General features: G+C 44.0%; 8 protein-coding genes and 3 long non-coding RNA genes across 32 annotated transcripts; 4 read left to right on the top strand and 7 right to left on the bottom strand.

Moving 5' to 3' along the window:
• Positions 1–7,992: 7,992 nt before the first annotated feature.
• VAPA (VAMP associated protein A) lies at positions 7,993–40,701 on the bottom strand. 2 transcript variants are annotated; one of them, XM_032467337.1, is made up of 7 exons: positions 40,398–40,701; positions 23,264–23,416; positions 20,364–20,467; positions 19,851–19,931; positions 13,661–13,795; positions 10,016–10,189; positions 7,993–8,751 (listed from the first exon to the last, which is right to left on the bottom strand). In XM_032467337.1, exons 1-7 carry the CDS (start codon positions 40,474–40,476, stop codon positions 8,593–8,595), a joined length of 885 nt encoding a protein of 294 aa, XP_032323228.1. In that variant the 5' UTR covers positions 40,477–40,701; the 3' UTR covers positions 7,993–8,592. The 2 variants fall into 2 exon arrangements, with proteins under 2 accessions (XP_032323228.1, XP_032323229.1); XM_032467338.1 differs by lacking the exon at positions 13,661–13,795 and having other exon boundaries at positions 40,398–40,693.
• Positions 40,702–47,454: 6,753 nt separating this feature from the next.
• TXNDC2 (thioredoxin domain containing 2) lies at positions 47,455–52,348 on the bottom strand. Its single transcript, XM_032467336.1, has 2 exons — positions 49,400–52,348; positions 47,455–49,103 (listed from the first exon to the last, which is right to left on the bottom strand). Exons 1-2 carry the CDS (start codon positions 49,470–49,472, stop codon positions 47,590–47,592), a joined length of 1,587 nt encoding a protein of 528 aa, XP_032323227.1. The 5' UTR covers positions 49,473–52,348; the 3' UTR covers positions 47,455–47,589.
• Positions 52,349–55,434: 3,086 nt separating this feature from the next.
• On the bottom strand, positions 55,435–139,098 carry RAB31 (RAB31, member RAS oncogene family). The gene is made up of 7 exons (XM_032467339.1): positions 138,909–139,098; positions 107,983–108,062; positions 103,425–103,506; positions 89,764–89,835; positions 88,590–88,696; positions 68,794–68,903; positions 55,435–58,794 (listed from the first exon to the last, which is right to left on the bottom strand). Exons 1-7 carry the CDS (start codon positions 138,945–138,947, stop codon positions 58,697–58,699), a joined length of 588 nt encoding a protein of 195 aa, XP_032323230.1. The 5' UTR covers positions 138,948–139,098; the 3' UTR covers positions 55,435–58,696.
• On the top strand, positions 114,344–123,211 carry LOC116659582. The gene is made up of 3 exons (XR_004314934.1): positions 114,344–114,430; positions 114,490–114,492; positions 123,202–123,211. It is a non-coding gene; the product is annotated as an uncharacterized LOC116659582 (long non-coding RNA).
• A 40,352-nt stretch (positions 139,099–179,450) lies between the features above and the next one.
• On the top strand, positions 179,451–205,018 carry LOC116659489. The gene is made up of 4 exons (XR_004314852.1): positions 179,451–180,047; positions 185,184–185,190; positions 202,133–202,140; positions 205,008–205,018. It is a non-coding gene; the product is annotated as an uncharacterized LOC116659489 (long non-coding RNA).
• Positions 205,019–216,021: 11,003 nt separating this feature from the next.
• Positions 216,022–263,929, top strand: PPP4R1 (protein phosphatase 4 regulatory subunit 1). Of its 4 annotated transcripts, none has more exons than XM_032467110.1 (20): positions 216,022–216,506; positions 216,600–216,644; positions 232,549–232,684; positions 233,477–233,583; positions 238,442–238,584; positions 239,016–239,162; positions 239,710–239,817; positions 239,945–240,010; positions 240,677–240,835; positions 241,301–241,428; positions 247,662–248,164; positions 253,139–253,311; positions 254,557–254,652; positions 255,387–255,572; positions 257,242–257,403; positions 259,564–259,664; positions 261,503–261,623; positions 261,704–261,838; positions 262,115–262,256; positions 262,890–263,929. In XM_032467110.1, the coding sequence occupies exons 1-20, from the start codon at positions 216,500–216,502 to the stop codon at positions 263,051–263,053; spliced, it is 2,829 nt and encodes a 942-aa protein (XP_032323001.1). In that variant the 5' UTR covers positions 216,022–216,499; the 3' UTR covers positions 263,054–263,929. The 4 variants fall into 4 exon arrangements, with proteins under 4 accessions (XP_032323001.1, XP_032323000.1, XP_032323002.1 ...); XM_032467109.1 differs by having other exon boundaries at positions 216,369–216,506; positions 232,600–232,684; XM_032467111.1 differs by lacking the exons at positions 232,549–232,684; positions 233,477–233,583 and having other exon boundaries at positions 216,456–216,506.
• A 211-nt stretch (positions 263,930–264,140) lies between these two features.
• LOC116659608 lies at positions 264,141–279,729 on the top strand. 6 transcript variants are annotated; one of them, XR_004314977.1, is made up of 7 exons: positions 264,141–264,386; positions 264,699–265,753; positions 266,716–266,808; positions 267,376–269,924; positions 271,030–272,484; positions 278,256–278,375; positions 279,390–279,729. It is a non-coding gene; the product is annotated as an uncharacterized LOC116659608 (long non-coding RNA). The 6 variants fall into 6 exon arrangements; XR_004314973.1 differs by having other exon boundaries at positions 266,716–269,924; XR_004314974.1 differs by lacking the exons at positions 264,141–264,386; positions 264,699–265,753 and having other exon boundaries at positions 265,909–267,500; positions 269,867–269,924.
• Positions 272,723–311,170, bottom strand: RALBP1 (ralA binding protein 1). 7 transcript variants are annotated; one of them, XM_032467389.1, is made up of 12 exons: positions 310,612–311,165; positions 298,708–298,959; positions 298,151–298,278; positions 290,684–290,980; positions 288,473–288,901; positions 285,145–285,494; positions 283,390–283,551; positions 282,540–282,671; positions 277,860–277,967; positions 275,669–275,790; positions 275,455–275,575; positions 272,723–274,362 (listed from the first exon to the last, which is right to left on the bottom strand). In XM_032467389.1, exons 4-12 carry the CDS (start codon positions 290,925–290,927, stop codon positions 274,153–274,155), a joined length of 1,878 nt encoding a protein of 625 aa, XP_032323280.1. In that variant the 5' UTR covers positions 290,928–290,980; positions 298,151–298,278; positions 298,708–298,959; positions 310,612–311,165; the 3' UTR covers positions 272,723–274,152. The 7 variants fall into 7 exon arrangements, 6 of the variants coding, with proteins under 6 accessions (XP_032323280.1, XP_032323281.1, XP_032323279.1 ...); XM_032467390.1 differs by lacking the exon at positions 298,151–298,278; XR_004314971.1 differs by lacking the exons at positions 298,151–298,278; positions 298,708–298,959 and adding an exon at positions 274,869–274,989 and having other exon boundaries at positions 274,227–274,362; positions 310,612–311,166.
• An 8,891-nt stretch (positions 311,171–320,061) lies between these two features.
• On the bottom strand, positions 320,062–341,153 carry TWSG1 (twisted gastrulation BMP signaling modulator 1). 2 transcript variants are annotated; one of them, XM_032467457.1, is made up of 5 exons: positions 341,014–341,153; positions 339,441–339,597; positions 325,669–325,768; positions 324,377–324,643; positions 320,062–323,068 (listed from the first exon to the last, which is right to left on the bottom strand). In XM_032467457.1, the coding sequence occupies exons 2-5, from the start codon at positions 339,561–339,563 to the stop codon at positions 322,887–322,889; spliced, it is 672 nt and encodes a 223-aa protein (XP_032323348.1). In that variant the 5' UTR covers positions 339,564–339,597; positions 341,014–341,153; the 3' UTR covers positions 320,062–322,886. The 2 variants fall into 2 exon arrangements, with proteins under 2 accessions (XP_032323348.1, XP_032323349.1); XM_032467458.1 differs by lacking the exon at positions 341,014–341,153 and adding an exon at positions 340,681–340,809.
• A 10,347-nt stretch (positions 341,154–351,500) lies between these two features.
• ANKRD12 (ankyrin repeat domain 12) lies at positions 351,501–459,047 on the bottom strand. 6 transcript variants are annotated; one of them, XM_032467453.1, is made up of 13 exons: positions 458,909–459,041; positions 430,967–431,104; positions 420,477–420,624; positions 413,043–413,111; positions 408,979–409,125; positions 405,421–405,621; positions 402,817–402,959; positions 392,842–392,989; positions 367,071–371,779; positions 361,001–361,099; positions 356,720–356,863; positions 354,963–355,058; positions 351,501–354,340 (listed from the first exon to the last, which is right to left on the bottom strand). In XM_032467453.1, the coding sequence occupies exons 2-13, from the start codon at positions 431,051–431,053 to the stop codon at positions 354,155–354,157; spliced, it is 6,177 nt and encodes a 2,058-aa protein (XP_032323344.1). In that variant the 5' UTR covers positions 431,054–431,104; positions 458,909–459,041; the 3' UTR covers positions 351,501–354,154. The 6 variants fall into 6 exon arrangements, with proteins under 6 accessions (XP_032323344.1, XP_032323341.1, XP_032323342.1 ...); XM_032467450.1 differs by having other exon boundaries at positions 458,753–459,040; XM_032467451.1 differs by having other exon boundaries at positions 458,879–459,024.
• A 3,848-nt stretch (positions 459,048–462,895) lies between these two features.
• NDUFV2 (NADH:ubiquinone oxidoreductase core subunit V2) lies at positions 462,896–485,248 on the bottom strand. The gene is made up of 8 exons (XM_032467456.1): positions 485,084–485,248; positions 477,822–477,887; positions 476,337–476,399; positions 476,134–476,250; positions 472,713–472,881; positions 471,346–471,455; positions 468,089–468,165; positions 462,896–463,051 (listed from the first exon to the last, which is right to left on the bottom strand). Exons 1-8 carry the CDS (start codon positions 485,135–485,137, stop codon positions 462,958–462,960), a joined length of 750 nt encoding a protein of 249 aa, XP_032323347.1. The 5' UTR covers positions 485,138–485,248; the 3' UTR covers positions 462,896–462,957.
• Positions 485,249–503,994: the final 18,746 nt, after the last annotated feature.

Below are 503,994 nucleotides of genomic sequence, written 5' to 3' on the forward strand. Positions count from 1 at the left end.
GAGGACAGTTTCAGGAACTAGGAACCGGCCAGTGCGGTCCCTGGGCATGAGCGGGGCCAGGTGGAGAGGTGAGCCCCTCACAGGGCGGGCTCCAGGGACCAGGAACCGCTGTGCAAGCGGAAGAGGAAAGGCTGATTCCGAGGAGGCACGAGAACGAGGAAGGAGCGCGCCCCTCCCCCGGCCCTGCAGTGTCTTCTCCAGCGACAGGCGGACATCTGGCCAGTGTGGTGGCCAGAGGCTGCTCAGAGGCTGCAGGTGGAGGGGCTGCAGGGGTCCCGCTGGGGTTGGAGCTTCAAGGGGAGGGGATGTGGAACCAGGACAGGGCTTCCGAGTTCCCTGTGAACTAAAATTCATAGCAGGTCACGTGTTGTGTTGTCAACCCGGCTGCATGCACAAGGCTTCTCTCAACAAAGATTCATTAAGCACCTACGACATGCAGTCTGTCCCAGGCACGGGGACTACAGCAGTGAACAAAACGTGCAAAATCCCACGGAATCTCCATCCTGGTGGAGGAGCAGACAGAACACAGGTGAAGTGGGCACATGGTGACGGTGGTGGAGGTTGTGGGGGGCGGGGGCGCTCAACCCAGCCGAGGGTGGCCCAGGAAGGCCTCCCGGAGGTGATGCCGAGCCACGTGGGCACAAGGGGGTAGCGCTCGGGCAGAGATCACAGCACACACAGCCTGCGAGCCTACAATGTGCTAGAGTGTTCCGTGAATCCCCAAAGACCAGCAAGATGGAAAGAAGGAAGGAGTAGGAGGTGAGCGGGGGTGGCAAGTCTTGTAGGACTGTGGGGTCCGGACGTTTACTCAGAATGGAGCAACTGCTCGTCTCCTGAACATCCTCTTCACAGCGAGCTCTGCTCCTCAGACACGGCTAGGATCCCGCCTGACGGAGGAGAAAGCCGGGTGCAGAGAAGATGCCCCGGGTGGTACCTAGCAGGGCAACCAGGCCAAATTGTAACGGCGTGGTGTGACCCCAGACCCCAGGCTTGTTGTAAGCACTTCCTTCCCAGGCTGCTCACGTTCCGTAACTGACACCGTGATGCTAGAAACCACGCCTGTAGCTGATAATCTGGCGGAAAGGCCAGCTATGAAGAGCCTGGCTTTCAAAATACCTTGAATTCGGAAACCACGTTGCAGCCACACCCCAGCTTCTAGCCACGATGCAGTGAGTCGCTCTTGATGCCAAGATTCTCAAAAGCAGAAAATTTTTTATTCAACACTCCCAGTCCTTAGAGTGCCTGAGACCACAGCAAGTTCTCGTTTTTACTGAACTGAACACCATGAAGCCAGTCTCACGGTTTCACTGCCCTCCTGTCGGGGGCAGCCCAGGGCAGCAAAGACCCAAGCCTGGGGCAGGACCCAGCTCGCTCCCCTCCGCCCCCGGCCAGTCTGGACGAGCCCACTCCCCCACGTTCTTGTCCTCTGTGAGAAAGTCAGCAATTGAGATGAATACAGGGACTGTGCGGGAACTAAGGCGGAAAAAGTTTAAGACGGAGTGACGGACACTGCCGGTAAAACTCAGCACCAGCAGATCTCTGCGTGTGGGGGCACAAGCCCTGTGTTCCATGCCTTAAGTTTTTCAAAAGTAGGAGTTGCCCATTTTTATGACATTTCTGCATCTTCAAAACATGCAAGAAAAACCACCTCCACCCAACACACACAGGAGCATCCACACAGCCTGCAGCCTGTGCATAAACACGCGTCCTCGACCTCCTCTGCTCCCTCCTACAGCCACGTGTGCGTAGGACACAGTCACACAGCCGGTGGCTTTGAGGGCGACACCTGTCAGACCAACTGTCCTGCCCACCTTGATACCTCAGCCCTAGAGCAAGGCCCGGCCGTGAGAGGGGCAGCGTCGGCAGGAGGGGCAGGCAGGTGTCGGGCCACCGTGTCAACCCTGCAAGGGCGGCGACAGGCCCAACGTCCCTCCAGGGTCCAGGCCGGCAGAGGAGAGGGCGCCCTGCCCCGCGGACACACAGGGGACACCGAGGGCTGTACTGGGAAGTGTGGGGCCTCCAAAGAGGGACTTGTACGTGACGGGAGGACCAGGGAAGTCACATTTTAAAGCACGAAAGTACAGCACACACTGTCACACACACGCGCGGTAAGAGACTGACGCACGGACAAGAAGGACATAAACTTCAGGCGTGTGTCCGCCAGGGAAACGCGACCAGGGAAGCGTACAAAGGGGACTTCGATGATTTACCCCGTAAACAAAAGCATCTAAAGCAAATATGGAGAAATAAAACGTTAAAGCTGAGGACAATGTCATGGAAAGGGGCAAAAGGGACACAAAGGGGAGAGAAGCCTGCAACAGGCTGGTGCCCAGCTTGTCCCCGCCGCGGGCGGGGCGCGGTGAGGCTCAGTCCTTGGCTGCGGTGCACTGTTTTGGAGTCGAGAGGTAGGAGTATTGGCTGGAAAGAATGTTTACATATTTAACTAGTTTGAACACTGCCTGTGCGAATATTCGTACCATTTACTACCTCCACCAAACGCACGCGTGTTACAAGACTCGCTAAGACCTCAGTAACGGTCCCTGTCCCCCTCACGTCGCCTTGCTGTGCAAGCGTTCTGAGGATGAACACAAATTTTTAGCACTTTATGAAGTTCACATCAAGACCCTTCATATACATATTCCAGACCTCCCTGAAATTCCACCCACGTGTCTTACAAAGGAACACTTCACCCAATCAAAAATTAAGATCTTCAAGAAGGTATGTCCGCATTGCAGAATGAAGAATCTTGGTAAGAAACCACGATTTCTTAAAACATACAAGGAATCTCCCGGCTGACCAAGTCCACGGCAAGGGTTGGGGGCGCAGTCTCAGAGTGTAAGAGCATCTTTCCTTTGAGAAGATGCGGATGCACTTGATAAATTAAACATGACCATTAAACTTTTAAAAGAAAATCTTAATTTCATTTCAGTCATTTCATAAAACTTAGTTTCTGGCAAAGTACACAACAGCACCCACTCTGCAGCAAAGCTCTCCTGGGCTTCTCAAAAGTTCTCCTTCAAGTTGAATTTTTCAAGTGAAGCATTTCCCTAAATCTAATTCAAAGTAGTGTGATACACACCCTCACGTATTTGTCTACATATTACACACTTAGGGACATACACTTGGATTAAAATGGCACACAAGTCTGCCCCCCAAAACGATATCAAAACTGTATCATAGCTCCTGACAAACCCCTACTGCTTGAAACAAGGAAGGTACTAAAACGAGAAATCCTTCTTGCTCAGTAATGTAAAATAGACAATTACTTGCAATCTCAACTCTCCAAGAATTTTCTTAGAACTTAGTTGTCAACAATTTCTCCCCCTAAAAAGGATCTGTATTTTCCCACAAGGTCCTGAGTGTGCACGTTACTTACCTCCTCTGTTCTCTGCAGAGCTATAAACAGTGTCAAGAATTTAGACCATGAATTACCAGATTTCAGACACGTGGTTTAAATAATCACTGAATCTTTAAGAACCACATAGAAAAGACTGAGGTCACACTCTGCTCCCCAGCCTTGAAGTTCACATGAACCATCTCTGAGTCCCACAGACTCTGGATTACTAAACCTGTTTAGTTATGCTCGTGCTGGTTTTGTTAGAGAGCTGAGATTGTTAACAGGCAGTTACCTCTTCTCACTTCTTTGGGAGACAAAGGTGAGAAAAGAAGTCTTCACCAATCTAGGACCAAAGGTTCCACAAGGAGATGCTACACAGAAGTGTTGCAGTCAGCATTCCGTACCTGCAGGCGTCACATCCACGGACACGAGCGCTGACTACCCCGCCCTTCTGGACAAGGGAATGGGTATCCCTGGACTCTGGATTCCGTGGGGGCCCCTGGCACCGACCCCCGCAGACGTGGAGGACGACCAAACTGCCTTTACATTGTATCTAAGACATCACAAAGCAGCATGCTATTTTTTTTTTTTTTTGTAAAGACCTGATTTGGACAGGACACAAGTCACTCCCCTCGCATGGTAGATGACATGGTTAAGAGCCTGGGATCCAGGCCCAGCCCATCGGGATCCGACGCCTGCCCTGTTACAGCTCTGTAACCCTGAGCACGGCTGATTTCTCTAAACCTCTCCACCCGTCCCCTAGGATGGCGGTTAAAACAGGACCTATTCCACAGGACCTGGGTATTACCCGAGGGCATGAAACCTGGCACATGGCACAAGCACCCTGAAAACCATTTTGTGCGTTAAGAAATACACGATGGGTGAAATAAACCTTAGGTGGGTCGTCACTTTGGGTGTCTGCCAGCAAACTGGTAATTAAAACTGAACCCCACAAAATTTCTCAAGTCACTTCTTTTTGCACAGAAAGCTCAGATCTATTTGCAAGTTAAAAACCTTCACTGGTGTTTTAACATCGCAACCTTTAAGATGGCTCTTGTAACAAGCAACACCTAAAGGTAATTCCTGCAACTTATTTTAAGATTGACATACAAGGAATTCTGAAAATGCAGTTTCCCTACATTGCAGGACTCAGGTCTTACTGAAACCTATTTTGTGCCTGGCTTTAGCATTTAAAAGCCTACAGAGCAGTTGTCTGCTGCAGATTAAACAAATGGAGCCTAGAAACAAACGAGCATGCCGGGTCCCCTCCCCAAACCAGCTCAGGCAGCATCTGCCAGGCGCCGTTCGGGTGTCAGGTCACCTTAAGTGTCGTGAGTTAACACACGGCCGCAGCTGAGCACCACGGCTAAAACCTAACAAAATGAACAGTGACCTGAGGGGTCTCCTGTACCTGTTTTCAAGGTAGGCGTTACATACAAGATCAACCGGAAAACGAGAAACTCAGTTTGAGAACGAGGAATGTGGTAGAAGGAGGGTGTAATTAGAAAGGGAGTCACCTGGCCAATCAAGCTTTACACTGTAGGTAAAACATCTGCAACTTTACAAAGAGGTGATCATAAAAATAAAGCAGGCATTCCTGCAGTCATTTATACTTGGTTTTCCATAAATCAGAGAAATCAGGTTAAGTGGAAAAACCGCAGGCTACAGAGCGGTCTGTAACTCATCCCACCTAGACAGCACCAGTACTGCATGGGCATAAACGAGTGCAGACGCCGGCGCTGCTGGACGCCAGGCCGTGGCATCGCTTTTCTTAATTTCCCAAATCCCCTAAAATGCACACATTATTTCTACAATGAGAAATGCAGGAAGAGAAAGCCTCTCCCTTTAGGGATGGATGCTCAAACTTCTCGGCACCAATCCCCCGCTGGCTGGGCATTCCTCCAAGATGCACTGTCTGCAGAGAACTCTCCAGAAGCCGGGCTTGGACCACTGTGGGCTCTCACGCGAGGAAATGAAAAAGCAGCTGCCCCCTTTCCTACCGAAGGCCCTTAAACTCAAGGTCGCTAAGAAAAGACTGCCACCAGGACTCAGGTCCCAGGCCGTCACTGGCTATTACTACCTGACAGACATTAATACACAAACCATCACACTCTGCTGAAGTCAGATTCCTTTTAGTTTTTTAGAAAGGAAAATGACACTTCACCACATTTTTAAAGTTTATTTATTCACACAATAGTTTAATTTCCTCTGAAAGCTAGAATATGAAGATCATTTACCTTATTCTGTTGTCTTTCCACATGACAGCCAGCCATCTCTCCCTAACGCCCATAAAGGGCAATTTTCAAAAACCTATGCACACACCCAAACCACTGAACAGGAGTGCACAAAGCTCTGGGAAAACGGGCACTGGAGTGCTTTCAAAGTGCCGAAGGAGTACGTTTAGGAACGAAACTGTAAGAACTGTTTTCCTTCTTACCTTGTTGATAAAACTTGTTCTCAAAGTGGCATGCCTTGAATGACTACAATCCAGAAGTAATTCCCACAGCAGATAATATCAACCTTCGGGAACTTCTGAGACAACTGAAGGAGAAATCAAGATTTTTTTTTCTTTGACCAGAATTTCTGAATTTGATACATAGTTTTTTCAAGTGTCATTTCTCTTTCTTTAAGGTGCCATACCCCACACTCAGAATACAATTCTTAAATATGTTGTAAAGGCAAGAATGGGCAGAGCTCAGGTCCACCAGGTGCAGGAGGAGCGGAAGGCGGGCGGGCGGGCCGCGTCGCAGGGGAACGTAAAGCCTAGTGACTGGGACACAGTCCCCTGGCAGCCTTGCCTCATGCCCACGTTCACAAGCAAGCAGGCAGACGAGGCAAAACGTCCTCAACACGCATGGAGTGAAGACAGACAATTCAGTCTGTATGCTATCAGTCCATTCATACAGCTGGACCCTTAGAGTCACCGCTGGTGGTGAAGTGACTGGATCAGGCTTCCCACAGCCGTCAAAGTCCCCGACACAGTCGGAGCACCTCCTGACAAGCAAAGCTGTTAAGCCCAGGGAAGCTTGACTCTGCAGATGCTACCCAGACCACACTCTCTCCCAAAACTAACCATGCGTTAGCATTTTGTAAAATGCCTACCTAAAAAGACACTGTACTTCACAACGGTTACTTACCACCAGCTGGGAGCGGCATTTCTAGCCTATTCCCTGCATGCAGACACGCCCGAGACAACTCCACAGCCTGCAGGACCGTCTTACGACGACGGGGATCTCACATGTGCTTATCAAACAGCATCTTACCTTCATTATCGCAGTCATGTCAAATTAGGGTAAATTTTTTTCTCTACAAAGTCACCAGAGAAAGACGCTACGGTGGAGTCAGGAGATTTCTAGGGCTAGCTCTGCCTCTATCCACCCGTGAGACACGAGGAAAGCTCTCTCAACTCTCGTAAAGGCCTCAGATTCCTCAACCAGAAAACAAGGGGGTCCACACGGTGAACTCTAAGCAGCATCCCCACAAAACAGGATTGTGCTACGTTTGAGAACTTAAACTTAAAAAAAATTGAGAGCTATGAAGTACGAAGCTGGACACCCAACACCAGTAACATTGATTACATAGAGCTCTAAGCCAAGGAATCACTGACCCTGCACCGACGGGATGAAGACGCAGGCCCGTTTCTCGCCTGCTTTTCCAGCTACCGGAGCATGAAGCACGTCTCACTGCGCGCCCTGCGGCCGCGCTGGAGCGCACGGGCCGGACTGCGGCTGCGCAGTGACCCCTGCACACGCGCAGTCTGTGGGCTCTAACAAACTCAAAACATACCTGAAATGAAAACGCAACCAAAATTTACCAGACCATTCACTCCTTTATGTGATGGACACGCAGACCTGGGCCTAACATACTTCACCGCACCAAGTCAGGTCCCAACGTCCAATTTCCCTTTCAGATTAAGTGCATCTTTTACAAAGCCAACACATATTTTCAAAAACCAAAATTCACTTGTATTAGATTCTACTTAGAAAAAGTGAACATCTTCCCTGGCTCCAAAATGTTCCATGCTGGTACAAATTAAATGAAGACACAAGACTAAGTGTAGGAAAGTCTATCAGACCCCAGAAAGGCGTATTGATACTGAAAACCTGCTTCACATGGTTAACAGACAGATTTGGAAAGGATAAAGTCACTTTTCACAAAGAAACTCCCAAGGCTTTACTCAGTAACACCAAATTTCCATAATGGGAATCTGAGTGTCAAACTAGACAGGGAAAAACCCTACTTGTAACTACTACTATGCATAAACGCTGTAGGAGAACAATTGGGCTGGTCAGAAAGCAGTAACCAGAACCAGGGAGAACTAACCTTCCTTGAGACAACACTAGAAGACCCTGCTAAGAACGGGGAAAATCAGACGCGACAGAGCCACCGGGCAGACACGCAAGCGGCCTGAAACTACACACTTCAATTCTCATGGTACTTGTTTCATATCACCTTGAAGATAAATGGATTATGACCTTCCAAAACACCAAAAACAGCCTGAAATTTTATCAATTCCTTTCCTTAATAGAACGAGGGCTTTTAACCACAGACACTATAATATCCGAAAGGTAAGATAAATTATGCATTTTATAACTCAAATCACCACACAGTGCACCATGGTTTCCCGTCTAAAGACACGACAGACACAAACAAGCTATCGAGCAAGAATCTGTTAACAGTTTTATTATTTTTATGTTAAATACCATGGGACAGGATTGTAAGGATGAAAAACTCAGTCAACAACTGCCTCACAAGGGGTAAGAAAATTCTGCCATGATATTAGCAAAGGTAAAGGAGAAAATTTACACTGTAAGAGGCACCATTTCCCCGCAGAACACCTCTTGGCATTTCCTGAATGAGTGGGATTAGCAATCTAAATAAATCATATTTCAAGAGGTAACAGCAACAGATAAAATTTAAAGGGATTATTAAAATAACATTTACAAGACTCTGAACAATTCTTGAACTCTTATTAAAACCACAAAGAAAGAACAATTCTTTATTTATGAATTTCATACAGGACTGAATGTGCAACTGGCATCTGCTAGTGATGGTCTGTGACGTACAATCTGTCCGCAGCCGAGCACGCTGTTCTGACTGTGTTTCTAACCGTAAGAGACCACTGAAGGCGAGGCCTATATGACGCTGTACACACAAATGGTCACCGTGGGCCACACTACCAGTGAGATGGCAGGTGAACAAATCTTTTTCTGGTCAAGAGGGAAAAAAAGAAACAGCACTCTGCATGCGTCACTCTACAAGATGAACTTCCCTAGAAAGAATCCAATGAAAATGGCTGCAATTACAACAAGAAGTGAAGGAAGGGGACTGGTGACGTTCTCTCTGAAGGACGCAGCTGAGGTTGATCCAGGTTTTTCCGAATGTGCTACTTTTCTGAGCCTTAAGCCTTCATCCTAGAAAAAAATACACACACACAAAGAGGTTTGAAGAACAAACACGCGTAAGGCTACTGAGCTAACGATCTGCAGACAGAAAGCAGACTAGTATGCACACGACTGGGGACAGGGACAGGGATCAGCTGAGAGCCGGCCTGAGAAACCTAGCTCAAAAGAAATATTCTAAAACTGGATCCTAGTGATTGCTACACAACTCAGTAAATTTACTAAACTCACTGAACTATACACACATTCACAATGGGTGTCTATGGAATGTAAATTACATCTCAGTAATGCTGATTTTAAAAAGTGGAACTGAGAAATATACTCCTAAAATTAATACAATTAAAGAAGAGGTCTGTGCAGGCACTACCTCCCAGGTGGACCGCGGTATTTTCGCACGGGTCACACCTATCCTAGCCCCATCAGCCAAAGACACCTGGAAACAAAGCTAGGGCAAAGGTAGTTGGAGGTTGGTTTACTGACTCACTGCCATCAGGGCACCTGCCCAGCAGAGGCACAAGGAAGAGACAGGACTTTACAGGGCTTGGGGGAGGGAAAGGTTCAGGATGAAACAGAAACACAGTGTTGTGACACACTCAGAGTCGAGCAGGAGGGCTGCGTGTGTATCTGAGGGCCAGCGCTGGGTCTGGGCTGCAGAGGAGACAGAACCCTGCTTCGTGGAGACTACAGACACGTAGACTGGGATGCGGGGTGCAGAACCCGCCTGTGAGGTTCTGCTGCTGGACTGGGGATGGGGGCTGTGTCTGCATCGATAACTGCAGCCCACCCCCCGACGAGAGTGGGCTGCTCTGCTCCTACTGATAAGTTTTCACACGGCAAAGTCTCTGACAGTCCATGATTTTCGGGGACAAGGTCTCTCATCAAGAAAACAGCCGTCATTTGAAGTAGGAGGCTGTTATGACACTTAGCAGGTATAGAATGACCGTGGGGAGAGTAATGACGCCCGTTTACCGGGGCAGCTGGCTTCATCTGGCCCAGACCCCGACCAGAGGAACAGCAGGGCAGGCTTCTACCTCCTTGGCGCAAGCTCATGTTTACGCTCTCACTCTGATTCCTCTAGTGTGTTCACTAATACCGACTAAGAGTCCACCTGATCTCACACTGCTTCATGTGCAGTACTGGGTTTTCTGTCGGTTTGTGGGCTCTGGCTAGGAGTGGGGCACCGCAGCCAGGACGTGATCAAACTGGGGGAAGAAAACAGAACTGGAAGAGGATAAAGCCAAGCAGGACAGGCAGGCACACCCTCCGGCGCACTCACCCTCAGGTGCCGGTTCTCCTCCGACAGCTTCAGCACCTCCCCCTGCAGCCGCTTGCACTCCTCCATCAGCTTCCTGGTCTCCGTGTCGCTGAGGGAAGCGCTGTGCGGCTTGGGCAGCGGCCCGTCTTGTTTCGCGGCGTTCAGGGGCGCCGTTTTGCTAGGCTCCATGTCATTCTGCGTAACAGAGACAGCGGTGGGAGCTGTTTAACGGACTCAGTCTCCTCACTGGTCTTACAAAGAAACGTAAATGCCACATCCTTCTTCTCCAAAAAAGTATTTCAATGAAGTTTTGACAATTTTCAATTTCGTTATTGAGAAGGTTTCTAAGTACCAAATGTTTGGTAAGCAAACGAGGCACGCGGCCCTCTCCCTCGTCCGTCCCCGGAGCCCGGGCCCCGCAGCCCCTTGGATGCCCCTTCCTACGGCAGTGCCCAGCGCCGGGGGAGCGGCAGCCATGCTGCCCGCACCCACCCCCAAGCCCAGCGCTCCGGGCGGGGCAGTTACTCGGTAACTGCGCTGAGTGACTGACGCCAGCCAACCCAAATGTGAAGCTAGTTTTCAGTGCTCCGACGCTGTCATTCAAATGAGGTGCTAGAGGAAAGGGGGCATTATCACAATTATGCCAATAAAATTAGGAGACTGCCTACGAAAAACATGTAAAAGAAAACCTAACTTCGATTAGTGGGAAAAGATAATGGAAGGATATAAACACTGAAGGGAAGATAATGAACACAAACACGCATCATGGGAAAAGAAAAGGGACTCAATTCCATGACCTGGGACACAAACAGAGAGAGGGTCCCTTCAACTCCTCAGCAACACTCTCCACTCCGCCTCGAGACACTGAGACGCTCGCCGGAGTCGCGGTGAACAAGTGCCTCAGGCTGCCCCGCGTGCCCCTGCGGCCAGCGCGCTGGCTCTTTCCTCACCGCCTTCCCCTGCCCCCGGCCCACCCCACCACCATGAGTAACAACCCTGTCTCGCACATACCTGGCTCTCCTTCCTACTCTTTCCCTAGCAGTAACTAGAATTCATTTCAAAGGGACTTTTCAAGTGTGCTCAGATTCCAACCCAGAACCAGACTAACGTCTGCAAACAAGGATGGCGTGGCCTTCCCAGTGAAGGCAAAGGCCAAGAGCCAGCAATGCAGCCACTGAGCAGTCTTCAGGTTCCGGAAAAACACCACACTCATACCAGAGAGCTGACAAGAAAGTAAGAAGTGGGGGTAGGGCACAGCTCAGGGGCAAAGCAAGTGCTTAGCATGCAGGAGGTCCCGGGTTCAAGCCCCAGTCCCTCCATTAAAAAAAAATAAATAAAACCTAATCACCTCCCCACCGACTAAAAGAATAAAAAATAGACAGATGAGAGGCCAACAGATGGAGAGAAAAAAAATTAAAACGAGGACTCATCAAACTCCTCACAATTAGCCTCCTATTTTTAAACAAATTCTTGAAGTTCCAGAAAATTGAATCATGAGAGGAAAAGAGGAAGATAGCCCCCATTCTCTCATCAGCCCAACACAACTACTGCTTATATATCATCTTCCAACATTTGTTGTGTGCGTATTTTAGAGTCAGCATACATGTAACATTTTTTGTTTATACGTGCATCCTTTATATAGGTATTATTTAAATGACACAACGTCATTCAATATTCTGTTCTGCGCCTTACCACAATTACTCGTTAGACACCTGATGGCTAGCTTTCTACTCTTTGAGATTTTAAATAACATGTCAATCAGTATCTTTTCATGGTGGCACAATTAGATTTTCTTTTTACTGAAATTTTTCTTAATATTGTTACATTGCTTTTATAAGAAAAAGGAGAAAAAGTGTCATAATCAATCTGTGAAGCATAAATGTTAGAACGCCAAGGATACAGTGAAGCTTAAACGCTTTCCAAAAGTGGGCCAAGGAAGTCATCAAGAAGTTACGCTGAGTGCATGAGTACCACGTATTCAGCACCACGCAGGCCGCCACAGCCAGTCAGCACACACAGCAGAGGCAAAGAAACCTACTTTACTTAAAAGTAACTTCTGTCACGCAAGAGCATCCATAACCTAAGGCGGTGGGGGTGGAGGGACCCCTGAAGAGCCTGGTGGACTCGCTGAGGCTATGGACCTCGCGCTTCCTCTCGGGGCCCCAGTGAGGTCTGGCTCCAGAGAGCAGCGAGTTCCTTGAGGGGCGCCTCAGCTGGTCCAGAAAGGGGGGCCTGGCTGTCCTGAGGCCACGAAACAAGCCAACAGAGGGATTCAACATGCTGTGCCTCTTCGGCAACTGACGAAGAGTAACGTCACACTAACATTATGTCTGACACTGCAACTCAGAATGGTCAAAGCCACAATATCAAGACAAGAAGAAAATACGCCATTTTGTGCATTTTCCAGTTTTACATTATTCAGACTCTCTGCAGTAATCCCCCTCCATCTATGAGGTGAATTTACTTCTGTATTTTTTTTTAAAAACCTTCAGAATTTCAGTTCCAATATTCTAAGTTATTCCTCTTGCAGGGTAATCAGAAAAGGCGATGGCTTAGGGACTGGACAGAAAGGGAAAGGGAAAATACAAGGCAAAGTAGGTTTTTCACTGACGCCTTGGGATGGATAAAGGAGCAAAAAGAATGTCAACGTGGGGCTCCATTCTGCTGACTACTGTGAGGGATCAAATGTACGTACAGGGAGTTAAGAGGCTAAAGCCAAGAGCCACGGCATGAAGCTGCCAGGAGGCTTAGGAAGGGCCTTACCCTGGAAAGAGGCAGTATTTGAATAATAAAGTTACTGAAGATTTATTTTCACTCTAAACAATTCACTTACTTTTTCTCTAGGATTAGGATTCCCAGAAGTAAATAACTAAACACACAAAATTTTAAAAGTATTAGACATTTAAAGAAAGGATTTTTTTTTCAGCCTCAGTACACATATTCCCTGCAAAGCAACCTGTCCCCACTGTGGGGTTCCTAAAGCTCCCAGTAAGCATGAAACGGCACAGAGAATCACACAGCAGCCACTATGTCACCAAGAGTCACTGTCACCTGACTGAGGTACCTTCAGTTTACCTGAGTGAATGTTAAGGACAGTGTGTACACACAGACACACACACACAAAGACACACAGAGAAATTAATAAATGCAAATATGGCCTGAAGATCGTTGGTGCTTTTGCCACAGATCCCCTACCCGGGGCATTTGTAAACAACTAACAATGACAGCTAGAGAAGGGTTACCATTACTGGCATCTGGTAACAAAACATAAAGCAGCAATTTCGTTTGTCTTTTTCAAACACATGAACATAAATATTTGCCTGGAGAGCAGCGTACGCCAGCTCCCACCTTCACTGCTGCGCTCGCTGGTCTGCTCAAACCCCAGGGACAGGAGAACCTGCGCCAGCGCCATAGTCATGTTTGCTCGCACATCTGTCCTGCTCACTACTGAGATTTTATTAAGCGCTGCATTTGCTTTTTTAGAACAGAATAGTCTGCATGCCTGATTTTTAACTGGTCCTACTATAATTTCAAACATAGCTGACAATTTCAGTTCTAATTACTTCACGCAGCACACAGTAAGTACCACGCACGTGCCAGGCAACTGCATGAACAGAAGCAGCAACCCTAGCAGACCCCTGTGTCTGACAACTCCCTAAAACAAACCTTCTGCTTCTCCTGTTTGAACACACTGAGTCCCCTGGGCTCACTCTTCGTGTGGTAACTGGCAGGCGTCGCGCCTGTGCTGCTGGTGCTGCTCAGCGGAGTGCCAGCGGGGGCGGTCGCCGGTGGAGCTACACCCTGAGGCGGCATGGGAAACAGTCTCAGAGTCACCCCGAGCTCTGACTTCTCCTGCACGGGACTGGGAATGACTAACACAGAAATCATTAGGCTCTACAACATACACATTATCCTACAGAAATGTGCTACACGTAAGAAGTAACAGTAATAAAAGTAATAGCTATGTTAAAGCAAAAAGTATAACATTTCTGAACTTTTTATATTACTTTCCAAACAAAATTAGTTATGATTAAACTGGCATTACGGTTACTAAGTATATAAACCTTAATTGAACTTATGCTAGCCTCATGTCCTAAAATGAATACCTTCTAATGGTGTAGCTCTGAATTTTTGTTACCAATCAATACTTGTCAATATCCGAAAAATAAGCACTTCATACTTCCTTACCTTCGGTAGCACTCAACCTGAACGATTTTTAAGTCAAATGAATTTCTTCCTCAAGCGTGTGAAAACTGCAAGGATTTATAAACCTCTCCTGTATTCAACGACTCCCCTCCCGAAACACACACACACACACACGCATACACACACACACACCCCTACTGTGTCCCACAACCAATAAACAAGGACACACATAATATTCTAGTTATACCATTATCATCTCCACAGTTCTCTTCCTATCTTCTCAAATTCCTTTAATACACATAAAAATACTATTATACAAAAAGGCTGTACAGACTCTGAAATAATACTTACTGACCCAGGTCACTGTATGTAACTAAGACAAATCCACCTTACTTATTAATAATGCACTGTTCCCAATCTGCTCTGTCTCAACAGAAAACAATGTATATTTAAATCATAAAAAGTCTATTCCTAGGACCCCTGAAATTCCCTCTTCTTGACAGCCCTTCAGTCTTCATTAAGACAAGTCAGTATCTTTTCCTACAAAATATGTCATTAACAGATGTTAAATGGGGGCATAAATGAAATGTAATACATTTTTAAAACTTGGAAAATGTCAAGTAGAGTTGGTGGCCTCAAAATAAACCAAAATAATTTTTTATTTCAATACAAAGAAGTGAAAGGGGGATAAAACATAAGTAACAGGTTAATTAGGGGGATGCCATAGCTCAAGTGCCAGAGCCATGATTAGCATACACAAGGTCCTGGGTTCAACCCTCAGTACCTCCTCCAAAAATAAATAAACCTAATTACCTCCCCCCAGCAAAATAAACAAATTTAAAAAAAGGTTAATTAAAACCATTCAATCCTGAAAAAACACGACCAGTAATTAGACATTAGATTTCACAATATGGAGTTGATAATAACTAAAAAGAGCTAACAATTCAGAGAACCCCACTTTGTAAAACACCATCCACGTCCAGCCACCAGCAGCCTGGGGGAGGTGCTGAGTGGCTCTCAGGAGCAGCCCCGAACACAGCTCGACTGAGGGCTGCGGGCCATTAACTCAGTGACATGCATCCAGCCCAGGGCCTGTGGTTCCAAGGGCTAGGAATGCATTTTAGTGCCTGAAGGCACTATTAGTTAATGCCTGCTGTCTGGGAATAATGTTAATAGTACCTCCTTCTATTCTAAAATAAAAGGATTCTCAGAATCCTAGGTCCTTCTAAGTATGATCCAAATCAAATAGCTATTTCCCAAAAAGAAGCTCATATTCTAATGATGGTTCTAGTAAATTAGGACTGTTTCATCACCAAAAAATGACTTCTTTAAACTTCAAAAATGAAAACATGGACTCAATCACTATACTTCTAAAGCTGGCAACTTTCCTACCCTACAAGGTGACCAAATACTTCAATCATCATCTTAGTTACACATTCGGTATCAGGGTCCTAAGAAACCCAAAGAAATCAACATAATAATAACTCACCGTTTTCCAACTGTTCTTAGAAACAGTAAACACCCAAGAACTAACAGCATACCTAAGAAGATCCAGATTTTCAGACAGGTGAGGTATCCTTACACCATGTACTTCCATTAAATACCAGTCTGCACCTTTGGGGGGCACGGATAGGTGCGTGAGAAGCTGCAGGCAGGGGTGAGTGGGACGCGGTGCTTCACAGAGCGTCACAAGGCCTACACCAGCCGTGGGAAGAAGGAACCGACAACTGCGGCAGCAGCTGTGCTATCCATCAGCTCCGGGTACTAACCAAGCTTTTCCAAGCCAAGGACTAAAGATCACACATTCTGACAATGGACTCTTCAGAGCAAATGTGCAAGGGACCACTAACTGCAATGAACATGGGCTTCCCTTCTCTGAACACAAGCTACACGTCCAATCCGGACAGAGCTGCGTATTAAACCACAAGTTGTCGCCAGAAACTTAGTTAAAAACTAAATTGAATTTTGCTTAAAATAACATACTTTTTTTTTATAGGGAAATTTTTACTTTATTTTTTTTTATTTTTAAACATTTTTTATTGATTTATAATCATTTTACAATGTTGTGTCAAATTCCAGCGTTCAGCACAATTTTTCAGTCATTCATGGACATATACACACTGTCACATTTTTTTCTCTGTGAGTTATCATAACATTTTGTGTATATTTCCCTAAAATAACATACTTTTTAAAACCTACTAACAACAAAACTAAAAACAGTCAAACCACATCACATAGGAATTTACTGTACAGCAATTATAACTATAAACTAAAAAGATGTATTTTATATTCTACTTCTAAAAATACACAATACCAACAGTTCTCATTACATTTTTGTGAATCTTGCACATTTAGAAATGTGTTTTCCTGGAACAAGGGAGTGTCATCTATAATCAGTACGTGTAAGTCACATGGCGTCGTACCAGCTCATCTGTGGCGCTGACAGCTCTTATCCAGGCAAAACACTACTCAATGATGCCCTAATTCCCTAACAGACAAGGTTCATACCAAACGGAAGACAGACAGACAGAAAAAGGACGCTCGGCAATGTTCTGTGTCCATGCATGCTAGGAAGAAGTCAGTGTGTCCAAGTACTGTGGTCTGTAGGCAGTTCTATCCACTCATCCCTAAACAGTACTAAGCTGGAAATGGCAAGCTGCAATAACCAACACACGGAACATCACAAAAGAGGGGGTCTACATGTATTCGTACACGTGTACGTATGTATATATTACACACATGGTTTCATCCTAAGCTAGTGTAACAAATACACCCCAAAAATTGTGTGTTTTGTACTATTATGAACACTCCAGATTTGGTTACTTCGAGGTTTCGTATTTTCTACAAAGGATGAGATGCAACGTTAAACTGATGACTTAACAGGAAGTCATATAATCAACCATTCAGATGGAACCAGGTCTGGGCCAGGCCACACTCAATTTAAATACATTTCTCAGTCGTTGAGATTTCTTGTACAATCTGCAGGTTAGTAGCACCACAAGAATGAGTTTAACAGAAACAGACTCATAGACATAGAACACAAACTTGTGGTTGCCAAGGGGGCGGGGGGTGGGAAGGGACAGACTGGAATTTCAAAATTGTAGAATAGATAAACAAGATTATACTGTGTAGCACAGGGAAATATACACAAGATCTTATGGTAGCTCACGGAGAAAAAAATGTGACAATGAATATATATATGTTCATGTATAACTGAAAAATTGTGCTCTACACTGGAATTTGACACATTGTAAAATGATTATAAACCAATAAAAAATGTTAGAAAAAAATGAGTTTAAGCAGTAATAATGTTTCCAAAAGCGTATTTTACAGAACACCAGGCATTCCATGAGAAGTTAACTGTATTATATGAGAGAAAAAAGAAATACTAGGTTAACCATATTTTCTTTACTCAGGGCTTTGAATATGCAAATATGCAATGTGCTTATTTATTGGGAGACACAGTATTTATAGCATTTTTCCAAGCTCATCTGCGCACAGAGCCTTCCAATCCAATACACATCGGGAAGCGGCGCCTGGTAAAGCACAGCGTGTGTCTGCTGCACCCTCGCTGAAGGCCGCTGCTGGGCGGCAGACAGCACCGCCCGGACACAGCTCCTCTGCACATCTGAATTGTACAAACATGAAGCCCTGGAAGGCTCATTTCACGTGTGAACTTGAAATGTGAATTCCAAACACTTAAAAACACCCGTCAGGAATCAGCACAGCACAGCACAGCAAACAAGCCGCACAAGCCACTCGTTCCAGAAGCACTGCCTCCGGGTCACGAGGGGACCGGCCGTTCTCCTCAGGGGCTGTGTGCGTTTCACACGTTCTGCATTTCCCTTTCCCAAGACCTTCAAGAACATACCTCAACCACAACATCTAACCACTACCCCAAGAAATAAAAGGATGCACACTATCTTACGTGATTTATGTGATGCTGACATAATTTTACTGTTAAAATTTCAGCATTTGAAGAAGTGCCCCTAAATGACAATCAGGCCCCCATTCGAACTTTGGCCAAAAGAATGGTTTGATAGGAATTCTTTGTCTTACTCCCAGGGTCCAGACTGTGGTCTTGAAATACCATCTCCCACTAAAAGGACCCAGAGCTTCTTGAAGAAATGTCTGGTTCCAGGTCTGGGCATGGAAATAATCCTGCCAAATTAGACATCAAGAAAATTACCAAAGACCACTAAGGTGAAAGGATGCAGGAACTGACCTGACAAATACTGTATGATCTCACTCGCATGTGGACTCTTAAAATAAAACCACAGTAACAACAACAAAACCCCAAACTCATAGAAGAGACCAGATCTGTGGTCACCAGAAGTGAGGGCAGGGGGAGGAAGAACTGGATGGGGGTGGTCAGCAGGTGCAGGCTTCCAACTGCAAGACAAGGAGGACTGGAGGAGTGATGCACCCAGTGACAGAGGCATACCCTGAGACTTCCCACCATGGCCAAGGCAGGGGGAGGGGTGACTCTCTTTTTTGCAGCTGCACGAAATGACGACGTTAAATAACCTTACTGTAGTCATCACTTCACACTACATGTAAGATCAGTCTTTACGCTGACACCTTCAACTTACACAGTGCTGAATGCCACGCAGAGCTCAATAAAACTGGAAATAACATTCGCTAACCCAGACAACGTGCTATGTTTTCTTGGTTCCAGTAATAGGAGCTGTGCAAGCCATCAGCTTCCTGGCAGCTGAGTCGGCAAAAACAAAGTGAACTCCGAACAGGAAGCACCAACACGCGTCAAACCCTCCTTTCCCAGTAAGGACACGAGTGGTCACACTTTCTATTTTTGGTAAACATCTCAAAATCCCTTTAAAAAGTCATTTAAAAACACAATAAAGATTTGGCCAACACCTAACTACCACTCTGGCACTTTCTCACTTCATCGTGTCCCAAAAAGCAGCACACCTGAGCCCACACACTTACTCTGTGAGCTCACCCTGTGACGGGGCGGGCGTCGCCAGACAAGGCGGCAGCCACGCCGGCCTGCACCCTACCTGGGCCAGCACCTGTGTGCATCCATATTATTCTATGTATTAAGTCACACACACAACCTACTCACTCTCCAGGTCTCTCCCACAAACCACAGAAAAAATCCAAGTGTCCATTTCAAAGGGGAACCGAGAAAATGAGCAGAGCCCATTCTATACAGAGGCCGCTTTATAAACTCCACACATACACAATGAAGTTCCTCAAACTGTATTTGCCTCACACTGATTAAAAAGCAACATTAAAATTATTCACTAAGGAATAAAACCGAATGTATTTTGACCAAAACTAATAGTGAGCAAAACACCTGGGAGTGGCCTAATTTGGAATAAACTGCTTGTCCACGTAAACATAGTATACAGGATATCTCCTGGAATATAGTTGCCAAAAGTGGTTTATGTCTGTAATTTAATTATCTCATTCTAAAAAAGAACTTGAAGTGGTTTAAGTGACAAAATTGTGGTAGAATAAGATGATTCTTCTCCATCACACAGCTTGTATCAAAAAGCATTTTTCTTCCTGAATGAACAAAACGCTAGCAAATGAAGAGCAGGTCCACATCGAGGTCCCAGAAAACCGCAGCACCAAGTCTCAGCAAGTGGAGCGCTGCACCGCACACCCACAGAGGCCGAAGCCAGAAGCAAGATGACGCAAAGGAACCGACGGCGTATCGCAGCTTCCAATCTTCTCTACTTACCAGTTTATCATTTTCATTGGGCATTTCAAACACACATCTCAATTTAGAATCCATTAATTCATCGGGTTTTGCCTCTTTCCACTAAAAACAAACAAAACCAAACAGTGAGATAGAAGAGATGTGATCGTGACAAACCAGCTTCACCTCAAGGGACAAGGAACGGGCTGGTGTGGCTGCCTGGAGCAGTCAAGGGGCCTGTGGCTGCAGGAGCCCCGCTGGCCGTACCCAGCAATGCCACAGGGCTTGTCATGTAACCCCAAGAGCTACTGTCGCCACCTGTTAAAGCCGCAATGACATCCCTGGCGGTCACAGGACTTTACTCTGAATAGCAGCACTTCTCAACTGTCCCTGAGAAACACTGCTTCAAAGCCCCTTCATTCTTAAGTTAGGATCATCTGCGGTGAACAGATGTACAGGTTTTGTTAATTTAAAAAACTGGGTTTCTCAATCGAGAACAAAACCCACAGTTTAAACAGCACCCCCCAGTGAACTCCATTCAACTTCTGTACTCACCACAGCTTCCATATCTGAGAAGTTCGGTGGGGCGAAAATGGTCTGTACCATAAACTTGTGCTTACTCTTCTCGTTGGGGTCGTAGTCGAAAGGCTGCAGCATTACTGAGTAAGAGGAAAGGACACGTCACACTGACTCTGCATCTGTTGGCTTCTTATCGTTCCCTAACTCCCGAAGTGAAGAAAACCAGGAAGGATCCAAGAAACCAAACTGGACGACTTACAGTCAGGATCCAGAAGCAACTTTATGATTTCAAATTACTTTTAAATTGTCTACCTTTCTTATCTGCTAAGTCTTTAACAACCCATAAAATAAACAAATGGCTATTTAAAAAATAAACATCTATAATTACCCTTTCTAAACTTAAGCTTGAAAATTTTCAAAACTTTGCCAACATTAACTATTATAATGCCTGTAAACTCAAAATCTAGTAAATTGTCTATTGAAACTACTTAAAATATAAATTTAGGTTTCACATTATTTAACAATAATATCTCTTAAAATTAGACAACAGGGATATTTATAGGAGAAATTCTAGGCAACTTAAAAACTCACTACCATATTAATGTTCTGACATAACTAATTCTTCTAAAATAGATTTTAAATAAATACTTATTCAAAAGCTTATCAATTTGTTTAAAAATGATTCTAAGAAAATAAAGTCTACAAAGAAACCATAGAGCCTCATGATTTCTAGTATTTTTCCAGCATCCTAATAATTACACTCAATTTTTTTTCTAAGCACTTATGATTTCCAGTGGCCTACAAGAGGGTTTTTAGAGGCTCTATGTGGTTTTAAATTATGTAATATAAATCTAGTAAGAGGGTCTAAAAACTGAATCAGTAATTATACAAAACACGTATACAGTATTGTGGAAATGACTCCCCTGCTAACATTTACATTATTTCTAAGATAGACTCAACACTTTCAAAAAGACAAATGCAAATAAGCAAATGTCAGAAATATCAATTTACATAAGAAATTCTTATTTCTAAGTTAAGTCTACGACATTCCCATTAACTTCCATCATGGTTAAAACAAACTTTCAAAGGCCAAATACACAGCAGCAGAAAACGCACATGACAGGGGGGCGGGATGAAGCACAGTAAACGCCCACTAACGCTCCTCACTGACACCACTCTAGGCTGAGCACTGGGAGCTGGGTGAAAAGAAAACTTACAGCTGGTTACGACTTTATGATAGTCATACTGTAAGGTTGCAGACCACGTAACAAGAGGAAGAGAATCTTAAAATATATATATAAATGGAGACAAATTAAAGGAGTGAATTCACAAAACTAAGTGCTAAAGGGAGAGAGGAAAAAAAGAAGAGTATGTAGACAGAGAGTTGCCCAGGGAAGGCTGCAGAAGGAAGAGCGGCTGGAGTGACCCTCCTCTAGGAAGGGGCTGCACGGAAAACTGTAGCGCCAAGTTCTATGTGGCGGAGAGGAATCTGAGCGCACGCCATGGTAACAGTAGCAAGTGCATCTGGAGTTTTTAGTAAGTGAGATGGCTCAATAGCAGGGGTTTATGTGGGAGAAAGTGCTTGGGAAAGTATACACATCCTTAAGAAACGTTAATACAGTGAGACTTCAGCAAGCTAGAACCCTCAAAGGTCATTCTAAATAGTTTCATGGGTTCCTAGGGATAAAGCTGTTTGCACCAAAAACTATTTTTTAACCACATGGATAGAAATAATTCTGTCTTCTTCCAATTTACCTAAAGGCGTGAAGACTTAGAGAGCAACTTCCAGAACACACGTGCTCACTGCTTCCCCTTCCTATTTCTGCCTCCAGAACCCATGTGCTCACAGCTTCATCTTCTCAATTCCCAGCCATCTTGCCCATGAACTTATGGCTTGGACAAACACATATGAAAGCAGCCTCCCAGCCACCACCAGACTGGCTAAAAATATCTTTTCTAGGGCCTCCCAGCTCCGAGTTTGGGGCTACAATTACTGAGGGAGGATTTAGTGCCACCAAGAACTCTGACTGTGGTCTGTCCTCGACTGCCTGCACAGCCGGGCCCCACTTGTAACTATCTCAGTAAGCCTGCCCTAGGCTCTCACTCTTTGTGTGACTTACTATTTTTAATCTGCTGTGGGCCTGAAAACTAGAAAACAGACACGGAGCTATTATATTCCCTTAGGAACACCTATCAGGACCACCCAGACATGATTTTTTCAAACATACACGTCCAGGCTATGTCCCCAGAGATCCCAATCTGAGAGGTCCCCGAGTTTTTAAGACACAGCCACAGAGGTGAGAATGACTGCTAGAAACCAAGGGTAAGTGGTCTCTGTGCGAAGCCAGAGAGGTTCTCCTGTCAGTAAGACACACTGTCATCCTCACTTCCTGCCTCCCAGCTGTGCTAGACCAGCTCCCTACAGGACCGTCAGGGGCGCCTGAGGGAAGAAAGACCAGCTTACGGGGCACAGCAGCACAGACTCCATGGCAGGAGTAAGCCGGCCATACGTGGAAGGAACCAAGAATCCTCCTTGCACTGTAAGTAAACACAAAATGGAGTAACAAAACTAAAGTTTTCAAGTGCCAAGGCGCTACTGGTATTAACAATAAAAGGCAGAAAGACTCATCTAATTTGATAACTATTGGCAAAAAAGAGGTACTGTACCAGTAACTATTAAGCAAAAAATTCAGGATAATACCGCTCCAGCTGCATGCAATATGTAACAACAGCTGGAGATCCAAATGACAACTATCAAATCCCCAAAATGACACATTTCAAAGATAAAATAAGGGCAGAGAATGTGATAGTGAACTGTAGAAACAAAGTGCTTACAAGCTGACCGCATACACGGCCACCCCAAGACAAGGGTGAGAGATTCTGCAGCAGTCTGCACACAGTAAAAGAGCAGAGAAGCTTGGGACGTGGCTTGCTACCTGAGACAGTCACGGTCAAGCCCGGGTCGATAATCCCACTGTTGGGCCGCACACAGTACCGACGGGGCGCTGTAGTCTTCACCTTGAAACACACTTTTCTATCCGATGGATTCCGCAACTTTAGATTTGTAGTGACTACATCTGTGAAGGGGCCTGTAAGGTTTAAAAATCAAAAAGAGGGGAAAAATTTAATTGGATTCACATACACACACACACACACAAAAGCAGAAATCAAAACTGAACACACATAACCTCAATTTTACAGAACGTATGTACTGAAGTCTGTGTACATAAATACACTGAGACTAGCAGTACCTTCCCATAGGGGTAAACTCACAAAGGAGTTTTATTTTCTCCTTCATTTCTTATCAGATTTCCTAAAACTGCTACACGAACATGTTACTGTTTCTATCTAATAAAGTGCATTTTCAAACTTTCAATTTATGAAGGAATTCCACAGCGATACTGCCAGCGCACTCTTACCGCATTACTGAAAGACGAGGGTTTTCCAGGGGTCCGCAGACCAGGGCCAACCTTCACACTCACGTGACTGAGCCGACCACAAAGACCTCTTCATCTGAGACACCACGCCAGTGACAAGGGCGCTCTCACTTCTCCTGAGTCGGGTCTAACTCCTTCACTCCTTTGCTCTCTCACTCACGTGTTTGCCCAGTATTTATCATGAGCACTGCGGCAAATGCCCTACATACAGATTTGCTTAAGTTTTGGCTCTACACCCAGACAACACAAAGTTGCAAAACAAAGGACCCTCAGAAAGTAATCCAGCCCTGCCTGAATTACCTAAATCCCGAACCAATTTTTTGTCAAGGGGGCAGGGGATGAGGAGGGGAACAAAGAGAACAGCTGTTTTTGTTCTTGGCTGAAGAAAGGCCTAAAGACAGACTCAACAGACTTAGACAATAAACTGAGTATCTGTTCATTTAGAGACAGAAGACAAACTTAAAAATACGCCCCAATGAAGCAATAACCACACACTTCTAACTAACCCAAAAACAATTTTAAGTGGTTTCTAAAACAATTAATTTTAAGTTATATTAAAAAAAAAAAAAAGAGCGAGAAGGCTGAAATCAAAGACAACTATTGTCAACGCTACCTTCTCTCATTTAAACAAATAGTAATAAGCATGTCTTTTAAAACTTTAAAATATTTACTGTATGGAGCCCAGACTGAGAAAATTCCTCAACTCTGCCAGAAAACGTTTCCCATTTTGTTAAATATTGGAAAATTATCTAAAACAGAGGCTTGAAGGGGAACAAACACAGCCAAATGAAAAGCCATTATTAGGAAGAGAGCCGGGGCTGAAAACAGCAGGTCTCCCAATGCAACACAGGGACGAGAAACAGACTGCAAATGCACTGCCTGTAAGAGACACTTGCTCCAAGCCCTTGGAAATGAATTAATTTTATCTTAAGCTTCAAGTTTGTGAGTTGTAAGCTATTTTCTAACAAATAAAAATTTGGCAAGACATGGAAATAACCTAAATGTCCTTGGACAGATGACTGGATAAAGAAGTTGTGGTATATTCATATAATGGAATACAACTCAGCCATAAAAAAGAATAAAATAATGCCATTTGCACTAACACAGACGGACCTAGAGATCATCATTCTAAGTGAACTAAGCCAGAAAGAGAAAGACAAATACCATATGATACCACTCATACGTGGAATCTAAAAAAAAGATGGACAAACTTACTTACAAAACAGAAACAGATTCACAGACATATACAGCAAACTTACAGTTATCAGGGGGAAAGGAGTGGGAAGGGATAAATTGGGAGTTTTGAGATTTGCAGATACTGACTGGTATATATAAAGTAGATAAACAAGTTCATACTGTGTAGCACAGGGAACTATGTTCGATATCTTGTACTAGCTTATGGTGAAAAAGAATATGAAAATGAATCTATGTATGTTCACACATGACTGAAGCATTGTGCTGTGCACCAGAAATTGACGCAACATTGTAAACTGACTATACTTTAATAAAAAAATACAAATAACAAAAAAAAAGAAATGAAAGCATATATCCATGCAAAGACCTGAACACAAATGTTCGTAACTGCTTTATTGGTAAAAGTCAAAAACTGAAAATCACCCAAATGTCCATTAATAAGTAAATGGAACAAACTAACATATCTATAAAAGGGAAGACTACTCAGAAATAATGAACAATTGGGCAAAAAAAAATTTGGAACTGGGTTGATAGAGAAGACAGAGATAAGAGAACATTAGAAGAAAACATCTAAAGGCAAGAGACCAGTTACAGAAAAACTTTTACTGTAAAATAGCCACTTAAAAAGTACGCACTTTAAGTATATATAAACATATGTGAACTATAATCTTTTGAATAGTTTGCTTTTACATAGTCAAGTTAATCACTCAACTTGTGTATTATTTTATACTTTTTAATATGTTATATTTATACGCTGCTTCTTCAATTCCAGCGGCTTGCATTTTCTGACAAGCAGCTAACGACCCCACCATACACTGTCACAGAAGAGTAAAGGAGAAAGCTTCAATCTGCCCGTTTTGCTACATGAATTCACAAAATTGTTGGCTAGACACACATTTTAAGTTGCTACAACTAGGAGTCTTAAAGACGTACATTCCGTTCCTCAACTTTCTCAAAATCCATAAATTACTACAGGTAACTGAGAATGTGTAAATTATTATGGGACTATTTCAACTAGGACTTTAACATTGGCAGCAAGCATGGACTTAAAAAAAACCCAATTTCTTAGTAAAATGACAAAACATTTTACAAAATTCTAACAATCCTGTATTTTTAGAACATAATTATGTAATAAGATTTTTAAACTTTTTAATTTTAAAATCAATTTTTTAATTCTCCCCAATTTTAGAGGAAATCCAAATAAGGTAAAATGACTGATTTTTACACTGATTTAGAAAACCACGTGTCCACTTTCATTAACATATGAATTTTGAAACAGTACTTAAGCTTTACATTGCCCAGCTGGGCTTATAAATCTTAAATGACAGATTGTGGTCTTTCTAGACATAAAAATGCAAACTATCTAAAGAGGAAGAAAATACGCCAAAAGAAAAAACTCCACCAACTCAAAACAAAATTCTTAACTGGATATGTTAACCTTATCAGCAAAATGTAAAATTACCTATAAGAAACCCACCTAACAAATGAATTTGAGGTTTTCTGCTCGACTGTGTCCCTCTAACCAAGCCTCTCAATATAAGGGTTGCTCCCAGCAGACCGTTCTGCGCCAGAGCCCATTTTCCAGGTTAAAATGGAAAATTAGCAAGTACTAATAACCGTTAGCATAAGAGTAACCAGATTTAACAGCCTGAAGAGTTCCTAGGAAGAAACATCTGGTCCACTTTTGTGCATCACAGAAGCTGATGAAAACTATATACTACCCCAGGAAAACATGCACATGCAGATATTCAGGACAGGTTTAGCTTGAATATTTCTGGAGGGTGAGGGTGAGACAAGGAGATTAGGTTGGGGGAGGGACTCCTGCAGCCTGCAGGTTAAGAAGACCTGATAAAATATCTACCTTTACAGGCCCTCAAAAATAGAGGAAAAGTTGTGTGATTTATCCACTACGACACAGCCACAGACCCCAGGGTAACCGGTCACTGTCAGGCACGTCTGTCTGACAGTGTGACTGGGGGCGCTATTGGCGGGGGAGGGGGGGGACAGGCAGTGGGACTTTCTGCAATAGCAGGGCAGACCCATGCAATCAAGTTGTTACGCCTCCTCCCACCAAAAGTTCAAATACCCCTACAGAAACTCATACTGGTGAAAAATCTCTTTTCCAGAGATACATCTGCTGTGTACAACAGGAAAAGTTTGTTCTCTTTCTCCAAAATGTTAAAAGGTGGGTTTACCAGCACAAAAACTATTCTACCAACAGCAATGTCACTCAGGACACTCGAATCACTGCATTTACATGATTCTACTTATATGCATAAATATTCTTCTTTTGCCCTTATTTCAAAACGTTAAAGAAAACCACAGTCGGCCTCTATTCAGATAACTCTTGCCTGATCTTAAATTCAAACCCAGTCGCTGAAATTAGGTCACAAGCATCTGGTCACTTCAGTGCAGTCACACCCAAACACATCCAAGTGCACACTTCATTACAAACTTACTTTATTTCTCCTTCATGTTGTAGTTAGGGCACTATATTAGTATTTCAATTACGTACCTTGGTAGGTAATTTTAAACATGAATTTCCTTTTGGGATGGTAAAGGAGGCATTACAAAATATAAAATGTTAAAATGGGACAGTGTGTCAAATGGGGTTAAAAACCACTGCTTTATATCAATAATCTCCTGCTCTACCCACTGCGATATGTGCGTGGTTAAACCATTAAGAAGAACGAGTAAATGGTTACCATAAAAAACAAGTTAACTCTGCAGGGAAAGGAGGTACAAGAGGGAGAGGGTACAAGAAGGCCTTTCGCAGCGCAGGCCAAGTTCTATTTCTTACCCTGAGCACTAATTACTTTTTGATAATTCTTTAAACTGTATACATTTTCCTGTTATGAAAAATAATAAAGGCTTTTATCTTTTTTAAGAAAAACTGACCTTTGACGTAAACTAAAAAAAAAACCAAAACCGAAAAAACAGTGAAAAAAATGAGAAAGTGAAACATTTAAAGCAATTTATATAAAAAATAAATACTCATGTTTGGAGGATTTCTGAAACTTAATCCCTGTAAGTGAGGAAAACCCTGCCGTTTGTCCAATATGAATGCTTAATTTAACATTTAGAAATAATTACTACAACAGTCCATTTTAAGATTATCTGACAGTAAACTAGTCACCGATCACAGGTACCATCTGATACATAACTTCCTATTTTAGAGATGAAATCTCACTGTTTATATGTAAAAACAGTCCACATAAAACAAAATTCCGCACAATACAGGTTACATTTACTTGCACTCTTTTACTGAAAGAAAAGAAAAGAAAGAAAAAAAGGAAGAAAGAAAGGAAGAAAGAAAGAAAAGCTCTGTTAGTTACACGGCTGCCCTGGTTTAGCCTCCCTTTTCAGTAGCCAGGACCCTTCCTGCCACTAAGTATTCCATCTTAACTCTACGACGCTGTCACTCCAGTAAGGCAAAATCCTATTCTCAGTCCCAAATTCTAACAGTCAGATAGAAGTGCAACATACATAAATAAGACTTCTGTGCAAGTAAGTTTGGAAAAAAGATAGAGCTTCAAATTCCAAAAATGCAGGAGAATTTAGGGCAGCTCACTCAGAAGGCTGTCCTAAGTGAGACTGGCCTGCCTTCTTTATCTAAAAATCTATTTCCAGTATGAAACGCTGTATACCTAAGATTCAGAGCAATGCTTTCTTTTCACATAGTGGGAACTTTATTCTCCAAACCTCTCACTCTAAAAAGGAACTCAAGCTAAAAACAGCTAGAAGTAGAGCCACTCTGACTAAACAAATTTTAAAATGGTCATCATCTATGAGTACTTTAATGTAAATTGCCATTAAAGTTTTCCTGAACTGCCAAGCTTTGCTTAGCTGCAAAGACAACTACTTGGGGGAGAGAGGGGGAGACAGCAGGTGGCTTTTCCTCCAACATTTTATTTTGAAAAATTTCAAACAGAGGAACTGAAATAGGTGGACAGTGAACAGCTATTTGGCCACTATCTAGACTCTACAATTAACACTTTGCTGTTATTTACTTTGAGACACATCAATTATCCAGCCGTATCTGTCTGTCCATCCATCTTATTCTGATGCATTACGAAGGAAGCTGAGACCCCTACTAAACACCTCAGCACACGTACCAACTTGAGTTCAATGGTACCTGCTTACTGACAAGAGAATCCAATTTTAATTCAGGGTGAGCAGTCCTGAATACGGCATGGCGCATTTCAGAAACAGAAAAGGCCCCCGCGGATGCGGTGTAAGAATGAACAGGTGACAGAGCGGAACACAGCCGATGAACTAACTCCCTGACAGCCGGCGAGGTCAGCTACTCAGAGGCCGGCCCACTGGGCCTCAGCATAGCTGCAGCCTTCACAGGTGGAGGCCGTGGAGAGTTGTGGAAGGTAACACCCCCTTCTGATGGAGGGCCGGTTCACTGTCCCGCGTGATGAAGGGCAGGTCTCCCTGTGGGAGGAGGCCGGGCAGGCTTCTGTGCAGCCCACCAGGAAGCGCACAGGCCCCACATGCAGCGTGGCGCATCATGCCATGACCCCACCACGTGGGCACCTGGAGGGGCGAAGGAGGCCGACACCAACGTGAAGCCCACAATCGGGCAGAGCTCTGAACCAACAAGTCTCCAGACCGGGAGTCCGTGTCTCCCACCACAGCCCGAAACGCAGGGGGCTGAGCTCTCAGCCCCCCCGTCCCTCCCCCATCCCTGCCCAGCTCTCTCGGGGCTCTTCGCTGCGAGATACAGGCGAGTCAGCGACCTCTGCATGATTAACACCAGAAAGGTCAACGAGCCAAGGCACGGCTCTCTGAGAACAGACTGACCACACAATTCCCGCAGCACAGACCGCCGTGAGGAGGATCAGCCCACCCGAGGGCGCTGCAGCAAGGCAGAGGCGCCACATGGGCTCCTTCTAATCAGCAGCAACAACAAAACCATCAGAAGCAGGTCTGCTTCGACTCCAGGTCTTCATGAATCACTTACTCCAGCAGCACATGCGCACGCCTTCACCCTGTCGGCACCGAAACAACAGGGAGAAGCCGGAGCGGGGAAGGCCGGATGTGCAGCCATGGCAGAGCTGGCGACGACTGTCCAATGCTCCCACCGGTGCTCCCACCACCTCCACAGTCACACAGCAGGGACAGTGAGGACAGCGGGAACACCCTCCAGCCCTCGTGGGGCACTCAGCAGGGACCAAGAACCTCGCACGGGTTCCGTTGCTCAGCTCTGCCATCACGCTAGGAGGCTGCCACTTTTACTACTTATCGTCCCCATTTCACAGGGGAGCCAACCCTAACCCAGAAGTTAAAATGCTTGCCTAAGGTCATATAAGTACAAAGTAACGTCAGGAGGATGTCAAACCAGGTCTGACTCGAGCCTCAACTCTTGTAAGTTCTCTATGTTTTCCGAAGAGTCCGCAAACTACCTAGCCGTATTTATTTCCTAATTCGTAAGCCATTCCAGGTAGATTTCTGCAGCACTAAACCATGAAACTGTGGTCCAACCAGCAATATATGGAAAAGACTTTTAAAAGGATACTGTATCTCCCTTGATTCCACAAGTCAATGATGAACATTTCTGGAAACAAGGAGCAAACACCGAGAAAATATTTTTGTTTTACACCAAAGAAAACCCTAAAATCTTCACTACAGATTTTAAAAATGAAGTCACCTTAATTTATTTATGTTTTCTATGTTTTGTTTCTCAAACACATTGCAATCTCAGACTTAGCAAATGTAAGCTCCATGAAGACTGGGTCCTTGCTCCCTTTGCAGCTGTACCCCCAGCTGCTGGGACAATTTTGGATGCAGATACTGAATAAATATTATTATACAAATGCTGTTGCAAAAGTAAACAGAGTACCACTTTCTGGGAAACAAAATTAGTCAATTCTACTCAGGAAGGTTTGATTATTACAGTACTAAACACGTCCTTTTATCTTTTTGTATGATTTCATTAACATTCATTACAAAAGCATGGGCCCAGAGATTAATACAAAAGCCAAACTTCACTGTTTTATTTAAATCTCTAATATTAAAAAAAAAAAACCTTTGCTTTCTTAAACTGCTTCACTGACCTGTTTATCCATATTATATAATCAACAAAAAATTTCAGAATGTACCATGAAAAATCTCCAAAATCCACTTAATGTAGTAGTGTGCGGTCACTTTTTCCCCACTCCCAGGGCCTGAAGTCACAGTGAGGAGGGACCTACAGGCAGGAATCACATCTTTTATTTCTTCTGCGGCATCTTCAGCTCATGCAGCAGTGTCCCAATCACACAGGTACTTCCCCATCACTGTCACATGGAAAAGCAGCTATGCCTACGTCACAAGTCAAAAGCCTCTTCCTTCACGCTTCTGGAAGCTTCACGGGGAGGGGCCTAGTTCTGCTGCTGGTGGTGTACTGACTTTTGTAAAAAACAGAAAGCAGTGTGCCGAAGTAGACGCGTAAGATCTAAAACCATTAACAAGGTGACTGACCCTGAGCAAATCATTCAACTTCTCCAGCACAGTCTGACCTCTCACCTCAGCTCAGCAGACAAGACCACCTCCAAGGCTCCTCTCAGCTCCGAGATTAGGGGACGTCTGTGAACAACTTAACCACCGCCCCAATTAAAGAACACCTACAACTCTACGGTAAAATGGAAGACAACTCAACCTCACATGACCACACTTTCCCGCCTGTGTGTGTGACGCTACCGCAGACACTCTAGGAGTGCTTTTCCCGACCTCCTGAGGCAGAGACTGCCCACTCTGACCGAAGCAATCCCTGCGACACAGTCCTGAAAACAAGGGGGAGAGAATAATAAACTGTCTTTACACAGAAATGGAACATTTTGGTTTGTAACACTTTTATATAAATTTTATGTCCTTCCACTGTGTAACATCTAAAGAACAGTAACATGTACACACAAAAAACTTTTTAAAAAACACCTGCATTCAAGATTAAATGTTAAATGTGCATGCTGCTTAAATTAACACCTTTGTTAAAACAAAAGTAAATTCTCCATATCTGAAGAGTTTAGATCGCTTTTTAAAATCTGCGTAGTCAGGATAGGAGAAAATAAAAGAGAATGGTATTTTGGGAGAACTTGAAATAAATGTTTTTAGCACCATCTACAGATCTGAAGCTCTTGTTAGGTCAGAAGCAAAATATTTATAACATGAGAAAATTATCACATTATTAATTTTTAAAATATTTGAAAAATTAAAAAATTTAAATATTAATTTTAAAATATGACTTCTGAAATTATAATGAGTCAAACAGAACACACAAAAAATCATATGTTAACAGTGGTTATTTGTAGGTTGTAGTGTTGGGCAATTTTTATTTGCTTTATACTGTTCTATACATTTTCAACTTTCTGTATTAAACATTAATTTTATAATCAGAACAGACTTTCAAATGTGTTTTTAATATTAGCTTAATGTGTTCATAAAATCTTTTACATGAAAAATTCTGATGGGAAAACCTGAAGATTCAGAAAAAGCTATCTTTGGGAAATGCTGTCGTGGAGGTTTTCAGCAGTGGGAACAGTACTTAGATAACAAGGCCAAGCAGGCCAAGCGATTCGTCTTTCCCTATAAGCTCTAAGAGTAAAATCTGTTCATAGAGAAAACAAAACAGGAAACACTGTATGATGTAAAGGTACTCCAGACCTTTAAAGGCATAGCAGTTACTCCAATTCATGCCAGATTATCCCAGTACCAGAATAAAAGTGTATGTGTACATATATTTACAGATACACATGAATACATGAGTAAATATATGTGGATGAATATGCATTTATGGAAGCATACAGCTACATAATTAAAGGCTGTCAAAATGCAGGCCCGTAAGAAATCTGTCAAATTATACTGCAAACTAGTATTTCAAATCCCTCTCATATTAACAGTTCTTTAACATATCTATTTTTAAAAATGGTAACTGAATCCAATCATATCCTTTAAAAGCTGAAATAAGCATAACTAAACTTCTCTTTCATTTAAACCTGAATTTTGAAAACAGTACCGTGTTCACGATAACTCTAATTACAGAGAACACCCCACATGCCAGAGAAAAGTCGTTAAGCAAACTATGGCATATTAACGACATGGCATCAAAAATGCTATCTACATGGGTGTTTCGTCTATAAAAATTTAAGTCACTGGTCTAGATTATTTTCACAAAGTGAAGTATGTGTCACAAAGTTGAATATCATTCCATAAATTTTGAAGTCTAACTAAGCAAGAAAGTTTATTATGAAGAATAAAGTCATAATTCAGAGTTTATTAAAAAGGACGTAAGTCATCTCAGTGACACAGGAAACAAACGGCCACATTCAGGAGAAACTGACACCTGGGGCCCTGAGAGCTCTTCTGCCTGCTTTTCCTTCCCTCTCCTCCCTCAACCAGTTACTTCAGCAAGCAAGTGGCCCAAATAAGCCTGTCTCCAAGTCTGGCTGACCTTAAAAGTCTAAAGCCTATGACATTTAAAGGGGAGGCATTGAAATTTTGGGCTAGTGGGTCACCAGCACATACGTATTGGCTGGCCTGGGTTAGGGGCCCATTATTGACCCCATCAGCGCCATCTGGAGGAAGGGGAATCCCATGAACTCACATGCTGCCTAGACCTACCTGCCTCTTTCATACAGTCTATGGGCTGGCCCATCCTCTGAGAAAAATATCCCGAACAACTCTGTCATACTTCCCACAAGAGACCATCAATTAATGCTAACAGTAAGAGCTCAAGAAACTTAACAGACACATGTACAGTTATGATTCGAGAACTGCTACAGGACAGTTGTAAATCAGATACACTTTCAGACAAACATGGTTTTCTAACTGTCTTTATATGCTTTAATCTGCGAACTGCTACTGGATGGTTACAGGCTTGTTCTCTATTTTATGTTATACAATTGCCTTGTTACTTAAGAGTACTTATTAAAAAAAAGATTTTGGACTGCATAAGAGGCTTAAATTATTAAAAAATAAAGTAATAACAGGTAGGACAAATGAAACTTTTGACATAATCTCCCCAAAGTATCAAGTCTAATAACAAAATAATTTTTTCTCTTATTATAAAAAGTATTGAATGTTCATTGCAGAAATCTTGGGAAAAACAGAAAAGTAAAAATATAAAAACAAAAGACACCTTAACCCTCAAGCAGAGCTAATGCCTGCAATGTTACGTTCACCTATATCTGTGGAACTTTCCCAGGGAGGGGTGAAGCTGTCATCAGCAATCTACTCTGGGTCACTAGACGTGGGAAACCTGACAGGACACAACTCCATCTATGAAGTGTTTTTACCAAAAAGTATTGAAACCTGAATCTAATCAAGCCCTTAAATCTAACTCCAAGTTTACAGGGAATACACGTCAGAAACATCAAGAATATGGGACATTCCACTGGATGACAACAGTAAACAGGGTGATAAAGAGGAGCAGGCAGAGGCACTACTGAAGATCAAAACGACCTGGACACATGACAACCAAAAGCAGTGTACAGACTCAACAACTAACACACAGGACTGCAGCTGGGGAAATTTCAGTAGACTAAGTATCAGATGATACTAAAGAATTACTTTTGGTTTTATTAAGTGACAATGGTGTCATGATTATGTAAATGTCCCTTTTTTTGTTTATTAGAAAAGCAAGCACAAATATTTGTCCTGAAATGTTATACCCAGAATTTGTTTTAAAATACTGCGGTAAGCACCCCCACAAAAAATTAAAATATTAATAATCACTAAGCTTAAGTATACATGAACTTACTAAATTTAAGTGTACAGAGGTTCATTAAGTGTATAGAGATTTTTAACAAATGAAAGTTTTCATTAAAAATTTTAAATGTTTTTGAGGGGGAGGTAATTAGGTTTATTTAGTTATATTTATTTATCTTAATGGACGTACTGGGGATTGAACCCAGGACCTTGTGCATGCTAACAAGAACTCTACCAGTGAGTTATACCCTCCCTCCAAGAAACTTTAGAGCAATTTGAGTCACATTTCAGTTGTAATAAACTCAGTAAACAAGCATTTGCAAATAGCCGTCCCTTACACTTAAAAGTTTTTAACAAGGATTCCTTTAGCAGTTATACAAAATAATATCACATTTTGCGGTCTGTATAGTATAATAAGCTAACAAACATCTAATTTTCTTTTAAAGCAACTTTATGATTGAAGGAAAGCAAGATCTATCCTGTATTAAATAGTACCTCTTCTGAAAGACAGATAACACTGAATAGTCAGTCAAGGTAAGTTACAAAAGCAACAAGAAAAACCGAGGTCAGGAAGTACCTCTGAGGAAACAGCACACAGACCACCTCTGCAAGGCTAAAGGAAACGTGAAAGGCAACTAGCTCAGTAAACAAACAACAAAACTACCAACACTAACAATCACAAGACACCAAATTTTGAAGAACTCAAACCAATTACAGTCTCCCAATTCTTTATATATATTTTCCACTTCACAGAAAAGTCAAAATCACTGGTTTGACTCTCTTTAACCTGTCACTATCTCCAATGCCATTCCCTCAGTCCAAGTGGCCACCTGTAGCCTGGACTGTGGCAACTGCCTACATTATCTGTATCTCCCCTCTACAATTAGTTCACATTGCTACCATAATTATAATGGGGGGGGGGCGTGGGTAATTAGGTTTACTTATTTTTTAATTCTTTTATAGTGGAGGTACTGGGGATTGAACCCAGGATCTCATGTATGCTAAGCATGCACTCTACCACTTGAGCTATATATACATCCCCACCCAGAATTAAATTTTTGGAAATGCAAATGTGATGTCACTCCATCACTTCTACACCTCTACCATGCTCCCCCCTTACAATCCCTCAGTTAGGATAAAAACAGCTCCTTATTTGACCTACTTACACAGCACCACACTCATCTTGGCTGATTCCACTACTGTCACACTGACACAGTCTTTAAGTAACATGAGGTTATTTAACACATTACACAACATGTACATGTTTCTTTTTGCCTCCCTCCTGCTACAGGATCTTGGTACAAGCTGCTCCCACTGCATTTTCCTTTCTTCACCACCTCGATAATTTCTATTCATTCTTGGAAAATCTTAGTCCAGTTGTGGCAGCCTTGCTGACCTCCTCCAAGTGCCCTATTTTAGATTCTCATAGCCCTACATACCTCTTCATAGCCACACTTCCTTCTTCTGATTATCTGATCAGTGTCTACCTCTCCCCACTAGAACTGCCTCATGAAAATAAAGACTGTTTTACACAAAACTAGTTCTAACACTTATTCAACATGCATCACGTAGATCAGAAACTCAGGTTTTTCTTGTGTAACTGAATGAATTAAAACAAATAAATGGATTTAGAAGCAGAGTTACATTAAATGGGAAAGATTCAAGAGTTATGTCTGAGATGTAGAAATACAGATTTTAATTACTAGATGTGCATAGTATTTCTATGAGTAATCACGATGCCACTAAAAATTTTTAAAATACAGGACTAAGAGTAGGCTTGGGTAGTAAAACCAACTTGGGATGTGTTGAGTTTCTGATATCTGAGTAACATTCAAATTCAGATAGTCAACAGGTAATCAGTTCGTATTTCAAAGCTGATTTTGTCTGAATTAAGCACAGATATGGGTGTGTGCCAACGTGGGCAGAGAGAGAGCAAGGAAGAGAAAGAGAAGCCCTGGAAACAAGGAGACTGAACAAAGGGAGGTTCAGAGTCACATAAAATTGAAAACAAATCAGAATCTCAGAAACATCAGCATCTAGGAAAGAGAGGCCACAAATAAGACAACAAAGAGAGCAAAGAAGAAAGTCAGAAGAGAACTGTAACACAGAAGTCAAAAGAATCCAGTTCTTAAAAAGAGGAACTGTCAATAATGCCAAGTGCCAAGGAGAGGTCCAGGGAGATAAAAACCGGCGATGACCAGGGAGCAGTGAGGACAGACAGCACTAAGGCGTACAGGTGAGGGACGGCGACACGGGGCACACCAACTACTTTTCCAAGAAGCCTGACTACAGGAAACAGAACACAGGGAGGGCCACATACCAGGAGGAGCTGGGAGTCAAGGAAGCCCTGTGTTTGTTTATTTGTTTTTAAAATGAAAGACCTAGGTGTATTTTTATGTTTAAAGGAAGAAGCAGATGGTTGAAAACATGACAGGCAAAATATCTGATGAAACACAGTCTGAGTCAGGAAAAGATTTTTACCTTAACCAGCAAAAATAGCAGAACAAACATGCTTGGATATGAGAAGAGTTTTTCTTTCTCAGGGAAGAAAGTACGGATATGTGCAGGTGAACAGGTGTTAACAAGGGCAGACAGGACGGCACAGAAGGGCTTGTGTGCCAGACTTAAAACAGTTAGACTTGCATCCAGCAGGCAGTCAAGAGCTACTCAACACTTTTAAGGAGTGGAGTACTAAGGCGGTATCTGCACCCTGGGGAGTAGGGAGGCTCACCCTGGGGTTTGGTGTAGTCCCTGGGAAACAGAATGCTCTGAAACACCTAAAAATGTGCCAAACACCCGCCAACAGGAGGAGTTCTCTACACCCTCGCTGGGGCCTCTCCTTAGTGATGTGCTGCTACACAGAGACGCTTTGGCTGGCAAATCACAGGCCCCTCGTCCCTCAGAGAGCCTCACCTTCTTTACTGATTTGCTGTTACGAGCCTCCTTCAGCACAACGATTCTGGTCTATTTTCCTCCTTCTCTGATCGTTAGGAGGAAGAATACATTCAGTTAGTTTTCTAAACTTTCTTCTCCAAACTTCCTCCCAAAACTACCAACCGGGAGGAAAATAAAATGCTGTGTAATACAAAGGAAGAGATTTTACAATAGTAAATGAACATATTAAGGGCTAAAAAGTCTCTCACATGTAATACCAAATTTCAAATCTGAATTCTAGATCAAATTACTGCCAGGGCTTGAAAAACATAATTTGAAAATACCTACCTTTTTTTCTTTACTGATGCAAAAGAACTATTTTAAAATTCATTACATCACTATAAAAATACTTCCACATATAAACAACATATAAACCAAACAACTTTTGGAATAAAATACTGAGGTGTGTAGAAAATGTATTAAACTGGTATCTGCTTCTCCACAACTGTGCAAAGTGCTGATAATTCTTATCAAGATGACTTTGTTACACATATAACAAAGAAAAATTCACCACCCAATCTGAGTATGATTAAACGAGTCACTGTTGGAGAAACTATCTTAATCAAATGAAGAGACAAAATAATTCAAATACACCTATCAGAAGGTGACATTCTGCAAAACTATCCATTAACAGATTAAACTAAAAATTACATGTGATGGAGGACAGAGTTAAATGAGTTTTTATATCACCATCAAAGTATAAAAAGACCATTGATTCTAAATGAGTCTTCTCACTTAGTGTTGAACTGTTCGGTGGAATAGAGGCGTTTCCATCAAAGCAAACTATTTACCTTTGCCTAAAAGAATAACATTAATAAGGAAGGAATCAAATGACACCAAAGGTCACCTCCTAATTCATCCTACCCCTCCTCCCTCCCAGTTCCTCCCATTCCTCCACCTTTAAACAGAGGCACACAGCAAACCACAGGGTGGTTAAGTACAAGCCAACATTCTCTCCCATCAGAGGAGAAGCAAACCACTCCCCTGGCCTGCCCTCCCCTCCAACCTAAAACAAGCCCCTTCCTACAGCCACCTACAGCCAAAGCGGGGAGAAGAGCCTTTTCTTCATACTTTTCTTGCCCTGTTGCAGCAGCTACATGCCTCTTCTGTCTCCCTACCTAGTCTCAGAGTTCTTCAAGGTCTAGGTATAACACATTTTACTGTTGTTAATTACATGCTTTCCCCATTAAACTACAAACTGTGGATTTTTTCTCCACCGTGCTTCGCAATGATTCCTCAAATATAAGACGGTACCTGTTGAATAAATTACTCATTGTGGAATGCTCTTCATCTAACATAGAGATAGCACAAAGCTTTCAACAGTGTTTGCTAAACAAATGGCCCAAGCGAATGTGTGTCCCTACAAACTTCTCAATGAAACATTCTACTGATATCTAGATGTTAACAGGCCTTGTGAATTACTTTCACCCATAACACAAGAACAACCTCTTCTATAACCACAGCTAGTAACTCTTCAGTACCTAAAATAAGCTAAACATAGGGCAAGTCTTTGTGTAGGGTTTTTGGTTGTGTGTGTGTGTGTGTGTTTTTAACTTGCTCCTCCGTTGTTATTCTCTCAAGATGGAAACATTACTTCTCTAAGGAGAAAGCTTCAAACTGTTAACATTTCCTGACCTAAATAAAGCTAGTGCTAAAGTGTCTTAAGATCCTCATGGCAATACGCACAGGTTACCCAGAAGAGGAAACTTCCTCTGTAAACTCAGCGTCCAAAAAATAAAAGCAAAATACTTAAATTATCGAAAGAACACACACCATAAAGGTTTACATTCAATTCCTCCATCCTAAGGTAATAGTTATTTGAGTTAGGTAATTTCATGATTCCCCAAAGGTGTTTTGTTTTTCTTTCAGCTAAAACTATGTAAACATGCCACGCACCTAAACTTGCCAGGATAAAATGCACTTAGTGCCTCTCAAAATATTTCGTAGCGCAGTCTTAAAACCAAAACTTTACCTAAGAAGCAGCTCACTTACACCTTCATTCAAAGAAATTTGCAAATGCACTAAAGAACTTGCAAAATAAAGGAATTACACGACATACTCTCCTAAGCCCAGAATTCAGTATTTTAAAATTCCTAAAACTACTTGAAACGTTTCCTATGGAAAACCACCTCATTGTTTTTCTTTCGGAGTTAATCTTACACAGTAAGGAATTTTTTTTTTCAGCACGGGTGCGACTCAAATTTCCCCAAAATTGTTCCCGTCGTAGCTCCTAAGACTTCAAGTGCAAGATATCGAATGTCCCCAAAGGGGTACGCGGTCCAGGCGACCAGAGAGCGCAGGGGCCCGCGTTCTCCGCAGGGCCTCTCTGAGGACCCTGCACGGGGCCCCGCGTCCCCCTCTCGGGCCTCGCAGCCCCGGGAGCCCAGCCGCCATCAGGCGCTGCCAGAGGGCCGAGCCCGGCGCCGCGGGGACACGCGCAGGTGTCACCTCCCCCGGCCGCTGACGCAGAGCCCGCGGTCCGCACCTGGGGCCCCGCCAACCCCCGGCCGCGCCGCCGCACCTGAGGGCGGCGGGCCGGGCCTCCTGCCCCCTCCCCCGCCCGCCCGCCGTCCACGCCCGGACCCCGCCCGGCGACCAGCGGCCCGCGGACGAGAGCCGACCCGCCGACCCGCCGCACCGAGGCGCCCGCGGGCCGCAAGATGGCGGCGCGGCCTCGTCGGCGGGAGGGGCGCGCGCCCGCGGGCGGGGCCGGGCCGGGCCCGGCCGGGCCGGGGGAGGGGGTCCGGGTGCGGCCGCCACCCCCCGCCGCCCGCACGCCCGCCCGCCCCTCCCGGGCCGGCCGCCGCCTGCCCACCTTTGAATTTGAGGTCTGTGGGCGGGTCGAGGACCAGGATCTGCTCGTGCTTCGCCATGGCCCCGGAGGCGGACGCCATCGGACAGACAGCGCAGAGCGGGGGCGCGCCCGCGGCGGCGGCTCGCTAGCTGCGGGCGGCGGCGGCGCGGCTCGGCCCGGCTCGACACGGGGCCACGCTCGGCTCCCGAACCCGACGCCCGCCGCTCCGTCGCCGGCTCGGTGGGCCGCCCGCCGCTCCGCAGCTCCGGGTCTCACAACTGACTCAACCCTACACCAGCCGCCGCGGCCACGCGCACTGCGATCCTCGGCGCCCCACGTGACGCCGCTGCGTGCCTACGTGCGCGCCCCGGCGGCCGGGAGCACCCGCGCGCCTCCCGCCCCTCACGCCAACCCCGCGCGGCGCGGGCTGCTGCGCCTGCGCGCCCCCGGCCTCGCCGCGCCCGAAGTCCGATCCAGCTGTCAAGGGAGCGGGTGTGGACGGGGCGGAGCTCGGCGCCCGGGCACCGACGCGGCGCGCACCGCAGGGCAGGAGGGAGCAATCCTCGATCACGTTTCGCTGCGTTACGAAACCGGAGAACCCGCTATAGCAGAGCATCGCCGTCTCCCGAGTGGGAATGCCTAATAGCTGAAGGAGGGGCAGTCAGGCTCGCTGACTACAACTACCAGCATGCTCCGCGCGGGGCGGGCCTCCGCCCGGGCCTAGGCCCCCTGGGGTGCTGCGCGGTGCTTGCTGGGAGTTGTAGTAGCGCCTGTGGGTGGGCGGGAAGGAGCAGGGTCGGTTGGAGGCGAAGCGGGTGGGACGCGCCAACACTCGTTTTGGTTCTCAGAGAGGGTCTCATCTGCGCTAAAGAAGAAAAACAAGAACTTTTGGAGACTGACCCGAGGTTCACCTGGTTAGAAATGCATGTTCTGCTGAAAACAGGCCGGGATTTGTCGGTTTGCTCGCAGATTCTATCCATCCCTCCGTCGATAGCCACGCTAAATTCTCTGCCGTTTTCCTGCCCAAGCTCTCCAGCTCCCGGAATCCTCCAGTGATGCAAAAGCCGAGGAGGAAACACACCTCCTTTAGGAAGGAGACGCGTCTTTGGGAAACTGACGAGGCACACCTATCAAGCTAGAAATAAAAATCTAAATCTACGGCCTCTGTTGCTGTAGTCTGTTCTTCAGTTTTGATTGATACTGATAAGCCCAAACCAAAACACTTGTCACATTCACGCGTTGGAAATAAATTCCATCTGCATCATGAACGGCAGCCTGTAGCAAACTGAACCAAAGGAGGAAAATCCCAACAGAAAAGTTGCTGACCGCTCTTAACCGATGGCCAGGGCAATCGGGGACAGAAGCGTCAAATGAAACAAACGGATGTGCTGGAACTAAGTCGTTATGTTACTGCTTGAAGCCCCACGAAGCAAAAGACAAATTGATGCTGCAGCCATAAAGGAGCAGCCCAGTTGGGGTCGAAAATAAATGAGACAAATGGAATCGTAGCCTAGGCGTAGGCACAAGGTCCAAGTTTTCACTGCAATCCAGATATCAGAGCCCATCTGGGAATAGCTCTCCAGAACAGCTAGCCTAGCACTCACACTAGACTGTGCTGCAGAGAGGAATAAATCTTCAGGCATGACAAACCTTGGAGGATGGGAGTGCTTAAATAGTTTTAAAAGCATATTCTAGCTTTATCTCTCCTTTGATATCCTTTCATTAACAAGATCATTTTGAAATTTCAGTTCTCATTAGAGGAGAATACAAATATTACATGTATATCAAAAGAGGGTTTAATGATAAAAAAAAATTAAGGTTGACAATTGCTTTCCAGGATAGTTCCACATATGTCCAGTTGTGAACTGACAACCTTAAAGTTGTTACAAACTCCAAAGTTTGTTTTTATTTTTGTTTGGGGGAGTTGTTTTTGTTTATTTTGCTTGCCTAAGACCTCTTATCCATGGGCAGGTTTTCCTGGCCAGACCAGCTCCTCCACCACTAGATGGACACTTCTCTTCCCAGCAAGCATGTGGGAATCCCAGTTAGCAGGTCCAGCATGCTGAGAGCTTTGCCAGTCTCTCCCCTGTGGGGCAAGGGCAGTATGTTCACCAGGAGTTCAGCAGGAAGCCAGAACTGGATGTATTCCGGTTTCCCAGTCTATCATCAAGAAACCTCTGCCCATTTCAGTCATCACCTTTGGGATCAACTGTTTTTCTCTTTGCAGTATCACTTCAAAAACCATATAGATAGAGTCTAAAATCTACAAATCTGGTAGCCTGTGAATACATGCAATGTCTTGGGAATAATTCCCCTATTACCATGTTGGAGCGCTGCGTTAAGAAAGCCTCAAAGTCCTGAATCACAGACCCTTCATTAAACTGTGAACTGTTCAAGTGGTTTGTGCCTTTCTTCTAATAGTTTGAAGAACTTTACAAATATCATCATCACACAATACTCAGAACAACCTCATAATAATTAGGAAGTGCTACTTTTGTTGTTAAATATGTAAATGCAAACACAGGTGAGCACATCTAATGTCAGTTAATAGAGCTAAACTGGGCGAGGCAGGGAGCGGGGAGATCCTCAATTTTCTCTTCTGTGCATTTTCGCTCTTCCCAAAGCCACAATAAAATGACACCTGAATGTGATTAAGGCCAACAATTTTAATGGAGAAACACAGAGCCTAATGTTCATTGCTCTTTTTACGTTGATTAATGCAGCTACATAAAGATCCCTTAAAGTATTAGCAAAAAAAAATATACTCAAGCATATTTCTCTAACTCCGAAGTTTTCATAAGTCTACGAGGTACAAAGTCCTTGAACATTACTTCAACCTGCTTGAATCATTAATAACATTCACCTTTGCACATATTATCTCTTATGGGTTTGGAAAGAATAATAATTTTTTAAACCCACGAATTCCTGGTACAAACGGTAGTAAAGTATGACCATCTTCTCCATAGTTAAACATGTTAACCTTTGCTCTAGAAGTAGAATTACTCTGTAATTATGAATTTGTTTATGATCAATTTTCTGTGTAACCCAATTCAGCAAACATTTAAATGAGCATATTTTCAACACATATCGAGGCAGTAAATTGTATGGGGTACAGGCTTTGGATCTGAACTGCTGGGTTCACGTACTATTTTCTGCTGTGTGGTCATAGCAACTTACTTCACCTCTCTGTGCCTGTTCTTGTAAACTGGAGTAACAAAACCTACATCCCAGGTGTGTTATAAGAATTAAATGAGTGAATGCATAGGAAGAGCTTAGAGTAGTGCCTGGTTCCAGCACTGTTACCTTATCAACGTTAAATGTTGTTACTGCCGTGCCCGGCGTGTGGTAGGTGATATGGCGATGAGCTAATAATAGATGTGGTCTCTGCCCTTACAGGCTTACACTCAAGCAGGAGAGACAGATGTGAAATAGCCCCTTTGCAGCTAGGATTCTGTTCTTGAAATAAATTCAATCTGTGAGTTACACTCAAGTGATACTGAAAGCGAGCAGTGACACAGGGCCGGCTTTCTGCCCCTCCATCTGTTTTCTGCCAAGGCAGCAGGGAGCCTGGAAGCTTTCTGCAGCAGCACTCGGGCGCCCTTCCACCAGTTCCCTGGGATCCAGAGGCAGTATGTTTTTGCAGGGTCAGCAGAAGTATCGGCTCCTGCTTTAGTGCGGGCCCCTGGGTCAGAGGCAGGAGGTGCAGCGTCAGAGGTGGCGGCTGCCCTGTGGGGAAGCTCAGTCCTGCCCTGGGAGTCATTCCTGGAGAGCTGAGTCTGGAGTCTGCTCCTCTGTAACCCCCTCCACTAGATTGTATAAGCATCTGATTCCCCTGGTTGTGCTGCTTCCTTGCCTGTGCTATTAGAGTGCTGCAGCGAGCAAGGCATCGGGGAAGCCCAGAGTGGACCCGGAAGGAGGTCAGTGGTGTTAGAAATCTGCTGATAGGTCCTCTAAAGAAAGTACTGGAGACGATTCATCTGATGGAATAACAGGGGGCTCTGGGGGAAAATGTCCATGAACACAGTCACTGCACCCGAAGCACCCTGACAGACACGGATGGTGGAGGGTGGCAACCTACGGAAACAGGCACGAGGTCAGGAAACATCACAGGGATGCGATGCTGACAGAAGTGCAGGTATGCAGAGGGTGCTTACTGGAGATTCGTCAGACTTCGGTAAGAAATCAAGATTCCAAGAGAAGGCAGATGGACGCTTCACCACATAAAATCAAGGCTGGAAGAAGACTCAGGAAAAAGACTTACTGAGCTGCTTTTTCAGAAGGAGGATTTTCTTTGGAATTAAAGGGCTCTGAGAAATTTAATTTATCCTAGCCTCACTGGCTCAGAAGGTTTTCCTTCCCTGCAGATGTGATAAAAAAGACACTGGAACCCTTGAAAACACTCACACATGGCCCATTTTTTTCCAGATGCTCTTCATTGCTTCCTAGCTCCCTTTAAATGACTGAAACCCAGCGCTGGAGCTGACTGGCAATAGGAGCAAGCGACATGGACATCTGGGCCCCGGCTTCAGAACTGCAACACCGATCCCTTCTCTGGCCGGGTTCCCCTCCCGGGGTTGCACTGCACTGCATCCCACGGCCAGGGACCAGGGCCAGCGTGCAGGCTGACCCGCCCAGCTGCTCCGTGCCCTTTGCCCTCGCCCGGGGACAGTGATGCTCAGACAAGTAAGCTGAGCCCATAGCAACCAGTATATAATCATTCCTATTTTTAATCTGGCCAAAGATCAATAGAATCATGAATTTTGAAGAACTGTAAAGCGAAAGAATGTGAATTAAGTCACAGTGCAGATGTAAGCCATGGATTTTAATGTGAACAAATGGTCTTTGAAGTGTCTACAGTTAGATATAAAGTACAGCCCAGATTATGTGTGGTTGAATCACTCATCAATCTTACCTGGATGGTTCAGCATCAGAAGAAATACATTAAGCTGAAATTAGAGTGCGTCAACCAGGTAAATGAAGAAGCCGACCAGGTTCCTCATCGGGGTGGAGAATCCATGCCCTGTGTAATGGAGGGCGTGGCCCCTCGGCCCTAAGGGTAGAGTGACTTCTTGAGGTCATGTACGCCTGGATTGCTAGAGTTTTACAATTTTTCCAGAAAAGCTAGAATTCAAGATTTTAAAGGGAATCCTGGTTTTTGAAATGTTGACAAATCGTTCAAATTCTTTAAAACATTCTGGACCAGCAGAAGATAAAATGGCGGCTAACAGGAAATGGGGGGGTAGTTGTTCAACGGGTCTGAACTTAGCTACACGAAGTGAGGAAGTTCTAGAGGTCTGCTGTGTGACACAGTGCCTGTGGATGACGACGTGGTGCCGTGCACGTGAAGATTAAGAGGGCAGATCTCATCTAAAGTGTTCTTAACACACACACACACACACACACACACACACACACACACAGAGGAAAGGGACACACAGGGAAACTTCTGGAGGTGATGGGTATGTTTATTGCCTTGATTGTGGTAAGTAGGTGTATGCCTATGTGCAAACTCATCAAATTGTATCCATTAAGTCTGTGCAGTTATGTGTGTGTATCATCCACAAAAACTCTGACCAAGCCACCATCTTTGGTCCAGAACTGGGCCTTTGGACTCCGAGGCATCTGGGAGCAGAAGCGCAGTTACCAGGGGAACAAAGCAGGAACTGTGCTACTAGGCTGCCGATGTCATAATCGCGGCAAGGATCACACCGCCTTAACCTTGAATGACAAAGCCCTTGGTCAGAGAAAACCAGATGTTTTGAGCTGCCTCAGGTTTCTTAGCATAGATTGGTAGAAAGAGGCCTGGACGTGACATCCAGAAACCTGGCCTTGGTCTCAGCTCCGACACCCACGAATCCCAGACAGATGTGCGGAACCCATGGAATTTCCCGGGGCCTCCACAGCACTTCCCACACACGAAGGAGTCAGATAGGATATGTGCATCTTTCAGATTCCTTACTTCCCTGCATATTTTATCAGAAACCCCAGAGATTGGTGAGCATCAGGAGAGAAATTTCCATTCCTCGTTAACTCCTGTACTTCTACAGAAGAATTGTCTAAATTTCCCATGTTCACTAACTACACGGGCAGAATTTTCAAGACAGAGTGATAAAATATCAAGATTAAAAATGGTGGGGGGAGGGCATAGCTCAGTGGTAGAGTGCATGCCTATCGTGCACAATGTCCTGGGTTCAATTCCCAACACTTCCATTTAAAAAAAATATTTAAAAAACCTAATTACCCCCCCAAAATGAAAAAAGGGGGCCATTGGAGTGCCAACCTCCACCAAAGGAAATTCTAATGTCACGCTGTTCCACAGTCACGATGGGAGTTAGTGCTCTGACTGCTCTTGGGGAAGGGCAGCGCTAATGTTTCTAACGTTCAAGCAGGTGGCGTCTGGACCCGCACTGTAGTCACACCTCATCTTGTAAATAAGAAATCACAAGCTGATAAACAGCTGGCTGTGTGCAGTGCTTTCGGAACACACGATCACTTTAATTCTGTGATGATGGTTTCCAGTTTTTCCTTAAGGGCGCCATGGAATTCACCCACCTTTTCTTCTCTTTTATAAAACTGAAAGGTTGGGATGCAAATGACCTTGCAATCTCTCACCAGCTCCTCGCACTCGCCGGCGTCCACTTCCAGGAACACCACGTCCTCATGCTTTGCAGACAGGGAATGGAAAAAGGGCTTGATGGCCCTGCAAGACCCACACCACGCGGCAGAGAAGTCCACGGCCACCAGCCTCTCCCCGGCTTCCTTCAGCGCCAACTCAAAGTCCTCCCTGCTCAAGATCACTTGTACCAGGTCCACCTCCAGGAGCTCCACGCTTTCTTCCGCTGGCTTCAGGATGTCTCTCACTACGGGCCGGACGGTTCCTCCTAAGGACCTGGGGTTGTCCTGCTCCTTGGGCTGCATGGCTTCCTCTGAGGACGTGAGGGTGTCATCCTCCTTGGCCTGGGTGGTTTCTGCTGAAAACTTTGGGATGTTGCCCTGCTTGGGCGAGATGGTTTTGGCTGAGAGCTTTGGGGTGCTGCCCTGCTTGGGCAGAATGAATTTTGCTGGGAAATTGGGGCTATTGCCCTGCCTGGGCGAGATGGTTTTTTCGGAGGAATTGTGGGTGTCAGCCTGCTTGGGCAGGATGGTTTTGAGTGGGAAGTTGAGAGTGTTACTCTGCTTTGGTGAAATGGTTTTGGCTGGGGAATTGGGGGTGTCAGCCTGCTTGGATGGGATGATTTTGGCTGTGAGTTTGGGGGTGTCCCGCCTGCTTCGGTGGGATGATTTGGGCTGTGAAACTGGGGGTGTCTGCCTGCTTGGGTGGGATGATTTGGGCTGTGAATTTGGGGGTGTCCGCCTGCTTGGGTGGGATGATTTGGGCTGTGAATTTGGGGGTGTCCGCCTGCTTGGGTGGGATGATTTGGGCTGAGAAATTGGGGGTGTCAGCCTGCTTGGATGGGATGATTTTGGATGGGAAATTAGGGGTGTCAGCCTGCTTGGGTGTGATGATTTTGGATGGGAAATTGGGGGTGTCAATCTGCTTGGGTGGGATGATTTGGGCTGAGAAACTGGGGGTGTCCATCTGCTTGGGTGGGATGATTTGGGCTGAGAAATTGGGGGTGTCAGCCTGCTTGGGTGGGATGATTTGGGCTGAGAAACTGGGGGTGTCAGCCTGCTTGGGTGGGATGATTTGGGCTGAGAAATTGGGGGTGTCAGCCTGCTTGGATGGGATGATTTTGGATGGGAAATTGGGGGTGTCAATCTGCTTGGGTGGGATGATTTGGGCTGAGAAATTGGGGGTGTCAGCCTGCTTGGATGGGATGATTTTGGATGGGAAATTGGGGGTGTTAATCTGCTTGGGTGGGATGATTTGGGCTGAGAAATTGAGGGTGTCAGCCTGCTTGGGTAGGATGATTTGGGCTGAGAAATTGGGGGTGTCAGTCTGCCTGGGTGGGATGATCTTGGCTGGGGAATTGAGAATCTCACCCTCTTCTGGTGAGATGGTTTTTTCTGGGGATTTGGGGGTATCAGCCTGCTTGGATAGGATGATTTTGGATGGGAAATTGGGGGTGTTAATCTGCTTGGGTGGGATGATTTGGGCTGAGAAATTGGGGGTGTCCATCTGCTTGGGTGGGATGATTTGGGCTGAGAAATTGGGGCTGTCAGCCTGCTTGGGTGGGATGGTTTGGACTGGAGAATTGGTGGGGGCAGCCTGGTTAAGGGGGGTGGTTTCTTCTGAGAACTTTGAAGTGTCGCCCTGCTTGGGCAAAATGAATTTTGCTGGGAAATTGGGGCTATTGTCCCGCTTGGGTGAGATGGTTCTTTCCGAAGAACTGAGGATGTCAGCCTGCTTGGGCAGGATGGTTTTGGATGGGGGGCTGGGGATGTCAGCCTCTTCTGGTGGGACGTTTTTTTCTGGGGAATTGAGAATGTCACCTTCTTTTGGTGGGATGTTTTTTTCTGGGGGATTGGGGCTGTCAGCCTGTTCAGGCGAGATGTTTTTTGCTGAGGAGGTAAGTATGTCACTCTGTGTGGGCAGGGTGGCTTGGGTTGGGGAACTGGGGGTGTCACCGGCTTGCTCAGGCGGGAGCGTGTCCATGGCCCATGGGGCTTCAGACCCCTCTGCAGGTATGTGTTGAATGTTGCCAACTTCATGGACAAAGGCCGCCGGGGTGTGTGCTGGGACCAGGAGAGTCACATGGCTGGACAGAACCTGTAATAATGGGCTTCCTGAAGAAAAAAGTCAAAAAAAAAAAAAAAAAAAGGCAAAGAAGAAACAAACAAAAAAAATTCTGATCATATACTCCAAGGAAGACAGGTGTCCTTCTTAGAGCTGGAGAACCTTGTCTTGTAACAATGTATTAGTTTGAATGATCACATTCAACAGAAGGCCAAGCAGCATGTGACTCCATGGAAGTGTTACGTAGGGTTTTGCTTAACTACAGCTTTTCTGCTTATTTTAACTCTGCAGCCAACTCCCTGAGCGCACCGGTCCGCAAAGTGCCCTCCTCCCACCCCAGCCTCACCGTCATCCGTCTCTGCTGGTCTGTGCAGCTCTGTTCCCAGCTCTCCCGGGGCTCCAGCTGTGTCACTCTCCATTTCCGGCTCCTTGTCTGTTCCTACTCCTGTTTCACAGACACCTCATAGTGCAGGCAAGGCCGTCCCCTCCAAGCTTTCCCAGACGAACATCATACGGTAACGACCTGTGTCCAGGTGGAGCTCACAGCGGCCTTCCCCTGTCCACGCTCACAGGGCACTGCCTGGGAGTCTCATGACAGCCTGGGTTCGGGCTGCACTGCGGGCCAGGCCCTGCCCAGTGCCTAAAATGCATTCACAGGCATCATTCCCACAACACAACAAACCCCTGAGGTAAGCCCCATTGTGATCCCCGCCCCACAAGTGAGGAACAGCCTTAGGGAAGGCATGTAACCCTCAGGGTCACAAAGCTCGCACGTGGGCGGGCTCCAGGCCCACCCTCAGAACCCCCAGCTCTGTGGTGCTGCGCTGCCACACAACCCCGACCGGGCGGGTACCTGAGGCCGCCTTTCCCTCCCTCCCTCTGGGACTCCCAGGCTCCAGCTTACTCTTTCCAACCACCAGAACCATCTACCTAAGTGCCTCCTCTTACCCGTGTGACCCCCCTCCGCAAAGTCCTGTCCACTCATCAGAGTCCTGTTTGGACATTTGAAAGGGAGGTTACGACACAGAGGAATTCCCTGAGAAGAGAAAGACGTGAAAACATCTCCCATGTAGACGGGGAGCCCAGAGAACAGGTACCTGTGTGCTGGCCTCCCCTCTCCAGGCTGAACCTCGGCATGGACGCAGGCTGGACGCGCTCAGGGACAGGCTGGACGCAGAGGAGGTTTGCCTCTGCTCCATCTGGAAGACCAGGAAGCACCCGCATCCACGGGGACTCCGCATCCATGTGGCGGCAGGGGCCTCCGGCACAGGGTGTGGCCAGGTTCTTGGGCCAGGGCTGGGGAAGTGCTCACACCCTGGAGCAGGGCTGTGAGTCTTCTGAGACCAGAGAGCTACAGAAGCTCAGCAAGAACAAAGAAGTCCAGGGTAGGGGGGCTGCGACCGCAGGCTTGGACCTGACGGGTACAGGCTGGGCCAGAGGGGGGCAGCACAGGCCCCGGCCCTAGGCGGGATTCGCCGGCCTCAGCCAGTGCCCAGTTCAGGGACCAGACCAGTCCAGCCCGTTCCCCGGGGGAACAGCAAGAGGCAGAGGGCCCACACACAGCGAGTCCACACGGCCTGTGCACCCAGACACCATCGAGAAAGGGCACGAACCGGGAGGTCGATTGCCCCCGGAAAGAAACCGTGTTCTCTCATCATACCCGAGGCAGGACAACCACCCAGCAGCTGGGAACCAGGGTCTGGTCTCTGGAGAGATGTCAGGCCAGACCTCCACATGGAAGTCGAACACCCAGAGGCAAGAGTTGAAAACATGGGACTTCATGGGGACTGGGAACTGGATGGGATCACAAGGAAGGGGGTGTCCGTGAGTGGGGCCATGATTTGCAGGAAGCACCTGCATCTAAGTGGCTCAGACGTCTGTGGCACAGGAGAAGAGCCGGAAGGACCATGGGGCTCGGACCCAGAGCCAGAGGAGGGTCGGGGGGGGGGGAGGGTGACACCGCAGGTGCCCTGGGGGACGTGGGGAGAGTGAGGAAGAGGTCAGTCAGGGCAGGACTGAATCAAGGTTCTCCTTTATGATGTGACTTGGTGTGAAGGAGACACCGTAGTTTGGTGGGGACAAGGATGTGGGCTGGAGTCTGTCAGAACCAGAGACGATTTATGCACACGTGTAAGGTGACAGGAGGGGAAAACGGTCTGGGGGAATTTTAAGATCGAAGCAAAATCATAAAAATAAAAAAGGTAGGGATGTGCTTTAGAAGTGAGTTGGGACCCTTTTCCAAAGAAGCAGAAAAGGAGAGGATAGGTACAAATCCAGAGAAGAGTCGAGGCCGAGGACTGCAGAGGACGCCGGCCCCCTGGGCCCTGCAGGCCCCCCTGGGGACCAGTTTCAGGGCTGGGTTCTCAGCAGGATGGCAGCGCTGCAGGCCCTGTGACGTCAAACTTGTCAGACCCTGATCCGGAAGTCATTTCAAAAAGGCAGTTAGGAACTCAGTCAGGGCCGAGCAACAGTGTCAACATTGAGGTCAGGGATGCGGAAAAGTTAAACGAAGCTGCCTGAGCGGTGAGGGGAGGAGGGTCACCCCGCCAGCAGTTTGGGATCAGACAAGAGTGAGTGCAATCTTGTTAATGGAGCAATTCAGCTCTTCCGGCCAGAGCTGCCGAAACCCTAGCTCCCCGGCCAACACTTCCTCCTGAGATGCAAGAATTGAGATGCAAGAATCATAGCCTGGCTTCAATATGGGGCAGGGGGTGGCGGGTCTGCTTCCCATGTGCAGTTAAGCCCTCTGCACTCCTCCGGCACAAATGAGAACAATCGTGCATCCTTCTCAGATGTGCTTTGTGGATAAAATGCGATGCCATTTGGAAGTACTTGGCTCTTGGGAAGTATTCAGTGAACATGGATTTCCTTCCCCTACTCCCCTTTCTTACAGTCCTGATAACGAGAGTAAAGAAAGGAGAAAACAGAAAGTGGTCGAAGGTGCAAACTTCAGTTGTCAGAGAAATGTGTCCTGCGGAGGGAACACACACCCTGGTGACTATAATCAATAATACCATGTTGCATGTTTGAAAGCTGCTAAGAGAGCAGCTCTTAAAAGTTCTTGTTGCAAGAAAGAAAATTTGTAAACTGTGTGAGGTGACGGATGTTAACTAGATTTGTGGTGATCATTTTGCAATGTATACAAATAATGAATGATTATGTTGGATATTTGAATCTAATATGTGTCAATTATACTGCAATTTTAAAAGTTAAAAAAATTGTTAAATTAAAAAAGAATGGAGGAGGTCATAGATCAGTGGTACAGTGTGTGCTTGGCATGCATGAGGTCCTGGGTTCAATCCCCAGCACCACCATTATAAATAAATAAATAAATAAACAAACAAACAAACAAACAAACCCAATCACCTCCCTCCAACTGAAAAAAGCAAAAAATAAATGTAATGATAAAATAAGTAATTTAAATTTTTTAAAGAAAAATTTAAAAGAAAGGAGAAAATAATAGAAGCTAGTATTTGACTTCTGCCTCTCTTTACTAGACCATGGTCTTAGGCAATAGTTAACCTGTTATGCCTCAGTTTCCTCATTTGCAGAATGGAGATAATCACAGTGTCTACCTGATAACAGGGGCTGCGGAAACAGGAGGAGGTGAAACGATGCAGAGCGCCCGGGACAGCACGTGGCACACGGCAAGTCGCCGCTTTGTGTTAACTCTCGGTCACGAGCACTTGCTCTGAGCCAGGACCAGCAGTGCTTTCTGCAGACTGAAACCGCACAGCCCCACTCAGACCCAGGACGCCACGTGAGCCCTCCAGGACCTCAGTGCTTCCTTCCCACCCTCCCTCGCCCACAGGGGGAAACAAGGAGGAGCCATCCTGAGAGCAAGCTTAAACCTCAAATGAGAGAGCCCACTGAGCAGACCAGGGAAGCCAGGGCTGACGGAATTCACCTTTCCCACTAGACAGAACAGGGCTCGAGGGAGAAAGTCAGTTGTTACATGAAAAAGAAAGGGACACACTCTTGTACCTCTGAGTTTTGTGGCCAGGAACCCTTCTTTCTGATACTGCAACATTTAATGGTTACGGTATTGTTGTATGGACAGTTTTAAGTATTTAACTAATTTCCTTCCACAGGACATTTGTATTATTCCAACTTTTCCTTGTTGTAAATGATACTGGGACAAACCTTGCTATGGGCCCATCACTAATTAAACCTGTGCTGGCCAGGCCCCACGTCACGCAGTCCCTCGAGCAGGACCTGCCATGAGCCGTGTGAGCGCATCAGTCACAGCTTCAGACGATGGAGCTCAGCTGATATCCTGGCTCAGCCTCTCAGGGATCCCTGAGCCAGAACCACCAGCTAAGCAGACTCCAAACTCCAGTCCACGGAAACCGCGAGGTAACAGTGTTTATTCTAAGCCACTAAGTTTTGGACGAAATGTGTTATGCAGTAGGTCATGTGTATATGTGTTATATATGATAAATACATGTATATGTGTGCACATCTAAGCCACAGATGACATACATACACACACGCACATATACTGAATTCCCAGAAATAGCAGCATGGGATGAGGGGGTCACAGACTATGATCTTTCCCAAAGTCTGAGATTCACATTTGCCAAACCACTTTCTAGAGAGACCATACCCATTTATGCTCTGACCGGCACGTCTGAGTGTCCATTTCCGGCATGCCTGACAACACTTGGTTTTGTGTGTCTGGTTTTTAATAAACAGGGACTGGAGGGGAGAAACAATTTCACACACACAGGAAGCCAGTGGAAGTGCTCGCTGTGGCAGTGTCTGGAAACAAGGGAAGACATTTTTGGAGAGGATGCTCACGAAATGAGGGGAGGTCTCCCTCCCCTTCTAGCCAGCCGGCCTTGCTCGGGGACAGTCCCTGGGAACAGGAGACATGTAGGGACCGTTTAGAGCAGCCAGAGGCAATGCGCTGGGGCCAAGCTGGCTCCTTGTCTTTGTTCTCCAGGGTGCCCACGTCAACCAGCGCTGTGCTGTAAAAACTTGCAAGCTGCCTCAGCCCCGGGTCCTGTTCCACTCGCGCCCAAGAGGGGAGAAAGGAGGACAGAGGGTCGGAGAGGAGGAATCTCCATGTACGGCGACACTGAGGGGGCTGGGCTGCACAGAATTTGCTGGCTAAATCCAATCTAAAAACATTCCCCCAAACTGCCATAAATGATGAACCACTTCTTAGAGAAGCGAAGGAAAGGCCAGTTTTCTTACAAAAATCAGAACCCTGGGTTCTGGTGATGGTGAGCTGTGTTCTTTTTTCTTTCTTGATTGATCATATTGAAAGCAGCTTCCTCACACATGCCTTGGGGAGTGACTCGAGGGCTGAGAACATTAGGCACCGCTTTCCTCTCCCTTCACATCCCTCCCCATGTTCATTTGTGCATCGGGGAAGCTCCGCGCAGACAGCAGAAGGTCCCCACGTGTGTGTGCAGGAGTGTGTGGGCCAGTGGGCAGGAGGCTTAGCAGAGACGATGCAGGGATGGTGGGTAAGCCTCAGTCAGTTCACTGGGTACGTTAAGTCAGCTCCCACACTTAGGAAACTCTTCCAGCACATTTAAGAAGTCAGCCTAATCCTTCATTCATTCATTCTTTTTTTTTTCTTTATAATCACTTACAATGTGTCAATTTCTGGTGCTGCAGCAAAATGTTTCCCCTCGTTGTTTTTGTCTCCATATCCTGTCTCTTTGAAAGAAATTAATACAGCAAAATACAGAGACTAATAAAACATACTTGAAATTACCAAAGGCTATCATTCTGCCACACTGGCCTCAGATTTTCGTATCATGAAATAAATCAAAATGACTGACAGCTAAACGCCCTTTGTTCTCCACCCTGATCCTGTTTACTTCCCTGCCTCCCCAGACATAAGCCCTGTCCTGAAGTTTATGTTTTTCCTTCTGATCCTTCTCTTATTTTTATGTGCACACATTCGTGAACAACGTATTATTTTGTGAGTTTACACGCTTCTGTACTTCTCCAGCTTGCTTTGTTCACTCAGCCAGGGCCACGGCTCTGTTGCTCAGGCTGCGCACTGCATAACTCCTGAGGACTTCATTCCCACAGGCCACTGTGAGAGTGGTTCTCCTGGGAGTGAGCAGGATGGTAGGCCTGCTCCCCACATTTTGTCTGAAGATACACTTTAATGCATGGTAGACCTTGCGTCCATTGTAATTACCCTACAGATTTCATTGTGCGGCTGTGCCCCATTTTATTAACCAACACCCTTAGGGGAAGACTACATTTTACTGTTGCAAACAGTGCCGCAGAACATCCTGACATGTGTCGTCATCTGCACAGGTGTACAAGTGTCTCTGGGGAATCACCCTTCTCTATTCTGAGGTGACTGCAATGCTAAAAAACTACTCCACCAAACCTGGTAAGAAAAAGGCAAACTCGGCAAAACTGAAAATATTTATTAGTATGAATCAGTGTGTGTTAAACCAAAAATAACAGATACAACTGGGCGACATGGAGGGCAATGCTTGACTACAGAATACAAGGGGCAAAGGTGCCAACTGTCTGTAGCCGCGTCTTCCATATGCGAGAACTGGGTCCAGCCCAGACAGAAGCCCTTTGTAAAAACACCAGAGAACAGAGCGCTGACGCTGGCTTCGACAACGATGGTTAACCCGGAACCTAAGAGGCCTGAAGACGGCCCAGAGCCCTCTCGCTCGTGACCCCGCTCCCCATTCAAGTTGCAATGAGCAGTGCAGAGCAGTGAGGCGCAGGGCCCCTAAGAGGAATGGGTTCCAGCCCTCACAGGCCACACTCCTTAACCTCAGAGGACAAGCCACCCCAGCCTCCCCCAGTCCTCCATGGGCCCAGCCCTGTGGTTGCCTGAAGGCTAGTTTTAGGTCCTCGGCCTTCTGTGGTCTGCAAGGTCACATCATCTTCAGCACCCCAATGTACCACTTTCCACCATAAAATGGCAGGTCGATTAGGCACACTTGTGACATGCTGGCACGACGCCACTGCCACCCTAGGGGTTTCCGCTGGAAATTATCCCTCTGCGGGCCTGTGCCTGTGTTACGTGTGACACACAGCCACAGCCAAACTCAGCCAGCGAAAGGGATCACCTGTCGGTGTAACAAATACGAAAGCACGTGTACACACACATGCCGCACAGGAGGGAGGAAAACAGGGGAGAGCACGTTTGGGGAAATCAGGACAAGGGTGCTGCGTCCGGGAGGCTGCTCGACATCTTGGAGCAGCAGTCATTTCCCGGCCCTTACGTTAGAGGATGTGGTTGCAGCTCAGCGATTAGAACAGCCAGTAAGGATGTGAAGGCAAAGGGAGGAAGAGCAGAGCGCCTGGTCGTGGACGTGGCTCGAGCATCTGTCTCCATGTTCACGTGGACACTGGCGCACCCACGAGCCGTGGACTCTTTCCATCGATTGCTCCAAGGAGTGATTATATACATACATTGCCGTCTGAGGGCTTGACAAGTTAAGGCCATACTGAAAGGCAAAAGTGTGGTTTCCACCCTCATGTACTTCTGAAATAAAACCCTGGGCTCGAGGGTGGGTAGCTCTCTACGGGAGGTTAAAACCAGCTGTTTCATGCAAGATGCAAGCACTGAAGCCCCAGCCCAGAGCTGCAGACTCTGCTGGGAAGCGTACTTCCTTGGCTTGGCAACCTGAGCAGCCATCCAGAGACAAGCCCAGGTCCTCGGGGACAGCTGGATGAGGAAAGGTTCCAAAATAAGCCTGTGTGTCACCTGGAAAGAGATCACTGGCATTTACAACCCAATTTTTTTTTTTTTTTTTTTTTGGAAAGAGGTAAGCTAGTCGCTTGGCCGGCAAGCGGAATCACGTTAGCCTGTAACGTTGACAAGTGGAGCAAACCCTAAAAATCTCTGCAAGGCTCTGCCAAGACATCCCAGTGCCATTTGCTAACAGTTTTTGAGGTACCTGTCTGGGATACCTGAGAGGCACTCTTGAACCAAAAAATAAGTGTTTCCAGCCTTCGCAGCCTAAGACTGTCAAACTACTCTTGCAAACTGGGGAAGTAGTAAGAACATGAAATTGACAACACACCCTCGAGTTTAAAAAAAAAAACAAAACACACCTAAATCTGTGATTTCTACCTGTTTTCTTGATTGCGGTCCACAGAAAGAGTGTGAACTTGGCCCCCGTCTCTCAAGGACTCTTGCTTTTTCTGCTGGCAGACTTGGTGTCCCCACCCGTCCAGAATACGGCGGGCACAGCTCACACCAGTTACTGAGCGTCTGGGTCTGTAATCAGCTCATGATCTCTTTCTGATTTTTACATCATAGGATTTCAATTAACGTCTGCTGAGCTTTGAAGGTACCAGCCGGCCCTGTCCCCGCGCTGCTGACCAACCACCTCTGAGGCCGTGTTTTTACTGTGTCTCAGCCCCACGAAAGGCGCCAACCCGAATGTCCTCTGAGAATCACTTCCCAGTATGAACCCTCATGGGAAGCCAACTGCTTCTTGACCCCAGGTTTTTTTATGAAAGTTAGAATGGAAATAGGATTGGAATTTCCAACAGGAATAGCTTTCCTCCTTTCCAGGCCTTCTTTTCTTCCACTGGATTCAGGCATCTTTAACTAACAGAGAGACGAGGAATCTGAATTAAAAGGTGTCATGGAAGCCTGTTCTCAGCTAACTGGCCTTCCAGGAATGGACCTCGGGTTGGCCTTAATACCCACCTCCTCATACTGGGCGTCTTCTAAAAGGCTTTCTCTGAGTTTGCAGTTTTGGGGGTCTAGAATCTTAAGGAGCTGGTACCTCCTCTGGCTGGCTTTCCTGTAATCTATTCAAGAAGTTTGCCCTATGGTTTAGATTCAAACCTCCTCCAGCTGGTTTGTGCCCCTAGACATGACATCAGGCGCACTCTCAGTGAAATACACCCTCCACGTGTGCAGGAAGGCATCGCTGTGGAGCTGAGGCGTACCAGGAGGTCTCTGGAACCACATGTATGTCCTACGTCTGTCACTGCTTACCCGTACCCATGTCAATGACTTCCAAACGAGGCCTCCAAACCCCAGAATCACATGAGATAGTTTACAGTCAGATTGGTTTCTTTGCTTTTAAGACCAAAACTTAGAAAAATGTTCATCAAGTCAAAGTCCGAGATGTAGACAATGGTTTCTAGTACCTCCTTCTCCACTTTCTTAACAGCTCGAGCCTACAGCTTGAGTGATGGTCCAATCACACTCCACTGAAAGGTGAGCCACCTTAGATTAACCTTTCAGTGAAGGCTGTGTACACAACTAAGGCAACGGCACTGAAAAAGTTCCTGAAATTTGGTTAGAAAACACGGGAAATCAGAGTGGACCACCACTTTGGAATCACACACGTAGTAAGCCAGGAAGACTTTTGCACAAATTTAGGAGTGTTTCAAGGTTTTTAACAAAAAACTCAACTATACTTAATACCTAATATCCGTCTCCTCTGAGTGCATTTCATGCACTAAAAGCCCTTTTGTGGCGATGTTCTGGGTTTTCCCAGTTTTTGGAAATCCTTCTCCAGGGCCACTCCCTGCCCCGCTCCCTGCAGGTCTTCCAGGATGCCCAGCTGGCGAGCTCGCGGCTCTCTGAGTGAGGTGCCGGCCCCCGAGAGCGGGACGCCCTCCAGCAGAGCGCGGGCAGGTGGGCTCTGGCTTCCTCAAGCACAGCGGAGCCCGGCCCAGGTCAGCAGCATCGCCGGCCGGCCTGCGATGGTGGCTTCCCAATTTTGATTGTTCCATTGTTTCCATTTTCATGGGGGTCCAAGGGTGGGATCTGGCGACCTGCAACGGAAGGAGGCCAAGGCTGAGTACCTTTTCCCAGCCGAACCCTCATGCAGACTATGGCTGGGCTGCTCACAAGGTAGCAGGGCCACGGGGGGAGGTCTTACCCTGCCTTCCCTCGGCTGTATCAGGTCAAACTCGTGTTTAGAAAGTTCAGGAAAGGCAGAAGCAGCTTTCTGACAACACAGAACTCCCTGGATTCGGAACCCCTGCTCCTGAGCAAACAGCTACCTTCTCTGCACTGACATCAGCCCACCGGCCGCTCCCAGTCTCCCCACGGGCCCATCCACCAGAACAAGCTGCTTCCGGGCTGGGCCCAGGGCTCCAGCTGCAACAGTGAGGGCTCCTCTCTGCGCTTCTCAAAACAGAACTGGCGTGGGAGTCGTGCTCTTCCCAGTACCACCATTCATTAACACTTAGCTCCCATCCCAAGTCCTTGGAGCGTGACCGGAAAGCCCTCAGAGACATTCTTCGCAGGGAACAGTCGGCCACAAGTAATCTTATGTTAATTTTAAAGATTATCCTAGAGCCTCTGCTAATGCACTCAAGCTAAAAGTAAGCAGGAGGTGGAGGGGTGGGGAGATAGCAGCCCCGGAGTACGTGCTTTGTGTTTGTTGGTTGGGTTTTGTTTTCCTTTGTGACAATAAAGATATTCTAAACCTGCGCTGATGGTGCCCATAAAAAACACTCAACTGTACATTTTAAATTGGTGAAATGTAGAGTATGTGAGTTTTATCTCACATAAAGCTGTTTTTTAAAAGGCAGTGGAATCTGGAAATAACAAATATTTGTTTAAAAGCTCACAGTTTTAGGAGATTTTTTCAGAGGCACATCTTCAATGGGTCCTGTGAGGCTGGTGGAATGGCTGTTAATGATCACTGTTTTATGACTAACCCAAGAACGTAGGTCACACACAGAAGGTCATGTCATTACCAGGTGGCATCTCGATTTTCCGAGGGGTCCCAAAGTCTGTGTCCTCCCCTCAGCCACGCCAGCGCTCTATCCTCCATGAAAAAGGCATGAAAAATGAGCTTGAAACAGGGATTTTAAAACATCAGCTAACTAGGATATCACATTACCAGGTAAGCAGTAATTAGAAATGGAGGGGAAGTTAGTTCCAAAGACAAAGCCCTTCTCGCAAGTGGGTGCTGCACAAGGTCCAGAGAGAGTCACACAGCCCTGGGAGAGGTGCGTTCTCGCAAGGGCGGACATCATCAGCTTCCAAGGGATTAATGCATCTTGTAGTTTGGGTGGTACGGCCATTCCTCAAAGCTCACCAAACAGATGAGGTCACTGACAAGCACCCCAATTCCTCACCCACTTACAGAGCAGACGGGAAGGTTGTAGTGATGGCCATGGCCATGCTCTGCCATCTGTACCCCTGACAAAGCTTCGCAGGCCATTCTCAAAACAGCTCTGTCCTCATCCAGAAGCAAGTGAGCACGTACTTTCCTTCTGGACACGCTGTGCTTGTCTTCTTAGTCATCACCGAAGGAAGCAAGCAGCGTGCTCCTGCTCCCCCAGCCCCACGTGGTGAGCAGGGCGGAGGGCCCCGCGACCACCGGCGCTCTGGCTTCCTGAGCTCAGAGCTTCCCAGCCCTGCGTCCCAGACTCCTCCAGAGAAAGGTGTGTGTGTTGGAGGGCTGGTCGTCCTCAGTTACAGCATTCCTTAAACTGTTTAAATGAACAACATTTCCGGGCGTGAGGATATAGCTCAGTGGTGGAGTGTGTGCCTAGCATGCACGAGGTCCTGGGTTCCATCCCCAGTGCCTCCACTAAAATACATAAACCTAACTCCACCCCCGCAAAAAAAAATCCACGTGCCTCTTGAGGGTGTTAGGAGCTGCAATAGGGACTTTTGGGTCATAAATATTTTTGGACAAAATGATAATTCTGATCGGTGCACACTGTTGCCCTAGTTAACAGGCAAGTACTGTTCACTGATCAGCATTTTTGATGATATGAAAATCCATGTCCTGTACTAACAGCAACTTCATGGTGTTCTTAAAATGTCAGCCCTAAAGTGAGCAAAAGAGCGTTAGACCTCCAGCCTTCCTGTACACGACTTCGTCTGCAATGCCTCATGCCATACATTTTCATAAGTTTTTTCCTACGAAAAGTACTGCAAATAGTTAAGAAGCTCATCCATAAGACATTCATTAAAGTCACAAAAAATGGTCCCCTCTTATTTGCTTTAAACTGCGAGCAACGTTTTTGAATCAGTGACCTGACTTCTGAGAGATGCCAGAGTCTATTCATCTTCAAAATATCCCAGATCTCACTTAACAGGACCAAATACTTCTCCAAGACGGAATTACTGCAGTTTCCTTAGACTTGGACCTTCTTATCGGGCAGAAAGAGTTTAGAGATCTGAGAATGAGCGTCCCAGCTGAGTGAATCTGGACACGTTCTCTGATGTCTCTGTGACTGCCTTTCCCCACCTAGAAAAAAGACACGGGAAGTCGTGTGGGGACGACACACCACGGCCGCGTGCGGTTGCTGTCATGGCAGGACCTGACAACAGTGGACGGGTCCTCAGCCGTCCCAGGCTCCAGCCGCAGCTCGGGTGAGGTCTGAGCAGGGAGACACCCCGTGTTCCCGGCTCACCGCAGTGGAAACCTGGGGTTTGGTGACCAGGATTGGGGCCAACCTGTTCTTTAACAGAACACTCGACCTGGGAGGGGTCCACACAGTCCAACTTCAAACAGCAAGGAGAAAGGAAGTGCTTCCAATGAGGCAAGCACCTCAAAAGGAGGAGGAAGCCAGCAGCGCTGTGAAAGCACACCAAGACCTGACATCTTGTGATCTGAGTTATCTGGAGCCTGCTGAAAGGTTACACGCGCTTACACAATGGAGCAGTTCTGGAAAATGACCGTGGCGTTTGGTACCAAGGTGATCACCTTGGAACACTGCTGACTCAGTGTTAAGTACACGGGCACAGACTAGGACAAAACTATATACACAAACATCGGGAAAGGCTCTCAGCATGACTGTGTGTTCCTGCTCTTACAAAACGTCCTCTGAGTACACATTCTCCAAACAAGTCATCCTGGTGTATAAATCTCAGGGCAGGGTGTTTATTTTAATAAGGTTTGGATTGTGTAAGACTCTGCTTGGAAAAACTTAAGACTTTTTTTTTTGAGTTCCGTTTTCCTGAAAGTTGACACCCTAGAGAAAAAGCAGGTTCTATAAATGATTCCTCAAGAACACAAGATGGGCGAGACCCAATTCCAAGCAATAAACTACATCGTCACGGCTCTGGCCTGGGCCTGCAAAGCTCTTACACACGACAGAAATAAAACAGTGGGCTCACTCCAGCTGCCCCTCCCCGTGTGGTGGGCCGGCCACTTCCTGCGCAGGCCTGGGGCCCCCCGCCTCTCATTCCAGTCCCAGGGTTCATGAGCTCCATTTTGTTTCGCTGGGTGTTAGAGGCGTTGGTGTTGCCCTGTCACCTCCATTTCTTGATCCTGGTTTTCTAGATCATGCAGCTTAGTGCACTGACAAACTTTACTAGGACTTGGCAGCGGTCACGGTTGGCGATGAGCTCCAAGCCTCTTCTTTTATTTAGAAGGGAGGGGGTCTCTAGGGAACAGTGCCGTGGCTGACAATCACGGAATGTCCCCCTGGGGAAACACACGCAGGACACCTGAGGGCATCCTCTGAACCGTCCTTTTGCTGCCGTAAAGAAGACAAGACGACCCGGAACATTAAAGAGTCTAGACCTAGGACCAGAGCCCCTTAGGGTCAGGGAGTGAGTCGAGCCAGGGCCGGGCACAAGTCCAGGTCGGGGTGACGAGAGGCTTAATTTGGGGGCAGTGGGGGAAGCAGAAAACAAAGATGAAAAGAGAAGTGGAGCAGGTGCCAACTGGTGGGAAGTGGGTGGGTGAGGAGGGGCGCAGAGACCGGAAGTCAAAGCCTAGGAGCTGAAGGAAGGGTGACGCCCAGCAGAGGAGGGTAGGGAGTGGCCACCCCGCCAAGAGTCCAAAGTGCCAAACATCTTCAACATGGAGGGGCTGGAGTTCCTCTGAGATCATTAGGCCTCCCTACCATTCAAAGGCATCATTTCCTTACAGTTTATTTTTTAATTAATAGACTATTATTTGGGGGGGAGCAGTTTTAGGTTTATAGAGAAAATTGAGCATAAAGTACAGAGAGTTCGCACACACGCCTCCCCCTCCTCCTCAGCTTCCTCTATTCCAACATCTTGCATGAGTCGGGAACAGTTATCAAAATTAGCCACCGCTAATCAGCAAGCGAGTGGCGTCCATGGTGCACAGCAGGGCTCTCCGTGCTGCACATGCTGTGGGTGCTGATAAGCGTGCACTGACCACCATCACAGCGTCACAGAGAATAGTTCACAGCCCTAAAAATCTGCTGCTCCACCCCGTCGCCCCCCCAGCCCCCCGCAACCGCTGATCTTTGCACTGTCTCCGTGGTTTTGCCTTTTCCAGAATGCCACACAGCTGGAATCATACAGCAGGCAGCCTTTCCACTTGGTAAATATGCATTTAAGGGTCTCTCGTGCATTTCCATGGCCTGTTAGCTCATTTCTCCTTATGGATGGATAATATTCTATTGCATGGATCTACACTTTTACTTTTCATTTTACCACTTAAAACTTACGAGACGTGCACAAAAAAAAAAAACAACACAAGCCACACAGAACAAATCTAACAAGCTAGACTTCATCAAAGTGAAAAACTCCTGCTCCTCCAAAGACACTGTGAAGAAAATGAAAAGACACAGGGAAGTATATTCAATTTCTTGTAATAACATATAATGGAAGAGAATCTGAAGAAAGAAAATATACCTGTGTGCATATGTATAACTGAATCGCTTTGCTGTACACCTGAAACTAACATTGTAAATCAGCTACATTTCAATTAAAAACTTTTTTCAAATGTATGAAAAGACAAGCCACAGCCTGGGCAAAAATATTTAAAAAACAAACATCTGATAAAGAGCATGTATCCAAAATCTATAAATCATCTTTAGGACCCAACCATAAGCAAACAACTCAATACAAAATGGGCAAAGCTGGAACAGAGGCTTCACGGAAGCAGACACAAGCAAGGACTGCGAGTGGGCGCAGGAAAAGGCACTCCGTGTTACTGTAACTAGGAAGGCGGGCTTAAGACCACAGGGCGAGGGGGAGGGTGCAGCTCAGTGGTAGCGCACGTGCTTAGCATGCACGAGGCCCCAGATTCAATCCCCCATACCTCCACTAAAAAAAAAATTAAAATAGATAAACCTAATTACCTCCCCCTACCAAAAAAACCCAAAAAACAAAATACACAGGAGAGACCACCATACTCCCGTTTGAACGACTGAAATCTATCAGCTGGTCGTTCCCGTGCTGGTGAGGATGCGGGGCTACCGGAGCTTCATCCACTGGTGCTGAGGACGCAAGGTGCTAAGGCCACCTCAGGGAGCGGTTCGGCTGCCCCTTGGACAGCGAACCACTGCCTCCTAGGTAAGCCAGCCACGCGCCCCTGGGTATTCACCCACAAAGACTTGTGCATGGGTGCTCACGGCAGCCTTGCCCATAATTGCCGAAACCTGATAACAACCCAAAGGTTTCTGGGAACGGAGTCACAGATTTTTACGCGGTGGGACACCACTCAGTAATTAAATGGAACTCAGGAACATCCACATTGTGTTAAAACTCTGTAGGACAATGACAAAACTGCTTGAATGAAGAAACTGCATGGAGGGAAAAGGAAGAAAGATGGAGAGGGAACTGACTCCTTATGAGGCGAAAAGACACGCCAGCTAATTCTATCCCTGTGTGGGGCTTATCTGTATCCAGATCCAAACAAACTGTAAAACGCAAACACAGAAACCATGTTTGACAATAATGAGCTATCTGAAAATCTGACACTAGATATTTGATGATGTTAATATGTAATAGCATTGTGATTATTAATGTGATCATGTATTGTCATTATGCTAAAGAAGATTACAGACTGAAAATATTTACAGACGATATGGTATCTGGGGTTCTCTTCAAAATAATACAGGTGGAAAGTAGTGGCTGGGGGCGGGGGGGAATGTGGGCCAGAGATGGAACCAGGTGGCCAGGAGGACAGTCTGCCCTCCATCTCCCCAGGTTCTGTATCTGAGGATTCAATGCACTGCAGACTGAGAACAGTCAGGGAAAAAACATTCCAGAAAGTTCCAAAGAGCAAAACTAGAATTTGCCACACTGGTAACTATCTGAATAGCATTTAGAACTATAGCATTTACGTAGTCTTAGGTATCACATGTAAACTGGAGATGATGTGAAGTATATGGGAGGACGTGTGTGGCTATATGCAAGTATTACAGCCTTTTATACACGGAACTTGAGCATCCTGGGATGTTGGTACCCGTGGGGTCCCGGAAGCAGTCCTCCAAGGACGCTGAGGGACAACTGCACATGATGGTTCACTACGTTATTCAGTTTACTGGTGTATATGTTTAAACATCGCCATAATAAAGTCTTCTTTTTTTAAGTTCCCTGCAATCTCATCACTGCTAACATTTTAATGTGTGTGCCTCCTTCCAGTCTTTACCCAGAAAAATATGTCTGCTGTTACATACTATGTGCTTCACATTTTATAAAATCAGGATATTACACAACTGCTCTGCAACGTTTGTTTCACACTCCACAATTTAACGTCAGCAAAGAAGGATTTACATCCTCATTTTTAATCACTGGTTTATACTGGTGTACTATGACTTCTTAAGAATTATTTCCCCAGGTTTGGATGGGGAAGTCGTTTCCTGTTTTTCACCATCATGAATAATGCTACCATAAACTGCCAGTGAGGAGTGACACAGACCAGCGGCTAAGAGCGTGGGCTCGGCGGCCCCGCTGCCGGCCTTATTTAATCCTGGTCTCTCGCTCAGCGGTGACCCAGAGCAGCGTGCAAACCTCTCCAGGCCTCAACCTCCTCTGACATAAAACAGGGCCGACAACGGGGCCCATTTCGTGAGATGAAGCTTGCAGTAACGAGTTAACATAACCCAAGCAACTGCAACAATGGCCCAGAGTGAGAACTCACTGTAAGGTAAACATAAGATGACCACACTTTGCACACTTGATCAGTTTCTGCCTTAGACTCCCTGGGACAAAAGACAGGAGAGTTTGGGGCTTCTGATACCCAACGCGCCCGTATCTGAAACTGCGTGATTTCGCTGGGGCCAGCTCTCCTACACGCACTTGCTAAAGTGAGTTCTGGGGGGATAAGGACGTGACCGGCTTTACCTCCGTCTTTTCCTTGGGCCTTGGTGGCTCAACTGACCCTCGTTTGACAGCTTGCTGTACTGTGCTATAAAATGTGCAAACGTTTTGTTTCGTTTTCAAACTTCTTTAACCTGTTCCAAACCAAAAATGACTACCGAGGAAACTCCAAAACTCCAGTGGACTTAAAATAGCCAACACTCTTCGCAACGACGGATGGCAACAGACAGACATGATTGCCGCCCACAAGGCTTAACTTCCTGTCTTTCACATTAACACTCTATTCTAATTTCTCCAAACACATATGCCTGTACCTCTAATTACATTCCCTTTTAAAAAACAAACACTTCTCACCTTGTTCTCAGACCCACAGCACACAAACAAAACCCCTAGCTAGTGCAGTGTCTCCAGATGTGGCTTTCAGGACCCCGCTCCTTCTGCACGGTCGGCGCGCACGGGAGCGGAGCAGAAGCGCAGCCCCGATCCAGACATTTTTCCTGGTGAGCCTGCAGCCCCACCTCTTTTTGCCCTCAGGGAGAGACTTGTTTTTTAAAGGGGCAGGGAGTTTGAGGACTGCAGCCAGAGCACCCCGAAGAGGCAGCACCTACGTCCTTCACGGGGTAGCTTCAGCCTGGAAACAGACAGGATTCTGCTAAACAATCCTGTTAGGAAAGACACGGACTCATGTTCCAAAATCACAGTCGTCTCATTTCTGGCTTCTGAACACTCTGGAAAGGCGACGAGAAAATGTGTCTCTTGGTCCGAGCCGACATGAATTCCTTTTGCTCAAGCACAGCTCTTCAAAGCTGTGCTTTTCGTCCCCGTCCCTGTGCTTGGCTGTCGGTGGCCTCTTCTCTCCCAGAGCGTGGTCTCAGCAGCCCTGCCCCGCGGGGGCGCGGAGCTCAGCGACAGCTCGTCCTGCTCTGAGCTCAGGGAGGAGCAGGCGTAACTCAAGCTGGGGAGGGGACGGAAAAGCAAACGAGGGGGCCTGCTGCGACGTAGCCAGAAGTGCTCGGTCCTGCAAGCAGGCACCCACAGCCCGCTCTGAAGACGTCCACCTGAAGGAACAGGAGGCCCACGGAGGCACTGGGGCGGGTAGGGGGAGGCTGACTGCCAGCTGGGTCTGCAGCCTTAGGCTTGTTTTCTTCTTTGAGGTCCTTCTGTCATTTTTTTTACTGAAAGAATGACTTTGCATAAACCTCAGGCAATCCCCTAGCTTGTGCAGAAATGCCAAGCTGAATCTCAGGTACGCGGAGCCGCACGAGGGCTGGGAAGAGGGCCCGGGAAACTGTCAGGAGCCGGACGTGGGACAGGAGCGAAGGTCGCACTATCAGGAGCTGCCCTGCTTCACGAAGTCAAACCGGTAACGGAAACGAGACGTTTACTAAAACTAGCCCGAGGGACCAGAAAAGCTGAGCGTCCCCAGAAAGGACCGAGTTTGGCCTAAGGACACGTGAGGTGAATGGCATGAGCTCAGGCCAAACCCAGTGAGCTGTCACCCAGACACACAGCAGAGCCTGGCGCCCACGCTGCAACCACGGGAAGGAGCCGGAGTCTGGGGGTGTGCGGTCTCCAGCGTTCAGGCCCACGAGCCTGGAGAACACTATCCTGTTGAGAGTGTGAAATACTAGCAGGAAAATGCATTCTTCTGAAGGAGGAAGGGGGAGGGTGGCAAGGACCCCAGCAGACAAGCGGGGCCAGGGCTGCAGACACTTGGCTGCCTCCTGCACCTCTCTGGGTCTGGTGAGGAGCCCAGGGCAGAGTGCCCCATCTCCAGCTGACACTCCTTCCAGCCGAGACTCAGGCGAAATACTCCCTGCTGAGGGTTCTCAGGTGTCTGAAGTAATAAACCAAGCCAGCTCAAAGGAAACCTGAATCTGTTGTGGGAAGCCACGGCCCCTCTGGCCTGGAAAGCATTGCCGACAATGACTTCAGGCCAGAGGGAGATCCAGCCACCCATTTCCCTCTGAATTCCCTTGTGGAATCGTACGCAGACAAGATACTTGACACAACTGCCAACTGTTCTGGGGTTTGACTTTTCCTGAGATGGGGAGCCCAGGACTTTGAGTCCCGGCACCTCACTAAGCATGTGCTCTGTGGGCATCTAAAGACACGGTGTCCCAAGACGGCTGCTGGCAGGTTGCTCTCTGAGGGGACCCAGGACACAGCGCCATTACCAGAGAGGCTGTGAAGGTGCACTATGGCCGTTGGACTGGGAAACAGCCCAAGATAAGGGTTCTTTGTGGGACCAACATAAAGAAAAGGAAGCAAACAGGACCCAGGACTGGAGACGAGGAGGGAAGCCTGCACCTCCTGTTAATAACCGACCAGAAACGAGGAAAACCTTTGCACGCCGACTCTCCATGCAGTTCCCAGTTTCAGGGCATGTGGGACACAGACACTACCGCTTGCTGACGTCACCAGGTGGAAGAAATTACTCAAAGCTTCTCTTGTTTTGTTTGCCTAGAGTCATTCGGTTTAAGGGGTGACTGGTTTTCCACACCTTATCACTCTATTTTATGTCTCCTCCCCTCTACATACTAACGTAAAATGCTACAGGGAACATCATTCTTTGATTAAAATAAATTTTTTTTTTCCAGTGGGGTTACTTCCTCTTGATTCACAGAACACAGACCCAGCACGTTAAAGCACAGGATGGCGGGGACAGAGCTGCGAGGCATCCAGCAAGTTCACACTGGAAAAGCTCTCCTCTCCTCTGACTCCCCGAGGCGAGAACACGCAAGCTGGGCGGAAAGCACAGATCGGGTACTCACTGATCCCCTGGAAGAGCTCCTCGACGTTGATCGCGTTTTTGGCGCTTGTTTCAACCACGACGGCTCCGATGGACTCTGCGTACTCCCTCGCGTCTTTCAGGGGAACCTCCCTGGAAAACAGGTCAGACCGAGACAGAGATGAGTGCTTGTCTGGAAAGAATAAATAACCCAACAGGCCGAAGAAGAGGCTCATGTAGAATCAGGTCCCTCGTGTTCCTGCAGAACAACGACTCGGCTGCTCAGCCACGTATTAATAGCCTCGGGTGGCTGAGCCTTTATAAAGTTTAAAACCTGGTCTCTGGCCCCACGGAGACAAGACATGCACGCATGGAACACAGCCCACGGTCCTGCTGAAGGAAGGAATTCCAGAACAGCAGGAAGAGGCATCCTGAGTGAGCAAGGAGGGACCCAGCCCCACTTCTGGTGTTAGGGCTGACTGCAAAATTTTTCCCCATGATAATGACAATGCTTTTTAAAAATCACGCGTGTGTGTGCACACACGTGCAAATGTGCTTCTGTGAGACTCTCACAAATCAGAGGAAACACGTGACCTATCTGGAAGTTAGGAAATGACACGCTTACGGCTGCAGCGGCTTATCTGGACTTTCACCTCCAGCAGGCTTTTAGGACACGAACTCTATTCAGATGAATAATCTAAACAGACATTTACCGATCTACTTTTAATCTGAAGATACTGTGGTGGATCCAAAGATTAAAAAAAGACACAGTGCCTATCCTCTGGCAGCTCGTTCATTTATTTAACAACTGTTCAGACAGCGCTGCAGTCTGCCAGCCCTTCTCGTAGCTACAGAGAAACCCCTAGTCCTTGCCTTCTGGAACCTGCCCTTGAGAGCGAAGACACGCACGTCCACGGTCACGAGAAGCCACAGCACTGTAGCATGTACGTTACGTGGACAACAAAGTGCTTCAGGAGCTGAGGGGCAGAGAGTGATGCTCTACCAACGGAACCCAGGTGGGCGCCATGGAGGTCACTGAAGTGTGGCCTCGAGAAGCAGCAAAAATGGGATGAGGGCCTGTGATGCAAAGGCCTGACAAAGGCCCCCATCCTCCCATCTCCCCACCCCAGGTACTGCTGAAAGTCCACTCCACACCCAGCACTGCCCAGGTCCACTCCGCACCCAGCATAGCCTAAGTCCACTCCTCACCCAGCACTACCTTGGGTGGATTGACAACAGAGGACTGACAATGAAGGATGTGGTATCTCAGTGGGGGACTAGGAGGGCACCTCGTGGCCATGGAGGGACAGTGACAGGCTCAGCTCCACATTCTAGGGGAAAATGGTGCACAAAGGGGCCTAAAGAGGAGAGTGAGGAGAAGGGTTGGGGGGTCCTCCGGTGCTGCGGGTGAGAGAGGAGGGCAGATGGGGGGAAACCAGCACTGGGAGGCAGAGAAGACCCCCACCCCAGGCCCTTCCTTCACCCCCCCAACATGCCTCATCAGTGGTTTCAACCAGTTTATAAAGTTACTGGGAAAATTCTACCTGACTTTTAAATTCTTTCCAGCCCCCAAATCACAAGAGAGGAGGAATTTTCAGGCACTGGGGGGAAGGGACCCCCCCACCGCACTGGAGATATGGGCCCAGCACCTCCACCAGAGAAGCAGCCTCCTGAGTGCAGTCCGTACAGAATCTGCATGCGTGTTGTCTTTCTCACCAGAGACACACTGGGAAGAAATCACCCCAGAATTTACCCTCCTTCTTGTTTCTAACAGACCAGCCCCAGGCCTCTCGGTTATTTAAAAAAGTCTTCAGGTTTTTTGTGGGATGAATTGTACACTGAAATATTCCAGGAAAGGGCTCTTCTGGGCTCAGTCTGGCACGTTACCTTATCTCTTTATTTCTTCCCTGAAGTCTTTATCAAACCCCAAATCAAAGGGTGGGGCTTCCCTCTGCCCAAAGGTGGGGCAGATAAGAAGGCCATGTCTGCTAATCTCTGAGAGAGGAGGGCACACTTGTCAACCAAGGAAGCTGCAGAGACCCCAAGGCTGGGAGGGTGGAGTCCCGGGAGGGGGCAGGGGAGCAGCACGCAACCCACCCCTGGGCCTCGTCCTATGTGCCCTTCCATTGGCCAGCTCCTGTATCCTTTGCAGGGAAACCAGTCGTAAGTCTAGTGTGTTCTTGAGTTCTGTGAGTCTGCTCCAGTGAGTTACTGACCCTGGTGGGGGTGGGCCATGGGACCATCCCCCCGAGATCTGCAGTCTGTTGGGCAGGAGTGTGGGTAACCTGGGGACACCCCAGACCTGAGCTGGCGTCTGGAGTCGGGGCAGTCTTGTGGGACTGAGTTCTCCACTTGGAGGGGTCTGCGCTCACTCTGGATAGTGACGTGACAGTCAGAAACAGGAACTGCAGGACACCCAGCTGGTGTCAGAAAATTGTTGGAACAAACGGTACAGCTACGATCTGAAAGGAGGCCCCCAGAAAGGGGGGCATGGGCTTCCTTGGAGCATCGGGCAGACATGTGACCATCGGGTGACCTTGGGAACCCCTCCAGCTGCGTCTCAGAAGAGGCCATGCACAGCCACCGTCGCTGACTGGCCTTCTGTCATCGTGACCACAGGACACCCTGGCATCAGTGACTTCTGTCCATTTCTTCCCATAAATATTTACCAAGTGTCTGCCCTGGGCTGGGCACTGTGTGAGGCCTTAACACAGGTAAACTGAAACGAGTTCACCCAAGCTGAGGTACAAACACACAGCCAGTCAATTTTGATGGGAAAGACTATTTTCAGACTTTGTAGATCAAGCTCCCGACAGAAAGTCAGGACTCCCAGAAATCTCCCTGGAGACCACGGGAGAAGACACTGACTTCAAGGGGCCACAGCAGGATACCGGGGCAGCACCAGGCTGCAGAGCCGGGCGGCGGGGAGAGAAAGCGGCACGCGCCAGGACCGGGACGGGTGGCGACCTCCAGCAGGGTTAGCTGCAAGGGCTCGTTGCTACGTGAACAGCCGTGGGCTTTGAAAATACAACCGCTCTGTTTATACTGACTGCCCTTCTGCTCTTCCTGTAAACCTGCTGCTTCCCAGGCCAGGAACCACAGAGGCATCGTAGAAGGCCCCCCTTCTCCTCTCAGTGCTAAGTGATGAAGTCCGCTCACTCTCCCCGGTCAGGCCCTTGTCACCTGTCGCACAGACTTCTGCAACGGCCACTACCTGGCCCTCCAGGCTCCAACCATCACCCGTGTGCTCACTGTGGGGATCTTTCAAAACTGCAAATCCATCAGGTGTCCCGTGAACAGACTTCACTGATGTCGGGCCACAGCCTCAGATGGGCTGAAGCCCAGCGCCTTGGCAGGACCAGACTCCCTGGCCGCTTCCTCTGGCCCCGGGCCCCGAGACACAGCCGTTCCCAGTGGGCAGCCGTCCTGGGGACTCGCTGTGCTTGTGTCTGCTTCTGGGCCCTGCACCTGCTCCTGTCCGGCCCTCCCCAGCACTTGGCAGGGGTCCACATGTGGCCTCCGGGAGAGCGGGGTCCAGCACCGCTCCTCCCAGAGCGGGCCCCCGCCCGCCCCCGCAGCCTGCGTGCACCCTCTTTGTGCCCTCATCCCAGGGGATGCCTGTCCCCCTGATGTGCAGTGGATCTCTGACCCTCAGGGGGGGCTGTGTGTCAGGGGGCCGGCACCTGGGGGTGATCGCTAAGTACCTGCTGAACGACTGAGTGACAAGATTCCCGTCAGGGTGCAGGACGACTCAGGCAGGGGGCTGTGCGGACTTCAGAGGAAGTGCAACGGGAAAAGTCCCGGGGATGAGGGTGGAGACTCACCCAGCCTTCCACAAGGGCCAAGAGGGGGGCTGAGGGCTGAAAACACACAGAAGGGGGGCGTCTCCTCCCAGACCCAGACTCTGATGGGAATCAGATGTTGCATTTCAGCCTGTCTTGTCTCGGACACAGGCGGAAGCCTGGGCTGGCCCAGCGCCGCAGCGCTGGGAGGTGCTCCACGGGGAGGGCAGGAAACAACATTCTTGCGGTTCCAGCTAGTCCCCAGGCTGCGCTGCCCAGCAAGGGTCCTTGTTTTGTTGTTGGTGTAACCAGGCAACAGGGCAGCTGGGCTATTTAATTCCTGGTGATCCTCCTCCGAGGTCAGCAAGGGGAGAGGGGGTCAGCACCCCAAGAAGGAGCTCCTGCCCCCCCCCCCCGCCCCGAGGAGGGCAGAATAATGCTCCGTCCCCAGGGGTTCACGGGCAAGTGCCTCGTGTGTGGTAGAGCTAGAGGACTTGCCCTGGGCTGCCTGTGCAGAGGAGCCCGAGTTCAGAACTTTTCACAGGTGGCCTCGTGGGTACCTAAGGTGAGGAAGGCAGCTCAAGCGTGCTGCTCACAGAAGTAAAATTACGTCCTCCTTCAGGAAACGACCCCTTCAGGTCGCCCTCCCTCGGGTCTTAGCTCCCGTCTCTTCCAGATCGGGTGAACGCTTCAACGTTTTAAATGGAGCATAACTTTATATCATAAGGTGCTCAAAACTATAGCCGGCACGTAGAAAGTGATGTATCACCAGTGTTTACTTAATACATCTTTACAAAGACGGCACTGTTTTCTAACAGAATGCCAGAAAGACTGAGGAAACCAAGCAAATGGAGGAAACAAGTAAGTGGGAGGCTCGAAAGACCCTGAGTTTATCTGGCTCAAGCCCCCCATCTCGCAGCGCAGGGGGCTGCCAGTGCAGTCATCACCACTCCACAGAAGGAGGAGGGAACACGGGCTATGTCAGCCAACTCATAAACACATTCACTTCCATAAATCACTCCAGGAGTAAGATTACATCTCAGTGTAAAGTCCTTTCTCCATGAGAAAAGTCTGACATTAATTCTGAGTAACTTTTATTCAGAGATGGAGCACAGTTTTTCACCGGCTATGGGAATTTCTTGTTCTGCGACATTCTTGTGCGTGTTCTCTGCACATTTTGGTTTGGACTGTTTAGATTTTCTTCTTATTTACTTGTAAGTGCTCTTTGCATATAAAGGAACCTAGCCCTTCAGAATATATTTTCCACATGTTTTTCAGCTTATCATTTGTATTCAGATGTTGTTTGTGGCATTTCTGCCACACAGTAGTTTCTATGTAGGCAGACTTACTGGTGATTTTCTTCTATGGCTTCTGGGGTTTGTATCATGATTGAACAGTTTGTTCCAACTCCAAAATTATTTTTAAAATTCAACTGTGTTCTCCAATTTTTATGGCTTTATTACTTTACACTTAAATCCTCAATCCATTTTGAATTTTCTCTTATTTTTCCTGACCAGCTAATTATCCCCAAACGATAAACTATCCCTTTTTTGCACTTTTTAAAATGTCACCTTTATCACATACTAAACATTGCTACGTATTTCACTCTGCTTCTTGACGCTGCAGTATGTTCACTGATTTTCTGTCTAGGTCTGTGACAACGCTGTGTTGATTTATTACTGAATCATTAAAATGTTTTTCAGCATCTGCTGGGGTTAGTCCCTCCAATACTACTTCTGCCTGTTTGTTTTTCTAGGTGAGTTTTAGGATCATTTTGTAAAACCTCTTTTAAAATGTGATTTTAAATGATTCCAATTAACCTGCCTGGCGTCTCAGTGAATTTGTGACTTAATTTAGAGCCAACTGACATCTTTACAATTCTGCTCAGTTTCCCTATCCAAGGAGTAGGTAGGCACCTGTTCTCACTTGTTAGAGTCTTCTTTTCTGTCTTACCTTAGAGCTGCCACGTTTATCGACACAGGCCTCTGCTCGTTTCTTGCTGAATTCATTTCTAGGAATTACAATATTTCAAATTTTAACAATGACATGCACACATCAAAAAAGCCTATTCCTCAGATTTATACTGCTATTATAAAGAGAGTTCTACCTTCCACCTGATTTTCTAATTGATTATTATTTGTATACAGGTGAAGAATAGCTTTTTAGTAGATAGTCGTGCTCACAGTTAAAGGAACGCACATGAAAATGAGGGTCATGTGACTCATGCATCAGATTCATGCCTCTGCAGTGTTAGCGTGCACAGAGAGAGGCAGGCTGAAACACTGCTGGCAGGACCACCATGTGATTCCAAAGAGTTTGTGGTTAACTGCAGAACCACCACATCTTCTAAGGAGTTTTCTAGTATCTTAGAGCAGGTGCACAAAAGTCCTCACTTTCCCAGAAAATTAAACATATAAGTTAAAAAGCAAATCTCTCAGTTTCTAGAAACAGAGGAAATGAGAACAAACATCCAAGAGTTCTCATTCCTCTCTGTCACCCAGCAGTCATTACTCAGCCTTCCGTGGATGCCCCCAGAGGGCCCCTCAAATCTTTTGGGGAATCAGTCTCAGGTGTGTTCTACAGACCACCCAGCCCGTGATTATTTGGGGCTTGTCAGAAATGAGGACCCCTTGTCCCCAGACCTACTGAACCAGGTCTTGTCTACTGGGCAAGTGCCAGACATAGGCATTTTAGCCACTTCCCGACAGCTTCTTATGTTTCCTATAGCTTGAGAATAACTCCTCTAGAAGGTAGGCTGTAAAACACTGACTTTGATATTTCTGCAGCCTGTCCAATTCATCATCTGACACTGCAAAGTCCAGAGTGTGGAGATCTGTATCGAGATGCCTACACCTAGGATACAATAAGATACATTTATCAGGCACCGTGTTACAAGGGGTAAAATAAAGGGACAGTGGCCGCACGAGCTCTCCCCCAAAGACACATTCTGGTGCTCCTGGTGTGTTCTGGCGTGCATATTACATTTCTAAAATACCACACCGGCCATAACCAAGCGTTTTACATTCTGCCAGACTCCAGGGATACAACAGTTACCATGTCATTAAAAAATGCCTGCCCTGTGTTTTCACTCTCTCCCCGACCTTCCAAGGTCAAAGCCTGAACAACCAACCCAGAGGGCCATGAGCGCACAGCAAGGCAGCCGTGAGCAGGAGACGGCGGTTGAATGTCTGCTGGAATTATTCCCACATGTTTAAGGCATCCTAGCCGAAAGCCATGGAAATCGTTCACCATGTTTCACCAAAGCCCAGCGGACGACGGTTGCAGGCTGTCTGCAGAGGCTGCCACGCGCCGCCAGTGCTCTCGGTCTCCCCTACTCCCTCCAGCAGCCGCTGAAGTGGCTACTCGGGGATGCTGTGCCCCCATCACCTCCCGTCACCTCTCAACATCCAAGATATTTGGGTAACACCCGGAGGAGGCAATCATTTTAGCAACAATTAAAGCAGCAAAATCTCTGTTCAAAACGCCAGTTCTTTTCGACACTCCCTACCTGTGAGGTGGAACTAAAACTTAAATGAACTTTACAAAAAGAAGAATTACTACCTTCGCCATAAGTACCTCATTGGACGATCACACTTTACAACGACCCAAGCACTCACAGTTAAAGCAGCTGACGTGTGTCCCCTGGGAAGGATTTCTGTCCCAGGGGGCCATGCCTGCTGTCCATAAAGGCTGTTCACCTGCGGCCACATTCCTGGTGTCAGGTTCCTGCCGCAGACTCAGGGATTGCTTCTCATGGAAAAGGTCAGAATTTGAATCGAATGAGGGCTGAGCAGAAAACACGGGTTCCCAAGGAGGGGCTGGCCATTCATTCCCTCTTAACACCTCTTCTCCAGACAGAAATTTTGGCTAGTGCCTTGAGGTCAGAGAGAACCACTGGAAAAAACTGTTAGCGCAAATTCTCTGAGCAGAATCAAATCAGCTGCCTGGTGGTTCAGAAATGATTTTCCCTCATGGATCCTGCTTGCACTTCTTACGAGACGAACTTAAATGTCAGCTCTGGGACGGACTCCCCGGGTCTGAAGCTGGGCCCACGCCTCTGAGCCACAGGACTCGGGCCAGCTCCCCAGCTCCGCGCCTCCGCGTCCTTACGGTAAGATGGGAGAATGCGTGTAACTCTTACAGGGCTGGGATGAACACAGACTACGCAGTGTGTAGTAAGCACTCAATTCAGGTGGACCAGGATGAGGATGACGATGGTTAACTGGTTTTCAGTTCACTGCCTAAGTGAATAGTAAATAAAGATAAACAAATACTGTGCCCCTGGCATAGCTGAAATGCTTCACAGAAGTTACATTTTGAGCTCTGAAAGCTCTGGGCAATGCGGAAAGTGAAAGGGAAAAGAGTATTGTATCTTCTAAGAAAATCCCCAGGAACAAAAGCTTACCCCTCTGCCTAATCACACATCAGTGGTTGACTTTTTCGAACATCCCTCCCTGACCCCCTAAAGAAATTTAGCGTGAGCCCTGCGGTTCTGGATTCGAGTCAGAGGCATCAACACAAGCGTGTGTTTCTCTTAACGCAGATGCAGATGGATACCTACAGAAATAATTACAGATAAGTGTACAAACTCAAGTTAGCTAGCATGCATACATACGCTTCCTAGCTCTGCTCACTAAGACGGCCTAGACTCAAGGACACCCTAGCAGCAATGAGCACACCCAGCCCAGATCTTGGTTTCTAAATATCCTTCGTCAATGAAAGGAATGAGGGCTGCTTGGAGAAATCGCTGAGTCATGGGCTGTACCTAAAACATACAAGACAAGCCTGGAACACCTTATTTTGGCAAAAAGTAGGGAAGTGCCCCAAAACAAAAACAATGGGCCTATGTTAAAGGGACACAGAGACAACAAAAAGGGCTCCTGTGGCCAAAGTTGGAGCAATTTGAGCAAAAATTAAATGATATAATATTGCATTATAACTTAAAGTACAAAATAAATATCCATGAGTCCACACTGATAAAAATAAATGACTGAATAAATCAATGGGGGGGGGGGACAAATTTCAGCTGCAGAAGATTAATTATTACAAATAATTGATGCAGGTGCTCCTCCCCGGAAGCAGTGGCGCTGAGTGAGGGCTGTGCACAGGGACGAAGTGCACAGGAAGGAGGCGGGGGGCTGCACAGCGGAGAAACCTGACGGCCACTCCCTCGGCCGGGGGTCAAGGTCAGCACCATCAGGGATGACGAGTCACACTGATAACGTGAACCCTGCGATGTTTAATTAATAATCAGGCGGTGAAAGTAGCACGTCCCCACTGTGGTCTCTCTCTCCAAACCACATACCCTGCGTCTAATCGTTAGGAATGGATCCCACAAACCCCAGCTGAGACGAAGTCTCCAAACTGTCTGACTAGGACTGAACACTGTCAAGGTCACGGAGAACAAAGGAGTCTGAGGAACTGTCACAGCCCAAAGGGTCCTGACAAGATATGAGAGGGGAAGGCACAGCTCAGTGGGAAAGCACGTGCTCAGCATGCACAAGGTCCGGGGTCCAATCCCCAGTCCCTCCTCTAAAAATAAGTAAATAACCCTAATTACCTCCGCACAAAATTAAAAAAAAAAAAAGCTATGACGACTGAATGCACTACGCTGTTCTGGATGGGGTCCCAGAACAAAGAGGGACGTTGAGGGGAAAAGTAACAAGACTGCGTAAAGCGTGGGCTGCAGTTAATAATAAAGTATCAATGTTGCTTGTTAGTTGTGATAAATGTGCCACAGTCGTTAACGTGAGATGTTAGCAACAGGGAAAACCGGATGTGGGGCATGTGGGAATTCTACACCATCTTTGCAACTTTACTGTAAATAGCAAACTATTCTAAAATAAAGTTTATTTAAATATTTTCAAAATTGGCCATAAAAATAAACATTCCTCAACACGCACACCTTCCCCACATGTAGACTTGGGCCCCACACTCTCCTAATCTCCACTGGACCACAGCACACACATCCACCCCATGCACTCTCCCGAAACCTTCTCTGGGCCCAACCGATATTGGCTAGAGGGATCCCAGATCGAAAGTCCAAAACCGTCTATCCAGACGACAAAGCTGTGGTGGTGCAGTCCATGCAGCACAGGCCTGAGGCGGGCAAGGCTGGCCGGGGGGCAGAGCAGAGCGCCCTGGAAACGGCCGTGCGTGCCAGGCACCCGCGCGGGGACTGCACCTCATCGGGGGGAGAGAGCGGGCCTCACCACCACCACCGCCGACTCCGCTGGACGCCTCCCCAGGAGAAACGAAGCAGCGGATACACAAACCAATGCCGTGTGACTTGCAGTCAGACAGAAAACAGAACCGTAACGGTTTTAAAAGGTAGTCAACATAAGGGAACATCTTTATGCTCTTGGAAAGATTTCTTAAATAAGACTCACCCTTCCTCCCTCCACCCTCCCCCCAAAAAAGCATAGAGGAGAAAATGGATAAATCTTCTTACATAGGAACTACGGGCTTCTGATGGTGCAAAGGCAATGTAAAGAGAGTGGAAAGACAGGCATAAATTTGAAGAAGCTATTTCGACACATACCATCAAATATATATGCATTTACACATATGCAAATTCTGTGAGTAATTATATACATATGTGTACACATTGAATAAACAAGATTAAGGCAAATAACCCAATAGAAAAAGTGGCAAAGACCTGAACAGGCTCTTCATACAAGGGGAAACTTAAATGGCCAATAAGCACATAGAAACACCCAGCGTCGCTGGTAACCGGGGACATGCAAACTGAAATTCTCATCAGGTCCCCGCAGCCTGAGTCTCAGGGCACCCGGCCGTGGCGAGGGCGGGGAGCAGCAGGCAGTCTCCACGCCACCGTGCCCACGGCGGAAAGCCCCGGCATCACCGAGTAAACCCGAGCAGGCACCCACCGCGAGACTCGGCAGTGAGACTCAGACACGCGCACCGAGAGGAACGCTTGCACCTGGCGCTACGCGGCATGCAAGAATGCTGGGGAGCAGTGTTCACGACAAGAAGCCGGAAACAACTCCAACACCATCGGCTGCAGGATGGACAGCTAAGCCGTGTGGTCCTCGTCAGCGCACCTGTGTCAGGATGAGTCCCCCAACCTTCATGTGACACCCGCGGGGTTAGTCCATTTATGCAAAGTCCCCAAACCTGCAAGCCAAGATCTACGCTTTAGAAGTGCAAACACGGGCGGCGAAGAAAGAGAAAGAAAGAAAGAAAGAAAGAAAGAAAGAAAGAAAGAAAGAAAGAAAGAAAGAAAGAAAGAAAGAAAGAAAGGAAGGAAGGAAGGAAGGAAGGAAGGAAGGAAGGAAGGAAGGAAGGAAGGAAGGAAGGAAGGGGTGATTATCATGGAAGTCAGGCAGCAGCTGCTTCTGGATGGAGAGATGGGACTGGGGAGGGAGGTCACTCGTAGGTACACAGCTGTTCATTTTATTCTTTAAAATTCATATTGTTCTTGAAAACACACAAGTGTTTCAGGTGTACTTTAAAGACTGCTTTCCATTCTTTATAAATTTATATGTACACTACTCTTGGCTCCCCCAAGTCAGAGTCAATAGCTCCCCCAAGTCAGAGTCAATAGCTCTAAGGATATATTTTCTTCTCTTTTCTTGTATTTCCCATAGTAATCTGCACCACACAAAAGAACCACCAAACCTCATTGGCTGATGGAATAACTGGGAGGATAAATTATCCTACTCCTACCCCAGCCTGGGTTCACTCCTACCCCCAGCTGCTCCCCTCCTGGAGTACAACCTCTAATCCGGGAAAAAATTCTTGACTCACAGGCAGCCTCCCGACCACTCTCTCTCCATGTTTCTCTTAGAGATACGAGAAGTGTTGGTCTGAGGTCGCAGAGTCAGGGTTCCGTTCCTGATTATCTCCGGGGCTGTATGTAAGGAGGTGGGCGGAACCCTGGGCAAAGAGGATCCGGGATAGAGGAGCCATCCCCGGGCCATCACCCCCGCCGCTCCCACCCCCAGTCGCCACCACCACTTGGGGTGGGTAACTTCCCACTGCTACCATTTGCAAAATAAAATAAATTAGGGCCAAGGAGCCTTCTCCTATCAGCACCTCTGCACAATCACTCCTTCAGACTCTCCAACTCACTCGCAGCCCTAAACATGCCAGTGATGGGTGGGATTCCAAGGAAGGGCCAACAGGAGACCCCTGAGCTTGAAGAGCAGGTCAAATTAGAATCACTGTGGGGTGGGACAGCGCAGTGGTAGAGCGCCTGCTTAGCATGTGCGAGGTCCTGGGTTCAATCCCCAATACTTCCATTGAAAAAAAAAAAGAAAATAAATTTTAAAAATAAAAACAAAAAGAATCCTTTCGGGGCAGGCCAATGTCTAAGTGGTCAAGAAAGGCAGGAAGGGCTCCTCATCTGGAGAGGTCAAAGGAGGTTTGTGCAGAGTCAAGGTTGCACAGCCAGGAAGAGCAGACGAGGCAAAGCAGATGGAACGGAGCCTGCTCCAAGGGAGGGTGTGGTGCGAGGAGTTTCTCCAGTAAATCACTTATTACGGTGGCTGCAGACCACGGCGTGCTTGCAGGGCTGATGGGGAACGCCAAGGGGGTAATTCTGGTTGAATGGTTGGGGTAGGACAGGATATCCTCTTCTTCCTCTAATCTGGACACCTGCTGGACCCTTCCCCGATCACCGAATAAAGCAGATGGTCCCGAAGATACCTGCCGCCTCTCTCATGAAGGCACCACGGCCAGGTGATCCTAACCCCTGGCGCAAGCCAAAGCAACCAAGCATAGGCTGGGCCTGAGGGGCCCCACCATCTGGGGGCGGCTGGCCACGGGGCGCTGGTCCAGGGGCAGTCTGATGTTACTAGATGGAGGCAAATCAGCCCATCACATCTTTCCTCTGGACAACCACCAACGTGAAACGCGATAGAAGGAGCAGAGGACTGGAGCTGCCTTGGAAGGGACGAGACTGGGTCCGCGGTGCTCCTTCCGGGCCCGGAGTGACAACTGGCCACTGTTTCCATTCTCCGTGAGGTCCGAGGGGCGGCAGGGAGGCCCAGGCAGGTGCGGCCTGCAGTCAGATGCCCAGCCGGGTCCCGGGGCCTCCTCCTTCCCTCCCATCACTCCTATCGCCTAAAGCCATGCTTTCCCGAGGCCTCGGGCCACTTGTGTCTGAAAGAACCGCTTACCAAGGAGGGGGGAGGGAGGGATAAACCGCAGACACAAAGCACTACATACGAAGCAGAGGAACAACAAGGACTACTGCACAGCACAGGGAACTGTATCCGATGTCTTGTAACACCTGTATAATGAGAGAGAATCTGAAAATACATGTACGTACGTATGTTTATGTATAACTGAATAACTCTGCTGTACACCTAAAACTAACACTGTAAATCAACTACACTTCAATAAAAAAAAATTAATTAAAAAATGCATCTGTCCCCAGCCTGCTCTTGCTAATCGAATGAGAATCTGGGGAACTGGGTCCTGGAATCTGAACTCTGACACGTGCCCCACGCGTCTTATGTTCAAACTCCCGAAGCGAGGTGACCTATTTTTTTTTCTTTTCCAGGTTTCTTTGCCCTAATTTTTCCAGCAGGCCCAGGACAAGGCCATGCAGTCTCCTGTAGGCTCCCCAGACTTTCTGAGAAGGTTTCTTTTCTGTCTAGACCCCAGGACAAGTGTGCCGTCCAGAGTCGCCTGGAATTATCCCAAGGCCTCTGGTGACTTGTGCAGAAGCTCAGCATGCGTGTCCACCCCTCCTACACCGTCCGGCTCTCTGCTCCGCCTGTCCCTGCTCCTCCTGCCCCGCGGGGCCCGCACTGTCAGCTCAGCCCAGGTTCTCTGACCTTCTTCAACCCTGTGTGTCCCTAAAATGTCCCCCACGAGCAGATGGCAGGGAGAAGGGGGCGGCCCGTCCCACAGGCCCCATCAGGAGCCACACACGCTCCTCTGGGAGCTGTTACCAGCGCTTCTCTCTGAGGCCACCCTCTCTGGGGAGGGAGACATGGGGGGAGGGCAGAAGAGGAGGGAAGTGATGCCCCCGGAGCACCTGCTGTGCGCCAGCTGGGACAGTCTTCTCACGGACAGTGTCGCCAATTCTGCTTTGCTTCCTGTCTTCTGACTCAGAGACTACACATCACTCCAATTTCACAATAATCTGAGCACCAGGAGGTTCTGTCTAGCATTCTTCAAGGCACTCAGGGAAACCTCGTATAGAGATCAGGAGTGTAAACACAAATTCCAACTGGAAACCGAGTTCTCTGGACCAGACGCCCCGGAACGCCTTTCCCCCTGGGGTTTGGCCAGACTGCTCTACTTTCTGGGACATGTGTGGATATGAACCCCACTGACCCCATGATCGGCACCCCCACCCCGAGAGGCACTCCTGCACACAAACGCCTCCAGTGGGCTCAGTCAAGTTTGGGGAGTGAGTCGCGTTTAAATTCCAGCGCACGCTCAGAATACGCCAGGCATAGCTCCACTCAAGGATTTACAAGCTTACACAACGTAGTCTGTTAGGTGAGCCTGGTTCCACCTACACACACGCGCACGCGCCAAATCTACAGACTCCTCTTCAATCCCCAGTGAAAAATAACGCAGTCTTCTGGCAATTACAGAAGAGCACAGAGTTTTAGCTGAGAGTAAAAGAAGGCCAGGTTCTAAATAAGGTCCAGGGTGCAGAGGCTTGGCTAGCACCCCAGAAAAATCGGACCAGCAGGCAGAATCTGGAGCAGCGGGACTGGCTGCCCAAGAACGGGATTCCACCGCCAGGGGCGGGCGTCAGCAGCAGGTGCCGGAGAGACCCGCAGCCCCGTCGTTTACCAAACTATTTTTGTCTAGCGGGAGACAGTGCACCCTCTGGGAAAGGCCAACCCGTCAGGCTTCCCCTGCCCCGCCCTCCTGAGTAGGGTTTTAATATAGCCACCCTGATTTTCTCCTGTACAGTGAGTGTGTGTGTTGGGGTGAGGGCAGTTAAATTCATCATTTGGCCACATATGTTTACAAAACTTCAGTTAATCACATATAATATATATAATATTCATGTCTATCCACACACACCACTGTCCTAATAATATTTCCTTATTATTCTGATCTAAATCCAACTTCTGTTAATTGAAATTTTTCCAGCATCTTTCCCTGGAGGTTCGTCCAGGCTGCTAGTTTAAGTGTCTGGTTCCTTTTCACTGCTGAGTAGTATTCCATGGTGTGGCTGCACACACGGTGCTTACTGAAGGACATCTGGGCTGATTCAGCTTTGAAGCTGTTACAAATAAGCCTTCTATGAATATTCATGTGCAAGTTTTTTGACGTATCAACAAAACTGACAAACTATCCGCTAGACCAAATGAGAAAAGAGAGCAGACTAAAATTCTAAAATCAGTTCTAAAAGCATAGACATCACTACTAACCTTACAAAAATGGAAACAGTGATGGGAGATTGCCATGAAATAAGAAAACAAATTTGATAGCTTAGATAAGTGGACAACTTCCTAAAAAAAAACAGACTAGTCAAACTAACTCAAGAAATACTAGAAAACTTGAGCATGCCTATAGCAAGTGAAGAAATTGGATTCATAATTAATAATCTTTCCAGAGAAAAGCCTAGGTCCACTGGCTTCACTGGTGATTTCATCAAATACCTGAAGAAGAATGAGCACCAATCCTTCATAAACTCTTCTAGAAAACAGAGAAGGAGGGAACACTTCTAAGCCCATTCTACAAGGTCTACTGCCCTGATACCAACGCCCAACAGACAAGACCAAAAACAAACTACAGACCAACACCCCTCATGCCTATAGACCTAAACCCCCAACAAAGTGCCAGCAAAGCCAATCCAGAAACGCATGAAGGGCTTGTTCACCCCAGATATGTGGGATTCATTCCAAGGATGCACGGTAGTCCAATAATTGGTTAATAAATTAACAGAATAAAGGAAAAAAGAAAAACACACGACTGTCTCAAAAGATACAGAAACAGCATGTAACAAAGCCCAACATTCATGATGAGAAAAAAAACAGCCTCAACAAACTAGGAATAGAAAGGAACGCCCTCAAGCTGATGAAGATCCACACAAAACCTACAGCTAACATCATACTTAACAGACGACTAACTCCTTTGCCCCTAAGATCAGGAAGAAGACAAGAATGTCCACTTTTCGTCACTGTTATTCAGCATTGTATTAGAGTGTCTACACAGGGTAATGAGACAAAAAAAAAAAAAAAAAAAAAAAAAGAAATAAAAGGCACCCAGACTGGAAAGGAGGAAGTAAAACTGTCTCTATTCACAGACACCATAACCCTGCATCACTAGCGAGGAATGTGCCATTAATGAAATTAACAACCCTCCCCCCATTCACAATAGCAGCCAAAACATAAAATACTTAGGAATAAATATAACAAAAGAAACGCACAACTTATACACTGAAAACCACAGAACATTGCTAAAAGAAATTACAGAAAACCTAAATAAAATGGAAAGACATCTCCTATTCACAGATTGGAAGAATATATTAAGATGGTAATACCCCTAAATTGTTCTTGAGATTCAACACACTGAATCTCTAGATTCAATTTAATTCCTATTCAAATTCCAGCTGCCCTTTTTGCAGAAGTTGAGGAGTGGATCCTCAAATTCTTATGGAAATGCAATTCGTTTTTTTCTGGGTCCTCCAGAATAGTCAAACAATCTTGAAAAAGAAGGATAAAATTGGAGGACTTACCATTCCTAATTTCAAACTTCCTAAAAAACGACAGCAATTTAAATAATATTGTAATGCATAAGAGGAGACGTATACATCAACTGAATGGAATTAAGGCCCCTAAATAAGACTTTACATTTATGGTCAACAAGTTTTTGACAAAAATGCCAAGAAAATTCAATGGGAAAAAAATTATCTATTCAACCAATGGTCCTGGGACAATTAAATATCCACATGGAAAAAGATTAATGTGGACCCCTAACTCACGCCACTCAGTACTTACAATGGAGGACAGATCTCAACCCAGGTACTAACACCATAAAACACTTGGAAGAAAACGTAAGGGTTAACCTTTGTGGTCTTCAATTAGACAATCACTTGAGCACAAGACACAAAAAGGAAAAATATCATAAATTGGATGTTAAGCTTTTGCACTTTGAGAGGCAAAATAAAGATTAAAAAGAGACAAGTCACAGAATGAGAGAAAACATTTACAAATCATATGTGTTCAGAATATATAAAGAACCCTCACAACTCAGTAACAAAAAGACAATTAACCCAACTAAAAATTGGAGGAAAAGTCTGAAGAGACGTTTCTCCAAAGAAGATATACAAATGTCAATAAACATATGAAAAGATGTTTAACACCATTAGTCGTACAAAAATATAAACCCAAACCACAGTGAAACAACTTCCCAACCATTGGGATGGCTGTAACCAAAACACAGGTAATCACAAGTGCTGGTGAGAACGTGGAGAAACTGGAACCTCATACGTTGCTGGTAGGGATGTAAAAATGGTGTAGCCACTTTGGAAAAGTTTGGCAGTGCCTCAAATTGTTAAACACATTGCTATCAAATGACTCCAAAATTCTACTCCTCATATAGACCTGAAAGAAATGAAAACATATATCCATACAAAATTTGTACATGATTATTCTAAGAGGCACTTTTTATAATAGCCAGAAAGTGGAGACGACTTGAATGTCAGCTGTCAGTGAAAAAATAAAAGTGGTATATCCATACAAAGGAATATTACCCAGCCATGAAAAACGAATGAAGTATTGGTACATGCTACATACAACATGGATGGATCTTGAAAACATTACACTAAGTGAAAGAAGCCAGTCACTGAAGACCACATATTGTATGATTCCATTTACATAAAACGTCCAGAAAAGGCAAATTTATAAAGACAGAAAGGTAGACTAGCAGTTGCCAGAGGCTGGAAGGAGGCAGACATCGGGAATGACTGTAAGTGGGTGTGATGTTTCTTTGCAGAGTGGAAATGTTCTAAAATTAGATGTGATGATGACTACACAACTCTATAAATAGATTAAAATTCACTCAACTGTATACTTTAAAAAGATGGATTTTATGATTTGTAAACAATTGCAGTAAAATACAGTAAATGTTTAAAAAGTTTTAATTTACTAGCATCAAACCAGCCTTCCTTGTTGACTTAGTCAGAGGTTTGAAGGAGACCCAAAGGGAATTAATTCCTTGATTCAGTAACAGGAAGTAACTAAGATAATTTTGCTTATTCGACCCTTCAAACCACAATGATAGAGGCTGGAGAAGCAAAATTCAGACCTCAATGAGGCCAAGCCAGAGGGCAGATGGTTATCACCCAGGGAATGTGGACTCATGCGACAGGGGCCCCATGAAGTCACACTGGATGTTGGAGCTGGAAGTGGTTTCGGACTGTCTCCTGGTTGGGGTGGAGCAGCTGTGAGTGACTCTGCAGTTGGAAGTGAGATGGAAGGGTTATGTGAGTGGGACATGTTGAAAGCTGTGTATGGAGAAACTCAAGGAGAACGCTATATCAGGGCACAAACAGTGACCTCCACCCTGAGAAATAGCGTGACTTTAGGTGCCGGTTGCACTTTTCTAGGAACTGGCCCGCTTCAAAACCACCTGCTCTCCCATTCTCATGGTTATGGTGGGAAAAATCATCTGGACCACTCACATCCCCTCCTTTGGCCACAAATGCTTTGTCATGATGCAGGGCAATCCACCCACAGCAATTTAAAAACAAGAGAGCGCCAGGCTTTCTAGAGACCGAAGACGGAACATACCAAATACCAGAGCTAATAAAGCACCCGTTTTTCACCATGTGGACACCAGTACCTTCCAATAAATTCCCATTTTTCCTGAAATTAATTTCAATTGAGTTTCAGTTCCATGTAACCAAGAGTCCTAACTAATTCCATTAACACTTAAACTGTTTTCTGCTTAAATTCTCACCCGTCAGTTCTCCCAGAACACACAAGGCTTCATTCCACTTAAAGTCACACCTTCTCCGCAGTTCGATGGTGTGGGGTGACAGCAATGACTCTCTCGGCAGAGGCCGTCTCCACACCCTGCCTCTTTCCCACGACACGTTACAGGGATTCGGCGGGGAATTCAAGACGCACAGGCTGTCTCAGGAGCACAGTAAAGCAGGCAGACTTCTGAACTAAGTCTGGGCGTTTAAAGATTTGTCCAGCCCCCAGAGAAACGAACAGTTTAGCGGTGTTTATAGCTGTTACTATAAACCAGCTTGATGCAACATGATACAAAGCCTCTGAAACCCCAGAGAAGTGGAGCCGTTTGTCAAAGGCCATGTGAAGAGCTTTGCAAGCTCTACTTTGATTGTTCACTGAACTCCGATGTCATCATCTTTGGATCAGCAAGCACGATGTCACTGTCTTTAGGAAAGTCAACCACTCAAATGGCTGGGAATCAAATTAACCAGGGGATGGAGACAACGCAAATTCAGTTTCCTTTTCTATTTAGTAAAAATAGTTAGCTTATCAGGCTAGATAAAACTCCTGTCAAAGGCCTAGTCTATGTGGACCAGGTCCCTACAAACCTCTCTTCAAGTACAGGAAGTTCAACATCCCGTGTCTCCCGCTGTTCACATACACACACAAAGGTGTTCACATGTGCTGCATCGTATTCAGATCTTAGAACAAAACAGTGAGATTGCATAGACTTGACTACATCCTTAAGTTAAAGTCTAGAACTCAGACAAACGGGGAAAATGTCAAGAATTCGAAGTCTCCTGACCACGTGAACGTGCTGCCTACCAAAATGGCCATGGGAGTGATGATGACAAGAGTCACGGAAAAGGTAGCACTAAAAATAACAAACCACTCAGCCCAAAGACCTCTAGCGTCAGGGATGACTGTGCTGTGTGGAGATCTGACTTAAATATCCATTCCTACCTCGGCGCTCCATCAAAGCTGCCTTTCCCTAGAATTGTCCCTTAATTCTACTCGGGTTGAACCAACACCACCTCGACCCCCACAAGTGAATGACACCAATTAAATGATGACGCCGACAACAGACGTAACCACACAGACATTCGAGGGTGGAGGGCACTTACCACATAGCAAGTTTTTTCGATGATTCTTACCTGATGTCTGAGAGGTCACACTTGTTTCCAGCAATAGCCATGACGATGTTTTCCGGACCATGCTCTTTTAATTCTTTCACCCATTTCTTCAAGGTATGAAATGAATCCTAAATCAAAAGTGTAAATCAATCTTAGAAAAGACTCATTCACAGAGTACTTCAACCATGTAGAAACACACACCCAGCATAAATGAACGACGAAAAACATTTTCAGGAGGCACATGAAGATTAATGTACTAGCCTTCTCGCAGGGCAAAATTTAGTGTTAGTGAAGGTATCCATACATCGGCTGTAAAAGGTTCCTTTTCTAACACTGAAACTTGAGGTTAAGATAATCATATGCATAATTTTCTTCTATAAATAGCATTACTTGTAACTTACAGCCTTGGTTCGGCATGAACAAGGGTGCAGTCGTAGGACTCAAACAACGTTCACACTTAATCAGAAAAGAAAAAGAAAATAAACACATGCGCACGCGCATGCACACACACACATTTTAGAGTCCTGTTTTCCTCTCTGTCCGTCACGCATAACCGACCTCCAGGAAACAGTCCAGGGAGCCACTCCATGGAGGTGAGCGGTCGGGAGCTCCCGATGGGCTCAGCGATGAGTCACTGAAGCAGCAGCCCTGAACGCTGAGTCAGCACTCCCGGGGGCCGGGGCGGGAGCAGGGTGGGGAAGATGCCAGCAGACCACTGACGTTATTGGTTGGTTGACGGACATCCTGGAGCCTCAATGTGAAAACTAAAAATACACCCATCTCATGCGCACGCAAACCCACCACGCTGACATGGACGTTATCCTGGGCGTTTTAAGTTGTATGATTGAAACACCAAGAGAAAATAAGGATCTTTAATTCTAAAACATGCAAAACCTAAAAAAAATTTTCCTCTTCCTAAAACACTGACATTCTGGAGAATGGGATTAGCAGGCACGACCTTGCCTCTGCAAACAGACAATTTAGAAAATGTTCATCGTTTATTTCACTGAGCAGGTAGATCTGAACTGCCTGGCCACCAGACACTAAAACTCAGTATCCAGTGATCATCATCTCCCACCACCATTTTATGGACTCTCATTCCAGGCAAGACTCAGGCAGTGAGGTCTCTGCTGTGGTCGTTTTAGACAGAGAGTCACCAAAAACATCACCTAAATTCTAGAGGGGACATTCTTACCTGCTTGGTGATGTCGTACACGATGACGGCGGCAGCGGACCCGCGGTAGTACATGGGAGCCAGCGAGTGGAACTGTAGAGGAAGGAACAGCGAGTGGTTTCAGGCCACAGTGAGCACATGTTACGCAGCCTCACAGCAAACAGAGAGCCAGAATCCTGCATCATTCCTGTAGGGTCCCGGGTCCCCCCAGAAGCTCCCCAGGATTCACATCAGATCATTTTCCCTCCCCGACTGCACAGACGCCTGTGGTTTACAGACCATGAATTCATGCCGGGGCAAAGCCGAAAACAAGTGTTTTTTTAAAATGTTGCTGTCCTCTGAATTTTCTTTTCTCTACTGCTCATCACTTATCTAAAATGATGGCCCCAGGGCACCGTCATTAGTGTGGTATGGTGGCAAGATGAAGATGTTTGCCAGGCGGAGGAAGAGAGGAGGCTGGCCCAGATCACAAGACCCCAGCCGAGCCTCCAGGGAGGAACGCGCAGGAAGGGCAGCTCCACTCGCCCTGGGGTCTGGACGGTGGCCAACCTGCAAACACCTCGTTCCAAAGGTGAACAGAGCAAGTGTCACTTATCCCCGAGCAGGATAGAGACTTATCCTGAGGATACACACAGGTTTTAGGTGTATTCTGAAGACTGTATCTGAGTATCTTTGAACATATTTTAAGACTAGATCACAGAGGGGCTGTGAAAGATATTAAGAAAGAGATAACTCAGCTCAATAGGAAAATGAACAAATGCTCTCTAGAGAGAGATAAATCACAGGAGAAGAGTTATAAATTGCCAATAAATATCTTAAAACATGTTCAACCATAATAAGAGAAATGAATACAGAAGCAATGTTGGGGTAGGTATTAATTTATTAAATATTAAAAAGATTTATCACATCCAGTGTTGGTGTGGGTTTGGGGAGAGAGACACTCTCACACGCTCCACAGGGATGCATTTTAAGAGCTACTTATGGGAAGATGCTCAACATCGTTAATCAGCAGGGAAAAGCAAATCAAAACCACGAGATACCACCTCACACCTGTGGGAATGGCCAGCATCAAAAAGTCTGCGAATAGTAAATGCTGGAGAAAAGGGAGCCCTGTGCACTGCTGCTGGGAATGTGAACTGGTGCATCCACCATAAAAAACAGTATGGAGGGTCCTCAAGAAAGTAAAAATAGAGCTGTCATACTATCCAGCAACTCCCCTCTTCTGGATGTTTACCTGAAAAATACTAACTTGAAAAGATATATTCACTCTCATGTACACTCTCATGTACAGCGCTGTTTACAATACCCAAGACAAGGAAACAGCCTAAGTGTTCATCAACAGATAAATGGATCAGTAAGATACGACACACACACACACACACACACACACACATATATACACAGAGGAATACTATTCAGCCATTAAAAAGAATGAAATCTCGCCATTTGTGACATCTTGGGTGGAACTTGAGGGCATCATGCTAAGCGAAATAAGTCAGACAGAGAAAGACAAATATCATAAGGTCTCATTTATATATGGACTCTAAAAGCAAAAACTGAACTCACAGATACAGAGAACAGAGTGGAGGCTGCCAGAGGCAGGGGTGGGAGTGGGGGAAATGAACGCAGGGGGTCAAAGTTATAAAAATAAGTAAGTCCTGCGGATGGAGCATGCAGCTGAGGCACCACAGTTAACAATAACGTTATGTATGTTTGAAAGTGGCTAAGAGGGTAGATGGACAGCTTGCTGACTGTGGTCAATAATACGTGAGCCTGGAAATCTGCCAAGAGAATAGATTTCACGTGTTCTCATCATTTAAAAAAAGGTCAGAGAAAATATGCTAATTAGCTTGACTAATAGCTAATTAGCATATTAGAGAAAATTTGCTCGTTAATGGTCATTTTGCTATGTCTACATACATGAAACCATGCTGCACACTTGAAACATACATAATCTTTATTTTAGAAAAGAGGCCTTCTTTCAAAGCTGCTGTCGGTTAATATATTAAAAGTTGGAATGTGCACATCGTTTGACCTGGAGATTCCACCTCTGTGACCCGCCCCCCCCACCTCACACAAGGACTCTCACCCCTGCCTGGTAAGTAAGAGGAGACATTCAAAGCAACCTAAAGGCTCAGCACAGAGAATTCATTAACGGTGTATGTTCATAGTGGAATATTTACAAGCATTAGGATGACGATGAAGATTTTTATTTACAGGAAGAGATCCTTGACATACTGTTAAGTGAAAAAAAAGTCTCAGAGCAGCGTACGCAGCACACAGACCTGCAGTAAAACGCGTGTGGGTGTGCCCGTGCGCGCAGGCACGACATGGTGCTTCTCTAGACATTGCCAGCGGGATTTCTTGTGATGTGTACGTTTTCCTTACAAGGGTCTGCTGTGTACAAATTTGTACAGTGATTTTTAAACTGAAAAAAAGCAGCTGTGTTTACTGGGGAGTGGGCTGGGGGAACTGTGGGGAAAGAAGGATGGGTTCTGAAGCTTCTCTCTGGCAAACAACAAAGCCATCATTTGCGCTGACCTCCTGTGCAGTACACTTCGCTGAATAAGCCCTGGCCAGACTGGGGTCCCGTCTGAACCTCGGAAGCACGTCGGTCCCCGAGGTTTCCCTCTTCCTGCAGAAGGCTAGCGCGGCCTCACCAGAGGGTGCGAGGTCCCCAGCCCCACAGCCCTCGAGCAAGTCTCCACCCCAATGAGAAAATGCCCTGGTGCCTGGGGGTTTTCGGAAAAGGGACCAGACTGGATGGGGCTCAGGATGGACCCCGGAGTTCCCAGCTGGAGAGCCTGGCCCCTCCCTCACCAGGACTCACTGAGGACAGGGCCGTTCACAATTGCTCACGGCCCAGCTCTGTGTGTCTGCTGTCCTCGTAAGCATCAATAAATCCATTCTCAGTCCTTCCTTTGGCAACCCACCCCAGAGGCAGAACACAAAATCAGAACCCCTGCCATAAAGGAGGAAAAAGCCGTGTATTTTTTAAACATCCCTGCTTTGCTAATCGAAGAGAATGCATATCAAGTGTCCTTTCAGCCCAGTTATATAAAACGCTCATTTTTCCCACACCGCTTCCATGTAAGAACGACCCACTTGCACACTCGAGGTAGGAGAGCTGGTACAAAATCTGTCTCTCAAAAATAAAGACACTTGTGGACTCGAGCACAAAGAGAAGTGAGCTGTGCACATTTTCTCAGACACAGTCTATTTCAAGCTATAAAACCAAGAACTGGATCTGAAACGGTCCCTGGGGTGCAGGCTCATGAATTACTGACTAGATCGTTGCATACGACGCATTGCTTGTTCCTTCCTTCCTCCAAATGGAATCATTTTGAAATAAATCTGTTGGTGAAACCACTTAAATGACTTCATTACAGAGGACGGGGGGGTTTAATGAGTTAAAAGTTCATGTCTCAGGTCCAAAACTCAGCAATGCATTGACCAAAGGGTAATATTGGTGGAGGACAAAAAGATAAATCACCTCTAGCTACAATGTGAGACTTTTCTTCTAACAAAATATAAAACAAAAGCACCGCCGCCAGCCTCAGCACTCAGCATGACATCACTGCACTCCCATGGGGTCGGAATGAAGACCGAGGAGACCCTCTCATAAAAGACTCTTCTAGACGCAAAGTTCACCATCACCCAAGGTTGACAGAACTATCTCGTTTAATCTCACCTTGAAAGGTTATTGGAAAATGAGCACAGTAGATGCCAGTTCAAAATCCCTTCTTCCCTAAGTACCCAACAAAATGTCTAGAAAACCAGATTAAAGTGTTCAGATAGCTCTCCAGTGACATTTGTTTAGAAGAAGCATAAGGAATTGTGAAAAGCCAATCTGTCCCCTCAAAAGAAATGGCTGTTTCTGTCCGGGTGTGTGTGTGGCTGCTGGTGTTTAATTGCTGGATGTCTGCAGGACGAGGGCCAGGGCAAGGCCTTCTCTGAGTTTCTAAGACCCTCAGCTGTCACAGATGGAAACTGCTTCCAGCAACCGGCAGGATGAGGGGGCCTGACCCTTCTGGGAAACATCTGGACAATGTATTTAGAGAGTCTTGAAACGTTCATGCACTTTGCCTCAACAATTCCACTTCTAGGGGGAATGATCAGAGGTGTGGCCTCGAGGAAAGCAGAATTCATTCTAGATTCATCAGTAACCCTGACAAACTGGAACCAACCTCCCTGTCTAACCATCGGGGACTGGAAACGTGACTTTGGCTTAGCTGTCACATGGAATCCTGAGCAGTGATTAAACTCGTTTCTGAACAGGATGAAACGGCATGTGAGGCCAGATGGCTGGGTATTTCCCAAGGTCTTCTGCAGAACCCTGTGCCCTTGAAGTGTTTTTCAGAAAAAAGGTTTCTTGGCTAATTAAGTTTGAGAAATGCTACATATTTTAACAATCCCCTGGAGGTTTACAGAGTAATTTTTAAAGGCTCCGAAATTTTCCAGAGTAAAGAAAACTATTGGTTTTGGTTTTACTCAGAATTCTTCATTTATTTTTTAACCTTTTTTCTCGTAATATTTATTAACATCTAGGGACCTAGATGGGGCACTGAGAACCCATCTTAGGGGTACAGCGTGAAGACTTCTAGACTCAAGACAGTCTGTTGCCCTGTGACTGGCTCTTTACTGGTTTTCGTGTTTTGTAAAGTGCGGGCAGCCATGGGGGGGGGGGGTCGGTGGTGACAGCTAAGGTTTTCCCAGCTCTGCGACGACACTCATGGCTGAGGTAAGTCGGCTCTGGATGGAACCTCTTGCTTCTTCCGAGTGCCTTCCTGCATCACAAACCTCCCATCCTACACACAAACACCCAACTCAGCACACAGTGAAGGGTGTTATTCCAGTAAACCGTCTAATCCTCTAGGCCACCCGGTCGGCTTCAGGCAAAATTCCTTAAACTTAGGTTTTTGGCATCATAAATTCCACAGCAGCAAAATTCTGCATGTCAAGAATGAGCAGTGGTGGAAAATACATGAAGTTTCCAAACAAGGACAGGCCTCAGCTGGGCTCTGCCTCCCCCAGGAGACAGCCCAGCAGAGGGCTCTGGCGTGGGGGCCTGGAACTTCAGGGGTTGGATGTGACTTTCAGAGACACCGTTCCTGGGGAGACGCTCCGAGGCAGCCTGGGGGCCAGCGCCGGCCTGCTTCCGGGCCAGCGCCCTGTCAGAAATTCTCGTAACACCAGGGCCCGGACAGTCCAAGGCAGGAGTCAAAACACCTCCAAGGCCCAGAAGGATTCAAACAAAGAGGGAAGCCTGAGGAAAATTCCTGACATTCCCACATTCTCAGCTGGTGAAGCTGAGTGGAAAAACCATCCCTGCCTGCTCTTTGGGCGTCATTCAGAAGAACGTTTCTAAGTTTTACACAGACTTCTCTCTCCACAGAAAAGCAGAGACCTACTTAATAAGCCTACTCAGATGTCCTAAAACCTAGCAGTGTGTAAAGCTGCACAGAGCCCCTGTTAACAAGGGTTACTTCTCAATGCCGTGACGGGCAGCCCACCACGTGTTTGCACTATTTCCTCATTATGAAACCACCTTTAACAGGATACATTACTTTTGCAATGAGAGGGGATTTTTCCCCCTCTGCTTGCTTTCTTTTTCACTGTGCTGACATCCAAGGGCTTCCTCAGCGTTCAGGGTCCAAAGGGTTAAAGCAGAAGCCCCACGAGGAAGCCCCTGACTCCCTGATGAGGTGCGTGCACACCTTCTACAGCAGAAAATGACAGGGCCAAACCCAAACGTCTTTCCACAAAAAGACGGTGTCAGCGTGTGGGGTGTGGGTCGGTGCCTTTACGTATACATATATCATTTGGGGTTTACTGACTTGGTTATTTTTTAAGACAGAGGTACTGGGGATGGAACCCAGGACCTGTGCGCGCGAGGCATGCACTCTGTCACTGAGCTACACCCTCCCCCATCAGTGTCTTTGGAAAGACAAGGTAACCACCTGGCGTAGTCTGATCTCTAGGATAACGGAGAAGACAGAAGTCAACGTTTGGAGATGCTACAGAAATTCATGTTTTTCCCATCTGTGAAAAACCCAACCACAGTGGACCTCAGCTCTCAGTCCTGCTTGCTAGCACCAGTGGGGGGTGGGGTTCCTGAAAGTCCAGACTGATGTGTGCCCCGCCTGCCCCTAAGTCAGGGCCTTTTGTCACCTGGAGCCCCTGTTTCCTGCTCCCAGAGGAGACGCCAGGAAGGAGCCACGTCTCTCCACGCTTTCCTCCTGTCTCGACATCCTTGGCCCTCTGTTCACCAACGTCCCATCATCCGGGACGGTGCCCGAGCTCCCAGATGCTCTGCCACCCCCGCCTGGGTACCCACAAAGCCTGCCCTCGCTGCAGCCACGCGGACGCCCTACCTGTGACCGCACCAACCACAGAAAACACACCCCACCCACCAGGCGCCCAGGTCTCTGCACCGTCTCCAGGGCCAGCCGCCTGCAGACCTGGCCCAGGGACCCTGCCTCGGCCCCCCTCCCTCCTGAGCCCAGGTCATCCTCCCTTGACTGGCAGTCCGGAAGCTTCCATCAGCGCATCTAGATGTTGGAGTGGCCTCCACGCTGGCCCCACAGCAGCCAGGAGGACCCGAGGTTTAACGGCTGGATTAGGCTATTTATTTACATTACCGTCCAGTCTCATTTTAACTTTTTCTTGTGGAAATTTTCACACGTGCACACAAGGAGGGAGCATCGTGTAATGCACCCGAGTGCTCGCCCCCGAGCCTCAACGTCCCTCAGACACCAGCCCTGCATCCTGACCCCTCCTCACCGCCCGCCCCGTCCACCCTCTGCAGCAGACACCTGACGTCACACTATGTCAACTGCAAAGCAGAGCGACTTTTCCTTCAAATATAAGTCAGACTGTGTCACTTTCCTGTTCAAAATCTGTCTAACCTACCCATCCCGTGTGCTGTGGGGTCTTCATGCACCACTCTGAGCGAAAGGTGACTCCTGGGGCTTCTTCTAAAAGATCCAGGTGGTCCCCTCCATCGACTGCAGTTTATCTCATTTTAATAGCACACATCCCGTCCGCAAGCCTCTGAGCTGTCCCCCAGCAACAAGTCTGCATCCAGTTGTCCTTGCTGAGAGCATCCTTGGGGTGGGGGTGATGGGGGGGCACTTCCCTTATTAGGACCTCAAGTTGCACTGTGAAAGCACTGTTCTCCGAGACAGGAGGGAAGTGTATTTACTCTACCTCCTCCCGCTGAAGGGAGAACCCTCCCCGGAAACACTTCCCTAGCGGCTTTGTGAGGAGGTGCCCGGGGTGACCCCCAGCAGCTCGGGGGAGCCGACGCAGGGTACGCGCTGCGAGCTGGGTGCTGGGAGCTGGGAGCTAGGTAACCCCCGCCCCCCGGGGCTGCAGGGCGAGTGGAAGACAGAACAAAGAGCAGCTCATTCGGAGCCTGTAAGAGGCCCCTTTCTTCAAGGACTCCCGAAGGTCAAAATGCGCTCTGACTTCAGCTGCAGCCTATGAATAGGGAATGACTTTCCTGACCACAGACTCCAGGCTCCGGAGAGAGACGGGAGGAGAGAAGTTCCTTTTGACGTCTGTAAGGAGCCTGAACTTGCCCTCAGATAGCGGCCCTCTTCATGTCTCTCTTCCTTCTCAATGACCCGTTCAGACCCAGACCCGAGGCCCCGGCTTTCTCAGCCACATCCCCGAGCCTGCCCTCCGGTCACCCAAGCTTCGCAAGGACGGCAGACGGGCAGGCACTGGCAGAATGCAGGCCAAGGAGGTCAGCAGGCAGGACGGCCCACCAGCCCGGCACCCAGGGTTCCTGACCGCGTCCCTGAAACCCTCAGTTCCTGGGCGCGTCGGTGACTTTTCCTTCTCAGGCACCCAGGGCTCAAGGAAAACTTCTGACAGCAGGAACAAGTTAAGATTACACACAGCTGGCTGCTGCAAATGGAGATATTTATTATATTATTTTCTGGAGTATGTGAAATCTCTCACTATTGGGAAAAAAGTCTGCGCACTCACTACCAAAGTGACTGTAATTGTTTTGAATCAGTGGGTTTCAGAATATGATCACCTCTAGCAGTATGGCTTAAGTAAACGTCTGGCCTTGGGTTAGAGAATATTGCTGAAATAAAACTCAATCAGCTGCAAATAATACTATTTTGAAGATAGATTCCTTCTCTTAACAAAACAATGCAGTCAAATATTACACATTTCAAGTCTAATAATGGTCTGGAACATCGCAACTGACAATTTCACAAACGTAACCTTGCCTGTGGTTCTGTATGAATTTACTACAAGGACCACACTTCAACACTGAGAAGATTTAATACTTTATTCAACATTTTTAATTTAGGTACAACTCTGAGGTCAAGGCTGCGTTTCCAAATCACAAGGAATCTCCAAAGAGATGAAAGCCAGTGTGACACTTGCCTATCACTTACAAAGGTTTAGGAGTAGGCAACCCCAAATTCATCTCCAGGTTCATCCTTACCAAAATCCTAGCTGGGTTTTTTGATAAGCATGTATAAAGTGATTCCAAAATTCATGGAAATGCAGGGGACTGAAAATAGTCAAGAACTATCTTGAAAAAGAAAAACAAAGTTGAAGGACTCACGTTTCCCTATTTCAGAGCTTATGACAGAGCTCCAGGAATCACAGCACCATGGTATTGGTGTGAGGATAAAACTTTATTTAGATCAAAGGAACAGGACAGAGAGTCTGGAATTAAACTCTCACATGTATGGCCAACTGACGTTTAACATAGGTGCCAAGACAAAGAATAGTCTTTTCCACCGTGTCAGGACAACTGATTTTGTATGATACTGACATACGAAGAATGAGGTTGAATTCCTTTCTTACCAAGATGCACAAAGAGTAACAACAAACGGATCCCAGATCTAAACGTAGGAACTGAAACGAGAAAACTCTTAGAAGAACGTACAGGGGTAAATCTGTGGGAACTTGAGTTGGGCAAAGACAAGTGTTGGTCACGATGTGGAGAAGCTGGAACCCCACACATTGCTGGTAGGGATGTAAAATAGTGCAACCCCTTTGAAAATGGCTTGGCAGGTCCTCAAAGTACTAAACTTAGAGTCACCGTATGACCCACCTATTTCATTCCTAGATACTTACTCGAGATTTTTTTTAAAAAAAGCATCTGCACAAAACTCTGCACGTGAATGTTCACAGCATCATTATTCATAAGAGCCAAGAAGTGGAAACCACCCAAACGTCCATCGGCTGGTCAGTGGATAAACACCATGTAGTAATCCATACAACGGAATAAAAATCACCCGCTGAAACCTGCTACAAGGTGGTGAACCCTGAAAACACTGTGCTAAGTAAAGGGAGCCGATCACAAGAGCCACAGATTGCGTGGCTCCATTTAATTGCAATGTCCGCATTAGGAAAATCTAGAGACTGAAATTAGCCTAGCATTGGGGGATTTAGAGGGAGGCTGTTTTTCGGTCTCTGTGAGCACTCTTCAGTTTTATCTTCAAAAAGCACAGAACAATGAGCTTGATTTCAGAAGCCAATCTTCCCAACTTCAGATGTGTTTGCAGGGGAACGGAGAGTTTTTATACTAATAATGGAACCATCAGTTCGCCTTTGTGGGATTTGCGACTGTGGTTCATTTGAAACCAAAATCCTATAAATACGACTCAGGCAGTCCATTAGGAAAGACAGACAGCTATAACACGGGCTTTAACCAAACGAAACTAAAGAATACGATGATGTCAGTATTTTTTCACATTAGATTCTGAAAATAAGGCTTCTCGGAAGGATCAGACCAAGAGAATGAAGCCTGAAAGTTTTCCAAGATACTGACATTTCTAGTGGAGTTATTCTATGGACTGTGACTGTGTTTACCGCAGGCGCAGAATGATCTGGAAGCACACATCTAGGACGGGCAGGTTGCAGCTCACACTGTGATATTTAATAGCAGTGAGGATGTTCTGGTCCCCAGTTTAAGGAGAAAAACAAAGAAGGAAATCAAAGAAACTCAGTGGGAAGGAATGACATGTTGACACCTTGGGAACGAAGTCTCATCTTCCCTTATAAATCCTGACGGAGGGAGACGGGAGAACAGAGCTGGGCAGGTAAGTCCTTTCTCTCCTGGGGGCCGTCTCTGAGCTGCGGGCTGTGTACATCCTTCCAGAGGCCCTGGTGACCCCGACACGAAGCAGAAACCAGCACGACAACCCATCAAAGAGGGCAGGATGGAAATCCCAAAAGCCCATCCCGTGCCCCAACACGGACATCTTCCCTCCCCACACCCCTCTGGGGGAGGGGTGGCAAACTAAATGCACAAATCCTGAAAATGGTCAGCTTTTAACAAATTGCATTCAACAAGCAACTAGAAACCTTCTTAAACCATTTTTTTAAGAGTCACCCTCTGATGTGACAATGAATATATGTATGTTCATGTATAACTGAAAAGTTGTGCTCTACACTGGAATTTGACACAACATTATAAAATGACTATAACTCAACAAAAAAAAGTGGGAAAAAAAGAGTCACCCTCTGGACTGTGTTGAAAGGATCACAGGATGCCGGTCACATTCGGCTGAACTAAAAGCAGAATTAAGGCAAGCTGTCAAAGAACGGATGCTCTCCCACACAGAGATGGAGGAGGACCAGGATCCTCTGACATGTTCAGTGCTCAGAGGAGAGAAGATGAATTCCTCCCACACATATAACATGGGATTAGCACAGGGCGGTAAGCAGGGCAGTGACCGCAGGGCTGGGCATGCCAGGCAGAACTTGGTCCGATGGTTCCACAAACGAACTAATATGGAGGAAGTAACACTGAGCTGAGCACCCTGCCTCCTTGAGGACACAGAAGTTGGCATCTTTATGTTGTCAAATCATAAACCCAAAGCGGTCTTGTTCGTTGATCATGGTGAAAACAAAGGAGAACAGCAGCCGATTTCCGCAGGGATGAGGCGGGGAGGATGGGCGCGCGGACTCCAGCAACTGACGGGACGGAACGCATGGCAGCCCGCACCGGCAGCAGCAGGGGGTTTATTTTTAGCTCAAACCCTGGGCAACGTCATTATAAGCACGATTAAGCCCAGCAACAAGCTGCCAAATGACTGAGAAATTGCCGTCACTGGAGAGACTCGGGACCGCAGGGAGGGAGGGCAGACAAGGTCACCCCAGGAGTAACACCCCGGGCCTCTGAGGGTCAGCGGGACTGGACAACCGCGTGCACACTGCTCGCTCCGTCCCCACAAACCTGGATGCGCCTGAAGTGACCACCCCAAAGCCAGCCCCTCCTCCCTGACACACAAAGGGGATCACTGCTACCGCGTCGTGACTTGTGTGGTGACATTCATGCATTTCAAAGTAGACACAGCAGTGCAGCTGCAGGGACCTATGACCTCTAAGGGTCACATTTTAGAAAAGCAATTAGAATAATCAGAAATACCGCCATATGAAAAAAAAAAGTACTGCTATTTTGCTCTGAGATGCTAAGTGGTCCAAACTCCAAACTCCAACAGTCACTTCAGAGCCAGATTTTATCCAAAGTAGTCGATCCCTGGACTATTACATTAGAATAGGAGTGTAAACGTCAAACGCTCTGTTTAGACCACACAGAAATCTCCCCTTCGGAACCCTACTAGCAAGTGAAAACAGCAGGTTATGAAGAATCATGATCCCACTGATGTGAAATTACCAACTCACATCGTGAGCTCTCTGAAGAATGGCCACCTAATCCTAGGAGTGGAAATACGTGGGCAGTGGGATTTCGGACAATTTTCCTTTCAACTGCATGGTTTTGGGGTGATTTTTCTATCATCACAAAGCTATAAAGCACAGGAACCAGAGAGCTGGATTTAAATTTCAGTTTTATACCATCTTAGCTGTGTGATCTTGGGAAAGTTACTTAACCTCTCTGTGCCTGAGTGACCTCACCTGTAAACGGGGATAAGACAGTACTTCCAAGTGCTGTGAGCTGGCTAAACGTGTTAGGGCACAGAAGGCGCTCAGACCAGTGCTGGGGCAGGGCAAGCCACCTCCGTGTGAAACTGACCTTACTGCGCTCAGTAAAACCAGCTGAAAAAGCAACCCTTTCAGGGCCAAAAAGTAAAAAGCGGAGCAAGAAAACCTCATTGTTTAGGTTTAAATAACAATCCCCCCAAACACCAAGACAAAGAACCTAGCAGACTGACAGCAGAGACACACCGGTGCACAGAGAAGAGGTCCCGGGCAGGCAGGTCCCCTCGGATCTGGGCCCAGTTGCGGGAGTCAGCGTGCACAGGAGGGGAAGAGGTGGCAGCCCCACGCGTGCAAATCTTTGCTCCCGATTTAGCAGCAAAACAGAAGACATTCTAACGGGGTCAGCATTTGTGGGCCAGAAGGATCGTCCTGATTAAAGAGAAAGAAATCTTGGAGACACCTTAATTGACAGACGCTGGGATATTCACTTTGAGGGGATTTACAGAAAGCGAAAATCACATTTACACACTCACTTTGTTAGGAGGTGACAATGAAAACGATGCAGGACCCTGAACCCTGGAGTCTCTCTGAGAGGGAGGTGATCAACAGAATCAATAAGTGAATTAGGAGGTACATTAGAAGTTGGTAAGAGTTACGGAGAAAAATGCAGTGGGTGAAGCTGGGGGGTGGGGGGGGCAGAGAAGGTGGCACCTGAGCTGGGATCAGACAAGCGGAAGTTCAGCCTACGTCTCTCCACGACGATCAGCTCTGATGAGCACTGTGATCTGGCTGAAAGCACTCAGCTGAGAGGAGGTGACGGTTACCCATGTTCTGCCTGTATCCTGGTCACCCCTCAGCTCGGACAATACACACTCTGGTTATTACACAAATCCCCTGCTGCACACAGTCTGTTGGTGTTCGTTATTCCACTTTCTAAAATCTAAAGACAGGGGCTCCTTGCATCACCTTCTCCATAAATATTTCCAGCAAATAAGAAGAATGAGGAGTAAGAGAGCACTCATCAGCTGTTTCCTGGGAACCCGACGCCCACTCCCCCATTTCCTAGGAAGAGAGCCCAGACTTCCGTCGAGGAGCAAAGCCTGCCAGACGCCCAGTGGTTCGGGGGAGCTGAGAGCAGCCGCCGCCCAAGGGGGAAGCCTGGCCCCACGAGCAGGAGGGCCAGCCCCCTCCCCCAAACTCAGTACAGCGCCAAGGAGTGAGCACAGGACCCAGACCAGGTGGATGAGGGTCCTCGGGGCCGGGCGGGGGGCGCGGGTCTGAGCAGAGGTGCCCTGCTTCCTGGGGTTGCCAAGGTGGCAGAATGATGGCCTGGAGCTGCTGCTGAGGCTATCCTGGCCACCCCGGGGCAGGAACGCCAGTGGGTGGGCCTAAAAATGAAGTCAGTTTAAAGGTAAGCAAGCAAAGGAAATGGAATAGACACAGTGGCTGGGGACAGCCCTTGGGGAGGGCTGGGCTCAGCCCCGCCCTGAGACAGGAACCCCGAGCTAACCCAACCCTGTACACCGACCCTACTTCAATTTTAAAAAATTTACTAAAATAAAAAAAGACAGGCACCCCCTTATTTTTCTCATAGCCGAAGAAAAGAACATTTCCTTTTTCTGCTTCAGTCATTTCAAGCTGGGTTTCCACCATCTGCAACCAATAGTCTTGCCAAATACAGAGACTGTCGGTATTTGGTGGGGTTTTTTCCCGCTAGAAAAGCCAGTACTTTCTCGGGAAAGCCAACAACAGCATGTCCTTACCCGTTCCTGGCCAGCCGTGTCCCAGATCAGGAACTTGTGAAGTTCATTTCCACAAGGCACAGTTTTGGTCATAAAAGATGCCCTGAAAGAGAGAATCTCCGCGTTACCAATTATCCCTAGAACCTTCACTAAGACTCCAGCTTCAAACAGGCGAAGGTGGCGTCTCCGCAGGACCCAGAAGCTGCCCCCTCAGGGCCGCTGAGAGGAAAGGAGACACCCCTCACCCAAGAGAAAACACTGCATTTTCAGTGAGTCCAACTGGAGGTCTCAGGGGGAAAAGGCAAAGTCTGCCTTCAAAAGCTCTGTTTCTAAAACATTTATCTTCAGTTGTTCTAAGACATTATGCCTGAAATCAAAAAAGAAAATAAAACCTTAGATTTGGGGGGCTGGGGGGAGGGTACAGCTCAGTGGTAGAGTGCACGCTTAGCATGCATGAGGTCCTGGGTTCCATCCCCAGGGCCTTCTCTTAAAAAAAAACCTAATTATCTCCTCCCCCCACCAAAATAAAATAAATAATACAATAGTAAGTAACTAAAACATTTTTAAAAACAAAGAAAAAATAAAAATAAAAAACCAAACAAACTTAGATTTTAAAAACATACCACCACCACAGTTAAGAGGGCAAAGGGCTGCTGGTGCCCGGGTGAGTCCCCGTGTGGGCCTTGCAGCCCACGAACAGAGGCTCACGCCCGCTGCTCTGAACCCAGCAGCGGGAGCGCCGCATCTAAGCCCCGTCTGCCCTCCATCAGCGCAGGGACACAGATCAGTAGCTTCACAGTATTTGTTTTCTCTGCGAAAAAGGAAGGATTTGAAATTCTCAGTAGAAAACGGAACATTTGATGCTTTCTCTCTTGCATAGTTCTTCTTAATAAGCCTTTTCTTTGTGCTCATGAAAGATGAAAAAAAATCTAATACAACGGAAGTTTAATACCCTCGACTATTTTTCCCCCATGAGACAAAGCTTCCCATTCATTAAAATACAGCAAGCGTGGGGGGGGGGGGTGCAGCTCAGGGGTAGAGCACATGCTTGGCATGCACAAGGTCCTGGGTTCCACCCCCAGCACCTCCATCAGAATAAGTAAACAAACAAACAACCCTAATTACCTCCTCCCCACCACAAAAAAAAAGAAAAAAATAGCAATCATCGCTGGCTGTGGGATAAGCAGACAGAGCGAGCCTCCTGAGGTGACGGGGTCAGAACACGGGTCACCCGCACAGCATTCCGGCCACGACCGTCTAATCTGATTTTGAGCACAAGGAAGCAATCGGGCAAATCTGGAATGGGGCACATTCTGCAAGGCAACGGGCATGAATGCCTGAAATAAATCAACGTCATGAAAAGCAAACGAAACAGAAGGCAGGCGGATTGTTCTAGGATCTCGATTAAGAGAGAGGAAAGACATAAAACAATCTTGGACCTTGGCTGGACCTGGGATTAAGAGGGAAAGAGCTTTAAAAGACATTCTAAGGACAACTGGAGAAACTTAAATTTAGACGCTACGTCAGATATTATCACTGAGTCCTATCAGCTGTGTCGGTACGATGATGGTGCCCTCAGTACCTTCCTCTTACGACATGCATGAACTACAGTCTTTAGGGACAAAGTGTCAGGACGTCTTCCCCTCTTTCATGGTTCTCACCGCCCTCCAAGTTCAGCACAGAGTCCAGCCCTGCGCTCACGCTGCACACAGCCCAGGACTATTCCCTCAATTTCTGCTACTTTCCCCCAGACTAAGAGGTAAAGCACAGAGTCCCAAGGAGAGAGCAAGCCCTGTGGCTCCCCCACCATCCCCGCAACACGCACACACACCAGGGTCACCAGTTAGAGCTCTACCTGCCAACGTGCCAGTGCACAAACGGAAACTCTAAGCATTTTTCTAAGCAACATGACCCAATAGTCTCAAAACCACACCTGGCCCATGACACTTCATTTCTTTAAGAGTGCTTAAACCACACATCACAGACTACAGTAAAAGAGCAAATACATTCCAAAAATGAAAACGTCTTTATTACTTTTCTCATTATAAAAGCAATATATGTACTTCACAAAAAAAAAGAAAAGAAAGAAGGAAATTAAAATCAACTGTAACTCCAGCACTGCGCTGCCATCACTGCCAGTGCGCTGGTACACGTCCTTCCGAATGATTATTATGCAACTTTTATCCCCCAGATTGATGACACTGCACATGAACTTTGCTCCTCCTGCACTTCAGAGAGAAAGAGATGACGGGTAATGTTTGCACTTTTCCTCATGACTTTCTTCATTTTCAATTTTTTATGATGAGTATATAAAAGTTACAGTCAGAAAAATACTTTGATCATGTTTTTGGAGATTACATGATATAAGAAAATATTCAAAGTAGGGATGAAGAAGGAAACAGGATAAAAAACAGGACTCCTATTCTGATAAATTCTGTGCTTCTTAGGGTTTTTTAGAGTGGACTTGAACTTGTATAACCAGAAAAATTAGACTTTAATCTTGGACTCTGTCAAGGAAATGCACAGATAGCACTTAAAATACTCCGTTCATGGCATGTTTTGAGAAATCTGTATTCATGGCAAAGAGTCAGGAAAACCTACCAAGACGGTGAAGGGGTCCTGCGGCACGTCAGGCAGAGCACGAAGCTGTTTTTGTTTTTGAAAGTTATGTGTTTGTTTGCTTGCTTTATACACAGAAAACACTTAAAATACATGAAACATGCACTTTGGACTCTAAATACTGGCAAAAGAAACTGAAGAAACGGGACTGGAGAGCTAATAATCCTCTGACCTCACTTTTTATTTTATATATTTATGTATGGTCTGAACTTTTCACAATGAGCAGTATAATTTAAAGAAAAAATACATAATTTTTAAACCCAATAGACTGTTTTTTAGAGTAGGTTTACAGAAAAACTGAGCCAAAACTATAGGCAGTTTCCATATAATACATTATTTTTAAGAATCCCCAAACCACCACGATGCATTTCCACACCATGAAGTAGGGCTTACTTCCCCTCCCTTGCATTTGGGCTGGCATCTTGACTTGTTTTGACAAGAGACTGGGACCAAAATGACAAACCTGTTCTAGGCATAATGATGCTAATACCTATGAGCAACGAACACTCTTATGTACTTACCATAATTTATGGCAGAAGCACGCATTACGTTTTGATTTTTTTTTTAATCATTACAAAAGGAATACAGAGTTGTTACTAAAACTTTTTTTGAAGTTCAAAAAGTAGACAAAGTTTCCCTTCCAACTTCCAGAATGACATTTCTGAGTCGATCACTCTCATGGGTTCTTATCAAGAATCACAAAGTGGCAAATTAAGGAGGGAAAGTCCATTACAGAGAAGAGTGAAAAGAATTTCCTCTGTGAATTTGTCCCCAACCTACAGAAGTGCCTGTGCTGGGAGGTGATGCACATCTTGCAGGCAGAGGCCCATCTTCTTCCCAGACAGTATTTTCAAGGATGTTTGTTTAGCCAATAATATAGCGAAGAGAAGGTCTTCTGAGCAAAGCACAGGCACGCTTACTGCCCGTTGTAAAAGATTTGTATGTGGGGTGCCATAGGACCCTCCTCACATCACCTTCAGGAAACTGGGGCTCAGGAACCAGCGCAAAGTGATAGTCGTCTGGCTACTGTGATTCCCCCTGCCTCAGACCCAGGACTCAAGTTATCTTCTGCAAGCATCTGTAGACTTGTTAGGCTGCAGACCCCGCTCAATTCTTGAGCATATTTCTGTGAAAACGTTTCAAGTCATTATTTTAGCTACAAACGTGTTGGATTTTCTCACATCCACAGCTTCAACCACTGGCCTATCCAGCTGAGCAGCCACCAATGCCTCCCCGTGAATTTTCTCCACTTACTGCTGATGGACACCATCGCCCTGTCCTCATCAATCCTACCCGGTTCCCCACATTTATACACACATTGCTTCCCTGCTGAGGAAACCCAAACCTTGCTCTCTGCAGACAGCATACTGTCTTCAGGGAGAGAAATCAGTGAGGCCAGGTTCTAGGACAGCAAAAACTCAAGCACCTGCAAAACAGCACAGCAAACGCCCATCTGGAGAAGGTATCTGTAGGAAAGGGGGAAATGGAACAGGAAAGTGCTCCTGCAGTCCAAGGTCAGGGTCTGGAGTGAGCAACCCTCCCCTCCCCTCCCACGCATTAGAATGGAGATGCTGACGTTCGATTAATGCAGGAAGGGAAAATCAATCCGCCCACAGGCTGCACACACAGCTCCGCTGTGAGCGGAGGCGCTTCCAGGTTTCCTGGTGGGCGTCTTAAAGCACAGCCTTCAGGGATTTGTCCCAAGGCTCGTCTTCCGTCTGGAAATAAAGCCGGCATGATGCTCAGAATGATGCCATGGAGATGCAGGAAGCGACCTTGCGCTGCGGCAGGGGGATGGTTGGTGGCGGCGGCGGTGGGGGGCGGGGGGTGACAGGGACATTCTGCCTAGAAGTTCCTGAATTTCTGCCAGTCTTTGCAGCTGGGATGAGAACTGCTTGCAGGCTCAGGCACAACCTGGCCTCTCCGAGTGCTCTGAAAGGAAGAACCCGCGAGGACTTACCCAATGGTCGGGCTGATGTTGTGGTCAAAGTGATCCTGGACAAACCGACACACGATGCTTGACTTCCCGACGCCGGTGTCCTGGAAGAGGAGGACACAGCCGTGAGGACCAGGGGAGCCACTTCTAGCAAGTACAAACCGAACCCAGGACGGGAGAGCTCATTTCCGATGGGGGGAAGGGGGTACGTTCTTTTATTTCGTATCAGCGTTTTCGACAATGTAATCATGCTGCTTTCACAGAAAACGCAGTATGGTAAAAATCAGTGTTAGAAACATGTCCCATCTGTATACAATAATTAAGCTGGAAATGGCATGTTCCCACTACATATATTTCCAGAAACTTGGAAAAATTTTGGAGGGGTCTACGAAGCAGGGTTACGCACTGCACTGTTTTTGTAGAAACAGAACTGACTGTTCAAAACCTCAGCACTCTGAACACATGTAATCCATTTTTCTAGGTATCACGCTGTTAAGACCAATGAATTCTAATTATTGCATTTCTAACATTTTCCCTCTGGAATCTGATGGCTGCGGAATAAACTCCAGTTTCTCTCAGTTACATAAAGGTCTCAGCGCCTTCTCTGTTAAGTAACTATTTAAAGCTGCCGAGGATGGGCGTCCAGTTACATGCTGGACACAGGGCACCTGCGTTTTTTCCTCCACTCCCTTCAAAACCCCTGTCAAATGGTTCAAGGAATAAAAAACACAAGCTCCCAAGGTCAAAGAGTTAGGAGCAGAGACAGCAGCAGACGAGTGATGACAAGGGGAAGCAGGGGCCGGGGGTGGGAGGCGGGGGGGGGGGTTGTCTAGAGGGAAGCTGGAGCCCAGGCCCTGCAGGGAGGAGCACTAGAGGAGCACTGAGCTCAGGCCCGACTCCCAGGGCGCCCGAGAGCTGGAGGGCAGCCCCGGAACCAGAATCCTATCCTGGGTCCCAGGCACATGACCAGAGGGATGTTCCGGGAGGACACGGGAGGCTGAGGCTCTAAGAAATCTGTTTCAAACAGGGCTGGCTCGGGACTCCAGACAGAGCTCAGGAGCCCGTTGGTACTCCCACCGCAACCTCTGCCCTGCGCGAAAGAGGGAAGGACGCCCCTCTAGGGATGAGGGAAAGCAACCCTGCAGGATACGCGAAGGTCCCCAACCACAGCCGCGTCTGCACCACCGACAAGCCCCCAGTGCAAACAGAGCTTTAAGGATGCATTTTTAAATTTTTAACAAATTATTATTATTTTTAGAGGAGGGACTGGGGATTGAACCCGGGACCTCATGCACGATAGGCACCTGCCCTACTACTGAGCTATATACCCTCCCTACTTCCCAGGGATGCATTTTAATCTTTTAAAAAGACATGCTTAGCTAAGAAGTAACCATTTACACACACAGAAAAAGAGCAGGATGCGGCTTTGAACGATTATTCAGAAAGCAAGGCTGACCCCTCAGAAATTAAAAACACAATAGTGGAAACGGACACGTCAAAAGGAGGAGGGACAAGGTGAAGTCGCAGCCGCTGCCCTTCTGAGAGCCACGGCAAGGCAAGGAGGCGCAGGGCTCAGGGAAGTCCTCGTCGTCTCCACCGAGGGACCACTGAGCCCTGGGATCGATACGTGAAAGGGAAACGAGACACATTCAGCCCAAGAAGGAAAGAGCAGCGACACGCGTGCTTCTCTTGCGGTAACGGTGTAGCTTTAAAAGCCTAAAGAGCAAGGAAAAAAAGCTGAAACTCAGACAAAGGTGACGCTGAAATACGAAGTGAGATTTGAAACACTACTGACAACCCAAGTTACGTGCGCCCGTCGCTCCCAGGTTGAGGGGACAGTTCCAGCAAATCCGGGGCAGGAGGCCACTGGCTTGTGACACTCATCAGAACAGCACTGTGCAAGGCTCACATCCCGGGGCCAGCAGCACACCCTGGGCCCGAGCCACCATTGTTCCTCTGCAGCATGCAGAGCTCAGGACCTGAACCCTCCCTTCCAGGTGCTGTTCCCCTGTGGCCTCCCTTGGGGTCCGTTCGGTTCACACCCAGGCCCCCCTCTTCCCAGCTGAGACAACCGCCCTCTGACAGCCTCCCCACCAGGGCGCTCAAGTCCAGGGTTCCAGCCAGACCGTGTGTCCTCGCAGTCAGGACTCGGCTGCAGGGCACACGTTCAGGAGTCTGTCCATTTGCTGTACCCAAGGGCTCTGCTCCAAACTTGGCTCCAAATCCTCAAAAGAGCCCAAGGGTCCTGCAAGGCCGCCCCTTAAAATACCCTTGAGGATGAAAAACTCAAAAGCCATCTTGAAAATGATTCATTTCTGCTCACTGCCTTCCACAGGTATCTCAGGCTAGAACATGCCTTTTCTGAGGCGTTAGGTGGCAAGCCTGCTCGAACTTAGATTTAACAGTTAATTCTTCTGCCAAATATGCTTGGTGTCTCTTTTCTTTTTACAATTTAACTCCCAACATCTTTCTTTTCTGCATTGGACAGGGAGGAAATAACAGAACAAAAAAAACAGGCAAAGTTTCCCTTTTGTTTGTCTCCACAAAGACAATGTTCTTACAAAGCACGACCTAAATCATGCCCTGCGGCCAGTGGCTTCGTGCTGAGCGGGGCCGCCTCCTCCCAGGCTGCTGTTCCCCCGCCGGCCGCGGGGGGAAGGCCCTGCTCACGGCCGCACAGGAGAGCAAGCAGGATGCCGGGCACTCTCGTGAATCACTCAGCACGGGGACTTCCTCTTCGCGCAGGACCTCGTTCAGACCGTGACACACACCCACACACAGCAGTCATGACCATCCCACAGGAAAACACAAAGGTTTGATGCAGGAAATCCTGGGTGGAAACAGGAGTCAGTGGAGGAGGAGAAAGGATGCGTGGACCGGGCTGCTGGCTGCTCTCCGGGGCCCCTTTCCTCCCGGTGGACCTGACACCGTGGAAGGAAGCTCCTTCCCTTTCCTCAGATGGTGAGACCGTCGCAGCCCCTCCTGTCCAGTCTCCTGGTCCTGCAAAAGGAGGAAGCTGTGAGGCTTCCTTGAGGTCACACAGCTGGCTGGAGCGTCAGACCATGAAATACTGTCCCTTTCTACTGTTGTTCAATTTAGTTGCTGCTCATTATCCCAGAGGGGGCAGACCTGGTGGGCTCTGAAGCTCAGCAGCCTCTCAGCCCAGCCCCCGGTGCTCTGGCCCCAGAGTGGGGGTGGCTTCTCCTTCCTGCTGGTGGCCACAGCATGTCCTAGGAGTTCCAGGGGACTCCAGGCCCTCGGGGCCCAGCCCTCCCCACCCAAGCTCGGAAAGGAGTCCTCAAGGTCACCATGTCTCCTCCAGCCTCATTCCTCAGAAAAGTTGAAGAAGAAGAAGAAGAAGGAGGAGGAAGACACTTCCCAAATGGGGACGGATGGGTTCCATCACCCCCCCCACTTCCGTTATTCTTACAGCAGCCCCCAACCCCCACCCCACCACTGCTCAGCTTTTCCAGAGAGCAGTTTGTCCCCATGTACAAACTCTGCGCAGCTAAGCAGAAATTTCAGTTTATCTAGAGCGTCTTGGAAGGTGTGACCTTAACTGTTTAAAAAGTTTTTTAAAAGCAGTGTTTTACTTAAATCGCACTTCCTGCCAAAGGAACCAACCGTTCTTTTGCCACCTTCCTTCCCTCACAAGCAAAGCACACACGTGGGCTGGTGATTGGGCAAGACGGATTACTGGACAAACGGCAGAGACACGGCCCCCTCTTCCTAGCGGGGGGCCCACTGGTTCCACGGAATCTGTGCCCTGCATAGGCTGCAGGCACCAACGCTGGATTTTATTGTCGTATTCTGTAACGCTTTTACAAAACACTCAGTATTCACTGTGCTTCAGTTGCAGACCTAGCAAATAAGGATAAAGAATGGTCATCTTTGCAGCAGGCAGCTTCTCAAGTGGCTCCCGGCGATCCCTGCCTCCTGTGCACGGCCTGGACCCAACGATTTGCTCCTCAAAAACAGAAAAAAGGCGGCAAAAGCGATGGCCGTCACGCCCGAAGTTAGGTTAGAAAATGCTGAGACGTGTCCTCCCACCTGTAGGCTCTGCTGAAGGAGCCGCCATGGGTGGGGGACCATGCGGTGAGGACCAAGGGGCTCCGGCCAGGAGCCACAAAGGCCTCCGAGCACGTCTGGGCAGAATCCCAGCAACGGCCTCCTGCCAGCAGCCACAAGGGAGCCTGGAAGCAGACCCTGCCCCAGACCCACTGTGCAGCGACACTTGATTCTAGAGGCCCCCTAAGCTGCGCCCAGATTCCTGACACACAAAACCCAGAGATACTCCATGTAGGCTGCTTTTAACCATTAAATTTTTTAAACTGAGATATAACTGACATACAACATCCTCAGTTGCAGGTGTACAGCATAATGATTCTAAGTCATTAAATGCGGGGGCAACTTGTTACACAGCCATGGATAACCAATACAGAGGTAGTGGGCAACGTTTATTAAGTACTGGCTCTGAATCAATTTTATTTAATCCATGCAGCAACCCTGGTGAGGTAGGGTTAGCCCCATTTTGCAGAGGAGGAAGTTAAAGTTGAGGGCGGGGCAGGAGCGTGAGAGGTTGGCCCCTGATGGAGGATGAGGGCAAAGCCATAAAGGGCTACTGCCATTTGCAGCCGAATGGATGGACCTGGAGATCATCATACTAAGTGAAGTCAGCCAGACAGAGAAGGACAGATACCATATGCGACCACTTATGTGTGGGATCTAAAATATGACACAAATGAACTTACTTACACAACAGAAACAGACTCACAGACATAGAAACAAACTTACGGTTACCAGGGGGGAGAGAGAGGGGAGGGACAAGTTAGGAGTTTGGGATTAGCAGACACAAATCGCTATACACAAAATACAGAAACAACAAGGACCTGTGGTAGCACAGGGAACTACATTCAACACCTTGTAACAGCCTACAGTGAAAAAGTATATGAAAAAGAATACATATATATGTAACTGAATCACAATGCTGTATATCAGAAATGAATACAACACTGTAAATCAACTAAACCTCAATTTAAAAAAAAGGTTGTACAGGACTTACAAGGCTCTGCTCTGAGAGCAGCAATTCTGAATACTCCTCCCGGGGCCGCGGGAAAGGAAAGATCCTACCTGACTTTAAATGACAAAACCAAGTCAGAAAGATGTCAGCATCGAGGACAGACCTGAAGTCAGCAGGCGAAGCGACTGCGGGTGCAGGAACTCATCTCAGGCGTGAAGCTCGGGGGAGACGCCACAGCTTCCACAAGCAGAAAGGAGAGGACTGGGGAGTTCAGAACGGGCTTTTTTTTCCCCTTAATTTTTCCTTTCTTTAGAATACTTTTTTATTTTTATACAATTTTTTTGAAGTATACTCAAACACTCAGTTACAATACCACAGGGAACTATATTCAATATCTTGTAGTAACTGATAATGAAAAAGAGTATGAAAACGAATATATGTGTGTGTATGACTGGAACACGATGCTGCACACCAGAAACTGACCCATGGTGTAGAATGTGCTCTTAAGATCTCCATTACAGACACTGCAGAGCTCCCCAGCTCCCTGTGCCCTTGTATTAAGCACTTTCTCCTCTCGCTGGAAACATCCTCCCTCGTTTGGTGTCATTTTCCCACACAGGGGGTCTCAGGGACTCCAGCGCCAGGGGTCCTCCTACCGCACCTCCTACCCCCACACACTCGGAGTGCCTGGCGCCTGTGACCCGCGGACGAGCCCCGGCCAGGATGCTCGGCTGCGAGATGCCGGGAGAAAGGAAGTGTGGAGGACACAGCCCAGGCTTGTTTCCCCGTCTCTCAGCTTCAGATAATCCTATGAACCCACCTCTGAAGATCATTCTAAAGAACCGCTCATTAAGATCCCGAATCTCTGTGGAGGAGACGTGTAGAAGCAAAGCCTCAGATGAAAGACCCGTCCCCCAGTTTTCTGCCCTAACACCCCTGGAATGTCTGTCCGGGACCACCGTGCTGATGCTCCCCTTTCTCACCAAGCCCCGAGCCCTCCACCAAGGGGGTCCTGAAGACAACACGGTCCTAGTGACAGACACATCAGAGCCACGCATCCGAAGATCACTCACGGTGCCTTCCCCTCCTTGGTGCCTGACGGCACAGCCACGTCATAAACCCGCCATTCAAGGGAAAGGCAGGGTGTGGACTCACCGAGCTCTGGACTCGGATGGGGGACACTGCCCTCTGATCTCTCTTCTTACCAGCTTTTGGAGTCTGGACTTCGTCCAGAGGGCAACAGGAACGAAGGAGATCCCCCGGGTATGGAACTTGAAAGGACAGCAGGGAAACTGAAACAGGAAACGGGCACTTCGGAGGCTGCTGTCTCATCGGCTGCATTTCTACTGAGCACCTACAATGTGCCAGGCGTTTTCACAGATGGTGGCGGCCAGAGACTCCTGGGTCAGAGCTGAGACTCTGCATCGAGAGCTTGGTTGGTGATTGTGCTCAGTTCTGCCCGGTGGACAAAAGGAACTATCTGTACATCCTGACTCCGACAAGCATGAAAGTCGGTGTCCTCAGCCCACTCGCTCAGATGAATGAACGCTCAATGCTTTGCTGACCCTCAGCCGAGATCCTGTGTGATGCAGACAGCTGACTGCTGTGATCCTCAGTCAAGACACTAGGTTATATGGATGTGCCTGCACCCCTGTCAACTGTAAACCCGAGCAAATAATCACACCCCTTCACGTCATTTACAAGCCGGGGATACCAGGCTGCTCACAACTTCCCCACCTTCCTGACTCTGTGACTGTCCCCAGTAGGTCAGGAGCTTCTGACCCAAGACCCGCCAGGACCGTCCTGGTGTATGACAGTCAGCGGTACCCAGCCCTAGACTTGATTCCCACACTGGTGTCAGGAAAGGGGCTTGCAGGACAGGGGGAAGGGTGTCGGCGGGAAAGGCTGGGCCCAACGGGCGTGAGAGCCACAGTCCCCGAAACAATCATGCTGGTGTGACTTTCTCACAGTTTAGTTTCCACGGCCAGCCAGCACTTCTGCAAGTGTTTCGGAGACTTTACAAAACCCAAATAAAAGTCAGCAGTGAGTTTCCAACTCGAGGGAAATTACTGCTGCCCTCCCTTTGGAAGTAAATGCTAAAGCATCACACGTCGTTTAAGAGACCTGAGCAGGACACACAGGCTGCCAGCATCACAGCTGTCAGAAGCCCCCACGCCGCAGCCCCGAGCAGAGCTCAGCAGAAGCCCTGCTGGCTCCCATCACCCAACCTTGGGGTCAAAGGTGAGGCACACTCATTCTTTCATCGTCCAAAGGAGAGAAAATAGATGTGGCTTCTGGACTTGAGGCGAAGACAGACTCATGTGGACGCATTCCCCAGGGATGGCGTGAAGGGGGCACTGACGACTATCAGCAGAAGCACCAGGGAAAATACGCTCTGACCCCCGGACAGTGTCCTTAACTGCCCCCCAGCCAGAGGCCAGCGGAAGGACACCGAGGAAGCAAGCAAGCGCCAGCAGGTCCGCTCTCCAATGCTGGCTGGATGCTGGGCCGACCTCACGTCATTAATGCCAAGGCGCAGCTCTGGTCTGAAAAGCACCTGCCTCCCCTCCAGCATGGAAAGTTCTGAAACCTCACCCTAGAGGAGGCAGCGCCTGCCGACAGGGGTGAGGGCAAGGGCACAGAAGTGAACTTGGACTGAAACGTAACTGCAGGTGCCCAGTTGAGTCGAAATGGCTACAAAAGCAGTGACCCGGGGAGAAGCGAAGAGCAGGGAGGACCTCAGGGCCAACAGGGCTTCTGGGCGTCCAAGCTCTGAATCTCGATGGTCAGCGAGCTAGTAGCACCACCATTCGTGTACTCGCAGGACGGTGACGGTGACGGTGGGGGCTGACGCCTCGTTGAGTCAGACTCCATGTTAACTTGTGTCATCTTATTTAACCTTCCACACAGGCCTCTGAAAGACGAGCTATGAGTACCCCTCACAGCAGGAAAACGGCCCCAGGGGGCCAGCAGGTGACCCTGGTCTGTGCCTCAGATGCTCCAGCTCTTGACCTCATCCTGTACCTACCCCCTCCCGACAAGCACCAGCTGGGCTCCCCATCCCGCGACGAGCCCGGGGATGCACACGGGTACCACGCACCTCCCTTCCACTCACTAACACTTCCTTGTGCCCGAGACACCACCAGCACTGTGTTCAGGACTGGAGATTCAATGGGATGCATCCTCTCCTGTAATCAGACACACACAGGAACAAGATACAGGGCCAGGCCTCAAGGTCCCAACGGCCCGGGGAGCTGGAGTTTCCTCCTCGTGACCCCGAGGCGCAGTGGTGCCCAGGGGCAGCAGGCCCCCATCCTCGGGTGCAACGGCTCAGGCCCCCCGCGGGATTCCCCTGGCATCACAATCCCCTGATGGTGATGTGCTAGGAAGAACACGGCCTTCATCAGAAGTCCGTGAGGAACGAAAGCAACGGCCTTTCTTTACCTCAACCCGGGGTCTAAAGGCTCTACAGGACACGCTCACGGTCATTACTGCCTCTGGTCTTCACGGTGACCCTGGGGGGCTGCTGTTCCCATTGTAAAGACGGAGAGCTTGAGGCCCAGTACAATTCCCAGTACAGCTCGCAGAAAGGGGGTCAGGACAACTCCAGGCCTCCATCTCCCGATACGTTCTCTCCCCAACACTGAACGATTCTCAGTCCTACGAAGTCGACAGAACCTCACAGAACCTCAGCATGCGGGACCAGAAGGACCCTCAAAAGCAAAATGGTGGAGGGGGTCAAAAGGTACAAATTCCAGTTAGAAGATAAAGAAGTCCTGGGGACGGAATGTACAGCATGTGACCACAGTTAACAAGACTCATTGTACATTTACCAGTTTTAAGAGAGCAGACCTTAAAAGATCCTGTCACAAGAAAAAAATCTGTAACTGTGTGCAGTGACGGACGTTAACTAGACTTACCATGGTGCTCATGTCATGACATATACAAATACAAAATCATTATGCTGTGCTCCTGAAACTATACAATGTCATACGTCAAGTATATCTCAAAAAAGAAAAAGATCGAAGCAAAGAAAAGAACTTGGTAAGGGTTTCATAGTCATAAAAATGCTTGTATTATGTAAATGTATGCTGCATTAACCTAATAATTTACAATTTTTAAAAAGCTTGAACAAAATGTAAGATTTATTTCACTTTAGTACAGATAATTTAACTTAACTAGAATACACACAAAATAAAAATAGAATTCTTTCCAAAAAAAAAAAAAAAAGCTAGGGAGGAAAAAAATTCAGAGTTAAGAAATCTAAAAGTGAAATAACAGGCAGTTGTTTCCTATAAATGAACAACTTTGGTTAATTTTTATACCAGAACTTAATTTTATGCAAACAGATGCAGATAGGTTGATAAAAAGTACACCGTCCTGGCCACCCTCCTCTCCACGCTGACTCCGCGGTATCAGTACCCGTTTGAACTTCGTGTACAAACACCGTGAAATTCTGTCTGTGGGTATTTCAAGATCTGTGGGTGTACATCCCTTTAAGAAGTTTATTTTAGGATCAGGAAAGAAAATGCGTAGTGTATGCTTCTCAAGACAGGAAGTGTCCCTTACATGAATCACTGAACATTCCGGAGCTGTGGGTAGACATCCTATACGGATGTGGACACTCCGTGAAGCACGAGCCTCCCGCACGTGCCTGACGGCAGAAGAGTGTGTGCGCCCTCTGGTCGGAGCGTATGTATCAACAATCGCACAGGTGCCACACGGTACTGAGATATCCTACAACGTGTCAGACATAATCAGAAACAGGAAGTTTAGAAGAGTGATCTGTCAGTCAAGATCTGCTCAACCCTGTGCCACCAAGTACAGAAACCCCTGGATGCCGAGCTGCCCTGGCCCCCACGCCCCGGACTCCATGCGCCTGCTCAGACAAGGAGCCCCACACTGTCAGACAGGCTTAGAGTCACTCCACTCGGAGGTGGGGAAACAGAGACGAAGCCCCCTGAGGCGAGGACCACCCCGTGTGAAGCAGAGGCTGGAGGCAGCCAACGCCCTGCAAGCAGGAAAGGGCGGCAGTTGTGCAAGAAGACCGTAAGTCTAGGAGCCCGAGACTAGTGTTCCTGGAACCTCCCCGCCTCCCGAGGCCCAGCTGTACTCCTGCTCTGGGTTCCGTGGGACATTACAGTCTTTTTTATTTTCAGACTGGGTCTCAGGGCGTGCTAGAACCACCTGATGTCCACCAGCAGCACAGCGGGGGCTGCGTGTCCAAGCCCGGTCCCAGGAGGAAGGTTTCATAAGGTTTCGACGGCTGACCCCCATCAGATCACACCATCCCACGGCCCCTTTCCTTCCTCCCTGGACTCTGCCATCACATCATCACATTCACTATTCTTTTTCAGGCAGTTTGATATTCAAACTGTAACTAAATACCATGCTGCACTACCACTGTGGTTGGAGAAGGAAACATCCAAACAGCCTGGAAAGATCGCCACTGCCTGGCATCTGCGCCTGGCCGAAGCCATCAGGATCACCTCCTGGGCCACTGGCTATCCCGGGGCATGCTTCACGGTCACAGTTTACAGGCATCACAAGGAGGGGGGGTGCAGAGCTCACCTGTAGAGTGCATACTTAGCACGGCCAAGGTCCTGGGTTCAATCCCCAGTACCTCCACTTAAAACATAATAAAAAATAAAGGCATTGTTACCCATGCACTCAGAGTCGCAGTCATAGAAAGCCACGTGCAGCCTCTAACTTGTCAGAGGACGTCCATTTCTATATTCTAGCTTTACAAAAACACAACCAATTGACTTAGAAAACTAACAAACAAAAAATGACAGACAACCACCACCAGACACGCTAGGATAGATGATTACTTCTTCCAGGAGTGAAATCATCCTTCTGGTTTCCACGCGGACCCCTCCGTAGGCTCATGTTCTGACTCCGGGGAGTAATGACACGCTGCCCCTGCACCCCCCGGCCCCCCAGCGAACAAGCAGGCAGGAAGACTGCAGCAGACGGAGGCCAGCGGGCCAGAAGTGTACGGACAATAATTTTCTCAGAAGAACCAAAGGAAACATGCTTCTTCGCTGCGTGGTCTGGATGTCGTCAGGGTCAGGAGTGCTACTGCAGGCCTCCTCGGACCTCAGAGCACGAACTCCCTCTCCACAGGGATCTGACCATGGGACCTGGGCGCCTCATTTCAGACTCTGGCTCCTACCCATGAAAATCTGGCGTCTGACCCAAACTGGCACCAAAGAGATTTTCCCAAGCGTCTGACTCATCTGAAAACATGCCGGTAAACCTGCCCGCACAGTCCCCCGTTTTCTGTGCCTGCCTCTCTCCCAGAAGACGACTGGGATATTTAAGAATGAACTCCCAGAGTCCCAGCGAGTGCCAAGCCTGCGGTTATGCAAGATGGGAGCGTCTTCTGCTAAGTGGATCTGAACGGCAGACTATCTGTGGCGGCCAGGAGCCCGGGGTCAGCACATCCTGCCGTTCTGCTGACCCAAGGAGAACAATCTGGGGCTTGAGTTTTCTATTACGTTCCATCTTGACTCTAGATCCAAACCAGCTAGCGACTTATGCTTCCTCAGAACAGCAGCCACAAGGCTGGCAGCCTTCACGGTGCTCTGTTCCCTCCCTCCCCTGCCAAAGCCAAAACACCAATCCCCGGCACAAAGCGTTCTCGCCCACACCCATCTCTGCGATCTCCCCCCACCCGAGGACGCCACCGATTCACAAAGCATCCCAGCACCCGCCCTCTGACTGCGGGCTGGGATACCCGACACATTTCAATCTGGAGCTCAGCTGGGGAAACACAGAGACCTGGTGCGAAAAGAGGAAGCAATAACAGCACGGACCAAGGCTTAGGGGCTTCCACAGCCCCACCTTCAATCCTGGGACCACGTGCTGCGTGGCAGGGCACACCTCACCAAGTGTCAGCGTGTTCCTCAGCCACGTGGCATCCCAGAGGGACCACCAGGACCTGCCTCCCTTAGTAAGGAGAGAAGACGACTCTGAGATGGCTTTTTGCACGCACGCCAAGCTACAGAAATCACGCACGGGTAGGGATAACCCAGATACTAACGACTACATATAAAACAGATGAACAACAAGGTCCTGCTGCAGAGCACAGGGAACTACATTCTATACCTTAAAATAGCCTACAATGAAAAAGAATAGGAAAGGGAACATATATACGTGTATGTATATATAGCTGAGTCACTATGCTGAACACCAGAAACTAACACAACACTGCAAATCGACTATACTTCAATTAAAAAAATAAATAAAGATAAATAATGCACACTCTCTTTTCTGGGCTAAGGGATGTGATAGCCATTCTTGGGAATAATTCTGTAAACTTTGATCATAACTGTTTTACTCTTTGAGTCATTCCCTGTCTCTTCTAACTGGACGACACCACGAAGGGAACTCCACTAAAACGAAGGCCCCTGGAGGCCACAGCCTGGAGTGTGAGACACACGGGCACACACCGGAGGGAACACGGTGACAAGGGAGGAACAGGAAGCATCGGTCATGGAGCGGAATGCAGAGAACCTGTAAGCCATAACCCCCAGCTCTCCCACAGACTAAGTGTGAACGGGAGCAGGACTCCGTGGGGCTTAGTGTGGGTTTGGGATCAGACTATGAAAGTTACCTTTCTTACTAGTCGTCTGTGTGCTTCCGCCCCTCCTCTGTAAGACACGCGCGAGAGCAGGGCCGGCCTGCTGGGATTACTGTGAGGGCTGGACGAGCCCACGTGCCCGCAGCGCGGAGGACAGTGCCGGCGGACCGCAGACGTCCGTAACTGCCGGCTGTCATCACGGCGACTGGGAGGCCGTTCAAAACAATCCAGCCCATCCGCAGGTGCCGGTATTCATGGGACGCATCCTACGACACACTGATCGAAAAAATCCATTTACAAATCTGCAACGACTCCTTCATTAGAAAAAAAAATCCATGTGCGTGAGCACAAGCTCACAAGCCTGAAACACTGCCTTTAAAAAAACGGCAAGGACACTGGAACAGGGGTCACCAAGGTGGGGAGCCCTGGCTTTTTATTCTGTGCCTTCCTGTAGCATCTGAGGTTTGTAATCCTGTATCTTAGGATGAACAGACGTTATCCAGGTAGATGGGGCAGGGTACAAATTGTCCTTCCTTCAGCTTCTCTGTGTAAATGTAACTTTTCACGCTGTTTTCCCCCCACATTCCTTCATATTAGCCACATTTCAAATGATCGTCACCCAAATCACAGACACCTACTGATCTGGGCTGTAAGATGGCAAAAGATGGTGCTGAGGTGGCCGGCGCCCAGGTCTGTCACCGCGGCTCCAGGAGCGTGAGGACGTGGGGAGCGTCGGGGGAGACAAACAGAGCTGGGTTTGCTTGTGGGCGGAGGAGGAGGCTCTCTGAGCCTGGCAGCAGGGGGCACATGCAAGCAGGAGAGACCCAGGGGTCCTCCCAGACCCACCCTGGCATCCGCCCGGGGGCCCGATGGGGCCTCAGCTCGGGATAGTCCTCGTGGGAACCAGCCCTTCCGGAACCTAGACCATCGCAGACTGGCGTTACACGAACCTCCAGGCAGGTTTTATCACCTGACTTTACGCCAAGACTTCTTTTCTAAGTGATTGAGATACACACATGGCTCAGATATTACACCCACCGTGTTTATTTTTGGTAACGAATGTATGGTTTGATAGCTTCAAGCACGTGAAAATTATTTGCGCATCTGTTAGTCATTCTTCCTCATGTGCTGGTGATGCCTGTACAGGGAACGTTGCCACACAGAACTGAAAAAGTCGCAGAATTCAAGGAAAATATATTATTTTTAAGCAAAACCACTTCCATCAAAAGCAGGTCTCGGGGCTGACTTATTAAAGCATCATCACTGGCCTTGGGAGCCTGTTTACACGCCTCTTTAAATGGGCACCTTCCCATCTACTTGTATGAGTCAAACCAGAACCTGACGGAGAGCAGGGGGAGGGGACAGCTCGGTGGGAGAGCACGTGCCAGCGTGCACGAGGTCCTGGGTTCCATCCCCAGGACCTCCTTCAAGAATAAATCAACCTAATTACCCCTCCCCCCAAAAAAGCGAAGGGGGAGAGGGAGGAGGAGAAGGAGAGGAAGAGGAAGAAGACGACGAAGACAATGACAGAGGGCCGTGAGGAAAACACTGAGAACGTCCCCGCGTGTGGGCTCCAACGCAAAGGCCCACACCCCCTCCCTGCCACTCAGCAGGACTTGGCTGCTCCTCTGCTGTATTCGCATTTCTTTACTCTCCCTGCCTGACAAATGGGGTGGACAAACAGGGTGACTGTTTGCGACGGGGACTCCCCGGAAGCGTGTGGCAGTTGGCGTCCCAGGAGTCTCGGAGACCCTCCAAACCTTGCCTTGCCATTTCCACCCATCCTGCATTGGGATGTGATTCTCACCGAAGGCCAACCACCCTCCTGCTGGAAAGGCCTCCTTCAGTCACACTTAACTCTCACTGACTGTCTCCTTCCACGGATGCTGCCAACGCAGCTCTGCCACATGGTCAGCAAGGTGCCTGAGGGTCTTAGCGACAGGCCGCTGGTGAGGTCCAGGGACAGCGTCACCGACTCCCCCTGCCCGACTGCAGGGCCCTGGCAGTGGCAGGAGCCGTGGGCACAGCACCAGTTCATCCACGGGGAAGGCAAGGGGAGAATTTCCCAATGCAGTACCCCCACCCTGCCACAAACAGCAATCACGGTTCCCATGCAAAGTAACCATGTCCGGGGGAGGGGGGCTTCCCAAGGCTGGGCCAGCAGGAGGGGCTGCCACAGGGCAGGGAGGCAGACAGAGACTTCAAGAAACCACGCAGCACTGTGGCGGGAAACCCAGGCCAGGAGGCACGGCGCCCGCGTCCTCCTGCAACCCCTAGAACGCCAGGATTGCCGCCTGGGCACCTGCCCGTGGGAGCCCAGTGGGGAGGCAGTGATGGGAAAGAACACAGCTTCCCAAACAGCTGGTGGCTCCCGGGGAAAACTCATGAATCCCAGCCCCGTCACACCAGTCCCTGGGATGCATCTTTGTCAGCGCTGCCACCAGTTCCAGAGCCGTCTATCCAAGGACCTCATCTGCCACATTCCAGGGGAGCCATCGGCCACGTCACACTTCACAGCACACGATGTCCCCGCAGGAGTTTCACTGGCCTCAAAGCAGCACCAGGGTCTTGCCCTGGGTCCTGAGCTTGCCCGACTGGATCTGGGTTAGAGCCCCAGGGACAGCAGGCGACAGACCAGGAGGAGCACATCTGTGTTGCTGTGAGGACTGGCGCTCACCAACGCTCAAAGCCTCCTTCGAGGCCACGGCAAACGCCTGGGAGGCAGCGTGCATACGTCATTTCCCAGGAAACCTCCCTTATTGTTATCCCTTCATTCTAGCGCTGGTGCAGTGGGGCCAGGAGATGCGTCATGAAGCTGCAAGGTGCCTCTGGGCTCATCACAGAACTTCAGAAGGTGCATTTGGAGAAGTAAAAATACTTTTACTGTGAAGTGGGGTAATCCTGGCGCAATCTTGTAAATGAAATTAACTTCTGAGCACCTCACCTTGTTTCTCGAGAAGCGATGAGGAAGCAGATGAGTGCTGCCAGCCTTCTTAGAGGAAGAACAGCCTCACCCCTACTGAGAAGTCACCACATGACAGGCAGGGCCTGGGCATTCCCACGTCGCTTGTGTGTGTAACTGTTACAGCTCCCTGAGACAGACGGACACTCATCCACGCTTTACACGTGGGGGGGGTCCGAGTCTGGGGACTCAGCAAGCGGACTTCAGCCTTGCTCCTCTCTCCTTAGAGCCCAGCGTCTAGGAGATGAATCGATTTAAAGCTCCAGTCCAGCCACAAACTCACAGTCTTCAAATTCATATTCCGGCCATGACCTTGTTGGAACATAAAAGGTGCTTGTGGGAGAAACTATCGTTGCTCCAAGATCCCCACCCACCCGTTCATCTGTTAGAAAAAGAGCCCTGAGATTTGGCCGGGCACTCCATCACCCGTGCTGGTAGAAGTGGTCAGGGGACGGGGTTCCGGCAAACAGGATGGAAGCAGAGGCAATGTCCTGACCCCACAGACCCCTGGTGGCCCTGAGCCAGCTACCAGGACTGATCAAGAGGAAAGAGACGATTTCTGTCCCACGTAAGTCACGGTCCTGTGGGACCTTCTGTTTCAGCAGCTTGGCCTGCACCCGAATCAATGCAGCACATCGAAGAAATGTCAAGCTCTGTCCATGCCTCTGAACAGGCCGAGAATTACCCTTATAGCTCGTTGACCCTGATCATCTGCTTTTTCCTCATTTGTTTACAATCATCCCAGCTTGAAGTCTCCCAATTTCCAAATCCTAATTTATGATAGCCACTCGTACAGGAGGACACAATCCCATTTCTTTAAGCCTCTATTCTTCCCAGTGTCCTTCTTTGGAAAATGCCACTCACCCACATTTAGCCATTGGGCAGGGGGTCTGGCCGCCGCCCGTGTTTGCCGGTGGTCCAGGCTGGCATGATGTCACCTGAACCAGGCCGTGTGCTCTGCCCTGCCCGGCGGCTCTTGGTCTTCAGCAGCTGCACCTACTTTCACACACCTCAGGCCCAGTGGGGTTGCCACGGCAGCAAGCATCCTTTAAACGCTGGCAGGCTGGCTGCCTGCCAGGACCAAGTTGTTGGTAATCCTGTCTTGCTGGTTAGCAAGAGGGCAGACAAAACTCTTCTTATAACCATTCAGTAAGAAGAGCCCTTACAAGAAGCAGAAGGGGGTGGGGTGTCTGTTGGAACCCTCTGATCTATTTAGAGACCCCCGGCTTGGGTGCCTCCAGCTACATATGTCAGCTGCACTGCGCATAACCAACCGTCATTACCTGAGATGAAATGACAGGCATGGGTCAGTTTGTTCCAGCCTGCCACCTTCTGCCTTCTCAACAACCTATTACCAATCTGAGATTGATCTGCCGTGACTCCTGCTGGATCCCGTGGCCAGAATAACAGAAGCAATCCACCTTGGCCACTACATTTCTGGTGGAGAGCTGCAGCAGACCCAGCACCACGCAGTACAGAGACGACAGGCTGCCGCCAAGAGAAGCCAGCATCACCGTCTCCATCCTGAACTCTGGAAGCTACACTCTGCCACCCCCTGCAACTCCACTGCAACCGAATATAGTGCAGATTTAAATTACAGACAATACACATTTGTGTTATAGGTGCTACTTACTTTTAGCATGCTACCTGTGTTGGGAATCTGCGTGTGTGCTACACAGGCAAGACTGGGAAGCATCTTAAATTGAAACAGATGGAATTACCAGCTATACTGACAAAAAGACTGCTACAGAATTAGACTGACATATGGACCTGTGCTTTTTATGGCGTTTGGCTGGCATTTTTAATGTGTTTGACTTTGTCACAGGAGCTGAATTCATCATCTACGAAGAGCCATAGTACCGACAGTGTCACCTTGGCGCACTGTTCAAAGCCAATTAGCCGATCTCTGCTGGACACATAAAACCACTGACCTATTCTTACAATTGTCATATAAAACCTTTATGAGTGTAAACAGGTAATAAGTTTTAATAGACATTTGAAAAAGCAAACCAGAGATAACACAGATTTAAAAACAAAAATAACAAGCCCTTGTTCCTCTCATCCAACATCCCCAAACACTGCCTTTTAGTCTTCGGGGAAGATTTGGAAATTCACATAAAAGAGTGAAGTGCTTTTAAAATAGACCTGTGTGTTCCAGCACACGTCACGCACCATTTTCAAGCAAATTTATCACCACAGTCTGAAGGCTTTTCAGAAAAGGAACGCCTAACCCACGAGGACTTCTCGAGCCTTCGGCAAATCTAATTACTAGGAAACATCCACCAAACTGGCTTTGGGTGCCTGATCACACCAACACAGCCGGCAAACGTGTACCAGCAATTCCCGGGACGGTGCCGCGATTCTCATGGCCCGCGCTGCCAAGGAGTTTCTAAATGAACAAACAAGCTCACAGACACTGGGAAGTTCCAACAGCCAACAAGCTAACAGGAGGGAAGCCCGCCTCCTCGCATCACCTCCGTGGAGGCCCCGGGCCAGCGGGAGAAAGGGTGGTCACAACAGTGAACAGTGGGCGGCGAGGTCCTAGAGATTCAGGTCCAGGTTTTAAAGTAAAATGTTTCAGTAACAGCCAAGAAGATACTATTTACTTTCTGCGTCAAGAAGGTAACGACTGAGAAAAAGCGCCCTTTTAAAAAGGAGAATAGAATCACACACAAGCCGGGCATGTGATGTGGAGGTCCAGGAGACAGGCCCTCCGTCACATGGCAGGTCCATCCCTGCACAGTGCCTGGGTCCCAGAGCCGAACAACGCAGAGCAGCCGCCCCTCAGGGATCTTCCCAGGCCCCTGCTGTCATCCCACGGCTGTGTGCACTGCCTCTCTGTGTTGGCCACGGAGGCCGGGTCTGCTCTCTGGCCTCCAGGCCCTGAGCCGTCCCTGTGGTCACCTGGGTGCCCTCTCACCCCTCATCCCTACGGGGCCTGGTTGGGCGCACAGAACCACTGGGGGCAAGGCCAGGGAGGTGCCGTGCAGTCAGGACTTCTGCAAACGTCTCTTCCGTAGGGACGGCTCTCTGGGCCCTCTTTGTACACCTTCCCTGGAGGCCCTTCCCCATCACTGCCTCTCTTTCCCCTGCTCGTGACCTGCACTTGAGGGATTCCCTCCTCCACACCTGCAGGCTGCCTGCCCCGCTCCCAGCCCGACCACCTCACCTCGCCTGCAGGCATGGTTGGAGGTCCCTGTGGGGCGTTCAAGCAAAAAGAGATCTACTGAAAAGATATCGCCACAGAGATAAAAAGGCTCCACAGACAAAACGGAACGATCAGAGACGGGTTGAAGGCCAGAGAAAACGAACTGATTAGAGCTAAAAAGCAGGAGGGAAGGTGGACACAGGCCTGGGACGAGACCGGCACTGAGGGAGGAGGCGGATCCACGGAGCCCTCAGCACCCAGAGAACACACATGGGGTTGGGGGGGCCGTGAGGCACACTGGGCAACGTGCAGGATTGTCAGGGAACTGGAGAGTCGTGGTCACAGCTGAGACCACGCCACGACCCCAGGCTGGCCAGGTCAGGCCACCGGGCACAGCCCCCCTTGGTCATTGCGCATCCTGGCCCCCAGGTGATGGCCTCGGGCTGGTCGAACTGGGTCACGTGCCTGTCCCTGAGCTGCCAGAGGGGTATCTGGCCTTTTTCACTCTCATTCAGAAGGCAGGATCTGCCTCCCTCCGAAAACATCGCTCGAAGGAATTTCCTAGAATGAAGGACAACAGCTACCACATCCCTTTCGTCTAATGTCGTGGCTTAGACAGCTCAGACCGGTCGCCGCTCCCAACTGCAGACCGAGCTCAGCCTAGTTCACAGTTCGTGTTCCCTAGAGGGGACACGGCTCTCTCCTTCTTCCCAGGTGCTGTGAGAGGCGTTCCCTACATCAGATCTGGAAACTAAGCCAAGGGCGTCTTCCATGCCGTGATGTTCGAGGAGGACAGAGCACAAAGCTATAATGTTCCAGCCAAAGTGGGTTGTCCGTCAGACCGATGAGCCCGCTTCCCGTACATGCAGTTTCACCGGTCGTGTTCGTGTGCGCGGATCCCCGTGTGTGGATCCACATGCGGGAGGGTGAGTCTGAAGACGGGAGGGGAGGCCAACTGCAGGAGGGCACGTGGACCCGCCCCACGGAGCAGGGACAGAGGCTGGGAGCCAGGGGGCAGGCAGCAGCCTGGGGCCCCAGGAGTTCTTTCCACTCCCACCTTGGGAGACTCCTGGAAGTGATGAGGGCCCAAGAAAATAGGATGGGGCTTGGGTGGGGCTGGGACTCCAGGCTGACGTGCCCGCCGTAGTCTGGCGTGTATCAGAGAGCTTGAAGCTGTCTCGAAGGAGGATTCTAGCCCTGCTCACTCTTCAGCACACATGAAGAACTTAGGCTCCAGGATCATTTCAAATGGACTGTGTTACACGCTAAGTTCAATTTAGCCCTAACTTTTAGATTCCCAAGTCCCACTGACGTAGCAATTTCTGGACTAACTCCAATGGAAGTGATCCCATTAACACTGAAGGGGGAAAAATATAAAGATTTACAGCACGGAAAACACCCAAGTGGTGCAGGTGGTGGGGCTGTAACTCATCACTCCGCTCGCTTACTTTTCCAAAATTGGTCCAAACACACAAACCATAGCACTTCCAAGCCAGGTACCACCCAGCTAGGGCTCAGTTCACATCACCACTCTTTCCTTTCAACTACCCTCAAATTTCTCATTCACTGAATGAATTCAATACATGCAACGTTCCAGATTATTATTCTCGTAAGATGAACACTGTCACAGAAGACCAAAACTCAAAACACACTCAGCACTTACAAAACTCGTGCGTGCTAACAGGGGCTCCATAAATGTGTGTTCCCTGAGCAAACCACTTACCCAGCTTCACCTCGCAGCCCCGGGTGCTCAGGCCCCCTGCACCATCTGGCCCCCAAAAGCCAACTTCTCTGTAATTTCTAAATCTGCCCGAATCTGACTGACTCAGAAATCAATGGATTTTTTAAGAGAACAATATACAACCCAGCAACAGACGCACATACACACAGGGATTCCATTATGATAAAAATACCGTACCAGATCAGTAAATAATGATAAATTAATGGACAAACAGCATTAAAACAACTACCTAGAGATTTCGAGTAAAAAAAAAAACCAGAATCACAACCTGGCTCTCTTTGTACTGAAATAAATCCCACATGAAAGTACTAGAGTAAAATAAAAACACAGGTAAACATTTTTTTTAATATTAGAATGTGGAAGGACTTCCAAAAGCAAGACATAAAACACTAAAACCACAAAGGGAAAGACTGATATATTTGACTAACAAAGATTTTTAAATACTGGTATGATTTTCTAAGTGCAGGAAACAAAGGAAACTTTCTAGAAAACAACAAACTAAAGAAAAGTACATGCAATATGAATGACAAAAACTTTGGTTCCTTAATATACAAAGAGTTCTCACAAATCAGTAACAAAAACAACCCAATGAAAAACAGGTAAATGCCATGAATGTGTAGGTAAGAAAAATTGTAGTTAGTCAAAAACATATGAAAAGATGCTCAGTCATTCACTGATGCAAGAAATCAAATCAGGTTATCATTTTTAATCTACAATGTTAGCGAAGATAAAAAGTTTTGATGATATTCAGTGTTAGTAAAGGTGCAGAAAATCATATCGTAGATACTTACTGGGAATGTAAATTGTACAATATTTAGGAGGATAATTCTGCATTATCTTTTTAAGGATATAAATTTCCATGTATCTCTGACCCAGCATTCTGTTCTAGAAAGTATCCTACAGAGACACTGCACACACATGTTCAGGCACAAGGATTTTTAGTGCAGAATTGTTTGTAATGGCCAGAAACAAAAACCATCTAAAAATTTATCATGAAGGCACCAATTAAGTAAATTGTGATACATCGCTGTGATTGAACATTATGTGACTTTTAAAATAAATGAGGTAGATCAATACATACTGACACGGAAAGATACTCAAGGTTTACCTTCAGGTAAAAAGGCAAGAAAATAACACTCTCGCGTATGGACCACATCCAGAAAAAACACAAGAAACATGAGAGACTAAGGAGGAGGACGGCCTTTTGCTTTTCATTTTGGACCTTTCTGCACCACTTCACTCTTTACAAGTATGTACTGTCTAGTCATTAAGAAGGACTTCAAGAAAGACTGATCTTGGCAAGGTTTTCTTCATTAAAAATGGAAACAATATTTTGAATATTGGGGAGAATAGTTTTCAAACACCCTTGAGCACTCTAAAAAGGCTTAATATTCATCTACAATTAAAATGCATCTCATTTCGGTTAACTGATTATAACAGACTTCCTAAGACACTGCTTTCCAACCTTCTCCACCTCCCAGCAGTCGCAGAAAAGGACGTGATTTGTATGGCACTGGGCAAGTGACCACAGACGGCTGATGCCTTCCAGCCCCATGTGCCAAGGCCAACATCCGATGTCTGGGCTCCATGACCCAATGGTGGCTCTCGGTCCACTAGTCGGGTGGCTTCTGTCCTTGGAACTTCTATTAAACAAGACCTCTTCAGTATAAGGACTTCAAAATAGTGAAGATCCTACAGGAAGTATATGCACTACAATTTGAAAACAAGAAAAATAATTTTCTAATATTTGAAGTCAAGAAAGTGGATTGCTTTCTTCCTTTCTTTTTGAAGGATAATGTAATGCCTAGAAGGAGGAACAGGGTGGGCTTCCGGGAGGCTGGTAATATTCTGTTTCCTGATCTGGGCATTTACGCAGGTCTGTTCCATTTGTAAAAATCCACTGCGGACTATGTTAAGATTTGTGCACTTTTTTGTATGAATATTATATTTTAATATAAAAATTTGAAGAATATGTTACACCACTGTGAGCTAGCATCTTACAGCTGTTAGAACGGCCATCACCAAGAACACAAGAGACAACAGGTGCTGGCGAGACGGCAGCGAAAAGGGAACTTTCGTGCTCTGGGCTGGAAATGTAAATTGGCACGACATACTGGAAAATAATATCGAGGTTCGGCAAAAAAAAAAAAAATAGATCTACCATATGACCTAGCAATTCCATTTCTGGGTATATACCCAAAGGAAATGAAAACAGGATCTGAGTGAGATATCTGCAACACCCACGTTCACCACAGCATGATTCACAACAGCCCGACATGGAAACAAACCAAACACTCATGGACAAAGGAATGGATAAGAAAGACGCGGCACATACACACAATGGAGCAGTATTCAGCCACGAGAAAGGCAGGCAGCCTCCCACCTGTGACATGGATGGACCTTGAGCACAGGACGGCGAGTGAGGTAAGTCCGACAGAGGAAGGTGAGTACTGTATGACACCACTTACATGTGGAGTCCAAAAAAGCTAAACCTGTGAAAAGCAGACGAGAGAATGGGGGTGGATGAAACTGACATCACTAAGGGTACAAACCTGAAATGGCAGTAAGTAAGCTAGAGAGATCTAAGGCACAGTATAACCAATACAAGCAGAACCATACTGATCGTGTGATGTGACAAACAATGGCTACACTGAATCCTACACGTGTATCAAAGTAACACGCCCACACCTTAAACTTACACAATGTCAATGTCAAATTTATAAAAACTTTTGGAAGAGTATGTTATAAACGTGGTCAAAGTCGTGAAAAGGATGGTCTACAGCATCACACAGTAAATCAGAAGCTTTTACTTAGCACCTTGCCAGACCCCACAGCAAAGCAGATTAAAGGAAACTTCTGAATTGGACAGCATTCTTGTGGAATGCATCTATTTAAACTCTCCTAAGCCTGGAGATTATCAGGGTGTAAAACGGTTTGAGGGGGAGGAGGTAAGGGAGATAAGAGAAATTTCCAACATGACATGCCGGGAAGGGTTAACAGGGTTGCCCGTGCAACTTGGCAGCATTTTACCAAGGAGACACCGGGCCCAGAAGTTACACATTTGGCCAGGGGAATTGAGCCAGTAAGCGATCAAGCCAGCACCCAAGTCTGCGGCCCGAGGCTGAACCATGGTCCCCTGTGCTCCGCTGGCAGGAGGCCTGTCCAGCCACAGTGATAGGCCAACTGCAGACGGAGACACTCCATCCAGCAGGTGGGCCATCCCAACTGACTGATCACAGTTTGCAAACTGATATTTCCTGAACCCAGTTACGGTGCTCAACACGTATCCCCTGAGGGAGCAAAGGAAGCAAAGGGCTTCCTGGTCACCAGCTGGACAATGGGCAACAGCTCAAGCCGGGTTCACAGCCACTCCCCTCGCATGGCCTTGTGACGTTGAGGGACGCGCTGGACCTGCCAGGCCTGGTGTCACACCACAAACCAGGGGCGGGGACCCGCTGCACAGGGCTGTCCAAAGACCAAATGACACAACGCACAGATTGCACGCTGCCCCCATGATGTGCTAAGCAGACACAGGGTGTGACTGATGTCACTGTCACTGTGCGTGGTGGTGTCGCGGCTGCATCCAGCCTCCCTGCTGACAAGGCACTTTGCCCCTTCACGGGTAACGCCGGCCCACATCCAGCCAGGACCCCGACACTGTGGGTATTAGCTTTCTTCTTCCAGGGGAGTACTCCAAACCTGGTTTGAATTGTTGAATTATCATTTTTTAAACACAGACCTTTTATCTTTCTATTGACCCCATTCCACTGACCCCGCGGTGCTCCCCCTGCTACATGCTGGTCTGAACAAGAAATGCGTGGCTGACAAAGTACGCTGCCCAGCAAAGGGGCTCTGTGTACCAGCTCCGGAGCCGCACAGCCCTGGCTGTAAACGTCCTTTATTCGCAGGGAGTCTCTGTGCTGCGAGCTGACCCTCTGAGCGTTGGCTCCCCCACCGCGGGTGGAGGCTAACAGAGATCACCCTGACGCGCCCTCTGACGCCGGGCTGTGTGCGGTGCACTCGTCAGTCGGGCTGAAAACACCACGGACTCCCGCTGTTCCTCCCACAAAGAGGGGAACCCCACTCCCCTCCCTCTGCTTCTGGGCTGGCCTCAGGGACTCGCTTGATCTGCACAATGTGTCAGAAATGACATTCTGTGACCTGTGAGGCACAAAGGCAAGAAGCCTGTCAGCTTCCACCAAGAGCTCACGGAACTGAAACTGAGCAGGACCCTGTGGGGCCCTCCCGGGTACAAAACCCTTTCTATTCCCCATTTCTTGTTTGCAGGAGAAAAAACTTCAGTCTCCTAGACCTACCCTGAGTTCCAAGGGGCAGATTCAGAGTTGCTAATTAGGGAGATGAGGGAACACAGAAACAAGGCGAGGCAGTCAGGAAACCACAGTGCAGTGATGGGGCAGGACCCGGCTCCCCCTCAAGGAAAGTACAGAACAATCTCTCCAAGCTCTTCTGCAGGAACTGAGCCCCTACCCAGGGGAAGGGTGGCGACTTCAGGCTGAGCACAGCATTCCGGGGCCTGCCCAGGCCCTCCCCACCAGCCAGTCAGAAGCAAGCCACACCCTGCAGCCCTCACCCCAAATTCTATAAAAGCTCTTCCCTGAAAACTACCGGGGTGTTCGGGGGTTTTTTGAGCATGACCCGCCCATCCGCCCCATCTAAGGCGTGAGGTCCACAGGGTCACAGCCCTTGGTTTCGTTCAGACACACCACTGCCTGGCGCTGGTAGAAGCTAGGAGTGTTTTTTGAATGAGGGCCATAGAAGTAAGTGGAAAGACTATTCCCATATTATACGTGAGCACATAAAAAAATCAGACCATTCAGCATCACCTATGTTGTCTTCCCACCACTCAACCTGGGAGAAGCAATGAGGAAATAGACAGACAAACTGAGATCCTGGGACTTCTCACAAGACAACTAGCCTGGATTCTTCAAAACACCAAAGTTGTGGTGGGGAGAAAAAGAGAAAGAGAGGAACTGTTTTAGATGAGAGACAGAGCAGCAAATATGACACGTGACCTCTGCCTGCATCCTGGGTGTGAACCCCATGCTCGATTCCCTGGCTGTGTTCAACACTGGGGGTGAGATGATGGCTTTACAGGTGCGCAGGAGAACGTCCTTTTCCGTCAAAGATACAACTGCAGTCTGCAGGGGTGGAGTGTCATAGGGTCTGCAGTTGACTTTCAGAATGGTTCAGGAAAAAAATTCTGTACTGTTTGTATGCAGGAGGAGGGGGCGAGAGAGGCAAGGAGTTATCCCTGCGGCTCCGCGGACATTCGTTGCACTGCTCTTTCAACTGTTTTGTAAGCTTGATATTTTCCCAAATGAAACAGGAAAGGGAGTTAAAATAAAAGACCCCTGCTAGAGACAACGGGGTCAACGGGATGGCCATCAGCCGGGGGGGGGGGGGGGCGATGTTCTTTACCTTCCTGCATCCTCCAACCACCTCAACCTTCCAGAAAATAACCATGAGATTCAGGACACGCCGGGGGTCCACGCCCACCTTTCCTTTCCCATCAAAGCTCTCCCAGACCTCCAAGGCCCTGTGCAAATCCCTCCCACTCTGAGAGACCTTCCGGGCGGCTCGGCTCCCAGCTCTCCCTGCCCTCAGCGTAACTTCCGGGCCTCCCCTGCGCCACGTGACCCCTGCAGCATCCCCCCCATCGCCGTGGCCACTTACGCTGGCACCTGTGCGCCAGCCCAACCAGGAGCCGCAAACAGGGACCAGATCTCGCCCTGCCTACTTTCCACCTCCTGCAGAGCTAACACAGCTCCTCATCCACAGCAGGTCCGCAAAACAGACCCTGAGCAAAAACAGAGCCTCTGCCCCTCACCTGTCCTCACATCTAATAACAGACGGACGACAGCCCATATTTATCATCATTCTGTCTCTTCTGTTGTGCATGGCTCCGTGGTGAGTGCTGGCACCGGAATACAGGTGACGGCATTTAGGTCATCGTGTCATCGTGTCCTCTTCCGGGAAAGGCAGAGTGCTTTGAAGGCAGGGATGGTGGCCGTCCTTTCCACCCGCAGCCGCCTACAGCTCCCAGCATGGAAGAAGCACTCGGTAATTGGTGAATGACAGTGTGAAGGAAGCCTGTCCCATTTTCAAACACACATTACAAATTATAAAAACCAAAGCAAATGAAAGGGTAACGTGTGCAGGCACACGAGCACTGAAATTAGTCCAACCTGCTGGACGCAACTGGATCTGGACCTCTTCTAACGCGTGAGCTCGGAACCTTTTCACGTTCTGGCACCTTAAGATGCAGTTTTCTATTTTCCAACGGCTACGGTCTTGGAGTGGATCTGAGGGGTAAAACACTCACCGAAACAGGGACACTGCGCCGGGGCAGAGGTGAGGCTGAGGGCGGGAGAGCTGCAGACGAGGGGTGGGGAGGGACCATGAGGAGTCTGAAAATGCCCCACGAGTGGTCCTGATGCCACGCGAGAGACTGCATGCTGCGGCCACGCTGAGGCCCACGAGGGCCTGGTGGGTCCTAGCAGCATGGCCCAGGTGCTCGGTGCCACTCCATGCTGGCACGGCCGGAGACACCCCACTGCACCCTGCTATCCACTCACACCCCAGAATCCCCGACGCTGACCCACACCATCCACAGGGCTTCAATTTAATAGAGGAACCATGTAAGAAACAAACAGATTCAGGAACCCACGCTCACCCTTGCTAAAGACAGGGCCCACAGCCTGGACAGAGCTGCGTGGCTGTGAGCGGTCCCGGGGGTCACACAGCCCTGGCTTTGAAGGCCCTGTCCACATCTGACGTCCCCACTGCCCAGATGTCACAGCGAATTCCAGGTGTTCGGCTGCTGTGAGACTAACCCCCATCCAGACTCTAGCAAAGGCCACGAACAGCGATTTCACCAAGCCGCGTACTGCTATCTTTCACCCGAGCCGCTCCGCTGCCGAGGAAGCGGCAGAAATCGCTCGACTGTGGTCAAGACAACCGAAGTTCAAATATAAATCTCTCTGGGATCCCATCCGGAAGCAGTTTTTAAGTGTACACACCCAGAGGAAATAATAAAATAAAAGAAAGATCCTCTCCTGTCCCCCCTCTCTCCCCCTCACCCCCCGCCTTTGCCACGTGGTGATGTGTGTTAAAAATGCACACTGGGAAGCTTTCCACCTCTGGGGCTGGAACAGCTGCTGCCTCAATATTGTTTTTGTTAGCTTTTTTTAAAACATACTTTGCTGTTTTTAACAGAGTTGTTTTTTAAGCTACATGTTTCATAATATAAGCGGGGCTTTACAAAAAGCAGGGCAATTGGCACTTCACTGGCAAGAATGAGACTCGTGGATCCTAAGTGTCCAGTGTGGACCCCTGTCAACACCCTCCTGCGCGGCGTACTTCCACAACAGCCCAGCTCAGCCCAGGAAAGGGCGCTGACAAAGGCTTGAGACAAACACGACAAAGGCCACCCCTGAAAACAAGGAGAGCCGAGCATCTCTAATAGGTGACCTGAATGAACCCAAAGCTCTCGCGTCCATGGTGTTTCCAAGCACACAAAGCATTCAGGGAGTGTTCCACAGGCTGGGGGCGCTTCCCCAACAAAAGAGGCTGAGACATGCCTAACATCAGGGTGCGGAAAGGCACCGGTACAGGTAGAGGACACGTCACCTGGCCTGCTGGAACTGCCACCTGCTGTGAACGACCCTCCTGTCGAGCACCTCCATCCACACAGGGAGCCAGACGCTGCAGCTCAGAGGGACAGAAGGCTGTTCTGCCCACGCCAGAGACAATCATGCCCCTTACATGGGAAACACGTCCCCAGGTAATCACTGAGCAACAGGGACAATCGACCAGGCACAAAAGGGCCTGCCCCTCAGCCTCTCTAGGGAGTGAGCAAGACTTCAGCTAAGTGGTCTGCATTCCTATCTCCTTCTCAAGGGGCCCAACAGGAAGTGGCTCTTTCCGGGGTGTGGCTGCTAGGGTCAGGGTCATACCGAGATTTCAGGAAGGCGTGAGGGGCCAAAAAAATAGGAAGTTGAGTGATAGCTGCATGCAAGACTTAACCCAGAAGGGATGGGCCTCTCAAACCACAAACAAACACAAACAAAGGAGACAGCCAGGGCTCCTGTCAAAACCCTGAGAGGATTCTGGACTTGGCACTGACTGCCTCCTCCAGCCACAGACCCACAGGGCTCTCTCTCCACTCAAGAGAGTAAACCCAGCAGTTACAGTGGCTTTGGCCTCATCCAAACGCCCTCTCACCCAGAGAATCGCCGTGCTTGGATGAGCAGCTAAGAACAGAGCATGTCACACACATCTCGCCCAGGAGAGGACCAGCCAGACAGGGGGGACCTAAATATGACTCAGTGTGATATTAAGGTCACCGGCTCTTTCAATCTTTCAAATAAGATGTTTTCTGACCTAAACAAGACTGAAACCTAGAACCACTCTCAAAACAAGGCCACAGATACGGTGTGAAATGACTGAAGCTTCAAGGTGTCCGCATGCCCAGAAACACCTTCCTGCACTGGTTCGGCGCTGTGCTTCCCTTCCAAGCTCAACTCCACCAGCCGAGCCATTGTAGGGGGCCAGCAAATGAGGGGAGGTGCTGTCTCCAGGAAGCCACTAAAACGGGACAGGAGTGGGTTCCATTTTTAGAGATAAGGGAAAGAAGTAAAGGAATTCCTTTCAGCTTTCTCATCTCCCAGGCTTGCTAACTGGAATCACAGGATAGCAGAAAGTATCTTAGGAGATTATCTGCTATAGTCCTCTGCCTTAAAAGGAAAAAACATTACGAGGTCCATTTTATATAAGAGGCGACTAAGGTACTTGTCCAAAATGGCACAGCCAGTGAATGGGGAAGAACAAGAACCTGGGTTTGCCACCTCCCCGCGCAAGGCTCTTTCCACCTGATCTGGTCCTTGCAGAAGGAAACAGACTCATCCCTGAGCAGCGAAATGGAAACCAGCTCATGCGATGGGGCAGGACACCTGAGTAAAGGACAAAGGAGAAAACATTGGGGGCTGGGGGTGGGAATCACTACCAACTTCATTCATTCCCCAGGCCAACCCAGACACACAACACACGTCAAAGGTGCCCCTGGATTCCTTGGGATCTGACCTTCCTTCTGAGTCTTTGAAGGGCTTCTTTGAGGCTGAAATGACTCTTCACAGGGAAAACGTGGGATTCCTGGAATTTAAGTCTGGACTACGTTAGAGAGCCTGGCAGACACCGAAACCCCTGCGACACTGGTAAAGGTCCACAGAGGAAGACCAGAACAGCACCCTATCCAGACCCCAGCCCTGGCTGAGCGAGGAGGCAGCAGGAACGCTGGAGGGCTTGTGCCAGGATCACAGGGAAGGGAGGGCCTTTGCCCGATTCCCCGAATTCTAGATGAACCCAACTACCTAGTGCAAATGGGAGTTACAGCAAAGGACAGTGAGAGGAGACAGTCAAGAACACGAACCGGCCCCGGGTTCCAGAAGAGCTTAGAGGGAGTCCAGACAGCCCCTGGGTCCAGAACAATCCAATCCTAACCTAGAACCACTTCTCTGTCCGCTTCTGTACCTCAGCCTTGACAGACCAGTTCGCACTGCTTTGAGACAAACTGAATAGGTCCAGCATTTCCCTGCTTTTTTCGGAAATTGTTTTCTTGGGAGACCAGCTCTGCCAAGGACTAAACACTAGGGACCGATGCCAAGCGCTGCTGAAAATACGGCTTAAAACCAGCTCTTTCCAAAGAAGTGATTCTGGAATGTGATGTGGGCACCCAAAGGGAAGTGACCCCGGGCGGTCCCAGAGCGGCTGCCCGGCGGCGCCGGACAGGTCCGCACCACTCGGGTGTTTGTTTCTGGCTTTGTTGCTGGCTTCTTCCACGTTTCTTCAGGCTCAGAAGGACCCGGCTTGGGAGGGGAAGGGGGGACGGGGGAGGATTTTTCTCAACCTGCCTTTACCCGAAGCTCTGAAGTTTTCTAGGCGCAGTTTTCCACCGCACGTCCTTTCTTCACCTTCGCGCCCGCTCAGCCCCCGGCGTTTTTTCGCCCTGACTTGGGCTTTTAAAAAAGTAAATAAACCAACTGCCCCCGGGAGGCAAAAGGACTCGGCGCCTCGGCTGAGTTACTTAAAGTTTCCGGCGGAAGGAAATTATTAAAGGCGAAGGAGAAAGCGCTCGGAGGCGGGGGCAGGGACTCCCGGCCCTGCGGAGGGTCCCGGGCGCCCGGCCCGGGCACGGCGAGGCCCGAGCGGCTCTGGGACGCGGGCCGGCGGCGGCGGCGAAACGAGTGGGAAAGCTCCCGCGGAGGCTGGGACCCGGGCCCGGTGGGCGCGGGCCCGGGGGCGGGGGGCGCAAGGGCGGGGAGGACTGCGGGGACCCCGGGGCCGGGAGGACGCGGGGGGGAGGGGGACGAGGGGGCGCAGGGAAGAGCGGTACTAAGAGGGCGCACGGACGGGGGCGCGCAGGGAAGAAGGGGGCGCACGGACCGGGGGCCCGGCGGACGGCGGCGCAGGACTCACCCCGAGGAGACAGACTTTCAGCTCCCGGATGGCCATCATGAGCTCGGGGCCGGGCCGGGCAGGGACTCAGCATCCTCCGGGGCCGCGCCGCGCCCCGCCAGCCGGCGTCCGCGGGTCCCCGCCTTCCCCTCGCGCCGCCTGCGGGCGGATCCGCCGCCGCTGCTATTTCTGGGCCGCCGGCCGCGCCGCCCGTGGGTCACGTGGCCGCTGCCGGCTCCTCCCGGGGCTGCCGGACTAACCCCGCCGGCCTGCTCCCAGGAACGCCCCCGACGGCGTCAGCCACCGCAGGCCTGCGGCGTCCTGGCACGCGGCTCCTCCCTCGGGCCCGCCCGGCCACGGACCCCGCTCTGCAGAATCCCTCCGGCCCGCCGGCTGCAAGGCCCGTGGGGTGCAAGGAGAACAGGTCCCCACGACTGGCAGCGTCACAGATTACACCCTCCTCGGAAAAGTGATGCTCTCAGGCCAGGTCACCTACAGGGACTGCTCTTAAGTCCAACGACAGTCCCACCATTCAGTGGCACTTAACAGAGAGCTGTGAGGACCGGGAGCAGGGTCTGACTGTGCAGCCCACCCTCCACCGCAGTTCCTAACACCACGGGGGCGGGAGTGGGGGGGCTGCTTCGGTTCATCCCCACGTAGCCGGTCACTCTCCGCTCCTACCTCGTTTTTCTATACGTAACTGACAATGGTTCTAGAAGCTACGGTCTATCCCTCCCTCCAAAACAGGAGTATACCCGCCTCAAAAGGGAACCACGTTCTAGAGAGGAAGCTGCCTTGCTCAGCACAGAAAATGCTACAACTTGCCTGGGCAGACACCCAGCCCCGAGAAGGGCAGCCAGAAATACGGAGCTGGAGGCCGAGCGTCTGCTTCCTTCTTTACCCGGGAGACAGAGAGGCTCCGGCTTGAGACAGTCAAGGGAGGCTTGGGGACTGCCCTCCCTTCTCCACAGAGGCCCACAGATCTCATCCTCTCAGGTCCCCTCATTTGTTACTTCCAGAGAAATGTCAGCCTTTTGAACACCTGTACCTGAGTTATTTCTGGCATTTCAGATGGAAAGAGTGTTTTTCTTTAAACTTAAGCCCTTATCCCAAACTCTCAGGCCTCTGTCCTAACTTGCCAATTTTGATCAATTACATTTCTGGTCCCTCAGTGGATCACCCACCAGCACCCAAGTCGCCCCCTACAATGGGGACTTTGGAATCAAGGCCTACAGAGAGAAAAATCCTAAAAGGATGGAATCAAAATAGCTGTGCCCCCCCCCCCAAAAAAACCCTGACAATTGTCAATTAATTCCCCAGGGCAGTGGGGCTTCCTCTGGCTTGGGCAGGCTGTGGAAGATTGCCCACAAATCTGGACTAAATTGTTCAAAATGTAGCCCCGGACAAAATACAGGTCCTGTTCAGCATGGAGATTATTATATCGGTACCTGTCCTTGGTTTAGTATCTAAAGCGAGGACAGTCCTTTGTGTGGGCAGGATGAAAAGAGGCTGGCCCAGGGTCACCCAGCCTTCGTCCCAGGACCTCACTGTCCTCAGACTTGCTGAGCAGGGAGCAACTGCAGCACAGCTGCAGAGACACACAGTGGTCAAGCAGCTCTTGGCCCGACCTCCTCTGACGGACTTCCAGAGCACTGCACGGTCCTGGATAGACAACTTGAATCTCCACGTAGGAGTGCTTCTCCTCCCCTTTCTTCTCACTTCCCCAAAGTCGGCCAAACCAGAGTGGGAGCCTTGGCCTTTAAACTTGCATTGGGTCATGAGGGGAGGGCCATCCCCAGACAAGAGTGGGCTGTGAGACTTCCTCCCCTGTTCCTTGACTCTCTTCATGATTCTTCCTCTTCCACTCTGCTCTCCACCCTCCTAGGCGTCCGCCAAGCTTGTGTGGTTCCCCAGCTCTCCTGAAATAGTCATGTATCCAGGCTGTCCCCCCTGAGAATCTCCCATCTGTTCATTCTCCCCGCACCTACCGCATTACAATCACATCACTTGTGTCTCATTCTGACCAGGCCACGTGCGTCACAAACTGCCAATGCTATTCAGTCACCTGGACCACCTTCGTGGGTTTACACCCGTCCTCAGCCAGGTCACCCTTGGTGGCTTAAAAACTGGCCTGACAATAAGTCCAGTCCCTGTGATCACCCCAACGTGTTGCACAAGGTTCACCAGGGAAGGAGGGAGATGGCTGCTCTGAAATGTACTTGGGGAGTCATATCCTGGGTGGACCTCAGCTTGTTACAGGTATAATGCTCCCTAGGAGTGCAGTCATTATACTCTGTGACTACTGTACCAAGGGCCCATCCCAACTCCTCTGGAATGTTCTGCAAGTAGGAAGAGATTCTAGTACAACTTAAGCAAGGATAAAAATCCTATGGCACATAACTGAGAATTTATCATTTTTTAACTGGAACATGTAAGTTTTTCTCATGAGAATTCTGTAAAGCAAAAGGTCATTGTACTAATTCAGACTTACACTTTTCTGCAACTTTAAGTCCTCAATAGCACCATACAAGATGAAACCGGAGTCTTCAGCACACCTTGCAATATCTGCCCAAGCCAGCCTCTTCTCTGCCCACCTGTTTAAACCCCATCATCCTTCACAGACCTGCTCCAGTTCCACCTCCGCAGTAAGCACTCCCCTGAGCTTGCACGTGCTCTTCTCACACTTCCCTTAGGACCGACTCAGCAAGTCACCAACCGTCTGGTCCCCCCAAAAGGGCCCTGTCCTCTTGCTTTTTGTCGTTTAAGCCTATAAAATGAAAGCGAGTTGGGTTGAGAAGCCAAGGAAGCTTCATTCTCTGATCAGAGGATGGGAAGTTAGGGGCTCAGCTCCAGAGAACAAGCTCCCAGGCAAGCCGGGCGGGGCAGCTTTGTCCGGACCGGGCAGCAGGAGGGGGCGGGGCTGGGCACAGGGTATTCGCCGCGCATGCTCCAGGTCGCATTGCCCGGCGCAGCGTCTCTGTACATGACCCCCTCCGCCATCTTGAATTGGGTGTCAAGGGTGGCGCTTCTGCTCACGACCTGCCGCCATCTTGAACTGCGGCGCTGTGGAGGGGGCTTCTGCACACAGCCCCCCTCCGCCATCTTGAACTGGGGGGTCGTGGGCGGGGCTTCTACACACGGCCCAGACGAGGAGTGCGCATGCGCGGGCGTCCAGCGCGGAACTCTGGTCTGAGGCGCCGGGTGCAAGGCCGCTGAACGCGGAGCCCTGGGAGCGACGGGAGCCTGGTGCGGCGCAGAGGAGGAAAGGTCAGACTTTATTTTATCGCCCAGGTTCTATTTATGTCCTGGGCACTGTTCATGGGCTTTGCTGGTGACAGGCATAATCAGCCACTTAGTCGCTTTCAGGGCGGGTCGGGGCCGGAGCTGACACCCGTAGTTTCCTGTGTGTGTGTGAGAGGTGCCCAGAGATGGAGTGAGGATCGTCTCTGAGTCACCAGAGTTTTCAAACGACTAGAAATTTCTTTTAAAAAGAAAAAAGAAAGAATGGCTAGCACTGGATCATTTTACCTCAGTCCACCTCGGACGTTTCCCTCTCAGGCTGTTGGGCCCAGATTCGCGCCCCGGGCCAGTCGGCCTGGGGCCCGCGGTCGGTGGTCCTCCCGACGGGCCGGGCGGTGACCAGGAGGCGCACCCCGGCCTTGGTCTCGGAAGGCTCCGCGCGGGGTTCCTTCTACAAGGAGCAGCTCACTGTGTTTAGTGACAGCCTACCGCGTGACCGGAGAAGCCACCCCTTCTGTCTATAAATCCAGCAGAAGCCAGTAACAGCCATAAAACTGACCACGTTTTTTAATCCAGCAGATCCTCTCTTGGTCAGTAGCGTAGAAGCAGACACACAAAAGTGAGCAACTATAAACCTGCCTGTTCTTGCACAAACACACATAGAAATAAAGCGTTATCTTAGAGACACAAAAAGTCGGCTCTGCTGAGACGGAGGCGTGCGGCCGCGTTGATCGCGGCATGAAAGGGGGGAGACGACTGAAGTCTGCGCATCCGGGGATGACAAGCAAACTGACTGGTGTCTTTGCGAGGCTGTATTTAGTGGTGCACAGTGGTCATTGTCACTTAGGTATTGTGTGAAATGTGTACATGAGGCTGATCTAGAGAGAAGTTGGTAGTGGGTGAGTTTCTGTGAGTATAATATGACACAAACTTGGGTCTGCATGTTACCTGTTAAGCCACACCAATTTCCTACAACTCCTCAGACCCGTGGTGAGTCATCTGGTCAACTCAAGGGCCAGTCAAGGAAAAACCTTCTTTTTAGTTATTATAGTATTTTAGCATATGCAGTATTAGTTAAACAGCCTTTTAGTATTTCTCGTTTTCTGAATACCTGCTTCCTCCCTCTCTCCCTTCCCTCTTTCTTCCTTAAATTTCAGACACCCTCTAACTAGCATCTGTTGCCTTCTCTTATTTGTAGTGCAGACCCTTTAACAAGTTTTGAGGAACTACATCCTATACATAACAGGTTAAGACAGGAACTTGAGGGGTTTAGGAAGACAGAGGTGAATGGACCCAAAACTCACCCACAGACCTGGAGAAAGAGATAGCAGCATATAAGGGATTCCAGGTTGCTGGGGACGCCTGAGAACAGGGGAAGACGTCATGTGAGGAGAGTAGGGCAGCCTGGTGGAGGGTGGGTAAGTGGACCCAGTCCCTTTGTGAATGACCATGCTCTTGGCCATTCTGGTTGCCTTCATCTTTGTGTAGAAAGGACAGTGACATCTCTCCGAAGCTCAGGAGCAGCAGCCAGAGAAGGCAGTGAGCTGTCAGGACAGAAACAGAGGAGAGCGAGGACTGCCATCTTCATTTTCTCCATCACCATCTGAATGCAAGTACTCAGAAGTGTTTGAGAACAATCAGGGCGCCCTCACTTAAAACGAGAGGCTTCTGTTGGGCTCTCACAAAGGATTGGTGTCAGGTGATAATTTTTAGATTTTCCAGACACACCTTCCTGAGTCTCAGCACTGGGCACCAAGCCAGCCTCCTCATCTAACTGACCTCTTCCTGGACACTCCTGCCCATAAACCTCTGCAGTCTTTCCAATCCCTGGTTGAGCTGAAAGGGTTGAGTTAAAGGAAGGTACAAGATTCGTATTAACACCTCCCACAAAACGTAAGTGGATGGATTCAGCTGGGAGACCACTTCGCCAAACCCAGACACCATATGTTCCCCAGTCAGTCTTGTTCATGTACCTGGCTTACTTGTAAGACTGGGAAATGAAATTGCAGTGATACAAACCAGAGTCATCCCAACCCGGCCTCATTTCATAGCTTATCAATAGGTTGTTCTCTCTGCTAGGCATGGGCGTGTCACTGCAACTGCTTAGAGTAACACTATGGAGTTTAAGACAGTATATTTTTTTCTCTAGAAAAGTTTAACATTTTTTTTCTGCTTTAATATTATTTATTACCAAACTAGAAAACTGAGTATAGATGTTGGAAACAATTCTCATACCTTCAGGAATTTCTGTTTTTAATCATTTACAAGCCCATTCAGCAAACAGTAGATGCTGACTGTGTGCTAGACACTGGGCATGAGACCAAACGGGATAGAGTATACTGCTGGCATGGTGGAAGCAGGCAGACAGACAAGCAGGCAGCTACAACGTGCTGGTGAATATCTGAGCCGTACTGTATTGGGTTCCTGTTTCTTACTCTTCCAATTTAAAAAATGAGCATGACTTCCAGAGTCAATGCAGTACACAGCAGCCCCCAAGTAAGGGAGAGGATGATCAAGATGGTTAGAGACTGAACCTAGTCAGCCATGAGATGTGTGTGTTTGTGTGTTTGTGTGAATGAGAGAGAAACAGAGAGACATAGGCAAACAGACAGAGACACAGATATCTTTGTTCTGTCTGAATTCCCAGTACTGCTGTAGACTAGCAATAGCCCAGTGCTAACTATCCTCCAATTCCAATGCTATTCCAAAGATCCAAATACCTAGTTTAAGATTTAACCGAGTTGCCTTAAGGTTCCAGTTACATCGGAACTCTTTCGAATTTTGTTTCAGAGAGAGGGCATAGTTCAAGTGGTGGGATGCATGAGGTCCTGGATTCAATCCCCAATACTTCCTCTAAGAATAAATAAGTAAACCTAATCATCTCCCCCAGTGAAAAACACACACACAAAAAAAAGACAAAGAAAACAATCAAATTTTGCTTCTATCGTTGTGGTTATTTTACTGAACTATTACTTTCTTTGCCACTCGTTGACTTGTTTGATCTACCTGTGTGACAGAGCCCACTGTAAGTCATCTGCAGCCCCGTCCTTAGCACAGCACGCATATGGCATCTGAACATGTCGGTGAGTGGATGAGACAGTGAGGGTGTGAGCATAAAAGGTTGTCTCAAGTTGGTAGAAAGAGTACTTTGACATCAGAGCAAAGTTTAAATCTAGGCTCATTCATCCTGGTTTGCATGAGTTAAGGAAGTTTCTGAATGCCCTTTAATTTCATACTCTGTCAAAGATGGACATAAAAAGGCTGTTGCATTATTTGTGGGGAGAATTACATTTGGTGTGTATGTGAGTGACTAGCAAACCTAGATGACTAACTCTCCCAGTTTGCATGGGACTGTCCAGGTTTTAATACTGAAGTCCTGCATCCTGGAAACCTGTCTGACCTGGATAAGCCGCATTAGTGGGCTATTCCCTTCCTTAAGCCTGTTTCTAGGTTGCTACTGTCCCTTAAAAAGGAAATGTTAACTTCCAAACATCCTTACTTACTTTCTCAGTTTTTCAGCTCTGAACATAGAAAAGACTCTAGACTTAAAAAAAAAAAACAGCACCACTACCTTACACAGAGCTGTAAACACATAAATTACCTATGTTCTCTCTCCATCTTACACTCAGTCCACATGAAAGGCTTTAAATATGCAGATTATAACTTCAGCTAAATAACAACTATTTCACTGAATGACATGCCAGGTTTTAAAAAAGAAACAGGAAAAAAGGAAAGATTGCTTAGTTTCCCAGGCTTCTGGTGAGGCCCCTTCCCCTTTTTGGTGGCTCACAATTCACTCTAACCTTCATTCTCATTTTCATTCCTGATCCCCACCTGACCCCTTCCCCACACATGTCCCATGTTATATTCTCCTACTGAACTGAAACCTTCAGAACCAACACATTGTACCTCTGGTAGAGGGGATTTTAAGGCAGAATCTTTTCTTGCCTGAATATTCTGGGAAGTTGAGCTTTCTCCATACAATCATTCCCTTAGCCCATATGTGGCTCCTTGAGTTTCAGACTTTGAGATCTCTCTTGGTTCTACTGTCAATAGTTGTTCTAAAGTGGTATGCCAGTATTATCCAGTGGTGTGCTGTGGAGGGGCTGAGGATGAAGGGGCTCTGGCTCTGTTTCTCCTAAATGGAGAAAGGACAATGCAGACTTACTTTCACAAATCACAAGGAGAAAGACTGATCAATGCAAACAGTTAACACCTACTTTATTATAAATATTATAAAAATATTATGAACACCTTTAATTTCAATCTAGAATATTTGGAATAAATATGATTCAGTTGGTTATCTTAATATAGAAAGGATTTATTAATCCTTATTATTTATTTAAAAAGGACAGACACTAAGACCTCATTAGGTAAAATGAGAAGACAATCCCACTAAGATCAGGTATGAGGTAAGAATGTCCCCTCTCACTGCTGCTTTTCAACATCAAACCGGAAGTCTTTGCTGACACAATAAAACAGGAAAAGGAAGTAAAAGGGTATACAGATTGGGAAAGAAGACATAAAACTGGCTTTGTTGGCAGATGACACAATTGTCTACGTGGAAAATCTGAAAGAATTGCCAAAAAAAAAAAAAAAAAACAACTCTGAAACTAATAAGCAATTATAGCAAGGTTGCAGGATAAAACTTAATATACAAAAGTCAATCACTTTCCTCTATACCAACAATGAAGAGATGGAATTTGAAATTCAAAACACAACACCATTTACTTTAGCACCCCACCCAAAATGAAGTATTTGGGTATAAATCTAAAACAAAAACTATAAGAACTATTTGAGAAAAACTACAGAAGTCTGATGAACAAAATCAAAGAACTAAATAAATGGAGGGCTATTTCATGTTCATGGATAGGAGATATCAATACTGTCAAGATGTCAGTTCTTTTTAACTTGATCTATGTATTGATTCAACACAATTCCAGTGAAAATCCCAGCAAGTTATTTTGTGGATGATGACAAACTAATTCTAAAGTTTTTATGGAGAGGCACAAGACCCAGAATAGCCAATACAATATTGAAGGAAAAGAACAAAGCCGGAGGACTAACATTATTCGACTTCAAGGCTACTATAAAGCTGTAGTAATCAAGACATTATGGTATTATTTCACCAATAGGCAAATAGATCAGTGAAACAAATAGCCTGGAAATAAGCCCCATAAATGTAATAAACTGATTTTGATGAAGGAGCAAAGGCAGTACAATGGAGCAAAGACAGTCTTTTCAAGAAATGGTGCTGAAACAACTGGAAATCCACATGCACAAAAGAGAATCTAAACACAGACCTTGCACCCATCACAGAATTAATTCAGAGTGGATCACAGACCTAAATGTAAAATGCAAAACTATAAAACTCCTGAAGATAACAGGAGGAAATCTAGATGACCTGGGATATGGTGATGACTTTTCAGACACAACCTAAAGGCATGATCCATGAAGAAATAACTGATAAGCTGGACTTCATTAAAATTTAAAACTTGTGCTCTGTGAAAGACAATGTCAAGAGAATTAGAAGACAAGCCACAGACTGGGAGAAAATATTTGCAAAAGACTTCTGATGAAGGACAACTATGCAAAATATACAAAGAACTCTTAAAACTCAATGATAAGAACACAGTCATAAAAAAAATGAGCCAAAGACCTTAACAAGACACCTCACCAAAGAAGATATACAGATGGAAAATAAGCATATGAAAAGGTGCTTAACGTCATATGTCAATAGGGAATTGCAAATTAGAACAATGAGAGCTCATGTTAGCTCATTTCTTTTCAGTGTTAAATAATATTTCATTCTCTGGATGAACCACAGTTGACGTATCTAATGGTCTACTGAAGGATGCCTCGGTTGCTTCCAAGTTGTGGCAGTTATGAATAAAGCTGCTGTAAACATCTGTGTGCAGGTTTTTGTGTGGATGTAAGTTTTCAACTACTTTGGGTGAATACCAAGGAATGTGACTGCTAGATTATACGGTACTGCTACAAAAATGATGAGCAGAATGCACATAGAGAGTCAGGAGTTAGTTGCAAAGACCAGAGACTGGATACCAGCTGGCGTCCTTGTGCACACTGCCTGTTGACTGGAAGCCCCGAGGGGACCGGGACAGCATCTGGAGCATCTTGGTACTCTCTGCAGGGCTGAGCAGTCTCTCCCAAAGAGTGAAAATAATAGAAGTATTTGTTGAATACATGAGATCATGTCTGTGAAACCCAATATTTCCCACTTAGCATCTTATTCTTCCTGCCCTGGAGCTCTTAACCTAAAGAGCAGACAATAAACTCAACAATAATATTCAGGATGGTTAAATTTTATGTGTCAGGTTGGCTGGGCCATGATACCCAGATGTTTGTCAAACATTCTAGTGGTGAGCATGTTGTATGCAGAAGTAGAACTATAATGTTGTAGATGTGAAACTTATATAATGTTATAAACCAGTTACCTTAAAAATAAATTTTAAAAAATTATTATCAATTCTTCTGTGAAGGTATTTTTAAATGAGAAGAACCCTTAAATCAGTAGACTTTGAGTAAAGCAAATTACCCGCCATAATTTGGGTGGGATTCATCCAGTCAGTTGGAGACCTTAACAGAGAGAGACTGATCTTGAGGAAGAGCAAATTCTGCCAATAGACAGCCTTCAGACTTGTGTGTAACTCTTCCCTGAGTCTCCAGCCTGCTGGCTCACCCTATAGATTCCTTAAAATAAATCTCTACATTTACACATTTTGTTGATTCTGTTTCTCTAGAGAATCCTAACTAATACAAAACTCAACTGATTTCTTTTCTTTGCCCTGAATCTGCCACCCAGTGTGCAAACATACTGGTCCTGACTCAGTTTCCCCAAATATTAATCGGGCACCCACCATGTGCCAGACATGAGCCCAGGAGCTAGAGATGCAGAAGGTCAGCCAGGAAGCCCTGGCACCAGGAAGCTACAGTCTGAACTCATCTCTGACCCTTTGAAAAAACAGACTTTCCCAAACCTCTACGGCTGTGGCCAGAGTGTGAGAGTTCATGAATGTACATACAGGTTGGGCCACATTGATGTTGTGAGGAGAGGGCAACAATGACATAAAAATAAAAATTGGAGATAACAGATCCAGGTCCAAAGCAGAAAAGACGTGGTCTGTAAGGTTGAAGCCAGTGACCAAGACGTGTCAGAACTGGAAAGAAGGGGCTGGTGGAGAAGTGGAGACGAGTCAGAGCTGAAATCAGTTGTTCAGAGTGAAACAGCCAGGCTACCGTGTGGATGTGGACCCCGGGAGGAGAGGGCACCACCAGGCTGTCCAGAACGTGTCTGGGCCGTGGTGTCCAGCCTGACCCAAAGGCACCATCTAGAGAAGTGAAACAAACAAGGCATTACTTCCTCACCATCCAGGGGAATTGAGAGAGAGGGCTGCAGCTGAGACCAGGAATAGAAAATACTTGTGTTTAGAAAATGAAAGAGAGAGACAATATAAAACCCTGCCGTGTCAAACCAGCCCCAGCTGGCCAGGCTAGCAGGACCGGGTGCTTGCAGCCTGGCTCCGTGAATAAAGCACTGGGGGGCACAAGGTAGACGCTCAGTAAATATTTGCTGAGAAAGTGAGTGGATGAACCAGCGACATCCCTGGGACACGCCAACAGCTCAAGTGAGGAAACCCCAAGGGGAGTACTAGAGGGAGGGCTGGGTACCAAGGAGGAGGGCTCTGGAGGACACCACGGTGCTTCTGGTGGGTGGTGGACAGTCACCACTTCTGTTCGGGCCGGCTCATTTCCTCCTGCCAGTGCCCTCCCGAGTCCCATGTCCATGTGACTTCTCCAGTCCCAGTCTGAGACCCCCTTTTCTCCTCCTTTAAAGTATGTTTTAATTAGGTAAGTAATATCTAGACAGTTATTGAAAATTTAAAAAAAACTCTAGCCAGAGAAACATCACATTATTTTCATCATCCAAAACACACGTACATACTCCCAAAGTAAATTATTTCTGATCTTTTTTCTGTATATAGAGTTGTCTCCTGAAATGGTTACAGCCATTCTTTGTGTATAAAATGGCATATTTTATCTGTTAGAATTGTATCCAGGGTATTTGATTGTGATGTAACCTAATTCTGTAGGAAATATGCTGGGTGGCTTTTTAACATTTTGGTAAAAATACACGTAGCATAAAATTTATCATTGGTGACATTTAGTACATTCACAGTGTTGTGACTGTCACCACTGTCTGGTTCCAGAACATTTTCATCACCTCAAAAGGAAACCTCGAGCCCACTCAACAGTCATTCCCCACCCCTCCTCTCCCCAGCCCCTGGCACCCACTAATCTGCTTTCTGTCTCTCTGAATTTGCTGACTCCGGATACTTCCCGTAAGTGGAATCATGAGATATGTGGTCTTTTGTGACTGACTTCTTTCTTGTGACTTAGCATAATGTTTTCAAGGTCCGTCCGTGTTGTAGCATACGTCAGCACTTCATTCCTTTTTATGTGATACTGTTTTAAATTCTACTCCTTGGCTCAAATCTTGGAAGGCTCCCCAGTGCTATTGGGATAAAGTCCGAGCTCTCTCACATGCATTCACTGACCCACAACATCCTGCCTGCCCTTCTTACCTGCGCCACCCCACTCTGCTTTCTTACCTCCGCACTTTTGCCTAAGCCCCAATTTCTGCATCTTTATACACCTGGTCCCCAGACCAGCAGCATCAGCATCACCTGGGGAATTTCCTAAATGCAAGTTCTCAGGCCCCTCCCCGGACTACTCAAGTCAGAGTCTGGATGCTGTGTTTCCACAAGCCTTCTGGGTGATGCATATGTGCACTAACGTGAGAACCATGGTCTAAGTCGCATTACTTCTAGCGTGTGCTGCACCCTTGAACCTTGCTGCTTTCTCTCCTCTTGCCTCCCATGAGACGTGATCCTACTTCCTTGAGAGAACCTCTCACTTTTTACAGTGTCATGGTCGTATCTCCATTATTAGACGTCAGCTGTGTAATTTATTTCATCTGAGAAGGAAGTTGGACAGGATGACACTGAAGATTGTCTCTGGCTGATTCTGGGCACGAGCACCCAGGGCGATCTGGTGCTTTCTTGTGTCTTCCCTCCTGTGTCACGGCTGAAAGCCTGGCTCCCCAGTTATCCTGAGATTGTGACTTCGCTACTTCATGGGTATTAAGGTATTCTTTCTTTTATGAATGGTGGTAGTAATGGGGGGATGCTTGGATTTTCTAGTTTGTTTTTCTTTTTTTAAAAGCCTTACCAGATAGAAGATACTCTCATTTTACCGCTCTTTCTGGGAACCACTGGCCCATAAAGATAGTGGGCTCAGGAGAAGCTCAGCCAGAGGGGGTTTGGCAGCGTCACTCTGGAACCTGACGTCTGCACAGTTCAGGAGCCATAGCTGGGCTGCAGTCAACTTCAGAGCTGCTCTCTCCTGCCAGATGTCAGAGCCTGTTGGAAGTATTTCAGAGCCACCGCTCAGAGGTCAAAATGCTTAGCTGACAAAGAGAAAGAGAGATGTAAAATGTGGAAGGCCCAGTGCTGAGCAGATGAGGGTCTCCAGCAGGCATGACATAGAGCATTTTCAGGGAAAGCAAACCTGCTTTCCAGCCGTGGGATTTGACTAGCACACACATGCGCAGGCACACACACTAAGTGGAGCTGTGGGCACAACTGCTGGGTGCTCTTGAAGTCTGAACTTTATACATAATAAACAATGTTATGGTTACTGGGGAAAGGGGGTGGGAAGGGATAAATTTGGGAGTTAGGGATTTACAAATGTTAGCCATTATGTATAAAAATAGATTTAAAAATAGTTTCTGCTGTATAGCACAAGGAACTATGTTCAATATCTTGTAATAACCTTTAATGGAAAAGAATGTGAAAGTGAATATATGTATGTATATGCATGACTGGGACATTGTGCTGTACACCTGAAACTGAAACACTGTACCTGACTGTACATTAATTAATTAATTAATTAATTAATTAATTAAATTTTTAAAGTAAATAAAGTCTGAACTTTGAGAAATTACGTATGGAGTGATTATCTTTTTAGTGCTATATAAAGAAAGCTTGAACGTGGGGGTAAAAAATCAAGTAACCAACCCAGAGCTTGAGAAGGATATTTGAAAGACTGATGTGTTAGACCAGAGACGATTAAGGAAAACATGACAGCAGCCTTCAAGCATATTCATAAGAAAGAGAGAGAAAGATGGGTTCCCAGTTTGTCTCTTCTGGATTCATATCTTACCTATACAAGGGGAAAAACTGAACTGGCTAAATTCCGAGGTGCTTCAGATGGCACAGTAACAGAGTTGGGGGACAGCGGTCCGTTTCAGCTCACCTGGAGGGAACACTCTTACATAGCACTGTCCAGGGGCACGGGGTTCTGCAGGGAGGATTTCACTCCTCCTCTCTCTTCTGGAGTCTGGAAGCAGGGCCACGCAGGAGGACCGTTAGACCCCGTAGTGGTCCCCAGTGCCTGTCCAGTGACTCACACCAGCTGCCACCATTCTGACCGGTCCACAGTGAACGAGAACAGTGTGTGTTCACACAGATGAATGCAGCTGGTTGAAACAACTCTCGCCCTGAGATAATAGATTGCCTTTTTCTTTGAGATCATTATTTCATTAAAATGACATTTTTAATGACATCAGTTTGATAACAGATGAAATAATAGATGAGTTTTTTATTGAAGTATAGCCATTTTACAATGTTGTGTCAGTTTCTGGTGTACAGCATAATGTTTCAGTCATGCACATACATACATATATTCCCTTTCATGAATTCTTTTTCATCATAAATACAAGATATTGAATATAGTTCCCTGTGCTATACAGTAGAAACTTGTTGTTTATCTATTTTATGTATAGTAGTTGGTATCTGCAAATCTCGAATCCCAATTTTATCCCTTCCTACCCCTTTATCCCCGTCCCGTTACCATAAATTTATTTTCTATGTCTGTGAGTCTGTTTCTGTTTTGTAAATAAGTTTGTCTTTTTTTTTAGATTCTATATATAAGCGATATATCATATTTCTTTCTCTTTCTGGCTTACTTCACTTAGAATGACAACATCCTGGTCCATCCATATTGCTGCAAATGGCATTAATTTATTATTTTTTTGCTGAGTAGTATTCCATTGTATAAACATACCACATCTTCTTTATCCAGTCATCTGTCGATGGACATTTAGGTTGTTGAAATTCCATGGCTTGGCTATTGTAAATAGTGCTGCTATGAACATTGGGGTGCATTTATCTTTTTGAATTAAGGTTCCCTTCAGAGATATGCCCAGGACTGGAATTGCTGGATCATGTGGTAAGTTTATTTTTAGTTTTTTGAAGAATCTCCATACTGTTATCCATAATGGCTGCACCAAACTACATTCCCACCAGCAGTTTTGGAGGGTTCCCTTTTCTCCACACCCTCTCCAGCATTTATTGTTTGTGGACTTTTTAATGATGGACATTCTGACTGGTGTGAGGTGATACATCATTGTAGTTTTGATTTGCATTTCTCTGATAATTAGTGATACTGAGCATTTTTTCATGTGCCTATTGGTCATTTGTATGTCTTCATTGCAAAACTGTTTGTTTAGATTTTCTGCCCATTTTTGGATTGGGTTGTTTGTTTTCTGTTATTAAATTGTATGAACTGTTTATATATTATGGAAATTAAACCCTTGTCAGTTGTATCATTTGCAAATATTTTCTCCTATTCCGAAGGTTGTCTTTTTGTCTTGCTTGTGGTTTCCTTTGCTGTGCAAGAGCTTATAAGTTTAATTAGGTCCCATTTGTGTATTTTTGCTTTTATTTCTGTTGCCTGGGACTGCCCTAGGAGAACACTGCTAAGATTTATGTTAGAAAATGTTTTATCTGTGTTTTCTTCTTTATTATCAGTCTTTATTAGACAGAGCTAGCAACTTTACATCAGTTCCCTCATTTTTTTGTTTTGTTCTGTATGTGTGTGTATGTTTTTACTTTTTAATTTATTTTGGCCCATGAAATCCAAGTGTCTGGAAGTACTTGCCCATATATATGTATATATGTGGGTATGTGTATAAAACACTTACCGTATTTTTTTTGCTGAACCATTTGAAAGTAAATTAGAGTAATCATCATATTTCACCCCTAAGTACTTCAGCCTGTATCTCCCAAGAGCAGAGACATTCTTACATAAAACTGCACTAACGTTATCATCCCTGAGGTGTTTAACATGGATGAACAATTATTAATAATACTGATTATCACATTAGTAATCATAATTAATTTTATGTTAATTAATCTCTATTATACAGTCCACATTTTCCTGTCCCCTTCTGTCTTTCGAGATTTTTGATATTTTTGAAGAACCAGTGGTCCTGTAGAATATCTTCCACAATATGGATATGAATGATTCTTTCCTCCTAAGTAGATTCAGGTTAAACATTTTGGGAAGAAAACTACAAAGATGATGTTGCATGCTTCCCATTGCGTCATAGCAGAGGGCACAGATGTAAATTTATCCATTACTGGTGATGCTAACTCCGTACAGGTGGTGTCCACCAGATTGTCTTCATTGTAAAGGCATCTCTTCCCTTTGTATTTTAATAACTCATCTGACCCAATAAAGATTTCAGATTCACCTTTTGCTTCCTGCCCTAGACCTGCAGTCAGCTATTTCTCTAAGGAGCCCTGATTCCTTTTAATAGGGAATAGTATTTAGACACCAAGATTTTGGTACTGGGTGTTTAAGTGATATCAGAAAGGGCATGTAGATCCTTTCAATGGGCTGGATTAAACAAATAAACGTGATTTCATGCTAAGAGAACTACAGCTCTCCTTTCTCACCTCCCCTGCCACCCTCTTCGTGACTTATTTGCATTTCCCTTTCCCCTGGTTCCCAACAACACATAACATATCTATCCCTCAATATACATAAAATAGTTCCAATATCACTAAATCAATACCACTTCTAACAACAAAACTAAGGAAATTCATGATTTCTCTGCAGTTCTTTTTTCTCCTCCTGTCTGCTGAGGGTATGCAATTAGAATACTTGGTTCAAAAGTTAATTTGAATTATTTTTATTTTCTTTGTGTGGTTATGTAATTACTTGGTGTACAGTTAGTTTTCTTTCTTTTTGTTTATATTCAATTTTAGGCCATTTTGTTTTGTTTTGTGCTATGGACTGAATTGTGCTCCCTCCACAAAATTCATATGTTGAAGCCCTAACCCCAATGTAACTGTATTTGGAAATGGGAACTGTATTTGAGACATCCACTTCTGGAAGGTCAGGGTCCTGGCTAGAATGAACATACAAATAAATAACAAAAACAATAGGCAAGCATATGTGCATCAGATGTCTCTGCATAAATTGTGGTTATTAACACCTCATAGGACTGTTGATGCAAATCAGACCATATAGGAGATTATTTGGTAGGAAAACCAAGCCTAAGAGAGAGGTTAGCCTGAAATATGAGCTGGTCAGGATGAAACCAAGATTGAAAGTCACATTTTTCCAAGATCAAAGCATGTGCTTTTAAATACTGTGATATACTTCAAGGAATAATAACAGTTAATAAGGATTAATCAGAGTTTCAGGGATTTTAATGAGTCTGTAGAAAAACTATGCACTATACATTTATAAATAATATAAAATAAATATATAAAATGTAAATATATATTTCTCATTTGCATAAAGAAAAGTGAACAAGTTGATTTGGATTTATCCTTATAAGAGAGAGAGCATGACTAAATGCATTGGGGTTGAAGGCCAGTCTCCCAATACCAAGACCTCCAAAAGGTACCCATTATCTTAATCTCCCAGCAGTGTATCTGTTGGAAAGAATTGATGTGTCCAAGTCAGTCCAAGAAAGCTCAAGGTTGCTTCAGTTTCCCCCATTTCAGACAGATGGGAAAGAGCTGTGAGGACCCCGCCAATGTCTGCAGTAGAAGAAAGGTAAATGGCACAGGGTCTCAAACTCTAACTTGGGGAGCAAACTTGAACTTGACCAGGCAAACTCCCAAAGGAGACAGCGTTTATAATAACAATTTTAAGCCTGGAGAACCTAGCTTGGGCCCCTTTCTTGGTATCTGTTTTAGAAGAACAGATCCAAGAGACAGGGATCCAAGAGACAGATGGACCTAAAGTGTCTGGATGCCAGGTATCAGCCATCCCCAAGACCAGATTTCCTCTGCCCGTGCCTAAATTTGGCAGCAAGAGCCAATACATCCCCTCTTATGAGTTAGACTAGGTGAGATTGAGTTTCACTTGCAAACAAAGAGCCATGACTAGCATATGCATTACTCTTAACCCTCAAATAGCCTGTGGAAAAACTAGTAACATTTTGCTGTTTTGTGATGGAAAAAAAAAAAACCCCAAAACTAAATTTCAGATACCTTAAATAACTTATTTAAGGTCAAAAATTTAGCAAATGACAGGCAGGATTTGAACCAAGGTCCCCTGAGGCTGAAGCACTTTTCACTAGATGACACCATTGGATAAGCTATATATTCAACAACTCTACAAAAATAGAGTTGTTTATGTTTTCTGAAAAAACATTGACTATAACACGTGTTTTTTTCTCATTTCTCAGTTATGAAAGGAACAAGGAGAATGTTTATTGAGCGCCTACCACCTGCTAAATGCTTTCAAATATGTGAGGTCATTGTCCCACCCAGCAAGCCAGTGAATCTTCCCCATGTTGTAGATGAGGGCACAGAGGCACAGAGAGTACCTTAGTCATTACCCAGAGTCACACAGTAAGGGGCAGGACTAGGGTACATGCAATTTCTTCTGACTAGAATTCTGGTGCTCTTTTGTTCTCCTGAATCCCTTTTTCCTGTATAGAATTTGATTGTTTTACCCCAATTCCACAATTCAAGGCACTAACAATCACCTAGTGACCTCTGTCCAGGAAGTGGAAGAGAGAGCTTATGAGAATCCACCCAACTTTACAGACAACTTTCCATATTCAACCCTGTTTTAGGGATGGAAACTAACCCAGCATTTCGCAGCAATTACCTAAAGCTCAGCTGAGAGCAGCTCATGGCTCTAATGCTCATCAACAACAATGGATTTACAAAGACCAGAGCAAGCACCCGGGCAAACAGATCATTTCATTTATATGTTATAATTGTCTTAGCTAAACAAATTCATGTTGATAAGAACCAATAGCAGAACACAATTTGGAGGCCCAAATGTTTTCTCTAATGACCCATTAAGTATTCTAGACCGTTTGTGAAATATTTTTATCAACCATCACCATCAAGTAAGTCTCTTCTTGACATAGTATTAGGTTGCAAGTTAAAGCACCAACATTTAAAATGTGTGATAAATTTTTGTAAACAGGTTCCTTTGCTCTTATACTCACAGACTTTTGGGTACTGAAGGGATGAGAAAAAACCTTTACTACTTTCTTTTGGAGGACTCCAAACAGATTTATCTTGTTCTCTTTAAATTTGTAATTAATGTATAAACAAGTATGCAGTAAGGCTCACAAATCATAAAGAGAATAGCTTAATGAGTCATCACAAGTTGGACACACTCATATAACCAATACCCAGATCAGGAAATACCAGAACCTTAGACTCATCTTCACCTTGACCCTCCTCCAAATTACTTCCGCTCTCTAAAGGTAGTGACTATTCTGGCTTTTAATGCAGCAAATTCATTTTGCCTGCTTTAGAATTTTTTATAAATAGGACCATGAAGTCTTTGAATCAGTCTGTTGGATATATACCTAATCGTGGAATTGCTGGGTCATAAAATATAAATACATTCAGCTTTAATTATTGCCACCAAAGTTTTCCAAGTTGGTTGCATGAATTCACAGTTCTCCAAGTACAGTATGATCATTCCATCTGCTCCACGTCTTTATCAACACTTGGTATTTCCATCCTTTTCAAGAATTTTAACCTTTCTGGTGGGTGTGTAGTAGGATTTCATTGTGGTTATAGTCTGCATTTCTTCAGTGACTAAGGAGGTTGAGTCTCTTTCCCTATGTTCTGTGGCCATATGGATATTCTCTTCTATCCAGCATTTAAATGAGGGAAATCCACAAAATCTTAGTCCTAATATTCTCTTCTCATCTCACTTTTATCTCTGTTTCAATAATTAATCTTTATCCACAGCTTGAATTATCTGCCATTTTGCTTCATTCACTTAGGGTACTGCTATATTCAGCTCAGCTATAATCCTAGGCACTGGTACACAATGGTGAACAAAAACCAACTTGGAATATATAAAGAATCCTTAACACTCAACAGTTAAAAAAAAAAAAAGAAGAATCCATTTTAATAGTGAATAAGAGATCTGAACAGACATCTCACCAAAGAAGATAGACAGATGGCAAATAGGTGTATGAAAAGATTCTCAACATCATACATTTCAGGGAATTGCACATTAAAACAAGATACCACCACACACCTATTAGAACAGTAAAATCCAAAACGCTGTCAACAGCACATGCTGTTTAAGATGTGGAACAACAGGAATCCTCATTCACTGCTGGTGGGAATGCAAAATGGTGCACTTTGGAAGACAGTTTGATGGTTTCCTTACAAAACTAGACACACTCCTACCATATGATCCCAGTAATCACACTCCTTGATATTTACCCAAAGAGGCTGAAAACTTATATCCACACAAAAATCTGCACATGGGTGTCTATAGCAGCGTTATTCATAATTGCCAAAACTTGGAAACAACCAAGATGTCCTTCAATAGGCAAGTGAATAAATAAACCATGGTCCATCCAGACAGTGGAATATTATTCAGCAGTAAAAAGAAATGAGGTATCAAGCCATGAAGAGACATGAAGGAAACATAAATGCATATTACTCAGTGAAAGATGTCAATCTGAAAAGATGATAGTGTCTGATTCCAACTATATGACATTCTGGAAAACGCTAACCTATGGAGACCTTAAAAAGATCAGTGGTTTCCAGGGATTAGGCAGACCACAGGGGATTTTAAGGCAATGAAGCTATTTTGTATGAAACTGTAATGCTGGATACATGTCATACATTTGTCAAAACCCAAAAATATAACACCAAGAGTGAACTCCAATGTAAACTGCATTCTCTGGGTGATAATGATGTTTCAGTGTTGATTTGCTGACTGTAACAAATGTGCCACTTGGGTACAGAATGTTGACGGTGAAGAAGATCGTGTTTGGTGGAGGGAGGTGGGCATATGAGAACTTTATGTATTTCCTGCTCACTTTTTCTGTGAACGTAAAACTTCTCTAAAATATAAGTCCATCTAATTAAAAAAAAAAAGACTTGGTCCTTGGTCCTGTTCTTATCTGCTAGTGACAAAGACAGTTGTTAATCAAATGAGGATGCAAATAAAGGTGAAACTGCAATTGGTAATTGCTCCAAGTACCACGTAGGTGAGCTGTATGGTGCTGTGAGGGTCTACAAAAGGCATGGGGGTGAGGAAAGGTAACCCTGAGGAAGTGACAGATGATCTGGAATCTAAAGGAAAAGTTAGGGAGTCCCTAGGCAAAGGGGAGAGGGAGAAGGACTGGGGAGATGAAGACGTGTGCAGAATCACTCGAGCTTGACTCTCTGAGGCAGGAGGCTGGAGGATGGGGTGCACACAGATGATTTCAAAGTCATCTTCAGTTTTGACATTTCCTCTGAGCTCCAGACTCATGTCTAACTACCTACCCAGCAGTGCCGCCTGGCTTGTCTCTTGGGCCCCTAAAACTACATGATCTTTCTCTCCAAGTGTGGCCTTTTGCTCACTCTAGTGCAAGGATTGGAATCGTGCACTGCCCGCCTTGACAAAGAGCTGTCTGTTTTCCCTTCCCAACGTTTCTCAAAGTTGTCATCTTCTCCACCTCTCCTGCCACCACGTGACGGCACCACCACGGTCTCCTGTTGAGGTTATGGCACTAGCATCCTGACCAGTCTCCCCACAGACACCTCTTGCCCTGCTCAGGACACTTTCTACACTGTAATCAGGACGATTTTTCAAAACTGAAACCTAATTACATGGTGCCCCTTGCTTCAAACCCAACACTGGTTTCCTAGTGCTCTTGGGATAAAGACCAACATGTGTCACATGGTCTAACACCCTGGGTGTGACCTGGCCCTTGCCCTGGGCTGGACCCCGTCTCACATCCACACTTCAGTCTCCCAGGTGCCTGGGTGTGCCCTGTCTCCTGTTACCCTGGCACATGGTCCCTCTCCTGGGGTGTCCTCCTTTTTGCTTCTAAGCATTCTCATATCTTTTCATATTTAAGCTCAAATCTCCTCACCCCAGCAGAGCTTTCCCAAACTCCAGACCAGCTCCAGTCCCAGGGTCTGCTCTCACTGTTCTGCCTGCCTTTCCTCCAGCGCATTTAGCACATTTATTTGTATGGTTCTGGTAAGTATTTCTCTCCCTCCAGAAATGGTAATGTCCATGAATGTGGAAAATGTTTTTATTTATATAACTTTAACTCCCAGCATAGTCCTAGGTAATAGACATACAACTGATACTCTTTTGAACCAATAATGCATACCCTCATTGCTATCCTCCATCTTCTTCTTAGTTTTGGGTAAGTCCCCTCTTGCTAGAGGGTCTACCTTATGAAGGAGTAGAGGTGCCTTCCTCTGCGTTATGGTATCACATGAAGGTCACCATGGGCCCCACTTCCCCTAAAATAATGTCTGTCAGTTTGCTATGGCATTTTGTTTTCTGTTATTTTATGTTATTGAGTGATTGAATTTTAATGAAGTATAGTCAGTTACAATGTGTCGATTTCTGGTGTACAACACAATGTCCCAGTCATGCATATACATCCACGTATTCATTTTCATATTTTTTTCATTAAAGGTTATTACAAGATAGTGAACATAGTTCCCCGTATTATACAGAAGAAATTTGTTTATTTATTTTTATGTATAGTGGCTAACATTTGCAAATCAAATTTATCCCTTCCCACCCTCTTTCCCCAGTAACCATAAGATTGTTTACTGTGTCTGTGAGTCTGTTTGCTTTGTAGATGAATTCATTAGTGTTCTTAGATGCACACTATTAAAGTCATTCCTGTCAGTTAAAGCCACCAGAATCCTCCTGCCCAGTAGCCTCTGACCATGCGTGGCTGCTGAACATGTGAGATGTGGCTAGTCCAAATTGAGATAAACTGTGTGAAATACACAAGATCTTGAAGACTTAGTAAGAAAAAAAGAATTAGAAATCTTTAAATTTTTTTATTGATTACATGTTGAAATGAGCTATAGTATATATAATATCTAACATTATTAAAATGAATTGAACCTGTTTTTACTTTTTTAAGGGGAATTACTAGGTAATTTAAATGGCATATGTACTTCACATTATATCTGTATTGGACAGCACTTCTCTTAACACATAACTGTCAAAATATAAAAATTACTACATCATTAAGATTCCTCCAGCAATTTTCATGGATTTTTTTTTTTGTAATAATCCAAGATCACATTGAAATGAAGCAGATCTTGGAGCAGTTTTGTGTTGCATAATAGGAACCAACTTGGGAGCTACCTTAAGTCAGAGAAAACTGGTAGCTACGGGGAGATGTTGACTGAACAGCTTCAGGGATGTCACATAATGTGGACGTGGGGACACATGGGACTCAGGAAGGGACTGGATGTGAAAGGAACAAAGTCAGCTGGACCTTCCTTCTTGCTTCTGTTGGCACATCTGCTTTGTTCTGCTTTCTGTCTGCGGGCTGGGCCTCTCTGCCTGCCCCATCCGCACAGCAGGACTGGACCAGCCCAGCACCCCTGAAATATACCTGCTTCGGTGATAACCACACGCAAATGGAGAGGCTGGATCTCAGCCTCCTCTCACCGCAGGCTGGCCGTGATGAGGAGGCATCCCCTGGACAGAGCACTGAGGGCTGGGGACAATGAGAGGAGCCCCGGAGTAGAGCACAGAGGGCACAGTTTGCCTGCTTAGCCTCCGCCTCAGCTTGAGTCAGGTCGCCATGGAGAGAACCCAGGGAGACCCGAGTTTTCTGGACAGAGTTGGGAAGGGACGGGCCAGGGCAGACCCTGGAGAACCCCAAGCACAACCAGAACAGAGGCGGGAAGAGAAGGCACGTGTGTGACACTGGCCCTCACTGCCTCTGAAGAAGAGGTGCAGACCGGGAGCCAAGGAACAAAGGAGGTGATAGAGTTAAATGCAGCTCCTGAGCCGGTCTTTTCCGGGAACTGACATAAACTCTGTCTGTCTGCCTACATGGAGCTGTGCTTAGGAACACATTTCTGAGGGATTGGTCTGGTTTCAATGTTTTCCAGTGTCTGGTAAAAACAGAACTATGAAAGCTCAGTATTCAAAGGCTTTTGTTTGGGTTTTGAAACAGGAACATTTTGAAATACTGAATGTGTTATTTTTTCATTATGATTTTACTTAAATGGTACCTCTTTAAGTAAAACCAAATTTTCCGCTACTAGCATAAACACTTCAACTAGTCTTCCTTTTTGCTCTAAAGCCAGGTTAGATACTGCAGTTTTCAAGGGAGGAAAGGAAAGAAGGAGAGAGAGAGAGGGCTAGAGATGGCACCACAAATGAGGAGGAAGTTTGGGACAGACATGCTTGTTTTTCTTGAATGTTCTAAGTGATCACTGTATCCTTTTTCTTCCTTTGGCTTTGGAGATCTTTCCAGAAAGGGCAAACTACTGGGAGAAGTTAGAATTTATCTGGAGCAGCTATTGCGTTTGATTTTTAATGTCTGTAAATAACGTGTGTATCCAGATGCTTTTCTTGTTTATACATAAAAGAACCTTACAATGTATGCTTTTTAATTTTGTTATTAGCATGTATATTTAATATGGTTTAATTTACTGGATTCAGAGAGAAATGTAGAAATTAACAAAGGAGTTCTAGATTTCTGCTTCTGGCCAAGATGAAGTAACAGGGACCAGATTTATGTTCCTGTCTAAAACAGCCCCCTAACCCGCCACCACCATAAAAAGAAACCGGATTTTTAAAAAATGTTTCAAGACACTCAGGCAATGAAGGACAGTGACCCCTAAGAGATGAGAAACAAATTAGATGAGTCCTACAAGTATCCCATTCTGTGGAAACTGAGACTGTTTCCAGACGACGGTGCAGAGGAGGGAATATAGGCAAAGCTTGGTGGATTCCTTGTTCAAGGGACTGAACACTAGTCTGGTCCTGCCAGATTAACCCAGAAAGCAAGACCTGAGAGAACTAAATTGTTTCTGAGTAACTTAACTGTGTTCCAGAACAAAGCTGAAAAATCTTTATGGGAATACAAAAATAGTCAGCACCCAAAGTCTGACATCCAATAAAAAATTACTAGTTAAACAAACAAAAAACCCAGGAAAATAAAACTTATAATGGGGAGAAAAATCCATCAATTAAAAGTGACCTAGATGTTAAAATTAGGAGACAAGGACATTAAAATAATTATTTAAATTATTTACATTAAAATTATTACAACTGTGCTATATATATTCAAATAATTGAGTAGTAGAGTCAAGGAAGATATCAAAAAGACCCAAATAAAGCTTATACAGATGAAAATTGCTATGTCTGAAGCAAAAAATTCACTGAGTGAGGTTAAAGGCAGATTAGACATCACACAGGAAAATATTACTGAACTTGAAGACATAGTAAGAGAAATGATCAAAAATGAAACCCAGAGGAAAAGAATTTTTAAACGTGGACAGAGTGGGTTGACTCCCAGAAAGGTGACATGGGGACTCCATGGATCCATTTTCTACTGGAACAACCATAACTAGGGAAAATTGATCTTTTCAATGACCATTTAAAGTTTCTGGAAATTGTCTTAAGGGCGTGCAGCAACTTAAGAAACATTTATTCCAGAAAACCCACTCAGTCTCAGCAAGAACAGTGAGAGCTTGTGGCACTTGAGCCAGAGCTGTTCCCTCCCTCCCCTCAGCTCAGCAGAATGGGAGCTTCTTTCTGAGCAGCTATGGCCAAGGAGCTCCAGGTCAGGGGCTATGGCATCTCTCTGGGAGGGGAAAGTTGCCAGCATTTCTCATCTCCTACCCCAGCACCATGTTACAAAGGCAGAGTTCCTGGTGAGCACAGCAAGAGGTCAGGGGCTTCCTTACTCCCCGCCACCCCACTCATAGGATGGAGACTCTACCCTATGCATGGCAGGCTGAGAACACTGGAGCCCCTGTCTTGCCTTTGTATGCTCACAGGACAGAGGTTTGATGTCGAGGGGCAAGCTGGGAAGACCAGAGGCTACCACCCCTGTCCACAACCTGTTCATAAAGCAACCATTGTCCCTGCCCCCAGCTCTGGAGCAGGGACTCAGAGAATCTGATCATTGGAATAGTCAGGCCGTAAGGACCGAGAGCTCTGAAACTCTCCCCGAAGGAACTGACTTTATTTGGAACACAGTGTGGGGAAGTTTAAACTTAAGAAGGCTCTTGAGAACACTGAAAGAAAAAGTTACCAACCCAGAATTCTATACTCGGTGATAGTATCTCTTAAAAATGAAGGTGAAATAAAGACATCTTCAGACATACAAAAGCTGAAAGACAGCATCACGAGCGCATTTGCAGCACCAGAAATCATAAAGGAAGCCCTTCAAACAGAAGGAACATGATACCAGCTAGGCAAGAAGTTTGTTAGCATGCAGATTCCTGGGCCTCCAACCAAAGATTTTGTCTCCATAGTTCTGTAGTATGGCTATTTTTGTAATTGTATTTATTTGTTTTAACGTATAACACATGCACATGCTAGAAAACAAAAATGGCACAAAACTGTTGGTAATCATTGAAACTGAGTAATGGATACATGGGGGTTCACTATACCATTCTCTTTTGCATACTCTGAAATTTTCCATAATAAAAAGTGTTTTTTTAGGTTAAAAAAAAATGATACCAGGTAGAAATTTGAATCTACACAAAGGAATAGACAGCACCAGATATGGTTTATTTCATGAATAAATATGTATTTTTTCTTTAAATATATTTTAAAGATAATTGGGTCTTTAAACAAAAATGAGAACAATGTAGTGCAGGAAATATAACACATAAAAGCAATATGTATGATGACAAGGACACACAGTTTGAGGGGAGAGATAGATGTATATGCATACAGCCGTATAATGGCACCTGAAGGGGAGAGAGAGACATGTACTACTGCGGTACTGTCCGCGCAGCGGTGTAATAGCACTTGAAGGTGGATTGTGATAAGTTAAAGCTGAGTAGTATAAACCCTAAAGCAACTACTTAAATAATACAAGAATTACAGGTAATAAGCCAACAAAGGAGATAAAATGGAATCATAAAAATTACCCAGTTAGCGGGGAGGATATAGCTCAGTGGTAGAGCACATGCTTAGCATGCACAAGGTCCTGAGTTCAACCCCCAGTACCATCATTAAAATAACTAAATAAATAAAATTTTTAAAAAACTAATCCTCTGCCAAAAAAAACCCACAAAAATAAAAATTACTCAGTTAATCCAAAAGAAGGCAGAAGAGAGAGAAAAAGGAACAAAGAAAACAATAAGTCAAATAGAAAACAAAATAGATGATAAATTTAACCACATATTTTGGTAATCACATTAAATATAAATGATCTAAACACCCTAATTCAAAAGCAGAAATTTCAGATTGGATTAAAAGAAAACAAAAACCAAGATTCAACTATATGCTGCCTATAACAAACACTTTAAAAACACAAAGTGTTAAAAGTAAAATAATGGGAAAAGATATGCTGTGCTAGTCAAAAGAAAGATTGAGCAGCTATATTAATATTGGACAAAGTAAATTTCAGAGCAAAGATTACTACCAGAGAAAAAGTTTATTTCATAATGATAAAGGGTCAATTCACAAAGAGGACAGAATAATATTAAATGTTGAGGTACATAATTACAGAGTTGAAAACTGAAATAAAAACTGATAGAATTACAAAGAGAAATAGACAAATTATAGCCAGAGATTCCAACAACCCTCTCTCAATAATTGGTAGAAAAAGTAGACCAAAAAATCAGTAAGGTTGCAGAAGACTTGAAAAACACAGTGAACCAACTGACATACTCAGCTTACCACAGTTCACCTTCAAGAAGTAATATATCACATCCATTCCTGATTTTAAAAACTCTTGGTAAACTAAGGCCATAAGGAAATGTCCTTAGCCTAACATACATAATAGTGAAAGACTAAAGTCTTTCTCCTGAAGGTTAGGGTAAAACAAGGATTTATGCTTTTATAACTTCTGTTCAATAAACATATTGATATTCCAGCCAGTGTGATAAAGGAAAAATACAAAATAAAAATAAACATAGCCAGATTGGAAGGAAACAAGTAAAACTCTTTCTTTACAGGTAACTTGATTATCTCTGTAGACAATCAGAAGGAATCTGCTAAAACTAATGAGTAAGTTTAGCGAGTTGCAAGAGGCAAGATCAATATTTAAAAGTCAGTTGTATTTCTATGTACCAGCAACAAGTAGAAACTGAACATTTTAAATACAGTTTACAATAACATCGAAAATTATGAAATTCTTAAGGATAAATTTGACAAAAGATGTGCAAGACCTGTGAACTACAACACATTGAGAGAAATTAAAGACGACCGAAACAAATGTGAGGTATATTTTGTTCATTTGCTGGAAGCCTCAGTGTTGGTAAGATGTCAGTCCTCCGCAGATTTATCTCAGATTCAACGTAATCCCAATCAAAATCCCAACACATTTTTTTGGTAGAAATTGAGAAGCTGATTCTAAACTTTACATGGAAATACAAAGAACGTATGTAGCCAAAACAACTTTAAAGAAAAAAAGAAAATTGGAGGCCTTAACGCTACCTGATTTAAAGACTTCTTTTATAACTACTGCAATGAAAGCAGCAAAGAATTGGCATAAAAATAGACAAACAGTTCAGTAAAACAAAAGAGTCCAGAAATAGACCGAAATATGTATATGAACAACTGATTTTTGACAAAGATACAATGGCAATTCAGAGAAGAAAATGATCTTTTCAACAAATGGTATTGAAACAACTGGATACCCACATTAAAAAAAGAACTTCATTTCATACTTCGCACCATAGATAAAAATTTACTCAAAATGGGTCATAGGCCTAAATGTAAAACCTAAAATTACTAAACTTCTAGGAACAAATAGAATAAAACTTTTGTAACTTTGAGTTAATGTAAAGATTTTTTTGATACAACGTCTGAGTCATATCTTGCTGAAGAAGAAATTGATAAATTAGATTTTTGCAGAATTAAAAACGTCCACACTTCAAAAGACATTGTTAAGCAAATGAAAAGATAAACCACAGACTGGGAGAAAATATTTATAATCATGTAACTGATAAATGACTTGCAGATAGCTTATATAAAGAATTTTCAAAATTCTGATTTCATTACTCTGATTACCTGTAAACACTGCTTAGGTAGAATGCTGCAGCCCCACTGGTTTCATGAGATAAGTTTAAAGTACCTAAAATTCTGTGATCCAAGACTGCTTTGTGTTCTTTACCATCTAATTCTAGAAACCCAGGGACACTATGACCCTAGAAGAGTTGAAGATTCTGGGTGTGCAGGTATCTGTTAAATGTTTTAAAATTTTAAGCTTACACTTATTAAATGTGATATACCGGTCCAGCATGGAGCACTTTACATATGTTATCACCCTTAATACTCAATACAATAATAGTACCTACCAATCCTATGATTGCCATGGTGTTTCAGATCAGGAAGTGAGATATTTCAAGAGGAGCAGAGGCCAAGGGATCTGGAACTGGAGCCATTCTCTTCCCTGAACTCCCCGTGTCCAGGCCCAGAGGGATCGGAGAGCCCCTGGGTGGTTTCTAACCTCTGACGTCAGATGGCAGTGACGCTCACCAGCAGGCCTTTGTCGGTCCACTGTGCTGTGCTGAGCAGTGAAAAGGAACCACCTGTGTTACAGAAACTCAGAGACGAAAGGGACATCTTTTACTGCTTTATGATGTCTCAAGAGGAAGTTTTACTTCTGGTTGACATCCATTTACCACCCATAAGAGAGACGGTTAAATTGTTTGAGGAAGTGTACACTTAACGTAGAGGCAGGAGAGTGCCATGTGGATGGGCTGTTCCTGTTGTTAGTATCCACTTACTAACTTTTCTTGGGAGCTGGAAGACTGCATGTCCTGTTGACTCTAAGGCCCTTTTCCTCACGGACGTGGTTTTAGAGGCAGCGCAGGTGTGGAGACACCAGTGTGAGAGAGCAGTGACCCAGGCGTCTCAGGCCAATGCGTGTGAATTATTAACTGCAATTCTGAGAGCTCTGTCATTCCACTGATGATAGAGAGGCCGTAGCTGGGGAGGCAGGCCACCAGGTGGTGATAAACAGAGCCAGAGAGAAGGCAGGGTCTGCCAGTGCAGGTTTAGAATTTCCAGAAGAGTATTCCTGTGAATCTGATAGCATTTATATGCTGGAGTGATTTCTATTTCCCTATAAAAAGGATATTTTTATTTTCTTCTTGTCTAGTATCTACCTCAGAAAATAGCAGACATCAAAAATTACTCAGTGAAGGGATGAAAAAAAAAACACTTTTACAATGAAATCACATTTTCTTATACAGAATCACTTTTTCTTTTAATTTCTTTTTCTCTAAGGAGAGTAAAGGAAAGAAATCATAGAGTCAAAAGTAAAAATGAATAAATTAGAACATAAAATAATACATTTGATAGAAAAATCCAGAGCTCTGAAAGCAACAGACAGTCTTGGACAGATGTAACCAAGAAAAGAAAGGTGATTAAACACCATTTCATTAGGAAAGAGTAAGGGAATAGCTCACAGTTAACTTGTGAGATTTGTGTGAAAAAAATTTTAATGTGTATAGAATAATTTTCTAAGAAAACATAAATGATCAAAACTGATACAACCAGTAAAAATATTAACAGGACTATTTAAAAGTTAAGTAGCTGATTCTAAATTTAATGGGACAGATTAACAATCATGGGCAGGAAAAAGCTGAGATATAAAAAATAAGAGGAGAGGGACATGTCAAATATTAAGGTATATTAGGAAGCTACAGAGAGTAAACCTGTGTGCAGCTGACACTTGAATAGGGACGTCAAAGGGCCAGAATGTCATCAAGTCCAGATAAGACTCAAAGAAACATGAAAATTTAGTGTAAGAAACAATTGGCATTTCACATCATGGAAGAAAGGTATTTTATCCAATATATAATTCTGGGTACAAAAACAATCACAAAGAAATCTTAAACTAGATTGATACTGATCGCAATGATGTTAGTATTGTCTTGAAATTAGTTACATACGTAGCAGGGCATACATACGTGCATGTATGTGTAAATACACATGTGCATATATATGGTCATGTATACATACGTATGTGTGATATGTGTCTATATGTACCAGTCAGGACTCAGCTGAAGAGGCAGAACCACTAGAAATGATGTAGAATAAGGATCCATGTCCAGAGATTTGACCTTACTCCCTGGTGGGAGCTGGCTTATGAGTCTCCCTGCGGCTCTGTGTTCCGCACCTGGTATTAAGCCTGAAGTCACAGGGCCACTGCAGGGGAGGAGAGACATGTGTGAAATGGGGGACAGCAGGGACCCCCCCAACTCTCTTCTCAGACCTGGCTCAGAATTTGGAGAAGCTGAAGAACAAGAACCCGCAGGAACTGGGGGACTCTGCACCTACACCAGCAGGCGAGCGGCAGGTGCACAGCACATGCGTGAGCTCCAGCAGCCTGGCCTGCCTGGCGTCAGAAAGCCAGTGCGGCTGCTTCAGAATCTGCCACAGACCCAGCCCCCTCAGAATGGCCGTCATCAAAAGTCAAAATAATAAATGCTGGAGAGGGTGTGGAGAAAAGGGAACCCTCCTACACTGCTGGTGGGAATGTAAATTGGTGCAGCCACTATGGAGGACAGTATGGAGGTTCCTTAAAAAAGACAAAAAAGAAAAAAAAGGATACTATGAACTCATTTATTAAACAGCAGTCCCACTCCTGGGCTTATATCCAGAGAAAACTCTTAATTCGAAAAGGTACATGCACTCCAATGTGTTCTAGCTTCATTGATTTACATGCTGCTGTCCAGTTTTCCCAACACCATTTGCTGAAGAGACTGTCTTTGTTCCATTGTATATTCTTGCCTCCTTTGTCTAAGATTAGTTGACCAAAAGTTTGTGGGTTCATTTCTGGGCTCTCTGTTCTGTTCCATTGGTCCATATGTCTGTTTTTGTACCAATACCATGCTGTCTTGATGACTGTAGCTCTGTAGTATTGTCTGAAGTCTGGGAGTTATTTCTCCAGCCTCTTTCTTTTTCTTCAGTAATGCTTTGGCAATTCTAGGTCTTTTGTGGTTCCATATAAATTTTATTATGATTTGTTCTAGTTCTGCGAAATATGTCCTGGGTATTTGATAGGGATTGCATTATATCTGTAGATTGCCTTGGGCAGTATGACCGTTTTGACAATATTGATTCTTCCAATCCAAGAGCATGGATATCTTTCCATTTTTTTTGTCTTCTTTAATTTCCTTAATCAGTGTTTTATAGTTTTCCGTGTATAAGTCTCTCACCTCCTTGGTTAGATTTATTCCTAGGTATTTTATTACTTTGGGTGCTATTTTAAAGGGGATTGTTTCTTTACTTTTTTTCCTGTTGATTCATCGTTAGTGTAAAGAAATGCAACTGATTTTTGTATGTTAATCTTGTAACCTGCTACCTTGCTAAATTCTTCATTAGCTCTAGTACTTTTTGTGTGGACCTTTTAGGGTTTTCTATATATAGTATCATGCAAGTTGACGTATTATTAAGCAACCACTGTGACATATTTAGCAACCACTGTATACACATACACACACACATGCCACATATCTATATAAAGTAATTATGCCAATTTTATTAGGACCTATGCTATTCAACATATAAGGGAAAAGATATGGACATAAAATCACGAAATTAAGTCCATGAGATACTTAATTTGCATTGAAAAATAAGTATGAACATATGATGTATTTTTCTCTTTCAAAAAAAATTGATACACTTCTCATAGCTCTAAGCTGAAAAGGCCTGAAGCAGTGACAACAGAGCAGCAGTGAGGACATCTGCCATCCTCTCTGTGCTCTGCACACACCATTCCCCACTGAAAGGTACCAGGGTTTCTTGGAGGAATGGCTGTTTACAGGTCCAGGGCAGGAAAAGTGTGAGATAAGCCTCAAGTACCTTATTTCAGAAAGCAAGGAAGCCATCAGAGACTTCGAGGTTAATGTCACAGGGTACAAGAACCAACTTGAAGGGAAGATTGAAACACTGAGTATGTAGAAACTCATTTGTTCATCATGATACTGCAAGAGAAAGACGGGGAAGAAACACTCAATGGCTCACTAGATACTGCTAGGAAAAAATGAACAAGTTTTTGGAGAACTAGCTCCCCCCAAATTTCTTTAATCCCAAGCTTCAGAAAAGATGGAAAATGTCACAATTCGTATCCTCACTCTAATATGAAAACCTAACAAAACAGGCAGAAAAGTAAACTGCCACCAAATGTCATTTGTGATAGGACCAAAGCATTCACAGAACATGAACCAAAGGAGCACAGTCACATGAGAAGACTAATGGAAAGGTGTCGTTCTTAGAAAACCCTGCTGCGTTTGAGGTTCCAGTAACAGCTCTCCCAGGGCTTCTTCTGCCCTTCTGGTTTCAGTTTTTATAACAGAGGCTTATTTATCCCAGTGTAAGACGGGAGGGGTGTTACCCAGTTTTCCTTACGACGTTTTTATTGTGAAACTATTCAGATGGACACAAAAGTTGATTTTACAAGCAGAATAAAATGACTTCCTGTCACCCGGCTTTAATAGTTATAAACATTTGAACAAGCTTGTTTTATCCACCCCCCTCCCACCCATCCCCCTCAACTCACCTATTTTCTAGCCACTCTGGGAAACATAACATTTCACCAGAAATACTTTGGGATATACTCTTAACAGATGAAAATTCTCCTTTTTTTTTTTTTAACATAATCACAATATACTTATTATCTCTCTCTCTTTTTTTTCTTTAAAGTGCTTTAATAGTATCAAATACAGAGTCAGGTTTAAATTTCCCTGATTGTTTACAGATGTTTTTTTACAATCAGTTTGTTGAAATTGGGATTCAAACTAGGTCCAGACAATGCACTTGATTGATAAGTTTCAAGTCTCCTGTAGCCTTTAACATTTACCTCTCTTCTCCTTTTTATTCCTGTCATGTATTTGTTGAAGATGTTGGGACAGTTTTTCTATCGAATTTCTCACAATCTGATTTTGGTTGATTGAGTCCGTGTTGGTCGTTTAATATGCCCCGTATTCCCTGTCAGCTGATGCTCAGATGCAGAAGTTTGTTGATATTCAGGCTCAGTCTGATTGGGAGCAAATGTGCATCAGAGGTGGATCTGTCCATTTCCTATTCCATCTCATGAGCAGGAGCCCTCAGGTCTGATTATCTGAGTTTTAGTCATGTCAAGACTGATCAGTGGTTCAGGTGTGGCCAGTCTGACCATCCAGCAGAATGTTCCCCATCAACTGTTCATCCACTGGCGTTAGAAGCCATTCTTCTCTTCCTGCATCTGTTGCTTCACTAGAGGAGACAAGTGGTGATTTTCTAATTCTGTCTTTCCCCCCACAGTCACCACAGTCATCCTTCTATAAAGAAATTCCCCCATCAACTGTTGTTTACTCTGAAACGTGACCCATTGAAGGGGCAGGAGAAATACTTGGCCCTTTCCCTTTATGTCGTTACCTTGGAAAGAACAAACCAGCGCCATATCAGACTTGGGGCCAGCCCACTTCCTGTCCCCTCACTGAGTCAACTTATATTTATCCTTTAGAGGAGCTCCTGGGAGAAGTCTGTGGGCCACATCCCCCACCTTATGCCTTCGTAACATTTACTACTTATATAGGTGATGAAAATTCTTTTGGTTACAAATAACGGAACCCAGCTTGGAAAAGCTTAAGAAAAAAAGCACATAATTTATTGGAAAGATACTAGTTATTACAGAATCAAAGGAAGAACTAACCCCAGAGGAGGAGTCAGGCCAGCCCAGATCACCTCAGCAACAGGCGGTCGTGGGAGTTCTCCTTAGAGATGCAGCGACAGGGAAGCCCAGAGCCCAGGTGCAGGAGTTGAGCCCTGTGTCCAGTTAGAACAGCTCCTACAGGAGACTGCCTTTCCTTCTGACACAAACGGCAGTTTTTATAATACTGATGGTTATGGTTTATTACAGAGAAAAGAAACAGTGAAAATGAGCCAGGGCAGGGACATCTGGGGCAGAGTCCAGGAGAGTCCAACATGGAGCCTCAGTCTGGGCATCCATGTCCTGTACACGACGTGATGTCACGCCTGGCTGGATACTGCCACCCAGGGAAGCTGACCGGGGCCTTTGGTGTGACCTCGCGGCCAGCCTTTAGTCTCGAGCCCCTCCTGGAGGTTGGGCAGAAACCTGTTCTCTCTAGTCCCCTCCAGAGGCAAAATGATATCATGAAGCCCAAAGACCCATCATGAATTGCTCTGTAAGACTGTCCAGCTGTCAGAGCTGCCAGGAAAACAAAGATGCTCTCACCAGGCAGGACACTGCAGGGCCAGGAGACCACCTCCCAGTAGCCAAGGGCAAAGGCCAGACCTCTCTTTGGGTAAGATTAATTCTTCACTACACATTGGGTGTCTCCGTTTTCAAACTTAAAATCATACAAGAAACAGAAACTGATTAGTCCAGTTTATACAGAATCGCTTAGCTCAGACATGGCCTCTGGGAAAAGCCCTTGAGGAGGAGTCTTCTGTGTTTCACAGACACTCTCCGCCCCGTCTGTTAGAGATGCCCCAGTCGAACACAGCTGAACTATCGTCTGAGAGCTTCTTTCCCCAAGGGGAAGGCCCCCCACGTTAGACTCAGCAGCTGCCCCCGAAAGTCATTACGCAGGGCCGGGATCCCGGCCAGCCTGCGAGCCTCTAGCTCCGCAGAGACCCTGTGTCAGTGCTCTGCATTGGAGACGTTAGGACACTCAGGCAGCAGCATCACACCCAGTATCAGGCAGAGGAAGGAAAAGGAAGAGCACAAAGTGTGGTGACTTCTTTTAAAAAGGAAAGGGTTGTAGTTAGTTCGCTCTGCAATAAGCAATAACATGGAAGCACTTTGTGTATTTTTCTGCAGCTGGTTACGAGGTTGGACCGATGTCATAGGTTGAACGTGTTACCGAACCAGGTTTGCTTGCCTGATGCGCAGCAAGCCAAATGCTGAGATGTCAAGGTTTGCAGCAGACGAGGGTTTATTCAGGAGGCAGTTGAGTGAGGAGATGGGAGAACAGATCTGAAACCTGCCTCCCCAAGTGTGAGGGGCTTGGGATGCTTTAGGGATAAGCAGGGTAGTCGGAGGCCTGGAGAGTGTCTTTGGCAAAGGTGATTGGAAACCAAAAAAAGATGAGGTAGTTGTCGCTATGCACTGGTGCACTTTAGCTACATGCTTCTTTATAGGGTGCATGTTGAGAAAATCCTGGCGTTAGCACCATCTGAGGGTGGAGTTTTGGGTCCTCTGACCTCAAAAGGTCACCGATCGTGCGTGCCAAGTGGGAGGGTCGGTGGTCCCAGCCAGTCTCAGCTGACTCGAGCTTGACCTGGACAACAGCTGACTCCAAGTTCCTGAAAAACCTGGGCAAACATCCTAAGACTCCTACATCAGAGATGCCATCTACAGGGCGGCAGAGGGGTCTTATGACTTATTTAGGTTATGTGATTCTTGGAGGACATGCAAGTTCTTGTAAAAACAATAAAAGCAAGCTTGATCCTCAAAGGCAGGTTACAGTTTATCATTTACTAAGCAAGTTGTAGATTAATGGGTCTAACTGATGACTATCCTCAGTTTCAAATATGTCCACTCAAGGAGATACTGAAGTCCTAACCCCTAGACCTCAGAATGTGACCGGGTCTGAAACAGGGTCTTCACAAAGGTAACCTAGTTAAAATGAGGTCATGTCTATATAGAACTTCATTATCTTTTTAAATAGCATATTTAAAACTTTTTTCTCTATAGCTACATAGCTTCATACTTTTATTTACTTAAATGTTGTCTCTGTTCTTGCACATTTTAGTTTTATCGTCTTTTTTCACACTTAATGCTGGGACAGATATCTTTGTGCATATGATCTATTCAAGTAATGGACTATCTCTCTAGGGTAATTTTTCTGAGGTAGAAATTACTGGGTCAAAGAAGTAGGGGCGTTTTTAGGGGGTTGAGGCAGAATGCTACACTACTTTCCAGAAAGGCTGGAACAGTTTACACTCCCACCAGTAAAGTATACAGAAAGCACCACGGTTCCTTTGCGAGGGCCTGTGATAGTCTGTATATTGTAATTGACAATTATGGTCTTTGTTTGTTTGACTTGTCCTTCTTTGATTACTCGTGACATTGGATGTTTTCCCATTTACGAATTGCGGGCTGTCTGTTCACAACCTTTATTAATTGATGCATTAGAGCCGTTGTGAGTTCTGTAGTGTTTAACTCTTTACTGTCAATGCCATGGCTGCCCCCGGAACCCCCCTGAAGGTGGGGTTCTCCCCTCAACCCCACTGCCTGAGAGGAGAGCTGCTGACTCTCCCCCACTGCGTCCGTCTTTTGTGATTGTCTTCAAGGGTGGGAGGGCCTTGCCTGGGGTTAGGCCCCCTCCTGGGGGTACCTAAGACAAGCCCAGGGGACACTAGCCCCGGTGCCCCTGCTGAGACAGCACTGAACAGCCATCTGAGGCCTCTGCCCAGCTCTGCGGCCCTTACTCCCTCATGGGTGCTGTTTCTAGAACCCTCCCCAGTAAACTTCTTATTTTCAGCTTTATCAAGGTATAACTGACAAATAACATTGTCAGAGTTCTGAGGTATACAACATGATGATTTCATGTACACATACATTGTGGAAGGATTCCTCATCCAATTAAGTAGCACATCCATCACCTCATATTTACCTTTCTTCTCTCTTTTTTTTTTTTTTTTTTGGTGAATTTCACTGTACAGCACAGTGTTGTCAGCTGTAGGCACCAAGTTATATGTTAGAGCCTCAGACCACATTCCTCCTGTAGCTGAAAGTTTACCCACTTCTCCCTACTTCCCCACTCCCAGCCCCTGGCAACCACTTTCTCCTCTGTTTCTATGAGTTTGACTTTTTTTTTAATTCCACCCATATATGAGGTCATGCAGTATTTGTCTTTCTCTATCTGGCTTGTTTCACTTCACATGATGCCCTCAGAGTCCATCCATGTGGTCACAAGTGACGTCTGTCACACTCCTTTGATCTGCCCTCCCTCAACAAACCCTGAGAGCCAATAACGTCTTGAATAACAAAGCTTACTCTGGGTCTGTTGCCAGGGAACCTGATCGAAGGCAATGATTAATCACTTGTTTCTTCTTGACCTGTGATAGTATTTCCCAGTCTCTTTCTTCTCTTTTTCACTTTTTTTTTGTTATTTGCAGATACTAAATTTCAAAATTTCATACTTTCACATTTTTGTTTTTTCTATGTGATTTCTTCTAAACTTAAAAAGCCCTTTTAAGGTTTGATTAATATTCAGTTCTATTTCCTTCCAGTCTTCTTCCGGCTGCTGCTTTTATTCTTAACTTTTAACTCTAATGAATTAATTTCAGTGAAGGATTTGAATGAAACAGGAGAGTCGACACTGCTTGTTGACTCCCCCCCTCCCGCCCTCACACGCGAAGCCTCCGTTGTGTTTTTAATGGAGGCAGTGTTCTCACCATATTCTGCAGCTGTAACGAGACTGCTGCTGAACTCCCCCCCCCCCCCGGAAATGATTTCCGGCACTCTCAACAATTTCCTCCCTCTGCATGCGCTTTTCAAGGGTTCTCCCCTCGTCCGAGAAGAGTCTTGGCCAAATCCCGCCTCTGCTTCCTTCAGCCCAGCCCAGTAGGTCACCATGTTTAAGAAGAGCACTGAGCCTCCTTCACTTTCCAAGAAACTCTGGGCATACATGAGTGACTGGTAACTGGGCCCCAGCACCACACAGAGCTTCGTGTCCAATACGGATGCCCATGTTACTGCCAGACCACCGAGGAAAGCTTACGATCGCAGTTCTTAATTAAACCAAATATTGTAAATGAGAAAAGAGTTAAGGTCAGAATGTCACTGTCCAGGAAGCACACTTTGTGTGTGTGTTGCCAAGTGAGGATAATATGCCTGTTTAACACACAGTCAGCATTCATGTTTTGCCAAGCAGGCGTGAGGCTTATTTCAAAAGATTCCAGTGTATTTTGTGCCAACCAAGAAGTGTTTGTTCAGATCTGTCTGCAGAGTCTTAGCCAATGGCTATGTTTTCACTTTTGTGTTTTTTCCTCATAAGTGTTCATGAGAACACTATTTATAACTTTTCCCAAACTAGAATCTCTGGACAGATCTGAATGGAATTCACGTACTCACAGCTTAGATACCGTCTAAACGTCCTATAACCCAGTGAGAAGCCATAACATTCCGAGAGCTAGGCTTCCCACAAAGCGCCCTTGATGAGCTGTGCATACCTGTGTCCCCGCAGGCGGCTTCGTCAGTGCCCCGGGTTTGGGAACAGGGGAGGGTGGGCATCTGTGCATCACACACACCAGCCAGACTAGCAACTCAAGGTCCCAGCATTCCACCCCACAGGGTGCAGAGTTTGGAGGCACTGGGGAGAGAGTAGTTAAGCCAGCCTTTCAGGCTTTCTGCTCTCACTAGTGCACCTCTGTGTTGTCCTGGAAAGCCCAGCCTCACTGCCCAGAGTGCCCCCAGTAGAGGTTCATCTGGTGAACACACTGTCTTCTCCTGAGCACCACGTTTTCCTCTCCCAATGCCATTGGTCTTTTTAATTCCTTCTCTTCTCCCCAAATTCCTGCCTCCTCCATTTCTCAGTAGCACCATATTCCCCCCACCCCCTGTAGATGTTATCAGATCTCAAGCCTTTTCTGGCATCTTAGAACTTTTCCCAGATCCCTCCTTGAGTTGTAAATCAAAGCTCTTCTCATCTCTGCCTGTATCTGCTGCTGAATAGAGGAGAGGTACAGAAACAGGACCCAAAGTTAGATGGGGCAGGAGGCAGGGGCTGGGCTGATTGTCCACTTTCCAGATGTAGTGTGGGTAGATAGATAGATCGATCGATAGATAGATAGGTTTTTAAAAATTACACATAGCTCACACTGCAAGATTTAATTTTTTTATCATTGCCCTTTTTGGTTTTCATATGGACCCAAATCTCCATCCCAACCCCCGCTGGCTTGTATGAGTTCACTCTGACCTTGAATTACATGGCGAGCCTCTTCTATCAACTTGGCATTGGTAGGAGCCAGGCCGAAGGACCCTTCCCTGACTCCTGAGTGATCCAGCCACTAATGTTGATGCCATCTGTGCATTTCCACTGATAGACATGGTTGCACTTGCTTCCACCGCATGGTTTGCTCCCTCTGTAACTGCTGTTGAAGTGTGTGAAGTGAAGACATGGGGCAGCCAACCCTGAGGCCCAGAGATGTCTTTGGTGGCCACTGTACCCACTCTGACAAGTGGGGAAAAGCCACACTCAGGGATGACCCAAGAGACCTTGGCTGAGACACTCTGACAACTTCCTGGAGAAGTTTCAACACGCTTGTGGCAATCCTGTTGAAGAGTAACATGCCACGCAGGTATCTGATGAAGGTATGACTCAGGACCCCATCACACCAATACCTTCAGTGTTCTCTCCAAAGAAACTACCCAACTCACCCTTGGGTCATGCACTTACTTAACCAAAACATGGAAAATATCATGTCTTATATACCCATTGCTGGAGGACCTCACGGACCCGATCACCCTACCTGTTTGCTTGACAGGCAAGCTCAGCACGAGAGCCTGAAACCAGGGCCCCAAACACTGCCAATATGTCCCCAGAAGGCAAGACAGAGCAGCCAGGGGATTCAGCAGTCCTTGCCCCGGGTGGAGGTCCATTTGTGCTGCTTTGGACCCCACCAAAAAATCGCCAGGACTGTCAACAGCATCCTGTGGTGGAGACTGCAAGTAATTCATCATCGCTTCTTCCGTATTAGTAGTTTAGGCCCAGCACATGGCTGCCCCTCCAGAGACTACATTTCCCAGATGCCTGTGAGGCTGGGCGTGGCCGAGTGACTCAGTTACTAAGTGACTAAGCAATGAGCAACTTCCTCCTCGCTGCTCCAAAGGAAGTTGCTGGTCCCCAACTTCTGCTTTTTGTCCTTCCCTTGAGTTGGGAAACCAAAGTGCACAGCTTTCACCAGGCATTTGAGATCTCTTGTGCTGTGAACCCTCTGAGAGTCTGGATTCATCCTCATGTTTAAGTGCATAAAATAAAATACACCACAAAATACCCCCTAGAGTGGCTGAAGTTTAAAAGACTGATCATCTCTAATATTTGTGAGGATGTGGAAGCAACTGGAACTCTTACACATTGCTTACTGGCAAGAGCAGAATCTCACTCAGGCAATCTGAAGAACAGTCTGGCGGAATCTACTACAGCTAAGCGTGATTGCCCTGTGACTCAGCAGTCCCCCATAGGTTCATCCCCAGGAGACATGAGTGCTTGTGTGTGTGAGAAGGCTCGGTACTTTCATGTGCAGTGGTCAGAAACAGGAAGTAACTCGCATGGCCACCCATGGGGCAGAAGATACATCCGTTGTTTCTATTCATAAAATGAATTACTGCCCAGCAACAGAGGGAGTGGCTTACCAACACACACAGAAGCTTGGATGACTCTCACAGACATCATGTGGAGGGAAGGAGGCCAACACGGAAGTGTGCACACGTTAGTGTTACTGTGGTGAGCATTGCACAGTATACACAAATACCTAATCACTGTGTTGTACACCTGAAACTAACGTAATGGTATGTGTCAGTTATATCTCAATAAAAAAAATATTCTAGGATCAGGGAGAGAGGTGAACAGGCAGAGCATAGAGGATTTTTAGGGCAGTGGAAGTACTCTGTATGATATCATAATGGTAGTATGCATCCGTATACATTTGACCAAACTCATAGAATGTACAACACCAGCAGTGAAAACTAAGGTAAACTGTGGGCTTTGGGTGATTATGATGTGTCAGTGTAGGTTCATTAACTTGGTTTGAAAAAGAAAAAAAGTCCCATTCTGGAGAGGGATGTTGATGGTGGGGGAGGCTCTGCATGTGTGGGAACAGGGTGTACGGAATCCGCTGCACCTCTCTCTTATTAATTTTGTTGTAAACCTGAAACTGCTCTAAAAAAATAAAGTCTTTTTTAAAGAGTGCACACACTTTATGATTTTATTTAAATGTAAATCTCAGGTAACACTACTTGATGGTATCAGTAGTCTGATTAACATTTATTTTTGCAAGAGAGGCACAAAGAACTGGGAAAAACCACAGGGAAACTTTCTGGGGCGATGAAGTTCTGTATTTTGATACCATTAAAATACATAACTTCACCTAGCCATACACTTAAGGTTTGTGCATATTTTAGTCACTTACTGTGTACATGTTGTAACTCAGTGAGAAAGTAGAATACAAAAATAAGTAAAAAATAAAATTCTTTAAATTACAAATAAATTATATTGAAATACACTTAAAATGTTATCAATGTTTAAACTAATAAGTGATATAATAATATAGATGCTTCTTTAGTGATACTATCTAGTAACAAGTAGCAACAGGTTTAATAATTACCATAATTTCAAAGTAGTGATGAAGATAAATGATAGTTCAAGACAGTCGAAATTAATATAAAATATCTATTCTTTGTGTTGGTGACCCATTTGTAAGTACTGCTAATAGTACCAAGGTTTGTTATCCACATTTATAATTGAAGGGAATGCTAAATATAAAATAGAGGTGTAATTTTCTTCCCGTCCAAATTTATGGAGCCTCTGAACTGCCACGGACTTCCTAGGGTCCGAGAAGGCCAGGTTAAAAAGCCCTGAGGGACAGTGGAGCAATGGTGTGGAGGTACCAGGTCGCAGAAAGACCGCATGGAGCAGAGCCTCCCCATCAGTCTTGCCCATTTCCACAGGGCTGCTAAGTGAGAGTGAATTACACCCCTGTCTTTGATGCCCCATCCTGTCCGGAGGCTCTTGGTTACGAAAGCTTAGCCTTTATACTGACTAGTACAGATGACTGTTAGGTGGATACATCAACTATGATCCTCTTTCCTCAAATCCAAGTGGGGACCTGCCCCTCAGACCCTGGTTATTTGGAAATCAGCTACTTGTTCTCCCTGATGGGAAGTTCTTTATGATTAGCTTCTGGACAATACGTTGACTAGGTGGGACCTCTAGTGTCCTGTCCCTCCCTCCCCTTGTCATCCTTTCCTCCACCTCAGTCGCTAGATTCAGAAGGAAGACCACGTCAGAGATCTCTGGGTTAGAATTACAGTTCAACTCTGTATGTCTAAGGTGATTTCAGAATAAAAAGATAAAACATATAATTTTGAAGAATTACAACCCCATGTACCAGCCTCTCGTGCCTGGATCAGGTGGCTGAAAAATACCATCCCTTCAGCCGTGATGATTATCATGACTACCGTCTAAAAGCTCTGGGGAAGAACTCTAAATCCCAGCACATTACTGCAACGAAAACTCATGCTCAGCCTATCCTATCCATCAGTGTCTGTTCCAAAACCTCTCACTGGGAAGCAAGGAGGGAGTTTTCTCCCTGAGAAGGTTTAGAATTAAGTCTAGAAATGTTCAAGATATCAAATATGTAGCATTTAATAAATATGTTTCTGTGTTACGGAATTTGCAGACTTGAATTTCATATACTTGCCAAGTTTTTAATATTTGGGTCATTAGAGTCAGAGAATTTAGCATGGTGATTCAAATTTAAAGTATGTAACTGTTTGATTTCTGATTATTTAGCTGAAACCTTACTATGCTGTTATACTATTAGACTACTGAAGAGAATATAAGTTTAATTTTTAAAATTTTATTAGCTTTTTAAACTTGAGACAGCTTTGTTGCAGTAAAGTTTTAGGTATCTTTTTAAAAATCAATTATATTATATACAAAGGAAATTTAAATTGTAAAAGCCTCTCTAAAAACGATGGCTAAAATGTGTCAAATTCGTAAATCAAGTATGTTAATTGAATGTCAACAGTTAAGAAATAACTAGGTTTTTACAAATTTTAACTAGTTGCAATTCATTTTTAACGTCATAGTAAACCCCTAAATAAGTAAAAACTCTTAATTAACCAAAACCAAACCATTCCTGATGACTGACTGCCCAGACAGTCTGGTTTCTGAGAGTCTCCTACTGGGCTGGTTCTCAGTCTCCTGAGAAGCTTGTTTGAAATAACGATTTCTCAGCCTCCTCTCCAGACCGAATCAGGAATTGGGGTGAAGTCTGGGAGCCAGCGATTTCCTCTTCCTGCCCCAGGGATGAGGACACTTGTAGTGCACTGAAATCTGTTTCCTGTTAATTTCATTTGTCACCAGGCTTCCCATGAGGAACTGAAAATGCTTTACGTACGATACCCAATTCATGCTAATACCTGACTGTATGTAATCATAACTCTGGGCTCAGAGGCACTCACACGTCTCCATGGTAACAGTTCACTCTCCTGTCTCCATGGTGAGGTTGAGAAGGGCCCTCAAATTTATTTAAAATTCTAAATGATTTTGCTGTTAATCTGACACACACAAAGAGCTGTTTTTAAAAATAACTCTCTAGCCCTATTTCAGGAGTACTATAAAAAAGGAAAGGCAGAAAAGGAAATAGGGGAAAACTAATGGTAATAAATCAGCTCCTCTTGAGAAAGCTCATTCTATGTGGCAATGAATTAGAATGTCACAGTCGAATGATGTGAAACTGAATTAAACCGCCCACATCCTTTTAAAATCTGACACCTGTTTGTCAGAACTCATTTTGTATATTTAACACATAAAGTGATTCATTGTTCAACTAGACATCACTTTTACACACTTAAAACACAGAAATCATCTCAACATCTTTTCTGCAAGAAACATTTCTCTTTATGAACTTAGATGTCTGATCGTCGGGGAACCAGCGGACAAAAGGCTGCTGACACAGGCTGCAGCCCCTGATGGGGAGAAGGCCTCACCATTAAATTCACAACTTAAAGAGAAGGATTGTAACATCAGTTGTCCCTTCAAAAGTGTCACCAAGTGTCATTTTTTCCCTTTTTTAAGATCTGGGTTAATTTACAAATGGAATTATGAAACAAAGGAAGCACCCTGCACATCCCACGTAGGGCCCTATACAGCAGTCAGCGCCTATTTTCGATTGCTTGCTGGGATTGGTAGCATCTACCTACCAGAAAGATGGAAATGAGCAGATTGTAAGTGGTGCAGTGAGTGGTAACAGTTGTGTCCAAGGGAGGACAGGGTGGCCCCGAGCAGCACGGCGGATGCACAGTGCACTCTGAAAAGCTGACCAGTGCCTCCCGCCCGACCTGGGCTGTGGGCTCTCAGGCGAGCGTTGCTGTCTTTCTGGACTGGCCCTCGGGAGGACTTCTGTGCACTCAACACTCCCTGCTGGATACTTTCCAGGTTGTGTTTACCTCTGTGGATTGTGACAGCTTGGTTATGTGAGATGTCTTTCTCTTTTATTGTAGTGTTGTTGATTTACAGTGTTGTGTTAGTTTCAAGTGTACAGCATTAGTGGTTCAGTTACATATATATACACACACTCTTTTCAGCTTCTTTTCCATGATAGGTTATTGCAGGATATTGGATACAGTGCCCTGTGCTCTATAGTAGGACCTTGTTATTCATCTATTCTGTATGCAGTAGTGGGTATGAAAGTTTCATACTGTGAACACCTTGATTGGTCAGTAGGCCCTGTAAAGTTATCCACCGTTTCATTCTCTCCAGTCTTTACTGCACTGACCATCAGAGCAGGTACTCGCTATGAGTTTGTTGACAGGATGAATGAATGAGTTAAGGTGGCGTAAGCAGGGGTGAGGGGAGAAGGACTTGAGGAGTCTGTGTGCCGTTGCTGCCTTGGACCGGCGGCTGGGGCCACCAGTGCCGGGGTGCAGCTGGCCACACGCGTCTCCCACCTCGCACCAGAATCTGGGGGGAGGGCTGCACCCCTCTGTGGCGTGCACCACGTCTGGGACAGCTCAAGGGAGGACATGCCACCTCCCTAAGCTTGGCCTGAGCACGTGGCAGGAGCTTATTCTGAATTCAGGCTTGACTGTGATCTTGACTGTGTTACTTCTCTTCGCTCTGCTTTCCCACACCTTATCTCGCTGAGAATTCTGGAACAAAGGACTTTTATTCTTCTGTTATCACAGGGCTCTAGTCTGGTAGCACACAAGTGACACTGGCCTTCTTGTTTAAAACTAGAATTCTTCTAACAGAACTATAATGTTGCCAGTGGTGATTTGGGAAGAAATGAGGTAGGTTCTGTTTAGCCACTCAGAGATCCGCTTCTGGTTCTGGTCTCTGACACCACCACCTCCATGTCTTGGTAAAGTTCTCCAGTGTCCTGAGGCCTCCGTTTCTTCATTTATAAAATATGCTGAAAAAATAAATGATAAAATAAGCTGAAAAGATAGAAGCTGTTTCCCTTTGGGTGTCAGGATTTTCTTCTCAGCCTGAAGGTCTCCTGCACCCACCCCAGTGCTGCCGGGTCGGACACTGAGGTCACGTTTGGGACACGCGCCCTTGTGCAGCACAGTTGGGGCCCCAGGCTGAGCAGAGAGCAAGTCCAGGGTTGTGCAGGGCCAAATGCAATAAATGAAGAGCTTACATCATTCAGTCTGTTATCCAAGAGGCAGCATCGTGAAGATCAGGAGTTCACGTGAATCACCAAGTGCCTTCCTGGAAACCTGGAGCCGAAAGAGATGCCGAGTCAGAAACTGATGGAGTGGGGACCACAGTGCAGTTCAGTCACCCATCTGTTTAGACAAATTTATCTTAATGGTTTCTTGGTCATCTGTATGGTTTTTATTAAACTAGCCACTTCATTCTTGGGATAACTTTTGCCCTGAATCTCCTTAAAGTCACATCTGATCTCTAATACGGTACGTGGTAGGCAGAATAATGCCCCCCAAAAGCTGTCCACATCCTAACCCCGGAATCTGTGTATACATCAGGTTATAAGGCGAGGGGTGGGCAGATGAAGGTTACAGATGGAATTAAGATGGCTAGTCAGCTGCCCTTAAAAAAGCTGTTCTAGGTTATGCAGATGGGCCCAGCATAATCACACGAGTCTCAAAATGAAGAGGGAGGCGGAAAGGGTCAGAGTCAGAGAGATCCTTGAGGATGCTACACTGCTGGCTCTGAAGATAGACAAAGGGACTGTGAGCCAGTGAATGCAGGGGCTCTAGAAGCTGGGAAAGGCCAGGAAACAGACCCTCCCAGAGCCTCCAGACGGACACAGCCCTGCTGACACCTTGATTGTAACTCAGTAAGACCCATTTCAGCTTCGGACCTCCAGAACTGTAAGAGAAGAGGTGCATGTTTTTCAAGCCACTAATTTTGAGGTAAACTGTACCAGCAGCAAGAGGAGATAAGTAGACGGTACGTACTCTAATGCCTCAGAGATTTGCTGCGACGGTTTCATCAAGATGGCTGAAGCTGATCAACGTAAAGCTAAAGAAAGTAGATTTCAAATTCCATAATAAAAGTACTGCAAAATGAAATGCACGTTATTCTTTTGAGTTGGAAAAATACAGTTGTTCTGTCTTTCATGGAGCTGTGAGCACCAGTGGGTGACGGGGACAGGGCGAGGTGCCCCAGCTGAGACAAAGAGGGGAAAATCAGGACCAGGAATGAAAGTAGGTTGAGCCTGGGAGGTGCTCAAGCACCAGGCTCCAAATTCAAAACAGAAGTCAGAAAGTCAGGGACACGTGGGTCCTGGAGACCTCGGCCAGGCAGCTGGCCAAGCAGGGGTGGGAGACCAGGAACCAGACCACACAGCATCCTGAGCTCAAGGCGAGCCCGAGAAGGAACAAAACAAAGACAGCAGATTCAGACACCGAACAGGGACCAGCCACCTCATCCAAAATGCCTCCTGCAAGCTCCCCGAGGGGCAGGAGCCATTCCAGGAGAGAGATACATGCGGGAGATGCTACTTGGGTTAGCCTTGCTGGCAGGGCAGCAGGGGGCACAGCAAGGGACACACATGGACATTTGCCCGATTCTAGAACAAGTGATTTTATCACACTGGTCATTTTTAATCTTTTTACTATGAAAAATTTAAGACACAGACCGAAGATGAGAGATGGCCAGTTTACTTGCACTCCCAGCTGTTGTGCCCCCGGGGCAGCGAGTCCCAGACTCTGTTACCACTTCATCTGTAAATGTTTCTGTATCTGTAAGAGGTGAGGACTCTACCTAACCAGCCTGAAATAAAACTACCCATGCTCCCTCACCCCCACTCCCTCGCCCATCCTGCTTCTCTGGTCCCTCCCAGGGGTCTGATTTCCCTTCCCTTCTGAGACGTGGTCATTGGCCTTTGGCGGGGGGGGAGGACCTGGACAGCATTTCTGAGAGCCGGACTTGGACAGTCACTAGTGCCCACGTGCACCACATCTCACCATTTACAGAGGCCCTGAGTGTCCATGCGTCTACCATGTCCACGGTGCCTGACGCTCCGGCCAGCACTGACCGCATCTCTGCAGTCCTTTCTTTGTCTCAGGTGTGGAGGCAAGTGAACTCGAGTTATAAGCAGGAAAGTGGGTTTTGCAAAGCTATTTGGAATAGGTCATGTGGCAATTTCCAGATGACTCATCCCCCCACATTGTTGAAGACTCACGGCAAGCCAGGGAGACATTTCATGGAAACTGTCCTCTGAAGGTGGCAGTATTACAAACGAGAAGGACAGTTTCCTCATTTTCTACAAATGAACAACCTCGAGACCAAAAAGATGGAGTCACCTGCCGGTATTGCTTGTGGAACATTCTGGAACACCAGCGCCAGTCTGTCCAGCTCCTGCCGGCCACACCAGACGTCATCCCACCCCTGCCGTCCTCCTCTCAGCAGCTACCCCAGGGGCAGTGCGGAGTGAAGCACAGAGAATAAACAGGCTCCAGATTGCCAAGCTTTCCACTCTCAGAGTTGGATTTTCCAGAGAGTTAAGGAAGCTTCAACATCAGGGTCTCTCTTTGCTTAAACACTTGCAAGGCCCTGGGAGGTGCCCTCCCAGTATGTTCTCACAGACTTATGTTTTCGTAAAATTGGAAAAAGTAAGTGACTGTTAAATTATTTTTCTAAACAGAGCCTCCCAGGAGTTATGAAAGCTCCAGGCCCCACAACCTGAATCCTCTCTTGCAAGTCTCCCCATCACAGAAGCCTTCGCTCTCCTCGCCTGTTGGCTGGAGGACCTGAGAGGTCTGGGAGGGAAGCTGAGGGGTCCCTGATCCCTTGGTGGGGCAGGAGTGTGTGCCCAGCCTCAGACATGTGAACAGCCGAAATTTTCCCGTAGGAACCCTGACATAATATCTATGTGTAGCTGAAAGCACATATTTATAATATTTCTCACGTGCATTGTGGGTTAAATGAGCTTTTGTGGACAGACCGGGAAAGACGAAGACCAGGCAGAATATTCTTTATATGCAAAATATGTTCCCAATACCAGTGTCCAACTTCAGAAGACACTGTGTACCTTTGACGGGGATGGTTTTAATCACCTCCATCTGTGCAGACCCTGCCCACCCTCCAAGACTTAGTCCAAATACCTGCTGTATAGTCTTCCTGAATTGGGTCCAAGCTGGTAGCCCGTGGTTCTGAAATTCCAGCACATTTATCTCTCCATCTCTTGTAACATGTTATCACCTTCTTCCCTGAATTACAGTTACTTGTATACATGAGTGAGCCTGTCTGCTTTATTGCAAGTCCGGTGGCAGGGACCCTTTTTTGTTCATCTTGAAATCTCCTCAGCACCTGAACATTTGTCCAAAAATGCTCATTGGTTGAGTGAATGAATTGGGCACTGAGTGAATGAAATTTATCAGGTCCCTCTCTCTTCTGAGCTTCTAGGTCACGGGTTTACATTCTTCATCTGGGAGTTCATTGTATCACATGCTCCCTATGAGGCGCGTTTGTTCACCGCCTCCCCCACCTCAGCCCAGTCCAGAAGAGGTTAGGCTCCTTTAAGAAGGAGTCACAGCCCTGTTTTTGTGTCCTCCACAGTGATGAACAGTGGGGCTTGTGCAGAGTAGGAGCTTAGTAAACATGAGTCGGTTGAACGACCGTCTTCAGGCTGTACTTTTGAGTACGTAGGATCATACGATTATTAAACATAATAGGCCTTGATATACCAGTCATTCAGTCGCTCTCACAAAAAGTGAGCTACCAGAGATTTAACACTGACCCGCAGAACCAACAACATCCTTGTTCTGTGTAAATACCTTTACTACCCCGTCTGGGGCAAGGTTGCACTGGAACCCCTCCAACTGCTGAGAATAAAAGGGTAACTTCTTTAATTCTCAAAACGAAATCAAAAGTGAAAAAATAAGTAAAATCCAATTACCAAAAACCCAAAGAGCACTTAGATTGGTCCGTGTCATTTTCTTATGTCAGCAACTTTTCCGAAAGGGAATCAGCACTTTCCTGGTAGGGAGTGGGTCTCCCGAGTTTTTATCCCCACCCGCCTTGTGGGGAGTCAGTGGAATTAATTCCCTTTTCATGCCTTGTTAACACTCCTAAAGAGAGAATTCTGGCCCGAGGCCCCTCCTGCTAGTTTGAACAAGGACAGGTGTGGTTCAGGGACAGTTAATAAGACCAAGATAAGGCACCTCAGGGTCAAGGTCACAGGGCTGAATCACTTTGTCTGTAAGCCATTACCAGAACATTCTTTTGCTCTGAAGTGATCTGCAACGAAATGGCACTGGTTAAAGAAGGGAGACATTCCACACGTTTTTAGGAACAAGAAAAGAGCTAGGTAAGCACCTACCCAGTTGAGACTGTGTTAAACAGTATTCCGGGGGTACGATGAGTGACCCACGGAGGGGCTCTGTGAGTCAGAACGAGCAGCACTGAGTCGGCGCCGCAGGGAGAGTGCAAGCACCCAGCTAGGCCACAGGAAAGCAGGGCCGTGTGGGGGCCCCGTCACAACAGCCTGCCCTTGGGTCATCTTGCCCCCTCCGTTTACAGATGAGGACAGGCAGGTCCAGACACCTCGAGTGGGTAGATATTGTTTCAAGACCGAAGGCGCTAGAGAGTGAAAAAAAGCAAAGGAAACAGGGGAAGGAGAGGTGATGGGTGAGGGAAGTAGGCTCCCCCTAAACTCTGCGTCTGAAGTCTTCTGCCTTTTCCGTTACCCTAGTCACGTTCCTCGGGATGAAAGCTGTTGGAGGCTTCATAACCAGATCTGGCTCCTGTTAACTCTGCAAAATCGGGCAAGCTACTTAATCTCGCTAAGGTTCAACTTTCTCATCAATTTCCTGTCCTTGGGGGTGGTGGTCTTCACAGTATCATCGTGAGCACCACCTGGCCTGTGCGTGGAGTCAGAGCTACACCGGGCGCTCGTTGGTACTCCCCTCCCCCCACAGCCACACTCCAGTGGGACTGGACTTCGGTCCCCGGGCATCAGGATGTGGTGGCCAGCCCCACACTCACTTCTTCCATGGCATCCGTGCAGGTCGCCATTTGCGGGAGCCAGGAGGGGCTGGGGTGGCTGCGGGGATGTCCTCCTGGGCTTCTCCAGCTGCTTTCTGCTCGCTGCCAGCTCTGAGTCAGCTTCAGTTTGACTTTCTGACAAGAGACAGGGGAGCAACCGAGTCGCTCATAATATTCGCCCTACACGCTGAGATTTCACAGGACGGTGTCCCACGGCAGCCTAATGGCCCTCAGGACGGCTCGTGACCACCGGGCTTTCCCAAAGCTCATTGGTGCCAAGCATCTATGTTCTCCAGGCCAAAGGGGTGAATGAGGCACAGGAGAGACCCAGCTTACTCGTCCTGGGTGCCCGAGCGCGGTGGGCTTCTGCAGTCTTCACAAAAAGCAGATTCAGTTGTGCCAAGAAGCACCGTCCGCCAGGCTTTAAACAGGAGGAAGATGCGAAAGCAAGCGCAGCAGGTCACAGGAAGAACGTAATAGAGGACAGATCAGGAAGGACAGCTGTGAATGCCGAACAGCAGCACCTGCTCCGAAAGGCCCAGCGTCAAGGTTCTGTTGGATACGCCTGCTTGGTTCTGGTGTCCCGAGTGACAGCATGCTGGTGCCAGTGTGTCATCCATGGTAGAACCTGGGCTTCATCTTACAGAAACTGAGACCGTGGCACCTAGCTTAATTTGTTTTAATCTGTTATTTGAGAGAATCTCATATTGGGAGCTTCCATTTTTTGAACATTCTACAAGATGGGTGTCTTGAAATCACTGAGGTAACTGCCAGCAAGTGCAGCTCTGACCTTGATGGGCCTGAGTTCTGGAAGCAGAGCCTGGGGGCTGGCCAGTGGGGGAGCAGTGGTCGCTTGTGACAGAGGGGCCCTGGTAACTCGGTGTCTCTATAAATCGAGGCAACACTGGATTGGCCAGTAAGGTTTCACACCTTTATTTCGTGAAGTGATTTGCTAGGAAACACAGAGTAAGTTTGTAAGGGATTACACATCCATCAGAACAGAGCCACACCGAAAATCTACTATGAAAGGAAGTGTGACACAAAAACGACAGAAGGCAAGCGATGTCCTCAAATGCCTGTGGCTTTGTATATCAGCATGTAACACGGACATTTGTTATTCTACTCTAAAATTGTTTCAGATTTTTAAAGAACAGCATGTTTCCTTGTTGACTTAACGATGGATATGTTAATTCTGAGTGATTTATTAAACTTCTGAAGAGCATCATTTCCCAAAACAACAGTATCGGTTTGGAGGAAAAGGTGGCTATATTCTGCCTAGCGAATAACGTCAGTCATGCTGATCACCGGCACACTTGCTGTATAGATGCGCCTTTGAGCACGTAGCACACGATGTGTTCTTTATCTTGACAAACGGGCTATACATACACGATCTTAACGCTACAACTGAGTAGTACGTTCTTGGAAGAGGTTGGCCTTCTTCGAAGAGGGAGGGAAAGGGTTTTAGTCTCTTTATAGAAAACGTTTTAATAGATTTGATTTCATTTAAAATACAAACACAAGAAAACTGCTTGACCTGCAACAGCAGAATTTTGCCTGCTTCCTAAAAATTCCCATCTATGTAGTCATTTTACTTCTCAGATCTTCCATATACAGATTCAATTCCCTTAGGATGAGGAAGAGAAACTAACAGTTGGAGGGTAAAATATGCCAGGCAGTGTGCTGGAAACTTGAATCCATTGTTCCATGTAGTCTTCACCACAACCTGAGATGTGTGCTTAGGAGCTGCCGCAGAGAACGTGTTATTGTAGTGCTTCTGGCTGCATCAAAGATACAGCACTCAGGGGGGAGGGAATAGCTCAGTGGTAGAGCGTGTGCCTAGCATGTACGAGGTCCTAGGTTCAGTCCCCAGTACCTCCATTAAAATACATTTTTTAAAAAAGATAAGGCACTTTTTTCTGTCAATTTCCAATGTCTCTGTTACCAAAAAAAAAAAAGAAAGAAAGAAAAATTAGGGCATGAAAGTTCTTTTCTCAGAGAATACAACTTTATCACTATTAAATCTTTTGTATCTCAAGTGATTTTAAAACTAGTATATATGGTAAAATTTTGTCCACAAAAGGGAACCAAAAAGGAGTTTTTCTAGTCAAAATGCAAGTTGTTGTGTATCATCTTGAGGCTATAACTTAAATAATAGGTGTTACGAGGTAAATACATTCCTAATAGACCTTAACAAACAACTGGGGAACATTGAACTATTCCTACAGGTTTGAGGCTTTTTTTTTTGGTAGGAGGAGTTAATTAGGTTTATTTACATATTTATTCTTAGAGGAAGTACCGGGGATTGAACCCAGAAACTCATGCGTGCTAAGCATGCACTCTACCACTTGAGCTATACCCTCCCTCGAAGGGCTTATTTATTTTTAAAATTACATTTTCCAGTGTAATATCTGCTCAAATGATAAAACTCTACAAGAATCCAAGAGTACAACTATGAATTTATCTAAACATTTCTTGGTCCTGTTCTGTTTGTTAAATATGTGGTTTTGACTTTGGCAGGACTGATGAAAGAGAAAGTTTGTGAAAATGATCACCCATCCCTGCAGTGCTGGTGCTCGTTCTTCCCCCCTTAGGTCATTTTTATGTAAGTGTATAAACATATGGGTGACAGCCTAGCAACCACCAGGGACACGTCATCGGAAAGCCATCCGACGGCATTCCGCAGTGCTCACTCCTTCCTGGGGGGGAGTTTGGAACACTCCTTCCCTTAAAAAGGGTGGAAGCAATTAGACTATCCCCAGTGTAAGTCTAACTACGTGTGAACGGGGGAAAAGAGAAAAGCACTAAGTATAAACTCTGGGTCCTTCATGGGCTTGGATTCCTCTACGGTTACGAGGGCAGGACTGATAATGGAGGTTTCTGAATTGTCAGAATTGGGAAGAGTCTTCGCTAAGGAAAAAGATGTGGCATGTCTGCTACTCGAGTTGATTACTGAAATGACAATTTTCACATACTATTTCACAATGATTGCATTCACATATTGTGAGGCACTTGCGTTTTGACAGAGAATGCTGGAAAATGGAAATCCTCTGAAGATTTAAGGCCTAGAGCCCATCAGGAGCACAGCAGGCATTTTATGCCCTGAGATGACGGGGAGATATTTTGGGAAAGGCAGTCTCACGCCTACAGTTGCCCACTAGTGCGCCCCAGGACTCCTCCCCTGAGAATTCTCACTGGAAACAGTTAAATTATGTCAGTGTTCAGCATGACATTCCATCCATAAGAAAGATTCCATGCAGAATATATTTGGACGTGATCTTCATGTTTTACTGAACAATTGCTACTTCAATAACCCTGGTCTCCAAGTGTCTGGGCAAGAAGCGAAATGTTTCCAATGAAACAAATGGAATTTCTTCTGTGCATGTGGACTGGTGCCAGGTTTCATCACAGAATATATGTTTGTGGTGTCCTGATCACACTTTACTGACTGCACTTTTGACATCTGCTCCACGTCTTCGTCATGGCTTCATTCCTTACTATCTGCTGAGTGCCCTGCGTCTGCCAGGCACCACCCTTATTACCAAGGCTACAGTTACCAAGGTTACTGCAGTGCAGGGACAGAAGGACCCTTGTTCTCATGGGTCTTACATTCCCATCATGGAAAAGAAGGCACTTACTATATTCTGTTTGAGGGTAGATTTTAGATAAGAAGTTATAGGAGAAGCACATATTACACTTAGGTGTATTTTTTTAACCCCTAAACATTGCTTGCTGGTTGGAAAGCTGTGACGTCAAATGACTCAGAATGGCACCACCAGCAGGTCAACTTGGGGCAACTGCACAGAACTGTACAGAGCAAAATATGACATATCTCATTAATCAAGTATTTATTAAACATGGTGATGGTTAATTTTATGTGTCAGCCTACGCCATGGTATCCAGACATTTGGCCAAACATTATTATAGATGTTGCTGTGAAGGTATTTTTTAGATGAGATTAACATTTACATGGGGGGAGGGTATAGCTAAGTAGTAGAGTATGTGCTTAGCATGTACAAGGGCCTGGGTTCAATTCCCAGTACCTCCACTGCAATAAATAAATAAATAAATAAATTTACTAAAAAGAAATTTGAATCAGTAGCTTCCCTGGGTCTCTGGCCCTGCAGATTTGGACTTGCCAGCCTCCACAGTGGCCAGTTCCTTAAAATAAATCTTCCTCTGTCTCTCTGTCTCTCTGGACAGATATCTAGATAATAGATACAGTTATACAGACACACACTATGGATTCCGCTCCTCTGGAGAACCCTGTTTAATACAAGTACCTGCAACACTTTGAGAATTGCTGAACCTCTTCGCGATCCAAGGTTTATTTCAAGTCTTTTAAAAGCTGTGTGTATAAGCCAGAAGGACAAAACTGTGAACTTTGCCCATTTATGAAGTACTTTCATATACATGATATTAAATCTCCATTTGGAATTTGTCCTTATCACCAATTTACAAATGAGGAGTCAGAGGCTCAGAGAATTTAAACAACTTGTGCAAATTAATTCAGCTAATAAATGAGAAAGCCAGGAAACTGTTTAAACAAAAATGTGAAATCTAGTACATTTTTAACCTTTGAAAAAAATTTCGGACATCAGAAAAGTACAGAGAAGAATATAGTGTAAACTACACATTACCTGGATTTAGCAGTTAATATTCAGTACATTGGCTTCCTCTTTTCTTTTCTTTGGCTGAGAAGTTTTTTCTCTAACAGATGTGTCACTTCATCTTTAAATACCTAGAATGTACTTCTAAAAAATAAGAATGTTTTCTTACATAACTGTAGCAGCCTTTATTACCTCAAGCCTGATTAGCAGTGATTCCCCGCCAATCAGCTCAGACCAGTCTATATTCAGGTTTCCACGACTGCACCAGATTGTTTTTGACAGCTGGCTTACTCAAACCGAACTCCAGTCGCGGTTATGCCTTCCGTTTGGCTGTGTAAAAAATAAAGTGCTCCCTTTCCCTAGAACAGTGTCCCCTCCCTGCTTGACACTCACTTGGTGGTGTGACCACTGCCCTGTTTAATCTCCCATTTTCTCCAGAAACTGGGTGACTCGCTCCTTGCTCCTCTGCGTTTCCAGGAATCTGGGAGTTAGATGTTAGAGCTCGATTATATTCAGGTTAAACTTGTTCTTCACTCTAGCACCCTGATTTCTCTGCAGAAAGACTTCACCCATACTAATCACCTATTTAGGTTTGTCGGTGACTTTTGATTTGGGGAAGTTGAGAAACCAGGAAATACATCACTCATGAGGACACTGGGCGTGCTGGGCTGGTCCAGGGTTTATACAGATCCACGTGGGAGGGGCTGTCTCCCCCCGACTGCGGTATCTCCGAGGCTGGGTAACCTACCGGCTGTGTGAAGACCGCTCATGTCCTAATCACTTCATATGATAAAGGAATGAGGCTCCGCTTATGAGAATACAAAGGAAGTGCTATGAGTCCCCCAGCCAAAGGCAGACTTTGCACTCACGGAAGTCTGCACAGCTGCAGGCCCGCAGTCTGGCTGGGCCCCTCTAGTGACCGGCAGCTGCTTGGGGTGAAGGAGCATCTGTAGCTGCAGATCCGGGTACTCGGACCCCAGGTAGGAATTAAACCTGTGGTCTGGCTTTATTATAACTGGTCTCCAGTCGGCTGCGTTGACCTCTATTTACAAAAGACTTTACTAAAACGATACGATTTCAGGAAGGTAAGGATTTAGCTTTTCACATCTTTCTCCTTAATTGTACTGCTACACATCTTTTCTATGGAAATAAATTGTAATTTTTTTTTAGTTAATGTTTCATTTGTGATGTAAAGTTATGGTGTATGTTTAAACTAACATTGTAAATCAACTACACATTAATAAAAAAAAGTTTTGATTTGTAATTTTATTTCTAAATGGAGTCAGCCTGATATGGAAAATGTTCAGGCCACACTTAATTCAAGAGACTTTGTTTCAAACAAAGGGGAGGACAGGCCACAGGAGAGAACATTTTTTGGTACCTTCTTAAAAGCAGTTGCCAGTTCCTTTTGACAATAACTGCTTGAAAGTGTGAAGGCTGAGGGTGCTTGCTTCAATTCAGGAAACAGTTGTGATCCCACTAAGTTAGTTAGGGGTTTTGTGGGGCTGCAGTGAGAGCTTTACTTTGTGATCACGTCAGCTGATTCTCTGCAACCGGCAAGGGTGAGGACAGAGGAAACCATGTCCAGCCCTGCACAGGGCGGGTCCCCAGCAGGAGGGTCTTTAAAGTGGCTTCGTGAGTTCCGTGTATCGTAGCCGTGGAAGCAGGTCCTGGCACTTGGACCACTTTGTATCTCAGGGGCTCTCAAAATGCCTAAATTTCGGGAGGTCACACCGAGAGAGGTCACAGTTGTGGAGAGCTCACCATCAGGGGGCAAAGAGGAGGACCCGGAGTTCCTGGAGGTTCCCAGCACATGGTCCTCGACAGTGGGGAGGTGTGTGAGCGTGATCCCTACTTTACAAAAGAAAACTTTTAAGTCTCTTTTGTAAACTAGGTGCCTGGCAGGTACGAGCCCTTAAGAATTACATGGTTTTTCTCAACGAACAAATCAGTGGATTAAGGTCCCACAGCTGACAAGTGGCAGAGATAGGGTTAGGGCCCCGCTGTTCTTGCAACCCCCCACCCCTCTGTTCTGAGTTTATTATTGGGGGCAAGATCCCATTGCTTGTGTCATTTAAATAGCAAATAGCCCTGCCCTGTTCCTTGGTTTGTAGGACTCCAAGGCGAGACAAGCAGCTTTGGGGGCCGTCCAGGGAATTTTCTCCTCCCTTGGCTTGAGAACATTCCTCACAATTGATGAATTCCATTCAGATACTCTGTGTCTTGCATGTGAACCTTACCAAAAAGAGCAATATCGTTTAATTTCGTGAAGACGGAGATTTCTCTATATCTCCCCGGTGCGGAAGGGGAGAGGATCAGAAAGGCTGCACCTGACATCACCTCAGCGCACCCAAAGATACACACAGATGCTTTTTAGAAGCGTAATGCGTGGGGGGAGGGTAGAGCTCAGTGGTAGAGCACATGCTTAGCATGCGCGAGGTCCTCTGTTCAACCCCCAGTACCTCCTCTAACAATAAACCAAGTTACTTCCCTCCCCCCCGAAATTAAATAAATTAAAAAAAAAAAAAGAAGTGTAATGCAGTGTCATTCAGTTGTTGTGTTTTTCAACTGCTTTTCATTCTTCACGTAAAGCTGTAAATGCTGCCGCTTATTAGGGAAAAAGAGGTTGATCCCTTGGCCCTGATCTAATGATGCAGCCTGTGTCCAGCCTTGTCCTGCCCAGGGGCTATTTAGCTGGGTCTGAAGGGATTGTGACCACCAGCCTCCTGGTTTATTGCTCCTGTTTCTTTCAGTTCAAAGGTGTCTCCTCTGGAAACAACCATACATTCTTCTTCCATGAAATTTTGAGCATCTCTAGATGCCACCCTTTCTATTTTTTAAACTTTTTCATTGCCAGGTAATATGTGTTCTATTTAGGAAGAAAAAGTCTTAAAATTTGAAAAGAAGCCACTGGTTTTAATGCAAACATGTGAGATTCGTCCACCCATTCATCACAGGCATTGTGTGTGTCATTTGTCCTCCAAGTCAGGCCTCAGGACCTGGCTGATGTCAGAAATACACATTCCCAGGCCCCTCCCCCCGGACCTGCTGAATCAGAAACTCTGAGGTGGGGCCCAGCTGTCTGTGCTTTTGGAAAGCCCAGCAGCGGTTCTGCAGAAGCTACAGTATGAGATCCACTGACAGAAGAATCTTGCAACGCACTCAGCAGACAGCTAAGTTCCCTGGCTGGAGACCGAGTCCCTCGTAAACTCAAGCACGTCAGGTACATAGTCATCTCAGTGTGTTGCTTGTTGAGATACATCATGTCCTTAAAGATGCATCTTCTCTTTAGTCAACAAATACAAATGAAATAAACATGCTCCGGAAATCACTAACACATCCTTGTGCTGGTCCTCCAGTCTGAGACAGACATGGTGGACGAGTTAGGGGTTGAGTGACCAGCAGACGTGGGACTGGACATGGAAACACAGTCCACTGGCACAGTCTCTGTGTTTTCACCGCGTGGTCAGGCCTGCCGGCAAACCCCAGGTGTGCTGTTTTGATAGACTTTTCACAGTAGGCTGTGACTGTGGGTCAGTGGTCACAGATTAACCGAAATAGGTTTATAAGGAATCTGTTCATCCTGCTAAACTAGATTATTTAAAATTCAAAATTACAGGGTTCCTTTTTTCTTCAATGTTGCCTACATACCTACTTTCAAATGTTTGTACCTACTTTGAAACCTGTGATTGAGAAGGACTGGGTTTCAGTCACTGACACTCTCGCATCCTAACCTGTCTCCTCGGGTTCCAAGTGTCGGGCCCGTCCCTAGTAAATTGGAGCTAACACCTGCCCTTTGGCCTCACAAAGCTGTTTGGATTAACACGGAGATCTTACACAGGGGCTTCACCAACTGTGAAGTGAAAAAAGGATTATTTTATTGGGCACTTGGCTGCTCTGGACTCAGGCAGTCCTATGAGTTCTCTTTGAATTAAAGTATGGTTGATTTACAATGTTGAGTTAGTCTCCGGTGTACAGAGTCCTGTTAGTTAAGTGTCCGTTGTAGGTAGTGACCCGGAGTAGCGAATGAGGATGTGGAGCAGCGACCAACAGTAGTCCTTTGTAAGCGGGCTGCTGCCCCGTGTCCCGGGCAGGCGGTGTGGATAGAAGCAAAGGAATCAAACTGACGTTGATTTCGCACTCACTGTGTGTCGGGTTACAGGCCGCGCTTTTGCTAATCAGGCCAACTGACCGCACGCTCCCGCTTCACAGCTGAGCCAAATGCAGCGCCGGAGCGTGGGGAGCGGGGATTGGGCGCCGGCTCTGCGTGCTGCCCCGCCCGCCCCGCCCACGCGGATAGAGCCGGCCTGCGCAGCCTTCACCCAGCCGTGGTCCTGCTGGCTGGGGTCCTCCGCTCCCGCCCCCTCCTCCTCTGCTCGGAAATGTCAGGTGGCTGCGACTCCAAAAATTGCAGAACTTTTATTTTTCTTGCGGAGGCACTGGGGACGGAGCCCCGGGCCCCGGGCCCGCGGAGCGCGCGCGCTGACACTGAGCTCCGCACCCCAGCCCCCAGTAACTTTATGATGCGCTTACACTCCCTGTTGACCTCCAGCCTTGTGATTTGGGGGAACCTGAAAGGTTGGTATTTTCAGCGTCTTGTTCATTGCGAGAGGCGGGAGGAAGCCACGCTCTCTGACACGAGCCGGCCATGCGCTCGGAGGAGGCGCCACCAGTCCCAGCCGCAGTTGAGAAGGGGTCGGACGGCCTCCAAGACTAGTTCCGAGCGGTCCTTAAGTTTCCTCAGCCGGAGCAGGGAACAACCACAGGCCTGGCCTCACTTGCTTCTAGAAGTGCAGCTGTTTTGAGTTTCAGGAGAATCTCAGGAGGAAGCCGCAGGGATGAGCAGGGCTGGTAGGCTCGCTGGTCTCCAGAAACCGTGGTGAGCTGACCTGGGCCTCGGTCACAGAGGGTGGGGGCTAGAGGCACGATTCTGGGTGCGACCAAAGGAGGAGGGTGGTGATGGTGGTGGTTTAGGTCACCGCATCTTCCAGGCATCTTGCTCCTAAACCCACTACCTACAGAGAGCTGAGGCCAGCGCCCAGTTCTTCCCCCACCTCCACTCCCTCTCTGCCCAGCCCCATTCCCCATCAATCCCTTCTGCCCAGCCCACCCCCTGTCTCCACCCCTCCCCTCTCGCAGAAGACGCAGCAAACGGAGGCCCAGATGCCTGCTACTAGGTGGCCCAGGTCCACAAGGGCGGACCCTCCCAGCGCTGCCCACCCAGAGCACGCTCCACCTAGGACCTCAGAGCAAGTATTTTGTTGCCCAGGTCTTTTCAGATTCCCCTGAGTGCTCTGAGAACACATTACTCATTTTATCACAGTTGTTTTTCTCTTTATTATCTCTGGACTGGGAGGTACAGAACACCCATCCTGAAGCATATGGAAGGCACTTGGTAAAGATTTTTCTGAATGGATATTATTTATGTAGTGGCCTTGGTTCTTGGACATTTGCCTCCATCTGAGGCTAGGACTTCCTGAGAATAAATTGAGAGAAAGGTTTACTTGTCCATCCACATCTCCAGTGAGCACTGGTGCACTTTGACAAGAAGGATGCTGGCCCTGCCCTAGAAGAATGAGTGGATCCTGGGCATGTGGGTCCGGCTTCAGAGAGCTCCGGGGACCCATGATGCAGCATCCTTGAGGGGTGACTTGCAGAGCCGTGGAGACCAGGCAGAGGTAAGTCAGGGAGACTCCAAGTTAGAGCTGGAGGGTGGAGACAGGGAGGCCAGAGGAGGTACAGAACCTTCGAGCAGGTGGTGGAGACTGGGCCCTTTGCAGGCTCATCCCTCACAGGCCAGGCTTCATAAAGCCTCCGACCCAGCACTGCTCTCTAAAGCAGTGTTGCCTGCAAACCTCCATCAGGTGCGTTACATCTTCTGTCAGGTGGATCCACTGAGCAGCTCTGACCACCACTGGCGGGGACCGCGTCTGAATACAGGCCATGGCCCAGATGAAACAGCTTTTCTGACGTGCATAATCATTTGAGTGGCTGCTGTGCCGCCAGGATGGACCTTGGTGTCTCCCCTGTTCCTAGGATTAAGAGAAAGTCCCGCGGTGAAGTCACACCCCATCACATACTGCAGACGTGGTTGGCCTTGTTACCCCTTCACCCACCACTCCCACTCGGTTCCCTGCTTAACTCCTCCCCTTGATCCAATTAACGCTCACGTGGTCCAGTTTTTCACTTTGGAACCCCCACTGAAAGCCCCACTGTGGGACCCCCACAAGACCTCCTGGTCTCCGGCCACCTAAAGTGGCTTATCTGTCTCAGCGTGAATCTCAGCCCTGGGCTCTGAGCTGCTGGCTGGTGCTGGGCCATTAAGATCTTCCAGAAGTAAGCAGGAAAGAGAAAAATACCGTATGATATCACTCATATGTGGAATCTAAAAAAATTTTATAAAGGACACTATGAACTCATCTACAAAACAGACTTGCAGACATAGTAAACAACTTTATGGTCACCCAGGAAATGGGGTGAGAAGGAATAAATTTGGGAGTTTGAGAATTGGAAATGTTAGCCACTGTGTATAAAAATGGATTAAAGAAAAAACTAAGTTTCTTCTGTATAGCACAGGGAACTGTATTCAATATCTTGTAATAACCTTTAATAAAAGAGAATATGATAAAGAACATATGTATGTACATGCATACCTGGGACACTGTGCTGTACACCAGAAATTGACACACTGTAACTGACTGTGCTTCAATAAAATAAAAACAGGAAAACTTTCAGAGAAATGTCTTTCTACTCTATGCACCTGGTGCACGAGGAAAAAGCTTCAGCTCCAAAGTCAGAGCCCCTCAGTCTCTGTTCTTTACCCCCTTCTTCAGAAACCCCTTGTTCCCACCCTGCCCATTTTGTCAAAGAAATATATATACTACATATACATTTTTAATATAAAATAATTTTATTAGTAAAGTATGCATAAGATTTATTATTTTCTTATTTGGGGATAATTAGATTTTTTTTAATTTTTAAAATTGAAGTATAGTCAGTTTACAATGTTGTGTCAATTTCTGGTGTACAGCATGATGCTTAAGTCATACAGATACATACATTCCTTTTCATATTGTTTTACATTATAGGTTACTACGAGATATGGAATATAGTTCCCTGTGCTAAACAGAAGAAACTTGTTTATTATGTATATATTGGAGTTAGTATCTGCAAATCTTGGACTCGCTAATTTATCCCTCCCACCCCCCTTTCCCCCCGGTAACCACAGTGTTATTCTCTATGTCTGTGAATCTGTTTCTGTTTTATAAATAAGTTCATTTGTGTTCTTTTTTTTGTAGATTCCGCATAAGAGTGGTATCATATGGTATTTTTTCCCTGACTGACTTTACTTAGTATGACAATTTCCAGTTCCATCCATGTTGCTGCAAATGGTAATATTTCATTCTTTTTTATGGCTGAGTAGTATTCCATTCTGTGTGTGTGTGTGTGTGTGTGTGTGTGTGTGTGTGTGTGTGTGTGTGTGTGTGTGTATACACCACGACTTCTTTATCTAGTCACCTGTCAGTGGATATTTAGGTTGCTTCCATATCTCGCCTATTGTAAATAGTGCTGCTATGAATACTGGGGTGCATGTATCTTTTCAAATTAGAGTTCCCTTTGGATATATGCCCAGGAGTGGGATTGCTAGATCACATGGTGAATCTATCTTTAGTCTTTTGAGGCATATCCATACTGTTTTCTTTAATGGCTGCACCAAACTGCATTCCTACCAACAGTGTAGGAAGGTTCCCTTTTCTCCACACCCCATCTAGCATTTATCATTTGTGGACTTTTGAATGATGGCCATTCTGACCGATGTGAGGTGATACCTCACTGTAGTTTTGATTTGCATTTCTCTGATAATTAGGGATGTTGAACATTTTTCACGTGCCCATTGGCCATTTATGTGTCTTCATTGGAGAATGTCTTGTTTACATCTTCTGCCCATTTTTGGATTGGGTTGTATTTTTGTTGTTGTGAATAAGTTGTATGAGCTGTTTATATATTCTGGAAATTAAGCCTTTGTCAGTTGCATCATTTGCAAATACTTTCTCCCATTCCCAAGGTTGTCTGCGTTTTACTTATGGTTTCCTTTACTGTGCTAAAACTTGTAAGTTTGATTGGGTCCCATTTGTTTATTTTTGCTTTTATTTCTATTACCTAGGTAGACTGCCCTAGGAGAACATTGCTAAGATTTAAGTTAGAAAATATTTTACCTACATTTTCTTCTAAGAGGTTTATAGTGTCTTGTCTTATGATTAAGTCTTTAAGCCATTTTGTGTTTATTTTTGTGTGTGATGTGAGGGGTTATTCTAACTTAATTGATTTGTGATAGTGGATTGTGACTTATGACAGTGGAGGTATTGGAGGATCCAACCCAGGACCTCGTGCATGCTAAGTACGTGCTCTACCACTGAGCTATACCCTCCCCGCATGGTTTATCATTTTTAATATACAGTCCAGTGGCATTAAGTTCATTCACACTGTTGAGCAACCATCAGCACATCTTCCCAACTGAAACTCTCTAGGAATTTGACTAATCTAGGCACCTCGTATAAATGGAATCATACAGTATTTTTTGTGTTACTGGCATCTTTCACTTAGTAGAATGTCTTCAAGATCCATCCATGATGTAGCATGTGATAGAATTTCCTTTTAAGGCTAAATAATACTCCATTGTATGAATGGACCACATTGTGTTTGCTCATTCATCCGTCAGTGGACACTCGGGTTGCTTCTACCTTTTGGCTCTTGTGAATAGGGCTGCTGTGAACATGGGTGTGCAAATACCTGCTTGAGACCTTGCTTTCAGTTCTTTTGGGTCTATACCCAGAAGTGAAATTGCTGGATTTTATGGTGATCCTGCATTCAGTTTCTTTAGAAACCATCATATTGTTTTCCACAGCAGCTGCACCATTTTACATTCTCACCAGCAATGTGTGAGGGTTCCAGTTTCTCCACATCCTTGTCGATGGCTGTTATTTCTTTCTTTCTGCTTTTCTTTTTTAATAATAGCCATTTTAATGAGTGAAATGGTATCTCATTGTGGTTTTGATTTGCGTTTCCTTGATAGTGATATTGAGCATCTTTTCATGTGCTTATTGGCCATTTGTATATCTTCTATTGTCTATTCAAGTCCACTGCTGACCAAATATGTAAGATAAGATTTACTGTCACTCAAGAAAACTCCTTTTTTATAGCTCTTTAATATATATGTAACAAATATTTTCATCTTATCCCAAACTCATGTCCCTCATCAATCCACATTGATTTGGGAGATGTTGAGGAAAAATAAACTGTAGATAATCATGCGACATGCATGTAAATATGCATTTATAAGCCATATTTATTCATTATGTACATTGGAGCAATGCACTGAATACCTATCATGGCCAAACACCAAATGGCCAGATCTTAAAAACAACATTCAGCCAAATCTGGGAGAATTCCAGCTTTATTCAGAGCTAAGGTGGAAGCTGAATCTCACCATCACAGATTAAGCTTCGAGAGTACAAAAATAAATGATGTGTTATAAAAGATTTAACTAGGTTGTAATTTTATCCTTAAATATTTTAGTAACCAATATTTAAAATTTGACATTTTAGTGCAGAAACAAAATTTGTCAATGTTGTCATCTGCGAAATCACTTCTGCAGTTACTCTACTGCACATTAATGAGACGAAATTGTCACCTGCACCTAACTGTGCGTAACAGAATATAATTTGGGAAAATGATTTTCAGAACCATATTTGCTTGAAGGAACTGGGGACTTAGGAAAATCACAAAAATACCTTCAGTTACAGAAAACATGCTTGGCAGACCACAGCAAACATTCTGATAAGCTTTTTTATTTTAATGTGTAATTTCTATGGGTACAAATCTATAAAGAATTGTTTTCTTGGAATTATCTTTTTTTGTTATAAAAATGTAAGTTTTTAAAAAATTTACACATATGTACTGTTGTTCACTGTTTCTAAGAACAGTTTAGAGCTTTAGCTTTTTTAACTTACATAGTTATCAAAGTCTTGGAAGTATTCTTGGGCATCTATTTTTAAGTTTATTAGAAGAAACAAAATGTATTTGGGATATTTAGTTTTTCTCTTCCTATTTTTAAAGTGAAGTACAATCAGTTCACTGTGTCAATTTCTGGTGTACAGCACAATATCCCAGTTATGCATGTACATACATATCTTTGTTTCCATATTCTTTTTCATTAAAGGTTATTGCAAGATACTGAATATAGTTCCCTGTGCTATACAGAAGAAACTTGTTTTTTTTTAATCTATTTATAGATAGATAGATAGATAGATAGATAGATAGATAGATAGATAGTGGCTAACATTTGGAAATCTCAAACTCCCAAATTTATCCCTTCCCACCCCCTTTCCCCCAGTAACCATAAGATTGTTTACTATGTCTGTGAGTCTGTTTCTATTTTGTAAATGAGTTCATTAGTGTCCTTTTTTTTTTTTTTTTTTTTTTTTAGATTCCACATATGAGTGATGTGATATATGGTATTTTTCTTTGTCTTTCTGGCTTACTTCACTTAGAATGACGATCTCTAGGTCCACTCATGTTGCTGCAGATGGCATTATTTTTTATGGCTGAATAGTATTCCATTGTGTAAATACACCACAACTTCTTTATCAGTCATCTGTAGATGGACACTTGGATTGTTTCCATGTCTTGGCTATTGTAAATAGTGTTGCTATGAACATTAGGATGTATGTATCTTTTTGAATTAGTTCCCTCCAGATAATATGCTCAGGGGTGGGGTTGCTGGATCATATGGTAAGTCTATTTTTAGTTTTTTGAGGAATCTCCATACCGTTTTCCATAATGGCTACAGCAAACTGCATTCCCACCAGCAGAATAGGAGGGTTTCCTTTCTCTACAGCATCTCCAACACTTATCATTTGTGGACTTTTGAATGACAGCCATTCTGACTGGTGTGAGGTGATACCTCATTGTAGCTTTCATTTGCTCTCTATTTCTTTTCTTCCTGCTGTTTGGACACTTTAGCATATCTGTTTGGATTAAAGGTAGTTCATTATGGATTTACGGTATGTTCTTCTGGATTTTTTCCTCTTTGTACGATTGAGATGGCAGAGTTGTCATTGTGATTTCACTGTCACTCTCATGAGATGTGCAGTACTTTCAAATAGGACTTTTGGCCAAAAGAGTCTAGGTTTAAAGGGAATTTTTTAAACCTTAAAAATCAAATGCAGTTCTTACAGACTGTTTTTTTGTTGTTGTTTAAGGATAAAATTGCAGAGTACAACAAAATTCTGAAAAGCTTGAAATCTTGATATAATCACTATTACTTTATGTTAGCAATTAAATTAATAAAAATTTGGCTCTGAAAGTTCTTTCTAAAATTAACTATCTAAAACACTTTTAAATAACAGCTCAGTTGTAGAGTGAGTGCTTAGCATGCGTGAGGTCCTGGGTTCAATCCCCAGTACCGCCCTTAAAAAAAAAAATCAGGTGGTGAATAACAGCTCTCACAACACTTACTGATACTGTGGCATCTGCTCTGGTGATTGTAAGCTTATGTAGAACTTTGTTGGACAGAATTTCAGCATAGGAAGCACATGAGATGTTCCTCCAAGTTATACTTAGACTGCTTAATTATATTTGAAAGAGTACTTTAAGATAATAACAGAGACATAGCACAGTTATTATTGGCACCGTCACACTGGGTGCGATGGGGACCCTTGCGCACAGGTGGTCACTGAGCAGCGCAGTGTTAGGGATGCGGGGAATGACATGGAACCGGCAGGGCTGCCACCCAAGCTGAAATTGGGCTGAAGTTAAATATCACCGAGGCTGGAGTCCAACTCCTTTGCGTCCCTAAGAGACGCATTGTCTATTTCTAAACCAGCAGAAAGATGGAGTGAGAGCTGTGTGAGCCTTGGCACCCAGTCCCCCTGAAGCACCGTTAAATCAGGGGACTGTCCGCTCTGTTTGAAGAGCAGCGACAGCTAAAAATAAAAAGGAGTTCAACAGGAGGTGCCGACGCTGCTCCTTCCGTCCGTGACTTGGGTGCGCACAACAGGTGATGACTGCATTGTCCTCCGTGGAGTTTACTAGCGAGCCTCACCTCGAGCCAGCTGTCCACCCCCACAACAGGTGTCAGCTCCCCCATCCTCACGCTGGCCAGTGAGAAAGGCGCTTCTGTTTCATTATTTCCACCTCACAAACCTGGAAACCACATCCGAAAGAGCCAAGGGGACCACTCATCATCCACAGACCAAGGGTGGAGGCAGGAGCTCTTTCTTCTCTCCAGTTTTAGGGTGGAGGCGCCCAAGCGAGGGGCTGGTGGGGCCAGGAGGGAGGGTTTGAGCATCAGGGAGGAGGGTGAAGACCCCAGGGTGGGGTAGGAAAAAATAGGTGCCTCTAACCTGCCCTGGGGACACTCTGCTTCAAAAGCAAAACTATTATTAAACAATCAAGTGAAGTCAGATAAACATTTTCTTTTCCTCCTCCTCCTCCTCTTTCCTACTGTCCTTCCTCCCCCTCCCCATTCCTTTGTCTCCCCTCCCTCTCCTCCTCCTCCTCCACTTCATTTCTCCCTAAAGATGGCATAAAGAAAAATTGAATGTGTTTAAAATTCTTAGGTGCTGGTGCTGGGTTACATTTTAGTCACCCAAATTTTTTTCTGGAAAAGGCAAAAAATTCTTTTCTTAATAAATTATTTTTAATTGGGGAGGGGGGAAACGCACTATGAAATTGACCATCTTAAAATGGTTAAGTGTACAGTTCTGTAGTGTTCAGTATATTCGCACTGTTTGCATGCTTACTAAACTTGTAAAAGTAAAACATGCCTAGAGGAACAAATGCCCAATTCAGAAGACAGTGTGAAAAATGAACAGAGAGCTCACTCACGTGCAACCTCCACTCAGGTTAGGAAGGAGAAGTTACCAACACCCAGAAGCCCTGCTCGAGTTTTCTTCCAATCATTATCCACCCCTCAAAGGGAGCCTCTAAACTGACTTCTCAGATGGAAGATGAATTTTGCCCATTTTAAAATTTTGAACAGGTGGGTTCATACAAAATGTACTCCTCAGTGCCTGCCTGCTTTGATTTAACCATATGTCTGTGAGAGGCATTCGTTTTACAGCGTGTTGCAGTGGTTCATTCATTTTTGTTGCTGTATGGTATTCCGTAACATGAATACACCACAGTTCTATGTATCCATTCTAAATGTTGAGGGACACTTGGATTTTTCCTACTTTGGGGGCTTTGTTAAAGATAACAATGGTATGTACGTTTCTTCTGGGGGTGGAATTGCTGGATCAATGGCTCTGCATGTGTTTGGCTTCAGTAAATATTGCCAAATAATTTTTTAAAGTGGTTGTACCAATTTACATTCCCAAGCGCATTGTACAAAAGTTGTGTTGCTCTGTGGAGTAGGGAGAATAATGACCACCACCCAATACCCCAAAAAAGATGTCCATCTCTTTATTCCTAGAACCTGTGAATATGTTACCTTATGTGACAAAGGGGCTTTGCAGCTGTGGTTAAGTTACAGATATTGACAGAGATGACCCCAGTGACACAGATGGGCTCATGTCATCATGGGTCCTTAAATGTGGGAGAGAAAGGAAGTAAGTCAGATGTGACTGAGGAGGGATGGTCACAGAGATGCCACTTTTCTGACCTTGAAGATGAAAGGAGACTTAAATTGTTGCTATTCTGATGGGTGTTTTGTGGTATCTCATTGTGGCTTTAATTTACATTTCCTTGATAAGAAATGAGTTGGAGCACCATTTCATATGTTTCTTTGCCACGTGGCTATGCTCTTTTATGAGCTGCCTGTTCATATATATTGCCCCTTGTCTGTCCTTTTCTTAATGATTTATAGTTCTTTGTTCTGACTATAAACTCTTTTCAGTTGTGTGGATTGCAATGATCTTCCACTTTATAGCTTGTGTTTTTGCTCTCTTAATAAGTGTCTTTGGGTAACAGAACTTCTAACATGGTCCAAGTTATCTTTTTCCCACATGGTTAGCGTGATGGTGTCTGTTCAAGAAATCACGCCCTATCCCATTGCCAGGAAGATATTCTTCTCTGTTAACTTTGAAGCTTTATTGTTTTACATGACCTGTTTGTAGCTCAGTCCCTTTGGAATTGATTTTTGTACACGGAGTGAGGTAGGGATCAGGTTCATTATATTGTTTCCTCATGTGGCATTTTCACAGAACTGATAAATGAGCAAAATTTTTCACAAGAATTATCATTCTGCATTTTTGGACAGAATAGATAGAAAAAGGCTAGTTAGAAAGTTGCTAGTATGGTTTTAAAGTGGTTAATATCTTGGTCAGGGTGTTAAGGTGAGAACAGAGTGAAAGAATGATTCTCAGTGTTTCAGTGGTCAAATCAGCAAGGAACAGAGAGATGACCTAGTTGGAATTGAGGTGACACCAAGACCGTATGCGTGGAAGGACAGAGGCTTTCCTGATGCCAGAGCCAACTCTGAGCGTGATGCTCTCCAAATCCCACTAGCATCGCTTAGAACCAGGATTCCAGCACTTGAATTCCCGCCCCCCTGTTTGCTCTCTGACTTTTGTTAAAATACTTGACCTCTTTTTGGGTTTCCTTTATTTTTGTTTAATTTTTTAATAGACTTTTATTTTTTTAGAGCAGTTTCAGGTTTACAGCAGAATTGAACAGCAAATACAGAGTTCCCACATAGCCCTCTCCACCCAGACATATATACTCCCCTACCCTCAACATCCCTCATCAGTGTGGCATATTTGGTACAATCGATGAACCAACATGGACACATTATTATCAACCAAAGTCCATAGTTTACATTAGGGTTCACTCTTGATGTTGTACATTCTATGGGTTTTGACAAATGTATAATGACATGTAGCCACCACTGTAGTATCATACAGGATAATTTTGTTGCCCTAAAAATCTCTTGTGCTTTATCTGTTCATCCTTCCCTCCCTCCCTCTCCCCAAACCCCTGGAAACCACGATCTTTTTATTGTTTCTGTAGCTGTGCCTTTTCCAGAAGGTCATTTGGTTGGAATCATACAGTTTGTAGCCTTTTCAGTCTGGCTTCTTTCATTTAGTAATGTGTCTTTTAAGTTTCTTCCATGTCTTTCATGGCTTGATAGATCTTTTTTTTTTTACTGCACATACATTTTTTAATTTACATGTGTGTACTGTTCATTGTTTCTCAGAATGTTTAGAGCTTTAGCTTTTTAAACTTATGTGTTTATCAAAGGAATAAAGCCAACCACAAAATAAGACTTAACTCAAAAAGATACATACACCTTGCTATTAACAGCAACATTATTTATAATTGCCAAGATATGGAAGCACCCTAAGTATACATCAATAGTTGAATAGATAATGGAGATGCAGTGTGTGTGTGTGTGTGTGTATGTGTATGTGTATGTGTATCTAAAGGAATACAACTCACCCATAAAATTGAAGGGTATTTTGCCATTTGCGGCCCTTCATTCGCTTTTTTTTTTTTCCCACTTCAAAAACCAGACTTTTATAACTGGCAGAGACATTTCCATTACATCAAAAACAACAAAATACCTAGAAATAAACTTAACCAGGGAGATTACCTATACTCTGAAAAACGAAATGACACAAAGAAATGGAAAGATTTCTTGTGCTCCGGGGTTGGAAGAATCAACACTGTCAAACTGGCCACATTGCCCAAAGCAATCCACAGATCCAACACAACCCCCATCAAAATACTCCCGATACTCCTCACAGAACTAGAACAAACAAGTCCAAAATTTATGAGAAACCACAAAAGACCCCCAACAGCCCAAGCAATCTTTTGTAGGTCTCTTTTTTTTTTTTTTCTCTTGCTTCTTTTTGTTCTCTTTTCTTACGGTTTGATTACTAGAGGAGGTCCTTTAACATTTGTTGTAAAGCTAGCTTGGTGGTGCTGAAATCTTTTAGCTTTCATTTATCTGTGAAGCTTTTGCTTTCTCCATCAAGTCTGAACAAGAGCCCTGCTGGACAGTGTTCTTGGTTGTAAGTTTCCCCCTTGCATCACTTTAAATGTATTGTGCCACTCCCTTCTGGCCTGCGGAGTTTCCGCTGAAAATATCAGCTGATAACCTTATGGGAGGTCCCTTGTATGTTATTTGTTGCTTTTCTCTTGCTAATTTTAATATTTTCTCCTTATACTTAATTGTTATCAATTTGACGACTATGTGCCTCGGTGTGTTCCTCTTTGGGTTGATTCTTTGTGGAACTCTGTGCTTCCAGGACTTGGGTGACTGTTTCCTTTCCCAAGTTGGGGAAATTTTCAGTTATTGTCTCTCCAAAAATTTTCTCAGGTCCTTTCTCTCTCTCTTCTCTTTCTAGGACCCCTATAATGCGAATATTAGAGTGCTTCATGTTGTCCCAGAGTTCTCTTAAACTATCCTCATTCCTATTTATTCTTTTTTTTTTTCTGTTCTGAAGTAGTGATTTCCTCTAATCTGTCTTTTAAAAGCCCACTGATCCACTCTTCTGCCTCATTTAGTCTATTCTTGGTTCCTTCTAGTGTATTGTTCATTTCAGTGATTTTATTCTTCAACTCTGTTTGGGTATTCTTTATATTTTCCAACTCTTTGCTAAAAACTTCACTCTGTGCATCTATACTCCTCTTGAGTTCTCTGAACATCTTGGCCATCATTACTTTAAACTCTTTCTCAGATAAATTACCTATCTCCTCATCACTTATTTCTTCTCCTGGGATTTTATCTTGTGCCTTGACCTGGGAGATACTCCTTGGTGCCGCCTCATACCTATCTTTCTATGTGTTTGTGGATTCCTTCCACAGGCTTTGGGATTACTATTTTCTTGTTTCTAGTATCTGCCCCTGGTGGATGAGGCTGGACTAGAGGCTTAGGCAGCTTTCCTGGCAGGAGGAGCCAGTGCCTGCCCACTGCTGGGTGAAGCTTGGTCCTGGACCTCTGGTGGGTAGGGCTGTGTCTAGAGGCCTTTGTTGGGTCTCCTTTATTTTAAAAATGTAAATACTAATACCTGCTTCACAACGCTGTTTTAATGATTAAATCTGGAAGTACACAGAAGCACCTAGCATAAGGCCTGGTACACCTATCTCAAAAATGTTTCAAAACATACCGTGTTACTAGGGGGAGTGGGGTGAAGGGGACACAGGAACTCCCTGTACATTTTTTGCAGCTTCCTGTGAATCTGTCATTATTTAAAAATCAAAAGTTAAAAAGATAGGTGAGTTATCTTTTGTTTGAATTGTATCATGTCATGATGCTAATATTTTTTTTTTTTCACCAAATGAAGGATCAAGGACCAGGAACGCAAGCACTTTTGTCACAGAGAGTTACCCAGACATGAAGTTGGCATGGAAGCCCTTTCTCCTGAATCATAGAACCAGAGGGCAGCAGTAATGTGGAAGGACTTTAGAGTGAGGCAGAGCTTAATCACTGAGCTTATCTGGGTTTGAATATGTGGTTTCTTATGGTTTTTTTTCCGGGTTCAACTTGACTCATTCATTCAGATTCAGACTAATAAGCGCTTCCTCGGCACGAACTCCACCACCCACGGGGGCAGTGTATTCCATGTCGCTTTAAATGTAATTACAACTAACGCTTTCCACATTTTAAGAGAAAGGCATGAAGAAAACCAACAGTGTTGTTTGAATCCATGAATGCTCACTATGTTCACATCTTGGTTTTCCTAGTGAAATAAAAATGTGTGGAACAAACTGGATGGACACCGTACCTTGGCTGGGAAATTGAGTAACTACAGAATTCCTCAATGCAGAATCCTTTAGGCTCTACTGATGTGGAGGACTGTGTGAAGCGCTGGAGTGCTTGGCTGATGGTGACACTGTGGATAGGAGACAGACTGCGTTTTCCTTTATACTCAGTTTACAGTGGTGGTTCCAGGTTGCACTACTCTGCTCAGAACAAGCCTGTTTTAAGAAATGTGCAGCTGGGGCTGACCGTGGACAGAGCTGAAGTTCTGTTACACCTGAGGGCAGCCTTCAACTCCTGGAAGCAGAGAGAGAGCAGCCTGAGTAGAGAGAGTTCTGTACAGGGCTCAGTTCTGTCACTGTTTTCTCCCTCTGTTCTTTCTTCTTGTTTTTCTAGGGTAGCATGAGAAAGTGTATCTTTGGCTGATGTAAAGAAAGAGGGATCCAGGGTTTTGAAAAACAAAACCAAACCCTGCAACCTCTAGGAAAGGCTAAGATTTCACATTTTGGAATGTCATCCTTTTTTATTTTATTTTTTTATTGAAGTGTGGTTGACTTACAATGTATATCAGGTGTATAACAAAGCAATTCAGTTACCATATATATATAATCTTTTCAGATTCTTTTCCATTATGTGTTATTACAAGAAATTGAATATAGTTCCCTGTGCTATACAGTAGGTCTTTGTTGTTTATTTTATGTATAGTGATGTGTTTGTTACTCCCAAACTCCTAATTTATCCCTCCCCTGCCCTTTCCCCTTTGGTAACCATAGTGTGTTTTCTATGTCCGTGAGTCTGTTTTTGGTTTGTAAAGAGAAATTGTATGTTTTTTAAGATTCCACATATAAGTGACATCATGTGATACTTGTCTTTCTCTGTCTGACTTACTTCACTTAGTATGATCATTTCTGGGTCCATCCATGTTGCTGCAAATGGCATTATTTCATTCTTTTTTACAGCTGTGTGCCTTTGGATATATAAACCACATCTTCATCCACTCATCTGTTGATGGATATTTAGGTTGTTTCCATGTCTTGGCAATTGTAAATACTGCTGTGAACATTAGGGTGCATGTATCTTTTTGAATTAAAGTTTTCTCCAGATATACACTCAGTAGTGGGATTGCTGGATCATACGGTGGAATGTCATCTTGACATGGAGCTTTAAAGGGGGCTAAAAGAAGCAGAGAGAAAAGATAAGAAAAATTCCACACAAATATTTACCTTTATACAGTTTACCAAAATATGTATAGGAGGCTTTAGGTAAGAGATTGGCTAATAAAAAAATACATATATTCTTTTTACTGCCGAATGGCAGTTTGTGAACGACATCTCATCAACCCGGCTAAAAAAAAAAAACCCACAGAGATAAATGAAAATAAAGGTTAAAACATTTGTTTAAAAAGCATTTACTCTATAAGTATTTCTCCATTTTCAGTTTGATTCATTTTTTATTCAAAATGATGACTAATCTGCCTTTTATATACATTCGGCTTCAGGAATGATCATTCTGCAGAAAAAAAGTAAACAGTTGAATTACCAATACAAAAATTAATAAATGAGATAGCATCAAGCCATGTCAGGTCGGGGTTTTTTTGGGGTTTATTAGCAATATTTTCCCCAGGATACTTAATATGTTTGTTTGAAGAGCCAAATTCACCCATTTCCAAAACTCCTTGGCTACTAAGAAAAGTTTTCATTATCACTCGGAGGAGGACTTATTCTGAAAAATTCAGGCCTTAGCAGTCACATATTTGGATAATACTTTTGAAAATAGTGACTTGTGACAATCCCTCTATTTTGCAGATTGTAGTGGAAGAGCAGGTTATTCAAACTTTGTGTTCTGACCACCAGACACACAATTCCTGGCATCCATGGGCTACCATGTAAGTGAAGTTGGGGTAAGAGTACACAGAATAATAACTGCTGTTCTTTGTTTAAATATTTTTTGCATTTTAAAATTTATTTGTATATTTTACAATATATTTTTAAAACTGAAGTATAGCTGATGTACAATATTATATATTACAAGTATACAATTTAGCAATTCACAGATTTTAAAGGTTATACTCCATTTATAGTTATTGTATAATATTGGCTGTATTCCCCATGTTGTACATACATCTTTGTAGCTTATTTTATACCTGATAGTTTGTACCTCTTAATATTCCACCTCCATATTGCCCCTCCCCCTCCCATCTCCCCACTGGTAACCACTCGTTCCTTCTCTACATCTGCGAATCTGTTTCTTTCCGGTTATATTCACTAGCTTGTATTTTTTTAGATTCCACATGTAAGCGATATCATATAGTATTTGTCTTTGTCTGACATTTCACTTAGTATGATGCCCTCTAAGTCCATCCATGCTGTACACCAGAAACTAATACAATATTATAGATCAACTGTAGTTCAGTTAACAGCAAACAAACAACTCATTTAAAATATGGGCAGAAGAACTGAACAGACGTTCTTCCAAAAGAGGAAATGCAGATGGCCAACAGAAACATGAAAAGTTACTCAACATCACTAACATCAGGGAATAAGTGTCATTTTTTAAGAAGAGGAAACAAAGTGCTTTGTACAGAGTAAATAACGCTTTTAAAACCATTTATTGTGTCTTTGAGAAAGGACTAGAGAGGAGAGAGAAATCAAATGTCAGAAACGTGTTTGTGCTGCGCAGTGAATTAGGACTCCCTCATCCGAAACATCTAAAAGCCAGGCTGCCTCCAGGGACCTGCTGTCACAGGTATGATAATCCTGAACAACACAGAGTCACATGGCCCATCCTCCCTGGCTGCCTTCCAGAGAAAGTGAGGTCAGACTTCCCGTGACCCTACCTACCCAAGGCAGACGTAGTCGGACTTAGTCCTTCAGTACCGCAGGTACCTATTTGTATTTGTATGTACCAAAACCAAGTATTTGGTACACAACCGCTGTTTTATCACGATCACTGAGAATTATAAGCCCAACTTTACTGGGCAGGTCGTCCAGATAGTTTTCTTGGTCTTTGAATGTCTAGGGGCCGAGGCGGAGTTGGCACTCTGTAGGTTCTGTGTTGCTGGAAGGAGATCACCAGTGAGTATAGACCACCAAGTCCCCCAGCCGCCGCCTCCTGCCCTCCCCCAGCCTCCACAGGGCACAGCTCCCACCCATCCAATCAGCTGACAGTTTCTCAGTTTCCAACTCCTTCTCATTTTGAGAGTGTCAGCTGAATTCACATAAGGGTGTTCTGCAAGGGAGGGGAGAAACAGGTTGTGACAGTTTGGCTTTTAGTTGTAATTATTCTACATTGGAGAAAATGGGACACACACCTATAGTTACAGATGCTATTCCAGTTTTTCTCTCTCTCAGAAACTGGATATGTACTACACAATATAGCTTAATACGTACTATACAATATGTTCCGTCTTGTAACATCGGAGAGCGAAGTTTTCAGAACAGCTATGTAGAACCTATTTTATTACAGACTTATGAATTTCAGAGGGCCTGAGTTTTCTTTTTGAAAGAATACTTTGCTATTCTTTACTCTTTTAAAAAAGGTTTTTGGGGTTGGATTTTATTTTATTTTATGAAGGTACTGGTGTTTGAACCCAGGACCTTCTGCATGCCAAGCATATGCTCTACCCTACCCCCAAGACCTGATTCCTTAAGGGCATTAAATGTAATAGTCTTTGGTTAAGACCACAGTACATACTATTTACAATTCCCTCTCCTCCCCAAGAGCCCAGACCCCCAACGTGGCATCAATGAAACAAGTCCTTGTTTGGTCGTCTACTGAGGAGGTTACCACTTTGGAGGCCTGGGGTAGACATGGAGGTGGACTGGAGTCAAGGAGCCAGGACGGTGTGAAATGGAGTCAGAAAACCTGGGTTCAGTCCCCACTTTACACTTGGGACTTTGCCTTAATTACTTAACAGAGGGTAAAAACCGGGAATAATACACATAATCTGTAATACACATTTCCGTGGAGCACCTCAAGTGCTACTAATAATTGCAAGGGGAAGAAAGCTAACGTCAGGCACCGTTCCTCCAGCACCGCGGGGATGTCCAGGAGCCGGTCTCGGTCCCCCACGTTCGCTGACCCCGAGGGGCGGCATCCCCCTCCCCGCTACCACTGGGGGGCGCGCCCCCCCGCGGCGCGGATCTGTACCCGGGGCCGGCGGGGCCCGGCGCGCAGCGGCTTTGTTCCCGGCGGAGGCGGCGCTTCCCCGCCCGGAGGTGGGCCCGAGCCCCGCGCCGAGCTGGCGCCGGTGACCCAATAAAGCGCGCGGGCGGCGCGGCCCCGCCCGGCCCGGCCGGCACACTCCGCGGCTTCCGGCGGCGGCAGCGGGCGCCCAGTCCGCACTCGGCGCAGCCCCGGGGCCGAGCAGCCAGCGCGCCGGCGGGCGGGCCTGAGCGAGCCAGGCGGGAGGCGGAGCGGCGCGCAGAGGGGCGGGGCGCGGCCGCCCGGGTCCGCCCGGCGTCCGGAGCCGCCCCCGGCCCGCCCCCCGCCCGCGGCCCGCCCCTCCCGCGCGCGTCCACCGGCCGCCGCTCGCGCCGCCCCTGGAGCCGGAGCCCGGGCGCGCAGGAGGAGGGGGCGCCCAAGATGGCGGGTACGGGCCCCGCGGCGGGCGGCGGGCGGGGGCGCGGGGCGGGCCGGGCGGCGGGCGGCGGGCTGACTGCCTGTCTTCTCTCCCCTCGGCCAGACCTGTCGCTGCTCCAGGAGGACCTGCAGGAGGACGCGGACGGATGTGAGTGGCGGGGCCTGGCCCGCGGGGCGGCCGGGCGGGCGGGTGCGGAGGCCGCGCTTAGGGAGGGGCGGCGGGAGCTGCGCGGGGGTCGCGGGGCCCGCTCTGCCGTCTCGGGAGCGGCCCGCGGCCTGGGGACGCAGCAAGGCGGGCAGAAGCTGGGAGCGGACCGGGCGGGTCCCGGGGAAGGCGTGTCCGGTCCGGGCGGCCGCGGCCGAGCGGGGACCCCACGCGCCCGCCCCGCGCTCCCCGGGAGCCGACCGGACTGGGAAGGTGGGCGGTGTGACCCAGCGGGGCCGGCCCGGCCCTCCGCGTTTCGTCCGCGCGGAGGCTCGGGATCCGCCAGGCCTCTCCCAGGTCTCGGCCCCAGCTCTCCCGGAGATGGTGAAGTTCTGAGTTGATTCGTTTGCTCGAGGTCAAAAAACCCCACAAAGTTGAACATTGTTTCCAGAATAGTGTCGGAAGGGTATCGCTGGTTCTGTGTGTGCTAACTCGGGCAGGTAACTGGGAAATTGTTCTGGAGCCGAAGTGATAACCGAGGTGCACTCCGCGGTGTATCTGGGGGCACGGCTGCCCGATGCTGAGATTTGCTGTGGCTCATGTCTGGGCGGGCGGTTCACAGATGGCTGCAGCCCCGGGTCGCGCCTTTAGATCTGTGTGGTGAATCCTCAGCATCTCTCCTGTGGTCTCCCTTGCTCGAATTAGGCCCAGTTTTTAAATTACTGGGCGTTTTGAGTGAAGTGAGGGGAATTTCCTCTTCAGAAGGATTCTCTAAGAAGAGTAAGTATTCTTAAAGGCGACGGACCATACGTAAACTTGCCTCTAGCGAGGCCTGGCTTTGTTTTCGTTTTTTTAAGTAAAGAGCCCTCTTAAGGGAGGAGTGCTTGCGTGTTGAAGCCTGGCTTTTCCAGTTCATTTAGAGTTTTACCCTAGGACCCTCATCTGCCTACTGGTAAGTTTGAAATGTTAGGCATCTTTTGATTCCCTGCTAAGTTAGGGCTGGAGAGGTGGCTCGGGTGCTTCTCATGCTTATACTTACGTCCAAGGCTTTGTGGGTAGAAGATACATGCCTTCCGCAGGTGTTGAGTGTCCTGAGCAAGACCTTCTGTGTCTTCATTTATGGTCACTTAGGTGCCCTGCACTCTTAAAGGTTAAAGGATGAGCTGTAGTGTCCTTGACCCTTAAGGAGCACAGTGTAGAAGGGAAGGCACACCTGGGAAGAACTCAGCAATGATTTATTCATGACCCTCAAGACTTCTACTGGGCACGCAGGATGTAGCATTGAGAAGGATGGCCACGATCCATGCCCTCTAGTGGTTTACAAGCAGTTTTCACGCAGGTGTGATAATGCAGATGTCAGAGGCACCATAGAACAGTGGTTAATAGACAGGATGCAGGAGCCAGGCTGCTTTGTTCCCGTCTTGGCATCGTCACTGTGGACAGACTCACAAGGCTCACTTAGCCTCTTGATGACTGAGTTTTGTCACTTGTAAATAGGCACGATGAACATTACCCATCTTACAGAGTTGTTTAGTTGTTAACAAAAGTTAACGCATGTGCAGCACCTAGACTATGTACTGGTAAGTAGTGACTGTTACGCGTTTGTTGTCACGAGTAAGGAATGAGGGAATATTGGAGGAAAGTGCACGGAAGGGAGCCTGGGTCTTGAACCTTACACCACTGGCTTTGTATATTTACAAATGCTGCTAATGCTTGCAGTTAGCTTTTTAAAGGTCCCGTTAGTTGCCAGTGCATTTTAATTTAGGATTAAACGAGCCATTTGAAGGTGTAAATAGTCTATTTGCATATTCATAATTTGAAGGCTTTGTTAGAATGATGGCTTATTTTTCTTAGTGGCTACAGTTTTTACAGGTGGGATCTTTACCCAGAATATTTGGAATGAGAGAGCTTGGAACCTGTGGCCAGTAGAAGGACCACTTGGTGTCTGCCGTGGAGGGAGGAGAGATGAGGGGGGCGTCAGGCCAGGGCAGGATGTGGTGAGGGAGTGGAGAAGCTTGTCACATCCTGGAGAAGCTGGGAAGGGACAGGACTAGAGATGGTGGAGACTGGAGCTTGGGCTGCCCTCGCAGCCAGACTGTGTCCTCTGAGCCCATCTTCTGTTGGCAGCACTGGTGCCGGCTGCTCCGGAATCCTCCTGCCCTAGTCCTGCCTCTTGGTCACGCCAGGCCCAAGTCAGCCCTGGAGAGGAGGGGGAAATCAGGATCTGCTCAAGCTCTAGGATTGTGGTTGCCTTTCCAAAATGCAGGAGCTAAACTGAGACAGAAGAGAGAGTAAATACCATTGTACACATTGTGAGCAGCCAGGGGTCCTGTGGGAGGACCCGGGCGGGGTCTGGATGCTGAAAGGGGGGCTTTACCAGACCTGCCTAAGGGTCTCAGCTCATGCGTTTAACTTGTGTTAAGCCCTTAGGTCTCTGTGTAGAGTCAGTAGAAAGCGGGTAGGTTGGGGAAGAGGATTGCTCAGAGACCGACCTGACTGGTGCTCATGGAGAAAAAGAGACAAAATCCTAATGTGTAAAAATGGTGCCTTGTGTGTAATTCTCAGAAAAGTAAGTAAATACAATCATCATAAGGTACCATGAGAGTTAAGTTTAGGAGAACAGTGCATTGGAAAAGTGTAAATTTGTGCTTCAAGGCGACACTTCCAATACCGTCTGATGAAACGCACTTTGACTTTCAAAGTGAAAGCAGACAGGTGACGTGCTGTGTGCACAGGCGTGTCAGCAGAGTGACTTCACAGTCGGGTGCACCCTTCCTTTTCTTTGAATGGTGGGAGGCCGCACAGAATTACAGAAAGGCTTTCAGAGAAGGAGATTTTAAATTTCTGTTGTCACTTCTTCAAAGACAGCAATTCTTGAAGTTGCTGGATTTCTGGAAGAGGTGAGATGGGAGTTGAGATACAGTAAGATTGATGAATTGACACTTGTAAAAATAATTTCACTGGGGGGAGTTTGATTAAAATTTTAATTTGTCACAGTAATACGTTGAAGAAAATTGTTTTGAAAGGAAGATAGCATAACACGGGTTTACAGTAGCTCTCACACCCAGCAGTCATGTGACGTGTAGGCGCCAGTGTTCAGACGTTAATAAAGAGGGACTGAGTTATTCTCTCAGGGACAAAACTCCTAAGTACCAGCCAGAATTTTAAGGCCTCCTGATTCTGAATGTCGTATTTTACGTACAACTTACAACATCCAGGCTCGTGTAGGCGACTTACTTGTACCTGTGCGTAGGTTAACCTCCAAGTTCCACAAGGCTTAGCTTGACTCGGAGAGGGGATTCGAACGAGGCTCGGGTGCAGAGGAGTTGACTTAGCTGTGCGTTAGCTCCTTGTGGAGCTGTCACCTGCGGGACGTGGAAGGGCTTCAGGAGCTGTGTTGCGGAACATCCGTAGCACAGGCTTTTTCTTGTTACAGTTTTGGAATCCTTTCATGCTGTACTGTTCTTCAGGTTTGAGGGCACTGCTGAAATAGTGAATTAACGATGTATCTGGAAGAAATTGGGTGTAACTGCCCGGATTGTGCTCCTTTCAGAGAGTCTCTGGGCCCTCCACGACTTTTGAAAACTGGGTTTGATAAGCTTCTTAGAGCCACCTGGGGAGGTGAGACCTGCAACATTGGGGCTGTACCCCGTGGTGGCCAAGGAATCAGTCAGAACCCCAGGAAGTTGCCCTTGGAAGTCTTCATAGTTAGACATGTTGTTAAATAGGGACTTGGGAGAGTGAGTCATGGGACTTGTAGCATGTTCGGATTGCTACCAGCAAGACTGGACAGGCGGAATCTTTCTTTGCAGGCAGCATAGTTGGTGTCCTAGAAAAGAGTGCTTCACAATGGCCCTGGTGGTGCCCGCATGCATACAGAATCAGTTAATGATGCCTTGGGTCACAACTCCCCGTACTGAATTTCTTTAAGAAAAAGGGAGAGTCCTCTGTAAGTATGCATGTCCGCTGCGTGGGCTTGTAGCTGCGTGACTCGGGGGAACAGCAGACACCTCAGTGCCTCAGGTTGCTTTGTCCTGCCTGCCTGTGGAGGAGAGCTTGCCCTGGCTGGGGAAAGGTCACTAGTTTGTTGATCATGGTTTCATTTCTGATCCTTTTGTGAGAGTTCCTCCTCTCATCAAAACAGAGAATGTATAATTGTTGATTGGGCTATTGTTACTTCACCCCTGTATTTGCCTTATATTCTGGAATTTCGGATTTTCCTCTCTTGATGACAAATAATTTTTGCCATCCGCTTCATGACAGGGTGGGCAGTTCCTGCACTTGAGTTAGGGCGTGGTTTTGCTTTTAACTTGGCTCTGAAAATAAAACTAACATAACATTTTGGGAAGAAGGGAGGGTGGCCCCTGTGGGATTCGGGCATTGGTTGAAAAGGCCGTGCTCCCTGGACCTTTTCGGGGGCTTCTGCACAGACTTCCTGGGGTCCCCCCTCCTTGTCCATCCCCTGACTCTCCTAAGTCAGTCTCCTTAGTCCTCTTCTCTGTGGCTTTTGGAGCAGATGCGTTTTCTGGCCTGGCCCAGTTGATGCCAGTTGGGTCGGTGTTGGGTCGTCTGTCGTGCTACAGTTCTGGGGTACATCCCAGTGTGGGTTTGCATTGGGAAAAGAGCTCTGCCCCACCACCCTCTGGACCAGGGTTCACCGTGTGACCCTGCGCAAGTTACTTTACTTTTCTGAGAGGTTCTGTCTTTAAAACATTGGTGGGCTTGGGGTTGTTGTCAGTGTTCGGCTGTTGCAGAACAGATCTGTGTGCTTGTGTATGTTCTTTCTCTTGGGTGTAGACCTGAGAGTGGTGTGGCTGTGTAGCTTTTTAAAAAGCACCAGACTTTCCAGAGTGGCTGGAGGTTTCATGGTCCTGCCAGCAGTGGGTCAGAGTCCAGGTCCTCCAACCTTTGCCAACACTTGGTGTGGGCGGGCTTCATTTTAGCTCATCTAGTATGTGTGTTTTTCTTTGAGGTTTGAATTTACATTTCCTTAAAGATGGATAATGCTCATCTTTTTCTGTGCTCATTTATCATCTGTATGTCTTCTTTGGTCAAGTGTCTGTTCAGACCTTTTGCCCGTTTTTAAATTGTGTTATTTGTTTTCTTGCTAAGTTTAGAGAGTTCTTTATATATTCCAGATAACTGATCCTTTCTCAGATAGGTGATTTGCAAATATTATTTTCCATTCTTTGACTTTCTTTTCATTGTCCTAGTAGTGTGTTTCGAAGAGCGGAAGTTCTGAATTTTGATGTTCTGTTCATTTTTTTCTGCAGATGCCCTTTTCTCAGGTTGAGAAAGCTCCCTGAGTTGACTGAGACCTTTCTTGAAGTTAGGAATGAGTGTTGGATTTTGTGTCAAATGCTTTTTCTGCGTTTATGATTTTTTTTCTTTTTCAGTTTTTTAATTCAATAAATTACATTGATTTTTTTTAAGTCAGTACTTTTTTTTAATGGGAAATTTCAGAAATACACAAAAGCAAATGAGCCACCATACACACACCACTTAGTGTCAACTTCCATTTATCCGCTCTAACACCTGAACTTCTGTGGGGCAGGAGAACACAATCAGAGTACTTTAGAGACATCTCAGGGGTCACTTATTTTAACGATAAATATTTCCCAAGGCATATAACTGAAGTGTGATGTTCTAATCTGTGAATGGAAGGCCATCTAAGATTCTTGCAAAGTCTGGCCATTTATGAAAGTTTAAGTGATTAAATTCTTGAGACCTTTTCCTTGCTTGTGCTACTATAATAAAGTCCGTGTGTGTAATTACTAAATTCACTTTTCTCTTAATGTTGCTTAATTCAGATTAAGAGAAGCAGCATCTAGCTCGTTACCACGCTAAGCACGTTTCACCCTTTCAGCTCAGCCTCAATGTAACACAAGACCGTTGGTAAATAGAAGTTGGGTTTTATATATTAAATTGGTTTGCTGTGTCATCTAGAGGGTCACATGAACTTTAAAAATGTGAGTTGTACTGTGCCTCTGGGGAGCCATCGATTCCAGAATTACAGGAATCAGGAGCCAGAGGACATGATATAGTCATCCTTTTCATGAAGCATGAAACTGTTTGGGCCCAAGGACCTACGGATAAAGATGGCTTGGAGGCAGAGGCTGGAGTACAATTCAGACTGGTTAGATTTTAATGTTCTTTTTCAAGATATCATCTGACATAGCTCTTTAACTCACTGCAGAAGGGCAGAAGGGAAGTGGGATGAATTTCTAGATTTTGTTCATTTTTAAAATCACCACTTGTTGTCATACTGTGTGTCAGGCAGTGTGCTGTAAGTTGACTCATACTAGTCCCCTGTGAGGTTGGCAGTCCCACAAATTTACGGCCAACCAGATGAGGCTTAATCTAAACAGTTACTCACGCAGTTACCCCTCTTGCAAGTGTTAGGTTAAACTTAGAGTTGTCCCACACAGGCTTGATTAGTCTATTGCTCTGTGTTACTGTGCTCTCACTGCCTTCCAGGGTCAGCCTCCTTTAATTTACGTCCTATTTCGGTTGTTTACCCTCCTCAAGGTTCTGGAGGATATGAGGGTAACAGCACGTTCCAAGCATCTGGTGGGTAAAGTAATTCCGTCTAGGGTAGCTCCTGTTGTGGGAACATTAGAAGCAAAACAGATGCTTTTGCTTTGTGTTTTAAAACACTGATGTATCGGGAAGCCAGTCACTGGACTGAAAGTGGCTGAGAACGTTAATTTAATCTGGTGTTTTTGTTCCTGTCGCTACCTAATTACTGAGTGCAGAGTCCAAGAGCTTACTGCTGAATTTATACTTAAATTTATATACTGCATTGAGTTTATATTCAAAGTCAGATTTGATATAAATCGCTTTCACAACTTAGTTTTTTGGTAGAAATAACTTAGACTTCAGATAAATTCAGTACTTCACTTCTAGGGGATTTGTGTTAATTTGGACCTGGATTAGCTCAAATTCAATATTTGGGTTACCTGTAGAAAAAAGAGTTACTAATCAAAGTAATCGGGTAAATAAGACTGTAAGGAAGGTGTTTGCTCTCTGGAGGGACAAACAGCACATATATAATGTATGGGAGTCCAGCGCCTGCAGGTGCCCTGATACGCTGCATCTCTGCCTGTCCAGTGCCGGGTAGAAAACATGATCTTGGTGACTAATTTGAAAGTAGGTAAACACACAACTGCCCCTTTTATGTGCGTATATACTTTGGGGAAATGGTTTTTGAACTATTCATAGAGTGAACTTTAGCAAATTATTCCTGCTTAAGTTCAGTTGTGAAATTAAATATACTGTAGGACGGTTTTACACTTATTAGTAAAGACCATTTCTAAGAATTTAAACTTAATACTTATGTTTGAAGAAAAGAGTTCTGATAAGCGTTCTTAGTTTGTCACAGGAACAGACTGAAACCCGGCCTACCAGTCGCTTGAGCCGCGCCTGCAGGTCTGTTCCTTGTCTCTGCCTGTTAGTTTTCCCCCAGGCAGTGACTTGTGTTCCTGCTGGTCACTAGAGCCGGGGCTGCAAGTCCCCGTGCAGGGCTGACAGTGAGCATACCACAAGCTGTGGGCCCCGTGGGCCCCCTTGCCGCTCCTCACCTCTGCCGTGCTGGTGAAGCAGCCGGAGGGGCGAGCGACACAGCTGATGCTCAGGCCAAATGTGTGCAGTAACACCGGTTACCAGGACACAGCGGAGCGGGGGTGGGGGGGTGGGCGCTTTACCTGCCGGCCGCACGCGGCCGGTGGCCTGTGCGGGGCCCCAAGTCCAGGGCTGAGACGTGGGTGTTCTTCACCTGGAGCAGAGAGCTCGGCACACGGTGGGCCTTCAGTGACCGCGTGCTGAGATGAATCTTGCTTTTCAGGCCAACCTAAATAAGGCCATAAGCCTATTTGGAGTCAAATAATGAAATAATTTGTTTGAATTAAACATGATACTTGAAAACTTTCAGACTAACCATAAGTCTCACAGTGTCATAGTTCATTCTCCTAAGTCTTTACCTGCATTCAACATTGAACGTTCTGCCGATTTGCTCTGTTTTTCTCCGAACAGTTACAGTTACAGACACGCACAGGATGTAATGTATACATTACTCTTAGTCGTCTTTGTTGCACCTTTGTAAGAAGTTGTATAGATCATGACCGCAGCCTGTATCTCCTGAGAGCCAGGCTGCTCTCAGTCAGCATCTAATCCAGAAAATGTAACATTGATACGAATCAGGTATATAATACGTAGTTTGTGTTCACATTTCATCAGTTGTCCACTAATGTCCTTTATAGCAACCGTCTTGCCAATCCAGGCTGCATTTAGTTGTCATGTCTCTTCAGTTTGGAACAACTTCACAGCCTTTATCTTTCATGATACTGCTATTTTTGAAGAGAAAATTTGGCCTTATCTTTTCCCTCACTCAATTCAGGTTATGCTTTTCGGGTGGGGGCAGGAGTGCTGTGTGAGGAATGCTGTGATTTTCTCAGTGCTTCATCTCACAGGGCCCCTGATGTCAGGCCTCCATTACTGGTGGTGGTTAATTTAATTTTAACCACTTGGTTAAGGTGTGATGTCTCCACTTAAAGACTCTTTTTCAATTCACTTTTGTTGTTAGCAAGGGAAATAATTTGACACTGGGAAATACCCCATTCCCAGACATTCACCCCTGCGTATCAGTGAGTTGATGATTCTTACCTGAATCGGTTCCATTTCCTTCCTGGCTTTCTGCTCTAAGGACCAGCTCACCCTTCTGTTTGTTGGTTTTATTTGTTAAAATATCATCTTAAAGCCCCAAATGTTAAGGTAACTCATAAAAATGATTAAATCTCTATGATCTGTCTTGTTATCTTTGGTTTTCTAGGATGTGAAGACTTGGGCACATTTAGTGTGACCTTAGCACTAATGAGGGAAACACTGTAGAAGGACCATTAGCTTTTTCCTGTTTTAGAGGATTTTACTAGAGGCGGCATGGAGAATGGTAGGATGTTAAGTCAAGCCCAGCAAAAGTCAGTTGTACAAAGTAATCAGCTCTCAAGGATATTAATGTGCTGATGGACCTTGGGAGAGTCTGAGGAAGGAGAAAGTACCCTTAAGACCCCTGTGCCCTCAGGCAGCTTTCTGGGCTGCCTTTTCCTGAACAGGTTTTAATGAGTTCGCATCCTTCAGGAGAAGCATAAGACCCTGTTTTTGTTTGTTTGCTTTTTTAGGTAGTAAAAGGATTATCAAGACAGACTTTGTCTTCAGGGAATTCATGTGTTTGGGGTGGGGAGAGGGAGATAAAGTGAGAAAAAGAAGAAAAGGTAACTCAAACACTGCCTTGTCTGGTCTGCGCCCAGGCCCCAGGCTGGAGGGGGGTTCATGGGAGGGAGAGACCTGGATTACAGTCGGAAATGCGCCCTGGGTGGCGTTCGTAAGCAGGTGAACTGAAACGGAGGAGAGGCAAGGCAGGCAGAAGTGGGGTGGTAGAATCAGGAGAGCTCTGAGCGCAGAGGGGTTTTGTTGACGTCATAAGTGGATGGCAAGGATTTGACCAGCAGTGCCACTGATTTCGTTGAACTTCCAACTTACGTGTCAAAAATTTTTTAATTATTTTTAATGAGTTTATCAGTCTTTCCGTTTTTTTTTTTTTTTTTAAGCAAAGAATTGAGTGAATACCTGAGTACTGCAGTCTTTAGAGAGTTGATCGCAACATTTCCATCAGTATTTCAAGGGTCCCTTTGCTTAGCATGGGGCGTTTTCCGCCTGGGGGCAGCGCAGCCTTGAGTTAGTGGGAGGCGGGCCGTTGTGAAAGGCAGAGCCTTAGCCAACCCTCAGGCCCACTTTGTGGTGGGGAGTTCCTGGGAGTTGGTCCAGGACATCCCTCAAAGTTACACGCCTGCTTTATTGGAAAGTCTCTTGTACCTGGTGGGGTTCAAGCACCCCGGTTTTCTCTGAGCAGGAGACACCAGAGCCTCTGAGCTGGGGAGTTGGACACTGAGGGGTGGTGGTGTGGGCTACTTCAAGGAGGTAGAATTTACAGTTCTTAGCAACTGGTTAGAAATGGGACAAGAAAGGTACTTTAAAAAGTGACTGAGGACCTCATGTCAGAGAGCTCAAGGTCACGGGGAAATGATGGTAGTTAGAAAGTCATGGGAGGAGCTGAGTTTCTATAAGATTAGCTTGGACACTTTAATTTTCAGATCACATGTGACCCGGAGGTGGAGGCTCTAGGAAGCACCTGCAGACCCGGATACGTGGGGATTCGAGCAGGAGAGCGTGGGGGTCGTTTGCGGTGTAAGGGGTGCTGGAGGCCGCGGATCGTTGACGGGGGGAGAGGTGTGTGTGTAGTGTGTATGTGAGGACGGCAGTGGAGGGGAACTCCCTGCACAGAAGGGACAGAAGGAAGCAGGCAAGAATAGTCTGAGATAGAAAATACCCAGGACTGAGTGTGTACTTCCAGAGAACCCATGGAAAGAGAATTTCAGAGGAGGAGGTTGGGATGGGGGGATGAAGTCAGCCCCGTCAGAGGCTGTGGAGGAGTAAGACAGTAGATCTGGAAGGGCCTCTAGCTTTGGCAGAGTATCCCTAATCTTTGCAAAGTGTCACCAGAGTGGAAGAGAAACAGGACAGACTATCTGTCTCAACGAGGAGGTGGACTTCAGCTTTAAGGAGTCTGATGAAAAGCCATTATAGAGACTAACAAGCTGAAGTCCCGGACTCGGTGTTGGGAACAGCCTGTGTGGTCAGGACGGCCCCGTGTGTCCTGTGTCGCTCATCAGGTGTGGAGTACATTTGAGTCTCAGAGCTGTGTCTTCCCTCCACCGTCAGCACCTCATCTGTGCACTGGCGTCCTGGATGGGGTGGACGTTGGGCCACGGTGGCAGGTCTGTAGACGGGGTGGGCAGGCACTCTGCTCGAGCAGGGCTGTGGTTGTGGGGCAGCGGGCAGTCACGTGCTCCGCCCAGATCCTGCTGTTGTCCTCGTGGCTGTGGGCACTTTCCTTTCCCTGACTTGGCATCAAATGCATGTGTGGTAGTAAGGACGAGAGGAAGGTTACTTTTTGAGGGTAGTTCAAAGGACTTGGAATAGAGATTTGGAGTGTCTGAGACAATTGTAAGTTTTAAGAATAGTAAATTCAAAAGTCCTGCTGAGTGAGCAAGAAACTAGCATGAATCTGTAGTCTGGGCATCGTCAGCAGGGGAGGAGAGGCTGTGGTGCGGATGCAGGTAGCTGGATTCGAATGTTTACTCCCGAGGGGCCAGCTTCTGCCTCTTCCCCGCCCCCACCGCCCGCTGGGACAGCAGTGTGATGGGAAGTGGAATGAGGTGAGGCCAGGCTGTTGCCCTGGGGATGCTACCTGGAGACCAAGAGGTGGTTCGGCTTGGAAAAGACATCACCATCTTTGCTTCTCTCTTAATTGAAAATACAATTGATGGTTTTTAGTTAATGATCATTTAAATCACATTTCATTATAACATAGTTGTATAAGTATGTTCACTGCCTGGAATTGTCCGTTGTTCAAAGGAGATAACTGTTGAATTTGTCGCTGCTTAGAAAATCTGAAATGCCATCCCCAGTTACAGGGCGGCAGTGCGACTTGAACTGCCAGGGGAGAGGAGTCTGCAAATGTAGTAATGGTACTCTAAAAGTTAGAGGGCTGAGTTGACTGTGACTGGTCCCCCACCCCTTCCGTATGAGCCGTGTGCCCCACACGTACTGAGTCACTTGTCTTCTTCTCCACATGGCTGGGGTTCCTCGACTCCCTGTCGTTGGGATTGGCCGCTTGCAGTGCCCTCTCCTGCCCGCCGTCCTGCCCGGCAAACCTCAGTGTGTCTCCCCAGAATCAGCTTGACTTTGAAGGCTGCTCTCACCAGGGCCAAGCTGGAAGCTCACTGCTAATCACGTCTTGTGTGTGTGCTCTTACTGCACGTGCCTTTTCTTAGGGGGGTGTTCATGTCCATGCATGTGTGCACACATGTGTACGTGTACAGTGACGTGTGCACACTTCTTGTCTGCCTGGCACTCACATCGTGTGTGCTGTGCTACGTACCAGTTGAATGAAGTGAATGAAAACATTTAAAAACACAGGAAAACCACACTGAGATTCTGTATCAGAAACCAGTGAGTTGTGGGGTAAGGGAACATTGATGCACTTGCTTGACACCGTGTTAGATGTCTTACCTTCGCATGTGTGTCTTCAAGTTTTGACAACAAACAAGTATCTCACAGATGAGGAAATGAAGCCACGTTAACTACATACGTGCCTTAAGTCCACGTAGATGGTGCACGTGGAGCAGAGCACGACGGTGAACCCAGATCTGTGTGACTTGAAAGAACCTCTGCCCTCTTCCCAGCACTTTTGCTGACGCTGGTGATTAAATCAACCATCCTCAAGTTTTCAGATTAGTCCAACTTCTAAACTTTTCCGTTTTATACAGTTTTCATTAAATTTAAAACAGCTGAAAACTGGGGGGAGGTGGTTTCTGCTGGTGCAGGTGCAGGTGCAGGGGGAGCAGACTGCAGGGGTGACTGGTGCTCCGTGTGTCTCAGCTGGTGCAGAGGGAAGTACGCAGTTTATAAGTAACGGAGGTAAATGTCTTTCGTTTTATTGTTTCTTTCTCTTGTCCTCTTTTCCTTGATGTCCTCTGTGTTTGCGTGTGACGCTTTCGACTCTTTTGTCATGATTTGAAACTAGAAGGGCCGGAGTCTGATTTATGTTCAGGGCCCTTGAGACTGGATGGATTGACTGACCCGTAAAGACAGGGCTTCAGTTTGTATCCTAGGTTTCTGTTCCAATCAGGAACTCTGTTCTGTTAGGAGTCACTATAAACCACACTTTTTGTTAAAAGATACATCATTTAGCTCTTCCCGGAAGTTTTTGCTTTATAATTAAGTACCAGGTCTTGGAGAATGAAGGTCGCCTACGTCAGGATGGGAATTCTGCCTCGTGTTGACCTTTCAGATCATCTTCCTTTTGCTTTTCCATCCTGCTCCCCCTTCAGCCACCTGGGACAGTAGATTTACAGGAGAAGAGGGAACATTGAAACAAGGGAACACAGGTACAATTTGAGAAAACATTTCAGAGTAATTAATCACTGCCTTTGGTCATTTTGAAATTTCACATAATGTTAAAAGCTGACTTGATTTTTTTCACTTCATCAGTGAGTTTTAAAGCTGTGAACACTGTTAGGGGCTGTTGCTGCCATAATCCCAAGAATCCAGAGTTCAGGGAGCGATTTAGAAAGGAAGGCACAGGTTGGGTGCAGGGAGGGTGGTGGGCGGTCTGTCCCATTTCTAGTAATAGCCTTGTCGTCGTCTGTCCTGTCTGATAATAAAGTAGCCGCTCCAGCTTCCTTATGCTTGCTGTTTCATGTTTGTTTGTTTGTTTGTTTTTTATGCTTTTCAATCTGTTGATTGAAAATTTGACTTTAAAGGTATGTTTCTGGTAGGCAGACTGCAGTTGAATGTTACCTTGTTATTAGTTTGGGAATCTCTACCTTTTTACTTAAATGTTTAGTCCATTTATACATAATATAATTATTGATCTGGTTGCTTGTTTCTTCTTGTCTCTTTTTTTCCCCCTCTGTTGCTCCTTTCCTGGCTTTCTTTGGGGTTAACTGAATATTTTTTTAGTATTCCATTTTAATTCTCTGTTGGTTTTCTAGCTGTCCTTTCTGACATGTTTAAGATTACTCCTGAGGACTGTAATTTGCACCTTTAATTTACCATGACCTATTTAAAGTTAATGTACTACTTTGCATGAGCTACAGGATCCTTAGAGCAGTGCAGCTGCGTTTACTCCCTCTGTTCTGTCTACCTTATCTAAGGATGTTACTGACTGGACCATCACTCATGTTGCAGGGTTTTTTTTCCCTTAGTGGTAATACTTTTTCTATTGATTATTTTTGTGTTTTTCCTTCTTATAATGTGGGGGGGTGCATTTGGATGACTGGGTAAGACTAAGTGTGCCATCTGTAGCCATGATAATCATATCCTTGCCACTTCCATAAAGATGAAATCCAAACCCATTGGTCCAATCAAGAATTGATGAGGAAAGCTTGAATTCGAAGAGGATGATTCAGGCCAGAATGATTCCACAGGTATGGACAGGAGGCTGCAGGTCTGGGAAACAGAAGTGCTCCCTTATCCCCAGTGCCTCTGTCCTTCTGTGTAGGCATCATTGGCAACCGTGATTGATAGACTGGTGCCGTAAGTGGAAGCAAAATACAGTTTGTCACCCTCTCAGCGTGTGTGTCTCAGATACTGTGGTTCAACAGCCTGCACTGAGCTACTTGGGGCTGTTTACCAAAAATCATCAGCTCCTGGACCTCACTCCAAACCTGCACGACCAGGGTCTGAATAGGAGATCTGGGGCCTGCGTTTTAGGGTAAGTGCTCCAGGCTTGTCTCAAACGCAGCAGTATCTGGCTCTCATTGCTCTCAGGCTCTTCCCTGCGGCCCCTGACTTTCTGTGGACCGGACTCAATGCTATTAATGTTTATCTTTAAGATGAACAAGTGTGAGGCTGATGAAACAGTTTGGTCATAGTCATAGAATTCTAGAGCCTGCATACAGGTGCCTTTGAGGTCACAGTCTTAGGTTACAAAGGAGGAAACAGGCCAGATGAGAGTGTCTGAGTGGTTTTTACAACTCTTTGGCTCATAATATGTAAGGTACTTTGCTATGAATTGTGGATCAGAGTAACACGTGAAAGCTTTTCGGTACTGTGTAAGTGAATTTTTTCGTGTTAGGTGTTACTTTTAATCCAGTTTAACAGTCTCTGCCCTTTAATTGGGGTCTTTAGCCCCTTTGCACTTGGTGTGGTTACTGGTGTGGTTTGGTTTTCCTTCCTCTGCGAGCTGCTTCCCACCTGCCCCAGCTCTTCTTCCTTTTATCTTCTCCTGCCCCCTTTTGGATTGAATATTTTTTATGATTCCATTTTCGGCCTTTTTGGCTTGCTGTGTGTTGGCGGGTTTTAGACGTGTAGCCGTTGCTGTGGAGTTTACAGTTAGCGTGCCCCTCTGATTGTTGCCGTCTGTGTGTGCGAGAACTTGAGGACGATATGCTCCGCTCTTTCTCTGCCCTTGTGCTATTGTAGTTACACGTTTTACCCTCTCACGTGTTATAAACCGCACAGGGCATTCTTTCGCCTCTTTATTTTACAGTACATCATTTTCTTTAAATAGTCAATTATCTCTTAGAGATGTCTGTTAAATAGGAAGAGGCTTTTGTGTTTCCGCAGACGTCTCCGTTTCTGACGGTCTTCGTCCCTTTGTGCAGATCCTGACTTCCGTCTGGTATCACTTTCGTTTTGCTTGAAAGACTTCCTTTCGTATTTCTTGTAGTGCAGGTCTGCTGCTGGTGATGGTTGCCAGCTTTTGTATGTCAGAGAGAGTCTTTATTTCACCTTTGTGTTTGAAAGACATGAATTTCAAAGATACTTGAGCGCTTTCTGTTCACTGGATGTAGAGGTGTGGGTTGACCTCTTTCCTTTCAGTCCTTTAAAGATGCTGCTCTCTTGTCTCTAGCTTGTGTTCCTTCTGGTGAGAAGTCTGTGTAATTCTTGTCTTGGTCCCTCTGTCTGTATATAAAGAGAATTGTTCTCTGCGTTGCAGAATTTACTGTCAGCGTTTGGCACTTGACTTGTTGACAAGGTGTTGGTGTTCTGTTGGATATGTGAGCATTCAGGTCCCTGCCACCCCTCTGTTCTGATGCCTCCGTTCTCTGAGCCCCGCTGACTGAATTTCTGCCCCCGGTGCTTCCGGGGGCAGTTGGAACATGTCTGTAGGAGAAGGAGAGGGCACGTCCTCAGGCACCCGTGGCCTCTGGGCTGGTTCTGAGTCTCCTGTGCGTGCTGGTACCACTCGAGACGCATCAGAGGGCCGTTGGCTTCTGCTGCGGCAGGCACGGGGCAGCGCTTGGTCTCCCAGTGTTACGAGGAGTGTTTCTAATGTCTCTGATAGTTGGTGTGGATGCCTGCAGCTCAGAGTCTGATGTGGTTGTTGTACCTTCAGCCCTGGACTTTGTCTCACAAGATGAAATGTTGACGCCGCTGGGGAGGTTGGACAAGTATGCTGCGAGCGACAACGTGTTTAACAGGTACGTGCACGTCCCCGTCGTTAAAGGGGAAGCAGAGGGAGGGTTTATGACCAGAGTTACAGGAGGGAAGATAAAAGGACCCAGGTTACGGGTGCCCCCGGGCCGCCAGCTGTCCCTGAGCACGGCCTGCCGGTCCCGCTGTCTGTGCCCCGGTCCTGGTGAGCCAGCTGCGCTGCTTCTCGGCTTTTCCGCAAAACAAACCCAAGAAACACTGTCTTTTTGTTGTTAGGCATGATCCTGACAGTCACATAAGGTGCCTGCCGAGGAGTCTGATTCTTCCAGCAGATGGTGCTGTCTGCCTACTGTGCGCGGGCGGCCGCCAGGGCCCCAGCGGCAACTGGGCCCAGGCTCTTCCTAATGCGCTGTTTACCCAGCTGTGTCCCCAGACCCCATATGACACTTTCCTGGGAAACCTTGGTCTTTGCTTAAATGTTTTGCGTAGACATGTATAAAACTCAGTGACTAAAATATGTCAAGATAATGTTTTATATAATGAAGAATAGAGATATTTTTCCATTATGACAATTAAAGGTAGCTATTTGAAACACATTTTCAATGACCTTAGATATTTGTCAGATAGTTGAAGAATATTTTGGTAAATATTCACTCTCATCTTGTTAAAATAAAGTCCACACTGGCATTTGTCATGTAGGAAATTAGTGACTTAATTTTTCCTTAATGTATTTTATAATAACACATTTCTTGTAAACTAATATGGATTCTGCCCTTTCAAATGCCAAATGTTAGCTGTCGAAGTCACTGAACACCATGTCATTTTCTTTTCCTGTGTAGACAAATGGTGGCCCGGAGTTTGCTGGATACACTGAGGGAAGTCTGCGATGATGAAAGAGATTGTATTGCCGTTTTGGAAAGAATTAGCAGATTAGCTGATGACTCAGGTATATATTTATGTGGAGAAAGGTTTCTTTTACTGAATTCATGTTTCTAAAACCTACTGAAAAACCTAGTGTGACATGAGATCTCTTTAAAAGATTTCCTAAGAGAATCATCAAACCTATCAGTAAGAAGAAAATAAGAACCTGTTACTAAGGCCTGCGCATTCTGCAGCAGGCCCACTCAGCTTAAGTCTGGAAATTTCTCATCAGAAAAGTCTAAGAACGTTGTTTTGCATCATGTACATTAATAGTATTTTAGGATTGATAAAAACCTTGAAAATAATTTTGAATAAATTAAAAAGGATGGAGTGGGCTGTAAGGTTCTTAGGTGAATGTCAGATGCATTACTTGTATTAAAAAAAAGTTAACCACCCCTTGTAACACCAAAGCTGCCTTGTGTGTGAAGTGGAGGTAAGTGGAGAGTCTGCTTAAGGAAGAGGTGAACTTGATTTGACTGCTTAGAATACAGTTTATTAAGTTTTTTTTAAAGAATATTTTTATTGTGGTAAAACACACATAAAATTTACCATTTTAACCTAATACTTTATTAAGCATATTTTTGTATTTGACTTTAGAAACAATCAAAAATAATTTTTTTAATTCATGATCTCTTTATTAAAATGTTTTTCAGTTTCCATCAAACTTTTTGGCATATCAGCAGTTCTCATCTTAAGTTTTAGATGAGTTCATCTTTTGGTAACTCCCTTTTCTGGGACTGTGTTTACTATTTACATAAGCTTTAAATATTTTTATCACCTTGTAGAAGACACCGTCTGTAAGCGTACTGATGTTCTGTCTCGCTGTGATGGTCTGTGTTCATAGCTGCTCGCGTCTGTGCTGCTTCCAGAGCGGTTTGGATGGTGACCTTACCCACCGTCTGTTTCGGTCTGGCAGAGGCAGACACGTCACCTTCCACTTCCGGCACTGTTGAGCCCATTGCGCTTACCCCTTTGTTAGGAGAGACTTATTCTTTAAGGAGGAATTTGTATTTGTTTTCTTCTACCTGTTTACCAACTATAGTGCTGTTCCTTCTATCTGTATATTCTGTGTGTGGTTTTAAATATGTTCCTAAGTTGAGTTTCTGATAAGTATCTCTATCGACATTTACACTTGCACTTTGTTCAGTAAACATAAAACAGTGCATACTTGACGCAAGGTTCTGGGTTACATGCTAGAACTATTACTAAGACGAGGAAGAACTCTTGTCATCAAATTAAGTAACGAATGCAGCCGACACACTAACGTTAAGTTGTCACGGGAGGATTGGCTGGCTTCAGAGTCAGGGAGTTGGAGTTGGTTTGGTGGGGACCGTGGGGGTGGAGGGCCGGGGTACTCGCAGAGGGGAGGACAGGCCAGAGGTGGGTCCGCAGTGGGTTAACTGTGCCTGCCGGGAGAGAGGAGACTGCAGTGGGGCGGCTGCGGAGGTTCCCACGGCCCCCGCGCCCGGGAGCTCGCACTTCTGTGAGTGAGAGCAGAGCAGCAGCGGGGGTGACGGAGGGCCAGCTGGGGCGACGCCATGGCTGCCGTGTGCTCGGAGGGAGCCAGCGAAGAGGGCCGGCCGGCCGCGGTGGTCGGGAACGCCGCTGAGACCGCCGCGGCTTGAACTTATAATGTGTGGAACCCCCTCCCAAACCAGCAAGGCGCTTAGAACCCTGCACGCTGCCTTTTCTGTTTCAGCTTTCACCTGTGTTCCTTTGTTCCCCTGAATTTGTTCGTCTTTTGGAGGTGGCTGTACAGCGAGCGCTTGTGCAGACTCGCCGCTGAGTCTGTCCCCGTGCCCCGCGTTGGTGGGCCTCTTGCCTAGCCCTTCTGCCCCCCCCCCGCCACAGGAACACGGATTGCTGGGGGTCTGGGAGTGGCGCGCCCTTTCCTTTGTCTGCAGATGTTTCAGTTTCCCCATTACTTTTTTTGCGGGGAGAGGTAGTTAGGTTTACGTGTTTATTTTTGGAGGAGGGACTGGGGACGGAACCCAGGACTCCGTGCATGCTGAGGACGTGCTCCAGCCCTGAGCTGTGCCCTGCCCCGCACCGTTACTGTCAAGTGAGCACGTAGCCGAGTGGGACGATCTAGCTGGCACTGTTGTGCTTACCCACTCTGCTCTTGCTGTGAAGTCAGCTGGCCCGACGCCATCGTTGAGGAGACCTGGGTGCTCCTGACTGCTCCAAGACTGCTGCTCCTTGACCTGTGCAGTGTCACTGCCCCCTGCTCAGGTGCAGGTTTACTTTCATTTATTCCTCTCAGGACGGTGCCTTCCATGACGAGGATTCCTGTCTCTGCATCAGATACGGGAACTTCTCAGCCTTTAACTTTTTGAATATTACCTCTCCTCCACCTAGAAGTCTTCTAAACTTTTGTACGTGGTTCAGAAGACAGAAGTCCTGCTCGAGCAGCATATTTTCCAGGTTCTCACTGTCCAGTCCTTTGTCCCCTGGCAGAGCGCTCGCTGCCAGGTCCTAACCTGCACCGACTTGAGTGTTTGATGCCGCTGACACTGGTGTTCCTTCTCAGGGGCCTTGGTGCTTTTGTTCTCTGCGCATCCTCCTCGCTCACGGGTAGTGAGCGACCCCTGAACACACAGATCAGTTTGAACCTTACGTAGCGTCACCCTGGCTGTCATCCTGGATGTATTCTTTTGTGCTCCTCTCTGAACTGCTGAAGCTCATGCCTGTGTATGTAGCTATTTAAAGTTTTTTAAAAATTACCACCCAGGGATTTCAGTCTGAATATTCTGCAGCCTGTTCACCCACCGTTCTGTCCGTGGACCGTCAGCCACATGTGTGCACGTCCCCGGGCGGCTGCTCGGGAGGGGAGCCCCGAGGTCAGAGGTTATGCCTGTGCTCGTTTTTGACGCTCCGTTGAGGTTTCCAAAGTGACACACAGTTTGTAGCAGCAGCAGCAGCAGCGGTGTCTGAGAGTCCCTGTTGCTTCCCGTCTTCACCAGCTCTTTTTTGTTTATTTAAAATTTTGCCAGAGGGGTAGTGGTTTGCCTTTGCATCTCACTGTCGTTTTCATTGACATTTCCTACCGACCAGAAAGGCTGGGCACCTGGTCACATGCTTACTGGCTGTCTGGGAATCTTCTTTTTGGAAATACCTGTTCAAGTCCCTTCCCCTTTATAAAGTTGGCAGTCTTTTTTCTTATAGATTGGCAGGATTCCGTATTCCGGGTACGAGCCCTGTGTCACCCAGCGGAGTTTGTACTTTGAGGTGTATTTTCCTCTCTGTCCACCCTTGGAACGGCGCCCGCTCTGGGAGGGCAGTTCTCCCTCTCACAGGCAGGGCCGCCTGTGACCCCTTTCCTCAGCCCAGAGTCGTGGCTGTTGCCCACGTTATCTGACCTGGAAGCCGCACTGATCGTACCCCTGACTCAGGTTACATCCCGGCTGGACTTGGCTCCTGCGTACAGTGTGCAGCAGGGGCTGCATCCCGTTCTGTTTCTTTGTAAATGTGTGGACACAGCACGTGTATTTAAGAGACTGTCTTCCCTGCTAGACCTCAGTTACCAGTTGTCTCTCTGTCTAGTCCGCGCCTGGACTCTGTTTTGTTCTGTTGGTCTATTTGCCTAAGCAGGGCTTTGAGGAAAGAAAAGTTACTGATTTCATTCTTAACTAAGACTGGAACTTGTGTCCTTCTTTTGCTTGAAAAATAGGTGTATTATGCCAGCGTTCGCAAATTCAGTCAGGAAAAGTACCTTTTTTAAAAATTAGTTTTTATTTCTCAAAACAGAAGTGCACTATTCTGTTCAAGTACCGTCTGACTTCACATGGCACCGCCGTGCAGTGGAAATTACAAATGTCAGGTTGTTGATAAAATTTTTAGCTTTGTGCAGTGCTAGGACATACTCTCCTGATAGTTTCATTAATTTCTGTTTGTTGAAAGTTAAATTTCCTCTGGACGCATTTGTACAGTAACGTAGCTGTGGGAACAGAGTCGTTGATCGGTGCCAGGGCACTGAGGAGGGCTGGTGCAGCGGGCTGTGCTGGGGACTCCGCACGTCTGCCAAGGCTCAGCCACTTCGTTTCTTCTGTGAACTGCCCATTCGTAGCCTTAGTTTCTCTCTTCTGTTCATGTGAACAAGGGGTTCTTTATGCATTTATTTATTAACACTTCATTATACATGTATTTCCTCCCAAAAGTTCTGTCTTTTACTGAGTGTGGCATCTGTGGTGTATAATGAAGTTTTTCTTTATAAAGTGAAATTAGCTCATCTTAGTTTCTCATTTTGCCTTGAAAGGGCTTTTGATCTTTAAAAAGAAAAATTGGCCCTGTGGTTCACGTCAAGTTTGTGTGTGGTGAGCAGCCTAGGAATCCTGCCTTGTTTCTCACGTGACCTGCTGACTTTCCGACCAGGGCTTGCTGGACGGTTCCTCTTTTGGAAACCCGGAGGTTTGCGACGCTGTGTCTGCCACACGTAAACCTGCCACGTCTGCTTGGGTCTTGTCGGGCTTTGTTTTGGTTTTTTTACGTCCACTGGTCTCCTTTATACTCACTCGCCCCTCATCTTACTTGAGTCCGACTGTGTGCCCTCTGCTAGCTGGCTGCCTTTGCGCTAGGCGCCAGTCCTTCTGGCTTGTGCTGGGAGGTGCTGGTAGCAGAGCGGACGGATGGCAGCTTCTTGTAGTTGGTGGGTGGGATGTTTGGCGCAGGGCGGGTGGTGAGCAGGTGCAGTCCCCGTGCACACAGTGAGACAGACGCTGGGACGGGGCAGGGCCCTCGCCCACGGGGTCAGCCCCCCTCGGGCCAAGAGAAGAGTCACAGGCGCTCTGGGTGGAGGAGGGGTCTGGCACTTCCTCACTGGCCTCCCACCAGACCCGGTGGTGCTCCTGTGGGAGGACGTCGTTCACGCGCTCCCATTTCACCAGAACCAACGGTGAGAGCAGAGCTGATGGAGCAGGTGCCCCACATCGCCTTGTTCTGTCAAGAAAACCGGCCCGCCATCCCCTATGCTTTCTCCAAATACCTGCTGCCTATCGTGGTGAGGTACCTGGCAGATCAGAATAACCAGGTGAGTGTGCCCTCTCCGCATGGTCTCTTGGGTGTTCACTGGCCCCCAGGTGGTCTCATTGGGGTGTTCCTTCCTCTGCGACTTGGTTTCTCTGTTTTTCAAAACACCCGCGTGTCCCTGGAGGTGTCTTTCATGCCAGTCGGGCTGCATCCTTACCTGGTGCCCTGCTGGTATCCCTCAGGAAGTCTGTCACTTTGAGAGCTAGTGTACAAGAACAGCGCTTCTGCTCCCCCTTGTCTGTTACAGCACCACCTGCAGAGTTCTGTTTTAGCCTTAGTTGAAGAAAATAGCCACTGACTTTTATTTGCAAGGTTCTGCCGGTTGTGAGCCCCTTTAAGTTGGGATGAGAGCTCTTCAGACGTGTGAGATTCGGGTGTTAGCCTGTGGTTACCGTGAGTGAGTCCCAGGTGCTCGGGCCCATTCTCTCCCAGGTGAGGAAGACCAGCCAGGCGGCCCTGCTGGCTCTGCTGGAGCAGGAGCTGATTGAACGGTTCGACGTGGAGACCAAAGTGTGCCCCGTCCTCGTGGGGCTGACCGCCCCCGACAGCACCGACGACGTGAAGACGGAAGCGGTGGCCGTAAGTGGAACTGCTTCTCTGTTTAGGGAAAAAGTGTCCTGTGTTGACAGGCAGGAGGTGCTCGTTACATGTTTCACTGCATCCATACTGTAGGGTGTCTGAGTAGCCACAGGTCATTGCATTTGAGATACGATGCTGGGCCCGGAAGGGACATAGCCATCTGGGGAAAAGGTGCTTTCTGTGCCCCGTGCTGTGGCAGAGCACCTGTGAGTTCGATGGCTGCGTCACTGGGCTCTGAGAAAGCAAGAAGTACAGCAAGAAAGTAATGAAGTAACTGTAAATTCATTATAGCAGATGGGAAGATAAGGTGGGAAGAAGAGATGGCACTCTCCCCTGGAGAGCGTCCTGCCACTTCATACAGCCTCAGTTTACTGTCTTGGGAGAAAAGACTGGAAAAATTGCCAGTGCAGCTGGGAAACCCAAGCCCCGTGTGGACTGAGGAAGTGTTTTACGTTTCCTTAAACTTTAGGCTGTTAATAAATCAGCAAGCTGGAAAAGTCTTAGTTTGAAGATGTTTTCAGTGTGTTTTTGTTCGTTCTTGTTTCAGATAATGTGCAGAATGGCCCCCATGGTTGGGAAGGACATCACCGAGCGCCTTATCCTCCCCCGGTTCTGTGAGATGTGCTGTGACTGCAGAATGTTTCACGTTCGAAAGGTATTTTGCTGCTGTTGTCTAAGAAAAGGTGGTTCTGGTGGTCACTGTATTGCTCTGTGAAACTCAAAAGGTTATTTTTAAAGAACTCTGCAATATTGTGAAATGCCACCGATGCTTTTCTCGTCAGGTGTGTGCTGCCAACTTTGGAGACATTTGCAGTGTAGTTGGCCAGCAGGCTACTGAGGAGATGTTGGTAAGTATTACAGAAAGGAATTATGGAGGAGCAACGTGTTACAAAGTAGCACGTTAAGTTTGAAACACTGACGGTTACCCCCAGATTTTATAACGCAGTCCCATGGAGCTAAACCAGGAAGATAGTACCACTTTGAGTTTGGGAGTTTAAATTTCTGTAGGCTGAACTGTGTTTTGTTAAGGACAGTTTGTTAAAAATGCAGGTATGTGTAAGAACCATCAATCCCTGTTTAACTCTCACATTTCTATAAAATCAATTCTTATTTATTCAAACGAATTTTTACTTTTATTGCAACCCTCAAGTATTCTAGTGGCAGATTTATAGCAGGTGATTTTTAAATGGTGAGTTTACGGGATACAAACGCTTGATGTAGAAGTTAGCATGCTTGAAGAGCCTGAGTCCGCCCATCGCCGCAATGAGGAAGGACAAGCTCCTGGGTGGCGCTCCAGCTTTGCATGTTGGGGTGTTCTTCCTTCTCCGTAGTCAGTACTGGTCTGAATCAGGCGTGAGCTTACTTAGAACTGCTAACTTCTAATAGTAAATAGGCCTTCTGAATTTTATTAAGAGAAATCTAATGTTTGAAATGCTGTGAAAGCAGAAAATGAAATGAAAGTAAGCCCTGGAGGCTGGTGTCTGTTGCCTGACGGGCCCCATCCCTGTCGCTAGCTGCCTAGGTTTTTCCAGCTTTGCTCTGATAACGTGTGGGGCGTCCGGAAGGCCTGTGCCGAGTGCTTCATGGCGGTTTCCTGTGCAACGTGTCAAGAAATCCGACGGACTAAATTATCTGCACTGTTTATTAATTTGATCAGTGATCCTTCACGTTGGGTAGGGTTTCACTTAATTATCATTTTTATAAAATAATACAGTTTATAGAAAACATGATTTGATTTCATAATTTAAGAATAATTGATCATTTAAGGCATGTTATTGCTAATGCTTTTAGTAGACAGTAGACTACTATAGTAACTGTTTTCTTTCTTTTAATTTTTTTTGTGGGGGTGGGTATTAGGTTATTTTTTAATTTATTTCTATGGCAGTACTGGGGATTAAACCCATGACCTTGTGCATGCTAGGCACACGCTCTACCACTGAGCTACACCCTCCCCCCACTTAACCTGCACGTAATTTCTGTTCCACTTGGATGTTTTATAGGGTCTCATACTCGTGTTCTCGTGTTGTAACTGTTCAAGCAGGATGAAAAATTTAAAAGGAGGAAATAATTGATGAGGAATGATGAATCCTAGCTGAAGACGGACTTATGTTTTATACCTGTCCTTTTTTTCTTCCTAGGTTCGCCAGGCAGCTTTTCAGTCTCTGGGACCTTTCATATCTACTTTTGCTAATCCATCTAGCTCAGGCCAGTACTTTAAAGAAGAAAGCAAAAGTTCAGAAGATGCATCAGTGGAAGACAAAAATAGGTATAATTTTTTAAACTTTGCTTTCCAGTTTCCCTGCTTGTGAATATTTTTTTCATTTTCACTATTTTTATAATGTTCTTTTTGGAGCATTTTCTTTTTCTTTTGATTAGAAAAATTGGTAGATATTTTTGTAGTTTTATTTTAAGTACGTTTGTTAAACATCTCTGGTTAGTTACACGTTTAACTGAGAAGAAGATGCAGGTAATGCAGCTTGGTGCTGGGCACACAGAAAACTAATGCTAGATTCGATGATAATTTTTTATAAGTTTATTTAATAGATTATTTACCTAGTAAACGGTTAACATTTAGAATATACAGCCTAATGGTTGTACAGTTTAAAGGGTTTGTTTCCTTAGGGAGTAAAGCCTAACTCGGGACTGTGTCACAACATAGTCTATCGTGCGGTTGTTTTCCTTTTCAGTTAATGAATGCAGTTGTGGATCTTGGGTTCTCTGTCTTCAGAATAATGATGGTAATCTCTCAATCGAGGGGAAAGTGTTTTAATGATTAGCACCAAGTTAGTGTACTTATTAACTGGAATATAAGTTTTTAAGTGTATTTATGACTAAAGCAGCCAAATTATAAAATAAAGCTTAAAGAGGACAATTCTGATTTATACTTCTAATTTTTTGTTCATTAAAGTATTTTGAGTTTTAGTCTTTAAATGTGCTGTTGTACATCCTCAGGGGAAAAGGGTTCAGACCTAACTTAGTGCGTGGGGAGCTCGCTCGGTCCCTGCTCAGTGCCCGACCCCCCTGCTGTGATGCTGACGGGGGTGGTGCTCCTGTGGGTCTTGGCACTGTGGGACCCGGTGCTCGGTGTGTTGATTTGGCAGTCCTCCTTTCTCTGCTGCCTTGTCGTCCCCTTTTGCCAGTTCTCCTCGTGTCCTGCCGAATAGCCACACACACCTGTGGTACTGTGTTTAGTGAAGGAAGAAGACTCAGGCTAAACCTGTGTTCCTAGCGACCAGAGGCTGTGAGCTCTTGGGAGAACAGCCACTGCCTTGAGTGCCGCAGCGAGGACGGGTGGTACCTGCTCTCTCCGTGTCTGCAGCCAGTGCACCTTTCACCCGCTGGCGGTAGAGAGACGCCGGCATGTCTGGAGGGAGACTAGTGAGTGAAAGTGCACAGAGGCGTGTCTAGGACGGGTCTGCAGGCTTTGCTGAGAGCTCTTGGTCTCTGAGAGCCCCCGGCCCCACCTGCGCAGCCAACGCAGCCGGAGACGGTGCAGGGCTTGGGCTTGGCTGTGCTCCGGTAAAACTGGACAGACGGCACTAGTTGGTGTGGCCCCTAGTTTGCCAACTGCCAGCGTGGGCCTGTCGCTGGGGGAGCTGTGTAAAGTCAGTGAGTTTTCTTGTAGCTGCGAACCTCAGTTCCTCTTCCACTATAGTGAGGTATGTCTTAAGGCCAAGTCGGTACTATTTGTAGCATTAGATTTTCACTTTATTTTTAGCCTTTACTGAATTGTATTAATGGTGTAGGGGAGGGAGGAGATAGTTCCTGGCTAAGGAAGGACTTCTGTTAAATATTGTGAAAGTGTGTAGTTTTACTTCCTAGCATCAAAAAGAGTAGCCTTGTGTATTATTAATCTCAGAACCATTCGCGGGCTGGCCTTGTCTTAAATACTGCCCTGGTTTTTGTTCTAAGCTGTCTTAAAACTTGTTCTGTTATTTACGGTTGTTGGGGTGGTTGATTAATTATGCGGGAGTTAACTGAGCACCTACTGTGGACCAGCTACTGTAGACAGACACAGAGACCTTGGTTCCTGTTCTCAAGGTCCTCTTGGTTTCCTAGAATTCAGACTTCTCAAACAAATACCTCACAAAGCAAGCGAATGTTTGGCAATATGTTTCTCCTAATATTTATTTCTTACATATAGTGTTTCCTCTGATCCGGGAAACACTTAATATCACTTAACTCTTCGAAGCATTTGTTGATCATTAAGCTCTGACTTTATAAAACACCAGACTTAACTTTCACTCTCCCTGGATCAAACTGGTCATGGTTCTTTGAAGGTGTTAATAAAAGCTGCTTCCAGGAGCAGAGTTAAACGTTCAAATATGCACTTTTAAGTTGCACAAAGTAACTTGTCCGTGGAGTTACACCAGCTGCCGTCTTGTTCTCTGAGTACGCTGGCTTCTTTTGCTTCTCCGTCTTTCTGTTTGGGAGGCCCCTGTTCCATCCGTACCTCATTTAACAGAGAGTGTCAGTGCGTTTCTGTCTCGGGACAAACTGGCTCGAGCATCTGGGAAGAAGTCCTGGGCTTCTGCGTCCTGGCCGTCACGGGAACAGGAACGCTGATTGTTAGTCGTCGTTTTTCCTCCAGCAGACAGGCCCATCCGTGCAGCAGCCTGGTTTTGTGTCAGTGTTCTGACAGTGTCACCAGGCCTGGCACATGCTTGGTACACAGCACTCCAGGAATGAATCGGTAAGAAGTAATGGATTTCATCTCCAAAGCTGCAAGGAACTGAACGGCTAGTGCTGGCCTTTGGCAGCTGAGCTGAATGGCAACTGTGTGAAAGTAACATTGTTGCTGGTTCCAGCCTGGAAGTTGCACTGATACTGAAAGCTCGTCTGGCTTAGTCTCGGGGCTTGAGCGCCTCCGTCTCAGGACACAGCATTTCTGTAACCAGAAGTCCTGTGGGTCCATTTCTCCTTGAAATACACGTGCTCCTTTTCTGGGCCCTGTGGTCTCTGGTCACCAGAGCTCAAGGATGCTAACTGTAAGCTTATGTGGACACTAGAGGAAATGCCAGGTTCTTTCACAGGGACGCTTCTGGTTCACGCTGGTGCGCGTCACCTGCAGCGCTTAGGAGCCGGGGGGTTCTCTTGGCTAGGAGAACCTTAAGTCTCCCTGGTTCTCAGAACAGCGTCTGCTGGTGTAACAGCACTTGGAAGACTGGTGGTCAGGGATACCAGAATTTTGGCATGTTTAGCAGCTTGACCTGAGCACTGACGATTATCTGGCTCTAGGAAAAATCAGTATTAGAGAATTTATATTTTCAACAGTTTGAAGTGGCTGTTACTCATACAGAATTTGATACTTCCAAGAATTTAATACTAGAGAAGATTTTTTTTTTTTGTCTCTTTGAAGCCATACCAGGAGATTTAAGTTGGGACAAACTGGTAATTTTTCATTAGGCAAATAGAATGAGTAGGCCAGTTATTCTTTGTTTTTCCTGCTAAGAAAAGCAAAAGTTAATTTGATGCTGAAGTAAGGCAGCGATCCAGGCACGTCGGGCCCTTGGAGTAGTTTTATATGCCAGATGGCCCTTTAACTGGGTTCTTTCTGTGTATTTTAAATGCAGGTTTCTAAAATTCATCAGATGATAGATAAAGTCTTAAGTAGGATTTAACCATTTGCTCCCCACCCTCACCGAACAATATCCTGTTACTTTAATTTTTAAAATTTAATTTGCATGATACCAGAAAAACTGTAGAAATAGCACACAGAATCCCATAGGCCCTTCATCCAGATTCTTCAAATGTTAAAAATCTTATACTTTATTTTTTTTAACTTTTTTTTATTGAGTTATAGTCATTTTACAGTGTGTCAAATTCCAGTGTGGAGCACAATTTTTCAGTTATACACGAACATACATACATTCATTGTCACATTTTTTTCGAAGTGAGCTGCCACAAGACCTTGTATGTATTTCCCTGCACTTTACCATACTTGCTTTAATTTTATTTTCTCTCTGAATTCTTTGAGGTAAGTTTTAAGCTTATTAATACTTACTCTTTTTACCTAAAATATTTCACTGTGCATTTCTCAGAACACGACAGTAATACGTAGCCACAGTCTAATTACCACAATTAAAAAATTAACACGCAATATGTCATCTGGAGATGTCATTCAGATTTCACCAGTTAACCCAAAACAAAGGAAAAAAAATCTTTAGACTTGATTGAAAAATATGTAATTCATACAGATACAGAAGACATTTCTTTTGCATAATAGCACCAGCTTCAAGGACTGTTTTGGCGGCGGGGCAGGTGGGGAGTCGGAGAGGGAAAGGATCTTACCGGCTGTCGAGGCAAGTCCCGCATTTTTATGAGCAAAGAGTAAGTGTGGAGTCAGCGGGGCTGGCATCTGAGTTCTTGCACGGCTGTAACAGGAGTTTATTAGTCTGTGTGCACTTTATGGTTATAAAGATGGAAGAGAAACACCAGAATTTTTGTGCTGTCACTGTGTGGGATGATTTTGGATGACTTATTAGATATTTTTATCTGTATTTAAAAATTTTTTTTGAAGTAATCGTGTTTCTGAAGACAATGTGAAGATTACTGTGAGGTGAAGCCACAGCGGGGATGTTGGTCACCTCAGGAGAGCTGTGTGGGGCCTGTGACTGGGATGTCACACAGGCAGTGTGTGTCCTTCCAGGACGCAGGCCTTGTGAGCTCCTGTATGAGGCCTGCGGTCCAGATTTCCCGTGCTCGCCTCACAGACTGACCTGCGGTGTCCACCCACATGTCCCCGGCACTCTGAGGCCGAGGTGCCTGTCCCCACTTCGTGTGGCCCCAGGGTTCTCGAGCCTGTTTCCTCAGAAGGAGATCGGTCTGGAGTTCCCCCGTCCGTTTCGTGTGGCTCCAGTTCCTTCCTCTCTTCCGGCCTTTCCCTCTAAGCCTAAGAAATGCTGCTCCTGAGCCTCCCTTCGTGCAAGGACATGGCCTCCCTCCCCGCTGTCTGTCTGGGCCCCGCCGCCTCTCTGGGCCACCTGCGGCCAGGCCTGGGCAGGCACACCCGGGGCTCTGCGCAGATCAGTGGCCGCGCTGGCATTTCCCACTTTCCATGGGCTGCAGCCTCGGCTCAGGGCCTGGCCGGACATGCCGAGGTCCTCGCAGCTTCCTCCCTTGGGGTCTTGTCCCCAGCACGCAGTGAGTGAGCAGACTGTGGGCTTTGTCATGACGGGCACGTGTTCCTTCTCCGGCCTGGCACCGCCGTCATCCAGGGCACCTCTCTCACCTGCCCTCCTGAGGCCCTTGCCCTGCCTCAGCTCCAGCCACTTTCTCTCCTGCTTCCAGAATTCTCTTCCAAAAATACCACATCCAGAAAAGCAGCTCTCAGTTGTCCCTTATTTCTTGTGGCCCAAGGGGCTGTTCCAGGGCTGTGTGGTACAGGATGCTGTGATCCCTGCAGACGTCTCCAGTGCGGCTGTTTTCTCAGTGGCTGGGCCTCGACCACCCCTCCTGCCTTCACACATGCCGTCTCTGCTGCTTTGGGTGTGTTTTCTTCCCCATAGCCTCAGAAACGTTTATTTATTCTTTCAAACACAGCTCACACTGTTTCCTCTAAAGCCTTCAAGTTCACCTCCCACCTCTGCCCGCCGAGTCCCGCGTGGACACACCTGGACTGAGACTGTGCTGCCAGCTGGCCGCTCTCGTCTTCGTCCTCTCTGCCTCCAGTGTAACCTCAGGAGCAGGATCGGCCCCTTGTTCACATGTGAATCCTCAGTACCTGCCGGGGTTGTTTCCTGGCCCCAGCAGGTGCTCAACACACGTTTGTTACATTTAGTTGAGTCAAATGAGATACAGGGAATAAACATTAAAACTTACTGCAGTGCTTTGGCTCAGGTGATGGCTGCAGTGATCCGTGGACTTGAATTTGGGAGCTGCCCTGTCCTAATCAGTGAGGTCATGGCTCTGGGGAAAACTTCTGGCCCTGGAGCTGGAAAGTGGGGAAGAAGTGAAAATCACTTACACTTGGATTTTAATGTATCCTGTGAGATAGTCAGGAAAGGTCTTTTCTAATGCTGTGTAGAGGAGTGTTTCTCTCTGTGTAAGCAGGTAGGTTTTAATTCTCAGCTTTTTGATATGTCATTGGAGCACAGGGGCAATACTATAATCCTAAAAAGCGGATGATTTTTAAGATGTGTTTGGCTTTAAATGCATTGTACGAATCTGTCTTCCTGCTATTTCTTTGTAATCTTTGTACTACTAAAATTAGCATCGTTTTGTCGAATCCTGACGTTCTTAAATGTTGCCTTCTTCAGCTAATGCGTAAGGCTTTGGTGTCTAGACTTAACAGGTGTCTACACCTCTGAACACAGAACACCTGATTTTTGGGAAAAAAGCATTATCGGTAATAGATGTAAACTACTCAGTTTGTATGAATAATTTGTAATTTTTAATATTCATCTTGTCTAAATGCTTTATGCAGTGTCCTTCATTGATTTTTTTCAGTAATTCTTTTTATAATTTTCACTTTCTTTTTCCCAAACAAAACAATGAAAGGACCAGAGACCAGGAAGCCCCCGAGGATGTCCAGATCAGGCCGGAGGACGCCCCCGCGGAGCCAGCTGCTGGTCCTCCCCGTGTTGAACTGGAAGGCACGCTGAAAGACGGCACTGAAAACCCTCGGAGACCTCCTGGCGAAGCAGCCGCTCTGGTGGGCAGCTCTGTGCTCTGTGCTTGGTCCTCAGAGCCCCCCCAGGAGGCGGCCGGCGACGAGAAGGACAGAAAGCCTGGGCACAGCCGGTCTGCGTCGCGGTTGGAGGAGCCAGGCCTCCTGGACCAGGAGTACAACTCCTTCCATTTCTGGAGGACTCCTCTTCCCGAAATAGATCTTGACATGGAGCTGGGGCAGGGCTCTGGGAGCCCCCTCGGCCCAGAGGGCCCGGGAGCAGCACCCCAAGTCTCCGTGCCCGGCTCTGCGAGCCTCACCATGGCCACCAGGAAGGAGCTGGAGGAGCTGATCGAGAACCTGGAGCCGCACGTCGACGACCCGGACGTCAGAGGTAGGGGGCCGGCACGCACTTCCTCTGAAGCTGGCAGGACACATTATGGCCTGACTTTGTCCCTCAGAAAAATTGTCTTTTCAAAACTTATTTTGGGGGAGGGTAGAGCTCAGTGGTAGAGCGCATGCTTAGCATGCACGAGGCCCTGGGTTCCATCCCCAGCACCTCTGTTAAATAACTAAACCTAAACTACCCCCATCCGCCTAAACAGCAACCGCCACCAAGAAAAGGTGGAATCTCAGGCATCCTCAGAGGGGAAGAGTTTTTGACCATCGTCTTCATAGAGATGCCCAGTCTGATTCAGGAAATCAGTTTGAGATAAGCTTGTCCCCGCGCTCCTAAGTGTAGCGTTTACAGGTGTGCGGGTTCACACGCGCTGACGCTGTCAGTCATCCAGTGTTTCACATTCACAGTTTCCCGTCTGGAGCCCTGCTTTCACTGTCCGGCTCTCAGTCTCGTTGGCCTTTTTATGAACCGGCAGCTGCAGAGTTGTTACGGGGGTGCTGGACAGAGGGTGTGTCTTGCTGTGCAGTGGGTGCTCTCATTGCTGGGGACGTCTGCAGGAGTCACTGTGGCGTCTTTGTTCTCCAGTTTTGACTTGTTCCGTTGGGTTACTCATGTCCCACCCAGATTCTGTCATTATGAATAATGGCTGTAAAGGTGGTTTTGGGTGAAAATAAGCAGTTGCTCTCATTGAGTGGAATTCATGCTCTGATCAGTCAGTGTGGGAAGTGAGGTTCTGAGCCCTGGGTCTGTGCGGGGGCCAGGGATTCCAGGTCCGTTGGGTGGGAGCCTGTGCACTTGTGACCAGTCAGTGAAACCTGAACTGTTACCTAAAAGAAGAGAATTTAGAAAAATCCCCAGACTGTAAGTCTTCAGCTCTTTTATCACTGTGGGTTTTTTTGTTTTGTTTGTTTTTTTTTTTTTTGCCTTGTTATTTGCAAAAGCTAAAATTACTGAACTGTCAGCTCAGTGTTAGGAATGCCCATTTTTAAAGTAGACAAAGTGACACCTTCAGGATCTTCCTAAAACACGAAAATCCTTGTTATGTTTGAACTGTGGCAGGTTCACCAGTGGTTGTGAGGGCAGCCGTCACCTGTATCTGGCTTTGACTTACCAAGACTTTTAAAGATTTCCTGTGGTCATTCTGCACTTAGAGGAAAACTAAATGACTTGATTAAAGGCAGACTCATACCCTTGATGGTTGAAAGTTATCTTTCTTTAACTGGCAAGGGTCGGGTCCCTTGCGGTGCCCCCAGCTTCCGTCCCCAGCAGCCAGCAGTCCGCTCCGTGACCCTGTGGTTCGCCTTCTCCAGAGAAGCGCCCGTGGGGCCAGGCGCGGGGGCGCCCTGAGTCTGTGTTTGAGGTTATCCCACTGTTCTGGGTCCCAGGAGTTCACTTCTCCTCCTTACGAGTGTTCTCAGTAGATCCTGTTTTTATTCCTCACGGTGGATTCTTTTCTACGAAAACCTTACAGCTTGACTTTCTTGGCTTTTTCCTCAGTTGTGTCTCTGGCTGTTGGTTTTTACCCCTGAAACCCAGGACTCTGCGCTTCATAATGATCTGATGATCTAGCAGATACTGAGGTTTGGTTTCACTTGACAAACGAGAATCTTGATCAGAACCCAGTCTTTGTGGCCCCTCCATCCCGTCCTCCCAGCCCAGACTAGGAGAGCTGAGAGGAGTCACACCCAGACCAGGATGTCCATGTCTGAGGGCCGTCAGCCCTCGAGCAGTGCTCACCTTCCCAGCCCTCTGCTTCCTGTTTAAGTGCTGCCATCGTTTATCAGCTTAAGTTTTATTCAGTTGATCAAACTGAAGTAGCTCTCGTGATTTTTCTTACAATCCTGATTTTCATGGGAAAAGATGGCTGGCTGGCGTTTCTGGGAGCCCTCGCTGGTCACACTGGCTGGTCAGTTCTCTGACACATGGTGTACACCCTTAATAAATACTCATTGAAATCTTGAATATGCTACTTTAAATTCTTTTTTAACAAATGAGCTAAAAAGTAATATGCATAGTTTGCTTTTTTGAAAAGACTCATATGGATGTATGAGTTTCAGATATGACTTTGTGTTTTGGAGAAATTAACACGGTTTGACTTAAAATTGTACTGAAAGTTTACAGACTGCAAACGAGAGGTTTTAGTAGTAACACCGAACTATGATTCAATCAGTTCTCTTTCTGATTCAGCTCTTAAACCTGCTGTGATTTAAATTCATCGTGTTCTTTCTGCCCATAATGATGATACTTTGATAACATATCCATCCACTGGTGGATTCATCCAGCATTACTTAGCGGGCAGCTGTTAAGTGCCAGACACTCTCCTGGGCACTAAATACACGCCAGGAACAAACCAGACAAAAATCCCAGCCTCAGCGAGCATGGCGGGTGAGACTCACTTCACAAACTGTCTGTGTTCTGATGTCCTGCCGCCAAACATGGGATCGGTGCTGGGTGTGTGGCTGCAGGATTCTGGAGCCTTGATTTTGCTGAAATCCGAGGGCGTGTTGAACCCCGTGTGAATTTTAGTAACTGCCAGGCTTTTCAGACCATTAGGTGTTTTGAGTTTTTAAGGGTGTCCCTTAACTTGGGATGCATTTTTCTTTTCTAATCCTGCCACTGTGGGCAGCCATCTCCTTCAAACTGGCAGAGAATGTCTGCCTTTTTGAAAGGCAGAACTTTGACCCAGAATTGGAAACGGAGTTCTGACAGGACTAACGTGGCCGTGTTGTGTGGCTAAGTGTTTTCCTGGCGCTTGGGCCTGAGGACGCGGGGAGGCGCCCAGGGCGACATAGCCGGCCCCTCGGCGGGTGGATTTTGGCCTCCGGAGCCTTGTCCCTGTCCCTTTCTGTGCCGTTCGGTGGGAGGTGTCCTGGGAAGTCTAACTCTGACCTCCTCCCTCCTCCAAGCGCTGACGGATTGATGGCTGGGTGCGGGTTTCTGGTCAGGAAAGTTAAGTGTTTCCGGGAACTAGAGTGAGACGGTCCTGTCAGAAAAAGGAAGCCCGTTCTCGGCTGTAGAACTGGAAAAGGTCCTACGACATGGAGGGAGTGAGACAGGGAGCCGGTGTAGGAGGCCCCTCCTCCAGACCCCGTACAAGGGAGTGTGGGGCGTGTGTCCTGACACTGAAAATCGCTGGCAGGTCCGGGGGCCGGGCTGATTCAGGATTGAACCTGAGAGCGGCCGAGTAGCGTTCACGGCACCGGTTCTGAGACGACAGGGCCCACGGAGGACAGACTTCTCCCCAGGGGGCTTGGGCCCAGCAGAAGAATTGGGTCCTTTCAGCAGCTGTGGCCAGAAAAGTCACATTGTTCATTGATTGAAAGCAGTAAACCATTGCGGAGTTGCGACTAACCACGAGCAGAGTGTGGGGCAGATAGAAGGTGTAGCTTCGTCGGGGGGAGTGCAGTCCGGGTTCCCGGCCAACCCTGTTCTGAGCAGCGGTCAGCAGGGGCCGTGTCCTCACAGACCTGTGGTAAACGCGCTCTGACCCAGGGTTTGTGTCCGTGTTGTAAGTGTGCTGCGTGCGGAAGGGCATGGAGCCCGTGGCTCCCCCCGTGGTCCCAGTGGTAGGTCTGTGGGAGTCCCAGCCGTAGCCAGGCCCCCTGGGAATCGGCTCAGGCCCACCTCCATGATCCTGTACCCGTTTTCTTGAAAGAGGTGACTTCCCAGAGGTACTCGTTTTAAACTTTTATGAACGTACAGACCTCAAGACAAAGATTAATGTGGAGGAGGAGAGTCTGTCGTCTGCTCAGATGAGTGACTGCAGGCTCTGACCCGTTAGTCTCTCCTGGGAAAGGGTGGAGATGCTTCAGCCCCCCCCCCCACCGCCCCGTGACTTACGTGGGACAGGACACTCAAACCTGCACACGTTGGGGCGGTCGGTCTCCTCGGGTGCTGTTGCGCCTTCACCGTGGAAATGTGAAGGAGTCTACAGGGGAGAGCTGGCATGATTAAAGGATTAGTACAGATTGCTGCTAAATTCTCTGAAGAATGAGGACGCATTCCATGGTAACTTTTCACGATTGACACCTTCAGTTTATTTAACAAAGAATGACCTGATTGAATAGAAAGAACCTCATCCTGTGTTTCTTGTCTTTACTTCCAGGTACCTCATGTGCTGAATTAGAATTTTAAAAATGCTACAGCACCATAATAGGTTATCCTAATAAAATACTCACTCTGATTGCTTCTAAAATAATCTTTAAGTATGGGGGGGCACACTTTCTATTTCTAATCTTTGTACTAAATACATTTGAAGTTAAAATTTATAAATTCTTTATTTTGAGCATCCAGGTGGATTGTTACTTCAAGTAACACTAAACAATATTTTTTGCTAAATTTCTCCTTTCTTTGTGGGGGAAGGAAGAATGTTTTACTTTAGCCTTGAATCACTGTTATGAAGAAGGTGTCATTCAAAACACTGACAGCACCATTTGCCAGACTTGAGAACTGCTTGGTGATGACATTCTGGTTTGCTTCGAGCAAGGCAGTCCCCTGTGTTTGGGACAGGTCACCAGTTTCATTTTCAAGAAGAATTAGAGGAAAACACAACAAATTGGGATAAGATGTTTAAATGTAACTGCCACAGAAATCTTTGTAATTACCATTGTTTTATGTTGGCAGGTGGCTGCTCTTCTGCTAAAATAGCTTAGTAAGTAGCCCTGTCAGCCCGTTCACGCACTACCTGACATAGTTAACTCACCGAGATTGACTCCAGCACTAGATAGCGTTTCTCTTCCTACTAACGCAGAATAATGTACAGTAGTGGATAAACACATTTAATCTCACGAAAGCGTATTAGTCTCTACTTTTTCTCTCGGGGAACTAATGCTGCACTGCAGTAGAGTTTTCCCCCAGCTTTTTGATGGCAGTGTCAAAGCATCGCATCCCACTGATCCCATAACCCTGCAGAGGGAGGGGACCGAGCGCCCCGGCTGGCGCTCACTGGCCCTCTCGTCCCACCCACAGCGCAGGTGGACGTGCTGGCCGCCGCCCTGCGCGCCTCCAGCCTGGATGCCTGTGATGAGCCCGGCGAGGCGGCCAGGAGGAGCCCCGTGCAGGACGAGCCGGCCGCCGGCGAGCTCCCTGGCTGCGGACTCAGCCACGAAGCCTCCGTGCCTTTGATCAGCGATGCTGTTGAGGTAACGAGGGGCACAGGGGTCATCAGTGAGACGGTTGGAGTTGGAGGCTCTGGGGGGGAACGGCAGTGGCTCACTTCCCAGTTAGCACGTCCTCTGTCTGTCAGCAGTTGTCTCAGTTCCCCCTTCACACAAAGTAAAAGTAACCGTCCCCACCTCCCGCCTTTGTGACCCCGGTGTCCTAGAAATCCCGGGCCCGTCTCCGTGACCACGTCAGCGGGTCTGTGTTAACGTAGCTCACTGCAGTGAAATAGTCTTCCTGGAAACAAAGCCCTTTATCAAGAATCATTAACTCTTCCCTTTTCTTTTTGGAGAGGTGCTTTGTTTCTGAGTGGACCATTTCACTGCCGCGAGCAACAGTGTTCTGAGCGGAAGATCGGGACTTGAGGCCATGTTGCGGGATTATCTGGACTCTGGAGTGTGAGGGTGGGTACTGTTACCAGCGTCCCCTCCCTGTGCACGGCTGTCCCCCAGCTTCCTCCCACGCCCGCCAGGCCAGCACCGCTGGGTCTCGGCCCTTCTCATCCCTTGTTGATGTAAATGGAGACGGAACACACTGCTGGCTGCCAGAGTCGGGTGGCTGCAGGTCAGGGCAGCTTGAGCAGTCAGCTCAGGGGACAGTGTCCACGTGTGCGTGGGGGCACACGAGGGCCCCGGGCGTTGGTGGATTTGGAGCTTGTTTTCTGTCAGATGACATGTGGTGCAGTTAGAGGGCTCGTGTGATAACAGGGCTGCAGAGGAAACCCTGGCCACTGAGCGTCGTTGCAAATATGAGTGCAATGCCTCTGTGTTTTAGAAGGTGTTTTGTGTTCATTTGAGGTTTTTTGGGGGGTGCAGGGGCTGTTAATAAAATGTATTTGTGCGATTGGTGGTAGCCGGGGTAGAAAAGAACAGAATAGGAACTGCAGGTGCTGTGCGGCTGTTAGAGCGGTTGACTGTCTCTGGCTAAATGCTGTTTTGTTAATGAACAATTTTAGATTTTGAGGCCTTTTCAAAATTACTTCTGAGTTTAGTTTTGAATTACATTCATTTTGGAATTTATTTTCATGTATTTAGCAACTTATTGTGCGTGTTTGAAGGAAGGGGACGTTTTTATGAGGTCTTAGGTGTGTTTCAAATGTTTAAAAGCACAAAGAATTTGTACGTATTTGTATCTCCTGGCTGTCTTGAAAGGTGAGTGACTGAGTGGGGTAGTTTGGAGGCAGGAAGCCGACAGGATGGTCCTTTAGTGCCTGTGTGTCCCGACAGGACGTGGACTCCGCCCTCTGCTACATGCGCCACGATCCGGACTTGGGCAGCGACGGCGGTTTCAGCCCCGACGAGGAGAGGAGACCCAGAGTCCAGGTGAGCAGCCGGGACGCCGTGTCCTGTGTGGCTGGTCGTTTCCATGTTTAAACCCGTTTCTTACCAGGTTTGGCCCTGCTTCAAATAGGTTTTCACCACTTACTTGTAAACGTATCTTCAAGCCAATACGTATAGTCTCAACCCTTTAATGAAGCTCTGCTTTATTTATTTTTTAAATAATGCGTTTACAGAGCCCAGGATTCAGCTTCCTGCTCAGTTTCTCCTCCCACTTGCCCTTTCCCCAGCTGTGCCGTGAGTGCAGCTCCTTCCTTGCTGTGTTCCGCCTGCGTGAGTGAGACCGTGTGTGTCCTCAGGTTCGTGCAGATGGTTAGATGCACGTGCACTTCACGTTCCGTAGAGAACTGCTCAGTCTCCCTCTCAAGGCGGTGGCGGCGGTGGTTTTAGAATCCTTGCTGGTGATCACGCAGAGGTGATCGCGCGTTGTCCCGCTGCCGCTGGGGCTCGTCGGCTCCGCCCTCCGCCCCGGCTGTAGGTGCGGGCTTGCGTCAGCCCTGCTGACCGTCCTCGGAGCACTTCCGTTCCAGGTGCTACTTGCCGTCCTTCTCCTGGAGGTGCTTCTGTTTGCTGACGGGGGTATTTCCGTCCGCCTGGTTTCTTTCAGTGACTGGATTCCTGAGACTGAGATTGGTTTTTCTCTGCTGTTTGAGATGCTGTGTTAACTCTGTGCTGAAGATGAGTGACCCTAACTTGTGTCCCCACCGCCCCTCCCCTAGGATGTGGTGCCTCAGGCTCTGCTGGACCAGTACCTGTCCATGACCGACCCTTCCCGGGCCCAGACAGTCGACACGGAGATCGCCAAGCACTGCGCCTACAGCCTGCCGGGCGTGGCCCTGACCCTGGGCCGGCAGAACTGGCACTGCCTGCGGGAGACCTACGAGACGCTGGCCTCGGACATGCAGGTGGGGGGGCAGGCCCGGGGGACCTACGAGACCCTGGCCTCGGACATGCAGGTGGGGGGGCAGGCCCGGGGGACCTACGAGACGCTGGCCTCGGACATGCAGGTGGGGGGGCAGGCCCGGGGGACCTACAAGACGCTGGCCTCGGACATGCAGGTGAAGGGACGGCCGGGCCCCAGGGCCACGGGGTAGGCGCACGTCTGCCTCCCCGAACCTGGCAGCGTTTCTGCTCATGGTCCAGCTCCAGCCTGGGCTCCGAGCTGACAGCAGGGAATTCTCCCTGCAAGGCCACGGCCCACAGTTCTCCTGTCCCTTCCCCACCCCAGCATCCTGCCTTCTTTTTTTTTGTCTGGAAATGACCATCATGTTGGCAGGCCTGCGTTCCTAACTCATGGATGTGCTGCTGTTTGGAGTTTAAGTATAGATTCATTCTTGAGAGTGTGGGATTTAGTTTCCCCCCGAAACAGTGTCGGAAATGCTTCTTCAGTGACACTTTCAAACTTTAGTGCAACTGCAGTCGTGTGAGCCTGCCACGCTCTGGTGTCACAGGGTGTGCATGTGTGTGCGCACACGTGTGTCCCCACTGCCACCACCTCTGAGAGACAAGAAGTGTGAAACGTTGACCCTGGGTCGTTCGGGCCGTGGCCTTTTTGCGGCTCCTCCTTGACGTGGCCAGCTTCCCGTCCCTGCCCTTAGATCTGGTCACCACGCTCCAGAATGCTGTCCCTCTCACCTCGGTGACCTTCACCTCTCGGTTACTGGAAAGCGGGCCGCTTAGACTAATCTATACGGAGCCTTCACGGATCACCCCCTAAATGTATTAGTTGACTGAGCAAGTGAAAAGTGGAGGGTAACCCCGGGCCCACAGTCTCACCCCTCCTCTGAGCTCGGAGGACTTTACGCCGGCTCGGCCCCCCGGGTGGGATGGGGCGTGGGACCCACTGGCCTGACGTCCATCTGGGCTCCAGGTTCCGTTAGCGTTTTCCGTCCCTACTCAGGTTCCTGGGACTCCGAGTGGCCAGCAGGGCTTTGCCCTGGACGTGGGAGAGCATTTTGTTTCAAGAACAGGTTCTCGTGCTTGGGGGCAGGAAGAAAGAGAAAGCCTTTGTCCTAAACAGCTTCTCCACCAGTAAAGTTTTAAGCTAACTAACAGAGTAAAATATTAAGAATTCAGGGCATGAGAAGAAAAAGATGGTTTTGACATCAAGTTTCCTGTGAACGCAATGCATTTCTGTTCAGGGGTTCTTTTCCAGGGTGGTCTGCAAGAAACTATCCTGTTCTTGTATTTCTTTGATTTCCAGTTCCTTGAAAACAAGCTTTGTTGTTGTTTTTAACCCAGGGTGGTCTGTGCTGGGGTGGGGAGGGGGCAGTGGGAGGAGCCAGGGCAGCGAGGAGCTTGGCGCCCAGTGCTGAGAGCTTCGCAGACCTCTCCACATGATCCCCTGGCTGTCCTCCTTCCAGAAAGGAAGGCAGACATTCTGTGCAGGGATTTTAATTTTTTCTGCCAGTTTTTGATACAAAGTAGGCATTTAGAACTTGGCCTTTGTTACTACTTTTATTCTGATTTGACTTGAGATTAGTAACATTGAGATGTAAATTAGCCATGTGTACCGTGTAAAAGCGAAGGCACCCAGACTGTGTCCGCTTACTCCCTGCTGTCTCTCTCCCGCAGTGGAAAGTTCGGAGAACCCTGGCCTTCTCCATCCATGAGCTCGCTGTCATCCTGGGGGATCAGCTGACGGCAGCAGATCTGGTTCCAATTTTCAATGGATTCTTGAAAGACCTCGATGAAGTCAGGATAGGTGTCCTCAAACACCTGCATGATTTTCTAAAGGTAACCCTTAAGTTCTTTGCATGATAAACACTAAAATTCCACTGTAGATCTAAAAATTTGGCTTTGTGTCACCATCAAGATAGGTTTCTGTGTGGTCTGTGTAGGGAAATGTAGCTGTGAGTTTGGTTGAGATTCACTTTGACTAGAAGGGGACTGGTTGTTTTTTTTGTTTCAGTGGTGTCACTTTAATGTTTAATTTAAAAACAGTCACCCTGAATTTCATTTCTAAATGACGTTAGATCGTGAGCACCAATATTTGCGTGTTTCCCCACAGTCACTGAACTGAATGCACGTGAGAGGTTTTACGGGCCTGACGCTTCACAGTTTGCTGTGCTTATGCTGCTGAGTCGCCCTCGCCCCTGTGGCGTGGGGTCTGAGGCGGACAGCTCTGATTTTGCAGACTGTTTAATCCTGGAACACCGCTGTACTTACCATGTGGTTACACTTTGCAAAGATCTGCTTTCTCTCACTGCCCGAGGAGTGTCCCCTGGACTCAGAGCTGCACGTTGAATGTGAAACCAGTCACGTCTCTGTGATCCTCCTGCACCTGGAGCAGGCCCCTGGCTCCCGTCTTTAACGTCATGGGCGTTTTGAGGAGGTCTGGCCAGTTCTGCGGAGTGCTCCCCACCCCCATTTGAAATCACCTGCTCTGTTACGCGCAGAGTTCAGGTGAAGCAGGAGTTCTTCTCCGGAACACTGCTTCCGGAAACAGGTGGCAGCTGTTTCCTGGATGGGTGGCGTTAGGGTGACGATGTCCACTCCTGGCGGCGGGCGACGCGGAGCGGCCCCGTGGCAGTGGCCTCGCCCACTGTCTCCGTCCAGGCTGACGACCCCTCGGTGGGCGATGCTTTCAGACCGTGTGAACGGCTCCCCCCTGAGTCCTTCGCCCAGTGCTTTTGTGTTTGTACCTGTTTCTTTCCTGAGTCGGTTGTTACCTTGTAGGTTGTAAAATACTGATTTTCTGGGTTCGTAACTCCTGTATCTATTAGTTGGTGTCTCATGTAAAGATAACCTTTCCCCTCTCTCCCTCTACCTTTTTAGAAGTGTTTTTAGTATCAGTGTGGACTTTAGATTTACTTTTTTAATCCATTTGTGTCGTTTGTTTTGCACATCAAATTTGGTGAGTAGGAGCCCCTGAAAGCCAGCTCCTGCGTCCCTTCGCTCTGCCCCTGGTTTCTAGCACGCCCCTCCTGCTCCGCCCCAGCCGGAGGCCCGAGACCTTCGGGGAAGCCAGGATCCAGGCACCGGGCAGCCCCCCAGGTGCCACTCCTCCTGTGCTTTTCCAGAGACGGACAGGAGGAGGGGATTTGGGGTTTGGATCTTTTTTTTTTTTTTAATTACTGATTTTTTTTTTAATTATTGAGTTCATATTGATATTTCCACTTCTGATCCAGTACCATTTCCTCTCCTTTTTTCTCTTGTGGTAAAAACTCTGTTTTTAACAGCATTAGCTCATGTGGTCATTTGCTCAGCTCTTACGCAGCACACGTGGAACAGGTTCCGAACTCCTCCACCAGGAACGACTCTGACATGAGAGCACGAATGCTCCAGGTTCCCTCCTGCACTTCCTGCCGTTAGAACGTGTTCCATGAAGACGTGTGCTCAGAACAGCGAGTTCGGACTTAGACTTTTTCCTGTGTGATCTTACCTGTTTGATGGATCCTGTGTATATCAGCGTTTGGGGCCCCCTCCCCGTCGACTTAAACCTAGTTTTAAGTGTTTGTAGAACAGCGAATTAGAGGGGTAAATTCCTTTCTGTTTTCTTCAGTCAGTAACCGCTGAGCACCTACTGTGTGCCTTCGCGGTGCCGTCTGCTAGGCTCGCGTGTCCGAGCAAGAGCACGGCCGCCGTGTCCAGAGTCTGATGGCTCGTACGCTGCGGGAGCGAAGAGGACGCGGGTTCTGGCCAAGCTGTGCCCAAGGGCTGGGGACAGTAGAGTCCAGGGGACACACAGCGGCCCAGGAAGCAAATGCGTCAAAGCGGATAATGCCGGGACTATCGGGGGAAAGCGAACTTAATACCAGTTTTTAAAACAAGCACATGTACCTACTGCAGCCATTGTCCTGCAGAAGAGCCGTGTGGTTTGCCGTCACTTCTGAGCAGCCTGGGAGAGAAGCATCTGTGCCTTGCCCAGTGACAGCTCTCGTGTTGTCCCTTCAGCTCCTTCATGTTGACAAGAGACGAGAGTACCTGTACCAGCTGCAGGAGTTTCTGGTGACGGACAACAGCAGGAACTGGCGCTTCCGGGCGGAGCTGGCTGAGTGAGTGCTGCTGCGGGGGGCGGGGGGCGGCCCCTGCATTTGGCCTTCCCGGCTCTGTCCTCGCTCGGTGTGGCTCCAGGCCCATGCGGGTCCTGTCCCTCTGACACTCGCTGTGCTGCAGCCTCACGTGCACACAGCCGCCCCTGCCCCTGCTCACACTCAGGGCATTCGGCCACGCAGCAGCACCGCGGGGGTTCTGGAACATCCTATCACCCCAAAGGGAGACCCTCGCCCTTTAGGTGGTCGCTCCCCCTCCCTCCGCGGTCGATCTGCTCTGTGTCCGTTGCTGTTCTGGGCCCTGCGCATAAGTGGAGTCACGTCCCACGCAGGCTTTTGTGGGGCCCCCTCTCCAGTCCCTGCGTGCGCTGCCGGCGCACCTGTCGTGCCCGCGGCTGGGCGGTGCCGCCCCTGCGCGGTCGTGCAGCGTCCTGGTCCACTCGCGTGGGTTGCTTCTCCCTCTTGGCTGACGTGGGCGGCACTGCCATGAACACTCACACACTAGTTCCTGTTTCAGCGTCTCTGAGGTGGATTTGTGAGGCCGTGTAGAGGGACCCCCCCTGCCAGCGTGGCTGGGGCTCCCGGCCCCCACGCCCCTCTCACCATGGGTGCAGAGCAGCACCCCGTCTCGGTCTGATTGCGTTTCCTGAGTGAGCAGGGAGCGAGCAGGGAGGCTCAGCCCCTTGGTGCTGTTGACGGTTCAGATGCTTCTCTGGAGAAACGTCTTCAAGTTCTTGCCTGTTTTGTAACTGGGTTGTGTGTCTTAAATTGGGCTGTTGAATTGTAAGAGTGCTTCACAGAATGTTCTGGACCTCCCCAGCATTTTCAGGAGCGGCGTGCCGGCTAGGGGATTGGGGCTGACGGCGCTTCCTTCAGAGCCTCGAGGAGGTCACCCCTCGGGTCCGTCCTGCCTGCCCCTCGCCCGCAGGGCTGGGTTCTGTGCTCGCGTGGGACTTCGGTGCCGCCTGAACACACGTCTTCCGGCCAGTTGGGGGGAGGTGGGTGGCTGGGGGCCTGGGGCCCGCTGTCGTCTCCAGGTCCCTCCCAGCCCTAGATCTCAGCCTCCACGTGGAGGCCCACCAGGGAGGGGGCTCTCTGCTCCTTCCATTTGGCCTCAGTCTTTGGGACCCCTCCAGCCCCCTCACTGCCTTGGGCCCGTGCTTGGTCTCAGGCAGTGTCCTCCCCTCGGCCCCCGCTGTGCACTGCCCTGGCCTGTCGAGGGTGAGAGGAAGGCCCCTGCCCGTTTCCTGACCCCAGGCACCGGCACAGGGCTGGTGGGGTCTGCGGTGCCCCCGGCCATTGCTTAGCCCTGCATTGCCCCACCGGGCACTGCCTGCTGCCCGCAGGTGTCGGTGACCTCAGACACAGAGCTGGGAGGTGAAAGTCTTCCGTATCCAGGGTCCTCCCTCACGGGCGCGGCCGCCTCTGCTCAGACCGCCAGGCGCTGCTGCTGGTCCCGGAGCTCTGACACATGCCGGGCTGCCTGATGCTGCCAGCACTTTATTCCATAGACAACCGATGTGCAAACGAAGTGTCTCGGCACATCCCGGTCCCCGTGGGAGCCCGTGTCTGCGGCCCCACTGAGCACAGCAGGAGATGCTCCGCCGTCTCCATCCCATGGACGCAGAATTCGGCAGCATTTGTCTTGCCCGCGTCCTGAGAGGAAGAGGGACTTCTGACCGTGCCTGGGGTTCCCAAGCTGGCGGACGTGCAGGGAGCAGTCGGCTCTGTGTGTGTTACAGACAGCGAGGACCAGGCGCTGCTGCTGAGAGGAGCAGCCTGCTCGTCACACGTGTCCATGGTTACAGGGTGCTTCCCCTCCCTCTCTGGTTCATCTGCAGGCAGCTGATCTTGCTCCTGGAGCTGTACAGCCCCAGGGACGTCTACGACTACCTGCGCCCCATCGCCCTGAGCCTGTGCGCGGACAAGGTCTCCTCCGTCCGCTGGATCTCCTACAAGCTGGTATGGCTGCCGGCTCTGGGCAGTGGGCGGGGCAGGCAACGGGCAGCAGCCAGCAATGCCCACCAAGCATGTCCTCGCAGGTCAGCGAAATGGTGCGGAAGCTGCACCGCGCGGCGCCGCCCTCCTTCGGGGTGGACCTGATCCACGAGCTGGTGGAGAACTTCGGCCGCTGCCCACGCTGGTCCGGGCGCCAGGCCTTCGTCTTCGTCTGCCAGGTGAGCGCCCAGCCAGGACCGCGTGTTCCCTGTGCTGGCCTTCGTCCCTTCTGTCCCCAAGTCCCCGAGGCGGCAGAGCGTGATCCCGGCCTCCGAGGGGCGGGTGACCATGAGCAGCTCTGTGGGGACTTGGCGTCCTGTGTTGAGGTCCCAAGTGCCTGGAGTGTTGGCTTAAAAAGCAGTAACTAAAATCAGAAGCCCTTAACTTGTTTCTGGGAGACTTGGTTAAACCGCTGGGCAGACCAGCCGGTCTGAGGTGGTCTCCTCTGTCCCCAGACGGTCATCGAGGACGACTGCCTCCCCATGGACCAGTTTGCGCTGCACCTCATGCCGCACCTGCTGACCTTGGCCAACGACAGAGTCCCCAACGTTCGAGTGCTGCTCGCCAAGACGCTAAGACAGACTCTACTAGAAAAAGGTAGGTAGCAGTTGGCTGGGGAGAGGTGTCAGGCCGGGAGCTCACAGACCCGCAGGTGGACAGGCGCTCGCAGATGGGGTCTAATGAGTTGTTACGGTCATTCCTGCCGAAGGAGGGGCTGTAATCATCACCCTTCTGTTCCAGATGGATTTGTCTTTATTCTGTTTGCTTGGCTGCAAATTATAAGCTCCTCAAATTTCGGGTTGTTTTACTTACTGTAATCACCCCAGAATGCCGGTTAATATCACTTGAATTCATGAATGAAGCAGAAAAAGAAATTTGTAGATTTCAATGTAGGTAAATGAATATTGCTGCTTTTTTCTCCTTCGGAGTTCATTTAAAATTTTTTAGTAGCAGTTAGAATGAAGGGCTGGAGAAGACTGGTTTTCTGTGTGTGTGGTTTGTATCCGGAAGCTTGTTCCTTGCACCGCGCTGCCGAGCGGCTGTAACAAGTGCGGTGCCATATGTTAGTGTCACCGCGGTGAGCGCCGTGAGGCTTAGTCTGTTATAAACAAGGACAGTCTTGTAATGCTGTCAGAGCGCACGTCAGCGGGAAGCGCCCGTGTTGACCGTGTTCCTGGCGGACGGGAGGCGCTGCACCGGGTTCACGTGATCTGCGCTTCCCGTCCCCAGAGTACTTCTCGGCCTCGGCCAGCTGCCACCAGGAGGCGGTGGAGCAGACCATTGTGGCCCTGCAGATGGACCGCGACAGTGACGTCAAGTACTTCGCCAGCACCCACCCCGCCGGCACCAGGATCTCCGAAGACGCCTTGAGCACGGCCTCCTCCACCTACTAGTCGCCGCGGCCGCGGGTCCCGCGTGCCGAGGGCCAGGGTCCCGCCGCGCCCCACGCGCCCGGCCGGCCCGGGCTCCGCCCGCGGACTGAACGGCAGGTGCAAGTCGCCTGCGCCGCACCAGGGATTTTCAGAGTCGAGAGAAAGTACAGTAAACACTATGATCTTGTCTTGACTTGAAGGGAAAGTAATTTCTCAGAGGATTATAATCGTCACCGAAGCCTTAAACCCTTCCGTCTTCCTGACTGAGTAGACCTTGAATTGGTCAGGCGTGTCCCTCGTGGAGGGGACGGGAGTCCCGGGGCCCACGTGGCTTTCTGCTGGCTTTACTGAAGGACCGCCGTGAGCGCCCTCAGTGCAGGCGAGGAGCTGCGGGGGTGCGCCCGGCCAGCCGGCATGTGAATAGTTTCCAGCGTGTGTGAACGGGGCAGGAGCGTCTGTCTGGGTTTCTCCTGGGGCTTGATGCTGGCACTAGAGTCTGACCTTAACTCCTACGCAGCACCCGGCTGCGCACGGTGACGGAGCGTGGCCGAGCGCCTGTATCCTGTTGTCTCTCATGCTGGGCCATGACCTGAAGGAAACTTGTGAGCAGGTGTGCAGGGTGTCGGGCGTCCTGAGCTGGACCACGCCCGGCCCTGGGTGCACTGTGTGTGTCTCTCTGCGTGCTGCACACGCCTGCGACCCTCCGGGGAGGGCGCGCTCCAATCATGCTGTTGTGCACAAGTTCTCCTGTCCAGAGAAAATTTATTCCTAAGGTCTACACAGAGAGCGCTGCCCCTTTGACTGTTTTCTAGATACCTGCGAATAAATGCAATTCGTGACCTGTATTAATGATTTTAGTATAAAGTGGGAGAACTAGATTAAAATATTTGTCTTTTACCTAGTTTAGTCATTTCTTTGAAATCTGCGTCTGCCCCTGGGCGGGTTCTGCCCTTGGCAAGCCCAGGCCTTGCCCTGAGGTCTTCTTATGGGAGATGCTTCCGAGCCTGGGCCCCGCCCTCTGTCTGGCTGTGACAGGGGAGCTGGCGGGGCCGCGGGAACGTGCTTTCGGGAGGAGCTGTGGGCGATGCCGGCTGCTCCTCTGAGCCCAGCTTGGAAGGCGCCCGCCCTGGTGCTTCTGTGGCGTTGGTTTGTCTCCCCGGCTAGTGGGGACGTCCCAGGTTTGTAAGGGAGCAGGACCCCTTGGACCTTGGGTGGGTTTGGGAACGCACATGCTGCTTCGTGTGTAAATTATGACAGAGAACCCTCTGGTTCCTCATCCTTCTCCACAGCCCGGATTTCTGTGTGCTTCTGTGTGCACCATCCCACCAGGACAAGCGAATCAGGCCACACGCAGGTAATGGGCGGGGCTGTGGGGGCAGGGGGGCTGGGGGAGGCTGGCTGTGAAGCAGCCTCAGAGCCAAGCTTGAAGGAGGGCGTGACCTTTTTTATTGCATTCAGTCCAATTTTTGAGGCGCAGTCTCTGCTGTTAGGTTGTGACTCTTCGACCCCCGGAGTTTCAGTTCTGTAAGTTAATTAGAATTATGTACTAGTAGCTGCATTTTTTTTAAAAGCAGTGGCGGCAACGGTACGTTTTGGGGTGAAGAACTGGAATGTCAGGTGTGCAGGCGCACCTGTGAGCTTAGATGCACTGGCCATCCCCGCGCAGGTGTCTCCAGAGGAGCCACCGTGGACGTGGATCTGGAGGCTGGTTCTCTCCCAGCAGTGGACACGGGAAGGCACCTGCTTGGTCAGTGGCCGAGGTGGTCCCAGTCTGAGTACTCCCGAGTGGCATTCAAACAAACACAAGGTGGACCATCACCTCCTGATCTCGGCTCTTCACTGAGTGGCGACTGCATACCCGAGGTCGCCCCGCAGGAGGCTGCCGGGCTGCGTGCCCTCCCTTGGGTGTGGGCAGAGCAGCGGCCGCCAAGTCCTGAGGATGGTGAGGGGGTCGGAGCCCGTCTAAGGTGCAGCCTCCTCATACAGAGAAAACCAGGTCCTTCCACCCACCGGAGGCAGAGACACTGCTGACAGTCAGTACCCGCTCTGTCAGTTCCACAGCAGAAGATGCACTGTGCTGTGTCCTCAGGGTATGTAACACTGTGCTCTGATCTCACGGGTCTGGGGACTTGGGAGTGACCAAGATGAAGAGGAGGCTGTATTTTTCAAAAATTGGAGCTTCCTGCTCAGCTGTTGTGTCCCCCGCAGCCCCCTCCTTGCCTGCCTGCCTCTCCCTCCTCCTCCCCCTGGAACCCACACCGTCCCCGCCATCCCTCCCTCTCTGAACCATGCCAGCCCCAGGCCTCCAGCCGCACTCCTGGACTCTCAGGGGCTTGGGGGTCACCTTCTGCCTGTGAGCTGTGTCCATCAGCCTTGGAGACAATCCTGTGACGCTGGGCCCGTGCAGGTTTTCTAGAACCCTCCAGGTTGGTGATAGCTGATCCCTAGAAGCCACCGTCCCTGCGGGTCTGCACGCCTGCCTGGTGCGGGTCCCACTGCCCCGGTCTCCAGGGGGCGGGTGCCTGGACGTCGGTAGCCAGGCTCGGTGTGTCCTGGAAGCTCGGAGGAGGTGACCCTGACCCACAGGAGAAGAACGGCGTCCTGGGCTCCGGATGCACGTGCTGCTTTCGTGGGCGGGAGCGTCTGCCATGAGCCAAGGAGGAGGAGAAGGAAGCCCACAGCAGCCCTGAGGTGACGCTACCACTCAGACCAGGGCTGGAGGTGAGCGGAGACGGCTGTCCCCGGCCTCCGTCCTGTGAGCACGCGGAGAGCGGGGCCTGGGAGGGTGCGCACAGAGGGACGTTCCCCAGTGGCCTACGCGGGTCAGGCCCCCCCCCCCCAGCTGGCATCTCCTCCCCTCCAGAAGCCCGATGGTGTTTCAGAGGACGCTGGGGCAGGACGCTGGCTCCCCGGTCCTCCCCCGGGTGCTCCAGAACTGGGGGGTTGCGTGATCCTGGGAACGTGACTGTTTCATCCCATGGAGGTCTGACCTGGAGAAAATTCTATTTTATTTGTAAACGCAGAATTCCAAAGGCGATACATTTTGGTTAGGAACTCCACTAAATCAGCTGAATTCCTGCATCGTTTTCCATAGAGAACTAATAGACTGTTTCAATTTTATTATACAGAAATTATTTTCCTTAAAAATTCTTTCCCTCGAAAGCTTGCCAAGCCTTCCATGCAGTGGTAGGTTTCCATCCGTGTGGCGTTTTACAGCTGTTAGAGGCTGATCTCTGCCAAGTCTTGTCGAGGTCACATTATACCGATTTAAACTTGGGTTTTGCTGATTTAAATTTGGCAAGGTTTGACACTTGGAGTTTCTAGCACATAATTTTACCATATGAGTTTTACTCCGATCGGCTGCGCTGTGTTCATGATGCCGATGGTTGCTGTCAACTGGATACAAACACCTCCTGGGTCATACTTTCAAACGATTCACGAGAAGGCTGGGAGGAGCTCCTGGAGGTTCCCCAGCTGGGCGGCCGTGCAGGCTGGGGGGCCGTGCCGCGCTGACCCCCATGAGGTTTCCCACCAAGAGTGGTGGGGGCCCCCTTCACTCGATGCCCCTGCCAGCCTGGCACCTGGAGGAGGCCCACGTTTGGGAAGGAAGATACGGGTGCAGAGGACGCTGTATGGCCCGTGTTGTGCGTTCAGTCACTACAACAGGCCCTCCCGTCTCCCAGAAGTACCAGTGGCCAGTCTGCACAGCGTGGCTTAGGACCACTGGAACCGACTGCACTGTGCATAACCAGCTGTTCGCTCATTGAGATGCTAAGGTAAGGGTGGGCAGACTGAAAATGAAAATACAGAAAAGGAGAGAAAAGCCAGGAAACGGTGTTATCGAGGTCACTGCTTTAGGCAAAAGGGCTAAAAACAGCCACCACCAAAACAACCCACCAGGACACCGAATTAAGTATGGATTGCGTGGACACCTTATATGCAAGTCAGTCACTGATCTGAAGCTCAGGTGTGCAGGGCGTCTGTCCTACGTGGCAGCCTCCCAGGAAGGCCAGCCTAAGCCACACCACTCCGCAGGGGGCCCTGGGTGCACTTCTTATCCCCATATGAAGACCTTCAGGAGGCTGCAGGCACCTCCCCACCAAGAGGCGGCTCTTGTGTCCCCCCCTTGTAGCTGGAATTTTCAGCAGCTTCTTGCCTGTTGTTGGACTTGGGGTGCTCGGTCAGACGAGAACCATGCTTGTTTCTCCTCCCTGGTCCATGTACTTGGACCCCATCGGAACTTGGGGGCCCAGGTTGCCTGCAGATGCCACGTCCTTCCCTCCTGTCCCGGGGTGCGCGGTGCCAGTGTAGGGGTCTGACCCCGTCTCCTGTCTGTCCTGCAGACGGAGCCCTTTGCGCTAAGCCCCACGTCACCAAGCCAGGACTCAGGCCCTGAACCAGCCAGGAGTCGCCTGATGAACACTCGTAAGGCCGCCTGACTGAAAGGTCCCTGCCTCCCCAAAGGCAGGTACAGACATCCCTCGTTCTGCTGTGCTTCGTAGAGGCTTTTTTTTTTTTTTTTTTTTTTTAAGACAAATTGAAGGTTTGTGGCAACTGGAGTAAAGCAAGTCTACTGGTGCCATTTTTCCAACAGCAATTATTAAGGTATGTATTTTTTAACACAGTTCTGTCGCACACTTAATGGACTACAGTACAGTGTAAAACATAACTTTTCTACGCACTGGGGAACCAGAAAATCTGCGTGCCTTGTTTTACTGTAATACTCGCTTCACTGCAGTGGAGCTGAAGCCGGTGTCTCCAAGGTCTGCCTGTGACCGTAGTAGCTCACTCACTCGTTTGCCAAGGGTAACTGCTGTGGTCCCTCCATGCTCCTGTGAAAGTCTTTCATTTTGCGCAGCTCCTTGGAACTCCTTTTATCTGCTGGGTTAGACGCTGCCCGGTTCAAATCCAGTTTTGCTCAAATACACTGAAAAGACTTAACAGTCCCTAGTTTCTCTTTGAACAGTCCTGGTGTTCGAACCTCGACAGCCCCAGGGGCGGTGAGCAGCCAGGCCCCCCGGGCTTGGCACCTCCTCTCTGGGTTCTGGCTCCGCGCCCTTCACCTCATGAGCTTTCAGACTTTATCGGAACTTTTCTTTTTCTGGACGGGGTCTGGCAATTGGCTGGAGTCAGACTGGGTCTGCCTGACTGGGTCTGCCATCGAACCAGGTCTGACTTCAGCTGGTCTGGGTCCTTGCGACCTCAGGCAAATAAAATGTTTAGGTTAAACAAGCAGGTTACTCACCGAAGATAATCCTAATTACAGTGGCTACAGAGGAGAGCTCCTAACCTGGATAAGCTGATCCGCTTATGTGGTGTCCTAGGGAGAAAGGGCCTCAGCCAGGCACTCACGTGAAGGGTAGAGGGACACTGGTTTTTCCTCCTCAGCAGTTTCTGGGGAACAGGAAGACACCCCCCGGACACCCCAGGGTGTCACTGCAGAGCCTGCCGGCAGGCTCCTGAGAAAACGGAAAGGCCGCCGAGGGTGAGTGTTCTCGCCGGAGTCAGCTCTGCCGGGCCCCCACTGCGATGGGGAGGAAGGGGAGATCAGACCACAGGTCCTTGCAGTGTGACGCGTGGCCCCACTTCCGGTCCCCGCGGGCTGTCGACCTGTCTCTCCCAGGGACGGCTCCTGCCGCAGTGCTGGTCTCGTTCTGCATCTGAGAGCTTGGCAGCCGTCGGGTTGGAGGCCCCCAGGACACGCTGGGGCCCTGCGGACGGCGGCGGCGGCTCTCGGAGGCGCCGCCTGCACCGCCGGGGTGCTGAGTGCCCCCGGCGCGTGCACCGAGTGTCCTGGCTGAAACCTGACACAATGCTTGGAGGCTTTGTTGGTTTCAAAGACGCTCTGTGGTCAGAAGTTGGCCGAGTTAGAGGCTGATACTCAGAGCCCGATGGGGACTTTCATGAGGCCTTCTCTCCAAAGCTTAGGTGAAACTACGTTCCCAGACAGAAAGAGAAACACTGTGAAGGCTTCGCAGGAGGACTTACTAAAACGTTCCAGAGACACACAGCTCTGTCTGGAACACGGGACTCCTGACGTCCATCTTAGTTGGAAACCTTCCCGCTGATACAGAGGAGCCGACGGAAGGTAGTGTGGTGGGCAGCTGGGCGGCTGCCACCCGGGTCTCTGAGGGATTGAGGCGACTGTCTCGTCTCACAGAACAGTCACGCGGCCCTGGAAACAGCCCAGCCCCCAGCTGTGCTTTTCACACCCCCCTCCAGACCGCCTCTGCTCGTCTCAGAAGCCTTGCTGGTGCCATACGAGGTCTGGGCTTAGGGGACAGAGGTCGCGGTGCCTTCTGCTGTGGAGGCGCCCTCCCCGCACCTCTCCAGGCGGTGCTCGCCCGAGACAAAGGAGAGGCTGCCGAAAACTCGGGCTCTGAAGTGTCTCTAAAGTCTTCGCCAGGCATCAGTGAAAACTTGTAGCCTTCTGAGCCAGGAAACTTACTCCATGTGCCAGAAACACAATTTGGATCCAACTGTTCGTTTACAAAGTAATGACTTTTGCACAATTGTACGTCTCACCCTAAAATTTTAAAACAGACGCTATAAAATACCTGTGTGTATATTTATGTATATGTTATAGATGTGACTTTTTTTCCTACCTCAAAATGGTATTGCTGAAGTTATTTTGTAAAGAGTTCAATTTAAGCCAATGAAATAGAGAAACAAGTTCACTCTCAGAAATACGCAAACTAACCCAAGTGCCTTCCCGGTTCGGGTGCTCTAGGCCGAGCTTCAGTAAGTAAACGCTAGCTTAAGTCTGTAGTTCAGTTACAAGAGGCATGTCTTTAAAGTTATCATTGTAAAGTACAATGCTTTTCTTCTGCCTAGGTTTACTGAAAGTCAGATGCGCTCACGTTCTCTCTCACAGGATTTGTCAGCAAGAAAGGTAACTTCAGATTATTAGTTGTTTGTCTTGTGAAATTTTCATGACTAAACATGATTGTTAAGAACAGTGAATTAAATAGACGTAAGATAAAAGTTTACTTTAACTTTTCAACAATGATACTTTATGGTATGTCCACTTAAAAACCGTTTCCAAAACTTTTTTGGTAACGTGAAGCCTGTAAGTTACACTGAGATAAGTTAAGTGACAGGTATTCACTGAATATCCAGATCATTTCCAAGTAAGACGGGTGCTGAGACCTTCATCACCACACGTTTCTCCACCTTCGGCTTCCTTGTATAGAGAAACCAGAGATACTGGAGTCTGTTAGTAAATACGTTTTGTGCCACTGGAAAGCTTAATCAGGATAAATATGCTTCCAGAAATCAAAATGTGTTTATAGACTCTCCAGCCCACAGAATGCTGGTGTTAACCGGGGATTAAGGGTTCTAATCTCCGTGTGATTAAAACTGTTAACTGTTCTGTTAAACAGACAAAGTTCTCTTAGGTTATTGGTCTGCTCTTAATAAGGCGTTGTAGTTTTTGTTTTACTTTTCAAATCTGGACAGCAAAACTTTGTGTGTTACCACAATAACTGCTTCACGCTCTATCAGCCTTTGATGACTCAAGGACATCCGGTCTTCTCAATGTTAAGAGCACTGACTTCTGCTTCCCTTCTGTATGTGCCTTTAGTATCTGCTGCTGTCACTTTGGTGAGACAATTAAGTATTATTCCATTCAAATGTTCAACCTTCTTGACGTTGTCTCAAAATAAAATTAAATAGTCTTTTTAACCTCAGAGTAACTTTGAGGTTTCCCACGGGGCTCCTGGAAAATCCCAAAGCATTTGCCTGTCATCTTGTAAAAGAGAGATGTTCGATTATGTTTATTTGGTACGTTAAAATATGTGGGGGAAACTGTTGAATAAGAAATGATAAACATTCTTAGGTTATGTATGTATGAATCATATATTTCTAATACAGGTATTCCAGACATTGCCTTAAGTTTCTAGAAATTTACCAGCACTCTTGCTGTTCAGTTATCATCCTGAAGTATTGCATGCCACAGAAATAACTGTTTCCTTCCTTCCCAAATGAACTCTCACCAGCTCTGTGACCACGGGCCTTTTCAAGTCGTTCATCATTTACAGACAGTTACTATTTTTCTGGTGCTTCTGCGTAAGTGAGATTCATGGGAAGGACCCTACCAGGGTCTCGGCCACTGACCCCGCTGCCAGGGGACAAGGTGTTGACCCTCACATGTGTATTTCAGAGCTGGAGGCCCCACCGGACGCCTGGTCCTGTGCAGACGCTGGGGACCGGGACTGCGTCCTCCCAAGACGTCAGACCAGGAGGACCGAGGATGTTTCTTTCCACTCCCTCCCACTCCGGCCATCCTTTCCCTCGTTCCCCGTGAAGGCCTTCTGGATTCTCCTGTCCACCTTTTGTCTTGCTCGGGCCTGGAAGGACAGCGCCATTGTCTCAGGCCATCATGCAGGTGGGTCATCTAACCCCCATGACTGCTGGACTTGCCATGAAGCTGATGGTCCTGTGGCTCCTCTGTCCATCCCACCTTCTCCCCGATGTCCAGGGCCCTGGGGGTCCATCTCTGGTCAACAACCCCAAACCCAGGGGCGACCGCATCCAGGTTCTGTGCAAAGAAAGGGACGCAGACAGGTGACCAGAACAAAACCACCGTCCCGTCTACAGACCCTGCAGTTTTATTGGCCTCCGTGGCCATACTTAAAACGAGGATGCCACACTCAAAACGAGTCACCTGAGCCACACTCAAAACGAATCACCAGAAGTCTCAATTCTCAGCGACTCTTCTCCGGGCCAGGAGGATGTGCCACGCGGCCGTGACCAGGAACCTCTCAGCTCGTGAAGACACTGCAGAATCTGCTGCAGCCACCAGCCCAGGCTCTGTGGCCAAAGTTGTTCTGATCAGAGGACAGCCCATGGCTGCCTTGCAGGTGAGCAGACAGGGTCTGCTAGGATTGGCCCACCTCCTGGAAAAGTGGGAACTCAGCTCCTGAGGTCACTGAACAAGCCACTTGGCTAAAGAAAGTGACTCCTTCATCAGAGCCTTTCTTTGACCTGTCTGACTCTGGTTTGGGTCTTGGGGACTACAGACCCTGGGGGTGACCCTGCTGGTAGGAAGAGGTCGTCTTGCTGGGCACGGTGTCCTTGCAGAAGCTTTAAAAGCACATTTGCAGCTGCTAACCAGCCATCAAGCGACCTCTTTGAGGCTGGAGCCTCAGAGAAGGACCGAGAACGAGCGACGTAAAAACTGTGACCGCAGTGACCCGTGAACACAGCACGGACTCAGGGCCAACTCCCAGACAGTGGTGGGAGCAGCTCCGATGCCTTAAAATCCCGGGCATGTCTCTCAGGCTGAGTGTCTGCTCTAAAGGGAAGACTCGTTAAAAACCATGACAGTGAGTCCCACACAGAGTCGCTTCTGCGAAGCCCCCACGTCACCAAACTCAGACTTGAGGACGGCACCGGCTCCCTCAGGAATGGAATCTTAAACCGGGACTCGGGACTGGCCTGACCAGCACCAGGTAGGTGACCCCCAAGACCCCTGCCGTCCCCTCTAGGGAAGTGACCACAACAAACCTTTCTGCCACAGCAGGCCCACTGGCTCACACAGGGAGGGCAGCGGACATGGTGGCCAGGGCAGGAGGGGGCCCAGGGAGGGACTCGGCGCTGTCGCTCCCGGGCCTAGCAGTGAAACCAAGTCCTTGCCAGGCACAGGGTGCCACCATTTCAAAGGACATGTACAAAAAAGCGAGCAGTCCCTTTTTCCTCAAATGGCTGTTGAATTTATTTGCTTGATCAACAATGGGTCCTGGCAAAAATTAGTTAATCAACGCTGAGACAGCTGTAATGAAATACTAATTTAAAAAATTCATGACACCTTGATAGAAATTAAGAGTTTACACAAAAAAGAAACCTTCAACATTGCCAGCAAATGTGAAATGAATGTAACAGGACCGACAGGACAGCTGGAAGGCTTTATACACTTACATTTGACACCTGACCATATTTTCAGTCACCATAATATCTTCTCTCCAGATTTAAAAAAATAGTATGCTGATTTCTATAACAAAGCTTTTTTCGTACAAAAATCAAATAATGGCCAACAAGTCACAACAGTGCAATAGGTAGAGGGTAAAAACCGCATAGAAGAGGTGCTGAAAATAAATACAAACCAGGAGGAGAGAACAGAGCCCCGGGGGGGGGGGGGGTCTCCATCACCCTGGGTGAGGGGCCGTCTTCACAGCCGTGCACATGGACAGAGCGGCCCCCCCCAGACGCCCCAGGGCCCCAGGGCAGCGGGGTGGTGGGGGTCGGGACACGGCTGCCCCCCGAGCAAAGCCGTTTCCTATTGCTCAGTCTGGTCAGCTGGGAGTCTGGCAGCGGCTCGGTGAGACGGTGTGGACTCAGGTCAGAGCGTGTCTATCGATATGGCTTATTCAGGCAGAGAGACACTTACATTCTAGCCCAGGCGAGCAGCCTACGATGACGTCCTGTTCTGAGGGGAGGTCTGAGAGCTAGAGCCTCTGGTCCGGGTGGCCACCTCCCACCGAGCCCGTGGAGAGCGTCTGCTGACCAGTGGCCGCAGGAGCCGGAGAGAGGTGGCCGCTGCCCCAGGACGGCTCTGACTAACGAGGCCGTGGTGGTGACTCGGGCTCAGGGACTGTGACGGGGGCCTGTCCCAAGGGGGGTGTTGGGGGGGCAGGGAGGGAACCCCAGTGAGAGCCATTCTGGCCCCTCAGGAAAGGGGAGGCAGCTCCCAGCATAGAATCTGCACCAGAGAGGTGTGAAAGGCACAAGCAGGAGTGACAGGTGAGCGGGGACCCTGGAGGGGACCACGGGCCGCACAGAGGCGGGCGCTGTCCGCCGTGTCCGGGATCCCCCTTGAACGAGAGAAAAATCCTCATTCTGCCATAATAAAAAAGCAAAGAAAGACGATTTTTGGTTTAAAAAGAAGCCACTCAAGGGTGAAAATAGTTATTTTAAGTTAACAAAGAAAATCTTCAGAGAAGCAGACAGCATCTGGAAGCCTCTGTGCCCCGCCGGCCGCCCGCGCCCGCCCGTCCTCCCCGGGGGCCCCGAGCCCGACGCGTGCGTCCTCCGTTGAGGGAGGAGGAAGACGCCTTTACAGCAGGTACGGCGGGGCCCTGGCTGGGGCCCAGTCAGGTGCACAGGCCGGCGGCCCGCGCGGCTCAGATGGGCGTCTCCTTCCTGTCCCTGCTGGGCGACGGCCGGGCCGGCTCCCTGCCCGCCGGGGGCGGCTCCTTGGCGGCGCCGGGCTCGGGGTCGCTGGGGGGCTCGGGCCGGGCCCGCTGCAGCTGGAGCAGGCGGAGCTGCACCCGCAGCTCAATGATGGCCTCGCGCTCCTCGTGAACCGCCTGGTTCAGGTGATTGTTCTTGATCTGGAGGAAAGGAGGGTGGCGCTCACCGAAAGGACGGCGGAGAGGGGCCAGCCACCCACCCAAGAACCTGCTTTTGTTCTGGTCCAGCTGGTTGTGAGAGAAAACACGAGCACAGAATGGATCAAGGTACCAACTGCTTAAATCACAGAGGAGCAAACGCCCCTGGGAGACAAAACCACCCACAGAAAACAGGCTTTAATGACAGTGTTATTAGTGTAAAACCTGAGCTCTGTCTCAGAAGTGATGTCCTTCCTCTTCTGTGCATGGCCCTGCTTACCCCGACCTGTGCCACCAGCTCAGACGACAGAAGACCGCCAGCAGCTTTATAATGCCTGCACCCGTCCAGCAGTCAAGGCAGCACAAAACCCCTCCAGCCCTGGCTTCCCTCCTCCCAGCCGCCCTGCTGCCTGCGCACCCGACCTCAGCCCTGACCCTCCTCTTCCCCTGCCTGCAAACTGAGTGAGCCAGACCCAGAGGGACCATCCTGGACCCCAAGGGGAACCAACCCGGGGCACAGGACGGCAGGCCCAAGCATCTGCTGGGGGGAGGGCTCTCCTGTTTGGACCTTGTTCCATCCCCAGGACTGTGATTCTGGAAGATGCTCTCCTACTTAGAGTCTGAAACATGCTTGAAAGACACAAAGAGGCCAAGGGGCAACCATGAGACCTCGCTAAGGGGAGAAAGCCGCGGGGAGCCCAGGTCACCACCCCAACCCCTGGCCCAGGTGGGGGGCTGGCCTTGCCAACGTCTCTGCTCGGTTCTGTGGGAGGATGTTGGGGGGGGGGGGTCCTGTGCGTGGAATTCAGCTTTTCTCTGCCGCTCGGGGCGTGGGCTCCTTTCTGCGGCGAGCACTGGCCCCCGACACCCAGCACTACGTCATCTTGTCTGGAGTAAGAAGGGGCGTCCTGCTCAACTGGCTTCATCGGGCTGGGGCCCCCTTCACCTGCTCTCCGGTGGAGAACCAGGACAAGCCCCGCCTGCCCCCCCCCCCCCAACAGGGGCCCGGGGCCCTCACCCTGAGCGCTGCTCCACGCCCCACCCCAAAGCCCCTTTCTCCGTCACGTCCCCAGCAGGACGCCGGGCCCGCCTCACCTCCAGCTCCTCGTTCTGCCTCTGCAGCTCCTCCAGGATGGCCTGCAGCTCGTCCTCGTCCTCGCTCTCGCTCTCACTCTCCGAGGAGCACTCCTCCGTCTCACTGCGGCCCTGCTGCCGGCTGGGGGGAGACGCGACCCCAGGGTCAGCAGGCGCCCTGGCCCGCTGGCGCCACTCCCTCTTCTTGACAAGGGTCCCTGCTGCCCTGCGTTACCTCTGTATCTCGGCGATCTCAGCTCGGAGCCGCTCGATCTCCTCCTTCTCCGAGGCGATCTGTCGGCGCAGAAACTGCTCCATGGCGAGGAGCTCCTCCTGCTCGGTCAGGATCTCGTTCTCCTGAAAAGCACCCCTGTAAGCACGGCTGAGACCAAGTCTAGGGACGCCCGACACCAAGTTCCGGGAAAGCTCGCGGAGCCGCACACCCGAAAACACCCGGAGACTTGACGTCAGCAGAAGGTGCGCTCAGCTGTCTGGGAGGAATGACGAGATTTTCCTCAAGACGCAAAATGCCTCTTGGGAGCTCCCCGTCCTCATCCTGCAGAGGCTCCCTCCGAGGCAAGCACACCGGACACACGGTCCAGGTGTCGTCGTCTGTCTCTGCCCCAGACCCTTCTGAGCACCTCCCCACCGCGCAGGAAAGGGAGGGCCTATGTGAGGGCCCAGGAGAGGTGCAGCTGGCGTCAGCGTCATCTAGCAGCAGACCCAGTGAGGGGGAGACGTTTGCAAGAGAGTCCTTCCTCCTCGCCACAAGCCACCGTCCTCACCTCCTGTCCCCAGAGAGAATACTTAAACAGTAAATACTGTGTGCATATTTCTAAACTGGAATTACCTAAAGGGAAGAATCCCTACCTGCCCGGGATCCAGCCGCCCCTCAACCGAGAGAAAGACTAGAAGCAGACGGAACCTAGGAGGTGAGACGGGGACGCTACAGGAACGAGCTGGAAGCAGCAAAGGTCTAGAGCGTTTCTTTCCAAGCAACAGGGATGCAGAGGAGAGCCTGTGATGAAACTCAAAAGCCGCTGTGATCGCGTTCTGAAGCGACCTACTCGGAGCCTCCTGGACGTGGCAGGCGTACTCCCTACGTGCTTCTACAGAGATGCCTGTCCTGCGCCCTCAGTGTACCTACAGAAGCGCACGTTCCGTGACTGAGAACTCTGAAACACAGGCCTGTCTGGGCCTCCAGCCTCTCTTCAGAGGAGAGGAGTTCTCGGGCCCCGGCAGCAAAATCATGTATTTCTCAGGAGTGACAGGAAAGGACTGAGGCTTGTAAGGCTCCAGGTACCCACGTACATGAGTTTCTGGAAGCACAGACGATGCTGTCAGAGCCTAGAACTTCATTTCTTTCGGGCTAAACTCTGGGAATTTCCAGAACAGAGTAAGGCCGACTGAGATTCAGAAAGAAAGGAGCTCCTCCTCAGCTCCTGGCCAGGAACACAGGAGGCCCTCGAGAGCTGTGCGCCAAGTCCGCGAGTGGGCGGTAAAGCAACTCACGTCCGACAACTGACTGATCTGCAAAGAATAAAGTCAGAATGCCTGAAAGGTGTTACCAGCAACCACCACCAGCTAAAATCTCCATCATCACATTTCAAGGACCTCAAACTTTGTGCCGTCAGGAAGGACGTTGTAAAATGTAAGTCCAATCTCATTAATATGGAACACGCACAACTAAATTGTAACTTAGGAAAAACACCTCTAACTCAGCCCTGGGGGGAGGGAAAGGAGAGAAGGGGGGCATCCAGAACCGTGTCCGGGCAGAAGCGGCCAAGCAGCACAGAAGGGAACGCCAAGCGCAAGGCCGTCCCTCTGCACCCTCCAAGCCGTCTGAGAAGGCTGGCTGGAAGACTCACACCCCCTGCCGCGGAGCTGCTCAGACTGTAAGCTGACCACTAGGAGCCTTGCGACATCATCATTCAGCCACGAGACAGCCAGTCCTGCCGTTCAGGGCAGCACGGCTGGACCCGGCAGACCTCACGCCAAGTGAGCTGAGCCAGACAGGAAAGGCGAGTGCCCACACGCTCTCCCGCACTTGTGGAGTCTAAAAAAGTCAAGTCACAGAAGCAGAGAACAGAACGGCGGTTACCGGGCCTGGCGGGCAGGGGGCGCACCTGTGCTGCACGCCGGTTAGCAGCACTGCACGGAGCACCGAGACACGGAAGGCGCCCGCGTGGAGCGCGACGCTGACTGGCCTGAGCGCAGCGGTCATCTCGCTGTGCAGGAAAACCGGCTCGTCAGGGCGTGCACCCCAAGTATAAACTTTTATTTTATATGCATGTTTTTTATTTGTGCTTTTCCCCTCCTTGACAGAGGCACTGGGGGTGGAACGCCTGCGCACCGAGCACGCACTCTACCACTGAGCTCTACCCCCAAGCCCCACAATTTTTAACTAAAAAAGAATCTTAGCTTACCTGGGCAAGAAGAATATTTATGACTTCTTCATTCTCATTCATTTCTTCTTTGGAAACGTCCTCTTTAGAAAGACTGGCTATCTCTTGTGCAATCTTGCTCTCGCACTCCTGTGGGGTAAGAGAGAGCGAGCTGGTCAGCCTCGTGTAGCTCACATCCTGCAAAGTCACCCCTCACCACTCCGGACGCCACCGCCGCCTCCCTTCCTAGACGTGCACCGAGGGGCAGGCAGAGGAACCGTCTGGACAGATGGGCCTCTGTTAACTGGGCTTTGAAAGTAGCCTGTGGCTCTCAGTCTGGCTGCACTGTGAGGAAAATGTTCTTTTCTCATTAATCTCACCATTTCTGGAACCTTCCACATAAATCACCTTCTGTGATTTTTTTTTTTTTATTTTAAGCATACAGGTTAACTAGTTTTGACAAAAGTATGCAGTCAAGGAACCACCACCAACCCCAATTCAGAACATTTCCATCGTCACACAAAGTGCCCCGGGCTTGTCTGCCAGCTGTTGGCCCAGGTGAGCACGAACCTGCTTTCCGCTGTGGTTTTTGCCTTTTGTTCCATATAAACTGAATTAATCAGTCGGTAGTCTTTTTTTCTCTGGCACACTGCTAACTTTGCAATTCATCAGTTTTGTTGCTTGTATGAATGGGTGCCGAGTGGTGCACCCATTCATCGGCGGATGGGCACTTGGTCCTCCTGAGCCCTGAGCCACTCTGACCAGACCTGGCGTGAGCTCTGCTTGCTTTGTGTGCGTGTATGTCTTCTTCTGTCAGGTAACCACCTGGGGTGGTGGGACTGCTGGGTCACATGGGAACCTTATGCTTAACTTGAAAAGAAACTGTTTTCCAAAATGTCTGTACCAAGAGTGGTACCAAAGGTCCGGCTGCTCCGCTCTTGTCAACACTCGCTGTGTGACTTTGGCTGTCCTGGTGCCACCTCCGTTGTGACTGACGCTGCTGAGCGCCTTCTCAGTGCTTGTTCACCATCTGTGTGTCGCCTTTGGTAAAGGGCCCGCTCAAATGTCTGCCTTAACCCTGAGTTGTTACTGTAACAAATGACCCTCTGGGGGTTGTTGATAATGAGGGAGGCTGTGCACGTGGGGGGAAGGGTAGGTGGGAAATCTCTACCTTTCCCTGAATTCTGCTGCGAACTTAAAACTGCTCTAAAGATACAGGAAGAAAAAAATTGGTTTGTCTTGTTGTGTTTTTTAATATATTTCAGTCCAAGTCCTTTATCAGGTAGGTGTGTGGTTTTTACAAATATTGTCACAGCCTCTGGTTTGCATGTTTGTCTTAATTTAACAGTGTCGTTTGAAAAGTATGTTGTGATGAAATGTAATTTTCCAAATTCTCCTTTTATAGTTCATGGGTTTTGAGTCCTATTAAGAAATCACTGCCTAAGCCAAAGTCAGTAAAACCTTCTCTGGCGCTTTCTTCTGGAGGTTTTTTTTAGGTCTCTGCGTATGATTCATTTTGAGCTAATTTTTGTATATGTTATTGGACTCAGGCTCTTTTTTTTTTGCACATAGATATCCAGTTGTTCCAGCACCATTTGCTGAAAAGAAGACCCTTCCCTATTCAACTGTCTTGGCATCTTTGTTGAAAATTACCTGCCCACGCCACACACAAAGGCAAACTCAAAGTGGCTTAAAGACTTCAGCGTAAGACACAGTAAACCTCTCAGAAGAAAACACAGGCAAAACATTCTGACATAAATCTCAGCAGCATTCTCCTAGGGCATCTACTCAAGCAACAGAAATAAAAGCAAAAATAAACAAATGGGACCTGATTAAACTTACAAGCTTCTGCACAGCAAAGGAAACCACAACCAAAACAAAGACAACCTACAGAATGCGAGAAAATATTTGCAAAAGATGAGACTGACAGGGGCTTATTTGCCAGAATATATAAGCAGCTCATACAACTTAATAGGAAAAAAACAAACAACCCAATCCAAAAATGGCCAGAAGACCTAAACAAGCAATTCTCCAATGACATATGCATGGCCAAGAGGCACATGAAAAAATGCTCAATATCACTAATTATCAGAGAAACGCAAATCAAAACTACAATGAGGTATCACCTCACACCAGTCAGAATAGACATCATTCAAAATCCATGAATGATAAATCCTGGGGAGGGTGTGGAGAAAAGGGAGCCCTCCTACACTGCTGGGGGGAATGCAGTTTGCTGCAGCCGCTGTGGAAAACAGTATGGAGATGCCTCAAAAAACTAAAAACAGACTTACCATTTATCCAGCAATCCCACTCCTGAGCATATATCCAGAAGGAACCTTCATTCAAAACGATACATGCACCCCAACGCTCACAGCAGCACTACTTACAGTAGCCAAGACATGGAAACAACCTGAACGTCCATCGACAGGTGACTGGATAAAGAAGTTGTGGTACACTGATACAATGGAATACTACTCAGCCATAATAAAATGCCATTTGCAGCAACACAGATGGACCTGGAGATTGTCATTCTAAGAGAAGCAAGCCAGAAAGAGAAATAAATACCACATGAGATCACTTACATGAGGAATCTAAAAAAGAAAAAAAGACAGACGAACTTACTTAGAAAGAGACTCACATAGAAAACAAACCTGTGGTCACCGAGGGGTGGGGGGAAGGGAGAAGTTGGGAGTTCGAGATTTGCAGATACTAATATAAAAAGCAGATCAACAAGTTTATGCTGTAGAGCACAGGGAACTGTATTCAATATCCTGTAGTAACTTACGGTGAAGTTTGAAAAACGTTTAATGTATGTGTCAGTGACTGAAGCATTGTGCTGTACAACAGAAACTGACAATTAACTGCTCACATATGTGCTGGCCTGTTTCTGCACTTTCTTTCCTCACCCTGTATCTCCTGTCTCGATTCCTTCAGCTTTATTTTAAGTCTCATATCAGCTGTCCTTTTTCAAAATTGTTCAGGCTATTCTAGGACATTTGTGTTTCCATACAGATTTTAGAAGAGCTTGTTAATTTCTACCAAAATTGCCTGTTTAGATTTTGATTGGAACTGACTCCACAGATCAGTTTGGGAAAACCTAACATATTAACAATATTGAGATATTTACCAAATTATTTAGGTCTTTTTTCTTTTCAGGTTCAGTATCAATAGTTCATTGCTAATACACAAATACAATAGACGTGTGTATCTGACCCTGTATAACTACAATGTTGCTAAACTCACATCCCATTTTTTATAAATTCCTTAGGCTTTTATATATAGACAGTTATATCACCTTTATAAAGACTCATTTCTCTCCAATCCGTGTGCCTTTTTTCCCTTGTTTTATCACACTGGCTAGAACGGCCTCATCCATGCTGAACAGAAGAGGTGAGATCAGAAATCTCCACTTGTACACCCAATCCTAGAGGAAAGCCTTCAGACTTTCACCATTAAGTGCAATGTAAACCATAGGTTTTTTGTTTTTGTTTTTGTTTTTGGTAAATGCCCTTTATCATGCTAAGAAGGTGGTGACTGAAAGTTTTTATCAGGAGTTAAATGTCAAATTCTGCCAAATGATCTTGTGGGTTTTCTTATGTTTAGTCTGTTAACATAATGAACTGTATTACTTCTATCTTTAAAAGTCATTTACTCCTCAAAGTTGAAATCACCTGGATAGACCCTCTTGAGCACTTTGCGAGTGAAGGAGTAGAACCGGTGAAGGCGAGATGAGCCATCCCTTTCTGCACTGGCTCTGGTTTGCCGTCAACTCCCCTGCCTGCGCCCTGTCCTGGGTCAGAGACCCTTCATTTAGAGGCTGGTGGGCAACACCACATGGCTGACAACCACCACCAGGAGGCCCAGCTGGTTAGTCACTAAACCTGATCCCAGGCTGGATCATGAAGGGAAAAATTAATTAGTTAAAAACAGACATTGGAAGCAGAAGATAGCGTGGTAGGCAGGAAAGAAGAAAGAAAAACACAGAGGCCACCGGCTAGTCCTGCAGCACACGTGTAACGGTCTGAGCAGCGTCTCCTTCCCACAAAGCATCTCCATCTCCACACAAGTGTGAACCGTCACCCTCAAAGCAACAGAAGCCCGTGGGCTGCCTGTCCTGTAGCAGGAGCACACGTGCGCCCCCCAGCCATCACGCCGTCCCGCCCTCACACCTGCCGACTCATGCTCCTTGGATGCACCCTCTGGATCCTGCCGTGGACTCCGCACGCGGCTGTAAGACGCTCCAGGGACTCAGGATCTCAGCCTTGCCGTGGCCAGGGCACCAATGTCCAGCTCGCGGACCCAGGACATCGGCAGTCACGTGCCACCTGCCTATCACCAGGTAAAGACCGTCCCTCCGGGTCGTCAGTGCCTCCGCGTGCTTCCAGAGGGCACTCAGAGGCCTCAGATTCTGCAGTGGATCATCGCCTGACTACTGCTCATGCTTGGGAAGCTGCTCACAGGTACAGCCAAGCAGGAAATGGCAAAACAGCTCTCAGTGAAACAGTCTTTAATAAACCAAACAGCTTTCTAAATTCAACGAAGCATCTCCCTGATAGCAAGCTGATCAATAACCCAGGACTGGGGACTTGAGCGAACTTCCCTTCAAAAGACATTTATATCATGTACTTTCTAAAAAGTAACTCACAGCGGTAGACAGAAGACCCCGGCGCATTCTCTCTCCGTTTTGCTATGAGCGCGATGCAGCAGCAGCGAACTACTCACCTGTCTCTTAGCCTCTCTCAGTTTTCTTTTGAGGGCTGTCAGGATCCTCTGCACTTCCCACAGGCGCTCCTCTTTAGACAAGTCCTTTATCCCGCCCTGCAGGTCTCGATGTAAACAATTCAAAAGAAACTCCTAGAAAACCGTACACCACACACTGAATAGCATTCCACGTCTTACCATCTTAAAATAAAACCACATGCAGTTTCTAAAGACGGAGAAGCAACTACCTCGCACTTATCATTAAAGAAACGACGTGGTAGCACCAACTGTTTCTTAAGGACACGACTGAAAAATCATTTTTGTTCTGCCTGAGCAGGGGGTCCTAATCCATCAGTTTACACTGGTTCAGGGGCAGTTAATTCACCCCCTTCCCTCAACCCATCATCAACTGATAGGAAATGGGAGCTCAGAACAGATAAAAGAAAAACAAGCAGGGATCTGAAACTGGTACCCAAACAAAAGGTGTAAAAATGATCAGATGTAAGTAAATTTCTTAGTCTTGAATTCCTCATTCAGCTCGGCAGACACACACACACACACACACACACACACACACACACACACACACACACAACCACGTGGCACTGTTCCAGCGGCAGAGTGGGAAGCACAGGACACAGTCAAATCCGGGGTCTGCGGCTTAGCAAGCAGCCAGCAGAGCTCCGTAGCTCCCCCAGATTTCAGTATTCTTATCTGTAGCACAGGGCCGACAACGCTGCCAGTCCAGGTAAGCTAACACTTCCGGGCTGCTCCCAGGAACCCGGCACCGCCTTCGTACAGGGCCCCGGCACGGCCCCCGACACACAGGAAGGGCTGGGGAACGGGCCCCCCGGCGCAGGTGGCCGCGCACCTGCCTCCGGATCTCCTCCTTGATGCTCTCCTGGGCTTCGGGCAGCGTGGGCATCGTGGCCATGTTGGACCAGCGAAGAGGCTTCGTCACCTGCTTCAGCGTCACGTTCCCAAAGAGCTCTTGCACGTGTGTGAAAAACACATACAGTACACGGTTGCTAATCTAAGGAGAAGAGAGATTTGGGAGGAGACTGTTAGCATCATCGTTTCCCTTCACTTAACCTGCGCCTCCTGACTAAGGGCATATCCTTTAATCCCTGGTAGTGACTAGACACGCCTGCTAATCAGTGGGCGGTTTACAGAAGAGAAGGGGAAAGTGTGAGTTAAGTCACGAGCTCGAGCCTATGAACTAGGGGGGAAAGCCAAGAAAAGGACGCAGTGGTCGATGGTCATCAGTTTGTCCCGTTTTAGCCCTAGAACGCTATGTAACATTAAATAAGGTTCAAAAATCTCGTGTTCTTTGCTTCCCAATTATTGTGAGACGCTTTAACACACACAAGGATCTACTGAGGAACAGGGAGGTGTCAGAGCGGCTGAATGAGGAAGCACCACCCTCCAGGCACACATTTGTTTAAATACGACTCAGGTGCCAAGAGACCAGGACGCCAGGCTAGCTGAAAAGCCAGGAAAAGAAATGACTTCCTACCTAAAACTTAATTTTACGACACACCTGAACCTCTGTGATACCATCATCCCTGTGACCATGATACCAAGTAAGAATGTAATGTTTACCAAATTCTGAAAACCTAACTAATATGAAATTTGAGGAACATTTTGCTTACAAAATATAATCGATGAGCCATGAAAGAATCTTCAGTAAAAGAAAATACACTCGTATATGTAACGGTGTTATACCAGGTTAGTATCGGTCATCGTTACATGGGCCGAAAAGAGGGCTCAAAGTAAAAAACATAACCACTGTCTCACTTTCCCGCCCTTTGTTTCTGGCCTGAGTGAAACATGAATAATTAAAGGAAAGCACATGCTCTCCGCCAGCACCAAGCGAACAGCAATAAATGAAGGCCAAGAAGTAACCTCCGATCCCTGAAGTCACCCCCCCCCAGGCTAACCCCCGAGCAGACAAGCGCTGTGAGGCCCTTTGTGCCTGCGCCCCACATGTCTGTGTGATATAATTAAGCAGTAATGCTATTTGATGAAATAACTGAAATCTTTAAAATTCTACAGATGATATTCAGTAACCTGAGTAACATAATGAAGAAGAATATGAAAAAGAATATGTGTATGTATGACTGAAACGTGATGCTGTGCACCAGAAACTGACACAACACTGTCAACTGATTATTCAATTCAAAAAAAATTCTAGAGGGGAGAGCAGAGCTCAGTGTAGGGCGCAGGCTTAGCAGCCACGAGATCCCGGGTTCGGTCCCCAGTACCTCCTCTAGAAATAAACAAACCTAATTTCCTCCCCCCACAAAATACATAACATTTTTAAAATACTCAATCAGTCAATCTACAGGTGAACTGTCGCCCCTCCTCTACCAATGGCAGGTCACGTCATCAGGAATGGCGACTCAGCGCCTGGACAGTGCCCAGACTCTACGGCTCCAGCTACGAGGCTAACGTGCTCTGACCTGCAAGTTGGCACTCACTGTCCACAGCAGGAAAGAAAGAGACCGACGTTCAGGCTGACCCGTCGTCTGCTTTCTGCCATTCACTGCTCTGGCTGTGACAGCGACAATGTCCCCGGGCCCCCCAGGGCCAACCAGAGAGCGGGTGCGCGGGGAGGGCCAGGTACCTGGACGGTCGGGCTGAGCACTATGGAGATGTTCTGGATGTTCATCTTGGTTTCCAGCTCCTTGGCGATGACGTGGTCCATGTGCACGATGAGCCAGGAGATGAGGAGCTGGTTACACTCGGGCAGCTCCTTCAGCAGGCGCTGGAACTCCTGCACCTTCTCGCCCTCGGTGCTCCTCGCACAGGCCTCCTCGAAGCGCGGCAGCAGCTCCCTGGTGAGCAGGTTCTCCGGCAGGTCCCGCAGGTACTGCTTCAGCAAACTGGCCACCGTGTTCGCGTCGTACTCCTCCAAGTTCGGGGGCTCCTCTCTGTCATAGGCTGCCTTCAGCTCATCCACCTTGGATTTAATTCCTTACAATATTCCAATTCAGAAGAAAAGAAGTATGAAAAAAATGAAAATGTATGAAAGAGAAAAAAAGTCAAACACAGCTTTCTTCCCCACTGCCCTCGCCCCTGCGGGAGATCTGGGAAGAGTCAATCCGACAGTGACAAACCTCTGCTCATGAAGCATTCACCTGCACAGGCTTCACATGGTTCCTCCATATAGAAGATAATATAAAAAACTACTCTCGGGATGAATTTAACCAAAGCTAAGTGATAATGGAAAAACTCAATACTCAGAACAAAAGAGCAACCACAGATACATCAAGCAAATAAGCCAATCGATTCACGGAAAAAAAAAATCTTTTTTTTAGTTTAAAGCTAGGTAGGTAAAAATTAAACTACAACTCAAGCGTAAGACTTGCTCTCCATGAGCCGCCAACAGCTTCTTCTAACAGTCACAAGACTGACAACATAAAATGCAGCTCATTACACATAAGCACCTTCCAGAAAGTCATGGATAATTAATTTTTTATAAGTAAAAACTGTATCATAAATGCAACAGGTGAGTTCACTATCTGAACAAACTTTGAAAATTATTCCCCATTAAATACCCTTCTAATTTCTATTTTTAACCTTAAATTCTTTACATGTTTTCTTTATCTGAAAGAGGGCTAGAACAAAAGTGAAATCTAGGTTACTGACATCAAATTGTTTTGCCTTTGTTACTGGACAGAAACACAAACATGTTTTTCAGACATGATAAGTGCAGACTGGACTAAAGACTTAGTTACTAATTCAGTGACAGTGATTGTTCTTGAGAATATAAAGTTGCTTTCTCCGGTTTTTAATACTTAAAACTTTCGGCCGAGATATGGGATATATATCTACAGCAGACTACTCCTCAGCCATAAAAAATAATGAAATTCTGCCATTTGCAACAACATGGCTGGATGGAGGGTATTATGCTAAGCGAAGTCAGTCAGACAAAGACAAATACTGTATATATTGCTTATGTACTGAATCTAAAAAATACAACAAACTAGTAAATACAACAAAAAAACAGACCCACAGATATAGAGAACAAACTGGTGTGGTTGCCTGTGGGGCGGGGGAGGGGCACGGCAAGGGTCGGGAACTAGAGGCACAGGCTGCCTGTGTAAGACACACGAGCTGCAAGGACGCACTGTGCAACGCGGGGAAGAGAGGGCAGTTTATAATGACTGTACATGGAGCATAACCTCTAAAAACTGAACCACTGTGTTGTACACCTGAAACTTACATAATACTGTACATCAACTGTGCCTCAAAAAATAAAGAAATAAAATAACTTCAGGCCAATTATTGGAAACAAGCTACAAATTAAGGCTGACAGATTTAATGGTAAATGCAAACAATGTCACCTAATCTGAGCAGCATTTTACAATCAACAGTGCTGACACCTGGGGTCTGACGTTCCTGATCTTCTGTAAAAACCTGTCAGAGGCATCACAGTCAGCCAGGAATCTGTCCAGCACTGACAAAATGAAAGCAGCAGCTCCAAATAGGAAAGTGACAACATGAATCTTGCTTCTGCACCATCCTTATCTTGAGGCAAAAGAGTTAGAAATAATCCCTATGTTCCTACTTTCATGAGCAAAATACGATGAGTGATAACTTTACCTGAAACTCTTGACAAGGTGATCCTCTCTCTCATGCATGTTTTATAGGGAACTAATTTTCCCTCAACAGAGCCTACCCAGAAAACTGCACAAGTGAACAATTAGAATTCATGTTTGATTGTTTGGTTACTTGGAAATTGTTCTCAAAATGTTTTCTTTTTAAAAGTTGGACACTTCAAATAAAGCATCCAAGGTACAGAAATATTATGTGCAGAGTAAGATTTGAAACTGGAGCTTATATATGAGTAAGTGAGAACCAAAATTCTCCAGCAGAAAACAGTATTATTAGCATTCAGAAAGAGAAACCACAGCCATAAACTCTGACCCACAGAGTGCTGAAGGCAGCGCACTGCCAGGGCCCCCAAAATAACAAAACTGATCAAGGCAGGAGCTGGGCCTCCCAGGGGCCACCACCCAGGAGAGCACTTCAGTTTGAGTGCGCGCGCGCGCGCACACACACACATACACACACACACACACACAAGCAGTACACAACACTGACTCCCTAAGAACACAAACATCAAAACAGGTCACAGACAAAAGAACCCTTTGAGCAAAGCTGGAAGAACTCTCTGGAGACACTTTCACCTAAAATTTCTCTGTGCCTGTCAAATGCACTTGAGAGAAGCAGCTATCTCAGAACTGTTTAGCTCTTTGTTTTTCTTTTTTTGGAGGGGGGTAATCAGGTTTGCTTACTTATTGATGTATTTAATGGAGGTGCTGGGGATTGAGCCCAGGACCTCGCGCACGCTAGGCACACGCTCTACCACTGAGCTGTACTCTCCCCCCCGGACTGTTCAGCTCTTTAAAAATCCTGTCATCATAAATTTTTCTTAAAAGTTGAAATTTCAAAGTCATTTAAATGTGTTTATTTTTATGTTACTAAGGACTTACAAATTCATATTCAGTTCCTAGTTCGTTCACTTTATTTTCTATAAAATAGCATTTTAGCCAGAATGTCTTCAGTGAGAACGTATTATCCGTGGGCTCCTGTAAAGGTCTCCCTCACTTCCCCTCCTTTTTCAGGAAGTATAGTTGCTTTACAGGTCTCCCTTTATCTCATCAAACATGCCTATCCTTTTTTAAAAAGCGTAAATATCAAACCTTCTACAAACGTGCATGAACGTGCAATTAAACTGAAAAAGTAAGTCTAGTCTCCGTCTGTTCTGAACGTGTATGGTCTGACTCGTGAGCTCTGTGTGAGCAGCAGGGCCGCAGACACGGGCGAGGAGGAACGCGACCTCGCCCTCCCGCAGGGGGGTCAGAGCCGCCCGCGCGGCCCGGCTGCGCCCCGGGTCCTCCGTGTCTGCGGGCCCCCCCCCGCCCCGCCCCCATCGGGGCGCGCACCTGACACCCGGTAGATGCCCTCGCACCGCATCCCGCGCCGCTCCACCTGGTCCACGCACTCGCGGAACACGGCGGGCAGCCGCACGCCGTCGCACAGCATGGTGCGCTCGGCCGCGTCCGCCAGCGGCGCCCCGAACACAGGCCGCAGGCTCGGCGCGTCGGCCGGCGGCGCCTCGGGCTCGGGGACGGGCTTCTTCTTCTTCTTCTTCTCCTTCCACTGCTTCACCACGTCCGCCGCCGTCAGGTCCTTGGACTTCTTCTCCTTGTGCTTCTCCTCTTTGGGTTTCTCTTTGATTTTAAAATCCTTCTCTTTCTTCTTAGAAAAGCTGGGCTTCTTGAAGACGTGGATCCCCTTGGAGCGCTTCATTTTGGAGGGACTCTCGGCCTCATCTCCAGAGCTGTCTTCCTGGAAGGCGGCGTAGCCTTCAGCTGCCGAAGAGACGCAGGGAGTGAGTGACAAGTCTGCGGGCGCCAGGCGTCCCCTCTCAGTGCCTGAGAAGAGGACGGGGCACCGCCCGGCCGCCACAGGGCTGCTCACCCCGCGGCCGGCCCGCCCGCGCCGGCCGGACCCCGGGAAGGCGGGCGCCGCCCTGACGGGTCCTGACACAGGGCAGCGACGCGCAGGGCTGGCCCTGCGACTGGCTTTCACACCGCGTAACTGGAACTTCCGCGAACCAAATTACCATAAGGAATCATCTAGCTATTACTTTATTACCTGCACAGAGGCTAATGGAGAGAATTCTGTAAAACAGTCTTCTTTCATCATCCCAGTGACACCCCCTAGCTTACTTTACTTAGCTTAGATTTTTCCAGGCTTGCTCCTCCCTGTCCCTGGGAGCAGTGTCCAACCACGCCCCGAGCCGCCCCTCCCACTTGGCCCCGGCTCGGGCCGCGCAGCCCCTTCCGGAGCCGGCCGCCGGGCCCGCGGGCGCCGGCGGGGAGGGCAGCGCCGGGATGGCCCGGCGCTCACGCCAGTTACCCTACACAGGTTTCCCCTTCTGCACACCTGTAACTCACCTATCCTCTTCTTCAGCCAGCCACCTCACAGGCTATTTTACCACAAAGATGAAAGATTCTGCTTCAACGTCCCTCTAAATTAAAATACCATGAGCCCCACACCAACCAGAATGGCAGCGGTGCTAAGGGCCTGATACCACGGCATAACTGGGGCCCTCAGACACTGCTGGTGGGCTGTCCACTGGAACGGCCGCTCCGGGAATGTTCTGCAGCATCTACTGAGGCTGAAGCGAGCCTGGCCTGTGAGCCAGCGATTCCACTCCCAGGAACACACGACAGACATGCAGAACCATGTACGGTGACGTGATGGAAGCACTGTCCCTGACAGTCAGACACTGGAAACAACCCAGATGACCAGCAGCGGTAGAGGGGAACAATGAATTCCAGTCTGTCAGTGCGATGAGACAAAATCCAGCAAGAAAAACAAACCAACCGCTGCCACACGGAAAACCAGGAGGAATCCAGCCAACACAACAGTGGGCAAAAGAAACCACACACAAACAGAAATCTACTTCCATGGACGAAATCCCAAAATCAGGTGGACTCCCTCTGAAGGGGCAGTGACGGGATTTCAGGGTGCTGCGAAGGCCCTCCACCTGCAGCCTCGGGCTAATCCCGCGGCGCGGCCGCTCTGTGCTGACTCGGCAGGCGGCACACCACTTGTGCCTTCTATCCGCACGCTATGCTTCAAGGAGAAATCAACTGAAAGATACCATGCAACTCAAAATAAGGCAATACTTAACTCACCTGATTTGCTTTTAACAACTGAAAAGCTATGTCTAGGCAGGTCACCCTCCCTACAGAACAAGAATCATAAATGGAACGCATCGTGGCATTTGCTTAAGACACGTGAATACATACTTTTCTCAGTTCCAATAAAGTGTGCCCCAGCTGGCCCACACAGCCTCGCCAACACAGCAAGATTCTACAAGGACAAAACTCGCTGTCTACTTTTCATACATTATTTTAAATGATCTGTTTACGAAACTTCCAGCAGAAATCTTTACCATTTCCAGAAATTCGTTATTTCTATTTGTGAGAGTAAGACCCTAAAATGCAAAAACTGAGACCCAGAAAAATTAAGAAAATATAACACAGGAGTCTTTGACTGGATTTGTTTCTATAGCAGAGCAGGCACCTGTGACGAGAGGTTTACCTAAAACAGAGCCACAGCAAGGAGAAAACGACACTTACTCCTTTTTTCCTTTTTCTTAAATTTCCCTTTTTTCTTCCCATGGTCCTTCTCGTCATCGGACACGATGTCAGGAGGCTCGTGGAGGCCGTCGTGGGGAGGCGAGGGCTCGCCCGTGCGGTAGAGGCCGGGGAACTTGGTGGGGCTGATCTCCTCCGAGCTGGGGGTGCGGGGGAGCCCTCCGCTGTGCTCTGCCCTGCGGTGTTCGCTGGGGCTGCTGGTCGGGGGCAGGAAGCACTCGGTCATGCTGCCACCGGGACAGACCGTGCGGGGGCTTGTCTGTTACCTGTCCATCTCACCTGCACGGGGACAGAGAGCGTCACGTCACCCGACAGGGCCACGCACAAGAGCACCAGACACACACGACACGCAATCCATCCCACGTTTACACATCAGAAACATTCTTCACAACCCCCTATAAAAGGGCTCTTTCATTCCGCCACCTCCAGTTACGTTCGGCATCACACGCTTTGGGTCTCAGAGAGTTGGAAACGCTGGATCTCCAAGTATTAAAAAGACGAACCAAATGAAAATTAGAGTTCTCAAAGTAGAACACAGAGTCCTCTCTAACAAGAACCCACCATTGAAAGGGGCTTCGTTCTGATTGCTTTCCAACATAAAATCTTAATTTTTTTTAAAGTTATGACCAAACAATGGTGAATAATAAATTAAGAAGGCTATTTCTACAACTACACATGAAGAGTTCAGCATCATAACTGAAATCTACAACAGAGTTAAGGTGATCAGCGTCCTGGCTCACGCAACGACAGGCCACACTAGCTGCAGCAGAGCCCTGCGCTGGACAGCTCATGGCTGAGGACAGCTACTTCATCTCGCACTGGAGCTGTGCTGGAGGAAACAAAGGACCCCTCATTTGCTCAATCCTACAATACACACAAAATAGACTGGACACTCAAAGGACAAATGTAAGAAGAGGTCAAGATTTGTTCGCATTTTTTTCCTCATTAGACGGATGGTACATGGTCTAAGTATGTCTAAGCTATGTCCAAAGTCACTTGGAATTATTCTTCATCCTCTTTCATGTCTTTGTGATATTCATTAGAAAAACTATTAGAATCACTTGTTTCTGTTTACACTCACTTTTAAGTTTGCAGCTTTAAGAATCCAGAAGCACGAGTGACAAGACTGATAAATCTGACCGTAAACAAAGTCTAAAGACAAGCAAATGTGAAAAAAGTTTGTAAACTGTGACAGCTGATTTCTTTAAAAAGTACTCTCACACATCAATGAAAACAGAAACAAATCAAGAGAACTACACAAAGAATGTGAAGCAGTTCATAGAAAAATGACTAATATCCATATGAAAATAAGGTTCAAGTACACCTACAATTTTAAAAACAGAAATTAAAACAATCAGTCACCATTTTCCCAACATCATTCTGGCAAAGAACAAAGAAGGCGTACGGCACCCAGTGCTGTGAGGACGTGAGCAAACAGGTGCCTGGAGAAAACCTGCCAACAGCAGAAGCACAGACCAGCACAAGCACAGGCTTTTCTGAAAACCATTTTGGTAATATCTATGGAAGTTCCAAGTGTGTCTCTCGGAGCGAGGAATTCCTCTTTTTAGAACCTTATCCTCCTGATACACTTTTACATGCATTCAAAGTTGCACACCTGAAAATACCGATTTTAGCGCTGTGAAAGCAAAACCAAAACCACCTAAGTGGCTACCAAAAGAAGATCAGGTAAATCATGACTTATCCAAATACTGGAACATGAAGTCACACGGGCGATTTCTGAAATAGCCGACCGCAGCTCACCCTTGGGAGCTGTGAAAGACGAGGGAGAGGAAGATGTTTTTATTTCTTACTTTACCCCTTCACGCAGTCTGAGCCTCACCATGCCTGTTTTTATTGCTTTTATTACTATTATCACTGCTGGCCTGACTGCCCTGGCGCCCGTGACGGATGAGGCCCCAGCAGAGGATGAGGACCCGGAAACCCCGTGCTGCCCAGGGACAGAGCTTCCAGCCCTGGGGAGCCACAGCAAGCCTGAACTTCACCGAATGAAGGGGCAGAAGAGAGAGGCCTCAAACAGTCCACTGCGAATTTAAGCATAAATAGGCCAAGGTAAAACAATGAACAACGAGAAGTTCCTGCTTCTGAGGCAAGAGGACAACGGATGTAAATCTGCAAGCACTTAGGAGGGAACACTCATCCCTGTGCCTCCCAGGAGGCACAAAGAAAAGTCCTGGATTCTTCAGATTAAAAAACAACAACAACAACAGATGGACAGGCTGAAGGCAGACAGGTCAGGGACTCGGGCCCAAGGGCCAGCACGGTTCCCGGAGTTCTGTCTGCCTCTACACCGCACACTCGGAGCAGAGGAGGCCGAAACAATGATGGGTGCAAAGGTGGTGACAAAGCCTGCTCTCTGCAGCCTGCGGGCCGGGGGCCTGCCCTGCAGGACAGAGCGCTTCTGGATGATAATGGTCCACTCCCGCCAGACACACAGGAGAGCAGTCCAGGCAGGCCGGCACTGGAGTCAGGACAGACAGGCCAGAGGGACAGACAGATCAGAGGGACAAAACAGAAAACTCAAAGAGACTTCCATGGACAGCCAGCTGAACGGCAGCAAAGGCTCCAAAGGGACTCACGGGGGAGGAAGGTCTTCGACAAGGGGAGACGGATGACCACACAGGAGACAGGGCGGGGCAGCCCCTCACGTCACCCACAAAACATAACTCATGACACGTCACAGACACAAGACAGCTAAAACCCGTAAAGCTTCTAAAACAAAACATCTTTGAGCCCTTGGGCGAAGATTTTCCCAGACAGAACCAGAAAACATTAACTAATTAACTATAAAATTAAAAACTGACAAACTGGACTTTTGTATCCAAAGTAAAAACTTCTGCATCAAAAGACATCGTGAAGAAAATGAACAGTGAAGGCAAAGACTTGGAGAACACATTTACTGTGTGCGTATCTCACAAAGACACCCAGAATGCATGAAGAACGCCTGCAACTCAGCAACAGACAGGCCAAAACGAAAATGGGCCAAAGAGTTGAGCAAACAATTTACAAAGGAAAATATATGACTGGTTAATAAGCCCAGAAAAAAGCTCCACATCAAAGAAAAACATCAAAGAAATGGAAATTAAAACCACAATGAGCTATCAATGCGACACCATCTAGAACAGCTAAAATTTAACCAGAACTACAATTCCTAACATTTAACCACTTTGGAAAAGTATGTGGCAGTTCTTTCAGTCAAACCCTTAACATTTGACCCAGCAATTCCTCTCCTGAGTATTCACCCAAGAAATGGAAACATATATTCACAAAAAGCCATGACTAGAGTAACTTTATTCATAACAGATAAAAACTAGGAACACCTACATTTCCAGCAACGAGACTGGATAAACATACATGCACGTAAAAGGAACAAACTACTCAGACACAACCAAGCCGGTGAACTTAAAAGACAGCACAGCAGACACAGGGGATTACAGAATATGTGCTGCTGTCTACATGATGTTCTCCAACAGGCAGACTCATCTCTGTCCAAACAATGCAGACCTGGGGCTGCGGGGTGGGGAAGCGGCAGGGACCGAGACAGAACCGGCCGGGTTGATGGCGCTGTTCTGTATCTTGACAGGCATGCGGGCCACATGTATGTAGAAATTTGTTAAAACTTTTTTTTAAATTGAAATACAGTCAACATACAATATTATGTTAGTTTCAGGTGAACAGTCACATACACTGTGAAATGATGACCGTGACAAGCCTAGTGACCATCTGCCCTGGAAGTTACTTCACTATCACTGACCATATTCATACCGCAAGCTCCACCCCCGCGGCTGGTTTTTTTCACAACAGGAGCTCCGTGCCTCTTAATCCCCTTCACCTATTTCACCCACACCCACCCACCTCCCTTCTGGCAGCCACCCATGTGTTCTCTGTATCTATGAGTCTAATCTTCATTTTGTTTTGTTTTTTTTAGATTCTACATATAACTGAGATCATATAGTATCTGTCTTTCTCTGACTTACTTCACTTAGCATAATGCCCTCTAGATCCTCCCATGTTGTCAAAAAAAAAAAAAAAAACCCACTAAGCCGTGCCTATCACTGAACATAAATTATACCTCAGTAAACCCCCTCAGACTGGGGGGAAAGCCACAGATGCTATATGGAGATGATCGTGAGCCTTTAAAAAACGCAAACCCGCCTTTTCAAGTGCTGCTACTCCCACCTCTACCATCAGCATCCCACCAGCCCAGACCCAGAATCACTACATCGGGAATGTCCACTTCCAGTCTCTCCCGACTGAAAGCCTGCGGCTGGTACCAGCGCAAAACTTCTCTCCAGAGAGAACTGAAGGTAAAAAATGTTACTTCCAGAATATCTAACAAAAAGTATTAAAAGTATAAAGCAATAACCATACATTTAGAATTTTACTTTAGAACCCCCAAAATTATACATTTGAAACAATATTTCATGTAAAAAGAACAGTTATGACAGCTAAAACTGAGGTAAAGCAACAACAAAAAACCTTCATAAAACTAGACTCATACTTAACTAAACAAGGGCTTAAAAACATTCACCCCTCCAAAGAACTAGGATATACACTGTTCTTAAAATAGTCTTTCCTGTTCACGTACCCTATTAGTCAGCGCATATAGGGAGAATCACTCACCCATGCAAAAGGACAAAGCAATGTAAGCCAGGAAGACAGACAGATTACTAAACCAAAGTCTCCTGAAATGAGCTTTTGAGGATGACTCCAATGATTTAGTAAACTTGATCATATCTACACAGAAAAAGGTCTTTTCCAGAAAACAAACAGTGTGCTTCACTAACTTACAAGGTAAGCAAAATCAGTATTTTGTAAATGGTCTCTATTAATAAAACCATGCTAAAATTCACTAGAAGCAGCTCTCCCTCATTCTTATGTTTTTTGAAAATAACCTGTAAATCAGGGGGGAGGGTGTAGCTCAGTGGTAGAGCACATGCTCTGTTTAGCACGCACGAAGTCCTGGGTGCAACCCCCAGCACCTCCTCTAAGAATAAACACATAAGTAAACCTAATTCTCTCTGCCAAAAAAAAAAAAAAAAGAAAGAAAATTAAAATTTAAAAAATCTGTAAATTAAAAGTCTCTAACCTAAATCTGTACAAGGGAATCCAAATACTGACTCATGAATTCGTTCCCTACTGAACACTACCCAGTATTAACCTAGGATTCGGGAATGGCCAATTTTGTAAGCAGTATTTGCATGCACAATACATTCTTGTTTTCCAAATGGTGTGGAAAGAAATTTTCTCAGCCTTAAAGAACAAGAGCATGTAGATCACAGGGGAACACTGAGCGCCCACACGATGGATGCAGAGGCCTAGGTGTACATGGAGTTCAGAGCACGAGGGGACAGGAAGATGATCTTGAAAGACCCCCGCTGGGCGGGGACCAGGGCAGACATACAAGGGAGCACGGTCAACATGCCAGCAGGAACACTGGACACTCAAAGACACGAAAGGACTATCTTCAAAACTCTGAAAACTAGTTCCAATGACCATTCAAGCGCATGGGGGGAATAAAGGCTTCCAGATGCACAGTGACCAGGAAGGAACTTCCACATGTTTTCCCCAGCGTCCTCACGGGCACAGACAAGCCCAGGGACAGCAGGTCTGTGACCAGCCGGTGACATGCCCAGCGAGCCGGCAGGAAGAGGGGCTCCAAGGGCAGTGCGAGTCGCAGGCGCCTGACCACACGGAGGGAACGGTAGGATGCAGGGGAGAGCCATGGGGTAAATCCGGCATGGGAGCAGAGTACAAACGCAGATAAACACACAAGATAACCGTCAACTCAAAGCAGAAGAGAAAGGTAGATGAGAAAATGAAGTGTGATCTCCGGCCGGCTCAGCAGTCCACGCTATTTGTCTAACTGTCACAAGGAAACCCAGGCCCCCGAGTCCATTACACGCTGTGCGGGCACACACGCCAGGGGCCAGGGGCCCGGGAGGGCCTGGGAGACCTAAACCCTCATCCGCTCCAACACCTGGTTACCAGACACTGACAAACACTGGCATCTAAACAAACAGCAGTTCAAGTCCATTACTTAGAAATAAGGAAAGAAACACCAAGACAAAGCGCTAAAAGGAAAAAACTATGACAGACAGGTGCAGGCATGGGGCAGGGAGCAGCGTTTGGCACTGTAAGTCTCTTAGTCCTGGGCGGGGGTCCCCGAGCCCAGCCCCAGGGTCAGAGTCTTGAGAAGGACTCACTAAACCAGCGCACAGTCATGCTCATGGCTGAGACTCATCACAGTCACAGGACGCAAAAGGCACACGGGGCGAATGCCAGAGGGGACCAGGCACAAGCTCCCCAAGGCCCTCTGGCAGTGCAGCCGCAGGGACACTGTGGGCCAGGCAGCCTCTCAGACTCGGAGCCCCAGGTCCTGGCAGAGCCTGGCCACTGGAGCACACTCAGTGGAGCGGGGCCCTGAACCCCAGGCTCCCGGACAGGAAGCAGGGGCTGGGTGCAAACCACACTGTGCACAGAGAGTTCCAGCGCAGTGAGCCACTCCTCCCGCTCAGGGCAAGTTTTACATCCTGCAGGGAACTTTACCAGTCCAGGGATTTTGCTTAGAACACGATCACTATGCAAGAAAGAAATTTTCTAAGTTTATAAACTGAGATAGGACAGAAATAGGCCTTCAGACGAGGCCAGTAAGGTTTAGAGGGTTTCACATCGTCCACAGTGAAATCCCGGACGTCACCACGTGTGCGAGGTTTACGGCCTGTGCCCTGTACGCAAACCAGTATTCCCACGTACGGGACCGACGACAACCTCTCACGCACACCCCCAGACCAACTGCCAGCCCGCTCAGCTGTTACATAATCAGTCCTTCCAAGTCTTCTAACAGGTGTTCAGGCCTGGACTTTAACAGAGATTTTACTTTTTTTTTTTTTTTTTTTTAGTTGAAGTATAGTCAGTTGACAATGTTGCTTCTATTTCTGGTGCACAGCATCACGTTTCAGTCATACGTACACATACATATATTCCTTTTCATATTCTTTTTCTTTATAGGTTTCTGCAAGGTATTGAACATAGTTCCCTTGCTGTACAGCAGAAACTTATCTATTTTATATACAGTAATATGAATCTGCACATTAGAGATTTTATTCTTGAGTTATCTGTTCCTTCTTAAATCTCATCAGTCAAACTTAGGCTTTATTTCAGTTTCTCCCCTACCCGAAGCTGCCTATTCAAACTCTGAATTAGCGTCCCATATGCCACTCACAGGAACGTACTGAATGACAGTGATTTAATGTTTTCCATCAGTGTCACTGATTAACACAGTATGCCTAAGACAAGATATGTGTGTAAAACTGGTTTAAAAGATGTGACATTCCAAAGTTCATCATAATGAATATGCGTGTATGGATGACTTTTTAATGCTGACAACAACCGTTACAGGACTAGTAACAAGAAAACAGAAAAGCTCACAAGTTATTCGAGGAAACGGATATAATGCAGTATGTGAAGTCAACGCCGGATGAAACAAGTGTGAGGAGTGCAGCTCTGTCCATCACTCAGAGTGAACGTTCAGACTCCGGGGGTCAGCGTGTCCGGGGCTGGAAAGTGAGCAGCCAAAACACACAGGATGCAGCAGCCAGAAGCCAGCCCGCCTCCCGCCCGCGGGGAGAAAGGCCAGGGAGGGCACGGTTCAGCCCGACACACAGCTGCCCTACCCAAAGCGTGTGTACATGTAGCAAGTACGGGAGGAGAGCCCACCCTGCCTTTAAACAAAATCAAAAGTGCTATCATCAGCAGCCAATCTAACATGGAGGACCGAAAAAAGAAAAATCACAGTAAGTATGTGGTACTTAACAGAACAACAGCACATTTTAAAAGTAATGGCATATCCTTTGGCTGGAGGGGAGGACAGTGTCTTTCCGACGGCATTTCATACTCATATACTCTGTTCTCAGGGAGATCTTACACCAGAACTAGGGCGGGGGCGAGACCAACAAAGGTTATTTAATAATTTTAAAAATGCACACCACCGCTCACAACAGAGACAGGGTGAAGTACGTGGTCCATGGGTCCCAGTGTGCTGAGGCCCCTGGAGCGCTGTGAAAAAGCTCCTCCGGGCTCCCGGGGCAGCAGAAATTTGAGGGGAGACAGAGCAGTCCTCAATATCTGTCAGACACCATGCAAAAAACCACCAGCTGGAAGAGGATCAGCTTCAACGGCAGACGGTGCACATTTCCTTTGAACAACATACTTCTGTGAGGCTGGGTTTTCTCGGGAAGCTGTGATTTAAAAGAAAAAAATCAACATGGTACAAGAAATAAGGGTGGTGATGTCCAATCTGACTGCAAAGTATTGTCAAGTTGTGCAGTGTCCAGCAGGTGCATACAGAACATTAACTTTCGTTATTTAAGAGTGAAATAAAATATTATTTTCTCTTTCAACCTACGTGTATTATTTTTTCACATGGCTACTAAATTGCCAAGACGTAAATGTATTAAGTTGTGTGAACCTAATAATGTAACACAGCATACTACTGAGCATTACCGTTGGGCTGACGCCAGGTCTAAGAGCAGGATGTGTACAAGATGATGCCAAAATATTGTGTCAAAAGAAAGACGTTATTTAGATAAACAAGTTCATACTGTATAGCACAGGAAACTATACTCAATACCTTGTAGTAACTTATGAATAAGAAAATGAAAATAAATATATGTATGTTCATGTTATGACTGAAGCACTGTGTGTACACCAGAGATTGACAAAACACTGTAAACTGACCATACTTCAATAAAAAAAAAATATACAGACAGAAAAAAGAGGAGTTATGAAAGATGCTTGGAGTCAAGTCAAAAGGACTCAGAAGTCAACTAGAAGAAGGTCCCACTGGCCAAAGATGGGACCATATGAACGCCAATAAAATTAGTTAACTGCCATGAACTAAATTACCAAGTATATTTAAATCCGTGCGTTCACAATGATACTCAAAAGTAAAATTCATTGGTCATTTTGGAGGGCACTAGAGAACCATCTCATTATTTGGAGTAACTGGTAAATAAAGGAGGGCAAAAGCATTTGCCCTGAATTTCCTATACAAAGTGTTAAGCCAAGTTTCTTTTTATCAAAATATTCTAGCTAATAAATAAAGAAACAAAAGACTATCATCACTCAATAGGCAATTTAAAAATAGATGCTGGCAATAATGATCAATGGCTGCTAACATCACACACACAGGAGAGAAAAATCACACCAGCTTTGCAAAAATCAACAAACGAATCAAACCTTAATCTGAGTAAGCCTTAAAATCTACAGGACATACAACTTAGTTTCTTTAGTTAATGCTTTGCAAAAAAAGAAGGGGGAACAAAGAAGAGTGGGAGGGTGAAGATAAAAATTAAAGAGACTTCTAGTCTGTCCCTTTCGACCCCTCTCCCCCCCCCCCGGCAACCACAAGTTTGTATTCTATGTCTGAGTCTCTGTTCGAAATTTGTAGATAATGACAGGCATGTGTAGAACAGACAAACAAGATTATACTTCACAGCACATGGAAATATATACAAGATCTTGTGGCAGCTCCCAGCGAAAAAGAATGCGACAATGAATATCAGTATGGTTATGTATAACTGAAAAATTGTGCTCTACACTGGCAACTGACACAACATTGTAAACTGACTATAACTCAATAAAAAAATAAAATTTTTTAAAAAAGAAAAAAATCATCACAACATACACCTTAAACTTATACAGTGCTGTATGTCAATTATATCAATAAAAGTGGAAGAAAAAATAAAATTAAATAAATAAAATTAAAAACATATTTTAAAAAATTAAAGAGACGTAAGAACAAGAATGAGAAGACAAGCCACAGACCAGGAGAAAGTATTTGTAAAAGACCCATCAGATACAGGACTGTTATCCAAAATGCACAAACAACTCTCAAAACTCAACAGTAAGAAAACAAACAAACCAATTTTAAAATGGACAAAAGACCAGAACAGACGCCTCACCAAAATAGACACACAAACCACAAACAAGCACCGGAAAAGATGCACCGCATCATGTCACCAGGGAACTGCAAATTAAAACAACGGTGACCATGATTAAAATAAATCTGGATTTTTTAAAAATCCCGTATGCATGCTGACATATGTTAACTATATGTATTGTGATTGCTTCATAATATATGCAAATATAGAATCATCATGCTGCACACCTGACCAATATAACGTTATATGTCAATTATACTTCAATTTTTTTTAAAAGTGACCTTAAAAAAGAAATGAGATACCACTGTACGCCTGTTAGAATGGCCAAAATCCACAACACTGACAACACCAAACGCTGGCAAGGATGTGGGGCCACAGGAACTCTCACCCAGTGCTGGTGGTGCGGCCGCTTTGGAATACAGTTTGGCAGCTTCTTATGAAACTAATTGTACTTTTACCATACAATCCAGCAATCATATCTGTGGCACTTTTGATATTTGCCCAAATCAGCTGAGAACTTAGGTACATACAAAAACCTACACATGGATGTTTACAGCAGCTACCTTTAGGATTACATTTATTCACGGTTGCCAAAACTTAGAAGCAACCAAGGTGTCCTCTGGTAGGTAAATGGACAAATAAACTGTGTTAGAGTTCAGACAGTGGAATATTATTCAGCACTAAAAAGAAATAAGCTACCAAACCACGAAAAGCCATGGAGAAAACTTAAATGCATGCTACTAAGTAAAAGAAGCCAACCTGAAAAGGCTACTGACTGTACGACTCCAACTATATGACATTCTGGGAAAAGCAAAACTGTGGAGAGTAAAGAAGATCGGTGGTTCAGGGGCCGGGGGAGGGGAAGGGGGAGGGATGAACAGGCAGAACACAGAGGATTTGGGGGCAGTGAAAACACTGTATTATGACACCACAGTGATGGACACATGTCATCTGTCCAAAACACAGAATGTACAGCACCAAGCGTGAACTGTAATGTAAACTACAGACTTGGGTGACAACAATGTGTCACTGTCAGGTCCTCTCGTAATGACCATCCCATCTGGTGGGGGATGAGGGTAACAGGGGAGGCTGTGCACGTGGTGGACCGGGGGCATATGGAAACCTCTGTCCTTCCTTCCTATTTTGTTGTGAGCCTAAAACTGCTCTCAAACAACAAAGTCTCAATTAAAAAAAAAAAAAGCCTGAGGAATCTAATGTCATAATATGCTTGTTTTCTTAAACTGTTAAATTTACTTGAAAACGGAGTACAGTGCCTGCTGCTTTGTAACCATTACCTTACTTGTGGGATGAAACAGACTTCAGTGAGCTTTTATTCAGTCTGTATCTACTTTCTTTTCCCCTAATTTTCCTAAGCACAAAGTCAACGTTGTAGATTCACTATTTCTGCTTTAGAAGGAACTGCTGAGAACTGCTAACATCTTCCACTTACGAATTTTCCTTAAGAAGCTTTCTTCCCAGGATGGGGGAGGGGAGCCTTTTTCTCCACAGTAGTTCCTTAACCAAATGGATTTATCTAAAGGCACCTCTCACTGGCAGGTTGGTGAAGGAGCTCCATTCGTAGAAAGATTAAGGAGGAAGTCCCAATCACACAGAAACAGTTTTTGTAACTGACAAACACACCCAATTTTTAAACCATGGCAATAGTATGCAGTTTTAGTCGCAACCTGTCACAATACCTGGCTCTCAATCTGCAGAGCTTTTGGATTAATTTTACCTGCAATTGATTAACGGTCATGCTTCATGACGTCATGGTATCAGCCCAGAAAGCCATTCGCGATGAGTTCTACTGGTATTTTTCTTTTCAATGACCTTTTGGGCAAAAGCTTCCCATCTGAGTATTCGTGCAGCCTTTCCAGGTGATAGGCTGGAAGGACTTCACTCAAATACACAGAGACAGGTGGAGTGTCTGGGTCACCGTCAGTGCACCATGCTTTTATAGTGTGACTGTTTAGGACAGAACGCACATGTGTTTATGCAGTCTTTGCTGGTACATGTATAAATCATCTCCGGACAGATATACAAGAAAATGTTTGGCTGTGATCTCTTCAGCATAACTTTAGCGGCTGAGGAAAACACAAGCATTCGACGTGCGTGTCACCCAGGGGCCCCATCCCCCAGTGAAGAAGCTGGGAACCACCTCGATGGGGAGGCAGCCAGGTGAAGAAGCTTGGGTGCCGTCACCCTTCACAGACCAGCTTCCTTCCCTGTGAAACGGACACTCCCATCCATCTGGCAAGCTGCTGCCCAGATTAAACCACACGGTGTTCCTGGCCTTCAGGAGGTACTCAGTAAACAGCAAGAATAATTATTAGTCAACATTTAATTGGGCTATTAACTGTACAAGAGCAAAAAAGCAACACTACAAAAATACCTGGACAAAAAACTTGAGATTTAATAAATTAGCCGCCCCATAAGTAGGAGTGTGAAAAAGGACCGGTTTTACTGCTTTTTCTTTCTTTGACTCCCATTTTTAAAGAAAGACCTTCAAAGCGTCACAGGTACATTTTTAAAAGACCGTAAACAAATGTAAGAGGCCAAGAAGAAACTTGGGGAAAAATACTAGCATTGGACAGGACAAATATTTTACAAAATTTTTTAAAAAGGAAAACAGGAAAATGGTAGAAGACATGAACTTGAAGTACACAAAGAATAGGGAACATAAAAGGTGCTCTCCCCCGCCCCCCAACTGGAACATAAAAGGTGCTCTTCCCCTACCACCAATTTCCTAAAGATGAACAAATATGAAATCCAACACTGGGGGGGGGGGGGTCTGAAGAGACACCTTCATACACTACTGGTAAAAGTGTAAAACGATACAGTTAAAAGGGCAAATTAGCAGCACCCATCAGTAATTAGTATTCTGACCGAGCAGGTCACTGTTAGAAACCCTATCTCCCAAATCACAGAAGTAAGCACAGCACTGCTTCTGACGGCCAAAAGCTCTTTATTATGTTGATCTCTACAAGCAGCTAAAAATTCTTTCGAGATAAAGCAAAGAACAAAGAGAAAATACTAACCCAACTATTCGCTGTCTACAAAAAATTCACCTGAACTGGAGTGACAGGGGCAGCCTAAAAATAAAGGAGTGGCAAACGGGGAGTGATGTTGGTAAAATGATGGCTGAAGGAACTCCCGAAGCCCACCCTCCATAGAAGCAACTAAAATCGGTCAGAACCAACTTTCTCACAACACTGGAAACAAACCAACGGCTTGCAGCCATCCAGGGAGCGCTTACTCAAGAAAAACAGCTGAATCTTCCTAAGAACATAGAGCTCTGTGGTATTTAACTCACTCTAGTCCCACCCTGGGCTTCCCGCATCAGTGGCCACCTGGAAAATAACAGCCCAGGTTCCAGCGCTCACAGCAGGATGACCTCAAGTCATCATTCCAGGCTCCCTTGTCTCCCGGAGGGCTGGGATCTCAGAACCCCTGGCTAACGCCCCCAGGGGCAGGCAGATGTCTTCCCGATGCTGCCTGAAGCCACAGGCAACACTAGGGCAAAGGCAAGGACCAAAAATCCTGAGAGCAAAGGCTGAGCAGTGAGGTGTTTGGGGGATAAGGACCAGAACAACGTCAACAAGCTGCTGGAAATCTAGGAGAAATGCGTGCGCCCAAGGCTATGACGTGCTCGGGAATTTTGCAGACAAAGAATTCTTGGTTGGCGTTTTTTTTTTTTTTCCCCCCAGTATTTGGTGTCACCCCACTGCCTCTGGCGTCTATGGTTTCTGATGAGAATCAACTCTCACTATACTGAGGCCCCTTGTACTTGACAAGCCACTTCTCTCCTGCTACTTTCAAGACCCTCTCTTCGTCTTTAACCTAGTTGATTAAGATGTGTCCCAGATGGATCTCACTGTGTTTCTCCTGCCTGAGAACACCCTCCACGCTCACCTCTGGATGCCCTTAACCTCTGCGAGGCATGAAGGCTAAGACAGACTCAAAGTGGGTGTGTGCTGAAGGTACCCCCCCCCCCACAGATGCACAGCACGCTCTGAAAACACTGGAAGATGCTTTTGGCACCAAGTGTTTAAGTAAGTCTCTGTCCCATCTTTAGCTGAACACTCTGTTCTGTTGGCTTACTGGTCAGCTAGTGATGGGACATTAGCAGCCAAAAGAAGAAAACAGGAATGAACACAATGGAATACTATACAGTCATAAAAATAGTAAGATAATACCATTTGCAGCAACATGGATGGACCTGGAGATTGTCATACTAAGTGAAGTAAGCCAGAAAGAGAAAGAAAAATACCATATGAGACCATTTATATGTGGAATCTTAAAAAAAAAAAAAAGACAAATGAACTTATTTACAAAACAGAAACAGACTCATAGACATAGAAGAAAAACTACGGTTACCAGGGTGGCAGAGGGTGGGAAGGGATAAATTGGGAGTTAGAGATTTGCATACACTAACTAATACATATAAAATAGATAAAACAACTGTACAGCATACTGTACAGCACAGAGAACTATATTCAGTATCTTCTAGTAACTTACGGTGAAAAAGAATATGAAAACAAATATATGTCTATATATGACTGAAGCATTGTGCTGTACACTGGAAATTGACACAGCATTGTAAACTGACTATACTTCAATAAAAATATATTAAAATGCAACCAAGGAGGTGAAAGACTTATACACTGACAACTACAAACACTGCCGACAGAAACTAAAGTAAACCTAAGTAAATGGGAAAAAAACACACCTTCCTAATGGACTGGAAGACTCAGTATTATTAAGTTTTCTTGTAATTCACAGTGATCTATAGATTCAGGGCAAACTCTATCAAAATTTTAACAGCCTTTTTTGCAGAAATGGAAATCTGACCCTTAGTTTAATATGGAATTGCAACGGGCCCTGAATAGCCACAAAAAAGAAAGAAAGAAAGAGAACAAAGTTGGAAGACTCACACTCCCTGCTTTCAAAACCTACTACAGAACGAAGGGAACTGAAACGATGTGGCGCTGGCATAGGATAAACACACAGACTTACGCAACTGATGGGAGAGGCCGAAAATAAACCCGAACAGCCGCGGTCAACTGATTTTCAACCATGGCATCAAGACTACTCAATGGGGAAAGAATGATCTCTCCAACAGATGAGGACAGAACTATTAGGTTTCCACACACACAAAAACGGACCCCCATCTCACTAAGACCAAACACAAAAATTCACTCAAATGAATCAACACCTAAACATAGGAACTAAAACCATAAAACTCTTAGAAGAAAGCACAGTGTACATCTTCACCCTCGGATTTGGCAATGGGTTTTCAGACAGGACACCAAAATCATGAGTAACAAAAGAAAAAAACCGGCTAAACTGGTTCATCAAAATTGAAAACTTCTATACATCAGAGGGCATTATATCAAGAACATAAAAAGACTGCCCAGAGAATGGAAGAAAACATTTGCAGATCACATATACCGGTGAGGGTCCAGGACCCAGGATATACAAAGGAACTCTTACAACTCAGCAGAGACCAACAACCCAATTTTAAAGTAGGCAAAGGACTTGAACAGATATTTCTCCAAAGAAGGCACACAACTGCCCAACAAGCATCACCAGCCCCCAGAGAAACGCACATCAAACCCACAGTGAGACACCACCTCACACCCAGCAGCACAGCTAACATCTTAAAAACCAGAAAACAGCAAGTGTTGGTAAAGACTTGGAGAAATTAGAATCCTTACCCTGGAGAGTGAAACAGTACAACTGCTTTGGGAAACAGCCGGGCAACTCCTCAAATTGTTCAACGTAAAAGTCGCCATATGACTCTAGGTAAATACCCAGGAACAATGAAAACACGTACCTGCACAAAGGCTGGCCTAGGAATATTCACACCAGCATTATTCACAATAGCCACAAAGTAGAAACAACCTAAATGATCATCAACCCATGCACAGATAAACAAAATGTGGTGTAGCCAGACAGGGGGACAGTACTCAGCAATAAAAAGGAATGGAGCCCCACACATGCCTCAATGTGGACGGACCCCCAAAACAACACACTAAGCCCAGGAAGTCGTTCACAAGTGATCACATATGCAACTCCACGTCCCTGAAATGTCCAGAACGGGCAGATCGGCAGAGATGGAAAGTGGCTGAGAGGTTGCTAGCGGGTGGGAGCGGGGGGAACGGGAGTAGCTGATGATGAATAAGAGGTAATGAAGATGTTCTAAAATTCATCTAGAGCTGGTTGTATGACTCTGAATGTACTAAAAACCACTGAATTTTATACTCTAAAAGGATCAACTTACGATACATGAATATCTCAATATGGCTGTTATAAGAAAAAAGCAGGCTCAAGTCTTTGCCAGGTTAAAAAAAAAAATCCCTTAACGCTTGTCCCCCTCTGCTGGCACCTCCTCTGCTCCTCCTTCACAGCGAAGACGCGCTCATTTTTGAAATAATCTACCTGTGCTTTCTCCACGCCGACCTCCCATTAACTCACGTCAATCAAACTGAGCTCCGTCCTCAAATGGCAGCAATGACTAAATGCTACAAAACGGCTCTCACCGAGTTATCAAATTCAACAGTCTCCTAGGAAAACGTGTTTTACTCAAGTTCTCAAAGTATTTGGAGTATAGCTTCCTTCATTTTTCTTTTTTCTGAGGAGTCAGTTTTGAAGAACAGCTTCCTTTTGAAACAATCCCATTTGGGTTCCTACCATTTCATATGATTTCTTGACGTCTCTAAACACACAGAATTTCCCTTTTCAGTTCTTCTGCCTCCATCTGGCTTAAAATGCTGTTGTTCTCCAGGCTTATTTCCAGAACTACCTTCCATCACTCTATCCCTATGTCCTCGTCCCTAAATCCAAGGCTTTAGGCACCACCTACAGTACAGCCCCAAGACTGTCGGATCAAGACTTCCCCCTTGCACTCCAAACCCACACACCCAACTGTGCAGCAGACTTCTCCACCCGCATGTCTCTGGATAATGACGGCCCGGTGTATTCAAAAGCTACAGTACTGCTCCTCCCCAAATGTGCTCCTGTTCCTGAATTCCCTGTCTCATCATACTTCACTGTTATCTATTCAATCACCCAAGTTAAAATCCTAGTCATCTTATTCTATTATTTCTCTCTCACTCCCCAAATCCAACTGTCACTGAATCCTATTAATTCTACCTTCTAAATATTCGTGCTATTAACCTAGTCCTATATCTCCACTGACCCCACCTTAGTTTAGTCCCTTATCTGTCACCTCAATTACTACAAAAGTGCCTCACAGTCCTTCTGCATTCAGTCTTATCTTCTCTGCATCCCTTCTGAAATCTACACTCTACAATACCAGAATGATCTTTCTAAAATGAAAACCTTATCATGACTCTTTCCTGATTAAAACCCATAGTCTCTATTATTACCTGTAGGAAAAAACCTCCAGAATCCTTGGAACGGTGCATGATCCTGGAGGATCAATCTGTGCAGCCTCGCCTCTGGTACTCAGCACCACGACCCCCATGGGACAGCTGCAGGGAACAGGCTTCAGTCTTACAAGGCTCCCACGCTCCCTCTCATCAGGCCCAGCTTTCCCTTGGCCTCAATTTCCTTCCCCGTGACTTCTGCCTCAGCTGAGCCTAAGCCTTCTTTAAGTTTAACGACATGAAATATAAAGGACCTAATACAATGCTTCACACGAAACAAGGAGGTAAAACGGGTTGAGGAAGTCAGAAAGACAGACACCACACGGTATCACTTACCTGTGGAATCTTAAAAAATGGCACAAATGTACTTATTTACAAAACAGAAACACACTCACAGACATAGAAAACAAACTTATGGTTGCCAGAGAAGCAGAGGGGAGACAGATATAAATTGGGAGTTTGGGATTAGCAGATACAAACTACTATAGACAGAACACATAAACAGCAAGGTCCTACAACCAAGTATTGCACAGGGAACTATATTCAGTAGCTTGTAATAACCAATAACAAAAAAGAATATGAAAAAGAATATATGTGTATTATATGTATAACTGAATCACTTTGCTGTACACCTGAAATTAACACACCACTGTAAATCAACTAGACCTCAGTTAAATAAACTTTTTTAATGGGTTAGGCTGACTTAGGCCTCTCTTCTTCACTGTCTCAATGACTCCTGCTCACTTTCCAGATCAAGCGGAAACTACTTCCCCTGTCTACAAGACTATGCACAATTCAGCTTCTGCCCTCCTTCCCAGATGCACGACCTGCCACCACCCTAGACTCTCTGCCAGCTTCACCTGCAGATCCCACAACTCATTGCTAGTTCGGCCTCTGAACTTCTGCTCGCACTGTTCTCCCATCTAGACGCTGGTCCTTTCTGTGTTTGCATACTCTCCTGTATACACTTTTCCTTACCACCACCCCCTTCCTCAGTCTCTCCCTCTTCTCCCTTAAGAAACTGGCCACTATCTCCTTTGTACATCCATTGCACCCCCCCATCCTTTCTCAAGTCAAAGCCAACTGAAAAACATACTGCCCATCCTTGCAGACAGCTCAAGAAAGAGAGAAAGTCTTACCACCCCAAAGACAGGGGCAGTGCCTTATCCATCTGTAAATTGTCTTCACAGTTCCTGCTACATGGAAATTCCTCTACACTAAATGATCTCATTTTTCCTTATTCCCCCCCCCAAATACTAACGTAAGTTCCCGGACGTTTTCTGAAAGAGCATAACTTCCAGGTTATGCTGTAGGCCCAGTTTCTCCTTGCCAAGCAAACCACGACGCAAAAACAAGTGTACGAAGTCAAGTGAATATGCACTTTCTGATACCACTTTTATTTTTTCTGAATTAGGGGAGAAACGGTCCCTGAAAGACCTAAAATGAGAAATACTGTTTTGAAGAGATGGTAAATTATGTCACATTGCTCCAAGATACTTTGAAGAATTAGTTCCTGACGGTGACTGTTAAACCAGCCCACCTCCCTGACATCTATGGGTCACTGTGAAAAGTGGAAACCCCTGCACCAACTTCTTCCCGCCTCTACACTTGCCAGTACAGTTTGTATAGCAATCACTCATTCTCAGGAAGACACTCAGAAAGGAATTATCACATCACCCAGACAATTCAAAAGGCAGAAAGTGAAGTTAACCTTTCTCATTCACAGGCCCATCTACTCACTTAGAAGTGCTGCTTCCAGGACCACCAAACCAGAAGGGGCCCTGCTCCTTGTCACTATTTGAATATTCCGTGAATAACTGCCAAGTATGAGGGAATGCAACCCAAAGTGCCGGCACTGGCACATGCCCACCCGACAAAAAAGCTCGGGGAAGCCTCCTAGGGAGGCTACCGGTGTGTTCAAGCGACTGGACGTCTTTCACCTGCACGTTCACAGCATCTCGAGGTAACATTTAATTATCTTCAAGAACTCTACTAGGCCTCTAAAGGAAACAGGCTGCTTGCTCACGAGGGAGGCTCTGAGGTCGAGAATCCCCCAAACTTGAAACCGCATAACAACTTCAGGTAAGGCTGAGGTGGACTATTTTGTAAAACCTGTTTCACTATCACGACAATAAATCAACAAACAAACAAAAAAAAACACCAAGCTGACCTCAATTAGAGCATGTCGGCACCAGCGTACTCGAAAAGGAGTTGTGGAAGGAATTCTCCCCGCGGCTCCGCGGAGCCTCCCAGACCACCGGGCGCGCACGGGGAGCAGGCAACATCCCGGGCGCGGCGACGTGAAGCACGGGGCGCCCGCGAGCTGCCCCGAGGCCCGGAGCCCCGCGCTGGGGGCCGGCGCCCGACCTCCTCCCGCCCCCGGGGGCCCGACCGCACGCGGGGAGGCCCGGCCGCCGGGACCCGCGGCACAGGGGCGGCCACGCCCCCACCCGCGTTTGCCCCGCGCCCCCAGCGCCGGCCCGCACGCCGCCCGACCTGACAGACGCCGGGAAGCCGGCGCCGCTGCGACCCCCGCCCGCCCCGGCCCGCCACTGACCTGCGCCCGCCACGCCGCAGCCGCCGCCACCTCCGCTCACGCCGCCGCCGCAGCTGCCTCCTGCGCTGCACCCCTGGCCGGCCTCGGGCGCCCCATTCCCACCCCGCCCCAACCTCCGCCTGTTTACAATGATTGGGACGGAACTGGATCAGCCGGCCCAGCGCGCAAGCGCACCCCCTCCTCTCGCCGCGGCCGGCTTCTCGGATCCGCCTCTCGGCGCTGACCCCGCGCGGAGCACGCTGGAAGAAGTAGTCCTGGTAACCCAGCGCCCGGTCCGCAAGCGGCGCTTCGTCGGGAACCGCACTACAACACCCAGGAAGCACCGCGCCTGCCCTGCCCGGGAACTCGCCCGGAAGGTCGGAGAGCGCGCGAGAGGACGCGCCGCGCTGGGGCTCCGCCGGCGCCTGCGCAGTGCCGGGTGGTGGGCGACGGGGTGGGACGCGGACTTATCCCGGGCGAGGTCGCGGAGAAGGTTGTGGCGGCGCAGGTCGCCGTCTTGGGGGCGAGCGCTCTCCTTTCCACGCTCTGCGCAGCCTGTTCTCTGGCTGTCGAGGCACAGACCTTCTGCGCCGGCGGGTTCAGTCCTAACCAGTTAAACCGGCCCGGAGGCCGGCCCGGCCTGCCGCTGGGTGGGGCATCTCCCGGCCGGCCTGGGTGGGGAAATTTGGGCCTGGGGTGGAGACTGACTCGGGGTTTGGACACGGGAAGCGCCGTGGGCCTCGGAGGAGAAGCTTGTGTAGAACTCCGTGTTGGGGCCAGCCTCAGAATTCCTGAAACGGGCGTTGACAAGGGCCACCCTGGATTCTTGGGGCTCAGCGGGGCCGCCGGCCTCCACCGCCCTCTGGCTCAGCGTCCCCAGAGGAGCTCCTGACTCAGAGCTGCCCAGCCTCGCGTTAGCGAGATCTAGAGGAAGACTGGAAATAGCCTCATTTGCTCCAGAAATCCTTCCCAAAGGCTCAAAGAATAGTTCTGATGCGTGGCTGAAAGTCACGGGTTTTTTTAGGTGCTCTTTCATAAAGTTTGGCAGTTTACATCAGGAGAATGATAAAATTGGGGGTAGACGGTCCTTCCCAATCACTTCCATTCCTTCGTCCAATACTCTCAGTTCTAATAATTTTAAAAGTAGATGAAAATGGCGGCATTCTTAGAACTAATTACCAAAACTAACCCAAGAAAAAAGGAGAAAATCTGAATAGCTATATATCGGGGTAAAAAACTTTTTAGAATCACAGAGGGAAGGGGGAGGGGCAAGATGAGATGGAGGATTAAGAGGTACAAACTATCAGGTATAACATAAGCTACAAGGATGTATGTACAACATGGGGTATATAGCCAATATTTTGTAATTACCATAAATGGAGTATAACCTTTAAAAATTATTAGTATATTGTATACCTGTAACATAATATTGTACATAAACTATACTTCAATTTAAAAAAAAATAGTGTAAAATAAATGCATAAATAAATAAAAAAAAAACAAACTTGAATCACTATGCATGCACCCCAATGTTCATAGCAGCACTATTTCCAATAGCCAGGACATGGAAAAAACCTAAATGTCCATTGACAGATGATTGGATAAAGAAGTAGTTGTGGTATACATACAACTTGTATACATACAATATATGTACACACACACACACACACACACACACACACACAATGGAATACTACTCAGCCATAAAAATAATAAATGAATGTCATTTGCTGCAACATGGATAGATCTAGAGATCATTCTAAGTGAGGCCAGAAAGAAAAATACCACATATCACTTATATGTGGAATCTTAAAAAAAAGACACGAACGAATTTATTTACAAAACAGAAACAGGACTCACAGACATAGAAAACAAACTTATGGTCACCAGGGGGAAAGGGGATGGGAAAGGATAAATTGGGAATTTGAAATTTGTACCTCTTGAGGAGTGAAGGAAATGTTAGCTATCTTGATTGTGTGGTGGTTTCATGGGTGTCTACGTCTATCAAAATTCATCAAATTGTATATCTGACATACATATAGTTTACTACACAGGAATCATACCATCATAAAGGTGCTTAAAAATAAAATTATATGGTATAATTTCTGATCTTATTACATGACAAAGTCAGTAGAATATTTAATCTTTTTAAGTTTGTACTGTGAAATGTTGGTATTTTCTTTCTTGGAAATAAAATTGGAATTTAAAAAAACTGTAGAATAAAGGCGCATAGCTAAAAGAACCATATTCTGATAACTCAGAAAGGACAGGTACATAGAGGGCAAAGCACAGACTCACTGATAGAATTCTGTATCCAGATGATTCTTACTATCTCCATTAGAATCACCATCTCCATCTTCAAAATACTTCAACCATCTCAGGCCAGACCCTAGACGTACTTAACATTTAGAAACTATTTTCAACAACCCCACTAAAAATTTTCTTACCAGGTTTTGTTCATGTTCGGAAGATGTTTTGCTTTGACAGTTGGCTAAATGTAGGCCAAGTATGACTACTGTAATTTTCATTTAAACTGTAAGTTTCATTTACACCACTGCTTTGCTCTGCCTTGAGTCTGCCCTTTAAGTATCCAGAAGACCCCCACTGCCAGGCCCTGACTGCTAGGCCTGAGGCCTGTGTGCTCAGAGCCCCCATTTCTCAGGAGAAATCTCTGAATTTGAGAAATGACTGAATCATGCCCCCCCATCTATTGTGAATCCATTATAATCCATCATTATCAGAAAAAAACAAGCATTAAATGAATAATAGCTTTCTTCTTTCCCCTACTTTCAGTGGATGTTTGTTTCTCTATTTTTCTAGAGATCAAAGAGAGAAAAGGAACAGGTGCATCTCTGACACGGAGACACAGATGTTGGGTGATCCATGCGTGGGTGCCAGGCCCTCCTTCCAGCGGCCCACGCCTCTGGGCAGTGACACGGGAGGCAGGGGCTCTCCTGTTTGAATTTCATCTCCAGAATTGCTGAACACCTGCCCTCTTGAATTCACTCAAGATTCCTAGCAGAAAGAGAATGTGTTCTTTCAAGGGGTCAGATTTGTTTCTGGGGCCCAGAGCAGGAGCCTGCCTGGCAGCGGCCCCAGCTCAGGAGTCACTGAAGAGTCTGTGCTCGGGGCCCTCCTGCAACGAGCTCTTTGTTCCAGGGGTCATACTTGTGTCAGAAGGTCCTCGGAGGAAATCTGGTATTAGATTCAGAACAACTCACAAAAGGGAAAGCTGTAAACACTCTGAGAGACAAGGTTTGCTTTAACAAATCAACATTCCCTTAGAATGGTTACACTCTGGTGCTTCCTCCTCCCTCCCAGGGCCCTGGTCCTGCCAAGTGCATGGAGTGCTTTTATAAAACTGGCAGGAGCAAGGAAATTCCAACTCAAGAATGTAGTACAGGCCTTGCTATCAGGGTGGGAGGAACTGGGGACGGACGAAAGCCGTGAAGCCTGCAGTTCCACGGACAACGATGCCAGCGACAAAACTGAGTCTGTAGTTTACTTGATCAGATACAGTCTTCTTAAAGATCGCTCACACGGGACTTTCTTGCTGGTGTTTTTATTGGTTCTGATTAGTTTAAGGAAGTTGAAAAGTGGCTGTTTAAATGAGTTCTGTGGCCTGACTTTATGCTATTAAACTCCTTTAGAAGGACAAAGAAGTAAATCTCAGGGTAGGTAGAAGCGCAAACCACAGGACTATCTGTCCCAAAATCTAACTGCTCAAATCTTAGCTCCTGTTTGGACCTATTAGAATGTGAGAACTGAATATACCCCACTGTCCATCAACAGACATGTGACTAGATCAACATTTTGTGGATTTTCAGTTACGATCAGACTCTTGGTAACACAGAATTCGGCCCCTGTCTCGTGTTACATGTTTTAGAGACTGGGTGGCTAGTCACCCAGAGGGATCCAGGGTTTGGGGGAAGATGCTACCAAATTGAGTTTTTTAAGGAAAAGTGTCTCTAAATACTTTCTTTACTTGTTCTTTAAAAAGCCCGTATCTTTTTAAAATTGAAGAATTTTAGTCATTTATTTCTTGAAAAGGGAATGCATGTGGGTGGCTCACAATTCAAGGCAGGAGAGGGTCCCACCCTGGAGACAGCTGAGGTTCTCAGTTCCTTGTGAATCCCGTCCAGAGATCTCACGTGTATAAAACAAGGTGAACATAAATTTTTACTATTTTAAACAACTTGTTGAATACCATACGTAGCTCTAGGGTTTTGGGGTTGGCAGCCTCCTGGAGCAGCTCCAGAAGCAAACAAAAAGCTTCCCAGAAAATCTCTGTCTGCAACCGAGGTGTCCTGGGAATGGCCACAAGCTCGCCCTCCAAAAGGGTAAAACGCATGTGGAAATGGGCCACCGCGAGCGAACCAGACATGAAACGTCTAAACGCATGGGAATGCTCTAGCTACTACGGCCACTTGTGTCACTACCGCCTGCTCGCGGTCCTCTTCCTGGACCATCCAGCACGCGCGCGCACACGCACACGCTGAGAGGCCCCCCAGAGCAAACCCCCTGAGACACTGCCACCTGCTGTCAGTGAGGGTTAGCTATCTGTGCATGCTTTATTCCCCAAACACCGACAGGCCTGAGTTGTAAAAGTTTAATTACCAATGCCCCAATTTATACCCTAAACTTTATTAGCAGTATCTGGAAGAAGATCTCAGTGACAATCCAGGGGGGAAAGCCACTTAAACAAGAGGCGAATTCAAAGTCATTAGGAAACACACAGAACGTGGTCCTGGACTATGTCCGAAGGCAGGGGATAAAACAACAAGGCTAACCCGAGGGAAGGAACATTCAACCCAGGTGCCTGCACGGCACTGAGGGCTTAGAAGTAAGCAAACTGTTTGCCTGGGTTCCCGGAGCTGAAGTACTGGATCTGACAAAACTCCTGAAGTTTTTGGCCGCTCATACTTAGTATCTGCTGTCTATCTGGATACAGGAAATTAGACATCGTGACAAAGTGTTGCTGTGTTCCCCCTTTGTGAGTCATGAATAAGCCTGAAATAATAGTCAGGACGTGCAGCGGCGGAGGAGCAAGTCGCTGCTGATGAGCATTCATAATCCCCTTTATTACAACTCAAGGCACGTTTTTTAAACCTCAGAAAATACATCCCATAGCTGGGAGTCAAGTGGGCTTTCAGGGAGGGTCTTTCATACTTCAGCGCGCGGAGTACTTCTTGACTGGCTTATCAGATTACACTAGCAAGAATTTTTAGCCTGTCAGGCAGGGAACGAAATTGCTAGACACAGAATGAAAAACTCCAGGTATCTGCATGTTCTAACATGCAGATTTCCAGTTTGAGAGTTGGCCTTGTATAGAAGTGACGTTGGCAGGGGAACAACTGAAGGAAGCTGGAACTCGTCCTCAAGCCGGCCCAGGGCAGACCTTTGGTTTGGACTGGCGCTTCACCCAAGGTCCCCTTTGTGGGTTCCTCTCTATTTCTCTGGAGACCCTCCACTCCCCCGCTGTGCCCATGTGATTTGGGAGGACTCCCCTGGACCAGTGTGAGCCTGACCTGGGACTTTTCTGGGGCACCTGGAGCCAAGAGCAGCAGGAGGAGTGAGTCTGCTGAGGGGGAACCAGGGGTCCCCAGGCCTGACGCCCTATCCCCGACCTTTTCAGGTATGTGAGTCCCCAAGCCCGCCCTTTTTCTTCCTTTGCTTGAGCTAGTTTAAATTGAGTTCCACTTGCAACTTAATCTGATGAAGGGAGTCCTTTAGGCTGAACCGAAAGGACACTAGACAGTTACTTGAATCCACATGAAGAAATAAAGGACATTAGTAAAGGGAACCAAAGAGGTAAATATAAAAAACAGCATAAATGTATTTTTTCATTTATAACTCATTTTCCTAATGTCCTGATTTAAAAGACAACTGCATAAAGGAATAATTATAAATCTGTGTTGATAGGCATGCCAAGTATAAAGATGTAGTTTGCACGACAACATCACAAAGCAGGGTTGTGATGTTGTGATTTATAGTAAGAAATACATATTTGGTCTTAAAATCCTCGGAATTTCCAGAGTGATAAGAGTGATAAAGGTGTCTTCATAACAAGCCTCTTTCCTCTTCAGCAAATAGTGCTGGGAAAGCCGGACAGCTGCATGTAAATCAGTGAAGACAGAACACTCCCTCACACCATACACAAAAATAAACTCAAAATGGCTTAAAGACTTAAGCATAAGACACTATAAACCTCTTAGACAAAAACAGAGGCAAAACATTCTCTGACATAATTCTCTGCCATGTTCTCCTAGGGCAGTCTACCCAGGCAACAGAAATAAAAGCAAAAATAAACAAATGGGACCTAATTAAGCTTAACAGCTTTTGCACAGCAAAGGAAACCATTAGCAAAACAAAAAGATAACCTATGGAATGGGAGACAATATTTGCAAAAGATGAGACTGACAAGGGCTTAATTTCAAGAATATACAAACAGCTCATACAACTTAATAAGAAAAAAACAAAAAACCCAATCCAAAAATGGCCAGAAGACCTAAACAAGCAATTCTCCAATGAAGACATACTGATGGCCAATAGTCATATGAAAAAATGCTCTGTATCACTAATTATCAGAGAAATTCAAATCAAAACTACAATGAGGTATCACCTCACACCAGTCAGAATGGCCGTCATTAAAAAGTCTATCAACGACAAATGCTGGAGAGGGTGTGGAGAAAAGGGAACCCTCCTAAACTGCTGATGGGAATGTAGTTTGGTGCAGCCATTATGGAAAACAGTATGGAGATGCCTCAAAAAACTAAGATAAACTTACCATATGATCCAGCAATCTCACTCCTGGGCATATATCCAGAGGGAACCTCAATTCAAAAAGATACATGCACCCCAACGTTCACAGCAGCACTATTTACATTAGCCAAGATACGGAAACAACCTAAACGTCCATGGACAGATGACTGGATAAAGAACTTGTGGTGTATTTATACAATGGAATACTACTCAGCCATAAAAAATAAAATAATGCCATCTGCAGCAACATGGATGGACCTGGAGATTGTCATTCTAAGTGAAATAAGCCAGAAAGAGAAAGAAAAATACCGTATGATATTACTTATATGTGGAATCTAAAGAAAAAGAAAAACAAACTTACTTGCAAAACAGAAACAGACTCTCAGACATAGAGAACAAACTTGTGGTTACCAGGGGGGAGGTGGGTAGGAGAGGATAAATTGGAAGTTAGAGATTTGCAGGTACTAACTGATAAATATAAAACGGATAAACAAGTTCATATTGTAGAGCACAGGGAACTATATTTGATGTCTTGCAGTAACTTATGGTGAAAAAGAATATGAAAACAAACAAAAAGGCCCCTTTCAACCAGTTTATGATAATAGGATGACTTTTGGAGGGCACCTGAGGATGGGGCCTATTTGCCAGGGGAACCAACATTGTGATTAGATTTTCAACCTTGTGCTGAAACTTTCAGCCCCACCCCACAACCTCTAGAGAGAGGAGAGGGGCTAGAGATTGGATTCCATTATCAGTGGTCAGTGATTTAAGCAACCATGCTTATGTGGTAAAGACTCCATTAAACCCCCAAAGGACAGGGTTCAGAGGGCTTCCAAGTTGAGAACAAGAAGGCACCTGGGTGCCAGGAGCCTGGTGCTCCCCAAACTCTACTGGGGAGAAGCCCTTGCGCTCCAGACCTCTGGCCCTTGCCCTGTGATCTCTACCTGGCAGTTGACTTGTACCCCTAAGCATCCTTTGTAATAGACGGACATTTTGCCGGTTGGGGGGGGCTATTAAAAATGACACAGAATAAGGGGACGGGGGCCCGCCAGGGGCTGCTGCTGCAGAAGGGGTGGTGGGGGTGGTATTTGAGCTGAGACCTGAGTGAGAACAGGAATCCAAACGGGCACAAAGAACAGAAGCAGCAGAGGCAACAAGTCCTGTCACCCCGGGGCGCGGGGAGGCCTGGAGTGAGGGTCGGCCGGCATCCAGAGTGGAGAGGAGAGGGGCTGTGAGTAGCGAGGCTGCCAGTGAGAGGCTGGGAGCAAAGATGCCATAAACCCAGGTGTCTTGTCTCCTTACTTTCTTTAAGTCAAGTCAAGCCTGACTCTGAGCCCCATCTCATCCATCGTCTGTCCAAGAGTTTCTGTCACCGTCCTGGGCCTCACTGAGCCGTAGAGATGGTGGGGGGGGGCCCTGGGTGAGGGCTGCGCTGTTAACGCTCATGAGTGGAAACCACTAGAAGGAAGGAACTGCAGGCCCAGAGGCCTTCTCTTCTTTCCCCTGCCCCCAGCTGAACCCCCAGGGGCAGGTGAGGAAGTCCAGAAAACCAAAGCAGGCTGTCTGCCTGGCTCCTGCTTCTTCTGAGGGACTCAACCCTCAGAGACAAAGGAGCACAAAGGCCTTGCTACTTGCCCGGGACTGGGCCGGAGGTCGGGCAGCAATTTTAGGAGGCTTACTCTGGCTTCAGCGTGAAGCAGGAGTGAGGAGAGCAGGAAACAGAATCCCTTTGCCGTAGAGATACCGCAGTGGCTCCCGTGTCTAACTTCAGTGGCCGCCCTCCATCAAGTGCACTTTCCAGGCTTTGTTCTGGGAGTCGCGGACCGCGGAGGAGGGCAGAGATCGCCTTCCTCTCTGCTCTGCACTGAGAATTTTCATCTCAGAAGTCAGACCTTGGACTTGTTGCTGACTCCATCCTTCCAGCACAGGCTTCGAAAGAAAAGGACGTAAAGTGAATTTATTTTTCACTGGCTAGGAAACACCTCAAAGGACTAACACCCACGGGCTTCGTGAACCTAAGATGCACGGCGTGTGGAGGGGGTGGCACACCAGCACCAGCCTGCCCGCCGTCCGGTCCCTGCTGATTCCTCGAGCTGAGAGGTATTCCCTCCCAGCCCCGGACGACTGCCTCTCAGCTCCACACCACTGCCTGCCATCAGACGCCGTCAGCCACAGAACAGCTCGCCTAACCAAATGTACTCTCTTTCTTGAAACCAATTCAGCACCTCAGGTCCACCATCCCCGAAGTCCCTCCGGCTGCGACCTGTCCTCTTGACTCCTCCCCACCCCCCTCTCCACTAAGCAGTCAAAACACAGATTCTGTGAAATAACACTGATTTCACGAAGAGCGTACAGCCTACGGGTCTCAATTCCAACAGCAGCCTGTGAGCTTGCTGCGGGAGAGCTGGCAGCCATCTTCCTACCTTCATCTGTCGGTAACTCCTTCCAACCATCAGGAGGTTCCTGGGAGGCTGGTTGGGCACCACAGGGCAAGGAGAATGTAAGTATTTCATCCCAAAGCCTCCCCATATTGGAATAAAGCACACGAGAAGGCAGACTGTTAAAGACTCCGTGTTTCAACAGAGTGTGCAGGGACTTCCAGAGAGAAGGGGACACACTTGGCTGACACCTTCAACTATAACTTCACCAGACAGAAATGGCAAACTTACTTCGTTTTCCTATGCTTGAAATTAACAAAAAACATGACGCTCTCATCTTGATTTTTTATTAAAATATTTTTTTGTTTATAGGGACAACCAAAGAAAAAATACATAATTTTGTATGTTGTAGGAGCGTGTAAAATAAAACAAACATAAAACTCTTGGGAATGCATAAGAGATTCTAAAACTCTTCAAAGAAGCTTTCATAATAACAAACTTTAAATATGTGGCTTATTTATATTTACCTCATTTTTCAGACGTCTTAGTTTCTTTTCTCTGTTTTGATGCTACTTTGACTTATAAATAATTGTTCAAATATTCTAGTATTTTATCTGTTTTGTTTTCTGACACTTTAGAAATCCTATTTCTAAATGAAGGTCTCTGTTTTATAGCATCTATGTAAACAAAGACTTGCTGTGTCTGAATCATCAATTGATTTGGTGCCACCAAGTACAGTTTCAGTAATAATTAGATGTTATGGGGTTGGGGGACGAAAAACCACCAAGCAAGAACATGTCCTACTAGAGGAAAGAACCCTTTGTATACGGCTTATTATAATACATACTGATTTAAGATTTAGTATCTTTTGATCTAGTTATAAAAAAGATAACCACCTAATTTTTTACGTAATTTTTTTTTTAAAGCACAGCTTTAATACAGAAGTGGATTTTGCTTAGAATGGTAACAGGACTACACTGTAGCGGGGCTATCAGTTTCCCAAATGTTATACTTTTAATTTGGAAAAATATTGTGATTCAAAACCTAAAATATATTATAGAACTGGAAATGGAATCTTTTAGGTGAACTCTTTCTTTTAACCCCTTCATAAGCCATAAAAATTAAGTAAAATTTGAATACAAAACTTACCAGTACATTTAGGGCTAATTTCTATTGGGAGAAACAGGTTAAAAAAAAAAATCAGTGAAAACGTAATTATTCTCCCAATAAGAGATATTACATTTTCAAATTTAATAATGAAGACCTAAAACAGATGATAAATGCAGCTAAAAGAAGGTTTGTTAACATATTTATGGAAACATTAAGCGTGTTGTCAATAAACATAAAAGCATTCCTCCACTCATAGGTATGAATGACTCTGGAAAACAGCAAAGTGGAAATGAAGCAGCTGGCTGCAGACTCCTTTAAAACTTTCTCTTAAGTTCTAGAAAATCCTCAGCTTTATAGGCAATAATGAAGAAAGGGAGCTAATTTGTCTTCCAGGCACTCATAAACAGAGGCCTTCTAGGTAAAAGTAAGAAAAGGATATCCCAATGTTTTCCCATAAAAAAAAATATATCCATGAGCTAAATTTCAACTTTCTAAAAGGCTAAATAAAGTACCTTGAGTGTTCATTAGAGTTATCTGAGAGAGAAAAGGTATCAAGTCTTTACACTTTATGACAGTTAATCATAATATTACACACGATCTTGTAACTACTGTTCAGATAATGATTACAAAGTGTCTAAGAGCATTATCTGTCTGTATATGCTGAAGTATTTACATATACAAAGAGGTGTTCCTAAAAAGTTACTTGTAATTCAAATATGCACTATTTGAGAAATCAGTAATTTTGTAAAGTTAAGAGTCTCTGCATATAAACATTTACGTTTTAGGTCCATGCTTGAAGATCAGGATTTATTACTATGAAGGGCACACAGTATCTTATCTTACTGCCATTGAAACAGCATTAAAAGCTGACGAGATGTCCGGTAGTATATTTAGAGTGAACATGATCTTGAACAGAAATCTTTTTTGGATTCATAATCTTAACCTCTTACTATGTGATTATACTTGTTTAACAAGAGTATCTGATCTAGATATTATAAACATAAAGACTGTAAAATAACAAAATAATTAACGTACATAGTTCTAAGTTTGTTTCCGCTAGGACCCCCGGCATTTTCGGCCCTCCCTGTTCAGACCCGTAGCTCGCTGCTCTGCCCCTCCGACCACCGTGCGCTGAGGCTGAGTGGACTCACCCTCACCGTCCACGAGCACAGCTCCACCACTTCCGTGATGGGGGCACTGTTTCCCCGGTGCTGTGTGTGGAGCCCTGTCTGGCAATGTTTCCCATTCCTGGTGCTCTTCCAGCTGGTACCTAAGTCATCCTACCTATCTGCCCCTGGCTAGCGAACTTCACACGTCTCACAGGTGTGCCCTGAAATTCTTGGTAAAGACGCTTCATTACTACCTTGATCAGCACTTTGGACAGGGGTGGAGGACGAGGAGAAACTCTCCCCAAAGCTGTCAGTATGTGTAGTACAGGATGAATTCCACCAGGTAAGAGTTAAATTGTAAAATACAGAAAGTGTTTACTTTCTAAAACCAACATAAAGAGGTTTGACATCAAGCTTTTCGTGGTGACTTTTTGTGCGTTCTCATGGGGATATACCTGAATAGCTACCCTACTCATATTACAGATAAACAATACCAGGCATAGTGAAGAATGGCAAAAGACGGCAAAAACGCAGTGCCCTTGGAGCAGGACAACGTGCCGAAGCAGTAACTCTGTTAACATGCTCTAAACCTCCAAACCCAGAGGCTTCTGGAGTGCAACAAGGAAGGGACAGCAGGCTTCGGGGTTAGAAACCCCACACCCTCAAGGCACTCTCTGCGCACTCACTTGTCCCGTGACCAACGCTGTGCGTGCTTTTAGAAGAAAGGGCTGACCGCCAGCAGCAGGCAGAAATATCAGTGAGAGCAGTCACGATCGTCATGTAGCACAATCCTGCATCCGTCATACTTTAAAAGTAACTCAGTCTGGATTCTTTACATCTTCTCAACCTGCGGGCATTTGGATGCAAGCAGGAGACATCACTGAGCAGCTTTTCATACCTCTGATGACATCGTTTTGGTTCTCATTTCTTTCCTTCGTTAAAACATGCAGTTCATACACTTGACGGTTTTACTGCCGTAGTCGATGCACTCCGGGCCAACGCACTCACAGCAGGCGTTGTGGAACCAGCGGTACTTGGAGGCCCCCATGGACTCGCAGGATATTTTACACTGATGTATGGACATGCAGTCGTCAAAGTAAACCACTGTACACATGTGTTCTGAAAAATAAAAGATGAAGACTTCAGCACAGGAAGTAGGAAAAGCAGGAAATGCTTTAATACCTCGCTGAATACTATTAACAGTTCATTTCTGATAAGATTCCTATGAGGAAGGAATTCTCCAGCTAAAAGAAGTTTGAAAAATACTGTTCTAAAGCTATACTGAGAATACAACAAAATAAAATAACCTTAAGTAATTCAAATGACACAATGTGGTTAACAATGCTAGCACAATTCAGCATTAGCTGTTAGAAAATGCCCTAGCTGGTGTTTTCAGGAATTAGCTTCCTGCTTATTAATTCATGACTATGAATAATCTTTGAGAAAAATTCATCAATTATTTAATATGATGATTATTTACATGTTAATAATGGGAAAATGGTAGCAAGACACATTCCATACATTTCTGATGTTTTCCAAGATCTAGAATTTGTCTTATAAAGTACTTTAGCCTAAGAGGAATTAAGAATTCTTACTCTTTATTAACAAAAGCTGTTTGCTTTTTACTACTTATGGCCAAAGCTCATACTATTTTAGATAGACAGGACTGTAATGGGGAGCACGACAAAAAAGCCAAATAAAAAAGAGTACAAATTATACAGTTTATGCGTAGTTCACCTCATATGTTAGGAAGTAACTGCAATTTTCACAGCTGCCTTATCCTTCCAGAGTAAAATTGTGCGGGGCCTTTCATTTGGAAACATCAGAGACCTTACAAAAGTTACATGCCTTTCACATTCCAGAGTTAAGGTGTGACCTGCCCTCACTAATAAGTGTTCCTTAGTGCGACTCGGAGAAGCATGAAGCACCCGCCACTCTCCACGGAGGCTCCCTTCTGACCACAGGACTCACCTTCAGAGAGCTGGCTGGGGCGAGTCTACTACCCGAAATCAGGAGTCTGTAACCCCAACGTGCCCACTGAGGAGTACCTGCTGGCCTGGCATCACTGGTGGTAGCAACGCTGTCACAGAAGCCTGACCTCCTCTGACACTCTGAACGTTACCTGACGGCAAGCAACTCTGCGCTAGGTGAGCAGCCCTGTTGCTACCTCATGAAAAGAATCATCAAAGCCTAATGCAAATAAATATCAGAATTAGAACCTGGTTATCTATTTTCCAACACAGCCTCTGTTGCCAAGAGTCTGAGGGCACTGGGACAACTCCTCGTCTACTCAGGCGCTGGGGGCATGAAAGTCTAGAACTTCCCTAAGACCACAGACACTGCTCTAAAAGGTAACGCTAATGCACGCTTCACAGGCCATGCAGAAAGCAAGGGGGCAAGGGAGGAGAAGTCAGCTGCCGCAGTTACCTTTGTCACTAGAATAAGGTGCGTGGACATTATTGCTGGGAACAGACACATTTTGATGGTGTGGCTGGTTCACAGTTTCTAAAAAGGAAACCAGATTCTCATGATGTGAAAGTTCTTCTGCAACAGGGAAGGAGACGATGTTCCAGTTCAGCTGAGTGTCTCCTTCTGTGAGCGCCCGGAAGAGAGAAGGGATCGGCTCGTGAAGCTCCTCCACGGTGCTCTTTGAAGTCGGAGGTGTGTCACTGTAATTTCGAGGATTACACATACCTGCGGGGGAGGGGCAAAGAGAATCAAGGTTTTTCTCACAACTTAAATGTCATGAGATGTTGTTAGGGGCTGGCCTGCAACCCAAGCCCCAACACATTAAAATCAGGTGCCTTCTCAAACATGACGTACACCAGAAATCGACACAACATTGTAAACTGACTACACTTCAATAAAAAATATATAGACACATATAAAACCAGGTGCCTTCTAACATTACACAGATACCTTCCTAGCTTTTTCGCTGAGAGGACTTGGAGTTGGTGACACTGTAGCAGCATCAAGCACACCGAGTGCCCAGGCTTTGTTTTCCAAATGCCTATCCTTGGCTAAGAGGAACAGAGCTCCTCGGAGAAAAGACTGACTCCAGGGCTGGGACAGGGAAAGCACAAAATGACCCCAGAACACTTATCTGTACCAGAAAGGAAGGAAGTGATCAGTGAGCGAGAGGACATGTTGAAAAGACACAGGAGCAACCCGAAGGGGCTCCCACTGGCCAAACTGATGACTTTAACACTAAAATAAATGACAGTACTGGGATTACCACCCTGTGAATAAAACAGGAACTTTTTTATGAGTCCCTTATGATTGGATTACCACATTAATCTGTTCTTAGAAACAATGATCAGCACACACATGCAAACTGAAAAAACTGTGCACAGCGTATTGTACACACGTATTTACATGTGATATAATGTATTTGCACAGGCACACTAGTGATTCTACTTAATAAAACTGGAAAAGGAAAACAATCAGCAGCACTCCTTAAATATAAGGAGCAAAGCCCTCTGTGTGTTCCTCCACTCCTACTTCCCAAGAATAAGCACTTTTAATTTCCTCCCAGAACTTTTCTATAGAAATAAAAAATATATATACATATGTAAACAGTATTCAGTACAAGCAAATGTAATCTATACACCTACTCTATCTTAGACACAGATAAACACATTTATGTTCTTTACAGTCTTTTTAAAGTCAAGGATTCCGTGATAAGAAATATTAGAAAACTTTATCATACGTCAACTTACCGACGCAATCACAGCACTCATCCCAAAGGGTCCCAAGACACAGCATACACTCCTTACAGCAGGAACAATTTCCTTCTCCAGGTCGGCACTGGCAGAGCTCCTAGAAATGAGACAGAAGTTCAAACTTAAAATTCCAAATAACTGTATTCAAAATTGTTACATTTTTGCAGTAAAACCCTCCATAATATTTGCATTCATAGTAATTTACTCTTGGCACAATTTTCAATTCATCACTGACTATTTGCAGAAACATAAATATCAACAATGTCAAAAAAATTTATATTTTCTTTTGGACACTTTCAGGGAATGTATTTTGGATTCTTTTCTCTTATTTTAAACATTTACTTTATAACCCATAACTTGACCCCTCTACTACCTCAAAAAATAACCCAGCACAAGAACAAAACCTACTTTCCAGCTTTTATATTCACTGTCCAAATTAATCTCAATTCACAGCCAACCAACTTGTAGTGTGGGAGCTGTGGTTTCTCAATATGTAAAATGTGAATAAAGCACCTTTTAAAAACTCTTCTTATTGATCTATAGTACATTAGAACAGTGTCTTGGTGTGGCAGCCTATTTATAAAGAAGGTGGCAAATACTCCCCTCCACATGTCACCCTCTTTGCAATGTCACTTTGCAGCTCCTCTGATCAAGAGTAGGGTCTATTTCCAGACCCCTTGAATAGAAGTGATCTTGAAACTTGCTTTGATTAACAGAATTCGGTGGAAGTGATTTTGTGTCAGTTCTGAGTCTGGGCTTCAAGAGGTCTAGTTTCCACTCTTTCTCCTAGAACTTTGGCCAGCTGTCATGTGAAGCCTAGGAGAAGGCCACAGAGACAAGTTGGTCCATCTGAAGCCATACCAGCTCAGCCAGCCTCCAGCCAACCAGCAGCTGACAATAGATGCAGGAATGAGCCCAGAAAACCCACCCAGAGGATACAGGCCCAAACTGCCGACCCACAGAAGCAAATTTTAATTACATTACCCACAGAAAATATCCTTTTGCTATCCTGGTTGTGTATATTTACATTATCCACGTAGCTCAGGAGAAACAAATTAGGAAAGTAACACATTTAGTCAAAGAATATGTCTCTCCTTTTTCCTAACACACCTTTCAAATGGTAGCTTGTTAAATAAATTACTGTATATTATGCTAAATAAATGCATGTCAGTTTAATGGCTTCCATCTTTAAAGTGTTTATTATGCCTTTTACTGTCAGGTCTTTGTGCAGTGCTTTAAACTGGAATGAAAGGGCGGATGATGACATCACGTTACTGCTGACTAATGGAAGGTTAACACCAAGGCTATTAAAAGTTGCTTGAAGTTGCCTGGATCATCCAGCCCTCAAGATTAAATATATTTCACACCCTCTTAACAGATGCCTGAGCTGAACCTTCACATGGCAGTGTGACAGAAGAGTGCACTCAGTAACAAAAATTAATGATTTTTAATTTACTGATGGAATACAAAGCGAGCAGCTGCAGGCAGCAGAGACAGGGAGAAGCGACTTAAAGACGGGCTTTATTACTATACTATTAGACAAAAATCCAGGGCAAAGACTTTATTGGTAAAAACTACTGCTAAAACTGGTTGAATGCCAACGAATAATATGCTACCTAATATTTTCTTTTCATCTTACTACTACAGAATAGATGGAAGAATTTTTGTCTCAATCAAACAAATTTGATCTCATAAACTATGAAATTTTAGAGTAATTAAGTCTCAAAATGTATCAAATTACTTGCATTCTTCAAAATTCATGCTAGCATTCTTTCCAGGACACTGGAAAATAATGCAAATGAGATCCTCAAACCAACCTTTCCGTCAGCATTACACGTTAAACTTCTTACTTTCCAGGAGAAAAACAATACACAGGCAAAGTTAAGAGATGGCATTTAGGATCTCAAAAACTTCATTGCAAATCTAGCGAACAAAACTGTGTGGAAAGGATTTGCTTTGTTTCTAGGAAACAATGAATTTCTATGTGTAAATAATTATAAATTATAACAACCATGTGTAGCTCACCAAGCAATCCATTCTTTTCTATTCCCTTTATATGTCTTTCAGAATCACACTACTGAATAATGTTTGGTCATAAACACATTCGGAAATGTATACTTTAATTTTTTTGACAGCAAGCATCCTGTGGTTGGGATGATTGTTTCTAAATATAAAAAAACATTTCAAGGTGATTTGAACTCAAGTACAGAAAATGCAACAGAAAAAAATGTAATTGTGAAGAATCAAGGATCACAGAAGAACATAAAAAATCACTCCATTTAAATTAAGTAGAATCTTTTCTTCAAGACACTTAAAAAGAAACCTTTACTTTAGTTGTTTTAGTTATAAGGATAAAATGAATCTTCTATAACTAGAATAGCTTTGCTAAAGACACTACAGTCAAGATAAAAGGGATGCTTTAGATTTTTTAAAGGTTTTCTTTTAATTATAAAAGACTTTGAAGAACATCGACTGGAGTAAAAGGAGAAAACACCCCAACCCCGCCCACTCGGTATGTTCCTGCGCATTCCTAACAGAATGACCGCATGCCCTCCTGACTTAAAAAGCAAGCATTGCCCCGTTGTGAACATCTGCCAACATAACTTAACAGCTGCGTAACAGAACATCCTGTGCGCCAAAATTCAGAAGCAGGTTTTCAGTTCTTCAACTCCCTCACACCTCGTCCGTGTTTCTATTCTTCGTCACCATCACCACCTTCCATTTTACTATTACTTCAAAGCCTCCCTTCTTATCTGAAAGGGTTGTGCTGAGGCATGGGATTCCGGTGTGGACAGGCTATTCATTGCACCAGCCTCCCCACGACTCACCTTGAGGACTGCTCAGTCGGATGAGCGTGTGGTCACAGCCAAACACAAAGCTCGCAGAGCGCAAAAGAAAGATCGACCCAGGGTCTCCGCTGACTCCCTGCCGCCACCTCCCCGAGACGTCCTAAGCGGGTTTTATTTAATACTAACAGGCACCATGGTAAGTGTTTTATATGCATTATCTTGAAGCTCATAAAGCCTTTATCAAGGCATTGTTTATATTCATCTTCATATAAGGTTATGAAGTTCATACACACTCAGTTAGTAAGTGCTTGAGATTTGACCCCAGTTTTGGATAGACATTCCTGCTTTTGAAACACCGAAATGAGGAATATAAAGCTGATTTCTTATTAGGGTAGCATTTCAATAATCATAGTTATTACTATACTTAAACAGAGCTACTCTTTCAGGCTGTTCACCAAAGGCATCATGATGTCTTTTCACTCTCAGCGCCTCAACATAACCACAAGTGCTACGGCCCAAGTCTAACCACTGTTTGCAAAGGTAAAGTAAGTATCACGGGCTACGAGCTGCCAAACCAGTGAGTCGGAATTTAATCCTTAATTCTTCCTTCGCTTCAGCCAGTTAATGGCCGTGTCATCTGCCTCCCTAGTCTGCAAGTCTCAGGGAATAGTGCGGGAGTTGCTCCTGGTACAGAGGACAGGCTGGAAGGAGCGGGTCCGCGACGCGTCAGCGGTCACTCAGCTGGGCTCCAGCGTCAGGTCTTCTGACTCAAGGCTGTTCCTGCCCCCACCGCTTCTGTGGGTTAGAGCCAGAGGAACACAGACCCAGACACCTGCTCCCGGGCGAAGACCACGCTAGACGTTCTTACAGCGTGGTCGTCACACCGCTCAGCAAATCTATGACGGGAAAAATTAAAACCACACTAAATGGAAAACAGAAACGTGTACACTCGGGCTGTCCTGCGTTGACCAGCACGAGTGCTCAGGGATACCTTGACAATCTGCTTAGAAAGCTTGTAGGAAATGAAAACCTGGCAGGATGAAAACTTGTGGGAAGAGTCTTATCATTTAAAATGTATTTTACTATATTTGTATTAGTGAAAATCTTGAATATAACAGATTTTCAAATTTTTTTACACCAGAAGATAGATTTTATATAATTTTCAGTCAACTTTAATCAAAAATCTTATTCTCTATATGACTATGGTCCTGGTGCGATCTTACTTCTCTACACAAAATAAATCGGGGGGGGGAGCTATTATTCATCTAAGACTAAGCCTAGATTGTAAGAGTCAAAATAAATTTTACAAACTTTCAAACTTCCAGGCCAGAGACAGAAACTAACATCTTGAGGAAAAATTGTATTTGTATTCTGATTTTTAGTTACTGATAAATATTTCCATTCTTTAACTGTTGCCAAAATCTGGGAGATCTTTGTCAGCACTGTTGTTAAAACAGGGAAATACCATCACTGAAAACAATATACAGCCTAGCAGCCAGCAGGTGACTTGGATTTAAAGGATGTGGAATCAAGTCTAAGCCCATGAACTGCGGCACGTCACACCAGGCCTCAGCTTTTCGGACGCTTGGTGGCCCAGCAATCCCACTCCTGGTTATTCACTCAGAAGAAATGAAAACATCCCCCCACACAAAGACCTACACACGAAAGTAAATAATTTCATTCATAATCATCAAAATCTGGAAGCAAGCCGTGTCCATCAGCTGGTGAAGAGAGGAAGCAACGTGGCACACGCACACAACAGAACGCTGCTCAGCCACTCCCGACACACACCACCAGGCGGGTCAGGCTCAGAAGCCTTACCCTCACTGGAAGAAGCCAGCCAGACCCTGTACGATTCTGCTGTAAGACATTCTGCAAAGGGTGAAATTACAGAGACAAAGATCAGGCAGTGGTGGAGAGGAGGCAGGCTGGGGAGAAGGCTGCCCCTGACTACCCTGGGGCAGGAAGGCACTTCCCAGCGTGAAGAGAATGTTCCCTGTCTTGAACGTGGTGGTAGTTACACAGGCATGTGTTTGTTAAAAACCACCGAACTGTACACCTAAAAAGAGTGAAAGGTATTGTATGTGAATTATACCTCAATAAATCTGACCCCAAAAACGCTTTGGGAGATCAGGGACTACCTTATCTCATCTTTGAAAGACCAGTACGGTACACCGTGGTCCATAAATCTATTATTTCAACAAACCTGAACTGAAAAATACAAAGCTTTCTATAAATGTAAACTGGTATTAAAGAAAGTAATGCAGAGATAGTTCTTCTAATTATGAAAATATATTTCTCTTTTCTATTTTCAAGCTAAAACTAAACTTCTCTAAACTAACAAAAATACTTTTTTTAAAGCAAAGAAACAAAACAATGCTAGTGAAAAATAAATAACATACAACTTTTATTCTATGTTTAGGTGACTTTTAACACCTAAACATAGAATAAAAATCTAGACAGGACTGTGTCAAATAGTACGAGCAGTCTGTGTTTGGAAAATAGGACTATAAATGATGTGCTTTCCTTTTTTTACTTCTAGGTATTTTGTGGATTCCCTCTGAATACAAAAAAATTTTTAATGGCAAATAAATATTTAAATATTTAGGTAGAAGGACTTCTTAAGATCCACTTTAACTTTGTACAAGAAAAAAGATAAGACACTCAAAAACACAAACTGAGGCCCTTAAACATTAAATGAAACAAACTGTAAGTATTTATAATATCTTGACCTAAAACCCCAGGAATGTAAGAATACAGGTAACTATGGAAATGAACACTGTGTGAGAATCCACAACCAGCAAGGCATTACTGCGCTGACACTGCTTTCACAACCCTTACTTAGGTCAAATGGCTGTTTAAAAACAAATATATGAAACAACACATCCTCAATCAGCCTTTATTCAAAAGAATAAACAAAACTATAATTATGTTAGTTACAACGAATCTGTTTTGATACATTCATGCTCTTTAAGGAGGACATAAGACAGACTTTCAAACTCGGGACAGAAATACCTAAACTGAATTTTATCACCATGTCATTCTTTATGAATTCTAACTAACTGGCAAACTTTTGCCTTGAAAACAAAATAAATTTAAGTGAAACACACTGACATCATGGAAAACAGAATTTATCCTTTTAGCTACATAAATCAGCATACAAGTTCACGTATACCCAGGTACTACTAAAATACATCAAATGGCACCCATTTCTCATAGAAACCTAGGAACAAGATTTTAACTCTGCTTCCTGTCAAAGCGCACCAGCGCGTTTCTTTACAATATGCCACGCGGGGTGAAGTGAGGGTAGGCATGGGTGAGACTGGACTGGCCACACGCTGATCACTGTTGACACGGAGCGATGGGCAAATGGGGAGCTATTCTACTATCCTCCCTATTAAAACACGTATCTGAAAACTTCCAAGTGTCCAAATGAAATCCTCATCTTTGTTTTCATATAATAATTCAGCAGGTGAAATAGCCAGCGAAAGCACATTTCAGTCCCCACTTACACACTTCTATTCTAGCCCTCTGTTCTTCTAGCTATTTCAACAGCTGACACCTGAAGGGAAACGACTTACTCTTCCCTTAAACTGTATCAGCTCTGACTCACTACTTCTGGACATTAATCTCAAAGATTTTCATAAGGTGTTAACTGAAGCAAAACAGGACGAGAGTAAGTTAGAGCCACAATTTTAAGAGCAGGGAAGTAGAAAGAAGAGGAAAAACTCTACCGGAAAATGAGGCAACGTTTGTAAGAGGAAAGAGGGAACACTGTGTATTATACAGCACAATATCACTAGGCTAGTGACCAATCATGCTACCTGCAGCAAGAAACTAATGTGGAATTTAATTAGCACTGATCAAGGAAAAAGGAAGAAAAAGTTAATTTTTTAGTTTACTGTGGTTAAGAAAGCCCTGAAGTTATCTGAACTATAGTTTTAACTTAAAGCAAAATAAATTTAAAAAAAAACTAGTATTAATGAGAAATTATTTTGAAATCCCAGCTTATCTCAGATAATCTAAGATTTATTTAATAGTTAAATTGACTTCTGGAATAAAAAAGCAGACTGTTGATTTAGTACATAAAAGCACTAGATATTCAGATAACCAGTGCAGTGCTAGAAGAATGCATCAATGATCTCTGAACCTAACTTTGAATATTTTCATGAAACATAACATTTATATCATCCTGAACAAGACCATGAACATTAGCTAAAAGTACTTACGAGTCAATAAGGGGTTTTTCAGTTCCTAATACAAAATGGGTCTTGAGATTTCTGGGGTGTAAGCATAATATTGATCCAAATTTTAAATGTTCTTTTCACAGAAGCAGAAGAAAAAAACAAGTGAAGGTCTTCTTAAAAGTGAAGTCCTACATTCCCATTTTCCCCTGGAACAGGACAGCTAAACCACATGTTATATGAGCAAAGGAATACACCAGGGTGACAATTTTACTTTCCTGATGTTTAAAATTAGGTTTCTTTCCTGTCAGAAGCACAAAATAAATATTCACATAGGGACCACCCTTACACGTAGCAACTTGTCTGAGTGGCAGGGATGACTGTGCTGCCTTGCGACCACGCTGGTAAAAAATATTTACACAACCACGAGCTTCCAGGGAAAATGTTTTAAATTTAGATATTTCATGAGTTGCCGAGGGCTCCACGTAAACATGTTCTAACTTATCCTCACAGTACATCGTTTCTACACCATGGATGTTCTGAGCAGGAAGGAAACCCAAACTCCCTTCACGCCTCTCCGGCACTGCCTTCTCCAGGCACCCGTCCCCCACCTTCACCTCCGTGCATGCTCTCCTGTAAGTTTAAGGAGAAGAGCTATTACTGTCATCCAAAATGCCAGCGTGCCGTGTATTCTGCTGAATGTGGAGGCAGAGTTGTGAGAACTCAGTATGTGTGATGGGAAGCAAAGCCTGGCAATTCTTCACTGTTTCAAGGGCACCGACCACTTTGAGACCCTCCTGAAAGGTATGGACTTCTCTCCCAGAAAACTGTACATGTGCAAACTTGAATATAATTCTGGGGATCCCCTTTAAGAGGTCCAAGGACCCCAGTTAACAATTCCTGACACATGAAACCCAACAGCCAATCTGCTCTCCACCTGTAGAGAACAGGAATAAAAGAGGGCATCAGAGTGCAAGTTTCTAACAGAGCAGTCACCCCCCTGATCCCCCAGCGCCAGGCTGCAAAGACAAGAATGAGGCAGCTACCAACCCACCACCCACCTTAACCACAGCAAGAAAACCAGCCATTCAGAATGACCAAGCCAAGCCCTTCTGTTCAGGAAAATGATCAGCCTCAGAGCAGAGAACACTTTAAAGCATCAAGGGCTTCCCTGCCCCTCAGGTGACACCCTCCAGTCTGTGCCTCAGTCCCGCCAGCCCCGCTCACAAACATGGCTTTACTGCCTCATTCTTAACTATAATGGACGAACAAGGAGCACTAGACATCTGAGGAAAGCCTCCCACGTGGAAGAGATAGAAATTAAAAGAAAAAAATCTCAGAAGAGAAATCCAGGTAACAGAATGGGGTGGTGAGGGAGGGACTCACCTCCATCTCCATCAATAAAACTTCCAGTAAGTATCCTCAGAGACATCTCAGAAAATAGTGGATTTAAAACCGAGTAAAAGTGTTAATATGAAAAACTAACAAGCAGAAAATGAGAGGTGAAACTTAAAAACTACTGCTAAAATTTGAAAATTCAGCAGAAAGAGTTCAAAGGTAAAGTCAAGGAACTTTCTCAGAGTAAGGTGAAAATAGATTTAAGATCTACAGCACTACATACAAGCAATGACAATCTGGAAATAAAATTAAGAAAATACTTCCATTTATCACAACATCAAAAATAAAATACCTACGAATAAATTTAAGAAAAGAAGTTTATGTGTAGACTGAAAAGACAACCGATGGAATGCGAGAAATTACTTGTGTGTCATGTACCTGACAAGGGTCTTGTATCCAGAATATATAAAGAACTCTCATAACCCAACAATAAAGAGACAAATAAGCCAATTTAAAAAATGGGCATTGGTTCTGAATAGACAGTTCTCCAAAGATGATATAAGAATGGCTACTAATTATAGTTCCAGAAAAAAGAGGAGGATATTATATATAAAAATAATCATAAAAGGAAATACTCCATTCTGGAGCTCAAAATAAACCCCCTTTTGCCCCCAAAAGATTCACAAGGTGCCCATCACAATGCCTGTACAAAAAGACCCACACCAAGGATAAGGAGATGAAACCAACAGTTTTCAGAGAGAAGAAAGAAACTAACAACGTCACCTACAGACAACGAGAAACGCACAGGCACGAGACGTCTCACCAGCATCATGGAATCCAGTAGCACGAAGACATTTGTGAAACGTCTGCCAAGTTACCAGTGAAAAGAATTTAACATAGAATTCTGTGCTCAGGTAAACCACCAAATCAGGTGTAAGATGCGAATAAATACAATTTTAAGATATGCAGGATACAGAGAGTTTATTTCCAACACAGCCTTTTTGGGAAGAAACTTCAGGGCATGTTACAACAAAATGAGAGTAAATTAAGAAAGACCAAGATATGGAATCAAAGAAATAGTGGAACCAACTGAGGAAAGTCACCCTGGGAAAACGCCTATGTAACAGCGTGCTTCACACCCAGCGAGCAGTCAGTTAGGTCTGGAAACAAGACTGAAGGCTCTACTGAGGGGAAAACAGATTAAGAATTTAAGACAACATAAAGTGCTAATGACTGATGCTGCAAGATCAAGAAAGACAATCAGAAACTCAAGAAAAACACAGTTGTTCAAGACAGGAAATGTAATCATAGTACCCTATGTCACTATTCAGTCAACAATATTTACATAAGCATTGCAACAGAAATTGTTTATTGTCAACTTTAGAATATACCTGTAAATAAAACATGGAAAATTCAAATACAGTTATACAACAGAGAAATTAGGTTAGTGTTACTTGCTGACAGAGCACGCATGCGCTAGGAGCTGATCTAAGTGCTTCATACCTAACCCTCACGGTAACCGCACACAGCAGGCATGGTTATCATTCGTTTCATACGTAAGGAAACTGAGGGACTGAAAGATTAACCGGTCCAAGGTCAAGTCCACGGCAGAAGTAGACTCAAATTCAGACAGTCTGGTTCCAAAGTTCACGTTCTTGAGCATCACCCTGCGACACCACTCAGAACACACACGCTGTCAAGCTCGACAGCGTACAAGCAGAGGTTACGCCCATCCCCACAGACTCTGATACAGCCCATCAGAAGGCATTCCGAAGGCAGGAAATTCTGAGGGCGCATTCACAAGTACAAGGAAACTGACCGCTCTGCTCTCTATGATGTGAAGTATGGCCATCGGTGGCAGAGGCACGTGATCTCCAAGACTGTTCTGAGTTTCAATGGGCCCTCCCTTTTCCAGATCCCGAAAGAAACGCACAGCTCTTCTTAAAACTTAATTATACTCTGTTTACTACTTAAAAAATTAAAAAGCAAATAAAATTTTAAAGGGAAAGAGTAGGGCTACTAATATTCTCCTCTTGTATCAGCAATCAAGAGATAGTATTTCTAGTTCATAGGACAGAACAGAAAGGCTTAACTATAATGCAGAAATTGAGAAGATGACTGACAGAGAAACCAAAACCATGAAAGGATTATGACAGGGCTGGGGTAGGGGAGGACAGGATGCTGAGCGAGTTTCCTAATCTAACAGAGCAGAGAGGCAGTTTTAGACACATAATATCTATAAGTGATAACTGAAGAAGCAGTAGTGTATTACTTAGCAATATGGCTTGCAAATCACTAACTGAAGCAAAAACAGAAGCAGTTACTAGATTAAAAGTGCTTCTCCCTGGGCAACAAAATGAGGAGGAAGAATTAGCCAAGGGATTATCCTAACAATCTGACTTTTTAAAAGAGGGCTTTATTATTCTGACTGTAAAAATACTTAACACCTAATAGTTGGTTTCTTTCTTTAGAATTACTTTGAATTAGAGGGAGACTTGGAGATCACCCAGCGGACTAAGTCACTGTACAGTGAAGCTGTGGCAGGCTGTATTTTCCAAAGACGGCCACGCCATTACCCCCACGCTCCCCTCACTGTGTGACACTCACGCTTCTACGTCAGGGTGCGGTCGGTGTTCCCTCCACCTAAATCCAGGCGGGCCTGCAACTACAGTGGAAGTAGCACCGTAGCCTCGATGGAGAGGCCATGAAAGGCAAAACAGCTTCCCCAGCTCTGTTTCATGAGGCACGTGGTCCTGCAAGCCCCTGAGCCAACAGGTAAGAAATCTGGCTAGACTTCAGCCAGCGTGCTGAGAGGTCAGACACAGAGAGCCCTGAGAGGGAGGGAGGCGGGAGATGAAGAATCTTCCCAGCCCAGATGTTAGATGAGTGAGCCTTCAGCTTTGTGACTCTTCAATACAGTAGCCACTAGTCACACGCAGCTGTTTAAATGAATTAAAATCACTGAATTTTAAAATCTGTCTCTCGACCTACTAGCCACAGTTCAAATGCTCAGTAGACTACTGCACCAGACAGGTCAGATGTAGACCACTTTTATCATCGCAGAAAGTTCTAGCGGACAGCGCTGCGTCAGGTAATTTCAGGCACCAGCCTTCAGGCTACGCTGCTAACGGTAACGCTGTGTGGTGAAGGTGCACTGTCCCCGAGTGCCACTCAGGATGCATATTCACGTTCAGAATAAGCGTGGTGTCGTTTCCAGCCACTGACCTTTGAGGTGGTTTGTCACACAGCCACGGTGAGAGGCATACAAGCAGAGCCAAGGTCAGAGTGTGAAATAAATGACCGGCTGCTGTTCACAAAACTAGGCAGATGGTAGAACCAATCACAAGTTGCTGCAACATCCAATAAGCACTTACCCATAAATGAACAAGAAAAATCCTCAATACTCGAGGCCTCAATATTTTTAACCTCAAATACCCTCCAACTAAGCACCAGAAGCACTGTCTCTACTATTCCAGAAAGATTTGATGATTCTGAAGTCTGAAATGGCTTCAGAAATACCAGTGAGTTCATGGTAAAAAAAAAAAAAAAAAAACTCTTTCCAATGAGCTTACTAGAACCACCATTTAACAGGTGAAGCTTCACCTTTTTTCCAGTTTTTATACTTAGATTTTTACTCTTCTTTTTGAAGCATTTTTTTAAGAACTACGGAGTTTTTCATTAAAAAGCAAAACAAAAACTTTTCAGAGTGTTTAGCAACAGTAACCAAAATTTTTGTTTTTAATACTTCCTTACCAAGTAAGGTATTTTAAATAAAATCCAATTTTTAATTATTTGACATAACGGAAATTGTAGACTTGGAGAGTCAAAAAATAATTTGAGATATAAGTGAATTTCTACCTAAACATGAATGCAGCAATTATTATGACACTGTATTTCTATAAATGAATAATGAAGCTACATTGAAACAACATGGGAAGTGGCCCAGGTTCCCCTCCGACCACAGGGCACAGCTGGACTTCACGGGAATACTACAGAGTTCCAACAGCACATGCTGAAGCAAGGGTGCTTTTGTGGTACCAAAGCTTCCATGTATCAAATCAGATGACATTAATGGATTACTGCTGATTTTAAAACTGCTAATAGCTATGTTTTATCTTTAAGAGACAGACATTAGAATTATGATCAACAAAGTATCAGGGATTTGCTTGAAACTAAACAGAGCTGGGGTGGACAGTGCAGGGGATACAGATGAAACCAGGGCAGCCCTGAGTTAGTAACTGCTGGCACTGCTGATTGCAACTGCTCTTCTTACACTCTTCTCTTTTCATGCTTAAAAACATCCATAGGAAAAAAAAATTAAAACCAACCAACAAACTCCGCTAGTTAAATGTTTTGGATTCAGTGAAGCAAATATTTGGGCAAAGTGAAGGTAAACAGTATGACAGGGCAGCGTCCACACTTACACAAAGGCCAGGCTTCCTATAATTCTATTAATAACATAAAATGCCTCTCATCTATAAAAATCATTATCACCTCAACACAATGGCTCTCATGTCAGGATTACAGCCAAGAGGTGGGTGAGTCACACTCCATGCAGAATTCTAATATGTGTAGTTACTGAATTCCTTAGCCAACAGCCAAGAGCTAGAAGGGAAGCTAATGAACACCGACACAAAAGACATACGCCTGCTGATGGTCTAACAGGGTGGAAAAGAGATGTGAAGTTCACCACTAATTAACGCAACTATATGGAGAGTAATAACCAGTCTGCATGGTGGAAAAGCCATGGGCTTCGGGGTCAAACACAGACCACATTCCATAGCCACTTACTAGCTATACGAACCTGGCCAAATTACTTAACGCCACTTTTCTCTTCAACGAAATGAGAGTGGTAGCTACATCAGTAGGCTGGCCTTGACGACTGACAGAGAGATCACTGTCAGCCATCCTGAGGAAGCAGACTCTCAGTGCCTGCAGCCTTGAGAAGCCATGACCCAGAACCACCCGGCTCAGCTGCTCCCAGATGCTCACCCTCGGAAACCGCGGGAATTAAGTGTTTACTGCATTAAGCTGCTCTCTGAGGAAACTGGTTACACAGAACAGACCACTAGGACATTATATTTAGGGCAGTTTGTCTATGATTTGATGAGCTAAAATTTTTTTTTCTAAATATAGCACATGAGCCTCTTTGCTATGTGAACTACATTAAACAAGGAATGCTTTAATTTCATCCGAAAGGAGTGCTCATCACCTTATAATGGTATGTTTATAAAGCTGGATATTATTTTCGGTACAGAATTTCTTGAGTCTGACCTCGCTTGTATGCAAGAGAATTACAGAGGCAAAAATGCAGACCAGCGGGTCCCTGTTCAGCACCTCAGGCCCTGACCTAATACTCCAGCTTCACACTGTGTTACACAGACACCACCTGCACGTCTGTGCTCCGTACCCGCTCTAAGGTGCACTTTAACATGCGTGAGAGAGGACGCAGTCCTACCTGAATGAGGCATTTGCTCACATCGCTGGCACAGAGCGCCTTATTACAACTCAGCGACACAGGGACCCAGGTCAGGAACACCAGGAGGGGAAGAGTAAGCGTAACAACACAGTGTGACTTCATGTTTCTTCAAAGACAATCAGTAACTCCCAGGAAGCTAAACAAACAAAAAGAAAAAAAAACTTTAATTCAATGGCAAGCATGCTAGGGTAATAAATACAAAGAACAAATAAATAAACCAAGACTCATTATTTGTGTTAAAAGACTTGAGTGATCTTTTAAAGATTATTCTCAATTAAAGATTACTTAAACACGCCAAAATTAAAAAAAAAGCTACGGTTTTATACAGTAATATCTTGTTAGCTATCTTCAAAGACAGGATTCTGAAATTCCCCAGACTATCCAGAAATGGTGACTGTGAAAGTTAAAGCGAGTATATATATATATACACAAACCATCAGTAACCTGAAAGGATACAAAGCAAATACCTAGTCTGAATACTGCGCTGCTACTGTTCAACTTTAGCTTCAGGCCCATTATTCAGCTTTAAGCCAGTATAAAAACTATTAATATTTTACCATAACTTTAAAAACATTTAACAACATTTTAATTCTTACAATTAAATTTTTTAAATGCAAATTATACTAGGGGTTATTTATTACTATCTCATTTTGTCTGTTACCATAATTAGCCAGAATGAAGGAGCTCAAGGGAAGGAGTGGATAGCTGTTCCATAAATAATTTAGCTAATAAAAGGAACACTAAATTATTAACTGTATTTAGAACTCTAATTTATTAAAGCGTGAAGGTCTTTAAATTCTGTTTCTCAAAGTTATTTCAGGAGATGCGACGGTCCAAAAAGAAAATGGAGAAAACGACCAGCACAGGCTGTGACGGTGTTCAACGACCAGGATGGCCATTAGGCTTTCTGAAAGAAGCTGTGACTTCTTGGGGTTTAAAACACACCCCCAAAATGGAATCAAATAAAAGCGCACTGACGCAAGACGGGTAAAAGGCGAGCGTACGGGGCCTCTATGGTGACCGTAAACCTTTATTCTAACTACTAGGAAGCACAGTAAAGCAGAGCAGAAGGGCTCCGCGCCGGGCGTGGCTCGGTCCTGAGGGCCCCGGACGTGGCCGAGGCCCGCGAGCCGCGCTCCGGGGCCCGTTAGTGACCCCGCCCGCTCCCCACCCCCGCGCGGCCCGCGTCGGAGCTCCCGGGGCCGCCGCGAGGAGGCACCTGAGAGCGGACTCGCCCGGATCAGCCTGCTCCCTGCGACCCCCGCGTGGGATTTCCGCGCCCGGCCGCCGTCCCGTCCCACCCCCGACCTTCCCGGAGCCAGCGCTCAGGTAAACGCGGCGGGGACCCAGCAGCTTGAGAACGACCCGACGGCGCCGCCGCCGCCGCCTCCCAGGCCCGCCGGGTCTCCGCGCTCCGGGGCCCGCGCCCGCCGCCCCACTGCGTCCTCCGCCGAGGCGGCCGGGGCCGCGCGGGCCCGCTCCCCGGGCGAGAGCCGCGGGCCGCGGCCTGCAGACCCCGAGTTCGGCGCCTCGCCCGCCCGCCCCCGCTCACCGTGCGCCGCGGCGCCGCCAGGCCGCCGGGCCCTCGTTCCCCGCGCGTCGGCCGAGGGAGGCAGGCCGCGCCTCCGCGCCGTCCTCCGCGCACCGCCCGTGAGCCTGGGCCTTAAAGAGACAGAGACAGGCCCGCCGCCACCGCCCCCGCGCCCCCGCTTTCCCCCGCCCTTCCTCGGCTCCCGCCGCCGCCAGCTCCCGCCAGGAGGCGTCTCTCACTCCCCGCGCTCCTGTCAGCGCGCGACCCCGGCCCGCCCCCAGCCGACCCCGCCCTCGGCCGTGGCCCCGCCCCCTCCTGGCCCCGCGCGCGCTTTCTGTCCTCAGTCTCCCGCTCCCGGGTCTCCCAGGCCTTCTCCCGCCTGCCCCTGGCTCCCGCACACCTTTCTGTGGCCTTATCCTGCGCTGGTCCCGGAGCCGGGACCGTGACGCGCACGAGCTCCCCGGCTCCTGACGGCAACCCCGGGAGGGAGATGTTCTTGGCCCGGTTATGGGGATGCAAAACGGAGGCACCGAGTGCTCGGGGAGCCCAGCCCTTACCCAGCGCAGCTGACACCTGAACCCCGTCCTTGGACGTCGGAGGCAGGGTTTAATAAAAATGCAGGCTTCTGGGACCTGCCTCAGACCCGCTGAACGAGGCTCTCCAAGGGAAAACCCCCGTCCCGCTGGTCACTGAACGCTGCGCGCTCGGTGGGCGCCCGGCCCTACCCCCAGCGGCGGAAAAGGGCAGGGGGCGCCGTGGGGCTGGCGCAGACGGTCACGGGCCGGGGAGAGGACCGACGGACGCACGCCCGGACTAGTGGCTGGAGAGGGCTGCCCGAGCATGTGAGGCCAGCACTCACTTCAGCCTGTGTGTTAGGAAGATGCGCTCTTTCCACCGCCAGCAGGTAGATAAAGGCCGTTGAGAACGGCAGTTCTTCCCCACAACCCTGGGAATTTGCTTTTTAAGACGATTCCATACGGACGAAGTTGGAGCCCGCTGGGTGAGACGATCCACAAGGTACTTTCGCCTTGGAAATGGTGACCTAGTGCTAAAGTCTTGAGCTAGAAAAAGCCTTAAATGCCTGTATTCCCCTTGGTTGACTGGAAAAAAAGAGGAAGAATGGAAAAGGCTGATTGGCTACGGGGGTAAACTGCATCATTGATGTTAGTCCGTCTTTGTGTAAGTAAATTAGGCTATATTTTTTAAATCATCCCTGAAAATTATCCTAAAGAAATAATTGAGTGTACACACATTTAACGAACTTATTCTTGGCATTACTTACTGGTTAAATGAATTATAATACTCCAGTGCCATGGGCTAAATCAACTATTAAAAAATTATGCCGTAGGGCAGAGGTTCTCAAACTGTAGTCTCGGCACACCCCTTTACCCTCTTGAAAATTAATGAGGGCTCCGAAGAGGTTTTGCTTATGTGTGCTACACTTAGCAAAACTTTTGAAATTAAAACTGAGAAATTAAACAAATACTTAATATTTCATTTAAAAATAAGACTCCAAAAAATAAAAATAGACCTCATTACATAGTAACATGAATACATATTTTATGAAAAAGATATATTCCAAGACAAAAAAAAGAGTGGCATTGTTTTACATTTGTGTATTTAATGTCAAATAATAGAAAGCAGCTAGATTTTCATATCTGCTTTCGCATTCAAACTGTTGCAATATCATGTATTATGTACTCTTAAAAAACCATACTGTGAGAGAATGAGAAGGCAAATAATGTATTGGGATTAAAATAAGAATAGTTTTGAGCTCAGGAACTACCTGAAAAGATCTTGGGACCTCCAGCATCTTCCCAGGGCACATTTTGAGAACTAGTCTTGTAGATAAATACCATTGACATGGAAACATAATCATGGTATGTCAACATTTAAAGTGGTGTATATATTTTTAAATGGCTAATATTAAAAACTGTGTACAGTTATTTTTAAAGGCCTGGAAAGAGAACCATGGTGTGAGGAGTGCTTATCTCTTGGGGAGATTACAAATGACTTTTGTTTTTTCTTTCGGCTTGCCTGCATTTTCTGGTGTCTTTGCCTGTATTACTTTGGTAGTAAGAAAAAAGATACAGCTATTTTTAATCCAAAGAACCTCTTTGATAGGCCTTAGGAGGTCCAGTGGCGGCTGAGCCCTGACGGCTGTCCAGTGGTTCTGGATCTGTGGCTGGCTATTTGGGAATTTGAGAACTGCAGGGGTTATTGTAGTGGCCTTTTTATCTTACCAGAAGCCATTATCATCAATGCAATAAAGCCCCTTGATGAAAAGGTCAAATGTCACTGAGTCACCTAACCCTCAGTCAGATAAAGACATGTCAGTGATTGACTCTCACGGAAGCACAGTACAGACGTGACTCATTTTCTTTTGCAGCTAACAAATTGCTATAAATTTACTGCCCTAAAGCAACACAAGTGTATTATCTGGAAGTCAGAAGTCCTAAAACCAGGGTCAGTCAGAAGAGCTGTATTCCCTCTGGAGGTTCTAGGCGAGAAAGCACTTCCGGAAGCCACTGCCTTCCTCGTCCTGTCCCCCGTCCTCAGATGCACGGCCAGCAGCAAAGCCTTCAAACCCATATCCCCTCTCCTCCTCTGCACCTCGTCCACCCCCACCCCCCCCCCACACACACTGGCTCTTTGACCCTGACCCTCCTGCCTCCTCTTATAAGGACCCTTGTGGTGACACGGGGCCCACCCAGATAATCCAGGATCACCTCCCATCGCGAGCGCCTTCATTTAATCACATCTCCAAGGCCCTTTCTCCACGTACGGTAACACCCACAGATGTTAGGGATTAGGGTGCGGACATCTTTGAGGGCTGGGCGGTGGGTAAGAGAGCTTGGGGAGGAGGCACTATGTGCTCAGCATAGAAGGATAACAAGGACAACTGTATGTAGTTTGTGAGCACCTCACACCCGAGGACTCACTCCTGTAGGTGGTGAGTTATACACTCCTCACCTCCGGGCCCCCCCCCCCCAGGCCAATGCACCCCAGGAGAGAGGGAGAAAAGGGGAGCCCAAGTCACTCCAGTTTGGTCTGGATTCTCCACTTCGGAGCCCCAGCCACTGGTCCCTTACAGGAGCCTGGGCTGAGCCCGGACCAGCCTGCAGGAGGCAGGCGGGAAGCTCGGGCCTGGCAGGTGGGGCACCGCTGTCTCCCATTCAGAACCGGGGACGAAGGTCCCCCGGAGGAGAAACCTCCTTTCTCTGCTCTCTCACCTTCCTTCTTCCCTCCGGGCTGGGTCATGGGAATTACTGCAAACCATCAAAAGAATGCGGAAAGGATAACTTCCGCAGGCCTCCAGCTCTTCCTGCTGTAAGCAAAAAGAAATGGAGAAGACCTGGAGGATATTTCTGTTTTGTTTGGCTTTATTTTGAGTTCTCAGGATCTCTGTAATTCCCTCCGCAGTGAACGATCGTTAATCCACCAGGCAAAGGTAACACTCAGGCAGCCTTTTCTGAGGCTCAGAGCCCAGCGGACCTCTGGGGAGGCGGGCAGCCCCGCCTACGGGGAGAAAGTGCTATTTCAGCAGAAGATGTTTGCACTGAGATATTTACAAATCCAGGGCTATTGAGGTATTTACAGATCGTTCTCAAAGGTTTCTAAGGCTTCTCAAAATCCAATATTGACTCACAGCTCACTGCTGCTGACCAAATTAAGTCCAAACTTCGTGACTTATTTAAAATGTTTAGTCCTTTCTTTTCATTTCAGCTTTTCCCTTTCTTCTGATCACAGAGAACTGAAAAACTACAGAACTTTATGAGAGCCCCTGGAGATTGCCCCTCGTTTCATGAACATTCTGTGTCTTTTTTAGTCACATATATTAACATGTGTTTGAAAAAAATGAAATTATGCAAAGAACGCTTTACTGCAACTTGCCCTCTTCCCACCTGGCGTGTCTAGAACACCTCTCCACACCAGTAGACGCAGGTCTCTTTTTCATGTTACACAAATCCTCCCCAGAAAGCCAAGATGCTCTGTTTTCATGCTTCCTACTTTCCACTCCTGTATTCTGCACATTTTTCTTTTTGCTTGGGACAGGATTTATTTATTTTGGGCTTCTTAAACCCTGTCCAATTTTTACTATTATTATTTCTTCTTTACTGGAGGTACTGGGGGTTGAACCCAGAACCTGGTGCGTGCTAAGCCTGTGCTCTACCACTGAGCTACACCCCCCCCCCCGTCCTCTCTTTACACCCTATTCAAATATCAGGTATCACCTCACATGACAACACAGTGCCTTGCGCACAGTAGGTGCCCAACCAATGCTCATCAAAGGAATTGGTTAGATGAATGACTTGCCCAGCTGATGTCCCTGGCAGCCTCTGAGCTCCTAAAGCATTTATTTGCATGAACCTTTCACTATTCGTGTATATATATTCAACTAATTTCGGAGACTTCCTCAGGGCAGGAATCGTGTCATGAATGTATCATTTGACTGTGTACAGGGACTTGGAGGCTCTTGGAACACTCTCAAAGACTAGAATGTGTGGGCTCAAGCTGAACTGGCCAAATGACAGCAGTAATGAAGAGGTGAAACAATTCGTGAAAAAGATAAGGCTGCGTAGAGCCTGGATACTTCGAGAGACTAGGAAAAGCAGAAATCAGTGGGCCTAAAATAATCGGAAGGGTTCCTGGAGGCTTGGGCTGACGGGGAGGTCAGATTGACGAAGCAGAGGAGAGGGAGACCCAGGGTGAGGCAGAGGGACAGAGGATGGCCAGCTGGAGGAGGAGGGTCCCAACAGCACACCACGCAGGACGGCTCCCAGTCCCTGAGGGCGGAGCTGCACCCGGATGACGGGAGAGGTGCTCTTGGTACCCCAGGAACTTAACATCGCAGGCTCACATACACGCGTGTGTGTTAAAATTCACGTAACATGAAATACCATTCTAAAGTGTACAATTCAGTGGCATTTAGAACAGTCACAATGTTCAGCAGCCATCATCACTGTCAAATTCCTGGACATTTTTATCACCCCAAAAGGAAACTCGGCAGCCATTAAGCAGTCACACGACACTCCCACCCCTGAGCAACCACTAGCCTATTTTCTGTCTCTAAGGGTTTGCATTATCCCTGTGCAACTCTGAGAAATAACCTTCACAAAGGTCTCCCTCACCCACAAACTCAGCTACTAATCAGTTTGTTCACTGCTCCTAAATACTGCAATTCTTTTTTAAAACAAAGTACTAAAGATACACAAATTTAAAGACTGTTGACTTTTAACTGTTTCTTTGAAAGGTTACTATACTATATAAAACTACTATAATGTAGTTTTCCTTTCAAGGGACGGAAAATGCAAAAATAAGGAAGAAGAAAATCTATTCAAAATAAGGAACCCTGGATAGCTTACATTGCCACATTACTTCCTTTTATTTTTCATTAATATTTAAAGAAGGAAGGAAGGAAGGAAGGAAAGAGAGACAGAGAGAGAGAGAGAGAGAGAGAGAGAGAGAGAGAGAGAGAGAGAGAGAGAGAGAGAAAGAAAGAAAGAAAGAAAGACAGAAAGAAAGAAAGAAAGAAAGAAAGAAAGAAAGAAAGAAAGAAAGAAAGAAAGAAAGAAAGAAAGAAAGAAAGAAAGACAGACCAGAAAGGGAGCGCCTGCAGGGGTGCGCGGCCAATGCCCCAGGCCCTGCAGTCAGCAGTAAACCAGTCTCTGTCCCCTGCAACTTACCCACCAGTGGAATCCAAGCCCTGTGAGTTACTCGTTTGAGAACCTTAACCCCCTCTCCGCTGGATTTTCAAAGTTCTGTGAAACTGGGTCCCACCCTCCGGAGTCTTCAGCGTGGTGACCTTGCATCCGCTGGAACTCATGGGTGTGAACCCAGAGCGGAGAGACACCAGGACAGGTGGGAGGGGCACAGGACTGGAGCAGAGCTGGCCGAGCTTTTATCCCATGGGAAGACAGAGCAGTTCTGAAGCAAGAGTTGTTTCAGGATTAAGTTGGGGAGGGCTAAACACAACAAAGCAACAAACCAAAATCAAACACAACACCGCACAAAGGCAGCTGGTTTGCTGCTCTCTACCTGTTGGCCTGTGTCCGTTGCCAACTCCCTCGGGTGCAGAGCTGTCTTTGGACTTGGCTTTTGTCTGCCTCTGTGTTGAGCGGATACTTTGCTCAGTGAATGTTTCCTCCTGGTGCTAACTTATTTCAGACAGCTGGAGTCTTTGTGCTCTCTGTAGGACAAACTACTCATTCCCCATCCCCAGCCTCCTGTGTCATTAATTTAGGGAAAAAGACGGCTTAAACACGGTTTCCATCGTAAGTGCGCCTGGTTAGATTGCACCTGTCCAGATTTTCTATTCTTTTGCCCTTAATCAATGACTTCAGCCTTTTGCCTTTAAGCCTGTTAGACTCACAGGTTCTGAGTTTTCTTTCTTCTCTTCATGCTTGTTAAAATATGGATGTCACATTCACCAAAGCATGTTGCTGCGATTCTCTTCCCTTTTTTAAAAAATAGAATTTTTGTGCTCTTGAAATATTCCAATTGGGATAGTTACAGAAGTAGTTTAACTAAAGCATTTTGAGATGGGTAATTTAAAATATGCTACTATAATTGATTTTAGCAAACAGTGCTTATATGGAGAATGTTTGCAATAATAGAATTCTTTGCCAAGAATCCTTTTCACTAAAACCTAAATGCGTGGATAGTCACACATACCTCAGATTCTTAGGGAAGTTATTAAAGACCAAAAAGTATGGTGCACACAGGGGTCACGGGACTTCCTCTCCTCTCCCCCTGCCGGCTTTTAGATGAATGACACCAGGATATCACTGAATTTTTAAAAATTGGCTCCAACCTTTAAAATGTGTGTTTGTGTTGGTGTCCACCTAGTCCTTTTTACCAAAGCTGTGTTCTTTCTTTCTGGGACTTCGCAGGCTTCAATGGGATAATGTACATGAATATACATAGTGAGTGTTTAATGAATGTTGGTTTTATTACTGGCCCACCTACACTAGGAGCCACTGCCAAACACACACAGTTAAAAACAAAAAAAGAAGCCAACTTCACTTAAGTATGTTCTCAATAAAGCAGTAAAGATCAGTGATTTTATCAAATCTCAACCTGGGGTACATGTCTATTTAACGTTGTGTAACTAAAGGGGAGAATGCGTGCTATACTTTTGTGGCATACCCAAGAAAAATAATCAGAGAAAAAGCACTTGACCGAGTTTCTAGCCAAACCGACCTTTTCCATGGAACAACAATTTTACTTGAAAAAAAAAGACAAACTGTGGTTACTCAGATCTAGCTCTTTGGCATTTAGTCTCAACTATAAGTAAAGTGAGCCTGTGACTTTAAGGAAAATAGCCGGCAGTGTTTGTTGTCAGTGGTGTTCAGGCTTTTGAGCGAAAACCAGAATTTTGGATAATTTCTATCACTTAAGAGCTTTGCAGCTTTCATACTTAAAAAGACGTCTCTGATGAAATCAGTGGTGATATTAACAAGCTGAGTGTTTGGACTGTGTAATGAACTGTGTCAACATTTGGAAGAATCATGTAATTCAGTGAATCAGTATTTTTCAAATGACCAATACATGATGTTACAAAATCTATGCATTGCTGGAAAACCCATTCAACATGCAAGATAGGCCGATGGATTTCAAGGTAGTAAGAGTTAGGTAGAGTTCATTGATGCAGTCAGATTCCACAAGGCAACTTACCTTTCAGAAACTACTCCTTGTCCTGTTTTGATGTGGAATCCAAGAATAATGACAATTATCTGAAAATCTATTAACATACTCCCTTTTCCTATTACGGATTTATAAGTCCAAGTCAAGTAAACCAACCAAACCAAACCCAATCCAACCCAAAACAGAACAAATTACAGGTACACTGCAGAAAGCAAATAGGTAATTCTAGCTTTCTTCTTTTTGGCCAGATCTTGAGACTTGCAGAACTTTAAAATAATTCGTTTTTTTCATTTTTATTTTTGGAAATACGTTTTTCATAAAAATAAGCATGAAATGCATTTATTAATAAATTCTTTAAATTTGTTTTTATTTCAACAGTGGTAAATATCAGCCAACAGCTTACAGAAATGAAAGCTCACAGTTACTTTTAAGGGCTCAGAGGGGTTCTGGGATCAAAGTTTGAGAACTGATGACCCAGGTAAATGCTGTGTGAATTGTCAAGGGGCACAGTCCCGGCACAGCACAGCCACCTACTAGATGTGCGCTGGTTGAGTCCGTGGACAGGTAAGTGTGAACTGGCAGAGGAGCTGGACACCACGCCCACCGGACACAGTTCAGATGAGCCCCCTGCTTCCTAAAGGCCCACCGATGACACCGTGCTTCTTCAAGACCATCCACACCACACACAGTTTAAGTAACAAGCAAGCAAGCAAACAGTGTCAAAAACTGCACTGAGAGTAGTTCCACAGCCCAGACGACATGTGAAGGGTGTCAAGAAATGAAGAGGTTAATTCAGGAAAGGATTTTTAAAGCTCCTTACATTCAAATACTAATGGCTCTAAAATTAAACACAGGTGGTGTTTCCAAGAAACTGAAAGCTATGGTTGTACATCCATATGGCTGCTATTTAAGGGGACAATTTTGGAGGGGAGGTGATACGAAATCTACTAAATATTCTGAAAAGTCATGACAGTGTAACAGCTTTACTAAAAAGCGGGGAAACTAGTCAGGAAGAAAAATGGAAAGGCAGGCCACAGACCAGGCGAAAACATTCATGACAGACCTCTGACAAAGGACTCGTGTGCAGAATGATCAGTAACAAAAAGACAACCCAATGGAAAATGAGCAAAGCACCTGAGGGCATGTCGCAAAGGAAGATGTGCAGATGGCCACTAAGCATAGTAAAAGATACACTCAGCCTCTTCAGTCATCAGAGAAATGCAAGTTAAAAGCACAGTAAGATAAAACTACACATCCCACCACCAGCGCTAAGACTGAAGACTGACACCACCAAATACCGATGAGGATTCAGAGCGACGGGGCCTCTCCCAGTTCCCAGCAGGGGTACAATCTGTTGCAACCACCGTGGAGACCTGTCAGTTTCTAATGAAGTCAGACATACACATACACTCTAGGACCTAGTGACGGCACTCCAAAGCAGGGGCCCAAGGGCGGTGAAAAAAGGTGTTCACAAAGAGACTGGTGTTCAGAGCAGTTTTATTCACAACAGCCCCAAATGGAACGATTCAAATGCCTACCAACAAGAGAGAAAATAAACCAGTTTGTACAACATACTACCACTCATTAATAAAAAGGAAAAGACTACTGATATACACAACAGGATGAACTGCAAAACCTTAAGCTAAAAGTGGCAGGCAGGTGTACACCATCTGATCCCATGTACATGAGGTTCAAAGACAGGTATAGGTAATACTGGGACAGGACTCAGTGTGGTGGCCTCTGGGACAGAGCCCTCTGCAAGGGCAGGAGGAAACTCCCCGGGTGACAGAAATGTCAGTGTAGGCATCTGTTGGGACCTCCCAGGAAGATGTGGGCACTTCTACTGGATACAAATTACACAGTTAAAAAAACTGGTACTGCTCTTAAGCCGAGTGATGGGCACACAGGTGGTGTTTTTAACCTGTAGACATACACTGTACATGTTCACTCTGTGTATCAACAACAAAATTTTCCTTAAGAGTAGGGGGAAAAGATGGTTACCTAAGAGCTTTTAATTGGTCAGATATTTAGGTATGACACAGTTTTTAAAAATAAGCATTTAAAAACTCAATGGAGTTTAAATAAATATGCTTCATATATAATCTTAAATTCTCTATGTAATCTACCTAAGAAAACTGAACCCTCAAGCAAGCCAAGGCTTTATCTTTAGGTAAACAGTTTCTATCCCACTTTCTTATGGAGATACTGCACATCCGGTACAATTTTTTATTATTTGCAGATGTTGTATAGCATTAACATTTAATCATTGGAAAAGCCAATCTTTCTAGATGTACTTTTCACTGTTTAAATGCTAATACTTATGTAATTATGTGATTTAACTTTTTTAGTTACTTGACTAATGAAATTATTTAAAATTCATTTTTAAGGTTTAAAAATTGTGACAATGCTTCTTTTAAAATACATTAAGATAAAACTACCTTATGAATTTGAAATAATCAATTTCCTCTATATAGAATTTTGGGGTTTTATGTATTAGAGATAGAATAAAAAGTATTGCTAACTATTTGAATAACTGTTTTGGATAAAGAAAAATATGTATTTAGCATTCTCAGCTCCTAGAATAACTATAATTCTTAAGTCTATTAAAATTAGCTTCAAGGGGTCTTTGCTTGAGATTTCTGCAGCTAAGACTGCAGCATGTCTAATACTTAAAACTCATTTTTGAGACCTCATTACTGAATAGACTTGGGTTTGAAAGGCCAGTTCCTTCAGAGGTTGTTTCCCTAAAATGAGTATTTCTGCAATTTTGCTAGCTGCCCAGGTGAACACTAGTGTTTGGTTTAGAGTCATGTAGGATTGGAAAATAAAAAAAACAACACTTATCACACATTTCACTCTTATTTTTTCTATAAAAATATAACTCTTTATTAAATAACATGCACAAATATCAACTAGTCATTTATTAAACAGATATGATTTAGAACAAGATTTAAAGAAATACAAATCCTTAGGTACAATTTAGTATCTTGTTCATGGTATTTGAATAGTTTTTAAAAAATTCACTGATTAAACTAGTCATCCTTTATTTTTCTTTTAGAATCCTCTATCATTTAGGCACATACGCCATTCTAAGTTTTTTCAGCCATTTCAGAGCTTTAGAACATCTTTGAAATATCAAGAGCCCTTAACTTACTTACTTAAGTACCAGTTCCCACGGAGAAGGCGTTCGCTTTTCGGTCGAGATGTCCGATTAGCTCTGAGCCACTTTACAAAGGAACTCTGCAGAAGCAGAATCGCAGCAGACGGGTTCCAGCAATGGGAGGTGCCATGGAAGAGGGTGAGGACAGAGGTCAGCACTGCAAAGCTGGGATGACTGAAATGCCAGGTTTCTGCTTGCTTGCTTTTTCTCTTCTGTAGCTTGTTCTGTTTGGCCAGTGATTTTTCTTCCCAGCACCCCCACCACCCACCGCCTTCCCAGGCTGAACCATTAGAACAAAATGCTGTATAAACTTACCCTTCTCATATTTTCTATGACTTCAATGCTCAATAATCTGGTTTTTTTATTTTAGGCAAAAGTATAAACAAAATTTGCACTAAGTTTTTCATATTAAAAAGTATTGCTTTTATAAATTATCTTAATGCTCCCAGCCTTAATAAACTTAACTTCAACAAAACCAGTGCTTCAAAATCTACCCTGCCTTTCTTGGCCCCGTTTATCCCATAAAAAAGGCCAAAATCTTTCATCTAAATTTCTAAAGACTACTACATCCAATCTTTATAATAAAGTCCTTGCACTGTGTCTTTTTCACATGTGCTGTTTTATTGCGCATGCCAAGTACAGTATGAATTAAAATATAAATTGACATAAAAATTCAAAAATCCCTAAGCTTAATATATACCTTTGCACTCAAAAACTTCTGTCTTTCCCATTAGGTGGGATTTTCAACTTGTAAACTGAATTTAAATCACTTTATTCCTCATTTATTCTTTTTATTTTTCTGTATCAGAATAAAAAACATCCAGTATTATTTTATAACTGAAAAAAGTATTGTGGAAAGTTCTGAAAATTTTATCTCATATACTTACGATGAATTTTACATATATCTTAATTTTCCTTTGAAAAATATTTAATAAGTTTAGCAGCAGGTTTCAGATCTGAAATATTCCTGAATATTTAATTTATATCATGTTATAGGAGAAACTGGTCTAAGTATATTGCTAATTATTTTATTAAAAACAGCATACCAAATCTTATTTTAATTATAAAATTCTGAAAATTATGTTTTGCATCTTGACACAAGGAAAGAAATGTACAACATATTAATTTTTCATAAACATTGCAGATATCAATTAGAATATGCCTATTTCTTTTACTTTTTTTGACTACCAAATATCTTTTTTGATTTGAGTACTCAGTGTTTATTTTAAAAGTGCAAAGGTTATTAAGCTTAAAACATTATATTTAAGCAATGTAAAAAAGTTTTACAATGATTTAACATGACCAATAAAATTTATTAAACATATTTACATATATTCACAGATTCTTTCATACTTGAGTATTAAAATAAACATTTACAATTTCACAATTTTCATTCAAAGGCATTTTGGGGGGGGAGGAGAACAGGCTCTACTGTGAGATGAAAAACGAGCTATTTTTTTGCATGACTAATTCTAAATAAAATGGCCAACACAGTAAGTCAGTACTACCCCGGGAGACCAGCATGGAACACCTCACACTACCTCGGGCGTCGCTGTGGAGAGTTAAGTTACAGGAAGCATGCAGTACAGCTAAGCCACCCTCTATGGTTGTGGGGATGGAAACAAGCTAACTCAAACACGCATGCCTTATTTAAAAGTTCCGCTACCTGAACACACGATCACTACACTCCATACAAACTACACTTTGGTCCAATAAAACATCAGACGGAACAGTTTTACAATTATTTCTTTGTATATTTTGACTACCAATCCCTTTGTATATATTTTGACCATTAATTACAAGATTTACATCTGCACAATATGTATAAAATAAGTTATTAAAAAGGAAGACAATATTAAAACTTTCAAAAAGAAAGCTATACAATTAACTTACAGATATAATAAAACTGAAGAAATTCTGTGCCAAGTTTTTCTTCCACATTAGAAACTATTTGGTAGGAATTGAACCTTTTAGTTTACTGATACATTATAATAAAACTTGAAAGCAATTTGAATGCTAGTGGTTATCCTGTACTTAAGAGTGCTAACAACTTCCAGCGCCGTTAGCAGGTTCTCAGCTTCTTAAATACCTACCACAGTCTGCCAATGTGCTCTAACGTGATAGTGACCTTTCACCAATATAAATAATAGTTTTCAATTAGAAACTGGATCTAAGATCCGAAATACTTCTTTTCATTTTTAATAAAATGACAGTGTTTACTACATAACCAACTTTTGCTGAACTTTACTAATAATTGTGAAGGCATAATATTGTATTTTTGTCAAAGGCAGTATTCCACAGTATAACACTCTTGAGCCTCACCCGTTTACCACAGCCGCCAGGAAGCAACGGCTGCTATATGGGGGTCAATTCAAAGTCATCATTAACATCAACGAGGGGAACGTAAAACTCCTGAATCTCATAAATGCTGAGAGATTTGTAGGTGGCAGGGTCAAGTTCCTGGAGTTTGAGCTGCCATTCTAATCTCTGGACGGCATTTAAAGCTGCAGCTTCGTGTTGTTGCCTCATTAAAAGACAGGTCTATTTAAAAGAAGAGGAAAATTAACTGATTATTCTATTAGATTTGCTTTGTTTAAAAATGAATCTCAAGCACTGTTACTGGAGGGCGTCAGATGGATATTCCAGGGGTATTTACAGCTGAGTTACACATCCATTTCTGTTTTTCCCTCTGTCTCTAAACCAAATATTTCTGGATCTGCAACTGCACACTTACCCCCCAGGCTCTAATTTGAAACTGTGCTTTCAAACAATAACATTTCAAATTATCAGAAAAATCATGAAAATCTAAGAAGAAGTTATTTCTGAAATGATTCAAAACCTCAAACCAAGTAATTTTCTTTATAGATTATTTACAAACATATTCCTTCTCCTCTTGTCTGCCCGCTCTTTCCCATGTTGGGACGTAACCAGTCTCATATGCGAAGGTCCCCATTAGAAACTGCGTTCTCTGTGGCAATGCACCTTTTACACTAAACTGGACCTGAGAAACGGGCAGGCTTTCTTTTTATACTTCCGCAGTGTGGCGCGCAGAGTGAAGATTACGACTAACCAGCATATCCTTCCCTAAGCATTGCTCCCTAACACAGTGCGATTTCTGTTCATGGAGGGGAAGCCTCCAAAGTGAACTTGTAAACATACATACCTTTAGTTTGTCAAATTTATCATCCACATCTTGTAACCAAGACATGAACTGTCTTGCATTAAAGCGATCCCTCACAGAAGTTTTACTGTCATCAGACTGAAAGAGAACATTAAAAGTAGTTGGATATTATAAATAACTCACTTTACACTCTATATATGCCATTATGTCTTTTTATAGTATATTCTCCTTTTAAGGAATGATGGAAATATATTTCAAAAAAAGGGTAAAATATAATTTGAATATTTAAAAATTTTGATAAGCACTTATTTCCATATTAAGTAGACAGATTAGTTACTGGAATTATTAGGATGCTGGGTTTCGTTATTAATTAAATAGAATCCTACCTCTCTGTGAGTCAAAACTGTTTCTCAAAAAAGCATGTCATATGAAGCATTATGCCCATGACATTCTTCTTAAAGTATAATTGATTACAAAATTAATTTTAATGTTACACTTCACCACATGCAGGGAGAAAAAGCATTAAGGTGGGAGACAGGCCTCTGAAGTTGCCATCGTTTTCAGGACTAACACTTTGGTATTCTCTTAAGACAGGCTATGTTCAAATGTCAGCTTTCTATCTTACTGTGCAATTTTGAACTAATTATGTACCCTTTCAATTTTCTAGTCTGTAAAACGGGATAAGAGCATTTCTTTTAATCCTGTTTTGAGAATTAAGAGTGTCTACAGCCCTGTTCTAGCACAGGGACACGTGGGAAGCACCGGATCCAATAAACATACGCTACAGCTACGCCCGCCAGTGCTGTCCAAGCGACAGACAGGCAGCACACAGCCCCACAATCACACCACTCACATTTTTAGCTGTTATCACTTCCTCCTTGGTCCTCACGTAAGATGTTTTGACTATTTTCAATTTTATTACTGAAACTCTAAAGCCTGCTGGACAAGGATGGGTAACGGTTCCACAGCTGTCCTCAAGAGGTTGACAAGTCTTCCTGCTCAACTATTAGGTCGATTGTGGCCTGATCCTCTTTAGTCTCTAACTTGGGGATCATTCTGACATTTACTGGCAAAATTCACTAGCTGTTAGAAATTTTCTTTATAACCCACCTGGGACTCTCTTTTTTTTTTGCAGATGAGAAAAATAAAGCACAGAAAGAACTAAGTAACTTTGTCTGTAATATTTCCAAATCCTTTGTGTTTCTATACATTATCTAATTTAAAACAGCATTCCCTCGTCTTTTTTTTTTTTTTTTTCCGGCGATAATCCTTCATTGTCTGTGTTTAGTTTTGTATTCTTATGACCAATATTTTCATTCTGGTTTATGAGGCACAACAAAATTCTGACAACTGATGTCTGGTTCTGAATTCAGGTAATTTATAAATGGCAATAAACTTTTTTCAAGACACAGCAACAGTTTTTCACAATTATGTTAATTTATCCGCACAGTGTCCGAGATTCACACAGCAGCCTGGCCTGACTCCAGCCCTGTCACACTGAGCCTCCCTCTGCACGAGCAGCTTCCCAGTCATTCCAAGGTCAGAACGTCTAAACTCCACTTCAGAAACAAGTTACAAGTTACCTATAAACTGACATTACCCTGAACACATACATACCTGTTCCACAATCACCTGCTGTGTTAATATAGACCTAATGTTCAGAGGCTATTAGAAAACAGAGGGCAGGTGACCTGGAAGTAGTCCGGTCTGAAAGAGTCGCGTGCCCCTCTGGGCCGGGCCGACGGTGCGCTGTCTAAGGAAGCAGCGCGGGAGCCGCGGGCTGCACTCGGCGCACTCACCTGCGCGTCCAGCGGCACGCTGTACACCTCCGCGTCCAGGAGGACCGTGCACGCGCTAAACGGCAGCGTCTGATTGGCCAGTGTTCTTGCAGCTCTGTAATGAACTCGAAGGACCTCCTGCTCATTGGATACAATGAGTTTTTCCTAGTTGAATGAAGAATTAAAAACAATAGTTCTTCAACCACTTGTTTTCCTAATGAAATAAAGTTACTTAACGTGCTCAAGAACCTGAATCTCAGAGTAGCTTTTACTTCATAGTAAGCTTGAGAAATTAGAGAACTCCAAGCATTCTGATAGTAAATTTTCTTTTCAAAACTGGCTTTTTAAAAATTATAAAGTGTAAAATTATTGCTTTTAGTATAGTTGTCCCTTAGTATTTCCAGGGGATTGGTTCCAGGACCCCTGTGGACACCAAAATCCATGGATGTGCAAGTCCCTTATATAATATTTGCATATAATCTATGCACATATTCCCATATACTTTTAAATCATCTCTAGACTACCTGTAATACCTAATACAATGTAAATGCTATATAAATCATTGCTGTTGTTTGGCAAATTCAAGTTCTGCTTTTTGGAACTTTCTGGAGTTTTTTTTCTTGAGTATTTTTGATCCATGGTTGGCTGACTCCATGGATATGGAATCTGCAGATACAGAGGACCAATTATACTTACCAAGATTTCAACCATCACTACTAATTCCAGAACATTTCTGTCACTCCAAACAGAAGCCCCACACCCATCAGTCACTCTCCATCCTCCTCTTCCCCTGACAACCACTACTCTACTTTCTGTCTCTACAGGCTGACCTATTATCAACATTTCACATAAATGGAATCATAAAGTATGTGGTCTTTTGTGACTGGCTTCTTCTCGTCACGTGTTTTCAAGGTTCACCTGTGCTGTAGCAGGTATCAGTATTTCATTCCTTTTTAATGGCTGAGTAATATTCCATTGTATGAATACACCGCATTTTATTTATCCACTCATCAGCTGATGGTCTTTTGGGCTGTCTCTTCCTTTGGGCTGTCGTGACTAAGGCTGCTGTGGACACTCACGCTCAATTCTTGTTTGAATGCACTTCTCCGCGTAAACACCAGGATTGAGCTGCTGTGTCATGTGGCAGTGTTATGCTTAACTTATTCACAAACTGCAGACATGTTCTCAACAGCAGTTGCATCATTTTATATTCCCACCAGCCATGTGTAGGGTGCCAGTTTTTGCACATCCTTGCCAGCATTTGTTATTACTTGTCTTTTTTGCTACAGCCATTCTAACACTCTGAGGTGGAACGCCATTGTGGTGGAAGTGGCTCTTTTATGCGTATTTTCACAGAAACAAACACACTGTACTGTAATGCTAACCACACTGACCCTGGAACAACATGGGTCTGACTTGTGCAGGTCCACTTACACACAGATTTCTTTCAGTAAATATGCAGTACTACATGGTCCATGGTTAACTAAATCCATGGATGTGGAAGTGTGGATATGAGGGGGCCAACTGTGAAGTTACATGCCACCTTTCGACTGTGCAACCCATGTTGTTACAAGTCAACTGCACTTGTAAACCTCTGACAATCACAGTATAATCCTGCTTTAATGTGTTACGTGGGATCCAAAACTTCCAATTATGTATTCTGCAGAGTCCCTCTATCAGAAGATTACTGAAACGATCTAGGCAACCGTCTGCATTTAGCAGACGGTGAATTCCTGGGATCCAGCTGCAGGGTCTGTTGGCCCATCTGGAAGGCTGGGCCGGGAGAATACTACAAATGCGGCTGGTCTTCTCCCCGCCATGGTCCCTACTCCCCCCTCAACTGACAAGAAACTCATCCTTCCCCTGCAGCAGATGCAGGCCACATTATATCCAAATGGGCATGACTAGCGTTCCACTGTATTTATAATTTAGTGAAAAGACAAAGAGACGTGGTCTTATTTAACCTGTTGCAAATTCTCATGTGACAAATGATACTCAGAAGAGAAGAACTAAGGCCTCCTGCCACCTCGCCTTCCAAGGCAGCCCACACTCGGTCTGTGGCGTGTGTATCTACTTTTATTTTAAACCCCCACACCTCTTGGCTTTCCTCTTGCCTCTAAAACAGCCTACACTGTCTATGGAGTATGTATCTCTCTTAATAAATCTACCTTTATTCAAAAAAAAAAAAAAAAAAGAGAGAGAGAAGATAAATCTAATACTTATGACTTATCAGTTTAAGTACAAGTTTAAGGTGGGACTTTGTGACAAATATTCAAACACTGGATCAGATACTAAGAAAAAACAGCTAGAAGAAAGTCTTCCTAAAAAGTTGGTTGTAGAGATAATGAACAATAATCAAAAATCCCTCTCACCATATGAGAAAGAAATGTATTTCTTAAAGTCAGACCTCTTCCCCTAAGATAATTAACAGAGACATGCTGCTGAAGTGACAGCCAACACATTCCACCTGAGATCATTCTTAATGCTGTGACTTTGAACTTCTACAGCAGAGCCTCTCAAACAATGTCTTCTGAGAACGGGTTCGTCTTAGCTCCTGGGGAGGTGGACAGGACATGTGGTGCTTCTGCAGTGAGGAGTCGGGGCTCTGGCTGCGTTCAGCACCACATTCAAATGCTATCATTCTCTATGGGAAAAATGACCCTAGAACAGAGTTCCTTAGCCTGGGAACAACTAGTCTGGGGTTTCTGCCTTTGCCTCGAAGTCCTGATGTGACTTCCCCCCACCCTCAAACGTTGCTAATTAAAGAATAAATTTTTAACTAGTTTCAAAAAAAAAAATCTTTTCTTAATTAGTTAAAAAAAATTCCCACTTCCAGGAAGCGGAGAGAGGACAGAACTAGGCAAAGGTTATCTGTGAACCTCAAGGGGGAAAAATTGTATTTTTGCTAATCTCCAACTGGCATTTCTTTCAATTATGAATGTAGGCGGCAAACCACAGTAATGCCAGAGGTATCTGCAACTCTGCTGCCCACAGAAATCAGATATCTTCCATCCCCATTATAGTTGTTGCAGGTATTGCCCCAAAACTTTATACTGATTTTTTCTTGAGTTTTCAGTAGTTACTGGACCTGCTGCTACACGACATGTGATGTAGCTTTTCTGTGCAGACTCCTGCGTGACACGGCTGGTCAACCATCATGCAGTCCTACAGTGGAAGCTCATCCAGCCGCCAAAGGGTAGAGTTGTTTGTTCTCACACTGGTCAGACTTTTCAGTTGCTTTCTAGTATTTTATAATTCTCAATTGTTCGTTGGTCAATGTGCAGAAAGGTATGAGTCAGTTTTGCTATTAAAGTTTTGCTAATTGCACAGTTGAAATGAGAATTCTTCACTGTCTGTAAGGTAGCATGGCTTCTGTAACATGGTTAAAGGCACAGATGAATATATACCGGGTGACTTCAAACATGCCCGGTGGCTCGAACAACTACTGGTGTGTGTTATATGACCTAACTTCTTACTGCCAACAATTGTTCACTGACACGAGTCATGGACAGTGTTGTAAGTTCCGTATCAGTGCTTCTGTCTTTTATCTGTTTTTCTCTCTGTAATGCTATAAATTTATTTTGTTCATTTAAGGACATTATTCTGAGGGAAGGTTTTATATTTACCAGGTTTTTACAGGAAACCATGGGACAAAAAAAGGTTAAAAACCTCTAGGTGAATCTAGGTGAACCTAGGAAATCAATCATACAAGGTTTTGTTTGTGTAAGGCAACATGTATATGTCTGTAAAGAAGGATCACAGCTTAGAGCACATTTTCAGAAAGTCCATGACCCTCCTAAAAGATGAAGACATTATTATTTTCGTCAGTTCAAGTTACTTTGATGATTTCTATAAACAGTGAGACAGGTATTTTGCCCTGTTATTTCATGCCAAAACTAACCACTGGAAACTGGAGTACTAAGGCAGACCTCTAAGTTCCAATGAGCATCGCCTCTGTAAGATCCTGCACTACAGTATCTGGTAGCAGGCAACAATTCCAAAACCTGGAAATTCAATGTCCAGAGAGGAATTCACTGCTATAGTTCTGCAAATTCAACAAATGATAATATTAGAGATTTTTATGTACCAAATATATACCCAACATGACTTGTAACATGGGAGCTTTCCTAAAACAGGCTTGAAAATTCTCCATCTTATTGTATAAGCACAAGATAAAATCAAACCATTCCCCAAAATGATTCTAAATAAGGAAAATTCACTAATAAAAAACTGCAGGCCATTATAATCTATTGTTAAAATACAGTTATTTTTGGCATAAATGTAAATTTAAACATTTCTCACCCTTTCAATACTGTGTTGCAAACGTAGTTTCATCCTTACAACTTCCTGTTGTCGAAAAAGCTCTTTAAGTGGATCTGACAGTGAAGGTGGTGGTGTAATCTAGTTTTTGAAAAACATAGAGTTAAAATACTAATTTTATTTACAATAATTGGCTATTCTTATAAAATTAAACCTTTTTAGTACAAAACTTAATGAAAATATAAATTCTAATGTTCTTTGAATTAAATAATATAGTAATGGTTGGTACTTCTCAATTTCAACTATTTGAAACAAAGCAGAGCATTCCCGAAAACTTAAGATGTTTTAATTCTGAGGCCACAGCAAGTTTCAAAGAGCAAACCAGAGGACTAAGGGAGTTATTTACCACAGAGAGACACATTTTAGAGCATCAGTAAGTGATAGTTCAGAGACAGGGAGGAAGGAGTAACAGAAACACAAAAAGCCCCGAGCAAACGGTCCTAAAGACTGGAACAGTGTGAGTGACAGTAAGTGAAGTGTTTTTGTAGACATGACAAAAACCAAACACCAAGGCACTGAGGTTGCACGTTTAGTGAATTACGTCTGTTATAAAAATAGATGAAACTGTCTTCTAATAGATTTGTTACATGTTACATGTGATAACTCACTTTGGCTATCCACACTCCAAAAAGCTAATGGTTGGCTCACCTCTAAGTTGATCATTACAGTGGCCTGCGCTTTCTGGCAGATGATGGAGGTTAAGAAAGCTGACTCGGTCTGTGCACACACTCTAGTGCTAATACAGGGCATCGACGTAGGGTGGTAACTGCCTGTGAGCCCTGAACGTGCTCCCTCTACAGCCCCCACCCCGCCCCAGCTTTCAGCTCCTGTCAGCATATTAGAGTGAAGGGCACAGTGTAACAACTCTGTGGACTCTTCCCAAGGGGAACAAGCAGATGCTATGTGCATCCTGTACTGTTACATGAAACACTCTTGCCAAAGAATCAAACCTGGATCTAATCGGCACTTCATAAACAGCAAACAGCTTATAGAATTTAAGAGGGACTGAAAAACATGTTAAATAACATCACAATATTCAGCTGAATCAATGAGAAAATTCTACAATACACATAACTTACTGGGGCTGATCATTTTTCAGGTCTCTAACTGCAATATCATCTTTGATTTCTGTGCCTGTAAGCTTTTTGAAATTTACTAAGAAGATGTAAGAGTAGCATTTGGAGCTGTTATTTTAGTTTTGCAAAGTCACACAAGCATCCTTTGAGCAGAACTGAGGGAAATATCTACTCCTTTGAGACAGGGTGTCAGAGAAGACTTCTTTGAGGGTGGAATGCCAAGGCTGCATCTTCAAGGAAGGGCCAGAGTAAAGAGTTAAGAGAAACGAGCTGCGGGGGAAAAAAAAGGGAAAGAAGGAGGGAGACAATCCCACACACAAGAAAGGAGAGCATGGTCCTCTGCATGAGAACAAAGAAACAGGCTGGCGTCTGGAGGCAGCCATGAGCAGTCCCGAACTCCCGGACATCAAAGTTGAGGGAAAGAGTGGTGGGATGTGAGGACACAGAGATCAGCACGGGCGAAATAATAAAGGCTGTTGTCTAGCCTGGAAAACAGCTTTCCTTAAAGTATGATGCACGGAAAACTGAGCCACAGAGATGACATACAGGAAATGGTTCCAAGAATAAGGAAGTTTGGGAAAAACTGCACTCATGTGCTTACTTAGGCAACTCATAATTAGCAAATTAAATTTTAATGGTTCTAAGAGGTCCTACAGTGAAGAAATCTATGTATGTTTAAATTAATGGTGTTTCCCAAACTTATTTGATCATGAAAGACCCCCGTCTCTCCCCGCCCCGAGGAAGGTACTTAATTAATACACTGTGGAACAGCCATTACGCTAACACATCAGGGTAAAATCTGTATGTGATGGGGAACCACTAAAAGGTCTTCACAGCCCATTGCTGTTTGGAGAACAGACATCAGGGGGACAAGACTGCAGGCAAGGAACTAGGGGAGCAGGTCACTGCTCCAGCGGTGTGAGATGCACAAGGGAGTGGAAGAGACCAGGGGTCTGAAAATGCGGATGGCTCAATGATTCCGGGTAAGAAAGAGGGGCCCCGAGGGCTTGTTCAATCTTTTAGCATGACGGCCAGGGGGCCAGTAACAGAGCACAGGAGGGGAAGCGGGGAGAGTCAAGTTCAGTGCTGAAATGTTGAATCTGTGGAGGCGTGAGTTACCAAAAAAGCTGAGGAGAGGGGTTTGGGTGGAATGTCTAAATCTTGGAATTCTCAACGTACATCAATGCATAGAAAAGTGGTAAAATCACAAAATAGCAGATGGAGGAGACTTTCTGAGGAAACCTGCCCTTCGCTATTTCCCTCATCTTCCTCTAACAAATCAGGCCTGGACAGTCTGTCTTTTACTGAGTCTCACGGGTCTCCAGAGTAAAAACCCCCGACAACCTTCATAGGTGCCCTTCTTCTCATCACCCACTCCCGGACCCCTTGGTGGGGGTTCTTGGCTGTTGGCAGACACCAGCTTGTCAAGTCTTTTTCTTTTTTTCCCCTGTTTATTTGATTTTCAGGAACTTGACATTGTTTTATTTTTCTTCCCTTTATTTCCTCTGGAAAAATGGCAGCATTACGGTTAATTATGAGAAACACATGTTACAGAAGAATAAACACGAAGCGGACTCCAGAGACATCTCACCACACTTCCAGTGGGCTCTATACCCATATCACGTAATTGTGACGAGAGCACTTCGACGAAGTGGCACTTAGCTGACTGAGAGGACACCAATGGATAAAATATTGAAAAATACAAAAGTACTGTAAATAAGTGATTTTTATTATTGGGGTCTTTTTTTATTTTTTGAAACTAAGTTTCAAATAAACAAGTCCAGTCCAATAAACTCAAGAACACAGCCTTTTATGGGCAAAGGCGGCAGGTCTCCATACTAGTGCTAGTGAATATGCCCTCAGAGTCATTTGGAGCTGGATAAAATCATGGTGGCCCCTTACAGCTGCACAGTGTTGTCACAGTGTCAATGGCTACGGCTGACACTGTCCAACCTGCTCCGAGGTAGGGCAGGTGTTACCGTTTTCAAAGGACAGATGTGAAAACGCAGGACACACAGCTGGGTGCGGTGAGATCTAGACGAATTCACGTGTGCTCCCTGGGAACGTCTAGTCTTCCTGCTGTCTTATGTTGCTTCTCTACTTTAGTAACTGTCATTCAAAACAAGGAAAAAATTCTCCACTACATCCAGAAATAATTCTCAGCTCTGCTTACAGCCCCTTCTGAGACGATACTCAATTACAATTAAACTCTAACGTAATTAAAGTTACGTCCCCAGAACCCGTACTACCTCATCTTTGCAGGAATACACGAAGGTGACAGTCAAGATGGGCGTGCAGAGCATCCACACAAGTGTGTGTCATGCTGACCACACGCGCACACACACACACAGCAACAGGATCAACAGGCAGACTGTGCTAAAAGGGCAAGCTAACATGGCTTATGAGAAGTTGCTTTTAGTGAAACAGTTTGTACGAACTTCTAATTTAAATGTGTTCCTTTTAGTTTTATCTATATTTCAAGCCTAAGATATAACATAGTTCAGCTCAAAGTTCCTACCCCTTAAGGAGAAATAAAGGAAACAAGGAAATTACTAGCTTTATATTCTTTGAATCATTAACAAATTATTTTGCTGAAAGAATCTGAAAGAACGACAGACATATTTACACCGCTTAGTGGCTGCTGTGACAGGGAGACCAGGGGCAAGGCTGAGTTCTGGGTTCCCAGCCTAAGATGAGACAGCAGACACGGTGGTCTGAAACAGAGAGCAAAAACAGCACTAGTGAGGAAGACAAACGGGTATGGTATTGGACACAATGATTCTAAGGATATCGTGGGACGTTCAGGAGAGGACCTGAAGCAGCTAGAAACACAGTTACGGAGACAAACAGTGCACGCAGGGCTGACCCAGATGCAGGACTCCTTCCACAAGAGACAGCAGTGTCCTAGCCCTTAATCAGATTACAGCTCAGAGGCAGAGCAGCCACGTGGACAGCTAACCACGACGTTGCAGGCGAGGTATAAGGAAGACACAAGCAATTCTGCTTCGACAGGATTGTGCACAGAGCAGGGAGGAGAAAGGGGGCCTGGTGAGAACAACGCTGCAGGCAGAGGGGCGGTACAGCCAAAGAACCCCAGAAGGGTTCGCCTGCTGAACTACCGGGTGATCTGGACGAGTGTGAGGGGCTGAAGCAAGAGGGGCAGACTGTGAAATGGACTAGGCTGAGGTGTGGGGTTCATGCTGCTGGCAATGGGAAGCCAGCCAATCACAGCTGAGATACTTAAAGAGGGAAATAGCTTTCCATTGTTTTTAAAGGGACATAAATTTAACAACAAAAGAGAATGGTCCAGCAGAAGGAAACTGGGAGGAAAAAGAAGTGAAAAACTGCTGCAAAGCTGAAAGTGAGAGGTAATGATGAGGGCCCGAAACCAAGGCTGTGCTGAGGTACAGATTCTGGAAGGCGTGCTAAGGTAGCACGTTTAGAGCTTGGGGACTGACAGGTTTCTACTTTGCTGTCCTCACTAATGAATGGAGTTTGTTTTTAAGGGAGTGAGGGATAAATCATCCCCTTGGGTCTGTGTGAAGTGTGAAGTCAGAGAGGATGCCATGGTGCGTGGTCAGACTCTCCTGTCGGGCACGAGGAGCGAGGTGGCCCACAGCTCTCCCTGGAGTTACTCTCTGCGATCTCTGTTTCAGGGGAGAGAGCTGGTGTGCCCCCAGGTCCCCTCCCCCGAGTGGAGGCCACCTAGCGGAGGGGCCATCCCACTCCAGAGCTCCAGCAGCTTCCACTGAGGTCACTGCTGCACCTGCGTTTCAGTCCAACTTCTTGCTCTGCCCGACTCCACTCCCCTCACACACTTACAGGTACTGCTCCTGGCGGCACTCAGGAACAAACCTCTTGCACACAATCTCAGAGTCCTGGGGAACCTTCCTGAGGAACCAAACCAGTGAGAGGTGTCTGAGCTCATGCAGTGACTGATGCCCAGGAGGCACTGGTATGTGACTCTGGAGGTCAGCAAGGATGCTGTGGCTAGAGAGAATGGTGAGGGACTACCTGGCACACAGAAGACTGCTGAAACCATAGGGACAGACGGGACCACGGGGACCAAAAGACGAATTAACTCCTAGAGAATGCTGATGTTTCAGGGGTGCGTAGCGGAGTCATTAAAAGATAGAAAAAGATTAGTTAGTGAGGCAGGAGAACCAGAAGAGTGCATCCTCGGGAAAGACCAGGGAGGGGAAAATTTTATGAAGAACGAGATGGTCACAGTGTCAAATGTGACACAGGCCAAGTAGAAAGAAAAAGGAAGAGGCCAATGAACCAGGCAATTCGAGCTCACTGGTGACGACTGCCAGGGCACGAGATGGTGAAGGGGCGAACAGCACGTGCCGCAGTGAAAACATCGGGCACAGACCGCCCTCCAAGGGCGTGGTAGCTAGAGGGGGCGGCCGGCAGGCTAGCACAGTCCAGGGAGAACCGCGTTCTCCCCAGGATGAAGGAGTGGGGGGAGAAGGGCCAATAGAGAGAGAGAGTTAAAAAGTGTACTAGCGAGAAGTGTTTTAATAGAGGAAGGTGCCAGAGAACACTGCAGAGACTGGGATCAAAAGCGCACACGGGTGGTGGAATTACCCTTCACAGAAGTGAAAACACAACTGCTTTGGTACGAAAGGAAAAACAGGTAAGAGAAAAAATACTGTGCATCAGTGCTGTTCAGTAAGGTAGCCCCGGCTATACGTGGCTACTGGGCACTGACGTGGCGAGTTCCAACTTGAAAGCCCAGCGGATTTCAAATTCTTAGTACAAAAAAATTACAGAATGTCTTATCAATAACTTCTCTATACTGTTTATATTTTGAAATAAAATTCTGGATATACTGGGTTAAATACAGTATTAATATTAATTTCCCGTTTCCTTTTACTTTTTAAAATGTGGCTCCTAGAAAACTGAGAACTACGCGTGCGACGTACGTCACGTTTCCGCTGAAGCGCAGGCGCGCGCCGCGCGGCGCTACTTACTGTGGGGATGCAGATCTTGCTTAAGGGGTTCCCATCCAGCAGATACGATCCATTGAACGTCACATACTCGTCGTAATACTGAGGTGCTTGAGGGATAACACTACACAACAGCTTGCGCTTTTCTTCAATTTTTTTCCGTATGTGCAGGTATTCAAAATACGGATTTGCTCTCTCTGAACTGTACGGCTGGATCTCGTCGAGCTTCAGCGAGTCCACGAGGGCCGCCAGCGACTGCTGCGTCTTCTCCTTGGCCTGCAGCAGGGACGGGCTCACCTGCACAGGCTGCGGCACACGCGACACCTTCCTTTTCCGAGGGTGGTGGATCTGAGGGTCGTCGTCCTCGGTTAACCTGATTCTTCCTCGAGGGGAGGAAGACTCCCCGTCTTTTTCTGCTAACAGCGCACAGCCAGCCAGAACCTGTTTGCTTGGGTTTGCTGTCGTATTTGCTTTGTTCCTAGTCATCCTTGGAGGGATCTGGTTTTCAGTTTTATCATCTTCAGCATTTTCTTCCAATTCCACTTTAACTAAGTGACTGTATTTATGCATTTCTGGGGGAGCTGATTGTTGCGAATGGTTTTCCAGACTTGATAAAGTGCTTTGTTGTGACTCTTCATCTTCGATGGAAAGCAAACACTTCTCACCTTCAGGACAGTGTTTTGGATTATTTTGTTCATTCAGATTTCCTTTTGGCATCCCTGCATTCATGTCACATAAATCAGAATCACACTTATCATTCAAGTGAGTCAGAACTGAACTCTCCAGTTTACCTTCTTTTTCATGTGAAACAACCTGAATGTCAGAAGTGCTATTTTCAGCCTCGTGGTCACCGGAAGACTTGTACATTAGTTTGCTAAGTGCATAATGTGTATTTGGCTGGGAAGAGGCATCACTTCCATTAAAGTCCCTTTCTGATGGTAATACAGGCAAAGTGTTAGCTTTCTCAAAATTTGGTGATGCTTCTTGAACAGTGCTTTCAGGGCACACTGAGACAAAGGTGTCTGTCTTCTGAACATCTGTCAGGACAAAAGTACCCTCCATATCTTTTGTAGGTTCATTATCGGTATCTAAAACAGAACTGATAATCTGAATAGCATTTTTCTGTTGTAAAATACCTGGCTCTTGATTGGCAACATATGACAAAGACAGATGTTTAGAAATAGATTCAGCATCTGAAAGTGATTGGCTGTGAAAAGAGCAAGGCTGCTGTGAAGGCAGAAAGGACGCTGGGTCCTGAGCACAAGTGTTTCCTGGCAATTCAGTCTGATGCAGGGATAAAAAGTCAGTATTTTGTTCTTTCAATATTTTGTTTTCAGAATTACAAAAACCCTGAACAGAAGAATCTTGATCAGGCATACGAGAACTTGGGCAGATAAAGTCACTGGTGCTTAACGACTCCAGTCTCTCAACAGCTATCTCCCATGATTTATTTTGAATTACATCAACCTGATGAGATGGCTCTAAATGCACAGGACTGTCCGTCAAAGGGCCCACTGGAGCAGTACTCTTGACAACATTTACATCCGCTGAAGTGTATTTGCCGTTTACAGATCTAGTTGGAGAGGCCGCAAAGCTGGAATGCACGTTAGACACATTTGAAAGTTCTCGTTCAGGCACAGGTGAGGACACCTCGGCTTGGGGAGAAGGACAAGTAACTCTTGGCACAGCTAAGCCGTCTTGGTTGCTTTCTTCTGATATTGTTTGGAATTGTTTTGTATGTTCACAAATAACAGATGGCATGCTACATCTTCGAACTTCCACAGCTGGTCTCCCCTCACTTAGAACTAGTTTAACGTCCTCTGCAGAGGATGAGCGGAGGTGGGATGCTGGAAGCCGGCTCGTATGTGGTGCTTTAACCCGCTCCGGCAGCTCAGCCAGGCTGTCTGGCTCCCTCTCATGAAGGGCCGGAGATTTGGCAACTGGCAGAAATGGTGACTGGGAAAAGGACATTTGGGAATCTGAACCCTCCAACATAAAGTCTGAGTCATACTCAACTGGTGGCCTTGGTGTTGTCACGGTAGTATGGCAGGAATCTTCTGAGCTGGCAACTGAAATCATGGACACAGACCTGGAGCTGAGACCGGGCTTTTCACTTTCTGACCTAGGAGATCTATTTAAGCTACCATCTGAAATGAAGGGTGACTTCCCTAAATTCACTGTATTTTTGGTGTCGACAGACTGTGATCTGTTACTTACAGCATCTTTAGACTGCTTCTCCTTGGTAGAAGCATCAGTCAACTCTGAACTCTTCGACCTGGTAAGTTCTTTATTTTTGGACTCAGCTAGGGCATGCTTTGTTTTTTCTTTATCTTTTACCTTAAGTTCTAAACAGTTACGATTTCTCAACCGTTCCTTTTCTTTCTGCTTAATTTTTTCCTTGTGTTTTCTGTGCCACTGCTCTATCTCCAGGTCTTTCAGACTTAGCATTCGTTCAAAGCTTGTCTGCATTAAGTCGTCGTTCACCAGCCTCTTTTCTCTGGGTCGAGCATCTTTTGATGCTGGTGGTGACTTAGGTTTAGGCTTCTCTGCTTCAGATTTCAGTCTGAGTGCACTACTTAGTTGAATTTTATCCTTATGTTTGTCTCGCTCTTTGTATCTATCTATATCTTTATCCTTTTTATCTTTCTCTTTTCCATCAGGAGTTTTCAAAGGCTCATCTCTAGATTTCTCTTTAAGGGGTAAAGTTTTTTCATGCGCTTTATTACCGTCTGCTATAGTTGACTTCTTCTCTTCCTGGAAGTGTCTGAAGTTAGTTATATTGACACTATCTCTGGATTTTTCCTTTTTATCTACATCTCTGTCTTTTTCTTTATTTTTGCTTTTCTCTGACTTAGCATAGTCACTAATATCTGACTGTTTGGTTTTTTTTTCCATTGAGTGTTTCTCCTTGCTCTCGGCTAGATGTCTCTCTTTTTCAGGTTTTTCTTTGTCATGTTTCCTGTCCATTTTTTCTCTACTTTTCTCTCTGTCATCAGTTTTCTTAATGGTAGTAATGTTTTTTACCTTCTCACCTTCTTTATGGCATTTTTCTGTGTGGTGTGAGTACAGCCTGTCTTTTTCTTTTATTCTGTCAACACATTCACTAAAATCTAATCTGTCTTTCTCTGACTTATGCTCATGTTTTATCTTCTTCTCTTTTTCAGAATTTTTTCTTTCAGCCTTCTCAGCATCCTTTTCTTTAGTTTGAAATCGTTTGTCAGATTTTTCCCTACTTTCTTTTATATGCTTTTCTTGTTTTTCAATTTCTATTTCCTTTTCCACTGAATGTAACCCTACAGATTCTTCACTGGCACTTATACCTAAAGAACTGAATTCTGTTTCTTTATCTGTAGGTGCATTCTCTCTCTCTTCTTTTAAATCTTTTATTTTTTCCTCCCTAAAAGATTTCTCACTTTTAATTTTTTCTCGTTCTTCTTTAAAACTCCTCTCTTTTGAGGCATGCTTTTCCTTGGTTGATTTATCATCTTTTATGTTTTTTTCCAACTTTGATTTTTTTTCTAACGTTAAGGCTTCATGTTCTGTATTTAAAAACAGATCTTCAGTTTCATCGCTTTTAAAAAAATTCTCTTTCCAAAATTCTCTATCAAATTCCACACTCCGCTGAAGCTCTTTAGTACCATCCCTATTTTTGTACTTTTCCTTTTCACCTTCAATTTCTTTTTTATGCTTTTCTTTTTCTCTATCTTTATGTTTCAATTTATGCTTTTTTAATGTTTTACCCTCTTTATCCATTTTTTTCAGTGTGCAATCTGAATTTTCAAATGTTGGACTATGATCTTCATCCTTTATTTTGGCATTTGACTTTTCACCAAACTCTAAGTGGAAATCTTTCTGATGTTTATTTTTTTCCTTATGCTTACAAGATTTTACACTTGAACTTTCTGGCAAAAATTCAGATTCTGTATTATCATACCGAACAAGGTCAGACTGCAATGACATTTCTGAACTTCCTGGTGATAAACACGCCTTAGAATGTTCTTGTTTTAGTGGTGTTGACTGCTTTTCACTTAGTCCACAAGCATGTTTGGGAGACTTGCTGGTAGAAATATGAAACAAATGTAATGAAGTATCATCTTTTGGGCTAAAAGATTTCCTAAAATTCCCCTCCTCCCTGGTCTTTTCTGAACAATCTAGGGCAGGATTAACCGTCAAGTTTGTTACTCTGGTATTTTCTTTCCCCTCTTTTTCTTGCTTCAGCTCTTGGTTCTCTTTATTTTTGTTCTGGTTCTTTAATTTTCTTTTCACTTTGCCTTTCTGTTTGTGTTCATTTGAAACTCCATACTCCTTTTTGGTTTGTGTATCAGAATTGGATGCTTCAGGGACAGAACATGGAACAGGACACTTTTTGTTCTGAAGAATTTCTTCATCTGAACTTTCAGAACTTGAATACAAAACCCTAGATGGCTTTTGTTTTTTAGTTTTAAATGGTTTAGGATAGAAGGCCTTTTCCTGTTTTGCAAATAAACTATTCTTTTCTACTTCAGATTCGTTGTCTTTTCGTAGCTCTTTCCTAAGAATATGCCTGTCATCAATCATTTTATTTATTTCTTCATCATCGTCATCTTTGAACTCATACTCATCAAGGGCAGATGGAAGAGGCGCTTTACTGGGAATTATCTGTTTACTTTCAGAGATGAGAGAGTCTTTCTCTGTCTCAGAGTCAATATTTTCATCAACACTGGAAGGATTGACAGACCGAGCCTCCTCAGAATCTAGGGTAAGAAAAGAAAATCTGTTCTTAGTCAAGAAACAATTGTCAGAAAAATAAGACTGAGAGAAAAATATAGATATACAGCAAATATTTGAAACAATTCAGGAAAAACACCTCAGATTTATGTGCAAATAATGCAATAGAAATATGCAACAACTCTGCCACAGTTTTGTGGAAGAGCTTTACAGACAACTTGCTTCAGGATGAGATTCCCTGACACTTCTAAAAGCATACAATATACTGCATTCACAACATATATAGCTATATATATATATATATATACACACACACACACACACACAATATTAAAATGTATGTATAATACAATGATGAGGTTCATAACCTAGGGGGCTGGATTCAGGGGAAACACTGGCTACTAATGATATGTAAAATTTTACATACATGTATGTTTATTTTTCCTGGAGAGAGAATATTTAATTTATGTAAGACTCTTTGATGCAAAAAAGATTAAGAACCACTAATGTAAAAGGTTGTTTTAGAATTTTTTATTACTAAAAGCATAAAGGATTAGTTGATTTCCATAAAGGACAGAAACTTGAACAAAGGTGGTTTTGACCATACAAGAAACATGACTATTTCGTTAAAAAAAAAAAAAATCCTCCCATTACATCATTAAGATCATAACAGATAAACTGAATTGATATGTAATTTGAAAAAAGCCACTTTATTTCTTAGCTTTCTTCTTTATAATTTAAACTTGACAGCAACTGTACTTCAGTACAAAAGGGGAAATAATGTGCTCAATCCCTGTATGTTTTTAAGGACATTAACATTTATTTTAAGTACACAAAAATGTACTTGTGTACAAGCTGTTGTATAAATACAGTCAAAGCACTGCTAAATTCTATTTCATTACATAATTTTTAAGAAAAAATTGTTTTTCTTCTTTGATGACATCTTTTCTTAGCTGAAATGTATGTTGTATACATGGGGCCTCTAACTGAAGAGAAAACCCAGGCCTCTGACCAAGGGAGGAAAAAAAACAAACTCATAAAAAATAACTAAACAGATCTTTTTGCTATTTAATAATACTGTAGTTATAAATTTATTTTAGTACACTAAGCTCCGTTTAAAGTGATCTAGCACCCATATATTCTCTTCACATGGGAATTCAAATTCCAGAAGCATTGTGGGGTGTCTCTAAGGTCCTGGGCACTGTATGGGGAGCTCTGGAGAAGATATGTTAATATTCTAAAACAATATTATTAAATGCCAATGAGTAAAATAGTTATACTGACGTGGTATAAAAAAGAACACTCTGGAATTACAACTGCTTGTAAGCAGAACTCCATTCCCAGTTATCAATACTGCAATACAGAGTATCAAGCTACAGAACTTCATGCTGCAAAAGAGGAACACTTGTTCTGGAAGCAATATTCATTTCGGCACTTGATTAAATGAGTACAGAACATGCACTTGCACCACAGGTATTATTTTCCCTCGTTAGCACCTTATTATAACTTGTTCTTGGGACTTTTCTCCCCTTGCAGCTTCCAAGGGTTTATATTTAACTATTCTATTTGTATTGTTTCTCATTAGGTAAGTTTTATTGGAAACTGGGAATGATTTTTTTCCTTTGCATATCTCATAAAACCTCAGTTCTGCACTGCGAATCGGTCTTAATATATACTGCGTGCCCCGCCAGGCACAGAATGCTACTGGCTAGGGATGCCAGGATGGACGAATACAGTCCTGCCTTGTAACCGCAGCAGCGGGCGCTAGGGCAAAGGGTGCACCTGGGACAGTCAGCACGCTGGGAGAACGGAAGGGAAGCGGGCTTCTCAGAGCAGCGCACAGAACTGAGAGGAAGGGCGCGCAGGAATTTCAGGCAGGGTTCAAGAAGACAACTATTAAGTCACGAAGCAGCTCAAACCACAGCACGCCCCGTTTTATGTATGGCTTTTTAAAAATTGAACAGGCTGTAGATTTTCTTTTGAAGTTGTATTTCTTTTATTACTATTTTTAACGGCTGCATATTACATGGAGTTAATATGTAATAATTTAAATGGATTCTTCTACTGAGGGACATTCAGGTTGCTCGTAATTAACGATAGCACAGATATTTAATAGTTTGTAAAATTTTTGTGTATCTTGTAGGTGAAAACAGCAGTATACGAATTTGTCTTTGTGTGTGTAGGGAAAAAAAACTAGAGAAATATATTAAAATAGTATCTGTATTAAACTCTGGCTGGAGGAATTATGGGTGATTTTTATTTTCAAGTTTTGCTGTATTTTCCAAATTCCCAGCATAACAGATTATATTACTTTTATCATCAGAAAAAAATACTTCTAAAAAGTTCATTAATAGGTATAAAATGATATCAGAGTTTGATTTTTTGATTACTTGTGTGGCTCATTTGCCATGTTTGTGTTTCTTCCTGATTAATGTCACTTCATAATTTCTTCATCTTACTTTCTTCTGGTCTTTTTTTGCTCATGTATATTAATACATTATTTAGATTATACCACACACTTACTTTTGTGTATGTTTCACTTATTACACCATAGTGCTTCCCATCTGAATATAGACATTAAAGGTCAAATGCAAATTCTCCAAGGGAGTTACACATGTATGTGTACCTGAGAGATGCAAGGTTTGTCATCTGTGTTCCTGATTCATCAACTGAAGGTAATTAAGGAATGCTCTCCAGCACAGATATGCTTTTTCCCCTATGGTCCTTTTAAAAAGACTCCTTTTTTTTTTTTTTTTCTAAATCATGCTCCCTGACTTCACACTGTATGACAAAGCTACAGTAATCAAAACAGTCTAGTACTGGCACAAAAACTGACACACAGATCAATGGAACAGAAGAGAGGGCCCAGAAATAAACCCACAAAGTTGTGGTCAATTAATCTATGACAAAGGAGGCAAGAATACACAATGGAGAAAAGGCAGTGGTCCTGGGAAAACTGGACACCTACAGGTAAAAGAATGAAATTACTAACACCATACACAAAACTAAAGTCAAAATGGTTTAAAGACCTCAATGTAAGACTAGAAACCATAAAACTCTTGGAGGAAAACACAGGCACAACGCTCTTTGACATAAATTGTAGCAGTATTTTTCCAGATCCATCTCGTAAATCAAAGAAAATGAAAGCAAAAATAAACAAATGGGACCTAAATAAACTTAAAAGCTTTTGTACAGCAAAGGAAACCATAAACAAAATGAAAAGACAACCTATGGACTGGGAGAAAATATTTGCAAGTGGTATGACAGGTAAGGGGTTAACATCCAACATAAATAAACAGCGCATATAACTCAACGTCAAAAAAACCAAACAACCCGATTAACAAATGGGTAGAAGAACTAAATAGACATTTTTCCAAAGAGGAAATGCAGATGGTCAACAGGCACATGGAAAAGATGCTTAACACTGCTAATCATCAGGGAAATGCAAATCAAAACCACAGTGAGATACCATCACACTTCTGGCAGAACAGTTTTCATCAAAGAGAACACAAATAACAAATATTGGCAAGGCTGTGGAGAAAAGGGAACCCTCCTACACCATTAGTGGGAATGTAAATTGGTGCAGCCACTATGGATGACAGTATGGAGGTTCCTTAAAAAACTAAAAACAGGACTACTATATGACCACTCGTGGGTACATAATCTGAAAAAAAGCAAGCACATTAATTCAAAAAGATACATGCACCCCAATGTCCACAGCAGCATTATTTACAACAGCCAAGATATGTAAACAATCTAAGTGTCCATCAACAGATGAATGGATAAAGAAGATGTGGTGTGTATGTACAGTGGAGTATTAGTCATAAAAAAGGATGAAGTTTTGCCACTTGCAGCAACATGGATGGACTTGGAGGGCATTATGCTAAGTGAAATAAATCAGAGAAAGACAAATACTGTATGATTATCACTTATATGTGGAATCTAAAAAATATATAGCAAACTAGTAAATACAACAAAAAAGAAACAGACTAACAGCTACAGAAAACAAAACTAGTGGCTACCAATGCAGGTGGGCAATATAGGGGTGGGGGAGGGGGAGGTACAAACTAGTGGGTGTAAGACAGGCTCAAGGGTGTATTGTACAACACGGGGAATACAGCCAATATTTTGTAATAACTTTAAGTAGAAAGCAACCTTTAAGACTGTATAAAAAATTTAAAAATTAAAAAAAAAGTTTGCTATGAACATCATTTATAATGGCATCACAAAAAATAAAATTAAAAAATAGCAAGGGGGAAAAACAGATGAATGGATAAAGAAGACATGGTATACATATACAATAGAATACTACTCAGCCATAAAAAGGATGACATACTGCCATCTGCAACAACATGGATGGACTTGGAGGGTATCATGCTAAATGAAATAGTTAAAGACAAATGCTGTATGATATCATTTTTATGTGGAATCTGAAAAACACCAAACTAGTGAACATAACAAAAAAGTAACTCACAGATGTAGAGAACAAACTAGTGGTTACCAGTGGGGAGAGGGGAGGTGGGAGGGGCAATACAGGGGTAGGAAATTAAGAGGTATGAATTACTAGGTATAAAATTATCTACAAAGATACATTGTACAACATGGGGAACACAGCCAATACTTTATAACTATAAATGAAGCATAACCTTTAAAAATTCTGAATCACTGTTGCACACCTGTAATTTACATAATATTGTACATCAACCATACCTCAATAAAAGATTAAAAAGACTCCTACTTTAAAAAAAATTTTACTGAAGTGTAGTTGATTTACGTTAGTGTCAGATGTACAGCAAAGTGATTCAGTTATACATACACATACACGTATATATTTTCTTTTCAGATTCTTTACCATTGTATCACAGGAAATTGACAATTCCCTGTGCTATACAGTAGGTCCTTGTTGTTTATCTATTTTATATATAGTGATGTGTGTCTGTTAATCCGCAACCACAATTTATTCCTCCCCACTCTTTCCCCTTTGGTAACCATGGTTTGTTTTCTATGTCCATGAAAAGACTCCTACTTTTTTAAAAGGTAAAAAAGTACCAGTTCTCAAGTGAGTCAGTCAAGCTGATGCTAACTAATGCCCATGATGAGTGTGTGGAGTCACCCCGGGAGGGTCGCTCTGCGCACTGAGCTGCACGCTGGCTCTGAGCACCAGCAGCAACAACCCTGAGTGGCTCTCAGGAAGCTACCTAGCCTAGTCTGTGATCTCAGCAAGGTACTACATCTCAATGACACCACTTCCACTGGCAGGCCAGGCTGAAATCCCCCTTCTTCCCTAAGCAGCCTGAAACCTTTTTGATTTACTTCACCCAGGAATACAGATCAAGCTGGTCTTGGAACTCTAGTGCAGAAGTAACTTAAAAAAAAAAAAAAAAGCTTGCTCTGTCTTTCTTAGCAAATGACTGCTTATAGTGAGAAATTCACCTAGGATCCAAATCTTCAAATTCATGAACTGAAAATAGCCATGGTTATCACTGTACTACGTTATTTTGCATTTTGTTCCAACTTTTTTAGTCTTTAATATATATTTAGTCACTACATTAGAACTCGTATTTAAAACATTTGATGAAATTATTTCTGACAAAGAACCCTTTAAAAATTTTAATGTTTACCATCTCAGCAATTTTATTTGGGAAACTAGGAAGTAACATGAGAAATGGGTTAAGCAATCATTAAAATATTAAATTTTTCATTAAAGCATTTTTCTTCCCCATGAAAAAGTGTTACAAACAACAAAATGAAGCGTAACTGATTAAAAACACTTAAATACACTTGAAACTTGCTCTTGTACATCTCAAGGCACTTTCAGACATTTGCAACTAATACTAGTGACATTTAAAGAACAGCTAAATGTTATCTGAGATCACTATTATCCTCAGGCTTGACTTTTTCCATACTGAAGCTACTGTAAATTTGTATTTTTTCTTGTATGGAATCCAAAAGGAACATATGTGACCAAAGTAGGGAGACGACAGTACATAAAGTAAACCCTTCCTCCTGCAAAATCTCTCCAAAACAACCAGCATGCATCTGACAAAGCAGGTACATTTCACACTCCTGATTAATAAAGCCAAAAGACTCTGGGCTTTTAAAAAGGTCTGAATTAAATCAATGATTATACATTGTCTGTTTCCCAGAAAAGGCAACAGGCAAATGGAAGGCTATCTGTTCCACTATGTCCCGAGTGCATCCTGGATGAGCAAGTGCTTAAGTGCATGCGTACATGTACGTACACACACACACACACACACACACAGCTTCTTGTGCACTTATAAAGGTATCTGTATCAACAGCACCTGCCTAGATCATAGCACCTCAGAAAATGAAAACCAGGTATCGTCTGTTCATGGGACAGAGGACGGCAGGCGTGGTAGTGTGCTCACTGAGAGGAAAAGTCTACGTATGGAACCTAGGGGTCCCTGGTGGGAAGGTAACCACCAGCGAGGCAGCTGTAATATTCTGTTTCTGTTTTCCATATTATCCAACAGATAATTCAAATGGAAGCCTGTGACTTGTATTTGGGGACTTTCTTAATACACAACATGTAGTAGATGCCTAACAAATGCAGAATAAATGTACAAATAGTGAGTTTCCGAGCTGGACTAAGACATCAAGAAGTCAAGCAGGGGTGCTTACTGTGGGACGGGAGGCCCGCAGAAGGGAGATAAACATGGAACACATAGTTACCCACTTTACAATTCTGCACGGTACCCAAGTGGGAAATACTATTGCCACTGACTTCTGCCTGGCTAACATACTGCTGATGTCTCCTTTAAACCTGGTGCCTGGAGGAGGTGGCAGGCATGTCACTCACACGGCAGCGGTCCCTGTTATCACTGGTCCGTCACCTGAGATGCTTCACGCCACCGCCAGCCTTCCTACAGCCTGCAGCATCACACCTGGTGCGCTACCGCTCCGCAGAGTCCCTTCTATACTGAGAGCTTGCTCCCGCACATCAGCTGCTGTGTTTCCCTTTTTCAGTAAGCCAAACATTTTATTTTTATTTATTTATTTTGCAGGGGAGGTAATTAGGTTTACTTATTTGTTTTTTTCATGGAAGTGCTGGGGATTGAACGCAGGACCTCATGCATGCTAGGCATGCTCTCTACCAGTTGAGCTATATATACCCTCTCCCCAGAAATTTATTTTTAAACAATAGCACCATTAGTGAAGTTCATACAATTATTTGAGTACATATGTATTTTGTTTGTATTTTATGAAAATGGATAAATGGCTGACACCAGTAACACAATTAAGATACTAAAGATGGAAACTGCTAGATGTAGTAAAAGCAGCAAATCTATAGCCTCCTTTAGAATCTCACTGAAATGAAGACTATTCAACTGTAAAGGAAAGGAAAATTAGAGAACCAAGATAATAGTATATCTATTAGAGTGTGTCAACATTTTGAAAAGCAGTGATGAAAAATAAGATTTTTAAGTTATGGGCAAAATCAGCATGTAAAGTATTTAAATAATATATACAAACAGTTTATGTCAATACTAAGTGCTAGAAATTAGTTTCAAAGGAAGCCTAATGTTCACCTCTGTCTTGACAGAAATTAAGAAAATTGATTAGAATCATTAATCTTCTGCTCAACCACTGGCAAAATTCCTTTAAAATCACAAGCAACTCTTTCTGACATTAAAGTCAGTTTACCATTTAACTCATCGTCGTTAAACAAAGAAAATTTGAAATTGAGATAAGAAAATACTTGGAAAATAGTTTTCCTTAACTGAAATCATGGAGACACAATTAGCAAAATCCAGACTTTGGGAAAAATTACCAGGGAAAATGATCAGATTATTTCAACAACAACAAAAATGCAAGAACATAACAACAGAAGGGGGTTCTATAGATTAAAAGATTCTCAGATATATCACCCAATTGTAGTATGTGGTCTTTATTTGGATTCTGACTTTGAAAAAGTTAAAAGAAAAAATTTAGGATTGTACGAGGTAATCAGAACTTGGAACAATAACCAAGTATTTAATAGTAACATAATTTAGCTAATTTAGGTATGATAATATTATGGTTATTTTTTAACACTTTTACTGTGGTATGGCTCCTGTACAGTAAACTACATACATTCCAGATGTACAACTGGATGAATTCTGACAGATGCATATGCCCATGAAACCACCACCACAATCAAGACAGCTAACATTTCCATCACTCCCCAAGAGGTGCAAATCTTGGATTCCAAATTTATCCCTTCCCACCCCCTTTATCCCTAACCATAAGTTTGTTCTCTGTGTCTATGAGCCACTTTCTGTTTTGTAGGTAAGCTCATTTGTGTCTTTGTTTTTCAGATTCCACACATAAACAATATCACGTTTTTCTTTCTCCATCTGGCTGACTTCACTCAGTACGACAGCCCCCAGGTCCACCACGCTGCTGCACATGGTGTCATTTCACTCTGTCCATGGCTGAACCGTGCTCTGTGGTGAGCAAACACCGCAGCTCTGCCCAGTTGTCTGTCCACGGACATGAGGTGTTTCCTGGCCTTGGCTACTGTAAACAGGTGTCTTTTTGAATTATATTTTTTCTGAGTATATGCCCACGAGCGGGATCACTGGATCACATGGTAAGTCTGTTTTTAGTTTTTTGAGGAATCTCTGTACTGTTTTCCATAATGGCTGCAGCAAACTGCATTCCCACCAGCAGTGCAGAAGGGCTCCCTTTTCTCCACACCCTCTCCGGCATTCATCGTTTGAAGAATTTTTAATGATGACCATTCTGGCTGCTGTGAGGTGATACCTCACTGTAGTTTTGATTTGCATTTCTCTAACAATTAGTGATGTTGAGCATCTTTTCATGTGCTTGTTGGCCATCCGTCCGTCTTCTTTGGAGAGATGTCTGTTTAGGTCTTCTGCCCATTTTATTGGGTTGCTTGTTTTTGATATTAAGGTGTATGAGATGTTTGTATATTTTGGAAATTAGTCCCTTGTCAGTTGAATCATTTGTGAGTATTTTCTCCCATTCTGTAGGTTGTCTTTTCATTTTGTTGATGGTATCCTTAGTTGTGCAAAAGCTTTTAGATTTAATTAGGTCCCATTTGTTTGTTTTTTCTTTTATTTCCATTACTCTAGGAGCCAGTACTCACAACCATCATGCTCTGTTACTTCTCGGTACATAAAAGGCACTAACGATAGTCAGTATGAACTACACCAGCACCCAGAAAAACGATGCCACAACCTGTGATCTTCCCACAAGCGTTTAAATGAATACCTTCTAGTCAATGTTTATTTCACTATGGAGCATACTGAGGAAACAACTCTGCTACAAAAACACAGGCTCTAAGATAAAGTAGAATATTAAATGAGATTTACTGCTAATTTACACATAAAATACTTTAAAAAATATAAGCAATGACACAGAGCTATTAAACATACCCACCTGAGGTTAAAGCGGAATTTCAAATAGGAACTTCCTGCTTGTCTACTCTTTGCTTCATTTTGCGATCGTCACCATGTTAAGACATACATCTTGATTTATATATTCCATAAGTACACAAAATAAGATAGATTAAAAACATCTCATTCATTACTGTTAAGTAATACAATTTATAAAGGAAAAAAGTCAGGGGATTGGGAAAATGGTTGAAGGTGGTCAAAGGGTACAAACTTCCATTTATAAGATGAATACGTCCTCAGGATGTAATGTACAGCATGGTGTCTATAGTTAACGATACTGTACTGTATATCTAAAATTGCTAAACGTTGGTTTTAAAAGTACTTAACGACACACACACAAATTTGTAATGTTAGGTGACAGATGTGTCAACTAACCTTACTGTGGTAGTAATTTCATAATATATACAGATATCAAATTATTACACTGCACACCTTAAACATATACAATGTTATATGTCATATTTCAATAAAGCTAAGCAAAATATAAAGGTAACTTAGAAGAGCCAAGAGGACAGACTTGACGGTCAGAAGTTCTGTTCACTTTACTATTTCTAAGTTAGCTAATTTAAAAAGCCATGTCTTGACTATCTTAAATGACTATATAACAAGTCAGTGAACTTAGATTTTCCAACGTCACGATGGTAAAAGCAAATGATACCTGTTTAACGTGATCACTGTCTTTCAGATCTTCACCATTTGTAAAGCAAACATGTAACAAGCGCTTACTCTGGGCCAGTCAGCGTTCTCTGTGCTTCAAGTATGAGCTCACTTAACCTTCATTCACCGCCATGTCCCTGTTTCACAGATGTGGAACCTGAGCATGGACAGCTCAACTAACTCGCCCACAGTTTGAGATCCAGAGACTAAACCGAGGTAACAGTGCAGGAGTATTGAAACCTGAGCTCTTATAGTTAATGTAGCCACTCTGAAGATAAGAGTGGGAAAAAATGATGGGTTTTGGCTTGATTTCCACTGTCAAAATCTCTACAATGTCAAAAGCCCTACAATGTCAAAAGCCCTTTTTTTCCCATCTAATGTACTCAACCAAGATTAAGTATTCTTTTTACGCTAGGAATACTTCAAAAAAAAATTGAAATGGTGTTTTTGTTTATACATGCAATTTTTATTCAGAGATAAGTGAATGCATAAAAAAGTCCTAAGCTAAACTTTAGTGATCTTTATTCATTAAGACTCTTTTAGTTTCATTTATTTTCAATTAGCATTTATTATTCTTTTATTATAAAAGTAAAGAACAGTTTATGTTAGGAAACCAGGAAAACAGAGATGAGTAAAGAAAAGCCACCCATAATATGAGCCCACTACCCAAGGGAATCCTTCTTCACAACTTAAAGTATTATATTTGATTTTATTTAGAAATAGTAAAGTGAACAGAATTCCTGAACCTCAAGTCTGTCCTCTTGGCTCTTCTAAATTACCAGACCAAGGCAGACCTATTATCGTCATTTCAGAAAGCACACTCACACTCCACGAGCAGCCCCAAATCACGTCAAATTGTATTTGCTTTCCATTCTAGCCTGTGGCTTGTACATATAGTTTATTTTTCCTGGAGTTTTTGCCTTTTTTCTTGTTCATCAGATCAGACAACACGCCTTCATATCACTGACAGCATGACACAGTGAATTCTCGGTATCTCATTCACACAATGTGTTGTCATCCACTCTTTTCTTGATAATACTCTTCACAAAGCTGTGACATTTTGCTCTAAAATATGCCAACTGCTCACTATCGTCACTGGGGATTTCTCATCAAAATTTTGAGTCTTCACATTTTCCTTTTAGACTTGTATTTTATGTTAATGAAAATAACATATTCAAATAATTTTTTCAGGAAGAGAACAGAAATTACATGCAGTGCTGTTTTTCGTGAGCCCTTGCACGTGACTGGTGGTCAGCTGGGAATGGAGTGCTGGGGACAGAACGATGTTCGCAGGACGTCACGGGCATCCTAAGTGTAGCCGCACCTGTCTTCTGACACACCTTTAAGAACGGGAATCAGATTCAGTCTCTGATTCGGGGAGCTCGTAAGATTAAAAAAAACCTTCACCCTTGAAGTTGTGAGGTGTCCAGATGTGTATTTTCCCTTTCCTTGTTTGTTTTGTTTTACATTCCCCTTTGATCTATAAATATAAATTTTTTTTTCAGTTAAGGGATACTTTCTTGAATTAAATAATTATTTTCTTCCTGACGTTTGCTCTTTTTTGTAAGATGAGAATCGTATATCCTGGATATGGCTTTTTGTCTGTCTTTTTATCATTCTTTTTCTATTTCCACCATTTAGAAAAAGAGTTTTGTATGTTGTCCTTCTTTTAGATCTCAAATTAGATCTTCAGCCACGTCCAGACTATTCCTTAGTCCTATATGGAATATTTACTTCCAGTAACGATAAACATCTTGTCTTTTCCTTGTCAACTTTTTCCACGGTGGCCTTTGTTATGGTTAGTGGACCGACTGCCTGCCCCCACCTTCCTCCAAATACACTAAGAACTTACCCTTCTGCTTCCCATGTAATATACATTCTCCAGATCAACTATCTTCTTTGTTCGTTTTGGCCCTCTTGTCTTTCATTCTGTCGATTTTCCTCAAATCTCCGGACTTCTTTTCAAACCGATAAAGGGAAAACCCTGTTCCTTCAGCGATTCTGTGGAAGACCCCTACCGCAGGCTTCCCCTGCGGGAGTGATCCTGGTTCTCTCTGATCAGTCTTTTGCTGAGACCGTTCCCTCAACAAGCCGACTCCTGAGTTTCAGAGTCTCTGGGGCTTCACTGGGACGGGTATTTCACAACTGATGCAGGCTTCCCTTTTGTCTATTTGAGTTGCTCCTTTGCTCTGCAATAGTTCACTAACCACAACTAATATGCCTAACAATTAATGATACAGATATAACTTATTTACGTTACCCAGTGAAAGAAGTAACAGTAGAAAAAGACCCTGAATTTTAGGAAACAAATCTTTACAGCTTCCATATCCCTAAACTGACTGAGAAATATCAGGTGATTTTATACAATCTCTTCTAAATCTCCATTTCTAAACCTCAGATTTCCTAAGTAAAGGTCAGGTGTCTTAGTTCTACTACATAGGAGAAAAGCAGTCGTCCATTCCCTTGGAAGTAAGTGTGCCACATGAGAACACATGTTCGGTGTGTTTCTAAAGTAACAGATACTGACGGGGGAGTTACAGTGAAGAATTTAGTGGTGAGCTGGGGAGGGAAAAGGATATAATCAATACTTGAAAACACAAAGTCTAAAAGCAAAATTTATATAAGAAGTAAAATCAAGGGCCACACCACTTCTCATACTCCGTCAATTAGTTATACATTGCCTTTCCACCAGAATGTCAGTAACACAGAAAAAGATTCTATCAAGTATAAGTTAATCAAGATATTACTCTCTGAAAATGACTGGTATCACTACAAAAATTTTGAGGTCACTAAAGGAAACTGATAAAAATCACCCAGTCTCAGCTGTTACATCTCTCTCTCTCTCTCTTTCTCACTCCCTCTCTCTCTCTATATATATTTACATGAAGGTCCTTTAAGCCATGATTAGGTAAAATATTTTTTTGTGGACAGGATGACATAGCTAAGGCTGAACTCATTTAAATAAATGCATATATAATATTTTAAAGTCAAAGATCTTTTTTCAGGGTTCTGCCCAAATGTACCCTTTATAGAATTTTACTCTTAAATATCATCAGTATCTCGTGACAGACTCACTTTAAGTTGTTAGAATAGGAACTAGTAGAAATTCAATTTTTAAGGAAAACCATCAAGCTAACATATTTTTAACAAAAAATCTATTAGTGTTTCTATTTGCAATAAACAGTTTTACATATTTGGGGCAAATACATTTAAAATTTCTTGGCTACTGTATTTGCATGAACTTCAAAGATATTTAGCAGACTATTATTTTTTTGTAGTGTAAAAATTGAAAGACATATTCATTTGCAGATATCCATAGAACATCTCAGCTACAGTCACAATTTCCCATTTATTTTTCTGATATATAAGCAAGGAAAAGATACAGAATTATGTAATTTTTATAGACACTGCTAAAGACTGAACATACACAGTATATGGTAATTTAAGTATTCAAAATTTCTTTCCTTTTCTCCACTTAACAAAATTTGCATATATATTTTTCTTAAAAAAAGCATTTAATATGCAATTAAAAATTCTTAAACTTTAGAATTAGGCTGATAATAATTAATCCAAATAAAACACAAAATAAAATCTGTATTGATTTAGAAGTATTGATTTTTAAATAGAAAAATTGTAGAGGTTTTGTTTAAGATTCAGGTAGAAGTAGCTGATGATATTTAGAAAAAAGTTTGAAAACTTAGTAACAGAACTGTGTGTGTGAAGTGTCCCATATACGTATGTTAAAAAACACAGGAGAAAAGGCCAAGTATGCAAAACACTATGATGAAACTATTTTTAACTGGTCATTAAGTAAAAGAACTTCTCCATTTTTTGCCTATTTATTGCCTATCATGCTGTGTGCTCAGCTCCCTGCACACTGTGGACACCCAGGTGCCTTTCATTCCTTCTAAGCACCTATACCCCAGGGACACGTGACAAACAAAGGGCGCTGAACACCAAACACAGTGCTTGCTGCTGCTCAACAGCTTCAGAAACAGCTTCAGCCACAGAAGCTGCTGCCAGCCCTGGCCAAGGCTCTTCGCTTATAAATGAATCACAATTTTCCATGCGAGGCCTAAGCTGTTATCGAATGTATATGCTAGAAGTGAATTTAAAATGCCATTTGGAAAGCAAGAAAATAAAATACTCTTTATGTGTTAAATGGAGAAACCATCTTTATTTTAGGTATACTAATATGCAAACTCCTTTGCCCTGTATAAAATATTTTATCAAATCTAAATTCCTAATGATCAAACATGTTGATAAATATTTTGACACTTTAAAAAAGCCCTATGTACCGTCTACCTGCAGTCTATGCTTCTGAGGTTAAAAGGCTTGCTCTAAAGCTTCCTAAGGTGATGCTGCTTCCTACTTACAATTCAACTGTTAGCATCACATAATTCATTTAATAAAAATTTCTGGTGTATTTGGACTTAAATAACTGTTTTTTGGATCTCTTGATTCATTCATTGTTATAATTTCATATATGCATGTGTCAACGGTAGTATTTTCATAGCTCCTGAAATATAATCCGAGGAAATGAGTTTAACAAATATGAGAATATATTTAGAATAGTTACAATTTACTATTTTAACATTAAGAAAATAAAACTTCAAAATACTGGTCATTTTGTGTATTTTATGACACAAAAATACACTCAGCACACACCAGAGGGTAACTTTTTGAAAGCTCCTAATCTGCTTTACAGTAGACTCTAAAGGTAGCTGGTCTGTTTATTATGATGGAGAATGCCCTTGCTTAAGCTGAAGTATACAAGTGAGGAAAGTTTATAGCAGCTGTTTAATAAACATGGCCAGACTGCTGGCAGTCAAAGAAAGGTAACAACAAGGTGAAAAGTTCTTTTAACAATGACTGTCATTTTCAACTTTGTCTACTGGACACTCTGCTTAAGTAATAAAACCAGGGTCTACAAACTTGTAGCAGATTATCTACTTTGGTAATTAATGAGTGTCAGAAAGCACTGGGGGGGGGCACTATGTGACACAGAGTCACCCACTTCTCCGTTACCATAATCATGTTTTCTGAGCATTATCTGGCTCTCCAAATATGACTGAGTTTCCAGCAGGGTAGGCAAGAAGCAATTATTTGCAGCAAATGCTCTTGTTAGATAGAATTTCTGTGAAGAGGCTAATGTGGAATAAGACTGCGGGATAAGGGTAGAAGTTAGAGGTGAAAAAGACTAGAAGAACTATGCAAATTTAAAAGGGCCACACATTTGTATACAAATGCTATACTGAACAGGACATTATTCCTGCAACAATATCCTCATGTCTGATATATGCAGGACATAAAACTGCTACTCAGTGTGGTCCATGAACTTAGGCCAGTCTGTAAACTGTTTACTACTAACCCTTGATGAAACAGGAGGCTTGTACCAGAAATGGAAATCAGTTATGCCACCAGCACACTGTAAGATAAGCTGACGTTTTTCTCACAGCATTTTCCCTTTTTGATGACGGAAGCAGTGCACTGGTGTACATTCTGGCACAAGCTCCTTATTGTGAGAGCCAGTAACAGTCTGCAGAATGGCTGCTCTCAGTAGCCCTCTTATAAGGCACAATGCCTAATGGAATAAACCATATTTTAAAATGGTACATAAATAATTAACACCTTTCTAATCTACTCCAAATTTATGAAGTACTGAAATCCATAGTTACATTCTCTAACTCTGTTAACACTTAAAGTGTATCTGTCACATGGATGACACAACATACAAGATGAGTAACAATCCTATCATTTGGCTTTATCTGTACAAACATCTTATGGGCAGTAAAATTAATACTCGATTGAGTATTAACACATTCTGAATTTAGATTAGGTGAAGTTTAGTGTAACAAGGACCTCATGTAAATTAAGCAAAATGTTTGGGTATTTTCATCAGTCTTTTTCAGTAACTCCAAAATCTCTGTATGATACGGACGATTTTTACTGATGATTTTGCATCATTCCTTGAGGGACTTTGATCAAACAATAATTCAGGCACATTCACCATGTGGAAATGAATATGCTGAAAAATCAACACATAGCTGATGAACACATTAAACAATCAATATCAGTGAAAATCAAAAAAGCTCCTAGAAGACATGTTTCACTCTAATGAAACACTGAAGTTCAAATAAGACACCTAAATTCTTCACAGGGAAGCTTGCTGCAGCACTTCTTCCTAACAGAAAGCTTTTAAACCAAAGCTGCTTTTCACAGCCACTGTTTTCTGACGAGACCAGGATTAGAGTTCATAGCCATAATACATGGAAGAATTAACATGCTATATAGAAGTTTTCTACTTTTCAAATCTTATTTTCTTACTTTCTACAGAAGCCAACAGGAATTCCGCTATCATAATCCTGATTTCACCCAGCACAGAGACGTTCAAATGACTTTCAGCTTGTAACTGGTAGATGGATTTACAAATATTTTGAAAATAGGAAGTGACAGGGATAATTATGTTAGTATCTCCATTTTCTTAATCAGCTATATCCTCAGTGCTTAAACAATGCCTAACACACGATGTGTGCACAAAAATAGCTGTTGAATAACTGAGCTGAAGGAAAAGAAGGAAGAGGGATTTAGGATGACTACCAAGCTCACGATACACGCAGAGCTGAGTGATGCTGTCATGAAGTCGAGATAGGAAAAACAAGAAGAGTGTAAATGGGAAAAAAGAAGTTGCATTCAGGCACACTGATTTCTGTGGGAATTCTAAGTGGCAGTAGTATCCAGAGGGCAGCTAAATATATATGCATGAAGCATAAGTGAAAGGTATGGAATTAAAGAGAGATGTAAAAGATGTCACCATACAGATGGTAGTTAAAACAGTAAGACTGGATGAACTTTATTTGGGAGATTATGTGGTATGAGAAGAGGGTCCAGAAAGTAAAAGCTTTGGAAAAATCAGCACACGGGTGTATGCAAAGAGAATGAGGAAGAAAGAGAGGTTCTAGAAGGAAACTGAGAAGGAACAGTCTGAGAAGCTGGATAAAAGCCAGAATTATAGCTCTGAAATCTAGACAGGACAATTTTAAGGAAGAACACAGTCAACACTGTCAAATCCTAGAGAGAGACTGAAGAGACAGCAGAAGGATCTGGCTGTTAGAAGGTCAAGTGTGATGTCGGTAAACACGGACTGGATGAAAGGTTCTCTAAGTGCACCGCAATACACTCTAAGAAGCTTAGCTGTGAAGGAAGGGCACGGGGATTAAATAAACAGCACGGAAGCAAGAGAAGATCTGTTGAGTCTTATGTATTTCTGTGTACAGAAACACCATCACATGATTGTGTCCAGCTCTACCTGCTGATTCTCAGTGCTCTGATATATTAACTAACTGGGGTTTGCAAAATGGCCAACCTTTTCATTATTTTCTGGATTTTCTAAAAAACACTTCTCCTCGCCCACAGTGATAGAGTTCATATAGGAGCGGCAAGATACATGACTGATTTTTCCCTCCTTTTTGCCTAATTTTGAGATAACAGTGTTTCTCTGATGATAATGAATTAATTTAAAAATTTATATTAAAAATTTATCATTACTTATGGATTTAAACATTTTCTGAGTTTCAAATCTTTGCAGTTAACACCTTATTGAAGCTCAAACTATCTATCTTTGGCCAGTGGAGAAGGGTTCCAAGTTGCCTCCTACGGCCTTCTGACAAGACCTGAAATCTGCAATGACAAGATGTTCTGAGTTCATCTTACAGATTTCCTGCCCCAGACTTAGCATCATCCATTTTTCCCAAGAAGCTCTGGTTTTCCTTTAGGAGAAAATACTTCAGGATTATAATCTGGGTACTAGGAATGATTACTGCTACTGTACGACTCACTCTTTCAGATCTTTTCAGTGGACAAACAAAAAATTTTTATGTATTTGTATGTATTTTAATTTTACCTGGCAATAATTTCAAACTCACAAAAAGTTAGAAAAATAAACACTAAACACTAAATATCCTTTACCCAGATCTGTCTACTGTTAATGTTTTACTCTCTTGCTTTACAATTTACTTTCTCTTTCTACACACACATGTGCAGACACATTTTTTTCCCTGAACTATATGAGGGTATTACAGACACCATGGCTCACTATCCCGACACACTTCAGGGATACGTAGGGAGTAAGTACTTCCTGAGACCTAAGGATGTTCTCTTGTCCCCACAGTACAGTCGTCAACTTCATAAATGTAAGCTGGTACAATGCCAATCTACTACCGTACTCCTTGTTAAATGGTCGAATAACGTCCCTTACAGCCATGCTCCCTCCCCAGGACAGGGGCCCAGACAGGAACAGGCATTGCCCTGTTTTCTCTTTGGACAGCGTGGGACATTCCTATTGCCTGTACTGGTTTTCATAACACTGACACTTCTTAATCTCCAATGACGTTGGCTTTTAAAAAGAAACAGCACATTCCTCATGGTTATGCATCCTCAGCCAGAATGCTACAAGGGATGTTTATCCTTCTCAAGGCAGCACATCTAGAGTCACAGGACATGCGTTTGTCCCTCCCTGGATGATATTAGTTACAGTCACTCAGTTCAGGTGCTGCTGGATTTCTGCACTATAGAATCATTGTTTTTTTCCCCTCTCCTCTTTTGCAATATGAAAAGCCCACGTAAATACCTGATCTTATCAAAAAACTCCCCCTAGATCTATCAGTCGTTAGTGATTCCTGCCTAATCATCTTTACCGTGGAGGGTGTAAGTCATCAGGTAGGGGTGGGAATGGACTAGGAAGGGGTATAAGGAACTTTCTGGAGTAACGGAGATATTCTATATCTTGATAAGGCTGGATTACACAGGTCTATGCATTTCTCAAAACTCACTGAAAGTATTATTAAATAATTACTAGTTTCACAAATACAAATATTACCTAAAAAACTATATACAAATTTGAACTCCAGTCATAATGAAATGCAAGCTGACCTGACTTATTTAGAGGTGTGTGCAACTTATTCTGAAACATCAAAAAATAAGATGGACTGATGGGTAGGTGGTAGGTAAGTGATAACATAATAAAGGAAATACAGCAAATAGTTAACAATCACAAAACATTGTGGATACAGGGTGTTCACTGTATAATTCTTTGAACTTTGCTATATGTTTGAACATTTTCATAATAAAATACTGGGATTTTAACTTCTGCACAGCAAGGAAAATCATCAACAAAATAAAAAGGCAATCTACTGAATAGGAGAAAATCTTTGCAAATCATGTATCTGATAAAGGGTTAATATCCAAAATATATTTTAAAAGAAGACTCATACAAGTCAACAGCAAACAAATAAAAAATCCAACTTTAAAAATGGACAGAGGATCTGAAAAAACATTTTTCCAAAGAAGACATATGAAAAGATGTTCAACATCATTAATCATCAGGGAAATGCAAATCAAAACCACAATGAGGTATCACCTCATACCTGTCAGAATGACTATTATCAAAATAGACAAGAAATTACAAGTGTTTGCTTGAGGATGTAGAGAAAAAGGAACTCTTGTGCATTGTTGGTGGGAATGTAAATTGGCGCAATCACTATAAAAAACAGTATGGACGGTCCTTAAAAAATTAAAAAAAGTGATACAGCAACTCTACCTCTGTTTATTCGTCCAAGGAAAATGAGAACACTAATTTGAAGATATATGCAGTCCCTTGTTCACTGAGTCTCACATACAAAAGCCAAGATACGGAAACAACCTAAGTCCACCCATGGATTAAAGGATAAAGAAGATGTGTTACATACACAATGGAATATTATTCAGCCATAAAAAAGAAAAAAATCTTGCCATTTGGGACATGTACGGACCTTGAGGACATTATGCTGAGTTAAATAAGACAGGTAAAGACAAATACCATATGATCTCTCTTATATGTGTAGTCTAAAAAGCAAACAAAACAAAAACCAAGCTCATTGACAGAGACAACAGTTTGGCGGTCATTAGAGATGAGGGCTGGGTGAAATAGGTGACGGGGGTCACAAGGTACAAACTTGCAGGTGTAAAGTCAGTCAGTCAGGACGATGTGCTGTAAATGGCGATTGTAATTAATACTATATCACATATTTAAAAGTTGCTAAGAGAATAGATCATAAGTCCTCAACACAAGGAAAGAAAAAAAACTTTGTAACTATGTATGGTGACAGTTATCAACTAGACTTCATGTAGTGACCATTTTGCAGTGTATATAAATACCAAATTACTATGTTGTACACGTGAAACTAGTACAAGTTTCATATTATGTCATAACGCCTCAACAGGAAAGAGAGTAAACGACGGATCTCTCTCTTTTAAAAGTACAGATGTTGTTCTACTGCCTTCTGGCAATGACGGATTAAATGCGTGTGGTTTGATTTCTATTTCCTTACATATAACAATACAATAGCAGTATCATGTAACTGTTTATAGGAATTGTTTAAGATTTTGTGAGGACATGAGACTTTCTAAATTCTTTTCCATTGATTTTTCCCTGAAACATGATGAACCCTTCCAGTCTGTACACTAAAGACCTTTCTTCAATACAGGAAAAATTTTCTCTTTTATTTTTAATGATTTATGCTTTTAAAAAAAACTCTTTGGGATTATGCCAAAAGTTTTCTGAAATATTCTTTTGGACCTTTCCTTTTTAAAACCGTATTTGTAAAATTACGCACCTATTTTGCAACAGTAACCACAGTTCAGCCACCTAAATCACAAAAATAAAAATGCAAAGATGGCTCATTAATGCCAGGAAGACAGGAAGGTTTTGGTTACTAGCTCTCTAGTTTATAAAAGAATTAAAAGATGTCAGAGGTGGTATAGCTAGTGTTGGTAGCTACTAACGGGGAAAGTACATTTACACAGAGGACTTGTGGCAAATGCCTAAATTTAGGTTAACAAATTTACCACTCTTAATAGCTAGATAGCACTGTGTAACATACTCAAACATTTTGGTTATTATAAAGTACAAGTACCTTACTAAATATCATGTCAAAAAAACAGGTGAGTGGAGATGATCTGCAACAAACCTGTGTAACTCTCATCACCATCAGATAAAGGCACCTCTCTTCTTAGCAGCAATTCCAACTCCTCTGTTTCTGCTACATCCACTGGACGCTCCCCATGCTTGTTAGCTTGAAATGGATTTCCACCATGACGAAGTAAGAGTTTCACGATCTGCAAGAGTAAACGGAAGGAGATTTAGTCCTTCTGCAGACAGCATCATTCCAACCATTCTCTTGATGACACTCGTAATATCCTTCCTCCTCATCGACTCCGCCTCCATTCCTCAGTGTCTCCTCTAAATTGTGATTACTCTCAAGTTCCATTTTGACTGCCAACCCTCTTCTGATGATCGTATCTACTACAAAGAAGTGTGCCCCTTAAAATTTAAGCTGAAATTTACTTTAGCACTGAGTCTCATCATTTTTCTTCCTCTTTCATCACACATTTGACAAATGTTTACTGAGTATCTGTTAACAATCACTGCTCCAAGTTCTGCAGATAAATATATGACCAAGAATGACAGGATCCCTGCCTCTCGGAAGGTAGAGGCTAGAGCAAGTCTCAGAAGTATCTCCCCTCTGTTGAAGGCTCCTATCACTACCAACACTCTTAATCATCTTCTTTTCCGCATCTCCCAGGAACTTGAACTATCATTAACTGACATGCGTTTAGGAAAAACTAATGAAGCTTAAACGTCAAGGCCCCTCATTTTTATGGTTCCCTTACATGGCCCTAAATCTAATTTTTTTTATTCATTTCTTAAAGAAACCCCATCCCCAATTATGTAAGTTTTGAACTCCACAAAACTAAGATCTGCCTAATTAGTCATCACTTCTTTTGTTCATTGCTTCTTATTCCTCTTCCTTTCTATATTTCTAACCTTTTTTGATTGGCTCCTTTTTAGAAACCAATCTTTCCAGTTCACGTCTCTTTCACTTTAAAACAATAATGGCAATAAAGAAATAAAACACAAGATTAAAAAACAGAAATTGTTCAAACCTACATTCCCCTCTTCCAGCTAAATCTCTTTCCTCTACAGTCAAGCTCCTGAAAAGATGTTACCCTTGAGCCATGACTTGATAAACTGGCCCTTCACTCTTCTACCTACAATGATGCCACCATAAGGCCAATGAAATGAGTCTTCTAAGATCTGTGAATACCTAAGCAATAGCTCATTTCCCTGGGCTCTGCGCACGATTCCATGTCTCATACTCTAATCCTGTTTCCTTATCATCTCTTCTTGTTTTGAGTTTCCACTTCCATGGCATTAGTGTCTTCTCTGGTAGGTAAATCTATACTGTAATTTATTAACACATTTCTCCCCTATCCTAAACCATAAACTTCGTATGACATCAAGTCTTTTTTTGCCTTTCTATTCTCAACACACAACTATGGTGCTTCCTGGTACTAAGGAAATACATTGTATCTTTTTAAAGAAACAATATTAAACAAGATGTTGTAAATTAGGAACTTCTAACAAATGAAAAGTATTAAGAACAATAAAGATACACAGCAAATTAAAAAATGAAAAAAATTGTCCAGACTATGAAAGAATAAACTATCAATACATAAAATTTGCAAAGAATAAAGAAAACAAATTACTCGTGATCCCAACTGTTAATATTTAATTCCCCTTCTGTTTACTTATTTTTTATCAAATTACACATGCTTATGATTTTAAAAGATCAACCAGCTTTTGAAGGCTGCTGGTGAAGAACTGTGCCTATACGTATCTCCGGATACTTCAGTCATGTACTCAGCTTGCTGCATCGGTAGTTTTCAGTTTTAGGCATTGTCTACTGTGTTGCAATGGAAAACGGGGATTCAGCGCTTTTACCAACTCTCATTCCTCTCTTCCCAGACACAGACACCCCACCGCCACAACTTTCCAATATATTTTTTGTGTGTACTATGATTAATATGAGTGTTGAGCCAAGTAGTACAGTATGACTAAATTTCCATTCCTACACAACTTTATTTTACCCCCCAAAGTTAATTATCTTGGTTTTTCATTTGCTCAGTTTTCTAGACACTCATCTTCAGTTTATCCCCCATGCTGTTACAAGCACAGATCTCGTCCATTCAATATGCAACCATTTTTCTGGTTAGATTCCCTTCTCCAGGCCTCCTAACTTGCCCCGAAAGGACTGGCAGATCTCTGGATCTGTATCCCGTTGTCTTCCTGCCATCTCTCTTCATCCTACAGTCCCAGAAATACCCTTCCTTCAGTTCTGTGTCGAATTCTTTAGCTGCTATCTTTTTTCTTGGTTTACTCCCCTCATTTTCTTGAAATACCAACCCCAGGAGATTCTTAAGAAAGAGTAAATATTCTTAGAGTTTTACATGTCAGAAAATACCTTTATCCTATTCTCACTTAATCCTTACACTGGATATAGAATAATTTCCCCCACAATTTTGAAGGCCTCACCATTATCTTCTAGTTTCTAGTGTTGTTCCTGATAATTCTGATGCCATTCTCACTTTCTGCCTTTACATGTGACTTGCCTTTTCTCTCTATAAGTTTGAGGACATTCTTTGCTCCTATTGTTCCGAAACTCCAGGATAATGAATTTTGGTCTTGATCTTTTAACATTCATTGTACTGAGCAGTCCACTGCCCTTTCAATCTGAAGACCCGTGTTCCTTTGGTTCTGGGGAAATTTCTGGTTTTATTTGTTTGGTATATCCTATGTTCTCACTGTTACATCTTCTAAGAACCCTTGTTAAGACACTGAATCTTCAGAATTAATCTTCCTTCTTTCACATTTCTCCTCCTCCATCTATGTCTTCTTGTCTCCTAATTTCTAGGAGATTTCCTCAATTTTCTCTTTACCCCTTAATACTCCATTTTTTCATTTCTGCTACCGTATTATTAATATTCAAGAGCCTCTTTTGTTTTTGGTTTTAAATTTGTTAACTCTTCCTTGCTTAGTGCCTCCAGTTCTTGTTTCATGGCTACAACAAAGTCTCATATCTCTTTGGGGAAGGTAATGAGTTGGGTTTTTTACGTTTCTCTTGGCACTACTGTGTCCTCCAGATTCCTACTTTTCTGTTTGCTTGTTTTGATATGTGCCTTCTATACTAGAGACTTTTCTCAAGGGTCAGATTATCATTGGCTGTCCACATTTAAGAATAAGGCACTAAAAGACTTACTGCAAGTTTTTTAGGTATTGGTAGGACTTGCTGACAGATGGACTTTGTGCTAGTGTGGTATGGCTGGGCCACTTCATCAGAACCCCTCTTGGCTAGTTCAGCTTCCTGTGGGGAAACCTTTCAACTCACGCCTAGAACGATAAGCCTTACAGTCAGCATTCTGGTTGCTGAAAGGAGACGGGGGTCTTAACATTCAGTATGTTCTACTTAATTAACTTACAACTTAATCCTTACTCCCAACTACCCTTGTGGAAAGTCAGTCCACAACATATGGTTTATACTTGTCAGGAAATAAATCTTCAATCATCTGCCAGGATGGGAGAGGTGTAGCATCTACCTATGAAGGGTTAGGAAGGGAACAGGAAGGTCAAAAACAGTTTGATCTAATTGTCTTGTTTTCAGTCTTACTGAACAGGCACTTCCAGATGTACCTGGCCACCAACTGCTGGGCTCTAGTTTTTCTGGGTTTCTGTGTTGAAATGGCTTTGGTTTCAATATTCTTGCATTTTCTAAATTAGGAGATGGCAAATTTGGTATGTAGGCCAAATCTGGCCTGCTAAGAGTAGTTTCTATATTCTTATAATATACTTTTTAAAAAATGGATAAAGGAGAAGCACTGAAGAGAGAGGAAGGAGAGAGAAGATGGAAGAGGGGCGATGGAAGTGGCATGTGGCCTGTAAAGCCCAAAGTACTTACTATCTGGCCCTTGACAGAAAGTTTGCCAAACCCTATTCCATGTCAGTAACCACTCTTTCCTCAAATTTCTATCTCCCCAAATACTGGTTTTCTTATTTCCCCTGTTCTTTGTCCTTGTGGGTCTATGTCCTTTAAAATCTCCCCTTACTATCATTTTAGGGGTTTGATAAGGTTACTGAAAACACTTAATTATAAATAATGCTGTAGTGAACATCTTTAGAAGTTGAAAATTTTTTCATTTGTAGGCTTATTTCCTTAGGCTAGAGTCCTACAATGAGAACACAGAACAAAGGATCTTGGTAGTGAGGAAAGCATTCTATACCCAGCAGCAAATAATCAACAAGTATTTATTATACACCTGTGATGAGTCAGAGACAACTGGTTCTTCCAAGCATGCTACAAAAATCCTAACAGAAATAATCAACGCTTCACAGACCATCCTCATGTGCAAAAAAAATCATTTATTCTGGAAAGAATGTAAAGTAACTTAAAGTTACTTAAAATACAGCAGGCAGCAAATGAGAAGTAAGTAAAAATGATGAGACAAGAATGAAGATAGGTAGTATCTAAAATAGACTAGGAATAAGGCTATTATAAAAATGTGTATTAGAAGTTACTATACACTTGTTAAAGGCAGGCCAGAGATTAGGTTCTTAGTAAGCTATGTTAATTTTCTCTTATTCTAAAAAATTTTTAACAGGCTACTGCTTCTCCCACCTTAGAAACGTCTTATGGATGACTGAAGCTGTCCTGAGTATAACTGAGTGAGAGAAATCCAAGCCTTTGGTAGAGACTCATAACCTGTGGTACAGACATATACAAATGAGAGGTTTTAGTGGCTCTCATCTCTCTCCTCCTCCCTGGGGACAAGTAAAAGAACAAGGAGAAAACAGCCCTCAACAGCTTTGAATTGTGACTCCTACTATCCTGGGCATGCTGGTAGGAGGAAAAGCAAAGTTCCCTTGAAAATAGCATGCCAGTCTCCCTCTGGAAAGAGACTGGAAATAGTGTTTGAGTCCCTGTAAGTACACGAGCTCAAAGGTCAGCTTCTGGAAATATTCTGCAGCTGTGTGCACATTTAGAAACTTGTGTTCACAGAACCACGTCTTACTCATAAGGCATAATTCTTTAACATCACATTTAGAAATCAGGAAATTTTTTAATACAACATTTAGAGGAAAACTATTCACCTCTGACAAACTCAGTAATACTTTAAAAAAGGGAAATAAGTACAGCATTTAAAGTATCACAGCCAGAATTAAACCGGTTTATGATAAATTCAGTGGAAAGGGAAAACGTCAAGCCTTGTGGGTTAAGTTTTGGCATTCTGCTGCCTTAGTCAGGTATGTATTCACCCATTCATCCATGTACCTACACACACATCCATACAGAATTTTTATGTGCTTCTTATATGACAAGTGGTTCCAGCGTCACAAACACAAAAACAGTACAAAAAGCTTGCATGCATGGTGCTCAAAATACAGTGCAAGAAACACACAAGTACATCAGTAAGAAAATAACGTAGTTAAGTGCTGTCACCCAGGTATGTGTGAGCTGTCAAGGGAGCAGAGAAGACTGGTCTGACAGTCGGCAAGGACCAGTTTAGGAAAAGTAACATCATGGGCTACATTTTCCTTCAAAACTAGAACTTGCTTGAGAATTATGAAAAATACCTTATAGAAAAAATGTTAACGAGAAAAATGGCATTTTTAATTTTCAAATTTTAGTTTCTAAAATATTTGAGTATATATGAAAAACAGCAATACAAAAGTAGCCTTTCAGTCTTTTACCTCCAACATTTCTGTAACATTTTAAATTTCAAGGTATGTTTACATGCACAGTGTCTTTTTTCCTCCTTCAAAATATCCCCTTTTGATAGATACTATTTATTTATTATGTAATTTAAAGATAAAAAATTGTAGGTTCAGAGGAAAAAAAGTAACCTGTTTGAGATCACACAGGTGGCAATCTCGCTAGTCCAGAATTGAATTAATATCTATTTTCACTCCAAATCCCATTTTTTTCTCAACTAAAGTAAAATGCCTTTTGAAAGACTGTCAGTGTGACACTGAAATTTTTATTGTGTCAAAAAAAAATAAAATAAGATCAACTGTACTTCAGTAAAAAAAAAAATAAAATGCAAAAAAAAAAAAAAGGGAAGAAAGAAAATAAGGCAGAGAATGTCTGCTGCTAATGAGAGGGAAAAAGGGGATTTTTCCAGCAAAAAGGTATGAGATGCTATCAAAATCCCATGCAGGACATTACAAAGCATGTCCTAAGCTATGCACCAGAGAGTGAATAACAGCTCTTTCAAGTTAATGAATCACTGCCTCACTTTGTCATAAAAAAAACACTGCTATTTATCCTGTCCAGTCCCTTACTTTGGACTCATGGTCGTCTATGAACTTGGGAGTATCCCAGACCAGTGGTCCTCCTGTGTCCCTGCTTCTCCGTGCTCTGGGAGAGGCTGAGGTACTGTAATGCAATGGCTCATACGGTTTCAACAAGAGTTACAAGAAGGCTGTTCAGTTACTGTGATGATTAAAATAATTAATACACATAAGGCATTTACCACACTTCTCACCCCATAGTGAAAACACAAATATTGCTGTGAGAAATTAATAAAGTTCACAACACACAAACACAAAATAAATTATCACAAAGAGCAATTAACTCATAGCATTTAGCTTCATACTCTGTCACTGTATTATCATGTGAATACTGAGGATTCTTCTTACTGTGGAAACTAATTTCCATTATTGTCACCTGCTGACTTTTCATGTTAAGTTACTTAACTTTGGGGGATACTCGCTGAAGCTTATTGACTGAAAGAAGGTAAGACAAATGCAACTACCTGAAAATCCAAAAGAACAAGAACCTCAGTAAATAAAATAATTTATGTGATGCTCCACCACTAGGTCTTTCTTACTATGAAAAATCTTAGTAATTCCAAAAGGTATTTAGATCAATAAGCAGGTGCATCTTCACTTGCAATGAAGATGTAAAGTAAGAGCTGTGTTCACTTCCACGCAGACTGTGCAAATATTTCTCAAAGAAAACACCATTCACAGCCAAAGTTTCAAGCTGCGGAAACGGCTGACCTCGTGAACTCAGAGTGTAACGAGATGATAAATGTGATGGAAGTGAGTGAAGACTCTGTTCGGTTTAAAAAGGCTGCATGCACTGCCAGCCGTGCTGAAAGGTGTCCAAATCCACCTCTTCTCTTCTCCTGCCACCACCGCTGGTCCGCTCAACAGGAAAATAACGTACGAGGAAATTTTTAAAGGGGATTTCCTGACCTTATGCCAAATAATGGACACTTGGGCTTGAGGTCACCATGAAAATAAAGTGTTACCTGAGTGTCTGGATTTGGGGGCTCACAAAGGCCAGTGTTTGACTCTTGCCTGGAGAAACCTGAGAGTGAAAAGTTAACTGGGTTTGGTACTGATACCAAAGCAAGGAAGGAGGATGGTCATGGAAGCACATGTGCGTGTTCACTGGTGGTGGGAAATGGTGTGTTTCCTGGGCCGAGCCTACATGGCGGACTGGAGCTGACAGGCACCTGCAAATGGACCCACAGGGCGAGGCAACGGTCCAGTGCAGATGCTTCCAGTGGAAGTGTACAATGGATATTGTGAATTGTTCAGATTCTCCTCTTCTGGACCAACTTATTCTCCCAAGAGCTGGGAGTACTGCTGGCTAATAATGTGTAGCTAAGTTCCTCACCAGGTACAGTCACAGCCAAACAAAACAGCATCAATTAAGGGTTAATGTCAGCAGCTTGCATCCAATAACTGGTCCATATGGAGCCCCAAAGATCTAGCCCCCGACCTCAAATCAGACTATGGTGGAAGGGCACCCCAGGAGCAGGAACCCCGTGCGAGATGGGCCGAGGCCACTGCTGCAGCGGCACGGCAGCTCAGCTTCTCCCTGTCCTCTCCTGCTGCTGTCACATACCTACGGGTGTTGTTCCTCAGATCACGTCCCCGCTCCACCAGTCTCTGCAATCACCTGCAGATTTCTGTTTTGGAATCCCAAGGTACCCAGCCTATGGTAGATGCTACTGACGGTGGTCCTAGAAACAAACTCTAAAAATTTTAAAACAGGATTTCTGAGCTAGACGACATGATGGCTGGCCATGAGATGGAGTCCTGAGAGCCATGGCACACAGCAGTCGTGTAACTGTTCAAACTCAGAAGCCTTTGAGAGGCGCAGGGAGGTAACAGTTATAATGAGTATGATTCTCTGCTTATGCCCTCAAAGCCAGCTGAATGCACCCTCTCTATCCCTGAATAACAGAGATTTATTCTCATTGTAAGAGTAAGTTTCTAGGTTTAGACAGCAACACAGTGGAGAACAGTTCTATGGTACTTTACCCAGATCAGGAGGACGAAGCAGAAGTTTCTGTGGGACAGAATGAGTTCACAGTCTCCCCTCACCACTGTCACACAGAAACTCTTCTAGGCTTCTAGGATGCTGGAAAACACTCCTATGCCACCCAGACAGGAAAGCAGAGTGTTTACTTTTGGAGAAACTGTCCATCCAAGGGAAGGATCTACAAATACTGACACTTACGAGGCTTCTGACAAAAGAGCCACCCTGTCTTCCAGACACAGTACAGAGAAGCCCACCAGTCAATCAGCTCCAGACATCACACAACTTGTCAACCAGGCTTTTTAGAGCTTCATTCAATCATGAATGACAGAGGTTAGCAGAAGATCTCTAACTCGAAAAATATATCAAAACAGAGCAATTAGAAGGATCTTAGGAAAATCCATGACCAAGCAGGAAGTAGAACAAACCATTTCATTAATACTCTCACAGAGTTCAGATGGGCACCCGGAGACTGGGAATCTCCATGGAGAGACTGTGAGAATGCCACGTGGGTTAACGGCAGAGCTCCCTGGACAGCACCTGTGCTACAGATCTAGAGAGCAGCCAGTCCCAGTTCGAGCAGGACACAAGCTAGCTATCCTGTGCATGAGGGTACTGTCAAAAATAATAAACTGACCACTGTGTTTGACCTTACTCAGGAATTTTAGAGTTATGTCAGAGAGAGTAAAGAAGTATGAAATGGATGCACAGAAAACTAAATACAATTACAGTATACTCCATGAGTCTTTGAGCAGCAGTATTTATTAAAATCCTTCGCAGGAGGTCAATAACTAGTGATTAAGAATTAAAAAAGCAAAATGGCTTTGCATCTTGTTAGAAATACAGAGGTAAATAGTAGAAGAAACACCTACAATGGCTGCTTTCGGTGAAAGGTACTAGGAAGTGGGGAGGGCTGGGAGGGAGCCTGCAGTTATCTTGATAAGCTGAACAGTGCTTTTCAACTTTTTAAGACTCTGTATATATTTTTTGATCAAAGTAAAAATTAAGTAAAAGAGAAAAACTATTTATTTGATAAACAAAATCCTGTTTTAGAACCACTGCTAACAGCGCCCCAAGTTGATCTGCTCTGGCCACAAGGAAGTGACAGCAATGGACTTAAGCATTAAAAACACACTTAAGACACAAGCATCATTACACAAACATTACACTAACAAAGACTGGTTCGACTTTGATATCAACATGCCAGAGACTGAAATATGCAAACAGAATTTGAAACCCAGCATGGTTTATAATATTACATCAAAACAAGTTAAACATGATGTTTAAAGATGCTATTAATTCATAAGCATATATAATCATGCTTGATTAAATCATTTTATTATTCTGCACATAAATCTGAATACATTAAATACATGTCAGCTAAAATTCGGAAACAGATGTTGTGTATAAAGGGATCATTAAGTATTAGTAAGTCTTAAAAAGAAAAGGCAGCATGACAATGTACAATTTTTATTAAAAGTGAAATCTGATTTATCCGCTACAAGTAACTACCTGACAGTAGAATGGCCTTTGAAATAAAAAAATTTGACAAGTTGGCTCAATTATCAAATTAAGTAGATTTTGTAAGAAGATAATGCTAAATCTATGTTAGGAATTAGTAGTTAAAAGGCAAAAATAGAGAAAATAAAATACAGATAAGCTAATCAGGCAACGAGTGAAATATGATATAAGATCAGATGACAAAGCAGTGAATTAAATTATTCCAGGTTAAATTTACATTTTGAAAATGTTCACTGGTATTTCCGTCATACTTACATCTTTGTGCCCACTACTAGCAGAATCGTGAAGTGGAGTGTCATCATCTAATCCTTGTGTGTTAACATCTGCTCCAGCTGCTATAAGTATCTTAGCAACATCATAATATCCAACGTTGCAAGCTTCATGCAGTGGTGTCCAACCTAAGGTCAGAATATTAATTAAACATATGGTTCACTTCTACTAATTTAATACATATGCTTTTTATATACGTAACCATGTGTGACATATTGATTCTAAATGCACACGATACAGAAGGAAAAAGGAGTACCAAGCAAGCTCCTGGAAATAAGAACTAAGAACACCATCAATTTTACAAGAAGGTCACTCGCAATATTATTTCCACTGGGGCTAAATTATTTGACAAAAGTATTAAACATTTAAGGTTATCCAATATATACAAACTTCATATAATTTGTAATAATCATCTGAACTACGGAAAAGGAATCGGAAAAGGAGGCAAAATAAGCTGAAGGCTTTCATCTGTTAAGTCAAAACCTCTTCCGAACTTAATACTTATTTTAACTGAAATAAATTTATCATTTCAATTACTTTTATAAATTAATTTGCTTCTTCTACTTATTACAATTAAAGTAATTCCGCGTGTCATTACATTTCTTCAAAATAGGATTTCACTGATTGGGTATAATATAATTTATTTAAACAAGATCCTATTATTAGGCATTTAGGTTATTTCTAATTTTTAAATATTAAATGCTAGTCACAATATATAAAAGTAGATTTTAAAAAGTTTCTGCTGTTTAGTATAGGGAAGTATGTTCAGTATCTTGTAAGAATCTATAATGAAAAAAATGAAAACGCTTATATGTATGTAAGTGAATGACTGGGACATTGTACTGTACACCAGAAACTGACACATTATAATCAACCGCACTTCGATTAAAAAAAAAGAAAGAAAGAAACAATGCTGCAACAAATATCCTTACAACTAAATCATCAACTAAATCATCATGCATATCCCTGATTAAATATTTAAGGTAAGAACTTAAAAGTGGAATTGTTAGATAAAAGGGAAAGTAATTTTTTGGGGAGTTTCTGGGTAGATAAAATAAAGTTTTCCTCTAGAATAAATAATGCTGTGCATTTTAAGTCTCAATTTTGAAAAAGATCCTGTATGTCTCCCTTTTCCCATTCACACCAAATAAGACAAATAAATTCCAGGTGTATTCTAATAGGGCCATATGTAAAAATAAAACAAAGAATTCGGAAATGAGAGAAAACAAGGAATCGTTTTATGATATAAAGGCCAAAAAAAGGCTTTCTTGAATAGAAGACCAAAGAACCCACAAATGAAAAGATTAACTGATATGATTACATTAAAAATTAAAGCTTTCGTATAATAAACAATGCTGTAATGCAAATTCAAACACTGCCACAGTGAAAATCTCTACATATCTGACAGAGAATTACAATCTACCCTCTTACATACTGATAATACTACCAAACTGTAACAAAAATGGGCATGGGACCGGGTATAGCAATTCACAGGTCACGCAGAAATTTACACTCTGTACGAAAAAGAAATATCCACTGTCACTACTGATTAAGAAGATCCAGATTAACATAAGTTCTTTTCTTCATCTGTCAGACTTTTAATCATTAAACTGGTAATACTCAGTTTTAGTGAAGGTGTAAGGGAAAGGCTCTTTTATATATTCTTGCAGAGACTGTAAATTGACGAAAGTTTTCCTGGAGGGCCTTCTGCCTCTATTTCAAAATTTTTTAAATACACACAGCTTTTAATGTAACAGTTTCTGTTCTGCTGAAGCCCTGAAAGCCTTCTGGAACTGCGCACAGACACATCTGCACAGGAGCGCCCCCGGAGCATGCCCGTGCGGTCCGTGCAGCCCAGCACTCCACAGCTGCCGCGGTAAGTGAAGCAGAACCGCCCCTATGCACTGACGGAAATGTCTGCAGGACTCCAGGCACAAAAGGCAGACTGCAGACTATGGGCTGACAGACACAGGAGTGATGTGGGATTTTTTTTTAAGTCTATATATAAATAAATATTCATTTAAAATATATGTGATAATCGAAGTGCACGGAAAGGATAACCTCCAAACTGTTAACAGTTCTGTGGAAAAGAAAGAAACTGGGGGATGGGTGGGTAGGGTATGTAGTACGTCAGACTAAAGGGAACTTCGGTATTGTCCCCTGAACACTTCCACTGTCTGATCTCTTATGGTGAGAATGTACTGCTATGACAGTTGAATAATCGAAGTGAAACAAGCATCGCCGCTCTTATAGTCCTCATGTAAAAGCTAATACATGTTCCTGGAAGACAAATAAACTAACTACTGTGAAAACATTATATAACTTGAATTCACCTAGAACCTACATTGGATAAAAATTTATACGGTAATATATCAACTAAAATATAAGTTTAATATTTAAAAATATGAGTAACTACTGACATGGAATTGTAGCAGAGATCACAGTTTTACATACACACTCCAAAAACAGATTTGTAGTCAAGTATACCTTTAGGAATGAGGAATGTAGATTAAATTGTAACCAGAATCTAGTTAGATGAGAAATTCAAAATTTTAGTTCTGACTAATAATCTTTAATTATTACTCTTACCTGCAAAATCTTTTACATTCACATTTGCCCCTAAACTTATTAATTCTTTGACTTGTTTCACATCTCCTCGAATAGCTGCCATGTGTAAAGGAGTTTCACCACGTTCATTTCTTTTATTAACTTTATCTTTTTGTCGAGATGAGGAACTGGGAGTTTTCTTTTGGGCTGGTGTTGTCTGTGATGGATGATTTGGTGTGGACTCTATAAGAAAGAAGAAAGTTAACAGAAGTTCCAGTCCGAATATTTTATATATTCATTTAAAGGTTTTTACAAGTAATGTGCTAACTTCCTGGAACAGGGGGAATATCTTCTTAACCTAACAATCTGAAACTTGACTTGGATGATAAATTAATAATTTGCCCCAATTACATGGAGTAGATCTTCCTTTAGGATTATCAAATATTGCATGAGCCAATTAAGAAAAAAAGTTTTATTCTGTCAATGCAGAAAGTTGGTTTAAAACAATAATAAAGTATCAAGTATATACCCTGTAAGTGTTTGCTCAATGAATAATTTGATAAACTATGAACAAAAGGTACTTTTCAGGGCATGTTATATTATTTTAAGACCTAGATGAAATCACACTGAAGGCTAGAGTTTACACCGCCGACTCAACGTACTGGAGTTCTATTGTGATATTAGGTGCAATTTAAGGTCATAGATGATGTTAGTATGAAAAGAAGGTTAACCTCTGTAAGAAATAAGGACAGTCTGGAAAAAGGTCCTTAAAAAGTGGGCTGATACAGACACAAAACAGATAAACAGCAAGGTCCCACTGTACAGCACAGGGAACTATATTCAGTATCCTGTAATAATCTACAGGAAAAGAGTCTGAAAAAGAATAGAGACATATTCTTATTCTTCAGTTATGTACAACTGTATACCTGGAAGTAACACAACACTGTAAATAAGCTGTACTTCAATATAAAAAAAATGGACCGCTAAAAGAGAAAAAAATTTTTTGATTCCCATCATTTGACTTTTGTTCCAATTTTCTATCAAAAGCAAGACAGTTAACCAGATGATGCCCTAAGTGCTCTCCCTCCCCGTTTCAGAACTGGGAAAACAAACAAACAAACAAAAAAACTGGTTTCTTAGTCAATCAAGGATTCAAGACATATGTACAGAGCTTATAATTAATTCTGAAAATTTTAAACTATTTAAAAGAAATAACAGCTCTAAGAGAAAAAAGTCTATGAAAAATAATTTTCTAGTGTCATATAATAATTTCCTTGCAAACTGACATAATTAGAGTGCTAAAGTATTATCATCCTTTTCTCAATAAGAAAAGTTTAAAATTTACCTTTTGGATTTTAAAGTACATTGTGTCAGTAACCATCTCTTATCTATGTATTTCTATAATGCACACTCCAGAGGAGCGAGAAGACTTAGAAGGACTTACTCTTACAACAGTGAGGACTGTTCAGAAGACTTCTTGGTACATAATGATACTCACGTAATATTTGTTGAACGAATACATGATTTTTATTATAATCTCCATAGTCAAATTATTTCTTTAGAAAATTAGCAGTTTAACTTCTTAAAAGCAAAAAGGACATATTTTTAAACTCACACAACTCAAAGGAATTAATTCATACAAAATTTTGTTCGCCATACCAAAGTAATGTTCACACAAAATAACAGTGCTATCCATAATGGCAATCCAGATAAACATAACAAAACATGGAAAATTAATTATGTAATGGATAAAATGATGAACCCTAAACTCCAAGTATATCTTACAAGCTGGCAGACAGCTTGATATTTATTTCAAAAGCTTTCCACTCTAGTTTTATATATGTTGATAAAGATGATTGAGATGTACCCTTAATGAAAAGAACCAACTGCAGAACAGTATTATAGTAATCTTATTTATATTTAAAACAAACTCCAACAAAAGATATATATTTGCATGTCTGTACCTAGAAAATCTCTAGAAGATAAACTGTTAATAGTGGGTACCTCTCAAGGGGGGAGGTTACTGGAAATGGGAGAGGATTTTAGCTTTTTGCCTTACTGTATTAATTCTTTTACTTTATTCTAAGGATAGAGGTTCAGAGTATTAAAAAACCAGTTTTGAAAAATAAAAGTCTTCCCATCTAACTTTCAATACAACTCAAGGTCAAGATTTTACAGAAAATTTAAAGTTCAACACTGTTAATATCTTTAATTTGGCCACAATCTTTCCCAAACTGTGGGTCAAAAGGCAGGAGAATAACCAAACCAACATGCTCTACGTAAAAAAGCAGGAAGCCCTAACATGTTTTTATTAGTGAAAGGTGTAAGACACACTCAATGCTTTGATGGAAACTATGATACAAAGAAACTGTAAGAATTTTATTAATTTGTCCCATTGTTTTAAAAAGAACCAACACAGGAAAAGTTCACTAGAAAAATTGTGTCCTTTTCAATGCATTTAAACAGGGTCTTTTATTTACCCAAAGTCTTACATAAAGAGGCCTTCGATTCAGCGCCAAAAGAGAAAATTTTCTTCTCTAGACAAAACTGATTTACCTTCTTCTTGTATTGGTCAATGAGAACTATAAAACTTAAAATTTTTCTTTTGTGTTGTTAGCTATCAGAATGTATAGCTAAATTCAACGCTCAATAGTAATTACTATCTCGGCCCAGCTCTCTTAATTTTATCTACCTTTTAAAGCCCTTTTAATAAATTAGGTTGGTATGTTTGTTCCCTCTTCGTTTTGGTCCCGCTGGTGAGCCATTTTCAATTATTTATGGAAGGTAAAGTACTTGAATAAACACATACACACACACACACACACACACACACACACACGTGTAGAACCACACCTTAACTGGAAGCATGAAATGAAATATGAAATAAACTTACATAGTATACTGTAGATATTTTTCCTTTTAAAATAAATTTTAGTAGATCTTAATAAAACATGGATTATACCCTTGCTTCTAAATGCATGTGATAAGATTATCAGCCTTCAGCAGGGTGCTAATGAACTGAAAAGTAAACTATAAACCTAGAAGCAGCTTTGCAGAACCTGGGGTAAAAACTTTGAAGCAAGGTAAAAGCACACAGTCCTGCAACAGATTTCTCAAGTTGGCTGACCATTTCTAAATTATAGTTGACCTCAGAACAACTTGGGGATTAGGGAGGGGTACCTACCCTCCCTGCATCTGAAAATCCGGGTGCAATTTACAGTTGGCTCTGTATTCTCAGTCACACATCTGCAGATTCAACCAACTATGGATCGTGTAGTACTTTGTATTTACTACTGAATAAAGCTGCACAAAGTGGACCCGCACAGTTCAAACTGTGCTGTTCAAGGGTCAACTGTATGCATTCTACTTGACAAGTATTTACTGAATGTCCACTCTTGTACAGTCTTTCATCTAGTGGAGGATACAGACAATAAACAACTGTCACACAAATAAATGTAAAGTTACAAACTTATAAAAAATTCTGATTAAATCCAGAAAAGAACTAAAAAAATTTGAAGTACTTAAAAATAATTGGTAAGATAAGGCCACACTGAGAGGAAAACTAAGGACACACATGGACTCAGTGACGGTAAGTGTCACCTGGACTGTTGTCCCTTGCTGTCATCTGCATAAGAAGTGCCATCTGCTTTCGCTCCGAGAGTGGATAACCAAAAAGAATGCTCACTGGGGTGGACTTCTTATTTCCTGCTTCCTTTTTTGTTTTCTTCTTTTCTGGACCTTCTTTCTCTGGAATGATTAAAAAAAAAAGTGTAAGATTCTGAAAGAAATTTAAGCACTCAAAAGTAAAACATAAAAAGACTTTTTAAAAACAGATGCTATACGTGTACACGAGAAACGTGTGTAACAAATGAACTAGCAGTAGGCAGACGAGAGAGCACCAGGCTTCCATTACATGAGCAATTTTCTTCGTGAATGCTTTGAAAAATACTTTTAATTGTATAATTTTCAGAAAATTAGAAACATTTGGAAATTCAGCCAGTGTAAAATTTGTATTTTAATGATTCTAATATTTAACTTCTTCAATATTTCAAACATTCCTTAGTTTTGCATCTTCGAAACTTCTCTTTCATTCATTATAATTTTATTCTTCTTAATTACTGCTAAGCCTAAATAGCCATGTTCCTTCATATTACCTCCCTAATTCCACTGAATATTTGTACAATCTTCTAAGGAGACAAATATTTAAGACAAGTCACATCACAAAGAATAATTACTGAAAAAAAGCAGCAGATCACTTCATTCCAGTCATAGGAATAGTTGAACAAGGCATAGTATCAGTCAAAGTTAAAACAGAGCTAATTAAAGATTGTGTGTGTGTGTGTGTGTGTGTGTGTGTGTGTGTGTGTGTGTGTGTGTAGGGGTGGAGGGGGAAGTTAACAGAGAATCTGCAAAGATTCAAAAAAGTCTAAGGAGTTTTTCAAAGATCCATCAAAAAGTCAGCTCTCAGATTTAGCTATTTGGGAAAACTTCTGGCAATGCAGCTAGAATTCCCCATTAAGTGCTGGAAAATTCAGATGGAAGTGGACTTCACAGCTCAAAGACACACAGGTGTCTGTTCTTCCTCTAGGACTTCCTGAGAATTAATTCAGGTAGTCCCCTGAGAGGATCTGCCTATTATTAACTGTCTAGGCATCTATTTCCTGGGAAATCCTATACCGACATCTGGGCTTTACTGATCCAGGTTTGAAGCTCCCTGTAAAACAGCAAAAATGAGTGGGAGAAGGGACGGCTCAGTAGTCAATACTGGGTATTTTTCCAGACAGACACGGCCAGCAGCTAGATTACTCTAGTAGGTCATTATTTATTGATCTAGCAAGATTCAAGAAACTAATAAAAGTTTGATATTATTTAAGTATTATTGTATTATTATTTAAGGCATAAACACTTCCAATGTATCAGTTAATTAGGATAAACTGGAGTCTTAATGGCCTAGAAAAATCGAAGGTCTTAATATTTAAACTCTGCTGCCCACAAATCACTCAAAATTCAATAGTTCCTAAAATATCCATTTAGTTGATATTTGATTTTACATTAAAAATTTCAACACTTTAAAAGTCAGTCTATATTAATAGTTCTAATATATTCTTTTATTTTCATGTTTCTCATTTTATTATCATTAATGATCCAATTAGTATAAATCCAGTTTCAGCACAGTGTTTCACCTAGCCTACTAAATCACAAAGCCCTTAACAGGTCTTTTGAACAGGCCTATTTTTTCCAGAAACATGTACTTCCTCCTAATAATGTTCTGTATGCTTCATATTTAATGAAGAACCATGATTGCTGTTGTTTTAATACTTTTCTATTTGAATAACAAATCTTTAAATGTAATGAATGTACTTCTCACCCAGAATTAAATATTTAAGTGTGACAATTTTATAGAAAGGAGAAAAGTTATTTTCAGGAAAATAAGTTCAGTAATTAGAGGAAGCAAAATAAAAAACACATAATACCTCTATCCTTAAAAGATTTTCTAAAATTTTGGAAAAAATTTTGTCTTTTACTTTCTCATTTGCAAAATAATTATTTTTTGGTATTGACTGCATTTTAATACAATGTTTTAAAAAATATGCTCTACAGTGATATATACTGTTTATAGAAAATAGTAAGACAATTATAAATTCATTATTAGAATTCCATGCTGCCAATGAGCAAAGAGATAATTATTACATTCTGGAGAAGAATAAACTAACTGGATATACTCCAAATATTCAAGCAAAAATTTCAATTAGATATCAGCATCCAAAATGAACTTTTTTCTTTAACTGAGTTACTTTAGTTATCTGAGTTCATGCTTTACATGAGATAGGAAAAGAAGATAAATGTTAGGCTACCATGTTGCAAAGTTTGCCTTTTCAAGTTTAAAGCATTCAACAAAATTCTGACAATCTGGGATCTATCCAGTGAAGAACTTGTTTCCTCTGACCTGTCATAAGTAAAAAATGATCATATACTATATATACTAGAAAAGGTTAGGTACTTTTTCAAATTTTAGTAATTGAAATATGTATTTATTTATTTGATTAATGGGTCAGAATTTTAAAATTTAAACACAGAAACACTGACACACATACTCATTCAGCACAATCTACTATAGACTTGAAATTCCACTCAGCCACCTTAAGAGATTTTTAAAGAAAAATCCAAGTGATTCACTTAAGACTAAAGAAAAAGATATTTGGACTTCTCAAGAATCCAACATTCTTTCTTTCAAGGTTCAGAGGATCTTTAGAATAACAGAGATGTCTCAGTCTTATAGTCTCAAAAATTAGTGCCTTCTTTCCAGGTCATGTCAGAAGAAATAGAAAGCTCAACAATGTCACATCCCAATTAAGCATATTAAGGAGAAGAGACAAAATTGTTTTTCTTGGGGATCTGGTTCATAAATATATCAGTATCTCAAAAACTAAAGAATATAATGTTTTCCACAAAGCAGTCACTGTATAAAGAATGAAGCAACGGAGCTAAAACTCAAATACAGAGGAACATAGTTAAATCAATCACATTTAGAATGTATATACTTCAATTCTGAGGAAAAATGCTGTCAAATACTATTTCGTTCTGAAATATCTACACAATCTCTAACAGCTGGGGGCTTTCCTGTTCTGACTTCCAGCAGTCATACTCAGATCGTGGATGGCTTCGTCACATACAGCTCTTTTAGGTGCATCCTGGTACTTAGGAGCCTCATTTTAGGAAAGAACGCTGAACTCCACAAGAGTAGGTCTTTTCAATTTAATGCTTATTGTAAACATGATTCCCACCCCTAAATTTTGATAACTAAGTATTATTGACTTATGAGCTCAATTTAACAGCTTTTAAGATAATTTTACGAATAACTATTTGGTTTTATACCAACCCTACAAATCTATAAAATAAATACAAAGTACATCAGAAACAGAAAATTTATTTCAGTTTTTAGACTTAAATGTCATATGCTAAAAACTGGACAATCAAGGACTAAACAATATTTTACATTAAAAACAGTCAGAGACAAGAATGTAAGCTCATTAAAAAGGAAAAAAAGACAATCAAAACAATTAATTAGTTTACACATACCAGAGAATATATTTACTCTTTAATGGCATTTTTCCAAGAAACCTAGTGTTTTGATCCACTTTGAAATTCAACATGGGCAGCGAAGTCAACAGACTAAGAAGGTCAACCAAAAAAGTTTTTAAGTGTGTTTTTAAAAAAAACAAAAACAAAAAACACTGCATGATTTAAGAGTAAGACAACACTGCCTACCACAATCCATACACGTGGTATACCTTGTCGGGGAGTACAGCAAAGAAACTAAGGCCCTCGGGTACCTTCCCACAGGGGTCACTGCACCGCACAACTCCAAGGAGCTGACTTGCACACTTTTCTAGGTGAGCGGCGCCCCCACAGTGCACTGCACAACACCTTAGTGGCAGTATGCAGTAGTCCTGCTTAATGTTCATACAGGGCATGTCTTGAGTATGATGCACCGGATAGCTCAAAAGAAAACTGGAAAATTTCGTGTCATTCACATATAGTTCACTTATCCAAACAAAGACATCTATACACTGGTTTGAAAATAAGTTGTTTATAGCACAATAATTAATTGTAAATGTGACAGAAACCACTGGCTAAACAGGAGCCCCTGATAATCTAATTACCTGAGTATGTCCTGTAAGAAGATATAAGTCTCTCCCCCCAATTTTCACTTGTATGTCCTGGTTCTGAATCTACAGAATGAGAAGAGACAGGAGAAAAGAAAAAAGCATACGAAGGGAAATGCAGAATTCAACAAACCAACATTTTTCAAAAGATCACTAGTTAGTCAATGATGTATCATTGTTTTCCCAAAAGATTATATTTTAAAGGTAAAGCCAAAAGTACATTTAAATCACAGGTTTGGCCAATAACTAAGATTTCAGTTTCTTTAACTGGAATATTAAAGTTGAGAAAGTCAACCATGTACCTTGCGATAACAGTTGTCACTGGTGCTGCTTATTAAAACATATCATCTCTTTTGAGGATATATTTTTTTTCAATCTCTGAATAATGATGAAAGAGCCAGTACTCCATCACTGTTTTTTTGTTTAGAATTTGTCTTTAGAAATGACTTTTGAATAATGGACTTACATCATCCTTTTTTGTTCTATGAATACCAAAACTACTCACAAGACAACAGAACATTTTAGACCACAGCATCATTCCAGATCACAAACCTTTCTATAAATGATATACATTTCAAATGGTATGAATTACTACACTGACCACTACTAAAGACCTCTTAGAAAAAAAGCTGTCTAAATCAAAACATTTATCAGCTAAGAACTCAACGAAGACGACAAACAACAATATGGAGAACTGACTTTTGGCAATAAGGCCAGAGCAAATACTTTTACTTTCAAGCAATAAGCTATCTTAACTCAATATTATTCTGATCTTCACATTTTCAATCTACTGGCTTACACTTTTCTCTCCAGGATCATTATTATAGACATTATTCATTTTTTAGGTGTAAGGAAATAAAAATGTTGGGAGAAAATCAATTTAGAGAACAAGTAACCCCTAAACACAGTATTTGAAAAATTTAAAGATAAGCCTAAAAGTTTAGTAATAAGGATCATTCAACTGAAAGAGAAATCATTAATAACATTTAGACCAATTCTAGAGCAAATGGGTAAATGAACTGAATTACAAGCCTTTCAATAAATACTTGTATTTCAAAATTAACACATTAAGTCAGCAACTAGAAGAATATCATGAAGAATATTTGACATTTCGTTTAAAGACAAGTAAAAATTTAAAAAGGCCTCCATAGACTGGAAAGCAAAGAAAAAGTGGCAATCAATAAGCTACACCAACAAACTGAATCAAATGGATTATTGGAGCAGATATTACTGTGACAGATTGAAGAATGAGGGATAAAATGAACTCTCGGTTATATTCATTAATATAAGAAAGTAGTTTAACAGTTCATCCAAACCTTCCTTTGGCAGTAATTAATCCACTCTGACTCCTTAACACTCTCTGGCTCTTACTCAAATAAGTATGTTTATATTTGGAGCATCTGAATGTCTATTCTATAAAAATTTAATTAAGAAGCTAGAAAATTTAAAACTTCCATATCCTGTCCTTTTACTCAACCACTTCTTCCTTCAGTGCTCTACTGAGACCAGACCACAATGAGATTATTGCTACCTATGAGGTTTTTGTAAAACACTGAGTACTAAGTAGAGCAATTCTCTCTCCCCAGTAAGTTCTTGGCAGCAAGGCAAGACGAGCAATATTTGTATTTTAAAAGCCATCTTTTTTTTTAATTGAAGTATAGCTGGTTTACAACATTGTGCTGACATCAGGTGTACAGCAAAGTGACTCAGTTTTATATATATGTATATATATATTTCAGATTATTGTCCATAATAGGCTATTACAGATATTGAATATAGTTCCATATACAGTAAATCCTTCTTGTAAAAGCCATTATTTTAAGGTAATATTCTGTTTTGGATTGCAAGAGAACAAGAAAAATATCAAGAATGATTTTTAAAAGTTTGCACTGGGTATTTCAAAATTTTTATAATAAAACACAGGGGGGAATAGATGGGATTAAATCTATAATAAGTAATCTCCATGAAAATCACCAAAAGATGACTATCCTTATTAAGCAAAGCACTGATTTTATCTCCTACTTTAACACAGTTACCAGAAAAATCATGTTTCCTTTTTTATATAAGTTTCCCTTTCCAAATTTGCTTGAGTCATATTAAATAGGGTAAATCCTTTAATGGCATCTGAAGCCTCAGGAAAACAGAACTTTTAAGGCTGGCCAGTAGAAATTTAGTTTAAAACATTTGAACGTGTTCAACAACCGCCACCGTGGACTTTGGGAACAGATCGTACTGTGCCCCTGTGGATTTTCTCATACCACGCTTACTTACATATGCCAAAAGAAAAATTAGTAAGTAAATAAATAATGCTTACTAAGAGGAAACATATATTTTTAAAAAGTAAAGAATGTTGTATTTTTCTGCTTATTTAAACAGGCAAACTAAAATGAAGTACTACTGGTTTAACCCTGAAGAACGTTAGATCTATCACATCTAAAGGAAAACGTGCTCCGATGTTATCTGAGGCTGAAGAACAGTGGTACACTCCTGGAGGCTTTATACCTAGGTATAATCATTTTGGAGAAACATCACAGAAATTTTAACCCTTTTAACCCTGTAACCCTACTCCTATGAATGAATAAAAAATAAATAATTCAGGGTATAATAAAGATACAATCTGCTAAGATGCTCTTAACAAAATAATTGCAAGTCTAGTTTGGAGGCCAAGAAGAGACTCCCTCACGTACAGCCTCAAGACAGCTGTTCAGTGCTTTCTCGTCAAGGGACTGTGGCTTTCTCTTGATGCTATTAGATCAGGAAAGAAAATAAATATGATTTTAAGAGTGATAGTGCAGGAATAAAGTTCACTTAGGTAAAATTTTAATAACTATTCGAGGTAACAGTAGTTATCAGTTATTACTTACTGCGCTAAAGTGTGCTATAGAGAAGCAGTACTGTAAGGTGTCCACTCAATATGCACTCTCCCCTTCTCCCACCAGGAATACTCCACCTCTGATCAGGGTGACAACTCGCCCAGCTCCGAGTATGTGACTTTTCAGACTCCCCTGCAACTAGAGAGGCCTAACCAACGTGAGGTACGGGCTGAAGTTCCTAGGAAGGCTGTCTCACCAGCAAAAAGGCCAAGTCTCACTGGGAGAGAGAGACTTCTCTACTTGGTCCTTCCTCTCTTACTTTCTGCCCAGGAAGGGTATCTTGTGACTGTAAGACAAAATATTTAAGGACAAAGCCTATGATGAGCTAAGGGTGCAGAGCAGAAACATGAGAAAAGCCCAGGCCCTGAAGGCATTACTGAACTGCTATACCAACTCCGGCCTGCCTCTGCTTGGTCTCACCGCATTAGACTAAAAACCTCTAAGTCAGTGCTAGCCAGGTTTCTGTTTTAATTAACGTACTGCAAACTGATTTTCACGTTATATCACTCAAAGGTCAGAATTTTCTGAAGCTGGTATTATATGCACTTTAACAGATGAGAAAATTGGGACTCATAATGAACTCAGTTTACCTGGCCAGCGCTAGCAGGGGGCTGAGCAGGGAGTCAACACTGGGCTGTCAGGCTCCAAAGCCTCTGATAATAAACATGATGCTATAAATTACCTCTGTTACAGCTACAGCAATTTACCCTGTCAGGATTCTGCATGAGGGAAGACTGAAAATAAAGGCTAAAAATAAGTGATAAAACAAGCTGATGCAGTAGGTGTAAGAAGTAATTTGTCTTCTAGGTAAGATGTAGATGCATCCATGGGCTCAATGAGTCCCTGTATACACTAGCCTCTCAACATTTCATGGACAAAGTTTATGGGAATTCTGACAGGACAGGACAATGTGGGATAGATACTGGAATGATATAAGTAGATATACTGGAGATTTGTTGAAATGTATAGTATTATGATATAGCTATAAGGACCCATTGGCATGAGTTCAAAATTACACTGCAATTTTCCCCCAAATTTTATCTGTCTAGTCAAGTAATTACTTTTCTAGAAAGTCTTACCTTTCAAAAAATTAAAAAATATTAAATTAAGAATTTAGGAAGTTGAAGATACACTGGGGTATCTCAAAATGAAGACTAAGAGTGACTCGTCCAGTTGATGGCACTGCTGATTCTGAGGACCAGAGCCCTCCTTGGACAATATAAATGTCATTTTAAAAAAGAAATGACTGTGTTTTATAAAAATAATGTATGCTTATTACTTTAAAAATTCAAGGCATATAAAAGAATACAAAGAAGAAAGTAACAAATCATTCCCAAATCCTGGAAATAAAATGTAAACATCTCGTGAGCATCATTCAAAGCCTCTCTCTCTCTATATATATATGTATATGTATATGTATATATATGACAGATGAACTAGCAGAGGGAAAGAGAAATCAATTTAAGTAACAATAAGAAAATATCATATATATGTGCTATCTTTAAATAAAAATGTGTAAGATTAATTTTAGTTTAATCCAACATGAAAAAAAACTAGAGGAAATGCTTCTCTATAAGAGACATCACATACTAAAATATATACACACACATATATATAAACATACAGATAAAAGCATTTTAAATAAGGAAAGATAAAAAATTTTAAGTAATAATTTTTAAAAAACCATGTTATTTCAGTTTTAAACACTATCAGTTAATCCCTTGCTACAAGAGATGTCAAGCTGGGTAGCACTATTAGTATTTTTTCCTTATTCCTCCCTCTTTGTTCTTGTATTCTTCACTAAGTCAGGGTTTCCAATGTTTACATTTTTTGTCCAGAAGCCATAATAAGCCCATTAGGTTTAGGCTTAGTTCTACAAGGAAACAGTCTTTGTATTTAAATAATCTTATCTTTCTGTATGTGTGTTTATATACACCTTGTGTGAATATGCATTTAGGTAAAGAATACGACTTAACATCAAATAGCACATAGCATTTCATAACCTACTTTTTCACTTTGTATACTACAAACATCTTTCCATGTCATACTGCATATTCCTCCACAGTGTTATTTTTAAGGGTAAAAAATCATTTCTTCATTGAATTTACTATAATTTAACAAATTCTATACTACTTGAACTATGTTCCTTTTTTTGTTATTATAAAGAAAACTGAGATAAACATACTTGAAGATGATTTTTACTCTCATCAGTAATTGTCTGTATAAAATAAATGCCAAAAGAATAAGTCAAATGTTAATAAACTTTTAGTTTTTAATATATGTTGTTATATTTACCTCCAACAAGGTATTCCTGTAATTCAGACCAACTAAAAGCAAGTTCTTATTTCAAACCAGGGACCAGTTTTTAAGTTAGGCCAATGACAATTGTGTTAATCATTATAAACTGTATTTCTTTGACTACTATTAATATACTTTTTTCATATATTTCTTTGGTAACTATACTTTGGTTACTCTGAACTACTTGCCTTTATCTTTTGTTCATTCTCCCATTTTTATGTTTTTCTCTTCACGTTAAAAGAACTTTAACCACTAATAAAAATAAGGGTTGCCATATATGTTGTAAATATTTCTCCCTTCTATAAGTTTATTCTTTATAGTTTTAGCTCACTGTTTAAAATATAATACATTCCATATGAAAACCAATGTTAAATATGAGGTCCAAAGCTATAATTATCTTTCATATGAAAAGTATCACTTAATAGTACTCTGGATTCTATTTTATTCTTTTAATTATGAAAATAAGACAGCTTGACTATAAATAAGACATTTTGCTTTGGGCCTGGTGAAATTCTTAATGCTTTGTATGTGTGTGTGGATGTGTGCGTGTGCAAAAATAAAGCCTTCATCTGTGATTTACTAAAATTTATAAATTCAGACTACCAAAAATATAAACATATGCTCAAGTCCATCAAAGTCTCATTTAAGGTTAGCATGTAACCGTTCCAAAAGAAAAATAAGAGCTTGTTTTATGAAACAGTCTTAAAGAGACAGAGCTGCAAAAAAATCCCATTAAATTCAAATAGTGGAAAAACTGTAGCGGGGGGAAAAGCATATAATCCCATTAATAAAATATAAATTAGATTTGTTTATTCACTGCCTAAAGTTCACATGTCACTAAACCTTTCTCCATTATTTCATGCAAAATAAAAGACAAATAATCCACCTGATCCAATAATAAAACTTCCAATGAGAAGTACATTATTTTAAAACCTTACCTATTTCTAAAAATATTCTTTGAATTTTTCTAAGTCCCTTCTTCAAACTACTAGTAGGAATATCATTGTCATTGGGAAACAAAACCTGGTTAATATAACTGCTTTAGAAATGACGAACAAAAGGACTTCCAAGGAGAAAGCATGAGAAAAGTTAAATCTTGCAAAGCTAAAGGCACATAAGCACCTTCTTCTCAGCCAAGTGACCTAGTGACAGCTGGAGAACAATGCTTAGGGACAAGGAGAGTAAGGCTTCAAAAAAAACAAGATTCTGAACCGTTAGAAGAAGTCTGTGTAACATAAAATGAACAAAGCACATAGTTTCTTAATCACTACAAATAAGCAATTTTCAAGGTTTAAAAATGTCATGAGTGTTTAAGAACAATTTCTAGTTCAAGCTAAGAGAGAGCCAAACACACAAAAGGAAACCTACCTAATAAAAGTGTACACTAAAATAAAGCATTTCTAAAGCTATGTCAACACAGGGGATTTCAAAAGACTTGAGAGTATTTTCACAAATTCTGGAGTCAAGATTATTTCCATACTGATCATTAAGATGGCTAGAAAGATAAAAGGGGGATATGATCTTTGTACATAAACTTAGACTGTAACACTGACTTTCTGTGAGTGTCGCTAAAACATTCTTAAAAACAGTTCATTAATAATATTTCATTCAGGGAATAAAATAATTTTGATAAATATATAACAAACATTCAAGTTCATATTAGTTTCCAGAAATGAGTAGTTCAGGGCTAAAATACAGTCTAGTAATTTATTAGATAGCGGTAGTAATAAGGTTCTGATCTATTATGCATAACTGGGATTGACGATATCAAGTATCCCTGACGTATAAGAGTTTTGAGAAAAAAAGGACTATAAATTGAGCTTAGGCAGCCTCATTATTTTTTTTGTTTTTGGAAGGGACGTATTTCTGACTCATTTCTGAATCTAAAGTGGCTAAACTTTTTTATTTGGTGGGTTCAATAATCTGGCCACAAAAACTCAACAACTTTTTCTCAAATCTACCATATTCTATGCTCCATATCACCGAGTAAAACTTTCATCATTGAAATGCTTCCCAAAAAATTTAGTTCTGAAAATGGTAAGAGGTTTTTAATAAACAATGAGAATAAGAAAAAAAAGCAAATTGTTTTCATCTACAATTAGAAATCATGTTTGGGTGAGGAATATATGAATTTCCACCCCAAAATGATAAACCTGAAATACAAATGTTATTCTATAAAATGGGGTACAAGAGGAATGATAACGAAAATCTCAGTAAAAGAATGACTGAAAATTTACCACAAAACAACAAATTACCCTACCTGTGTCTGAATCTCGATCTTCATTTCTTGATGGGCTGATGGTAAAAGGAAGTTTACGCTTCATGGACGATTTCTCTTTCATCTCCTTGCCCACATCACTTCGATCAATTTTTGGAGTTTTGCTATAGGAGGCAATCTTGTCTTTACTCTATTAAAAAATCAAATATGAATAAAGTTATAACAATATTAGCCAAGCCATACGGTATGAAAAATACTTCATGAAGGAAATTTTCAAATGTACACAAAAGCAGAAAGGGTATTTTATTACAAACCGTCATTGTCCTCAATGTCCTCAAGACCCACTTTCAACAACTATAACATTTTTTTCTAACTTGTTTCATATTCCCTTTTACTTAATAATTTTAAAATAACAATAAAACAATGTATCTTTAATATACCAGAAATCTATGTCTAAGTATAAGACAGACATCACCAGTGAACAAATATTTAAATCTGAAAAAGCAATTCTGGATTTAATCAATAAGCAGATTGCATTTTATTAACACCACGTGCCCACTCATGTAGACAATGTATCCTACCCTCACGGTCTACAGTAATTACTAACTCACTCTTAGAATCCAGCACCCAAATTGGTACAGCATATTTAATCGAGCTATGATAACCCTTTGGAAAAACATGCTAGATACTAAGAACTAAGCAACAGAACCTTAGCTGTTGAGTTTAAAAACTGTGATAATAAATGACAGATACCATAATTATAGAGACTTTTCAGAAGCAAACTAGAAGTAGACTCAGACTGCAGAAGATACTAAGCTTTTGATCGAGGACAGAAAGTAAATAAAAGGAAGGAAGAGTAGGGAGGAGCATTAAAAATACTGAATTTTTTTTTAAGTAGAATTTATTAACCAAAAGGTGATTCAAAACGAGCAATGGAATTCAACTTTTAGTGAGTCTCATCACGAAGATGTGAGAGAAGAGGAAAAAAACAAGAAAAAAAAAAGACTGGGATTGAGACTTAAATACAATTCCAGAGGGATATTAAAAAAAATAGCCAAAATTTTTTTAAAGTTACTAAAGAATACTGTATTCATTTTTAGACCATTAATAACTTAAGGCCTGGAAAATGGATTATTTTCTTGGAAAACATGCATTACTAAACACTGGTCATGAAAAAATAGAAAACCGAACAGATCAGTGATCACAGAAGACAATAAACGCAATAGCCATAGATACTATGTTTAAAAAGGTACCTATTCCAGAAGATTTTACAAGAGATTTTTAATAAAAAATTCAGGGAACAGATATTTCCCATTTCATATAAACAATACTAAAACATAAAAATAAGATTAGAAGCTACTCAATCCATTTTACAAGTGCAAAATAAAACAAACACCAAAGAAGAGTACACGTAAATTCCTTATGAAGTAAGTGCAAAAATAAACTTCAATCAAATTTAGTGTCTTAGAAAGATAATACATCATAACCAAGCAGGGTTCACCCAAAGAATATAAAAATAGTTCATTATCAGAAAATCTCTTACAACAATTCATTATATCAAAGGACTAAGGAAAAATCGTATGATGATCTTAATAGGTTGACAATAACAACTGAATCGATCTACATTCATTCTTGATAAATCTATTAGCAAATTAGGAAGAGAACGTGATTTCCATGTATCTTAACTGGTACAGATTACTGAAGAATAAAAGCCTCATATAATTTATTTCCTAGTTATAAATGAAAATCTTTGTTTTTTCAGTTTTGCTAATAAAAATGGAGCTTAACTGGCATGCCTTTGCTTATAAGGTTGTTGCAAAATGTAGATTTTATTATTCTGGAATGGTGAGGCCAACAGATCAGAGACCACTGCCACTGAAGACAGTCTGTCATTCAAGAGTTCCAAAGAAGAGGGGGCAATGCCACACGGGGAAGCACCATGCAGGGTCAGGAGGCAGAGGGAGAAGAAGGAAATATGAACAAAAGCTTACACTGTGGTTTTCACAGGAAGGAAAAGGCAAGGCAGAGTAAGCAGGTTTAGGATTGGCTAGTTTGAATAATTTCAGCAGGCTCTGGGGTTAGGTGTTGTTTTTCCAGTTGTCTGGTAACTGGCTCTGAGACGATTATTAGAGCAGTGGGACAGTGGCCCAGAGTGTGAGAGCTGGATAAGATGGACTCCAGACAGGTCCGTTTGCATATGAAAGGTGTAGTACCAACTGAGTTGTTCACTGTCTCTGAGAACTGACTAGTCCTGGGAAGGGCAGTCTCCCCAGGGTCAGCAAGGCCCCAGATGTCGAAGCATCAGAAATAAAAAGGCATGATTAATAAAAAGGTTAACCAGCAAGGTTCTAGAGATTTGCCTTAGAAATATGAGTCTTTGTTATTAACGAAAGAATCTAATAAAAACATAAAGATGTCCCTTCTGCCTTGCACCTGCATACATAAAGATACTGTTCTGGGCCATAAAAGAAATCAACTTGAGAGTATATTAAGTGAAAAATGTTCACAAGAATATATTCATCATGCTCTCCTGTGCAATATCGAATATGGTGATCAGTGTGAGCATCCATACCCACTACCAACTTACTCTGTTCTCTAAAATAAAATTATCCTTGAAAGTGTTACTTGAACAAAGTGTTTTTGTTGAGATTTTTGCCACTTTAAAAATTATTTTCAGATCCAGAGAAAGTAACTTTCAAAGGAAATAGTTACTTGTGGTTGTCTGGAAATTTCTGTATTATCAAATGGTACAAATATTCTGACAATTCAGGAATCACTGGCACATTCTTCTTTCATATCGATGACATAATATGCCTAACAGAGTCACACTTTTTAATTTTGAAGTACTCTGTCTTTTTCACTTATATTAATGTTTTTCTTTCAATGGCAAGACAAGAATGACCTCCTATCACTGCTGGTATCAAATGATGTGCTAGTGGCCTTTATCAACTCAGCAAGATAGAAAAATGAAGAGGTAAAAAATTACCTAGAAAAAAAGAAAATTTTAAAAAACACATACAACTCTAGAGGGATATAAAACAAACGTTGCTGGCTGTCTGCGGCAACGGCGTTACCAGTGTTGGGGGACAACGCTTCATGGCTCCCCTGCATTTCCACATGTCCTGCAAGCAAATGCTCTAAATCCTTTTATTCTGGACTGTCTTTTCAAGGGTATCTGTATAGAGAACAGCCTTGGAAGACACAGATAGTGTCTCCCTCTGGAGCAGAGGGAGATCAGATCTGTTTTGTTTTTTATAATAAATAATTTCTCCCATTAGGGCAAAGGTCAGGTAGACTTATCGCCCATTATAAAAGATTTGGGGTTCCTTTCCTGTAACACAATCTGCTGTATATGTAGTTGTCACTTGGCCCTCTTTGGGACCCTCTGTGAGAAACAGAGCTCATAGACCAGGCACAAATGCTGATGTACGGTTACTGCTGTTGCTATGACAAAACTTTCCTTTATCTGACTCAGGAGTCTCATGTCTTCTGCCAGAATCCATGAAACTAATTAGCGTGCAAGTAGGGTAGGGTAAAAGAGCCTTCGTGGTTTTTGGTAAGGCAATTTCTTTTTTCATTATTCTTACATATGTTTTCTAATTTTTCTACAATGAACATGTATCGTATTACTTAAATAATAAAAGAAAATTTCTTGATTATCATGTGGAGAAAAGCTAATGAAGGTCTGAACTATACTGATGATGAAAAGGACAGGACAAAGCTATTTAGAAAGATAAGTAAGATCCACTCTCATAGTTTATGAGTTTAACCCAGATTTTACATTATCAGAAGAGGTTTTATAAGATTTTGTTTCACAAATTATGAATACTAATTCATAGCTAAAAACTTCAGTGGAAAGAATTTCAAACTAAAACCAATAGGTAAAACCCCCACAGATTAGCAGTTAAAAGACAAATATTTGAAGAATTTTGAGCAGACATTTTTGATGAACGCTGACCACTATAGTATTTAATGAGGTAATGAAAGCACTTTATATAAAAAGTATATTGCTATAGCATGTAATTATTATTTAAAACTATGGTCTATTTAAATGCATTTAAGAAATTAAATTTTGGTTCAGCTTAACTTATTAATTTAAAATCTCATAACAGCAATGTCTGTATCACATTAAACTGTAAATAAGGTCTCTATTTACTTAACAGAACTATATATTCATTTCTAAAAATTTTATGGAAGAAAAAACTCAGCAGAAGCTAGAGGCTGGCTTCAAGGCCACTCACTCACTAAGAAAAGACAATCCTAAAAATATGCTTTGCAAATAAATGAGTAATAGTCATGCTACCTTCTCTCCTACTGTCCCTTCTAACCATATTTTGTCATAAGAAGCAGTAATAACATGGTCTATAAGCAGGAAATTTGGAATGGAAATTATGGTCCTCTTTAAGGTGCAAACAGGCAGTCAAAAAATCTATTTAAAACTGAAGAAAATTATTTCTAACAACAGCTTCTGATGGTAAGCTGCTCGGAAACCCCAAAGCATGTCAGGAAGCACCATGCATGTTGCCTTGGAAGAGCTTCTGACTCTTACCCAAACAAACGTAGTCTTGAAAAATTACTGAATGATTGAGACTGAGAACAGTTGAATATATCCTTTTACATAGGCCAAATGTTAATAAATGAGGAATTTAATAGTTTGCATTTATTCTTCGTGTTTATTTTATATATCTAATGATTAATAAGTATTCTTAACTTTCCTAAGCAATGTTTTTAATAGAAATACAGTAGTAAAAAGTTTGCTTTTTGCTTGCCTGTACACTTTAAAGAAATCACATTTTTATGATGGCAATGCTCAGGACTACTGTATATTTAGTGACAATTTTCAAAAATATACAAAGTACCTAGGAAGAATAAAAGCTTCAACAACCTTAGCCTTGTAAATTCAAATCCAAAAAACTGACATCAAGTAGCTCAGATGTAATTTCACAAATGCAACCTTCACTACATTTAAACATTTAGAAATAAACATTTTAATTCTTTCCTCAAATCTAACAACACTGTATTCTAACAACTCTACTGAACTGACCTTTATCAAGGTCACTGGTAAGGAGTCTCACTGGATAAAATCCAATGGCCCCGTCTTCCCTATTAGCTTCTGGGGCATCTGGCAACAGACACCCACTCTGACTTCTCTGGGTAACTTCTCCGGCTTCTCTCTCTGTTCTCCTTGCTCCTCCCCTCCCGACTCCACCTGAAACCTTTGAGTTCCTTAGGGTACACTCTTCTCCACTCTTGTCCTACTCCCTCTGGGTGACACCTCCACACCTATGGCTCATTCTCCCACAAATCCTCATGGATTTACTTCTAGTCTAGCTGTTTCAAGCTCTAGACTCATATCTAACTGCCTACTGACACTTCTACTTGAATGTTCCAAAGGCAACTTAATTCAACAAGTACAAACCAAACATTCTTCTCGAAACAATCTGCTCCTTTTTCTGAATGCTCTCTCGGAATAGTCCAATCAACCTCTGAGTAGACCCAGACTACTTTTTCTACAGACCCAAGTAAGTTTAATTAATTCAGTGTCTTTTAGATCTGCCAGTTTCTTTGCATCCCCACAGCCACGGCCCACACTCCCTTTTCCTTAGGGTTTTAAATAACACTGTCTCTGGACTCCACCATGGCCCTTCCCTTCTGCTCAATGGCTACAGGATAAAATTCAAGATCTTCAGCAAGGCACACAAGGCCATAATGAACCGTCCTAACTTTATGCACTAGTTTAACACACTCCTGTCTTTTTCACAGCCCCCGTTTAGACTGCCCCTTTAACCCCATTTTTCTGCTGGTCACGTACTTATTTATCCTTGAGAATCCAGATTAAGCACCTTTCCTACCCCTGAACACCCTAGAACTGACTGCTTCTCTCCTTTTCACTCGAATACTTTCATTAGTGTGCTTCTGACGACAGCACAGACATCCACAAAGTATGGTTCCTGAGAACATTTCAGGGGATCTGCAAGGTCAGAAATCTGCTCCCAATAATATTAAGATGTTAGTGTATCTTTCCCATTCTCTAAAGAATGTACATTTGAGTTTTCTAGCGACCACATGACACGTGGTATCAGAACATATGGACTGCAGAAGTAGATGAGAATCTGGCTACCTTCTGTTAAGCTACACATAGAAGATATCTTCAAAACAACAACCCTCTTCTAACTTATTTTTTTTTGTGTTGGTGTGTATATATATATATATAGTTGCTTTTCAAAGAAATACATTACTTGTGTTAACGTGTAATAGTTTTATTGTTTTTTAAAGCAATTAGTGAACATTTAAATTTTTTGTTTTAATGTCTGGTATTGTAAATATCAGCAGACATGTCCACATATAAAAAAACCCTTTGGGCTCCTCAGTTACGTTGAAGAGTATCAAAGGGTCCTGAGAGCAAAACATTCCAGACACACTGGTAGAGTAATCAGTTACATGTCCTCAAAAAAAGATTTAGGCTAGGACTTGATCATTCATTGTTTTATTCCAAGGGCCACAGGAGACGCACATAACACAACAGGCATCCCATATAAGGTTTGCTGGATAAGGTGAATAGGTCAACGGAATCACTCTCCTTAAGATTTGGCATATTAAAATACATCTGGGGAGAACTTCTGCCTATGGTGGAGTAAAGATATTGGCTACTTATCTCCCCAAGAAAACAATCATAAACCTGAACAAAGCTGTCAAAAACAACCATTTCAAGGCTCTAGAAATTGAACAAAAGCAAACAACAAACTGAGAAGCATTTTCTTCAAGAAAAACTGGTGAACTACAGGTAAGAACAGTGAGTGAATTTGGAATTCTTGCCTGGGGTGGTTCTCATTCCCTCACCAACGCTTAATTTGCATGAAGTGGTACCAGGGTGGGGCTGGCAATGAAAACCAGCATCTTTCTTTGCTGCCAGAGAGTCGACCTGAACTGGTAAAGGAGGCCAAAAACCTACCACCCAGCTACACTGTTGCTAAAAATAGCAAAGAGGGTAGGAAAGGGATGGAGGGGAAAAAACCACAGTTCTACCAGCTTAAGGTTGTGTTCACACTAAGCTCGGCACCCACCCCTCACTCACGGGGACGCTGTGTGCACGTGCAGGGAAGACCTGTGAGGTCCAAGCTCTCTACACCATCCTTAGTTGACTAGGAGGCCGCACACAGAAGGGAAGACCTGGGTAAGCCCAAAAGAAAGTAAATATTAGGGCAGATTTGAAAAATGCCTGAACACTGAACACACTCCCCAACACACATGCAAGTATGTCAGTGGAAGGTGGAAGTCTTACCAGCTCATGGTGTTTGTGCACAACCTTGGACCAACTGATGGCTGCTAACTGACCTATGCAGACCCAGGGCAACCCCTAGAAAGCAAGGCTAAAAGCAAACAAACAACTCCCCCTAAAATGGACACCAGTGGTCATGACAAAATGACAAATACCTGCAGAAAAATGCCTGACATTTTACTAAAAACAAACAAACTAGCAACAATTACAATTCTAAGGGGGGAAATAATGAAAATCCAGAGCTGCTATAGTTTGACCTAAACTGTCCAATTTTCAATAAAAATTAAGACAGAAAAGCAAGGGAAAAAAGTATTTAACAGAAACTTCTCTGAGTGGGTCAAGAGAGCAGCTATTAGAAAGAAAGGAAAGAAAGAAAATAATATTTAAAGAATTAAAGTGTGACAATAATGACTAATCAAATAGAGACTATCAATAAAGAAAAATTACACAGAGAAGATCTGAAAAGCAGAGTGACTGAAAATGCATCAGGTATGTTCAACAGCAGGTATGAGATGGCAAAAAAACAACAAAAAAAACAGAATCAGTAAATTAAACACCTCAAATTTCATGAAAACAAATGATCTACAAGAAACTCAACAAACCATAGGCAGGATAAACACAAAGGGATCCTAAACACATTACAGTCAAATTGTTTAAAGGCAAAAGAGAAGAGTAACGAAAAAAATCATCACAATTAACAGCTGAATTCTCATAGAAACAGTTAAAGCGAGAAAGAAGTGGGATGACAATCCACTAAAAGGGAAAAGTCAAATAAGAATTCTGTATCTATAGAGACAGAAAGAGATTTAGTGGTGTCTAGGGCTGTGGGATTTGGGGACAGAATGGGGAGTGAGTACATAGGGTTTCTTTTTCAGGTGAAAATGTTCTAAAATTGAAAGAGGTGATGACTGCACAACTCTGTAAACATACACTAAAAACTACTGGATTATTCATTTTAAATGAGTAAATTGTATGGTATGTGAATTACATCTCAATAAAGCTGTTTTTTAAAAATGGCAAAATCAAGATATTCCTAAATCAATGAAGACTAAGAGAAATCACAGCTGAAGATCTGTCTTATAGTAAATAATAAGAAAAATTCTTATAGACTGTAAGGAAATGACACAAGAGTACTCTGAATTCACAGGAAGAAATTAAGAGTGCCAAAATTGATAAATTTATAGGTAAAAACAAAACACTGTATAAATATATATTTCTCTTTTCTTCTCTTATTCCTTAGGAAGACTGTATAAAACAGTAATTATAACATTCTGTTTTGGGGTGAATAACAAATGTAGATGTAATCTATATTACATAGGTAACACAAAGGACGGGAATGAAATGTAGCTATACTGGAGCAAGGTTGCTATATTTTACTGGAATTAAGTCAACATTAACCTGGGTAATTAGCATGCACATTATAATCCCTAGATCAACATTTTAAGATTATCATTCAAGAAACATAGTTTAAAAAAATCAGAAAAATTTAAACAGTATACTGAAAAATATTTTTTAAATAAAGGCAGCAAAGATGGGAGAGAAAAAAGACATGAGATACCTAAGAACAGAGTAAAATGGGAGATAAAAATCCAACCTTAGCCATAATTACATTAAACGTGAGTGGATTAAACATTGTAATCAAAAGCAGAGACTGCCAGTGCAATCAAGCAAGAAAAAAAAAATGAAAGTATTTATACTGGAAAAAAAGTTCAATTATCTTCACAACCAGAAGACATAATTCCACATGTAGAAAATCCTAAGGAATCCTCAAACTTTTTGAACCAATAAATGAGTTCAGCAAGGTCTAAGGATAAACAACCATGATACAAAAATATTTGTTTCTATATACTAGCAATGAAAAAGCCAAAAAGAAATTATCCACAACAGCATCCAAAAGAATAAAATACTAATAATTTAACAACAGAAGCACAAGATTTGTACACTGACAACTATAAAGCATTGCTCAAGAAAAATGGAAATCTAAATAAATGGAGAGAGATTCTGTGGTGATGGATTGGAAAACATATTGTTAAGATGCCAATACTATTCAAAGTGATCTACAGATTTAATTTACAGATTCAATACAATCTCTATAAAAATTCCGGCAAGATTTTTTTGTGAAAACTGACAAGCTAATTCTAAAATTTATATGGAAATGCAAAAGACCCTGAATAGCCAAAAGGATTTTTGAAAAGAACAAAGTTGAAAACTTATGTTTCCTGATTATGAAAGCGGATTTGGGGTTGTCTGGGGTTTGGGGTGGCAACGGAAAAACACAGCAAATGGGCATAAGGATCTTTTAGCAATGATGGAAATGGTCTAAACTGGATTATGATGATGGCTATGCAATTCTATAAACTTACTAAAAATCACTGAATTGCACATTTAAATGGGTGGTGAATTTTATGGTAAATAAATTATACCTCCATAAAGCTATTAAAAAAAAAAGATTTGTACACAGATGTTCATAGCAGCTTTATTCATATTTCCCAAACTGGAAACATTTCAGATGTCCTTCAACAAGAAAATAGCTTAGGGGAGGAAAAGGACTTAAAAGGAAGAAAACAAAACAAAAAGAAAAATTCAAAGGTAATGTATAAAACTAACTAGATAAGGAGAGACTAGGGATAGTGAGACTAGTTAGGAGACAGTTGCAAAAGTCTAAATAAAGGTTCTGAGGTACTAAATTGAGTAGGAATGAAGAAAGATAGATGTAAAAGGAGAGAATCACGGGTCACTAGCAATGACTAATGATAAAACAACAAAATAGTTAACATTTATTGGGCACTTACTATGTATCAAGCATTGCATTAAGTACAATACTTAAGTCATTTCACTGTCACAACAATTCTATAAAGCTCTACTGTCTATTAATAGAGAGATACACTGAAGTTGAAAGTGTTCGTGTAAATTTATCCGAAGTTACAGATATGGAAAACTGAATATGTGTTTCACCACCAGGGGTCAGAGAAGAAATGACTAAGGACTTGGATCCCCCACCCCCCCACTGCCCCCTGGCTCAATGATTACTTCTCAAGTAATTGTGCGATATTAGTAATCATGTTATCTTAGGGAAAGGAAAACAATCTCATCCCTAGGAATCCAATTTACCTCTAAGGGGCTTAGATAAACAGTCTGAATTGATCTGGCATCCATACTGCTTTTTATTTTGTGAGTAATTACCACAAATACTAATCAGGAGTCTTTTTCATAATTTCCAAAGAGTAAACAGATCTTTAGCATACTCATGTACCTTTCTTCCATACGGTTTTTCTACCATATTGCTGTCACTGTCAGAATTTTCACTTTGAACTGGTTTTGTGAACCCAGATTTGGGCATCTTACAGCTGTTCAGCTAGCTTCCACCTTTATCAGTCTTCTCATCCTGGATCTGTAAAAAATGGATATAGAAGGGTTATTTGTATACATATGCAATAAAACCTACTTAAAGTTTATGCACCACAATTAGTGTAATTTCCTCTATGTCTCTATAAAATAATTAATTTTCTCAGAGAGGCTAATCAAGCCTAAAATAAATTTTCATTTAACAATTTGAGCTTCTAATTAAAGCTTCCTTGTTCAAGTCCATTCAGTTTGCCACTGAAAAGAAGAAAAGAGAACTTCCATATTTCTTCCCATCTTCTCCAGACTAATATCTAACATCAGTTTCCTGGATAACGAGCAGCAGTCCAAGTAAGCAAAGTGTTTGCCATTCCAGCATGGTTTCAATGCCAGGAGCTCCTAACAGATTCTGCAGTAGTTCTGCACTGGTCTGGAAATTATTTCTGAAGACCCAACCAGTAACTTGATAGGTTTGATCAGTAATTTTATAACATCTAATTCTATTTTAAATTAAATTAATTAAGTCCTTACTACTTAAAATCCCCAGAGTGGTTTATTTTCATTCACCGAACTCCCAGACATCTATCCCCAGGTATCCAGTCACTCTACTGGCCTATCTGTTGATTTAATCCTTATCATACTGTACTATAGTTACCACTTCATGTATCATTTTCTTTCCAACTTATTCAGCCTTCTGTCTCCTGCTCTGCAAGCTGATTTAATAGGCCAAAGAACTTCTTGGAAGGTTTTGCTTGAGAGATCCAGAAAAAATTCCCAAAAGGGACTTTTACATAAGAAAGGGGAAGCCATGAGACTATACCTGTGTTGCTGTCTGATGACCTATTAGCCACATGTGGTTGCTGAAAGTTAAATTAAAGTTGCTACCAAATGATACAGTGCAGACACATATTTCTATTACCCCAGAACGCTCTACAGCACAGCACTGGGCTAAACTGAGGATGTTGGCCAATGGGACTGTGACATGAGCCACAATCACAAGCAGAGTAACTGGCAAGCCTAATTTTAACTATTTCATGCTATAAATTTCCTATAGATGGGTATTACAGACTTAAGTAAGCTACATTCTAGTATCTATATGAATTATTAAAACTCAGGTATCTTGAACAAAAAACCAGTAAAATCTATGCTCTTCAAATTGTTCTACTGGTGCTTTAAAATTAGTTTGGTTTCAACAGAAACAAAACCAAAATCCCTTAACTAAACTGAATTAATTGATAAAATATAAAAAAAACTAGTAGGTTAAATTAACCTGGATATAGCCAAATTAGAGTATATTTCAACAAAAAAAAAGCTGCCAGACTTTAAATAATTCAAATCTTCCATTTATAGATAAGGAAACAAGGAAACAAAGGGAAATTTTTGACACTACACACAAAAGGCAAAGTTTCCCTGACAGCCACTTAACGGATTCGGCTATTACCATATAAACAGAATCACTTAAACTTAGCACTGTCCTCAGAGCTAGCTTACAGAGTTAGAGTTACAAGTCATATATAAACACAAAAGTTCAGACTCAAAAGCAAAACTGAGCTGCATACTATCAACAGGCATTAACCTAGGTGAGACCATGAAGATAAAGCATTATCTTCTGTAGATTAAGCAAAAAAGTTATCGGTGAATGAAGACGTGTTGTATTTCGTCAGAAAATTATACATGACAATAAATTTATATTAATGGGCTGTATGTTTTAAAAAGCTTGTATTATTTTTCAATGAGTTTATTTGGAAAATTTCAGCACTAACAACAGAAATCGCAATTGGATTTTAAAACTATAACTTCAGTCAAGGAAGCATTTAGTATATAATTAGGTTCTGGGCCCGTGATATATACTGTAATCACTGGAACAATCAATACACAAAGAGATAATCAAAATCACATTAGGTAAATTAAACCTGAATATTTAAAAATGTACAAATAACCCAACAGAAGGCAGGAAAAGAAATACTGAGGAATAAAAAACAGAAGAAACAAAACAGCAATAAAATGATAGAACTAATGCAAACAGCAATAATTATATAAAATGCAAATACTTTAAACACACCAATTAAAAGCTAGAGACTGTCAAAAAAAATGACAAAACTATATGCTACTACTAATAAGAAATTCACTTCAAATATAATGGTATGAGTAGGTTAAAAGTAAAAGAATGGAAAAAGATATGCCATGCAAGCATAATCAGAGGAGAGCTGGAGGGACTATATTAACATCAGACAAAAGAGATCTCAAAGCCAAGAGGAACACACCATATACTGATAAAAGGATCAGTTCACTAAATGTGTATGCAACTAGCAGCATAGCTTCAAGTACAGGAAGCAAAACCAGACAGAACTGACAGGAGAAATAAACAAACTGGTAAGACTTGGAAGCTTCAATTACTCTCTCAGTAAGACAGAAACCAACAAGGTTATAAACGAACTAAAAAAAATGCCAGTGATTCAGATTGACTGGATCTAATTGACATTTATAGAAAAATCTACACAACAAACAGAATACTCATTCTTTTCAAGGGCACATAGAATATTCAGCAAGATAGGCCACATCACGGATCATAAACAAATGTTAATAAAGTTAAAATAATTAAAATCATACAGAGTTTGTTCTCACACAATAAAGAAGTTAAACCAGAACCAATTATAGAAATATAGTATGAATATATCCAAATTAAAAAAAAGAAAAACCAATGAAAATGAAAAGTGGTTCTTTAAAAAAAAAATCAATAAAACATATACATCTCTCAGCCAGATCTTTTAGAAATAAAATAGAGGAGCCCTACATAACCAAAACCAACAATGAAAGAGGGAACATCACTACAGATTCCATAAATACATAAAGGATAATAAAGAAATATTATAAACTTTATACAAATAAATTCAACAAATTAAATGAAATAGACAAAACAGAATCTCAACAACTTGAAACTCACTAAAGAAATTGATTTCACATTTAAAAACAGAGAAAACTCCAGGCCCAGAAGGCATCAATGGTGAATTCTATACAACACGTAAGTAAGAAATAACGCCAATTTCTACACAAACTCTCCTGAAAAAGAAAAGAGAAAGGAACCTATTTTATGACACCATCAACACCCTGATACCAAACCAGAATAGTCTTTTACAAAAAAATTATAGACCAATATACCTCATAATCATATAACAAAAAATCCTCAACAAAGTATTAGCAAACCAAATCCACCAACGTAAAAAAGATGTTACATAATGACCAAGTGGGATTTATACCAGGAATTCAAGGTCAGCTTAATGTCTGAAAATCAATCTATATAATTCACAGTATTAAAAGACTAAAAGCAATAAATAAATAACCATTTCAACACCACAGGAAAAGCTTTTTGATAAAATTTAATATTCCCATTAATGGACGAAACTCAGCAAACAGAATTTGAATATTTTCTTTTTCTCCTAAGATCAACAATGAGGCAAGGATGTCTGCTCTTGTCACTTTTCACCCACAGCTTTACTAATGTATAATTGACAAATGAAAATTGTATATGTTTAAGGTGTACAATGAGATGATTTATGTGAAATGATTAGCACAATCAAGCTAATTAACATATGCATCTCTTTACATAGTTAGCATTTTCTGTGCATGTGCAGTGAGAACACTTAAAATCTACTCTCAGCAAATTTCAAGGATACAATACAGCATTATTGACTGTACATTAGATCCCCAGAACTTATTCATCTTACAAGTGAAAGTTTACGTCCTTTGACCATCATCTCCATTTCACCCACTCCCCAGCCTCTGGCAACCACCACCCTACTCCCTGGCTCTGTGATTTCAACATTTTTAGATTCCACAGCTAAGTAAGATCATAGCGTATTTATCTGTCGGTTTATTTCACTTATATAGCATGTCTTCCAGGTTCAACCCTGTTGTGGCAAACAGCAGGATACATGTTTTTAATGGCTGAATAAATCCCACTGTAAATATACACAGTTGACCCTTGAGTAACACACACAGGTTTGAACTGTGAAGGTCCATTTATACGTGGGTTTTTTTTTTTCCCAATAAATACATACTACACTATCCAGGGTTGGTTGAATCAGAGAATGTAGAACTGCAGATAGAGAGAGCCAACTGCAAAGTTATACACAGATTTTTGATTGCACAGAGGACTGGTGTCCATAACCCCCACCCAGTTCAAGGGTCAACATTTTTTTATCCATTTATCCATCAACAGGTTGATTCTATACTTTGGCTACTGTGAATAATGCTGCAATGAACATGGGGTAATGGGGTAACATACAGAGAATACTACTTTCATTCCCTCTGAACATATACCTGAAAGTAGGATTGCTGGATCAGACAGCAGTACTACTTCTAATTTTTTGAGGAATCTCCATCCTGTTTTCCAAAGTGGCTGCACCAATTTACATTCTTACCAACAGTGTGCAAGGGACCCTTTTTGTCACACCCTCACCAACGCTTACTATCTCCTGTCTTTTTGGTAACAGCCATCCTAAGAGGTATGTGGTGTTATCTCCTAGTGGTTTGATTTGTGTTTCCCTTATGATTAGTGATGCTATATGTACCTTTACATATATGTATGTCCTCTTTCAAAACAACGCCTGTTCAGGTCCTTTGCCCATTTTTTAACTGTTTCTTTGTTGTTGCTGTTGTTTTGTTTTGGTTTTGCTTGAACTGTATGAGTTTCCTTACATATTTTGATATTACCCGCTTCTCAGATGTATGGTTCGCAAATATTTTTCTCCCATTTCATAGGCTGCCTTTTCATTTTGTTTCCTTCGTTGGGCAGAATATTTTTTATCTGATATAGTCCCACTTACTTTTGCTCTTGTCTGTGCTTTTGGTGTCATGTCCGTGAAACCACTGTTAAGACTAATGCCAAGGAGCTTTTTCCTTGTATTTTTTTTGTAGGAATTTTATGGTTTCAGGCCTTGCATTTATTAATCTATTTCAAGTTAATTTTTGTATATGACATATATGAGGCCAATTTCATTCTTTTGCACGTGGATATCCACTTTTCCCAACACCACTTACTGAAAAAATATTTTTCCCATTTTGAGTTCTTGGCATTCTTGTCAAAGATTAGTTGACTGTATGTGTGGGTTTGTTTCTGGGCTTTTTATTCTGTTCTATTGGTCTGTGTGTCTCTTTTTATGCTAGTACCCTACTGTTTTGATTACTATAGCTTTGCAGTACAGTTTGAAATCTGACAGTGTGATGCCTCCAGCTTTGTTATTCTTTCTCAAGATTGCTTTGGCTATTCAGAGTCTTTTCTGGTTCTACATGAATTTTAGAATTGTTTTTTCTACTGCTGTGAAAAACACCACTGTAATTTTGATAAAGACTGCACTGAATCTGTAGAGCACTTTCGGTAGTACTGTCATTTTAATAATAACTCTTCCCTATCGAACACAGGGTATCTTTCCATTTATTCATGTCTAACTTCTTTCATCAAAGTCATTTACATGTTTCAGTGTACAGATCTTTTACCTACTTGGTTAAAGTATTTCTAAGTATATTATTCTCTGTCATGCTATTATAAACGGGATTTTAAAAAGTTCTTTTTCAGAGAGTTCACTGTTAGTGTAGATAAATGCAATTGCTTTTTGAATGATGATTTTGTATCTGGAAACTCTACTGAAATTATTAGCTCAACAGTTTTCATAGAATCTTTAGGGCTTTTTATATATAAGATCATGCCATCTGCAGAGACAATTTAACTTCTTTCTTTTTGATTTGGATGTCTTTTATTTCTTTTGCCTAAATTCTCTGGTTAGGACTTCTAGTACTATGTTGAACAGAAGTGGTGAGAGTGGACATCCTTGTCTTGTTCCTGACCTTAGAGGAAAAGCTAAAAGCTTTTCACTGTTGAGTATGATGTTAGCTGTGGGCTTGTTACATACAGCCTTTATTATGTTTCAGTATATTCCTTCTATACCTAAGTTGTTAAGAGTTTTTTTATTTTGAAAGGATGTTGAATTTTGTCAAATGCTTTTTCTGCATCTTTTGAGATGATATCACCACTTGTATTCAAAATTATACTTACTGGTAGCCCTAAGTAGTAAAATAAAGCAAGAAAAAGAAATAAAAGGTATATAGCTTGGAAAGGAAGAAGTAAACTGGTCTTATTTCAGGATGAAATGATTGCCTATGGAAACAAAGGCAAAGTATCTACAAAGAGGTTACTAGAACTTATAAGCAAGCACAGGAAGGACAAAGGATACATGGTCAATATATGAAAATTAATATTATTTCTATATACTAACAACAAAAAGTTTGACATTGAAATTAAAAACACAACTTATAATAGCATCAAAAATACTAAATTCTTAAGAATAAATATAACAAAATATGTGTAAGACTACATACTGACAAATAAAAAACACTGCTGAAAGAAATTAAAGACCAAAATAAAGAGATATACTATGTTCATATGGATCAGAAGTCTCAGTAAAATGTCAGTTCTCCCCCAGACTGATCTCTAAGGTAATGCAGTCCTTGTCAAAATCTCAGGATGCTTCTTTTTTTAATAGAAACTGACTAACTGTCTCTAGAATGGATATAAAAATGGTAAGGACCTAAAAAAGTCCAAATAACTTTGAGAATAAAACCAAATTCATGGACTTACATACGTTACCTGATTTCATCATAAAGATATAGTACATTATAAAGATACAAATAGTGTTAGAACAACTGTATGACCTTGGGTTAAACAAAGACTTCTTAAATAAGCTATGAAAAGCAGAAACTATAATAGGAAAAATATGGATAAATTGAACTTCACAAAGCACTTTTGCTCTTTAAATGACATTGTTAAGAAAACGCAAAGCAAGCCACACAGGGAGAAAATACTTGCAAATTATATCTTTATAAATGACTTATACCCAGAATATATAAATAACTCCCACAAATCAATAAGAAGATAATCCAACTTTAAAAGGAACAAAAGACTTCAACAGATAGTTCATCAAAGAATATATAGTAAGTGGCAAATAAGCACAGAAAAAGTTAGTTGTTAGTCATCAGGAAAATAATAATGAGATGCTACTATACACCCACAAGAACAGCTAAAATCAGAACAAGTAAGGAAGATCAAGTATTGGTGATGTAGAGGAACTGGAACTCTGATACACTGCCAAGGGTTAGGAAGAAATGCAAAGTAGCACAGCCACTTTATTAATACGGGATTTCCCTACCACGTTAAGCACAACGTACATGTGTGTGGGTATGTGGGGTATCAACTCATTTGAAAATAACCACATTAGGCAGCCTAAGAGTCTTATTAAAAACAAAACAAAACATTTTACTGTCACTTCCTATCTTCACAGGACAGTAACTCTTTGGGAGAATACTTTCACTGACAATGAAAAGGATCCTCAAGAGCAAACACTGGTCTCACATTTAGTCTGTCACTCTACTGACAGATACGCCATAAATACGCCATAGTTTTCTTTTAGATTTATGTTTCCTTTTTTTCTGGGAAGTATACAGAACAACTATTAGTTTCATGTCACGGCCTATTAATTACAACCTTTAACACTGGCTTCTCTGGAAGTTTATTTTCTCTTCCACTCTAGACAGAAAAATTTTCTTAGTTACTGTCTTCTGTAGGGTTTTAAGTTTGAAACAGTCTCAATAGAAGCTTGTAAACCAGTGTTTGTATTTCTTTTTCTTTCATATTATTAAGTAGAAAATGTTTTAAGTTTTAGCAGTTCTTTACAATTAAATACAACTTTAAACGGTATTTTCTAAACTGATTTTTCAAAGCCTCCTTTATTGGGATCTCCAGAAACTACTTTTGACACTGGGGGAGGAGGTAATCACAACTGGAAGAAAACTACTGTATCTCAAATCTCTTCACTTGTGTAAGGTGGTGAAAAAGACCCCACTGTCTATTTACCTTACCATATCCTTCTTTCCACTAGAGGAAAAAAATCATTCTGCAAGCAAATTCTCATGGATTATACATGCACTTGCTTTAGCAAATGGAGCCTGACCAACTCATTTTTGAGACACAATATACAATTCATTTGGGGGTGGGGGGCAATGCATGTATGCCCAAGAAGTCCAGGCACTGGAAATGTGCCAAATACTACTGTTGATAAAAATGTACATCACCACCCTACAATATAAAGTTTAACCAAATAAGTATAACAAATTTAATGATGTCATTAAATGTCACTAAACTAATGCTAAATTATAATTTAATAGCAAGAACAGCAAACTCAAGGAACACAACTAACTCAAGACAAGAATGGTGACATACACAGGTAAGCATCCTTCTTAAAAGCTAAGGTACTGCAAGGATGCCAGGTCTTGCTTGCAGGTAGACTTCTTAGTACAGTAACTAAATTGACTCTTCAGGAAACATTAATATGCTAATTTTTGTTGTTGTTTATGAATTACTACTTATCCTAAGGCTAACAATTTGGAGAAAATTTTATCTTCTTAGTAGAGAGTACAAAACTGCGCACTAGGAGAGGCCACACTGTGTTAAGAAGAAACCTTGGAGAGCTACTCAAGAAGGAAATAAGCCTTGGGACCATGCCTTTTGGGAATAACTACCCAATGTGGCAAAAGGAGAGAGGGTTAAGGGAAACAAAGGAGAGAAGACTCTGGTAGACTATTTGCAAGATGGGAATGAGAGGAAAAAATACCTCTAGTTGACTATATAGCTAGAGAACTTTGGAGAATAGAAATAGATAAATTGTGAAGCTGTATGCTATGGTGAAAATCTCCAGAAATGTTCCTCTTAGAATTAGGAAAAGTCTCCTGTTGATTCTTATTTTGTGGTTGGCTTTATTCCTTTGGTAACCATGTTAAGTTTAAAAAGCTAAAGCTCTAAACTGTCATTAGAAACAATAATCAGTACATATATGTTAACTAAAAGAATGTGTAGTATATTGTACGTATGTATTTACAAGCAATATATTGTATGTGAATCAAATTGTAACAATTCTACCTAATAAAACTGAAAAATGAAAAAAAAAAGAATTAGGGAAAGTCTGTATTTTGAGATCACTTCATAGTCTTTCAGCATTTAGTAAGCATTGGACCCTCAGAATCAATGCTTTAAATGTGATTTTATTCTGTTTGCTCTAGTCACTCTATCTTCGAACTGTAAGTTTGTCTTAAAAGTTCTGCATAGGGGATCACAAAACACTAAGTACTTGTCTTTAGCTTCCACCTACAAACCAAGAGAGCAAACTTAGTGTGTCAGCAAGTCTCCCAACTCAGTTATCAGATATACCTGGCTTTACCACAGCTCCAGAGCTACTTGGCAATTCATACTCCTCCTTTAAGAGTGCATTTTTACCAAGGGAGTGGGGAGAGGAAGAAGGTAGCTTTCTATGATTAGGCTAAGCAGAAATTTAAAATAAAATCACAAAATAGAACAAAACCCCCAAGAGAAAACAGGCAGAACAAAGTTACTGACACCAAACTTGGTAATAGATGAAACAGACTACACAGATTAAAACCGAACTGAAATATACACACAGATGTGACAAACTGACAGTTTATAAAATGATTTCTTTCCCCAACTTTAACCCTAAGTTGACTTTTAAATTAAAAATCACCCAACTGTGTTGGCCTTGCTTTTAGCTTTGATGAGGTGCTCCTTGATTGACACTATTGCTTCTACAACATTTCAATTTACTTGAAATATGCTGTTCTTTTAGGCTCATGCCACTTGGTAATTCAAACTTCCTTATCAAAAGCAAAGCAGAATCCTTTTTTTTAAAGATACATATTCTAGCTTCAACTTTAGAGCTACTAAATCAGTGTACCTGGAGGTAACATAAATACCACTTTTTTAAAAGCCCCCATAGTGGCTGCCAGGTGCTGGAGGAGAGGCAAACAGGGACTGGCTGCTCAATGGGTACAAGGTTTCTTTTTGGATGATGAAAATATTCTGGAATTATACAGTGATGATGGTTGCAAAACACTGTGAATATACTTAAAACCAGTGAATTGTACATTTTAAAGTGGTTAAAATGGTGAATTATGTTATGTGAATTTTATTTCAAGAAAAAAGCTCCCTAGTGGTACACATTAACAATTCTGAAATCAGCATACGTGCACTCTGGAAACAGACACCTGGGTAAATGAACAGTGGATGGTGGGCGCCAGTTCTCACCGTTGGAGTAGGAGGTTACAGACGGGCAAGTCAGGAGGAGGCTGCAATGTGGGAATGGATCACTGTTTGAGACATCAGTATGAACTCATGTCTTGCTTGGTGCAGATGCAGATGGTTACATACAGAAGTATTTATAGATATGTATATACAGAATTAGTATACATACATATATTTCCTTCCTGTCAGCTCAAAGCCCAGAAGCAACAGACGTCAGTAACAAGGAGCACACCTAACACCAAGATCTTGGTTACGAGTACCTTACTCCAGTGAAAGGAACCTGAGTTCCTTAGAGAAATGGCTGATTCTAAGGCAGAAAATATATGTGAGTCTGGAGACTCTTGTACTGCCAGAGTAAGAAAGTGCTCAAAAAATATACATAAATATATAAACTCAACAATGGGAATATGTCAAAGGGATACCAGGTATCAACTGAAAGAGGTCCCCACTGGCAAAGTCAGACTACTCTGAGCAACAGAGTAAGTAAAAGAGGGTTGGGTTACAATCCAAGGTATAAATATCCATGTGTCCATACTGATGTAAATAAGTGATTGAACAAATTAAATAATAAGAGAGAAGACAAATTTTCATGAAGAATTTTAGGCAGTTTATGTAGACGTTCTGCTCTCAAGGCGGTGGAGCATAACTCCCCACTCTCTAAGTGTAAGCCACAGAGTGATTTTCTACCAAAGAACACAACATGGAACAAGGTGGGGAAAACAAGAACGTGAAAAGCTCAGCAAGTAATATCTCAGCAAGGTGATCAAAGTTAGCATCAACAGTAATGAATCATGTGGATAATACGTAGCCTTGATAAGATGTGGTGAAAATGGCATTTTACCTCTGTAATCTTCCTCCCAAATTGCATAATCCCAGTCTAATCATAAGAAAAACATGACAAATTCCAGGAGTGGGACACCCTACAAAACGACCTGACCAGCACTCTTTAAAACTGTCAAGTCATCAAAAACAAAGAAAATCTGAGAAATTATCAGTCAAGAAGAGCTTAAGGAGACATGATGACTAAATGTAATGTGGTATTATGAATAGGATTCTGGAACAAAGAAATGACATTTGGTGAAAACTACAGAAATCTGAATAAAGTACGGACTTACTTGATAATAATGTATCAATATTGGTCTATCAGTTATGGCAAATGTACCATGCTAAAGTTAAGACACTGAAAACAGAAGAACCTGGGGTAAAGTATACAGGAACTCTGTGCTACCTTTGCAATTGTTCTCTAAATCTAGTACTATTCTGAAGTAAATAGGTTATTTAAAAAAAAAGTTCCCAGGTAATTTTAATGGCTTGGGAACCATTAAGCAACATTTGCCCCTACCCTTTTCACAGCAAGCACCCACACACCTGCCAGTCACTTCACTAAATACTAACTTTGTCACTTACAGCCTTTATCTCTACATCAAAATCCTGGCCCCATCCTGGCTTTCTTCAGAGTTCATGTCCATATTCCATTCCGTGCTCTGATCCCTTAGGTGACTTCTCATTATCAAAAAACTTTATACCCTACTTCAACAACTTATTCTCCGTTTTTCCTCTTCCGAATTTTGCTAGGATCCTTAGCCATTTTTCTACTGTGGAAATCATCATTTTTCTATTGATTTGTAAAAGAAAAACTACGCTGTCATTTTTGTTGAAACACATACACACACATAAAATGTAGTTAAATATACGTACACAGAATTTACCATTTTAATCATGCTTTGAGGCATAACTGACATGTAACATTATATCAGTTTCAGGTGTACAATATAATGATCTGGCATATGTATATTGCAAAATAATCACCACAATAAGTCTAGTTAACATTTATCACCGTGCAGTTACAAACCTTTATTCTTGTGATGCGAACTTTTAAAGATTTAGTCTCTTAGCAACTTTCAAATATGCAATACAGTATTATTAACTATAGTCACCATGCTGTACTTCACATCCCCATGATTTTTTCTCCACAATTAAAAAAAATATATTTTGTCCTCTCTCACCCATTTCTATCCCACCCCTCCCTCACTCTGGCAACCACAAATCTGTTCTCTGTACCTACGAACTTTTTTTAAAAAAATCCCTTCTATAAGAGAAATCAGATGTTATTTGTCTTCCATTGTCTAACTTATTTCACTTAGCATAATGCACTTTGAGGTCCATCCATGCTGTCACAAACAGCAAGATTTCACTCTTTTTATAGCTGAATAATATTCCATTTTGTGTGTGTGTGTGTGTACACACGTGTGTACACATACATATATAGACAGAGCTACACATCACATTTTCTTCATCCATTCATCCATCAATGGGCACTTGCGCTGTTTCCATATCTTGGTTATTATAAATAATATCTTTTCACATTAGTGTTTTCATTTTCTTCCAGATAAATATCCAGAAGTGGAACTGCTGGATCATAAGGAATTCTATTTTTAATATTTTGAGGAATCTCTGTACTGTTTTCTACAGGGGCTGAACCAATTTACATTCCTACCAACAGTGCACATGGGTTCCTTTTTCTCCATATCCTTGCCAACACTTGTTATTTCTTCTAAGTGTATAGTTCTGTGGCATTAAATACATTCACACTGTTGTGCACCCGTCATCACTATCCATCTTCAGAACTTTTTCATCTACCCCAACTGAAACTCTACCCATTAAATAATTTCCCACTCTTCTGAGTCCCTGGTAACCACCATTTCACTTTCTGTCTCCATGAATTTGACTACTCTAGGTACCTCATATAAGTGGAATTACTTAACATTTGTCCTTTCATACTGGCTTATTTCACTAAGCCTGTCTTCAAGGATCACCCATACGGTAGTATGTGTCCTTCCTTTCATAGGCTGAATAATATACCTTCCACTGCATGTAAATACCATATTTTACTTATCCACTTAGCCACTGATGGACACGTGGGTTGCTTCCACCTTTTGACCACAGCAAACAATGCTATGAACATAAGAGTACAATGGATTGTACAATGTACAATCAAAAATACATTTTATGCCTATATTTTCTTCATAAATCCTTTCTTCATTTTTAGGCTTATACCATCTTTACTCCAAGATCACAAAATGTATTCACTTTTATTCCCTTTAACTTCTTTTTACATTTAACTCTTCTCATCTATCTGTAATGCCAGTTTTTAATAACAATCTTATTTCTTTATATACTGAAATCAGTTTCTAGGCATTCCAGTCTGTTTCTCTACTCTGTCTTTCATTCTTATACCAATATTATACCATTTTGCTTTGGATTTTTTTTGCATTTGAATATTTTATTTTTTAGACTTTTTTGTATAGCTTTATAATAAATTTTAGTGTCTCATCATTTTTCATTTTCAAAATTATCTTGCCAGTTCTCACCAAATAAATTTCAGATTAACTTTGATAAGCTAAAAAATGTTGGCATCTGGATCTAAACTCAAACTAAACCATCTATATACTATATGAAGCAGAATTAATGGAATAGACATAAGAATTTTTTAAAGCATATAAAATCCTCAAAGAAGTAAGAAAAGATTGATAACATGCAGCAGGAGTAAACAGAATCAAAAAGAGATACAGAATATTAAAGAACAAGTGACCGAAAATAAAGAACCTACAGATTAGATAAATAATACAATGGATAAGTCAAGAATGAGTTAGTAAGCTAGGAGATCAGGTAGAAGATAGTTGCAGAAGGCAACAGGAAGGGATTTTTTTTTTTAAAGGAAAATATTAAAGTTAAGAGATATGGAGAAGTTAGAAGTGACAGAATCCATGTAACAGAATTCCCAGAAAGAAAGAAAAAATGAAGAAAACAATATATTTGAAAAAATGACCAATAACTTTCCAGAAATGAGGAAAGATCAAAGATTTCAGATTAAAGTGTCTGGAACACAACCTGGCATACAGCAGACTCCCAATAAGTAAGTATTTATTGAATGAAAGGATGGATGAATGATTATGAATCCAAGTGCCAAACAAGACAGAAAAGAACTACACTCAGATACACTACAAACTGAAAAAGATAAACAAAAAAAGTCAAAATCTTCTAGAGAGGAACTACAGGTCACACACCCAGGAAAAGAAATCAATCTGACATCAGAACTTCCTAAAAGCAACATCAGAGGCAAGAATGTGGTAATATTTCAAAATGTTAAAGGTAAAGAATTTCAAACCAAAAATCTTTAATCAAAGGAAGTTATAACTTAAGGGTGAGGATTAACAATATTTTCAGGCATAAAAAGGCCTTAGAATGTATACATCCTGTTTGAGTCACCCTAGACAAAGAAAGTGCAAGGATTTTTTAAAAATTTGCTTATTGTTGCTATTGTTTATACATCTAAATTACGTCTATACATTTTTTTAATGGAGGTACTGCAGAACTGAACCCAGGACTTCGTGCATGCTAAGCATGTGTTCTACCACTGAGCTATTTCCCTCCCCAAAACACTCTGTTTGAAAATTGCTTTTAAGTAGGTACTCAAATAAGAACTGAAGTCAATCTATGAGAACACTATGTGATATATGGGAATTAGAGTAAATAACCTAATAAACCTAGTATTTCATATAAAAAGAAAAATGATGGATGGGTGCTTTAAGAATACCCCTAATAATTCAGAACTAAAATTCTACAAAACATCAAGATGGTTGCTAGGACACTGCAGGGGTTGGAGATGGGGTGGAGGAGACTAGAGAAAAGTGAGAAAATGGTTAAAGTACTTGTCTTGTTTGAAGGAAAGAAAATGTTATATATATGTTAAGAAACTATGGAAAATGAACAGAAATACAGTAAAAAGAATGTAAATAATTGCCAACATATGTATTATTACAATAAATGAAAATGAATTAAATTCATTAATTAAAAGATAAGGGACTCTGAGGCTAGACAAAAACAAGACTCAGTAACACACTTTGTAAAGAGACCAGAAAAGGACACCAGAAAGGTCGAAAACAAAAGAGCAGAAGACACAGCAGGAAACACAACCCCAGGCTGGCAGACAGGCTTTTCTGTAGGCCCCACGCATAAATTCAGCCCTTCCTGGTCTGGGTACCGCTCCCTGCCACCCCTGGGCCCACGGATTACAGTGCCACATTAAAGCTCGCACACTAACAACTTATCTATTTTCCTTACAGGACAGAGCTTCAATTTCTGTCTCCGATTATGAGTTCTTTTTCCATTTCAGGCACCTGCAGATTCCTCTTTCTTGCTTTGAAGCTCAGCTGTGTTTTTTAAATGTTTTATTTTTATCTAGCATTTCCATGTGTTACTGAAAAAGAAGGGAGCATTCCCCAGTCTGCCATGTATTCCAGAAGTCCTCAGAAAATGTACTTTAAATACAATGGAAAACAAAGTCCAAATTACTTAATTTCTTCATTTATATCATAAAGTGATAAAGCTCAAATAATAAGGCTACGAGAAGTAAATAAAATGGTACCTTAGAATAGTCGTTGGTGCATATAAAATAGTAAAATGCTGCCTTCTAAATTTATCACCCACTTTACATTCTACCTAAAGACAGAACCGTAGCATGGGATGAGAATTCCTCATTTTTCTTCCTGTTCCAGCTTTCACTGGGCTGGAGCTGTGCTAGGGGTAAGCATGCTTCCTCCAAAATTGTTTTGAGAAAAAAAGACAACTAGCAAAAGACCAAATCACAGCAATGATTCAATGATACTAGAGTCATTCAGTTAAGAAAGTGACCTTTATTTTATCTGTGATTTGATCTGGGAACCTGAAGTCCAACATTCTATTCTGAGATCTACCACTGACTTTTTGGTTGACCTTCATCACTTTTCAGTATTTCTGTTTCTTCTTGAAAGTAACGTTAGGCTAGGTAACACTGAAGATCTCTTATTTTCCCAAAATTCTGATTCCAGAATAAGAGGTTTAGAACTATTTCATTCCATTCTATTTTTATACAAATACAAAAATGATAGCCTAAATTACTAAACAATTATGACATTCTTATTTCTGTGTTTCCTCATGCAAAAAAAAATTAGACATAAATAACTAAGTATTTCCTACTTAAACAAAGGCCAAAAGCTTAATTTCCTCAAATTTAAAAAGTGGCCTTACAGTAAACAATCTTGTTACCGGGGAAAGGGAGTGGGAAGGGGTAAACCTGGGAGTTTGAGATTTATAAATGTTAGCCACGATATATAAAAAATAGATTTTAAGAAAAGTTTCTTCTGTAAAACACAGGGAAGTACACTGAATATCTTATAATAACCTTTAATGAAGAAGAATATGAAAACAAATATATGTATATGCATATGCATGACTGGGACATTGTGCTGTACACCAGAAACTGACACACTGTAACTGACTGTACTTCAATCAAAAAAAATTAAGTTATCTTACAAAAATAATGGAGAAGACCTCAAAGCAAACAGCAATGTTTCTGGGATACTGACTGGACCCCCATGCCCACCTTAACTACTTAAACAATTCAAGTGAGACATCTCTCTATGGAAAGGGCTGAGTTTGTTCTAGCGCACCTTCCTAAAGTGAGCCATGGTTGATTTTCACCACAATGGTTTTTGGCAGCTATTCCATAACATTTTCCCTCAAGAATATAATGGTTGTATGCAGACCCAGAAATCAGTATCATAAAAATCACAAATTTAGCCAACAGCATTAAAGAGATGAAAACCATCTACATTCTTTAAAATAAACTGGTCTTCAACATTGTTTTTAAGACAATTATTTTTTAAAGTCCTTAAGGAATGTTTATGATCTATTTTATACAGTTCTATATTAATTTTTATAATGAACATGTACTACTTGTATAATCTGCAAATAAACATTTTAAAAATAATAAAATAGGTCGACTTCCACTTGGTTTGCTCTGGAGAACTAGTGTTCTGGTTAGAACCCAAGGGGAAAAAATAATGAGATGAGAGGTGAGAGAACTGCTCCAGACAGAGGGAGAGGGAGAGAGGTAAAAGGTACTTTTATTTGTGTTACATTTTCTAACCCAGCCACCAGAATAAAAAAGGAAGCAAAAGATTCAGGACAGAAGCTCAATCCAGCCTGCACTTCAGGTTGGTGCTGCTGTGTATTATACCCTTCAGGAATCTGAGCATGGCAGTGAATTCAGAAGGCTGTACCAAGTAAATACATTGTAAACGGTCAATTCGGTTTACCTATATGTGTGTATTACTCCCAAAATTCCACAAAGGTAAACCTACGGTATAAAACAGAGCAATATTTAGACAGTTCAATTGCTTGAAATATAAACAATCAAGAGTTCACGCTTGCTTTATCACACCTTCCCAAAGTGAGCCATGGTAGATTTTTAGCACGTTCTCTAGCAGCTATTCTGTAACATTTACCTACAGGAAAATGATGTTTGTATTCCAGACCAAGAAATCACACAAGTGCACACAAGAGAGCAGGCAACACTGAATGGACAGCAAAAACAGAAGCACAGTAGGGTAGAAAATGAGGAAAGACAAGAGCAAGGGATCACCACAAGCACCCTGTCACTGTGCTGTTTGATCTTCATGGTAACAAAAGCAATTTAAGGCTTTCAAAAAAGGTAGTGACACAATTTCAAACAGCATGTTTACAAAGGTGTCGTTGGTGAAGCTCTGGAGAACAGACTAATGAGGAATTATATGAGAGACAAGGAGACCACTTCAAGTATAATGACCAGACTGTGAGGCGGGAAGGAACAGTAAACAAGAGCAAGGAGGCCAGAATGACAACTAACTGTCTGGCACCAGCAACAAGAAGTGAAAATGCTTTGAAAATAATTTAAAAGAAGCAATTAGCATTTACCTGTTGCTTGTACCTTCTAGTAGTAATTTAACAGTAATGACTAAACCATATCTCAAATTTTTAAAAAATAAAATTCTCATTACTTCATTAGGTACTATTTACAAAATAGTTGCAAAAAGATTTTCTATTTTTTTTCTTTTTATTTTTTGGGGGATAGGTAATTAGGTTTATTTATTTCTTTAGAGAAGGTACTGGGGACTGAACCCAGGACCTCATGCATGCTAAGCATGTGCTCTACCATTTGAGATAGCAAAAAGATTTTCTGACATTGTCAAGATGGGCCATAAAAGACCACATTCTAACAATACATTTAGAGTTTTTAAAGAAAGTAATACAGGCAGTTGTGTTTACAATTATCTATTTGCCCTGGATATCTAAGTATAGCCATATATACATTTCTTTCCAGAATTGTTAAGGTTGATATACACAATACTCATCTGTAATGGAGAGAGTTGCCGCAAGTGACTTTTAAGGCTTTAAGATGCTAAAAATGAGTTGCTGGCTGTACTAACCCTCTTTCTAGCCCTACAGGGTTCTAAACTGTGCAACTTCCGTAGACCAGCAGAGGGCTGCAACAGCCCAGAGAAAATGGTCAGGTGGCTTTACTTGCATCTCTGGCACTGGGAAGTGGAAAAATTACCAATACAGAAAGTAGAAATCTAATAGCCACTATGTATTTACTTCACTGGCAACAGATTCTAAAAGGGGGCAGGAGTAATCTCTCAATTCCAGAAAACTAGAAACACTCGTAATTAACCATTTTGCCACCAGCTCCTTTCTCTTCTTGCAAAATAGTCAAGTGTTTGGAAGCAGAACAAAATCTCACTAACAGAGTACTTAGAAGGGGGAAAAGGCAGCCAAAACAACAGCCAAAACAAAAGCAATTTACACTTCCTTCCCGACCACTGCTCCACACTACTGCTACCAGACTAATCTTAAAATTACTTCATTAGGTTACACTGACACCTACTTTGAAAATTCTGTTCTGCATATAACGCAGTTCTTAAGTCTAACTTTCCTTTGACTAGATTTTAAGGTAGATTTCTACCTCAGGTTTACAATCTTATTTTCAACTCTCCTAGTCATACCCCTCTTACTGTTATACACAATATGCAACAGAGTTAAAATGGCAAAGGTCACTGTAGTGAACTTTGAGGAAAGAAACAAATTTATACAGGTCTAGGGAAAGGGAAAAGCCACAGTTGGGAAAAGTTTGTGCCAAGAGGGAGATAGGAATTACCCTGGGGGAGTGGGGAAACAGAACAAGGAAAGGTATCCAGGGGGCTGCACTGAATCTGTGATGTTGAATTCTTAAAGCCAGTGATAGGCAGCAGATGCTGACTATGCTATTTCTGGACCGTTTAAACTATCTGAACTACTTCACAATAAAACAAATTTTTGGTGTTTTAACTCTGCCCCTCACAAGACAAGCAGCCGACACATGCAACATACTACACGTCTGGTGCCATTCCCAGTGTCACTCACAGTTTCATCCTACGCAGTGTCCTAACACACGTTTACCGCTTTCTTTAAAAAAGACAGGCACATGCTTTAGCTTTAAGCGAAAGGAAAGGACTTTTAATTGCTTAGATAGCTGGGTGTAGTTTGAACAGCAGCACATAAAAATATAAAAGATTTGGGGTAAAGGACATGGCATAAAAATCCAGAACAATCTACAATAATCGTGGCTTCTGAAACATAAGCCTGAGATCCTGAAAACCATCTTTACAGCCAAATCCTCTATGGAGTTAGAGGTAGCTGAAATCAGTAGTACCCCACAAGAAAGCAATGCTTGTGGAAGTGATTTCCAATCCACATCACACACCATTTCCACTCTGACCCAACAATAGCGTGAGCTATTAACAATACGTCAACTGTAGCCAAAACTGTAGCTTCCATACAACTTCACACCAGGCCTGGACTGCCCGAGCCTTACTTTAGTCCTGAGCTGCAACCTCAGTCAGCATGCTGTCCACTCCCCAGCATAAGCCCACTTACTATACTACACACAAGAACTAGGCTAACTGCAAACTTTAAATGGAGCACAATCTATAAAAATATTGAGTCACTATGTTGTATACCTGAGACTAACACTAATATTGTAAACCAACTATATTTCAATTTTAAAAAAGAAGGATAACCGCATATAGGGCATTCAAAAGAAAATAAGCTCAGAACTGGCAGCATTCGGTATCACTGGTAGCTCTTTTAGTCAGGGCAATTTAGAATTAGAACTGCCTCCCTGCCAAAGTACGCTGAGGAGAATGATGAGAAATACGGTACAGGGGATTACAGCACAGTAAATTCAACGTGTTCTCATAGCTGTAAGTCAGAAACAGGAATGGGATGGTACTGTGAAAACTCCAACCCCAAAGGCAAAGAATACATGTATATTTGGTTTTATTTTAGAAGTGAAACATTTCCTGATATATAACCACACAAATGTTACGAACCGGGGGGTAAAAAGGCAAATCTCACTGATGATACCAAAACTAAAGAGCTTTATCTATCAAAGGAAATATACTACAAAAAATAAATCCCTAAAAACACAAATTTATGACTATTTAAGAATGTAACAGTTATACATCAAAAACTGAACTCAAATTTTCAAGTCAGTGATTCTTAGTCTATTTTGGACAGACGTATCTCAGAGCCTAAAAGCCATAGGTCCATTCCCCTGAGCACATATTCACTAAAGAACTTGCAACGTAACTTCAAAATGTTTACAGAACCTCTCTGTAATTATGGATCCTTATTCTAAGTAATTATCTCTTTCAGCTCAATTTTAAGCTCCATACAAGCAGAGAAAGTCTTCTTCAGATATGTGCTTAGCACTGGCACCTAAAACCTTAAAACCTAAGCACCTTTTCAAGCACAGGCTCCAGCAGCCACAAAGAAGGGTCTTCAGGACACCCAGGCGGGCTGCCCCATCAGGCAGGGTCCTGCCCCTCAAAACCCCCAGCCCCTCCACGCAATTTGCTGACAACATTGCCCTCAGCACATTTTATAGATGAAGTTTGTGTTTATTTACCTAGACTCCAGATTCTAGGAGTGGTAAGTCTTATTTCTGGAAATGATTTACATCTGACTTTCTAAATGAAAGAGTAAAATACTATAAAATGCGGTTTTTATACTTTCTATTTTTCAGTTTAATAATATTTTCCTTTCCACCCACTTTTAATAGTACGAGAGATATATAAATCACTGGTCCCTGCCTCTTAAAACAAAAATTAATAAGTTAACTTACGTGCTTAAAAAAAAAAGTCTCCATTGACACAACATTGTACAATGATTATAAGTCAATAAAAAATGTTGAAAAAAGTCTCCTATATGAATTTCATACAACCTCTTGAATTATTTTCTAAGAAAATCTGTATTACATCATTCCCCATCTTAGAAATTCATTTTTATTAAGCCCTTCATCCTCGCAATCATGGCTTTTCTCATCTGCTATCCATCTTTTCTCCCTTAGTCCGAGTTCATCCTCTTACGCCAGTCAGACCATTCTCCCTTATTAGCACTGGGCGATCCTTTACTGTGCGATGGAATCTGGGGTAAACAGTGAACAAGGCAGACATGATCTACATGCTTGCAGGGCTCACCATGTTCCTTTCTACACCAACCAGAAAGCAATTTGGATGATTAAAGAATAATACTGTCCCTCTATTTCACATGCCTATGTTTTGTCCATTGAGTGTAAACTCTTTAAAAAAAAAAAAAAGACTATAACACTGTCTTCACTTGTATTTTCCTAAACTTCTACTTCAACAACACTAAAAGCAATACCATTCATAGAAACATTTATTTAAAACTTGTTAAATAAACAGGCAGTATTTAAAACCTTCTTGATTATACACCCATAATACTTGTTCATTGTAGCAAAACTTGAAAAGACAAAAAAGATAAAAATTCCAGTTATTTTCAGAAAAAAAAATCCAGTTACTTTCATATTCCATACCGAGAAATAATCTATCACTTTGTCAAAATGGATCACTCAAGACCTTTCATTCCTTATAAAAATCCATAATCCATAATCCAAAATAACTATTTTCACCCCAAAGGCTCAAAATTTATCATTTTATCCTTCTTTTTTCTCTTAATACCAACCTCTTTGAAGGTGCAGTTTTGTAAGGGAGCAATACAGTCACTGATTTAAACTCAACTATACGATGGGACTATGATAAACTTAACAAGGTCACGATAAGGAGTGAATGAAAAGCTATGTGGAGAGCCCATTACGAATCACAGAACATTTGTAATTACTCCTCTGACCAAAGGATATGAAGAAGTATCAGTTCACAGAAGAGAAAATACAAATGATTATTTTCCCCATGTATTAGCTAATGATCGAAGTTCTACAGCTAAAATCAAATACGGTCACACCATAATTACAGATGAAAGCCTTTAGGATGTAAAATAAAAGTAGGTAATATAACCTCACGAAGTTAAATTGTTAGCCAACAACAGTACAGACTTAATTCCACTGGGTGTTCGCAAAGCTAGAGAGCAACAGTGCTCAAAGGGGGAGGTGGGGCCAAGGAGCGGAAAGGACAGAGGAACGGAAGAGTGCGTGAGCCAATTTGCTTTCAAACATTCCTGTTTACTTTCAGTAGCATGAGGACAAACAGAAGCTTGGTAAAGAGGTACTTTTTGTCCTGTTCAATTGCAGCCTAAAGAGAACACTCGTCTTCATTCTTGGGATGTTTTTATGAATCCTGGAAGACGGATAATTTCTGAAAGTTGAATAACCACTATTGAGTGATCACCTAAACTATCAGTTTATAAATGGATTGGGTTGATCTTAAGAAAAAATTTCAAAGTAATAGGAAAATATATATATAACACAAATTTCAAGTTAGTTCTTGAGTAATAGCACCTAGAGTTGGAGACATTTCAGTGACAACTTTTTGAAGTTTTTTGGTAATTGGATATGTAAAATGCCTACTCACATCATATATTAAAATAACACATATGAAAGTATCTAACACTACCTAGAGTACAAAAGTTCTTTACTTTGACCACCAAGTAATTTCCAAATAATCAGAATTAAACTCTAGTAAGGACTTATTTTAACTCACAGGATGCAAGACTTTAGTATGTAACACTGGAATGCAAGCCAAGGCTTTATTCCTAGTTATAATATTTTTGTGCAAATTATGGTAGGAAATATTCTGTAAAACTTTAAATCTCTCATCTAACTGACATCACTAACCACCACCATTAATTAGCAAGGTGGTATAAAGGATGCTTTTAGCATTTACCTCTACCCTAATTATTTAAGTTTCAGAAGTAGTAAAATAGAGTGGAAAGAAAGCTGTGTACAATGTGGCTTTGGCGGAAGAGAGAATAAAAGTAGGTGTTTCTTTCCTCTTCCTTTAGATTTGCTAATGCTTCTCTTTCATGAGTGAATTTCAAAGGAGTCTAGCATTACTCCAGAGAATTTCAACCTGGATCCTATCCATGGCTCAATATCATCAGATTAGTGGATGTTTTGCTGATCTGAGTAGTTCTGAAATTCAATAGATGGGATAAAAAGTACTTCATGAACTACAAAGCACCATAATTTTTTACGTACCATTATTACCTTTTACTGTGAGTTAATATAGCTATTTCTAGGAAGACAGAGCCAAGCATGCACGATTTTTGTTTTCTATTAAGTCAGACTGCCAGCAAAACTCCTTATGTACAAAGAACAACAACTTGAAATGTAAAAGGATGCAAGACTAACAACTCTTTCAAGCAATAAGGTAGTTCAAAAATACAGTACTTATCACTAATACTTGTGACACTTCCCCTAATTGTGGCCCAAATACAAACTGATAACCAGAAATGTTAACTACTACATATTTTGAAATGATTTTAGTGCAATAAACAAATACTAAGGGATTGGCCAAAGACGCAATTTTTAATTGTCGAAGAAAAAGAAATGATTTCCGCCCTGTAACTTGAAGATTCATAATTTACCTCTTCTACTTACCTCAATTTGGAAGCATTTCTGTGTTTAAACCTAATTTTCTAAGAACTTAAGTTTGAATTTGTGTTTCTTAGAATTTTGGAGTGTCTCAATACTCAGAAAACCTAGTTTTGGTTGCCATTTTCTAACCTGGACAAACTCTTATTTACTATTACTGGATCTATTCCTTTATAAAAATCATAAATGAGTTTGGTTATCTTTTTTCTTCAGTCACTCTGTTTAAAGTATGTTTCCTTAGAACAATGAACATTAAAAGCAGGTGGAATCTGTTAGGACAGCCTCTTATAATGTAACAACTGTAGTTCTTCTGTACCTGGTGAGAATGATTTGGTTGACAACATAAAAAAACCCAACAATGATATCAGCATCGTATAAAAAGGCTTGCCAGCCTATCTTCCACAATTCTCATAAGGTATTTTCTTTTCTTTCTTTTTCTTTTTCTTTTTTAACCAACACAGTAGAAGGTAGAATGCTGGTCCCACATATTTTTCACGAAGTCTGAAATTTAAGAAATACAGCCTTAAAATTATCAAAACCAGCTAAACACTTATTTAGAGATAGAAATGGTTAAGAATGAGGACAGCAAAGTCTGTTACTTTTTTACATCTGTGACTATCTACACATCACGTAACAGTTCAAAGCCTCATCTTCATTAGCCACATGTTAGAATAATAATAGTATCTGTTTTACAGGGTTGTTAAGAAAATTATCTGAAATATTTCACTTAAAAGTTTGAACACAGATATGAGCGTATTCTAAGTGCTCAACAAATGTTTATCATAACCTTTAGCTTGTAATAATACAATTCTACAATACTGATGTACTGGTTCCTAGTATTATCAATTTAAAGCACTAGGAGAAGAGGTCTTTAAATCTAACAGCAAAAGTCAACAAAAACTCTGTCTTAACATTTCTACACGTATATTTTAGATCCAGAAGATAACCTCAACATGAACTACTCAGAAGCAGAGTTTATAAAGGAAATTACCTCCTATTATTGCCCTATCTGGAAACTAGCAACAGACAAATTAACACTGCTACTAAGATACTTTCACTATTACTTTAAAAAAGCCACTCTGTTAAAGAAACAGATTATGGATGCATCAGTGTATATAAGAATGCTTTTAAATGCTGTATGAAGAAACTTCATGTTCTCCAAAGGAAGTCAGGCTCTAACAACTGCAATATTTAAAATGTTCATAAGAGGCTTTACTAAGATTAGAACTAAGTAGGGATCAGAAAATGCATCTACAGGGAGTTATAATCTGTAAAACAGCAGGTGCTCCAGACAATGAAGCTAAGGCTAAGCAAAAACCTAGGGATCTAAACACCTTAGATAATATAGTAAGAACTGCATTTATTTTAAAAATAACATAGTTACTTTTTATATGTATAGAAGTTTATAATATGTAATGTGTTTTCTACATGTAATCACATTTGTTCCACCAAACAACCCTATAAATTATACAGAAAAATTATTTTTTGCATATTACAAAGGCAAGGTTCTGAAAGTTAATATGATTTGTCAAAAATCACTGTTAGGAAGCGACAAATGAAGACTTTAAACTCCACGTTCTCACTTACATTTCCACCTTCTTTCCACTACTCCATAAAGCTACTTCTTAAAGAGGCAAATTAGTATCTTCACAAAAAGAAATCTCTAGGCCAAACCACAGACTATTTTAACTAGCTGTGCTGACTTTGGTAAGTCATTTCCCCTTACCAGATCTTTATATTTTCATCTGTAAAATGAGGGAAACTGATTAGAAAATTTGAGGCTTTTCCAGTTCAAGAAAAATATCCAAGACAGTACCCTTTACAAAGTAGGAGCATTTTACAAATACCTGTTGATGTCAGCCTCAGGAACAAGTTCCAAGTCAGAAGGTAGTGTCAATGGCTCTTAAGCAACCTACTGCAATTACAGCATAAATTCTTCATCTGATAGATACTGCTTCAGTAGCATCAAGTTTACATACAGAAAGCTGTCTACACCTCTTACAGACTATGATGGAAATAATAAATCTCATTAATCATTCTTTTTTTAAACTGAAATAATGCCCTTAAAAGACAAGAATGCTTTAAAGAAAATTTAACTACTAGTCAACCAACACCAAGAAATTGAACATTATCACTACTATTCTTTAGAATAAAAATCTCTTTTCCAGTGAAGCATTTTCCAAATATTCCTACTAACTACTATTTCTCCAGTCTACCTCAGAAGAGTATCAGTCACATTTCTCAACAAGTTCTACAGGGAAAAAAAGTAACATATAAGCATTTGATAAAAACATCTTCCTTTTAAATTAATTCCATTTGAACACTTGTCTCCAAACAAAACTGAAGCTTTTCTCCCCTTTCCTGATATAAAAGAATTAAATCCAAAAGACAGCACAACACATTTTCATCTACTAAGTTCTTTCGTCATCTGATTTTTTTCTCTCTACTGTTCCTCAAATACTCTTCATGACTACACACCGAGAGATTTTCACTTTTCCAGCTCCGTTTGTTCACAAAACCATTCTAACAATAACTATGGAAACCACAGAGATTAAGAACATTACAGGCATGCTGCGTTTTTACTCTTTTCCTTCCATGATTACCACTTAACATTTAGGTTCCACTTTATTTTAACACCTTGTCTGTCCCGAAAATAGAACACACAGCCTGAATAGTTAAGCTTGACCTCAGTCAACCGTCTGCAGACCTTCAGAAATTTAGTCAGTGCTTGTGTCATTTATAAAAGATCTTTTAAGTAATAAAACCTTCCCCTGCTTGCCTATAATCTCCTGGGGAAACACTTCGAATGTTTACAAGGTTCTGCGTTTAGCCCAAATTCAAGACTTCCCAACAAGTTTAGTTAATATAACGACTTGATTTTACAAAGTCGACACTATTTCATTTTGTTTTTAAGCCACTTGGCATCAATACAGCATATGTTCTGCCAGTTCTGAGCTAATCTCCAGGAAAGCCTTTGTACAACGATTGAAGAAACTGAAACAGATCAGTGCCCAAGATTTTTAAGAGCCTACTTGAACATATGTTTTTAATAAACAGTCGATTTATTCTAAAATAGCTGCTTTCCTAGTTCGCCTTCTTTTATAACTTACATAAACCGTTTTAAAATATGGCAGAATACATGATTGAGAACAGGTTCACTTCAACTTCGGGATTAGAGGACCCGCAGCCGATCCAGCCGCGCTCGCCGGGGAGGCGCGGGTGCCCGGTGGACCTTATACTCCGATGACTGCCGCGCCTAAAACGTCTCCTACGCTCCCACCGGCGCGAGCGCGTCAACTTCCCGTCCCAAACCGTCCCTTACTGTTATTGCTAACGCAGCTGTCAGCTGGGCTTCGGCAACCTCTTTGTACAACCGTTTACTCAACGCTTTGGGATCCTCGAGGATGCGTCACACCGGGTTCCCCTCGAACGGGCTCTAAGAACCCGACGGCCCCGAGGGTGCGCGAACGCGGCCCGAACCGGCGCTCGCAGAACGCCGGGGCCGCCGCCCGCTCGGCCCGCCCGCGACGCGACCGCCGCCCCCCGTCCCCACCCCACCGCGGACCGGGCGCGCCCCCGCCCCGCCCCCACCCCGCCCGCCCGCCCGCGGTCCGGCCGCGGCGCCCTCCCGGCCGCGCACACTCGCACGCACACGCTCCCCGGCCCCGCCATGTTCCGGGAGCGGCGCGGCCCCCGCCCGGCAGCTCCCGCCGCACCGCGGCTCCCGGCGGGGCGGCCCGCGCCGGGGCCACAACCGCCCGTCCTGTCAGCTCGGCGCCGCGGGGCGGGGCGGCGGGGCGCGTCCCTACCTCGCTCTGGGGAGGGGACGGAGCGGGCGCGACTGAGGGGCTCCTCCCGGGCGCCGGGGCCAGGGCTCGAAACCGCGCCCCTCCTTCCTCCTCGCCTGTCGCCACGCCCCCCTCGCCCTCACGGACCCGAGGCACGGCCGGCGCAGGAGGGTTTACCCCCTGAGGGAGGGCCTCGGCGCCGCCGCCGCTGTCGTGGTCCTCGCCGCCGCCGCCGCAACCGCCACGAACGCCGCCGAGGCCGGGCTCGAAAACATCTCCGGTCTCCGCCGTCCCTCGCCACAGCCTGCTCGCTCCCAGGACGGCGCCGCCCGGCGATTGGCCGCGGCGCGGGCACGTGACGCGGCGGGCACGGGACGGGCGGCGTGACCGCCCCGCCCCCGGCGCCCGGCGCCCCTTCCGCCCGCCCCCCCGCGGCCCGCCGCTTTGGCGGCTCCGCGAGAAGCTTCCCGAGCCGCGGGCGGGGGAGTCGGCGCGTACCAAGTGGGGGCGGGGGTGCGGGCCGGAACTCCACCCCGCCCGCAGTCGCGCCTCCCTCCGCCGTCACCGGCCCCAGAGGGAGGGGAGCCCCTGGGGGAGCGGAGCCCCTGGGGGAGCGGCGCAGGCGGCCGGCAGGTTCTGCAGTCGCGCTCTGTGGCGACCGTGGCCGTGACTGGAAACTTCTAGAAATGGCGGCGGCGGTGAAGAAGAGGCTCTGTGTACAGAGGGTATCCACACGCTACTTTTGCGGGGGCGGGTGGGCCAGTTTGCGAGCTCGGATCGGAGGACGACGGCGCGGCCCGGCCGCAGGCACAGACGGGCGTGCGCCCAGCTCGGGCGGCGGGCGCGGCTCTGCGTGTCCGGAGAGGCGGGGCGCGTGTCCGCCGCAGTGCGCCTGCGCGCCGGCTGGCCGCACCTGTGGGACGGCGACCGGGATCGGGACCCGGCGCGCCCTTCCCTCGCCAGGCGGGCCCATGCCCGGCCCCCGAGAGCACAGCGACGAGCACCTGCCGCGGAACGGCCCGGACCCACGACAGGCCCGCCCACAGCCACACCGCCGGATGACCCTTTTAGGCAAATCTAAGCGCGTTATCCACATGCGAGACGGTTTCGCAGGGAGCCGTCCAGCTGGAGGAGTGCGTGTGGAGCATTTCCCGCCCGGCGGCCCGGCTGCCGGCACGCACTTCCCCCGGACGCTCTTATTTACATCGAGGTTACCCCGCGACAGTTTGTGCATGCCCTTATTTAACCACCGAAGGGATTACATAATCGGAGGAAACCATTTTATTCTGAGTTCCTTCTGGACGCTTTCATTTACATCGAGATGAATCCGCGACAATTTGTGCGTGCCTTTATTTAACCACCAAAGGGGCTATGTAACTGGAGGGAAATCATCTCTCCCATCGTGGCCTCAACTACAGCACGCATTTGTGACTTAATGAGTGTAGTTACAATTTACGTCATTAATCAGCAGATGGTGTATTTGACTTTGAGAAAGCCAAAAGCCAGCACGTAGCGACATAAGGCTTATAAACTTGCATTAAAGATCACCACTTGTTCCTTTCCTAGGTTCCTGATTTCTCCCACCTTTAAAACGTTAGGTTCAAAGTGAATAGTAAGAGCATTTGTGGCTAGAAGTGGAACACCATTACCTTTAATTTGGATATTTATGGCATGGAATTTGACAATCCTGACTTGAGGTCGTTGAGTTGGTTCTCATTTGACTCACTGTCACAGGGAGTCTGGATGGCAGCGGCAATACCTATTTCTATAGCAGTAAGAGCCTCACTTCAAAACGGAAAGGTAGCTCATCTTGAATTTGCTGTCAAAACGGAAAGGTAGCTTATCTTGAATTTGCCGAAATAACCGTAATTTATGGCAGTAACTGTATGCATAACCTTATTACTTAAAAATCACTGAATATATCGAAGACCTACAAGGCAGTTGTGATCCAGGGCACTGTATTGACTGTGTTTGAATAGGACACTATCTCTAAAAGAAAATTCACTGCAGAATTAATCATATTGCAAAGAAAAATTTTAATGAAGCTCCTATTAAATTATATGTGGCAAATTATAAATCAGATACATTCTGTTAGTGGAAAGGTTCAAGTGAAACTTATGAAGGGAAAAGGAACTAATTTTCCTTTTCAATGTGAAACCGGAAGTGTAAGTCAAGAAATTAATAATTATTATGGATAAGGGCCTCAAAAAAAGCTGAAGAAAATTAGTTTATATCCACAGCTAGCTGAATAGTAAGTTGCGAAGGCTTTTAATTGTATAGCCCCATCTTTCATTGGCTCAAGTCTTGGAATCCATCTTCAGCAAGTGGGCAAAATACCTGTTTTCTTAGCAGTTACCAGTAGGTCAGGGACCCCAAGGATTAAACATCACTCTTAGCCAAAGCTAAGTTTTATCACATTTATTTAGGTTTATTACTACCAGACACTTAAAATGTGTATATCTGATATCTGAACTAGAAGCCATCTGCAAAATTTCTTTCCAACTTAGTTCTCAGCTTTCGAATCAACTACTATTATGTTTTGCTAAATTAAATCCTGCCATATTTAAAGAAGGTGAATGTAATAAATGAAAAATATAATCTGAGGTCGTGGCTTTTATGACTTAGTCTTCATACATGTAGCGCCTTTGCAGTGAATACTCTTACGGCTATTATGTGCTGTGGGATTTACTAGAACAATGGCTCCATCCAGTTACAGCAAGTAATTGTAAGCAATCGGTAGCTTCCCCTAGCAAAGTTCTGTAGCCGCTCCAAAAACAACGGAAGCTAGGCTATTAGATTCTTTGCCCAATAAGAAGAATGAAAAGTTGAATTATTTGTTGGTTTATTTTTGCAATAGAAATAAAATTTAAATAGCAGTAGGAAGATTTCCTCTCAAACAACCTAAAATTAATTTTCTATTTCTAAAATGGTACATAAATTAATCACCAGTGCCCACCCTTTAAACATGACTTGTTCTTTTCACCCAGTATCTGAAGGCTCCTCACTCCTAACTTTTTGTCTAGTTAAAAATAATAATAATAATACCAAAGTGTAAGGCATTTTTTACAAGTCAGTAGTAGCTTTCATTTAAAGGAATACCTGTATTTTTTCATAATTTTAAATAAAAAACTTAACAGCTAAACAAAGATAAGATAGACTATTTTTTTAAGAGAGAAAAATAATGGTAAAAGTAGTTGACTTTGGGAAGGTCTGAGGGCTCTAGGATGGAAGGGAGGCATTTTCCTTGTGTTACCTTTTTGTGCCACTTGAAGAATTACTGTTACTGTTTACTTTCTCAGGTGAAAAACAAAAACTAATTTTTAAACGCTGTCTTAAAAAATAATGTTTTTAACCATCGTAACTACTAGTCTGTCACAAGACCAGGGCCAAACAGTGACTTTGAGAAATCCTGAAACAACTGGATTAGTTTAGATTTATCCCTGCCTTAAAGCTATTTTTTTCCCCAGCTTACAAAACTCATAGCTAGTTTCTTCAACTAGGTACAATAATGAGAGGTTTTATTTCTTCTAAGTTATTATTTGCATTCCACTTCTAAGTTGTAATATGCAGTCAACTGAGTATACTCTGCGTAGCCACTGATCTTTCCAACTCAAATCTCACTTCCAGGTTCTTCCCCCGATGAGTTTTTGTATACCTGCAAGGTCAGAATAGCCAAGAATAATGTCAAAGTGTTTCATACCGTCTTTATGAAGACGATAAATAGTACTTCTAGAGCCAACTCCCTTATCCTCCTTACTCCTACAGTCTGCTTGACCTGCCACTTACCAGTGGAAAATAAAGTAACAATTACATGCTGTAAATATAAAAATGTTAAAAGAGTACTGACAAATAAGGTTTATAGAAAGATCACACTAACTTAAGACTTGGCTATGGCTAAAGATGGGAACGCAAAAGGAATTAGAAATTGGACAGAATTTTTACTTCATAATAATCTTGTATTATTGATAAAAGTGGCAGGGTGATGTTGAAAATGGGTGATGTTGGAATAACTGTTAACTAGATTACGGAATAATGTCTTCATAGTTAGCCAAAGATAGCAGAAGACTAAAATGATGCTCTGAAGTTCTAACAGGGTACTTACAGCTGCAAGTTGCTAGGTTATCACCAAGGTGTAGACAGATGGAAATGAACAAATATAAAAAGTTTATGCAGATAGGAGATTCATATTTTATTTCTCCAGTGACATATTTACAGGTGAATATAAATTAAAGGCCTGCTTGCACACCAAAGCCAGGTCCTTTAGGTGGTTCAGTCAGAGAGGTAAGACCTCCAGCTGGCTCACAAGAGAAGCGTCCACTCCTAAAAGGAAAAGTAACATTAAATTGACTATTAATGATTACCATTTATAAATCTTTGCTTAAAAAAATTATACTTGTTATCTCACAACAATCCAGTTAAGTAAACATTTTTCACCCAAGAACTAGCATGGGTTACTTAATCCAAACGTTACAACTGCTGCAAGATTTTTCTTCCTAAAGTTAAACATGGAAACAGACATAAAAATATGAAATATGAAAAATAGAAAAATAACAGTAATACTAGTCCCCCCATATTAAACAGCGTACATACATCACTAGCTCATTACATCTTTACAACAGCACCGTGAGACAAGTGATAACTGACCACAATATTTCACAGATGCAGAACCAAGGCTTGGGAGAGTCAGCGTGTGCCCAACATCAGGGCGAAGAACCACAGCAGAATGCCCAACCCCAGGGGGCACGTTTTTAAATCATGTTTTAATAAACTAGAGCACTACATTTATTCTTTTTATATTTGAATTTTATCTTGACTGAGATCCACTGTCACAGGGACACACACTTATACATTGTATTTGGAAACAGAAACTGGATTCCTTGAGAAACTGGAAGCTGTCCCTTATAAGTAGTGAAGACTATATATGTTTTTAAAGGCTAAATTATTAGTATTAATTTTTCAAAAACAGGTTCTAGACCAGGGTGGCTACCACAGCCACAAAGAAAACATGAACAGGTCTCCGTGTCGTTCTGTGAAGAGAGGCAGTGCAGAGGTGGACAAACCTGTCTGTCTTTTTTTCACTCCCACACATACTTTCCCAGGTCATCGTTCAAGTTCAGCCTCTGCCCTGTCTGACCTCTGCTGCTGGAGCCCAACTCGGCACCTACTCCTGTTTCACCCTCTTATTCCCTGGCTTTGTTCATTTACCTGGTTCCTGCCGCAGATTTTAGCTGAAGAATTTGTTCAATTAAATCTCTTTACTCCTTCTGGCTTTGCCTCTCACATTCTGTCATCAATCTTTATAAGTCTATTTTTAGAGCCCTAGGAAATCATTTGTTGAGGGGACAGGAAAATGATACCACAAAATCATCTATAAGATCTTTCAAACTATTGCATTACATAATGTAAGAAACTAAGTAGTGTATTACCACAAAGAATACCTACAAAGTCAGAAATTAACATATTTGCATTACAAATTCACTATGAAAAACAGATCAAAAAAAGCAGTCACCACGTATTGTCAGAGCCTAAAATTAAAGTTGTAAGGTAAGTGGCAAAATAATATTTAAGTTTAAAAAAAAAACAACCAGTATTTGGCTTTGTAAATTTTTTTAAATGTTAAGTGGTAAGAGGTACACCTGCTGCTCTCTGACTGCTGATAAAATAATACAATTAATCACTTTCGGAGGACTTTTCTTCTCCTTTACTAGATTCCCCTCTTGTGCATTAAGCTCAGCTACCATCTTTACCAACACAAAGGACCAATTTTAGGAAGATTTAAAAAACTTAAGTTTCTGGAACAATAAAAAGAATTAATCACATATACTACGTGAGCTTGCCACAAGAATATGGAATTTTATATAGGAAAGTCATTTGAAGAATAATCTGGTCCAGTTTCCTAAAGTTTGTTCCATGAAATTACAGTGTCTAACATACTTTAGGGGAAAAAGTGGGGTTCCAGTCCTCTGTTATGCCTGTCTGCAAACTTTCTCCAGCCCCCACCATTCACAAAATGCACGTTAAAATACTACAAAGGCTGTAAAATCCTGCAGTAAAGCCTACAAATTTAATTTAATCTACTATATAGAGATAGCAATCTTTACTAATTTTGGCCAGTGTATACCTGATAGAGGTACTCAAAAATCAGTTACTGTTGAACCAGTTTAATTTCTCTCATCACTCAAAGACTCAAAACTAGCACCTCTGTCAATATTTAAGCACAGAGCTTTACTATAAAAATACTAATGAAAAGAACTAACCAGCTTTGGTTAATTTAAAGAATAACTAAAACTGTGTTTTGGTTATTACTGTAATCAAAATCTCTCTCACTATCCAAGAAATTAACTTGGGGAAGAAGAGGGAAAGTTCTTGATTTCCTACGCTGGGGAGAAAGTCTAGAACTACCATGTGCAAATACAGTCTTTACATGACACCACTGATGGATGCTCCGCAATTACTGAAAACCAAGTAGAATAAGAGGAGCTAAGTAGGAAATAAAAATAGGTTGAGAGACCAATAATTCAAAAGTCTTTGGCTTAAGTCTAGAACACTGTTAAAAAATCTTACTGAAGAACTATTTACAATTACTGATAAGCAGCATGCCTATTATTATTAGATGTTGAAAATGCTTAACTGTGCTTAGTTCCTGTTTATTAATGTTAAAATACAATGATGTTATAGTATCTCCCAGATTAAAAACAACAACAAACTCTAATTTCACCCCTGATAATCTCATCCAGATTCGTGGCTTTAAATACCGCCTAAGATAACTGATGAATCCCCAATTCAGATTGCTAGCCCTAATCTACTGGCTAAGTCCCAGTCTCCTACCTACCTCTCAGCACACTATCACGGATGTCTAAGTAGCACCTCAAGCTTCGCACGTCCAAAACAAAGTGACTTATTCCCCAAACCTGCTCTACCCCAAATCCCCATTTTTAAGGAATCACTGAGGTGCTCAGATCAAAAAGCTAGAAATCACTCATAATTCCTCTGTCCCACAACATCCACTAAATTTTAAGCTATTCTTTACACAGCAAGTAGGACAATAATATCAGCAAAATCATCCCCTACTGAAAACACTCCAAACAGCTTTCTGTTCTTAGGACTCAACCCAAATTACTAGGCCCCTAACTCTCTGATTCCTTCCACCAGTTTCTTCCTTGATCACCTTACTGCAACCATACTATCATCTTACTTTTTCTCCAGGATCTTAACTCACCCTCTCCTCCCCCTCTTGAACACTGTTCCTCCAGATCTGTACATGGTTCCTTTGGGCGTATCATTCAGGTCACTTTAAGTCACCACCTCAGAAAGACTTCTCCTGACTTAATTACCTCCAGTCATTCTCTATGTTTATGTTTTCTTCATAGTATTTACTACTCAGATATTACATTAGTTGTCTATCTCTATCAGTAGACTATAAAATATATGACGACTTTACCTTGTTCATAATTTGCAGGCATAACCTAAAATAGTGCCAAGTACAAAGCACACGTCCAGAAATGTTTCTGAAATAAATGAATGCTGAGGGAATGCAACAGACAAAGCAACTATCTGTCTATTTGTGTGGCAAGAGATATGCTGAATTACTGTTGTCACTGATACATCACAAAGTTCAGAAGGGAAAGAGGAGGTTCTAGATAGCAAAAGTATGACTACAGAATTATAAACGGCACCTAATCAGAAGAAATGAAGACTTTTAAAGAAACCAAGTGGATTTCGCAAGGAAATTTGCATCTAAGATATGAAAACAAGCCCCCAAAGTTGAAAGAAGTTAAGGGTTTAAGAACAAACACAAGAGTGACATGAACTTATTCAAAAACATTTAAGGCCTAAAAACAACTTGAAGTTGGTAGAAAATATTATGAACATTTTCTTTTTCGGGAGTGGGGTGGAGAGAAGCTACAACTGAAGCAAGAATAAGTAAGGGATAGATACTGTAATATTAAATGACGAAAGGCTTCACTTCAATAGCCTCCATAAAGGAGAATGATCTTCACAATGGAAATGTTTTACTCCTAAAAATGTTTTAAGGGTAGCCCAATAAAGTGAGAAACTAGGAAGAGAATGCCAAACCTCTTTAAGCAAATTCAATTCAAGTGCTGAAAGAAGTACATGTTTCTTAGAAAAGAAATTAATAGTCAGTAGGGTCCAGCTTGCCTTTTACTAAACTTACGTCATCCTGGACTGACCTCTCTTTCTGATCAGGAAGAGTTATTCGTTGGCCAGAGCAATGAGCGAGTACTTCTAGAATGCAGACTACAGAACCATGCATACCCTCTTGACCCAGCAATCCAGCCTCAGGGAATTGTTGTTCATAACAGAAAGCAGGAAAACATATTTTAAAACGGGAATAAACAGCCTGTTATGGTTCTCTCAATACACTGGAATACTATATGGCCTTTAAAACTTACAAATATGTTGAGAAGGAAAATTTTATATGACATAAGCAGGAAAAAACACTAAGGGATTAAAACTGTATAAAACCATGCAAATATTTGCTAGTATTAAGAATTTTAAGTAATGTGAACACTTAGATAAGGAATGGGAGGGATCGTTTAGCAGTAAAAGTTCAGGTTCATAATTGAAAGAAAAGTAATTAGTTTAACACAACTGCAGGATGGAGCCGCCTGGATAAACAGTGTTCAAGTTGAAAAAGATCTAGGCATTCTAAATGACTATAAGTACAATTTAATGGTGTAATGCATGTGAAGTGAGAATCAATGTAATTAGGCTGCATTACAAGCATGATGTCTGGAAAAAGAAGACAGTCCCACAATGCTCTGCACTGCTCAGTACGGATCTCATATATGATGATTAGTTTAAACACCACATTAAGAAAGCCATTAGCCAACCAGAAGACTTATAAAGGAAGGAGACCAAAACTGTGTCACATAAGGAAAAACAATGAAGCAACTGTGGATATTAAATCTGAGAAAAAGAAGAGGGGAAGATGAGACAGCTATTTCATGTAATAAAGAGCATTTGGAAGAGGTATAAAAATTATCTTCTGTTTGTTCAAAGCATAGAACCTTTGGGCCTTTAGGTGGAAATTAGAAGGAAGACAGATTTTGGGTCAAGCTTCTGGCAGTATGAACTTTTAAACAATGGAACAGATTTCTATTGTAGTAAATTTCCCTTCTCTATAAATACTCATGTACATAGCAGATGATTATCTAATAGGGTTTGGGAGGGGGAAAAAAATCCTTACTTTAGATGACAAATTGGTTTAGGTATTACTCAAGGCTCCTGAAAACATCTGCAAACTTAGGGTATAAAAATTTTTTAATTAAGTTTACATGAAAGACTAATTTAGGTTAAGTCATTAAAATTTATTAAAAAGAAATAAAAGGATACCTTGGCCCAGGTTTTGGGATTTTGCCAGCCTTGAGTTCATCAATAATTTCTTCAATATCCTTTGGTGTCAGATCCTCCTACCAGAGAAAAGTACAATAGTCACATTAAAACTACATCCTACTATTGAAATCAGTGTAAATCCCTAGTATCAGTTTATTGTCTGTCTCAGCTCACAAGTTAGTTACCAAGGAAGCAGCAACTGAGTCACCCCCATATATGGTATATACTGCTAACTGCAGTGTGCCGTAGGAGCTGCAGCTGAAGAGGCAATACAGAGCAGTGCTTTGACGGGAAAGAGCGCTGCATTTGAGTTCAAGTTCCAACACTTACTAACTAGTAATCCTAGAAGTTACTCAGCTTCCCCAAGTTTGTTTCTTCATTGGTAAACCTACTTCAGAGTGTTTGGAGGATTAAAAGAGAAAATACATAAAAAAGAACAGTGCCATGCACATGCTCAACAAATCCTATGTCCTTGAAGAAACAGTGAGGGTCAAACAGTAATTAGCAGCAGCAGTCACAGAACTTAAACACAGATGCCGAATTATCTATCCCTAGGCTAAACATCTAATACCCCAGTGATACCCTCTTTCTTTCCCAGGTGAAATTCACCCTGTTTCAAACTTCACTTAATTTTCAAACGGAAAAGGAAAAAAAAATCTTTTTTGACACATTTCTTTTAGTGATCTTGACCCTACAATCCCCATTTCAACCAGGGAAGCTCTGTATTTGGTAAACTGCTCACCTGTGTAAAATTCTTACCTCAAGCTAGTGTTCTGTTATTTAAAATAATACAATTAAAACACATTTGTGCACCGAGCTGCACCCTAGGTTTAATCAAAAGATAGACAAAACAGAATAGGGCAAGATTAAAGTAAGAGAAAACAATGCCTAAATTACATTATATCCCCTCTCCCCCTCCAAAACAGTTAAGTCCTTAAGAAAATGTTTCTAGGACCCTGGTACCATGCTAGAGGAATCGTGATTCAATACGGTATCTCCAGTCCCTAGCCACACAGGCTTTAATGTTTGTTTAATAATTAAACATTTATAAAAATAAGCTGCTTCAAACTGCTTAGGGTTCAACAGACATTCAGAATCTCAAAACTGGAATCTTCAAACTCATCTAATGATTTTATCCCCCAACTCTTTTGTTACGAAAATTTGAAAACTATGCATGAATAACCGTATTCTTTGCCATATTTCAATTATGTATACAGATGTCTCTTGGGTTGTTTTTTTTTTTTTTTTTTTTTGCCGTATCATTTAAAAGCAAGTTGCAGACATTATGACACTTCACCCCAATACTGCAGCAGGCATCTCCGAAGAACAAGAACATTTTCTTAAATAACACAATGCCATTACCACACCCAATTAACTAAACAATAATACTTCCTTCATAAGATCAAATGTCAAGTCCATATTCAAATCTACTCAACCATCCTCAAAATGTGTTTGATATTTTTTCCTAATCAGGATCCAGTCAACATTTATGCGACTACTTCATTTTATTCACTGGTCAACTGAGATTCGCAAAAGTTAACTGCCTTGCCAGAGACCATACCACTGCTAACTAAAAGAATCTCTTGCATAAATCCATAGGCTACTATACTTAAACTTACAATGCTGAATACAAAGCCCTGACTGTCTAATTCCTGCTTAAATCAAGAGCCTCATGATTATGAGTAAAATGCAGAAAAGCGGGAAAAGAGAAGATTGTTGCCATATTTTTAAAGGACCTTTTTTAAAAGCATGAGAAATAGAGAAGGTAAGAAATTTCAATTACTGATCATTAAAATGAAGAAAATCACTATAGTTAATGAAAAATCCTAGAAATCTAAAAGGCCAAAGAAATAAAATTTCATCTTCATTTAAAAAAAATTGTAGATTTCCATTTTAGGCATTATGGCAGGCTAGCTATCCTGACTAAATGTCCTGCTGTAGCGACTAAAAATGGTAAGATAAAAAACAAAAACTTAAAAATTTTATCACCATCAAGACATTGACAAGAATAAAATACCCAGAGGCCAAAAACGCAAAGAAAACCCAGGGAGACAAGTGGAACGACCAAAACAAATTTGGCTTCAAGGTTTCATAGCCTAGAGGGGAAAGGGACAATGCCCAGGCCACAGGAGATCATCCAAACCACGTGAAGTTAAGACCCCAAAAAGCTATACCCTCAATATAATGGTAAACTAGAAATTAAGACTCTCTCTCAAAAAAAAAAACCCTGCTATTCCAGAACCTTACACACTGAGGGAAGAGAGGAGGGTGTAGGTAAAGGAGCTTTTCTAGGGGCTAGTAATATTTCCAGGAGCAAGAGAGAAGCAAAGTGAATCCCTTCTTGAAGGATCCACCTTCAGTGCAGGCCTAAAAGACTTTCCAAAAACAGATTTCCAAGAACTGTGAGCTAACAAGATATTATGAATCAAAACCATGATATTAGGGTAGCAAGCAATTTAAAAAGATAACTAGGAAACTCCACACACTTAGATATTAAGAACGCTTTCAAAAAACAGGTCAAAGAAGAAATCAAAACAGAAATTTAAAAATATTTAGAACTAAATGACAAAAATATGACATATCAAAACTTGTGAGATCCAGCTAAACCAATTCTTAGAGGTATGATATCATCTTTACAAAATTTTTGAAACAGGCAATATAGTATTTTGTATTAGTATGCCTGGATACATAGATTGTAAAAGTTTAAAAAACATAGGAAGTATACACACTAAACTTATGATAGTGGTTATCTCTGGGAAGGAAAGGAAAGGAAAGGAATGGGATTTTAGATGGATGTAGAGATGGTATACCCACATCTATACCTTATTTTTACATATAATAATAATGATAAAAATAATACCTGAAATAAGTGTGACAAAATGCTATTACATATTAAGTCTTAGTGGTTACTTTTTGTACTTATATGTAAATTATTAAATTTTTCATTATTTAAAAGGTTTAAAAATATGTCATTATGCCCTGGAGAAAAGTGCAAAAATACTTAAAGATAATGATTTTTTAAAAAACCTGCTGGTAGGTAACAGTGTGGAAGCTAAAACTGACATATTTTTATGTAAAGTTTTTCTATTATGATTTTTAATAAACTTTGGAAACCAGAAAAAACCTTCTAGATATTTAAGCCAACAGTTTCTTCTAAATAATTCAGAAACCAACATCCAGAGGACAGGAAACCAAATAGTTAAAATATTTTACATATGACATCATACAACTTTAATTTGTAGAAGTGAAATACTCACATAGTAGTTGTCATTTATTTGAACCATTGGTGCATTTACACAGGCCCCTAAACATTCCACCTCTATAAGAGTGAAGAGTTTGTCAGGTGTAGTCTCCCCAACCTTTATCCCTAAGAATATAAATAATCACTGTAAGGCCCAGATTGTATTTTAATAGCAATACAGTTTAAGAAGAAAAAAAAATCCCCAACATACTACAGAGATACATAAAATGTATTTAAGGCATTAAATTTCTTAAATTAAACAAAACTCTGTATAATTATCATAGGACATTCAAAGATTTCTTAAGTGGTTTCCTTAAAAACAATCAAATTTCAGGGGACTCACTGCCGTTTACTGATACACAGCAGCGCGTGAGACGATTATCTTCATTCTGATTGTGAAAAGCAACCTACTGAAATCAGTCATACTATCAGATTGGCAAAGACTTTGAAAACTGCTAATATCAAAGGTCATTAAGAATGTGAGGGAAATGCATACTCCCGTATCTTTAGGAAAAGTATTTTGACAAAATACAGTAAAGTCTGACCCAGCAATTCTACTTCTTGTAAACAACCTTAGTATACAACTGGACCCGTGTGCAAAGATAGGTATACGTGAAAGTAACTGCAGAATAACTTAACAACAGAAAAATTGAGGCAATACTAAATTCAAACCTAAAACTAATATACTCAACTATTACCAGAATTTGTACCTTTTAGGGGGCATTTTTAATTTAAGTTTGTTTTATTTAAGTTTAATGTTAATCTGTGCTGTGTTTCAGGAAGAACAATACAGATTTGGGGGATGGGACTTTGAGCAGACTTCAGCTTTCTGTTTTATGTATTTCTATACTGCCCAACTATTTTTACAACATGCAAGTACTTTATATTCAGAGACAACAAAATTAAGACACTTCCTTTTACTTCATTTGATATTGTAGAGTGATAAATGCAGCAAAGGCAGTTTCATATAGAAAAACGCCTTATTCCACATTTCCTTCCTCAAGCATTCCTGCTATTCTTATATCTTATTTCTCCTAAGTCTTGTTTGGAAGAAGACAAGGACAATACGGTCACTTCTTTATGTGCCACATGCTACCATACAATGAGTGAAACTTAATTGTATAAACAATGAAAGCTTTAAAACTTCTAGAAGCTTCTCAGACATACTCAATGATTAGAAAAGGTGAAAACTCAGCTTAGAAACTTAAGAACCAAAGAAAAACTAAAAATAAGAAGAAATAATGGTGGGTAAACACAGTAAGGCAAAAATTTACCTGTGAAATACAGATCCAGAATGATGGTAAAACTTGGAAAATGTACACAGAAATAAGCCAAATCTAGAAAGTCACTTCTATTTTTCATAAAAGTTATAATGTCTCATACCAAGCTTTTTCTGAATGGCCTCCAGTATGCTGTCAGAGTTTCGAAGCATGCAAGGCGTGGTAGTGCAGACTTGAATGTGATACTTTCCCACTGGCTTCCGATTATACATTGTATAAAAAGTTGCTACTTCATAGACTCTCATTGGAGGTACTCGTAAAATTTCTGCAACCTAAAATATTAGGAAATTTTAAAATACTATGATTACAATGTTTATTAATTGAGCTTTATGTATATTGTAAAAAGCCTAATTTCAACACTGCTTCAATTTGGTAAAAACTAGAAAAGTTCTGCAAAAGCAGAAACTATATCTGTATTTGATATTTGCAAGGTATAAATCCTTCAACGCTTTTTGTTTTGTTTTTGTTTCTTTTCCAGATTTTGTTTTTTAAAGGTGATATATTTCATATGGACACTCCCATATTTCCTAATCTGTCTCTTGCCCAGATTCCTCCTTGCCACTAAGCAGCATCTCCCAATTCCATCTCCTATAGGAAAAGTTTTCCCACTTCAACCCTTTCTCCATTTGCAATGTAATAAACAATTTGATATGCTTGAACCTGATCTACAATTGTGTTCTTATCTGTACAATCCTCACAGGCTCTGGAGTGGAAGACGAATTCTACTGCAGGAGTGAAAGTGAAATGAAACTGTTCTGAATTAAGGGAATTGGAGATTTCCTTACTAGAGAAATAAGCACACATCACTAAATGAAGTACTAATTATAATAGATAGATGTAACATAAAATGTATCATCCTTTAACTTTTACACCTAAATCACACACAGCCTAGAAGCTCATGGTTATAGCACTTTCTTCTCCTCTTTCTACCCCACTCGTCGTTTCTGCAAAAGGATCTTCTTTTTCTCTAGTAAACATTTGTCTTTCACTATTAAGAATTTCTACTTTGATCATTTCAACTCATATTTTGTAATTTAAAATTTCTAAATGGCAAAAAATGGCAATATTAAACAACTATACCTTTTTAAGCTTTTATCAATTTTTTTCAAAAAGTCCCTGATGTTACTGGTGACGTACAGTGCACGCAGATAATACGGCGACACAACGAGGGTTGAGAATCAAAGCTCACCTATGAGCCTGTACTGGTTTATACACCTACGTGCTTACACCCCCACACACACACCCCCACACACAGCTCTCCAGAACAATCCAAAAGACTACTTCTATTTCCTATCACAATGCTCTTTACAAAAGCTGGATCTTAGACTAGTACTTCCCAACCCTTCATGTCAAGTTATTTACAGAAAATATTTGTTTTGACATATTGAAATTCAGGACCAAGGAAAATTCTATCTGAGTACAATTTTCTTGGTCAGGGCAAGTCTGTTAAAGAAAGCGAGGTTTTTTAGTTGTTTGCTCAGACTGGTCCACACACTGTCTATCATGACTATAATCCAGGCTACCATCTTTTAGGTGATCTAATATCATTAACCTATCAGGTTTTAAGATTTGTTATTTGGCATTCTTAAAAATTATACACATATCCAGGTTTTGACATAAAAAAATAACTCACTGAATGGCATTTCCAATGAGAAATATATTAAACCTTCTCATATCAAGATTTCTAAAGGAAATGTATTCTCAAAAGACATCTAATCATGGCTGACTTGTGAAAGATAAAGTAAATGTGATGAATTTAATTTGGTGATATAAACCAGGCTTATACTTCGGAATCTGGGGAGCTCTCTCAAAATACACGCTGGGGCCCTACCACTGGAATAGCTGTAAGAGCCAGATGTCTAACTTGAAAAAGCTCCCCCAGGATGCTGCTGCATACCTCCCTACGCCTTAGTGATGGTTAAAGAAATGATGCATGAGCTTCTGGATTTTGCTTTTGTTGTTAAGGTTGGGCTTTTCTTTAAGGGGTGAGAGAGGTCGGAGCAAAGAAACAGTAACATTAGAAGTTTCAAATGTAAAGTGAAAAGACTCTTGGTTCTATTCTCTATAAGCTATTTCCTGCCTCTCACACACACACGTAATTCTAGACAGAACAGGACAGTATTTTTGAAATGTTCTCACGTTAGTTTCTTCATTTATTTTATTTTGCTCTACTAAGCTTTCCACTCAGCAAGACTTTCAACAAGCTTGCCATTATTAAAAACATAAATTTTTGCAAAAACAGTATCTATGATTAGAAACATAATCTAAATCATTATTTAGAAAGTTGGCTATTATAAAAACAATGTAATTTAGAAAACTCCCAATCACATACATGTGATTAATTGAAAACAAAGAAAGCACCTATGTTTACTAAGTATTGTAGTAACTACACTTGCTTTATACCATTTTCCATAATCAAAAAAACACTATGGGTCCACAACGGTGTTAGAGTCCTATACAAAGCAAGTAAGAGGTCAACGAGCTGTACCTCAAATCTGCATCTGGGATTCCATTAGATAAACTGAGGACACTCCTATACTCCAAGAAAGATAATAATGGTCTAACATAACAGACTAAATAAAATTTAGAAAATGAAAAGGAACAAAAAGTATAGCAGAATCTCTGCAACAGTCAAGTAAAAAATGCACAGAATTGGAATGACTTAGTCTCAGCTCTGCCACTTAGAAATTACAACATAGTAACTGCAAGAGCTCTTCTAGTTCAAGATCTTCACAGCAGACGGGGAGTCAGTCCAGAGAAAAACCAGCTCTCTTACTTCAAAACCAAATATACTTCCCATTATATCACACTGGCTTATTACTTGTGTGATTCTCCAAAGAATCAAGTAACAAAAGGTTCTGTACACTACTTTGTAAATAATACACTATAACATGTAACACCATACACAACTGTAATTATAGTAATAGGATATGAATAAACTTGAAATTTGGATCACTGCTGAAAAACACTATTAAAAAAATGAATCCTAAAATATGCATGAATATACTAACTTTATTTAAATGCATCACCCATGAGATTTCTGTAGGTTGTTGACTGCAAGGTGCCATAATCAAGTGTTGTAGATATCATGTATTATATAGATTTTTGTTAAAGACTGTAGCCAAAATATTTAAAAGACTCACGTTAGCTGTGAGCAGATCCTTTTCTCTAATTTTAGTTTAAACAGTACATTCATTTTCAGGGTATATTTACAGCAAATTATACATATTTGGAATATTTTATCTTACTATTATGGCCATTTCTCTCAAAGACTGAAAAAAAAGAAAACCTCTTCCACTGTAACGCCTTTACTATTTCCTGCAAGGATAAAAGCTCTACCCTCCTCTTCTCTGCATTATTACGGGAACCAACAAAACATAAGCGTAATTGAGGCCTGAAACATATAAATGATTCAAGGGCTTCACACTCCTAGATTATGACATTAAGGACTGTCAGAGGAACTTCTACATAAGGGAGTTACCATACACAATCTCTCTTTTCAAACTACCGCAAAAATGAAGTACCTTGTTCATGGCAGAGATGGGCAGCCATCCATTCTGTCTTTGGGCTAAATCCAGGACTGGAAGCACAGCTGCTGCTTTATGCCCTTCTGGATAGCTTTTCACAATTGCCTCTATCCTCTGTATCAAAGAAAAAGCACCTGCTTTTATATATCTGGAAGACACTAAGTATTTTGTAATTAATTATAATGTTAATTTAGTCATACCTTATAGTTTTCTGGTGTGAAATCAAATGGAGTATCTGGGTTATTCTCAGGCGTATCTCTGTGCTTTATAAAGGGAAAAAAATGTTTTCCAAAGTTACCAAAGTCCCCACAAAAGTGTGGAAAACTGTACTTTACTGTACCACTACCAGTTGTTTAACTTCTTCACTTTAATCCAACATGATCTGTATCAACCTACCCCTCCATCAAAACGAATAGCTAAACTCATTATTAAATAAATACACATTTGATCAGCATGATTACCAAAATGTTAGCAGAACTAAAAAATTTAGAAAAGTTTTTGAAATCACCCTTTATAGGTTATAAGAAGTAATTTTAGGATCAAAAAACCAAAAAAGCATTATCCAACTTGATTAGAGAATAGGATCTTCCAATATAATTTAATTACAAAAATTACCAATTATTGGAAGCCTTATGAAACTAAGACATGAAATTTTGAGTGTGAAAATATGTGCATTTCCTAAGGAGTGCATCAGATTGTCAAACAAACTACTACCTTACGAAAGGTACAAAAGCACCATCTCTTCCCTGCACAAAAGAAACTAGCCAACAGCTAGCTTCATTTCTTCTCCAAAAAGAGCATGCCCTCTTCAAATACTGACAAGAAATGGCACGTCAACAGGAAATCAAATGAGTCACACTGAGATTAACACCTACATCAATCAATGTTTTGTATATATGGTAAACACAGAACTGAACCCCTTAATATGTTAAGTCTCAGAGTTCTGCTTTTTCAAGGACATAAAAGAGGAAAGAAAACAGAAACTTTGGGCAATGATCTCAAATAGGTGGCAAATTTCATGTTTTTAGATGAAGATGATAAAATACAAAGCAGAAATCTACTTATTAATAGTATGGCTAATTCATTTATTAAGATTCAGCCTAGGAATTTCATTTTCCAAAACTGTATCACAAACTGAATCATTGTACAAGTCCACTAAATTGCCTTTAAACACTAGATTAAATCCTGAGAAATGTATCTTGTCGCAGAGAAGGGATACGTTATCTTAGCTTTTCTGAATTATGCAACCAAGCTGGGGAATTCGTTGACCTCTACCTGCAGTTAAACCCTGGAAACCAAAACCACAAAGGCCAACTGCCAATATTCACTGTATTACTAAAATCCATTAGTTTCAAACTAGTGCCATTTGGGGATTTCCCCAAGTTCTAGCCTCAGCATCTTCAGTAAGACAACGTGAATGGTTTGTAAGAACCGAGTGTGACCAGAAATCAGGTCAGGGCTGTTATTTCACCAAGGAATAACCTAAATTCTCACTTCCAAAGATACCCTGGTCCCAATTTAAACTTGAGATGTTCAGCTAAAACCTTCTGAAATGCAGTGAATTCAATTAGCTATATTTAAATTACCACAATGGCCAGCAAATACCAAAGACACTGGTGTTTAAGATACGTTGTATTTACCCAAACTTCCAAGTCTTTCCATTCTGAAGAAATCTAATTACTTACCACAAATAAGGCTCCTCCAGCTCCATTTTGCACAGCAGTCTTATGCAAATTTCTTATATGTCTTCCCTAAAATTTTAAGAAAGTTTAAAGTCACACACAAGAGTCAATGGAAGAAGGGTATCCTTTCTACTACATGCTTTTGGCAGGCAATTGCAGAGCTAATGTACCATAAACTTACTGCCTTTCACTTCTGTCTGAAACAAGCTGGTTGCCAGCTCTCGTTTAATGTGGATCTTCATAAACATGTTTTCATTCTATACAAATGAGTCATATACTATGTGCAACTGAATCAACTGTATCTCCCTTTATAATTCTTTACTAAATTAGTTTAGAAACTCCAGCCATAAAAGTACTTTCAGAAAGCTGCTTAAGATGCTATGCAGACTGACCAAACTCAGTTGTTTGGGAAGGAATCCATTTGATTACTCTCTCCAATCGCATTCATTTCTCTTTGCCCTGTAGCTGCTCCCCCATTCCTACCTTCTCTACTACCCTTCCTGAAAAGCAAGTGAACTATTGTTCAGAAACGCTCTGAGTTCTACCAACTACAGACGGGAGAACACTGGATTAAACCAAGCACGGAACTGGCAGAAAGCTAGACTGTTCACAGGCAAACATAGCAGAGAAGGACATAAAAGCGGTAACACAACACAGTCATAGATGTAACTTTTCCCTAGATCCAAATAGCATTTCAGTTGAGGAAATAGGTTTATACAGAACACTTGCTTTCATCAAGAAAAGACCCAGGCACAGAATGGGAAACACAGGTGTAAAATACACGCCAGGATAAGGGGGAGGGGGAATCTGACCAGCTGCGGTGCATCAGGGGCTCCAACTGTGCTGGTTTTGCTTTCTTTCTCAGGCAGCAAGTTATGGATACAGTGTTTATTATATTCTTTTTGCTTTCTTGTGTCTGAGATATATTATAAATTTTCCTTAAAATAAGTGCAACACTTACAAAGGACATAGTTTATGTTCTTATACTTTTATTCAATGTCTCCTAAATTGCCTCAGAGTCAACCTGTGACTAAATACAAGGTCATGACTGTATCCCTAATTTGCCCATCCAGAACATGGACTGGGATAACCAAAAAATTAAAGCCACAATTCCCAAATAACACTATAAGAACAATATCAGCATAAAGTTTTAAAAAATTAACTGAAACTGAAAGTTACAAGTCAGTCCCTGCCACCGCTTTAGCTGAGAAGATACATTTTTTAAATCAAAGAATAATTTTTATTGAGTTAACATTAGTGAGTTGTTACTTAACTAAATTCTGACAGAAAACAAAGGATTTCATAATAAAGTAAGGAAGCATTAACTCAACTGTAGGGAAGTACTCAATCCTTCAAACTTCTGAACCCTAGTATTCTCTGTTTACTTTACTGGCCATTTACCCACTCTCTCATGGCGGGACATTTACCGTTCTCCAGCTGACCCTTCCCCAATCCAAACCATGCTGTCTAATGCAACCAAACTAATCTTAGAAACACTGTCCTTCTGATGGTGGGTGTGATACGAAAAAGGACCAACACCAAATAAGAATGTCGATTTCATCATTCCTAAAAACTGCATTTTTCACATTCTAACATCTCAGAAATTGGAATGTATCACTGATATCTAATATTTCATAAATACCCCATGTGCAGAGACACAACACAGCAAAGTGGTTAAAAGCCCAGCTCTAGAGCTACTTCATTTGCAAAATTGGAATAACAACCCCAGATACCACAAAGGGTTGTTGTAAGGATTAGAAAATTCATGTAGTGTTTAGTGTGCTGCCTGGATAGTAGTAAGAACTACATCAGCTATTACCTACCATCAGCTATTATTATTACAAGTACTATGTGACAGGCACTAAGCTTTTTACATGTTGTTTAGTTTATACAACTTGCATGAAAAGTGGGTATTATTTCCAGAAAATAGATTAAAAAAAAAAAAAACCTCTCAAGGTCACATGTCTAATGTGGGAGAACTCTCATTAGCTCTTACAGCTAATGACTACAAAAGTCATGACATTATTAGCCACTTGAATTAAACTATTTGATGATATCAGAGCTCTAGAAGCAGCTCTGAGAAGAAACCAGAGTATATCTAGGAAAGCAGAGTTTAATGAAGAAAACCAGACAGGGAGACAGGCTAGAAATGAAAAAGCCTGCCGCACACAGAGTTCTTACTTAGAGAGAGGGTGCATGTATGTTCCCTATTTCAAACAAGCTATTTACTGGTGTTTTCTTTTAAACTGTTCTAAAAAACAAAATGGAACAAAACAGTTCCTACAGAAAACCTAAATATATATACATTAGCACAGCATTTCAGCAACTTAATTTCAATGTCTAAAGTCAACCTCTTCAAAATAGTAGAAAAAGGGCTCAATTTGTTTATAAAACAAAAGTAAGCAAAATAGTGATGGTAAACTGATAAGTATTAGCCCTCTTTTTCTTTTCAACTGGCATACACTGTTATTCATAGCAAGTTAGCATGTGGTCATTTTCAAAGCTGCCCTGCTTTTCGATATCTTTAAGAACGTCACCTATCTTACCACACTCATTGTACTTTCAACATCAGGCATTTTCAGCAAAGGAATAAATAAGACATTAAAAGTTTGAATTATAGAGGGAAGGGGAGGGGCAGGACAGGGGTAGGGGATTAAGAGATACAAACGACTATTTACAAAATAAATAAGCTACAAGCATGTATTGTACAGCACAGGGAATACAGCCAATATTTTATAACTTTAAATGGAGTATAGTCTATAAAAAATACTGAATCACCTTGTTGTACTCCTGAAACTAATAAAATATTGTAAATCAACTATACTTCAATTTAAAAAGAAAAGTCTGAATGTAAGTAGTCTTTACCCTAGTTAATGGGCCATTTGAATTCAGTTTCACTTTGGAATAAAAAGGCATTCCAGAACCAATTGGTCTTAGAACTGGAAAAGAACAGCTTAGCTAGGCGTGACCGATTTGAAGGGTAAGCTGAGTTTTCCCCCTTAGACTAGATCTAGGCTTTTCATTAGACTAAAGTCATTTCTCATTAGACTCTGAAAATGTCTACAGTTCAGTGAATTCCAATTGAGTTCAGTGAACTCCAAAAGAAAATTCAAGTAATTTTTTTTTTCACAAACAAGAATATAATCTGATAGTGAAGAATTAATAGTGGGATGCAATTCTAGCTTTCTCCTTTTTCAGAATGTTTCAGAAGGAAGGGAGAAGACTTACAGCAGGCAAATAGTGCCACTGCTTTCTTTGGATTCAAATAACCTTGAGTGGCTTTGGCTTTGTGTTAAGTACTTAACACATTTTTTTCACTGACTCCTCAAAAATCTACAGTTAGTTACTATTATGTATTTCCACTTTGCTTTTAAAGAAACTTAGGCTCAGAAACAGAAATTTGCACTACATTACACAATTTGCAACAGAGATGCATTCTGAGCCCAAGCCTTTTGAATCTAAGTCCTCTGTTTTCTACCAGCCCTTGTCTTTTATCATCATTTACAATACTAATAGCTCAAAAATGACAGAAATTACAATTTTACATTCTATTACCCACTCCCCAAGAATAGGACCTTTCACAGGCTCTACTCTTTTTTTTTTCTTTTTTAAGTTTCTTGAGTTGCTCAAACATTAGAAGTATCTAACTCTGTTCACTTTTCAGTTCTATCAGACATGTGCATTATAAAAGGCCACATCCAGCCAGGGCACCTTAATAAAAGACAAGGAAGCTGTAAAACAAAACTGACAGAATCAGTAATCTAATTAGTAAGAAAGAACTAAGGGCAAGCTATTGAAAAACACTTTTTCTTTATTAGCAACCAACTCAGAAAAGAAATATACCTTTGATACTACCCCAAACATTTAGATTAAATCCACAATAAATGTGTGCAACTGCACAGGGGGTCACAACTCACGCGTGAAATATCTCCTAGTGAAGAAAAAGTGATGTCGGCTCCCTCTGTACTTTCTTCTCACTGTTCACCAATACCTACTAGCTTATTACCTTAGCCTCCTCCACTGCCAGCTCAAGCAAAGGCCACTTGTTCCTACTGTCTAGAGCAAAGGCATGCAGAGGAAACCAAAGGCTCCTCCCAGTCTCTGCCCATGGCACACTCAGAGTAGGTATTTTTACAACTTCAAAAATCCTTGGGAAATAAGATTTTCAATGCATTCAGTTTAATAAAGTAGGTGATGAGTTAATAGTAACTGTGCAATCTATTTCAAGGATAATGATAATAAATAAAAATGCTTATTACCTCTCTGTCAAATACTGTACTACAAACTTAACAAATATTGTAACTCATTTACTCCTCACAACAACCCCCACATAGGTATTATTATCACCCCTTGTTTTACAGGAAACTACGGCTCAAAGGAAGGAAAAAACTTTCCTTAGATCACACAGCTAAATATATGAAAAATCAAACATAGGTTTTCCTGACTTGAGGACATGCCTTAACCACTAAAATTAAGTTTTGTTATACTTTCAAATATACATATGGAGGTTTTACAAATATTCTCCAAAGAAATTTCCATCAATAATTTAATTAAAAGTGTCAATTAGGATTAAAGAAATATAAGAGATTTTACTAACATTATGAAAGAATTAACAAGTAAATTTTGGCCAAATTGGGAGAAATGCCCAATTCCGTGGCTGACCCCAAAACATGTATGCACACTCAAAGCAGCCTAGCTAAATGAACTGAACCAATACTTGAGCTGCTGCCCATAAGGAAGCTGGACTGCAGTGTGAGTTCAATTAAGTTAACTGCCTGCAACAACGTTAACACTCTGGAGAAATTAACAAAATCTAGAGCGTCACTGACATCATTCACAACATCTAGGATATAATCCAAAATTACCCGATATAGCCCCCCAAAAAAAATTAAAAAGGAAAACAACCCATTTTGAAGAAAAAAGACAATCAATGGAGATTACCAGACAATAATTTCAAAGCTACTACAACCAGGCTTAAAGACATAAAGAAAAATAGCTTCAATGAATGAAAAGATAGAAATAAAAACTATAAATAAAAAAAAAATTCTAAAACTGAAAACACAATCCTTGAAAATACCACTCTCAACCCCTTAAAACACTGTATTTAATTACAGTGGCTAGGGAGTGAGGCAGCGATGGGTTGTAAAGTGGGGTCAACCTTACAGAAAGTCATGGCAACCACTGAGGGAAGTAAACCTTTTCTGGGTATCTATTGCTTTGTATTTCACAATTTTTAGGCAATTCTTTGACACTCAATAAGGTATCACTGCACTTTACAGAAAAGAAAAATGAGGTTTAAGGAGATTAAGAAATATGGTTCTAAGTCACACAATTAGTGTCTTCCAGGCACAGCACTAAATTCTGGGTTTTTTTAAGCAACGATGAGCTGAAAACCCTGTGGCTGAAGAAATTGGCAGCTAGCTTAATAAAGCAGAAATTATGACAAAATAAGCAATTTCTTTGAAAATGTAAATAATTTCCTTGAAGATTTCTCCTTCAGGAAAGGAACTTTATTAGGGATACCTCTACTCACATTTTTCCTTATTTTTGCTAAATCATTGTGATTTCCCACTGTTTGTAAAAGGTTAGAAGGGCCTGGTTATAGAAGTTATAGAATATTCCTCACAATGGAATGCTATGCAGCATTTAAAATGACAGTGTAGAAACGTTTACTAAGGAAAGCTGCTCAAAATGTACAATGGGGGAAAAAAAACAGGCTACAAAACAGCAGTGTGAACAATACCACCTGATTTTTACCAAAAAAAATTCTGTAAGGTCTTTTAACTGCAGACATTAAAATGTCAACATTAAGGTCATTTCTAGTTTGATAAAACTATGGGTTTTCTATTTTTTAAACTTACTCTATTTGCTGTTCCTAATGTTTTTCTTATTTCGTCCTTTCCACCTAGAATACCGTCTCCCAAGTTCATCTGACCCCATCCCCAGTCGGTTCATAACTGTTCCCAGGAAAAATCTTACACTACCTCCAAACCAAATCGGATGACCCTATTCATATCTCTAACACTGTACGGTTGAACCTTTGAACACCAGCGGCTAGGGGCATGGACCCTTTGAGTAGTTGAAAATCCGAATATAACTTACAACAGCCGGACCTCCCAATATGAGCTTCCTCCATATCCTCTGTACCAACCACGGATCCTGTAGTATTGTACTTATTTACTGTTGGGAAAAAAACCCCGCCTCTGAGTGAATCCACTCAGCACAAACCCGTTCAAGGGCCAACTGTACTTTCACACTGTTCACTAATTTAATTTTAAGGTCCTATTACGACTATCAACTCCACAAGAACAGGGATCATCTAAATATGTTTCTTAACTGTAATATGGGGAAGTAATAGTACAAGCCTCATAAACTAGATTTAAAATGTTACTACCTACCGCAGTGCTTGGCACTTAGAAAGCAGTCGCAGAATGTTACCTATCATTATTATTATCCACGTTGCTACCTGGAGCCCAGCAGGTAACAGAACCTCATATGTTCATTGGAAGACTAAACTTTGCAAAGCGGAATATCCCCATTTTGCAACTGAGGAAACAGAGAAACATAAAAGCCCTAAGTCACAAAGCTCAAAAAGGTGGTGAAGACAGCATCCAAACTCAGGTCTAACTGCAGAGCCGTGAGCTCACACCGCCTCCCTCGCCCCTGCTGAGAACTGACTCAAGCTTTCTATTTTACCGCTGGGGGAAAGGCTTCTTTCTTTCTGGTAAATGCCCCGTGGGCCCTCCGTCATTTCTGGAATGTGCATTTTTAAGTCAAGGAGGACGAGTGTTTCCACCTGAAAGTCTACGTCCTTGCCTCCAGCGAGGTGAGCTTGGAGCTCAGCGGCCCACGCGGGCTCTGCGTCCTCGGGTGCCGAGCGACACAGCTGTTCGCCGAGCCCCTGGCACACAAGGCAAGTGCGGGCAACGCGGGCACCGGGACGCCGGGGTCGCCCCTCCGCGGCCCAAGGACACGCCCGCGGACTCCCCCGCCGGCCGGACCCACGCTCGGCGCTGCCCCGGGACAGAGCTCGCCCGGCGCCAGCCCTCCGGCCGATGACCGCCCTGAGAGCGCACTCCCGGCCGAGGGGAGGCCTCGCACCCGCACGGCCGACCCTCCCTGAGGAGCGGTCGAAGGCCGCGGTGTCCTTGCCGCCGCCCGCAGGCCAGTCTGGAGCCCCGGGCTCCAGGGTGCCCGCCGCCAGAGGAGGCACAGAGAGAAGGGGAGGGCGGCGGCAGCGCCCGCGCTCATTCGAGCCTCCTTACCCACTGGGCGGTGAGGCCCGCCGCCCGGGCCCGGAGCGCCGCGGAGACGAACATGGCGGGCCGAACTGCGGGCCTTCCGGGGCGCGCCGGGCGACAATCCCGAGCGGCCGGGACGCACGGCGTGCGCGCTCCGGAGCCCAGCCCTCGAGCCCAGGGCGGCGGGGGCGCGCGAGGGCGGGGTGGGCGGAGACTCCCGGAGCGGGGCGGGGCGGGGCGGGGCGGGGCGAGGAGCTGCCCGCGCCCTAGAAGGCCGGGTCCCATGGACGGTGCCTGGGGTCCCCGCCTTGAAGGGCGTTGTCCCGGGAAGCGCCTGGGGCTCTGCCGACCTGGATTTATGAGGGGAGCGTCCCTCCTGGAGAGCCTTATGAGGAGAACCTTATTTAACCACCTCCTTTTTAATTATGGTTGCTTATAAAAAAAATTCCGTTGCAACCCCCTGTAACTCGTATTTAATGAATGGCAGGATTGAAGCTGCAGAAGGCCGCCACCCAGTGAGCTAGGCATCGACGCCAAATCCTAGGTTCCCCATTCTCGGGTTTCCGAGGTGTGTGCCTACATATCTAGGGCGACAGCAGAGTAACGGGGGGGGGGGCACCAGGGAAACGGGGTGGGCCATCGGTGGTGACAGTGGAAGCCTCCTGGTGGGTCTCACTGCTGTCTCCGTACTTCGTACATGTCGGAAGTCCTCCGTAATAAAACTTTCAAAAGAAAAAAGCCACTTCCTTCTTGGTGTTTGGTCATCTTTGGAAATTCCAACAAGTATTTACTCAGTAATAACTGATATGCACAGCGCTGTTTCCAGGCACTCACCGCCTCTTGATTTCTCCCTTCACTGTACCCACACTCTTCCTTTTGCCCATTTTCTTTGCTGTCATAAACTTGTGAATGATTTCTGGAACTTTCACATCAGTACATGGATTTTTTTCTTTAAGTATCCCTCATTAATTTAAAAACCCTAAAATAACCCGTTGCAACTTTTTATGCATCATATTCTACAAATTAGGGAATTCAAGTCACAGAGGGCTCCCAGCCAGTAGCTAGGAATAGACACCAAATGACTTGGTTCCCATTCTTTTGTTTTATCTTTTACATTAGTTTGCTTGCTCCTCCATATCAGCTTCAGGGGAAAAATGTTCTGGGCCTCTATGTCGATTTGAGCTATTTGACTATAAAGTTACCTAAATATAGATACCTGAAACATTATTACATGCATAACACTGTCCTTATAGTTCTTATATCACTGAAACCAAACGTATCACAAATTAAATACATAGAAACCTACAAGTGGATGACACTGACTGATATGGTATGGATTTTTAAAATGTGGTCTGCAGGCTTTTACTGGGTTCTAATAGAGCCCTTTCTGACTTCCCTGCCCAGATTAGTCCTCCTGATACCTTCCCTAAATATGCCTGTGTACATTTTCATTCCCACATTTACCACCAGATTATAACCACCATAGGTGCATAGGAAACCTGCCCTTCCCAGCTTGTTCCATTCAACAACTTTACTGTATCTGGCATATGGAAGGAATTCAATATTTGTTGACAATTAAAATCTTAAACATGGTGCAACTATTTGGCCTTTCTGCAAGGGCTGCATGTCTGGTTGGATTTATGCTCACACACATGTGTGTCGGTGAGAGTGCTTTTCCATACAAGTAACGGGAGAGCTAACTAAAGTAGCTTAAACAGTATTGGGTTCATGATCTCACAAAAAAAGAATTGCAGAAGTAGGGCAGTTCCAAGATGAGATAATTCGGTGACTCAAAGATGTCCTGAAAAACTTGAATGCCTTCCGTCTCGACACCACCGCTCTCTCCGCTGGGACTCCTGTTATGGTCACAAGGTGGCTGCAGCAGTTCCAAGGATCAGATGCAGACAACAGCATTCTGAGGGAGAAAAGGGTCTCACCTCTCCAGAAAGGGTCCCAGATGTTCCTCTGGCAGACTTGTCTCAGTGGCATTCCTAACTAATGTGGTAGTTAAGGAAACAGGCTCTAGCACCGGACTGCTGGTCCACATCCTGCCTCGACTGCTTTCTCGCTGTGTGATTCTAGGCAAATCAGTCTCTCTGGGCTTCTGGTTAGTCATAGTACCCTTCTAAAAGCTCTACTATGAGAATGAAATGAGTTATGCAGCACCTGTCAAAATGAAATGAAACATGGTAGAGTGCGTGTCTAGCATACATAAGGTCCTGAGTTCGATTCCCAGTACCTCAATTAAAGATAAATAAATAAAAACCTAATTACCTCCCCACAAAAAAATTAAAAAAAAAATTTTTAGTGAAATGAAACGAAACACCTGTGAAATTCTTGAACAGTACCTAGCTTAGAGTAAGTGCCAATAAATGTTAGCTTGGGATCTTCTTTGGGAGAGCAGCGTCTTTGGAGCTGACAGTCCATAAGGAAAGCACATATCTCACCAGTGTCTAACAGGAAGTAAGGGCTTAGCAGGTGTCGTTATTTCTGTTCCCTAGGAGCAAAACCAAAGAGTGCCAAGAGTAATGTTTAAAATGTTAAGGATCAGGCTGAAAGGAGTGTCGAGGCTGTTAACACTTCTTCAACAATGATACCGGAAGTACAATGCTTTTAGTTCAACATTCAACTGTCAGTAAGTGTGACACCACTCGGTTCACCAGGCCAAAAGATTTGTTAATGTCCAGGGTGACTCTGGCTTAACATCCACCTAAATAATTCTCAAATGAAAATGTCAGGATTGATATCTCCTCACGGCCAGGAATGTGAGTTCACTTCTAGAACCAGCCCACTGATCAAGTAACCCAAAACACAATCAACTGTTCTTCCCAGAGTCCTCAGGCTAGAATTGTGGGGCTGTTTGAAAAGAATCCCTGTTCTTCCTCCCACTTTCAAAGCCATTGTTTCTGGACACAGACCAACATGGACATCAGTGATTTCAAATGTTAGTGACCTAACCCTGTAGGCTTGATTGAAGTTGGCCTGATTAAATCCATGTAATGGACACTGCGGCTGTCTGGTTGGTGTTTATTCCACTATTCTAAGTTACTGCTACTACCATAAGCCCAGGAAAGTTGACCCTAACTACAGTGGTCAACCATCAATCCTTTAATTAAAGAATGCAGTGTTTTGGAGGGGGAGGAGGGGAACTAGGAGCCAGCGGAGGTAGAATCAAATTGAAGGGAATAACCACATGTGGGAACTTTGGCTCCCTCATTCCTATGATTTCCTCTCCATCTGAGGCATCACAAATAGGCTCTACTGAGGACATGGGAGAATGGAGACCACGTGCTTTGTAATCAGAGGAAAGTGGACGTGAATTCTGACCACACCACTTACTAGACACTTTGGTCCTCAATTTCTGGAAGTATAATGAGAACATTAGGTTATTCTGTTTATGGAAAATGATTAAGGTGGTGCTTTCGGCAGGACTTGCACACCACTGTGTGTTAACTGTGTGTATTACTGTCGAGACGAGATGGGGCTGGGCTTCTGGGGCAGTGGAAGGACAGGAGTGGTTGTATGGATTCTGAGATAGCCTGGTTTGATGAGTCCTGGTATCAGCATTTTGGAGCAGGAAAGACTAGGAAAGATCCGGTCCAAACGCCTCACTTTACAGAGTAAATTTTCTTTCTTTTTTTTTTTTTTAATTATTGAGCTGGCCCAGCTCTTAACAACTGTCTTCTTCTTTAAGAATAAATTATTAAATGTACTGTTCTGTGAAACGGTACTCTGGCATTCGCCATAAAATTTAACAGGAAGACTCATTTTTTTCGTGTGGGGAGCAGAGAAGTCATGCTCTGTTTCTAGCCGGGGCTCATGCACTTCTTGTGTTTATATAGTCAAAGGTCAAACGCTGACTAAGAGCAGATGAGCCTTTTCCTTTTGCATCACTTTTCAACTTTCAAAAGACTTAAAATAAACTATCATTTTCCATTATTTACTTAAGGGGCTTATTTTGCAGAACTTGTAGCTCTTGGGAACCCCCCAGTCGTTCTTACAAAGTACACAATCTGATTCTTACTCATCTACGAACGTGAAGGAAAGCAAGGGTCAGCAACGCATGGTGTAAATCACCCAGAACACAGTAAGAAGGTGAACTGGCTGGTGAGGTTGGTGACTTTCCACAAACATCTTACACGTATAGAACCAGAAAACCATTCTTCCTTGAAATAGAGGAACTGATAGAGATAGGGAGAGAAATAGAGACAGAGGGGACGAAGGGGTGGGGGAGAGAGAGAGCGAGAGCGAGAGAGAGAGGATGTAGATCAGTTCTGAGACCAAGGATTAATTCCTCTGAATAAAAAGAACTTCCTTTTTTAAATCAGCATTTCATCTGAGGTACACAATGGCACATTCTTAAAACCCACTGCAATCCTAGATGGCCAAGGGCTCACAAAAAATGTATAGCTCACATTGTGCAGAGAAGGGTTTGCATGCATTTTCACATGGATTCACTCCCTGCTAAACTCCAACTCAACATCTGTGCGAGATTCTACACCTCAGAGCACACGCAGCACCGTAGTCCTTAAGGGCTAGTGAACCTCTCCAGATGAACCGAGACCCTAAACGCTACCTGCCCAGGGGCCGTGCTGTGAAGAGCAGCCCGGTGGTAGTAACATGTGCAGTTCTACTGGGTACTGCTTCTGTTGGTCCACATTATAAGCCTTTTCAGATTAGAATCTTCAAAGGGCATTGAAAACTGAAGACACCAGAGCCAAGTTGGCACCACCTTGTCTACACTCAGTCAAATGTTTGTTTAGATTGCTGCAGCAGTTAACTTCGTCTTCACGTGACTACCTTCTAAATTGGCATCATATTTTGTTTAATGTGTAACCTGGGTGGAAAAAGTCTTTAAAGGGACAGATTTTGTTACTTACTAAGCCAGGTCGCAATCCATTCAGTGTTTGCCAAGCTCCTTTCGCCTGCCAGGGAAGGGCAGTAGGTGTTGGAAGATGTCAAGATTAAGGACACAGTCCCACCTTCAGGGAGCTCACCTTCTAGCTCGTAGCACGTGAGTGGATTCTAGGTGGATCTGCCCACTGAACAGAATGGAATGTCTGAGCCCAAACTCTCCTTTTATATGGCCTGCTCCCTTTGAAATCCAATGTCCTTTTGCTGTGATGCAATTTTGCAACTTGTTCTGTTGTTTTAGGAATAATAAGCATGCAAAATAACAAACATCACTGTGCACCTACTATAACCACGTAAGACAGCCCCCAATTATCCCCACTTTCTTGTATTCATGGCCTTAAATAACCTCCTCCTCCTGAGTGTGGTGTGGACCTAGTGATTTGCTCCTAACTGACAGAGTAGGGCAAGGTGATGGACATCACTTCTGTGATTAGGTTAGGGAAGACTGTGCCGTCTGTCTCTATTGCCTTGACTCATATGCTTTGGAGATGCAAACTGCTCTACTGGAGAGGCCCACCTGGCGAGGAACAGAGGGTGGCCTCCAGCCCACAGCAATCCAGGAACCGAGGCCCTCACTTTAGCAGTACATGGGGAACTTAATTCTACCAACGACCTTGTGAACTTAGAAGCAGATCCTTCCCCAGTCAAGCCTTCAGATGAGACCCGAACCTTGGCTGACATCTCAATTTCAGCTTGCGAAAGACTCTGAGAAGGAAGGCCCAGGCCAGCTGTGCCCAGATTGCTGATTTGTGGAAACTGTGAGATAATACATGTATCTTGGTTTAAGCTAGTGGTTTTAGGGTAATTTGTTATGCAGCAATAGATAACTCATATGGAAATTATCCTTGTTCTTTAGGAGTTGGCAGTATAGAGGGTGCTAGACTGAACACTAACTGTAGCACAATGTTAAAAGATGTGCCATCTTCAGTAACTCGGCAGAGGTTTAAATCAGGGACTCAATTCTGTGATTTAGGTATTTCAATTCTAGTCTCAAGCTAACCTGATTTCTGTTCTTACAGACTTTCCAGCTGGAAAGGCTCTTATGCAACCCCACCCTTTAGTCGGTCCTCTGTATTCCACCTGAAAAGAAGAATGGTGATTTGAGTTGTACCTGCCCAACCTGATGACATGTTCGTTGAGGGCAGGAAGAATATGTTATACTTAGTACTCTCTCAAGCACCTAGCTCCTGCCCTCTCATGTGAGGGCAGGGCTCACAAAATACGAGTGATGAACTATATTCTCAGTTGGTGAAAGAGTGAAAAACACACAAAAGACGGAGTTTCCTGAAAGGCCTGGTGCATGTACTGAGATGGGGGCGGGGGCGGGGCTGCCACAGCCATCCCGCACAGGGCTCTGGTGCACAGTTCACGAGCCAAATGTAAGAAGCCTTGCTAGACTTCCACAGGTGGCACTGATTGGGACACTATGTGCTTCCTCCAGAAGGTTTCCAGAATCACGAAAACAGCAGCTTTGAGTGTTATTTTTACTGACTACAGCAGATGCCGCCTGTGTTCTGATTATAACCCACAGGTTATACCATCACAGTATATTCCAGAACAATCTCACTGCAAGCACCCACCACTCTCCAGGTGAGGCCTTCAGCCACAAGGGCAGTGCAGCCAGCAGCCAGTGACCACATGACTGGGAGGAAGCCTCCCCAAGCTTCCTCAGCCTCCTTCTGTGGAATGACCCTGAGTTGGGTTAGATGCTGTCACCTGGAGTTCCCCAGCGGCACTGAACCCCGGGTACTCCCAGGGGCAACTCACTCAATAACACTTCCGTGGGTCACCCCTCAAATGCTTGGACCCAAAGTTGGCTTCTGGGGAAACGCAACTTAAGGCCCCAGTGAACCAATGAACAAATACAGGACACTTAGGTCAAAGTCTTGTTGGGTTAGTCCCACCGAAGCTGTCTTGCTCGAGCACCTCAAGACCTAGACACAACTTGGTGGAGAGGGATCCAGGGAAGAGGGCTGGCAGGGCAGGACTTCTCAGTTGACTCGCTCCCCACGCAGGGTGAACCTGGGGACTCAGATCCAGCTGCTGGTGCTGAGAGAAAATGAGGTTCCAGGGCTGTAGCCACAGGGGTGGCCCCACGAGGCTGCCATCTGTGGCGGCTGGCCCAGCCCCCGGCCAGACAGGAGGGCACAATGGGGACCAGCTCAGGCTGGGTTTTTTTGTGGGGGGAAGGTAATCAGATTCACTTTATTTATTTATTTTAATGGAGGCACTGCGGAGGGAACCCAGGACCTGGAGCGTGCTAAGCACTTGCTTTACCACTGAGCTACACCCTCCCCCCTCCCCGAGTTCATGTTGTGTTGGGACGTCCAGGTAGCGGCAGAGATGGGGGGACACTGCCAGCAGGGAGCGGGACTTGGACACTGAGTCAGGGTCCAGGGGGGCCTTCCCTCCCCTGAGGAGGAGCTGCTGGAACAAAGCAGCCCCAGTCTTAGAGGGACCCTGCTGCTGACATGGACTCAGGCCACGGGGCACAAAGGAAGTGAGGCCCGGACCAGGGGCCTGCGGGCCGGGATGAAGGGTGTGGGCTCTGGAGTCCGAGACTCTGGTTTGGGTCTAGCCCCCAGCCCTCCGGAAGGGGGCTTGTGCAGCCTCGCTGAGCTGTCTCCTCGTCAGTAGGATGAAGATGGCGGTTCCGCCCTCGCAAAGCTGTGGAAGGGTTTTAACAGCCGAATGGAACGTGGGAGGATGAGGTCAGTGTGTCGCTTCTCCGCCTGAGTAAGCTGGGGCAGCCCTGAGGGGCCTCTGGAAACAGAACGGGCTTTGAACAAAGAAGGAAGGTAAGGGAGTTCTCAGAAGCACGAACGCTGGAGGAGCCCCACTCCATCCTTTCGTAGTCGCGCTGCGGGCCTGTCCCAGCCGAGCTCTTCCGCTGAAGCGCTGCCTCCCGGCGGAGCGGAGAGGGAGCCGCGGGGCTGCAGTCCCCGGGCCGCCGGGCGGGCGCACCTGGGGCAGGTGTGCGCCGAGCGTGGGGGCGGGCGGGGCGGAGGGAGGTCCTCGGGTCTCCGCCGGAGGTCCTCGGGTCACCGGCGCTGGGGGCCGGGTGACGGGCAGCGACGTCCGGGCGCTTCCCGCCGAGGTCGGCCTGGCCCTGGAGGCCAGCTGGGCTCGCGGGCGGCGGCAAGGGGCAGGCCGCTGCGGCGGCGGGGCGGGGCGGGCAGGCGCCGCCAGCGCCCAGGGCGGAGGCCTGCTGGGACCCGCCCGACGGCCGCTCCCGGGCGCCCCCCCCCCCCCCCCGGCCTGCGGGGCGCGCAAGGCGCAGGCGGGCCGCGGCCCCTCCTCGGGGACGCCAGCGCCTGCTGCTTCTCCGCTGCACTACGTTTCGTTTTATTCATAGGGGCGGATGTTGCCTGCTGGTTCTCAGCCCCTGTCCAGGATCTGCCAAAGTGCAAGGGCTACGGCTGCCCGCGTAGTGATGAACACACAGAGCTTGTGGAACGCTCCATTTCCACGACGCACCTATTTGAGCCTGTTAGAAGGAGAGGAGGTCACAGAAACCAGCGGAATCTTCTGAGAAATGTAGCTACTTAATGACAACCATGACAGTGCTTGCATCAAATACCCTCAAACTGACCTAGAAATAAAGAGGAAAAATATGACCTGTACTTTTCTTAAGTACATCTTTGCCTTATTTTGGGGGTTGACAGATGATTTTTTTTAAAGATGCAGACTTCCCAATAATTTTTAGAATACTGACAAATAAAATCATGGCCAACAGCTGTAAACCAACACAGAGCTGGGTTTCCTTTGGCAAAGCTCGGAGAAGAGTCGTCACCCGACCAAGTCCCATCTCTGCCCTCAGCAAGGTCCGGCAGGTCCCAGGAGACGTGGTTATGCTCTCGCTTTGCTCTCTTGACCCCGAAGCCCTTCCAGCTCTTGAACAGCAAAGCCAAAAATAGGGTCCTCTCTTCCAGGCTGCAGCTGGCTTCAGCTGTAATCACCCAAACCAAGACTGAAAGGTCCCCAATATCACGAGGTGAGTACAAATGTTTATTTTTAAATCAGCTACTTTTCTCTGGTTTGATCAAAAAGCTTTTTATAAAGTTTGGTTTTCGAGCATATGCAAATGCAGTAATCTCTGAAGAATTTGGCAAAGATTTTTTTTTTCTATTTCCAGTTTCTTACTGTCGGCATAGACTTGCTTAGACTAACACTCATTCTTAAGAGCCCCCGAGAGTTCGGCACAAAGGACAAAGTGAAACACAGCAAGCTACACTGACGAAGGGTCTGAGACAGACTGAGCAGGTGCCCCCCGACCGAAAACTGACACGTCATTGTCACCTAACAGCTGGAAGGTTAAAAAGTGTGAAAGTGAGCGCATTCTGGTGTCTAAGCTCTTCTGTGGGGTCTGCATTTGCACCTGGCTCTTCCAGCTCCTGCTTCACAAAGAATAATCAGCAGAGTTCAGCGCAGGCTTTAATAGACAACCTCCAGTCTGTGCCTGCAGCCAGATGCCACATCTCCATCACAAGGTGCTGGCAGAACACAACACTGTAAGTCAACTACACTTTTTAAAAAAAGATGCTGGTAATTGTCATACTAAGTGAAGTGAGCCAGAAACAGAAGGAAAAATACCACATGATATCACTTATATGTGGAATTGAAAAAAAAAAAGACAAACGAATGTATTTACAAAACAAACAGACTCACAGACATAGGAAACAAACTTATGGTTACCGGGAGGAAGGGGATGGGAAGGGATAAATTGGGAGTTTGAGATTTGCAGATAGTAACTACTTTATATAAAATAGATAAACAATAAGTTCATACTGCATAGCACAGGGAGCTATATTCAATGTCTTGTAATGGCCTCTAACAAAAAGAAATGAAAAGGTAAATAAATAAATAATTGGGATCACTATGCTGTACACCAGAAACTAGCAACATTATAAACCAACTATACTTCAGTGAAAAAAAAAAAAAGTAAGGTGCTGGTAGAGGTGGCCAGACGCTTTCCAACATGCTCCTAAGTCCACAGCGCTGTGAGAGCATCAGAGATGAAAGGGAAACCTTTAGAAATTCTGCTGAGAAAATGCCCCCTTTCTTCCTAACATGTGTGTTCCTCCTGCTGAGAGAGGCTTTGTGCTTTGGATTTTGAAAGATGTGCAAAGCCAGTCTTCTGGAAGGGTGGGGGTATATTTTCAATCCCAAATCCAATCTGAGTGTTTCTTCAAAAGGGTTTCCATTTCTCCTCACGATATAATCTCCTTCAGGCTGAGAGCTGTTTTTCCGCCAACGCTGTGGGTGTCTATTTCAGGCCCTGCAAGTACCTGTGGTGTCTTTAATAAGGTGGATCATCACAGTGGACCCTCAGGGAGTGACATCATCCAGGATCCTGCTGGGCCTCCAGGGGTGTTTGCTCCAGAAACTGAGGCTGGAGTTCTGCTCCGTTCCCTTTGCTGAAGGGCAGCCCCACCCCAGGGCCCTGCAGGATCTCCCCAGAGACAACCCGGTAGTGTCCTCCAGTACAGGACTCTATTTATTATGTATATATGTATCCATGCTCAATACATATAGTGTTTTTTAAACTTTAAATACTTTGTATCATACTGTTTAAATTTTCTGCCACTTGTTTTTTTTTCTTCTCACTGTATGTTTTAGTGATCTATATTAATAAGGTTAAAACAGAGGGATCTAGTTCATTTTTTAAACTGCTATTTTAACATTCTTGGGACCATGACATTTATTTTTATTTTCCTCTGATGGATTTTAGATTGTTCCTAACTTTTCCTAGCTGTCGCTTTGCACACATTTGCAAGTTTCTCTAGTGGAGGACTTTCTAGGTCACAAGGAAGGTAAATTTTTAGCCTTACTGGATATGGTTAATTTGACATCAAAACAGTTGTACTCACTTTCACTCCCACTCTGTTTTCTGTGTCCTTTCCAGCATCTCATACTGCCTGGTCTGACGTTTTCCAGACAATCAGAGGGATACAAAGCACCATCTAATTTAATTTGTGTGTCTCTGAGGATAGTGAGGAGGAGACTATTTTGTGAATTTTGGTGAATTTTGTTTTCCTTTTCTCTTCCCTGTTTATATTTTTTGTCCATTTTTTAAAAATTGGCAGTTTTGTTTTATTGCTTATTAATTTTAATTCCTTGTGTTTCTTAGATACTCTGTAATACATGTTACAAATATCTTCTAGTCTGTGACTTGATTTTTAACCATTTTTAAGCTGAGCTTTAATTTTGGCATCATCTAAAAATTACAAGTCAAGTTATAAGTGTTTTCCCTTATTATTCATGCTCTTTCCACCTTATTTTAAGAAATTCTGCTTAACTCAAGGTTATGAAGATAATCTGTATATTTCTAATGGTGTAGCAGTTTTGCGTCACACGTTTTGGACTTTATTCTCTCTGGGACTTATCTGTGACTAGAGTGTTACATAAGGATCTAATTTTATTTATTTCCAAATAACTTTCTGATTATGGAAACAATTCGGGCACACTGTTAAAATTCAAATAATTATTTCAAATATGAAGAAACACATTAAAAGTCACCTGAAATCCTACTGCGGAGGTGAGTCATCTCCTTGGTATTTTCAACATCATTTGTCACTAGTCCCTGCTTCCCCTCTTGTTTATACCATCCTGCATCTCTCAGACAAGGAGGGGACTTTTCTCGCATTCCTAAAGAATTAATACTAGAACATCAAATCAAATCAAAACCACAGAGATATCACCCCACACCTGTCAGAATGGCCATCACTGAAAAGAACATAAATAATGAATGTGGGCGAGGATGTGGGGAAAAGGGAGTCCTCCTACACTGCTGCTGGGAATGTCAATTGGCCCAGCCACTATGGAAAACAGTAAGGAGGTTTCTCTAAACACTAAAAATAGAACTACCGTGTGATCCAGCAACTCCATTCCTGCATATATATCTGAAAGAAGCCAAAACACTAATTTGAAGAGATTTACATTTACCTCAATGTTCATAGCAGTACTGTTTACAACAGCCAAGCTATGGAAACAACCTAAGTGTCCATCAACAGATGACTGGATAAAGAAGATGTGGTATGTGTGTGTCTACACACACACACACACACACACACACAATGGAATACTACTCAGTCATAATAAAGAGTGAAATTTGACCATTTGCAGCAACATGGATGGACATGGAGGGCATTATGCTAAGTGAAATAAGTCACACAGAGAAAGACAAATACTGTATGATATCACTCATATGTGGAATCTGAAAAACACAACAAACTAGTGAATATAACAAAAAAGAAGCAGACTCACAGATGTAGAGAACAAACTAGTGGTTATCAGTGTGGGGGGAGGGGCAAGTTCGGGGGAACGGGAGGTACAAGGTATTGGGTGTAAGACAGTTCAAGGATGTACTATACAACATGGGGAATATAGCCAATATTTTATAATATCTGTAAATGGAAAGTAACTTCTAAAAATTGAATAAAAACATTTTTTAAAAAAGAATTAGCCCTGGATAGAATTTATAGAATTTCCAGTATCAACTTAAAGGATTTTCAAGTTAGAGTACATCAGATGTTTGCCTCGTCTCATTAAGCAGGTAAATAAGTAAAGAGGAAGAGAAGGAGCATCGTGTGAGAAGTCAGGGTTTCCCAGGAACGCCAGCTCTCTGTGCTCTGGGGAAGTACAGCCCTAAGAACTGCTAACTTTGAACTTGAACGAGGCACAAGTTCTCCTGGTGTCATATCCAGCATGCTAGGCTCATCTCGCTAAGTGTTTTCAAATTAAGACCATTACTATTTCCTCTAACAAATAACTTTAATTTTGTTACAGAAGAATGCTAGGGAGAACAGAGCCAATTCCGAGGAAAGCTCTGTCTAACCAGTGTGATAGGAAGAGAGTGCCTGCGTTGCTCTGTTCTGGAGGTTCTGGGGAAGGAAGTCATTTATCAAATTTCATGACCACCAAGAACCAGGCCATCATATCTTTCCTCTGCGTTCACCAGTGTCACCCTTCAGTATCTTAGTACTTGGTGTTCTTCATGAAACTCGCCTGTAAATTCCTCCATTAAAAATATAGTTGACTTTTGAATTAAAAAAATGACCAAAACCAGATATAGATCCTGTTTGTCAGCCTGGAGGACGAGAGTTCCCTGGCCCTTGGTTGACGTTCTGCAATAGACGTGGTGTGGATTTCTGCAGACACGCTCAGTTGTCAGTAATTCCTGCGCCAAAGTGGTTTTCCATGTCTGTGCGTCTGTTTCTGTTGTGAAGTAAGTTCATTTGCGTCTTTTTTTTTTAAGATTCCACATATAAGTGACATCATACGGTATTTTTCTTTTATGGTTACCAGGAGGAAAGCGAGTGGGAAGGGATAAATTGGGAATTTGAGATTTGCAGATACTAACTACTATATGTAAAGATAGATAAACAAGTTTCTTCTGTATAGCACAAGGAACTATATTCAATATCGTAAATGAAAAAGAATATGAAAAGGAAAGTATGTATGTATGTGTATGCCTGAAACATATTACGCTGTACCCCAGAAATTGATAAGCATTGTAAGCTGATGACACCTCAATTTAAACAACTGTTTTAAATGGTTAGAATATTCAATGTAGAGGCAGTTAAAAATTGCAGAACTACATGAAGAGATTTGGAAGAGCTACATCAAGATTAAGTCCCTCATCCCAAATACAGCCAAAGAGAGAGGTTAAAAAGTAAGATACATGTCTTACTACTTTGTCTTCTCAGTTCTGCATCTCCCCTCTTGGCAGAGAGGAAAACAACAGCCCAGAGCATCAGCAGTGTGTTCGTGGGACTCAGCTCCTGACTTTTTTGTGCTGTTTTGGTTTTTGTTCTGTCTTTTTTTTTTTCTTTTTTGGGCTCCTGACTTCTGAGTCTGTGTAGATCTGGGTGCATGAGAAAGACTTCTCTTCAAGGCACGTGAGCTTTAGCCAGACACTGACAAGCTCTCCCTCCTTCTGACCGCGTCTGCCTTAATCCTCAGGGGGCCATTGCTGCTGAGCTCAGAGTTACCAGGCTGCTGGACTGCTTCCCCGGTCCTCCACGTCGGATGTGGAATGCCGTGTTCCTTGAGAACACTGCTACGGGGGAAGCGGAGATCGCCTCTCTGTGTGTTTCTGAAACGACTTCAGGGGGTTTTCAGCAGGCAAAAAAAATCTCCAGCGTGCGGTCTTTTCTTGTCTCATCTGAAAGACACTGGTTTTCAGCTCGCTCAGTGCTGTTACTACAGTCATTTTACCTGACCTCTTTTTTTTTTTAAACAGGCATAAGACAAGGCTGAGCACAGACTTTCATGAAAATCACCCTGCCGTCTAAGCAGAACTTACACTGTTAGAAGAGCATGCATATTGTAAATTTAAACAAAATCTGTAAGCCAGCAGTTTCTTTTGACCGCAGTGGTTTTCTTCCCCCCTGCTCATCTGCTGAGGCAGCAGGACTGCTGTAAGCTGTGGGCCCCGGCTTTCTGCTCTTCTCTGCTGTTCCTCTGATGAGAACTGTGCGTGTGAGGACGTTTTGCTTTGTGTGTGCTCAAGGGCTGCACAGGCAGCTGGATTTTAAATTTCGAAAGCCACAGGCCCCTCCCTCCTTTACATCCTTTCTCTTCTGCAGGATCCAACACTGTGGTGTTGTCGGTGCTCGGGTATCAGACGCTGAGTGAATGTGTGATTGAATCAACGGGTGGCCGGACAGATATTTCCAGTCTCCCATTTTCTCAACTGATCAATACAGACTGGATGGCATCCGTCTCAATCACAGAGCAAGGTCTGTGCAATGTAGAAATAAAAAGATGAGAACAAGGCTCCGACAGGAAGGGGCAGGAGCTAGAGCTAAAGGGGTGACCAAGGCAGGTATGATAGTTACGAGATTATTGCAATAATCCAGGCAAGAGACAGGTAGCTCGGACCAGGGTGGTGACAAGTGGTCAAATTTGGATTTAGTTTTCGGTGGTTTTTTTGTTTTTTGTTTTTTTACATTGAACTTCTTTTTTCCCCCGGCTTCATTGAGATATAACTGACACACATATGTAGTGTAAGTCTAAGGTGTACATGTAAGTTTAAGGTGTACAATGTGCTGATTTGATACACTTGTATATTGCAACATGATTACACCATAGGTGAGCTGACACCTCCGTCACTTCTGTTACCACTTCTTTTTTTGTGATGAGAACATTTAAGATCTACTCTATTACCAACCTTCAAGTTTATAATACAGTATTGTTAACTATAGGCAGAATGCTGTGCATTAGATCCTCAGAACGCATTCATTTTATAACTGGAAGTTTGAGTCAAGATTCCTTAGTGAAGGCTGTTTAGATCTGTGTAGACATATGTCATGGGGTATATATGTGTGTGCATGCGTGTGCAGATAGTGTGTGTTGTGCATGTAACTATACACATGCATGTAATTATTTCTCTATCCCTATGTAGTGTGTATTATGTGTACATGTAGGACATATGTGTAAGCATATATGTATATTGTATGTGCACATACATGTGTTTGTGTGTGTGACATATAGATGTGTATGCATATACATATGTGTATTTCAAAGACTTTGCACCAGAGTTCTTCTTGACAACCATCTTTGTTTAGGAAAATACCTTGGTTTTCCACGTGTGGGAGGGAAGGAGGTGGTCACAGTTAAACCCGTCTGAACCTAGACTTGCAGAGGAACATGGGAGTCAAGAGAGGGCAAGGGGAGCAAGCAGAGGGAGACACGGGATTCCAGCAGGCTTTGCCTGGGAAAGCTGTCGTGGGGGACGTCAAAGAAGAGAGGCTGAATTCCACGTCCGGGGTGGCCCAAGGTGGAAAGAAGATGCCGACAGTGGGCACGAACCCCAGGAGAGATGTGAGCCCAGCAGGAGTAGGATTTTGCAGCTGGAAGTGAACACAAGTCTATAAAAATCTCAAGAATTAACAAATAAATCTGGGGAGATCATTAGGCTTCTCACAGAGCTTGGAGAAGAGGCTCAAGCAAATTTTAATTAAATCTGGAAAGTTGCTGCTACTTCAACTTATGTCCCGAGGTTCCTTAAATCCAGCGTAGGGTGAGGATTGAGAAACCTTCTTTTCATTCCAAGAAATTAGACATACTGTCTAAAGCCCGGAGTGACAATACAAAACAAAAGCAAGAAAGTAAACAAATAAACTAACCTTCCCCAACCCCCACCTCTGACTCTTTGTTGTTAACAACAGATGAGATGTAGTTAGTGGCTCCATCTTGCTTATGGTGCCGAATCTGAGCAGGCCCAGCCCTTCCCACAGAACATCCCTGCTTCAGACCTGTGCCCGGCAGGTGTCACCCTAGCAATGAGGCCGGGACAGGGCTCCAGGCGGCAACCTGTGAAAACGTGGCAGGTGAGCCAGAGTGGTCACTGCCTCGCAGTGGCTCGTTTGTTTGTTGCTGTTGTTGTTTCTAGCCTTCCCCCCCCAGGGCTCTATTAGTGAATACATTAAAATGGCCAGGTGGTTTTATACTTGCAGACATCGCTGCTGGCTGTCCTGGTTTGACAAGTCAGCCGGCCCCGCACCAGCGGAGCGGATCCTGCGTGGGGACTTCTGCCTTCCTGGCTCGGGCCTGGTTCCCTGGACACCATCGTCCTCTCCACAAAGGGTGTGTTGTGAAACGTTTACAAAAGCGTTTTTAGGAGGAGCTTAACATCTATTTCTGTCTTGGTGAAAATGTGAGTGGGTCTATGGGAGGGCGGCAGAGCCCCCGGCAGAGGGAAGGGGGTGAACACTTGCCGTGCCGTTGCCCCGCCCGGCCCCAGCCCCCTGCCTGCACCGCCCCGCTTTCTGAGGTGCGGCTGCACTGGCGGACCTGCTGGGGTGACACAGGGAGTAACACGTGCATGGACGGCTTGCCAGGGCGGCTACCCAGGGCATGCGTTTGTCAGAAGGCATCAACTGCACACTTAAGATTTGGGCTTTTTACTCTTTTTAAATGTTACTGCCAAAGAAATAGAACCATAAACAGATACTGAACCCTGGTCAATGACGTGGATGCTAGAGTGTTTAGTTGTGAAATGGTCTTATGTCTGAAACTCACTTCGGTTTGTTTTTTCATCGTATAGAATTGAAGTATAGTTGATGCAAAATATTGTGTAAGTTACAGATGTACAATATAGTGATTTGCATTTTTTAAAGGTTAGTCTTTATTTATAGTTATTATAGAATATTGGCTATGTTCCCTGTGTTGTACACTATATCCTTGTAGCTTATTTGAAATGTGATAGTTTGTATCCATTATTCCCCTACCCCTATGTTACCCCCTTCCCTTTCCTCACTGGTGACCACTAATTTGTTCTGTTTATCTGTGAGTCTGCTTCTTTTTTGTTATATTCACTGATTAGTTTTCAGATTCCACATGTAAGTGATATCATTCTTTTTTCTGACTGACTTATTTCACTTAACTTAATACCCTCCAAGTCTATTCGTGTTGTTGCAAATGGCAAAATTTCGTTCCTTTTTTATGGCTGAGTAATATTCCAATGTATAAATATACCACATCTTCTTTATCCAGTCATCTGTTGATGGACACATAGGTTGTTTCCTTGGCCTGGCAATTGCAAATAATGCTGCTATGAACATTCGGCTGCATTTATCTTTTTGAATTAGTGTTTTGATTTCTTTCAGATATATAAGTGGGAGTGGAATTGCTGGGTCATATGGTAGTTCTATTTGTAGTTTTTTGAGAAACTGATTGATTTGTGGATACTGAAAACTCCTTGCATCCCTGAGATAAATCCCACTTGATCATAGTGTAAGATCCTTTTAGTGTATTGTTGGATTCAGTTTGTTAATATTTTGTTGAGAATTTTTGCATCTATGTTCATCAGTGATAGTGGCCTGTAATATTCTTTTTTTGTAATATCTTTGTCTGGTTTTGGTAGCAAAGTGATGCTGGCCTCATAGAATGAGTGAGAAAGTGCTCCTTCCTCTGCAACTTTTTGGAATAGTTTGAGAAGAATAGGTGTTAACTATTCTGTATGTGTTTGGTAGAATTCACCTGTGAAGCCTTCTGGTCCTGGACTTTTGTTTGTTGGGAGTTTTCAAATTACTGATTCAGTGTCCGAAACTTACTTTGAAAGGCATCCGAAAAATAAGATGGATTGGTGGGTGGATAGAGGGGTGGTTAGCTGGGTAGATACATGATAAAACAGGCAGAGCAAATGTTAAGTAAAGAACCTAGTGACACATGAATGTTCACTGTAAAATTCCTGCAACCTTTCTGTATGGCTGAAATTTTTCACAGTGAAATGTTAGAAAAAAGAAGTGGTACTGACAATTAGTACCAATCTGGTGGCTACAGAAAGCCCACAGATCCCAGTGTCCTGAAATAAACTCTCCAGTCAGGCCAGTTAGAGCCACGCGGGTATAAAGGCCTCCTTGAAAGGAAAGGACAATCGAAGCTGCTTCTGGCGGAAATGGTGTTTCTGACTGCAGTGCTCTCCCCTGAGCCTGCCGCGCGCCTTCCCAGGACATGGGTTCAGCGCTCATCTCCGGGAGGGGACGCCACGCCCTCCCAGGTTCTCTCCTCTTGCTCTGGTGGCCGTTCTCAAGCTCTGTTACTGATTCCTTTTCCTTTGCCTACTTTTTAAATTTTTATTTATCTATTTACTTATCTTGCTCTTTTTTTAACTGAAGTAGAGTCAGTTTACAATGTTGTGTTGACTTCTAGTGCACAGTATAGTGATTCAGTTAAACACACATGTATATATATATCCTTTTCATATTCTTTTTACTATAGACTATTACAAGGTATTGCATATAGTTCCCTGTGCTGCACAGCAGGACCCTGCCGTTTATCTCCTTTGCCTACTTTTAAAGGGAGAGGATTCTTCAGGCCGGGTGCTAGGCCTTCCTTTCTTTTCTGTGCACTCTTCCTCCCAAGGTGGTCTGAGTGGTTTTCCTGGATTTTAGCACCGTCTCTATCTAGGACGACATCTCCCAAAGTGACAGCTCTGGCCTAATCCTCGGGCTCCCATGTCTGGATGCCTCTTGGACATCTCCACTCAAACGTCTCCCCGCGTCCATCCCTGT

The sequence above is a fragment of the Camelus ferus genome, chromosome 24 (assembly GCF_009834535.1).
Source record: "Camelus ferus isolate YT-003-E chromosome 24, BCGSAC_Cfer_1.0, whole genome shotgun sequence".
In the NCBI taxonomy this organism is placed as follows: Eukaryota; Metazoa; Chordata; class Mammalia; order Artiodactyla; family Camelidae; genus Camelus; species Camelus ferus.

Bases quoted from the DNA above. Each gene is read 5' to 3' on its own strand.
- NDUFV2 (XM_032467456.1), bottom strand. From the start codon at position 485,137: ATGTTCGTCTCCGCGGCGCTCCGGGCCCGGGCGGCGGGCCTCACCGCC. The intron at 471,456-472,712 runs GTATGAGACATT...TTATATTCTTAG, and splicing joins GGCCATTCAGAAAAAGCTTG to GGATAAAGGTTGGGGAGACT. The intron at 468,166-471,345 runs GTGAGTATTTCA...TTTCTCTGGTAG, and splicing joins AAATAAATGACAACTACTAT to GAGGATCTGACACCAAAGGA.
- TXNDC2 (XM_032467336.1), bottom strand. From the start codon at position 49,472: ATGGAGAGTGACACAGCTGGAGCCCCGGGAGAGCTGGGAACAGAGCTG. The intron at 49,104-49,399 runs GTGAGGCTGGGG...TTTTTTCTTCAG, and splicing joins ACCAGCAGAGACGGATGACG to GAAGCCCATTATTACAGGTT.
- VAPA (XM_032467337.1), bottom strand. From the start codon at position 40,476: ATGGCGTCCGCCTCCGGGGCCATGGCGAAGCACGAGCAGATCCTGGTC. The intron at 20,468-23,263 runs GTAGCAAGCCAC...CCTCTTACTCAG, and splicing joins CTTGACCGTGACTGTCTCAG to TAATGCTGCAGCCTTTCGAC. The intron at 8,752-10,015 runs GTGAGTGCGCCG...ATTTTTTTCTAG, and splicing joins AGGAGAACCGGCACCTGAGG to GATGAAGGCTTAAGGCTCAG.
- RALBP1 (XM_032467390.1), bottom strand. From the start codon at position 290,927: ATGACCGAGTGCTTCCTGCCCCCGACCAGCAGCCCCAGCGAACACCGC. The intron at 277,968-282,539 runs GTGAGTAGTTCG...CTTACCCCACAG, and splicing joins TGAGAGAGGCTAAGAGACAG to GAGTGCGAGAGCAAGATTGC. The intron at 275,576-275,668 runs GTAACGCAGGGC...GTCTCCCCCCAG, and splicing joins GAGATCGCCGAGATACAGAG to CCGGCAGCAGGGCCGCAGTG.
- RAB31 (XM_032467339.1), bottom strand. From the start codon at position 138,947: ATGATGGCCATCCGGGAGCTGAAAGTCTGTCTCCTCGGG. The intron at 108,063-138,908 runs GTGAGTCCTGCG...CTCCTCTTCCAG, and splicing joins TGAAAGTCTGTCTCCTCGGG to GACACCGGCGTCGGGAAGTC. The intron at 89,836-103,424 runs GTAAGGACATGC...CTTCCTCTACAG, and splicing joins ACACGGCTGGCCAGGAACGG to TTCCACTCGCTGGCTCCCAT.
- TWSG1 (XM_032467457.1), bottom strand. From the start codon at position 339,563: ATGAAGTCACACTGTGTTGTTACGCTTACTCTTCCCCTCCTGGTGTTC. The intron at 325,769-339,440 runs GTAGGACTGCGT...TCTCATTTCTAG, and splicing joins TGAGCAAATGCCTCATTCAG to GAGCTCTGCCAGTGCCGACC. The intron at 323,069-324,376 runs GTAACTGCGGCA...TTTATTTTTCAG, and splicing joins ACCTTATTCTAGTGACAAAG to AACACATGTGTACAGTGGTT.
- PPP4R1 (XM_032467110.1), top strand. The intron at 232,685-233,476 runs GTACGTGCACGT...TTTCCTGTGTAG, and splicing joins AGCGACAACGTGTTTAACAG to ACAAATGGTGGCCCGGAGTT. The intron at 253,312-254,556 runs GTAACGAGGGGC...GTGTCCCGACAG, and splicing joins TGATCAGCGATGCTGTTGAG to GACGTGGACTCCGCCCTCTG.
- ANKRD12 (XM_032467453.1), bottom strand. From the start codon at position 431,053: ATGCCCAAATCTGGGTTCACAAAACCAGTTCAAAGTGAAAATTCTGAC. The intron at 356,864-361,000 runs GTGAGAAATGTT...TCATTCAACTAG, and splicing joins TGCAACACAGTATTGAAAGG to GAAAAACTCATTGTATCCAA. The intron at 354,341-354,962 runs GTATGTATGTTT...TCTTTTAAATAG, and splicing joins ATAAATTTGACAAACTAAAG to ACCTGTCTTTTAATGAGGCA.